Below are 550000 nucleotides of genomic sequence, written 5' to 3' on the forward strand. Positions count from 1 at the left end.
ATCATATATATATATAGTATTATAAAATAAAAATAATTATCCAAAAAAAAAAAAAATCATATTTGAAATGATTTGCAAAAAAAAAATTCCATATTGCTGTGTATTTCTGAGTGAAAACTGTTTTTTTTTACCAGAAACAATAATAATTCAGCATACATCCAAGTTTTGATTAAAAACATCATTAATCCACATTAATATTTTTTTCATAGATATTTTGATATTTTACCTTTTTTATGGTCACATTCTGTTTCAAATTAATTAAGGTATAAGCAAACTCAGAATACACAGTTCACAGTACAATAGAAATAATAGAAATAATTATAAAAGGATGTTGGGGGGAAACATTCATAGTTGAAATCATTTGCAAAATAATTTCCCAGATTGTTGTGCATCAGCAGAGAGACAGAAAAGCAAAAATCTTCCGAGTTACTTGCACAGTCTCTTAAAACTTCCCTTCCATTCTTACTAATGGCTTCCTTGTAGCTATTTGATTCTTAATTACAACCCGAAGATGCTCATGAATATATGTATGTGTCTTTCTCTCTGTCTCTCCATCTCTTTCTGTCTGTCTCCATCTTTCTCTGCTACTGTAGTGTACCTCTTTCCATCCCTCTCTCTCTACGCGTTGCAAATTTGGAGCGTTGATAACCAAGTTGATGATTTCTCTTTCATTTATTAAGCCTTTGCCTGTGACAAACAGATAAAAGGGTAATTCAATAACTAATGGATAATTAGGGTGCAATTACGTACAAGAAAATGGCCTTGCACAGTGTATTAATTCTGCAAATGTATTCGGTATGGGTTATTCCCAAAAGGTTCCTCATCTATAACTAATGTACATAATTGAAATGGGCACCCTCATCTTACGATTCATTCACTTGTATCTGTCTGACTTATTGCCATCATTTTACAATTATACTGACATGATGGTTCATGTCTAGAGTGCTTTGGGGACTGGGAATCCGTTTGCAATAGAAAAAAATCTCTGAATATGATGCTCCTTTCACTTGAAGGGTGAATCTCTCGAAGCCTGTCTAGATCATGTGCAGGTCATATTTCACCCAAAAATCAAGATAAAGAAATAAATCAATTATATTTTGCTTTGTGAAAATGCAGGCCATTACAGAATTTGTTTCATTAAGCACATTTTAAACCACAGTTCTCATTAACATACTACAAAACAATCTCATTCTCATTACTATAATAAAGAAACTGGAAAGAGCAGATTTAAAGAGCAGTGTAGTATTTATGTAAATTATTGTTATAATTATTACATTATATAATGTTTTAAATATATAATTGTAATATATTTTACAAATATAAATGTTATTATTATATAGCATTTTAAATGATAGATAGATAGATAGATAGATAGATAGATAGATAGATAGATAGATAGATAGATAGATAGATAGATAGATAGATAGATAGATAGATAGATAGATAGATAGATAGATAGATAATTATTTTCCTTTGATCTTAGTTTGAAAAATGATATACATAGCAAACTGAAGAATAATCTTCTATTCTTGTTTTCAAATAGCAGCAGGTTGGATGCAAAAGATTTACTCAGCATTGCCTTGGTTTAGTCAGCTCTTGGCCTCAGAACCAGGATCAGTGCATGTACAGTATATGAATGGAAGCACTCATGTTCTGCTTTTGGCTTGGATTCTGCCTATTTGCTTTAAACAAAGACAGTCCCGGGAGAAATATTTCCTAGAAGCAGGGGGAGAGAGGGTTGGAGGATGCGTAAGGGGAGAAAATGACAGATGAGAGCAGCTCTGGGGGCTTTACTGCCTGGAAACGGGGGACTGGAGGGATGTGCTGATCAAAGACAAGTGACTGGAGAGATACTGCAATACCCTACAACCCAGCTGTAGAGTTTGCTTTAATTGTACTCTGAAGACATTTGCTTTGAGGACAGTTGTAAATATTGTAGACAGTTTGTAGAGTGCTTGTAAACTACAGCTTGAACAACCTGAAAACATTACTGTTTTCAATATTACAATAATGAGAATTAAAAACTTCAAAGGATTTCCCATGCTCAGGGAGTAGGGAGCAATGAACACTGTGTAGGGACCATGTCAATCAGAAAACAGTTCATGCATGGAGCTCTCTTCTAATGAGCTGGTTATCTGAATCAGGTGTGTTAAATAAGAGAGACATGCAAAATAGTGGTACGCGAGGACTGGAACTGAGAACCACTGGTTTAGAAGAATCCATAAGAGTGCAAAGGATATGCACCTTTTTCTACGAGTCTGAATAGTAAGCTATTTTTACAGTGTGGACACTTTAATACCAAGATATTCTCTCAGAATGCTCAATAGCTAGGTGAATACAAGCCTGGATGAGAGGGGGTGGAGTTTTGTAACAAAAAACCTCACACTGACTGCATAGACTAAACACACTGCCCTTCAACTCCAAGGTCTTCCGATCCCACTCTGTGATTCAGTGCAGTCCTGAACAAACATATAAGGCACGATACCTCCCACTGTCTTCATGAACTGCCCTAGAGTGTCGCTACCCCTTGATCCTGCTTTAAAATTCATCACGATCAAATGTCAGCGCAAAGACACACAGAGAATTACACATTGCCCTATATCTGCACTGACCTGTTCTCCGATTTCACATCTCATCATATCAGACATATACAGTGATGGCATAATGCTTTTCTAGCACAGAGGAAATCCGACCTCATGATGGAACAAGCGTCCCTGATTCTGAATCCACTACGTGTTCACACAGGACCAGACTAAGAAGACTGTGACAATAATGTAAACAAACATATTTAAATAAACCTTGCCATTTCGTCAGAAACTCATGAAGTGGCGGTAGTTCATTCCATCTTCCAAGTGCATGCTGGTGTTTCCTTTACACAGCAACAAACACTGCACGAGCCGTGATGTCCGATTCCCCTGCTAAAAAAAAGCAGGGGAATCGGATATCACGGCTCATGCAGTGTTTGTTGTTGTGTGAAGGATTTATTTTATTTTAGTTTCAAAGACATTTTATTTAGTTTGAAATGATATTTTCATAATTTTATTGAAAAATTACATTCATTTTTATTGGCATAAAAGTAATTCCATAATACGGCAAGATGTTTTCTTTAAGTTGTCCTCTTTCATGGACAGATCATTTCATCTTGCTGTGTAAATGTGTTTAAATCCTTCATATTAATTAATCTTTTAATCTTTGGTAGTGAATCGCACTGAAGTGCATCAGAGTTTCAAGGCATGTGATTGGCTGTTCGTTACTGATATCACACTTTCATGTGCAAATGCTTCATAAACTCAGGATCAACACCTGAGTTTACACAGAAAGTTAATGGTACCAACAAAGCCAGGTTGGACTGGTTTGGTTTTGTCAACCCAAAACTAATTCTGTAACCCTGAGTTTGTTCAGCCACCATCATGGTACAAGCCTGTGGATGTGAATATAATTATTGTTATAGTTATCTTAATTCTAAATGGGTGTTTAGCGAATCAGACACTAAATGAATTGTTCAGCAGGAGTTCACAACTGACCTCACTTTTTGAGTCATTTCTGATTCACAGTGAACTGGAATCAATACGAGAGACCTTTTTGTTATCTTTGTGTTTACTTGTTGCTCAAACGACAGTGTGTATTAAAAATATTCACAGAATTCCAGAGTCAGAGTCCAAAGCCAGAGTCTGATGCAGACCCCCGAAATAAATTCCTCCTCTTCACAAGGTGTCTTTAACATTTGTCATATATTGTAGGTTTTATAGTCTTTATTATGAAGTGCTAAGCGTCTCCAAAACGTTCTTTTTCGATTGGTTTCTTTCCTAAACTGTAGTACTATCCTCAAAAGGATTTGAGGTAGGCAAATCTGTCATACAGTCCTCATCTCTTGCATCATTTCATATTTGGAAAGCTGCAAGAAAGGTGACATCAGATGAAATAGCAGCATCAATCAAACAGTAGAGTGAAGACTCTCTCATGTGAAATCCCGAAATGTTTGACCTTCACTTTCGCTGGTTGTGTTTGCTGCACGCTGACAGCATATAATCAGTGGAGCATTTGTGCCCCAGCGGTCGTATGAGTACAGTCAATGTTTAATTTATACCAACAGCCTGAATAACATTGGCAGTAGTAGCTTTGTGCCATAGCTCTCAACTCTTACTCCCTCTCTTTTTTTGTCAGATTGCTGTTTTCTAATGGGGTCTGACAGTCCGTATCAAGTCTGTTTAAACTTTAATTCATCCAGGCACCAAGACAAAGGGGTGGATTCTTCTCCAGCCTAATTGAATTAGTCCTCTAACTGAGAATCTCAGTGTGATTGGAATGAAATGGAGGCCTATTCTTCAAATGCATTGCATTTTTCAGATGTCAACTACTTGTTCGACCAAGCGTATGTTTAAAGTTTGACTATTTGGTTTCCCTTTCATTCTTTGAAGCAATAAAATTGCGATAATTCACAATTATAAACATCAAATACTGAGAAACTTCACTACCTTCTTAAAAACATCGGAATTCTCTGAGATTAAGCTGCTGCACCTTGGTAATACCAAAACAAGCTCCTTTGGATGTCGTCAGTCTGGCGCTAAGAGTGCATTTTCAAAGCGTAGAAGAATCTGGAAGCTTCAGAGCTCTTAATGTAGTGGGACCGGCCTTACAATCCCTATTGGCGGAGAAACAGCAGAATCATTGAGAGCTGTCAGGTATCTGGCAGGCAGCGGTTACGGGACATTATTGTCACATTTGGCAGTGTTTACAAGTCTGCCAAGTTAGAAATAGAGTTCAGCGTCTCTGCTTATCTTGCTCCTTACTACAGCTTTATTATAAACAAGCCTGGCGTGGTTGAGAGGGTTTACTACGGCACTCTGCTTTAGACTCAAATTCACCACCCTCAACAAATTCATCACTCATTCATTCAATTTAATCACACAAGAGCGTAATTCAGTCGTGTTGTTTTATTAATGAGCACTTCGACTACAACTAAAGCATTAAATCAGTGTTCCAAGCCAAAGTTTTTTGCAGTGTAACCATAATTTAACTATGGTATATTTGTAGGCACAGATAAAACCATTCACATTACCATTGTTAGTTAAATGTTACAATGGTTTGTATTTCACTTATTATATTTATAATGAAACAACACCATTTATTACAGTTTAGACATTTAGAAATAACTTACAAAAAGTTTCATGGTGGTACAATGATGGTATTAGATGATTCTTTGATATGCACTATGAATATTTACCACAAGACCATGTGGTATTTACATAAATACTTACTTAAGAGTATCATTGTACTGTAATGATACCAAAAAAGTAAAAAAAAAAAAAAAAAAAAACAGCTAGTTTGGTAGTTTTGCTCTTTTATTTTCTTAGATAAAATATTATTTATGGTGACTTGACGTGTAGGCCAAGAATGGTAACCCATACTCAATATGTTAAAATATTAATAAAATATGAATAAAAAAAAATATACTGTATATAAAAGAATCTCAGTGATAGTATAGTTAAAAAAAAAACAGCATTTAGCTTCAAATGAATCCACAATAAATATTCAAATAAACTGACAAACAAACAAATAAATAAATAATTTGTGGCATAAATCAAATTCAAATATTAACATATGTGCGCATATTTATTTATTTATTTTTATGAAAAAAGGAGCTGAGATAGAGGACAAAGGAGATTGTGAGCATTTAAAGACTCTCCTTTATCAAACATCCAGCCTACAACTCAAATGAGAATAAACATTCCACAAATTCCCATGACAGGTTGAAAAATCATTCAGATGTGCTCCTGAAGAGATGCTTTATCTGGTTACTCACCTCACAGTGACAACAGTCTGCAGCTGTTCATAAGTTTGATGATCACACTCACTTTGCTCTCCATCTTCACATTGACTGCTTCCTGTTTCAGGTGATTGATCTTAAAGGGCAAGCGTCACAACTGTCTGTCTTAAAGGAGCAGAGCCTATCAACACATTTAAAACTTATATATGGACATCAGTTTAAAACAAGAAATAAAGTGGCATTGTTAGATATGAAGTAACAGTTTTGAGATATTGTTTTACTTCGAGGTCAAAAACTTGAGGCTGGGGCTTCCATAGATATAAGTTTAGTTGAAAACTGATGTATTGAACATGAGAATTGAAAAATACATTCTGACAATTTTTTTCACTATATCAGCTGGTTGATTAATTTCTTTCTTTAAACTGTGAATAGTCCTTGAAGGAGACATCAGAAAGACAAGAGGGTCAGTGGTGAGCTACACAGACATCTCATTACTAATGTATTATTTAGTGTTGTCCTGCAAATCAAAAAACCCAAAATATTTCCCAATTATTGGAAATGTGTCAAGCTGACCTGTTGTAATTAACACTTAATCATCATGGCTGGATTCAGAAAAAGCTCCTCATTAGTCAACACCTGTCTCTAGAGATCCAAACCCGCTGCTTCTGCTCATGAGAGACACACTTCACACAGAGCTTTTTATTCAAATCAGCCTTCATTTAGCTAAATCAAATATGCATTACTTATCACCCAACGGGGCTTTTATCATAGTGCCACAATTTTAAATTCCCTGAACTTCTCTAAACCTGCACAGAATTTTGTTTTGGTTGATTAGCACTGGCTAATATAAAGATTTTCACTAGGACCAGTAAGCAACCACCTGGTAAACATCACCCAGAACTCTTAGCAACCACATACCAACACACAAATCAAAAAAACCTGGGAGCCATTCATAACAAAATAACAAAATCTATTTATAAATACTCAAATACTTACGTGATCCCCTCCGTTGCAGAGCCTTTAAAAACTCTTTCAACGGCTTTGCTCCATCGTTAGTTCTGACTGGTGACCAGGTGCGCAATAACAGTTGTGAAGTAATGCATCCATGTTCCCTTATTCCCTATGCCGTTCACAATGCCCTTCTAACTGAACATGTTCGCTCCCTTCGGATTGGAATCTCACTCAGGATGGCAAAATAACCTGTAAAGTCCACTTCGCAGTCACCTTACAGTTGAATGGAACACACCTAAACTAAATCCACTCAGAACTCCTAGAAACCATACAGCAACCACCCAGAACCCACAGGAACAGACTAAATCCACCCATAACCCCTAGCAACCATATAGCAACACCCTAAAAACCACCCAGAACCCTGCTACCATATAACAACACAGTAAAAACTACTCAAAACACCCTAGCAGCCATATAATAATGCCTCAGCAACCACTCAGAACCCATAGCTACAACATAGTAACAGACCAAATCCACCCAGCAATCTCTCAGAGAACCATGGCGACCATATTCAAATACCCTAGCAATATGGTGGTCATATGCTCCGTTCATACGGGACACGTCCCGGGCCAGGATTTTAATATTGCCTAAAGTATCCAGGTTTTGGCTGTTTGCACTGTGCAGGTCGATCGTTGTGTGGCATTCTTGAGAGCTATTGAGCAGAGCAGACAGTTCCTTATGCTTTCTAATCGCTCTCGCACCTACTTTGGTGTCTTTTTTGATCGGTGCACAGCAACACTTCAAGTCAAACAAACGAACAAACACGTGCGCATATTTGCGTTGCTTTGATCATTCCCTGTAGATCTCGCCTTCTCACGTGCAGCCCCATGATTGGTCGATTATATACAATACCTACATGCTATTGGTCAAACTACTTTGGATGTTTAAGGCAATAATAGGGGCGTCTAGAGCAATTTAAATGGGGGGCCAGTCTGGGGCACTGGTTCAAAAGAGAGTGGTCGATGGGTGGGGGGGTCCAACGGACCAAATCCACCCAGAACCCTAGCAACAACATAAAAACATGTTAAAGGCCTCCCTGAAAACATTAGCTACCATATAGCAACTATCCAGAACACCTATCAACCACATTACATCACACTAAAAATCACTATATAGCATATACCATATAAGAACACCCTAGCAACCACCCATCCTAAAAAAACATAACAAAAAAACACCCAAAACCTTTAGCAACCATATAGCAACATATGTAAAATCACTAAGACAACCCTAGCAACCCCATAGCAACAGACTAAAAATGCTCCAGAACAACATAGATTGTTGCAGTTAGTTTTCCATAAGCAAGATCAGTCACAATAAAATAGTTACTATAATTATTAATAATAATAGTTTGTGCAGTTGCACATAATAGCCATATTTTCCTCATGCCATAGTACAGCTTATAAAAATGCACATATACATACAGCACATAAATACTAAATATAAAAGCATTCTTTTGTCATTCTTTTGTCTGGTGTCCCACTAGAGGAAGTGCTGTTTTTTTCTATTCTCTGCTCCTCTCTTTCTCTCAGGCCATGCATAATGCAAGATAGCCTTTCCATTCCACTTCCTCCTTCCATGCCTGTAAAAATAGACCCGTAGAGGTCCATGCCGTTCCTGCTTTGTTATTTTATCATGCATACTCCTGTCCTCCACAATGCAGCCCATCGCATCAGAGCTATATGTCAACCTCACAACAGATGTGTTTTGTAAATGTGTGATGATAAGGTGTCTGGTGAGCTGCGGCTGCTAAATCGTCATGCAGAGAAATTGATGTCCGTCTGTTTCCATGGTTCACGTTTAGTGGGTATTTTGCAGAGAAACATTTATCCATGTCAAGATAAAAGTTGTGATTGAATAGATATGTAAGCATACAACATCTATTTGGGAAGGAACGACAAGGAATATTCAAGATTCAAGGCTTTTATTGTCACTGTTATGAATAGTTTCAAGATCTTTTCTGTTCTAGAGCAACATATTCTGTTCTAGAGCAACATATATAATAAACATAAACTTAACCCCAGTCACAAGCAGGAACTATGCTCTTAAAAGTGAAAGGAACTAAGAAATTAGAAATATTATTGAAGATAGACCATATTTATAAACCTAACCCTAAAATCTGATTACTTAAAAAAAGATGTTATTCTTGGACTAACATACAAGATCATGTTCTACTTGGCAAAAGTGTCCAAAAACACAGTAGGCTACTCTCTACAAAAATAGTAGGCCTACTATGGTTGTACCATGGTACAGTGATACATTTGCATTTCAAATATACTATGGTACTGAAATGATACAATGGTATATGTAAATATTTTTATAAATAGGCCTATCATATTTAATGTATAGCCTTTACCATGGTATTTACTTGGTACAAGATGCTTACAGCTGTACACGATGTAACTTTAGGCCCTCTGGTGGGTAAGAAATAAAACTGCATGCGTCTTGCGAAAGAACGTTACAGAACTACTTTTCTCTGTGTACGTTTGTGGCGTGACACGCACGAGCGAATGACGTTTGTATGCAATATTCCGCCACGACAGCTACAAATGTAAATCATTTAATGGTTTATCAAAGTATATTTGGGTAAAGAAATGGCTTTGAAGATGGATATTTTGCATTTTCTCGATAACATTTAGGCCTAGTTATTTTTATATAGGCTAAATAAGTTAAATAGTGTATATTTAAACTAAAAATATGGCATTTCCACAGTCATCATCTGTAAAACCATAGTACCATGGTACAATGTCACTTATATAAAAGTTAATATGTACTACCATAGTTTTTTTTTAACATGTAACTTATGGTAGTACCATGTTATTCTTATAAGTACTTTGGAGTACATAGTAGCCTACATAAATTTCCAGTACCATATTAAAGTGCATTAGCCTATTATGATATTGCTACAGTACTGCTTTGCAAGACATCAAAAAAGAAGAAAAAGAAGAGAGAAAAAAATGGTTTTACATTAGTGAATACATTAGTGCTCATAATGAGATTTCTATTTTTTTAAATACTATGGTGCCACTACCATGGTATATCATAGCTACTCCCATGGAACATGTCAGGCGGAAAAAACATGGTAACTACTGGCCTTTTATTGTTAACACATTGTATGGCAAGATCTAGTTTGACTTTAACCACCGCAGACATTTAAAAAGATACACCATTTTGATCTGTAGCTGGTCCCTTTGAGGTCCCACTTTATATTAGGTGTCTGTCTTTAACTGTGTGCACTTACATTCAAAAAAGTGAATCGTTTGGTACAATGTATTTATTCTGTTCATGTTGTATTGCAAATTGCTTTTTCCTGTCATCGAGGTGGGATATGGGTAAGGTTAGGGACAGGTAAGGGTGGGTTACGAGACAGGAGTAGGGTCAGCAGTGTAATTATATATGTAACTACTCAAATGAATTACAGACATAATAAATTTTTTTAAATGTAAGTACATTGTAAAAACATGTACGTACACAATAAGAGCATTTTATCAAATTAATCATTTAAATGTAAGTACATAGTAGGTAGAGACACATATCAGTCTTGATTTTGTTGGCTTCTTGTTTGCTCTCCCCAGGGGAAGATGCATAATTTCTCTTGAGCATAATGATTCGCAGGGAATCTTTCAAAAGAACTATGAGCTTTTTTACTCCCTCAAGGTCAATAACTCAATATGTCTGTGTGTGTGCATCTGCTCGTGCACATTTGTGAGATATTAGAGTGCATGGAATGACAAGTCAGAACACTATGAATTTGTGGACGCTCGTTTTATGCATCAATGCGAGTGATTGCATTTACTGTATTTTGTGGAAAAACAAGTAACATTCTTGATTTATTATTATATATCGGATGAGTTTATCACGTCTCATGGGATCCTACACACCAGCTGTTACATCTCAGGGTCACCCCCACTCACTTTACACACACACACACACACAAATAGAGCATGGTCCATGTCACACTAAAAGCACAAGGGTTTATGGGTAGTGTCAGCAAAGCAGTACTGAACAGATAAAACAGCTGAAATAGGTTTCTAAGGGACCCTGAAAATACTGCCTCATTGAACAGAGGCAGTGTGCCCGGCATTCACACAGCCAGCAATCAAGGCCCGTGTGATTGTACAGCGAGAGCATTTCTAGCACCCACATTAGCACACTCCTTCATGCAGCAAAGACGAGCTTCTCTCCCAGTGTTGGATGTGCACTCTTTACAGTGGAAGGTGCTAATCAGCATCTATTTTCATTCATCTTGTTGACTGCCATATTGTCAGACTGACTGAAATCTTAAATTATGGTGCATTTCTGTGCAGTGGCTAATAAAGTAGCTTTGAGGTCTCTCTCAGTGAGATTCAGAGGTTAATAAACATTTCAGATTAGATGGACATTTGAAAGTCTGTGATATTTTTTGGCAGTAGACCCTCTGAAGGAAACCATATGGGTGGTCTGCCATCTGCTGTTCACAAATGGCCATGCATACATCATATTGAGAGATCTAGTATGTATTTTAGTTCTTTTTAATAATTCTGGATCTGAAACAATAAGGTTCATGATGCACTTTGGATTTCTTTTTAGTACGGCTACTTTAAATAGTATGTAATTCCAGTTCCTTGTGCAAGATGATGCCAAAGAATCATAAAAAGGAAACAAGTTACAACTATTTCTCATTAATCATAATGCAGATGCAAGTACCATATCGGATGCATTTTATATTCAAATAGTGTATTGTTGATTTATTAAGAATATTGTTTAAGCTCATGCTCACAGAAAACATAAACATGTCATTGGTCACTGTGATCAGTGGAAAATTAAAAAGAGCCTAGTGATTAACAAGATTCACTGTAAAAACAGAATTATTTTTAAAAGTTTTATTTTCTTTTAAATTAAAATTTTGCATTTACCGTAAATTGGTTAAGACAGTTTGTTAATAACAATTATAAAAATAAAAAAAACTTCAAATAAAATAAAATACATGGGGGGAAAAAATAAAAGGCATGGTATTTTGATATGGTTTGATTACTACTTGGTTTGACAAAAATTTGGCTAATCTGAATATGCAGTCATTTCATCAAAACAAGACCAGAAACAGTAATAACCCATCTGAATATGGAATCAAGACTCTGAGGCATTTTCCGTGAGATAAACAGCTTTATACAATCATCTGAGCTGAAACAAAAAAGAGAAAAACCCAAATGTGGAACTCTGAAAGCTTTTATCCAATCAACAGTCACCTGTTTCAGAGCACATGAATGGTGCAAAATTGAAGTGGTACAGAAAGTCAAAAGCAGCAGCTTTCTAATGAACATCAGCAGAAAGCCAGAACTTAAGTGTGATCTCTGTCTGAAGCCTCTGGTCTTTAGAAAGGCAGCGTACATTTAAAGGAACAGTTGACTAAAAGATGGAAAATTAATCCCCCTTAAATCCGCAAGTCTATGGCAGCCCTAAACCTTTGGTACATTCAGCACAAATACGGTATCAGCATGGCACTGAAAATACCTTGATACAAAAAAAAAAAAAAAAAAACAAGATCTATCTGGTTTGTATTAACTGATCTAGCCAGCCATAATCGAATCGACAAAGAGGATATGCTTGTGTTTTATTTCTGTTGCTATTCCAAAATTTGATGGCCCTCATAAAGCCCCATGGCAGTGTCAACTACACCAGTTTTCACTGGAAGCAATATTAATTTCTTACACAAAATTTAGGTTACAAAACATTCCGAACTAGAGTACAATCCAGCATCCCGCGGTCACGTCAGTGTTTTGTTAAAGGCTGGGTTGAGTTAACGCAAATGGAAAAGTCTGGAATGTATTGACATGGTTTTGTGGGTTTGATATTCAAGTTTCACATCATACAAGAAAATACTGTCGGACTCAAGAGAAGAGAGTGAAAAATGAAAAGGTAAGGAGGGAAAAAGATTCAAAAAGGCTGCGTTCATATCACAATAAAGCTATATAAGGATATGGAAGACAACATGAAATGGCAACAAAAGCCATTTTACTTCATGTTATACCATAATGAGGCATATTAATAACGCAAATTGGATCCATTTTAATTTCATATTGACTTTAAGTGTTTCTATAGCTTTATTTAGTAGGTATGTGACCATTCTCTTTCAAAATGTCATCAGAAATAAAACTAGGTTATCCGAGGACAACAGAAAGGCAGAGGTTGGACTACAAAGTCAAAAATCATCTGTTTTTCATTTTTTATCATTTGCACATAGTGGTCACATTCATGATGTTGTAGTACATCTGCGATTGCACTTCAGTGTAACATGCCCTTTAAAAACATTGCGTGTGAGAGTATATAAACAACCAAATTCATTCAAAAGTGTCACAAATCTGACATGACGGCTACTTGGATAGCATATGGTGTCAAAACAAACATGAGATGGACTAATGTATAAATATGATGAAAAGAAGAGAGAACATATACATTTCATTTCAATATGGAGGGCAGCGCTGTCATGTGATGTGTGTGATAGTGTTTGAAGCAATCTGAGATGTTTGAAAAAGCTTTCACAACACAATATTTGTTCTTTCACGCTGCATTTTGATGCTATGTAGAAAAGTATTTTTTACAGATAAAAAGAGTGTGAGAATATCAAAGTACTTTGGGTTTGTTTTGTTCTTCAGTGGAATCAGTTAGTAACTCATCCTTGCATTTGGCTGGTCACATCCTCCTCGATTCAGTCAGAGCCGATTAATGCAGCGTCATTGATGTTTGCGCGTGAGAAACATTCAGAGAACATCCACACTGTCAATCCAGTTCAGCTCACGTGTGTGACTGATTTGATTCTTTCCAAAGAAAGTATATTTAAGTGATCCGGTGTACAAAATATACGTCTAAGTGCTTCTGGTGTCTGTTAAGATGGTTACAGGTGGTGGAAATGAAGTATATATGCTCAGCTCTAAGTGCAGAGGTCAACATTCACTCCAAACCGAAAGTGCTGGTCTCCTCCACTGCTGTCAGCATCTTCTCATACAGCATGTGGAACGAGGGGTACGGGGGGAGGTCCAGGCGATTGAAACATGTGTGAGCTCTACAACGACAAATAAACACAAGTAAAGTATGAACTTTATTTTCTGATCACATAAATTTCCCGCCATATAATTTTTGAGTGACTGTTTTATGAATTGCCAGGTTGCGCCATCTTGTGGATCATAAAAGCAATGAGATCCGTGGGGGAAAAAAAGGTTTATTTGGGACAAATGTGCATTATTGGACTTCATTCATTAAACAGGAACTGTGATTTTTCTTTTTTAAGATTGTTTGCACAATTTTAACACAAACTTTCACATTGAATTATTTATGTAAGATGGATTTAACAAGTGATTTACATCAGAAATCAGTTTCATCAATGAGACTTCATAGACAAATGTGTGCAGTTTTTATAAAACACTGGACACATCAGGCTTTTTGATTGTTTAAAAATGACAGTAGAGGCATGATGCATAATGAAATGCATTACATGATGATGAATATAAATGAATTCTGGCAGACATAGACTAGTTATGATTTCATGAGATCATAAAGGGCTCTGACATGTATTCAAAACTTTTATAAAAATGATCTTGGATTTAGAGGCAGATTACCTGGGCAAAGACGTAATTTTTCCCCATTTCTCTACACAGAAGCGTCGTGGCCCATTGCTGCCCCTTAGGGAGGCGAAGCCCTCGTATGGGATACTGGACGTCCCCGTCACAAACTGAGGCGACAGAGACATTTCAGCCACAGGTCAAGTGTACAGACTATACTCTAGCTTATAAAAAGAGCTTGTGTTTCTCTTTCATCACTCACTTGGAGCAATCTGAGTCTCTGCTCATTGTTGAATCGCTCCACTGCTGCCCAGAACCAGCGAATCACGATGTGGTTGTCATGGTAACCTGGAGGGAAAACCAATAAACTTGTTCCAATAAACTCCAAATGTGACCTGTACGGCTAGCAGACGCTTTAAAAGCCCACAGTCTATCTGCTGGACAATATTTCAGCCATAAATCATTTACTTCACATCATGATACCAAGGTTTTACCACAGTTTTGGACACCATGATGGTAATATCATAAATACGGTAATCATTTATTCCATTATTATTGCTGCAGTGAAGCTGTCAGTCTGTTGTTACCTCCTCTGTACTCTGTGTTGTTTCTCCAGTCTGCCAGATCAATCTCCGCTGTTCCAGCGATCACCAGCTCTAGCTCCCGTGCATCAAACACAGACACCAGCCGCGCATCTACAACCTGCAGTCAATTCACAGCCATAAAACATCAGCTTCCAGCTGAGTGCCAGGACTATGAAATATGATGTAAAATACTTGGTTTTATTAGATAATTGGTAACCTGTATTCCTGTTGGGTAAGACTATAGTAAATGGATCATGCATAGTTGTACCTTAAGACAATTCAGAAATGAAACTCATCAAAAATACATTAAACCTTCCGTGTTGTATTAATTAATTCATCCTCTTTCTCATTTCATTCAAGGTTACACTAAATAATTTAGGATTTTAAAAATGCATTGCATTCCTCATTGGCTGACTTGATCTTTTGTCAGTGATGCTAATTAAAGATAACATGAAAGAGTAACAGAAGCACTGCTGAAATTTAGAAGAGAGAAACATTTCCACACACACACACACACAGAAAAAAAAGGCCATGAGAGTGGATTTTATTTTTTTTATTTTTTACATTTTTGTTCCTGTTCCTTTAAGTTTATTTTCATGAAGCAGGTATTATAATTGCATAATGACCAAGGTTACTGAAGAAATTTTGATGAAAAGCTAACATAATTTGATTAACAACATTTATTATGTGGTTATGACTATAACCTAAGAAATATTTTGTAAATGCTTTCCAGATTTTATGTTGTTGTAGCACTACTTAATAATAATAATTTATATTTTAAGCATTTTAAATGAAATTTTATTTAATTATATTATTCAGTTATAATAACTAACGATATTTAATACATGTAACTCTTAACATATTGACAGTTTTGTTAAAGAAATAGTGAAATGAGTTCATATGAATGAAAAGAAAGAGTGACACGTGTCACATATGGATATACAGGAACTAAAGTTTGAGATCAGTACAATTTTTTCATGTTTTTGAAGGAAGTCTTTTACACTTACCAAAGCTGCAGTTATTTGGTAAAAATATGGTAAAAACATCAATATCCCAACAGACTAAAGGCTGTAATTAAAGCTAAATTTGGTTCAACAAAACACTGACACAAGAGGGTGATCCTCTTTCCGAGTGATTCAGTTTTTTTTAATATTCTGATTCTTTTCTATACCCACTGTGAAAAAGACAAGTTCTGCAACATTATGAATGTCTTTACGGTCACTTTTGATGAATTTAATGCATCCTTGCTGAATAAATATAATAATTTACTTTAAAAAAAATTAAAAAATCTTACTGATTCCAAGCTTTTAAATGACAAGACTTCTTGTTGTATTAAAGCAAAAAACAAAAAACAAAACAAAAAAAACATTTGAAACCAAAATTGTCCTTTGATCCAAATCTATCAAAAAGAAATTCTAAAATGACTAAAAGCTTCTGGAGTGTTGATTTGATTTCAGTACCTCATAAAAGCCTCGCACAAGACTCTCCGTCTGTTGGACGACACCCCGCTCTATACGCCACTTCACCATGCGCTCGATGTACTCTTTCTTATTCTTCTCTGAAACTGGGATATTTGCCCCACCAGGTTTCAGCTCGCGCTCTGTGATCTAACATACACACGCTTCTGTGAGACACTGGCGAGAGGCTGTGCAAGCTTACACACTGTTTGTGTACACACACTGACCTGTCCAAACACCTCCTCATTGACCGTGAAGGTCAGGTCCAGCATGTCCTCTATGTCGTTGTCCTTCATCCACTGAAGACTCTGATGAAACTCCTCATCAAGATACTCCAGATCACTCAGATCACACGGACTACACACACAAGTTACACACATACAAACATGAAATAATGGTGATAAACTAGGTTATCACACAGAAAGTGTAAAGTCTATTCTAATCACCCACACATGTCAAGTTCACGTTAGTATTGGTTAAATACAATCTAAAAATAAAAATAAAAATCTGTAAAATTTACAATAAAAAAAACTCTTTTACAGCTGTGGTTGCCGCAATTTTACCGTAAAAAATATGGTAGGTTTTAACTTAGATTTACAGTTAAATACCATTATTTCATTAACTGATATAATGTTAATATATCAACCTATTGAAGTACTGAAATTTGTGTTGTACCTTTGTGATACACTGATAACCACCAAATGCAGGTGGTGATGAGAAAGTCACATGATGAACCAAAGCCCATCACAAGCAGCTTTTAAATAATAACATATATAGAAGTTGCACAGTGTCATTCACACAAACACTAAACACCATCATGGTAACACATATGAAGCTGAAATAATGCAATAAACATTCCTTTAACAACATTAGGTATAACATACAACCCTAATGTATAAAACTGATAAGAAAAAACTAAGAAGAAACAGTTATTTAAAAAAAAAATTGAAATTTAATTCAGGGAATTCTTGAAATGTAAATTTATGGTTATTCTTTTTCACTTCCAGAAACGGTACACTACCGTAAAATTACATGTAATGTCCAATACAGTAGTAGGGGAATTTACCATTAACCATTTAACAGGTTTGTACTGTAGCATTTTTACAGTCTTTTACCATTAAATTTATGGTGATTTTTTACTTTTTTAAATATTCTTAATATTAATATAGTTAGAGATTTATTCTTTTAACATTTTCTTTATTATTTCACACAGTATTTTATCTTAAGTGCTGCAAGCCATGCACGTTTTCTTTTGTCATCATTCATGCATATAGTGCCGGACACGGAGAGATTTGCTGGCACACAAAACAAGTACTATACAGGAATTACTTAAGCTTATTGCTGTTACTGTGGCAGCCAACAACAGCACAGCTTAACCCTGTGCACATTTTTATATTTAATTATACTAAAATAGTTTCAGTTGAATTAATTCAGTCAATCTTTTTACCCTGTTTTAACATGGATTTCTATGGAACACAAGAGCACCCAAACAGAAGTTAGAATCCATCATGGCGGCGCTCATCAGTTACTCAGGAAAAAAGGTGGATAATAACATATAATATATTATTATTATTATTATTTACTATATTATTATTCATGTTTTATTTATTATTTTTAATTGTTAAAAAATATACAATATATACTTTAAAAATAGTTTTACGGCACAAAATCTTGACACCTGAACAGAACACTTGATTCTAAATAGGGTTGGGCTACCAAATGTCTACCAAATTGGCATCAGACAATGTGTACAGTGAAACATCGCAATGGACAATGACATCGGGGGAAGGAGGGATATCAGTTCGCTAGATGGATATATATATACACTTTAAACTTTATTATATAACTCTATTTAACTTTTTTTAATTTTAGCTCAAATTATAAAAATATTGTTTTGAATTTTAATAACTGTCTATTTCTAAAAAAATTACAAAAAAGGGACAGAAATGCTTAACTTACATTCGAAGTAGACCTTTGTAGAAAGGTCGTGTGAAGAAGGCATCCAGTAGGTATTGATGGATAAGAGCGAGTCCCAGAATACGGCCACTAAACCGAAACCTGACAACAGGACATGTTGAAAAAAACATGGGATACATTTCCACTAGTTTGGTCTATTCAAAGATTTTGTAGGCACAGATCGAGCCAAGCACATTTTAAACCTTACCTTCAAACTATCGGATGTGCATTGATCAAATCAAATCAAGCTTCACATGAAGCATAAAACTGTAAGCACAGACATAAAAGAAAATGTGCACTCACCACTCATGATGGTTGTCAACGAAGGCAGACATGGGGCTGATCTGGACGGTGTAAGTGTCATTTGCTGAATACTCAAACAGACCATAGTATGGGTTAAAAAGCTCCCGTGACACCAGAAAGAAAAACTCTCTTGAGGGGCCACTGTAGTCCAGTCTGAACGGGAGTAAAATTGAATATGTTTAGAATCAAAGAAAAATAAATAAATTCAGTAAAAATACATAAAAAAAAATTTTATAATCATTTTAAATGAAGATAATTACACAATATGTTTAATTTATTTTTGACAATTTATCTTTATTTATTTTTATAACTGTTATATAGTGCAAAGTCTGGTTATGTTTTAACATTGTGGAAACACTGACCCTTCTTCTCCAACAAAGCTGACATAGATTTTACTTCTCTGTAGATCTTTACGAGAGTAGCACATGATCTGATTGAATGCATCCTCCAGTAGATGATCTCTGCGGATTATCAACCTAAAACAAGCACAACAAGTCAGCATGAGTTTGACCATGTGTCATAAAAAAGACCTCAGGGTACCTGTACAGATACTAACTTCACTTTGCCTGGACCCTGTCCGTAGCCTTTAGTCTCCAGTTTGCGATAGAAATTCCGAAGTTTGGCTTCAAAGTCCCGTTTGTACGGCGCAGGTGCCCGTGCGTTGGCTCGCTGTGTACCTGAAAGGATGAGATCATAGTTACAATACAGTACAGCTAAAAAAGTGTCTCTGCCAAAAGCCAAAATCAGCATCTTGTAATCAAACATAGATAAATGTGTAGAAAATTTATAGATAATGCAGAACAATTTAGGCTTTACTTGTCAAATCTGATGACAAATGAGATCTCTTTTATATATCAATCATTTCTCTTAGACTCAGACTATTTCAATTAAACATAAAAAATAAACTGAAATTTCCATTATATCTCCAGAGATACTGTATAAAAGAGTAACCTCTAAGCAATGAAAATGTCCACCGGAAGGAAGGAACTAATAATAATAATAATTATAATAATAAATACAAATTATTATTATAATTATTATTATATGGGATATGATTCAAAATTACACTGTTCTTCTAGACTATTTAATTTTAAGAATTTTTTTTTAACATAACTGAGATTTGTTATTTCACTTGAGATATAAAAGAACAAACTCTGAGCAATATATATATATATATATATATATTTTTTTTTTTGCAGGGATAAATAAAACAAACAAAAATAAATAAAGCTTTAAAAATGTAGACTATATGGAAACAACAATAATAATAATAATAAGAAGAATTTATTATTATTATTACTGTTATTATTATTATTATTAGTAGTAGTAGTATTGTTGTTGTTTAAATGGGCTATTTAATTATATTATAAATTATGCTATTCCTCAGTATAAAGTCCAGTTAAAGTGTATCAGAATGGTTTCTATTCAAGCAAAAAAGGAGTGTAGAATCCACAGAACCCACTATAACCAGCGAACAGTGTAATCCCTGAGTGTCAGCGGTGACTAAAGTCAGATCATGGTGAGTTAGACCATGATTCCCTCTGGCAATGTGATACCCGCCACTCTCCAAACAGACTTTTGAAAATCTGAGTGTCAGTGTAACAGTTAAAAACCAGCGTGCAGAGATTAGCCAAAAACCCTGGACTCCACCGCACATCAAATCCCACTCAGCGGATTTGATGCTTTGGCAGCTAACTCAAAAAATACCCAGGAAATCTAGTCGACTGCATGTCAAGCTCTACAACAAAACTAAAGCAATGCTGTGGAAAGATAAGCAGAACCAGAGAATCAGAGACTTTCTTATATTTGCCATTATGTAATGTAAGATATGAAATAATTTTGCAATACTATTCATAAATGTTTCTTGAATTTTTTTCAATGTGACTGAGAGGAACGGACCAGGAGAGCTCTGAGGGGAGGAGACCGGAGACCCTCGTGGTGACTGACAGTAGCTGGGGTGCAGTAAGGCATGAGGTGGCACATACGACATCACTTCCTCTTCAAACAAGCTACAGCAAGAAAAAGAGGCAAAGATTATTAGTGTTTGGAGGCAAACACATGTATCCTGAAAAGAAAAAAAAAAGATACATTTACCTGAGAAGCCAAAGGATAATAATTACATCACGTGCATTATATTTGCTGAATGAAATACGATACTTGTTATTTTGTTTTTTTACTAATTTTGGAGTGCTGATTCCAAAAATAGTGCCTGTTTTGCTAGACCACGCCACACTTGCTCATGAAATATGTGTATTTTGTAGCATTTTTGCCTTCTGAAGGTGAAGACATCTAGTTTTATCCCTCAATCAGAAGAAAAACTGCCACAAAGACATGATTCCTATCTTCCTCTGAGCAAGATTTCAACTATTTGTTCAATTCTCAGCACATTTTCACATGTATGAATGATTTTGCAGACATTATTTTATGCCGAATCCTGATTTTAAGGTTAGAATTAAGGCCAGGGACAGAAGAAAAAACAAACATGGCCCAGATGTTTTCCGCTACATCTGTGGGTGTTTCACTAAATCCAAACAGTGACAGACATTTACAGGTGTTTTTTTCTTTTTTTTTGCTCATTGTTTAAAGGTTTTTGACATTAAATGGAGCATTTGAACATATTTTTCCACTCCTTTGCAGATTTTAAGTTAAACAATTTTTTAAAATACTTCTTTTTGTGTCATTAAAACTTAAACATTTAACATGTGACTGCTTTTTTATTGATACTGTAAATGCACTAAAGCTGAAACATATATACTTTGAAAAATCTTTATTCTTTTGTTATGAAGAAACTATATGCAATGGAAAGTGTTTTTGTTTTTATTGATTTTTTACACATCATATTTTGGCAATATTAGGCCCTTTTTTGCAAATCAGCAGAAATTTGTTATTAGACACTGTATTATTAATTTAAAGATTTGATTTTAGAGAATGTATGGCAGTTTTGTTTTGAGCTTAAACCTTACAAAAATTGTTATATCAAACAGACATTTTTTGAAGGGTAAAAATTCAGAAAAATCATTGGAAAAGTACCTGAGCAAAATCACCAAGTCTGCATCGCTGGAGAGGCGAGCTAAACCTGACACTCCTTCATTACGAATAAACTGCACCTTCTCCCTGTGGATTAGAAAAGTCAACATTTCATAATCAATAGCTCAGGACTGAGGCTTGTTTTGTAAGAATTCTGTGAGTCTCACCTGAGTGAGTGATTCCTAATGAGCTCAGGCTGCCTCTCCTGAAGGATCTCAAATATGTTCGGCTGCCGCAAAAATGCCACTATTTTATCATTATAGGCTATAAATAGAGGAATAAAGCAATTGGTGAAATGTCAAATGAAGACTCTTCAAACGTTATAACTCTTTTGTGGCACCGCATTTTTATAAAACAATGCATTATGAAGGATTTAAAAAGATGAACAAATCAAATTCTGTCTAAAAATTTTCTGATGAAGCTTGGCTTGAAATGACTCACCAACAGGAACTAAATCTTGACACTGGTTACGACTGGCTGTGAAAGTGTTTGAGGGCCGTGGCAGTACAGCGGGTCCAGCATGCCGAGGGTCATCGCCCACCTGCAGCACAGAAACAGAACAGCAAGTGACCACTACGTACTTCACATCCACATTAAGTCACACAAGAAAAGATGCACATATACACACACATATATATGCATATCAATAGTTAATGATATATATATATATATATATATATATATATATATATATATATATATATATATATATATATATATATATATATATATATATAAAAACATGTTAAAAATATTACAAATATTTTATAAAATATTATTAAATATATTAATATTTATTATTTTTGTAATTTAAATACATGTATACAAATACATAAATAATAGCGTTTAAAGAAAGATGGTAATCTATATATTAAGAAATGTATCAAGCTGCGAATTAGGAGGCTTCAGATGCTTTTGTATAATTCACCGGGTATTTGCTCCCTAGCGAGTGTACTTTAAAGATGAAAGCTTCATTAAGGGCCCTCTGACTAAAGATCTGACAACTCTTCTGCTAAAGCTAAGTGGATTGTAAAACTTTCCCTGGCATTTATCCCCGAGGTGTTTCTATGAGAAGGGGGACTTTTTTAATTAAGTGGGTTAATTTGCATTTTTATGTAATGAGAACAGAGGATTTCAAGATTAGTGGAATAATATTTAGACGCAGTATGTTTACATGCATCCACATATGGCCCACTGACAAACACACTCACACAGGGGACTGTGGGTGGACTGATGTGAAAATGACAGTGCATGCTGGGACACAGCGGAGGCAGATGCTACAAAATTAATCAGCATCTAAAGAGGCCTGAGAAGGCGATATGTTCTCCACACGACGTGACAGAAAATCAGATTCCCTAATGAGAAACCTGGTGAGAATATTTTATGATGTAAAGAAATATGTGAAACTGAAAACTAAAACTAAACATATTTTCATTAGCATATTTGGATACTTTCCCATGCTATTCTTCTCTTTTTTATTCTTGGTTAAATAAAGGTTTGTTATGATCTACACTACTTTTCTAAAGTTTGCGCTTATTAATATTTATTAATATTTTTGAAAGAAGTCTTTTAAACTCACTAGGTTGCACATAAATCCTCTGTTCTAGTTTCATTTTTATGGACCCTTCTGTTTTGTTTCTCCTGTTTCATTGTTTGTCTTTTCCCACCACTAGTTAATGACCATGTTAATGTCTCCTGAAAGACATAAAAACATATATTATAATTAAAGAAAAATCAATTAAAACATTTAAAAAGAGACTCATTTGTAATTTTTATTACTTAATTAATTAATTTATTGTTTATTTAATTTAATTAAAAAAAAAAAATTGATTCCCAGGGGAACAGATGTTAGGAAAAAGGAAAAAAAAAAAATTATATCCTGAATGCACTGTAAGTTGCTTTGGGTAAAAGCATCTGCTAAATGCATAAATTTAAATGTAAATATAAGTTATGATCTGTTTTATCATCACTCTTATAGACTGGGAACACAATGGCTATTTTCCAGATTTTAGTTATTTCAGCTGTAGTTATAGCTCAATTAAAAATATATGTTAATGGTTCAGATATGATTGATGCACCTACTTAAAAAAAAAGAAGGATCTCTAAGGCATCTAGATCAGCAGGTTTTTGGGTTAAGTTCACATAATTAGTAGCAAATTTGTAACTTATTAACTGGTTGTGTAAACCATGATACATTTATTTCAGGATTATTGATGAAAGCATCAGTTTCCACCGCCATTCACAACAGTACCACGATGCATGCCTGTGCATTCCTCTGCTTGAAAACAAAACGCAGCACATGCAGGTTCTACGTCAGAACGCCGTCTGTGTTGTGGTACTCTCATTAATGGTGGCGGAGACTGACACGGAAGTGAAGAATTGTTGAATAAAGTTGTTCTTTGTTTTCTTTGCACACAAAAAGTATTCTCATAGCTTCATAAAATTACATTTGAACCACTGATGTCACATGGCCTATTTCTGACGAACTTACTACCTTTCTGGGCCTTGAACATGGTAGTTACGTTGCTGTCTATGCAGGCTCAGAAAGCTCTCGGATTTCATCAAAAATATCTTAATTTGTGTTCTGAAGATGAACAAAGGTCTTACAGGTTTGGAACGACATGAGGGTGAGTAATTAATGACAGAATTTTCATTTTTGGGTGAACTATCCCTTTCATTCAAACCAGGCATCTTGTGCTCACCTCCCCTGCACTGTGGCTGCGCTGGCGGCTGAGGTGCTGGCGGTGGGCGAGGATGCTGCTGGGTCGGGCACTTTGCAGTGGCAGTCGTGGGTCTATGAAGGTGGTCGCCCTGCAGTTATGGTCCACAAAGAAAGGCTAAGGAGAAGACATAATCATGTCAAGCAAGTGGGTCGAAGGATTTAAAAGCACAAACGTAATGCTCACATTCATGTTAAAGAACTTACAAGAACGCGTCAGTAAAACACTAGCACATGGAATTTTTTAATTAAGTGTTACGGTTGTACTTTTAAAGCATATTTTAAACATTTATCTGCGGTACTGCCTGCTTTCCAGATAAGCTTCCATTGTAAGTGTATACTTGTAAAGCTCTTCCCGATAGAAATTAATTAATGTCTAAGGAGCTAGAAAATTAAATAATAGTGTATAAGAATAGTAAATTAAATTACACAATTTAATATTTTATTTATATTGTTTGTTTGTTATTTTATAGATATCTGTTGTTTATATCTCACGGAGAATTGTTTTTTTATATTTTTTTTTTATATATAAAATATAAATTTGTAAAATATAAGGGACTAAATGTAAAAGGAGTCAAACATAGAAGAGAAAGACGGACAGTGAATGACTGGCATATAAGAACTAAAAAATAAATAAATAATTATGTATAATAAATATGGATGGTAAAAATTATTATTACCGTATTATTATTATTATTAAATCTTACTGTCCCCAAACTTTTGAATGGTATATATTGTTTATTTTTGGCCATATTTTATTTAGAAGTGTACTGTAAAATTAAAAGCAGGGTGTGGAAAAATGGCTGATATGAGACAGAAAGAGCACTATATCCAGACTGTGGACACAGAACGCAGAGAAAATGTTTCCAGACCTTTCCCATGTGGTCGTGTTTCATTTCCCAGCCCCGCGGGAGATCCAGCTGTTTGTTGGCGAACATGTTGAGGAAGGCAACCAGGTCTCGATTGTGCTGGTAGCGCTCAAAGTGGTGCGCGTCCCGTCGCACTTTACTGATCATGTGTTTTAGACATGTGTTACTTGTAAACATGCGGTAGGCACTCTGAGAAAGAAAAAACAACAGACAAGAGTGTTTCTTAGTCTTTAAGTAATGCTAGTAGCCTTTTAAAAAGTAAAAATTCAACAAAAATTAACAACAAATTCAACTAAAAATTCAACAGTCAATAACAATGACTTATAAAACAATATATCACGTGACATTTAAAAGAAACGTTTCAACGAAATTCATGACAGAACCAGATAAAGGGTTTGTGAGAATCAGTTGTTTTTATGGAATGATTTACCACAAATTTCTTTCAAGGGACTGAAAATTGGCTTGTGGTAAAAAAAATAAAAATAAAAAAAAATAAATGTGTGAATAATTAATGTGTTGGGAGACTAACAGGGTTGGAATGCAGTACGGTAAAGAAATCCGGGCTGGTGAGAAACTTGGCGCTGGGGGACTGAAGCAGCAGAGACAAGCGTGAGCGAGAGCTAGTAGGTCCAACCACGCCGTCCCGACGGTACTCTGAAAGAGAAGACAACTAGTGTGATAATTATGTTGGGTTAAATCAAAAGATCTTTTTTCTCTATTCCATATTTACATGAATCTAAATAACCAGTCTTATCTAAATGCAGTGCATGTATGTGGTGTGTGTATTTCTGTTGTGAGAGAGTACCAGGTATGGAGAGAAGCAGCAGGTCAGTTTCGTCTGTAGGCATCTCTGCAGCCTGTTCGTCTGTCCTCTCATTGGTTATTGTCCTCCGAATACTCTGATACCTGAACAAAACAAAGAGGTACTTAAATTTATTTGCATATTTAGTCATATTTTTCATGTAATAATCTTTTCACAAGGATAATTGTATTTTATCATTCATAATTATACGTTGTTGCTTCGGTAATGTACTGTATTTATTATTGCTAAATTAGTTATTGCTATCTTGGCTAGCAGTTAAAAAAAAAAACATGTTAATCACAAAAACTCACACAATTTTTTTAAATAATAAATATGATATAATAATAATAATAATAATAATAATAATAATAATAATAATAATAATAATAATAATAATGAGATTATAATAATATTATTATTATTAATTTAACTACTAATAATACAGCACAACTGTTTTTAATATATACATTTTATTATAAGACATGTTTATTGAGCACCAAAACAGCGCATTACAATGATTTCTTCAAGGAAAACCTAATTAATTATAAATATTTGAATGTAATTTAATTTAATTTAATTTAAATAGTATAAAAATAATATTTGCAAATGAAATCAAATGAATGATATTAAATTAAATTAAATTAAATTAAATTAAATTAAATTAAATTAAATTAAATTAAATTAAATTAAATTAAATTAAATTAAAACCTGTGAATTAAAAAACCTGAATATGACACAAATAATTCCTGTCAGCCATGTGTCACGCCCCTGGACTGGTTTGTGTTGACAAGATTGCTTGAGGACCACACCAGACTGTTCATGGTCCTAGTCAACACTTCCAGCTATCCGGACGACGCGCTCTGTGCATTCTATGCATGGCCGTCATTCGAAGAAGGCCCTCAAGTGATTTTTGCTGTCTTTGTGGAGTGGACGCGGATCCCTCCGGACCCAGTGCCCAGCCCACCATCTCCCCGCTGCACGGAGCGCATGACCAAGCCCACCGTTGACGGAGAGCCCGAGTTTGCCACGGTCGAAGAGCCGTTACAACATGGAGCGACAGAGCGACAGATCGCCGTGGAGCCGGAGCTGCAAGTGACATCAGTCAAGGTGCGAGCGCCGGCAACAGAGCCTGCCCCGAGGGAGAATGCCGCTGACAGTTAGAGCGCGGAGAGGAGCTCTGCCCCCTGCACCATGGCTGAGGGTGAGCTGATAATGAATCTGGGACTGCTGGACTGCAAGGGAGAGGTTATAGAAGAGGACGTCATTGGCTGGGATGCTGATCTGGCCCCTTTCCTCCCTCCTGCTGTGGAGCCTGCTATCACTCCGGTTCCCACGTCCAGCCCAGAGAGGGCTCCGGTTCCCAAGTCCAACCCAGTGAGGTCTCCTGTTTCCATGTCCATCCCAGAGAGGGCTCCTGTTCCTGAGTTCAGTCCTGAAAGCCCGGATGCTCCCAAATGCCTGCCCTCCCACCCACTCCTGCCTCTTCCTCCGCTGTTGTCTGGCAGCCCCTCTGCTCGCCCTCAGCCCACTATCAGCACGGTGCGAGCTTCGCGGGACTGCCATCCTCCAGCGTTGCTGTGGCTAGAGTATCCCTTGACTCCGCCTCCGGCCTGTAAGCCCCGGACACTGCCTCGACCCGGTGACTCGTCAGCTCCACCATGGCTCCTAGCTCCCTCCACTCCGCTGTGGCCCAACAGATAACTAGCTCCGCCGGGCTCCCTCCAGCTGTTGCCTGGGTCCCACCGGGTGCCGCATGCTCCAAGTCCCTCCTGTCATCTCCCTGGCTCCTTCCTCCATCTGATCCGCCCTGGCTCCTCCTGTTTCCTCCTTGGTTCCTCCCTCCATCGTCACCTCCCTGGACCTCCCGGGTGTCCATCCTCCTCCTGAGCCTCCTCCTATGTTCCCACCCGTCCCTCCTTCTGTTGTTGTTATGGCACAAGACGTACCTCCTGAGAGGGGGGAGTAATTTCACTCCCCTGGACTGTTTTGTGTTGTGTTTTCCTTCCCCACATGCTCATTACCCAGTTTCTCCCATGTTTCTGATAATGGCAGAACAGATTAGGTTGCTGTGGTGACTGCTGGGTGACATTTTTAAAGAGCTGTTTTTCCATACGAGTGAGGATTACCAAATGGCATTTTGGACTCAGATAAATCCCAAGATAAGGTCACTGTGCGCTCAAAACACTCTTTCTATCAGAATTCACTCTAATCAATACTGATTTCATGCCATCTTGATAGATATTTGCTGAAGTAAACACACGGATGTGTGAATATTGTGTTCATGTGTGACTGACCTTCGGTTGAGCTGCTCCATCTGTTGAATGGAGCTGGATCTCTGTAGGACCTGAGGTGAAGGTGGAGCAGTGGGCCGCTGCCAGGTGGTGGTTCTATTCACATGATCCACATAGAAAATCCTGCCGTGGCTGTCAATACGAGCCTCCCAATCTACAACATACACATTTAAAGTCCATTTATAATGTTAAAATATTAAATATAAAAATACAAATGTTAATAAAATATAATTATGTAAATACCCTTATTTCAAAAGAGCAAAAAATAAATATAATTTTCCATGTTTATGTCCCGTTTAGGACAGGTTGGGTAAATCTCATACAAAGACAAAAATATTCCCTCACTTGGTGGAAGGGGCTCGTCCACTCTCTGATAGCGGCTGATGTCATGACGCACTGAAGGATGAGATCGCATTAGCTGATGGCCATTCACTTGAGCACTGGCTCCTTTAGAAAGGCAAAAATGTGTTGTTTGTGTTGTGAATGTAAAAAATATTGTAAACATTAATTTATTATATACAAACTATTCATAAAGTCTCCTATTATCCCCGTTATATAAAGCCAGACAATAGGTTATATTTTATTTGAATAGAATTAATAATATTTTAATAACAGCATATATAATTTGTTTAATTAATGGAACATTTTATATAACATCCTTTTTATATAATATTAAAATATATATATTATAAAATATATATAACTTCTATTTTGAAATTATAAATATTACTTTTAAGATTATTATTCATGTCCTTAATATGTATATAATATATTTAAATAATTACTAATTATTTTAATTTTTTCTCATTTCTCATGTAATATGTTTATTTTTCATGTATTATTATCATTATTTATTTTTTATTATTCATATTTAAAGATAGATAGATAGATAGATAGATAGATAGATAGATAGATAGATAGATAGATAGATAGACAGATGATAGATAGATAGATTTAAAATAATGTTTATTATAATAAACATAAAATATTGTTTCTGATTTGTTGTTGTATGAGGATGATAATAATAAATGAAAAATATATTACAATAAAAGTAATTCTTCTTATTAAAATACATTATATATACTGTATGTATATATATATATATATATATATATATATAAGTATATATATATATATATATACACTGTAATGTATATAATATTTTTATTATGTTTACAATTATTATTTTTATTTATTGACATTTTATTACTATCATCATCTTTTATATTAGCATCATCTTTAACAACTAACATCTTTAGTATTATTATTATTACTTATGTTCTTAACAGTTAATATTTATTTAAATGCATTACATAATAAAATGAAAATAAATGTTTAATATTATGATATTATTTATAATATTACTTTTTATTATCTTATTCAATGTGCAGACAAGTTAAAACTGTTGGTAAAAGCTGATGAAAGTTTGATGACAACTCTCCAGTCTCCTCTGCTGATTTACAAAATAAAATGACGTAGCATCACACAGGAAGTTACCTGTCTCTCCTTCTGTTACCGTGGCAACCTGTGCTGCGTCAGCCGCCCTCCTCACTTCATTGGTTATTTCCATCCCTTCAGCCTGTGATGAGATCCCTGATGCTTGCAGACTCTGCCTCCTCTGCCAGATTTCGGCATCTTCCTCCCCCTCATTGGCTGCCTCACTGGAGTTCCCCTGCTCCGGCTGCTTAACTGCTGTGGCTCCACCCCCTTCACTAGCTGCACTGCTGGCAGATGCTGAGGATTCTGTGACTGTAGCGGCCTCTGATGATCCTTCTTCCCCAGTGATCGTTTTGGGTGCAACTCCTTCCTCATCCTGTAAGAAACGTATAAGGTGTAATAATGCAAAGGAAGAACTACATAACAATATAAATTGGGGAAATGATTATGATGACGATGATGATCATCATCATCACAAGACGCTGCTTAAGTGATTTAACGCATGAGATGTGCTATAAAATGTAAAATAAATTGTGAGTTTGTCATAAAATATGATAAAAACAGCTTTATTTAGTCAATATTTTTTTATTTTTTATTTTTTTTTCACACATACACCTGTTGCCCCAGTTTCCATTCTGGTATTAATAAGTATTTTTAATCTTCAGAGAAGTTAGATGTTTAAGATAAATATAAATAAAGTTTAAAATAAACTTTAAAAATGTACATAATTTTTAAAAAAATATTTAAAACCAGCATGGAAAGTGGGCTAATAGAACATATTCCCGTAACAGTTTAAAAAAAGGTGGGAAGCCAAACCCTACAGACCTGTATTTTTGGAGCTGGTTGCTGAGTGCTGCCAGTGCTGGCAGCAGCTCCTTCCTGACCATCCTCAGCACCTCCATTTTGGCTCTTTTTTTTGCTATTTGTGGTGCCTGTTGTTGTTGCTTATGTATTTGTGGAAGTGTTTGTTGCTTTTGTCTCTGCTTCTGCTTTCACGGGACCCTCCCCTTTGTCCTGTTCAGAGGAGGTGTGTCCATCAGGCCAATGAGCGCCATTGGTCAATGTCATATCCCGGGAGGCATGTCCCTCCTCATCTTCATCAGAATCTATATGTAACATAGCATTGAGCCGTGTGTCCGTGGGGAAACTTGAGCGTAGTTTAGGTGAGGCGGCCACAAGCGGTCTGTCTCCGGGGCCCTTAGGGGCTTCAATAGCATCCAGGTAGTCGTTTAGTGAGGCCTTGAGGTGTGTGTGTGAGTGTGTTCCTTGGTTAGTTTCTGGAGCTCCATCTCTCAAGAGCCGATCCTCATCAGGGTCCATCATGCACTCGTCAGTCCTAAAGGCATCACCGTGCAGGGACCCTTCAGAGCCAGTGGGCGAGGGGCCCCTGGCAATGCGGGATGAAGGATGCAAAACATCCTCATCATCCGATGGGCTCCCAGGATCTCCGTTCATAGAGGAGGCTCCCAGCAGAGATCCCATGGCATCTACAAAAGCATAATACTTTTATTCAGCAAGGATACATTAAATTGATCAACACAGACAGTGAAGACATTTAAAATGTTACAAAAAATTTCTGTTTCAAATAAATTATGTTCTTTTGAAATTTCTATTCACCAAAGAACTCTGAAATAGGATCTTTTGAGGCATGGCATGAAGGGGACCCACTAAAAACCCCTAAAATTAATAAATATATATTTTAATCAAGTAATATACTTTATTAACTACAGTAACTGTAGGCTGGTTATAATTTACAAGAGTTACATTAAGGGTAGCATTTTACAACAAATCTGAACATGGCTCATTAAAACAGACACATGGCTGAACACGGCTCATTTACTGTAAAAATAAGAATACTGTAAGTTTTACTGTAAGCATACTGTAATCCGTACCTTCATGTCCATTGGAGGTGATCTCCACCCTGAAGAGAAGTTGTCCACTCACTTGTTCAGTTGGTAGACGACGTGAAAGTGTGTAGCTCACATGCTGATCCCTTTTTAAAAATCACGCAGATAACAATTATTTTTATTATAAAAAAATAATAAATCTGTATAAATAAATAAGCTTACACATAAATATTATTTTGTCAATGAAAAATGACCAAATACAGTATGTACCTCTAAATGTCAAATCTTGGGATGCAAAAAAATTTGTTGTTTTACAATAATATCTACCTCCTGAATTATTAAACAAGGTATTTCTAGATAAACGTCTGTAGACAGAAATGAGCAGCAGGTTTCATGGAGGCTACAGCTCTTTTGTTAATAAAAGTTCATACATAATAGGCCCTCGCAGGTATATTTCAATAGCGAATACTGACCCAGCTGCATGTCTCTCCAGCAGTCTCTGCACCGGTATTGTCAGCTGACCTAAAAAGCGTTTGATGATTGGGCGACTTTTTGCAAATTTGTCCTTGACCTCAATTTCCAAAACATCTGTCATCAGAGCAACAAAAGTGTACTTCTGAAGGGGAAAAGAAAATAAGTATGAAAATGAAGGTTTACAGTTATGTTTCTGTGCAGTGGAGGAAAAATAATAATCCTACAATATATTCAATCTCATTTATGGTAACCACACGTTATTCTTATTTACTCTGAATAAAACATTTATAACTGTACCATGGTAGTATTCTTAAAAATACCCTGAAGTACCATGTAAATTGATGTGTTTATTATTTAGTTAGTATCATTCACTACGTTTTTTTATAATAAAGAAAAAAAATTACATTTAGGAAATGTTACCAACTTAATTTAACCAACAGTAATTTCTGAAGAAATCTAAAGCCTTGCTCAAGGGCACAATGCATTTACTGAAAACTTCTCGTTTCAGAGTCACCCCTACTTGGTTACATCCCATTAACTTCTCAGCTCCTCACAGTGGACTGACAGCAGGGACGTCGCCCTGCAGCATCCAGAGGTTAAGTGCTGAAGAAGTGAACACAAACAGCACACATCATTAACTGGCCCAGTCTGGGATCACGTATGAATATAAACTACCTCTCCGTGCCACACAGGGTTAGTCGTGTTTGATATGATGGAGGTTCGTCTCTCCTGGCCGTGGTGGGTGAATGTAGGGAAGCCGTGCCTCTTGCCAGGGTGAATGCTCATCTTCAGATAGGGGTCCGGATTAAAAAACATGCCCTTCTTCAGACCCTGAGCCCTGATGTCTGCAATATAAACACACACAATGTGAACCAGCAGTCCATCTATCTATCTATCTATCTATCTATCTATCTATCTATCTATCTATCTATCTATCTATCTATCTATCTATCTATCTATCTATCTATCTATCTATCTATCTATGTGCACTAGCTGCTCATTGCCACAAGAGGGCAGATATTTAGAAGAGTTTTAATTAAAAAGACAACACATGGCTTTATATGTGAGATTTGAGGTAGGATAAGACACATTTCAAATCATTGAGCCAAATTAACTATATTACTTGGTGCATGAATTGTTTATTGTTAGTTAAAAAAGGTTATTATTTATTAACCATAAGTGTTGTTATAATGTATCCATTGTTGCAGTTTTATAAACAGCAAATATATAATTTGAATTTGTTTGAAGTGCATTGCAATGATTTTACCATGGTTAAGGAAGGTTTGGGTGGTAAAATCACAGTACTGCCTCTCAAATGCCTTACAGAATTCATATATACAGAAATCAGTTTCATAAAGAAATCTCTAAAATAAGTCCCTTTTACTATAATGAGAGTAGATGTTACGAAAACCAAGCATTTTTACCTGACAGAGTAAAGCTGACCAATTTCCTGCAGTGGTCTGTGACAGACTGTCCATCCATCTGCCCCTCTGCCCCGACCTGTAGAGGACACCATAACACAATTACACATTATCACATAGAGAAATACAGCAGTGTTGTTTTAGGATCACATTATTTTTGCTCTCATTTAAATTTTCGTTTTAGTAATTTTGTTGTTTTTGTCAGTTTTATTATTTTTATGTCTCGGATATATATATAGATATATATAATATATATATATATATATATATATATATATATATATATATATATATATATATAATTTTAAGTTAATGTTTATTTTATTTAAAAATGTTTTTTATGGTTTATTTTTTTTGTTCGTGGTTTATAATGCCCAGAGAAACCGATACCTGGATTAATATTTGAAATCATATCAAATACTTTCTGCAATAGTGATTACAATAAAACTGTGGCAATCTGGCAAAACAATAAATAAATAAACCTTCTTGAAGGAGATCTCATTTATTTAATATTTATTCCATATATTCACATATGAATCAAATATTTATTTCACATATTTATTTAATTTACAGCTGCATTTTTGGTTGAAACTATATAACATTTTAGCAAGAGAGAGGTTCAGGATCATTGTCATGAATATTTCAATAACATTATAATGGTCCTGCTCATTAATGTGGCAGTGTGTGATTTATGATTAGAGACTCTTGCTCAGCCGCAGAGCCCCAACTTGACGGCTTCTGAATGATGGTGAGACTGAGATATTATAATTTCCATATGTTAACCATTGCACATTAAACTCTCATTAAAAGTCAGTTGTTTGGGGTGTGTATTTGCTCAAAATGTGTTCTACAGAACAGTACATCGATCCAAACCATACAAAGTAGCAACAGTAATTTTACCAAAACATCAATTTTCAAAATACAAGTTCAAAAATCAGATCATAGAAAATATCTCCATTTCATAACCAGTAATCATGTTCTATTTGCTTGAGGAGTCACAGATACGCATTTCAGCACGCCTCAGATCACAGTCACATGATCTGATGTATTCAATCACTTCCATAGCACAAAAATAGGCTCAGTTCAAAACAGTAGTTCAAACAGTAATGGTAATGTTTTGCGAGTGAATCGGTCTGTTAACTCTAGAGGTTCAAGTTCAGGCTCATGTCACAGAGGGTGGAATGGGCCCTTTGCACTACTTCCGTGGCGTTGTGTCGGCAGCCAGGCACTAATCAAAGAGTGCTCTCTACTTCCTGTGCATTCCCTGCATGCCTGCGAACATGATATGTCTCTGTGGAGTTTAGTCAAACTCCAACGCTTGATAATGGAGCTTGCAGACACACAGGCAGAGAAAGACTAAGACATTTATAATATTACAAAAGATCAAATAAATGCTGTTCTTTTGTACTTTAACTATCAAAGAATTCCAAAAAAATATATAAATAAAACAGTGTCAGCATTAAGTGTCTCAACTGTTTTTAAAGATGTTAATAATAATAAATGTCTCTTCAGCAACAAATCAACAAATTAAAATGAAGACTGGTGTAATGATGCTAAAAAATTCAGCTTTGCCATCAGAGAAATAAATTATATTAAAAAATATATTCAAGTAGTAAACAGTTATTTTAAATAGTAATAATATTTAACAATATTACTGTTTTACTGCATTTTTTTAAATAAGTGCAGCCTCAGTGAGCATAACAGACTTTAAGAAGCATTAAAAATCTTACAGCCCCCAAACTTTTGAACTGCAGTGTAATTAAATTAACATAAATTCTATTAAAAATACAAAATATGTAAAGATGCTGTTTAAATATCACATTTAAAATGATTTATCAAAGTATTTTTTGTTGTTACATTTAACTACATATATTTTTAAACATGTCACTTTATTAGTCAATGTGAAAAGTTATTTATTTACATTTTTATTTTTTTAATTAATAAACTGATAATTTATTTCTAAGGGGAACTCCCCCCCTTCCCTCATTCTTTTATTGTGGTGATAGGAGAGGAATGGAATTAGGAAATATTACAAACATGATTTCATGAAAAAAATTTACATGAAAAAAAATCTACAATTATGAAAACATAACATATCATGAAAGATGCTTTCATGTTTCTCATGTGACTCAGTCACTTTTAAAATGCAGTATGAGTAAAAATTCTCCTTTCAAGCACAATTCAAATGGTGACCGGTCAACAAAAGTGTGTTTGCAGGCCCATCTGATGCCAACAAATCAGTTTAAATCCTAATACTTTTAAGTCAAATACTTAACACAGACACACTCACACTTACTGGAACTCCAGGGTTCTTGACAGTAATGCAGGGTGTTATGGCCCTCAATGCTCCACTCACTCCATGGTAATATTTGAAACAGATTTTGGTCTCCGCTGTGAAATATAAACACAAGATTGTGTTTCTAAGAGCTCAAACATTTGAAATATAAACAGTGCATACAGTATCTCCATTATTATTATTCTCACATTCTAACATATTTTAGCATTGTTTAAGTCTCAGACAGCATGATGATAGACCATCTGATCCATAATCCACACACAATTGGCAAAGCTTTCTCAAAAGGGCAAGCTGAAATCTGATTGGCTGGCTTCATGTAATTCTCAGGAATCAATATGCACAGGATTTATCAGTCTGCTGAGAAACAAACTGGTGTTTTCAAGTTCCTAGGCTGCCACACTGAAAAAAGAAAAAAAGGGAACCAAAAATGGAAACAATTTTGACTTTTGAGGTTGAATTGAACATAACATTTTAAAGTAGAATAAGTGAAATAGTATTTTCTTGTAAAACTTATTTACAACTTTGAAAAAATATTTGCACAGTGTACAGTGAGCATTTCAAACAAGAAATAATCATGATTTTGCCAAAGTTTATGAGATTCAAGGCATCTAATCTTTAAAATATATTCAAAAAAAAAAATTTTAAACACATTTAATAGTAAATGCATAATGTGTTATCTGTGATCGCAACTATTTTGGTTGTCTCTCAAATTTATCATCAGCTTTTTTTTAGCTTTACTTGTTCCTGAACAATACAAAAAATACAACACAATACAACATATAAAATATAGAAATATATACTGCAGAGTTGTACAGGACAGGTTTATCTGACAAACATATAATGCATTCTAGCATTGTTTTTTTATATACTGTAGAGGCATATTATTCTCAAATGAATACCACATTAAAAGATTTGCATGAAAAAAATGTATAAGATTTCACATAATATGTTCTTTTACTCTTGGATATTTAGTTAGTTTGCTATAACCTCGCTATTTAGGCAAAACTCTAAGTATCTACACAACTGTTCAAAAGTTTGGGGTGTTTTTTGAAAGAAGTCTCTTCTCATTAAGGCTGCATTTATTTTATCAAAAATATAATAAAAACAGGAATACTGTGAAATAGGATTACTATTTAAAACTTTAAAACTTTTTTAATTTGTATATTTTTTGTTTTAATTTTAATTTTCGTTTTAGTAATTTTGTTGTTTTTGTCAGCTTATTTTTTAAAATAGAATTTATTCCTGTGATAAAAATGCTACATTTTCAGCATCATTACTCCAGTATTCAGTGTCACATGATGCTTCAGAAATCATTTTAATATGCTGAATATTATATTTGTTACTGACTCTAAACTTTAGAATTGTAGTTTACCAAACATTTGATTCCAATAACCTGGCAAACTTTGTCAAACCCATTCTTCAACAAAAGCCCCGCTCCTTGAAAAAGAAAGTGCATACCACTTTTCAAAACTCTCACTTACGTTCCATGAAGTACGGTCCGGGCTCCAACCTCCAAATGATATGCCCACTCTGAGTGCCGTTCACCCCGCGGTTCTTCGAATCCCAAACGTTAGCGGGACACGTCTCATCTGGGTCGGGAAATATCATGTAAATATTTGTCATTCATAAATATGACTAAGAAGAAAGGCCTCCACCAGGAGTCAATAGATCTCATAATAAACGCACAGCTGTGAAAAAACATAGGGTTGGCTGATCAATTGTGCCACACCTCAGGCCTATTCTCTCAAGGGCTTAAAGTCTTTTCTAAGGGTCTTGAGAACAAATAAATGGTAAAGGGTTTGTCCTGGAGGTAATGGACCATGTTCTTAGTTAGTGTTTCCTGTTCTTTAACTCCTCATACAAACCTCCAACCAGCTCCCATCTGATTGGGTCTCTTTAAAAAATCCTACTTCATACAGAAAACAGAAATATAGCTCAATACAGTCATGCATGTATGATAAATATAGAGTAGTCAAGCTCTAATGCACCATAAAATAACTGCATACACACTGAAAATTCTAACTTTAGTATTGGTAATGTTATGCATGAAGCGGCATATAAATATAAATGTTACATGTATAATATTAATTATAAATTAATTATAATACCAAAATATAGTGTATATAAAATATATTTAATAACACTTAATAGTAACACACGTACATACAATAATAAACACAATATTAAGTATTAAATATGAAATCTACATTACAAGTAGAGAATCTTGTGGTAAAGTAAAAAGAGGGCACGAATGAAACAAAATTCCTAATTAAGCGATCAGCCCACTTCAGGGAGAATTAGGCCTTATTAGGACAGGCACCAAAAAGTGATGTCAAAGTGATGACCCACCTACAAACATACCTACCTACCTAAATAAGTAAATGAAATGAAATGAAAAAACACATTCTTATCACTTTTGTATACGGTTTGAAATTGGATTAAAATCAACATTTTTGGAAAAGTGGTTCAGATATAATATGAAGTAGTTTATTCAGGATGTGGCATGCTTTTAACATCAGATATACCAGACAGACCTCTCCATCTGAACAAACAGATCCAATTTCAGGACTTGCAAAATGACATTCCAGACAGCACATCCTAAAGACTGAATGTGAAAAGTGAATCAGAATTGGGGACAGTGTGAAAAAATCCTTAGAGACATGTTTTAGGTGAACTATCCCTTTAAATTTCTGGAGCTATGAAAGAGAAACTTTTGAATGACAAAATTTTCTTTAAAGTGAGTGTATATTAGAAAATGCCACTTCCAATATACCAATTGTAATTCCAAACTATCATACAATGATTCCATGAAGAAGAATCAGACATTCAGAAGCGAGTTTGTTCTGAAGAAATGTTTACAGCCCGTTTCTCTCTAGGTGTGACAGCAGCCTGTGATCAGTAATTGTGGGATACTCTTTATTCTGTCAGACCCTCACTGAATAGACCAGCCTTGTCTACTGTGATCTACAGCAGCTCTTCTGAAACTATATCACAGCACTGACACCGGGCCTCTGTTACTGAACGGCTACAAGAAGCCACAGTTCACCCGACCATGTCACATGGCTCACATAAAAACCAATCATCTCTGACTCCAGCGCAGCGGTGCCTCACATCATCCCTTTTCCCGGAAAAAAAACCCCGCTAAATGCCTTACTGTAAAATCAGGACATGTTCTGAGCAGATGATCAAAGATAAGACAAATAAACAAAGTTAACGCAGATTAATAAAATGTTTCACATCTTAAATGTAGCACAGTTAACACACGTGACTAATCTGACTTTAAAAGAAGAAAAATAATATAACCTGCACAGCTGTCTGTGACCCTTTTTATCAGCAGATATTAAAAAGACTTCCTTAACCGCATATTTTTTTTTTTAATGGGTGAATCTTGAAACACTCCAAAATAAAAAAAAAAACCCAGATATTTTTAAAATAAGATATAATATTTTATATTTAAATAATAATAAAAAAATAATAATAATGGTCACAAAGAAAAAAAACATTCAATCATTCAAAAGTCATTAACTTAATGGGTCTACATAATGGATTTGTGTGTGTGTGTGTGTGTGTGTGTGTGTGTGTGTGTGTGTGTGTGTGTGTGTGTGTGTGTGTAATCCCCATTATTAAAAAAAAGTGCTAAAAAAATACTGAAATAAATAGCCTCATTATTTAAATCAGTATAAAAAAGGCAGTAGATTAAATATTAACAAATTCTGATCTTTATTTATTTATTATGTAATGTGAAGATAATTTGTCATGTCAACAATGTCATAATGCAAAAAAAAAAAAAAATGTTGATAGACTTAAAACAGGCTTAATTTTCTCTATGGAAAATATATTTTAATATTTAATTCATTTGATTTTGGGCTGAAATATGACCAAGTATGCTGATGATATAGGTTTTGTGATGGGTTAAATCTTTTAACAAAAAATAATGAATACATTAAAATGTAACGCAGTACATTTGAAGAGGATATATACGTGTGTACTTTTTACTCAACCTCAGACCATTATTGGAACATATTTGGAGAAATTTAGTATTACATCACAAATGGATCCTCTGCAGTGAATGGGTACCATCAGAATAAGAGTCCAAACAGTGATAAAAAACAATCAAACATTTATTTAGAAATTTTTTGGACTGTTTTGGCTTGTAAATAGTTCTTCATTTGTACATATTTTTCTCCTGATTCAGACCAGACAACTTTTTCACTGGAGAAATCAATATTATGGATTATGGACAGAAGAAACGGTTTAAAATTAAAAATGTCTCGATGGACAAACATGCAGATTTTTGTTCCACAAGATATTAATTGATGGACTGAAGTCATGTGGATTATTGTGATATTTTATTAGTGGTTTGGACTTTCATTCTGACGGCACCCATTCATTGCAGAGGATCCATTGGTGAGCAACTGATGTAATGCTACATTTCTCCAAATCTGTTCCGATGAAGAAACTCATCTGCATCTTGGAAGGTCTAAAAGTCTAATTTTTGAGTGAACTACTGCTTTAAGGCTGTTGTTCTGTTTGTGTGTAACACATGTCATAAATCAGGTCTTGGTTACTCGCATGGAGAAAATAAATCTGAGACTCCAGATTGATGGCTGGCACAATCCCTTAGTGGAGGCCTTTCTCTTTCTCTGGGACAGGCCATAAAGGAATTCCCCTGTCCTGATCAATGGCCCCATGAAGCCGGTTGTAGTAGTGTGAGGGATCGGCTTTCAATGACCATGACTGTCACAGACCCTGAACCCTGGGATCATGCTACATAATACAGATTACAGCAGAATGAGAAAAAATCTTGTTTTCTGACACTTGTACTGTATATACTATACATTCATTTATATTTGAGAAGAAACACAAGCAACATTTTGCCAACTATGAAATCTTATACAAACAATATTTTTACTATTTCTGAATAATACATAAGTAATGACTGCATGCTTTTGTGGGTGCTTGAGTGGTTTTATGATATCAATATTCAGCTCCTTAGATACAACTCAGGGCCCTTCAAAATACTTTTTGACTGGTTTATCAATTGCAAATCGAAAGACATATCACAGTTAAGTAATAGTACACCAAGCAATTCAAGGTATCATTACCGTTGCACACACCACTAAATTCCCACTTCCAAGAAGCCACATCTATAGAGATTGTATTTCTGAAGCAACCTTGATCCATTTGATTCAGTTTAGTGCTTTACTTTAGCTAAGAAAATTCTGTGAAGTAAAAGTTTTCTTTCTTGAGCAAGAAGAAAAAAAAATTTCACTAGTTTACATTACAATTCTAACAAAAATGCATGTTTTTTGTGTGTGTGTTTTCCACATTATGCTTACAACTTTGTTTAATGTTGTAAACTATTAGCTAAAGCCATTAGACCTAAAAAGACAGATCCCAAAAATAATTTTTAAAATGTATTTTCTGAAGATAACTTGTAGGAAAAAATTACAAGACCTCCTGAAAATTGTCAATTGTATTGTTTAAAAATATGATGCCTAAAGGCTTTACCCATCACACAATTCTATTTTAATTATTAAAGATCTTTAAATAGCTGAGTATCACTACACTATGCAGATAAAACAGGACGAAATATCAAATACAACAATGTGTCCCACTTTACTTGCAATTACTCTAAATGATAGTAGAATAATATCTCTAAACGTAACAAATGTGTGTATAGCTCACGGCAAGTCAGTGAATGGTTAATTTTATTGCTCTTATAATCTGTATCTAGGGATACTGGTGGGTTGAGCTTGTTCATGGTTGGTTGGTGTCTCATGGGACATGTTTCTCTCATCCTCCCACCTTTCCTCTACAAATCAAAATCTCAAAGCCATCAGAAATAGTGCTGAGTAAATAGATTCAACCATCAGTGCAAGTGTGGAGGAGAAGACGAGATAAAATGTAGCTAATGACAGTACAATTCGCCCAGTGCAAAACAGAGTCAGCAGTTCATCTGTTTTCATTTGCTCATTCACTTGCTTCATCAACATAATAAAACCACACAGCGGGTAACAGTAAGGCTGGGTAGTATGACAGTATTTACTGTACAAGGCAGAAATGTATGGTTTCTGTTATATTACTTGTCATGTAAGGGTGTAATGGTATAGGTATTTGTCTCGAACCCACCAACCCAAAAACAAGAACAGTGAATTCTAATGACACGCAATAGCTGAAGAACCACCTAATTGTTTTACATCAGAAGTGTTGGAAAGTTTCGGGTTCTAGAGATGCACTGGTCGCCCCCGCAATAATTTCCTAAAATGTAATTTGTGTGGAATTTTTATGAAGTCTGTAAAGAGGAGAAAACACTGTATAAGGCAGATCAAGCTCACTGTTTGCAATGCTTGAAATATAGGAAGACAAACATGTGGTTTATATGAATGTATCTCTCTGAGAGGAACTGACCATCTTCAGAAATGTTTCAATGGCATATTATTTTCCTTTTACCTCCATATAATGCATATTAAAGCAGTGTTTATAAACGCAGGGCAGCTTTGTTTACAGCAGTAACCATTGAAACTCTATATCGCTGTTGTTCCATAAGTGCCACCTGCTGTCAGAGAATTCATTTGCAATTTCGTTCCACAAATCTGCTGTTTTTGTTTTGTGCAGGTGTCTTATGTAGCATAATTTGACAAATCTGAAGTCAGACTATTCTGTTTTTGCTTGAAATTATACAATCTCATTCAAATTGATCCATATGGAACCGTGACCCTGAAACCAAGGTACTTCTGTGTACCATTACTGTGACAAAGCTTTGTTGATTATAATGGGAGTGATTTAGTTTAGATGTAGCATGCTGCACCTAATACATCCAGTGTGGACACAGTGTTTAAATGTATAAACAGTCTTACATTTTGATTTTTTTTTTTTTTTTTTTTTTTTTTTTTTGGGGGGGGGGGGGGGGGGTAAGGTTACATGCAGGTATTTAAAAAATATAAGTACAATGTAAAAACATGTATGTACACAATAAGTGCATTGTACCAAGTGATTAATTAAAATGTAAGTAAATTATAGTTAAGCCCACTTAATATAAAGTGGGACTGAATTAAATTTTTTGAAAATCTAAAAATGCAGAAAATTTCCTGTGAGGGGTAAGTTGAGGTGCAGTGCTGGGGTAGGGCAATAGAAAATACAGTTTGTACAGTAGAAAAACCATCATGCCTATGGAATGTCCCCACATTATGTATGTTGTTTTGTTTATGTAGTTTTTGTAATGGTATATTATAATACAGTATATATATATATATATATATATATATATATATATATATATATATATATATATATACTGTATTATAATATACCATTACAAAAACTACTCATGTAATTAGTCATACAAAAACCTCTGGGTCACAGCATGTCCATATTCAGCTCAGTGGAGCAGCAAAAGAGAATAATTGAATTGAATTGAAAAATATTTTTCTAAAAAGAAAAAAAGACTTTTTTAAAAAGAACCTTAACATCAAAATTTGCCCAATTTACTGCTTTGGTGCTTAGTTTCATTCAGAAATACCTCCAATTATGAAAGTAAAGTGTGTTGTAAACAACATTTCTGTTGTTTTCAAATAAACTGTGTATCATACAGTCATTTTGGTCTACACTGTATGCATGACATCTAGTTCACACAAATCCAATTTGTGCAAGTTGTCAAAAACAACAACAACAATTTAACATAACTTTCTAAACTGCAATCACAACATCGATAGGCTACATTCTATGCATGAAAAATTACTATTTTGAGACAACAAACCTTTACCTCCAAATGTAATTGCAATTTCCTTGCTTGAGCGTCCTTAATTAACAACATTGATCAACCAAAGCTGTGAGTTTTGACCAGACTGGGGGAGTGTTTATTATTTTCTGTAATTCTGTTAGTGCCACATAAATCATGCATTGTAGCATTATAAAAAGACCTGCAAGTAGTGTTTCCATAACAAAAGAAAAAGAGCCGGTGATACAGTGATAAAAATGAATGTAAAAGTAAGTAACTGTAAGTAAATATAAGTCTACCTTCCATAATAAGGAATTACTTTCAATAGAGAGTTTACCCACACCCCAAAACATCTTACCAATGTGGTACAGCCCAATCCAGTCAGTGGCATCCACCTCCTCCTTGATATCCCAAGAGATGACCAGGTTTTGCCCTCGCCCAAGCGTAAACTGGTATGTAGAGGCAGTTAAGGAGGAACGGCTATCCGATGTCACCAGATTGGTGTCACTGTTGGCCCGCTGCAGGCCCATCGGTTCAGAAATTCCTCCTCTAGAGTTCCCCCCATTCCCAGAGCCATCCTGGGCTGAAAGGCTGCGAAGGTTTTCCGGGCTCAGCGTGTAACGCATGTGCGGGCTGCGCCTCCGCACCACCAGGAGATGTTCACGGGCAGTGGTGGTAGTACCGGTGGCCATGGTGACTAGGTTGGAGGGGTGGGAGGTGTGGTGTTGGGAAGGGGTAGGGTGATGAGGAGGGGGAGGGTGGGGGGGGGGGGGAACGCGGGAACGGGGAGGGAGGACTGCCGTGGCCAGTGAGGGGCGAATGGTGGAGGTTGGGATGAGATGGAGGTAAGAAATAGGTGCCAAATGGCCAAAAAAGGGGGGAAAGGGGTTGGGATTGGGGTTCAGGGCGAAGAGGCACCAACAAGTCCTAGTCGACAGAAATTTTTTCCTTCCTTAAGTTCTCTGGAAGTGGTGGTGTCATCTAAAATGATGAGTATATATACTTGATGTCAGATCTCTCAAAGGTTCACATTCAAAGTCTTTGACAAAAGGTCGAAGTCAAGCAGAGCTTGTTTCTGGGTGCCAAGTTGCCTTACTAGCATTGTAGTGGCCTTACAAAGTGGCAACATGCCCTAGTTGGCAGAAGTTTTTTTCCTTCCTTAAGTTCCATCTAAAATGATGAGTATATTTATATTTGATTTCTGAAATTCCTAACAAGATTGAATGCTGCTTTCTGGTTCTCAAAGAGCATCCAATGCCAGTCAGATCTTTCAAAGGTTCATTTTCAAAGTCTTTGAGAAATGGTGGAAGTAATGCAGAGGTTGTTTCTAGGTGCCAAGTGGCCTTAAATCAAGGTTGAGATTTGGATTGGCGTGGTTTTCTCCTTTTCCAAGTTCTGTGGAATTGGGGTTTGGCAACTAAAAAAGACAATTATATAACCCACTTCTGAAATACCCAACAGCCTTACATTTATGCCACTGAACTATCACATAAGCATCCAATCCAGAAAAGAAAAAGACAACAAAGGCTGCTGGACACCAGTCAGGACTCTCAAAGGTCCATATGCACAGTCTCTGAGGGATTAAATCATTGAAAGACAAAAATGAACTGATAATAGAAACTTTCTCAGTATCATAACTGATTTCTGTCTGAATGGCCTGCTATGGACATTACTACTTCCTTTCGTTTAATGCAGGCTGGATTGTTCCTGTCCATTTGTAGAAGCTGAAAGGGGAATAAGATTGGGGTGTTAAGAATCTGATCTCTGCTTTGCCTTCAGTTCCAAGAAATGGGTTGAGACATGGAGGGATTCCACGCTGGAGTTTGGTCAATGGGGCAGGTAGCAGCAGACGTAGTGGGAGGACGAGTGATGCCTGAAAGAAAAAGGAAAAATGAATGTGTTGAACAGGTAGAAATACAGACTGTGTTTTTGATTTTATCACGATGAAGTTGAAGACAATGATTCACTGGTTTTATGTCAATATAAAGATGATATTTTGTTGTACTATCACCAAATTATAACAAATTACTCTTCAATTAATGTTTTCATAAATCTTAAAAAAAGTATACCAGCATTGGCCAGTCCCCCCCCCCCCCCCCCCCCCCCCCCCCCCCCCCCCCCCCCCAGTTGCCCCCCCCCCCCCCCCCCCCCCCTTTTATTGATATCAGCAGTGTATTCTAACTTGGAAAGCCTATATCGGTTAACAATAAATGAATTGTGCTGAAATAACTTCCACAAACCTACATGGGACAAGCAGTTTGGAGAATGGATGGATGAAAGGATAAATTTGATCTTAGTTAATTTCAAAATCCACAGTAATAGCCAAAAAAAATCATAATGCTTAAAAAAAAACAACAAAAAAAAAAAACTTACTTCACTGATAACACTACCTTTCTCCTGCCATTTTCCCCTCCCTTTATCTCTCTCTCAATCAGCCCTGCTTTCTAAAAGCGAGCTGTCTCACTGTGTCTGTAGACCAGTCTATAGATACTGCCCCATCACAGTACTATGCTTTGAAGTAAATACTACAGTACATGAGTGTGATGATTAATCAGTACCATGCATTTTTTTGAAAGGGGACTTTATCAGTTAGATGCTGCCTATAAAAAGAACAAATTCAGTTCTGCTCATTTAAAAAAAAAGACAATGTTTAATTTCTTAATTTTATGTTTTCGTTTAATAAGTTGTTTGCTTTTGACAGAGTGAAGCAATTGTAATACATCACAGTGCTCTGGTTTAATATGGATCCAATTACTCAGATATACAGAAGTGGAGAGAAACAGAGACAGATGGAGCAACTAAGAAACAGAAGAGAATGTGATAAAACTCTGGAGAGAAAGTGTAATCGAGATCAGACGGTGCAGTGGAAGTTTCATAACTACAGAGGAGACAGAGTAAAGGATAGAGACAAAATGAAAACCATATATCAGATATGACATATGAACACAGGCAAGGCCTTATATCATAAACATCATACTTTAATGACTTCTGTAGTCAAATACTGTTTACATGGTTAGATGTACTCTGATTGGTGCAGAGATCTTTAAAAAATAGTTTACCCAAAAATGGCATTATTTACACATCATTTACTCATGTTGTTTCAAACCTGTATGTGAAAGACAAAAGGATTTTTGAACATTCTGGATATAATCAAAGCACATGATGACTGGAGCTGTTAAGCTTCAAACAGAGCAAAATTGTTTGTCATTATTCAGTAAAAATTTTGACACGCCTTTGTTCTCATTTTTGCATTCATGATGAAATTTTCATTGTTGGTGAACACTGCACACTATTCTAAATACTCTAGAGAGAAAACTCAAAGTTCAGTGATACTGCAGCGTGCCAAATATAGTCACATTTCAGATGCTGTACACAATAATATCTCCTAAGCTGCTTTGCAGTCAAGCATCTTTGTCTCGTTTAATGTATAATAAAAGAAAACAATTTTTACATTCTTACACTGCTGTTTACTACACTACCATTTAAAGGCCTGAATTCAGTAAGATTTTTTATGTATTAAATTTTTAACGAAATAAATATTTTAGCAAGGATGCATTTAATCATTCAAAAATAGCAGTAAAGACAATTACAAATATTACAAATATTTCTATTAAAAATGCAGTTCTTTTGAACTTTATATTCAAAAAAGAATCCTGTGTATTATGGTTTCCACACAAATATTGCGGCACAACTGTTTTTAGCATCGATAATAATAAGAAATGTAAAACGAGTATTTTAAATTGTAATAATATTTCACATTCCTGTCTTCACTCTATGTTTTCACCCAAACTTTTGAACGGAAATGTACTAACATTTCTGATGCCAGTTTAGTTAACCATGTGAATATGCTGTTGTCAATGTGGCTTAAGTGTGAGCGATTAAAAAAAAAAGTAAGGCTGTTGAGCAGGAGTTGTGAAGGTTCCACTGGGCGGTATGGTGCTTATGTAACTATCATGCTGTTCACTCACTCTCCCACACATCTCTGCTGCATTGTTTAAAAGTGTGACAGCGAGGAACTTTCCTGGGAAATGTCACTATCAATGAAAACTGGAAGAAGGGTGGTTGAGGGGTGACAGGTGAAGTATGTTTACCTTTCCATGAAGCATATGCTTTTGTAGTCTTACTCTCAAGAGTGCAGGATCGCTCATGCTGTCAAACAGAACATGCAAGCCGGTATAAATGTGCTGCATTACACATGGGCTGGATGTGGTGACATTCCAACGGTGGTTAGAGACCTCAAAAACATCTCTTTTATTTCAATTATGTTTTCATGATGATAATTTGCTGAATTCACCTATTCATAAGTCAACGATGATTCACAATGATTAAATTACAAATTCACTAAAAAAGCGGCCAATTTAATGTTAAACAACATTTTCCACTCACTATGCTTTAAAGGCATAGTTCACCCAAAAATGAAAATTCTGTCATTACTGTATAAGTTTCTGCTGAACACAAAATAATTTTTTGATACAGAAGTTAATGGCTACCATCAACTATTTGGTTACCAACATTCTTCAAAATATCTTCTTTTGTGTTCAACAGTTGAAAGGAATTCAAACAGGTTTGGAACAACTTAAGGGTGTGTAAATGACATTTTTCAGACAACACACTAAAGCCCCTTTCACACTGCGATTCCGGAAAATACACGGGCAATGTGTCCCGGCAATTGTTCCCGGGTCGCTAGATTTTGCCCCTTTCACACTGCCAGTGATTACCCGGAATATATGCTTGCAGTCAGAAACACAACCCGTAAAGGTCCCGTAAAGACAATGTATTTTGCAATGTATGAGTCGAAAACGCTAGACACGTTAACTTTCACTAAAGCTGGCGAACGATCTCAGCGTGAGCATGGAAAGTGAGGAACTAACTGATCTCTGCTTCATTACGGTTACATTTTTTTTTTTCGCGAACGCTGATCTGCCTTCAAAACACGTGGTAAAAGAGTCACGCGATAACGTGCGTCATCACTACGGCACACCCTTTACTTCATTAGTTCTGGCTTTTGTTCACACAGAGCTCGTTCCGGGACTGAACCCGGCAATGTTACTAGGTCCCCAACCCGGGATCAATCCCGGAATCAATCCCGGGACGTGTTTGCGTTCACACAGAAGGCGACCCGGCAATGTTCCGGTTTTTTCTGTCTTCCCCTTTTTAAAGCTAAAATTAGCCCTCGTCACAGTTATGTAAAGCATACAGTCATAGATGAACATACTCAGATTTTTACAAATTTATTTCAACCATATTCAAATCACATTTCTGGAAATCCATTTAATTCTGACTGCTTCGATCAAATTTTTCATTACTTTTTTGCCTATTTCACTTTCTCCCGCCATGTAAAACGTCCGACGTTGTTTGCAGAAAACATGCTGAATGTCTTTGCAGATGCAAGGTTGTGTTGCGAAGTAAAAGTCAAGCTGAAAATGACAATATAGAGCTGGTCTACACACCTCTTTAAATTTTTAGACCAGCGGAGAAGGCAGCATGGAATAAATCTGCACATTCCAGCTTCCTACGTTCCGATTGCAACATGTTGTCATATTATAAGACATGTGTTTTGCAAACTGTATTGCTCTTATTGTTGTTTTTAGTGTATGCATACCAACACAATGTCATTACCATAGAAACCAGTGCAAATCGGATCTGAGCAGATGCAATAATCTGATTTAGACTGACAATCTGAACAAGGCTTTTAACATCCATGGGAAGTCTCTATTTCACAAAAGGTCCTTTATAGTGGAAAAGGGTTTTTCACATAATTAAAGTGTTCTACAAGTTCTTCCATGTTTTTTTCTTTGAAAAACCTGAAATGCTTCTGCTGTGGCAGAAATGCCCAAATCTGGGCCTGTTGGCTGGTGATGACCTTTGATTTGGCCTGACATACCATATCACAAGAGGAAAAATAGGGAGAGAAAAAACATGCTACTGAAGCACATTTTAATTTTTAATTTATATTTTTATGTTAACACTTTTTGTTTTATTTTTTTCCGATGAAATGTAAGTTTAAAATATTATATATATATATATATATATATATATATATATATATATATATATATATATATATATATACACATTCTTTTTAATTAGTTAATTTAATACATCTTAATGCTAGCTATAATGCAATATTTAATTTTGGTCCTCGGCCCTCAATCAAATTTGATTTTTATGCCCTTCATATTAGACCATAGACCATTTAATTAAAAACCTTTCTTTCAAAACAGCTAAATGATACCATAAATCATTCATACAGAATGCTGTGGTTATGTCACACTCCGGTGCACTCAAAACACTCACGAAGATGATGAAGGTAAAATCATCTTTAATACTCCACACAGAAGGTAAATCCACAAAAGGAAGTCTTAGCACACATGAAAACATAGACGAGATCCAACAAACATTAACTGAACAGACAGGAACTTAAATACACAGACAAATAAAGTATTAACTAGACACAGGTGAACAGAATGAACTAATAAGACACAAGCGAAAACAAGGTCAAGGGAAAAATGAGGAAAGAAAACAAACTAAAAGTCCATGATAGTGACAGGTTTTTACACATTTAACTATTTTTACACTGACATAGGATATTAAAGACACAACTCTCAAAATAGGATGCTCAATATAACAGTGCAAGGAATCCTCTAATATTGAAATTCATAGATGTATTTTATTGTATTTAATGCCATATAAAAGACAAGACACCACATGTGAATAGGCTAAACATTACAAAATAGATATCACCGTACTTTCATCAGTTGAATAATAACAAAACTTTAAAATAACTGTTCTGTATTACAAGTCTTCCTAAATGTTATGTAAAAAAAAAATAAAAATGCAAGTTATGCATTATCTAATTTTATATGCACTAATCTATACATTTCCAAAACAGAAATCTGAAGACTGGATAAAGCCAGGTTTAAAATTTGTTTCTTTTTTTACAGAGGGAATTTTGGATCTTTCTTTTTATCACTCCATGAATCAGAAACTAAGAACAAAAAATCACCACATTATATATATGTTTTTTATATAAGTCAGGCTAGGTAGGTGTGTGATATTTTAAAAAAATATTTTTATTTTCTGTGGTTTTTTTTTTATGATATTTTTAGAATTAGACTATATTTTTTATTGTGTTATTGTGCTGGTACCTTGGCAGGTTTAGGAATGCCGCGGACAGCTGACTCCCAAAGCTTTTGATATTCTTTACATTCTGTGTGCTGGTTTGTTTGCAGCATTAATAGAAATTAACATTTCCATAAGTTTCCATAAGTTCCAATAAGTTTAAATTCATTCTTACCTTTAAAAGACATTTTTTCCTAACCTAATTAAATGTATGCATGATCTTTTGTGTCAAATTTTTAAATTTAATCAATTAATTCAAAAGATAAGACACTACAGGACTACCAATTAAATGAAATCATTATCAACAAAATTTTGTAAACACCGACTGTTTAATGCAGGACATGAATGCATTTAACCTACCGTTACAAATGCAATAGGTAATGTTTTGATGTTTGAAATGATTTGGATGAAAAAAGAGAAAATATACTTTAACCCTTATCTTTTTCCCCTTATCTTGAATCAGTAGCTCACTCAGTAATATAAGCTACATCTCATAGTGTATGCGTGAAGTGGAGAGTTCTGGCTCCATGCAGGAGAAAACATCAATTAGTCTCAGATTGCTTTGAGAGCATCAAAGTAGGTGTTGGCAGCAGGTGAAACTAAATAGGATCAAGAGGAGTTTAACACTACCAGAAGAGCTAACAGGAAGTGTTAGATAACTCATTTATTATTCTCCTCTGATGTGAGTGCTTTATGTGATGGTCAGCAGGATATCTTCACACCAGAGCACTCCATGCTGAGATGGTTGGGATACAATCAGAAGGGTGAAGTATTAAGAAAAACTAGGTCAGTATTTTTCTTGATGTCCCAAACACACCAGAACTACACAGAGCAGGACTTTGAATCTATTTAAAAACATACCACATTAATGAAGTCCCTGGATTTGCTTTAAACACGTCAGTCTTTTAAAAAAAAAAAAAACAAAAAAAAAACGTGTCGCTACAAATATTAAAACTGTTTAAACTGCATTTCTCATTTCATCATGAGGTAATAGCACCACTATTTTTTTTTTATTATGTAACAAAACACTACAAATGCTACAATGCTGACCTCTTCCTATTACCTAATCTAGTTTATATTTGTATCTGTTTTTGAAAAGCTGTGTATTTTTAACAAAAACAATGTTTAATATTATTTTTAACGTTTATTATTTATAGAAATTAAGAAGTAGATTCAGTAACTTTATATGTATCTTATAGCATTATTAGCTACTTTCTGTAAGGGATCATTTCCATCTAGTTACAGAAATCTCCTCCTTTTTCACATCCCATCCCCCAGAACACACACACACAAAATTAAATATTGAACATTGAAAATTACAATACCAGAATTTTAATACTAGCTAACAGTAAGGAAATAATTAACATCATTATTAGCCCATCGTGTCTGATTACGTTATCTGCTCCCATATGCACAGGCCTTTTAGTTACTCAACATGACCAAACCTTGCTCTGGTACACCAAAACCCAGGCCATTTCAAAACTAGGCCTGATATCCTTGACATATGCCTCAGACAAAATTTTGAATTGTTGTCCAGAAATCAAACAGTCTGGGGCAAGCCCAAAACATATGAGCCAAGTCTGCTTTAGCAGAGTGACAACGCTCATATGTGTCACATGTGTCATTGCGTATATCTTGCTGTAATAAAGCCTGTGGAGGACCTTGAACCGAATTAAACCTAAGCGAGTACAGGAAGTTGTTCCATTCACTATAAATAATGCAAATCCTTTGCCCATTCTGCACAAATCTTGTCTAAATTAATATTTTTTATTGACATTAATGTGTTATATACACTCACCTAAAGGATTATTAGGAACACCATACTAATACTGTGTTTGACCCCCTTTCGCCTTCAGAACTGCCTTAATTCTACGTGGCATTGATTCAACAAGGTGCTGAAAGCATTCTTTAGAAATGTTGGCCCATAGTGATAGGATAGCATCTTGCAGTTGATGGAGATTTGTGGGATGCACATCCAGGGCACGAAGCTCCCGTTCCACCACATCCCAAAGATGCTCTATTGGGTTGAGATCTGGTGACTGTGGGGGCCATTTTAGTACAGTGAACTCATTGTCATGTCCAAGAAACCAATTTGAAATGATTCGAGCTTTGTGACATGGTGCATTATCCTGCTGGAAGTAGCCATCAGAGGATGGGTACATGGTGGTCATAAAGGGATGGACATGGTCAGAAACAATGCTCAGGTAGGCCGTGGCATTTAAATGATGCCCAATTGGCACTAAGGGGCCTAAAGTGTGCCAAGAAAACATCCCCCACAACATTACACCACCACCACCAGCCTGCACAGTGGTAACAAGGCATGATGGATCCATGTTCAAACAAGGGTCTCATGCACAACCATCACAAAACAGAAAGACAGTCGTGGGTCATCCAGGTTACCACACACAGTATTAAGAGCCAAGGGTTTACAAACTTTTGAATAGGGTTATTTTAATAATTTCAGCAAATGTTTTTGTCTTGTGGACTAAATGTAAACATATTTTATGTAAAATATCTTACTCAGGACAGTACTAAATAAAAAATAACACGCATTTAGTATGATCTCTCTTATTTTTTGAAAATTATTCACATTTTCACAGATTCTGCAAGGGGTGCCCAAACTTTCGAGCCCCACTTTATGTGTATACAGAACGCAGTTAAGGAGTAAAAGGTGAACTGACAACCAAATTTATCTTTAGTGCGTACGTGTCCTTTATGATATTCGATGATCATATAAATATATTGATCCCTACATCAATGTAAGTTATGTTATTCGCAAAGTGAAAGTACATTGTTTTGTGGTCTGTTAGTTTAGACTTGAATGTATCATTAGAATTCACATTCTTCTGGAGATTATGTTTTGGGCATACAAACCTACAATATAAACCATAAAATGTAGAAATAAAACCTTTTGAAGGCCAAACAAGCAAAGAAACAATTGAACATGCAACCATAAACCTTACCCCTCCATCCGTCCAGTTAGAACGGTCCATACAACTTTAACTGCTGGTTACTGGACCGCGCCAACATGCCTAAAGTAATGTGGGAGGGCGATATCAGCTCTGCCCGCAGACTTCAGCCGATCTGTTTGTTGCGCTGATGCCTGTGACTGTTACTCTGCCAGGAACGGTCAGCTCACCTAAGATGCATTAGCTAATGATCTTACATCCTGTCCCCTCCTAGGCACACTTCCTCTCGAAGCCGTTCAGGCAGCGGATGACTAACTCAGCGCTCCCGGTCTGAGGCAGCACAGCTAAATCCTTTCTAATGCCTCCAATGAAAGACCTTATCCTACTCAGATCACTCACTCAGGCTCATCAAGCGAATGGCCACATAAACTCGGTAAACAGTCTATGGTAAACATTGTCCACCTAAACATCATAGTAAATTTGTCAATGTTATTATCAATTACATTTTAAAAATAAATAAAAAGTAATTTAAAAACAAGTTGCACTGACCCATATCTGAGCCGGTTTTTCTGCATGCCAGCTGGCATTCACAGTCAAAAAATAGGCTAATGTAGCATGTTAACATGCTCTCTAGTATTAATGTTCATTTACTAATGCATACTGTTATGAGTCACAATACTGCCTGTTTAGCATGACAGAATAGACTTAACTTATCTTTAAGATTTTTACAGATTTCTATATGCTGCTGCAACAAAATCTGAGAGTAACTGCGAATTAGAATAGAGGGTACACAATATAAATACACAAATTAGTTCTCGGTAATATCTCAGTTACAGGGTTATTACAGTTAATTAAAACTAAAACCATAATGCATTTCAGTTATTCAAAATAATAAACTTTAACTGAAATCAAATCAAATAACCTTAAACTTATTTAAACTAAAATTATATATATATATATATATATATATATATATATATATATATATATATATATATATATATATATATATATATATATATATATATATATATATATATATATACAGTACAGACCAAAAGTTTGGAAACATTACTATTTTTAATGTTTTTGAAAGAAGTTTCTTCTGCACATCAAGCCTGCATTTATCTGATGTATGTTATAGAAAATAAATGTAATATTGTGATATATTTTTACAGTTTTAAATAATTGTTTTTAAATTTATTATACTTTAAATTATCATTTATTTCTGTGATGCAAAGCTGAATTTTTAGGATCATTATCACATGATCCTTTAGAAATCATTCTAATATGATGATTCATTATCAAAGTTGGAAACAGTTCTGCTGCTTAATATTTTTTCAGAACATGTGATACTTTTTTAGGATACTTTGATGAATAAAAAGTAAAAAAAAAAAAAAAAAAAAAAAAAAAAAAAAAAGAAGCTATGTTTTTAAAATATAAAATATTTTTGTAATAACAATATACACCACTGGTCAGTAATTTGGGGTCAGTAATTTTTTTTTCTCTTTCTTTTTTTAAAATAAAATCAATACTTTTATTCAGCAAGGATGTGTTAAATTGATAAAAAGTGATAGTAAAGAAAATATATTATTAGAATATATATTATTAGAATTTTTTTTTATTTTGAATAAATGCAGTTCTTTTTAACCTTTTATTCATCAAATATATTAGACAGCAGAACTGTTTCCAACACTCATAATAAATCAGAATATTAGAATGATTTCTAAATGATCATGTGATAGACTGGATGTTACATGTGACACTGAAGGCTGGAGTAATGATGCTGAAAATTCAGCTTTGCATCACAGGAATAAATTATTTTTTTGAAGTATATTCAAATAGAAAACTATTATTTTAAGTTGTTTTTTCTGTATTTTTGATCAAATAAATGCAGGCTTGATGAGCAGAAGAAACTTCTTTCAAAAACATTAAAAATAGTAATGTTTCCAAACTTTTGGTCTGTACTGTATATACACATACAGGTGCATCTCAATAAATTAGAATGTCGTGGAAAAGTCCATTTCTTTCAGTAATTCAACTCAAATTGTGAAACTTTAAGTCTTTGGTTCTTTTAATTGTGATGATTTTGGCTCACATTTAACAAAAACCCAACAATTCACAATCTCAGCAAATTAGAATATGGTGACATGCCAATCAGCTAATCAACTCAAAACACCTGCAAAGGTTTCCTGAGCCTTCAAAATGGTCTCTCAGTTTGGTTCACTAGGCTACACAATCATGGGGAAGACTGCTGATCTGACAGCTGTCCAGAATACAATCATTGACACCCTTCACAAGGAGGGTAAGCCACAAACATTCATTGCCAAAGAAGCTAGCTGTTCACAGAGTGCTGTATCCAAGCATGTTAACAGAAAGTTGAGTGGAAGGAAAAAGTGTGGAAGAAAAAGATGCACAACCAAGAGAACCGCAGCCTTATGAGGATTGTCAAGCAAAATCGATTCAAGAATCTGAGTGAACTTCACAAGGAATGGACTGAGGCTGGGGTCAAGGCATCAAGAGCCACCACACACAGACGTGTCAAGGAATTTGGCTACAGTTGTCATATTCCACTTGTTAAGCCACTCCTGAACCACAGACAACGTCAGAGGCGTCTTACCTGGGCTAAGGAGAAGAAGAACTGGTCTGTTGCCCAGTGGTCCAAAGTCCTCTTTTCAGATGAGAGCAAGTTTTGTATTTCATTTGGAAACCAAGGTCCTAGAGTCTGGAGGAAGGGTGGAGAAGCTCATAGCCCAAGTTGCTTGAAGTCCAGTGTTAAGTTTCCACAGTATGTGATGATTTGGGGTGCAATGTCATCTGCTGGTGTTGGTCCATTGTGTTTTTTGAAAACCAAAGTCACTGTACCCGTTTACCAAGAAATTCTGGAGCACTTCATGCTTCCTTCTGCTGACCAGCTTTTTGAAGATGGTGATTTCATTTTCCACCAGGTTTATCAGACAAACATTTCGGCCTGTATTGACAAATAAGACTGAGAAATGCCACATCAGTGCATTGACTGCACAGTTTGGATAAACAATAGGCCATGATGCATATTTTATTTCGGGTAGAGTGATGTAATTGTGTGTGTGTGCATGCATGCATTCTCCTCAAGGAAATACCAGGAAGGACCCTTGACTTCTTCCTGTGATTGCTCTGTACACAAAAACACACATAGTCCAAAATAAAAGATGCAGGAACAATGCCAATTTCCCAGGACACAGCAAAAAAACAGATCATTTTTATTTTTTATTTACATTTTAGTTAAAATTTTAGTAAATCTGTTGCATGTTTGTCAGTTTCATTAGTTTGTTTTTCATACATTTCGTAAATTTTTATTTCAGTTTTAGAAAATCAAGTTAACCTAGGTATAATGAAATAAATGTATGTGTTTTATATATATATATATATATATATATATATATATATATATATATATTATATGTATGTATATAAAATTATATATACATATAATTTTATTTCAGTTAATGTTTATTTTATTTCAAGTAATGAAAATGTATTTTAATGGGTTTAGTTTTAGTTAACTAAAATAACCCTCTGTAAACCAGATTTAGAAGATCTGGAATATCTACACTTGAGATTCAAGTTGACCAAAGAACTCTTAAAAAAAAAACTTGTTAACAAACAGGACTACTAAAGAAATAAAATAGTTTAGAGAAAGCAACTGAGAGACCAAAAAAAAAACATCCAGCTAGTTTGTATTCTCATTATTCATGACTAAAAGGAGCAATAAGTGGTTCACAGCAGGATGTTCATTTAGGTTTGTGACAGTGCAGCGGTGCGGTTCAAAGCTTCAGGCAGTATTCCACTATGTTTACAGCACTTAAAATCCAGAAAACCTAAAGCGCTTTTCACCTCAATCACCACAATCAATAACATTGAACAAATGCTGCTTGAACACCAGCTACATTTACTGCATAAAAACTATTTTAATACTGCACTTTAAAAATGATATGCAATATGAAAAATGCTCAGTGATTTCATGCAGATTAGGAATCTTTACCTCTGTTCTGTAATTATTTTATACTCTACAGTATGTCCTATTTTTACCTTCTTAAATTAAATATACCAGATATTTGTTTCAAAGCAGAATAAATCATCTCATGAGGCAACTGGCGCATCTGACAATCTCAAACTCATCACAGGAAAAGCGCATGTACATTTTTTACTTTTTTCCTCTTATTGTCTTTATGACTGAGTTCAGGAGATACAAGATAAATCATCAGACAATATAAGCAAAATCTTGCACGTAAATCTGAGTTTTTGCACTAACCAAACAAAACAACACATTTTTTTTTACACTTTTAATAAAAGCTTTTTATGCTCACAGGTATTTGCATTTATGATTAAAAATACAATAAACAAAAAAGTTAATATTGTGAAATATTAGTACAATGCAGAAATGTCTTTAATGTAACTTTTGATCAGTTTAATGCGTCCTTTCTTTAAAAATAAATAAATAAATAAACAAATAAAGTCTTACAGACCCCAAACTTTTGAACGATACTATATATCAGTACTAAAAGCCAATAAATAAAGCACTATAAATGTGACAAAGCAGCACCTGATTAGATGTCACACATGGATTCTGCGAGCTAATAAGTACAGAGGCTCTCCTTGAGTCCCTGGTAACACCAGTGGAGGTAGTGTAGCATACTATGTGAACCTCACTGTTAAAGTGATGCTATATCTGGTTTACTGGTATATCTGTTTAATAAACAGCAATTATTGACTTTTTTTTCTGTCAAAGGAATTATTAGGCTATTATTAACAGTAGTAATAGTAGCAGTATATGTTATCAATAAATTGCTATTAATTTTTATTATTATTATTCCCTCACAGACAACAGATGAGAATGCACAATCCCTGTCACTGACCCAAACCCAGGCCAACAGCACAGCCTAGATCTCCTGACTCACCTGATGTGCCACCACCCTGCACACCTGAAATACTTTTGCATTGCACTCTGGCTCTCAGAATATATCTCATTATATCTCAGAATATCAGCGCTGTGTCCTGAAGGCAATTAATAATAAGCCAGACGATGACGAGCATTTTCTCTTAAGTTTATCTGGGGCTTTGAGACGCCTTCCTCCACGCCATCGTTCAGAGGTAAAAAAAAAATCCAACAGATTTTACATGAGGCAGAATTTATGTCTCACAATTAGTTAAACACTCACAGAAATAATTATATACAGCTGTAATTGCTTCAATTTTTATATTTATTTTTATGACACTTTTTATTTATGAATCTGTACATGGAAATTGATGATTAAAAATATATTTTAAATTAATCTACTTTCCCAGTCATTTATTTTATTTTAAATTTTTGTCAGTGTTTTCTTTATGTTGCAGTGTATAGCTTGCTGGTGAAAGCCAAAAAGGAAATATGCTAATTTTCTAAGGTTTTGGGTGGCTCTTAAAAGAGCCTTTCTTGATACTACTGGTGGTGGTCCTGATGTTGATGTTACTGATGGTAGTGGTCCTGATATTCATGCATGGTAGTGGGATGGTAGTGGGAGTCATTACAAGGCATTAGATGACAGAATGCTGCCATACAACTTCACCTGCAGGAGAAGAGAAGTAGGTGGTGTACCTCTGTCTAATTTCTAGTGCTTCCCAAGAGGCGTTGTTTCTGCCTACTCGCTGGATGGGCTACATAGCAAGCTGCTGCTCTAATGGCAGTGCGGCACAACTTCCTTCCTCTTCACCAGCATCCTCAAACGGAAGGAAATTGTGAAGGATGCAAGTGGCCTTCACTACAGCGGACTCCTGTGCTAAACAGCAAATACAATCAAACAAGTTCAACAACTCACCAACAGATGTCGTTTACCCAAAACTGAATCCAGACCAGGTAAGTATTATTATTTATTCCTCTTTAGCATCTTTAAATAAACTTTTAGCAAGTTCAACAACATTAATCACTCGATTTCTCAGCTTCTTCTCCTCTTCGACCATTACTATACAAATGATACACGCTACAGCTGCACATGGACTACGTGCGGATTTCTTAAAGGGGAAGCATCAGGACAATGCCATGTAGATGTCTGTGTTTCTATAAACTCTTTTAACTTATATCATATTTATTATCTTTGTCTTACTGCAATATTATGAATTTCAGTGTTTATATTTGTGTGTATTCATATAGGCTGCATTTTTATTGTGGGTTACACTACTGCATTTACCTGCTTATAAAATAATAGGGCAGAGTCAAAGACAACACCTCAGTTTTCAACAGATGGCTTTACATAAGCAGCTAAGCTGCCCAACACTTGATTTAAGCTGCCAGAGAAAGCTAGAGGTCCAAGCACAATAGCCTCAGTCTTACTCTAGTTTAAGTTTAAGAATTTTTGGGATATCCATGTCTTAATGTCTGACAAACAGGCAGTTAAAGCACACAGTCCAGTCCACCACTGTCATTATGCTTAATGGGCTCATATATTTGAGTGTCGTCTGCATAAAAATGAAATAATACTCATATATAAAGAAAACAAAATAGGGGCAAGAATGGATCCTTGGGGAACCAGGTCAAATGTGCTTTGTAGGACAGACATTAATTTATATAAACAGAAAATGTTCTATTGTTCAAATAGGATTAGAACCAGTTCAGTGCAAGGCCTTTAATACCCCCACAGTGTTCAAGACGAGAAATAAGAATATCATGATAGACTGTATCAAAGGCCGCCCTCAAATCCAACAGCAGAAGTATAAACCGAGTTCCCAGAATCTAAAATAAGTTATAAACATAATTTGGCACTCTTAAAAGAGCTGACTCCATACAGAAACTACCTTCTCAGGGATTTTAGAAATAAAAGGCAAATTAGAAATTGGCCTAAAATTTGAGAGAACCGTTACAACAATTTAGATTTTTTTCAACAGAGGTTTGACAGTAGCATGCTTTAAATATTCTAGAACTAATCTGGAACAGAAAGACTCTTATTTACAGTATTATTGATAGGATACATGGCCCTTAGATTCGACCTTAGGTTTAAGTTGCTTGCTCCAAAATGGGACAACAGGGTCTAAAATTTCAGTTCAGGTAGAATTAAATAAAATAAGTTGCTGTTCAGCATCTAAGTTATTTGAGGGACATTTAAGAGTGACTAGCTTATAAACATCATCAAAATGGGAAGCAAAATCCTCACTAAAAGTATAACTAAACATACTTCTGGCTTTAACAACCTGATCTGACATAGAACAGGTGAACATCACAAATTAACATTACATTAATTCCTCATTAATGCATGTCACTCTCAGAGAAGTAAAACCACACAAAATTCCAATAATCATATTTATGCTAACCTACTCATCCACTCGACCACAAAGAGTCCATTTTACTCTTGTCCACAGTGAATTGTAACTGCTCTGGCAATTCAAAAAGTAAACACACCCAAACAAATTTACTGTTGTAACTATTGTCATGCCAATAAAGTACAAGCCAAATTGATGCTGTTAGACCATTACTGAAAGCTTTCTATTGTCTGTTCATCTCTATGGCCCTCTCAAACCATATATTACAGTCCAATGATGTCAGACTCTATCAGCTTCCACCTTTAGCTTCTGCTGTTCATCCAAGACTGTCTGATCCATTGTCCAATAACATCATTACCCACAGAGATGAATCAATACTTAAATCAGGATGATTTGATCAAACAATTTCTAAGTCCAAAGGAACACTGAGGAATTTCAAGCAAAGCAGACTATACTTCAAAATGCTTGGACGGCTCTCAGAAATGAATCTACATGGATATGTATTCAATAGAGCCTTTTAGAGAGGCAAATACTGGAATGAATGAGAACCAGGCCATCCTGAAATTGAGTCTAGGAGAGGCATTAATGACTGAGCCACCAGCTTTAACTGTGTCATTTAATCCACAGATCACATAGATGGTCTAAATAGTCCTGAAGTGGGATTTTTAAGATACTCTTCAAAGCAAAGCTTCGTATGACCTCATTATTTGTGATGAAAACTTATTGGAAACTTTTTGCTAGGTGTGTCTGGATGACTTTTTTAACCACAATATAACTAAAAACGCATGTTATATGATTCAACATCTAAAAAAAATCCCAATAAACTATATTTTATATTTATATATTTCCTTTTATATATATATAATAGGAAAATCCAGACCATAGGCGTTTCAGGTGCGATTTCCCTCACAATCAGTTCTACAGTACACTTAACCAAAACAGGTTTTAAATGCCAGATGTCATGAAATAACCATATCAAGCTAAAAAGGAACTTTATTTTCTTATCCTCTTTAGAAAATCATCCCATACTGGTGTTTTAAAGAACTCAGAACTTTTATGAATAAGGAGACATCAAAAACTGTTTTCAATTCTAAAGAACCATATAGACTCAACTCAAAAACCCTACACAGCCAGTGTTGTTTTGGAGGTTTCTTTACTGAACCTCTGAATTACTAAAGTAGCTACAAATATTTATGCATATTGTATAAAATACAGATGTAGATTTAATGTATAAAAGCAAATGCTGAATCAACATCCTAAACAAACACTTGTAATTACACATTTGCATTTTACATTTTTTAACTACAATGCCCTTGCCACATTGGCAATCAATTTTGGCGATAAACACAAATGTAATCTGCATAAATACTGTCAAATTAATTTGATGATTATGTAAGGCAGTGATTTACATGCAAGAAAAATAACCAACTCTCAACCTAACAATGTATGTGACTAGTTGGTTCAAGCATATGCACACATGAAACTCTGAACCATTTGGGAGCCAAATTCTCCCAACCCTGAATTGAATTCTGCACGTTAGGTTTCTGTTGTGTTCATCCTTAAACCAACTGTAAGACACCCAGAACCTGTAGCATTTGTGAGGGCCAAATTATCCGATAATCAGTTCTTGGCACATTTAAAGTCTAAAATACAGAGTAAATTTATATCCTGGTGCACCAAATATACTGGTTATTAAGCATTTTTCATTGCATTTGAATGTTTGAATTATAACAGTTATAGATTGCTACCTTGAGACTTGGTTGTTTTTCATGGACATGTTCACCTTGGTGTGCTTTTAATTTGGATATACTGCCAAAAAAATTACATAAAAATTAATTGCCAATATGGCATGTATATTGCTTTGATAAAATAGTAAATGTATTGTAATTAACACATTAATATGGAAAGAAAAGCATAAATAGGCTATTATAACAGATTAACATTATGGTACATTTTATTATAGTGTAGCTGTAACCTGTGGCATCTAAGGGACCGATTATCCGACTTGTAATTCTAGACTTTTAAAGTGGTAATGTAAAATAAATATGCAAGTAAATGTAAATTTAATATAAAAATCATGTTGTTTGGTTAATTTTTCCATAAGTATGAACAGCAAACGGTGATGTGCGGATTATAATGCCAATAAAATGTTTTTAATGACTATAATATTAATGCATTTATGAATTTAGCAATTAATCCCAATTAAACCCGTATGGAGATAAACGTTGTAACTTACCGTCAAATAAAGGTGATGATTAATTGAGAGCTCAAATAAACACACGGGGATACTTGGAACAGCTGATGTGCGCAACCGAGGGCCTCTGTGCGGGTCCAGCGCGCTTCTTCCTCCTCTTCCTCCTAAACCATACGTCTCAACGGCTCCACAACCCTACCGAACCTCCCCGAACCCAGCCCAGCTGATATTTACTGCGCAGTGTCGATCTGCGTCCGTGCGCGCGGTCTGCCAGTCTGGATCCAGCCGCGTTCATCTCTTATTCATTTACAAAGAGCTCCGTATTCGCTCAATGCCACCTTATACCCACCGAGAACACTCACACTGGAACAAAAACATGCGCGTGGCCGGGCGTACAGCTTCATCTGAACGCGTGATAGATGCGTTGTGGTGAACGTTGCTTTGCATTTGTTTTGGATTAATTCCACGGGCTTTGCGTCTGCTTTTTGTTTTAAGCATCCGTGCAGCTTACGAAAGGGAGGCGTTCACTCACACTGTTGGGATGTTCAATTCGCCAACGAGTCATTCTGGTGAACCGGTTCTTTTGAATGATTCGTTCGAAACGATTCGAATGGGGTGTGCAATGGGCTGTTCACACAAATACAGATAGATACCGATTTTATATACAGACGGACGAGTCTGCTTTTCGTCCCTTTGCAAAATTCCTGCTGAAAACAAACAGCTAAAACCAGACTAAGCTGGCTGGTTTAGAGGGGTTTTGCCCACTTCTTTAGCTGGTTAGGCTGGGAGACCAGCTAAAACCAGCTTGGCCAGACTGAAAGACCTGCTATAACCAGCTAAGACCAGCCAACCAGCTTAGGGTGGTTTTAGTATATTTTTTTTTTTTTTAATTTTTTTTTTTTTTGCAGGGAGAATTAAGCATTTTTAAACTTGATCCACCATCTTAAAAATACATCCCTGATAAACTAAAAACAGCAATAGCCAAAGACCTAAAAGAAAACTGCGGAGACAGAATACAAGAAAACTCTAAAAGGCACCACCTGTTAAATAAGCTGTAAACAGCAGTATTCTACTATACATGTGTTTTACAACAAAAATTGAACACAAAATGTCTTAAAAGCGCAGTAACGGAGCACTGTAAAAGATGTCTGAAATATAGCTTGTGGAAACAACCTGTTGAAACACTTTCGAGTGAAGACACAAAGTACCCACTGAACCATTTGCTTGGACACAATTCATGGAAATGAATCACCCAAACGAACCGATTCAATTAGGTGAAACGATTATTTTCAGACAGAGGGGTGATACAAGGGCGGAGACAAAGAAAAAAAAAGAAGCTTAATTTGTTTATTAATGGAATAAGTCACCTAAAAATTTAAATCTGTTGAAAATGTACTTACCAAAACATGCAGCTTTATGCTTCACAAGATGTTAACTGATGGACTGGAGTCGTGTGGATCACTTGTGGATTATTATGTTTTTATCAGCTGTTTGGACTCTCATTCTGCCAGCACCCATTCACTGCAGAGAAACCGTTGGTGAGCAAGTGATGTAATGCTACATTTCTCCAAATATGTTCCAATGAACAGCTCATCTACATCTTGGATGGCCTGAGGGTGAGTACTTTCAGCCAAGGTTCATTTTTGGTAAACTATTCCTTTATTAAGCAAATGTAATCACTTTGCAAGCACTGTAATAACATCACCCTTACAAAAACATTAGCACACCTAAGGCTGAATTACTTAAACACAGTGTGAACAAAGTCTGCTTGAAGTTTAATTAATTTTAGAAGAGTGTGTAGATAAATATAAATTACTAGGGATTTCCTTATAATGCTCAACTTCCTTGTATACATATTACTTAAATGCACATAACCACTCCGGCTATAGGATTCTGCTAAAATATAACACCATGTAATGAACTGTAAATATGCTTTGGGGCTCCATACATATTTGACTAAGCTGACAATTCTACTTAGTTCGATTTTGTGAACCGGTTTAAATTAAATTCAATTTTTTTTAAGCTTCTTAAAATTTAAACCTCATTCTTCACCTGAGCTAACACATAAATCAGAATCAAACAATGCATGGATATTATAAATTAGTTTATTGAAAAAAATATTGTATATTTTGTACATTTGTAGAAGCAACTGTTGATGGAACTTGTGCGTCTGCTCATTGAGACATACAGTACAGTAAGTATAGATGACATGGCGGGCCATTTCCTTATTACCACTGGACTGGTAAATAAGGGATAGGTTGTAGGCAATTTCTCTTCTCAAGTCCACTTGATCATCATCAATCCCCTTCAAATGACAAGAGAAATCATATACATTTCACAAAGCATTTTAAAAAGCCTATTAATGCATGGATAAATATACACCAATATTATACAGAGACTCTTGACAATGACAAGATCCACATAGCACCACAGGAATGAGAACCCCAGACAAATCTAAAATATGTGATATATGCGCATACACACAAATTAATCTATATATCTAAAGAGGGATGTCTGGTTGACATCTCATTTTAAAATGACTTATTTTAATTATTTATTATTACAACTATTCTTGAATTGAAAATACTCCAAATATCAAGGGGGGTAAATATACTAAAATTTGCATAATTAAAATGAAGCATATTTTAAAACCATTATTAAGTTCCATAATTTTCATGACAATTAAGCACATTTGCAAATTCTCATTACCAAATGTCTGAGCAATAAGACAAACGAAAGTAAATGAAAGTGTTTGATAAATATTACATAAAAAAATACAATAAATAATTTAAGAATAAATATAATATATAGAAAGCTAACTTAGGAGGAAATTTCAGCAACTTTGCTTTCAGAAGTAACTAGTTTAAAAAAAACACACATCATACTGTACCTGCACAATGAGTGGATGCCTTTTCATGACAAACCTCTGACAAGCCATATGAAAGAATGTGAGAATGACAACCAAACTATGAAGAGGATGTTCGGGCTGGTTTCTGAACGCCTGCATGTACTGACCTACTCCATGAAGAGAACGTATAATAATAATAATGATTATTTTCACATGATAAAATTAATAGAAATAATAAAAAACAATACATTTATTTTAATATTGCAGTTTCCACCAATTATGCCATTTATGACAATGCTCATTCGCAAATAACCTACACAACTAGCTATAACACACTAATTTGCAATACCTAGCAATAACCACTAGAGATGTAGCATAGGAAATTTCTAAACCATACCGAGTGCATGTTTGAAAGTCCCAGAAACCAGCGAGGCATGTCCATTGAAAAGTAGAGCGCATGGTTATCAGGGTGTTTGAGCATAAGACACAGACAGAAACGATGATGTCTGTCATCCTGAGAGTGCAGGGTAACCTGATTAAACACGTTTCACAGCTGAGTCCGTTCCACATTGTCCATTAACATCAACCTGCAACAGATGGAGTATACATAAATTACTTAAAGACAAGTTCTCTATTGAGAAAGAACCCCAAATGGTCACTTAAAGCCACTTTGCAATCAAATAATGAAACATTCACACTGTTTCTCACGAGAACCATTCCTTAGACTTGAATTTATCATGAGTTTTACACATGACCTGCCCCTTGTGCGATTATGTGTGCAGTATTTTAGTTTTGTTTAAAAAGCAGAATTCCACATTTTCTACCAAAACTGTATTTATTTTGGTGGTAAATGTAGGATTCTGTGTTCTCTGTTTTTAAATGAAATTTATATAAATATAACAAAAATAAAAAACTCTAAATCTTTATATGCACATGTAATCTGTTAAAAAAAATACTAACATAATGCAAAAGAATATAAATAATAAGTAATAAAGAAATTAGTGGACGATGCAGGATTAAATTCGCCAAAATACTGTATAAACAAGCACACAAAACTGATTTGATATCTACATTTTTTATTTTATATTTTTAGAAAAAGCAAAAAAAAAAAAAAAAAAACTCAAGATATGTATAAATTAATCAGTTTTTTATAAAAAAGACAGAATCATCTTAAAAACAAAGAATCATGCATTTTAGAAATAGACTAAGTTCAAATTTGGTGGAAAATGCAGGATTCTGTGTTTTAAACATTATCAATTATATTAGCCAAACAATAAATTAAATTAGCCAAAATACTGCATAAACAAACAAGAAGCTGAACATGTGTAGAACTTTGCAAATGACTTTTTGATTCATTGACTGGTTTTATTTAGGATGGCGTTCATATAGACAGATTTAGCATCCAGTCGACTGACCTTATAGTCATAAGCTTTGCGGAAGTTGTGGTCGAGGAAGGCGGCGGACAGGCCAAGGTATTCAAACTCTTTGCGCTTCACACGGTCATCATAAAAAGAGTAGTACTCTAAAGTGGAGTCCACTAATAACTCGGTCTCAGCAAAGCGCTTCACCTCACACAGAACGGCCAAACAGCACAGTAACAGCTTCCACCAGTCGTCTCGAGACAGGACACTCGTCTTACCTTAGCGAGAAAGACACTGTGATATTCAGCAGATGTGGTTACATCAGCTGAAAAGGTAAGATGTTTCAAAGAGGAGCAAGTAATTGCATTTTGATTAAAGTTTACAAAGACCCGTTGACTTTAAAGAACCCACATCTCTGTTTTAGTCTCTCTAAAGCTGGTCAATTTCAAGCAACTGTTGCTGGGTTGTAGTATGTTAATATTATTAATCATACAATTCATCATGTGATCTTAAAGTCCTAGGACGGCAATTTGAAGGCAATGGCACAATACATGAGTGTTGTTTTACATGTCACATCCAGGAAAGCTGCCTCCTGGTCAACAATCTCTGTCTGTTTATTGCATGACACTTTTATAAGCTTCAGATGTTTGACACCAGAGGACATATCAGAGACGACACACACCTGAGCCCTCACCATGGCCACCTTCACATAACAGAAAACACAACCAAATCACAAACCTCATGCGAAGACATTTCATTTCATTAAAAAATGTCAAGTCTCCTAAACCTGGTAGTCAGAGAGTAGGATTGAACTACTAGCTCTTAAATAGTGGCTGACTACAAATATTATTAGCTGGATAGTCGATTATACATTGATTCATTTCAATGTAGGCTGATTAATCAGATATAGTTGGACATAAACTGACTATTCAGGTTTAGAAGATATATGAGAAATATGGTGTGCCTGGATCAAACTCAATCTGATAATATTGACCTGTACCCAATTAACTGGTTGGAGCTACAAATATTGGCCAATTTAATGGTTACAACCCAATATTGGTCAATTCTATTACAGTCTGATATAGGGTGATCAATAAAATATAAAATATTTTAGAAGTGGACACATATCCATTTATTTGAATACAGACAGATAAAGGTTTGGATTAATCAGATACAGACCGATATACTGTACCAGTGAGTACTGGTCACGAATGTCAGTCAGTTTGTGAGAACTTTTAAAATATATTCAAATAGAAAACAGTTATTTTAAACTGTAATAATATTTCACAATATTACTGTTTTTATTGTATTTTTGATCAAATAAATGCACCATTGGTGAACACAAGTATCTTCTTTTAAAAACAAAAAAAATCTTAGCAACCCCAAACTTCTGAACAGTAGTGTACATTATAATTTCAACCAATTTGTGTACATCTCTGCCAGTATTGAATTGCGTTATGTACTGTATATATCATATTATACTCGTCACAAGCCACACACTGCTCTCTTTATATCACCATCAGACATTAAGTCAGATTCTGACCTTAAGGAGCATAGACAGCATGGTCAATACAGTATCAATGTAATCATCAGTGCATCCTTGAGCAAGCAGAAGAGTCAAGCGATGCAGCAACAGCTTCAGTTCCTGAAAAACATCACACATATAACCATACACTTGCTCCACACCATAAACACAAGACTATGATATAAACACACCTGCTGGGCAGCTGAAGAGTCCTGTGTAAAGGTTTCGGCATTATACATGGGCTCCAGGGCCTCGAGGGCCATGTTGGGTCATCCCAGCTGCTGCTGGAGGGTGGATAGGGCCAGACGCGCGTCTAGATGCAGTGGAGCCATTTCAACAACCTTACTATAGCTCTTTACTGCAACTTCCAAATGACCAAGCGCCTTTAGACACTCTACAAACAAGAAAATCACAGTCAGATAACTATTTCCAGTCCAAGAAGGTGGTTCTTGGCCAGAATAAGATCTTTTACTATTATAATCACAGTTTTTTTTTCATTGCTTTTCCAATTTTAGTGCAATGTAGCATATTACGTGCATGCCGGAGCTAAACAACTGCCAGGATATATCTCTCAGAGCAGACGAGGGCCGAGAGCAAAGGTAGGGCAGATTTATATTCGCCCCCTTCCATAAAAGCCTCAGCCACACCCAAATACAAATCCCCCAGCTCCTCCGGGCTCTGCTCCATCAGAGACGTCAGCATGGGCTGCAGACAAAATGTCACAGGCGAGAAAATCAAACGTGGATGACTCATCTGTCGTCACATTTATTCTATCATTTGGAAGAGGTCATTTGTTCATCTTCAATGTTAAAATGTTCCCTTCTGAATGTTCAAACAGTATTCATCAGGTATTTGTGAATATACAATAAACACAATTTAAACTAAACACAAATATTATTCTTGAAATATAAAGAGATGGTTTGCAGATGATATGTTTTTACAAGTGTCTCCAACCATATTTAATAAAGGGGAAAAAAAATATGAAAAAACAAAAGTGATCAGTAACCAACAATATTATTTGGAAATCAGTTCTATAAATGAGAGCTTTTGTCTGTGTATAAATGTACTTACCAGTACATCCAAAGGTTTGATGACATGCTGGTGGATGAGACACACCATCATCTTTACTCTGATGTCGACTGGAACATCATCAAGAATCACCACCTCTAAGATTTGATCTACGCATTTAAAAACACGCCATCAATGTGATCATAATGCTTTTCTCTGATAAACAAACAATGCTATTATCAGCCTTGTCCTGCCAAACTAAACTCTAAACTGCAAAATAGTATATAAAGTACACAATGAATAGAAGGAAACAGATTATTTTTATTAAACATTTGTTTGTTTATTTTTATTATTATTATCTGTGGTACAGAATTACACATTATGACAAAACATTAATCTCTTTCGTCTCACCTTTTTCCTCTTCAGAGCTTTTTTTCTTCTCTTATCCTTCTGAATCAGGCGTCTGGTCGCCTGTCTCCGTCTGCGTCTCTGTCTCCTCCTTCTCCTGTCTTTTCAGATCGATGCCACAAAACTTCACCAGTGCCTACAGATGCATACATTTTAGCATTTATTTTAAAATGAATACAATAGAGGGAAAAAAGTAACCCAATTAGAACCATTGTGCATCTTGTGTGAACTATGACATGAAATATTACAGCAAAAAACTAGATATTTCTTTATTCAGAACCTTTTAATCTATTACTAGAGCAGCATATTGAGCAAAATATAATACATAAAGGATTATTTGTGTATATTACATCATTTTTGTAAACATTTTGCTAATTGTGCTGCAGAATAATAAATTTTAATTATTTAACCATTCAGAATTAATATTTACATTTCAAATAATAGTAATAATACAAAAAAAATGATTAATAATAATAAAAAAATAAACTGGAGAATAATTACGGAATACTAATTTTATGCCTCAAGTGTGCATCATAACAAATTGTTTATTCAGAAATTTTCATTACTTCAGTAGTTCGCAGCTTTAAGCAAAACATAATTCATTATACACTGACCCATTTTTCTATATGATACAATCAAAATGTTATATTTTCATTTTTTTGTAAACATTTTATTGTAAAGAAAATACACAGAAATTTTTTGACTTAATTCAGTACTGATTGTTATATATGTTTCAGATAATCTTTTTACTTAAATTTTGCATGCCATCATGAAGTTTGTCTTTTTCACTTACAGAACCATTTTAACATGCCATTGCTGTATCGCTAAATATTAACATAATGGCTTTAGCTACAGAATTTTGAGATTACCAGCAGATAACTGGGCCTTAATGAAAGTTACATTTCTATATAATGGCATCATATCAGTCCTGCTCTCTACGTTTCATTATTGACCAATGAAAAGCCTGCTAGTCTTCCTGAACTCACCTCTAGAGCTTTGTCATGTTGGTGGTTGGCCATGTTGACACACTCATGTGAGACCAGTTCAGGATGTGTTTCCAGAGCTTCCACCAAGACCCCTATACACTGTAGCTGCTCTCATAGTAACTCCTGAGATAAACACATGCACAGTTCTGGGTTTAAAACTATAAAAGCAGAGATATGCACAATATTGCTTTGATGGCACAACCATGAGCTCATTAACATGTCAACATTTACATATAAAAACCAATTTACATCTGAACATCTAATCAAAACAGAGGCCATTTACATACAGTGTGTCAAATCCTAAAGGCACAGTAGCAAAAACAACTTATTATTAAGGGTCAGCAAAAGGGTGGAATATCATGAAACAAAATTATGGTGCAAAAAACCTTGACATAAGATTTGGAATATCAATAACTGTGATCAGATATGGGAGCCTCATACTTTGCCATATCTCGTGAGAGCGGCATGAAATGTTCTCCATCGGATGGTGGCAGCAGGCTGAGGATGCGGTGATACCCCTCCATGGTCTGCTTGTGCTCTCCGACCTGCTCATGAAGGCTCGAGCGCTCCCACAGGTACTGAACATTACTGGGGTCATATTTAATCGCTGGGGGGAAAGGCACATTTTGTGCTAGACAAACTTCAAAAAGGCATCACAGTAAATTAACATCTGCTGAAATATAGTCATGTGACTGACTGTTAGTAAACAGCAATACACTTTATCTCATTTTTTAATAAAACAAAAAATTATTCATTAATATTATATAGAATAGATAGATTCGTATATATATATATATATATATATATATATATATATATATATATATGATATATTTTTATAGATGCTGAATGGAGAACATGGAACAAATTTACAAACTGACTAAAAGCAGTGTAATATACCTTATCCTTTGCTTTTCTTTCAAACTCCTCGAAAGTAATCTTACCTTCTAAATAATCATTCAGTTTGGACATTGCACAAAAACCATTAAGTTTACTCTTTTCATGTCACATACAGTATAAACAATACAGATGCTGACTGCATGAGCACTGTCTTCTGCGTTTCTCCCTTTCAGCCAATCAGGGGCCTCGACTTTTTCTTCGACTCTGAGCGAAACACATCCACAGGTGACGTTATTCCAAAAGATCCACATCGCCATCAAGCGTCTAAAATAAATTATATAGCGCAGATTTATCATTATAAACTCTAGGGAAGATAATTAGATAATTTTCCCACATAAATATTTTTGGAAATATTCGTAATAATAATAATAATAATAATAATAAATATATATATATATATATATATATATATATATATATTACCACGGGGAAAAAACACTGAAAAAAGGCAAGTCAAAGTCAGTCTTTTTTTTATTATTATTATATATATTTAAAAAAATCACTTCATAGTCATTCTTTCATTGGTTTAGTTTGTTTTTCAGTTGGTGTTAGAGGGAAAATACACAACTGTACAATATTGATATTATACATCAACAAATATGTATCCTGTATCAGGCTCTGAGTAAGATCAAAATGTCCTTCAAGCATGAAGGAAAACTGAATGCTACAGAACTGCACCCATAGGAACAGTTATGAAATTCACTCTGCTTTTGGACGGTTGTTTGGTATTTCCTGTGTTCCTGTGGGTTCCTGTGCAGGAAATATGAGCTTCTGTAGCAGCTCGATCTTTTCTTCCTCAGTTTTAGAGTTGAGCTCAAGGACTGGAACCTAAACGAGTGAAACATATGAGGAATGTTACTGAGAACGCAAAATTGAAAAGCAGAGCTTGAATGGTTTCTAAATCTCTGCAGTTGTTCATGACAAGCAGTCAGTGCTGTTGTGATTACCATATTTACCATACATGGTATAACATGGCACTCTGAGGTATTTCAAAAAACACATAATATTAAAAAACTGTGTCACATATTAAAAACCACAATATTCATCAACAATATAAAGCAAAAACATCAGGTTTTGGTGCGATTTAGTATATCAGAGGAATTAAAAATAAATCTACCACAACAGGTTTATAACCAAGTTTTTCAAGATGGCGTAGTTTGATAGCCAAGCTGGCTCGAGGATGTGTTGTACCAAAGCAAAATGAAGTGGGTGGGGCGCAGAACACTGCAATCCTAAAATAAAGGACAGAGAAGAGCTGTTAAATTTGTCTGCAGAATGATTTTAACATACAATCAACATCTAGGTATGTGATTCCTCATATAAACATGACAGCGGCCTCGTCTTGTGTTGTGCTTTACCTTCGGGCACATTCCTCTGCACTGAGGGCACTGGTTTCTTCGGTTTGATGAGGAAGAGTTATCACACAGTCTGAAGCAAAGACAAGACAAAGCTTCAAACAACATGTGCACAACATGAAATGCATCAACAACATATTTAAAAGCCATAATGACATGTTTCTGGGTAAAATAATTGATTTGTTGGGAAATGTAGGGAGGAATTAGATTTTATCCGTCAGGATTTGATTGTGAAGTAAGCAATATTAGCTTGTTAACTGTCATGACCATTTTAACATTGTCAATAATATATAATATACGTTAAAAAACAACTTATTTGTCTTTCTATGATTCTAGTATTTGTTAGTTATTATATAATTATATTTATCATCATCATTATAGCACATTTATTGTTTTATTCTAAATTATTTTTTCTTATTTTTGTTGCTTGTACTTTGTGTCAATAACTTGTTTACGCTGCTAAAAAGCTTATTTTTTTAATTATGCAAAATATAAGTTCTGGTTTTCAAACTTTTGATTTTGGGGTAAACTTGACTTGGACACAGTCTCTTGAGTTTTTTTTTGTTGTTGTTGTTGTTGTTTTGTTTTGTTTTTTTCACTGGTAAAACACTTTAAAATGCATTACAATTTATTTTGAAAATGCTATAGGTTTGATTGCTTGATTAATATAATATTATTAAATATTATTACATTATCAAGACTGGAGTAATGATGTTGAATACATTTAATAAAAATAAAAAAATAGAAAAACATTCTTTTAAATTGTAATAATATTTTTAAATATTACAGTTTTAACTGTTCTGATCAAACAAAATTAGTCTTGGTGAGCAGAAGACAGTTCTTTCAAAAACGTTTAAAATCTTACCAACTCCAAACTTTAGAATTTTTTTATTATACAAATGATAATTTCTTGTTTTGAACCTTTAAATTTTGGAGTAAATTTTTTCTTGATATTTATTTTGTGTCGATCACTTGTAAAGCACTATAAATTGCATTGGATTTGTTTGAAAGGTGCTATATAAATAAAGTCTGGTTGTTTGATTAATATTATATTAAATATAATAATAATAATAAATTCACCAATTAAATAAATGCTCTGCTCCAGCACATTGTCCTGAAGCGCATCAGTTCCCACAATGCTCCTGACTGCACTGAGCACTTCCTGGTTGACTTTGACCTCATGAGCAGGAACTGTGATGTGGAGCTCTGGCACTGAGGTCAGGGAGGGCGGCAGCTGAGGTTTATCCAGTCGCAAAAACAGATCCAACGTGTGCAGCCACCTCTGAATCTTATCCGACTGTTTGGCTATGAGGACACAGGAACAGATCATGGCTGAAGTGTGATGTTTTCTGGATGAAGAGATAGAGGAGGTGAAGACACTAACCTTTCTGTAGTAGCTGGTCCAGGGTGTCCTTCTGTAGCAGTTTCTCCAGTGGGGCTCGGGGGAAGTGCTCCAGCAATCCCAGATAGTGGACAGCTTTCAGTAGGTCGGTGGGAGGCAGCTTTGGAAGGTAGGACTCCAAGACCATCGTTACACTGGCCAGAAACCTAATTAAAAAGCAGCAAGTATAAATGTAAACATTCTTTCTAGTCATCAAAGAATCCTGAATATTAAACCGCACAACTGTTTTCAACATTGGTAATGATAAGAAATGTTTCTTGAGCAAATCAGTATATTAGAATGATTTCTGAAGGATCATGTGATACTTAAGACTGAAGTAATGATGCTGAAAATTCAGCTTTTTATCACAGAAATAAATTACATTTTAAAATAACTATTAGAATATAAAACAGTTACTTTTAATTGTAATAACATTTCACAATATTACTATTTTAACTGAATTTTAGATCAAATAAATGCATCCTTGGCAATCATTAGAGGGTTTCTTAACAGTGATTAAGAATCAAAACAGTTGCTTACTCAGTTTTTTTCTCTTTCAGGTCATGATTAAGGAGTGAAAAGATTTTTAAAACAGAAAGAAGGTCTTTCAGGGTCAAACTGTTGGACCTCTGGATGATTCTCTCTGCAAATGCATCCAACAAGATCACAGGTCTGAACGAGAGATTCTCAAATGTTACTAGAAGGAGAATCACCTGAAAAACATGACAAAGAATGTTATAAAGGACACAAAACAATACTGCACAGTTCACTATTTCTTCACTATTTGAATTGCATAAATAAGGTCTAACACTACATTTATACATCTTTGAAAGAAAATGTGAGTGGTGGTTAACAAAATATTGTGCATCCCTCTTTAAATGTAAAGTACATTTTCACTGGATCAGTTTAATTGTAGGCTTAGATCAGCAGATATCGTACCTGTTTGTTGGACCACATATCAAATGTGTTGGCCACATACTCCGAGATCGAGCTGAAGAGGGTGTAGTTCCTGTAGTGAAGCTCATGGCAGGATTTCAGTACCGAAAGAAGTCTACCGAAGGGAAATTCATGCACGTTTTCTACAGGATGCAATGAGAGGTAAAGTGACAGTGATAGATTCACTCATTTGAGCTGTTTACTGTAGTTCTGGGAACATCTGAGAGCATCATGGTCATTCTCACCAGCTATCTTCTTGCTGCAGACATCCAGCAGAGGTTTAAAGTTCAGGCCCATAGCAGCCAAGCTGGAGAACATGTACTGGGTGTTGGGTGGGCTAAACTCATCTGCCAATGACAGAGCTTTTGTCTGAGGGAGAATAAAGAGGAAATGAATTCATGATAATCCACTACTTCATTCTTACATCTGTATATGAGGATTAATTTTACAAAAGATAATAAAGCATTAAAGAGTGTTCTAAACTGAACAGCATCATGTCTCATTTGACATTGGACAGTGAAATGATCATCATCATGCAAAAAAAAAAAAAAAAAAAATTATATATATATATATATATATATATATATATATATATATATATATATATTATATATATATATATATATATATGAGAGTCTAATGAGAAACAATATTGGGAATAAAAAAGCATTAATAAGAATTTTAAAAAAGACTTTTAACAAGAATGTTTTAACTACATTTTTAATTTGCATAATATAATTTCTTGTTTTTATACTATAGATTTGGGAGTAAATTTGACCTGGACATGTTTTCATGAGATCTAAACACAGACAATTAACAGAGAATCCATCAAATTCCACATTAAGTACATTTTAGGCAATATACATAATGAATAAATTGTAATCTAACCGCCAACTGTTTTTTCAGAAGTATCGGAGAGTTTTTTCCCACTGCACGCATCATGCTCTGCAGGAAAACCACACTCTGGATCTCAGGAATACGATCCTTCAGCAACAATTCCAAAATCAGAACACAAACTGATGAAACACACACACACACACACACAGAGGTAATATTTGTCTTAGGTCTGCAATGATCATCACACCTCAAAGCCTCTCTCAGGGCCTGAACGTTCCTACTGTTCTCCATCTCCCGAATACAGGAAGCCAGCACCGAAAGAGACCTTATATCAAACTGATTCAGCCGCTCCTCGATGGGCAAACAGAAAACAAGTTCAGTTCAGTAAATACTTCATAAACACATTAGCATAAATACAACAGAAAAAAGATACACTGAATAAAAGTAGAAATATTTAATATATAAATCCCCTCCATTTGGGGATGTCCTCATTTGTAAAACTGGTATAAAATGTTTTTGTTGTTTTTTTTTAAATTGTAAAAATGCAGAAAGTGAGGGGTAGGGGTGGGTTTAGGTTAAAAAGTGCATAACTATCTGTATATAAAAACAATAGAAGTCTATGTAATGTCCCCATTTAGATAGCTAGGTAAATGTGCATGTGTGTGTGTGTGTGTGTGTGTGTGTGTGTGTGTGTGTGTGTGTGGGTGTGTGTGTATTCCTAAATCTATTTATACAATCAAATATGAATTCAAATATTATGCAGCTATTACAACATCCATGATTGTTAACAGCCTAGAAGACAAAAACCTCCAGTGTGATCAAATTCACTGGCCTTCACTTTACCTGCACCACACGCAGCAGCGTTTGCACAAGACGTGTGTTTTGTGAAACTCCCAGGTTGACGCTGGCCAGCAGAGTGTAAGCCAGATCTTCGCTCCTCATGCGCCAGGCTTCAGTCATGGCCCGTTCACAGACCTCCTCAAACAGCGGGTGTTCAAACATCAGCTGCAGCTCACAGCGCCGCTGCTCGTCCGTCATCCTCTTTGAGCTCTCCCACATGCGTGAGAAGATGCTGCTGACGTGCTGCTGTGACGCGGGGAACTTCTTCAACGTGTCCAGCACATCAGTGGGGCACAAACAGTTCTGCAAATGTGTGTAGAAAGGAGCCTTTTCTACCTTATCTGGCAGTTCATTGGTCTCTGTAGAGGCAGCAGTTTGTTTAATCTGAACATCTTCAGCACTCTGACAGTAATACCGGGCTTGTTTTAAAGTGTGTCCTTGTGTGCTTTTTCTCTCCAGCTGAGATGACACCGCAAAGCTTCTGCTTTTATAACATAGAGACGTCTGTGTCAAGATAAAAGAGTCACATTTCCAAAGTGATGTGGATCTCAGAGCACATCTGAGCATGTCCAAACCTGATTTATACATGCTCATGTTATCATCACATAGGCACAAGGTGATTCTTCAAAACTTCAGACATGGTTTGTATTGTTTGTTGGAATGAATGAAGTAGTAAAAGAGAAAACTATATTTTTTATAATTTGTGTTTCTACTGTAAAATCATCATTAAAAAATGGTTGAAACTGATCTTACTGTTCACCCGTTTTATATGTTCTCATTTTCTGCTATTGTATCCGACAGGGTCACGGGTTGGACGGATGATCTTGAAATGTTACTAGAATGAGAATAAATTCAAATTCAATATTCAATCATATTGAAAATAAACAGAAAAATATATTTTGTTAATATATCGTACAATATATTAAATAATACATAAGGACTTTCATAGTACACTTTTCATATACTGAAAAATATGGGGCATATTGTAATGAATGTAATTTTATATTCACAGTAACTTAATAATATGTAGATGTACATGTGATAAAATATGGTACAGTGTGTGTATATAAATATATTTGAACATACTATATATGCTCACTTTTATATGGAAACACGAATGTGCAATATATAGCCTACTACACAAAATTATGATTTTTTTTATAACCTATGGTCGCAGGTTCCGTTGTTACCAATAGATTTCAATGGAACTAACTACCATAGTTAGCTAACGATGCTTTTGGGAAACGCACACCAGCTCATTGTTGGTTGCTGTAGTCGCCGGTGGTTTCTTTCTTTTTCAGGACATTCCAGACTGATTTCTCTATGCCCATTGTTTCTGATAGAACTCTAACTGAGTTACTCTTTTCTTTTAGCATCCAAATTGCTTGCTTTTCTCTCAAAGTTATCTACCTTGTCTTCATCCTGGTTTGTGTGTCATCACATGCAAGATTCAGAATGCAGAAGCAATGGCTATAACCGATACAGCACATTCCCTCTTTTAATACCTGAACAACTAACCCAATAATAAAAAGTGACATTCTGTAGTTTTGTCTCATATTCATCTTTTAATCATATTTGCAGATGTTTTGACTCCACAGCAGACAAAGCAATTTTGTCAATACTGTTTCAATACTTATGGAGGGCACTGTACCTTCATGCCCTTGTACACAAACCTTGAAGAAATGCCGCACTATAGCTGTAAACCCGCACAGTATTTACATGTTTATGTTAATTATGGCACAGTATTTAAATGATCTTGTGATTTGGTAATGATCATAATGGAAGGATCTTACCTTTCATCTGTTGTCTTCACATGTTTACAGCTCTCTCTATGAGCGCAGCCATCACAGAAACGGCGAGCGCACGATTACCGGATCACAATAGTTCCGTGGTTTTCATAATGTTATTTATAAAATGTTATATAAATAGTTAAATAAACCCTAATATAACTAGTTTAATTCATATTATATATAAAATATTATGTTTGATAAAAAAAAAATACAGATTCAAAAACGAAAGCGAAACAAGAAATGTTTCCTCTCACGAGCATTTTAAGCGGAACATGGTCTGTTACCTAGCAACGCCGGACGCGCTTGGGAAAAACATGGCAAAGTTTGTTCTTGCGGGTATCTATCTATCTATCTATCTATCTATCTATCTATCTATCTATCTATCTATCTATCTATCTATCTATCTATGCTGCATAATAATGTTATCTTCTAGTAAAACCACTACAGTATTTAGATCTTTGTGGTCAATCATGTCACAGTCAGCATTATTTTAATGCGATATTATTCTCTCTATTTATCAGGTAAAGCTGATTGTCCTTATTACGCAAAGGCTGAGCTTCTGGCTGATGTGCTGCAAAAAAAGCTGCCTAATTTATTCGTGTGAAGCTTTAAGAGCTCTTTAATTATCTGCACACAATTCAAAAGCTTTAATTTTAATGCTGAACTAAAGATGTGCTTGGTTCATTTATGTATTTTATTCATTCTAAAGCATTGTGTGTGTGTGTGTGTGTGTGTGTGTGTGTGTGTGTGTGTGTGTGTGTGTGTGTGTGTGTGTGTGTGTGTGTGTGTGTGTGTCTGTGTGTGGAAATGGCTGGAGGACACCTGTTCATCAAATGGCTGGAAGCATTCAAGTTCTCCTATAGTATGGAGAGAGCTGATTGATCGAATTAGTGAGCTTAGATTTTATATATATATATATATGATATATATATATATATATATATATAAATTTATATATATCCACTTAAAATAATTTATTAAAATAATTTTAATCAACAATTACATTATTTATTTACTGTCTGTTGTTCTTCATGCTGAAATCTTTCCTTTTTCTATATTCACAGACATCACTAAAGTCATTATATAGGGAAACATCAGTGGCATTTACCATATTGACCTAAAGAGGGTAAGGGTTTTCAGATATGATGGTGCAATTTGGGGACCGGATGGTTTTTCTCAGCAAGTCTTGGAAATGATTTATGATTGGTAAGTATCATTGTGGTGCGTGAGTCAAGCCATATGGCTCTTTCATGCAATTACATTTATGAATCATTATAAAGGGTATCATTTTATTAGTAAGTAAACAAAAAAATCTACGTACATATGCGACAACATGGTTAAAATAAATAGGAATCTTCAACTGCATCACACATGCATGTTCCTTACATATCGTAAATAGTCTTAATACATGTTTTATTTGTCACTCATGTAATTATACATGTTTTCTTTTATAAGGAAATGGGTGGAGACAGATTTAATGAGTTTAGTACATAAACACTGTACCACAATTTTGTCAAAAACAAAAAACACCACAGCAATATCAAAAACAAATGGAATAAGGACTATTTTAAGGGCCTTGGATAATAATGCATCTCTGGAGGACGTCTTCTCATTGGGTGTAATTAGTACAGGCAAGACCATTCAAATCATCCTCAAACATCAAATAAATATGTCTGTATACTTTATAGTTGATTTATAATGTATGTAAAATGAATGATCAGCATGACCAGCTTTTTGTAAATCTGCAGGGCAGCTTGGGATTCCAGCAGGTTTGGTGTTTTCTATGCCTGTGAGCTTCAGGAATGGTCACTGGTCAGTGCACTCGGATGTTACCGTTACAGATGAGTTGAGGCTAAAACTTGATGCTTGTGTGAGTACAAGAATTAAAAAAAAAAGAGAAAAAATTGTGTTATATTGTTAAATGCCAATGTTATGTTTTGTCCATATACAAATATTTTTTAAACAATCATAAAACCTCTGATATGCTCCAACCAAGTTTAGCAAAGTTGCTTGTAGCGCCTTTAATTAACAAATAAATGCTTTATGATTCATTTTGGTAGCACACTCAGCTTTGATGAGAACAAATTGGTTAATCAATGTTATTTTATGCATTTATTTGCTTTAGGAGAGAGACATTGCTGCTAGAATATTGAAGGAGGATGCATGACGACTCTCCAAAAGCAGACTTCAATGACTCCCTCCTTCAGTAACATGTCAAATCATTATTCTAATAAGAATATATAGCTATATGGGTTAGTCAGAATCGGAATGCCTCAAATGACAAGTGGGATGACCTTGGCATATGAAAATGTTCAGCTCAATTCTTGAGAGACTATTGCTGTTAGGCTTTAATTCATGCAATTTTACTGAATGTGGGAATAATGAATAGTATACACAACACTTGACACATTTCTTTTGTTCATCTTTTTGTTAAATGTAAACATACAAAGTTAGAAATGTTGAAAACCACTGGATCAGATTTTAACTTAATTTCTTAATTTGAGTGGTGTTTACCCATGCAAACCTTGCCGCTACCCACTGGAATAAAAAAATAGGTAGAAAAACAGAAAAGGTACTGGTCATTTTCTAATTTGTTGTTTACGGTGTTATAAAATGAACACAAAAATCTATGGCTCTGGTTGACCGAAAATCTGAAAGGAATCTTCTAAATGCACCATGAAAGCACCTTGCTTAAAAAAAGCATCTGGCAAGAACACTTACATGACATTTTCTGTTAATACCGTAGACCTCTGTGATGTTTCCGTTCTCAGAGATTTATCATAGCAAATTATCAAGATTACAGTCACCTTTCTGACTATAAGCAGCGCGACCATCTGCCTTGGCTTCTGCTGCCAGCTCACCGCAGGACTTCACACACTGGCTATCTACATAGTAGCCTTAACTCACAAGGCCTTCGTCATGTCTGGCTTCATCTCGCACTGTTCCCTGAGCACAGTCAGAAAATATTTAATGCAAAAACATAAAAAAACCTGTAGTCTACATCATGCTCTTTCTTGCCCCAATGCCCACTGATTCTGAATGTGGTAAAGAATATTCTGTACTAGATCCCTAAATGACACCACAACCAGAGGGAGTAAAGGCGTACTCACACCAATGATAACTATAACTATATAGATTTAATAATCATTCTAATTCTATGAGAATAGGGAAGTTCACACCACAACCATAATGATAACAACACAGAGGAACGAATTTGTTGGAATCGCTTTCAAAGCATTTTTTTTTTTTTTTTAGTTGATGAATGATAAAAAACATTGAAAGCCAATCAGATTACAATCGATATTAGAGAGCCTGAGCAGACGACAAAACTACAGTGCACAATTATAAAAAAAACAATGTTATTGTCCATTGTCCTCAGACATCAGAAGACTACAGAGAACGGTTCGGACTGCTGAAAGGATTATTGGTACTCCCCTGCCCACCCTTCAAGAACTGTATACATCCAGAGTGAGGAAAAGGGCTCAGAAAATCACTCTGGATCCCTCACACCCAAGTTACCCCATCTTTGAACTCTTGCCATCTGGCCGGCGCGCTTCAGAGCCGCAAATACCAGGACAGTCAGGCACAAGAACAGTTTCTTCCCCCAGGCAATCTACCTCATGAACAGTTAAATGTTCCCCACTTATACAATAAAAATGTGCAATATCCTTATATTTATTTGTTACCCCTTCATCCTAGTACATCCCTGCATCTTACTCAATCCAATTCCATTATCATTTATAGCACAATTGTTTATACACTTATTTATCTGCAAAGGGTTTTTATTTTTTATTTTTTTGACTGTGTGTTGTTGTCAGTGTTTGTTGTCTTTTGTGTACTGGAAGCTTATGTCACTAAAACAAATTCCTTGTATGCGCAAGCATACTTGGCAATAAAGCTCTTTCTGATTCTGATTCTGATTCTGATTCTGATTGATGTGGACACTAATGTAGAATTGGTTCTTTGTGTAAATGGGCGTCAAATAAATAGCTGACCCAAAAGTGAACAATTGCTTAAAATTGACTCCCTCTCAGGCCATCCAAGATGTAGATGAGTTTATTCCTTCACTGGAACAGATTTGGAGAAATTGAACATATCACTTGCTCACCAATGGATCCTCTACAGTGAATGGGTGCCGTCAGAATGAGAGTCCAAGCAGCTGATAAAAACATCACAATAATCCACAAGTAATCCACACGACTTCAGTCCATCAAATAATGTGATGTGTTCCAAAGAAGAAACAAACTCATCTACATCTTTGATGGCCTGATTGGACACCAGGATTGTCCAATTTCCCTATAGTTCACAATTTACATATCAGTTCTTTTCAGTGAAAACCATCCCTTTTTTTTCAGAATAAACACAAAGCATTTGAAATTAAAAACCAGCTTATGGGTGTATATTAGAAATATGTGGTGGTCAAAGTCAGTAGAAAAATGACATTCAACAATACATTTTGTAGTTAAATGCTCTAAGTGTTTTTTTTATAGATCATAAAGCAGTAACAACATGAGCAAAACAATCACTATTACACAAGGATAATCTCTCCTTAAATATCTGAAAACACAAATCTCTGCGGTCTGTGTCAGATGTGTCAGCTTGAGGGTATCTACAGGAGAAGGAACGAAACACACTCTATCGTGCAAAGCAAAAACACTGTGTCCGATCCCAAAAACTGCGATGCGGCAAGCAGTTTGTTTTTCCACATTGAAATAAAAAATACACTCACAGCAACGCAGACCATATTTGCAACTATTTGGCGCAGGATTTTAGACTAATCAGATTTTACAGTGGGTGGGGCTTGAACATAATTCTAATTAAAAAAAAAAAAAAAAAAAAAAAAATATATATATATATATATATATATATATATATATATATATATATATATATATATATATATATATATATATAATGACTGGTTAAGACACAGTGTTAGAATAACTTTTGACTTTAAAGGAATGTCAACCCGCCTCTAATCAATGAACAGATCTGTCAAATTTTCTTTGTGTGAAAGATTGGTGCATCCCCTTTAAATATATACTGTGTTTTTATATACACATTTCCAGTTTTAAAGATATTTCCCTCTAGTATGATTAATAATTAAAAAATATATATCAGATCATAAAATCTTATTATATTCATTCGGTGCCATGTACTGTAAGGAGTCACTGAGACCTTTGACACTGACATATAAAGAGAAATGAATAATCAAATTCTTTAAAATAAGCCCAAATATGCTATTAGAGCTTTACATTGTCAATTCTAGAAATACCTTGATGACTTATTGTGTACATCTTTCAATGATGCATACAAATAAGGCTAAATTATTTGCTTAGGATTCCCCTCTTATTTGCATTTCAGTTAAAAAAAAAAAGGAAAATAATTCAGTCAAGCCCATGCACAAACTCCCCCTAAAAATTTTAGTTTATCATTTGAATTATATTTCAGGCAATATGTGACCTTTTAATGTGATTTTTACAATGCAATACAACATACACTACCGTTCATAATTTTAGAGTCAGTAAATCATTTATGCTCTCCCTGGCTGCATTTATTTGATCAAACATACAGTAAAAACAGTCAAATTGTGAAATATTATTACAATATAAAAATGTTCTATTCTAATATTTTAGTTGTAATTTATTCCTGTGATGCAAAGCTGAATTTTCAGCATCATTACTTCAGTCTTCAGTGTCACAAGATCCTTCAGAAATCATTCTAATATGCTGATTTGCTGCTTAAAAAACATTTCTTATTATTGTCAATATTGAAAACGGTTGTGTTCCTTCATATTTTTGTGGATTTTTTTTTTTTTCTGAATTCTTTGATGAATAGAAAGTTGAAAAGAACAGTATGTATTTGAAATAGAAATCCATTAATCACTTTCAACCATATGAATGCTTTTTGATCCTTGCTGCATAAGAGTATTTATACCTTTAAAAAAGAAAAGTTACTGAAAAAATTACTGACCCCAAACTTTTGAACAGTAGTGTATTTAGTATGGTTATGAAAATCCAGAAACAAAAATGCAAAAGTGCATCCAATCATAATATATTGAATGAATATGAACAGAGTTAAACACCTAATTGTCTACATGATGTGGGGGAAAAAAAATCAAGCACTAAGAATGGGGAATTTTCTGACAGCTAAAGTGTGCTACGCTGCATTCACAATCAATTTTGTGCAAAAAAAGTACTTTATAGATTATATTCTCAAAAACAATTAAATGGCACAATCCAACAGTCATTTCTCAAAACAATTTCAGAAATTAATTTGGAATGCAGCCAAATGTGCTAAACTTTTTAAGTTTTGTCTCTCAGAATAAACCTTAAACATTTATTTGAGGCATATTTAATAGTAAACTATTCTTCACTTTAACCAATTTTAATAAATAAAACCATCCATTTCATAGGAATATATTATAGAATATATTAGTTTAGCTATGATGATGATAAGAAATGTTTGACATAACCAGTGTTTCTCTGAGAATTAGCAGTCATATCCCGCTCATCCTCTCCTTCCACAGTCCTAAAATTCCTTCCACAGTCCTAAAATCCCTTCCACAGTCCTAAAATTCAGCCCAAATGGCATTAAACCTTATAACAACAGTCAGCATGGGATTGATAAACCAGAGGGCTCTTGTCATCTGTCGCAGACATGTGGTCTTTGACAAAACATATAGTAAATGATTAAAACTAAATCTATTTTAAATCGCTTTTGAAATCTGAGTGGCTGGATTTGAGGCTGAAGGCTATTTGGATAACCTTGTTACCGTCGCTTTTAGTTTTTGTGTCATACATTTTACATTTTGGACATTCACCTGCTCAGGAATCAAAAGCGCACCAACAATCACAGTGATCTCACTCCAGAAAACAACAAAATAAAGGCATAGATGACCGCAACATTCCCTTTCACAAATCTTTTGTCAGTATATGGTATCTACATAGACTATAAATAAAATAAACAGTTTAGATGGAAGCTAGGAATCCTGCTGGTCTGCGTGCTGCTGACTGCTTGGGGCTGTTTCTGTGGAAGCCACGCCCACTTCCTGTCCATCAACACCAAGGCCCAACCCCTCATCCATTTGTTCCAGTTCACTTTGGTCCAGAAGCTCAAAGTCCTCTTCCTCCGCGGGTACGAGCGTGAGATCCGGTTGCTCTTCGGTGCTTGCTTCGGTGACATCACCGTCCTCTTCCTCTTCCTCAACACTGGCTTCTTGGGTTGATGGTGACTCGAGGGACGATTCAATTGGACAAGGAGGCGTTTCGGTGGGAAGAAACGAAGCCAGGTCTCCTTCGCCTTCGCTGGCCTCCGTAGATCGCAACAGGGCTGAGAGAGTGTTCTGTACTACGGTAGAGATGGCCGTGCTCACTATCTCTTCACTAAGGGCTTCCAGGGACCGAGCGGGTCTCGAAACATCCTCGGCCAATCCCCTTCCCTCTTTCTCAGTACCCACAATGCTTTGGTCTGCCCCCGCCGCTTGTCCGTGTCCATTAAAGTGCGTGTTGACAAAGTGGAGCGGAGATGTTAAGTGCTGGAAGAGGAGGCTGGCCGGAGACAGCGGTTCCTCCTGGAGCTCGGAGCCGGATGCTCCCGCCTGCTCAGACCCCAGAACACCCAGCGGGAAATGGAACAGCCCCGGTTCAATAGAAGGCAGCTCATCCACTGATGGGAACTCCGCTAGATCTCTAGTGAACGCCTCCTCCGGTTCACTGTGCACGCTCTGCTGATCCAGGTCTGTTGATGAAAACACAGGTAGTTTTGGTGTAAAACAGTCAATAAAGCAGAATGTTAAGGCTTTTTTATGTTAAAATAATCAGTAAGCCATTCTTGGTTGATTGTGTTTAAGTGACAGTCCTAGTAGGAATAATTAAATTATTTATTCAAATTCAATTTACACCAAAAAAGTTTTACCAGGACAAATTTTTTTTTTCAGTGGATTAAATTAAGCCTAGAAATGTGCGCTAACAAAGTAAACAGTGTAAATTATGATTTCATGTTGACTTTAATATTTCTAATATATATCTGCATTTTCATTTTTCATTTATTACTGCTCAGTAAAAATCTTGCCACTTTTAGGTACAATTCGACAGTTAAAGAAAATATTTTTTAAATATGTTATTTTATATTATGTTATATACACTACATTCAAAAATGGTAAGATTTTTTTTTTGCTTTTGAAAGAAATTACATACATTAAATTGATCAAAAGTGACGGTAAATACATTTATAATGTCACAAATGATGCTGTTCTTTTGAACTTTCTATTCATCAAAGAATCCTGAAAAAAATGTATTATGGTTTCTACAAATAATAAGCAGCACAATAGTTTTCAACACTGATAAGAAGAAGAATTTATTTTAAGCAGCAAATCTGAAGACTGGAGTAATGGCTGCTGAAAATTCAGCGGAATAAATTACATTTTAATATATATATATATATATATATATATATATATATATATATATATATATATTTTTTTTTTTTTTTAACTGTATTTCTGAACAAATAAATGCAGCCTTTGATGAGCATGAGAGAGTCTTTCAAAAACATTAAAAAGAAAAATATATAGACCCCAAACATTTGTGAGTGTATGGAGTAAATAACACCTGTTAAATGTTTGTCATCTGTGGTACTGACACATTTATTTTAATCAGTCCGACTAAACTCTTCATGCACATGAAAAAGCATTGAGTACCTTCAGAGACGTCTGTGAGCTGCGGTGTGGTGGCTCTGGATACAGAGAATCCTCCACTCTCCAGTATAGACGCCTCCTCATCGGACAGCTCAGAGTCTGTGATGGCCATCGCCAGAGCCGTAGTCTTCACATCCACCTGCTCGAAGAAAGAACCAATCAGTGACCAGAATTACACTGTTCAGTAATGTTTTTTGAAAATAAATGAATACTTTTCTGAAGGATCATGTTACACTGACGCCTGTAGTAATGATGCTGAAAAACATACTTAAAGTATATTTACAAGTTCTAAAAGTTTACATATAGAATATGGCCACTTTAAGATGGGATATAGTGAGTCCCCTCATCATCAAACATGAAACTAAGCACCCAGTATCAGGAAACTCACAGTAGGGGCGAAACATGACAGCTCCTCCTCGCTCTCACTCTCTGTCTCTGCCCTCGGTTCATCACCCTCTCCCTGCTCCTTCTTCAGCTCTGCACAAACACACACATCTCCTGAGCGCAATCTAACAGGAAGTGACACACTAACAACCTGTGATATCAGCAGCAAGAGTGCACAATATACTGGCACCAATACTGAACAGTTTTTATTGTTGTTATCAGTCCAATATTGGATTCAGATAATATTAGGGATTATTTATTCAAGTTCCAGCTGTAAACTCATGCAAGGTTTCTGTAACATAATTTACTGTATTTAAAATGTCTTAATGCCTGATTTCACTTTTAAGCATGAACAGGCGAAAAATATCAGACATATCAGATTTATCAGTGATTATATAATTCATTGTCTAGAAAATAAAAATTATTAGTGTAAAATCTATGTATTGGTACAGCTTAAAGGAAAGGATATATAGGATTATTTTCACCACTATGTAAAACTTATTTCCTAACCGAACATTCTGTACATAATATAGTTTAAAGAATATTGTGTTTATTTTGGGTTTTGAAAAACAAACAATCTAGGACACTAAACAAAGGCAACGCTCTCACTTCTCTTGTCGTATTTGCGGCGCTGTGTGTCTCCTTTCATGCTGTAGTCGAGTTTCATCAGTATGGGCTCCAGTCCGGTGTACATTTTCTGGATCAGCTCATGGTAAACCACCAGCGGCCACAGCAGCACACTCAGCACTAATGCAGGATAGAGAAAAATACAATTAACCTCTACATACAGTACCATTCAAAAGTTTGGGGTCAGTAACTTTTTTGTAAGAAATTAATACTTCTGGATGCATTCAACTGATCAAAAGTGACAGTAAAGATATGTATAATACAGAAGACGTCTGTTTTTTAAATAAATGTTGTTCTTTTATTAAGACTAATAAAAAAAAAATCAACTGATTTGAACACTGATAATGATAAGAAATGTTTTTAGAGCAGCAAATCAGAATATTAGAATGATTTCTGAAGGATCATGTGACACTGAAGACTTGAGTAATCATGCTGAAAATTCAGCTCTGTGTCACAGGAATAAATTTTATTTTAAATATATAAAAACAGAAAATGTTTATTTTAAATTGTAATAACACTACATAATATCTATTTTTACAGTATTTTAGATCAAATAAATGCAACTTTGATAAGCATAAGACACTTTCAAACACATAAAATAAATCTTACTGACCCCAAACTTTTGAATACTAGTGTACCTATAAATATATGACAAAATATATATATAATATATATATATATATATATATATATATATATATATATATATATATATATATATATAAAAAAAACACCTTAAAGTAGCCTTTTTTCTTATTTAAAATGTTCTTAATTTCAAATATTTTCTTTTTTGATTTCATGGTAAAATATGACCCGGATATGTTCCCCATCTTCTTTAACAAAATTCACTGAAAAGAAAATACATTACTATCACATGATTTGACACCTGTTTGAATGGTTATAGTATGCAGATTTTGTAGTATAAAGATGATCATATCTGTAGCAAATTATCTCAAAAGAGAAATGTATATAAATAATGACAATTATTTATATCAGTTGCCAGTAGTAACTGTTGCAGAATTAATATTACCATCAACTAATCTGTTTGTCCAGCAAAGATTCAGTGTAATTTCATATCAACTCTAAGAAATGATATTTCCATGGCCATAGAAAATAACTTTATTACAGTACTAGTGTTATAAGATCGGATTGTTAAAGGGACACTATTCACAAGCAGTGACAGAATATAAAATGAAATTAATGAAAGTTTTATTAACTAAACTAACACATAACTAGTCAAAAGAAACAAACATACAATCACACATACATGGGTGAAGGGCAAATGAGACTGAATGAAACCGTTAGAGAAACAGGGAATGAAGCTATGAAAATGAGTCAGTTAACCACCTGAGTGAAACCATCAGCGCCGCTGGACAATGGGGTCTACAGCTTATACTATACTTGCATTGCATTGGCCGTTGAACGAGCGTCCAGTTGCAGTCTCGGGTGAAAGTCTTGATGGTTTGAAGGTTCAATGGTGTTGGAATTGCAACCGCGTTCTTCTGGACTTGAAGAGTTACGAACTCCAAAGATGTTATTCTGACTCTGTGGTGATTGGGAGAGTTCTCTCCCAGGTGACAAGTTGCAACATGGCTTGCTGTAACTTGATGTTCTGCCAGCATTGGGGATTCCCTGCAGGTCACAGGTGGACTGGATGTCCGAGAGGCAAGGAGGTAAGAGCGCCGAAGAAGAGAGTCCGGTTCATGGATGTAAGGCCTTTTAACTTCTGTGGCTGTCACACCTCCAGGGGGCCAGTGAGCCAATAGAAATTTAAAGAGGTCATATGACGTTGCTAAAAAGAACATTATGTTGTGTATTTTGTGTAATGCAAAATGTTTATGCAGTTTAAAGAGCAGGTCATATGGGTTTTTGAAAAATATCTCTTTTGCAGTTTATAATGTAGCTATTATTCGAAAAAGTGGATGATAAATAAATATATTGTCTCTCAAAAGAGAGAGACGGTTCTGAATCGCCTTAAGTCGTTATATTTCCGAATCTTTTGCCTGTTATGGGTATACGTTACTGGGTAACACATTTGCATAATCCCCACCTGCCCGCAAAATATGAACAGAGTCTGACCTGCCCACATACACTTCCGCTAGATAGTGTGTTTAAATGATGCTGAGAAGACGCTGTGTTCAAGGATACCACAGAAATACAATTCAAGCCTTTTGTTGTGTGCATGTCATTTTACCAAGGACTGATTCTCTAATCTTGGCCTTTATCTTCGTTGGCTTCTAGTCTTCTTAATTTGGACTAAAAAGCTCATCGAACCACAAACTGTAAGTAGTATGATTGATACGTTGTGTACATTTTCAATTGAGTGCTCAAAAAAGGTTTTTGTGCTAATATGTGATGTATACCTAGAGCAGCTTTAGGTTTCCAGGTAAAGCACAATATTATTGTCTTACTGAAGTAGTTCTGATAATTCGCTGTGAACCTACTATTTCCTAAGAATGTGTTGATTATTGTATACTGATGTTGTTCTAATTACTTTGTTTAATAATTAAAGAATGTAATGTAGCGCACAGACTTTATAATCATTATGAAATTGCTGTTTATTGTGCTGCACGGGCCGTTATATGGTTAATGTGGGAGAGACAAAAGTTACGACAGAGCGTCTTTTGTCTGTCGTTCTTCAAACATTACAGTAGACATTTTTTGTTTACAAACTGTATTGTTTCATCAGTTAGTCACGTTAGCACTCGGCCAAGTGTTCACAGTTTAACAGCTAAACTTTAGCTGTGGGCACGATTCGCTTGCATAAGTGTTTTTGTATTTTATGTCATTATTATAAGAACGGATTGGAGCACTATATTACTGTTTTATGTAAAGGTGCTTTGTCAATGGTAGCACTCGCTAACTGTCTCAGGGCCTCCTCTCTGTGCCAATCACAACAGGCTTGTCCAGCTGACCAATCAGAGCAGAGTAGGCTTATGGAATGGAGGGTTTTGCTCTGAACTTGCTTGGAACGAATCGTTTTGAAATCATTGGTAAATGACTCTAATATTAAATGTATATTTTGAGAAAATTACAATGTTTCTGACCTTAGATTCCTTTAAACCTTTTGTAGGGGACTCCAACACAATATTAGGACACTTTAAAATACCATATGACCTGCTCTTTAAGGTTAAAAAAAGTTTTTTTTTTTCTTTTCACATAATGTACATTATTGTTGCTCCTCTATGCCCTGCCTTTCTGAAACACATCGATTTTTACAAAGCTCATCATTCTGAAAAGCGAGGTGTACGCTGACTGGCCAGCTATCCAATGCATTGTGATTGGCTGAATGCCTCAAGCATGTAACGGAAATGTTACGCCCATTGCCATACTGTGATGCGTGTCCCATTCAGAACACCAGCAAGACAAGACAAAACCAATAAAACCCATTACAAACGAGGCATTTGTTGCATCCGGTGGGGACATAATTACTGATTATAATGACTTATATTGTCTTTTTACGCGTTGTGTTGCATATTGCGCTGCGTAAACATAAAACCATGTCTGCATTTGTGATCGGAGAAAAGACAAACAACAAGCGCTACACTACACTGCTCAAAACTTGCGTTTGAATTGTCATTTGTCAGTGGCAAATTCTTTAAATATGAAAACGTACTTACAGGCTGTGAGAAGTACCAGACTGTCCTTGCAAAGTTAGAATTGCCCCACTTTGTAGAAACAACTCTCTTGGGTTCAGGAAACAGTCCTCCATAAAATGCGCTGCAAACATTTGAATATTTGGGTTGAACTGTACTGGAACAGTGTTGTAAATACAACTTAACCACTGATTTCTAGTTGTGTCCTCTTTTGGAAGGCCAAACAAAGTAGTTTCGCTTTCACAACGAAACACACAGCATCACACACACGGCGGGCTTGAGTGAGCGGCAGCCGGCAGTCTTGAGAACGGCCCGGCTGGTGGATTCGATGAAGGAGCGGCCGGCAGGCTTGCGGCAACCACATGTGACGACCCCGGGCTGGACTCTGCATTGTCCACGGTGAAAGCCAATACAACGATTCACAGTGCAAAGTTGATGTATTTCCTCAGTGACCAGCAAGTGGATATTGTCCTCTTTTGGAAGGCCAAACAACAATACTACAGTGAGAACAAAAGTTACGCCTTCTTTCTTTGAGTGAACATTTGGGCAGTGTTATGCAAATCTTCCCACACAGTGACAAAGACATGTGGGGGCGTGTTTAAACGAGGCGTTTTAGGAGGGCGTGGACAAGTCTTAACTTTTATAAACAGGGTTTTTCCTACATTGAAAATTTTTTGGCGGCCGCCAAAACGATTTTTTGTCCCGCCAAAGCCTTATTTGATCTGTAATTGGGTTTTGTGAGTGAAGCAGGCTACAGACGGAGTGACAGAGAGAACGAGCACAGCGCCCCAACCCCGCGCAGGCACTCACCTGCCCCTATTCTAACGATCTAAACGCAAAGTGTAAAGCGCACGGCGCAGGTGCACTCAGGGCGTGTCCAAATCCACTTTTGCTATTTTAACGGCGGAAAAACGGTTGGCGCGCCGGGGCGCATGGTCTAAATGGGTTGTCCCTATTCTCTTAATGAGTAATGGGTGTTTTTTGGGCGTAATGTGCAATAAACTAATCAGAGTCTCATCTTCCAACGTAGAGCCAGTTGCGCTCGTGCCATGACAGATTTGCTATTTACATGGCGGGATTTGGCAAGCGCAAAGACAGAACACATCTCCGGGATGAAAACGGCTGCTCGTGTGCGAGCAAATAGATAGCGTAATTCTGATACATGCGATGACTATCCATTATGACATTGTAGGCATTTTTATATTTAATAGCCTACAAAAAATTATTATGCATCGCAATCCTTTAATTTTTAATATTTGGCATGTTTGTGTGCTGCTGTGTTTAATAAGCAGCGTGCACTAACACGCTCTTTAAATAACAGAAAAAACATCGCGCCAGACCAGGTTTGAGTTGGTCTATGGCGCAGTCTATTTTCAGCTCCTTAAAATAGCAATGCGCCTGAACACACCTCTTTTTTAGACCAGCACACCCATGGGCGCACAAATGGGCACAAATGCATTTGCTAATTAAACGACGTGGCACTGGACGGGAAAATGCGAACGGCGCCGGACTGAAACTAGCAAACACTTGTGCTTTTTTTTGCGTGGCATTGCGCCGGGTGTATGATAGGGCCCTCCGTCTTCAGTTTCTGTCTTTGCTCTCTCCCACGCATCAAAATCAACTGATCCTAAAGGTCGGAAGACCGAATCCATGTTTCACGTGGTGCATTCGGAGAATATTTTTGCTGAATTACCGCTGGGTGTGAATTGCAGTCAAAAAAAAATAAAAAATAAAAATCGCCTTATCTTCTCTTACAACTTGTGACAAGCATTCAGCACATGCAGCTGACATAACTTTAAATAAATGCAAAAAAAAAATAAAAAATTATATCCAGTAATGAAGTGGTTTTTTTTGTGTGTGTGTGTTGACGAATCTTTCGCGATGTCCTAACAGCCAGGATTCCCACACAACACGTCCGCTAAAGTCCGATTCGCGACCTAATGACTCCTTTGAGTCGATTCATTATAATGAATGGTTAAAGCAGTTGGTCTGCCCGTCAGTGTCTGAATCAGTGTATAACAAATCATTACTTCTTAGAAGAACATACACATTTGAAATGAGGAAGTAAGTGTGCTTACCCCATTTAGCGAGAGTGTTTAGTAAAATTTAGCCTTAATCCACAGTATGTATAGGCCTCTGCCAATGTGTAGTAAATTGCCTATAAAATCATTTAAAGTTAGACTGGAGTGAGATGAAACTAGATCAAAGCACAAAGCAACCTGTTGCTAGCTAGCTGCTAATTTTATTAAATTTTATATGGTAAAAAAATTACACTATTACACCTTTTAACGCTACATTTTTAATGGTACTTTTAAATTGATATGATTATACTAAAAGTCTATCAAAAAAGGATTTTATCTTTCAAAACTATGAAAGCCAGTCATGGAAAAATCACAGCTTTTTTTGCAAAGAGTGCAAGATAAGGATGACAGTGAGAGTGACAGGTAATATCTGTGTCTGATAATTGCATAATTTGTAAATAGATAAATTGTGATACCTTTGACAATTCAAATATACTTTGGTCTCGACAATGTTTACATGCAAAATAAGTTGTAATCGCTTTCTTTTACTATCTAGCCTGACAGTGATCGTTTTTTCATGAATAAATAGGATAAGAAAAAAAATCACATTGTTTCTTATTGTAATTATGTTTCTTATTGTATTTATTTTAAATTTAACATTTATTGTCAATATTGGGCTTGCGGATCATGGATACTAGGGTACTCTTTGCTGTGTGTGGATGACCATGTCGGTCAGCCACCACCGAAGACCAATTTTGACCCAGGAAAAACCCTGATAAAGAATAACTCTTTGGGTTTGAGAGTTTAGTCTTTGCAACTTTAGGGATCTTATCAATGCACAAACAGCTTGAAACACTCCGAAGAGAAAGGAAAATTTGAAATTGCATCATATGACCCCTTTAAACTTTCGGAGTTTATGACTCTTTGTCTTCTAGCATGGTGCTTTGCATATGTAACTGGATTGGTTGTTGATGCAAAAACTATTAAAGATTATTGTAATACTAATATGTTGCATAGGTATCAACCAATAATATATCCTATCATTTAGAACTTCAAAATACAAATGTGTCGATACCAAACATGGTATAGGTGAGGTTATATCAACTATCATAACGCATGCATAAAACAGTATACAATACAAAAGACAATATACAAGAACAGTAAAAATACACACCAGTGCTCAAGCCCCTGCCACTTTAATCACTGACACTAAAATGCCCTTTCGGTACAATATAGGTGCCTCCGGACTGCAATTTCTACCAATATGGACATCCCCCAATAAAAAGTTTTTGCTATGAATTAATGAAAGAAGTCTTTTCCTATGGGCTGTACATGTCTGATACTCTGTTTTGAAGTGACTCTCAGTGGGGTGAAGTGTATTCTATTGGGTCATAAAGCCAGCCTTATCTTGTAATATGTCCTGGCTGCCATGGTAAACAGTGGCCTGGGGGGTCGTTCACAGACATCCCGGCACCAAGTCCGGTTGTTGGGTGAGGGGTCTGTTGAATTATTTGTTAAATATAACAAATAATAATGTGTCTGATTTGTCAAGCCATTATATTTCTGTATTTAAATGTGACTGAATTTTTTAACCCAGCCAAACAGAAATGCTGGCAATATATGTTTCCTCTCTGGGTGATATACTTATCTTTTTGTTATGCTTCTTTACAGCAATGCAAAATACAACCAGAGTGTTACGTAAGTGCAGAGGTGGACTCGAATAGCTGTGTGTTGCGCAATTTGACTAGCTGGAGCAAAAGGGCAGCAGTGTGTGTAAAAGTAATTTATGGAAATCAACAAAAACAACTGAGGGAAGTTTGCTCACATATGATGTAGGAGATCATAATCCCGGGAACGTAATGTCCAACCACAGCCAGCATGACACATCCTGAACACATCATGATGCAGAACTGATGAGGAGAAACAAGAATGTTTGATCAGTAAAAACTTTCTGGACATAAATTTCAGCATCATTACTGCACTCTTCAGTGTCACATGAGCCTTCAGAAATCATTTAAATATGCTGATTTGCTGCTCAAGAAACATTCAGTATTATTATCAATGTTGAATGTAGTTGTGCTGCTTCATATTTTTGCATACATTTTTTCATGATTCTAGAAAAACTTCATGAAAACCTTGTCAAAGTCTTTATTGCCACTTTTGATCAGCTTAATGCAGGCTTGCAGAAGAAAACTATTAAATTCAAATATATATCTTATTGACCCCAAACTTTTAAACGGTGTAGACTTTTGAGGTTTTGAATGACATGAGGATAAGACATATTTATCACTTTTGTGTTATTTTGAAACATTCTCCCCACCTTGCCGTGGTTTTGCCGTTTATACTGAAGCATCTCTTGGATGTAAAGGATGGAGGTGAGGTAACTCTCGGCGAGATGATGGCTGAGCTCCTCGACGCTTAACAAATGTGGCTGCTCACTTAGCGTTTCTCTGTAACAGCATTTACAAATTAACTTGTGCAGTTAGGACAAATTTAAACTAATTTAATAAGGAACAACAAAGGATACAGCAAAGGGAAATTTATGAAACTGAGCAGTCTAAACACTTAGAGGACACTTAGGTGCTGTTGAGACACGCAGAGATCAAGACACATACCGCTCAACGACAGATGCCTCTGGATGCCACACTGTAGAGAACAGAGGAGCAAACAGTAAGAGCAAAATAAAAGAGGTTAATACAATAAACTGTGAATGTATGGGCTTCTTAATGGTAAAATGTTCATGCAATCTCAAACAATTCTCTTAAAAATTCAAAAACATGATTCTGTGGAAAATATAAAATTAAACTGAATCATAAATTGTGCATTTTAATTATGTCACGTCTGTTACTATTATGTTTGTGTCATTGGACTAGTTTTGCGATCCCTTCTTGTTTCGTGACAACAGAGATGTTTTACAATAACAATTTCTCTAACATTAGGTCTGCAGGGTTTTACAGGCTGTATTTGTTTATTGAAAAATTCAGTAAAAACAGTAATACTGTGAATAATTAATTCAATTTAAAAAAACTGTTTTCTATATGAATAATTTTGAAAGCTGAATTTTCAGCATCATTAATGCAATCTTCAGTGTCAGATGATCCTTCAGAAATCATTACCATTTACTACTGTCAATAATGAAAACAGTTGTGCTATTTGATATTTTTTCTGGTAGTGGTAATACATTTTTTCTCGATTACTTGATTAATAGAAAGTTCAAATGAACAGGCACACACACACACACACACACACACACACACATATACATATATATATATATATATATATATATATATATATATATAATAAAATATTTTTGTAGCATTATAAATGTCTTTAGTGACATGAATTTGATGCCCCAATAAAAGTAACTTCTTTCAAAAAAAAAAAAAAATAAATAATATATATATATATATCTATATATATATATATATATATATATATATATATATATATATATATATATATATCTATATATATATATATTATATATATATATATTGTATTTATATTTGAATAGCAGTGCATTACTATTGTTACATTGGGGCATATAAATAAAAATAATCCAAAAGTTTACATTTAGTGGTAAATGGTGAGTAAAACATGCCTTCATTTTAGCTAGATTTGAATGCTTTTTAGTTTTTGCTTTAAACATTTTAAATCTACTTAATAAACGTGACTGTTTAGTTGAAATTGTGTCCCCAAATTTAAAACAATACATTTCAGAGCATTGCAGATCAAAGCATCTTCACAATGCTGCAAAACATGTGTAATACATTATATAAGCTATATTTCCCAGTCCTGTGGTGTGCGTCTGTAGGTGTTGCTATGAATCAAATACACAATATAGTGGCATCGATAGATTACCGGTGATCTGCGGCAGCTTGCCTTTCCATCTCTCCAGTAAAGTCAGTCCAATGAGAGACACACTCAAGAGGAACAAGGGTCTCAGAGATGTGGACGACAGGAGCCTAGAACACACATACATCTGTTCAAACATCACAATCTGCATCTTATCCAATTACAAAAACAACATATGACACAAATAAGTCATGTATGTAATTCCCCATATAAGAAAAGTTACCATAGTTCTTGCCTACTAACTGTGATATTATCACCATAATACAAAGGTATAATTGGTATAAATTTTCAATATTATGGACAGATGAATATCTTTCTGTGTATACTGTGTTTGTGTGTGTGTAAGTATACAGAATTGTATTTTATGTTTATTATTATGTAATTATAAATATAATTGTATATATTTATGTTTAATTCATATGTATAAAATACATATTATATTGTTATAAATATTTAATGTTATATATTAAACAAACAGAGGAAGTTCTGTGATGCAGATGGTATTACCACTGTAAAATAGTATTTATGTGGTAAAATCTCTTGGTAATACCGCAGTAAATGTCCAAAGCAAACATGGTATTACCGAGGCATTTTTGTCCAATAACATACGATAATCATACACCATGGTGTTTAACCCTTATAAAAAAAGTACCATGGTATTACCATGTTTTTTTTGGACTAGACGCTATCATAGTTTTTGAACATGTCATTATATTCTTAAATATTAGAGTACAATGTGCTGTAAATACCATGATACTGTACTGTATATGAATATGGAAAACATTCAGTACTATGGTTTATAGTACCATGTTATTACCGTCTGATACCGTGACTGTACTATGGTACTACCAAAGTACTTGTAATGGTATGGCATATTAATCATATGGTAATATTATGGTATGTCCAAAACCCATAGTAATGGCGTATACTACGATAAAGTACAGTTACTATGGTATTTACATGGTCGCGCAAGAATACCATGGTACTGCAGTAATGACAGTATCCAAAACAAATTAGCACATGTCCGAGGAACAGTAAACGTACAGCGAAGCTGACACAAAAGCAACACGGGGGAACTTCGACCCGAAGCAACTACTAACGCGCAGATTAAGCAGATGACTAACTACTCGTCAGGATTAACGTCGTCCCTTCCAAATGAACAGCTTTATTCGCTCGTGTCTCACCAGAACAGCGTGTTGAGCGCGAGCGCGGCGATGATGCTGTGCAGCGGCCTCTCCCACACCAGCAGCCGCTGCGCGCAGATCACCGCGGGCTCACACTGCGACAGCCACCCGCGCAGCCGCTCCCGAAGCCGCCGCAGCTCCGGCTCATCCTCCGCGCTACCGGGCGCGGGGAACCAGGCCTCCAGACCCGCCGATGAGGAGGACACCGAGGCCCGTCTGCTCGCCATTGTCACTTGTCCAGTGTTGTTTGTTTGTGTGTGTTGATGACGGGGTTTGGTCAGAAGAGGCTCGTCATGGATTATTAGAAAAAACAGAAACACACCGCAGATCTTACAGGCTCTTACAGTGTCACATGCTCAGTGTTTACTGCGCCCATGGGTGACATCTGCTGGCTGCAGCACATACACACAAATGCCAAGAATTGAACTTAACATTTATTTAATTTGATTTATTTATTCAATGTTATTTAATATTTCATTATAATACTTATATTAATTATGATTTTTTTTTAATAGATTAAGCAGGGAGAATATATATTATCATTACTGGGCTTCAACAGATTGTATTTATACAAATTATTTATTTAAAATAGAAATTTTAAATTTCAGTGTAAATAATTTTTTGTTATTTTTTATGTATTTTTGTTTTATTTTATTACAATTTAAATAAAACATATGCAATTATAAAATATAAAATATTTATATTATTTATTTAAAAAATGTATTACAAAAATGTTAAATACATTATATAATTAAATTATTTAATAAAATGTAATTAAAATAATTTTAATAATTTATGTTTTGTATTATTATTATTTTTTAATTAGGCAATCAGGCAAAAAAGAGCAAAAGGAATTGTTTATTAGATAAAAAAATAAAAAATAATGATAATTCGACAATGTATTTCATCATAGCAAAGCACAAAAGACAAACTGTTTGATCATTTTGTTTAAATTATTTGATAATGTGTTTTTAAATTTTAGAAAACACAATGCAACAGTACTCATTTATCATAAACAGTTTCTCAATTAAATGAGAAATTTGTTGTTTAATATATTACACACGGTAAACTGAATATAAAATTTTACAATATGAACATAATGTAAAAAAGATCATTTCTTGATTCTACCTTGCAGTTATATCTGCTTTAAAAACCTGAAACAGGATAAGAGAATACACTTACAAAAAGTAGCATGGTATTACCATGCTTTTTGAACTAGATAATACAGAGAGGACAAGACAGTGACTGTGCTTCCAGCCACACTGGTGTTAAATGTCCATAACAATGGGCCCCAGGACACATCCCTGACCCACCAGCATATTCTCAAACATTCAAATACTCATACAACTAACAAACAGGTCATGAACAAAGCATGCAGAAAGTACTCTATTCACCAACAATTCTCTACGATTAGTACTGCATATAAGAGTTTTCAATTATTTTCATCGCTCACTGGTTGTGAATATCTAAAAGTAGAGAGAAAATACATCGGCATTGTGGAAACCAAAAGGTATTAGGCTGTGATTCATGGGTGCTGGAGCGTCACATAACAAGAGACATGATGTCATCAGATGATATCTATAATGACTAAAGGGAATACATAAATAAAGGCACGCTATATTGTGGGGTAATTATTTTACAGTACCAGTCAAACATTTAACCACACCTTTTTAGACAAATAGAAATTGTATGCACAGTATGCATACATTTCTAAGTAAAAATAATAACAATTATTACTGAACATATTTCTTACAAATAAATTAGCTGGAGTAGATAGTGAAGAAAAATGATCTACAAATGTCAAGCATACATGTGAATCAATATACAATAGTCAATAGAGTATTTTGTATTTTTATTGTTTTGTATTATATTGTATGGTGTCCTTGAGTGTCTTGAAAGGCGCCTATAAATAAAATGTATTATTATTATTATTATTAATAAAACAGTGTGTAAAACTTCCCATTACGCACTTCAAATAAAAGATAGTTGTTGTTGTTGTTTTCCCCCACACTTCCATGTTATTTAATAGTTTTGATGATTTTATGTTTGTTCTGAATCGTGTAAAATAGTCGTAATAGAGGATAAGTAGGTGTGTCCAAACGTTTGACTAGTGCTATGCGGAGTAGCAATGCAAGTGTTGTCAAAGCTGAGCTAGGAAGGCAGAGTAAAGCCTACCTGGATACCAGTGCAGGTTAGATGAGGGAACAGGAGGAAACATATCCTCTCAGGTTAGGAAAACAGAGCATCAATACCTGCTGGAGATAAAACAAAGGCCTGCAGCAGGTCTGACAGAGAGATTATTCCCCGTACCACATCATCTCTGTCCACAAGCACCAGCCTATGGACCTGCACACAGAACCAAGATTAAACAGCTCAAAAATAAAAAAGACAGTGAAAATAAGACACAACAGAACACAGATTTAAAAACAGTAATTAACAAACAGTTTAGAATACACTTCCTTACCTCGGCCTTGACTATTCTGTCAATAGCAATTTCTAAAGTCTCATCAGGGTAACATTTAATGACTCCTTCCACATAACAGCATCTCCTCCGCAAGGCCTCCTGCATGCCATACTTAGGTTATTGTAGGTTTTCTGTGCTGCAAGATTCTGCCAAAAGAAACGGTATCACACAACTAAAATATCACCATACAAGATACTGGCTTCAAGTTGTCTCAATAAGCCAGTTTTGCTTTTAATGTCTGAAATTAAAACAAAAGAAAAGATTCTCACAATCACGTCAAATCTGGAATACAGGGCAACCACCTTGCCTAGAAATAATACATAAGGAATGGAAGTAAATAGAAGCACAATTATTCTGTTGTTGTCCTGTAACTTGACTTATTTTACTTTATGTTATGAGTTAGATGTACTGTACCATCGTCATCCACCACTGGGAGAGCGGACACACGTCGCTCAACAAACACAGAAAGTGCGTCGTACACAGTGGCTGTCTGTGAGACAGTCGCCACATTTGTGAAAGTTCCTATTCCTGCATCTTTAATTTGCATCGTCAAGAAGCGTGGCTTGGGCACTGCAGCTCCCTGGAGATGAAGAGAAAATCATATTTATATACATGTATAAAAATGCTGAACTGTAAAATGAGGAGTTCAAATAGAATCAACTACTGGATTTAGTCGTATTACAAATATATGAAGGAACTTGAGGATTCTCTTATGGGTCAATATGTGAAGGACATTTCCAGACTCTGGATCAATGACCGGCAGCCTGTGGATTTTGTGTTTCAGTAAAGAGTAGACTGCATCAAAGAGGCTGTGTACGGACAGAAAACTATATATAAAAATATATTACAAATACATACACTACTGTTCAAAAGTTTAAAGTCAGTGTTACAGTGAATACAAAGCATCCTAAAAAAATATATCATGTATCATCCTGAAAAAAATGTATCATGGTCTCCAAAAAATAAATAAATAAATAAATCAAGCAGCAGAACTGCTTTTATCATTGATAATAACAGGAAATGTGTTTTGAGTAAATCAGCATATTTGAATGATTTCTGAAGGATCATGTGACACTTGCTGAAAATTCAGCTTTTCATCACAGGAATAAATTACATTTGAAAATATATTAAAATAGAAAAACATTGAAATAATATTTCACAATTGTACTAATTTTGATCAGCTTCTTCTTTCAAAAATGTAAAAAATAAAACAGACCCCAAACTTTTGAATGGCAGTATAGATAGGAAAATCTATGTAGCATCTTATATGCAAGTTATGATTATTCTATGATTATTCTTATCATACATGGTGCCAGCAACCTTAACAACCACCAAGAAAACTCAACTGTGTCAACTACATAAGCAAGCACAAAGTTTTTAATACCTCGCATCTGGTGTGATACTGATGAGACACTGATCGTGATATTGCAGATAGACATCTACAGAAACAGAGAGCACATGACGAGACAAACAGAGAAACACTGAAAAAATAATTAAATGCAAGTCGTTCATCTCAAGTAACACTATGCAGTAAATTTGCCCTATAATCACACAATGACAGTTGTGTGAGATATACTGAGCACTGTGGAGATACAGGCAGCCTGATAATGTTTCACTAATAAATGTGTTATCCTAAAATCTGAACTGATGTAAAGAATGCTTATTAAAAACATGCATAGTGTATTTTAAAATGTTTTAGTAAGTCAAACCTACAGTCCCTTAAATTAGACTTAAATATAATGAACTGGTAGTGACTGTATTTTGGGTTGGTAACAATATCTGCACTGGAAAACATCTTCAGATTATTTACTTTGAAATGAATCACCTCTCCATGTCTCAATCTTGTGCTGCTCCAATTCATATATCTGAACCTACAAGAGAAATAAAGCAACCATAATATATATAAGAATGATACACTGTAATGTGTACTGTATATATAAATATAGACTACTGTTCAAATGTTTGGGGCCTGTTAGATTTTTTTTATGTTTTTTTTTTTTTTTTTTTTTTTTTTAAGTCTCTCTCTCCAAGGCTGAATTTATTTGATTGAAAATACAGTAGAGAAAAAAAAAAGATTTTTTTTTTTTAATATTGTAATATATTTTAAAATGTAATTTATTCCTGTTGCATTTTCAGCATCATTACTCCAGTCTTTAGTATCACATGATCCTTCAGAAATCATTCTGATGCTGATTTGCTGCTCGAGAAACATTTCATATTATGCTGAAAACAGTTGAGCTGCTTAATATTTTTGTGGAAATATCTTTGTGATACATTTTTCACAATTCTTTGATGAACAGAAAGCTCAAAAGAACAGCAATTCTTAAAATATAAATATTTGTCACATTATAAATGTCTTTAATTGATCAATTTAATGCTTCATTGCTGAAAAGATTATTAAATCAATCAATCAATCTTAATAACCCTAAAATTTTAAGCTCATACATTTAAAAAACATTTTTTTTATATAAATAATTACAGATATATAAGGGAGGGATATTGAGAAAACAGCACATATCTGACAATATAGTCAAGTATTGTCTCTTTTTTGGGGCTGAACTGTTGCAGAGTTTAATAATTTATAAATAAAAGGCACAAACTATCAGCTATGCAACTAATTTTCATGAAAAAGTACTGAGGCCAAATCATATTTCAAGTTACTTTGTTATCATCTACCAAACAAAAAGTATCTGTTTCATGCAGCATTATGTGGATAGTCAATGCAAAATCAATTTGATTCAAACCACGAAGTACAATACAAGGTGATCATTAGAGAAGAGGCAGGGATCGAAACCCACCAAAGGTGACCTGTAATACCGATGAAGAATATTGATGAAATCTGCGATTGTCAGCATACCTGGGAAAATGGTAAGGGAATGAAGTAAACAAGAGAACAATTCATATAGATAAATGATAGGCACACACTCAGAAAGATCAATCTTACCCACAAATCTCTGCAGCTTGTTGTCCCAGAGAGGGGCTGCTCTCAGGCCATTCGCAACCAATGCAAAAAAGGCTTTCTTCACCTGTCAATACAACAGATGAGTTCTAAACAAATATTTTATCTTTATGAATTATTGTTGTTAATGAAAATCTCATTTTTAAATCATATTAAACAATAACATTTTCTGTTACACCAAGGAATTTCATTGCATCCCAACCTGCAGTGTGGTGTCAAAAATGACCAGTTTGCAGCTGGTGGGAATTGCATCATAACAACATTGTTTCTTCACAAAGTTCATATAAGCTTCTGCATTTGGATCGGGTTCTGGAGAGACATGAAAACACACCAAACAACACTGAATGTTTAAAGATGCTGTGTGTAAATGCCCATCATTGAACAGACTTAAGTTCAGACTTAATGGGATACTCCACCCAAAAAAAAAAAAATTGTCATTAATCACTTAACCCCATATCGTTCCAAACCCGTAAAAGCTTCGTTCATCTTCGGAACACAATTTATGCTATTTTGGATGAAAACCCGGAGGCCTGTGACTGTCCCATAGACTGCCAAGTGAATAGCAGTGTCAGGGTCCATAAAAGGTATGAAAGTCATTGTCAGAATACTCCATCTGCCATCAGACGTGCAATCATCCGCACCACAAGCATGCACGGTTTTCTTTCAAATCAAAGCTAAATACACGTAGAAACAGCAGATGATACAGAAGAGCATACGCAGCATACGGTGATATGGAGAGACACAGAGGAGACTGCTGACAAAGGAATTGTTGAATAAAGTAATTATTTTTGATTCTTCGCTTACAAAAAGTGTTTCCGTCACTTCATATAACCCAGATTGCACGTCTGATGGCAGATGGAGTATTCTGACGACGACTTTCATACCTTTTATGGACCCTGACACTGCTATTTACTTGGCAGTCTATGGGACAGTCACAGGACTCCCGGTTTTCATCCAGAATATCTTAATTTGTATTCCATGGGGGTAAGAGATTAATGACAAAATTTTCATTTTGGGGTGGAGTATCCCTTTAAAGGTAGCTACACTACAGTACCTGTACTGTTCATTAAATAGTCCTCACGGCAATCGTCCTGCTGGGAACAAAAAAAGTGCATTGCATTGTCTTTCAAGGAATAATTCTTTCAAGGGAAAAAAAAATGCTCCCAGAAAAGCATTACAGAATTTTAATTAGGTCCACTAATAATGCTTTTATAGCACCAAATGCACATCATTTAACAATTATGAGCATCTTCTTACGGTTTCCCTTACTGTATGTAACTTTGTAGTTATGTAGGCTATCAGATGTTAGTACTATGGATCTTTAATATAGGCTATACCATCGTAATAAAGTTTATATATCACTGTACTTCCAAACCGCCATGGTTTTATTACATTCAATTTTCCAAAAAGACAAGGTAATACCACAGCAGTACCATGGTAGTTTTGTAAATAACGTAAAAAAAAAAAAAACCTTATTACCATTGTACCCCTTCTAAAAATTGTTTACGTTGAACTCAGCGGTCATGCCCATTTCATTCTTTAAGCCTTTATTTTAACACATACACCAAACGCTGAAGGTTTACTCTATTACCTGCTGCCACTTACCTGCGTGCCAGTGTCCATTTGTGATTGTGCACCCGCTTCCTGCGCATGCTCGCGGATCCCGCTTCACCCGATCTATATTAGGATTAATTGAGGTCAGTCGGTTATTTAAGACCATAGACTGTATAAAAACGACTAATGCTCCCTCTAAACGCAGTAGGTCCGATGGACAAAGCGACGGCATGGAGGTGAAGCGAAGACCACCTGTTTAGGCTTTTATTGTACGAGTCCGGATTAATGTGGTGTAAAGGTGTATTGTTGACACCGACAGACGGCGCGAGAGCAGGCTAGTAGGAGCGCGCGCAGGTTGTTCCAAATATAGCGCGTGGCTTGTGTAATATGTGCGCTACCATTCATTCCTTTATGAAGGGTCCAAAATTAACTTTATGCCACACCTGTCAAAGTCCAGCAAAAAAAATTCAGAAATATTGCTTGAAATATTTAACCATTAAACGGGCTTTAATATTATTTCGTTAAAATGAAGTATGTTTCGTAAAAATTAAAGTGCAGGATTATCTAAATTAACTAAAACCATGCCAAAAATCATTTACTGAAATATAATATAATAAAACATTACACGTTTTATTTCAACTAGTCGCGAACACTAAAAAAATACTAAACATTTATCAAACGAATAGACACATAAAATAAATAAATAAACCCAGAAATGACCAAAACAAGTTTGAGATTAAGGTATTTTTATTACGTTGCATTGTTGCAGCTGTATGTATGTTTCATTTCTATACAAAATGTACAAAATTGGGACAGAAAATATTTAATAAGTGGATATGTAATAAATCACTAAATCAGGTATTAAAGGGTGCTTTTATGTCCAAGTCTTAATAATATATCATTTATTTAATTACATTAAGTTTAAAGAACATAAATCCAAATTAAACTCATTAAAGTTGAGAGATGAACCCAAATCTATTAAATTAGTCTGTTCTGCAATTTCAATACTTTACTACTTTATGATATCAAAATATTGAGGACTGTAACTTCGAACAGTTAACTAAAGCAATCTATGATGAACTCTATGTGGATGAGGTGTGGCATCAACCATCTGACCATTATAAATCTTATGAATATCTAACTAAATTGTATAACTGACATCCCTTTTTGCTTTCCTTCCACCCTTCCTCTTTGAACCCAAGTGAACAAAACCAGGCTTAAATTCAAACTATTTCCTAATTTGACAATAAAGGCTTTTGCAGGAAGGAACTTCCAAACAATACAGTCAAAGCAGGACAACGCCATGTAGCGCAAAGCCTGGCAAACTATTCAAAACAAGAACACACACTTCTGCGCACAACAGCAGACCCTTTTTTAACTTATGTACCTACTTACCATTATTTTAGCTTGGATGCCTTTGAGGTTTCACATAACAGCTAAAACCAACCAAACTAGCCCATCCGGAAAGAGAAAGAAAAGAAAGCCTGTTCATTCATACTGCATTAGCATGCACTGCATCACACACATCAAAACTCAAACTGCCAATCAGCATATCATATGCCACTTTTGTAATAAACTTCCTTACAACCTTCTCCCCAACATACTGATATCTCACCACACCCCAGTTATAACCAGTCCATATGGCTGGTTCGTATACAACTTTAAGGAAAACCAAGAGAGTGTAATGTATGTAAACTTTGCTGGTTTTATTTTACTCATCTAGCCAGGCATCAGAAGTGATGGTGATTTCCCAAATGGCAATGTTGTCTCTTGGCAACATGGGTGTCTTTGAAATGGTGGCATGGAGCTAAGATGGGGGTCCGAAAATATTAGGTCTTCGCTAAATGGAGCTAACCCAAGCCAAAGTGCTGTGAGACGAGCATACCACGGAGAGGAAAGAAGCGCAGAGCCATTGCGAGCTATTGCGCACTGGGGGAAACCACGCGTGTGACAGTGACAGATCACTTCTGATACCAAACAGTCTTGTGGCTGAATATCCAAGGAGGGGTTTGAGTAGGAAAGAGTGGAGATGATGGAGCCCCAGAGACAAAGCACCATGTTCTGATACGACGAAGAGGTAGAACACTGCTGATCTGGCACAACAACACTGGGCCGTGGCTTCAAACTATCGTTGGTCAGGCTGCAGCAATGGAGGTTTGAGGTTTGCTGCTGCGTGTCCGGCAAGAGCTCAGGGAGAAGTGCTGGTGTATGAATGGATGTGTGCTTCATCGGGTCCAGGTAAGTGTGGCTTGTATTGGGAAGACAGCCGAGCTGGTGGATGACGGCAGAAGAAGCAATGAGACCGGCTACGCTAGTCAAGTACAGGAGACCCAACATACAGGTAACCTGCAGAGAAGGCAGAAAACACAACAACTGGTTAAAGATAGCAATGCACGATTAACTTAAATAAAAACTGAAATCGCAATATGGCTTACTGCGATTTTTAAATCGGAAAGCGTCTCTTAAAATATGCATTTGGGAATGCAACATGTGTCAACCATCTTCTAAAACTAGCTGTTGTGAAAAAAGAGAGGCTTTAAGGGCTTCCTGCAGTTTTTTTCCCCCTATGATTTTAAAGTAAAGCTCAAGACATTGAGCTTTGACTACATGTGATTATATCAATTTGACTATTAAATAGTTTTACTTATTATTTTACAGTCATATTGTGATTATATCAATTTGACTAATATATATATATATATATATATATATATATATATATATATATATATATATATATATATATATACACATACTGTACATATACATATACATATATATATAAAAAAAAAAAATTTTGTAAAAATTGTGATTTTGTGTATATTTTTTAGAGTATTTTTATTTTTGTGTGTGTGTGTGTGTGAGAGAGAGAGAGAGTTGTAGGCGACTCGTGCATGTCATATGGGCTACTTTATGAAACCTGTATAAGCTCCTACCGTATTTAGGAGCTCATACATGTTTAATTGTGATTATTCACCTTGGTAAAGTGCTGGTAGATAACTGATAGTGCGTCCCTCCAATTGGTTTGCTCCAACAGGACACAGAGATCCGTGTAGGTGAACCAACCTCGCTTCATACCTTGTCGCTCCGCAATGCTACGAGGACAAAGCCCAATGAAATATTCATTATATTATATTTATATTCACACATATACATATACATATATACACACACACACACATACTGGAATATTATAACCAAACAACAGAATGAGCATGTGTGAAGGCCTTGAACTTCGTCACATAACTCAGATGAAACAGAAACGTACTGCTATTCCAATTTACTCTTATAAACAGATTAGACTGAAAAGGTCAACTGCATTAAATCTAAGCGAGTCACTTGCTAGTTGCAAAAGACATAAATACTTATGGGCTATTAAAACAGATCATGTCATTAAAAGTGGTCCTTGATCTTTTGAAAAGAAGAATGTATGACTCAGTCAGGGTTCCCACACCTTGATTAACTTCAAATTCAAGGGCCTTTCAAGGACTTTCCAGGTCCATACCCTCAAATTCAAGGACTTGATGTGAGGACACATTTCAAGTGACAGCGAGGTTACATTGTGTTATATTTTAAGATACATTGTTACAGTTTTCATGTGTCAAACACAACTATGCAATAATTTTTTGCCTTTATTTTTGGCCATATGTCAGAGATCTGATATTCTATTTGTTGTATTTCTGTTTTGAATAAAACTGAAGAATATTCGGTACATCATATACTGTATTCTAAAATGATCTGATATTAACTTTTGCATGGATTTTATTGAAAAGAGCTTAGGCTCATGTAACCAGAAGTTTTAAGATATATGAATATGTTTTTCTTACCTCATGGGTTTACATTAGCTTAACAGGCAAAGCAATTCAACATTAATTTCTGGGTGTGTCTGTGAAACATAGAGGTACCATCCTAGTAGTTTTGTAGCGCATGAACGCCATGTAGGGTGACCATATTTTAGTTTTCCAAAAAGAGGACAGTGGGTGTGGGCGGTGCGGTGGGCTGGGGTGTGGTTGGTTGGTGGTTGAAGTAGTGCAATGACCATACCCCAAATATCAAAACTGAAAATATTTCATTTCCATACCTAAAATACATATTTTACAGTCACTGTTATGCATATTGATCATAACCACAGTTAAAAAACTTCCTACCAATGGCCCTCCTTCACAAAAATTAACATCTAGCACAGTTTTATCATAGGCAGAACGCAAAATGTTTCAATACAAGCATTTTAGTCAAATGTAATTAAGCAATATTTCAAACCTTTACTGATATGCGAAAATTATGCAATATTAGAATGTTTACAGGAGCGGGTGGGATTGGACACAAAAATCACGGGAGCGGGCAATAATGGTCAGAAATTGAGTGGGAGCGGGATTAAGAAAACAGTCCTTCACAGCGCTCCGATATGTATTAAGAAATTGCAATTGTGGATGGAAAAAGCCAAATTCTCGACATTTGGGCGATTCAGAAATCCCAGCCAGACGCATTTTTTAAGGTCCAAAAAGAGGAAATATGGTCACTCTAACGTCATGGCAACATACAACAGAAAGTACCTCACACGCAAAACACTTAACATAACGCGTAAATGCGCGTAACCAATGTAAATCAAGCAAGCTTGTATGCATAAGCCACGAATTGTTGGCGAAATAACACATTAGTGGACCAGAGGGAATAATATGGAAATTTTTCCAAAAAACTTCTTTTACAAAATAAATTCAAGCACCTGTATCAATGTATGTTTATTTTCAAAAACTTACCAGGGCCTTGAATTTTTTATTTCAGATTCACAAACTTTCAAGGATTTCAAGGCCCCGTGGGAACCCTGCTCAGTATTGTTTGAGATGAACTGTGCTGATACAGTACTGAATGTTCACCAACCTGCTTTCCACCTGACTGAGGACTTTAAAGAAGTCACTGGGCTCGGTGAAGAGGTTCCAGTCCTGTAAATGTGAAAGATCTTGTTTAATATCAATTTCAATAGAAAACTCACAACCAGTAATGCAACAGTCCAGAATTAGCCTTAATAAGTGTGTATATAAGGACAAAACAAGTCGAACTACTGTAAACAGCCGTAGTTCTTTGGAAAGGTGGAGAGTCACGCTTACAATCGCATTGAGGAAGTTAATCTCCAAAGTGTTGACAGTCTGAACATCCAGCTTGGCCGCAGTACCCCATTCATCGTTGAAAACCTCCTCCTCTTCTCCTTCATCATACAAATATTTACTGGCAACCATCTAGAGATAACATGAGAAATTCAGAGAAATTAGACTCTCAATGAAACTGACTAAAATAGCAAACTGACTTTAAAAAAAAAAAAAAAAAAAAAGAATACTTGGATGTGCATACCATGGATATCAAAAAGAGGTCTGAGGATGAGATCTGTTGTAGGTATTCGGGGTTTCTGTGTCGCAGTCTTTCAATGTATATCAAGGCCAACATCATAGCGCAGGGAGATATACATGCTTCCCTGTAACACAAAAAAGGATTCAATGTTGATCCAGTGAAAATGTATCATATACAAAATTTATTAGAATGAGATTACATTTTGAAATCAAAGATATAATGCGATCCTACCTGGCCACGTGTGCAGCGTACTTCTTGTGGAGTTTCCTTATGGGACTTGGGGCAGATTTCTGGAGCAGTTCCACAGCAATATCTAGAGGAAATACAACGATGAGAGGTCTAGCAGTACTGTACAACACAAATAAACTGTCATATTAATAGAATAAGGTAAAAAAAAAAAAACACGGCCCTATCTAGGAATGCTTTGATATAAAACTTTGCCTGACATAAAAACATTTTTATGCTATGACCAAATGTTAATATGAGCAAAATGTTTCCCCGGTATTTAAATGTTAGACTTTAAACTTATTTCTAATCATTGTAAATAGAAGTTTAAATAATTAAGCCATAATAAAATGATTCCATTATTTAAAAAATTATAAATAAATAATCTGTTATTAAATAATTTTAATTAAAACAACTTAATTGTATTAGCTTGAATACAATGTTTACCCAGTACTTTAATTTAAGATTTTAAATTCTAATCATTGTAAATATGAGTATAAATAATTAAGTCAAAATAAAATAACTGCAATAGCTTGAATACTTAACATGCACATAATTATTACATTTATTTTATATTTTTTTATTAAAATATATTTTAAAATAAAATATGTAACAAAAGAAAAAAAACTGCACTAAAGGTCCAATCCAAAATTGTACGTCTTAAAAAAAAATCCTTGTAAACACGGGAGACAAAGCAAGCAGTTAGGTGACGATAACTCAATAAATGGCACTGCAACAACAACCACTGACGCTGGCGCTAGTTTAACTAACGTTAGTTGACTCACCTGTCATGGGACATGATAGAGCATCCAGCGGGCTGTCAGAATCAAGACCATAATACAGTCGTTTCCTCACTCTCTCTGACCACTGCTCGTGTCCAGGCAGAAACTGATCATGATTACAGAACACAATGTTTCATGGTTTAAATGTCAAACGTCTTAAATTTTATTTTAAAGGAGATCTAAGTTACTAACGTTAGTTACTCAACGACAGCACTATGGTGTGTTTTTCCTATCACACCCAAACACTGGGCCTCTGAGGAAGCCTCGGACTATACTCACAACAAATAGTTACTGTCTTACATACTCAGATAAAGCAGATATTTGCTGTATTTAAGAATAATTATTTTCTTGCACTCTAATATTCTGGGCTTTATATGAAAGAAGACGTTAAAACCTATTTTAGTCAGTTTCCCGTGAGTTTCTGTCAGCCGCCAAAACAGCGCCACTAGAACAAAAACACCCCAGATACTGACCGTAAACTCCTGAAAGTCAGAAAAGGTGAACGTCCGCTCGTCAAATAAATCACCAAAATCCATTTTGGCCTTCCAGCATTAATTTAAAAGGACTGAAAACACAGAAAAGCCGAAGGAAGGCGTCGTGGAGGCGCCCTCTCTCTGACGCGACAGCAGCGTTGCGACAAATTCACAACCACAGTTACGCAAGACAGTGTGCTCAGCTCAGTTGCTGCTCAATTGCGTAGTTTTAGAATAAGAGCGTAAATGTGGATCCACATGTCCAGAGAAGGAGGACAGGGGCGGGACTTATTTGACCGACCTTGGGTCAAACATTTGAATAGTGTCTAATTATTTTTTAAATAAATACAGAGTTTTATATTTTAACTAACCGCAATGCAGTTTTATTAAGAGCTGTTAAAGTTCCCCAGTATCACGGAACACCACTCCAATGTGGTACATGTTACTTTTCCCATCGCTGCTTTTGATTGACCCATCTCAGTAGTTTATGATTAATCAATGGGACTTTTTGAAAATTATTTTATTTGAAATTTCGCAAGCAGTTTTTTTTTTTATTTATATGCCAATTGCTTAACAGAAATAGAACAATAGATTTAAACTATTATATGTTTAGTGTGTAAACATACTCAGTAACACACAAAAACACACTGTGATTTGAATGAGATTCAGGAGAGGATTCGTCTTTTTGGCCATCAGGCGCCCCCTAGAGGAAGTTATTTCAAGACTCTAGGTAAACCTGCACTGTCATACTGATCTAGAATCTAAATCACTATGACAGTACCAGTTTACCTCTCCTACTACGGCGAAAGCTTCGTGAACTTTATGTTATCTGGTCTAGAGTCCAATCACGTAACCTATTTAATATTCATTAGCCATATATTCAATAACGTCGCTCATATTTTAATGTAATAGCATAGTGCCTTCTCAGTAAATAGTGTAGTCTTTTGAATTAATTTTAAACTGTTTTAATGATTAAGTGTGGCAAACCGTTGATTATCCCTTAATTAATTACCAATAAAATTGCCTAAAGGCTCTGTATTTATGAATAAATGTTTAAAAAGTCAATTGAGCACACACACTGGTAGGTGCCCTCTGTTCATTACTTATGATGAAGTAGTAGTTTTATTATTATATATATATTTTTTTTTTTTATTATATATATACACACACACACACACACACACACACACACACACACACACACAAACAATTGTACAATAATGCTTATATTTTATTTATTATTATAATAGTTTTACTACACAATTCTTTACAGATATAAGTACAGACTAATCACAAAATGCTGCCCTCGAGTCTATATGATCAGCACTGATGATTTATAATAAAATATAATAGCAATATAACAATAGTAATAAACAAAATATTGTTATTATTATTGTACATATTTTTATTTCTAAACAAAATTTATGCTAAAGGCAATATGTATAGTATTTTAATGTACACACAATATTTTATGCACAGAATAATGTGATCAACAATCAGAAAGATCATATTATTATAAACATAAGCCCTTTTTGTCTTTACAGTACAGTAAAATACATACAAAAAAATCTGACTTTATCCATTTACCACTGAGCTATTTTATCCAAGGCAAATTCTGTCAGTCACAAATTCTTTGAATAATCAATACAAATGTCCTAAAACGCTTTTTTTGTCAAGCCATTTACATATGAGTGAAAAAAACACACATCCCAATGGCTCATTTCAACCTTGTCCCCTGAGTTTAGTGTCAGTCCTATAAAATGAGGAAGCTTTGTCCCTTTAGTTGAACTGAAGTTGTACAGTACAGAAATCTATTGCATCTACACAATAACTAACACTCCACATATACAGCATAAGAAAATGATCTTAAAACACACACATGATCATAAACAAAGTAAAAAAGTCAGGCAAATGTGCACATAATATGTCAGAAATTAATATTAAAAAGAAGATTTTTTTCCCCTCTGCATATAACTTAATCCTAAATGTAAACACCAGAAATATAATTATTTACTTTCAAACTAAATTCAATTACAATCTGTTCCGGTGTAGATCATATTTACAATTACAAGCAGTTTTCAAATGTTCTCTATTACAAACAACAGCAAATCAGAAGCATCAGATTACCAATGCAACCGGAGAAATCCACTTAAGTGGCAGGTTAAAATAAAATAAACCCATTGTACATTCAGCATAATAAAGTTATACTAGTGAAAGGAGCCATCACTGTCAGAGTATATAATGCACAGTAACAGCTTATTACCCTCTCATTTATGGCCATATTAATTAGTGATATAAATGCACTTTAAGGGAAAAGAGTGGGAAGTAATTGCAAAGAAATATCAAATTGGACTTAAATAAATAAATAAATCCTTAGGCAATATGTACCACTTTTAAGAACTTGCAAAAACATAATATGATATTGAATAATTATCATCTAACATGTCAAAACAGCATTGGACGAGCTTAAAATACACACAAAGTGTCTAATGTCCCTTGTGTCCTGCAGTGGATGTTTGTGGCTGTAGTTTCTCAGATTTCCTGTCTTTCGTCTCCGTGTCAGAAGCCGAGTCTGAATCCTGCGCCTGCTGCTGTTTCAGCCACATGTCAGAGTACAGGCCTCCCTTCTCCAATAGCTCCTCATGCCTACCACAAACAATAATACTGGACTTCAAACCGCATAGTTCATGTATTAACCCATCTGAGTTTCCGTTCAGTGTACCAGTAAACAAACTCACCTTCCTCTCTCCACAATCTGTCCATCACGAAGTACAAGGATCACATCAGCTCCAATGACAGTCGACAATCTGTAATATGCAGGTCAACGATCGTGTTATACAATAAGAAATTCTGTATTCTAGTTTCATGATTTGTTTTATCACTATAATAACCAATGGAAGATGATTTGAGTGAAAATTTAATGATGTGCTTACCTGTGTGCCACCACAATGGTGGTTCTGTTGGTGCAGACTTTAGCCAGTGAGGCCTGAATATTTCGCTCAGTCTGTGTGTCTAGAGCAGATGTAGCCTATGGATAGAGGATGAGTAAATTAGTCAATGAAGAAAGAAGTACTCAATCAGGAATCACAACAAGACAATCGGTTACTTGTTTTGTATTTCTGTCCAGTATTGCTGAGAAGCTACGCTCACTGAAATTTCATTAGCCCCAAATCCTAACCGAATATTAAATTTCAAGAATGTCCTGACAGACTCTGATTTTACTGCATTGCACTACTGTTCAAAGGTTTGGAGTCTGAAAGAAGTTTTGCTAATCAAATCTGCCTTTAATTTAAGAAAAATAAAGTGAAAACAATAATTTGTGAAAATATTATTACAACTGAATATAACTTTTATAAAACATTTTTTCAAAGTTCAAAAGAACAGCATTCATGTTTTTTCAGCATTTATCTTTTGTAACATTATGAATGTGTTTACTGTAACTTAATGCATCATTGCTCAATAAAAATATTAATTTCTTAAAAATCTTTCAACAGTAGTGTAATTCCACTGCATTACCAAAACTTGGTAAAGCAATTCGACAACTTCTAAACAAGAAATCATAAAAACACCTGGCAAAACAGGGATAATTCCTTCATTGTGTACGCATTCTCCCATGATGCACTGGTGATGTTTTACCTCATCAAGGAGGATAATTTGTGGCGCTTTGAGGATGGTGCGAGCGATGGCGACTCTCTGCTTCTCTCCTCCGCTCAACTTTAGCCCCCTCTCACCCACCTGAGTGTCATAGTCTGCAAATAAATATCAATTATGAATATCAGCTATAATCTAAATATTATACAGTCTCAAAATGGATGGCATACTTGTGTTATTTTAGTACCATTTTAGTTTTTATCAATATTCATTTTAATTTTAGTTCAAGTTTTAGTAAATGTGTCTAGAGTATATAGTTTTTATTCATTTTATTTTATTACTTATTTTAGTACATTAAGTTAAACCGAATGAAAATGAGAAATGTTGCCTTAGCAAAGAGAAAACAATGTTTATTTTATTTCAAGTATGTTTTTTATTTCAATTAATGTTTTTTTTATGTTTTTAATTTTAGTTATAATTAGGGTTAGGCCGATAGATGATGTCATCGTCCAGACATCATGTTGTTGAGCCGGCTCGAGAGCAGACGCGAGGTGAATGTTGAGACAGAGCGAGTCAAGTAGGTGACACTGCACATGTGTCAAGCTCGTCCGTCCGTGCTTCTGCAATTGAGTATGCCATGATGTCATCGTCCACTGGGATGTTTCACTGTAGACATCGTCTGATGCCAATTTAGTAGACATCGCCCAATGCTATTTATAATAACTCTGTGGCATACAAAAACTAAGGCCCCGTTTACACTAGTGCGTTTTCGTTTTAAAACGCATAATTTTTGCTATGGTTATGCCTATCGTTTACACTACTCCGGCGTTTTCGACCCTCGAAAACTGAGACTTTTGAAAACGCTGCAGAACCCATTTTAGTTTGAAAACTCCAGGGTTGCGTTTCAGTGTAAACAGACCAAAACGGAGACTTTTGAAAACTATGGCTTGGTTGCCCACATTTGCTCTGCATATCCTTGAAGACCGTGTAAACAATAACATCATTGTTGTACCCATAGATGTATAGGTAGATTCCCCATTTGATCGCTCCAAGCACGTAGATGCGTCCGCGATCTAAATAATAGGGAATCTACCCATTTATATCTATGGCTGTACCTTCATGAATGATCACGTGACATGTGTTTTAGGATCGTTTCTAAAACGCAGCGGAAACGCCAGTGTAGACGAGGATCGTTTTCATTCTAAAATGCCGTTTTAAAACGAAAATGCACTAGTGTAAACGGGCCTAAATGAAATGCTCTGTCCATTGCAATGATCTAAAATAATCTTTTTATATGACATTTTATATGAATTTTCCACTGTTTAATTATGCTTTCAATGCCGAAAAGTGGTGTATTTTTGTGTGCAATGAAATGGTTCTCACTATCTGGGAAGGTTATGATTTTGTCATGGATGTCAGCGGCAATCGCAGCCTCCTCCACCTCCTGGTCAGTAGCAGTAACTCGACCGTAGCGGATGTTGTCTCGAATGTTGTCATTAAACAGGACGGTATCCTGAGGGACGACGCCAATGTGAGCACGCAGAGAGGACTGCTTCACCTGAGATGCAACCAGAAGAATGAATTAAGAGCTTACCATATTTAGTGCAAAACAACTGTGAAACAGAAAATACAGGAATTCAAATCGTTGAGACAGGATTTTAAAGGGAATGTTTGGGAGCCCTTCTGTGTTTGTTTCAATGACAGCTTCACCTTTGAGATGTCTTGGCCGTCTATCTTTATACATCCTCCCTGAACGTCATAAAAACGGAAAATCAGACGAATGATGGTGCTCTTTCCTGATCCAGACTGTCCAACCTGAAATAAACCAAAACAAGCCTAAAGTGGTTACACATACACAAGCAGACAAAAGTTTGGAATAATTAGTATTTCTTCATTATATTATGCTGGTTTGGTGCTCAATTATTAATAATGGTTCTTATTATTATCAATGTTTGCTGCTGAACATTCTTGTGGAAACTGCAATATTTTCTCATAGTTTGCACAAAAATATTAAGCTGCACAACTGTTTTCAACACTGATAATAAGAAATGTTCCTTGAGCAGCTGAGAATAGATAAGAATAGAACAGAATAGAATAGACTTACAAGTGCAACTGTTTGACCGGGAAGTACGGTAAAAGAGACATCTTTTAGAATCTCCTTGCTGCAAAAATATCCACATCATATGAAATAAAAGCTGAATGAATATTGCTCATTTGTGACCCAAATTTTTCTAATAATAATAAAATGAACAACAGAAATGAATATGACTGAAGCTGCTGACCCTTGCGTGTAGCTGAAGAAGACATTCTCAAACTCTACTTTTCCCTGTGTGTAGTTGAGGTTTCCTGCGTTGACATCATCCTTCACCTAAATCAAGTCATCATGTCATTAATTATACAAAAGTGTCTATCAAATACATTTCAATGAAAAATTCATCCACTCACCTCTTCTTCCTCAGTGAAGAGCGTGAACATGCTTTCCATATCAATGAACGAGTTCTGGATCATTCTTTTACAGGAAAAATACATGTTTACTGTTTGTTCTTTTAAAAAAATATATGTGTATACAATGACGATAAACTATTAGCCAAGACAAAAGCTTCATACCTGTAATATGTTCCAAACCAATTGAGAGGCGTGTACAGCTGGATGATGTATGTCCCAAACAGCACATAATCTCCTACCTGGAAGACCACGAGGAGTTAAATGTAGTCACATGACAATTTTAAATATTATATATATATTTTTTTAGAGGAGTTAAATATATATATATATATATATATATATATCATCCTTGACTTTGTTCAGTGGAAAAATCTCTGTTCACTGCTCATTGAAATATTTTTAAGGTTTTTATTTTATTACATTTTATTTGAAAAAGAAATATATATAATTAAATTCTGTATTGGTTTGTTTGTTTTGTTATTTAACACCTTGTCACTTTGTTACATTGTCACAATTTATCTCACTGCCAGAATAAACATTTTCTCAAGCCATTAAAACCACCACAATCAAATAAAATATGCTTTAGGTAAAGTAAACTCTGACAGTGAACTATTTTTTATATAAAGTATTATATGATTGTTATGTAGTGGAAATGTTATATTTACAATATTAAAACTTTATGGTTTAGAACCTCCGAAATGAAGTTATGTAGTGCATTAGCCAAGCTGTAGGCTGTTTATGAAGCAACATTCACATTTTTCTGCTATAAACCATAGCTTATTTGGTGGCTTCAGAATGAACTGCAAATGGTCTGATATCCGAGGGGTCCTGACTGTTCGTACCTGAAACTTTCCCTCTGTCACAAAGTATGCACAGAGCAGAGATCCGGTCAAAAGACCCAAACCGATGATGAGGTTCTGCGTTTGATTTAAGAACGCCAGAGAGGCGTTGGTCTTCCACTCCGATACCTAAGCAAAAGAAAAAGTGGCATTTATTTATATTACAATGAGCTCTTCCAACATTAAATTAATTTCAAATCAATTACCTATAAAATAAACATTAAATTAATTTCAAATCAAGGAAAAATAGTAGGCTAAATCGTGCACACGATTTACTAATAGTAATACTAATTACTAATAGTAAATTGAGGGAATGAAATAGTAATCATGTGCACGTTTTAGTACATTGAGGGAACGAATTAGTAAATCATGCGCACAATTATTAATATTTTTTTCTTGCATGTCATGTGCGGGGCTCTGTAGAATACAGATGAAATATAACAAATGTTGTGTGGATCGTTTTAAAAAAATGTTACCTGATATTTCATGATAGCATCCTCAAAGCGTCTTACTTCATAAAACTCTGCATTGTAATATTTCACCTGTTGATAATATCATAATTCAATCACAGCATATGCAATGCTTTATTATGTGCATTATACTGCATTTCACAATACTGCATAATGCATATTTTTTATTACACGCATTCAGAAGCTTTAGTTAAACAAAGAGATAACAAAACAAAGCCATACTGTCTCAAAGTTCAATAAAGAGTCCACAGCTTTCGATTTGGCATTGTTATCTTGTGTGTTCATATCTCGTCTGTATTTCGTTCTCCATTCAGTGATTACAATAGTGAGAGCTGACAGAGACACAGATAACAACAATTAATCAATAAATCAAATACTATAATCTAAGTATTTCCATTCTTCTTTCATTAGTGACCTCTGAGACGAAAGAATCAAAAACAATCCTGCAGAGTCTAGGTATGTTCAGGACTACTGTACACACTATTTGTGCAGTATAATTTTCACATTTTGTGAGTTTGTGTGAGTTGTATTTTCTGAATTTTAATTTTTATTATTTTTATTAAAAAGTTAGAAAGATTGAAGAATTGAAGAATTAGGGATGATGAGTTATGATGACTAATATTTTGGTATTATTTATATACTAAAGTATTTTTTAATAATAGCTTGAATTAGCTTTTATATTATATATTAAGTTTTATATTTTCAGTTTTAATTGTATTTTTTTTTTTTAGTAAATTATGTGCTTTTGCCATTTAATTATTTTTCATATCAATTTTTGACATCTATTTAGCTTTATTTTTATTTCAGTTTTAGTTTAAGCAATTTTAGTACTTTAGTTGTGAAGGCAACATCAATTAAAAAGAAAATGAAATTAAGTTTTTAAAGTTTTGAATATAATATTCGCATTTTTGTTTGTTTTTTCAATTACCTGAAAATTATTTTGAATACTTTTAATTTAAGTTGGCAATAACAACACTGGCGTGACATAAATATACATGCTTAAGCATAAATGTTTGCATATACTGCATTCTGTTTCATATACTACACTTACAGAAGCCAGTATATTGTATGTTCTGCACAGTAGCATTCAAGCAGTATTCAATTTAGCCATTATCCTAACCTTCAGTTACACACCTGAACCAGTTAGACAAGGTATTCAGGTTTAACTTAAAATTTAAGTCTTCAATGTTTTGAACAAAATTTAAAATACAAGACCTTTGGTTATATAAATAAATAAATAATTACTTATTTACTAAAACCAATCCCACATGAAAAGAAACCAGAAAAGAAGCAACTACAGCATCTTCAGCAATGTGTGTGTTCATGTATTCACATTTAGAAATGACCATTGTTAAATACTTACTGAGGTAGAGGGCCATGCAAACGAAGACTATGAGGCCAAACCACGCATTAAAATTGGATATGAAATACACAATGGCGATGACAATGTCAGCAATAGTGGGGAAGATGCTGAACACGATGTAGCTGTTGGAAAAAAAAAGATAATACAAACTGAGATCACTTTTACTGCGAAAGCATACTATAAACTGAGATCACTTTTACTGCGAAAGCATACTATCGGCTCTTAAATTTTATATGTACAGTATTTATGTTAATGCATCTTAGGTTAGAAGGTCTCTAGTATCAAGATGCAGTATACAGAAAAGCTAATGTTCATTTTAAAAAAAAATTTAGCTCTCACCTCAGCAGGCTGTTGATAGATGAGGTTCCTCTGTCGATGCTTCTCAGGACGTCCCCTGTGCGGCGACCCAGGTGCCAGCGCAGAGACAAAGAGTGCAGATGAGCGAAGAGACGCACCTGGACCACGAGGTTAGTGTACTGCTGCACACGAATCCACAAGAACGAGCGCATGTTACTCACAAACCCAGACGCACCTGCAGATGGAAACAAATGAAGATCAGATTGTGGTCAGATTCTAAAGGATATTCCATGTCATGCTACCGAGATATCATTAAATTAGGAGATGTTCCCCTCACCAGCTCCACCTCCCTGCAGGAACTTCAGGAGCCCGTAAACACACACTGTAGTTGCCAGAGTCTTCCAAGAGCTCCCATCTGTCAGCTGGTTCACTGTGACAGGACAAGATCAATGTGTTAGCATGTAAAAGAGATTAATAATCAATTTGAAAAAGTCTCCAAATCTGCAAAAGGGTAACCAAATGTAACAAATCATGTAAAAACTTTTATTTGGAAAATTAAACATTTGATCAAACTTTGATAATTGCCTTAATCTTAAAAAAAAAACAAGAAGATAGTGATCAAACTACTTTTCATAAGTACACATGTCAAGTTCCCGAATCTATGTATCAGCATATGAGAATGTATTGTGCGTGTTATTTTTTGACAGACACTGATGTTGTGATATAATCGATGAATAATGTGGATTTAAAAACAGATGGATTTCAAGGTAACAATTTTTTTTTAAGCTGCAAGTATTCAGTGAAGTGACTGATGTCCATGAGTGTGTTATGTCGATGCTTTTAGTACTAATATTCCAACTGCCAGCCAGCCAACGTTTTTGACAGACGCGTCATTTTGTGTGTGTGTGTGTAGTTCATTAAATCAAGTCTTTTTTTCCCTGTCCAATTTTGATGTACAAAGTTGTTTTTATTGGCTCCTTATTAAAACCCATGAAAACGCAGATCTTGTTGTAAATTATGAAAAATCACTTTTTAAAATGGTTGTTTCATTATTACACCTGTTCGAAACTCAGAAGCAAATACCAGGAGACTCTTGGGTGTCATCAGCAGGACTCTAATTGAGAATGTACTGTGTGGTGCTGCAGTTATTAAAAGTCTAGCTAAGGCAGTGAAACATTATAGTTTATATACATTTAGGAGGCAGTACTTAGAAATGGAGACAAAGCAACTGGCATATATATATGATTCTTTCCTTTTTTTTACATATACATACATTAAAGTGTAAATAAAAATCTATATTCATCTACCTGCTACAGCTGTAATGGATATTTTCATTGTATATTTAAAAAAAAATCTACATTCGTTGCAAAGTGTGCATTGGTACAGTATGGAATCTACAGCCAATGCATGGAAATAGGGCTAAGGATCTCATTTGAGATAAGACAACTGCACCGAAAGTGCAATTATTTTCCTTCCATTGCATAAATAAATTAATCTTAACTGAACAAGACTCTTATTCTGTACCTATGTTCTTGTAGTAGATGGGTACAAACACATTGATGACACGCTCCACTACCAGCATCCCGAGACAAAGCAGAACTAGCAGCTGGAGCAGAGCATTGCCTGTAGGCCACATGTACGGCACCAACAGACGCACCTTCTTCCCAAAATCTTTCCAAGTAGACTGATTCTCATCAGAATTACCCAAGAGTGGCTAAAAAGATGCAAGACATGTATTAATGAGATTATTAATTAAGAGTATAAGATGTATTCATGCAGATTTGAGAGTGAATCTAATCTCTTACTACACTGTGCTCCACATCTCGCTCGTCTTCATTGACCAGAAGCATGTACGGTCGGCGTGGCAAGCCTGGAGCTTTGAGGCCTAACAGGAACAACAATCCTGAGGTGAAGTATCGAACTAGCCAGAAAGCAAACTCCATCTGCAGACATATAGTCACAATGAACATTATGTATACAGTGATTATACTATTGTTGGTATCTTCTAGAATCATACATCTCTGTGATAATATCTAAACAGTAAAGAATGACATCACTATAATGTGTCTCACATTTTGAGACTTAAGCTTCTGTGGTTTCTTTGGCTTTAATAAAATATTACTTTGTGGCATGGATTTGATTGGAATTTATCCAGTGAATTTATCTTCTGTACTTAGTAACTTACCAAAAAAAAAAAAAAAAGTTGTGTTTAAAACAAATTTAGAACAAAACGGTTTACAAAAGAATCAAACACATTTTTAAATATAAAATGTATTAGCCTAATTTAAATAAAAATATAAAATGGTAGTTACGTTTAAGATTTATGTTAATTTTAGATTAATTTTTACATCTACTTACATTTGTAATCATATTATTTATATTACATTTAATTACAGTCACATGTAACTTTTAAATGTATTTAATGTTTAATAATTAATACTTATTGCTGATTTATTAAAGTTTTAACAATATTTATTTTTTTATTAATTTTTATTGCTGATTTATTATATATATATATATATATATATATATATATAAAACTAATGAAAACATTCCACGGACTCATTTCAGGACAATAGCAATAATAAATAACTATATATATATATATATATATATATATATATATATATATATATATATATATATATATATATATATATATATAAATAAAACATATATATATATATATATATATTACTATATATATCCTATTGTAATTATCCTGAGATAATTACATTAGTAAATACAATAATAATAATCAGAAGTTGTATACATCTAATACAAATAACACAAAATATCAGACAAACTATTATACAAATTAACTGTACAGAATTTTTTTTTAAATAAATATGTAAATAAAAAAGGGCTCAAATTTTAATTTAATTTAATTATACATGTATATTTGCCAAGCTTTTTAAATTATTTGAAAACCAGACTATTTTAGGAAAATCTGGCAAATTTGTTGCCATTTTTAAAACATGTGTTTAACTTCTGCATTCAACATTCAATGTTTATAGCAAGAGTGAGTAGAGTAAAACTGCCATGTCATGAAGTGTCGCAAAAACTGTTATCTGATTGGTCAATCTTAAACAGTCGGGGTGTGGCTAATGCGGGCAGGAAGGAATGCAGCTAGAAGTGACCATGACTCAACAATATTTACACATGTCACTGCCTGCTATTTAAATACACATAATGACTCAACAATATTGTTGATGACCATCAAGACAGAACTGAAAGAATTGCATTGTCATTTGTTGGATCTTCTATTTATCATAAATTTCTCACTGTTGCATTAATGCTGATTCATGCTGTGTGAGCAGCATTCCCACATGTCACCACTTTGTAATATTTCCACTTCAGACAGAACAATGGCATCAGTATCAAAGGTTATGGTACAGAAAGAAATACATGATAATACAATATAAAATAGGCATATGTAAAAAACCTATGTACTACAATCTGCATAACTTGACAAAACTCAACATGAAGGAAGTTTAGGAGAAATAAGCCATTACTTTCCAACTGGTGGACTATAAACAGGGGAAAAAAAGAAAAAAAATCCCATGTACTTAGATTATTGCAACCAACCATCATTATTAACATAAACAGTCTCCCTAACCAATCACACACACACGTACCTGTTGATCAGACTTTTCCAGAGTCCACCACCACTGAGGGCTCATCCAAGACACAAACGCCAGGTTTTCAGCCGCAAATGCTACGGCCCAGTACAGCAACAGTACCGTACTGTGTCCTCTGGTTCTGTCCCGCACCAGAACCCTCCTCCTCTCCAGATGCAGCAGGGCCATGGCCCAAATCCAGCCCAGCATGGAGAGACAGCCAGACAGAACCACGTATCCCGGTAGCTCTCCGCTCCGAATGATTCGAAACACCATCCAGCCCAGAGCCTGCAGGACGAGCAGCACCGACAGGCCCACTTGGAGCCGGTAAAGTCGAGAGCGAGGGATGAACTTGGGCTCCATGTCTGTGCCATAGCGTCTGTAGCATATACACAGAAAAGTGCCGAAGAGGAAGGAGAGGGTGAGGAGGACGGATGGCACCAGGGTGAAGTAGAAGCAGAGAGTCAGACCACCCTCCACCCAGACATGCTGCATGGAGACTCCCGCTTCACAGTAACTCTTTATCTCCACCATGATGATGATGATGATGATGGTGGTGGTGGTGGACCCACAAAAAGAATATCTGGAAAAAACAAAATGGTGTTAAGTGTTGTATTTTCATGTGGCATGTGCAAAGAAATAAGTATTACCATGGTACATGCCCCAAAATGGTACTACTGGTGTAAATTTACACAGTACTGTGGCTGTAACATACCATGGTCCTACCTGTGTTATTATACATAAACTAAACTAAAATGAAAACTGAAATCATTTAAAAAAAATCATTACTCCAAATAAAATGGTAAAACTAAGCAAAACATTTCTCATTTTTATTTTGTTTGATGTAGTAAAATAGCTAAAACTTAATAAAAATTGATAAAAAAAATACATATTTTTAACAATACTAATATAAATGGCAAAAATACACAATGAAATTACTAAAACTTTAACTAAAATGAGAATGAAAATGGAAAATCTAATAAAAAATATCTAAATATAACAAAACTATAGGCCTAACAGATAATAAAATAACACTGCATAGTACAGTGACACTACTACTATGGTGCAAAACGATTAACATATTCACATACCCCGGTATTTACATGCAACCCAAGGTACTTCAAATAATACCAGGGTATTACCATGGCACAAGAACAAAAACATCAACAACAATAAACCCTGAAACCTTTTAAAATTTACATATTATTTATTAAACTGAACATATATATATATATATATATATATATATATATATATATATATATATATATATATATATATATATATATATATATATTATTTTTTTTTTTTTTTATTGTTGATGATATTCTTGAGTCAGTCACTATATTAACAGCAAAAGTTACTTTCAAAGTTATTGTATGTTTTCATTTTAGTTGACGATGATACCGCCTCATATATAATATAATATTAATATAAATTATATTAATATTAATCGAAATATGACCTACAGAAGGCATGTGACCAACTTACTAAAACGCTACCATGGTAAAATATATTGTATGCATAACACGGTGGTTACTGCCACGCTATTATCCCATGTCCAAAAAAAGAGAGTTCTTCTTTGTGAGAGTAATTTATTATTACCATGTATATCATACCATAGTATTAGCACCTGATACAACGCTAATAAAAAAAACTTAGGCAAGTAAGATAATGAACTAACCTTTTTCAAATGTCACTGAGATCCTTCTTCTCTCTTTCGAGTGCGTCCTTAAATAGCTAAATTATCCCCTCAGATGAACGTTACTGCTGCTAAAACATTTAAACGTCTGTGTTGTCTATGCGTGTCTGTCATAAACTCACCTCGTTCACTTTCATCATGACATAACACCGGGACAGACAGACGTCACACTTCTCATGGTCCTAGTGCACAGTAAACATCCTACGCTAATGTAACGTCAACCGCTGGCATGGGTAGTGTTACTTTTCTCAGCGCTAATAAGAATGGTCCAATAACACGTTGTTGTGATTACTCGATGAGCGTTTAAAAACAAAGCAGGTTAATCATTGCGGTTATGGCAAGCCATTTAATATATAAACCTGTTTCTGATGCAGAAAAGCTTCATGCATTCTTGACCTCTACTGGACTGTTGTAATGCACTGCTAGGTTGTTGTCCTGCATCTTCAATAAACAAGCTACAGGTAGTCCAAAATGCAGTGGTTAGAGTCCTTACCAGGTCAAGAAAATATGATCACATTACCCCAATTTTACAGTCTCTGCACTGGCTACCTGTTAAGTTTTGTATCATTTACAAAATATTATTATACCTAGGCCCTTGGTTTAGCTGCGTAACTAGTCTTCTACCACACTACAATCCATCACACTCCCTAAGGTCGCAAAACTCTGGACTTTTGGTAGTAGCCTACCTATGATAGCAAAGTCCACTAAAGGAGGTACAGCTTTTTCACATTTGGCTCCCAAACTCTGGAATAGGCTTCCTGATAATGTTCAGGGTTCAGACACACTTCCTCTGTTTAAATCTAGATTAAAAACACACTTATTTGGCCAAGCATTCAAATAATGCATCTCATAATCTTCTACTGCAGTTATATCTGATCAAATGCGCATTATTATTCCTTAGCTTGGGTTGAACAAATCATTTTTCCTTGGTTGGAACAGCAGCTACGCTAATTATGTCTCTGTTTATTTCTCTGTTTCTGGCGCAGGATTGACATCCCGTGGTAACTAGGATTTACACAAGCTCCAGTCTGGATCCAGAACACCTGAGAAGAGATGATGCCAACCCCTCAGAGGATCTCAGATGATGCCAACCCTGAAACAACATACAGAACTACCACATTTTGCTACAAGTTTGATTGCAACATATAATCATTGCTGTTAATAATGTTCATCATCTGTTTGATTACGTCATTAACTGAATTTTACCATACATTTCTGCCATATGTACATCAACTTGACATAGTCACGACTGACAAGCTACTACTAAATATATTGTAGAAACGTAATTTGCTGTAAAGCTGCTTTGCAATGATTTTTATTGTGAAAAGCGCTATACCAATGAACTCCAATTTAACTGAATTGAAAAAAACTAGTAATTTTATATGTATCCAACAAATGGGAAGTAGTGGCCTAGTGGATAAAGAGTTTAACTCCTAACCCTAAGGTTGTGGGTTTGAGTCTCGGGCCGGCAATACTATGACTGAGGTGCTCATGAGCAAGGCACTGAACCCCCAGCTGCTCCCCAGGCGCCGCAGCATAAATAGCTGCCCACTGCTCCAGGTGTGTGTTCATGGTGTGTGTGTGTTCACTGCTGTGTGTGTGCACTTTGGATGGGTTAAATGCAGAGCATGAATTCTGAGTATGGGACATACTTGGCTGTATGTCACGTCACTTTCTTTCTTCTTTTCTAGGTTTTAGTACCTTTTAAAAAGATACTTGTACTTATTCATTAGTTGTTATTTATTAGATAGGCTACTCATAGTCATTCATTAGAAACACACTATACTTATTCATTAGATAGGCCTACTGTACTTATTATACTAATACTTATTTAATTAATGACTTATAACTATTCTGTTGTTACTATAAACACATTTCCAATTTTTGCCATCCACATCTATGGGAATAGATATCAGCTTTGACTATTATGGTTCACTTGTTCCATTTTTATTTTTATTTATTTATTTTTGAAACAACTAGCCTACATGTTATTAGATACTAGTACTTAATTCTTATATAATAGTATTTATTTATTAGATTGTACTTAATAAATAGACACTAATAAATACTATTACAATTACTATTATTACTAGTATGGATGCATTTAATAACAGGACAGGAGAGTAGGAAAACATAATAGAATTAGTTTGGAAGGATTCAGTTCAGACACAGTTTTGTCACGAGAGTGTAATAATTTGTATTTGAGATTTGATACTTATGATTTTAAACAAGAAATTGAGGGTTTGAAAAATTAATAATTTTAGATTTTCTTGCGCAGAGAACTCAGAGAGTTAAAGTTAATGACTGTTTTCCGAATGGCTAGTGTCATGGGTCACCTCAAGGATGTGTCCTCTCTCCTTTATTATTTATTCTGAACACAAATGATTGTAGGAGTAGTTTTAGAAATAGGCATATTATAAAATTTCCTGATGATTCTGTAATTGTTTGCCTATTGAGTGAGGAGGACTGCGCATTGTCCTGTGGTTGATGATTTTATTGTCTGGTGTCAAAAGGCTTTTCTAAAACTTAATGTTTTTAAGACTAAGGAGATGACTATTGATTTTAGCAGTGTAAGCAAACAAGTATGAATGGAGTCGATATTGAGAGTGTTAAACAGTACAAGTATTTGGGTACTTACAGTCTTAGATAATAAATTGGTCTTTTCTCCTAATACAGAGATTTTGTGTGAGAGGCAGGCAGTAAAGATTGTATTGTTTGCGAAAATGAGGGTCATTTATTGTGGATAAAACATTGATGTGTATGTTCTAGAGATCTTATATTGAGTTGCTGTTGTGCTGGTTTTATTCTTTAAAGGTCACATATTATACACCTTTCTGGAGTTTTATTTTAGGTTTTGATGTCCTTAAGAATATATATTTGCAGTATAAGTCCCAAAAACCATCTAAATATATTTTTACAGGTCCTTTCAGGAGCTCTGTAAGACATTTGAATGTGACTCAATGGAAGATTCTGCAGATGTGCCAAGGGCCTCCTGGAAGAAATAAACTCACTTACATTACGCAGGCGTTAATTGTGCATACATGGTTTTTTATTTTTAATAATAATTATTTATATTATAAATATTTTGTTTAATAATCATAATAATAATAATAATAGTTATTATTATTATAAACAGCAACATTTATTGTATAAAACCCAAACAGTTGCTAGTAGCCATTTTTTCCATACCATGAAAGTCAGTGGTTACTAACATCTGTTTGGTTACCAACATTCTTCAGAAAATCTTGTTTGTGTTGAACAGAAGAAAGAAATTATACAGATTTGAAACAACTTGGCGGGTGAGTAAATTATTTAAATATGCTCCCTCTTTTTGCTGCAAACTGGAGTTTCACCAGCAGAGAGCAGTATTATACAGACTATGTTTGTCATGCACGTATGTGCAGATACACTGCCTGCACTTCCCACTTCTATCTAATATTTTCAGAAGTATGTGCAACAGTATAAATAAAATGCATTTGCATTTAGCTATCTTATAAAATAATGAGTAAACAAGACAATTGCTGATATTACTTGAGGTCCATTCATCACAATGGAAATGGAAGGTCAAGTTGTTGCATTGCACAGGATTATGTGTAGTGTGCTCTGTTGTAAGCCATCCAGATATTCCAAGTATACAGAACAGTTACATATTGTGCAAAATATACTGTAGGATACTGCATCAATAGTAAGTGTAGTATATAGCAGTGTGGTTTTGCAAACACAGGGCCTTTCTTTGTTTAGCATTGTGCTGAGGGTAAGGTATTTTTTTTTACTTACTCCATGCTTCTGCACAGTTAACACATGAAGAAGAAAAAACACTGCAAGTCTATGTATTTAATTTCTTTTTGTCGTTATGTATGTGTAGTATTTGTGTTTTTCTGGTTTGTATTTGAAAGGTTGATATTTTGCATGATTATTTGAATTACACAGGTTCATATTTGAAAAAAGCTCATTTGCATCCTTATATCCACTACAGAAATTAAGACCAAGATATGTGGACTTGTGAAACTGGGGCAATTATTGTGGATTTGTCACAGAAAGAATCTTTTTTTTTTTTTTTTTTTTTTTTTCACAAGTTCCTTTTCTTGTTCAGGTTCATATTTGAAAAAAGCTCATTTGCATCCTTGTGTGCAATTACAGTGGAGTTGTTAAATTTATCATATGTTGTTTTGTTTTTTTTTTTTTTTCTGTTTCTTTTTTAGTATTGAAGTGTGTCTTTATTTTTTTTTACTTAACTTAAGTTTATTATATTTAAAATATTTTTGAGTATCTTATTTGTTATAAACATCTAACTTTTTTCCGTCATTCTGTGTACAGTTTCTATGTTGTTAAGCATTTGTTTGGCACAGTTATTTTCTAATAAAATAACATGTTGAAGCTATACATATATTCATACATGACTTAAGCGACACAATAATAATAATAATAATTATTATTATGAATTTATGCTGTTATATAAAGAGAACATTCAGAATTATAGGGTCAAATTTAAGATTCATATTCATAACCTGAATGGTTTAAAAGTCTTTTAAAAATCTGTCTTAATAGTCCTACAACTATTTTAATTTATATATACTATTTTATTCCATGACCACTCATAAGTCATCACTTCAGAATCCAGAATTAGCTGCTGAAATGATCTCTGTGTTCATTCATTTTACAAAGACAATTAGCTAATCATTTCCTGAATACACTGAAGTGAAGTCTGTGATCTGAAGACATATATGCATTATTAATAGAGGAGGTCCAGACTCAAGGCCATTACACAGACTAACAGGAACTTAATTGTTTCCTCAGTGTCTGGAACTTGGGCTGCAAAAGAAAGGTAATTAAATCTCCTCCTCCATTATGAACATTTCATTGATGACGGGGGTCTTCATAAAGGGGGTTAATTATGAGCTCTGACTCGCTTCAGGACAGGAGGCCTTTTGTCATCTTTATCTGGTTTGGTCTACCTTCCTCATTTAAATACTAGAGGAACATGGTCATTTACAGAGAGAGTACAATAAATGAAGTGCTTTATTTGAAAAGTAGTTAGGCTTCTTGTAAACATTACACAAAGGAAATTACTCCGTGCAAATCTAGAATGACATTTACAAACTGCCAAAAATACAGAAGTATTATAATGCCCTGAATTATAATGATTTCCACATGAGCATTCCCTCTTTGCCATCGCCAGCATCTTGTTCTGGGCATTTGGAGGGCAGCAAACTGCTGCACCATAAAAATGTGGTTTATTACTCATTACTGGGTCACTGCGAATAATTGGATGTGTTAGTAAAACACACAAAAACAACACAACACCAGCCGGCTACAAACACACCATTATACTTCTATGTCCTACTTCATATTAATAAAGCTTCCTATTGCTTTTATGGCCATTTTAATTACGTCTGTTTGTCTTCCCGTCAGCCAAATGCATGGATGCAGTACGTTTCAAATGCAAGACATGGACCATAAAACTCAATCAATCACCAAAAAAATAAAATTGGATTCTAATGCAAGTGGCTGTGTATTAGTCTCACTGCTCCATGATCTCTAATGTGAAATATAACAAAGCTTGGAACAGTGGCAATACCAGATCCTTTATTCAGAGGACAAACAAAGGTTTATATAACCAATTTAGGATGTACACGTCCATTCAAACATTTGGGATTTATAAATGTTTTTGAAAAAAGTCTCTTATGCTCACCAAGGCTGTATTTATTTGATTAAAAATACAGTTAAAACGGCAAATTATTTCATTATTTAAAAGAAATTATTTTCACTTTAAATGATTTTTTTCTTATTTAAAGGAGGTTTAGCACACTAACCAGTCAGAAATCGTATGGATTGAACTTTTTTTCAGCATCCAGACTTCTGCCCTTCCTCATGGCAACAGCCACACACCTGATTGTCTCCATTCACAGCAGTCCAGCTGTGAAAAAAAAAAAAAATCTAATTCAAATCACTGAATGTTGAACCGAGACTTCTAAACTTGCTTCCAACATTACATCACCCATACCTTTTTGTATCTTTAACAGGCCTTGTTAATTGTATCAGTGGGACTGGATGTGGTAGTAGCCTTCAAATGACAAGTCTGAGACCTCTTCACACCGAACGTCCACAGTGTTTGCTGGCACTGGCACCTTGGGTTCAAACTCTGGCTCCAAAACCACCTGATCCTGCACATCAGGATAGAGGTCAGGTCCAGGAAAGGGATTCTGGAAACCCTGATGGATTTGTGAAAAAGTCCCAACCATTTGTTTAGGTTTTATTAGTCCAAATGTCTTTGGCTTTGCATAGATGCGTGGCTGGTTCTCTGGGATTGTACTTGCACTGGTATCTGGACAGACTCTTGTGATGGAGGTCCCACCATTGCTGAGGCAGGTCTCCTGAATTCAGTGAGGTTTTGAAACATGTTGGATGCTACCACGCTCTGATGGGTCTGTGCACGCCCTTGCACTGGCATTGGATGTCTGAGGATGGCATTTATACTAAAGCCTTGGTCTAAAGATGGTTTCCCTTGACTCATTGGCTCAGAACAACACAGCAATCCACATGAAATTATAAATATATCACCAACTAATGATTTTCTTCCCATTGTTGGCTTCTCAATGCATTCATTTGAGTTCTCAAAGGATATAAAAACTTGATTACATTCTTTAATGTTGATTGCCTGGAAAGGTCCGGTTCAAATTTAACTCCGCCCTTTTAAATTTCCCTCCAGCCCATGCCAGTCAAAATGCTTTAGAGCTCTGTTCTGCTTTATAACTGCTACCAACTTTACAGACATGTTTCACAATGTACTTTTCACAACATTTTATCTGATCTATCAGGAAATGAATTAAAAATATATTAAAAAATTGTATGTACTGTCATCATTCATTATGCAAAAAATAAATAAATACATTAAAAATACAAGGTTTTGTCAGAAAACATTGGGAATTTATTTAAAAAAATACATTGAAATGTTATTTAAATTAAAATTAGATGCATTAATTGTCATCATTTAAAAAAAAAAAATACAAAAAGATTAATTGACTTAAATATGGACATTTATAATTATATTTTAAGAGCCTTCACCAGACCATTTATTTAAAATATTACTTTATTAAAATATTACTTATCATCATCAAAAAGGGATCCTTTATACTTAAAGAAGTTCAGTAGTTTGCTTTAAATAAATATATTTAACTGTAATACAGGGGTTTTCACCAGATAAAATATTTAAAATATGTTATTACTGTATTTATATCATAAAGAAATTAAGCTCATTTGTGTTAAATATACTGTTTATGGAAATCTTTATATGAACACCCCACACTTGAGGGGCATGCCCCCCGCCCCCCATATTATATACATATATATATATATATATATATATATATATATATATATATATATTGTTTATCATCATAGTAAAAGTGGTTAATTTATATTTACATACATGAGACTGGTGTTCATGAAGTCAAATGGGTAAACCTTATTGTAATTTAGATATATTTCTAATTTTTAATGCTTGTACATATTTGAATGTGTAGGAATGTAATGGGAAAAATCAAGAATTGCCATTCCACCAAAAATTCCATTTTCCACCCTTACTTTGATGTGAAACTAATGTTAATGTAAAAAAACAACAACACCAAAACAACATTCAATCTCATTTTTGCCAATTCCCTCAACAGCATAAAGCATGTTTATCAAGTGGTGTGTTGTGTTAGTCTTTCACAGAATTTTACAACATGCTGTGCTCCGACACCAGAGGAAGCTGTGAGAGGACAGGTCTCAGATCAGCTGGAGCTGCCTATCAATGCTATTATGCCATTCTCAGTAACTCCATTAATGGCCTCTAATTTGGCCCAGGGGATCTGAAAGGGACCGGTGGCGTCTGCGACTCCAGTGCCAGAAAGCAAGGGCCATCTGCTGGGGACCGCAGGAAGCAGGTATCCGTGACCCCTCTGCTCCCTGCAGACACAGACAGGCAGCAGCTGCTCATTATGAAACATGCTTAATGAGCTCTGAGCCTGTCATACAGAGAGTCTCACACCACTAGAGGGCAGTGCCAGCTGTAATTATGTTTCATTTGAATTCAGAATAGCAGCATTCTTATTATTTCAGCTCCATCTTAATATGGCAGAAAGATTAGCATGCTAATATGCTATTCCAAGTTCAGTCTACATTTTGGCTAATTTTGTAGCATGTATACTATCTATTTTGCATATATCTTTTTAGAGGCATGACCAACCACATTTGTAAAAATTTGCAGCATTTATTCAATAAATAAATCACAAAAATATCTATTTAATATCTCACTTGTTTTTCATAGATGGACACAGATTAAATAGACAGAAAATGGAGATTATTTTCTTGTGTTTCATTTTTTCTATCAAGAAAAACAAAGGAAGACACCAGTAATCAGATTTGCCGAAGTAAATCAATAATTCAATGTATGTATGTATGCTTTGTCTTTCATATATATATATATATATATATAGGAAGACATTTTATATATATATATATATATATATATGCGTGTGTGTGAAAGGAGACAAAGCTGATGCATTAACTGAAATCTCTATTATGTTTTTGCATGATATAACAGAACTGACATCATATATCTACATTTAGACTTGCAATGACTCCTGTTTAATTACCTTCATTTACAGCCAGTATCAACTTTCTGCCAAAATTTCTTAGTTGAAATAAAAATGTTTGCAATGACTTTTCTTTTCTATTTCTTTAAGCAAAAGTCTCCATTTGATCTTTATGTAATCTCATATCTGTTTAGGAGAAATAACTGAGACACTGAAAAATCTGATTTGTGATTCTTCCTTCCTACGGACCTGCGAGCTACATGATGTTTTCAGTTGTGTGTTTCTTTGTGCAGTAGCAACATGGTAAGAAACGATAAAGATATTTGCCAAAAGCTTGGCTCTGAGTGGATGTGGATGACAAATGTTTTACCGCAAGAAGTGCATTGGGCAGCTTTACGTGTCTGTTGACTGATCCGGAGCCTGATGCTCACACACATCTGCTAGCGCTTGTCTTTGTTTAACCCATGCTTTGTTATTTCAGAGCTTAACAATCAGAGAGTCACATGATCACAGGCTCTTCTTAGCCCATCAGATACTTTGAAGGTGCAGCTGGATTTCTCCTCCATATTAGAGGATCTGGACGCCATCCTGCATTCTGTGGGAATGAGGTGCTCGAGGCACCTGCTCAACATGAGCTTATCTGGGCTGGTTGTTTCACACCGGCTTAATTGTGTTTTCAGTTATGTTTCATTCAAGTATCAAGATTGTCACAGATGTTTCTCTAAAAGTTCCTAAGAAGAAATAGAAAAAGACACAAGTGAGCCGATTGTTGACACAGGAAGAGTATAGATATATAAAATGAAGTTTGATATGAGCTTAAGATCACAATGGCATGCCAAATAATCAAAAAGTTAGAAGACTGATCAATATTTGTATTTTATGACCTTTATGTGGCTGTTACCAAACATAATGATAACAATTACAATGAAATCTGATGAAAATCAAAAACACAGAATAACTTGTGAGGCTCAGGGTGAAAATCATGTGGCCATCCTGAAATATCTGAGCGCAGTTTGAGACATTTTTAAACTCACAAATGACTTTCTTCTTGGGTTCCTGGGAGAAGAATTTTGAGTGGGTGTTCAGTCTTCATTTGCTGTCCGTATAATCTCATTGCCGTCTAGGAGTAACAGCTGAGATGTTAAAGATCATATTTTTGTTTTTTCTTTCCTGTGGGAAGTGTTGTTAAACAGACAAAAAAAAAAAAAAACACCTTGAAATAAAGGTAGGGGTGTGAAAAGAAAACCAAGATAAAATCAAATGTGGCATTACAACCAAGAAACCCAATGCCAACCGTATCCAGAGGAAACAGATGGAGTAATAAAAGAGGGGCTTTGATTCAAAAACCATAAGCGTTCCTTTCCAGCTGATTAGAAATGTGCTGTTATTGAAGACATGCATCATATGGTGTCTCCACAGGATATTCCACGTGCAGACACATCTTTCTGTACAGACCTACTGCACTGCGCACAATCTAATATAATTAAACATTCAAATTTAAAAAGAATGAAATCAGTAATATTATCAGCATGTCACTAACTTGATTTTTAATTAAAGTTATGTGGTGTTTACCTGTGCAAAACTGTTTTAGTTTAAACAGCCAGCAGGATCTTTGTTGTTTTTTGTGCATTGAGTGTTTTTTAGCATGTTGCTAGAGCTGCTAGTTTGAAGTGGTTGCTAGTGTATTGTTAGGTGCTGCTTTGTGGTTAACAGGGCATTGATAGGTGGTTGCTATAGGATGGTTTGAGGGGCAACTAGGTGGTTTAAAAAAAATAAAAAAAATAATTGTATTGTCTGTTGTCAATGTTGTAGCGATGAAGCATTGCTCATACAGAAGTCAGTTTCAAACAAAACAACTTTCTGTTGGTCAGTACAGTGAAATTTGTATGGGAAAATCTTTCACTTGTGAAATTCCCAGTTGTGTGGATTTCTATAGAAATTTCACACAAAATTTCACGGACAATGATAAATATGACTGCACCTTAACAACCTTGATCAAGTATGGGCAACAGTGACGCTTGCTAACAAACAATTAGCCATAATAATCCTTTTTTCGAGATACTAGTCACCATTCTCATCAAAAGACCTTTCCCTTGTTTTGGGAAGGTAATTTAGTCATCTGCCCGAATCCGATAATAAACTTCAGCTGTCTGGTGCTGTGGCGCATAGATGGAAGTCTACTGACTTTATTAGGTTGTTTTATTGACTACAGGATATTAGCTCTCTTCATTATGCATCTTCATTACCATTTTTCAATCAAGGTAATGCTGTAGAGATGGAAAAATGGACTAATGTTTAGTGACAGTGAAAGAAATAATGACTGGGAGTAATTTGGTCATTTTGAGTTCGAAAACAGCTCTCACGTATATCCATATACTGTATATGCACATTGTGACACATTTATAAACAAAGGCAATTACACATTCCCACATTTCACTGCATTACTGTTTGTGAAGTTGCAGTCCAAACACATTTAGTTGCAGCCAGTTATCCATCATGTCTGATCGTGTCATTTTGCTGTAATTGAACCCCCCGGGACACACACAAGATATACTCCCTGGATTATCTGCATTTGCTTTGGTAAATCTCATTATAACTTTCTCTTTGATAAATCAACACTGGAGTTTGTTAACAAAACAGAAATGCTTGAAATGTTGGTGTTATATTTATACACTACTCCTGTGGTCTGGATAACCGTCTCTGACATCTGGAATTCACATACAGTACATCATGAATCTAGATTTATTGTTGAGAAACACTATGTTGTATTGTAGCATGTAGTAGGTAACACCGTGTAAAATTAAGAGAGTGATGCTATGTAAACATTCTGGTTAATGAGCTTGAGTGTTTGGTTCTTTATCCCCATGGAACTCCACAGCCGGGGACAGAAGAGGGCAGTTTGTCTTTGTCACATTAGGGAAAATAGTTGTTAACTGGGCACGGATCTCACAAATAATTAGGGGTGATTGCCAAGTAAAAGATCTGTATTATTGTTCATATTTAAGGGGTTAGAGAAACAAATCTTTAACCTTAAATTAACACTATGTAACATCTGGACCTTGAACGGTTAAAAAATCTACACGTATCTTGCAAAAGAGCATTGTTTTGGTTCTGCTTCAGCTCTGCTCCAATGCAAACTCACCCGGATAATTCTAACATAAATTTCCATTATTGCAGATTTATCAAAGTGCATTTGGGTTGGGTAAAAACATGGTTTGGAAGATGGATTTTTGGATTCTCTTATTAATAACACACACACACAGTGTATACAAATATCAAAGAGGTTACATAGTGTATAGCTTTAAAAAAAACTTTTGTGCAAAAACATCACAGAATTAAGCTGGCTAATATAGGCTATAGGGATGCCATGTGCGCATCGTGTCTTTTGCATGAATTATTATTGAGACTAATCTCGCTCCATAAAGAAATGACACTTTATCTGAGATGTGAATGTGATTTACAGCTTTCTTGAATGTGAATCAATGAAGGACCGTGTACCTCCCATAGACTGTATAAAAACATGGACGTAGTGTCCGTGACGTCATCCGTAGATTCCTGAAGAACGTTTTTGAAGCGCAAAGTGGGCGGAGGGGGCATTTTAACATGGGGAGTCTATGGGACTGACTCCCTTTTGCAGCCAGCCTCAAGTGGTGAGTCTATGAATTGCAGTTTTAGTCACTTCCTTGTTGGCTTCACGAGAGAGACCGGGAGGTTGCCGCTCGGTACCAACCATAGACTGTATAAAAACATGGACGTAGTGTCCGTGACGTCACCCGTAGACTCCTGAAGAGCAATTTGAAGCTCAACTTGTGCAGAGCGGACTGTCGCCATCTTGGCAGCGCATCACCGCTCGACTCTCCCGGATAATCGAAAATGGGCAAAAAGGCGGGAGCTGGTTGCTGAAGTCACGCCCACCTAGCTCGACGGCAGTGTCAGCAGCGGCAATCCACCTGTCACTCAAGTGGCCACGCCCTTAATTACGCAGAACTTTAAAGGTGCCATGTGTAAAAATTGAGGTAAAAATATCCAAAAAATGACCTACACGCATCAAAAGAATGAGAAGAAATAAGGGCGATGATGTCATTAAAAAAATGTCAAGTTATAGTGCTGCAGAGATATCAACCTTAATTAGCATTAGCATTACTAGCCACGGCCCGACAGGTGTCGTAATACCAGTTTTCGGCCATGAGAGGCGGTATGCGGGCAACATAACCACCAGCCAACCTGCAATACACGAATAACTCGCACGGCTTGTGGGCGTACTTGAAACCTTATGTCAATCGTGTGGAAGGTACAGCGCACTACTTCATTTCAGTTCAGGGAAGAGAGCGGAAGTATGGCTGAAGCCCTTGGCAAGAGACACCTACCACCACCACCCGCTACAGGGAAACAACCGCGCTCGTAATCACAAATCAATTCCGATAAGAAAAGGAGCCGAAACAGAGTAAACATCGGCACTGCTTTCCATCACTGGAGACAACTGATGGACTTGAAAGAAATGAGGTTCGACTCCGAACTTGCAACATTTATTTTGGATTGGTAAGTAAGATGCTGTTAGTATTTCGCTGGAAGTTTGTTTTATATGTTTGCGTATTTTATTCGGGAAGTTATAGAAATGTATCGAAGGCTGTTCGATAAACGTGCTAATGTTAGCGATGGCTAACCGTAGCTGCGTTTGATAATTAGCTAGCTATAACTTACCCACAGATCCGATCCGGTTTTCACCTGTTATCTACCAAAGCCCGTTTCTACCAAGCTGATGCTAAAATGTAACATTACCTAAGAAGCTTGAAATGTCTTCGATGATAATGAACCCGAGAGAGAGAGCGCGCGCACTCACTCACTATATTCAGAGCGGTGAAGTTTTTGAAAGCGTGTGAAAAGTGTCAATTGCGTGTGTCTCACGGTGAATGCTTGAGAGTTGGCAGCTCTGGTTACGTTGGTTGGCGCTAGCTTGGTCAACATCAGCTGTCTGATGTTGACCAATGATGTTGACAGAATGCTGTCTGTCAAATTAATTTAATTCAAATAATGTGTATATACAACTCAAAATGTAATATGAACAAAACGAATATGAACATATTCACTGGTAAAGGTGAAGGGGAGTAGCTTGAAGATGTCATGTTTCAAAATCACTTGACATCACCCAACGTTCCTCTGGAGGCAAAACGTCCTTTAGGCTTCGGGTATGGCTCTAGGGTTGTTGTGAAGGTAGGGGCGGAGCATAGAGACTATGCCGTTTCTCGTTTGTTACTCTAGAGTAGACCAATTCACTTTATTGAGGCATACTGCCCCCATCTGGTATGGAATGTGGAGTATGACTTGATTTTTTTGCCAGACATTACACATGGCTCCTTTAAGGCTTAATATAGTTTGAATAGGTTTTTTTGTAAGAAAAAAAATCACCCCCCCTCACAGTTGTCATGAAGGGCAAACTTAGCTATATAGACCAAAATCATTTTTTGAACCAGGCTGTAAACGTTTTTTTTTTCTGCTGTAAAGTTGGGCATTTTAACATGGGGAGTCTATGGGATTGACTCCCTTTTGCAGCCAGCCTTAAGCAGCCAGTCCATGAATTGCAGTTTTAGTCACTTCCGTGTTGGTTTAACGAGAGAGAGCGGGAGGTTGCTGCTCGGTACCTACCGATAATGATAACGTCTTTCTTCTGAGTTGTCCTCGCGGACTCACTTAATGGTAAACGAACGCGTCTCATGTTCTGATTCATGGGGGGAAAGCGAGTATTATCAGCCAATTCATTATGATTCAAAAACATGCAGCGTGACCAATATAGCCTCCATTTTCAGAAACAAATGAACGGTTCTTAAATAATATCGGTTCTTTTTAGTGAATCAGAGCATACAAAACGATTCACAAACAATAACTATTACGAGGCATTTCTATTTAGTGAATCACAAACATGTGTAGTTTAACTTACAAACGAATGACTCTTATGAGTGATTCAAAACGGCTACAGCGCGTCCAGTGCAGTCTTGTTCTTGAACGAATGACTCTTATGAGCCGGTTCTTTTACTCACTTGTTTAACCGGTTTGAATCAGTCTGAAGAATTAACTGAAGCGATCAGATTGGTTACTTGACTTTTTTTTTCTTCATAACATTCAAGCTTTAACAGATTTTTTTTTTTTTTTTAATGAATGAATATTCAAAGAGGTGGACTGACCAGTTGCACATGCTCTCTCATCCTATCCTTTTTAGAAAAACAGTTGTATTTTCCTCTGAATGCAAGTGCCAAAAGACCAAAACTAAATAAAAATGTATGTGACGTTTAGAATAAATGAATTTAACAGTGCCGTAAGTGAAGAGTTTAAGTCTGTAGGGGGCACTGTGTAGCTAAAACCAAGCAAACTGTCTTCAGCCTCAATCCCACAGTTTCCTGCTGGGCTGGAAAAAGACGGATCTCTGACAATAATGTGCTATTTGCTCTGAAGACTTGAAGTGAGAATTTAGCTTCCCGGCCATCGACTGACTGACTGCTGACCTTTTGAGTTTGTTTTCACCACACAGCGCTGTGTGAAACTGTACATTTATTGATTTCCTTTGTGGATGTTGAAACAGGGTCAAGATTAATATTAACCAGTGCGATAAGAATGAAGTGTTTGAAATAACGTTTTTATGAATCAATGAAGGACCGTGTACCTCCCATAGACTGTATAAAAACATGGACATAGTGTCCGTGACGTCATCCGTAGATTCCTGAAGAACGTTTTTGAAGCGCAAAGTGGGCGGAGGGGGCATTTTAACATGGGGAGTCTATGGGACTGACTCCCTTTTGCAGCCAGCCTCAAGTGGTGAGTCTATGAATTGCAGTTTTTAGTCACTTCCTTGTTGGCTTCACGAGAGAGACCGGGAGGTTGCCGCTCGGTACCAACCATAGACTGTATAAAAACATGGACGTAGTGTCCGTGACGTCACCCGTAGACTCCTGAAGAGCAATTTGAAGCTCAAATTGTGCAGAGCGGACTCTCGCCATCTTCGCAGCGCATCACCGCTCGACTCTCCCGGATAATCGAAAATGGGCAAAAAGGCGGGAGCTGGTTGCTGAAGTCACGCCCACCTAGCTCGACGGCAGTGTCAGCAGCGGCAATCCACCTGTCACTCAAGTGGCCACGCCCTTAATTACGCAGGTTTTTGAGTTTAATGAATTTTGTATTAACACAATCGCAGGTATCTGTGTGACCTACACGCATCAAAAGAATGAGAAGAAATAAGGGCGATGATGTCATTAAAAAAAATGTCAAGTTATAGTGCTGCAGAGATATCAACCTTAATTAGCATTAGCATTACTAGCCACGGCCCGACAGGTGTCGTAATACCAGTTTCGGCCATGAGAGGCGGTATGCGGGCAACATAACCACCAGCCAACCTGCAATACACGAATAACTCGCACGGCTTGTGGGCGTACTTGAACCTAATGTCAATCGTGTGGAAGGTACAGCCCACTACTTCATTTCAGTTCAGGGAAGAGAGCGGAAGTATGGCTGAAGCCCTTGGCAAGAGACACCTACCACCACCACCCGCTACAGGGAAACAACCGCGCTCGGAATCACAAATCAATTCCGATAAGAAAAGGAGCCGAAACAGAGTAAACATCGGCACTGCTTTCCATCGCTGGAGACAACTGATGGACTTGAAAGAAATGAGGTTCGACTCCGAACTTGCAACATTTCTTTTGGATTGGTAAGTAAGATGCTGTTAGTATTTCGCTGGAAGTTTGTTTTATATGTTTGCGTATTTTATTCGGGAAGTTATAACATAGAAATGTATCGAAGGCTGTTCGATAAACGTGCTAATGTTAGCGATGGCTAACCGTAGCTGCGTTTGATAATTAGCTAGCTATAACTTACCCACAGATCCGATCCGGTTTTCACCTGTTATCTACCAAAGCCCGTTTCTACCAAGCTGATGCTAAACTGTAACATTACCTAAGAAGCTTGAAATGTCTTCGATGATAATGAACCCGAGAGAGAGAGAGCGCACGCACTCACTCACTATATTCAGAGCGGTGAAGTTTTTGAAAGCGTGTGAAAAGAGTCAATTGCGTGTGTCTCACGGTGAATGCTTGAGAGTTGGCAGCTCTGGTTACGTTGGTTGGCGCTAGCTTGGTCAACATCAGCTGTCTGATGTTGACCAATGATGTTGACAGAATGCTGTCTGTCAAATTAATTTAATTCAAATAATGTGCATATACAACTCAAAATGTAATATGAACAAAACGAATATGAACATATTCACTGGTAAAGGTGAAGGGGAGTAGCTTGAAGATGTCATGTTTCAAAATCACTTGACATCACCCAACGTTCCTCTGGAGGCAAAACGTCCTTTTGGCTTCGGCTATGGCTCTAGGGTTGTTGTGAAGGTAGGGGCGGAGCATAGAGACTATGCCGTTTCTCGTTTGTTACTCTAGAGTAGACCAATTCACTTTATTGAGGCATACTGCCCCCATCTGGTATGGAATGTGGAGTATGACTTGATTTTTTTGCCAGACATTACACATGGCTCCTTTAAGGCTTAATATAATTTAAACGGATGAGTTATACAAAAAAAATCACCCCCCCTCACAGTTGTCATGAAGGGCAAACTTAGCTATATAGACCAAAATCATTTTTTGAACCAGGCTGTAAACGTTTTTTTTTTTCTGCTGTAAAGTTGGGCATTTTAACATGGGGAGTCTATGGGATTGACTCCCTTTTGCAGCCAGCCTTAAGCGGCCAGTCCATGAATTGCAGTTTTAGTCACTTCCGTGTTGGTGTAAGGAGAGAGAGCGGGAGGTTGCTGCTCGGTACCTACCGATAATGATAACGTCTTTCTTCTGAGTTGTCCTCGCGGACTCACTTAATGGTAAACGAACGCGTCTCATGTTCTGATTCATGGGGGGAAAGCGAGTATTATCAGCCAATTCATTATGATTCAAAAACATGCAGCGTGACCAATATAGCCTCCATTTTCAGAAACAAATGAACGGTTCTTAAATAATATCGGTTCTTTTTAGTGAATCAGAGCATACAAAACGATTCACAAACAATAACTATTACGAGGCATTTCTATTTAGTGAATCACAAACATGTGTAGTTTAACTTACAAACGAATGACTCTTATGAGTGATTCAAAACGGCTACAGCGCGTCCAGTGCAGTCTTGTTCTTGAACGAATGACTCTTATGAGCCGGTTCTTTTACTCACTTGTTTAACCGGTTTGAATCAGTCTGAAGAATTAACTGAAGCGATCAGATTGGTTACTTGACTTTTTTTTTCTTCATAACATTCAAGCTTTAACAGATTTGTTTTTTTTTTTAATGAATGAATATTCAAAGAGGTGGACTGACCAGCTGCACATGCTCTCTCATCCTATCCTTTTTAGAAAAACAGTTGTATTTTCCTCTGAATGCAAGTGCCAAAAGACCAAAACTAAATAAAAATGTATGTGACGTTTAGAATAAATTAATTTAACAGTGCCGTAAGTGAAGAGTTTAAGTCTGTAGGGGGCACTGTGTAGCTAAAACCAAGCAAACTGTCTTCAGCCTCAATCCCACAGTTTCCTGCTGGGCTGGAAAAAGACGGATCTCTGACAATAATGTGCTATTTGCTCTGAAGACTTGAAGTGAGAATTTAGCTTCCCGGCCATCGACTGACTGACTGCTGACCTTTTGAGTTTGTTTTCACACACAGCGCTGTGTGAAACTGTACATTTATTGATTTCCTTTGTGGATGTTGAAACAGGGTCAAGATTAATATTAACCAGTGTGATAAGAATGAAGTGTTTGAAATAACGTTTTTATAATGTGTTTGTCTTTCCATCTAAAACCCTTCTCTTTAAAATACTTTTGCTTTAGCCAGTTTCTTACAATAAACATGCTGAACATACAGTTTACATAATTTATTTAATATTTGCCATTAAGCAATCGTACTTTTGATTTTTGCATAATAAAATGAGACAAAAAATATCCATATTGAACAATTTCACTGCATTCTCTAATAATAATATATGCTCAAAACACATAATTGCATTTGAAAGGGAGTTATTGTCAGTTATTATCAATTTCATTGGGAGATGTACAGTAAAAAATGTCACCAGTGTCAAAATTAGAGGAGCTTTTTATTGTTCCAACAATTTATGCACTTGTGAAATAAAGTGCAATCATTATGAATAAACACAGGATTGAAGAAGAGGAAAAAATAAGTTTGAAGGATAAAGATGTTTGAAAACCTCTCAATCTCTATTTATTCTCTAAATGATACTGACAAGCAGTTGAGATAATACATTTACATTTAGTCATTTCGACTTACAAATAAAGAGGTCTCACTTGTGATTTTTATTTCCCATAACATGATCTTTATGTAAAAATGTTTCTTCAATCTATAGCCATGGTGACTCCCATTATGATGCAAATAATGCTCATATATAGACAAAATGGCCTAAGTCTGGCCTGGATCAATTGTGCCTCTGGACTCATGGCATTTATGGAAATTATGATCATAGATCAATACATCCCGCTTACTGCAACTCAATTCTAATTGATCTGTTGTTGGGGAATGGGATACAGAGGGCAAGACAGACTTTCTCATCCTGAGAAAATGAGCTACTTCGTCTTTGCTGTGGTTTGGAAAGAACTGAAAAACACTTCAAACCGAGACAATAGAAAAGGTTATTTCTGCTGTATGATAAAGAGATTATTTCATAATAGATCTGAATGAACCCATCTAGAGTGCTTTATCTTGCTTTCTACTATTCTACAAGGCTGAGCAAAAATAAAAAAGGAAGTTATTTTCCTTTTTCTTTGAGTGTAATGAAATTTGCACACATACTTTGATTCTGGTCTGTGTTACGGTTTGCAGTTCTTTGCACAATTTTGGAAACTCCCCCGTCATACAAGTCAAACCAGTACAGCTCTTGAACTGAAAAAGACCAACATTTCCACAACCGTTTATCAGGATTCCATTTCACTAATGTATTTCAAATTAATCAAATCTGACAGAAAGGTTATCATAAATTAACTTCTTTGGCTCAAAATAGGCTAAAAAATGAAAAAGACATATCTAAATGGTCAGCCTAAACAAACAGTCAAAAGTGTCTATTAAAAACATTATTTTTTTTGGACTATTAATAATTTTTGTGACATTATTTTGCTAAATGAATGAATGAATAAATAAATACTGTAATGAAAAAATACTGTATTTAAAATAAATGATAAAATAAATGCAATAACAGTCAATATACATTTATAAATATTTATATTTTCAATATGAATGTATTTATATTGACTATAATATAGTTTTAATGCTTTCAATTAATGTTGATTAAAAATATATATTTTTGTATAATATTTACAAAATCGTTAAATAATAATATTAAGTATTAGAAAAAACAATGCAATAATGGAAATCTAATGAGAATAAAAATTGATGTGAATGAGATATATAAATATACAAAAATATATATAAAAAATACAAAAATATATAAATGTTACAAAAATAATGGCACAATGCAAAAACTTGGTCATCATTTTCTTGATGCAGAACATAATTTCTGTGCTTTTGTATCAATTCCTTTCAAAGCTGACCCTTGTACATAAACAGATTTGTTTTCCTCTGAACAATGTACCTCAAAACACTTGCAATATGCATCATAATTAGAAACAGTGGAACTAATCTAAATACAAAGGTTGAAAAGGAAATGCATGTTAGAAGCAGCTCTCAGCTCCTCTGGAGTCAAGTGAACAACATCATCCAAAGCAGACCTTACGATTTCCTTTATCCTTAGCTCTTTCCTTTCATAGCGACTCTCTCATTCTTTGAACCCTTTCTTCCTCTCTTTCCTTCTCATCTCTCTTAAGACTCTTATGCTCCTTTTCAACCAAAACCTTTCATACCATTCGTTTGAACACTCAGCACTTTTGGGGTCATCTTAGCCAGCACTTCAAAGACAGAGGCTAGAGTTCATGCCGTGCTAGGGGCTCCTAAGATCAGGGTGTGTGATCCGACTGTTAAAGAACCATTCCACTGAAACCATTTCTGTCCCCAGGATATTATGTGTACAAATATGCATGAAAATTAACTATACAATACATTTTATAATTAGGCAAAGTGTCCTGCACATTAATCTAACAGCAAATTTAAAATATATAATTATAAAAATTACCTAAAATTCCTAAATTCTTTTTTTATTTTGTATTTTTGTGTACCTCCATACACCAACTGTGATTTAAATACATTTCAAAATATATCTATAATATTTTAGATAGAATACACATTTTAGTTGTGTCTCCAGGTTTTCACTCAGTCCTGTTACTCTAACAGGAGTTTCTACTAAATATTGTAGAAATGTAATTTTCTGTAAAGTTGCTTTGGAATGATTTGTATCATAAAAAGTGATATACAAATAATATTGAAATTGAACTGAAATGAATTGAAATTTGCTGATTATCCTCATAATATTAGCATATATTCCATGTAGCTATATTATACTGTATGTATTTGCTAATTTTATCCTAAAATCCCAATCCTGTTACTCATATAAAGAGTAAAAGGACTGAGTAACAGGAGTGAGTAGTGTCCTCTGGTATATTGATTTATTAATATAAATATTAGGCTACATCCATATCGATCTAGATAAATTTGAAAATGCATTTTTTTCTCTACGTTTTGGACTTCTATCCACACCAAGACAATCTTTTCGCACAGAGAAAATTTATTTATGGTTGGTCCTGCATTGTTGTCTTATATTACACTCCTGCAAGTATGACAGAAAATGTACTTGCAATAGCTGTTCTGGGGCAGTTATGTATTATATATACCAGTATATATATTATTTTAAATTTAATAATATTCACCTGGTTTTTAATATATGTCCCCATATTTTAATTTGTCCCCAAAATATGGTTAAAGGGGTCATATGATATTGCTAAAAAAAAACATTATTTTGTGTATTTGGTGTAAATAAATGTGTTTATGCAGTTTAAGGTTCAAAAAACACATTATTTTCTACATACTATATTATTGTTTCTCCTCTTTGTCCCGCTGAATGCCTCAAGCGTGTGACGGAAATGTTACGCCCCTTGTCATACTGTGATGCGTGTCTCGGTCAGAACACTGGTGAGACAAGACAAAAACAATAAAACTCATTACAAATGAGGCATTTGTTGTATCCAGTGGGGACATAATTACTGATTATAATGACTTATACTGTGTTTTTACGCGTTGCGTTGCATCGAGCTGCATAAACATAAAACCATGTCTGCATTTGTGATCGGAGAAATGACAAAAAACAAGCTTTACTCTACCCCAGCGGTTCTCAATTCCACTCCTCGTGCCCCCCAGCTCTTCATATTTTGCACGTCTCTTTGTTAACACACCTGATTCAGATAATCAGCTCGTTAGAAGTGAGCTCTGTGCATGAACTGTGTTCCCATTGACATGGTCCCTACACAGTGTTCATTGCTCCCTACTCCCTGAGCAGGGGAAATCTGATGACGTTTACTTCACCTTGGAACATTCATTCACGGATTTGTGCTGCGCAACGTCTTCACACACGGACAAGTGTGACATCGTATACCTCTGTGAATAAATACAATTTAAATGCACATCTCGCACACTTCAATGCACTTTGAATGGAACATGTACGTTGAATGGAACTGAAATCATGGCGGAATATCCTGTGATGTCCACTTCACAGAGCACTTATGTTTGAATAGAACAAACGTCTGAAGCCATAAGAGAAACATACAAAAATGTGCAGAGCAGGGGGGCGCAAGGACTGGAATTGAGAACCGCTGCTCTACACTGCTCAAAACTCGCGTTTTCGTCTCCACAACATGGCGCCAGCAGCAACAGCAAGAATGAAAGTTACGCCTTCTTTCTTTGCGTGAACATTTGGGTGGCGTTATGCAAATCTTCCCACATCGTGACGTAGACATGTGGGAGCGTGTTAGAATGAGCCATTTTAGGGGTGTGTGGTTGACTCTTAACTTTTATAAAGAATATCTCTTTGGGTTTGAGACTTTAGTCTTTGCAACTTTACAGATCTTCTTTATGCACCAAGAGCTTGTAACACTCAAAGAGAAAGGAAAACTTGAAATCGCATCATATGACCCCTTTAAGTATAACACATACTTTTATGTGTTACATATACATTTTATTCACATATAAAAGACATAAAACGCACAGGCACAAACGCATTTCATGATATAAGTGAGGACATCTCATAGACTGCCATTGTTTTTTTTTTTTTAACAGGTTAATGATATTTTCCCATTATTATTATTTTTTGTTATTGATATATCATCTCATAACCCGTCCCTTACCCCTAAATATAACCCTAACAAAAACCTCTGCAAACCACTAGATTTAACTTGAAACACGATTTGGCCTTTTTTACCAGTGAGGTCCAGCTTACTAGTCAAAGTTCAACACTCTTCAGTATATCAGTGAGGAAAATAATACCTCACAAGTGTAGACAAACCTAAATACATACATATGGACACACATTCCTGTTACCACATTTTCCCCCCAAATAAATAAATAAATAAATAAATAAATAAATAAATAAAGTAAGTTAAATCCACTATTTTTTTTTTTAAATGAAGTTTGGTCCATCATTCATCCCAATTTTTTTAGTAAATTACATAATAAAAAAATTATAAACTTAAGGTTTGAGTTGCCTTGGGTTTGTGTGTGTGGTTTTTTTTTTTAGAAAAATACACTTTGCGTAGATATATAGTGATTTTTTATGATAAATATAAATATTTTGAAACTAACCATTTCTTTAAATTAAACACCTGCTTGAGGGGGAAACTAAGGAATTAGCTGACATACTTATACACAAGCTTTTACAAAAGACTTAAGAGTTTTGGTAACAGGACTGAGAAAAATGCATTCATCTTCCACTTAAAAACTGTGTAAAAAATTTAATAAAGTTACCTGATATTGACCAGTACAGATTTTCAATAGTTCAATTTGTGTGTGTAGTTACAACAAGCAAATGGCACCCATTCGGTGGAATGGCCCTGAAACAAAAAGAAGGAACATGTCAGTCTCATAATCTCTGTCGCATCCAATAGCACAGTGATATAACCAAGTGCAGAACAAAGTTGCTCTGCGAGCCAAGACCCGGAGCACCCATAATGAGGGCTCCTAAAAAGCATGAGCTAATTATGAGACCCAAGCTACTAGGCTGGGGACTACATAACATAACCTTCTCCACTTACAGAGGGGAATAGGTTAATTAAGCAGACAAAATCCGTGTCTGGAGGGCAGGGACGTCCAAGTTGTAAAACCTGGTGAAGGTTGACGGCGATGACCAGCCGGTGGTTGCACAGATATCACCAATCAAAATCCCGCTGGACCAAGCCTAGGAGGAGGCCATTCCTCTGGGGGTATGGGCCCTCACTCCAATAGGACACTGTAAGCCTTCGGAGGTGTAAGCCAGGGCTATAGCATCAACTATCCAGCGAGATCTGCTTTGTAATCAGCAGCTATTTAGATGGAGGGGTATAGAAATCTGTATTTTACCAAAGAAATGCATCAAATCGATGGTGCTTAGAACTGCTCTGTCCTGCAAAGGACGCAAAAACCCTGTGATAAATAACCCAACCACTGGATTGAGTCTGACCTACAGTAGGATCTGGGTAAAACAAAAACTACCCAAACAATGGGTTGTTACATTTGACCCAGTAGCTGAGTAACACGAAACCACCCAAACACTGAAAAATAACCCCCCAAAAGGCTCAACCCAGCATTTGGGTTGAAAAAATAACCCAAAAATAACGAGTGTAACTTGAAAACTTAAATGCTAGTTTAGTTTTAGTACTTTTTGAATATCCTGACAGGTGTTACAACATGTAAAGAGATTTGCAGAACAAGTACAACCAAAACAGTTCAAAGGAGCCATCAAAAGAGAAATACAGCATTAGTATAATTCTGTGAGGTTTGGTAAATGAATAAAGTAAGCTACTATGACAGCGTTAAGCATCCAGCTGGCTCCAAAAAGCAGAAGAATGTATTAGCGTAGCATTGTCAGTGAACGTGGTGAGCATGTGTTGCAAAGTCCAACAAGGTTTTTCATTGTGAAAAATGAACAGTACCATTCAGTTATATTAAACCAGCGAGTTTTCACGCCAGCCAGCTGTTCCCTCGGCTCGACAATCGTGTTACCCCTCAATTTAAGTTCATCACAACCTCACCAAGCCAGTTCCTGTTATAAGCGGTATTACCTCAGCCCTGTTTGCTTTTGTTCGAAATGTATCTCATAATTGCCCAAATCACAGCAATTAGTCAGGAACTCCAGAACTGCCATAGTTTTTCATCACAGGATTTGTTCACTCTTTGCTAAGTGTTACCATGTCATAATGACCTTTAATTAAGCGGCTCCCCAAATGTAGCGGAAATTGCAGTTTGAGCGAGACAGCATTGTGGAGAAAGATTTGTTACAATCCGCTAATTTGATACATTAGGCAAAGGTGTAAGCACCTGTCTTAGCACCTGTCAAGATTTTAGGTTGAAGCTTATTTCCTTTTTCATTTTTAACAGTCATTTTAAAAAATCTTTTTTTTTTTTTCATGTAAGCTGTGGAAAATTATATATAAAAAAAGAAATAAAAAAAAGTAAAGGATTGGTTAACCTAAAAATGACAATTCTGTCATTCTTTATTTATTGTCAGGTACAGATAATATAATAGGTATATCAGGAAATAGAATTAATAGAATAATATATAATTTATTACAATGGCAGTTTATTAAAAAAGTTGTGCATTTCTAAATCACTACACTAGCTTAGTATGAACAGAACAAAATTTAAACTTGTATTTTTGTGGCTTTATAACCAGTTTGTGTAAACATTGACACTTGAGTATAAGGTCAATTAAGTTCAGTTAATCTATCAACTTTCATCAGTCAGTTTTTGTCTCTCAAAGGAATTCAGTAAGGCTTAGTTTTGTACTTTTTCAGAATTTCCAGAACTGTATCATGAAAACTTTTTTTTTTTTTAAACTTGCAATTTCAGCTGGTGTCAATGGACTTTTTTATTTTTAATGAAGAAGTGATCAAGGATGATATATTTGTCTATTAAAGTAATGAAGCTGGAGCAGTAATTGCGTTTACAATCCAGGGTCAGGAATATAACCCCAAATGCACCTCTTCGCCTAATAATCTCTTTTTGACTTTGATCAGCCATGAACAGAGAAGGGTTTGTGTTGGCCATTTGTAGACATGGTTAAAGGCTTTTTTTTCATTGCTTAAAGGATGCTTTGTTCATGGGTTTGTGATTGAAGGAACAGATCTCTATCATAGTCGCCCACACGGGTTTCCCTGAAAGCTCATAATTGACCGTTAAAAACAAAACAGTCTTTTTCACAGTTTTTCAATATATACTGTATATAGTAAAAGAAAGCTTCATATAGATAACCTCAACATTTCTTATGCACGAAATCAGCATATTAGAATGATTTCTGATGGAAATATCTGATTTAACTGATATATTTTGCAATATCAGGTAATATAAGCAAATATGCAAATATATTAAATAAAAAATATATTTACCTAATACATTCCTTACTATTTAATGTCTGTGTATGTGTTTGTGTAACTATAAAAATATAATTTAGCAAATACATTCTATTTAATTTACTCAAAATTCATTAAAATATTAGAAGTATAGAAATAGTGATCAAGTGTGATTTTTTAAAGATATAATAAAAACTTATTATACTTATTTCTAAGTTACAAAAATCAAGTCAAATAAAAAAAGGAGTTAAATAGGCAATTTATATCCAATATCTGCTGCCACCCCTAAGCTAAGCTGTTTTCTTTCCAGACATGGTTGGTTCAAAGCAAATTTGGGATCCCGGTCTGTTTTTTGGTTATGAGGTGGAAATTGATTTAGGATTTTTAAAACATCACTTGGTACCCACCAAAGCCCAGATTAGGCAATAAAAACACAATCCCGTCTGTTTGCACAAACCTGTAATTTCCTGACACATCCAACCCCAGCCTGCCATAACTGTGTGTAATGAGCATATGCCTCTCAAACAATACGTCTTCTGCTTTGGGAAAGTGCTCGGTGTCTGTAGGGGCTGGTGATGGATTAAATGGAAGATACTGGGCAGATGTGGAGGAGAGACTGATGTGAATGATTGAATAAGAGCCAAGACAACTTCTGCAAAGATCTTCAGAGAAAAGGCTTTCGGTAACCTCTGAAAATGCAATCAGGTTTGTTTGTTTGTTTGTGCACAAACGTTCTGACACACGCAAGATGCAATTAAATACACCCACACTGAGTGTAACGCAAGATATGTGCATGCATACTAATGCAAGGAATGTGGAGCTCAACCATGCATGAAGAATTTACATGATAAACAAACATACATCTTGTATTCTAGTACTTCTTAATTTGGTATCAGCTGCCTGGCTATATAAGCAGGATCAGAGCGCCATCTCATAAGAATCACTCGACTGAAGCGACAGTCATCAATTTGCATGCAGCTTATAGCACTAGTTATGCTAGTTATGCAGCGCTCCTTCCCTTATCTCAGGGAACTGAGGTTATGTTAGTTCCCTATTGAAAGGTAACTCTTGTTGTGTCGTCTTAGATGACCTATGGTGAACACATCTAGTAGCACCGTGCTATGAGCAGATGCAGAACTAAGCCTGCTCTACAAGCTCAACCCAGGAATATTCAGCGAGGGCTTCATAAGCCTGAGCCACAGAAGAGACCCAAGTATAACTGAGGTCTACCCGATATAGCGCTTTCCACCTGAGGGGGAAAATGGGTAGAGATTAAGCAGATAATATCTGCAGGGCAGGGATGTCCAAACTATAAAATCTAAAAAGGGTAGATGGCTATGATCAGCTGGTGGCCACACAAATATCTTCGATAGTGATTCCACTGGTCCAAGCCCAGGAGGAAGCCACTACTCTGGTGGAATGGGCCCTCACGCCTATGTGGCATTGCAAGCCAGCTGAGGCATAAACCAGGGCTATAGCATCTACTATCCCGTGAGATAATCTTTGCTTTGTAACTGGCAGCACTTTAGAGTGGCCTCCAAAGCACACAAAGACCTGCTTCACATAGAGTGTTCAGTATAAACCCTGAGTGCCCAAACAGGGCACAATAAGTTGGGACCCAGATCACCGTCCATCACAGGGAGGGCTAACAGGGAAATAACCTAGCATCTGAATGGAGTGGAGAGCACCTTGGGTAGCAACTTTACAGTTGTTGGGTCCAAACTCAAAACAGGAAGCGCTGACAGACAGTACTTGCAAGTCACCTAGCCGCTTGACCGATGCTAGGGCCAAAAGCAGAGTGGTTTTGAGTGACATGACCAGTAAGCCACCTGTTTGAAGGGGCTTGAAGGGGGTGGGGGGCTCCTTGAGGGCCTTTAAGACTATAGACAAGTCCCATGTTGGCATGGTCCTAGGGTGAGGAGGGTTTAATCTCCGAGCACCTCTGAGGAACTTAATGACCAAATCGTTTCTGCCGACTGTCCAGCCAGCCTCAACAGAATGATTCGCCGTGATGGCTGCCACATAGATTTGAGTGTGTATGGGGTGCGACGCTTCAACCTGTCTTCAACGCACATAACATGTAGCTTTCAAATAAGCCTGAAAGACTTGATTAGTTGGATCAGGTGTATTTTATTAGGGTTGAAATATGTAAACTATGCAGGGCTCCAGCCCTCCAGGAATTAAATTTGACAGCCCTGCCTAAGATGATGCATTGAAAGTTTTCTTTCGATAGGGAACTGAATCTATAGGACTAATAGCGAATCGTGCTTTGGTTTCTATTTTAGAATGACTTTAAATAGTCATTGTAGCCTAGTTACAGCAAAAAATGAATTTAGTTTTTATAATATTTCTGTCATGACAACTCTCGGAAGGATTGGCATGGTAATGTACATGACAATGTTAATGTATTTGGTCTTGGCAGAATAGATTTGCAATGCTGCTGCTGCTGCTGCAGCAGAGCAAGTACTGAGACTTGCTACTGCCAATACATCCACAACATGCTGCTGTGAGCATGTAAGAATATTGCTGCTGCAAATATAACATACATGAAATAACCCCATAGCATACATGAATCACTTCGTAGCAGATCTATACAGGTGGAGCTGGGGAAGGTGGAAGGTTTCTGAAGCAAGCTGCACTGCTACAGCAAGCTCTTGCTTAGCAGTGAGCTAATTGGCTACCAATACAGGAGAGAACCAATCAGGTGTGTCATGTGATAATGATGTCATTATGTCAGATTCAGTTAGACCTATCAGACTGCACCATTAGAGATTCATGCCTGAAATCTGTATATTCATAAAGAAAAAATTTATACTTCAACATTTCACATTTAGTTCAATGTGAATTGTCTGTTTCTGCCAATAATATAAAAAAACAGGTTATTGTGACTTTTAATCTTGTGATTCCAAGTTTGTTTTTTGTTTATAGTTTCTTCGCAATTATTTATAAAATGTACTAGGTTTACTCAAATGGTTCATGTAAATTATTCATTTATTAAACCGATTCAGAGAACCATCTGAGGTCCTGTGCAGATGTTTGTCTTTTTTGTAACAATAACCAAAATAATAATATTTTTTTCCTATACTTTTGAAAAAAATATATATATTTAATAAATTGTTAAAAATAAGCAGCTAAACATTAAAATGCCAAATTTTTATTTCAAAGAAGGTAACACCACCTTTTTCAATAAGTATGCTTTTCCATTCTGAACTCAGCCCATAATAATCCATTTTACTTCAAGCAAACCATGTACAGTATTAAAAGCACTAAAGATGTTTTTGATGAACAGCATGAAATGAGCATTTGTTTAAACAAGCTATTTTTTTGCATGCAGGCCTCTATCCCTACTGAGCATGTTATTTCGCAATAAGGAAAAGATAAACAGCTTTTCTTCATCCAAAACCAAGTCTCATTCTTTCTGTTGCTCTCTCCATGAACTCATTGAAATTATGCTTACTGTCTAGCAGCTGTAGAATAGCTCTTTACTACTTTCATACTTGCCATTGCAATCGAAATAAGCCATTTAATCAAGCCCAATTAATTAAAACACTACAAACTGAGATTATAGACGTGAAATGAATACTTTGCCTCCACACAAAATGGTAAAATGATATTATGCTCCCACAACACTGCCATGAAAAAATATGAGCTTCCTCATTGTTTTGATCTTTTGAGGCTTATTTCTTTTTTTTTTTTTTTTGATTTTAATAAAAAAATTTATAAGATAAAGGGAAGCTTTCTGAATAAATAATGCTTCTTTTTTACTAAATAATTCAATAATGTTTTCAAACACCTGTGTCCACTGTGTGAAATGTAATTTCTCCCTCACACAACTGGTCGCACTGCCTTTAACAGCAATGACGGCCTTCTGAAATTTGATATCCGTTTCTCATATCACTTTGTTGGAATTTTAGCTTTCAACAGAACACCCAGGAACTCCAGGAATGTTCCAGGAACTCCTCGTTTCAGCATCTTGACTAGTTTTGACTAGGCCTTCACATAATTTTTGTTTCATTTTGTATAATTTGGATGTAGGTTTCCTTTCTGTGCTGTAAATTATTGACATGCTGACTGCTCAACTTCAGTTTGAGATGTATGATGGGAGGTTTTCCTTCAGAATGTGCTGGAACAGAGTGAGCCAGCAAGAGTAAGAAAAGCATTCCCACACTATGACGCCATCACCACCATGTAGAGTTTTAGTTGATGCTGGCTATATGGAATGCAGTGTCTGCTTACAGCTATTTTGTTTCAGACATACTGTCCAAGACATATAATTTTTGGCTCATCTGAACATCATAAGGTTTGGGAACCATTCAGTTAGTGTTAGATTAAGCAAGGGTCGATTCAAAAGGATTAATCACCCCAAAATGAAAATTCACAGTTTACACACATTTATGTAATTTTAAACCTGTGCAGTTTTATCTGAGATTGTTCATTTATTGAAATGATGCAATGATCAATTTGAGTTCCAGTGCAGAATTTAGCAAATGTATTCTAATGATAAACAAAATAATATAATAACACTATTTTTATTACACCAAATTTACAGAAAAATATAATATTTAGTTATGGTTAGAAAAACTGTATGGATTTCTTATCTGTGGGAACACATAAAAAGATATTTTGAAAAGAATGACTTCAGACTGAAATTCTGGATTTTGGTTTCACCAAATTTACTCAAGATAGTACTGGCCTAAGATGTGCCGAAGACAGCTGGCTGACCATCATTATCTCTTCATAATTATTTTTTCATACATTGCCAGAAGGTAATAGATTGGTTTGTTTTTTAAAGAAAAAAAAAAAAAAAAAAAAAAAACCTTTTTACAGAGATGTCAGGTAAAACAAGGGAAAAACTTTTACTTATATTATTTCACTTCAGCTACTTAAACTTCAAATTCAACTTAATCACCTTGCAGGCATTAAAACAACATGGAACAAGAAAATAATTTATGCAAATAAATGATATGACACAAATGAGAGCACTTGACTGGCTAGCAATAGCTGTAGACAATGAAAAGTTAATTGGCAGTAAAAGGTTTGTTTATGTAAGGACTTATAGTTGATTTATGTTAGCGCTTCCTGCTGATTGTAGCCATCATGTTAAACGATTGCTTGATCCCCTTGATATTTTTTAAATGCTCTCATGCTTAAACAATTCTGAGCATTTGAAGCACGCTGTTTTATAGTTATAATGGTTTCCGGATAGCTACACAAGCTCCATTAACTCCTGTGTACTGGCTAAGCAGTATTTTCCATGTTTGACACATCTGTCATGCTCGCTTTAAATGTGTTTATGTGCTGTGAGACCATCTACATTTCCTTAATGAATCAATGTTCCAAAAACATTCTGCGCTACATTTTCCCCATTATATTTTATGGGGAGGAACAGGATTGTAAACTGTAACTTTCTCCAAATGGCTATGGTAATACTACCATTAAATGTGCTGTTGAATTGCGTATATGAAAAATTGGATAACAGAAAGAGACAAGCCTGGGTTTTGGCTGGCACAGTCACCCCTCCAGATGGCACAGTTTGGCATCTCCTATTATAATGAAGGGATGGCCTAGGACTTAAGGGGCAGTGCCAGCTTACTATCCAGTGTATTGTTGTCATATTGGTGTATATAATACAAGAACTGTTTACTATTCCAAGGGTTCAGTAACTTTGTCTAAACACACATTATACCATAAGTGTTTGGGGTCAGTAAGATTTTATTTGAAAAAACAAACAAACAAACTAGTTAACAAACTTTTATTCAGCAAGAATTAACTAAATTGTTTTTAAATGCTGTTCTTGTGAACTTTCAATTAATCAAAAAATCCTTTATCACAGTTTCCTAAAAAATATGAAGCAGCACAACTGTTGAACACTGATAATAATATGAAATGTTTCTTGAGCAAATCAGCATATTAGAATTATTTCTGAAGGATCATGTGACACTAGATTAATGGCTGCTGTACCATCACAGGAATAAATTACATTTAAATTATATCAAAACAGGAAAAATGTATTTCAAATTTCAAAAATATTTCATAATATTAATGTTTAACTGTATTTGTGATTAAATAAATGCAGCTTTGCATAATACACTTCTTTTAAAAACATAAAAAAAAAAAAAAAATCTTACTGATGCCAAACATTTGAGTAGTAGTTTAAGTCTTCTAGTCTGGGGCGCAATAAAAAATACAGCATTAATTAATCTGAACTAATTACAGAACATGCATGCTATTTAGAATTTATTCAAACTGTGAGAAGAATAAAGCTGTCACAACTTCATGTGTATGGATGATGAGAGGGCTGGAAGGGCGTAGAAGAAGGTTGAAAGTATAATTAGGTCAATGAAACACTTGCCAAATGGGACACACAGTAGTCCGATGAGAATAGCCCATTGTCTTTAAAAATATGCTGCAAAGCAGAGCCTGGGGACTGTGAACTAATATTTCAAAAAGAATGTCTAGAGTGTACAGTTTTGGAAATTTAGTTTGTTATTTATATAATAGATAGGATGTGAGTGGTAACCAGAGGTTTATTGTGGAAACAAGATTCTCTTCTTTAAAGGGGACCTATTATGCCACTTTTAACCAGATGTAATGGTGTCCCAAGAATGTGTCTATGAAGTTTCAGCTCAGAATACACAGATAATTTACTATACCATGCCCAAAATTACCCTTTTTGGGTGTGAGCAGAGACACACTGTTTTCGTGTGTGGCTAAAATGCAAATGAGCTGATCTCCCCGCCCCCTTCCAGAAGAGGGTGGAGCCTATAAAGCTTGTGCTTTGGATACTCCAGTAACAAAACTGGAGAATGTGAGTCACACAGCCATGGACTTACCATTGGGCTTGACTTGGCTGGAGCCCATGGGCCCCGCCTTGAAAGGGGCCTCGCCTCTCACGTTTGTTTGATTTGTTCACTTATGCCAGTCAGAAATTATTAGCCCGCATTTCCACTCCGCATGTAAGGGCTAAACGGGTCAGCTGGGGCTAACATCTTCCAATTACGACCTTCGAGGCCATAATCAAACAGCATAAACTGGTATTTATGATTAGTTCACATAAGGACACACGTATTGAATCGCATTAGATTCACTCATTAAAACAGTTGCTGCCACAGGCGGTTGTGGTTTCACATTTAAAAAAGTTGCTTATTTAATTTTTGCAGTAATTTAATATTTCTAGATTAAAATGTTAAAACCTAACATAATTTATACAGACTCTATATATGGATTTTGTTGATAGCAATTTCATTTGATTGTTAATAGCCAGAACATAGCCGTAAGTACTACACTTTATATTTTAAGCTACCATTGTTTCTGACTGTATTCACAGAGAACAGAGCTATGTCGTTATTTATTTTAAGAAGCAATAAATGTGCGTTTATGAATTATACAGATGGTGAGCATTTTTGGGTTTAAAATAAAAATAACAACAAAGCTCTGGTCACTGTGAATACAGTAAGATACGTGCTAACAAGCACATTCAACATATTAAGTACAATACTTGCATGTCCTGAATATGAAGATGGATTATGAATAGTTGGAATTGATCCATCTTTGAGAATCAACTTTTGTAAGTCCTTTATTGACTCTTGTTTGCAAAGCAGTCTTGTGATAATTTGCACAAACATATACAAAATTTAGCAATTTTCTTGGACACTTTTCCTTTGTGAATAAAAATAATCCACTGCATCCACAGTGGCTCTGAGGCTGGGAGTTTATGGAGAATATATGTTTGGAGAGACTGTCTATGATTTAGGGATTTTAAAAAAGAAGTGGGTAGATTTTTTACCATTATAGGCTTGTTGTTTACACACACTGTGGATACACATCTGTGTTCAAACACCTTATAAAAGTGAATTTTGCATAATAGGTCCCCTTGAATTTAGATGCACTTTACAAGTAATTTGATTACACATCTTACTCAAATGTTTTACTCCATGCATTTCATATTTCTCAAAGCTTTACATTTAATAATCAATTTCTGCATACATACCTTATTAAAGTCTCTGCTACAAAATAGCTATTTCCACTGTTGTTTCCTAGGAAAAAGATTCAGTTCATTTAAAACGTGTTGGCAATAGTGGGGCATGTAGTCACAACTGGAACCTGCAATAAAACCCAAAACAAACAGAAACTCCATCCATCTTTTAAAGGCACATCTCCTCCAAAAGCTCAAAAATGTCAAACACATTTCACATCTAGTTTTGATATTTCTGGATATTTTTGATAATGCAAACGTCATTATAAGGGATTAGCTACTTACTGACAAGCAAGAAGAAGCTCTATTTTTATTCTCTAAGATTCAGAACATTTCCCTATCTTTAGTACTACTTATTCATTCTTTGGCAAGCTGTTTAGCAGTGAGAGTACACCCTTCTTTCCGCAGTAATGATTATCTGTGGGGACTGCTCTGTATAGCTTCATAAAGCAGGCCGTCAATCACGACAGTCAGAGTTATTCACTCTTTGCCGCTTCCGGTTTCACTCTGGACCTCAGCGCGCGTGAACTTGGGAAACATATATCGAGAGTTTTCTCTGTCACCCAGGACTGTTTAATTCTGTTCAAAGTGTGGTTTGGAATGATCACTGGACGCTTATTCCGTTCATGGACTTAGCATTGGCTTACTCAAGTCTTTAGTAGCACTTTAAAGAGAAAGAAGATCACCTGTAACAGTTGACCAATGACACCTGTCGTCTCTTCTGCGCTCGCTTTAACAGAAACTGTGCTGTAAACAAACCACGGGCATATTTGAACGTTTGATGACGCAGTTAAGATGAAAGTGACTGTAAATTTCGGGGAAACGAAGATTGTCGTCCCGTGTAAAGACGACTGGATGGTACGGGATTTGATCGATCAAGCCACTCAAAGATACAAGAAGATTATTGAACAGGTAACGTGTTGTTTTAAAGTTTGAAAAACAGATAAACAGTAATGGTTAGATTCGATTATTCACTATGGATTGTTTAAATGTGATTACTTTGAGACAATTGATTAGGATTTTTGAAAAAATTACACCTGTTTACCGGGTTAGCGAATCCTACTATGACGAAGGCATGGTTCATGAATATTAATTAGACCCCACTTAAGGCTGCTTGAGAACTGTCCTAAGAGGAAATCGAAGCTCATTAATATTACATATGTCATGCTGACGTTTCCATTTCAAAAGTCGTCCTTCACCATACGATTGTTAACCGGGTGTGCCCGCGAGCGCAGAGCTCAGATCACGTGATCTCGAGCTGTCAACACTGACATTTCTCAGATTTCTGGCTAATGTTTTGAATACGCATTATCTCTAGAAATTTCTGCAGTCTGATACTGGGGTAAAAGTTTTGTCCAGCGCCTCAAATATGCAAATATGATCTTTAAGACTGCGCAGTATATGTCTGGGAAATTAGGTACCTGTTACCAGTAGTGGCTTTCACTTCACTTTAGTTTGAATGGTTATGACATTCTGAAAACACACACACACACACACACACACGTCTATTGTCTAGGCTTTATATTATATATACGGTTGTATAAGGTTATAAAGTTGAGGTACCCTCAAAAGAAATAAAAAATCAACAGATCTCACAAAGAAACAGAAAGTTGATTTAAAAACTGATTTAAATAATTAAATAATTAAATAATAGCATTTTCTTGTAAAATGTGTTGTAGTAGACCGTTTATTGGGTGATATTGTCTTTTGCATTATGTTTATTTTGGTGTTTGTTATTTGCAGTATTTGATGTTGTTTTATTTTTATAATTAACAGCCATGATTGTTCGGAATGCATATAAAAAGATTGTGCATTGCAATTATTCAAAACTTTTATGTTATAATGGGTGAACGGTTGCTTCTTAATAATAAATAGTGCAATTTTCAGATCTTCTAATTACCGTATTGACCCGAATATAAGACGACCCTTATTATAAGACGACCCCACTTTTTCCAGAAAAAAAGCCTTTTTGAAAACCAAATCTTGTGTTTTACTTAGAAAAAAAAAATTCTTAAATTTTTTCATATTGCATATTTTTCTATTGCTATTTTAATTTTTGTTTTGAAAGTATGGTAAATACTGGTAAAACCAACAATCACATTAAAATGTACACTTTTAGATATAGGCTACCATAAAAATAACAGGTAGCCCATCTGAATTATAGGCCTATAACATTTACTCTATCCATGTCATAGTAGCCTACCAAAAAAAGTAACAGTAGAAGTGAAATCTTTTTGTAGTCTTCAAATCTGGGTACTGTCTTACATTTTAAAAACACTTACAGAGGAAGTTTTTTCCCATCACGGTAACATGTGATTACCATGTGAAAACAATTGTTTTCACTTGCGATCTTTACAACACACTTTACATTACGTATTTCATGGCACACTTGTTTTACGCTTATTAGGTGCCACCTATTGTTGTGGTTGTATTACTGACATGTTAAAATTTAGACCCTGAATATAAAATGACCGCATTTTTTCAGTTGTAGCCTATTTCCAAGAAAAAAACATTGTCTTATATTCGGGTCAATATGGTAATTAATGCAATACTCAGCTCTTCTTAATTTCATCATTAATTTATAAACAAACAAACATGTCACGACTATATTCCACTATAGAGGGGATCTTTGATATCAGTACGTGTTTATGTTTTCCTTTGTGATCACCAGTCCTATTTAATACTGCAGTGGTTGGTCACCGTTAACTATTCTATTCCTTTTGTCCAGCTTCTGCACTAAATTCCAGTTGGAATAAAACGGGACTTACGTGACAAACACAGCCATGTCATTAATCGCTCCCTATCTCCAAATGCAGGTGGCAGGCTGTGTTTGATTAGTTTGGCCTTGGCTCTTGGGCTGAGATGGCTGGGTTTATGGGAGGTTTTAGTATGCCTGACTGATGGACGTTATCGGCTGAGATTGGTTCAGTCGGATGGGATGGGACGGTGCCAGGCGTACTGGGGTAGGAGCGTGGGAGCTTTATCTATTCTGTCAACCCACCTCTCTGGTCTCATGCGTCACTGAAGCATTGAGCCCATCATCTATGATAGCGGTGCATCCGTGATGCATTTCTCCTTGATTAGACCTTGTGCATATTCGCATAACAAATGGGCAATTTGTGTTGATGTTAGTTGTAAATTTTGAGATGCAAATGTGACTGCTATGAATTGATGTTTAATTTTACATTTACTTTGAGATATGAGTTGTTATTAGTTTATGGTATGGCCGATTTATAATGATGTCAACAATGAAATCACATTATGTATTATTAATGAAGGCCAGGGTCCCATTTTGTTAATGTCGCTGCATGATTATTTGAATAAGTTTAAGGTTAACTCTTTAGATCTTCTCCAGTTCCATTAAGGATGCAGTCTGTATTTGCAGTGGTTGTGCATTGTAACCAAAGATCAAAATCTCTGCATATTTTATGTTCAATTGTGTTGCCAGTTGTAGGATTTTTATTATGTTTTTGAAAGACATAAAACTTTTGAACATTAGTGTGCATTGAAGCTAAGGGGGGCAATATATCTTTATTGAAATAACTATAAATCTATATGCTATATTGAAGAAGGAACAATGCTTTTTCCCCTTATTTATTGCAATTGGCAGACCATTTTAAAGTTGAAAAACATACAGAAAAAAGTGGTCTCTATTCAGGTGTTTGGAGGGGAGAGATTGAGAATAATTTTTTTTTTTTTGGTGAAATTGAGGTGGAGAACATTTTATTAAATTTATTGTAAAACAAAAAGGAAAACTGGTATTGGTTACTGGTAAATCCACCTTTTTCAACCTGCTGAGCTACTGCAGTGCTTTTGAAAATATAGTTAGTAGTCCACAGTGAAGTAAAACTATCTGTCCCATTCAATAATGTTTACGTGTCCAGCAAGATCTCACACACTGTTTGAGATTACCTCACTGACAGCAGAGGAAAACTTCTTTATTATGCTACCATAGCTGGTCTCTGTCAGGCCCCTGTTAACCTCTGAGGATGGCTGGAGAGCTGACTTGGCAGGCAGCGCTGCTGAGAACACTGCAAGTGGCACACTTCCAAGAGCACAAAGCCTTCGGCGTCAGCAGCCATCACTACAACAAATTGCTCTGGATTTAAATGTCACAATGGATATGCAATATCAAGTCCAATAGGAAAATGTACTCACTCTCAGGCCATCCAAGATGTAGATGAGTTTGTTTCTTCATGGGAGCAGATTTAGGGAAATTTAGCATTACATCACTTGCTCACCAATGGATCCTCTGCAGTAATGGCTGCTGTAAGAATGAGAGTCCAAACAGCTGATAAAAACATCACAATAAACCACAGGTAATCCAAACAACTTTAGTCCATCAGCTAAAACAGTTCTAAACAAATGTCATTGGATTTTGATGTGAGAGGACAACAGGAAGCATCATTATGGATTATGGACTCATATTTTTGCCAGAAGCAACGATTTAAATGTAAAATTGTGTTAATGATGGATTTGTTTCTCAGAAATATGCAGCTTTTCACTTCACAAGATGCTAATTGATGGACTGTAGTTGTGTGGATTGCTTGTGGTTTATTGTGATGTTTTTATCGGTTGTTTGGACTCTGACGGCACCCATTCACTGCAGAGGATCCATTGGTGAGCAAGTGATGTAATGCTAAATTTCTCCAAATCTGTTCCTGATGAAGAAAATAAACTAATCTGCATCTTAGATTGCCTGAGCGTGAATTCATTTTCAGCAACCATTTATTTTTGTGTGAACTGTTCCTTTTAAAGTGACCGTATTTACATCATTAATGCATGTTACTGGTATTTTATTGTCCACTGTTCATCTGTGCATGTTTTCCAAGGAAGAAAAGTTTGTCTTTGCAATCTCTCGTCAGAATTGCTCAGCTTATGAAATGTCTTTTCATTTTGGTTACACCGAAACCCTCTAAAAGTATAAGCCCAAACCTTATTTTTCAACACCTCTGCTCCAATCTCTACTTCATTCACTCACTTTTCACCATCCACTCATTTTTTTTTCTTGTTGAAAACCCTGGTTCTGTTAGAAATACATCAGATTATGAATGTAAAATTGTTTGCAAATGTTGTTAAGACAGTTTAGCCTTGATTGATTAATAACTGTAAGATCAAAGCAAATGAAAAAATGCCATTGTGTATTCCATGATAGCAAAATGCAAGTTTTTTCTGTCAGTTTATCAAAAAATGCAGGTTGAGTAACCATGCAGGATGAGTTATGCTGACATTTAATACTTTGCGTTAGGGGTTTGTTCTGATTATTAACCCTTACACAAAAGTAATCATTATGTAAAAAAAACCTCCCCAATTAAACACTGTAGCTCTGAGGAATCATTTACAATTAGTGCATGTTGAAATGACCTCTCAGTTCTCATAGATGGAGAGACTGATTACTAGTTGTGTTTGACATTTGAGACCAAACAACTTCTCAGAACTTCCTGCTGTTTCATGCACAAGTAATCAGATCTTGTATGTTTGGTTTTCTCATGGTGTTATAGAGGATTTGTAGTGGAAAAACAAGACAGAACAAAATAGTTAAGGTTATATAGCTGCACACATACTCCATATTTCCATGTCACTGGCATAATGTCATATTACTGATAATGAATCTGAATGCATATTTCCAGTTTTTGTTGTGGGAAACTTGTACCTCAGCTGTCGGACCATGTGTCTTGTTTAAATGTCTAAATTTTTTTTTTCTTTCTCTAGTATTAAGGATGAAGGTGTGTGTAAAAAGCACCAGGTGTGTGCTTCCATGGCATATGTTGCTCAGATGTTTCATGAAGTTGAAAACTGTCCCAGCAGACAGACATATCTGCCTAAACAGCATGAAGACTTTTCCACCCCAGCAGGGTGGATGTAGACTGCTGTTTCCTGTTAGGACTGAGGCGGAGAAAGCGCCTTCACAAAAAAAAAAAAAAAAAAAAAATCAGTGTGTGTGTTAATATGAGTTGATTTTTCATTCTGGATTGGAGGAACTGCTTTTTTCCCCCCCTGTGCTCAGATGGTATCAGCTTCCATTTTAATGTGTTTTTTTTTTGAGGATTGAAGCTGCTTTTATGAACAAATATGGAGGTTTGGATTGGTTTTGATTTAGCACTGGTTTTCTTTTGAACTTCTACAGAGTATGTGCTTGTTTGCAAAAAGAGAAACATATTCTTCAGTTTAAGCTAGAAGAACTTCTGACCATCTCAACAAAGGAGTCACATGATCAGTGACAAATTTAGAATTTGTAAAAGTTGTAAAAAAACAAAAACAAAAAAAAGATTATTGGAGTATGTTTTTACAAGAAAATACTAATTCAGAATTTAAATTCAGTGTTGCTTGCAGTTTCTTTGTAATTATTTGTGAAATTTACTAGCAATTTTTGAGTAAAAAATGTTTCAAAGTATCCTACACCATTTTTTTTCCAGTACAAAAATAGTACAGAAAATTCTTAAATATTAGATTTGATGTACAAACCCGATTCCAACAAAGTTTGGAATTTTATATCAAATGTTTAAACTGAGAAAATGTATCATTTTAAGGGAAAAATAAGTTGATTTTAAATTTCATAGCATCAACACATCTCAAAAAAGTTGGGACAAGGCCATGTTTAACACTGTGTGGCATCCCCTCTTCTTTTTATAACAGTCTCCAAACGTCTGGGGACTGAGGTGACAAGTTGCTCAAGTTTAGGAATAAGAATGTTGTCCCATTCTTGTCTAATACAGGCTTCTAGTTGCTCAACAGTCTTCTTTGTCGCATCTTCCTCTTTATGATGCGCCAAATGTTTTCTATGGGTGAAAGATCTGGACTGCAGGCTGGCCATTTCAGTACCCAGATCCTTCTTCTACGCAGCCATGATGTTGTAATTGATGCAGTATGTGGTCTGGCATTGTCAGGTTGGAAAATGCAAGGTCTTCCCTGAAAGAGACGACGTCTGGATGGGAGCATATGTTGTTCTAGAACTTGGATATACCTTTCAGCATTGATGGTGCCTTTCCAGATGTGTAAGCTGCCCATGCCACATGCTCTCATGCAACCCCATACCATCAGAGATGCAGGCTTCTGAACTGAGTGCTGATAACAACTTGGGTTGTCCTTGTCCTCTTTAGTCCGGATGACATGGCGTCCCAGTTTTCCAAAAACAACTTTAAATTTTGATTCGTCTGAACACAGAACAGTTTCCACTTTGCCACAGTCCATTTTAAATGAGCCTTGGCCCAGAGAAAACGCCTGCGCTTCTGGATCATGTTTAGATATGGCTTCTTTTTGACCTTTAGAGCTTTAGCCGGCAACGGCGAATGGCATGTTGGATTGTGTTCACCAACAATGTTTTCTGGAAGTATTTCTGAGCCCATGTTGTGTTTTCCATTACAGTAGCATTGCTGTATGTGATGCAGTGCCGTCTAAGGCCCCGAAGATCACGGGCATCCAGTATGGTTTTCCGGCCTTGACCCTTATGCACAGAGATTGTTCCAGATTCTCTGAATCTTTGGATGATATTATGCACTGTAGATGATGATAACTTCAAACTCTTTGCAATTTTTCTCTGAGAAACTCCTTTCTGATATTGCTGCACTATTTTTGGCCACAGCATTGGGGGAATTGGTGATCCTCTGCCCATCTTGACTTCTGAGAGACACTGCCACTCTGAGAGGCTCTTTTTATACCCAATCATGTTGCCAATTGACCTAATAAGTTGCAAGTTGGTCCTCCAGCTGTTCCTTATATGTACATTTAACTTTTCCGGCCTCTTATTGCTACCTGTCCCAACTTTTTTGGAATGTGTAGCTCTCATGAAATCCAAAATGAGCCAATATTTGGCATGACATTTCAAAATGTCTCACTCTCAACATTTGATATGTTATCTACAGTATAATCTATTGTGAATAAAATATAAGTTTATGAGATTTGTAAATTATTCTATTCCTTTTTTACTCACAATTTGTACAGTGTCACAACTGTTTTGGAATCGGGTTTGTAATATATATTTTTCAAAATATATACAGGTTTTCACTTTGTTTAATTGCCTGAAAAGGTTTTTAGAATTTTTATCATATGTTTATTTAAAATATCTTGTATAATATTACTTGCTGTGTTTTGTTTGCTTGGGTTTATTGTATTTATGTGATATTTGTATTGTTAATTGAGTTTTTGCCATGAAAATAGCCCCAGATGCTGACATGGAATTAAATAAAATTATACTATACTATACACTTTGTTTAAAAAAAAAAAAAAAAAAAAAAATCAAGATTTTCAATGAAGTGTAGTTTTTCTATTGAGTCCTGTACATTTTGTTCTCACTGACCTAATTCAAAAAAGTCCAAATTAATTTTAGCAGCTTATTTTATGTATCAGAAAAAATATGTAAATTCATTAAACGTTGAAACGTTTTTCATTTGCTATAATGTAACTCCATAAAAGTTATGAAATTATACACTTTTGGTAGCATATGGTGCAAAATATTACTGGTTGGTTTGATGTCTTCAAGACGATCATAAATCATTCACACAGTTTTGACAGAACTTGATTTGGTTTTTAAATGAATAAAACATAAATGAATAAATAAAATATAATGCAGTTTTCACAAAATGACTTACATTGTTTGTATCAAAGTGCACCAGTTTTGTTGGCTGCTGTTTGACATTCAGCATGATTACATGACATGATGATTGTAGAATTTATTATCATTTGTTTACACTTTCACTGAGGTTTCTACTGAAAAGGCCTTGACCTGGATCTCTTATGTCATGCATTACCAGCCAAACACGTTTTCTAAGACCATTTTAGTAGTCCCCCCCACCCCAACCCAAGTAGGAAAGTCGTTCAGCGAGTTTGTTTGGCAATGAGCTGATGGTATTCAAACTGACAAACTCACAACTGTGACTTATCGTATCTGATTACATGTACACATGATGGTATTTGTTCCCACCATAAACTGAAGTTCTCCTTTAACCTGTTACCCATCTCATCCTGTTGTCTCGTCAGGGTCAATGGAAAAAATTCATCACAGCATTTGATCTGTTTTGTGACATATTATAATTTAAAATAACATATTTCTATTTGAATATATTTTAAAATGTTATTTATTTCTGTGATGCAAAGCTGAATTTTCAGCATCATTACTTCAGTCTTCAGTGTCACATGATCCTTCAGAAATAATTCTAATATGCTGATTTGCTGCTTAAGAAACATTTCTTATTATTAATTTTGAAAGGAGTTTTGAGCCTAATATTTTTGTGGAAAATTATGATTTTTTTTTCAATGAATAGAAAGTTCAAAAGCATTTAGGCTATTTGAAATTATTTTTTTTTTTATCATTATAAAAGTCTTTACTAACATTTTTTAAATCAATTTAATGCATCTTTGCTGAATAAAAATACTAATTTCTTAAAAGAAAAAAACACTTACTGACTCTAAACCTTTGAATAGAAGTATTGTATATGTATTTTTTTTATTATTATTTATTGTATATAAAATTTTGGCAACAGAGTTGTCATAAATTAATTTATCACAGTGTGATAAATAGTTGTGATTTATCACAACTTTTGACAGGATTTCTTGCTTTGAAGTACCTGTCTTTAAAAAAAGCAGTAAGGCACTCAAGGCCATACTGTACAGTTAATAAAGGACTTTAGTTGTCAGTATATTCATATTAGCACAGCCAGTTTTAGTTTACTTCCTAATTCTGTGATTCTATGCGCTCTGTGAATCGTAAAATGTCAGTCTGTGCTGTAGGACTGAACCTTTGAGCAACAGGAAAGTCACACCTTTTATTTTCACTGCTTCCTTTGTTTCCATACATTCATGCACATGGAAACATCAGAAGTACATTAAAGCTGCTATTGTTTTCTAATCATGGCTAAAGGGCTTTCTGGCGAAACAAATGAGAGTTGTCTCAGCTAGCTTGCCTCTAGCATGTCAAATGAAGGCAAACAAATGCTATTGTATTTTGCATGGTTATCTTTTTTGCAATAATGTGATTCTCAAAGAAATTAAGATTGTTACAGTGATTTTTACTGCGGTAAAGTGGCAACAACAAAAACATGGTATTAAATAATTTGATTAGTAAATATAATAAATCATTATTTTGTAGCTCATCCAATCAAATTTCAGAGTCAGAACAAGCCTATTCATTTAATAATGGTAAATATAATGTGATGTATGTTTATCTGATAATACTTTTTTTGGACGTCCTTCGATTGCTGAAAATCATTATTTTGTAGCTCTTAACCATCCAAACTCATCGTTAGTCTCTTGTGATGTTGTTGAATGGGGGACTTCTAATGGACCTATTTGATAAATATAATGTGATATATGCTTATCTGATAATACTTTTTTTGGACGTCCTTTGATTGCTGAAGCATGATTTCTATTAATTATAAGAAGAATGGGGGACTTCTAATGGACCTATTGTTTTTAGCAGGATGTGGAATTCCTGGTGCGGACGCTCCATGTGGAGTATATGGACGGGGGGATCCTGGACCCAGACGATATGCTAACAGACCTAGTGGAGGACAAAGACAAGGTAAGTCTACCGCGGTACTTATTCACAAACACTACAGCTGGGCAGAGAGGTTTTTTTCTGTGTTATGAATACTGTTATCTAGTATGTTTGGCTCTAAAATGTACGGTAGGTTTGAATGCAGTTACGTTTCCTGCAAGTGACAAATCTCTGAGTTCAGGTTGTTTAGTTCGTTATTAATTTAGTTTTTGTTTGAATATAATGTTAAGTCTGTAATTAACTAAATCTACTGTAATATATTTGGAGTCAAGTTTTGTTGAGCTGTCTGGAGCTTCTACATCTAGAAGCAGTGGGAACTAGCGAAACAAGTTACTTCAGTGTGTTAACCAGACGTTTAGCTGGGACTTGTTGAGCCTGCCCTCCCTGCCTTAAGCAGATTGGTTTACACACCAATGACATCATCACTATTTCAGGAGCTTTGGCTCCAGTTTGGAACCAGTTTGACAGCATTTACCCCCCACCCCCCCTTTTTTTAACTTTTTGTGTAACAAGCTGTGAAACAATATAAGCCCATAGCCCTGATTGAATAACTACATCTACCCTATTTAATATTAATGATTTTACCAAATATTAATATTCATGCCATTTGTGTCATAAATGGCCATTTTGCATAGCATAATCTAATAAATTGTTTTCGATTTAAATGGTAAGTATAATAATAAGTCTAGTCGCATATATGGAACAGATTATAAATTCTTACTCAGCAGGGGTTGAATAATTGCTAATAAAATATTCATATGATATTCAAAGCTATTAATGATTAAGTTGCTTCTTTCATTTAAATTTTCTCATTTTTGAGATCTTAAAACTGGTTCTGTTTATTAGGAATTCAATTGTTATTCTGGGGAAGAAGTTGTTGGCAGAATTCAGCTGGTTAGCTATTAGGGACATGGAAAAATGATTTGATATTTCAGTCCAAGCTGCTTTTTCTAATTGATTGTTTTTATTCATATGGTTTGTGTGCCTTTGTTGTGATATGGATATACAAATTACAAATATAGATCTACTGATGTTGACAAATGAAGATGCATGAAAGTGAGTGTATTTGTGTATTAGAGGAGAGATTCTGTTCATTTAATATTTATGAAAATACATTAATGTTGCTAATGCCAGGGATGCCTTTGCTAAGCTGTTCTGAGTGTTTTTTTTTAAACATATTGCTATGGAGTTGTAAGGGTGTTCTGAATAGTTGCTAATTGGTTGCTAATTGGTTGTGGTCTCGAGACATGGTCCATTTTACAGTTTGTTGTCCACCAGGTGAAAATAAGTTGGATCACTTCTGAAAAGTACACAAGACGACAAATTCCCGATAGTAAACTGCTGCCTTGTTCTATATATGACGTACTGACACAAAATTCAAATTGATTTGCAATGGTCACTTTGTCATGTCCTGTGTAGACAGTCTTTAGCTGTTGCGGCGCGACAACTGTCGCATCCGGTGCAGACACGTTGTTAAGGTTAATTTAATAGGGCTGGGACAATAAATCGATGCAGAATCGATTTGTGGATCGATTCTTAGATTTTCAGAATGCATCGCGATTCCTCTGGAATCGATTCTGAGCTTAGTTTTTAACAGCAGATGGCGCTCTAATCTAGTTTTTTTTTCCACACACACTCAAATTCTCATGAAGAAGAGTGTTAAAGAGCAGTTGTGTTCGGCTGAGTCATGTAATTTCACCTCAGCTTAGAATGCTTTTATGACGCGAGATTAATTTAAACAGCCCACTGTGAACACCTTTGTAATTCGCTTCAACCTTTTCGAATTTTATGAATTAATATTTTAGGTTCAAGTGTGTGTAAGGATTTGGAAACAAGCAGCAGTATGGCTGTTTCTAAAGCATGCAGTGGCATCTGCTGTTCAAAAACTAAGCTCAGAATCGATTCAAGAAAGAATCGCGATGCATTCGGAAAATCTCAGAATCGATGCTGAATCATTTCTCGATTCGCGATGCATCGATTTATTTTCCCAGCCCTTTAATTTAAACAAACCCTTAACACTGAGTTCGAGCAACAGCTAAAGTGAAGCTTGCATTAATAATTTTCTGTCATCCTGTTTACATCAGTCTTCATATCCAAAGCATTTTGATGCCTGAAATTGCTGTTTCGATAAGCAGCCCACTTAGTTTTGGAACAGAGCCGTTCTGACTCCAATAAAACAGCTTATTGGCAAACTTTCTGGCATAAAATTTGGGCTGAATAGGAAATGAGGAAAACTTTTTACTCTTTAACTCGCTGCTATTGATTCCTGCACAATATTGCATTCGAAACGCATTTTTCCTTTTCTTCCTGATAGTGTTTTCCTTCCATTTAGACTGAAAAACCATTCTTGCAAACCCATTTTTCACATTGACCGGGCCCATTATTGCCCATTATGCAGTCAAGCGGCTTTCGTCTCTGTTATAATAATCTTTATCATCTTTTGGAAACATTCCATTGAGATGAGGTCTCACTGATAGTAGCGCATGCTAATCAACTTTAATAGAAAGCCAGTGCGAGGGAGTCACAGCATCTTCATTAGACTGTTCTTCACCTCCTATGGAGGTTGATTAGGGTGAAGTTGCCATGGCGATGGAATCAGATTATGGCCCCACCTCTGCTCTGATGCCCATTAACCCCCAGCAAGAAAAGATGACCCTTGGGCCTTGCCCATAAATATTCAGTGCGGGATGATGAATGACGTGGGGTTGCTGTAATCGGGGCCCTGGTGGACTCTGGGAGTCGGAGAGGTCATGCTGGGAGGACATGCTGCACTGTTTCCTTTAGTCAATTAAACACTTAATCACTCCAGTTCTTCTCTTTGAAATTTAATATACTTTTTATTTGTGTTGGGATTATGAACTTTCACTCATTTTGGGTTGATTATGATGATCTTTGGTGTCTGCTTGTGTGGGTAGATGTCTGAAAAGGATCCAAAAATGATCATTATTTACTCGCCGTCATGTCAGACCAAATGTGATTGTGCATGACTTACTTTTTCAAGCAGAATGCAAAATGAGTTAACTAACAATACAGTGAAAGGGGAAAAACATTACATAAAGGTCCACTGTAAACAAATATGTTTAAAGACTTAGCTGTTACCCAAACTTTCCTAGATATATATATATATATATATATATATATATATATATATATATATATATATATATATATATATATAAATATTGTATAGTAACATTTTAGGTTTTATGTTTTTACATTCAAAACATTTTTTCATTGTCAACAATAACTCCTTTGGTGTTATTGGCAAATGACTCTAATATTATTGGTGTTATTGGCAAATGACTCTAATATTAAATGTATATTCTGAGAAAATTACAATGTTTTCTGACCTTAGATGCATTTAAACCTGTTACTCCAACACAATATTAAGACACTTTAAAATAGCATATGACCTGCTCTTTAATAAAAGGCTTTTGAGACGGATGAAGAAGGATTGTCCCTGCACTTTTGCTCATCAAGCGAGTGGTCGATACTGATTTCTTAAATGATTAAACTGATAAATTAGAATTTAAAGCCATTTCTGTGGACACTTCATGGATTAATTGGGTTTTGGTTATATTTACTCCTGCCCTCATTCTGCATTCTTTACACTGCTGTCAGCTTCAAAGGCAAATGTTTAGGAGCAATATACAGGTATGTCAATATACCTGATATCCGGCATTATCATACTGACCATAATGGATTCCACACCCACCTTTCCGAGCTTATCATGCGTTCAGCCACCCATCACTTTGCCTAAGATGAATGGTGATTGTGTGAGAGAGTTTCACTGATAAAGCACCTACTATACCAAATGATAACAGAGCACTTTACTTTCCCAAGATCTGCATTATCTGTACAGCCCTATCATTCACTTCCACTCACTGATGCATTAAGGCTGATTTATACTTCTGTGACGGACCCACGCCGTAGCATCTACGCCGTAGGCTGCATCAGTTTTCATTTATACTTCTGCGTCGATGTCCACATCGATGTGCAGTAGACATGCAAACCTCTAGTCTTCAGTGTCCACGGGCATGTTGCTGGTGTAACCCGCAGTACCACGGCAAAAGCTGAAGAAGAAGCAGCTCGTCGGAGAACGTGTCGGCTGCAAATAAATATCAAATCATTAAATTATTATTTAAAACTACAAAAAAGGATACAACAATGGAACAGGAGAAGATATGGCATTCTTTCAATCTCCACAAGGACTTGTACCACGGCAGATCAACATTGTTGGTCACGGATAACAAGTGATGTATAATGATGTGTAGTATAATAAATGATAAGACACTTGTTATTTGCTTTGTTTTATTTTATATAAGAAGATGTAACATTAAAATATATTAAAGTGCACATTATGAACACACACAAAACTAAAGAACATACGGAGGAAGGGGTTCTAGCAGACCAATCACAGCGCTTGCGGTCCGCGTAGATTTGACGCGCTGTTAGATTTTTGGAGAGGTGCGCGTCAGGCTACGCCGTACTACACATAGCCTACGGCATAGCTACGGAGTAGTGTTGACGCAGAAGTATAAATTGGGCTTTATGGGCCTGACCCTGTGTGCCGGTGCTGTCATTGCGGCCCATCAGAAGGGACAGGTTAACAGCCATTAGAGAGGAGAGTTTTATTCTGCACCTAGTCAGAAAAACTCCAGATGGAATCAGAACATGTTTCCCATTGGCATTTCCATTGTAATTTGGGACCAATTGTTTCTGATTGTGATGGGGAAAATGATTTTTGGTGTTTCATTTTATGTATGCATTAAATTTATTATTCTGGGTGAGACGGTTATGGCAGTATTTCAGTATAAAACAGAAATATTGTGAAATATTATTATAATTTAAAAAGTTTTTATTTTTTATGTCTTTTTAAATGTAATTTATTACTGTGATACAAAGCTGTATTTTTAGAAATCATGATCCTTCAGAAATCATTCTAATTAGTTGATTTTCTGCTCAAGAATTAAAAAAAAATATATTATCAGTGTTGAAAACATCATTTCAAGAGTGACAAAGTGATAGAAAATATTTATTTTCATGCATTTAAAATGTTTAAAAATGTGGAAACCACTCATTGCATCACAGCATCTCCTGACTGCATTATTTTTTGTAAAATAGGGTTTATGTAGTGTGTGTATACATGGTTATAAGTATAACAGTTTCATTAATTTAGGGAAATGAAAAAGTGTATTAGCCCTCAAGGGACTATTTGGCCAACCAGCTTATTCCTGCTTGAAAAGCAAAATGTTATTGATAGTGTAAAAACATCAACTTTGAAGCACATGCTGATTGATGGACTAGCATTACTCAACATTACTTACTACCTTCCAGCAACACTACATTCAATGAAGGTAAAATAGTAAAAAAACATAATAATAGTTCATTTAAATGGAATAGGAATCGGAAAATTTCTAACAATACCCAACCCTACTTATGAAGATCCGTATACTGTAATATATGTTGAATTTTGACTTTGCCAAACTTTAAATTAAGTTGACAGTAAGTAATAAACAGTATTGAGAAGTTGAGTATTGTGCATTTTTCCTTACCACTATTTTTTAATAGTTATTTAATGATTTTAATGGAACAGGAATTGGAACCAGAACCATTAGGCGGAACGGAACCGGAAAATTTCTAACGATTCCCAACCCTAGGCCTTGCTCAATAAAAGTATTAGTTTTCTCCAAACAAAGTTTTACTGACACCAAACATTTAAACAGTAGTTTATTTTTTTCCCCTTTTGTTAATGTGAAAGTCACAGTATATATTGAAGTTCTTTTATACAACAGTTGTAATTTGGGATGGTCAGTCTTATTGTTCCTTGTTTTTCCTAAAACAATCTGTTTTTCCTTTTTACAGTGACCTGGGTTATGAATTATATATTGTTGTACATAAAAAAAAAAAAATCCCTATTACTCATTATCTTAGATTAAAAGCTTGTCTGTGGGAAAACAGTGAAATTAGATATTAAAAGGATTAAGAAAGAGTGTGAGAGATGGAAGACAGTTGTGATTGTTTTAATTAACTTCAAGGTTAATTCAGATCCTTTTGTTTTTGTGCAATTGTGTAATTTACCAGCTTTTGATTCCTCTAGCATTTCTGATGAATTTGTAAATAAACATTTTTCCCTTTATTTTAGATTTATTTATTTTTATTTAAGTCACGGTCATCCTTGTGAGTTTTTTTTTAGCCTCGTAAATAGGCCTAATGAATTTGCCATGCTAATTAGCACATATTTCAAAAGCTAATTCAGATTAAATGACTTCTGAGTAATTGATGTACTGTAATTGTAGACTGCAAATTAATTTGCACTGTAGTGTGTCTCTGGGCCACAAACATTTAAAATATATAGCAGGCCAGCATGCATTTTAAGTCAATAGTTAGCATCACTGGCATCCAGCTAATTTTGAAACACATTTGTCTTTTTTTCATTTCACGTCTGTCGTCATTGAGAGTGTGATCATGCTCGTTGAATAGAGTCTGATTGCTCGAGCTGAACGTTTAACAATTGCGGTTTTCTCAATTTGCCGGCATAGTTAAGCACTATTCAGCTAATGTGAGCCGCGGGTTCATTCGATTACTTTTCAAATGCAGAAGGATGATTCTAATAAAAAAAAAATATCATAATATATGAAGAATTTGATTGATTAGGGCTATTCAGAAGCTGGGGAAAGAGCTGTGGGAACTCATTTTCACTGATGAACAAAGCGCAGTGATGATTTCATGCCTTGATTTGATGCCACAAAATCACAGTTTCAGCTACCTTAAAGCATTCAGGAGTGAGTAGAATTACAGAACAGTACAGAGATTGACTGAAAATATGATGGCCAGTGATCTGTGCTACTTTTTATTCTTTTATTAATATTTATTATATTCTCCAGCTTATTTGGCCTTATGTTTTAAAGTTAGATCTCTAATGTCTTTTGTGTGTGCGTGTGTGTTTTTAAAGTGGTAAGATGTATCTTTTTGTTCCTTAGGTAGACAGACTTGTACATTCACATCTTTTCTGAATTACCATAATTTTTTTTATTTGTTCCTATGGCAACAGCCATAACACAGAAGAGGTTCCATGTGCAGCTAATAGCCATTTCATTGCTAGGCAGTTGCTAAGGTGTTCAAAGTGGCTTGTAGAGCAGCAATTTATGGTTGCTAAGGTGTTTTGGGTCTATGTTTTTTTTAGAATTTATATACCTGAGAAATAGAATTTCTTGACCTGATCATCACTGTTTTGTGTGTTAAACACAGTCTACTAAATATGTACAACTTCATTTTAAAGAAAAATAAATAAATAAATAATCATAATGTATGACCAAAATACTACTGTAAACTAGGTTAGTGGATAATTCAGCAGCAAAATCATGAGTGCACAATAATTTTATAAAATCTAAACATTTAGTAAAATATCATTTAGTGGGCAACAAATAAAAGTGAATAAGTGTAGGACTGAATCTGGTAAAATGTTACACATTGCTCTTTGTACTGTTGTAAAATACATTAATGAAAAACAAGTAAATATCTATATATAAATATATACTTTAAAATTAAAAGACACTCCTTTTAAATGTATAGCACCGTAATGGAGGAAACAAAAGTATTATAATACCTCAAAAAGTTAGGAGCACATTTTCCGCGCTAGTTAGTTCTGTCACATGATAACGGAGTGCAGTGAAAGGGAGTGATTGACGGCTAATATTAACCAGCCAAAAATCTGCTTTAAACGTAAGAACGTAAAGATGAAGTTTAATTGATTATATGAAAGAACGGTGGACTGGTCACTGTATGAGCTCACAGCAGGCACGTATTAGGCAGTAATTAGCCAACGCTTTGTAGAGAAATGAAAATAGGTCGCCCCTTAACAATTATTTGCACTCGCACAAATGCTCCCAAATATATTTTGAGGTCGCACACATTAAATTTAGGGAGCATATGCAACTAAAATGGTCACAATTTAGAGTCTTGTTATACAAAAGGCTCCAATACGGAGCGGCACAAAGCGCTTTTGCACTTCCCGTGCGCAGAATGATGCGCTTGAAGCAATATGGAGTCACAGCGTGCAGCGCTCTGCATAGAGAAGTTCAAAGCACAAAGGAAATAGATATTGATGCTTAGTGTATTAAATGTGTGCGTTCGTTTATTGAGCCTTTTCTTTGAACAGTTTTTAAACTCTTGAAGAGAGTTTCATCGTTTTGACTGTAGTTACCAAACACAACACGCAGTTTGATTGCTGAATGGAGGATGACAGACAGCCGCAGCGGAGAGAAGAGTTTACTGAACTCGACTTAAATATTCGTCTCTACCTCACATTAAAGTATGGAATGGCTTCAGAACACTTGGAATATAGTGCGGGAAATCTTTATGGTGCTTTATAATGTTTTTGTGCCTCTCGTGGGGCTTAACAATAACACAGAATACTATATGCACAATTTGGATTTGTATTGTTTTTGGGGTTTAGGATTAACGATCCTGCAGAAAATGACCATATCGGAGCAGATACGATACAGAGTACCGGGTCGGTGCATCCCTACTCCATACCCTTAAATAGGGCACTATTTGAGGGGACAGACATTTAGTGGTATCTGAAGCCTTAGTGGACATTGAGTTCACTTTTGCAACTTATTAGGTTATATTTTTATTCACACATGGTTAAAGTATGTTTTACTGTGGAAATCTATGTATCTAAATAACATAGTTGAACTACGATCATTTTAGTAAAACCATGGTTCATAAAATGCAACCTTTTTATTCTGACAGTGTACAGTATGTTATATTAACATCGCAGAATAGAACATGATCAATAGGCTACAATTTCAATTGGTTTATTGCGAAATAACTCAAACATATATGTTTTTTTTTTTCTGTTCTCAAAATAATCCATGGTTTCTTATGATAATTTTTGAAAAAAGCCGCCCTGTTTGAATGCACTGATAGAAGTGAGTGATCACTCTCTGTGTTTGATTGGTTCTGTTTTGCAACAATTGCATAAATTTTTTGTTAAATAAACAAAATCACTGGGGAAAAAAACACTCCTTAGTATCAATATTTTTCATTCGAGTATCGATACTTCTGATATTCGCAACGGTATCAATATATCGATACTTCAGGATCAATACACCCATCCCAAGCTGTATCTTTTCTAGCCCTGGGTATCCTCAGCACACAGTGTAATACAATACAGGTATAAATTCATTGTAATTTGATTATTAAATTGTTTAATCAGGGTTTATACATAATTTCCATGGCAGAGTTCATGATAAATCCTTTCATTTTACTACTGGAGCTGCCAGTTTCAAATGATTATTAAACCGCAAGCACAAACTATGCAAATGCGGCGGTCCTTCCGGTGCACTCCGTGTCCGAATTCACTCGTTTTCATTTACTCCTTCAAGTGAACTGTATTAATGGCCTAATGTAGGGAATAGTGAACGAGTGTATAGGGGGTGATTTCGGATTCAGCCTCGGTGTGTTCGACTTCAGCCAGTGCTGCACAGACCGATCAGCGTTCGCTCGAACTGATTTGCTGAAACCAAAACGGAGACTGTAATAGATGAGGGTCAGCCAATGAGATTGCTGTTTGCACATTAGTTCTGCCCACTACAGGAGAAACCTGCATATCTTCTGCTTGTTCTTAAAAGCAGAATAATTCTAAATGAACTCCGTGATTTTGACAGGAAAATACAACAAAGAACATTGTTTACTCTGAGTCTCTCTCTTTGCATGTGTGAGAGAAACAGCACTATCAGCAAAACGACGGCGAGTTGTGCGCTTTCACCCTAGAGTTTACGGTGCGTCAAATACAGGTGCGCTGCGCATCCATTGAGATGAATTGAAAAAGTACAGATCGCTTGATGGATAGTGAAACTCTGAAGCGCTCAGTCAGAGCATTCAGCGAGTGAAAATATATCTGTGCTAAACTTATACTTAGCTTCCAACTCACACACTAGTGAATAAATTATAAGAATTTATTAGCCAATGGCTAACGATAGACATCATTTAGTCACCCAGAGTGAAGATTTAGTCACATATGCGAGTGATTTATTTGCAGTGTAGAGAGTTGCCTGCCTTTGAACATGACTTGGCTTAGCATGCGCCACTAAAAATTTGTATGTTTCTCCTCACACTAAATATTAATATTCATTGAAGTTGTGATGGTGGGCTGATGCTTTCACTTTGCATTTCTAAGAGCATGAGCTGCTTTTAGTTTTGGCTTCTCATATTAGCAGAAGAAAGGAATCCGGCAGTATGATGCAGGTCGGATCTCATTGGGCATCTATGTATTATGCATTTTCATTTCCATGTGTTTTGCTCTGTCCTCTTCCCAGCATTGATTTCCCAGACTGGGGGAATGTTTCTCGACTCTGAGAACAAAGGCTTTGATGAGAGAAGACTGTCGTTTGCCAGTAGTTTCTTTTGAACACACAATAAAGAACTTTTCTTTTTAATCAGATCATTAGCAGCAAACATGAAACATGCATCATTTGGAGTGACCACTTTCAAAGAACAGCTGCTGATGTACATTTACACACTCATTTTGTCATTTATTGTTTGGGATTGGGAACTTCATTTGAAACTTTCAGTTGGTTACTTGTATTTATCTAATTTGCTACATTATTTGTGTGTTGTGGATTAGGGCTGGGCGATATATTGAACGATTTGATCATGCGCATCTAGTCAGTAAATCTGGTTCCGTGATTAGCGCTAAATCACCATCACCTGCTTTCAAATGGAGCGGCATTTAATAGACAGAACCGTAGATCACTGACAAGCTACGCAATATTGCGTTCATTATCCCAGATGAATAGCCTTCGATAATGAACGCGATATTGCGTACCTTGTCAGTGATCTACGGCTCTGTCTATTAAATGCCGCTCCATTTGAAAGCAGGTGATGGCGATTTAGCGGTAATCTAGGAACCAGATTTACTGACTAGATGCGCATGATCATATCGTTAGATATATCGCCCAGCCCTATTGTGGATACAGCGTTTCTGTACAAATAGTACAGTGACACTACAAAAATTCATTGATAGTCTCAAACGGTAACATCATTTTACTGTTTGATAAACCACAGGGATGCACAATAAACACTCATAAAAGTTAGCAATGTTATGTACATGATATTTTCTATCATTAAATTGGTCAGCTTCCATCATTAGTGTCATGGTAGTGGATGTTTCCATTAAACATTTTCTGAGTAATATCATGGTACCGTTTTACTTTTGTACAGGTTACTCTGAATTTTTTTCCATCATCCCTTTCTAGACTAAGTCTTATCGGTTTTTACAGACCTAAGAGATGAATTGGAGCTTCACTCTCTGCTCATTTATGATTCCATAGCCTTCCACACTTTAAACCGACAAAGTGTCAGTCAGTCTTTGTCTTTTTCGTCTCTACTGACTTTCTCATTTGAAACTTTCTTAAGGTTTCTCTGATGAGAACAGTATGTTTAACATCCAGACTATGTGTTAAACCTTTCTTACTTTCAGGTGGTCACTCCTCAGCAGATGGCTTCATTATGGATGGATTATTATAGTGATTAGACCATCTGTGCTGAAATTGTACTAACATACTTCTGACCCTGACTAACTTTTATCAAGAATAAGTCCATGTTCTTATTTATTAGTTATTTCATACTCACACAAGGTACACACACAACTGATGTAGACTTTTTTTTAGTGACATTTGTAAATAGCTGGGGTGTGTATATAATATAATATAATATATATGTATATATGTACTGTATGTGTGTGTGTGTGTGTGTGTGTGTGTGTGTGTGTGTGTGTATATGTATGTATGTATGTATGTATATATATATATGTGTGTGTGTGTGTGTGTGTGTGTGTGTGTGTGTATATATATATATATATACACATACACACTTTGTATATAAATTAAATATGATAAATAAGATTATATTTTATGCATTCATATTAATAAAAATATGAATGTATTTATTATAATTGCTATTAATAATAATAATAACTGGTGCTTAAAATAAATAATTATTATAATGAATACTTTAATGATAAGGATGATAATAATAATTATTGTGATAACTGTTAATAATAATAATATTATTTTTTTACATTTATTTATTTTAATCACCAGTGCTTTAATTAATGTGCCGACATTACACTTCAGTTTCTTTTCTAAACTGTTAATTCCAGGCCTCCAGCGGAGCTCCACGGCGTCTTCATTAGGCCTCACACTCTTAGTAACACTTGACTGACAGCTTGAGAGCGTTTCTTGAATCTCAGCTCATCCTCTTCACTGTTAATTTGCTAACTCTTCACATAAGTGTCAAGTCACACATATCAGCGCTCCACGCTGAAGAGGTTAGCAAGTCAACCGCAGAGGATAAAACTAATAAAACACATTGTGCAAGAAGCTCGACTGCAATTTAAAATCGGAAACCCGCACCTGGGTCTCTGCCCCGTCAACCAATCAGCAGTCATCACGCCCTCTATTATTATTATCAATTTTCACAGGCGTCTGCTACTCTAATTAATTGTCTTAACGAATGAGCCTTTCTTGATGAGATAGTAATGAGTCTGAATAGCCCTCTTGAAACGGACGTGGTTCGTCTGGGCTTATCAGATACATGCTGTCACCTCCTATTTCTGGGAGAACATCTCAAAGCCTTGATGGATTGTAATTGTTTGTCTCTTATGGTTTAGCATAAAGTAATGGCTTTTATTAGAGATGTATATGTTGTATTGGGACAATAAGAAATGTTTCTTAAGCAGCAAATCAGCATATTAGCATGATTTCTGAAGGGTCATGTGACAGTGAAGACTGGAGTAATGATGCTAAAAATTCAGCTTTGCATCACAAGAATAAATTACATTTTAAAATCTATTAAAATAGAAAACAATATTTTTTTTAATTGTAATATTGTTTCACATTATCACAGTTTTGGTTAGCATAAGAGATTTCAAAAACAAAAAATCTTTACAATCTCGAACTTTTGAATTGTTCTACATCTATATCTATATCTATATCTATATCTATATCTATCTATATGATTCAGATTACACAAGAATGTGAATGTCTCCAGCACTGTGGCAGAGGCTGGTAAGGGATGTGTGCATGTGTGCCCTCTGCTGGGAGATAAACACTTCCTATGGCTGATACCTGCAGGCAACTACTTTAAATTGTCTCGATTTCATTTAGCCTGTTGCAATTTTAGAGACATGACTAATGATATTCACACGTTAAACCATGTACACACACACACACACACACACACACACACACACACTTGCTTGGATTCAGCTCCGCATGCCTTAAATATCTTACTGGATTTCCTAGTGGATTTCTAATTGGAGCTAATCCCAGCATATCCTAGTGGAGTAATGCAAGAATCCCTTAAGAGTCAAATACGATCCTAGTGGATAAACTGTAATTCTTACAGGGTTTTTTATTCATATTTCATTCTCAAGAGGCCTGTTGGCTGTTGTGTTGGAGTAACATCTTCCTGACAGATATTTAAAGAAAATTCCACGAGAAAAAAAATCATCAAAGAATGGCTTTAAGGGCATTTTATCAAATTGAGGATCATACCGGTCCTGTTGAGAACTGTGTTTTCTGCAAGATCTAGTTTGTTGTTGATCTAGTAGTTGTTTCGTGTACTGTCAGAAACCTAAAAGAGAATTCCAAAATAATACCCTTTTGTACTATTTTTAAGGCTACACTAAAACTTTTGGGAAACTATGCTGTAATTAGTGTGTGTGAAATGGTCTGAGAGATGGAAGGGGGCGTTGGATGGACGGATGATTAGGTCTGATTGACCCCACATTGGATGTTTCCGGCATGTTAGGCAATGCAAGATGCCTGATTAGTGCTTTTGATTCCTCCACTGAGCCTGTGTGTTTCTATTTTTCAATGCATCCTCCCTTTTCCTCACAGTTCAGGCTTTAGAAACAAAGAGGCCAAACATATAAGTGAGATGTAGGACTTGCTTTGATTTAATGTGATGTATGTTGGATTGTTTTTAGTTTGTTTGTCTCAAGCTGTGCTTGTGTGGGTGTATGTGTGTGTGTGTTTGATTACTACCATAGCAAGGCTCTTAAAGCCTGAAAATGAATATCACTGCTTTTTAGAGCATCAAAAAAACTACCTGCAGGTGTCAAGGTACTGTAGCACAAATGTGTTTTGGTCTCCAAGGTAACTCCCTAGAAACCACATTCTGCAGACACTGAACTGAAACATTTTTTATCCCCCCCCCCAGCATTCTGCAGTGAATATGGTTCTATTGTCTGATTTTGTCTATTTCTCTTGTTTGCATCTTTGTCAATGATGCGATGCTCATTTTTTTTTGGATCTATTAATTTAACTGCAGATGTATTAATTATATAAATTGTTACACTGGTTTAACTGGCTTTTATTTATTTATTTTGTTTTTAATTCATGTGTTTATTTTTTATTCGTGCATTTCTGCATTTATTTCCATATTTTTGCATTTTTTATTATTCATATGTTTTTTATTATTTTATATATATTATATTTATATGTTGTAATACATGTATGCATTTATTTATTTTTTGTACAATATTTTTTTACTTATTAATTTATTAATGATTTATTTTAATTACTTTGGGGAACTTATTTTAAAAAGTGTTTTGTCTTTGAAAATTTATATTTGGAAAAACGCTTTGTTCAGTGTAACATTCTTGATATTCAAAATATTTGTAAAACATACTATACCTTGATGTGCTGACTCAAGGAAAACATTTTACTATTTGGCTACACCATTTTACATTTTTAGAGCAATTACATCAAAATGTTTTATAAAAAAAAAAAAAAACATGACACCAAACAATGAATAATTTTTTTCATAAATCTTCGTCATTATTTGTCAGTGACCTAGCTGAGTGTTTCCTGCTGCTCAGAAGTGTGAACGAAACATCACAGCAAGTTTCAGAGCTAAAACCAAGTTCACACACATTCAGCATGTTTCCAAACGTGTGCCGCAGCCACAATTCCTCATAAACCCCCTGAAGCTCAGATCTGAATGGAGAACAGCACCCTCCATGCACACACACACACACAGATGCTTTGATTTACTGCAGGTTCCAGTAAAAGGCAGCTGTGCTTGCACAGTGCACCCTGCGACGTGACAGGTCTTATTATTATTTATAAGCATTCATAAAGAGAAAGGGTAAATTTGTCATTAATCTTACACACACACCACAGCCCAGGGGGGATTTTTGGCACATTGTTTCCCACAAAGTAGCTCACGTTAAAAAAGCCCACCATTCATCAAGATGCTCGTGAACACATCAGTCATGTTTTTTCCCCTTCCAACAGTCTAATAATTAGCTCTCTCTAGTGCTAAGCTAATGCCAGCTGCTCTCTTTCACCCTCACGTAAGACCCTCCATCCGTCCCCCTTTCACTGGCACATTTACCCCCTCAGATGCTCCGGAGGGGCTGACGCTCAAATGGAAGGAGTGATTAAGGAGAAGAGGGGGCGGCAGATACCCGTGGAGCAGAGCCGCCACTCTAGCTGCTTTCTCTTTGACCCGCTCTGGAGCTCACATTCTCACTTTTTCCAGTTTCATTCTTTGCTTTATTCTCCTTTGGAATCTGTCCTTTTCATTTCCATTTTTATTCCTTTACAGCACAGCTTCCCAAAGTGTTTTTTTTTTTTGGTCAGACAAACCCATTTATACACACAATATTTACTTGAAATACCTCTGAATTTTTAAGTTGATATTTCAGTAGTTTCACAACACATTTACAAGATCATAGTTCTCTGATGTTGGTTAATCGTAACATGACATGCATGTTTTTTTTTGTGTTATTTGAATTGTATTTATTTATTTACTTGTTTGTTTACTTTAGGGAAAGATCTTAAGATCTTTTTTTTAATAAGAATTTTATTTATAAAAAAATGATACTTGATATAATTTTGTTTGGCAATTCAAAGTCATTATGCTGTAACATTCTTGATATTATTTTTTGATTTATTTATTTATTTATTTTTAATGATCAACAGCTTATTCCATTATAGTCCAATTAATTATATTTTTTTTCCAAGTTTTTGTTTTATGTTGAAATCCAAGAAGAAAATTCCCATTAGGATGACTGAAATATTGTTATGATATATGGAGTATCTTTAATTTGAGTAAATTTGTAAAAGTGTGGTAATTCCAAGTTTTTGGATACCACCGTGCTATTCATTGAAGTATCTTACAATACAGTACATTGTTACCATGTAAATATATAATATATGCTTTCTAATTCTAATGAAAGTGTGAAATAATATATATATATATATATATATATATATATATATATATAGAATATATATATATATATATATATATATATATATATATATATATATATATATATATAAATCTATAGTTTTGCCTTTTGATCCCATCATTGTACCATTGTACCATTGTACCATTGTACCACCTCAGTAGGCCACTCAAGTCATGTTTTCTTGTTATACACTTACCATATTACTGCAGGTTTTCAGGATTAGGCCCCAGTGTATATGGTAAAATGTGATCTCTCTCTCTCTCTCTCTCTCACTCACACACACACACACACACACACACACACACACACACACACACACACACACACACACACACACACACACACAGGCAGAGCTGTACTGTAGGTGTGTTTGATTAGCAGAGGTCAGGTGTCATGTTCTCTTCAAAGGCTATGAACGAGGTGCTTCATTTCCTGAGTGTTCACAGCCTGTCTCTGTGTCTCCAACACTTTGTTAAAGAGGAATTCAGCTGAGATTAGATGTGTGTGTTTGTGAAGTAAAAAAGTCCTGAAAAAAAGTGAGAATGAAATGTATAAAGAATACATTGTTAGACAGCAATATAAATATGAGAAAGTAAACAGTAATACATTTTTACTTATTTATTGAACATTGTCATCTTTAATCACACAGCTTTGTATTAAAATGATATGCCTTATTGCTTAAATGAAATGGCAGCAACAGTAATAACATGAAAAATTAAATCCATTTATTATTTTTATTTGCATATGTATAGGCTGTATGCAGCTGGCAAGCAGCGATCACATTATATAAATGAATGATTGGCACATTAATATAGAATCTGATTGTTATGTGGTCACTTTTATGTGTATATCAGTTTTGAACAATACTTATCCAGTTACTTTTTTTTGGTTATGTTTTTAGAGGATTATTTATTTATTTATTTGAGCATTTATTTATGCATTTGTATGTGCATTTATTTATTTATGCATTTATTTGTTCTTGTATTTACTTCTTATTTCTTATGTTACATTTATTTGCTTGTTTATGCATTTGTTTATTTATGAATTTCCTTATGCTTTTACTCATCATTTATTTGTACTTTTTTATTGGTGCTTTTATTTAATGCATTTATTTCTTATTTTTTTAAAATTGTGTTAATTTGCTTATTTATCCTTATATTTGTTTTTATTTATGAATGTCCTTTGTTTTATTTTATGCATTTACTTATTTGGGCATTTTTTTACTCTATTTACTTATTTATTTGTTCTGTTATTAATTTCATGTGTATTTATTTATTATCTATATGTCTCTCTCTCTCTCTCTCTCTCTCTCTCTCTCTCTCTCTATATATATATATATATATTTAAATTTGTAGTGGTTGCCTCTAAAAAAGGTTGTTTTATGTCTTTTGTATATCACCATGTGTATTTATGTATTTATTTTTCTGTGGGATGCCCTGTTTTAGGCTGTAAGCTCTCATACATGTGTGTTTGTGTTTTAGCGGTTACCCAATACCCTCTGCGGGCGAAAGTTGCTGACCAGGCTTTTTGAGAGGTAATCTCACACATCTTGAGCCGATGTTCAGCCTACACATGGCGGCCCTCCTCAGATTAGTCTGGTCTTCTCCTTAATCCCTGTAATTCCAGCCTTGTTTGCACAGCATCACCCGCAATCACATTCCGAGGATTTTACCTGTGTTTGTGTGTGCAGACTCACTGTGTGTTTGTGAAGGCCTCAGCGCAGGTCACACAGGTGTGATTGATGTCCATGCCCCTCTGTGGACGATCATGGTGGGAGATTTAGACAGAGTTTTTGTCAGGTTTATTTGTCATCTGGAGTGAAAGAGGGGAACAAATGAGAAAATGGAGTACTGTACAGGGAACGGGAGTGAAAATTAAGAATGCGATGTAAAGTAGGACTCTATGCTCTAATCACAGAATTCAGTTATAAAAATGGTATTTACTGTATAATGAGGAATGTCACAGAATTTCCAAAATTTGGATGAATCAATCAAATATAAGGCTGTATAATGAATCACATTGCAATATGGCCTAATGTCTATGAATATTAAATTGAAAAAAGACTTTTTAAATAATGACAGAAATATGTTACAGTACATTGTACTTCTCATAATAGCAACAACAAAAAATACAGCTTTTTAAAATATATTATATAACATATTTAAGGAATATCTCACAGTGTCAAAATGTTTTTTCATTTAATTTAAACAGTAAGCCTCTGTTGTGCTGAACTTTGTCAGTTAGTCAAATTTTTTCGTTTTGTTTTAAATATTCATTAAATTGTTAGTTTTATGCATTTATTTGATTACAAAATGAATGTATTTGATAATATATTTGTATAAAATTATAAATTACAGAAAAAAAAAGACAACACAAAATTTGGGCACTATTGTTGAAAATAATAATAATAAATTGTTAAAGTTTTATGAATCCAATTGAATAGGCATTTATTTTTATTAAAACAGAATCCAGAAAATAATTAAATAGAAAACACAGAATTTTAGAAAAAAATAAAACGTAATTTGGAGAAAAAATGAAATGGATTTCATAGGGCCTTAATAGCAGAAGAGGAATTCTGGAAGAAAAGCTTGAAATGACAATGAGCTCTTCTCTGCTTGCCTGATGTCTTACATCAGCTTTTACAGAAGATCCTGTTCTTCACGATAACGCTCAAAATCATTATCATTTTGACAAATGAACAGCTTATTTACTTGTACCAGTGAAATCCTGTCATGACCTAGGTGTTGATTGGCAGGTGGGGTTGGCATGGCAACAGGCTCCATCTCTCATTAGCATGCAGGTGGAGCAGATAATGGATTACAAGAGGAAGTGACATTAGTCGGCATTTTTTTTACATCATGTTTCCTCGGGCCAATATCTGCATTTGAGCTGAGAGAAGAGAGGGCGAGATGGCTGCTAACTTGAATGCAAATCAATTCACTGGATTTTGTCACACATGAGAATAAAGTTTGTACCAACAGAGAAGTTAAGAAGTTGCAATAATTGGTTGGGCAGCTGGTTCTTCTCTGTTTATCCAGCTTTCATTTTGTATCTTACATTTAACTTAAAATGAGACTTTATATCTAATTGTGACTTTATCTCAATTTTATTTGCCACAGTTTTGACATTACATAATGACTGACTATATTTTGCACATTGTGACATTTTGAATTTATATGCTACAAAATTGGCTTTTTGTCTCAATTGTGACTTTATATCTCAGTTTTGACTTTTTATGTGACAATCTCGCAATTTTTACTAAATCTCACACTTTTTTAACTTTATATTTCACAATTTTGACTATATGCCACAAACTGTTTCATAGTCACATCATGTTTTTATGTCAGTGTAACTTTATATCTCAATTTCTCACAAATTTAAAGGGGACATTGGATGCAAAATTCACTTTTACATGGTGTTTACATATAAATGTGTCTTAGCAGTTTGTGGACACAACCACCCTACAGTGATTAAAATCCATACACTCCCCCTTTTTTTAAACCCCCCAAAACCTAAACAGTCTCAATTATCAAGCCGTTTTGATTGTCTGAGCTGTATGACATCATGCTCAGGCCCAGCCCACGACTGTTGACTCACTGTCCCATATTAGCATATTTCCACCCTCAGCCAGTTGTACGCTGTCTTCCTTTTTCTCTGCACAACAATGTCTCATAAGTAATGCAGGTGTTTTGTAGTTGGATGTAAAAATGAACAGAAGACTCTTAATTTTCTCCTGACATCAGAGCCACTGAGGACGCAGTGGATTCGTTTAGTTTTTGATGGTAACTTTCACAAAAAATGGAAGAGAGGGGTGTGGTGAGCTTATTATCATTTAAAGAGGCATGCACAGAAACGGGTCACTGTGAACAGAGTTGTTTCTGACAAGGTTAAAAGTGTGTTGTTTTACATGACCATTGAGGAGTTTTAAACAAAGCATGTTACAGACTTTTCATGAAGGACCTAAGAATTATACCAATTTTTGGAAAACGGGCATCCGATGTCCCCTTTAAACTTAAAATTTCATTTTGACTTTGTATGCTAAAAAATTCACTCCGTCACAATTTTGTCTTTATATCTAAAATTTCTTTATATGCCAAAACATTGACTCACTATTTAGGGTTGGGTGATGTCTTCAAATTTAGTATCGGATGATGTCTACAGTCAAACATCGCGATGGACGATGACATCGGCAGGGGTGACTGGGGGTGGGGTGTTGTATGGGGGGGGGCTCTCTGTGGGGGGGGATTGGGGGAGGTGCGCCCGAAGCGTGAATCATTACAAGGGAAAACAACTAACGATTCCTAACACCGTGTCTACACCGGATGCGAGCTGCACGGCGCAACAAAATATAGAACCACTGATCTAAAACAGATTCATTATATATAGATCAGAACTAATTATAATCAGAGATGCTGTCTACACTGGATGCAAAGCAGCATGACACCACAAATCCCTGACAGTAAACAGCTTCCGCGTTCTATTTATGACATGCTGACACAAATTTCAAGTGATTTTCAATGTTCGCTTTGTCACGTACAGTGTAGACAGTCTTTAGCTGATGCGGTGCGGTGGTATAGACACTGTGTAAGGAAAGATGACTGAGGATGATGGCGAATGGTTTGCAGATCCTCAGTACCACTGATAAATATATAATCTTGTAAAATGTGTGGTAAGTACTGCTGCTCTATAGTATAAACAGAGTATGTGCGATCATGAATCTCGAAAGTGATAGTAAAACTAAAAAGCGAGCGTGCCGGCGCAACATCGTGATGTCTATCTGCCATCGGCGATGGACGATGTTGTCTATTACGACTTTGTCATAATTTGCTATAGTTTTGACATTGTGCCGCAATATGACTTTATATTTTACATTTAACTATATTCCTATATAACTACTTTATATCTAAGTTTTGATTTTACATGTCACAAAAGTGACTTATTCTTACAATTATGACTGTATGCCACAATGGGAATTTATCTGGCAAAGTTGATTGTATAGCTCATAATTTTAACTTTACTTGCAACAAATTGATTTTGAATGCCACAAAATTTACATTATTTTTCACAGCTGTCACTTTATACAGTATGTCACAGTTTTACATTTATGTACAAAACAATGTGACTATTTAGAATTATTTTCCCACTCAATTACCTTTTTATGCTTTACTCTGAGGTCAAATGGGTTTCCATTCATGTGATTGAGCTGCTGACTTAACAGTGACTGAACAGACAGTGTTTTGTAATTATTTTTTTTTTTGTAAGGAACCCAGTTTCAGACTGGCCTCCAAGGCACCATAACATTGCATCTAATGATCTAGAACAAATTTAAGTGAGCTTTAGATGTTAACAAGCAATGTTTAATGATCGCACGTCTTTAAAACCCAACCCTCATGGCAGGGTGCTCAGAAAACAACACAATGAATGTGTATGGCTGTTTGTTCATTTCCCAGTAGATACTGAATCATAAATTGAAAAATCAAACATCATTTTTACAGTTTTGGCCTCTGCCAGCGACTCTTTCCTAAGATAGAGAAATTTCACCAACACGATTGAGCCCTAATATATTCCCTTAATACATACATATATACGCATATCCTCTCAGAAGTTGTGTCGTTGATGAATACCGCTAAGTAGAATAGAAAAGCTGAGAGTGTGTCCGTGTTACAGCCCTCAAGAGAGACATCTGTGACCTGCCTGGCTGCTATTATGAGGGAAGGAGTTTTCATAGTTTTTTTTTTGTTCTGTTTGCAGCTCTGTGATTGGCTGAAATCGACACACGCAAGTCACACACCTCTACGATCTTTCATGAATAATGTGCAGCATGTACTGTATACACACAACTGTGGTGATGAATATCCCAGCCTGCACGCTTCAGGCCCAGAAATAGAGTTTGATCAGGTATGAAGCACTTAGAGGAAGAACCGGAGAGAGACGGCCATCTGTCAAACCCGAGGAGAAGTGATTCCCGAAGATTACTTTTCCCCTCTCTCTCACTTTTGCCATCTGATCCGGACGATTTCTGTTTATTTTTCAGCATGAGAAATGTCAGGCCATCGAATCACACAGACCGGGCACAATATTTCCCCATGATTGATGATGCGTATTCCTGTTGCATGTCACCGGTTATTGTTTTCCTGAAAAACAGTCACAGATGCAGATGACTTCATATTGAGCTTCCGTCTCACCCTCCCTGGTGTTTTTTTTTTGTCTTTCATTAAGCCGTTGTTTCCTCTGCCAGGCCTGTGACGTGATTGGAAAGGCGAGTGTGGGCAAAGAAGGGAAGTGCTAATTCATTAGTGGCTGGCGAATGAATTCATCAGACGGCCTGGCTTTATGGCCGCTTATCAACGTGCCAATCGGAGACGGTCAGAGACCACAGCGCACACGAACGTATTCTCTCTCATTACCGTCAGCGTCCTCTCAGCTCATAATGCTACCATGACATTATGTTTGACAGCTTCTGATTCCCTTGTCACATCTAATTTGGCCGTTGATGCTTAACGCATGTGCTCACAAACAGACACTTGTCGGCTTGGGGTTTATTTTTTTATTTCATTTTATGTTTGTTTATCATACTGCCAGCCGTGTTTATATGATTGGGAAAAATTCTGTAAGCTACTCGACTGATGCATTTCACATAAGCTCTCAGCCGTTACATTAGAGTCTGTTCTATAGACAATTAGCGGTTGCTGGTGTAATGTGTCTAATTATTATCTGATGGCTGTGTATATTAACTCGTTAGTAATTACTTATTACATTTCGGGCCATTAAGGCACCTGCTGGAATAATCACATCTCTCACCAAGAGATAAGCATGTGTATTTTTTTCAGTATAGCATACTTACATACTCCTTGCAATATAAATGTGGTATGTATGCTGTGGTATGTTTGCTTAGTTTGTTTGAATGGAAAAACAGGATTGCCTATATTTGCCAACATGTGAATAGCAAACACATGCATTGCACTCAACTTGACCTTTCCAGTGTGGCGAATGAACCAGCAGTAGCATCAGCTGTGATTTTTAACATCATCCTGATTCATTATGCGATTGGACTGCCAGCATCAAGACATGCTTGATATATTTGTTTTGTTTTTGATTGATGATTTTAAGTTATTTTATTAATTATTGTTACATTGTATATAAAATGAAGTATTTTATAATACATATTTTAAGAAATGTTTTTTTTTCATGAAAAAAAAATATTTTGTTATTTTAAATGTAAACTATTGTAAACTTTTAGTGTTAGAGAAGCTTAATATTTAGATTTTTTTGTTATTATTATTTTTTAATTTACATTAGTGTGGCTGAAGTGTCCAAAAACATTTTCGGGCCAGTGTAACTCATCCAGACTTTCTCATACTGTACGTCCAAAGGAAACAGCATCTGTTCTTCCAGTATTACATTCATAGTAGTTTTTGAAAATCTATTATTAATATTGGCCTGTGTTTTTCAGAGCTTTGCTCTGAGTGAGAATGACTTACCAGTAGTACACTGATCAACCACTCTACCTTTTACTGAACAAATCTCTGTGCCTTTTTTTGTTTGTTTTGTGTAAACTTTTACATTTATGAGCATGCGGAATAATTTCATATTCAGTGTTAACCATTTTCATGCTGTAATTTTTGTTGGACAAATGATTTGGGATATGGATTTTGCACAAAACAATAAAGAAACAGTTTAATCGATGCTGTTATATTGGGACCTACAGTTCTCTTTGTTTTAAGCATTGTGTGTCCTGTAAAATAAATATGATGTGTATATACAGTATACATTTTTAGGATGTTTTTTTGTTTCTGTTTTCTAATCTGATTTGTGTTTGTTGTCCTCAGCTGAAGGCTGTGTATGAGAAGATGGAGCTCCAGCAGAGGGCGATGGTGAGTCCCGGAGGGAGTGTGGCGTCCGGTCGCTCCAGCCCTGACCCCTCTGAACCTGAGCTCAGCGTCCTGCAGCCCTACCTGGGCAGTGAGATAGTGGTCACCCCCACTGCCCTCAAATCAAGTATGTCAGTGTTGGAATTCACGTTCTCATCAATCACAAAGAAAAAGATGAATCATGCCATAATTTCTATTTCTATTCTATTCTGATTTTTCTGCCAAATAATTACTGTCTTTGATCTTATAAGTTAGATGGTCAAAATGAAATTGTTATTTTAAAGCCTTATGCAAAATACAATTATAAATTCTTATAAAAAAGATGTTAAAACTACTGTAGGTGAATGAGGTATATTAATTGTGGGTTCAGTTTGAATCCCTGAAGCCTCTAAGGGTTAAACAATACTTTGTTTCCAATATGCACAAGTGTCTTTCATTTCCAGCGACCACAGACCAACTGAATGGAGAAAACATCTGTATATGTGTATATCAGCATGAGTGTGTGGTGGTTTTAACGTGTGTCTGTTATACAGTTGTAGTAATAGAGTTGTAGTGCATGTGTGATTGCATTATTAGCAGCCCATAATTGAGCTGATTTAGTGTGTGTATGTTTGTGTGGTTTAGTGTTAACCCACGGTTTTGTATAAAGTTTATGGAAAGACACTAGGGTGAGTAAATGATAACATAATAAAAAATTTTTGGATCACTATCCCTTTAAGATTTGTTAGCAACCATCCATAATGTCCTAGCAACTACAAAGGAACAGATTTGTGGCTAATTCTTGATCAATGTTGGACTGTCACAGCTGTATAAATTCAAATGAATGCAAACGTTACACTTGCCATTTCTGAATCCATCATTGTGACTGCTCACTCAGCCTTGCCCTGGCTAAGCTTGCCATAATGCCCCTCTCTGAAGCCAGACTGGAGGCAGATGTCCCTGTGTACACCTCAAACATTGCCATGTCATTACATTACAAAAAGTCCACTGTCAGCTGCACACACAATGCTCGTCTCGCTCATATATCAATTAAATGATGCCGGGGACAAAGGAACCGTGCCCAATGTAGTTTAGTAGCTATGCCGGTGTGTGTGTGTGTCAGCACTTGGGATTTGTTGTTGAAACACAGCCGGGGCGACAGGGAAGTCAAAAAGGACTCTTATTGAATCAGTGGCACTAAAGAGGAGGAAAGGCCTTCACGGGATCAGGGTTAACTTAATTAGTGTATGTGTGTGTCTGGGGTGCAAACAGGAATAATGGCAGCATTTGAATGGGTTCATGCTTGGCCGGACCTCGGGTTGACTTCAGAACAGTGTACACTGCTAATCTGGTTAGTAGATGTGGATGTTGTCGGTTTGAGTTGCTATTCTTGGAGGGCAAAATTGTCCCTAGAAGTTTGCTATACAGTAAATGACCAAACATCTTGTTGAATTTTGCATGTATATGCATGAGCTTTACTACATATTGTTTTGTTATTTTCCTTTTTGTATTCTATATTTTGTTATTTTAGTTCTATTTAAATTTTATTTAATTTGGTTTTGGCATATATATATATATATATATATATATATATATATATATATATATATATATATATATATATATATATATATATATATATGTATAATTATTGTTTAATTAATTATTTTATATTAATTTTAATATTAAAACAAAACATTTGTTGATTTTTTTTTAAATATAATATTTAATAATAGTTCAATAATATTTGAATTTATTTTTATTCTAAAAATGAATAGGGTTAGTTTATAGTGATTAAAATTAGCTTTATATGAAGAGGCACAAAAAAAAGGTTAAGTACCGTCAATATGTGTCACTTTGTTGGAATGATTTCTTCATTTTTCTTATTGCAAGTAAATAATAAAGTGTAGTAACCAGTATTTGTAGTTCTTTTCGCTATACCTCACAATATTCAGAAAAATATTTATTCTCAAACATAAGTTTTATTCAAGGCTCTATCAGCAGTGTCTACAGGCAGTGGCTGTGTTGTTGTAATAATTTTAAAGAGAGTGAGCTGTTGTTTTGATCCATGATTATTATTTTTTTTTTTTTCAACATTGGGTCTCTGAGGGTTAACCAGAGCATCCTGCACAAAAGCACAATGAGATTCCCCCCAACTTAAAAAAAAAAAAAATTCTGGTTTTTATGCTGTCAGGGGGCGGAGCATAAGAGTGAGTGACAGGCACTGATCTATAATATAGAACTGGATTGCTCATGACGTCATTAAAGTGAAGCCGCTGCGCCGCCATATTGTTAATCCCTAGTGTGCGTAAACGTTCTATTGAATTAATAGGAAATTGTATGATTTTAATGAGAAAACATGACATAACACGTCAGCGTTTTTAAATCTGAAGTATCCCTGTACATTCTTGCAATGCAAACACCCTAGGCATGTAAACGGTTATTTTTTTAAATGTCGGCAATTTCCCCTACTTATTAAAAAGCTACATTCATTATAGTAGCGAACATCATGAACATGATAAACATCTGACGGACGCGACCTCAGCATATAAAACAAATGACAAAGTGCTCATTCTGAAATCTGAAGAAAGATTTATGCTTTGTATACCTTTATTTGCCTTGTACAGTTATTCATTGTTTATATAATTTAGTTATAGTGTTTTATTCGTACAGTAGGCGCTAACTGCAAATGTTATAGTGTTTTTATTCATTATTCAGCGCTAAGTGCAAATGTTTCAACAATGATTTCATTAACAGCATTCATTTTGAAGCAGGTAATGATTCAAACGGTTGTTAAAATAATTATTAATTCAGCATACAATATTTTACATATAAACGGTAACGTTACTGCTAGTAAACATATTTGCGCGATCTTGGAGAGTCTGAAATAGATGTTGCTCAATCATGACATTAAAAATATACACATCATAATTTATTCATAATTTATTATTTAAAGACATTTAAAGGCTTTATTTCCAAGATAGTAAGTTAAGCTTTTCAGTTCAGTATATAGCAATATTAACAGATGGTATTGTATTATTCACTGTAATATATTCAAATCCATTTCTGATACTAATACGTTCATGTTTAATAATTCCTGAATAATTATGTTCTTAAAGAAATAGGCTATATTTTGTGTTGGATCGTTACCTGTGTCATCAGTGCGCAGCAGACCTAGGTACCCACCTTAACGGTTTAAATATATCGCTTATACTGCCCCAAAAGACCGTAAACACTGCAGATAACACCTGAAGTAAACATTAATTTACATACACATAACATAAAAACTAGTCCCGTTTGACTGATTTGCTTCATATCGGGTTATTTTAGGACAGCGTTTTAGCTGTGACTCAATGGTGCTCTCTGCTGGTGGGGATTAGTAAGATGGCGGATCGAACACTTCCGGTGGCTTCACTGCCTGCTGGCAGTTTAGAACGCGATGAGCGATCCAGTCATATATAGATCAGTGGTGACAGGCGGTGACTGCTGAATGAAGATAGCTAGAGAGGGGCAGTGGGTCACCACTCAGCCTTACATTAAAGCGCTGAGTAAATGTGAGGTTAAAGATGATACAGGATGATTGACAGCCTGACAGATGTCAGTCAGAGCTCAAAGGACAGTCCTCACACCTGCTTTACAGACACGCGAGAGAAAAGACACAAGAGATGGGTTCAACTGGCATTTTAGCTTGTTGCAAACAAAAATAAACATGCAGCATGTACTGTATACTGCATGCTGCAGAGACATAAAAACATGATAAATAAATGACAGAATGACATAATATATATTTTAATATTTTATATTTTATATTATTTTTAATATATACATTTATATATATATATATATATATATATATATATATATATATATATATATATATATATATATATATATATATATATATAATGCATGAAAAAATATATATATACAGTATATATGTATATGTGATGCGATCTGAGAGAACCCATCGGATGTCGTGCTGGGACGTTTTCAGGAAATTCGAACAATAGGTCAAATGTCAGTTTTTTGTCAAAATTAGGGTTTCATTCAATTATTATTCTATAACATATTGTCTATCATCTCTGAAAATATCTGGGCAAAATTCACTTGTTTGGTGCAGAAAATAGCGATTTATTGCAGCATGCAGCAAGTCTTTCTCTCATGTTAAGAACACACTGCGGAGGTGCTTTCTCTTAACACCACCACCTGATAGTTAACCTATCAAAATAAACCACGTAACATATATAATAAAGGTGTATGAATGCACATTTCCCACCAGTCCTGTGTAAACTACTGCATGCAAAGTCTTTTTTAAATTAATTTATTTTTTAATATCGTGAGATGGCGGAGCTCAAGAAAACAGCGCAGTCTAAAGTAGCTGCTCACTTAGATGATCTTGCTCGTCTCAGTCTGCTCAATCTTGGTGATGTCAGTGCCCTAAAAGATGTTATAATGGACTATTTCACATCTAGAGATGAATGATTGGATGATGAAGTTACTAAAGAGGAGTCAGATGACAGTCTGTTATATGCACAGGTGCCCTGCGCTCGCTTTTCTAAATGTAAACTACAAGGTACACTATTTGTGCCATCTAAACATACAAGAAGTGATCAAAAGTTCAGAGACTATGCCCATCATGATAAACAATGTAAACTGTCCTCTTCAGGGTAGCGTTAGTCTCTTTGTGTAATGATGCAGTATAGTGCTCCTGACATACAGCGATCTTTAAGTAGAAGTGAAAGTGAAACCCGTCTCACTTTAAACCCGTTTTTCTCAAAATTCCATTCCAGAAAATCATAGCTATCAGCCAACTTCAGATAGCCATAACTTTTGTTGCATTCGAACTATGGACAAAATAAAAAAAACAGTTTTGGAAAGGGCTTGAACCCAGTGTCAAAACCTACTAAAAGGCAAAATTTCACCATGTGTTGGGTTTTCCTAGATCGCTGTGGTCCAGGAAAAAAAAAAAAAAAAAAAAAAAAAAAAAAAAAAAAATATAATATATATATATATATATATATATATATATATATATATATATATATATATATATATATATATATATATATATATATATATATATATATATATATATATATATATATATATATATATATATATATATATATATATATATATATATATTATTTATTTGTCATATATGATATGTTTTCCTTTTTATTTATTTTTTTATTCATGACATTAAAGGGGACATACTGTAACACACACAGTTTCACCCAATCTCATGTTGATCTTGAGTACCTATAGAATAGTTTAGCATCATCCATAGCTCTAAAGAGTCTTTAGTTCCCTTTCAAGGGAACTTCGAACTGCGTCCTCTAAGGGTCGCTAGAGGACACAGTGTCTCATTCCCTACTCAGGGAACCATGGTTACATTCGTAACCTGAGACGTTCCCTTTCAAGGGAACTTCGAACTGCGTCCTCTAGCGACCCCTAGAGGACACAGTGTCTCGTTCCCTACTCAGGGAACCATGGTTACATTCGTAACCTGAGACGTTTTGTCATATTTATAAAAGAAAAATACTGCTTTCCGATTCTCTCCAAAAACAGCCGAGCTCCTGGAAGCACGCTGTGGGCAGAGCTAAAGAGTGACAAGCACTTGCCCGATTGTCAACAAAACACAGACATTTGATGTCGTTTCATTTACTGCCTGCAGTTCTGAATCATGACCAGGATCTTTTATAGCTGGGACCGCTCCATCTTCCGGTATCAAATGATGTGCAAATCCAGTGCTGAACTGGTCCTTGTTTATAAAACGTTCGTCAACAAACACACTTGCAAAACTCCTTTGCTGCTCCAGAGAAACAAACTGCATCCAGAGTAAGCTGAACAAGGTTATCTTTTCCTTACTGCCAAAAACACACTTCTTTGGAGACATTCTTCTTGAGCTAGTCCCATTCAGTGTAGCTGAATGAAGCACGTTGATGGGCACGCTCTTGCTCTCGCTCTGTTACATTTGTGTGCGTGCAGTCGCGCTTTTCCGGGAGAAATGCCCATACAAGGAGTTCCACCCATTATTATTTAAAAACTCTCAGAAACTTGTACAAAACCGGAAGGAGTAAATTTGACACAGAAATACTCATTCTACATTCATATCATTTTTATGATAACTTTGGCCATGTTTAGCATAACAGTAACTAACTCAACATGCATGAAATGGCATTAGACCTCTCCTTTAATTTTTCCGATTATATAGGCCTAACTTTTTTGGAAGATTAAGCTTTACAACGTTTGTATGTTGTTTTTTTTATTCTAAATTGCTTTTGTTTTATGGATGAGGTTAGTTTGTAGTAGTTATAATTAGCTTAAAATGGGTCTGAAGAGAGACACTTAAGCATTTCAAAGCATATAAGCTCATTTTTCTTGTGAGATCATGATGCATTCAAAGATATGTGATCGGTTGTCATGGGTAACAAATTCCAACCATGGGTGTCACATTAGTGCGGTGCACTCTAACCAAATTAAACCTGCTGTTCATGTTTACTTAGTCAGCGCACAAGGAAAGTATTGAGGAAGGTTTTTTTCAGATGTAATTATGGAATGGCGGTTTGTTCCGTCATCCAGAGACCATGAGTTTGTTCCTGCTCGAGCTGTAGCAGTGCTCAGAAACAGGGCAAATCTGTCTTAGCTCTGACTGTCTCTACGGCACGGCACTATGATTACAGCAGCATCGATCCCTGACCTACTCGCTCTCATTACACACACACACGCTCTCTCTCACGGCTCCCAGCAGCACCTGAGGTGGGCGGCCGCTCATACCTGTCAGACATCGATTACCAATAAAACTGAATTACAGGTTAACAGACTGTCGATATCAAACTTCTTTTTGAATTTGGTTCTTGGTGCATACTGTTTTTCCTTATTTTACTCGTAGTGACTCGCCACAGATGGGAATAACTCCAGCATAGAGCTGTGACAAACAGACGATGCCTGACTAAAAGAATGTGCCCACTTGACCCCATTTCACATGACAGACCTCTCAGGAGTCAAAGGTCAAGAGGATTCGCCATGCTGTCCTTCATCCTGGAAGTTTACACCCAGATTGAGAGCAGTTTTCTTATCACTTTTTACAATGCTTAGGGATTGCAGTTGAGTGGGAAACTATCTGAGGCATGTAGTTAAATTCGGGACTTTTCACTTGACCTTTATGTTGATTTTTTCGGCAAGAACATTTTTGACAGAAGTATCTCTATACAAACACAGCACATTATTCAGGATGGGGAATTTCCATCGTAAATATATTTTGTTGATGAAATCCAGACCCTGGATTCTACCATAATTCTCCTGCTCATGATCTTGGCCCCTATGCTAGAAGCGCCAGATGTGTTTGCATAATTTTCGTGTCTCTGTAACCACAGATAATAAGATTATTTGTACTTATTGAAGTTTTTTTTGGAAGGCAAACAATGTTTACTAAAAACATAACATGTGCCTTTTTTTGGAAGTCAAGTTTCATTATTTTTTTGTTTTAAATTTCATTCATATTATTCATTTTAGGTTATTTTGGTAAGCAAAAATCTATCTATCTATCTATCTATCTATCTATCTATCTATCTATCTATCTATCTATCTATCTATCTATCTATCTATCTATCTATCTATCTATCTATCTATCTATCTATCTATCTATCTATCTATCTATTTGCTAAGACTGCAGCAGCGCTCACATGAAGCGCTCATGACTTCATAAGAGGGAAATAGGAAGTTTTGCACTTGAAGACAGCGGAGAAGTGCTATCGCTCAGCACAGTGGAGTGCATCGTTTTGTTAACTTTGTGGTTTTATTTTGAGTCACCTGGGACACGTAACACTTGGCCCTGTCACAATATATTGGTTTACAAATCTATCACTTTTGTCACTCAGAAATTTTCACGCATTTTCATGCTGCACGTATCAGAAGTACGTAGAAATGACGGTAGCGTCATTTTACCTTCGTTGCCCAGTACAGCTGTACTACACCATGTTACAGCACAGTAGCATTATAGCAAACAGGAACTAGTGTATACTACATAGCAATTTAGTGTTGCCGCGTTATTTGAGCGGACTTTGCTTTTCTGGTGAGCATGAGCGTGCATGATTGTAGAGCGCTATATAAATCCCTCATTCATTCAACAGAACGCACAATCATAGAGCGGACGACTGCTAGAGGGAAACTGAAACCTGCGCGCCCATTTTTCTCTTTCGGCTGAAAACCGAAAATGCCATTTATGTACAGTATGTATATATATATATAGAGAGAGAGAGAGAGAGAGAGAGAGAGCGAGAGAGAGAGAGAGAGAGAGAGAGAGAGAGCGAGAGAGCGAGAGCGAGAGCACTAGCATAGCCAGAAAAGACATCTAACTTTATTTTGGAATAAGTTCGCAAAAGTACAGTTTTGTGAAAATCAAACTTAATTTTTTTAGTTTACTTGGTTTACTTTTAAACAAGATAAATGGTGTATGCTTAATTTCATGATAAGTGTGCGACTAATTGTGATTAATCACAGAAAGGCTGTGATTAATTCGATTAAATTTTTTAATCTATTGACAGTCCTAATATGTATTACAGTATTACATATTACAAAGCATACTTTCCTACTGTACTGTATGTCCTGATTGAACTACTGTACATTTTGAATAATTTCTTTTTAATGAAAACAACTGGTAAAAGCATTGTCAATTTAAAAGCAGACTTAAGTATTACTGTTTGTTATAATAAAAGCATTAAAACAAATTTTAGTTATTTACCTTTACACAACTTTAATAAAACAATATGTAATTCTACTTTTTTTTTGTTATAGACTGTTAAAGGCAAACAGTTCTTATTAAAACATTTGATGTGTAGCTTTAGGTCTTTGAATGTCTAACCTTTAGTCTATTAATACTTTAATATTTTCACACTCAAATTCTCTTTATTTTTAGCCTGATTACTTATATTGTGGGATTGGCTCTCTTATTTATTCAGCTGAAAGCACATATTCATAGCACACTCCAAATATCATGCTTTTCCTGGAAGATGAAACCACCAGATGGGTTGTTCCACTCTTGTGTCAGAATAGCCAGTAATTAAAGGTCTTACCTTGAATCGCTCTGGCCTTTACAGATTTCCCACAGATTCTTACCTCTGTTTTTTTAAGGGTCGTAAAACCAAAATTAACGCCTAAAATGAGTTCACATGAAAGATCCTTTAGTGCCAAACTCTACCAGGTTTGGGAAGACTGATTGGAGTTGAGGGAAACTCTTCATCCAGACACTGCACAGATGTAACACTCCTTTATGAGAATTCGTAAACATCACAAAGGTCTGAGAGCTTTCTTATTGTGCGCGTCCTTCATCAGGTCTTTAGGGTGTAGTTAGCGGCTTATGTTGAAGGTCTCATGGTGTAGATAAATGATGGCAATGAAGGTTATGGTTTGAGAGTTGCTCCAAGGTGGCATACACACAGAGCACACACACACACACACACACACACACACACACAAAACTCCTAAAATATAATATTTATGGAAAAGGATACTAAGGTACTAAGAATGAACTCATCTCAGGCCTAAAAAGAGTCTGGGGTACTGTCTAGGTCTCTTTCTTTGGCCTTATCTGTCTGTCTCATATGCACATCAGCATATAAATGCAGAGAAATATAGTTCAATAGCTCATTGATAAATTTAAAGATGGCCCTGATAAGTTGAAATATTGCTCAAAAGGCAAAACCAATGGCTTTCCTAATGAACTAGCAGACGTGTTAAAGATTGCCCTTGGTTCCAGTACCTTATTAAAATGACTGAGTCTAAAAGACGGAACACTGAGTCTGTGTTAATGAACATACTAACTTCACCTGAATGAGAGTTTCTGTGCTAGTGGGATCATACCCAAAAGCCTTTTTGATGATTTCTAGTAGCAGACTGGAGGATATGAGCAGTCTTTGTCTGTTTGACAAAGGAAAATGGTAACTTTTTTTCAAAAACTGTGCTTGATTTATGTATTTTTTTCTCTCTCTCAGTGCTCTTTCCTTTGTCTTTTCAGGGTCAGACTTGCACTTTTTGTTATTTGCGGCTGGCAGAAGTCAGCAGTATTGTGTTCTATCACTTTTACCAGTACATGCACAATAATTAGTTCTTGTCAGTGTAGGAAGCTACTTTAAAATTGTACATTGAAAGTCTTTTATGATCCACAAGACTATTCATAAAAAATATTGTAAAATATTTTTATAATTTTAAATAACGGTTTACTATATGAATATATTTTAAAATGTAATTTATGTAATTATAATAATAATATAATTATAAAATGTAATTTCAAAGCTGAATTTTCAGCATCATTACTCCAGTATTCAGTGCTAATTATCCTTCAGAAATCACTCTAATCATTCTAACATGCTAAAAAGCTGACAAGAAACATTTTTTAATATTGTAAATGTTGAAAACAGTTGTGCTGCTTCATATCTTTGTGGAAACTGCAATACATTTTTCAGGATACAAATCTTTTGTAACATTATAAATGTGTTTACTATCACTTTTGATCAATTTAATGCATCTTAAAAAAAAAGAAATAAAAAAATCTCACTTTTCCAAAACAATGTATAAACTTATACACCCTGTTACTACCCTAAAAACATTCTTCCTTATGCAATTTAAAGGTGCTGTTTTTAAGTTTTGACCCTACTAAAGCATAAAAATACCATAATATGTTTGCAGATATTTAAGAAATATGCTAAGTTAACATATTTGTTTATCTGTAAAACAATGCCACAGTCAGTTATTCTCCTTTGAAAATGTTCGTTCCGGGCCAGAATGTCTGTCGTTGTTTTGGTTTGTTTAACCCGCCCACTGCCGGTTTATCCAATTATATTGCGGCATCTCGGGTTGCCAGTTACTGGAAAACACAGCGTAATTTTTTATTAATCGTCAAGTGCGCTCGTTCCTGTTGGTGTCGTCAATCTGGCAACCTGAGTGTGTGTCAAGTCTGAGGTCAAGTAGGAGGAGGGGCCGGGTGTATGTCCAATATTTTGAATTTGGATTGCAATACCTAGGTCAACCACTTGGTGCCAATCCTACAAACAGCATCTTTAAGGAAGCAATATCTTTTTTTTATTTTTTATTTAGGCAATCAGAGCAGTATTTATCTGAAGAAAAAAAAAACTACAAAAAAAAAACCCTAAACTAATTGCAACTAATAAAGAATAAGGGGAAGCATTTGTGTTTACAGACCTGTTGTTAAATTTAGCTTGAACTTTTTCTTTACATATAAAAAAAGAGCACTTTAATAAGTACCAAAATGAAGGTGAATGACACATAATCTGATTAAAAAAAGAAAAGAAAAGAAAACAACTATGTAGCATAAATAGCTAACCTCTGTAGTACACACTGTCATTCATTAGGATGAATGAAATTGCTCAAGACTGCATAGGCTCTAGTTGTTAACATGTAAATGTAGGACAGTCAAATGCTAATGAGCTCGTTAGTGTGGTTACTGTTTCTGAATTAGTCATTTTAGCTACTTAGTATATATTTTTCATATATCTCAGCTTCGTATATATACATGGTTCATAAAACGCCTTTTCCCTGTGGTAAAAAAACCCTGTTTCTTATGATTCAGCTCATGCAACTCTTTCACCAGCAGTGACCTTGCTACCAGAGATGTCACAGTGTCTCCGGCCTTATCTCAGGAGGATTTGGAGATCCTCTTCAGTATGGAGGCCAAGGACATTCTGTTGTACAGTGCTAATATGAAACTCCCTCATTGCATTTTTTCCGTAGTATTATTTTGTTCCTGTAAAAGACAGAGCTGCTTTTGACGGATCTAGCATCCTGTTCCCATAGCCGTTTTGAGCCTAGTGATGGCTCCAGCACTTTGGCTGTTGTCCCTATTATGGAAACCAGACAAATATGTGTGATGGGAGATGTTTGGCAGGACTGATAATGTGTACAGAAAGCTGCTCTGACTCATTCAGATGTCTTTGTGTTTGTGTTCCGTGAGACTGTATTGTTCTGCTTTCATGTGGCGAGTTTAGTGTGATTTAAATTGTGTTTAAATGATCTAATGTGTGTCTGAAAATGAAAACACTCTTGGTGCTGTTCAAAAACGGTTTATACCATTATTCAATTTGATCTTCTCAGACAGACAAGTGCTGGTCAAACACTTTTTGCTTTCATTTTCAGAGACACATTAGATCATTTAAACACAATTAAAATCACACTTGAAAGCAGACAATGAGACATAAAAATAACAGCTCAAATGTACTTATTTTATGCTACAGTTATTCAAAGATCATATGAACTAGTATTGTCTTTACTTACAAAAATGGTAATACTTCTGACATTTACTGTGCTGCTACAGTGGTATTGTTTGAAGCACTATGTAAATGCCATGGCACATAAAAATTATAATTATACATTTCCAAGGTTATTATTGTTAACTGAAACTAAAACATTACTTAAAATGATCATTAACTGAAATAAAATATAAATTATTATAAAATGAAATAAAATAAAATATATAAAAAAAACCTTACTTATTTTATTTCAGCTAGTTGCCACAGCACAAAGGTAACATTTCTCATTTTTGTTTAGTTTAGGTTGCAATAAAAAATTGACATAATAAAAAAGGCTAATAAAAATGACAAAAAAAACCCCACAAAATTAAAATGGAATATATTAATTAAATCTAATTCAAAGTATTAACAAAACCTATCTCAGTGATATTAAAATAACAATGTTTGGTCAAAAGTCATAACATTTTATACTTAACCTAGGTTTTAAAATGCAGTATGATTCTATTTTAGATTTAAAAATGTATTCTTTGACTTTTTCCCCATCAGCCACACCTCTATCCGTGCGAAGCAGCAGCGACCCCGCCCTCGCCCCACCCCTGGATATCATTTCACAGGACCCTGAGGACCCCAGCAGACCCCAGTCCACTGTGAGTGAACACACACCACATACTGATGTTTGATGGGAGTGTCTGGGAAAGTGTCAACTTTCTTTTTTTCAGTTCAGTTACAGTAAATGAAAGCCAAATTTGTATTGTGCTTTTGGAAGAAGCAAAACAAGACTACTTTTGAGTCTGTGTTCTTCTGATGTATCCTGTCGTTGTTTGCAGGATTTCCACTGAACACTCAACATTCATGGTCATATTGTGTTTGTGCTTAAGTTTGACCTTTTACTGTAGCTCTGCCATCATTATCTTACTTTCTTCCATGATTGTTTTCATCAACAAAGCTTTTACTCTCTCTGTATGTCGCTCTTTCATTCTTTGTGTTTGAGGTCATCTATTAAACAGCTCTATTTGCTCTCACATTTAGACAGACAGACATCACACATACTACTGCTCAAAAGTTTAGGGTCAGTAAGATTTTTTTTCCCTAATATTTTTATTTAACGAGAAGGTGTTAAATTGATCAAAAGTAGAGACATTTATAATTTCACAGTAGATTTTAGTTTCAAATAAATTGTGTTCTTCTGTTTTTCAAAGAATCCTAAAAAAAAAAACATTTTTCCACAAAAATGTTAGACAGCACAACCAATTTCTACATTAATAATAAGAAATGTTTCTTGAGCAGCAAATCAGCATATTAGAGTGGTTTTTGAAGAATCATGTGACACAAGACTGGAGTAATGATGCTGAAAATTCAGCTTTGCATCTCAGGAATTAGTTATTTTAAATTGTAACAATATTTCTGTTTTTATTGTACTTTTCATCACATAAATGCAACCTTGGTGAGCAGAAGAGAGGTTTTCGAAACCATTTAAAAATCTTACCAACCCCAAACTTTTGAATTATAGTGTAAGTTTCAATATGAGTGAACAGTGTTTAGGACTTTGCTGTATGTGCTCTCAGTGCCTCGGAGTCACACAGAAAGCCAATGCAGCTTATTTTAATTCTGAGTGTGACATTTACTAAATTGTAGCACTTTCAGGCTCTTGGAAACTGCTCAGTGTATTAAGATTACATACATAAAACTGTCCAATATCTCTTAAATATTAGCATCAAACGGAAAAAGAAAGTGTATGTCCCAGATTGCTCTGAGTGACAGTAATCATTGCAGTGCACTGCTCAATGACAGGGTGAGGACACACTAATGCATCAACGACAGCACTTAGTGAGGGTTCATAAATAAATGCTTATTCTCTCTGCACCCAAATAAATATCTGCTTCTGTCAGTGCCACCGCTGCAGATTCCAATTCCTCCTGCAAGACTTCTTCAGCACTCTTACGAATCAGGTGACACATGTAAAGGTTTCTTAAAGACTCTAGTTCCAGACACAATACCAGTACTGCACTGTGATTTTTTTTTTTTTGCTAGTCAGAACGTGATTTATACAACTAAGATGTGTTCCTGGATCAACATTTCTATCAATCAATCAATGCCTAGTCAGAGGCCGGCTTAACCTTAGATGATAGGAAGGGTATTTCTAGTGATGCACTGGAAAATCTGGACCAGACCTGATAAGTCTGAACCCCACTGAAAATGAAATTAAATTAGCCTTTCAATTTCATTAATGTTATAATAATTTACATTATGCCATACATATGCATTTGTCACTTTTTGATCTCGAAAATTAAAGCTACAGGTTAAAATCTTGGGTTGAGTAAGATTTTATAATGTTTTTGAAAGAAGTCTCTCACCAAGGATCAAATTTATTTGTTAAAAAAATACAAAGAAAGAAAGAAAGGACGGAAGACCAAAAAAGGCAAACCAACAAACCAAGGAAACAAGCAAACTATTGAAAGTTTAAGTTATGTTTAAGCAAAAAAAAAACAAGAAAAAAAAACAAAATACATGAACAAACCAAACAAACAAATTAACGAAAGAAAAAACAAATTAATGATGAAAAAAGACAAACTAATAAACCAAGGAATCAAGTAAACTGTCAAAACAAACAAAAATAAACCATGAATAAACCAATAAAAAATGAATAACAAACAACGTAAAGATAAGAAAGACAAAAGGAAAGAAAGCAATAAACCAAAGAAACAAGCAAACTTTCGAAACAAACAAAAAATAAGCGACAAATGAACCAATTAAAGAATAAATAAATGAACAAACAAATAAATTAACAAAAGAAAGAAACAAACAACAAAAGATCAGAAAGGCAAACCAAAGAAACAAACAAACTAGCCAAACAAACCAAGAATAAACCAACCCATGAATAAATGAATGAACAAACAAAACAAACAAGCAAACAATAATCCCCCCAAAAAGGTAAACCTAACAAAACAAGGAAACAAGCAGGGATGGGCAGTATTTAAAAGATGTATTTGAAATACAAAAGCATGCAAGAAATGCACCCTCCTCCCAACATTTATCATGTGAGCTGCAGCTGTACAGCTCCATTCAGCATTGAGTGAGTGACTTTACTGGAATACGATTTAAAACTTGTCGATTAATGTTAAAATAGTGCATCATTCAGGTTTCCCTTCAGTTAACATGAGAAAGAAGAAACGAGCACCGAATAGTGTTAGCCAGTCAGTTTTGAGAGTTATTCAGTTGTTATTTTTTATCAAATAGCTAGTCCAAATGTGTTTAAAGCATTAGTGCATGTTAGGCCTGGGTGATATGACAATACATATTGTGGCAATGATATAAAGTGTGAATCGACTGAACTTTTTTAAAATCGTTTACATAGATAGGCCTATCGGGGTAAGCAAATATATCCATGCAGCCTTTAGTGGGCAGGAATATTTGGAACATTGGAGTGGAAAAAGAAGCATGAATAAATGAGCAATAGAATGTGATGTGCTTGGTGCAGAGTGGAACACCAACACGTAGGCCTACACTTTTGACTTAAAGGCCTTTTCACACGGGACACAGCAAGTGGTGGAATCACCGCACTGCTCCTGATTTCTGTCGTAGTGGAAGCGGTTTGTGCAGTTGAAGCCTTGCTCATACTTTCGCCTGGCTCTACGCCGCAAACCTGCTGACTGCCCGCTCCTTCCTAAACGGGCGAGGCTTTTATACTTGATGCGCTCACCGTTGTATAATTCTGTGAAACAATAGGGTGCGACTCGGAATAATTGTTCTCCAAACCATCAGAAAGCAGCAGTGGGAGGAAGTAGTTTGCAGAGTAGTTTGTCAAACAGTCATTTCATTAAAGAAGTTTGTGAATAAATGGATTTTTTTTTCACATATAAACTGATTACGTTGTGTTCCATGTTAATGTAGAGACAAAATAATTAGGTTAATCAATGTCTGTCATCAACAGTTTAATTTGTGAAGACACTGATGAATGGTTTACCATCAGTTTTATTTGTGAATTCATCAGGGGAAGTTGTGGCCTGACGGTTAGAGTGTTGGACTTGCAATCCAAGGGTTGTGAGTTCGAGTCTCGGGCCGACAGGAATTGTAGGTGGGGGGAGTGAATGTACAGCGCTCTCTCCAACTTCAATACCACGACTGAGGTGTCCTTGAGCAAGGCACCGAACCCCAATCTGCTCCCCGAGCGCCACAGCATAAATGGCTGCCCACTGCTCTGGTGTGTGTTTTCACGGTGTGTGTGTGTGTTCACTGCTGTGTGTGTGCACTTTGGATGGGTTAAAAGCAGAGCACGAATTCTGAGTTTGGGTCACCATACTTGGCTGTATGTCACGTCACTTTAAACAATCTTAAGATTTTGTTTTATTGTTTGTAAAAAAACAAAAAAAAAAAAAAACCTTTGAGCAAATAGTATTAAATGCTATCTAAATGAATTCTAATTTAAAAATTAGAATTTTAGATAAACTTTCTCATTTGATTAAACTTTATATAAAACAACATAAACTTAACATGAAATAAATATGCTTTTTTTGGTTTGTTTTTTATATTCTAAGAGGTATGTAAAATGAAAACAAAAGTTTCTAAACAGTTATACACATCGAAATGTGTGTTTGTTTGTTTGTTTGTTTGTGTTTTCCTCCAGAATAGTTCCAGATAGATTTCAGCCTATAGGGATTCCTGCAATGGATGGCCAATATCACATGTATTTTGTGTATTTTCTATATATATATATATATATATATATATATATTAAACACACATTTTCATGTATTTATGCCCATCTCTGGAAACAAGTAAGCTACCGAAATAAACAAAGAATGAACCAATCAATGAACAATCAAATTAAGAAAGAAAGAGAAAGAAAGAAAAAACAACCATCCAACAAGAAACAAACAAAAACAAACAGTGAACAAAGCGAATGTCCCCAGATCATAGCATTGTACAAAAATCAATTAAAGGTCCTGGGTGTTTATTAGATCACTGACCATAATTACACATTCATGTTTATATGTGCTGATAATCATCTTGTGACCAACAAATCGGGGGAGAGAATCACCATACCACACTCATAATTACCCGGCTCTCCTGTACATACAGCTGTGATGTAAGAAAGAGCTCAGCAGCTCAGCGAAACTCCTCAAATCATTTAACGGTGTGCTGTGCTTCACTGGAGGAGAGCGCCGGCTGTGAGCTTGAGCTCCTGGGATAAATGATAAGGGACTGGGAGAGGTTCAGGGTTCCCCTTCCCTTCCCTGCCATAACATGAACATGAAGCTCAGAGTTCCTCCAGGGAGTTTTCAGAAAGGAATCGCATTAGATCAGAAACTGCAGTGTGTACTTCAGACCCGTGATTTACACAAGTAAGACAATGCGTTTTGATCTGATAGTCCTGGAACAACCTGCTGAGGATCATTAAAGAAATTATTCATGACCCTAAACCTTATCTTAAAATCTGATCTGGTCTGGTTATGGAATATTGTTCCAGGACTAAAAAGGACTTATTCTAGTAGGTTTGGTTTGATTCCATATTAAGCCTGGAACAATATTGCAATGAACTATTCAAGACTTTTGTTTCGGATCAAATCACAAACTTTGCAGAGAAAAAGCAGCCTGTACATGAAAATCATATTTACAATAAATGCTTACTGATGGATGAAGTTGTGTTAAAAGCAAAGCATTAAATGGCTAATATATCATGCTATATGCGTATAGTATGGTACCCCAAGGTACTTTAGAGAATGCCATAGTATTACTAAGGCACCATGGCACTCTTAACAGTTTGGGTTAATGTCTTTTTGTCTAGGTCTTATGTTAGAATTTGTGCTGAGTTATCATGTACAGTAGATTGATGATCAGGCTTTGCTGTTGTATTATCTGCCAGCTCCACAGCTAGATGGATGGATGGAGGATGAGATGGACTCAAAGGTCATGGAGAAACACACATTTGTGATGCAAAATCCAAAACACACACACACACACACACACTCTCTCGCTCTCTCTCTCACCACACTCTCTCTCTCTCTCTCTCTCTCTCTCTCTCTCTCATTGGGCTTTGACATTTATTCAATTGCTGTATTCCCAAGAGTTTACTCACCACTTATAAGTCTTATGTAAACAGGCCACACACCCCGAGAGCCAAGGACACATATTTAATATAGACTCCGCTCGTATGGCGGATGCGTGTGACCGTGAAAGTTTTACTGTGTTTACTTCAAGCCTATTTAGGTTTTTTTTGGGATCATAATCCCCCCCTCCACCCCCGTTCTATTTAGTTTCCACCAAAACTGCTATACTGTATTTTCCAGAATGTAGTTTTTTTTAATCTTCTTTTTTTTAATAAGCGGTGACTTATATAATGCAATTAATGTCAAGTGCACAGAACAGGTTAGTATTGGTGCCGAATGAGCTCAGTACGTGAGCCCAGGTTTGTTTGTGGAGAGCATTTCAAACACCAGTAGATTAATTTTTCTTAAACATGTGTTTTGACTTGCCGTTTATAATAAATGTTGTTTATAATGAATGCTATAATTTGTTTTTGTTTTTTTGTATTGTTTGTGTATATTTTTAAATCCTGTTCTGACTACACTTAAATATAAAGAATTTGTTGTATGTATTATTTCATTTACCAGTATTTTACATTATATTTAATTGTAATAATAAAATGTGACTTATACAACATATGTTCTTTTAACAATGCAATTTTGACTTGTTTTCTAAAAAAAATACTATACTTACTACAACCACAATAATTCATTATGGAACTCCTTCAATAGTCAGAGTCTTTGAGATTTCTTTTGCAGTGGTGGCCATTTTCATTGTTATTTTATTTATATTGTATTTTAAGACACACCAGATTTTTATCAGTAAAAACAGTGAAATATTATTGCAATTTAAAATTTCTATCATAATATATTTTAAAATGTCGTTTTTTCCTGTGATGCAAAGCTGAATTTCAGCATCATTACTCCAGTCTTCATGGTCACATGATCCTTCATTAATCATTCTAATATGCTGATTTGCTGCTCAAGAAACATTTCTTATTATTATCAATGTTGAAAACATGAAGTCAGAAACTATAGTAACTTTTTCTGCTTTCCCTTTTCCAAACTGTTATGTCATCAGACCATCTCTCCATTAAAGTCTCTCTATGTCTCAGTCGTTGCCCTCATGTCTGCACTCAATAAAGAAGGGAGATGCACATTAACAATAGCCCCACTGCTTCTGCTGCCCCAGTGGCCCTCAGGAGCATGTGGCCTAGCGGGGGATAATCACTCTCTACTCAGATAATCTAGGTCACTTTTTTGTGTTTGCTGCGTCCCGTGAAGGGGGAGGGGGGGTGTAGGGTCCCATGTGTTTGTGTGCGTGTTGGGTGGAGAACAGGGTACATTCTTGACCATCATTAGTGGCGGCTTCACTGTGAGGAAAGTGGACCTTCCCTTTTACGGTGAATCATTTAGTTTTTCTTTATCTTTGTGTTTGTTTTCTATTCATTTGCTTTTTTATCTGTTTTGATCGCTGTCCCCGGATGAGATATTAATCATTTAAAAAGAAGTGAAAGGCAGTGAGAGGTTGACGTCAAGGACACAATTACACTATTTCAGTGCAGAACTGTTCAACCACGTTGGCATGGTTCTCAGTATGGAACATTGAAGCTTGGTGTGGTTGTTTTGGGTGCTCTAGCGAAATGAAGTCATGGTGAGTGTATATTTGTCTTGACAGGGTGTTGGTCATGCAACCACTGTGAAGGGAGGAGCCATGGACCAAACCAAGGTGGATGTCCCAAACTCCAAGACTGGGCAATTCAACTTAAGGTGAGGAAGTTTGTGTATGCATATATACATGATTGTGTATGTGCACTCATAAGGTTGGGGTAAATTAATAATAATAATTCAGTAATCAGTGCAAGCAGCAATCTGTCCTGAGATTACTTTGGATATTTATATTGCGAAAAGCTCTTTGTTGGCAGATTAAGGTTATTTAAGTGTGTGTGTGTGTGTGTGTGTGTATGTGGGGCCCCGTGTGTTTTGGACATGAGGTCTTTGCATATATATATATATATATATATATATATATATATATATATATACATACATATATATATACATACATATAAATAATTTTTTAATGCTTTTTCTCTTCTACAATATACTTTTTTATAATCAGCTTGAATATTTAATTTGACTGATAACTGATATTGTTTCTGTAAATGCCACACAACCTTATTGTGATATTTTTATAAGAGCCTTGTTTAACAAGAGTTTTAACCTTGTAAAGCACTTTTATATCCATTGAACCATATAATATAATATTTCAACAATTTATCCATGTTTAAGAGTCAGGCTTAATGTCATGCGTTTATTCTGTTTTAAATGAGCCTTTTAATGCTTATAGAAGCAGCTTTTCTTGTTGAAATTCTTATCAAGTTGAAGTAATGAAAACGGCTAAACTGATCTCAGCCTGTATGGTTTGGCTCTTCTGAGCGTTGTGATTTCAGTAGATGATTTCATGTTGAGATATACAAGTAGCACAAGAGCTTATGTGTATATATCGTCATTCTCGGTCTTAATATGTACATTTGTTGCCATAGTCACAGAACGGGAGGCGTACCTACATCACGTTTTCTCCATTCGTGCCTCTTATCTCCGGTCATGTGACCTCATCTCTTCTCCTGGAGAGAGAGATGAAGTTTATCTCTCGCCTCTCTTCACCGCCTCTGTCAATCAGTATTACTGATGCACACACACACACACACACACACACACACACACACACAGCGCACACACACACCACACACACACACACACCACACACACACACATACTTTTACAGCTCATTAAAGATTGGAGTGCTCTACAGTACTGCGTCACCTCCGCTCAAGCCCCTCAGGTCCATCTGGGATTCAATCAAGTTTCAATAAGAGTTCTTATTTAGGTTCTGTGTATTCTGAGAGATAAAATCATTTCATATTCCTGCCAAATATAACCTTTTTTTTTTTTTTTTTTTTTTTTTTTTTAGGTCTAGTCTTCATATTAATGTAAATTTTTTTCAGCTCGACATGGATATTAGCTCTGGGTAAAGTCGGATAAGATGCCACTGAATTTGACACAAATGAAAATGGGGCTTTGAGGCACCAGTAGAGTGCATTGACTGTTCAGCCAACAAATATTGAAATATGTCTCTCCATAAATGTCCAGTGGACAGAAACTGTGGAAAATATTACTGAATGGTCTGTACTTTGGTCCCTCAATCACAGATTTAGTTTTTAATACATTTTTTTATGATTTACACATGGTATTACCAAAGCAACCACACAAATAATAGTGACAAAAAAGAAATAAAAATAAAAAAGAAATCTAGTCTCAGATATACTTTGGATGCTTCTAGGCTATTGGAGTTTTTTGACTGTTTTATCATCCATCAGGCAAATGTTGTAAGTTTATAATGCAAGTTTATTTAAATTTAGGCAAGAATAATATTAAACACCTTAGAAAGCACCAAAAATAAAATACAATCATGCAAATATTAAAATAATAATAAAAATAACTTAAAAATAAATATAAAATAAATTATTATTATTTTTTGCCTTTTTTATCATCAGCCAGGCATATATTGTATATCTGTAATATGAGATTGTTCAAATTCAAGCAAGCGTAATCACAAAACACCTTAGAAAATGCCACAAATACAATAAAGTCAAATAATAAAAAATACAAAACAGATTAAATGATAAAAATGCAAATGTTTATACACACAATATATATATATATATATATATATATATATATATATATATATATATATATATATATATATATATACACAGTACAGACCAAAAGTTTGGAAACACTACTATTTTTAATGTTTTTAAATAGCTCATCAAGCCTGCATTTATTTGATCAAAAATACAGAAAAAAAATTTAATATTGTGATATATTACTACAATTTAAAAATAATTGTTTTTAAATTTATTATACTTTAAATTATCATTTATTTCTGTGATGCAAAGCTGAATTTTTAGGATTTTTAGGAATTTTCACATGATCCTTTAGAAATCATTCTAATATGATGATTCATTATCAAAAGTTGGAAACAGTTCTGCTGCTCTAATATTTTTTCAGAACATGTGATACTTTTTTTAGGATACTTTGATGAATAAAAAGTAAAAAAAAAAAAAAAAGAAGCTATTGTTTTAAAATATAAATATTTTGTAATAACAATATACACTACTGGTCAGTAATTTGGGGTCAGTAAAGTTTTTCTTCTTTGTCAGTAAATAAAATCAATACTTTTTATTCAGCAAGGATGTGTTAAATTGATAAAAAGTGATAGTAAAGAAAATATATTATTAGAATATATATTATTAGATTTTTATTTTTATTTTGAATAAATGCAGTTCTTTTTAACCTTTTATTCATCAGATATATTAGACAGTAGAACTGTTTCCAACACTCAATAATAAATCAGAATATTAGAATGATTTCTTAAATGATCATGTGATAGACTGGATTGTTACATGTGACACTGAAGGCTTAAGTAATGATGCTGAAAATTCAGCTTTGCATCACAGGAATAAATTATTTTTTTTTAAGTATATTCAAATAGAAAACTATTATTTTAAGTTGTAATAATATTTCACAATATTACTGTTTTTTTCTGTATTTTTGTTCAAATAAATGCAGGCTTGATGAGCAGAAGAAACTTCTTTCACTTCTTTTGGTCTGTATATATATATATATATATGTATATATATATAAAAACATAAAATTAAACATAAACGAAATATAAAACAAAACATTCAGCAAGACATTATTGGCATACATGACTAGTGTAGGTTTAGTCAGTTTCTGACGGCGTCTGACTCATGTGAAATTTGTTCTTTCATTTCTTTTTCAGATAATTTGTTGAATTGTGGTATGGGACTAGAAGTGTATTCAGGAAGTATTTTCCTCTTTTATCTTGAAATTGATGCCAGGAATAGAGAAAGTGTTTTTCCCTCTTTGACACTCTCTCAGCGCACACAAAAACACACTCTCTGTTGTGTCGTGCTTTTGTGGGTGTGTGAGCAGTAATAAGCTCTGCATCTGTCTGATGAGCTGCTGCCAGTCTCAGTTTTATTCATGTAAATTCATGGACGCTCTGTGCTACACTGGGCACATGCAAATTGGCAGAGGGGTTTTATTTTTGGGGAGGAATGCAAATATAGGAGAGGAGGTTTTATTTTTGTGGTGATGAACTCTGCAGATCAAGCCTTGCGGAAGGAAAAAGAATGTTGCCTGATCTCACTAGCTGGTTGAGTTTGTTTGTGTGTATTGATAGTTTGCATCATTGTTTAGCAGATGTGACAGTGTTTCATAATGTCACATTGACAGTAGTCTGTAACTAGACTGTCAGCAGAAAGTCACATGGAAGTTTATTCAGGTGCCCACATAACCAGGAATGGTCTGTCTGACCGATATTGACAAACCAGTTTGTTTTTTACATGACATTTAGGGGCCAATACAGTTGAAATTTGGATGTACAGGGCTCAACGCTAAGGAAAATTTTTCTTCTGTTGTTCAAATTTTTACTTGCCCTGCCAATATTTTCCATGGCACTGCCACAAAAAAAAAAAAAAAAAAAATATTCTGTTATCATTGTTTTTTAACCCCGTTATCTTTTATTCTAATAAATAAGCATATATGACCCCAAAATTTTAGATATCAATAAAATTTTACTAATTTCGATACCACAGCAAAAACTACTAGCCTACCAAATATAAAATTCAAACATTATTAAAGACAAGTGAACAGTCAGTAAATGAGAACAAATAAACCAATGACAAGCAATAGCACAAATGAATATATAGAACAAAGATAGAAATTAAATGACCGCTTTAGGAAAAACAGCAGATGGGTTGATTGAAAACGCAAAACGCAAATTCTCTGACAGCAGGTGGTGCTTGTGGAACAGCACAGCGTTTCCTTGGTTTACAGCTGTAAACAAAGCAGTTGCACTTATTAACAGTAAAATGCATTATACTGAGGCAAGATGAAAAGAAAACTAAGTACATTCTTCTTAAGACAGTCACTTCCATACAGAGATACATTTCATATAAATCCCCAATTCAATATTTAGGATTTCTTCCAGTATTTCACGCATTGTGAACAGTGAGCTGCTCTGCCAGCTGTATATTTTCTTTACTTTGTGTCCACTTCACCAACTCTGCCTCTGTTAAATGTACAGTTTACACACTTTGTAATATCGTTTATTTATTTATATATGTAATATCTGTACTCCACTTTATAAATTAAATATAGATTAATCCATTGTTAAAGCTACAAAGTTACTTGCATGTAGTTGTCTTTCGCGTCTTGCTTGAATGCTTTAAAATCACTTGAATTTTTAAATTAGCAAGGCAATTAGCAAGTGACAAATTCGTCAACTGTTCCGAACGTCTTTCAGCCTGGGCCATCAGGCAGTCCTTATTGTCCTTATTGTCGAGCCCTGGGATGTAACTCTGAGAATAAAACAGAATTTACATTTAGGTATGTATGTAAGATTTAGGTACTGTAAATGTGTATCTATATACGTAGACAAGTTTTGAGGTCAGAGTTTGTTTTTTTTAACTTCTTTCTTTTTTAAAGGGGTCATATGATGTTGCTAAAAAGAACACATTTTGTTGTGTATTTGGTGTAATGCAATGTGTTTATGCGGGTTTAAAGTTTAAAAAAAAAACATTATTTTCCACATAATGTACATTCTTGTTTCTCCTCTGTACCCCGCCTTTCTGAAGCACGTGATTTTTTACAAAGATCATCATTCTGCAAAAAAGCGAGGTGTACGCTGATGTAAGCCAGTTATCCAGTGCATTGTGATTGGCCAAATTCCTCAAGCATGTGATGGGAATGTTACCCCCTTACTACTTACTGTGATGTTGTGTCCTGGCACGACGAGACAAAAACCAATAAAAACCCATTATAAACGAGCGGCATTTGTTGCATCCAGTGGGGAAATTATTACTGATTATAATGACTTATAAGCCCCTTTCACACTGCACGTCGGACCCGGCAAATTGCCGGAACATTGCCGGGTCGACTTCTGTGTGAAAGCAAACACGTCCCGGGGATTGATTCCGGGATTGAACCCGGGTCGGGGGACCTAGTAACATTGCCGGGATGAGCGCTGTGTGAACAAAAGCCAGATCTAATGCCGTGTGCGTAGTGATGACGCGCGTTATCGCGCGACTCTTTTAGCGTGTTTTGAAGGCAGATCAACGTTCGCGACGAAAAAAATATGTGCAAACAAACAGTAACGAAGCAGAGATCAGTTAGTTCCCTTACTTTCCGCGCTGAAGCTGAGATTGTTGCCAGCTTCATTGAAAGGTAACGTGCCTAGCGTTTTCGACTCGTACATTTACACGTCACACCCTGAATCACGTGTCTTTACGGGACCTTTACGGGTTGGTGTGTGAACGCACGCGCATATTCCGGGTTATCATGGCAGTGTGAAAATGCAAAATCTAGCGACCCGGGTACAAATGCCAGGGGGACACCATTACCCGTGTATTTGCCGGAATCGCAAGTGTGAAAGGGGCTATACTGGTCTTTTTGCGTGTTTGCATTGCGTAAAATTGCGCCGCGTAAACATAAAAACAGTGTCTGCATTTGTGATGAGAAGAAACGAAAAACAAGAAGCGCTGCTCTAACCTGCTCAAACTCGTGGGCAAATTCCTTTAAATATGAAAAACGTACTTACAGGCTGTGATCAGAACACACCAGACTGTCCTTTCAAAGTTGGAAGTGCCCCTCTTTTATAGAACAAATGCTTTTGTGCACAGATGGATTGTCGGCTAACCACTGATTTTCTATTTGCTGGTCCCTCCTTTTTGGAAGGCCAAACAAAGTAGTTTCACTTTCACACAACGAAAACACAGCCTCTTCAACAAACATGGCGCAGCGACAACATAAACTCAGCGAGGGGAGAAGAAAAGTTAGCTTCTTTTTTTGCATAATAATTAAAAAAAAAAAAAAAAAAATGTAACTCATCACTTTTCCAAAAACAATGAATAAACTATACACCCCTGTTACTTACCTAAAACATTGTTTCCTTATGCCATTTAAAAAGTATGTATTTAAGTTTTGGACCCTACTACTAAAGCATAAAAATACTGCCATAATATGTTTGCAGATATTTAAGAAATATGCTAAGGTAACATATTTGTTTATCTGGTAATAAAACAAATGTACAGTCAGTTATTCTCCTTTGAAAATGTTGGTTCCGAGGGCCAGAGCGTCTGTCGTTGTTTGGTTTGTTTAACTTTCGCCCTGCGGTTTATCCAATTGTATTAGCGGCATCTGGGTTGCCAGTTGCCCTGGAAAACACAAGCGTAATTTTTTATTAATGATCAGATCAGCTTTTCGTTCCTGTTGGTATGCGCAACCACTTTGGTGTCAATCCTACAAACAGCTCTTTAAGGAAAGCAATATCGTTTTTTTTTTTTTATTTAGGCAATCAGAGCAGTATTTATCTGAAGAAAAAAAAAACTACAAAAAAAAAACCCTAACTTCTGGGTTGCAACCCATAATAAAAAGATTCAGGAGGAAAGCATTTGTCGTTTAACAGACCGTTCCTTACTGCTGTTTCCATGACAGTAGCTTAACTTTTTCTTTTGCATATAAACAAAGAGCACGTTTAATAAGTACCTAAATGGAAGGTGAATGGACACATATCTGATTAAAAAAAGAAAGAAAAGAACACAAACTAGGTAGCATAAGTAGCTCACCTTCTGTAGTACACCCACTGTCAGTCAGGAGGATGAATGAACTATGCTCACGAACTGCATAGCGGTCGAGTTGTTTAACAGGTACAATGTCAGGACAGTCAACTGCTAATGAGCTCATTAGTGTGGTTACTGTTTGCTGCATTCCTCTTTTTAGCTACTTAGTATAGTCATTTTTTTCATATATCCTCAGCGTTCGTATATAGACAGGGTTTCAGAAAAGGCCCTTTTCCTCCTGTGGTAAACAAACCCCGTCTTCGTATGATTCAGCTCATTCTAACTCTTTCACCACAGTGACCTTCCTATCTGCCGCTACCAGCTGTCCACCAGTGTCCTTTCCCGGCCTTATCCTCAAGTAGGATTTGGAGATCCTCTTCAGTTATGGAGCCCAAGCGGAACATTCTTGTTCTGTACATTGCTAATATACACTCCCCTCATTGCATTATTTCCGTTAGTAATTATTGTTGTTCCTGTAAAGACACTGAGCTGCTTATTGACGGTATTCTAGCTCTCCTGTTTCCCCTAGCCGTTTGGACCTAGTGATGGCTCCAGCACTTTTGGCTGTTGTCCCTATTATGAGAAACCAGGAACAAATATGTGTGAGGGAAGATGTTTGCAAAGGACTGATACTTGGTACAGAAAGCTGCTCTGACTCATTCAGATGTCTTTGTGTTTGTATTCCGTGAGACTAGCTATTGGTCTGCTTTCATGTGGCGATTTATCAGTGTGATTTAACTTGTTGTTTTAAAGTAATCTAATGTGTGTCTTAAAATGAAAACACTCTTGGTTGCTGTTCAAAAACGCGTTTTTACCATTATCTCAATTTGATATCTTCCTCAGACCGACAAGTGCTGCGTTCAAAAACACTTTTTGCTTTCGATTTTCCAGAGACACCAGTAGATCATGTAACACACAATTACAACGTCCCCCCCCACACTTTGAAAGCAGACCAAGAGACATAAAAATAACAGACTCATAACTGTACTTATTTTATGCTACAGTTTATGCAAAGATCATATGAACTAGTATTGTCTTTACTTACAAAAATGGTAATCCGTCTGACATTTTACTGTGCTGCTACAGTGGTATTGTTTTGAAGCACTATGTAAATGCCATGGCACATAAAAATTATAATTATACATGTTCCAAGGTTTATTATTGTTAACTGAAACTAAAACATTACTTAAAATGATCATTAACTGAAATAAAATATAAATTATTATAAATGAAATAAAATAAACTATATAAAAAAAAACCTTACTTATTTTATTTCAGCTAGTTGCCACAGCACAAAGGTAAACCATTTCTCATTTTTGTTTAGTTTAGGTTGCAATAAAAAATTGACATAATAAAAAAGGCTAATAAAAATGACAAAAAAAAACCCCACAAAATTAAAATGGAATATATTAATTAAATCTAATTCAAAGTATTAAACAAAACCTATCTCAGTGATATTAAAATAACAATGTTTGGTCAAAAGTCCCATAACATTTTATACTTAACCTAGGTTTTAAAATGCAGTATGATTCTTTTTTAGATTAAAAAATGTATTCGTTGACTTTTTCCCCCCATCAGCCACACCCTCTATCCGTGCGAAGCAGCAGCGACCCCGCCCTCGCCCCACCCCTGGATATCCCATTTCACCAGGACCCTGAGGACCCCAGCAGACCCCAGTCCACTGTGAGTGAACACAACACCACATACTGATGTTTGATGGGAGTGTCTGGGAAAGTGTCAACTTTCTTTTTTTTTCAGTTCAGTTACAGTAAATGAAAAGCCAAATTTGTATTGTGCTTTTGGAAGAAGCAAAACAAGACTACTTTTGAGTCTGTGTTCTTCTGATGTATCCTGTCGTTGTTTGCAGGATTTCCACTGAACACTCAACATTCATGGTCATATTGTGTTTGTGCTTAAGTTTGACCTTTTACTGTAGCTCTGCCATCATTATCTTACTTTCTTCCATGATTGTTTTTCATCAACAAAGCTTTTACTCTCTCTGTATGTCGCTCTTTCATTCTTTGTGTTTGAGGTCATCTATTAAACAGCTCTATTTGCTCTCACATTTAGACAGACAGACATAATAAATAATACTGCTGCTAAAGTTTTTGGTGTGTGTGATTTTTTTTTTCTATTATTTTTTTTTAACGAGAAGGTGTTAAATTGATCAAAAGTAGAGACATTTATAATTTCACAGTGTATTTTTTTTTTTAATAAATTGTGTTCTTCTGTTTTTCAAAGAATCCTAAAAAAAAAAACATTTTTCCACAAAAATGTTAGACAGCACAACCAATTTCTACATTAATAATAAGAAATGTTTCTTGAGCAGCAAAGTCAGCATATTAGAGTGGTTTTTGAAGAATCATGTGACACAAGACTGGAGTAATGATGCTGAAAATTCAGCTTTGCATCTCAGGAATGAATTACATTTAAAAGATATTCAAATAGAAAAACAGTTATTTTAAATTGTAAACAATATTTCTGTTTTTATTTTACTTTTCATTAAATAAATGCAGCCTTGGTGAGCAGAAGAAAGGTTTTCGAAACCATTTTAAAAATCTTTTACCAAACCCAAACTTTTGAATTATAGTGTAAGTTTCAATATGAGTGAACAGTGTTTTAGGACTTTGCTGTATGTGCTCTCAGTGCCTCGGAGTCACACAGAAAGCCAATGCAGCTTATTTTAATTCTGGAGTGTGACATTTACTAAATTGTAGCACTTTCAGGCTCTTGGAAACTGCTCAGTGTATTAAGATTACATACATTAAAACTGTCCAAAATCTCTTAAATATTAGCATCAAACGGAAAAAAAAGAAAGTGTATGTCCCAGATTGCTCTGAGTGACAGTAATCATTGCAGTGCACTGCTCAATGACAGGGTGAGGACACACTAATGCATCAACGACAGCACTTAGTGAGGGTTCATAAATAAATGCTTATTCTCTCTGCACCCAAATAAATATCTGCTTCTGTCAGTGCCCACCGCTGCAGATTCCAATTCCTCCTGCAAGACTTCTTCAGCACTCTTACGAATCAGGTGACACATGTAAAGGTTTCTTAAAGACTCTAGTTCCAGATATAATGCCAGTACTGCACTGTGATTTTTTTTTTTTGCTAGTCAGAACGTGATTTATACAACTAAGATGTGTTCCTGGATCAACATTTCTATCAATCAATCAATGCCTAGTCAGAGGCCGGCTTAACCTTAGATGATAGGAAGGGTATTTCTAGTGATGCACTGGAAAATCTGGACCAGACCTGATAAGTCTGAACCCCACTGAAAATGAAATTAAATTAGCCTTTCAATTTCATTAATGTTATAATAATTTACATTATGCCATACATATGCATTTGTCACTTTTTGATCTCGAAAATTAAAGCTACAGGTTAAAATCTTGGGTTGAGTAAGATTTTATAATGTTTTTGAAAGAAGTCTCTCACCAAGGGTCAAATTTATTTGTTAAAAAAATACAAAGAAAGAAAGAAAGGACGGAAGACCAAAAAAGGCAAACCAACAAACCAAGGAAACAAGCAAACTATTGAAAGTAAAAAAAAACAAAAAAACAAAAACAAGAATGAATCAACTAATACATGAACAAACCAAACAAACAAATTAACGAAAGATAAAACAAATTAATGATGAAAAAAGACAAACTAATAAACCAAGGAATCAAGTAAACTGTCAAAACAAACAAAAATAAACCATGAATAAACCAATAAAAAAATGAATAACAAAACAAACGTAGTAGATAAGAAAGACAAAAGGAAAGAAAGCAATAAACCAAAGAAACAAGCAAACTTTCGAAACAAACAAAAAATAAGCGACAAATGAACCAATTAAAGAATAAATAAATGAACAAACAAATAAATTAACAAAAGAAAGAAACAAACAACAAAAGATCAAAAAGGCAAACCAAAGAAACAAACAAACTAGCCAAACAAACCAAGAATATAAACCAACCCATGAATAAATGAATGAACAAACAAAACAAACAAGCAAACAATAATCCCCCCAAAAAGGTAAACTAACAAAACAAGGAAACAAGCAGGGATGGGCAGTATTTAAAAGATGTATTTGAAATACAAAACATGCAAGAAATGCACCCTCCTCCCAACATTTATCATGTGAGCTGCAGCTGTACAGCTCCATTCAGCATTGAGTGAGTGACTTTACTGGAATACGATTAAAACTTGTCGATTAATGTTAAAATAGTGCATCATTCAGGTTTGTCTTCAGTTAACATGAAAGAAGAAACGAGCACCGAATAGTGTTAGCCAGTCAGTTTTGAGAGTTATTCAGTTGTTATTTTTTATCAAATAGCTTGTCAAATGTGTTTAAAGCATTAGTGCATGTTAGGCCTGGGTGAAATGACAATACATATTGTGGCAATGATATAAAGTGTGAATCGACTGAACTTTTTTAAAATCGTTTACATAGATAGGCCTATCGGGGTAAAGCAAATATATCCATGCAGCCTTTAGTGGGCAGGAATATTTGGAACATTGGAGTGGAAAAAGAAGCATGAATAAATGAGCAATAGAATGTGATGTGCTTGGTGCAGAGTGGGAACACCGACACGTAGGCCTACACTTTTGACTTAAAGGCCTTTTCACACGGGACACAGCAAGTGGTGGGAATCACCGCACTGCTCCTGATTTCTGTCGTAGTGGAAGCGGTTTGTGCAGTTGAAGCCTTGCTCATACTTTCGCCTGGCTCTACGCCGCAAACCTGCTGACTGCCCGCTCCTTCCTAAACGGGCGAGGCTTTTATACTTGATGCGCTTGCTGTTGTATAATTCTGTGAAACAATAGGGTGCAACTCGGGAGTAAATGTTCTCCAAACCATCAGAAAGCAGCAGTGGGAGGAAGTAGTTTGCAGAGTAGTTTGTCAAACAGTCATTTCATTAAAGAAGTTTGTGAATAAATGGTTTTTATAATTCTGTTTTTCACATATAAAACTGATTACGTTGTGTTCACCCATGTTAATGTAGAGACAAAAAAAAAAAAATAAATTAGGTTAATCACTGTCTGCCATCAACAGTTTTATTTGTGAAGACAACTGATGAATGGTTTCATTACCATCAGTTTTATTTGTGAATTCATCAGGGGAAGTTGTGGCCTGACGGCTTTAGAGTGTTGGACTTGCAATCCAAGGGTTGTGAGTTCGAGTTTCGGGCCGACAGGAATTGTAGGTGGGGGGAGTGAATGTACAGCACTCTCTCCACCTTCAATACCACGACTGAGGTGCCCTTGAGCAAGGCACCGAACCCCCATCTGCTCCCCGAGCGCCACAGCATAAATGGCTGCCCACTGCTCTGGGTGTGTTTTCACGGTGTGTGTGTGTGTTCACTGCTGTGTGTGTGCACTTTGGATGGGTTAAAAGCAGAGCACGAATTCTGAGTTTGGGTCACCATACTTGGCTGTATGTCACGTCACTTTAAACAATCTTAAGGTTTTGTTTTATTGTTTGTAAAAAAAATAAAATAAAAACCTTTGAGCAAATAGTATTAAATGCTATCTAAATGAATTCTAATTTAAAAATTTTAATTTTAGATAAACTTTCTCATTTGATTGAACTTTATATACAACAACATAAACTTAACATGAAATAAATATGCTTTTTTTGGTTTGTTTTTTATATTCTAAGAGGTATGTAAAATGAAAACAAAAGTTTCTAAACAGTTGTACACATCGAAATGTGTGTTTGTTTGTTTGTTTGTTTTTTCTCCAGAATAGGTCCAGATAGATTTCAGCCTATAGGGATACTTGCAATGGATGGCCAATATCACCTGTATTTTGTGTATTTTCAATATATATATATATATATATATATATATATATTAAACACACATTTTCATGTATTTATGCCCATCTCTGGAAACAAGTAAGCTACTGAAATAAACAAAGAATGAACCAATCAATGAACAATCAAATTAAGAAAGAAAGAAAGAAAGAGAAAGAAAAAAAAACAACCATCCAACAAGAAACAAACAAAAACAAACCGTGAACAAAGCGAATGTCCCCAGATCATAGCATTGTACAAAAATCAATTAAAGGTCCTGGGTGTTTATTAGATCACTGACCATAATTACACATTCATGTTTATATGTGCTGATAATCATCTTGTGGACCAACAAATCGGGGGGAGAGAATCACCATACCACACTCATAATTACCCGGCTCTCCTGTACATACAGCTGTGATGTAAGAAAGAGCTCAGCAGCTCAGCGAAACTCCTCAAAATCATTTAACGGTGTGCTGTGCTTCACTGGAGGAGAGCGCCGGCTGTGAGCTTGAGCTCCTGGGATAAATGATAAGGGACTGGGAGAGCTTCAGGGTTCCCCTTCCCTGCCATAACATGAACATGAAGCTCAGAGTTCCTCCAGGGAGTTTTCAGAAAGGAATCGCATTAGATCAGAAACTGCAGTGTGTACTTCAGACCCGTGATTTACACAAGTAAGACAATGCGTTTTGATCTGATAGTCCTGGAACAACCTGCTGAGGATCATTAAAGAAATTATTCATGACCCTAAACCTTATCTTAAAATCTGATCTGGGTCTGGTTATGGAATATTGTTCCAGGACTAAAAAGGACTTATTCTAGTAGGTTTGGTTTGATTCCATATTAAGCCTGGAACAATATTGCAATGAACTATTCAAGACTTTTGTTTCGGATCAAATCACAAACTTTGCAGAGAAAAAGCAGCCTGTACATGAAAATCATATTTACAATAAATGCTTACTGATGGATGAAGTTGTGTTAAAAGCAAAGCATTAAATGGCTAATATATCATGCTATATGCGTATAGTATGGTACCCCAAGGTACTTTAGAGAATGCCATAGTATTACTAAGGCACCATGGCACTCTTAACAGTTTGGGTTAATGTCTTTTTGTCTAGGTCTTATGTTAGAATTTGTGCTGAGTTATCATGTACAGTAGATTGATGATCAGGCTTTGCTGTTGTATTATCTGCCAGCTCCACAGCTAGATGGATGGATGGATGAGATGGACTCAAAGGTCATGGAGAAACACATTTGTGATGCAAATCCCAACACACACACACACACACACACACTCTCTCTCTCTCTCTCTCTCTCTCTCTCTCTCTCTCTCTCTCTCTCTCTCTCTCTCATTGGGCTTTGACATTTATTCAATTGCTGTATTCCCAAGAGTTTACTCACCACTTATAAGTCTTATGTAAACAGGCCACACACCCCGAGAGCCAAGGACACATATTTAATATAGACTCCGCTCGTATGGCTGATGCGTGTGACCGTGAAAGTTTTACTGTGTTTACTTCAAGCCTATTTAGGTTTTTTTGGGATCATAATCCCCCTCCACCCCCGTTCTATTTAGTTTCCACCAAAACTGCTATACTGTATTTTCCAGAATGTAGTTTTTTTTAATCTTCTTTTTTTTAATAAGCGGTGACTTATATAATGCAATTAATGTCAAGTGCACAGAACAGGTTAGTATTGGTGCCGAATGAGCTCAGTACGTGAGCCCAGGTTTGTTTGTGGAGAGCATTTCAAACACCGGTAGATTAATTTTTCTTAAACATGTGTTTTTGACTTGCCGTTTATAATAAATGTTGTTTATAATGAATGCTATAATTTGTTTTTGTTTTTTTGTATTGTTTGTGTATATTTTTAAATCCTGTTCTGACTACACTTAAATATAAAGAATTTGTTGTATGTATTATTTCATTTACCAGTATTTTACATTATATTTAATTGTAATAATAAAATGTGACTTATACAACATGTTCTTTTAACAATGCAATTTTGACTTATTTTGAAAAAAATACTGTACTTACTACAACCATAATAATTCATTATGGAACTCCTTCAATTGTCAGAGTCTTTGAGATTTTTTTTGCAGTGGTGGCCATTTTCATTGTTATTTTATTTATATTGTATTTTAAGACACACCAGATTTTATCAGTAAAAACAGTGAAATATTATTGCAATTTAAAATTTCTATCATAATATATTTTAAAATGTCGTTTTTTCCTGTGATGCAAAGCTGAATTTTCAGCATCATTACTCCAGTCTTCAGTGTCACATGATCCTCCAGAAATCATTCTAATATGCTGATTTGCTGCTCAAGAAACATTTCTTATTATTATCAATGTTGAAAACATGAAATCAGAAACTATAGTAACTTTTTCTGCTTTCCCTTTTCCAAACTGTTATGTCATCAGACCATCTCTCCATTAAAGTCTCTCTATGTCTCCCTCATGTCTGCACTCAATAAAGAAGGGAGATGCACATTAACAATAGCCCCACTGCTTCTGCTGCCCCAGTGGCCCTCAGGAGCATGTGGCCTAGCGGGGGATAATCGCTCTCTACTCAGATAATCTAGGTCACTTTTTTGTGTTTGCTGCGTCCCGTGAAGGGGGAGGGGGGGTGTAGGTTCCCATGTGTTTGTGTGTATGTTGGGTGGAGAACAGGGTACATTCTTGACCATCATTAGTGGCGGCTTCACTGTGAGGAAAGTGGACCTTCCCTTTTACGGTGAATCATTTAGTTTTTCTTTATCTTTGTGTTTGTTTTCTATTCATTTGCTTTTTATCTGTTTTGATCGCTGTCCCCGGATGAGATATTAATCATTTAAAAAGAAGTGAAAGGCAGTGAGAGGTTGACGTCAAGGACACAATTACAGTATTTCAGTGCAGAACTGTTCAACCACGTTGGCATGGTTCTCAGTATGGAACATTGAGCTTGGTGTGGTTGTTTTGGGTGCTCTAGCGAAATGAAGTCATGGTGAGTGTATATTTGTCTTGACAGGGTGTTGGTCATGCAACCACTGTGAAGGGAGGAGCCATGGACAAACCCAAGGTGGATGTCCCAAACTCCAAGACCGGGCAATTCAACTTAAGGTGAGGAAGTTTGTGTATGCATATATACATGATTGTGTGTGTGCACTCATAAGGTTGGGATAAATAAATAATAATAATTCAGTAATCAGTGCAAGCAGCAATCTGTCCAGAGATTACTTTGGATATTTATATTGCGAAAAGCTCTTTGTTGGCAGATTAAGGTTATTTAAGTGTGTGTGTGTGTATGTATGTGGGGCCCCGTGTGTTTTGGACATGAGGTCTTTGCATATATATATATATATATATATATATATATATATATATATATACATACATATATATATACATACATATAAATAATTTTTTAATGCTTTTTGCTCTTCTACAATATACTTTTTTATAATCAGCTTGAATATTTAATTTGACTGATAACTGATATTGTTTCTGTAAATGCACACAACCTTATTGTGATATTTTTATAAGAGCCTTGTTTAACAAGCGTTTTAACCTTGTAAAGCACTTTTAAAGCCATTGAACCGTATAATATAATATTTCAACAGTTTATCCATGTTTAAGAGTCAGGCTTAATGTCATGCGTTTATTCTGTTTTAAAGGAGCCTTTCATGCTTATAGAAGCAGCTATTCTTATTGAAATTCTTATCAAGTTGAAGTAATGAAAACGGCTAAACTGATCTCAGCCTGTATGGTTTGGCTCTTCTGAGCGTTGTGATTTCAGTAGATGATTTCATGTTGAGATATACAAGTAGCACAAGAGCTTATGTGTATATATCGTCATTCTCGGTCTTAATATGTACATTTGTTTGCCATAGTCACAGAACGGGAGGCGTACCTACATCACGTTTTCTCCATTCGTGCCTCTTATCTCCGGTCATGTGACCTCATCTCTTCTCCTGGAGAGAGAGATGAAGTTTATCTCTCGCCTCTCTTCACCGCCTCTGTCAATCAGTATTACTGATGCACACACACACACACACACACACACACACACACACACACGCGCACACACACACAGCACACACACACACACACACACACACACACACATACTTTTACAGCTCATTAAAGATTGAAGTGCTCTACAGTACTGCGTCACCTCCGCTCAAGCCCCTCAGGTCCATCTGGGATTCAATCAAGTTTCAATAAGAGTTCTTATTTAGGTTCTGTGTGTTCTGAGAGATAAAATCATTTCATATTCCTGCCAAATATAACCTTTTTTTATGTCTAGTCTTCATATTAATGTCATTTTTTTCAGCTGGACATGGATATTAGCTCTGGGTAAAGTTGAATAAGATGCCACTGAATTTGACACAAATGAAAATGGGGCTTTGAGGCACCAGTAGAGTGCATTGACTGTTCAGCCAACCAATATTGAAATATGTCTTTTCATAAATGTCCAGTGGACAGAAACTGTGGAAAATATTATTGAATGGTCTGTACTTTGGTCCCTCAATCACAGATTTAGTTTTTAATACATTTTTTTATGATTTACACATGGTATTACCAAAGCAACCACACAAATAATAGTGACAAAAAAATAAATAAAAATAAAAAATAAATCTAGTCTCGGATATACTTCGGATGCTTCTAGGCTATTGGAGTTTTTTGACTGTTTTATCATTCATCAGGTAAATGTTGTAAGTTTATAATGCAAGTTTATTTAAATTTAGGCAAGAATAATATTAAACACCTTAGAAAGCACCACAAATAAAATACAATTATGCAAATATTAAAATAATATAAAAATAACTTAAAATAAATATAAAATAAATTATTATTATTTTTTGCCTTTTTTATCATCAGCCAGGCATATATTGTATATCTGTAATATGAGATTGTTCAAATTCAAGCAAGCGTAATCACAAACACCTTAGAAAATGCCACAAATACAATAAAGTCAAATAATAAAAATACAAAACAGATTAAATGATAAAAATGCAAATGTTATACACACAATATATATATATATATATATATATATATATATATATATATATATATATATATATATATATATATATACACAGTACAGACCAAAAGTTTGGAAACACTACTATTTTTAATGTTTAAAATAGCTCATCAAGCCTGCATTTATTTGATCAAAAATACAGAAAAAAAATTTAATATTGTGATATATTACTACAATTTAAAATAATTGTTTTTAAATTTATTATACTTTAAATTATCATTTATTTCTGTGATGCAAAGCTGAATTTTTAGGATTTTTAGGAATTTTCACATGATCCTTTAGAAATCATTCTAATATGATGATTCATTATCAAAGTTGGAAACAGTTCTGCTGCTTAATATTTTTTCAGAACATGTGATACTTTTTTTAGGATACTTTGATGAATAAAAAGTAAAAAAAAGAAAGAAAAAGAAGCTATGTTTTTAAAATATAAATATTTTGTAATAACAATATACACTACTGGTCAGTAATTTGGGGTCAGTAAAGTTTTTCTTCTTTTTTTTTTAAATAAAATCAATACTTTTATTCAGCAAGGATGTGTTAAATTGATAAAAAGTGATAGTAAAGAAAATATATTATTAGAATATATATTATTAGATTTTTTTTATTTTTATTTTGAATAAATGCAGTTCTTTTTAACCTTTTATTCATCAAATATATTAGACAGTAGAACTGTTTCCAACACTCATAATAAATCAGAATATTAGAATGATTTCTTAATGATCATGTGATAGACTGGATGTTACATGTGACACTGAAGGCTTAAGTAATGATGCTGAAAATTCAGCTTTGCATCACAGGAATAAATTATTTTTTTTTAAGTATATTCAAATAGAAAACTATTATTTTTAAGTTGTAATAATATTTCACAATATTACTGTTTTTTTCTGTATTTTTGTTCAAATAAAATGCAGGCTTGATGAGCAGAAGAAACTTCTTTTCACTTCTTTTGGTCTGTATATATATATATATATATATATATATATATACATATACATAAAATTAAACATAAAACAAACAAAATATAAAATAAAACTTTCAGCAAGACATTATTGGCATAGATGACTAGTGTAGGTTTAGTCAGTTTCTGACGGCGTCTGACTCATGTGAAATTTGTTCTTTCATTTCTTTTTCAGATAATTTGTTGAATTGTGGTATGGGACTAGAAAGTATTTCAGGAAGTATTTTCCTCTTTTATCTTGAAATTGATGCCAGGAATAGAGAAAGTGTTTTTCCCTCTTTGACACTCTCTCAGCGCACACAAACACACTCTCTGTGTGTCGTGCTGTTGTGGTGTGTGAGCAGTAATAAGCTCTGCATCTGTCTGATGAGCTGCTGCCAGTCTCAGTTTTTATTCATGTAAATTCATGGACGCTCTGTGCTACACTGGGCACATGCAAATTGGCAGAGGGGTTTTTATTTTGGGAGGAATGCAAATATAGGAGAGGAGATTTTATTTTTGTGGTGATGAACTCTGCAGATCAAGCCTTGCGGAAGAATGTTGCCTGATCTCACTAGCTGGTTGAGTTTGTTTGTGTGTATTGGTAGTTTGCATCATTGTTTAGCAGATGTGGCAGCGTTTCATAATGTTACATTGACAATAGTCTGTAACTAGACTGTCAGCAGAAAGTCACATGGAAGTTTATTCAGGTGCCCACATAACCAGGAATGGTCTGTCTGACCGATATTGACAAACCAGTTTGTTTTTTTACATGACATTTAGGGGCCAATACAGTTGAAATTTGGATGTACAGGGCTCAACGCTAAGGATTTTTTCTTCTGTTGTTCAAATTTTTACTTGCCCTGCCAATATTTTCACTGGCACTGCCAAAAAAAAAAAAAAAAAAAAAAATGCTGTTATCATTGTTTTTTACCCCTGTTATCTTTTATTCTAATAAATAAGCATATATGACCCCAAAATTTTAGATATCAATTAAATTTTACAATTTTGATAGCACAGCAGAAACTACTAGCCTAACAAATATAAAGATCAAACATTATTAAAGACAAGTGAACAGTCAGTTAATAAGAACAAACATACAAATTACAAGCAATAACAACACTGAATATATAGAACAAAAATACAAATGAAAAGATGCATGCTTTAGGAAAAACATCAGATGGGTTGATTGAAAACGCAAAACGCAAATTCTCTGACAGCAGGTGGTGCTTGTGGAACAGCACAGCGTTTCCTTGGTTACAGCTGTAAACAAAGCAGTTGCACTTATTAACAGTAAATGCATTATACTGAGGCAAGATGAAAAGAAAACTAAGTACATTCTTCTTAAGACAGTCACTTCCATACAGAGATACATTCATATAAATCCCCAATTCAATATTTAGGATTTTCTTCCAGTATTTCACGCATTGTGAACAGTGAGCTGCTCTGCCAGCTGTATTTTCTTTACTTTGTGTCCAACTTCACCAACTCTGCCTCTGTTAATGTACAGTTTACACACTTTGTAATATCGTTTATTTATTTATATATGTAATATCTGTACTCCACTTTATAAATTAAATATAGATTAATCATTGTTAAAGCTACAAAGTTACTTGCATGTAGTTGTCTTTCGCGTCTTGCTTGAATGCTTTAAAATCACTTGAATTTTTAAATTAGCAAGGCAAATTAGCAAGTGACAAATTCGTCAACTGTTCCGAACGTCTTTCAGCCTGGGCCATCAGGCAGTCCTTATTGTCCTTATTGTCGAGCCCTGGATGTAACTCTGAGAATAAAACAGAATTTACATTTTAGGTATGTATGTAAGATTTAGGTACTGTAAATGTGTATCTATATACGTAGACAAAGTTTGAGGTCAGAGTGTTTTTTTTTTAACTTCTTTCTTTTTTAAAGGGGTCATATGATGTTGCTAAAAAGAACATTTTGTTGTGTATTTGGTGTAATGCAATGTGTTTATGCGGTTTAAAGTTTAAAAAAAACATTATTTTCCACATAATGTACATTCTTGTTTCTCCTCTGTACCCCGCCTTTCTGAAGCACGTTGATTTTTACAAAGCTCATCATTCTGAAAAGCGAGGTGTACGCTGATGTAAGCCAGTTATCCAGTGCATTGTGATTGGCCAAATTCCTCAAGCATGTGATGGGAATGTTACACCCCTTACTATACTGTGATGTTGTGTCCTGGCACGACGAGACAAAACCAATAAAACCCATTATAAACGAGGCATTTGTTGCATCCAGTGGGGAAATTATTACTGATTATAATGACTTATAAGCCCCTTTCACACTGCACGTCGGACCCGGCAAATTGCCGGAACATTGCCGGGTTGACTTCTGTGTGAAAGCAAACATGTCCCGGGATTGATTCCGGGATTGAACCCGGGTCGGGGACCTAGTAACATTGCCGGGATGAGCGCTGTGTGAACAAAAGCCAGATCTAATGCCGTGTCGTAGTGATGAGGCGCGTTATCGCGCGACTCTTTTAGCGTGTTTTGAAGGCAGATCAACGTTCGCGACGAAAAAATATGTGCAAACTGTAACGAAGCAGAGATCAGTTAGTTCCTTACTTTCCGCGCTGAAGCTGAGATTGTTCGCCAGCTTCATTGAAAGGTAACGTGCCTAGCGTTTTCGACTCGTACATTACACGTCACGCGCTGATGTCACGTGTCGTTACGGGAACGTGCCGGTTTTGTGTGTGAACGCACGCGCATATTCCGGGTAATCACTGGCAGTGTGAAAATGCAAAATCTAGCGACCCGGGTACAAATGCCGGGACACATTACCCGTGTATTTGCCGGAATCGCAGTGTGAAAGGGGCTATACTGTCTTTTTGCGTGTTGCATTGCGTATTGCGCCGCGTAAACATAAAACCATGTCTGCATTTGTGATCTGAGAAACGACAAACAAGAAGCGCTGCTCTACACTGCTCAAAACTCGTGGCAAATTCTTTAAATATGAAAAACGTACTTACAGGCTGTGAGTCAGAAGCACCAGACTGTCCTTTCAAATGCACAGATGCATTGTAGGCTAACCACTGATTTCTATTTGTGTCCTCTTTTGGAAGGCCAAACAAAGTAGTTTCACTTTCACACAACGAAACACAGCCTCTTCACAACATGACAACAATAATACTACAGCGAGAATAAAAGTTACGCCTACTTTTTTTGCATAATCATTTGGGTGGTGTTATGCAAATCTTCCCACACAGTGATGTAGACATCTGGGGGCGTGTTTAAACGAGGCGTTTTAGGAGGGAGTGGACGAATCTTAACTTTTATAAAGAATAACTCTTTGGGTTTGAGACTTAAGTCTTTGCAACTTTAGGGATCTTATCAATGCACAAACAGCTTGTAACACTCCAAAGAGAAAGGAAAAATTGAAATTGCATCATATGACCCCTTTAAAAAAAATTATTCTGCAAAGATGCATTAAATTGATCATAAGTGACAGTAAAGACTTAAAACATCTATTTCATATTAATGTAATACATAAAACCATTTCCAAAAAATTAAGCAACTATTTTCAACATTGAAAAAAAAAGAAATGTTTCTTGAGCAAATTCAGCTTTGCATCAGGGATCATTTGCATTTTAAAACCTATTCAAAATAAATTATTTAAAATTTTAATAATATTTCATAATTGTTATCTATCTATCTATCTATCTATCTATCTATCTATCTATCTATCTATCTATCTATCTATCTATCTATCTATCTATCTAATAATAAGTTAATATAGGTAAAATAAATAAAATAAAAAGTTTTATTTAGTATTAACTGTAATTTGTCTAGCTTGTCTGAATCTTCCAGAAAAGTCTTTTTTTTCTTTCTGACAAAGATGGAAGAGCTCACATCCCCTCTCTGTCTTCCTCTGTCTCTCATCTTCTCCTCTCCTTCACTCTGTCTTTATTGTGATGAGAGATGCAGGTAGGCGCTTCTGCCTTTGGCTCTCATCTCAGACACACTGAATGGCAGTGACTCCGCTGGCTTCTGACTCATTTGTTTGGTCATTAATGTCATCCCGCAGGACATAAACAGCAAATGGATTTTCAGTGTGTGTTGACAGAAGTAGCTGGTGAATACTTTTGTGAATGCTTTTGTGTGTTCGGAAATGCATTGACTGCTTTAGGCCAGAAACATACTCTATGCAAGTACATTGATGCAGATGCTGGTTCTGTGCATTGCAAACATGCTTTTCAAATACTTGCATGCATTATTATTATTAGAGTTACTGTGGCAGTAACAAACTTCAAGAATAAGGGGTCAATTGAACTGATAAAACAAGTTTAGTTTAGTTTATTTAGTTATGTATTAAATGTCTTTCTCATGCACAAAAATGTATCTTTGTGCTTTCTTATTGCCAAGTACTTTTAATAGTACTTTTGATATCCATCCATCCATCCATCTATAATGTTGAAAAAGTAAAACAAATAAGGTGGAAGGTTTCAGTTAAGAAATAAAAAAATAAAAACCTTACTATCTTCTAATTTATTTATGTGCTGTGTGCTCTTTCCATCAAAAACATTTTTGAATCAACCTAGTAACCACAAAACAAACACTTAGAGCATCATAGTATTGTTGTGGCAGGTTTTGCATGAACAAACAGCCCTCAGTTTTATTTCATTAAATATAAAAATCGAGTGTGTCCCATGTGTATTGTTTGTGTTTCAATGTAAGTGCAAGGTCAGAGGATTCTGATTGAACACTATAACGTTACACACACTTCGAGCGCTTCAGACCTGAGGAAACGATGCAGGTGACAGGAGGAGCAATCCATTGATATCCAAGGCACTTTCTACCGTAATGGTTTTTTGGCTTGTCATTTTGACATGTGACTGTTGTTCTGCTAATGTAATTGTGTTCCGATGAAAGTTTCCACTTCTAAAATATATTTTTCAGTTTGTGGGAGTCATTTTCTTTTTTTATTCTGTCAAGAAAACTGTAACTAACCACCATGACCGTTGTGTTTTTTTCTGCAGCAGTCTAACACGGACAGTAGATATTTCTGCAGACCTCGGGCCTTTGGGCATCAAAGTCACATCATACTGCTCCTCACTGAGTGGAAGGTAAAGACACACACACACACACACACACACACACACACACGCACACACACGCACACACACAGATACATGGTGTTTTTACACACTTGCCTGATAATGGACCATGAGATGCACTGTTGTACAAATTCTCCCTTTCGATTCTGGAGTATTAACTCGTATTTTATTTTATTGTATGAGTATTTTATTTTATTTTTTTCCATCATTATATATAACAATGCCAGCTGACCATTTCTTAATTACTATAATTAAGTTGACCTTTTTATGTTTTCTCACTTTACATGTTTTATTTATTATGACAAAATAAAAAAAAAAATTTTAAGCATTTTCTTCAGCATTGGCCATTATATAAAACAATATTAATTGACCATTAGTCTAACAGAAGTAAATGTGAATAAAATTAAATGTTTTACTCTATAAAGAAGTAGCATCACCTTATTTCACATTTATAAATGCTATCTGTGGCATGTGTGGATTACTTAGTAGTTTCACTTTTGTAATTTTAATGTTATAAGTCAACAGTGTCCCATTCATATTCACCCATAGACACACAGTCAAACACTTAGAGGAAGTAGCTAGGAGAATGGCTCTTTCAGACTGCATGAATAGGTCAAAAGTTAAGTTCTCAGGGCAAGGACACACACATGCTGCATGATAGGAAGTCCTCCCTGGGTAGACGATGACAAGCTTCCTGTTGTTAAGGCCTCTGCACCCTGTTGAGCTCCGGATGGAAATAGACCCTCTCTCTGTAGGTGGGCAAACCTGTGCGGTGGCCTGGTGAACTACTCTTTAGGGTGTGTAAGACCCAAAGGAAACCCTAAAGTCTTAAAGGAAGTAAGAGCAAATAAAATTGTGATAATTGAAACGGTTGCCTGAACAGACACAAAAACATGCTGATGTCTCTAATTATTTAATATAACTGATATTTTCATTAAAATCATAAAAAAAAAGTAAATAATGCTTGCTTTGTTCCTGGTGAGTCATATACCATATTCCATATTTATTTTATACTTCATATACATTTTATAATTTACTTGTTTTCTCATTTTTAGATATTTAATTTTATTTTATTACAATTATGTTTTATGTTTTTTAATTGTATTACTTCATATAATTTATTGTACTAACAAAACTATAGACGTTTTATGCAAGTTGTTTTCAGTTGGAATTCTGCTTCTTATGTACGAGTTAATATTTTTAGTTATTTTCTGAATGCCCTTCCCTGCCTGAAATCTGTTTGTTGCTTGTGTCATCAGGACTCTGGGTCTAAATATCCGAGCCATCGAGAAGAACAGCCGCTCCGAACAAGAGGGGCTCTTTGAAGAGGACGAGTGCATCGTGCAGATCAATGACACCGAGTTAATAGACAAGTCCTTTGCTCAGTGAGTGTCTGACTCTTCCATCCGTCACACTTTCATTATTGTCATGTGGATTACTAATCATCCACCCACTCTCTTTCACTCCACTTCATTCTCCTCTTTTATTATCCATCTTTTGTGTTGTTTTTGCTTTCATGCGATTGTTCCCTGTCCTACTCGCTCGTAGTTTGCAAACACAATCGTACCGAACCTTTTTATCTATCCATCCTCTCTCATTTTCCTCACCTTTCTGCAGAGTTTCAGTGCTATAACTTTAACACAACAAAAGAGAATGGTTTGCTCTTGCCACGAGTGTGGAATTGCCCTATTAAGTGGCTTTAGGGGTATCGGGCAGCCTTCAAAAAGGCAACAGATTAAACGAAGTGGCACTATTAGAGGAAGAGTTGGAGAAATGGGTACGAGAGTTAAAGATTTTGAAGCAGAAAAGAAAAAAGACTTCAATCAAGCAAGTCAATTTTACTTCTGCAACTTCCTGAACTGAACTCTAAAAAGTTTGCTCATCACATTCAATGCAACATGACTCGTGCCCTCTTTTCCTCTGATATCTAGTCTTAGCAATGTTAGGCTTTAATTAAAGTGAGTGTGAAGTGACGTGTGGCCAAGTATGGTATCCCGACTAAAGTCCGTTAAACTCCATATTAAAGCATAATTTTTTGCTTATAAAATAGTAATATGATTGTTACATTGTGTGGTATGTGTAAAAAACCAGTTAATAAGTAAATTTTTTATGCTTGGTATAAGTATTGTTTATTTGGATTATTAGTATTAATACATTTGTCATATTTCTATCGTCGACATTAAAAGCCCTAACTTGTTTGTTAACTTATGAGCCTGATTTGTGAAATACAAGCTGAACAAATCTGTGTGTATACTGTTTGTAAAACCTGGATTTAAGCATCAGAATTTACATTATTGATTTTACGAACAATTAAGAAATAGAGAGATTCAGTCCCGGTGATTCTAAGGTTGATGTCAGCATGAAATGGAAATTCACCCTGTTGAGTTCCAGTGATCTTTATTTATTTTTATTTTAAGCATGCCTAAGGGATTTTTACATCATTCTGAACAAGACACTTAACTGTGGTAAAATCTGTAATGCACCACCAAAAATTATGTTTAAAGCATTTAACACAACTCATATTGTGTCTTTTGTCACATGACTTCTGTGGTCAGATACTGTAGCCGGATTGGATTAGAAATCATTGTAAATTCGCTTTTTTATGCAAATTTTGTTGCACATTTATTGAACGTAGTTAGCATAGTGCCATATTTAATTTTATGAAATTAGGACCATGAGGGGCAACTAATCAGAAATTTCATAATTTTCAGTTGTGTTATATGAAATTTGGCATTAGTCCGTTTAAATTCCATATTAATATGCCAGTATTTCGCATATAAAACAATCTTTGATCAGTATGTTGCTTGGTACCAGTAAACACCATATAGTTGGGCAAAAAACTGAATTGTTTGTATTGTTTAATTTGCTTATCAATATTAATAAATTAGTCGTTTTGCCAGCATTAAAAGCTATAACATGTATGTTAGAGTGGGCCTGATTTGTAAAATACAAGCTGAACGAATTTATACAATGTTTGTAAAACCTTGATTTAAGCTTCAAAATTTACATTAATGATTTTAATAATTATTTTCAGCGCTATTTTACTCATGTTGAAGTCAACATAAAGTGGAAATTCACTCTATAGAATTTCCTTTTATTTTCCATCTATTTTCTAAACGCATCTTAACAATCTCATTGTGAACTACTTGTAAAATCTGTAATGCACCACCTTTCTTGGCTGGCAATTTTAACACAATAACACTAGCCTATAGGTAAATTCCACTTAGCTCTTATGTAGTAAGATGGAAGTGCTGAGAAGTGATTCCCACTGGAAGTCCTTGAGGGACAAGACTCTTGAATGGTGCTAATGAAGGAGTCTTTGAAGCACTAAACGCCTTTTTATTCACATTATCTACAAATATGCATTACAGTACAATAAGACAAGGTTTCGCACTCAATGTTTCAGGTCTCAAGAGGTGTTTCGCCAAGCCATGTCTTTTCCCACCATACGTTTGGAGGTGCTTCCTGTCGCCAACAGGCTCCGCTATGAGAAAAGCCTCATTGGGCAGCTTTTCAACAACACTGAACCAGACCCTGTGGTCCCTAAAGTCAAGAGTCCTTTCTTGGTCCATAAACTCAAAACCAATACATCTACGCCATCTCCAGAGCCACCTGCCTCACAAACCCCGCCCCCAAAGGAGGAGGAGATTCAGCCTGCAAGACACACCCCCATTGAAACAGATCATCGCAGAGCCACGCCTTCTCCTCCGGTCAGCGCGTCACCCACCCTGAAAGATCGCAGCGAGAGCCCCGCCCCCAAAAAGACCCCGGCCCTCGCCACACTAGTTAATATGATCAACAAAAAGTCTGGGAAGAAAATGAAGATCGATTTAAAGAAAGGTAAGCTGGATGTTAACCCAAAATTCAACCCAGTGAATTTAAAAAAGTTCCAACTTACAATCATTCTTTCTGTACCATTTTTTCACTCAAAAATATGCCACATTATGCAAGTAAAATGGGATGCGAATGTCAGTTCATGTTGATTTCAAGCTTGAGTAGTGGAAACTCCATCCAGTTGACCACAAGGTGCCATCGTGAGCTCTGTCAAAACTGCTGCATAGCAACGTCTTCCTTATTTTCTCACTTCTCTGTCTGTATCACTCCTCTCAGCTGATTGACAGCTGCTTTTGTTTAAAACTTTAATGTCAGGTGCTCTTCTGGGACTCGAGATTTCATCATTTGCCATCTTTACTATGCTGGATTGGCCGCTATCCTTTATAGCATCTCTCCCTCAAGTGTGTGTGAGAGAGAGACAGAGCAATTCTCGACTTCAGTAATCACACGTGTCCCTGTGGACGAGAAACTTAAGGGAATCGCTTTCTTAGCATGATTCTTTAGGCCTCTTTTTTTCTTTCTTCTCTCTCTGTGTTTCTGGATAAATGTGCTTTTAATTACTATTTTTTATTTATTTGTGCAGATTTTACAAACAATAAACAAATAATAAGCAAACAAATGAGCAAATAAATGAATGAATAAAAAAATGTGTATAAAAAGTATTTAGTAGTATTTAGTAGTAGTGTGGTCTTAACAGCAATAAAAAACTAATCATTCTAACTGGAATATTTATTTTCTTAATATAAAATCATTAAAAATAAATATTTATGCAATATATTCTAAACATAAATAAAGATTTTAATGTAATAAATATAATGCAATAAATTTAAAATGCAACTAATATTAAAATAATATGTGTACAATATATATATATATATATATATATATATATATATATATATATATATATATATATATATATATATATATAAATATATATATATATAAAAATAGCTAAATATTAACTAAATATTAATATTTATGCATTAAATATAAAATTATATATATAAATATAAATGTCTCCTCTTGATTTTTGGGTGAAATGTGACCCTGACATATTTCTGTGAGATTCACTCGTCCATCTCTTTTCAGCTTCCCCTCATCCAGCGCTTTTACTTCCTCTAATCAGTTTTTTCAGACCACACCCTTTGTCATCGTTTCTATCTCTCCTCTTTCACACCTCTTTCATCTCTCTCTATATCTCTTTCTATTTTTCTCTCTCTCTTCTCATCCTGTATCCTGCTCTCTGCATCTCTCGTCTCCTGTAGATGTGTTCACGTGTGAAATTAAAGTGCAGAGCTGTCTAATCCCCGTAAGGAAACATTTATCAACGTGCAGGGTTGGAAACAGAGGTGTTCAAACCTCTGCAGAGAAACCAACAGCTTAAACACAGGTTATCAGTCCAGAGTGCTTGAAAGCTATCATCAGCATACCACTGACCTTTTGACCTGATCTTGGATCAGATAAGCTTGATACAGTCTGTAAAGATCTATGAGGGTCATAACCAGTTACTGGTTGTTGTATGCATGTTTTTATATATATATATATATATAATATATATATATATATATATATATATATATATATATATATATATATATATATATATATATATATTCTTCACCATTTTCACCATCTTTCTCTCTAGGCATCAGTATCCGATATTGAAACCCATGTTAGTAGTCAATATTTTCTAAACCATATTTCAGTGATAATAGTGACACTAAATTTCTAATGAAATGTACTAGGAGTAGATATTGAAAATTAATGCTATAATATTGGACAAATTACTCTGAGGTTTCTTTCATGTTAGTTACACTTTAGAGAACTTTTAAACAAAGCCGTAATTCAAAAATTCATAGTTACAAACTTTGAATTCAAATATTCAAATTTTGATTTTGAGAAGCCTTTTAAATGGAACGTTCATTGGCAGTTTTCTTTGGCAAACCTGTAAATTTAACATTTTAATTTGAAAATTCAAATTTTCATTATGACTGGCCTTTTAAATTGAATTTTCATTGGCAGTTTTCTTCGACAAAAATATTCAAATAGAAAAATCTTGAAAACAAAAGTTAAAAACTTGAAAATGTTGAATATTCATTAAAAAAAAATAAAAGTTAAGTAAGCTTTTACAATAAAGTGAAAGTGAAAGTCGTGACATTTGTCAAGTATGGTCACCCATACTCGAAATTGGTGCTCTGCATTTAACCCATCCAAGTGCACACACACATCAGTGAGAAGTGAACACACACCGTGAACACACACCCGGAGCAGTGGGCAGCTATATATCCAGCGCCCGGGGAGCAACTGGGGGTTCAGTGCCTTGCTAAAGGGCACTTCAGCCATGGGTATTGAGGGTGGAAGAGAGCGCTGTTCATTCACTCCCCACCCACCTACAACTCCTGCCAGCACAGAGACTCAAACCTGCGACCTTCGGGTTGCAAGTAGAATTATATATGCGTTATTCGGGTTATGTCCCACTTTTTTTTTTTTTTTTTTTTTTTTTTTGACAGTTCTTTTAAGTTGAAAATATACAGGGGTATTTTATCTTTGCTAGTCAAAAAATACTCACAGCAGCATATAAAATAGGAGCTTTTAAATTATATTTCGAGACTTGACTTTACAACTGTTGACAGCTGTATTAACCATTCATCTTAAAACTAGTCAGTTCGTTTTGACAAGTTTATATTCTACATCAAATTATCTGAATGACCAGAACATAATACCTTTAAGTTTACAAATTTTTCTCATGGCATGATGAAAATTCACTTGGTATGAATAGTGTTGAGGTGAAATCCAAAGCAATTAACTTGCTGAAAATAGAGCCTTAAGATGTTAGCAAGTCTTCAGGACATTGTGGAAGGGATTTTAGTGGAAAAATGACGTAGATTTTCAAAATATCTTAAAAAGATCTCAATTTTATTTGGTACTACAATGAGTGTGAACTGTGGGTGTAAATGCAAACACACTTTTTCTATGACTGGAACCTTAGAAGAATGTTATTTTACATCATACAGCAGGGTAAGATGTGTTCAGTTTAGGTTTTCTGGTTCACTGGGTCATTAAATGCATGCTTAATGTTTCTGGCCTTCCTCTGTCTGCAGGAACGGAGGGCCTTGGATTCACCGTGGTAACCAGAGACTCGTCCCTTCATGGTCCAGGACCCATTATGGTCAAGAGCATCCTGCCCCGCGGAGCTGCTGTTAAAGATGGACGGCTCAAGTCTGGAGACCGTATCCTAGAGGTATTACATGCATCCTGCATCAATGCAATCATGAGAGAACAACCTGGAAATTGCGAAATCACAGTTTATTTATAGGACATTAAATTATGCTTCTCCTCTCCCACCAGTCATGCAATCAAAAGGTATTGTTTTAAATGCAATTTAAAGATATTGTTTCAGAAAGCTTAATGCATCCTTGACATAATTAGGTCAATTGTCTGTCTTGTATTCCACCTGGCCATGAGATGGAATTAACACTGACGTGTTTTCCATCTCTGAACAGTGTAAATGGAATTTTGCTCTCCGTTTTGGCAGTTACAAGAAATAGCTTTCTCTCTTTCTCTAGGTAAATGGAGTGGACATCACAGGACGCACACAAGAGGAACTGGTGGCTATGCTGCGGAGCACCAAACTGGGAGAAACTGTGTCTCTTGTAGTCGGAAGACAAGAGGAGTTTTTGCCCAGAGAACTGGTAAGACCATTTCCAAACCTCTGCAACAATGAAAATTAATGGTACCTCAAATTATATCTAAAAAACACATTATTCATGTAACGAAAAATTAAAACTTTGTTTGAAAAAAATGATAAGACTATATTTTAAGGACCAGTTCTCAATATTAACTAGTTGTTTATTAGCATGCATATTACTAGAATATATATATATATATATATATATATATATATATATATATATATATATATATATATATATATATATATATATATATATATATATATAGCACATATTAATGCCTCATTCTGCATGACCATATTTTAGATCCCTTAATTCTACCTCATTCCTAAACTTAACAACTATTTATAAGCAGCAAACTAGGAATTTGAGGCAAAAGTTGTAGTTAATAGTGAGAATTTATCAATTTTTTTTTAATAATGATATTTGATAAACAAACCAAAATCAAATAAAAAAACAAAAAACGGTGCTGTCAAATAAAATGGTGCATAATGGAATTTAATGGTTATGTGTGGATATATTTTACATGCACATTTTATGGCAAAGTCAAACAACCTTATAAACCCCAGCAATTCCCTCCTTTACATTGAAAGTGTTGAATCAGCATGTGACTGGAACTTGTGCACACGACAGCGGTTTAACAGGAAGCCTCGGGCCAGTGCTGGTCCATCTCCTCTCATAGATGTTACACGTGGTGGGTGTTGATCGCTGACCTCTTTCAAAGCATCTCTGTTTTTCTTCTAAACATCAGACCCCTTTTAGAAACCATTATTTTCTTTTTTTTTATAATTTATTGCATTTTTTTGTTTTTATTCTATAATAATATGTATTTTTTTTTTATTTGAAAAATAAATAATGGTATTATATTTAATTATTATAATATATTTATTTATTTAATATTATTATTATTATTTATTTAAAAAATATTATATAAACATTGTATATTGTATTGCAAAATTAAAAACTCATGCATGGTTACATTTGGAGTTTATTACTGGATTTAGCTGCTTTGTACTTTGTTAAATCTTTGCTGTCTGAGATCTGTTGAAGAAGAGCAGCTGGATGTCATTGACACTGACTATTATTGGACCATTAATTCTGGTTAGGCACAAAAAGCATCATAAAGAGCTGCTCTGCAGTATCTATTCAGAGAGAATAGATATTTTCCACCCTATTCAAATTCAAAGTGGGTTAGCTGTGCCACTGCTTAGCCAGGGTAAATTATGGCAGAAATGCGACTGCAGGCAAAAGGAAAAATGACACACTCGGGAGAAATATTTTTCAGGGAGTGAAAGAGTATGAAAAGATATAATGACAGTGTTGAGTAGATTTCACCATCTGCCTTTTTTAGAGGATATGCGTATATGTGTGTATATTTGTATTTCATTCCAACCAATAAACTCCATAAACTCCTACCTTGCACTGGTCAGAGCTGATTATTGATTGATAAGGTTCTTGAAAGAATACCATGGTACATTCCCAAAAAAACATAGTAATTTTAAATGTTGTTATTGTACTGGATTATCAGCCTTTGAGGAGAATGAAGCAATAGTAACGATGGAACAGTATTTCACCCATATTTTGGCATTTTATTTTCGCAAATGTTATTTGAAAAATGGAAGTCAACATTTTTCTTGCATTCAATATGCATTGTATATTTGTAATCTGATTAACTTGTGGTGGAGTCACATGTTTCTTTTAAACAGCGTATGAATCGTTGTATAGAAAATTAATTTTCAAGTATCAGACATATACAAGAGTTTGTGGGCTTGTTTTGTAAATGTATATTAAAGAGATTTCTTTGGCAAAATATAAATGTCTAAAGATGACCATTGCATTAAAGCTAAGCCGACTGGATTTGGCATCAATTTGTCATGTCCTGTAAGTGTAAATGAAAACAGTAGGTGGAATTAATGTCTTCAGCAACATATTAATTATACCTGATAGCCAGCAGCAATAAATCAGCCAAACATCAAATTAAATTGTAATGTAAGATTTTTTTTTGTGCCCACTAGACATGCATTTAGATCTTTTCCACTATGCACTGCAAAAATGTCTTTAATATGATAATAATAAAGTGGCTATATTTAGTGATTTTTGTGGCGTTCCACTAGACAAAGTACACTTACTGTATAGTCAAGATAAATGATCTAAAATCAAGTCTTTAGTCGACCAGTGTGTTTATCAGAGTATATTGTGTCTAATACCACAACTGTAATGTGATATTCTCACAGGAAATGTGCTGTAAAAGCTGAATATTTATTTTTGTAACCAATTTGCAGTTATAATAGTTTGATGTTTGAGCTGCTGTTCTCCACCCTTTGATTCAGATAGGTTTTCTGTGAGGATGCAGGGGTCAGATTGCACATTGAACACAGTTGCACTTACATAAAGAGAGGTCGGCCACAGGGCTGGTGGAGCGTTTAGATGTCCTTGAGATGGTCGTAATAATAATTCCTCTTCCTACACACAGGATGTGTTTTGCTTTGTCATGACCTATTTAATTATATTTGTTATTTGGGTCACGGCCACTTTTCCAAACCCAGTGGACTTTTTTTTTAAAAAGCTGTGAGTAATATAAAAACTGTAGATGCTTTCATGAAATAGCAAACGGCATCCTGACATCAATTCTAATTTAGGTCATTATCCGGGTTAAGGTGCATTAACTTCTAACCAGGGCATCAAAACACATTTCCCATGGATTATTTTGGTGTAAATGATACAAAGACTTCTTCTCAAAATTCTGTGTGAATCACATTGTATTTTCACGATTACTGATTAAAAAGACTGATCAAAGTTTTTTTTTTTTTGCGACACAGCTCTTTTCTTTGTGAAGTTGTTGGGGGTGTTATGAGACTGCTTCCAGAACAAGAGGAAAATAGTGTTGATGTAGATGTTGATGATGTTCATTGAAGTATCAGTTTTGTCTGAGGTGTTTCTTTTTTGCGACATAAATATATATATATATATATATATATATATATATATATATATATATATATATATATATATATATATATATATATATATATATGTAGATAGACAGATAGATAGATAGATAGAGATATTTAAATTAATAATAGTAATATTGATAACATTTATGAATATTAATATTATCAGTTAATATCAATGGATATTTAATGTAATTATTCATTTTAGTATAATATATTATCCTATATTAATATTAGTTAATAGTGTGATGGTAATAATGTTTATTCATATTAATTATTAATTTACATATTATTATTATTATTATTATTATTATTATTATTATTATTATTATTATTATTATTTGAAGAAGACAAAGAAAAAATAATGTTTGTTACTGTTAATATTTATGATGTATTATATTATAGTTATTACATATTTAGTATAATATAAAAAATCATATTATCAATAAATATTAATTACTCTTAGTACTGAAATGATTTCATATTACATTTAGTCATCTAGCAGACGCTTTTATCCAAAGCGATTTACAAATTAGGACAATGGAAGCAATCAAAATCAACAAAAGAGCAAAGATATTAGTGATAATATATTAGATAGATAATATCTTCATCAAAATTATTGCGATATTATCGCTACTATTCGATATATCACCCAGCCCTAGTTAAAGGTTTGAAATATTAAATGCTTGCACTAAAACATTTTTCATTCTACCTGTAATAAAACTGTGCTAAATGTTTTGGGCCACACTAGTAGGAAGCATTTGAGCTGTGTTTATGAAAAATGTGCATAATAGTGACTGTAAAATATGTATTTTAGTGAAGGAAATTACATTTTTATATTTGGGACATGGTAAAAAAAATTTTTTTATATATTATACTGGCATTGGCTTGGGATGCACAATTAAAAGGATGTAATAGTTGTGATCATTATTTGACCTTCCATGATCATTCACACTCGATGAGGTGCAATACTGACACTATTAAATCAAGCACTCCGTAATCACAAGTAAACTCTCTGATCGCTCAGATATTTGTCATGATGAAGAGTTCCACAAAACAGCTATGGTTTGCAGACAGTTGTAAGAGTTGATGTTACAAATACATCTTTTGAATAGACTGTGTGAACTCATTGTCCCGTTAGCTCGGAGAGCTTTATTTTCCCTCCTCAATAAGTTTTGTCAGTTGTTTTGTTTATTGGTGTAATTCTTGTTTCTTGGGTTGCATTGGTTAGTCACTCAGTTAAGTATCTTGTGTTTCGTTCCCACCCTTCCTAATTATGTTGTATTGATAAGGAGTTATCACAAAGTAGGTCTGTTGTGCTATCTTACAATCAATATAGGCCTATAGTTAATGTAAGTTAAAGTGTCGCCGTTGTAACCGTTTAAAACTTGAAGTGGCAATGAGGTCTTAAAATGTATGGATAGAGTCTTAAAAAGGTCTTTAAAAGGTATTAAATTTAACTCCATGATTCCTGTATATACCCTGTATTAATATTAATTGTTTATTATATTAATATTTTTCATGTTTTAATAATACTAGTAGTTAATATTAATGTTAATTACTAACACTAATGTTAATATTGTTATTAATTTAGAGTTGCAGGTGCCCAAATATGGTGGATTTGCATTGCCCTTAGGCCTGTGTTTATCTGTCAGTGCTGTTTAACTCATTCCGCTTATTCCCGACACGGATCCTTTTTAACTCTATAGTGCCGCTGACCTTTTTTGCCAGCTTTTACTCATGTTCTTTACTTTAAACAGTCCATCATATTGATTGTATGAGAGGACATTAGTGTGTATTTGCCCTCAGGAGGTCTTCATGTGATGTCTGGGCCTCAAGTGTCGATAGGACCACCAGAGCGGCATCTCCCTCCTCATGTAAGGAGGCATCAGACAATCTGATGTTCTCGCTGGACCCAAAGTTTGACCTGACTTACAAACAGGCCTTTTATTGTGTGCTAAAACTCTGATTTGTCGTCTGCCTCAGGCCATGTACGACACATTATCTTCAGTAAGAGGACACACTAAAAGGACTACTTGAAGCTTTGCCCCATTGGCCCTGCTATTTTTCATCGTTAGCTCTTACTTAATGCTTTTTGCCCAACTCTGTGCTCCTACAAAGTCATTTTTGTTTCTTTTTCCCCTGGCCCATTTCCACAGTAGCTTAGCAACAGTCTAATGCTGTTGCTTAATGTGGTTTCCAGGAGGATGTCAGTCACATTTAGGCATTGCACTTTATTCTAGGTCTTTTTGCCATGTTTTATTGATGTGATAGTGGATAGAAGAAGGAAATGATGTGTAGAAAAGGTCAAAGACCACAGCACTGACACCCTTAATCTCTTTGATATGATGTTTAGGAGTCAAAGAATGCATAAAGAGAAGTGAAATGTGTGGATAGTTGTGTGTGTGTGTGTGTGTGTGTGTGTGTGTGTGTGTGTAAATGTGTTCAATAATGAGTTATTAGTCTTAAATTTTGTTCCCAAACCCCTCCCTCCTAAATGAATCTCTGTCAAAAGCTTTTTATTTTTCCTTTTGAACTGACACGTTCTCATGATCTCACACTTTCATGTTCAAATCAAAAATGACCCGCAACATGTTTCCTGCCTCTCCATTAGACATGGATTCATTCCGTCCTAATCATACTTTATATATTCATCAATCATTGCTACATTTGGTACATCTGGCTTTATTTTAACTGGGATCCATCTCTGAAATAAACACTTTTTTGCATTTTTTGAAAGAAATTAGTACTTTTATTCAGTAAGGATGCATTAAATTGATCAAAAGTGACAGTAAAGACATTTAGAATGTTACAAACATGTATATTTCGAATAAATGCTGTTTTTTATCATAAAAAAAAAGAAATCCTGAAAAAATAATGTTTCTTAAGCAGCAAATCTTCTATAAAATTATTTTCGATAAAATTACATGTGCAGTAATGCAGTTGTAGTCAGTGGGTAGTATGCTGAACTGGGATAAATGCTAAGATTTACTTGGTTTTAAAAAAAGTCAGCAGAGATACTGACCTAAGTATGTGTGTGTGTGTGTGTTATTTGCAGAAAGGAGAACCATCAGGTCCGCTTCTGTCTGAGGACGGGCGAGAGCAGCTGATGTTTGAAGTTCCTTTGAATGACTCCGGCTCAGCTGGTCTAGGGGTCAGTCTGAAGGGTAATAAGTCTCGAGAGACTGGAGAAGACCTGGGCATCTTCATCAAGTCCATCATCCACGGCGGCGCTGCACACAAGGTAAAGAGCAGCCCATTCATCAAACATCCAGTCATCGAAGGGCTTCAGTCATGAAAGTCGCTCCAATCCTGTGTTTGTCACTACAGAACGGCATACAGTCCTGATTTAAATGCAATCCATAGTACACTACTAAAATATACTTCTGTTCATTATACTTTACTAAAAAACCTTTAAAAACTAAATAAATAAATGCATTTACTATTATAAATATTTAAACAATATTGCTCGTAATACCTTATTGTTTATGCAGCTTGTTAAAAATATAGTAGTATATGCAGAAATTAATTTTAGATTAATAAACTAAAATCAGTTAATGTTATTTTTATTAGTTTTAGTTTTAGTTAATGATAACAACACTTTCATTGTTTTTTTTTTTCATATTTCATTAACTAATTTAAAAGGATAATAAAAGCCTTCTGAAGTGAAGCGATGAGTTTGTGTAAGAAAAAAATATCCATATTTAAAACAATAAACTGTCATATTTAAAACACCTCCCGTGCCGTGTGGAGCACTTTTTATGGTGGACGGATGCATTTTTTTGGGCTTCAAAAACTTGACCACCGTTCACTGCCATTATAAAGCTTGGAAGAGCCAGGACATTTTTTAACATAACTCCGATTGTATTCATCTGAAAAAAAAAAGAAGTCATATACACCTAGTGAGTAAATCATGGGGTAATTTTCTATTTTGGATGAACTATCCCTTTAAGATTATTTACATTCAAATTGAACATTTGGTTTATATAACATTAATAAGAAATTCACAAAAAATATATTTTACATCGATACGAAAATGCACATTGATAAGGCATAGTTTTTGGTCAAAGTTAATCAGTCCAAATATTGTAAGATTGATCTGTCTGTAACTAGTACTATGATTAGAGAAGCAATACGAACCTTGCTTATTATGTAGAATATACTGTAGGGATGCACAATAAAAATCAGCACGATATTTAATGTGCATCTCATCAGTAAAGCCGGTTATGTAATCAGCGGTAAATCTCTACACGTGCAAGCTTTCACGTGGAGCAGCATTTACTACACAAAGCCGGTGTTCACTGACAAGCTGCGCAAAACCACAATCATATTTTGCACAGCTTGACAGTGAACAACTGACGAGATGCGCATTAAATTTTTGAACCTCACCAAATGCTGTTACTGAAATATGAATACTCCTCTCCTCTCCTCTCCTCTCCTCTCCTCTCTCTCCTTCTCTCTTCTCTCTCCTCTCCTCTCCTCTCCTCTCCTCTCCCCTCCTCTCTTCTCCTCCTCTTATTCTTTTCTTCTCTTCTCTTCTCTCTTCTCCTCTTCTCTTCTCATTTTGTTTTGCCAGGCAGCAGGTGTTGTATCTGTGTGTAGATAAGGGCACATATACTGTCTCCTATCAGCAGTGTAATCAAGAGTGGGCTCGCAGGTGGAGCTGCGTCTCTGGCCCCTATCAGCACTCCAGTGGAGAGTGGGCTCAGAGAGCAAGCTGCATCACAGGCCCCCATCAGAGAGACGCTCAAAGAAATAGACATTTTCAGAGGCTGAGTTCTTCATTTGACTTCTGACGTTCACCCTTATCACGCTCTCTCGCTTTTCAGTTGCTCCTCTAGCATTTACACTCCATGATTGAGATAAAATGGGCATGGATTTTAAAAACTGCATCCTAATTTCTGGAATAAATTATTGTAGTACAATTCTGCCAGTTAATGAATTAAAACATGTTGAAGGCAGTCTTTGGTTGTGAGCTTCCAGAGTGTCTGCTTATGTATGCATGAGTATATTTTCTCAATAGATGGGCACAAGTGTTTGTGTCCATTCTGCCGAAGACCCCCTCCCAGGGCGGTATCGGTGGTCTGCGGTCAATGACCTCACCCAGGGGTCAGGATCATCCACTGTGACACAGACTCTCAGGAGTCTTTAGCGGCTCCAGTGGCTTTTAGCCACTAATCTCTTTTGTTCCTCCTCAGCTGAGTTTTATTTAGGAAACCACAGCTGTGAACCTTAATCCAATTCATTCCAGCCTGGCCCTTTCACACTAATGATATGCATATGTAATTGTATCTGAATTTATAGTGGGATGCGTTAAACATTTAACAGTGAGGCTACACAGCATAAATGTTTTTAAATCACATTATAGCGCTTTAGTTTTGGGAGTAGCTAGCTAAAAGTAGCCATGGTCCTAACTTCACTACATGCTTCAGTGTGTCAGTAATTCAGTCAGTGTCCAAAAAAAAAAAGTTTTTTTTTTTTTTTAGTAACAGTTCCCCTCCCAAATATAGTGCTGGTTCATTAAAAATGACATATTCAAAAGAACAATTAATTCACAAATCAGACTAAAAGTATCTTTAACTTTAATGCTGTATTTGAAACCTATTTATTATTCCTAATTAAGTAAGTAAATAATATTAAATAATTAAGTCTTGGTTTATTCCATGTATAACTACTACTGTACTATGATTTGTAGTTTAGTTTTTTGTATTTAACTATATACAAAATATATAGGTAAATTATATATCTACCTACTCTCTCTCTCTCTCTCTCTCTCTCTTTCTCTGTATATATACTAGTATTATAGCAAAATGTAAGAGTTTCCATTAAGTAATCCATTAATCTGTCTATAATTTGGGATGCAATAATCCAAATAATAAAACTAATAAAAAAGTAAAACCTTTAAAATGATTTGCTACTAATTTAGGCAAGGTTTAGAGTTGCTACTAGCTGACAACTTTTTTTTTCTTTTTCACAGAGGTTAAAATTCTACAAATTCTCAGTAGCTTGTACATGTAACATTGGTGTTTGACTTCTCTTGTTTGCAGGACGGTCGCTTGCGTATCAATGACCAACTGATAGCTGTTAATAGTGAATCTCTTCTCGGACGCTCAAACCATGATGCCATGGAAACCCTGCGCCACTCTATGTCGACTGAAGGGAACCTCAGAGGAACCATCCAGTTGGTGGTTCTGCGTGCTCTGGAGCACTCATCTGTACAGGTATGCCATGTGTACCACTACAGAACGCTTTCCCGCAGGGCCTCTGAACCCGAGTCCCTGGCTGTAGGCCGCTGGTATCACCACTATCGGCATCACAGGCTCTCAGGTGACCTCTGAATGTTAGTTATTGTGCACAAGGAAATGCACACATATGCTTTGGCTAAAAAGGATAATGGTTTTAATATCCCCATGATTCTGAGATTTAAATTTAACTTTAAAGTACTGTTGTTATCCTATAAGGAACAGAGAAATAGGCTTCTGGTTAAAAAAAAAAAAACTGTCAATAGATAAAAAAATGTTTTTGGTTAAAAAAGCCAAACAGCCCATTTTCCTAAACAAAGTGAACTGAACTGAACTGAGATCATCAAACTAATTTAAATATTAGTCAAAGATAACACAAGTAAACACAACATGCAGTTTTTAAATGAAGGTTTTTATTATTAAGGGAAAACAAAATCCAAAACTACATGGCCCTGTGTGAAGATGTGTTTGCCCCCCTGTTAAAACTGTGGTTTATCACACCTGAGTTCAATTTCTCTAGCCACACCCAGGCCTGATTACTGCCACAACTGTTCACAATCAAGAAATGTCTTAAACAGGACCTGCCTGACAAAGTGAAGTAGACCAAAAGATCCTGAAAAGCTAGACATCATGCCGAGACCCAAAGAAATTCAGAAACAAATGAGAAAGAAAGTAATTGAGATTTATCAGTCTGGAAAAGGTTATAAAGCCATTTCTAAAGCTTTGGGACTCCAGCGAACCACAGTGAGAGCCATTATTCACAAATGGCAAAAACATGGAACAGTGGAGAACCTTCCCAGGAGTGGCTGGCCAACCCAAACTACCCCAAGAGCACAGCGACGACTCATCTAAGAGGTCACAAAGTACCCCACAACAACATCCAAAGAACTGCAGGGCTCACTTGCCTTAGTTAAGGTCAGTGTTCATGACTCCACCATAAGAAAGAGACTGGGCAAAAATGGTCTGCATGGCAGAGTTCCAAGATGAAAACCGCTGATCCAAAACACACTAGCAAGTCCACCTCTGAATGGCTGAAGAAAAACAAAAGGACGACTTTGGAGTGGCCTTGTCAAAGTCCTCACCTGAACCCTCCAATGTGGCTGAATTACAACAATTCTGCATAGATGAGTGGTCCAAAATTCCTCCACAGCGCTGTAACAGACTCGTTGCAAGTTATCGCAAACGCTTGATTGCAGTTGTTGCTGCTAAGGGTGGCCCAACCAGTTATTAGGTTTAGGGGGCAAACACTTTTTCACACAGGGCCATGTAGTTTTGGATTTTGTTTTCCCTTAATAAAAAAAACCCCTTCATTTAAAAACTGCATATTGTGTTTACTTGTGTTATCTTTTACTAATATTTAAATTTGTTTGAAGATCTGAAACATTAAAGTGTGACTAACATGGAAAAAAAAAAAAAAGAAATCGGGAAGGGGGCCAACACTTTTTCACACCACTGTACATTTTCTTTTGACACATTGAAGATTGTTCTTTTCCTTGTTTTTCTTTGACTTTATGAGAAAGCGCTTGTTCTTCTCTCCTGCTTTCTGCTGTTGTGCTAACATTGTTTACATGCTTGCATTTTCATTTTCTGTTTTCACTTATTGCTAGAACATCTAATTGTCCATGTCTGCTGTTCTTTTGCATTGTTTTTGTATGGCTGGAGTTTCTTTTCAAATAAAAGACTCTTACATCTTTTCATGCACTCTGTTTCCTTTTAACCCTCTGGGCTTTTCTTCTTGGATCTTTTCTGTTTATTCTGTAAAGGGCATGTGGGGTCATTCTTCTCTTTCTTTTGGTTATTGAGAAATTTATCCAGTTTTCACAGTCATGCTGTATTGAACTTGTTAATGTAATATGTACAATACGTTTAAAAGTTTGGGGTCAGTAAGATTTATTTATTTTTAAAGAATTGTATACTTTAATTCAACAAGAATGCATTGAATTGATCAAAAGTGACTGTAAAGATTTTTACTATTTATTTAAAAATGTATTCAAACAGTTATTTTAAATTGTACTAATCTTTCACAATATTACTGTTTTTACTGTATTTTTGATCAAATAAATGGTGAGCATAAGAGATTTTGTTCAGAAACATCTTATTGACCCCAAACTTTTGAATGGTAGTTCTATATCAGATCAAATTAAGTTGAAATTAACAAAAATATCAAATAATAAAGTGGATACTAAGTGACCTAACATGTGATCATTATATTTAAGAATTAGAAAGCATGAAAAACTATTTCAAACAATACAATTTATATACAATTTTTATACCAAAATCTGAGAAGCACTGTACGTCATCATATCAGTGCATGTCCTACATTCTCATAAAGCTAGTTAATGCACTAAAAATATGCCATGTAAGCCTGTACATTTTCACTAAATATGTGTTTGAAACATTTAATGTATATAATTCTACTCATGAGTTTGTTTAGTTTGTGCTTGCATTAATGGGAGACGAGCACAGAAGTTTGGCCTTCTTTTAATATTGTCAGTTTAACCTCTCTCTGTGTTTCAGGGGGTCCGCCATGTTCACTGGGGTCCCCCTTTTGTTAATGTGGTGGTAAGTTTAAGTAGTTGGCGGTTGGTGTATTAAACCTGCATGACGATATCCTTGATAATAGAGATGGTTTCACATGAAAAAGAAAGAGAGTCTGCTAAAACAATATATATATATATTTTTTTTATTGATAATGGATAAGTTTCTGAACTCCAGTAGTCTATGAAACAATGCTGATCATTTCAGAAAATAGGTGTGTTTGTTATCTAAGCATATTTTTTGCATTTCAAAAATAGAGTTATTCAGCGTAGCTTTTTTTTTTCCTATTATGGGAAGTAGTGTTAAAGGGATACTCCACCACAAAATGAAAGTTTTGTCATTAATCACTTACCCCCATGTCGTTCCAAATCCATAAAAGCTTTGTTCATCTTCGGAACACAATTTAAGATATTTTGGATGAAAACCAGGATGCTTGAGACTGTCCCATAGACTGCCAAGTAAAATACACTGTCAAGGTCCAGAAAAGTAAGAAAAGCATTGTCAGAATAGTCCATCTGACATCAGTGATTCAACCATAATGTTATGAAGTGACAAGAAAACATCCAAAATATCTTAAATTGTGTTACGAAGACGAACAAAGCTTTTACGGATTTGGAACGACATGGGGGTAAGTGATTAATGACAAAATTTTCATTTTGGGGTGGAGTATCCCTTTAAGGCTAATTTATTGGAGAGGAAAATCCATTTCCATGAGTCAGCAGCTCACTAAAATATCAGTTTTCAGCCAAGAGATAATAGCAGATTTTTTTTTTTCTGATGGAAGCTTTGCTTTCGATCCTCAGAGTTCACATGCTAAGGTTTCTGCACCTGGATTTGAGTTTGGAGTCTTTGTATCCAAGGTTAAACCGGTATAGTTCATCAATTCTGGCAGCTCCTCATCACCATCCAATGAATATGAAGACAAATAGTTATTGACTCCACCTTCAGCGGTCTGTCTTTGGGTGGGTGGAGTGTTATTGGGGAGCATTAGCTTATCCTCAACCCAGTCTGGTGGTGGAAGGATGGTGATCGTGCGGGCGGTAATGGCGCTCAATAGAAGGTGATATGTCGCTGAGATGCATTCTTCATTAATCACATGCAGACAGAGCGATCAATATGCCATTAATCATTCAGACAGAGTTAAATGATAAGAGAATGAGTGGGAGGTTAGAGAATCAAAAGTGTTTGTGGACAAAACTTAATGGGTTGGTTCCTCAATTCAAGACAAAATGCAGAACTTTTGATTCATTTTTTGATTTCAACATTTTAGTAAAAAAAAAAAAATTTATATGTATGCAGGTATAAATTAGTGCTGTCAAATGAATAATCGTGATTAATCACATACAAAATAAACATTTTTGTTTACATAATATACAGTATGTGTGTGTACTGTGTATATTTATTATTTATATATAAATACACATGCATGTATATATTTAAGAACATTTTTTCTTTATATACAAATATTAATATTTAGATATTATATTAATTCTTTTTGTAAAAAATATATATTTTAATATATACATGTATGTTTGTGTATTTATATATACATAATATACACAGTGCACACATATTTTGTAATCAAAAACTTTTATTTTAGATGCGATTAATCGTGATTTTATATATATACACACACACACACACACACACACATATGTAAATATATAAAACAAAAATCTATATATAGATGCATTATAATTGTCTTTACTGTCACTTTTGATTAATTCTGAATAAAATATTAATTACTTAAAAAATTATTTCAGTAGTGAGCAGAAATGTACTTTAGATTTCATGTGAAACCACCATCTTTGTTCCTCCGTCCTCCATGTGCTTCTCTTTCCTGTTTCTCCACCCAGTCTGCTGTCTAATCCCGTTACCTTGCTGGATCTCCTCTTACTCGGCAAGTTAATCAGATTACACTGTGGGTTCCTTGAATAAAAGGCAAATTTTAGGTTTTAATGAAAGGCAGCCCGGGGCTACCCTGAGGGTCCCTAACCTCAGCTCACCCTCACTGCTGCCTGTGTGTGGAGGGGGTGGAGACGTCCGTGGGTTTAGGGTCTTGTTCCAGAGGCTGCTTTGTTGATTCTTTGTCTTTGACTGTAGACCCAAGCTCCCTTGTGATTGTCGTCTGATTAAGACGTGCAGCGCACAGCCTTTGAAGTTGTCAGAGAGGTTCTAGGTGTGTACGTGTGTGTGTTGTGGGAGATGTACACCTAAAATCAAGGTGATATTTAAATCAATGAGAAAATGATCATGTTACAGACATATTGACTGATGCTACGAGAAATTAGACTTTGACATTGTCTTCAGATGCTTGTGTGTTGTGAATGCTTGTCAGGGTGTTGCTATGCAGTTGCTAGGGTGTTCTGGGAGGCAGCTAATGCGTTGTTATGCAGACTCATAGCAAATGCAGCGAACGGCATCTTTGCATTTGCGGTGTGTTTAATATGCATTTGTAAATTAAGCATGTGCCAGTTATTTATTTATTTATTTGCAGACAGATAATTACAGCTAGATTTGTAATGAGAAGCGTTTGTAAACTTGTTCTCACAGAAACTTTCCTGCAGTTTTTAGCCGAAAAAACATCTTTACTTGCGAGAGTTAAAGCCCTTAAACTTTAAAATCATAAATGTTGTAATTTTACTACAACAATGTGAAGTAAAATAATTGTACAGTGCAACTGTGTTACAATAGTAATATATTTCTAATAATATTGAATTATTATTATTATTATTAGTATTATTATTAATTAGATTTAGATACTGTTCACATTTTATGCTCTTAATGTTGTGTCAGTTTTCCCTTGTGGTATATGCTGAAATTCCATTATCATGACAGCACTAGTTGTTAGGTTGCCAGGTTGTTCTAGGTTTCTCAAGGTGTCTTGAGAATTGTTATTTTTGTATTTATTATTAATAGGTTGATTAAGGCTAAATTTGTTGTTCTCCTCAATAGATCCCACATTTTGAGATTGTCATTCATGTGTGTTTACAAATGGTACTACATGTGTTTTGCACCAAAAATTAGTGGTCAGCGGTTTTTTCAAATCAGTATGAGTAAAAGTAATAGTGATCCTTGCCTTAACAAGCCCCACTAATAAGGACGATGCAGCGGTTGAAGTCGGTGGGAGGTGAACACGTAAATCAATAATATCGACTGTTTAAATTGACTTCCCATTTTTAGTTTCCCGTCGTCTGGATTTTAGCAGTTGCTGTTCCATCATTCTTCAAGTATCTTTTGATATTTTCCTGCCAGCTCTCAATTTATGTGTGTTAGACACATGCATATAACACGTTAACTGTTGTCAAGGCACTGATCACAGTGAATGACAGAAACAGTGTTGCTTAGTCTCAGGTTTTAGTCATTTTTCATGAGAAACAATTTCTAAGGAGAAAAAGAGCCTGAGAATCAGTCAACTGATGATTCCTGTGCATCCTGTAAGACAGCGAGCAGGAGGCAGATGACAAGAATGACATTTCCACATGTAAAGAGCCATCATCCCCACTAATGACTGTCCTCCAACTGAGGCTTAACGCCGGAACAAAAGAATGAAGCTTTCATCTGTTTTTCGCCATGTGGAATAGTATGGTGTGAATGCATTTAAGCACACTTTGATATGGTGATATCCTAATACCTTTCATGTCCATCCAGTCAGTCTGGGCTTTTTTTCTTTTTCCTTTTTTTACCGTGAGTAGCTTGTTTGTGTGTGTAGCACGTGGTTTGTATGACAGTATGAAGTCTATGGCATTCCCCCTCTGGGTTGTAGACACCCAGACGGGTGACAGCTTTAGCTTCTTTGTCTTCTGAGAAGAATCCATAAGGACGCATCATTCGGTGGCCTCACGTCTTCATATTGACATATGTTTTCATATATGTCTTGACTAGTACTGTCTGATGGGAATGCCTTTGGCGTATGAATATTTCTATCTATGTCATATGGTTGCTTTTATCTATTTGTCATTTACAGTTTGGTTTCAACATTTTTGTCCCCAGTGTTTTTATATATTTATATATCAGGGTTGTTCTCTCACAGAAATCTTTTTATTTTTTAGTATCTACAGTTTTTCTTGCAATTGTACGCTACCATTCAGATTTTTTTCCCCCAAGATTTTATATTTCATGCTTGCAGAGGCTGCATTTAATTGATAAATAAAAACAGTAATATTATAAAAATTCTTATCATTTAAAATTACTGTTTTCTTTTTGAGTATATTTTAAGATGTCATTTATTTCTGTGATGCAAAGTTGATTTTTCAACATCATTACCTCAATCTTCAGTGTCACAAGATCCTTCAGAAATCATTCTAATATGCTGATTTGTTGGGCGAGAAACATTTCTTATTATTATCAATGTTGGAACCGGTTATGCTGCTTTATATCTTTGTGGAAATAATGATTTTTCAGGATTCTTTGATGAATAGAAAGCTTCATGTGAAACCACCACATTTATTTGAATGTTTTATAACATTAAAAATGTCTTTAATTGATCAATTAAATGCATCCATGCTGAATTAAAGTATTAAAATCTTTTGAACTTTTGAATGGTTGTGTACGTTGCTTACATTCAGATACGAAGCAGCAGGACATGATGCGCCACTTTTTATGGCAGTAAAAAAAACACAAAACAAAGTGTTAATTATGAGTTTTTACACTCCATATTTGAATATACTTGAATGTAAATTTCAATATGTTATGATTTTTTGTGTGTAATTCTATAGACCCAAATCACGTCCATTACCTTAACCTTGTTTTCTGTGCTGCACGGCAGATGTTCCACTTGTTGACTTTCTGACTGCATGAAACCAATATGGAAGTTGGTCAACATGCTTTTAAAATGTCCACATTTGTTGTCAAGAATTTTCCCAATCAGCATCTTCCAGATCAATGTTTCATTGCTTATTTTTGGACGCTAAAATAAATTCTCTACAACTTTTCACCCTCTTCTTTAGGAAAATCAAGAAAGCAGTCAAACTCTCACCAGAAACGACTCTCCTGCTCATCAACTTCCTAACAGCAAACACACCAACAGTTCCGTTCCACCATCCACAGCAAGCAGTCGTATGTACGAGCCTACTTCTGGTAAGTACACACTGCCACTGATTAAATTGCTCTAGGTCGTGACATAAAGTTGCTGTACTATTCATTCCTTTTTCGCAGTCAGCTGCAGAATCCAACTGGATCATGTGGCAGATTCCATTGGTAGTTGCCAAATCATGTCCTGTGTGAATGCATCTTAACTTGTTGACTGCTTTCTTAAATGCACACCAAATGATAAAAGTAATTGCTTTCATATAATGTTAAATGCTTTCATATAAATTCTCTCACTGTTCAAGAAACAAATGAAATTGATCAGTGCTCAACAACAACAAAAGAAAGCATGCGCTCATCATCAACGCCATGATAAAAGTGCTTTGCTTCTCTGTAAGGGGACAAAATGAGTTCATTTTCTATGTCGCCTCATTTTCCATGCCAGCGTAGCTTTCCATTAGCTTTTTCGACTTCTACAAGTTGGATATCTGCCCATCTCATCAATAGGGATGGAAAAGCCAATGACGATATTTTTGCTACATTCCCTTCTGCTTTTATGCAACGTGGCCTGACCTTGAAATCATTAAGCTGATGAAATGGATTCTAAGTGGGCCTTATTAGCATACTCGCAATTTTGCAGAGCGCTTGAGAACGGATAACAAACTGTTTTAAATTCACACTATTCTTTCCCGGCGATTCTCCAGAGAGTTGCCGTGCCAACACAAAAGGCTTTTCCCGTGTTTTTTGGGAAACCATTGTTTACTGATTAGCGTCTCTTGTCCGTCAAAGTATGTGACTGTACTTTAGTCACACAAAGAGGGATGTGATATTTACAAAACATCTCATCTCATTTCAAATTCAAATTGCTTTCCACATTCGCTGCAGTTAGAGTTGGTAGAATCTGAGAAATTTAATAAAACACCAAACTCTGCATACAAGTGTAGTTTTAATCACGTTTTTGTCAGCACCAGCATTAATATTTCATGTCACTGCATATATATATGACACAGTCACTCTGCACTCGCTTTACGATAAATGGCTAAATGGTGGAAGAGTCGGGGACAGAAGTGCAGAGAATTACAAAAACTTGAGTCTTCTGTAGCAAATCAATGGCTTTGTGTGACGAACATCAGCTTTAATAATGGTATATAACAACAAAACTCATATTTCCGAACAGCTGTGAATGGATCCCATGGCGCACAACAGGAACTTCCAGAGGAAGATTACGATGAAGAGGGTTTCCCCCCTCCACCTTCTGATCTGGACCTGCTGGAAACAAACGCTCCACACAAACACCAACAAGATCGGTTAGTTATGGTGCTTAAAGAGTAAAGTTTGAGATAATACATTTCTTTGAGAGCTCTTTTCATGAAACCAAATAATCTGGTACTTTGATCAATGCTCAGTATTGTGTCCTGAAGGCTTGTATCAAAGACTTGAAAACACAAAGATACCATGCAGAAGAGTTATTTGTGTCATTATCTAGTTGTACCATCAAATATTCGGTCAAATACCAAATTTTATTCACACACACTTATTTGTATAGACGCACAGAGAAACATTTATTTGCAGGATTAGTAGACATAAATGAAATGAAGGCTGGTTGTAAATAATTTGTACTAAAACATATCAATAATCTTATTACATATTAAATAATTGACTATTTTATCCAATATTTCTGTGTTACACTACCATTCTAGAGTTTGGTGTCCATAAGTTTTTTTTTTTATATAAATTCGAATTTAAAAATCATTTATGGTGTTACCAAAGATCTCTATTTCAAATAATTTCTAGTAAATTATATAGAGTAAATTATATAAACCGCTATAAATTGCATTTTTTTTTTTTAACTGAAGCAGCACAACATTGACAGTTTCAACATTGATAATAATAAGAAATATTTCTTGAGCAGCAAATCAGCATATTAGAATGATTTCTGAAGGATCATGTGACACTGAAGACTGGAGTCATGATGCTGAAAATTCAGCTTTGCATCACAGGAATAAATGATATTTTGAAATATATTTAAAAAAAAAACAACAACAAAAAAATACAATGACATTGGAAATTGTAATAGTATTTAAAAATATTACTAAAATACTTCATTCAAAAACATTTTACACCCAAATATTTGAGAGGTAGTGATTGTTTTTTTTTTAATGCTTATTATTGTATCTGCAGAGAATGCGTAGCTTTTAAAAAGCGTGATATGTGTCTTGTAGGGCTGAAATGGAGCCTGTTTCTAATATGATCCTCCCCACCAACCAACAAAACCCTCAACGACAGAACGTCCCAGATTACCCCACCAACAAGTCCTCCAAGAGCATGGATTTAGGTATGGAAACACATACACCACCCCTACCAAAAACTACCTACAAAAAAAAATATATATATCTAGGATACTCTACTAAGATTGTACAGACTCTGTGCTGATAATGACTTAATTTCAATACAGAGCTATTTCAGTCCATTTAGCGCTTGGTTAACTTGGATTGTGGGTGGTTAGTGAATAAGACTGAATAAGTGAATAAGTTTTTGAGGTGAAATATTGTGCTTTAAAGCCTTATAAACAAAGATTAAAGGTTATATTGAGACCTAGAAGATGCTTTTTTAAGATTTTGGTCTGTGTATCTGAACACAGTGAAAACCGATCACAAAATAAAGCCCTATAGCTACACATTTCCCAGTATTAGCCACGGTTGACCCCGACATCCTCTCTCTTTTCCACCACTGTCAGAAACACGAGGGATATTTCAGTGCTCCACAATGGGAAGTTTTCGTCCGTTTCCAATTACATTTCATTACGGTGGAGTATTGGCTTCAGCGCCACTGCCACTGCGCTAATCTCCTCACTGCTGAAAGCTGATTGGTTTTCATTACACACATCTTATAGTGTCATTCTTTGCTGCCATCTTTTATCCTCCATCCAGACCTTTTCTCCTCTGTTTCTCTGTCTCTCTCTCTCTCACACACACCTTTTTGTTTTGTTCTTGCTGTTTCTTTTTATCCTTTTTCATTTCTTTTTGATCTTTTTTAATTTCTTTTTGATAAATGTGTATACTATTTAGTTTAAGCTAAAAAAAAATTAAAAAAATCCTTAGGGGAAAAAATGCTGTTAAAGGGATACTCCACCCCAAAATAATTTTTTTTGTCATTAATCACTTACCTCCATGTCGTTCCAAACCTGTTAAAGCTCCGTTTGTCTTCAGAACACAATTTAAGATATTTTGGATGAACACGGGGAGACTTGAGACGATCCTATAGAGTGTCAAGGTCCATAAAAGGTATGAAAGTCGTCGTCAGAATACTCCATCTGCCATCAGACGTGCAATCCGGGTTATATGAAGTGACGGGAACACTTTTTGTAAGCGAAGAAAACAAAAATAACGACTTTATTTAATAATTCCAACGGTCTCCTCTGTGTCTCTCTATATCACCGTATGCTGTGTATGCTCTTCTGTATTAGCCGTGCCACAAGGATGCGCTGTTTTATTTCAAATCAAGGATAAATACATGTAAAAACAGTGCATCCTTGTGGCACGAATGACACAAAAAATGCATACATTTAGAATTACTGTGGTGCATGTTTGATTGCCTATATTTTAAGGTAAATTATTTAAAGTTTTCTGTTTCAAGGCATAACTTACAAAGCTGTATGATGTATGATGTATGCACATTGCACCAATGACTACCATCAATGATTTCCATCAAAGTGATTGTTTTTGGACGAGTTTTTGAGTAATGGATTTCCAGTCAGGGTCATGGCTAATGTCACTGAAGTCGGGAGCAATTTCAGACGTTTACTCTAGCATTAACTGCCGTTAGCGTAATACAGGTCATTTATATCCAAATGCAAAAATAGCCAAAATATTTATTAATCTTAATTTAGAAGCATTCTACAAACCTTTACAGTAATCTATCCATCACCCAAGGGTCCACTTTTCTTATCTTCAAGGCACGTAATTTCAATCTGGCTAATGGTTTCTTCTGTGATTTTGCAAAATGTTGAAAGACAAAGGTTTTCCTCAGTCAAGCGCGGTCCCTGTGAGATGTTTGGCTGGAGTTCTGGAGGCTATCTTTTGGAGTTCAGAGTTTTGGCTCCTCTTGAGTCTCTCGGAAAGAGGTTTATTCTGCCAGTCGGATCATTAGCAGTTGTATGTGTTTTTCTGGGCAGGAAATTCATGTGAAAATGCTCTTAATTTCAGGCCATTTACCTTTATTCTTATGCAAAAGGATAACACACCAGCCAAATTTGGTTTTATCAGAATATGTATAACCAGATTTTTATTTTTCCGCATGCCTTTTTAGTGAAAAAAAGAAAAGAAAAAGAAAAACCCCAACACATTCAATGCTGATGTGTTTTGGGTGGTTGCCAGGTCATTAAACCATTGCTGAGTTTACTTACTGGTTTCTAGGATGTTTGGGGTGGTTGCTAAGGTGTACTGCATGTTGCTGGATGTTCTGGGTGTTGATGTGGTGTTGTGGGTGATATCTAGGCCATTTTGCATGTTTCTAGGGTGTTTGGGGTGGTTGCTGAGGTATTGCTGTGATGTTTTGGGTGGTTGCTAGGGTGTGCTGCATGTTGCAAGGCTAGCACTGTCAGGGTTGTTTCTAGGGCATTTTTGGTGGTTGTTAGGATGTTCTGGGTGTTGCTGTGTTGTCTTTGGTGGTATTTAGGGCATTTTGTATGCTGCTTGGGTGTTCGGGTTGGTTCCTAAGGTAATGCTCTGCTATTTTGTAGATTGGTGGCTGCTAGGGCATTCTGCATGTTGCTAGGGTGTTTAGGGTTGTTGTTTGGGTGTTCTAATGGTGCTGTGGTGTTTTGGGTGGTTTCTAGGGCATTTTGCATGTGGCTGTGGTGTTTTGGGTATTGCTAGGATGTTCAGGATTGTTGCCATGGTGTTGATGAGGGATTCTGGGTGGTTGCTAAGGAGTTATGGGATTTGATGTGGTGTTGTGAGTGATTGCTGAGGGTGTTTGGGATAGCTGCTGGGGTGTTCATTGTTGCTTGTGTCTTCAGTATGGTTGCTAGGGATTCATTGTTGCTAGGGTGCTTGGGATGGTTGCTAGGGTGGTCATTGTTACTTGGGTGTTAAGGGTTGTTGCTAGGGTGTTCTGACTGGTTCCTAGGGTGTTTGGGGTTTTATTCTTCTGTACCTATTTTTCATCAGCCCTGTATGTGTTCTCTCACATATGTGTCCGTATGTACACACGCGCGTGTGAACCCACACAGCCACTCTTCCAGTATTATTTCTCTGCTGGTGAAATTGAGCTCATAAAAGATGAAAAGGCTTATTTAAGAGAAATTGCAGTGTAATGAAACCCAATTATTGTATCCCATGGTGCAATGCCTGTGGCAGCAGCTGGTCTTCACTGCTCAATCCTGTTTCTGCGGATTAGTCTCTCTCTCTCTTACATGCAGAGGCACACTATCTCGTTTTCACCACTCACACTCAGGCTCACACACACTAATAATTCCTTTTTTTCCTCCATGGGGTGCTGCTATCTTAGATGTGTCATTGTGGCTTACATATATGTAGCCGCACATATGCACTGCAGAAAATCGTATTTTTATAACTCTCCTTGTTTATGTTTTTTTACCTAAGCATTCTAAAAAAACAGATTATGAGTCAAAACTGAAGTCGAAAAGATATTTTTCAGAGAGCTGTCTCAAATTTAAGTGTATTTGGACTATATTTTGTGTTATTGCTATATACACTATAGAGAGTTCTAACATCTGTGATCAGATAGATTCTTTTGAAAGAAATTATTTTATTTAGCAAGGATGCATTAAATTGATTAAAATAAAATAAATTATGTTTTATTTAACTTTCTATTCATTGAAGAATCCTGAAAAAAAGTATTACAGTTTTCACTAAAATATTAAGCAGCTCAACTGTTTTCATCATTTCATCATTCATAATAATAATAATAATAATAATAATAAAGTTTCTTGAGCAGCAATTCAGCATATTAGAATGATTTATGAAGGATCATGTGACAGAAGACTGGAGTAATTATATATTCAAAAAGGAAACACTTATTTTTATTACCTATTTTAATATTGTTTCACAATATTACTGCTTTTATAACTGTGGCTATTTTTAAAACAATAAATGCAGCCTAGGAGAGCTTGCTCTGTGACACACCAGCTGCTGTAGAAAATAAAAAAAAATTGTTTTTTTCTTTGTTATGAATTTTGCTATGTGTGCACAATGTAACTTGAGCTGTTTGAGTGTGTGTGTGTGTGTGTGTATTATATGTGTGTAGGTTTGTGTTTATAGGCAAACCACAGATGTTCTCAGCTGTACAGAAGTGTAACTGGCCTTGCTCAGCCTTTCCTAATTAAAACCAAGTGTGGCTACTTGCAGGAGAGCGCGAGAAATGGAGATAGATCCATACATCAGAACACATGTGGAAAACGTTAGAATTAAGCAGAAGAGATTTCTACCAATCCGATGTTCTGTCAGTTTCTGTTTCTTATAAAAGTTCAGTTTAGAAGACAATTGTAAGTCATGCTAGGAGTTGTCAACATTTATTCGCCCTCATATTGTTTGAACCTGTATGAGTTTATTTCTTCTGTTAAACACAAAAAAAATATATTTTGAAGAATGTTGGCAACCAAACCTAGAGCACGTAGAGAACACCTCTACAGTCCTGAATTGGGGCTTTCACACTGGAGGAAACTTTTCATAGAACTATTGGTGGAAGTTCCCGCTTTTTGGCTTGCTGTAGGAACTCCATTTGGGGGAACTTATTTAGCTCCTACATCAGAGTAGGGTCTAAAACAGTTCTATAGGATCTACCAGAGACGTGTACACTGATTGACCAAACGCATACTAAACACCGGCTACCCAGCATTTTTTAAAAGCCATGTATACACATTTACTCCACGAACATGGAAGACAGCAAAAATGGCATTTACCTGTTGTCTGCAGTGTCGTGTTCTTTTCTCAGTCTCTATGAAAACACTGCAAGTTGTCATAGGAGATTTAGTCAGATTTTCGTTGTCATATTCATTGTCGTTGTCGCATAAATTGTGATGGAATACATTCCATCTCCGTTATCATGAAACCCACGGCACACAACAAAAACAGCTGCAGTTGTAGCATCCTCCATTCACTGGTTATTGATGTTTGTAAATGGATAAAGATGTCGCTGGCGTCCGCTTCAGAGTGCTCACTTGCTGGTGTGAATGCAACCAGGAAAATGGCCCGAGGGAGAAATTGGTTCTCTAGGAACAACCCTGCAGGGTTGCAAAGCACCTAATGTCAGCGGAGACCATGTCAACTAGATGCGCCCCAAAGACAGATCCCCAGGGAAGACCTCGTCACCTCGACAGCCATCAGGACAAGACCATGAAAACCAGATTCCTCTGCTCAATCTGACTTGTGTTGCAGCCTGGAATTAAACCACACCATGCTGGTTTTGTCTGGCCAGAGGAGAACTGGCCCCCCGACTGAGCCTGTTTTCTCCCAAAGTTGTTTCCATTTCTGTCACAGATGGAGTTTTGGTTCCTTGCCACTGTCACCTTTGGCTTGCTTAGTTGGACACACAATTTCCTGCAGTATTGTTGATTTGATTGCACAGACACTATTGGAAGAGAACTGAACTGAGCTGGATGATGACATCACTGAATCAACGATAAACCGACTTTAAGTGAACCACTGACTGTTTTCTATTGTCCTTTTGCATTATTAGCATGTTTTTTTTTTTTTTTTTTTTTTTTTCTGTTTAACACTGTAAAGCTGCTTTGAAACAAACTGTATTGTATAAAGCGCTATATAAATTAGGGTGATTTGACTTGACAAACAGTTGCCGGTAGACATTGACTTCCATATTATATTTTTACCATACTATGAAAACCAATGGCTACCTGCAACGTTCTTCAAAATATTTAGTTTTCAACTCAGGTAACTTTGAAACAACCTGATGGTGAGTAAATGATGCCACAATTTTCATTTAGCTTGAACTATGTCTTGAAGGTTTGTGGCTTATACCCTTGTGTAAAAAAGAAGCCTAAACCAGCATAAGATGGTCTTAGGTGGTCTACTGGTCAGACTAGGTTACCATCTAAACCAGCTTGTCTAAGTTGGAAGACTAGGCTAAGACCAGCTTAATTTAAGAAACCTTTTTTCTGCATGGTAGTGCATATTTGTTGGCTTTGAAGCTGTTTATATGCTAACGTCAACAAAAGCAACTTACAATAAAAGCACAAATGCATGCAAATGTTTAAAAAGTATTGCAGAAACACTTCATCATTACACTTGTTAGCGTGGCCTTGTTGTGAAGTTACATCCAGTCTGGAATGTCCATTGGGAGACACAAATGAGAGTTTGACGAGCTGATGGATATTTTGTTTGTGTGTTTCAGTGGCGGATGAGAGTAATGTGGCCTCCATTCAAGGACAGAGACCTGGTAAGAACTTGAACACGCACACACACACGCACGCACACACACACACACACACACACACACACACACACACACACACACACACACTGCACATATTAAAGCAACATGCCACATGAGAATGTGATTTTACTATGGTTAAGGAGTTTTGTAAGGCATGTTAAGGGGAGTTATCTGGAGCCCTCTTAACCCTGGTAAAATGTAATTTATTTGAATGAACAGCAGCAACAGAAATATGATAAAAGAGGCCAATGTTCAAAACGTAATTCATTTTATTAACAAAGAATAAGTAAGCAATAGCTCTGCCAAGTTCTGTAGTTTATCAGCCTCGCAACATCAGTTCCACCATACTGCTTTAATAGCCAACATCTCATTTGTGGTCAAACGCTACAAGGCTGGCCCAAGATCAAGCATGCGATCTGTAAAGCGCTGTGTCAGTTGACTCACATGCCAGTAATCTGACTCCAGATCAGTGGCTGTGTCTCAGCCAAGTCAAATGAAGATAAACAGAGGGCGACTGCTGGCCATTTGTCAGTTGAGGTGAGAGAGTGAGTTGCTGCAAGGGGTGATTGAGTTAGTGGAGGAAACAGACAGACAAAGTGAAAGCTGTGACCACAGACACATGCAGAGTCCGTTCCAAATATATATATATATATATATATATATATATATATATATATATATATATATATATATATATATATATATATATAATATGAAAAATGTTATATTTTAGAGATTTCAGCTAAAGTAACATTTTCGGTCTTGAGAAACAGTTTTACTGTTTTTTTTTTTTTTTTTTTTGAAAGGGACTTTTAAGAGTTTTTATTTTATATAATTATATATTCATATTTATCATTAGTACTAAACTAAAAAAAAAAAAAAAAAACTAATACTAAAATTAAAAACATTTCCATTACTTCAAATAAAATAAATGTTAACTAAAATTTATGAAATATATATATATAACATTTTTAATATTTATATACACAGTACAAGGCTTGCCAACAGATGTACTGTACGCACAGACTCAGACACATGGCATTGGATCATAAATTAAATAATTAAAACCACATGCACAAAGTCGAGACTGAAATTTAGCGGCGCTCTCAGCAGTGCATGCATAAAAAACACACAGTCAAATTTACATGCATAGTCTATACGTGATGCTTTTGTATATCTCTCAGGGGTCGGGGACAATGGTAAATACATGGAAGGCTGATTGGAGTGTAGTTTTACAGATGTGGGATCAGATAGATATTGACAGGCTGCAGGCTGTTGTGCTGACACACTCATTTTTCTCTCTTCCCTCTGGCACGCTGTACCTACGCCAGAGTCCTTTATATGCTCTGACATATTTCATTATTTGGATGGTCTTGAAAACGTGGCCGCTCTGAGTTTAATCTGACTAAAAACCCCCAGCTAGTGCCGGCCAAGCCAACCACTGCGGTACTCCAAGACCTCTTTCTCTCTCTCTTTTCTTGCATCTGCTTCGCAGTAAATGCAGGATTTTTTAAATGTATTTTTCCTGTAAATTCACAATCTAGTCCAGCATTATGCAGGCACTATTAAGGTCTTTTTTTAGTTATATATATATATATATATATATATATATATATATATATATATATATGGAATTATAATAATCCATTGTTTCTATAAAGAGTTCATGAAAAAAAAGTGGTTGTCATGCTTTGCATGCTTGTCTCAACCACTAAATAGCACCATAAAGGGAGTTTGAGGTGTTCTGAGAGACCAAGTGAAACACACTTTGGTAATATTAAGCTTTAGATATATTTTATTGTGAAAACCAATAGTGAAACATACAGCTGATAGCCTGAAATAGTGTGCTTTGTGAATGTGTGTTTAAAATATACACAGACACTTACACAAAGGGTCCAAAATGTTTTGCTTCACTTGATAATGGCAGGTAAACTGAGAAAATTTATTGAAAATTAGGAAATATTTTCTATTCCCATGAAACTGTATTATGCCTGATTTTCATTTTATTTTTTATTATTATTTTTTTTAAGTTTTCTTTACCTAATATCAATTCCTTGTCTCCTAACCAGATTTAATACCCATAAAAATGTGCTCCTCATATTTTCAATTTCACGAACTGCTACTTTCCAAGATCTCTTCTCTTCTCTTCTCTTCTCTTCTCTTCTCTTCTCTTCTCTTCTCTTCTCTTCTCTTCTCTTCTCTTCTCTTCTCTTCTCTTCTCTTCTCTTCTCTTCTCTTCTCTTCTCTTCTCTTCTCTTCTCTTCTCTCCTGTCCTCCTCTCCTCCTCACCTCTCTTCTACTGTCCTCCTCTCTCCTCTCCTCTCCTCTCCTCTCCTCTCCTCTCCTCTCCTCTCTTTACACTTCCTACAGTGTGCGGTTTAAATATGCACAATAACAATTAAGAAAGTAAACCGGGTTTTGATTTAATTTTGACTTTAGATACTGCTTTAATTGTTGATGCACTCAAATTAGTGAAGTATAACTCTCCTTCTTGCAGACAAAGCAGCGTGTGTATGTTTGTGTATGTGTGTGTAGTTGATACAATGAAGAGCGAGTCTCAGCCCACAGGAGAGGAGAACATGTCCATTAAGAGGATGGATGAAAGATGCTGGAGGCAACGCTCTCTCTCACTGGCTTGCCTTCAACACACCTACATTTTCCTGTGGCCCCTCTCATCCAAATGAAGATCACTCATAGAGGCTCTGTGGTGCTTTAGTTCACAGTTCAACATCCTCCAATTCATCTCTCTTCCAGGGGCTGCAAGGCAGTCGCCCAGTTACCGTTCGGCCCTGCAGCATTGCTTCTGCTGATTTGTTTGTTTTTCTCTCCGTCTCATTATTTTGTGATAATGGCAGCATACAGGTATCTGTCTGCCAGAGAGACTTCGCCAATTACTGTTTTATTTACTATAAGAAGTTGTTCAAATGACTTTCTCCATCTCGCTGTTGTTCTCTCAGTCTGTTTCTGTTTCTTGCTCGTCTGGTTTGTTGTTGATTCAGGTTGAGATTTAGATCCTAGAGAGGACCATATTTTACGTTTATGCATGTCTGCATGCATGCGTGTAGCACTGTGGAAATGAAACCTACATATCTTAAAAATTTCACTGCTTAGATCCAATTACAGCTACGTTTCATGGAAATTAAATGGATGCATCCAGTGCTTAATTTGTACATTATGAAATCCCAGAACAAGGACCAGTAATTACATTTATTAGACTGAAGACAGACCGAATTTGCTGCAACCAGTTGGGAGTTTAAATTGTATATGCACTAAATAAATAAGAAATAATATAAGAAATAAATATTATTATATTATTAGTGTCTTTTATCATTTTTCTGTTGCTGATGGTTTGTAAAAGTTTACAAAAAAGCTTATAAATGCTATTTTACTTCAATTACAGTGTCTTATTGTTTTATTATTTTCTATACACATTTTCACTACTGGTTTTCGACCAAAAATATTTAGTACTTGAGCCAAACATGAAAACTCTGTCATTGTTTACTTACCCTCATGTCGTTCCAAACCCGAATGACTTACTTTCTTCTGTGGAGCATAAAAGGGGAGATTTTAAACATTCTCCTTTTGAGTTCCTTGCAAGAAAAAAGCCATTCATGTTTGGAACGACGTGAGAGTGAATAAATGAGGAGAGAATTTTCATTTTTTCTTTCCTGCATGCCACTTTTTACCTCTCATGCTCCAATTGCATTTCTCTTTTCTTCTTTTCCCCAACTTTCTTTTGCCCTTTCAGTGTTTGGAGCCCTTGGATTTGTGCTATTGCTCCATTTAATTTTCTTGTTTGTGCTTGTTGCAATCCCTCCCCTTCTCCTCCTGCTCCTGGTGTCATTGTTCTCAGTCGTTTGCATTGTTTACGGCTTCATAGTTGGTCTTCATCTCTTAGGACTTCATTTAATGCTCCTCTCCCCTGCACTACTACTACCACTACTTTTCTGTTTAATATTCCTACATGTCTGGTACACGTTTGCAACACCTCATTTATTCTGTGATGCTCTTGCACCCTCACCTTGAAGTTTCATCATCCACCCTTCTCAAGTCTTTACATATTTAATCTCCGTCTGTTCTTTGAATGCGTCCAAATCCATTAGACTTTCAGCTCAGCTCACCGCACAACTGTTGCATTTTCAGTTCACAACTTATGACCACCCTGTTGAAAAGATCAGCTTAGACCAGTGGGTATCTTCTTGGTGGTCCAAGCTGGTTAGTCCTGCAGGGCGCACTATATGTTACGTTTCTAATCTTGGCCTCATAGGGCGCACTATATGTTACGTTTCTAATCTTGGCCTGGGGGGGGGGGGGGGGGCCCATCTTGGCCTCACTTTCATTACCATCCTCCATCACTAACATCCCCTCCGTCTCCCCATGTCAGAACCCCTTTCTTCTAACGGGACGGCGCTGGGACCCAGGTTAGGTCTACAGAAGTCCAGTTCTCTGGAGAGTCTCCAGACAGCGATGGAGGAGGTCAGTAAGGACGAGGTGCCCTTCCATCGTCCACGCACACACATGGTGAGGGGCCGAGGCTGCAACCTCAGCTTCCGCCACGCCATCGACAAGTCCTATGAAGGGCCTTCTGAACCTGAGGATGGTGAGTTCAGAGAAGAACTTAAAATCATTGACAGTGTTATATAACGGTAAATAATAATTATAAATAAGTAACAAATATGTAAATAATGAAATGCGGAATTAATTAAATGCTTACAAAAGAAATTATTATTATTATTATTTTAATAATTAAAATAGTTGAGACTAGTCAGAATCAGTGTAATTTTATTTTTTATATTCTACTGCAGCATTTATTATTAATTTGAATGAGCTTTTGTTATATTTTCAGTTTTCATCTTTAATTTTAGATAAGGTTTTCATTTGTAATTTTGTAAAAGTAATTTTATTATGTGCTTTGTTTATTTTTCTTAATATTTCTCTATTTAGCTGTATTTTAATGTCAGTTTTAGTAATTTTAGTACTTCGATTTAAAATGACTTTATTTTAATTAGTTGCCAAGACAATTTTTTTTTTTTTACGCAAACATTTTGTTTAATTTTAGTTGTATTTAACAGTAACAGATTTAAATATTTATTATGATTCTTTTATGTGATTTATTATTATTTTTAACTGGAATATATTTTAATTTTAAATAATTGATTAATATAATTTATTTTAGGGTTTTTAACTTATTAAATCAAGAACAAATGTATTCATTTCCTAAAAATGTATTACATTTTGTAAGTTACTTATTCATTTAATTAGAGCTTAATTTATCAACTCATCATTACAACCAACATGACATATGATGTGAAGTTTAGTTTTTATTAGTGGACCAGTGTATCAGTTGTTTATGTCTAATGTGACATGACAACCCTTTTTATTTTCTAAAATATATTTTTGTCAGTGTTACTCTGTAATTGTGTTGTCATTTAAACAGAAGGCCTTCAGTGGTTTTCTTCAGTTATTGCTCACAGCAGCTAAAGTACATTAATGAGAAATGTGTGTGCTGCATACCAGTAAATGCATGTTGTTGAGCACAGTAGCGAGATTGTCATGAGTTTGCCAAACATGTGCTCACAGTTAAAACTGCATACCACCCCTTCTTGCTTTGCCAAAAGTGCATCTGGCCCCTTCACATTCATTACTCTCAGCAAAACACCCCATAAGCTTATAAGTCTTAATAAGCATTTTTCATTATTGTATATGCTGTTGCATTATGGAAATTATAGTCACTCTTTCTTTCTTATTGTTGTTAACAATTTATTATTCCACAGTATTCCAAAATAAAAAAATAAAACTTGAACTTTTAGAAATGTCACATTATGGAAGTAAAATGGGTTGCAAATGTTGTTTCATGTAGACTTTAAAAGCGGTTGGGTGCCAGTAAAGCTCCCTTACTTTTAGAAGTTCATTTGAGAGATGAATTTGACTCTCCGTGACTCATTGAGCTTTGTGAGCCAGTGAGGAGTGAATCAGCAAATGCAAGTATCACTGATTTCTGTGTGAACCTCCAGCAACAATTCAGCACATTCAGGGGCACATATCACCCCTGCTCTTTCTAACTGACACTAAAGACCCCTTCTAAATGAGAAATAGAGACAGAACTTCAGCACTAGAGATGCCTTCGATTGGAGCCTATAAGGTATCATGAATCAATATGTCAATTTCTTAAAGCAGCAGGAGCCTGAGGGTGAATCACATCAAGACATATCCAGGCCACATTTCACATTTCACATCACAAGCAAAAATTGAATTAAATTTAAAAAAATTGATTAAAAAGATTTAATCGTAAATTATTTTAAATAACATTTTACGTTTAATTACTTGAGATTAAAAATAAATAAATATTGTGCAAAAAGAAAACTATGCATGCTTTGGGTGCATTAAAGATGCAAATAATATGTATTATTATTATTATTTTTTTTAAATAAACAAAAAAATTTCAGATTATTAGTAAAATTATCTTTTTTGTTTAAATTAGACATAGTTCACATTTTGTATTCTCATTATGAGGATGGGGAATTGGGGAGACAATATGCTAAATTTTATGCAAAAATAAAGAAAAACTTAATGGTGCTAAATGTAATGTATTTATTTTTTATTTTTATTTTGGGGTGACATATGATACTGTGTTCTTTTTAACACTCCTTACTTTTAATACGGATTTTAAAAATAATTAATTGACATTTAGTTTTTCTGTGTGCAATAGATTAATCTTAATTTTGAATTTTCTAATATTATTAAAAATATTTGAGTGTGATTTTGTTTTTTATTCCAATCTGTATTTGATTTAATGGAAAAACACCATAAAGGTTGTCTTTATCATTCAATGACAAACAAGAGTCTGGCGCAGGGATTGTTGTTTGATTCCTCATGATTAGATCTCATTAGGTGTTTGCTCGTGTCTTTGTTCTTCACCAACAGATGACTCTGAGGAAGACTCCGGAAGAGACACGCCTGCCAGCAGCTCCTCTCGACAGGAAGTAGATGATGACAAGAAGGTAAAGAAAAAGAAAACCAAAAAGAAGAAAGAGAAAAAGACCAAAAAGAAGGATGAGCCTGAAGACCTTGAGAAAAAGACAAAGAAAAAAGGATTTGGATTGTTGAGGTATGAGTCTAAAAAAGCTAGAAATTCACACGCATCACAGTTTCACTCAAGCGTAAATTTATAAAAGGAAATCTTCACAAGAAATGCAGTGTTTTGTGCCAAATGATTTGCCGTAAAATGTTTCGGATGCTGTTTCGCAGCTCTTAACGGAAAACACATTTAATCCTAATGGTCCAAGTTAGAAAACATTCATGTAGAACTAATTTTGTGCTGATCTATTGATAGATAGTCAGGATTTTCGAGGGGTTGACTGATGGTACTGCATAAGGGCCCCCTGATGCAGCTGCACACGGAGGCCTTCCTATAATTACAGCACCATGGTAATTGAAAACAAGAAAAGTGAACTAACTAGATGCTGTCTTTGTGTGATTTTATAAATATAGGCAGAGACAGATAAGATGACAGACATACTGTGATATCCATTCCTTTAATTGAGATCGAAAGGCTTGTGTTTGAGGGTTTTAATATTTGGGCTTCATGCATAATCTTCTTCTTTTTTGGCGGACATGAGAACTCTTTTCATACAAGATGAAAGATGATTGAATGACAGTCCATGTGTCTCTGAACTAAATATATGTCTCCTCTGTGAGGGCGGACCCCTGTTTTTCCAGCTCTGACTATCAGTTGATCAGTAGAACCTTGTATTTGCATGGAAACCTTGATTTTCATTAGTTTTTTTGTGATTCTATCTTTGTTCGCTTGGGAGCATTTAACCATTTTTGTCACTGCTAGCTTACAAAGTCAACGAGAAATTGTATCCACAAACCATTTGACTCCCATAATGACGTATTTCTGACTGAAATAGGATGTTCAACAAGAAAAAGTGTAGATTATATATGTATGTAAAATGGGTTACAAGTACAAGAATAGAGGTTTTTGATGGCTGTATGTATTATGCATTCAGTCTCAATATAAATCTTACATATAACAGTCTAAACAATCAGATGTACCATTTTCACCAAGCGGATGTAAAATGATCATATATTTCTGTAGACTTACAATGACAATATTAACATCAACATTAGACTTTTAGCAGACTTCACTGCTAGCTTGTAAAGTCTACAAGGAATTCTATCAGCAAACCATTTGTCTTCCATAATGACATATTTCTGATTGAAATAAGATGTTCAACAAGAAAAGGTGTAGATCTTATCCACCGGTAATTGACTAGATCGTGTTAAATGGGATACAAGAATGGATGGCCGTCAAGGACTCTTGTTTTTATCTTAAATATGTTACTGCTTTCCTTTGTTTCATACTATTTTCACCATTTACTGTGTACACTACACTTCTTGCTACATTACTATATTGTAAAATCATCCTTTTGTGACTGCGATGCTTTTCGTGCTGAGGTCAAAGCGGCGCGACAATTGTGGTGAGATACGTGTTGAAACCCTGATGCGAGTCATGTGAAAGGATCTTATTGTTCCTCTCTCTTTAACGCTGATGAAATTCCCAGAGATTTAATCTTGTGGCCAAATATCAGTCAGCGGAACAGCTTGGACATATTCATTGAGGGTTTTTGCCAGACAGCTCGTATCACATCTCTGCTTTCCAATCTGCTTCCTTATTGAATTTGAAAAATTACTTAATTAGCCATTGTGCTATGGTGCAATTTAATCTAATTGTAAAGTCTTCACGGGTGCTTTTCATCATCTTAAAAAAAGAAAAAGGCAAATTATAAACATGTGAGAGCGTGATTCATGGTTCGTTTTTCAACAAACTGGTGATTTTCATTTCTTCCCTTTTAGGGGTGAAAATGTTGTGTTTATCGTGTGACAGAGTGTGGTTTTGAAGACAGATGTGCTGTTTGTATGGGCTGCAGTTACAGATGAATTTGTGGGCTGCTTTCAACATGACAACAATAGAGCATTAGATTTTTGGAGCTTCGTGCTCTGGCTGCCTGACATGATATCTTTCGAATTACTTGTCTTTCAGTGTTTCACAATTAGAGGTATTTCACTGCATAAGCAAAGTGTCAGTGAAACAAAGATTACAGCTCTCTGTATTATTTGAGTTTCTGTTAGGGATAAGTATGTAATAATGGAGCTTTTCAATATAAACAATCATAAATTTTTCACCCAGCAGGTGAAAAATAGGACCAAAAATATTCATTAACTTGAAATTTTCGATAATTCAATAACATTGACAATACTAGCATTTCACAAGATTTTACAAAAGTTATTTTATATTATTTTTATTAAAAAAAAAATTAGAAAGTTTTTAGATTATTTTTATTAAAATATTTTTATGAACATTTTTGAATTGTGCTAAATAGCATTATACAATTATTTAAAATATCTATTTCTAAAATATGTAAAAATGTATAATGTATAAAATATATAAAGTTTGTGAATACACACACATGTATTATAAATATATATATATATATAGATAGATAGATAGATATATAGATATATTTATAGCTATATAGATAGATATATATAATATATATATATATATATATAGATAGATATATATATAGATATATATATATATATTTATATATGTATATATATATATATATATATATATATATACAGTATATATATATTATTTATAATATATGTGTGTGTGTATTCACAAACTTTATATATTTTATACAATATATATGAAGAGTTCGGTTCCAAAACACATTAAGTATATATATTATTTTTTTTTTTTTTTTTTTTATGTGGTTTCCGCCAAAATCTGTATTGTATTGTAAGATTAATAAATGTTGTAGAAGTATTGTTCATTTTTAGGTCATGTTAACTAAAGTAGTTAACTAATGTTAACTATTAAACCTTATTGTAAAGTTTTGCCAAAATAGACATATACTTGTGTACATAAAAAAGAAGTTACTCTCTTTTTATGATATTGGATGTGTATAGTGTGATTTTTAACTACTGTACATATTTTAGCTGAAAGTCACATAAAAACATGCACTATAGAATTCATCCTTTTAAACATGCAAATTCCTCCGCTTGCAATCATCAGATAAATAAAACCCACACGTGTGGTTATTTTGAAACTGAACACACATTTTGACACCATTCCCTGGTGTGTCATACTAACTCACACTCCACTCTGATATGAAACACCCATGTCTGCTGCTTTCCGATCCATCCACCTCAATTCCATGTAACTTTTCAAATCTGAACCTACAAATCCAATGTGGCATTGGGTTAATTTGAATTAGTGTGCCTTTATTTACTCTGAATGCATCATACAAGAGTCGTGTTGCACATCGAGATTACACACCACCCCTCATCTTGCATTCCTAAGCCAGCAGCAGTTAGACACATACTAGTATAGCTATAAACATGCTTATAGTGTTTGTTTATGAATGAGCAGATGGCTTTGACAGAAATCTGAAATGGAGATGATTCTTTAATTTACTTAAATTTAGCATTTGGCTCTGTTTAAGCCGATTAAATAAACGATTTTAAAGAAAGTCAGTTTTCTCCTGCTGTGCCCTTGACATGCTTTGAAAGTTGCTGAGTTTGTGGTTCTCTTACAGTTTTGTGTTATTGAAGTTATTAAAGTTGTAGCTTCTTTGCAAAAGTTGTACATTTATGAATTATTTCAATTGCAATCTGTTTGCTTTCGATTCTTCCAAAGATCATTTGTGTTTGTGATTGTGTATAGTAATGGCAGGCGTGTTGAATAGCGTGTGCCATGCACAGTCTTTTATGACTCCATAGAGAAACATTCAACTGTGGCTTCAATTACAGTGACTTAGAGTTACACAGCCCATTAAACAGCTAATACTTAGACTTAGAGTTAAGTTTCCTTTTGTAGGGTTTGTATTTAAAGATTTTTGATTTTAAGCTTTTTGGTGTGACAGTCGAACACAGAAATTGTTTTATTTTTATATTTAAAATTTAAAGGGGGCCAAGGGGGTGGGGGGACATCCCGACCTCTTTCTGGGGGGGCCTATAAAATTAGAAATTTAATTAAAATGCATACCTGTCATTCAAGTGGCCACGACCTATAAAAATTGAAATTTAATTGAAAATAACCTAAAATGAAAATTTTGTCATTAATCACTTACCCCCATGTCGTTCCAAAGCTCCGTTCGTGTTTGGAACACAATTTAAAATATTTTGGATGAAAACCTGTGACTGTCCCATAGACTGCCAAGTAAATAGCAATGTCAAGGTCCATAAAAGGTATGAAGTCATCGTCAGAATACTCCATCTGCCATCAGACGTGCAATCTCCGTAAATGGGGTTATATGAAGCGACGGGAACTCTTTTTTGTAAGCGAAGAGAAGAAAACAAAAATAATGACTTTATTCATCAGTTCCTTTGTCAACAGTCTCCTCTGTGTCTCTCCATATCACCGTATGATGTGTATGCTCTTCTGGCATATGGTGATATGGATCTTCATATGGTGATATGGAGAGACACAAAGGAGACAGTTGACAGTCGATGAATTGCAGTTTTAGTCACTTCCGTGGTGGTATCACAAGAGAGAGTGGAAGGTTGCCGCTCGCTTTACACTCATTGAAACAAGAGTTGTGGATATCTCATAACCCCCTCACACAAGTGATTGTCAACGCTGCGGTCTATTGATGTTGCGGTCTCCTGTAGATTGTTGTTGTTGTGTCTCTTGCTTTTCTTTTTCAGCTGTGAAACAATGGCCCGGGCCAGTGTTGCCATCTTGTGGACAAACTAATTAGTGCAAAAACAGTTTAAGGCATATGTGCGACCCGTGCGTACTCTTCCCTCGGTCCAGATGAAGATGATTGGCAGGCCGGATTGGGCCTATGGGCCTATGATTGTTTGCTTCAATTGCACTACCAAGGACTGAAATGCTCCAGGAAAGCTCTTTTCATGCGGAGCTAATCAAAATGACAACAGCTGATTACAGTTGAATGTCAAATGGCTTTCTGTGCCATTGAGAAGGTGGTTAGCTATACCTAATTGAGTTTACAAGTCATTTTTAGGAGGGGGTAATCATTAGTTTTCCGAGGACATGTCCAAACTGTTTCTTCAGTGACTTGAGAACTGTTGTAACCATTAACCGGCTCTTGACTCAAGAACCGTTATCAGTGTACTACTGTTGACATCAGATTATATTTCCAGTATTTTTTATTTGTTTTATTTTATGCATCAAAAGAACCTTTTATATAACCTACGGCAGAAAGTTCTTAGCATGTTGGACACATCTGTACAGTTCAGTGAACTGGAGCGCTGAATGAGTTGGCAAAAACCAGCATCATATGATCATATATGTTGGTGTATTGGCTCATTTTGAGTTGGAGTAACTTCTATGTGATTTTTGATTGAGTAACTTATAGACGTGTGCTGCTCGATCTGTTTCAGACAGTTCAGTCCGATTTGGTTTATCGAGTTCACTAAAAATGACCGCTTCAAAAGAACTGTTCGTTGACGAAATTAACATTATTAGCCACTAGTGGCACATAGTGGAATTACAAAAACATAGCATATTTATAAACAACCTTTGGAAACGGCTCTTACATGGTCCCTCAATGGCTGAACACTCTCTGGCTCAGCCTGCTACAGCAGCCATGCCCTAAGCTCTTGCTGTTGGTTGAGCTGGAATGACTGACAGTTCTGAGCGGACACCTCAAACCGTTTTGATGGTGCCTGGTAGGCTTAATGTTTACACTTACATAAACCCATGAATGGTGTACTTACTGTAGTCAATGAACAATAAACTGGGTTAAGAGAATGCATTTTGATCTTACTTAACATTTAAGAGCCGATTTACAACAAATGATGTGTGGGGAAAGTAGATAAGGGTAGCTAATGTTTAACTATCTTAGCACACACATAAACACAATATGCTTTCACACACACACACAGTGCACGGTTATGACATTTGGTGCACATGTAATCATACAATGATGTTTATAATGGATTCCATATCTGTTTATTGACTTCTAGAATTATAGTTTATATTTAGCATGGCACACATGCTTCAGCAGGGTGCGGGATGGACACATCACATTTTATTTCCCGTCTGAGTGGGAACATACGAAGCTGTTAACACAATCGCTCAGTGCAACCCGTGAGAGGCTAATTACTGGAATCTGTTTCTAAAATTGAACCCCATTCCCACAGTGATTTCCTCATTTATTCATGCCGATGTGTTCTGTCAGTCAAGCATTATGGGCTAAAAACACATATTCATATTAGCAGAGAAGGTGCAGGGACTTATGAATATTAATGAGCTTTTGCATACTTAGTCACTTGTGGCAGGCCTTCCTTTCCATGTTTGTTTGTGAGGGTTAATTTTTAGGTTAGTCTGTGCCTTCAAACTTCATGAGTCTCGACGTGGTGTGTGTCTCTTTTGAACGTAATGAAACGCTTAAGCTAAATTGTCTACGAGAGGTATTAAATCTTAGACGTTTAACGATATGCCTATGTTTGTTTTGACAACTCAAGATTATACTTTAAGCCGAAACCCAGTCACTTTATATAAACAAAACTTTTGTAAAATGATGGCAAACGTTCTGCTTATATTTGGGTTTATAAGATGGGGACCAGGTGCTGTCAAGCTCCAGAAAGGAAAAGAAAGCATAAGAAAAGCATCCTAAAATTAGTCCATATGACTTATGCACTGTGTTCCAAGTCTTCTGAACTTCCACCGTAGCTCTCTGTGACAGACAGACTGTATTTGAAATAGTTTGACAGTGGTCACCATCCACTTTCATTGTACAGAAATTAGCAGCTTGATCATTTAACTGTAGATATATACTTTTAAGTTCCAAGTATTATATTCTATTCTATTCTATTCTATTCTATTCTATTCTATTATATTATATTATATTATATTATATTATATTATATTATATTATATTATATTATATTATATTACATTATATAGAATAATAAATGTGCACTACTAATATAGTTTGTTTTGTTTTTTTCATGAACAAATCATGTTTTTTAGTATGAATGGCCAGGATATGTAAGTGCTACTCACAGCTTCACTCATATTACTGTATGTGCGCATTCATTTGTGTGTTAGACAGACAGTGAGAGTGTCGATTTAAGTGTGTTGTAATACAACACTGTTGTATTGTGTCTGTCAAGGTTTAGTCTGGAAACCACAAGCAGTATCTCATGACACTTGCTCCTCGTCTTCCATCTCCAGCATGCGTTCATTGTGAACAGCGTTATGAGACAGCTGTGTGATTGATGGACTTCTCTCCAGCAGGCCCGGGCTCAGGGAATGCTGCTCTGACGGTAAAGGTTAACAGCCTCTTTCCCATCAGAGACACGCCTGGCCTGGAAGTGGTCAAATCACATTAACCTTTACATTTACGCCTTTTTAATATTAGCAAGTGCTGAAAAAAAAAAAGGCTTATGGAGATTCAACATGATCAAATATAGAGGATCAGCATGGGTGGCAGATTCAACTCTTTGGTCTTTTTTTTTCCATGGGTGAAATATTATAGCAAGTTTTAAAACCATACCATGTGAAAATCTCTAAACATATTTTGAGATAGATACAGATTCAGATATTGGCTCTGCTGCAAACCCTTTATAAAAACTATAGCAGTATCGCATTGATGCTTAAATAAGACAGTACATAAGTGACCTACAGTAGTTAGAGGTTTGTTTAAATCTCTTCATTTAAGTGATTTGTGTTTGTTTGGTATTTTGGTTGTGTATAATATTTTTAATAATACATCAGAAATCACTTACAGTTTTGCTTCAGATATAATTTTTTCTCGCCATGGGTGGAAATGCGAAATTTGTTCGGATGGGTATCAAATGGTGAGAGGTCCATGAACATCATCTGTTTGAATATTAGATACAGAGATGTTGCTCCAGTCTGGCGGGGAGTGACAGATGCATGCTGTCAAACCCACAGTCAAAGTGTCATTCTTACAGAAAATCGCCGGCTGTTTTGATTGATGTACGCTTTATGGAAGACACCATCAGCAGCTTGGACACATGCCACTCAAAACAGTAACAAGACTTTACAGTCTGGTCAACTGTGTAAAACATAACGCATATGATTTTAAACATTTAAAGCCAGAAAGACAAGCTTTATGTCACAAAATGTGCTTCTCACCTACTAACACTGGTGAACACAATATTTAACAACTTCATCAGAAGTGCAGTGTCTGAACATATTGGTTTTCTGTACTAGTCTGCAATTTGGTGATGATAAGAGAGAGAGAATGTGATTCATCCAATCAGAGTCAAATTTTGGTTTATAAAGTGGAATAGACTGCTCTTTTCACTGAACATTTTAAACACTGTTACTCCATTTGATGCAAATAACACTAAACTTTTATACATGTCAGTAATTAAGGACAATAAAATTGAGTATAATATTAAACTCAGTGTCAAATGTTCAAGTAGTGATGAACTGCTAATAGGGGGAGGTTTCAGTGATGAAAGTAGTAATTTTGTGTTGCCAGATTGGCTGGATGTTGTGAAGACTTGCAATTAGATTGTGACTGCAATCGTGGTTCAGGAGTCTAGTCAATGTTTTCTGACTTACATTTTCAAGCTTTGTTCCTTTTTGAATTCTGATAATGCTAATGATGCGAGAGTATTTGAAATATAGCTTTGTTTAATCATTCAGTTTTTCACTGGTTTGGAATTAGCATAATAATCCCCTTTTACTGTGTTTTTGAGGCTAATTATATCTACCGCGTTTAATCTGTCAAACCTCTCTTTCTCATTGCTTTATTTATTGTTACTTTATCCTTCATTTCTCCTTGTTCAAATCTCTTGTACACTCAATTGCACTGTGTTTAGCCTTGTTAATCCCCTAAATGCCAAGTAATGAAGTCATGTATAAACATGCCTTTGGTATATCCACATTGAAATATTAAATTTTTGTTTATTACTAGCTTTTTTTCCAACTAAAACAGGGTCGTTTTGAGGGTTTTGTTGATAGCCAGTTGACTACGGTTTCTGGGTGTTTGTTAATTGGCAGCTGGCACCCTAAATGGTTGCTAGTTGCTAGGGTGTTCTAGGTGATTGTTAGAGAGAGTTTAAGGTTTTTCATAGGGAATAGCTTGCAGTTGCTTGGATTTTATTTTTCTGTTTTTGTCCCTTATCATCCTCTGGGTAACAATTGTAAATCTGATCACCTTTGTTGATTGCACTTAATAACTCTACCAAGTGCATCCCACTCTTTATTTTCTCATTCATGTGTGTTCCCTTATCACTCAAAAGGTGTATAATGTTTAAGCAGTACTATGTTATGCAGATATATTTGCATACTACGGAATACACAATATAGCAAAATCTCTAATGACAGACACTTTATTTTGCAGTAACGATATATACTGTCATACCGTCCAGCCCTAGTGCTGTTCATCTCGCCTGCATTCACACACTTTCAACACCCAGGTGACAAAGGTGTAAATGACTGGTATACAAGCGTGCATACAGCATTCCGTGTTGTTTGTCCATGTTTTTTGATCATTGCTGTTGTAATGTGAGAAGCCAATAGGTCTGTTTTACGCATTATTTTCAACAAACCATATACTACATGCATCTTTAGATTTGAGATGAGCCGTGGTGCAAGTGTGGTGTCTATATATATATATACAGTATATATATATCTATATATATAATATATATATATATATATATACAGTATATATACAGTATATATATATATATATATACACACACACACACTTTTCTGTATTTAAAAGTAACAGTAATTAAATGCTGTTTTAACTTTCTTTTCATCAAAGAAAAAGCATGATTCAGTACAGCTGTTTTCAACATTGATAATAAGAAATGTTACTTGAGCAGCAAATCTGAAGACTGGAGTATTTGCTGCTAAAAATTCAGCTTTGCATCACAGGAATAAATTACATTTTAAAATATATTAGTTTAGAAAACAGTTATTTTAAATTGTAATAATATTTCAGAATATTACTGTTTAATTTTAATGCATTTTTGATCAAATAATTGCAGCCTTAGTGAGCATAAGACTCTTAAGAGCATTGTAGACTCCAAACTTTTGAATGGTAGTGTACAGTATGTATGGAGAAAGATTTAATGCAAAACAAAACCGACAGTTTGGCCAACAAAAAAAAGGGAACAGGAACCAGAGATGGGCAATCTAAAAAGACAGAAGCAGATCCATTCCTGACAGTTTTACCTAATTAGAAAGATCCTTAAAACCAGGCAGGGGAGAAGCAGGCATTAAGATATGCAAACATAATGATCAGCTTAGCAGTACGTCCCCAGTTCCCATGGATCAGCCGTCTGTCTGTGTGAAAATTAAGGTTTTGTCTGCTAAAATATGAGCCTCCGGTTTAGACTGATAAATTGCAACACTCTGTAAACTTGAGTCAATCGATAAACCAAGAGCTGCCAGCACAAAGCCAGAGAAAAAGCTCTTTACGAAGGCGGCTTCAGTATTGTAAGTTACATTACAGCATAACTGGGTTTTAGACTTGTAATTACAGCGCACACGTTTCTCATCAACATTCGTGTCGCTTTGTCTGATTTCACACTATCTTCGCCCTTAATGTTAGACTGTAATTTCCTCCGCCTAAATTTTAAGTCTCCCAAGAGCTACATAGACCATCTTAATCTCAGGTTAACAACCAAAGTAATGTTAATTCACTTTGCAAACTCAATTTAGACCGTATTAAACTGTTAGTATGCTACCTTGGGCTACGTATTTCAACCTTGTGCTGACAACACTAAGAAATGTAATCAGCTTCCAAGGGCATGTTTCGCATTTACTACGACAATCGAATCCACCTGAACGCTTCAGGCCTCAGGTAGATTTAGTCATCAGCGGGGTTTTCAAGACACATGGGCTGAATTACAAACTGGTGTCAGGAAATCCAGTGCTTAGCTACTCTTTAGTCTCTCTTAACCAGCAGAAGGTTGGTCCTATTTACAGCTTATTATGGCCAAGAACCAACAGATATGACATGTAAAGTAGTCTGTTTGTAGATGCCATTGTAGATCCCATATTATTTATTATGTTTTACAATAATAACTGTCAAGTGGCCAGTAATCAAGTAGAGTTGGGTGAGCTCTGTGTTGCGTGATGAACGGTGCTGCGCTCACTTGGATTGAGCAGGACAGCACATTGATATTCAGGCCACGACTCCCTCTGGTTTTAATGAGAGTGCTTAAGGCCAAGGCAGAGCTAGCATGCCAGCTGCCGGTATTAGATCGCTCCAGCCTAATGAGATAAATACAGTCATTAGTGCGTGTGTGGGGCTGGGAAATGGAGTACTATTGAGGCATAACACACAGGAGACACGGCGAGATGATGCTGGATCCAACCGGACCCTTGAATCGCTCGTGGGCCAGTGTTTGGATCATGTAGTCACGGCTTATCTTGAGCAAACATGCATATTTGTTATGTCTGTAAACTGAAGCCTCGGGTGATATCTGTTTCAAATTAAAAAGAAATTTAGGAATCTTGTGAGCCAAGGTTTGTGATTATTCCTGATTAGAGTGTGCGTATGTGGAAATGTAATTGAATACTTATTTGTTAATAGACATTGCACAGCTGTCATTGTTTATTCAAATGTTTGTTTGTCAGAGGGAATCTCATGAAAACTGTCAAGAAATGTTCAGGTCGTTTTTCACATGAACAAAAAAAAGATTATATATTTTCATAATGAAAATAAGCCTATTTTAGGATCATTAAGATGTTGTTGTTTTTTTCTCTCTCTGTATTTTGTGACAAGAAAATTGAGCATAATTTCCTCCACCCCAAATTTCTGCAGTTATCTTTGATAATACAATAAAATGTCATTCTTAGTGCTGTAATGCAAAATAGTAATATTTACGTATTCATTATTTTTATAATATTTACAGATTTAAATTTAACAATATTAAACATTTACATAAAATAAATAATTTTATAATTATTTTATAATTGTATTATAATAATATATATTTAAATATATTAATATTAAATAATATTTAAATTATATACTATTGGTAATGTAGAATTGTAAGTTTGCATCATGGTATTATTTGTTAAAATAAATAAAAAAAAATTTGACCCCTTCAGGACTTAGGGTTGGAAACCCTGATATTACAGGAATTAAAATGTATTTTATTTTATTTTATTTTATTTTATTTTATTAGTTTTATTTTATTTTATTTTATTTTATTTTATTTTATTTTATTTTATTTTATTGATGATTTTTATTTTATTTTAATTTATTTTATTTTAACAGTTGTGCTGCTTAACAGTTGTGCTTTATTTTATTTTATTTTATTTTATTTTATTTTAGTTCTTTTATTTTTATTTTATTTTAATGTTATTTATTTATTTTATTTATTTTTATTTTATTTTTTATTTTATTTTATTTTGGATTTTTATTTTATTTTATTTTATATTTATTTTAATTTTATTTATTTTCTTTTATTATTCATATTTTGTATTTTATTTTATTTTATTTTGAGGGGAAAATGTGCTTCAATATCATGAAAAGAATATCCCAATGCAAAAGAAAAGAAAAAATAAATAAATTTAAGTAGTTTTTATTTTTATTTATTTTTTATTTAATGTAGATGAAGACTAATACTACTAAGCAACTATTCATGAGTTTCACATTGATCATCCAGTTAGTGATCCAGAAGCTGTTTCTTTTTACAACTGACACTGATGTTTCATTACGGCCTCACTGGTCTGAGATCATGTGATCATCTCACCCACTCTCTATCATTATTAGCTTTACTCTTTATATAACCTTTTCCTCTTCTGTCTTTATATGCCTGTCAGCATGGAGACCCCACCTGACCTCAGATCAGGGCAGGAGAATATGTGAGTTTCTGAAGGTTTGGCGTGGAGATGGGCTAGAAAAATCACTGCAGGGCGTTGGACACTGATACTGCTTGGTTTTGCAGGCGTGTGTGTGTGTGTGTGTGTGTGTGTGTGTGTTTTCAGGCATGGTACATGGGGAACCAATCATTAGATTTTCTAGAGCAAATTCTGCTTTGGTACTTGAAAGCACAGGGAATCTGTTGAGTCATTCATTATTGAAAACATAACACATCCTCCCCCTTTCTCTCTTTGTCTGTGCTCTTTCTTTCTTTCCATCCTTGCTTTCTTCAAACCCTCATCCAGGTTTGGGAGAAAAAACAAAACCAAGGCTAAAGAACTGGGAGCTTTGAGCGAAGAGGAGGTGTACAAGAGTGAACCTGAGATGTTTCTGTCAAAGTATGTTCACCACTTATATAACACATATTATTTCATACACAAAGTTCAATTATAAAATAGAAGAATATGCAAATTTATCAATCTAAAGCTGTAGAAGTGATTAAACCAGTTCTGAACTCATGATAATTGCCCTGTTGGTTTAATTGGTTGTTCTTTTCATAGTAATTAAAGACTCAAGACTAATGATCTAATACAGAAAAACATATTAAAACTCAGTCATGTATGTTTACGTGACTTGTTTTTGGATGTTTAACCCTTCCGCATTATGGGAAGTCATTATGAGATAAAAAATTTAAATTCTGACATACTAGAAGTACATATGATAGAAATAGTGGAAATGTTTTGACACAATTCTATACATTTTTTTTTAAAATTTTAAATTTTTTTAAATTTTATAAATGTTCCTTAGGAACAAAAACATTACTGGTGTGCATCTTGAGACAAAGACAAGTTTATTTATTTTTTTCATTTAAAACAGGTTAGTCTGGGACTAGGCTTAAGCTGGTAGGGTTAAGCTGGAAACTGGTAGTATGTCATAATTTTGACTAAGTCATGACATGGTATGTGATTGGATCATAATCATGGATATGATTTTGACTTCTAGTATTTATGACTTAATTATGACTTTCTATTTCATAATAAACTTAGTCAATACTTCTGTATATGTACACACACACACACACACACACACACAATTAATTGATTTTAATAGGAAAAGTGTGTTGCAAGGATGTAGTGAAAAACAGGAAGGGTTTGCGGAAGCGGCAGAATTTTTTCTGCATAGCTTAAGTTAAAAATGAGCTGGCTATTTCGGCCCTTAGAACGGATCTAACACATTCTCCATCAGACACTCCAAGCTTTTCTCACCAGTGTCTTTATTTATCCAAGTTATCCTGAAGAGATTGTTTTTAACTCTATAGGAGTGAAAGGAACAGCCCTGCTCCTGTCCGCGCCATCTTCCCGGACGTCGAAGACGATGACCTGGATCCCAACTATGCTCGCATCAACAATTTCAGAGAACCTCCCGCCTCCAGCCACTCTCCCTATCCACCTGGAACTCCCACCCAAAACCACACTCAGCCTACTCTCCCTGCCCCCAACAGAGAGCCGCCCAATGAGGACGCGCTAGAGGGGCTTTATGCAAAAGTGAACAAGCAAAGAACTGCCCCTCCAAAGACTGACAGGTGAGAACCAATCCATTCATTTTTTTTTTTTTAATGGCTAACTTGCATAAAAGTATTGTGCATAATGTTGTTGTTGTTTTTTTTTTTTTTTTTTGTGACCAGTACCGATTAAGTATGCAGTAACCAATAACAGAACCATTTTTTTTTTATTTGAATAATTAATAATTACATTAAATAATAGAAAGACCATTGTTATACTACAACAGTAAAATACATGTACACTGTAATAATATAATAGTAATAATAATAATAATAATAATTGAAATATATTATTAGACATGATTATTATTAAACTTATATAAATATTTTTTATAATATTTACAGATTTAAATTTCACAATATTAAACATTCACATAAAATATAATTGTATTATAATAATATATTTTTTTAAATATATTAATATTATACATATTATGTACAGTAATAATTTGTATATTTTAGTGTATTACTGTTATTGAATATTCAGAATACATATGTGTTTTACTGTTTTAGTGTAATACTACTGTACAATATATATTTAATATTTTTATTTTTTATTATTATAATTGTTGTTGTTGGTAAATGTTGTTTGTTCTGCTGTTCTTTTTGACACAATAATAATTTCACAGCTATTAGACTACAAAGGTAAAACACATAATAATAATAATAATAATAATGTTGAATATATTTACATATGAATATATTCATAAGTGTATATATATTATATATTTTTGTTAATGTACTATTATTATCAATATTTTTTTTTATATTTTATATTATTTATATTCATAATACATATGATGTGTTTTGCTGTTGTAGTATAATGCTACTGTTGTTCAATATTATTGTCATTATGATTCAAACCGATTTTCACAAACTCCTCAGTATAGTCCCTCTGTAAAAGTAAATCAATGGAAGTTATAGTACTTGTTGAACCTGTTATCAAAAGCAGAAAACATTTTGCTTTGGCGATGTACATGCAACATACCAAAAATCCAGGCACGTCAAACGTAATGAACTCTTTGGGCTTTTAGTCGAATTAAGATGAAATATTGACAGGTCTGTGAATTCATTTGTGATTTACGGTGTAGCTGTGTACATACTGTATATACAGAGGGAATGTATGTCTCACTGGTGAGTTTTTAGTCCGGGTTGAGTGGTCTCAATGACCGAGAGCATTGATTTGTTGTCTGGCGGTAATTATGCGTGAGTGTTGCAGTGTCCGTGGGGGCCGTGTTCATTCTTGCTCTTGTCCCACCATCGATTCACACAAGATTATCTTCTGTGTGCTGTGCTGTCCACCGAGCGCAGTAGAGCTTTTATTCTATCACCAATGCCATGTTCACACAGCAGCCGAATACGGTTGTCAGTCCTGAATTTGAGTCCATTATATTGTTACGTTCACACACAGTACGGTTATTTATGGGAGTGACAACCACATTCTGTAACTGAACTCACGCCCATTCAAATTTTCAGACCCGCCCTGTGTGAACGGAACAGGACTGGACAGCAAGTTTTCTGTCACGTCGCGGTGCGAGAGAGCCTCTCAGCTGCACAAATGCTTGTCTGTCTTGTGCTTTTGGGTTTTCATGTGTGGTTTCGGTAACTTACAGCGACACTGGCAGGAGCTGTGTGTCAAGAAGAAAGTGTGAGAAATGTCTCGTCTGAAGCGGAGCTATGAATCGAAACATCCCTGTGAGTGTGTGTGTGTGTGTGTGTGTGCACGAGCCTCGATTTTCATGTCAGAGAGCAAATAAGAGAGAAAGATAGCAGGAAAGAGATGGTCAATTAACCACAAAGTAGCAGCCAGACAAATATGCGAAGGCCCCCTCCTCATCTCACTGTCTCGCTTTCTCCCAGTGCTGATGTCTCATCTACTTTAGCAGGGTACTTAATTACCATTCTCTCTCGCGTGTGTCGCCTGACTGCTCCTAACAGCCCTTTGTTCTTGCTGGCATTTGGTGTATAATAGATGTGACTAATAAATGTTAGTGCTGATCAAACATGGGAAATAGAGCCTCGCTTTTCTTGTTTGGGAGAGTTTGAGCGCCGCACCGCCATTTTTCGGCAGAAATGCTGACGCAGAGTCAGTGGCAGCCAACAAAGCTGGAGCTGGATCCGGATACTTTTGTTTGGATAGAGCACTGAGGAATGGGCTTAATCGAACTAATGGCCCACCGGCCGTGTACTGTGGCCAACTCTAATTCTTTGAAGAAACTGCTGTTTCTTAGCACCTTTCCTCCACTTCTTCATTGTTCTCCATCACGTTGGAGCAGTAAACACTGTTAAGATGGATCTGTGGCCATTTTGCTTGTATTTCTACATCTTCCCATAAATTTAGTGCTTAGGAAGTAAGGCCAACCCTCACAAAAAGGGTTAGTGCACTGTCCAACTTCAGCAGTTCTTCTACAGACATTTTCCATTACACCATAGTTGAAGATCATTCCTACATAATTGTTACTGCTGGAAAATTATAATGATTACAGGAATTACAGGCATTATTTTATTGTATTATTATTATTTTTTTTTTTAATTTATTTAATTTTATTTGTCAAGTGCTAAGACTATTACTTTGGTTGCTGATGAATATGTACTTATAAATAAATAAATATGTATTGTTCCTGTTATTATTATTAAAAAAGTATTTTAATAAAAAATTCAAACGTACTTAATGAAAATGTAATACAGTTTACATTTTTATTTCAGTTGTACTATAAAAATGTTTTCAGTGTCAGTTGTACTATTTATTTTATTTTATGTTATTTTATTTTACAATGATATGACATGATGTGGCATTATATATATATGCCACATCATGTCATGAGATATATATATATATATATATATAAATATATAATTTTTTTTTTTTTTTTTTTTTTTGCGGGGGGGGGGGTCAGGCTGTGACTGTGGTATTTGAATTTGAATAGGTTCCTGATGAAAGTGTGCTTAAAAAAATATACTACTAATAATAATTATATTAATTATATTTAGTAGTAGTACTAGTAAAAGTAAAAATTATTTATATGGTTAAGAAAAAAAATCCTAGCTTAAAAAAAAAAAAGAAATGCTACAGTTAAATTTTAGTTGCAATCACTGTGAGAACTAAACTAAAATTTGGTAAACTATATCAAAAACTAAAATTAATTTAATTTAATTTAATTTAATTTAATTTAATTTAATTTAATTTAATTTAATTTAATTTAATTTAATTTAACTAAAATTTGATAAACTATATCAACTATAATCTTGACCCTTTAACTATATTTTCAGGATGTTCAAAGAAATAAATCAGAAGCTATTTGTATCTCATTTCTGTGAGCATTTCCTGTACTGATCTTTGTGGCCACACACTCTGACAGCCCTATCAAGACAGAGCAAGACTGTGTAATTGAACAGCGGACATATTCATTAAGACCTCAATGGCAGGTGTGTTTAGAAAAGGGTGTCATTCCTGATTACAGGCCTGTGTGGTGGTGTCCAGCTGGAAAAGATGGCAGCCTGTTGTCAGATCTCATTATACAGTACGTCCTGCAGAAGTAAGATAGAGTTATAGAGATGAAATGAACAGGGAAGCGGAGAGAAGTGTATTACAGTTTCTAGCATTACCTGTATGTCAGTATCTATTCATTCATGTATTATTTGGCCGCTCGGGCTCAGTGTGTTGACAGCTTCACAGTCAGATTGTGGATTAATTCCCCCGTCTACATAATCATATTCATTAGTTAGTGAAAACTGATCCAAGACCAGCATTCCTTGTCAGAGAGACTAGAAATATATATTTGTGTCTTTATAAAAAAAGTGAAAGTAACAGTGAAATTAAAGATGTAAATCGAGGTAAATGAGGTTCTATCTGCCATTTTTTGTCAAAATTGAGTTTTTTTTTTTTGTTTGTTTTTTAAGTTGTGTCCACTTTGGGACTGATGTATGAAAGAGACTTGTTCCCCATATCCCATATCACTATATGGAATGCAAAAACTTTGAAGCTCAATATCTCGAAACCAGGGCTCTGAACCGGTTCAAGGAACGAAAACCGGAAACGAACGAAATTTTGACAGGAACAGAACCAGAAACAGAAATGAAATCAAATTTTATAGTTCCGAACAGAATCTAAAATTTGAAATGGCCATTAACTGGTTAATAACGTTATTTTGTCGTTCCACTTAATATTTGAAATTTGCTGTCAACCAATCACGAATTCCAGTAGTACATCCTATGCAAATATGATGCTGAAGCCAACGAGTGAAATGCCGCTCAGCTGTGAACTCATCATAGGTAAGTCGCAGTGGCAATGCACCGCCCTTAGAGTTTATCTGAGGATAGTGTAGGATGAATTCAACAGATCACACGCACCTGCAGCGCTTCTGTGAATGGAGAAAGCAGTTAAACTATAGGCTTACATAAAAAGGAATATAGACATATACACTAAATATATTTCACTTAAATCATATTGACAGATTAACAAAACAAAAGAAAAATGTGCTAAATTACGGTTCATTGTGACACGTTCCAAAGTTTTTGGACAGGAAAACGAAACAGCAGAGAGTAGTTTTCTTTATTTTGCAAAAGCTTGAGAGCTTTGAATAATGTCTTGCTTCTGTATAACCAACCAGCATTGGTATGACCATTGCGCCGACACCTTATGTGCACACACAACATAATTTTGCTATATTGAAGCCTGTTCATTATTAATATAAAAATACAGTTAAAGAAACAAATAAAAAGTAACACTGCTCCGTTATACAAAATTTGTTGCGTTCAGCGTGACCAGTGCCTCACTGTGCAGATATATCTGATGTGAAGCATGATGTTTTATGTTGATGAAAGTACAAACACTATATAATAAATAATATTTTAGCATCCAGATACGTCGGGAATATTGAAACATTTGGATTCGTGCCGAATGAGAGAGGTAGGCATCAGCTTCACCTTAAATCAATTTGTTTTTGGTTTTGGAAGTTTTTATAGCCTAAACTTAAGAGGATTTGTTTTGGAGAGAAACTAATAACTGTTTTTATAATGTTTGTAAACATTTTGCTTTAGCCTACAGGCATTTTAGCCTTCATTATTTCGGAAAGTAATAGGGCTAATAAAATGCGACGTGAGCCGCGACTTATGTTTTTTTTTTTCACTCTCAAAACGCAATCTTATACAAGTGTTTGTTTGTTTTTTTAACAATGCAGCAAACATTTTTAAATATCTTAAATATACTTTTTTTTTATATCTTTAAAGTGTTGCTAGATTTTTTGTTTTGTTTGTCTGGCTGTGACTAAGTGCAACAGTTTATTGGCTAACACTACCAGAGCTCTCTTTTTTCCTTTTCTTTTTGAGTAAAGAAAACACAGTACTTTATTATTATTGTTATTGTTATTATTATTATTATTAGGTAAAGAAAATTGTTTTAAAAAAAAAGTTAATAATCAGTATTTCTTCCACCCGAACCGGTTTCGGAACGGTAATAATATCAGAGGAATGCAGGAACAGAAACATTAAAATATCGATTCTGCTCGGATTGAACGGATTGAATTTTTTTTTTTTTTCGTTTTCAAGCCCTGCTTGAAACTGCTCAGAATGTAGATAGAACCTTATAATTCCAAGGTGACAAAATGTTTAATAAAAAGTTGTTTACAACTGCAAAACAATTTGGCAAATTAACATGTTAATACAAATTTTAATTAATGTGCCACCACAGTTTATCTGCTGTCTTACAGTGACTTCAAGCATGTCTTATCCAATCTGAATTAGGGTCAAAAATATTTGTTAAATTTCACATTTTTATTAAATAAAGTCCCCTGTCCACCAAGTCCAATTACAAAATACAAAATAATAAAAATAAAATAAATAAATAAATGAATAAATATATATATATATATAAAATATATATAGATATATATTATATATATATATATATATATATATATATATATAATATATATTCTATTATATATACATATACATTGTATACACTGTATACATGTATACATATATACGTGTATATATGTATATATGTGTATATATATATATATATAATATATATATATATATATATATATATATATATATATATCTATATCATATATATATATATGTGTGTGTGTGTGTGTGTAAAATATACAAATAATGTGGAAACAGAATTATACAGTATTTACAAATTATTTTGATAAAATTAATTTAATTACATATTTAAGTGTAACTGAATGGCTGTCCAGCACATATAGGCTTACCCTGGTAACTCATCAGAGGACTTTCCTCGTACATTTTCAACATTATAGACATGGAATCCTCAAATCTGGACCACGAGATCCACTTTCCTGCAGAGTTTAGCTCTAACCCTAATCAAACACACCTGAGCATAATAATCAATGCTAATCAATGTCTTTGGGATCATTAGAAAATCACATGCAGGTGACTTTGATCAGGGTTGGAGCTAAACTGCAGCACATTGGACCTCCAGGGCAAGATTTGAGGAACCCTGTTACAGACTATAGTTTTAAACACTTTACTTATCCTTTCTTACTAATTCAAGCAGTGATGTGACACAGGTGTTTTTATATGTACTGTATCTCTGAAAGGTACAGAGTGTCTTCAAAAAGTTTAAATTACATTTTTATCTTATAAAGTAGCATTCATGAGCAGAGCTGCTTTGTTTACAGCCGTTACCTTGGAAACCGCTATATTTTGACATTCCAAAAGCGCCTCCTACTGGCAGAGAATCAAATTAGATTCTTAATAAGCCTGTCTGCTGTTTCCCCCATCTGCCCATATAACTCTGTTTTAAATAATGTATACTTCGGACCCATCTCATTTCTTAAAAAAATGGGTTAAAGACTGAAATGTGTGATGTTTAAATTTTAGATCACTTTTTTTTTTTTTTTTTAAGTGCACATGTAATTATAACTGAATATGCAACTAAATATGCAATAAAATAAATAAATGTAATTTATTTAATTGCATATGTAATTCTAACTGAATATGTCATTAAATACATTTAATTGTTCATTAATTTAATATTTACAAACAGTTTGCACCACCAAACCTGTCATCTAACATAACATCATCTGAACAGTATTGTTATTTTTATTGGCTTAGAATTATAAAACCAGATTATTTTATTAGCACAATATTTCAGATATGAATTGAAAGAATATTTTTAAATATTTGTTTATATATATATATATATATATATTTTTTTTTTTTTTTTTTTAAATAAATTTCACATAAAGATATTTGAAATATAAATATTCAGTGTTTTAATGTAAAATACATAATAATAAAACATTATAAAATATAGATTTTCTGACCAAAGTTAGTGTGGCGAGAGTAAGAAAACTGGTGAATTATTTGGAGAAAATGAGAAGGCAAAAATCACTCACATTCATGACTGGAGCTCACACATGCTCCTAGTTAGCACTGCATTCTGTTGCTCAACACAAGCACTAATTAGCTTTCCTCAAATGTAATGTAAACTGGTAAATCACAGCAGGAAACAGCCTCGGCCTGTGATGATGATCTCAGACTGCTCTGTTTGTCTAATTCTCTGTCTCAGAGAGGGAAAGGTAATATCTCCGGCTTTACTCAATATCATAATACACTAAATGAGCTGGTGATGACAGTCGGTCTTCAGATGGTCTCTCATTTGTAGGTGGATGTGTGTGTTTAGCCATCCATGTACTGTAAATGTGTGGTATTTTTGCAGTATTCTTTTTCCCTGTGTTTCTTCAGCCATCCCTCTAAAGCACTTCAGGTCGGCTCCAGTCCTGTAACTAATATGAATATGATGCATACATGCTCGACGGGAGCTAATTAAACATTGATAGTGTTTCTCGTTCAGAGGGTCATGTGGACTCTCAATCAAAATGGCAGCTCTAATTGCGTGTTCTGTGGGATTAGATAATGGATGCTGTTCCCTGCTCCTCTTGTCCTCCGCCAGCTGCTGAAGTGACATAGATTGCTGCCTCTAGTATTTTCAATTATTTTGAAGTTGACAACATCTGTGGGTGAAGTTTCTAGAAAGTTAAACATTTTTAGCAGACATAAGTTCAATAATTTGTTCTTTTGGTACAAGGAAGTTATTTATTTATTTTAGTTTGAACATGCATCAAAGCACTACCAGCTAATTTCAAATGTTCACTTTAAGTCAGGTTTGTTTGGTTTGTTTTTTATTTATGTATTTATTTATTTACATTAATTTAATGTAATATGTAATTAAATATACAAAAAAATAAATTATTCATATTATTTTACACATTTAATTGCCACAAAATGTCTTTACATTTATTTCAATAACTATTTAACTGCACAAGAAATATGTGTAATTATAGTTAAGTGTGTCATTAAATATATTTCATAACCGAATGTAATTATACCTTAATAATAATAATATTATTATTTATTATTATTAACAATTATAATAATTAGTTATATATGAATATGTATATGCAATATATTATATATAATATAATTTTTTTAATTATATATATATATATATGTGTGTGTGTGTGTGTGTGTGTGTGTGTGAATGTGTAATTGTTAATAATTATATTATATCATTATTAATTACATTTATAATTATATATTATAATTGTTAATTATTAACATTCAATTACATATTCATCTGATTTACAAAAAAAAAATAAAAAAAAATAAAAAATAATTCTATATAGTTCCTGTACCATTCATTTGAAGTAAAAGTTGACTCAGTTTAAATGTTGATTTTATAATGCAAGTTCTGCTCTGAATCAATACATGCCCTTAGGTTACGTGTGTTTATAGAGCTTACAGATGGATAATTTAATGCACTGAATTTTACATCAAGTGCATTCATTTTGGAAATCTCACAAACAGAATTTCACATTAACTTCAGCCTCAAGTCAAACACTTTTTTTAAACGGTAGGATGAGACAAGTTTACTGTGGTATAAATGATTACTGATTTTGCTGTGGTGACATATTTGCTACTAATTTCCCCTTACTTTTCATTCATGTGTTTGTTTACATTTTCATCTGACGGACTGTCTTATTTTATAATGATTGCAGTTGTGTATCTTTATCTAACTTGGTATTAGAATAATTTATCATGTTATTTAGTATCATTGAGATACTATTAAGGTTTTTAATATTTTTAATGTTTTAATTATTAAATTATTTAAGTTAAAGTTTTAGTCATTTTATTCTGTTTTTGTAATTTTTAATTATCTTTTTCTTTCTTTTTTTCAAATATTTCAGTAGTTTTTAATTTTTTTTTTGTTCAGTTTTAGTTCTTTCAGTACACCATAAATGAACATGACAAATGTTGCTTTGGCAACTAGCTGAATCAGTTTTTTTTTTTTCTCTCTCTTTTCATATTTTATTTTAGGTTTTAGTTTTAGCTTACTACAATAACCCTGATTCAAATTAGAAGGTCATCACTCAGATTGGTGAGGATGTTTTCCAGAGTGTTTGAATGGAGAGCGTCTCTTAACGGTCTTGTTTCTCTGTCTACATTCTGCAGTAATGAAGAACGATTGCAGCAAATCAGGAATCAGCTTCAGCAGGTGAGACCAGCTCCATCCTACGACGACCAGACAGCCCGAAGACGACCGGAGTACGACCCTTCACGAGTGAGTGCCTGTGTGCTTTCTTGCTCTCTTTTTCTTTTTCTTTCTCTTTCTGTCAGACAGGAAGTGACAGACTGAGGTCTGGCTGTTTTCTCAGGCACTGATTCAAAGCTCAGATTATCGGGGTTCATCTGTGTTTGGGGCCAGATCTAAAGTACTCAGACTAATCTGTTCATCTGCTTAGACTCAGCAGGGATCTGCTCACTGCACAGCACTGTTTTCCTGATCACTGGAATAATCATTATAATGTGATCATTATAATTATGTTTTTTTTTTTTTCCGTCTTTAAGACTACAAACCCTATGTCATATTTCCTGAGCTACCACATAATTTTCTGTTATTAAAAAATGGAACATCTCACGATTTGTCACATACAGTAAGTGACATATAAAAAATAAATAAAAATCCTATATTACTTTTTTTGTTCTTTTCTAAAGGTTATGATCCTTCTTGCATTCCTTTCACTACAGTCAGAAAATAATGTATTTTTTAAAAATGTTTCAAACCCAGATTTGTACTTTAAGTGCCACTTTCAAAAGTGCACTGTCAGACATTATTGTGTTAAAATGAACTTGTGTTCATCTGTGAATTCCTTTGCAACTTTGAGAACTTCAAACTCAACTTTGAGTTTCTCTTTCACCCTTTAATCATGTTGGTTTCTTTTCTGATCTGCCCTGCAAACTTCATCACAACCACTTATTTCCATATATCCCCACCTTTCTTTTTCAACCCCTTTGTATCTTTTTTTTGGAGGAGTTTTGCTGTAAAATTGAAGGCTTGCAATATTCCTGGTATGGTCTCCTGCATGCACACTGTATGAAGTCAGATGTATTTTTAGATACTGATGTTGTCTAGTTAGCATGTTCTCTAGGTAGTAGTTTGTGTGGGGGTGTGTGTGTGTGTGTGTCTGCATCGCCCAGAGCTTCAAATGATCTGACCCGTCCCTTGACATCCTGCATCTACACGCCGCACTGCTGGGCACACATGCAAATTCAGCTGCAGTAATCCTCCTGGCTGTTGTGTTTTTTCATCCGTATGACAACAGCACATCTTAGTATCATCTTATTCTTAATGTGCAAACCGAGAGCTGTTTATCAGCAGAAATTCTCAGCACCAGACACGCCTCGCTTAATAAATAACTAAAACAGTATTAATAAATAACTCTTTGGCTCTTTAAGGAAGCAAGATATGCGCATCTCACCGTCTGATCCATGCATTTGTCTTGTTTGGTGGCCCCCTCCCATTGCATTATGGTAGTCTGTCATTCATGCTGATGATGCTCAGGGATGAGTGTTTCATTAACGCTCTCTTTTCGGTCATAAATATAAGACAAAGGCAAGAGATTTCCACAGCGGTAGCTGTAGATATTTTAATATTCTCTAGAGTTCATTCAACTAGAGTAAAGCCAAAAAAAATTTTTTTTAAATATATTTCTGTATAGTTTAGTTATGTATAGCAGTAACAATAACAATACTGCTTTTTGTTGTTATAATTTTTTTGTATGTACAATGAAAATCATTGGGATCCAGTGTTGTTTAGATCCCAACGTCCTTCAAAATATCATCTTCTGTGTTCCACAGACAAAAGAAAGTCGCATAGTAATGTAAATGAGGATAAAATTTCCATTTGTGTAGTGAACTATACCTTTTAGTGTTAAAATAGTATCGAGAAGACTTCCCCTCTTGCTAGCTTTCAACAGTTTCTGCAATCTCTAAGCACCTTGTGTAAAAATGAAATAATAAATGACAAATGGGGCATACAACATGATGTTATGAAAATGAGACCATGTGAGACGTGAGATTTATAATGCATGAAAGACAGCAAGAAAATATTAATAAAAATCTGCTGAAACAGTAGGAAAAGAAAGGGGGGGGGGGGCAAAACAGAATTGTACAAGTTTGCACAAATCCCTCCTAGAAACCACAAGGTTTGAAAATGGCAAGGGTCAGAGTCAGCTGTTCTCTTCTGGACCACTCTAAAACAAAAACTCAATCTAAATTGGAACCAAGGCTTTTTTTCAGAAGCACTTATCGGAGCCCTGAACTCTGTCATTTCAGCACCCGGAGCCATGCTCCCGTCCACCCAGATGTCCAGCACTTCATTTTCCAGAAATTAAAGGTTGTGTCCAGGGCTCTGCAAAGTTTACAGTTATAGTTTATATGATTACACACATCTTCTGGAAAAGTCATCTTCATTGAGACTTTCCAGGAACGTTAGGAAACTTTTGTAAGGAAAATGACGTATTCAGTGTCCGATGATTCTTGCAAGTTCCCCATTATGCCATTTTGAATATTGCCTTTCATATAGTGTGTAATGTAGCTGTATATGAATGTAAACGTTCTGCAAAGTTATGAAGCTGAAAGTGCATGATAAATAAAGATATTGTCTCCCAAAAGAAAGAATCGACTCTGAACCGCCAAACACTGAACATTCTGAACATTCAAAAAAATAAAAGTACTTTTATTAAATTTATTAAAAGTGACAGTAAAAACACTATAATACAGCTATTTTAAATTGCAATAATATTTCTGAATATTGTTGTTTTACTGTATTTTTGATCAAATAAATACAGCCTTTTATATACGAAATAAAAAGTAAAATACAAAACAAAACAAAAAACATAAAAATCTTACTAACCCCAAACTTTTGAATGGAAGTGAATATTATTATTATTATTATTATTATTATTATTATTATTATTATTATTATTATCATTTTATAATCAGTGACTATAAGTTAATAGTTTTCTACTGAACCTTTTTTTGTCACTTGCAATGCTTCATTGAATTGAAATGAAATACCCAGTCTAGTACCTTCATCTGTCATTTTGCTCATACTTTTTTTTTGCTTTTGTAATGTTGTGATTTATCTTGGAGCTGGTTTTAATGGTGACTCTAGAAGATCAGCCCTAGTATAAAGGTTTTAACAATGTTCGTATAATACATGAAGACATTTCTTCATTGAGAAGTGTCAGTTTACTCGGAAATAGATGAATGAATATGTGAAATGAATAAAAGAAAGACAAATGGTTGCTGTCAGAATAACAGAAGAAATGGAGAAGGACGTTCAGGCCAACATAAGGACTAGCATGTGGTTTAGACGTGCACACACACAGATACACACGCACACAAACACAGCAGGGACTGTGGGCTATGATTCATTAACAACAGAAGAATTTAATTGGATTACAGACTGGTTTTCACAGACCTTGAGTCTGTCTGCTGTGTTTGTGGGTGTGTGTGTGTGTGTGTGTGTGTGTGTGTGTGTGTGTGTGTGTGTGTGTGTGTGTGTGTGTGTGTGTGTGTGTGTGTGCGTGCGTGCGTGCATGCGTGCGTGCATGCGTATGTGTGTGTGTGCTTCAGAACTCATCTATGATCTCATACCGCACAAGCAGGAACAAACCAGTAAAGAATTGGTGAGCAATGCTGGGAATAATTATGAATTCCTTTTTAGTGGTGTTTGCTAAGGCAAGCATCACTTCTATTATTGATCATACTTGGGGTTAGTGATTTAAACAAACCTCTCAATGTCTGTGCTGTGGACAGAAGATTGTGTTGTTACTTTTCTAAATGATCAGTGTTACAGATTTGCCTGAAAGGAGGGACCTGAACTGTATCTAGGGAACTGATTATTGTAGAGATGTTGAGTTGGGCAGTTCTGACTTGGTCCAGTAAGCAACCACACACCCTAGCAACTAGCTAAAATACAGTATCAACCACTTACCCAAAACCCTAGCAACCACCCAGAATATCATAACAACCACCCGGAATGCCCTAGAAGCCACCTAGAACACCCTAACAATCATAGAAAACACCCTGGCAATTACATAGAAGACTGTATCAACCACTTACCAACATCCTAGCAATTACCTAAAACACCCTAGCAACCACCCAGAATGCCACTTCTCCTTTTAAAAAACACTTATGTTTTCCGATAACAGTATGATTACAGATACATTGCATATCCCTCTTTACAATCATGCTCGTACTTTCAAGTTGACATGAGACCAGTGGATCCAGAACAAAATGAAAAAAGCAGTTTGCAGTGACAGAGAGGAAACAGGGCAGATGCAGAGAATGAAAGAAAAGAGACAGAAGGAGAGAGAGAGAAGATGGAAAATTAAGACGGTTGTCATTCTGATTGTTATCCCCTCTTCCTTGCAACAGAACAGCTTGAGATGAGCACCCTGGCCCTGTCAGGTCTAATTAAGCCAGCATCTGTATCTCCAAATGCACGCGCCCACTTGACGGGCAGCCGTGATGGCCAAGTGTAAAAAGATTGAGTGACAGGGACTAGGTGGCTCTCCACAGAACTGACAAATAATCCCAAATCCTTAAACCAGGTGCCTGACATGTCAAAACATATCAACATGAGCTCACGGAGAGAGATTAAGAGTGAAGTAAAATGAGAAAAGCAGAGATGGACAAGAAACAACAGGCCTTGACTCATCTTTGGTCTAGAGAGCAGGTCACACCATCTCTGGGAGGTCAGACACGAGTGTTGCAGGAAGACCAAATCATATCAAGGAGCCATAACCTTTGTTTGAGAGCAGGAAACTGTGGCCAGGAATCTGAATGAAGCCGCTAAAACAAAAACAGAAAAGTGGTGGTTGGAAGGGGGTCGTTGCGAGACTAGGGATGGGTATCGTCAAGGTTTTAAAGGTATTACCACTCTTACCGTTACTGCTTATTGATTCGGTACTTTAACCGTATTATTATCGGTACTTTTTGCTTTATGACAAAGTAAGAGCTGAATTAACAATGCTTTATATTCTGAAATCTAAAATAAACATTTAATGAAATGAATATAAAACATCAATTTGTAAAGGCACCAGTGTGTAGGCATTTTTAGTGTTTTATACATAAAATAAGATACTGTAAGAACATGAACAAAGAAACAAAGTAAAACAAACTGACAAATACAATAAAACAAATATACAAATGAAATGAAATAAACAGTGCTTTGAAGGTCTAACGTTACTGTTCAGGTAAGTAATAGCCTACAAAAGAAATCTAAAAGTAAATAAATGTAAATTAATACTGCATAGTTTTCACTGGAGTATTGATGGATTAATGCTTATTAAAGATATAACGTTATTCAGATTAAGAGCTGTGAGTGATTTTGTCTTTGCATTTTGTTGCTTGATTAACATTGATGGCCCAAGCGCCAGTCTGTCACTTTAAGACAGTATATTGACACACATTGGATTTTCTCCCAACTGTTCTCGTCCACTTAAAACATAAACTGTTTTTAAGTAAATACTATCCAAGCCAGCCATTTTTACATATTTTGTGTGTATTTGATCATTTGGATGCGCCCAAAGCTCAAAGTGTAATTAGCATTGTCCCTTTTGGAGCGTGCCGCGCACACAGTTCAGCCTGGGGAGCAGTGTCTCTTGTGCGGATTGTGCTTTCAACCTTTTATTATCAAACATGTCCCGCAATTTAGCAACAGTATAAGATGGCATTTTATAACAATTATGGATTGTGCTGATTCTGACTTTAATTTTGGGTTTTAGGGAGGAACGAATATGCACCGCTGTGCGCTAGAAGAAACGCGGCTATAATCCTTAGAAGCCAAAATCAAAATAAAAAAATTAAATTAGCTTAATAAAACAGCCTCAGTTCTAAAGTGTAAGCAGATGTTTAAATGGGTAGTTCTCTCTTCTATCATAATTAAACAGGGCTTTCATGTTGGGTGTGCTGAAGCTCCTCCGCATGAGTGCGATCTTACTTCTGAATTGCAAATAGCAAAAATGCATCTTCAAATGTTTGAATATTATTGCATACAAAAAAAGCTGGCGACTCTGGTGAGATAGAATTTGAAAGATAATGTATATATAGCAATAATAAATGTAGGTGTGTTTTCTTAATTTCACCATTACCGATAGCATAACCGTTAACGTCAGAGCTAATAGATACTTCTGACTTTCATAATTTAGCCCCGGGACCGATTAAATACTGGGTTTTGGTACCTATCCCTACGCGAGACCCCACGGGAGAAATGAGCAAGGACAGAATAATAACCATGTCCCAAATTCTTTACTGGGTCTTTGAAATGTTTTGCACTTTGGTGGAGGATTATGGCAATTTAGGAGTAAGCAGTAACTGTTTCATAAAGAAGCCTTTAATACAGTTTTCACTTCCCTAACATTTCCCTTAACAAATGTTCCCTAACGTTTTTTTTTTTTTCTTTTTATACAGTTAGACTTTTCACTGTTTGCATCACAGACTGTTAGTCTGTGTATTATTGGTGGGACCTGCAGGTTACATATTTACACCAGTAGGCACTGACAAGTGATTCATGGCTCATTCATTCAACCAATTTGTTTAAAACACTGAATCATTCAGGAATTAAACAAGTCTTTATGAGTGAGTCACTGAATCACCTGATTTGCTCAAAAACACTGAATCATTTAGAAATGAAACAAGTCTTCATGAGTGAGTCATTGAATCACTTATCTATTTTCCTCAAAAACACTGAATCATTCAGGAATTAAACAAGTCATTATGAGTGAGTCACGGAATCACTCAATGATTCATTCTTTAACGCTTATTCTTTTAGGATTTGTTTCATTGAATCACTCAACCAATTCATTCTAAAATACATATTCATTCAGGAAATGATTTCTCCGATCACAAATGCAGATATGGTTTTATGTTTACACGGTGCAATGCATAAAAACACAGTATAAGTTATAATAATCCATAATTATGTCCCCACTGGATGCAACAAATGGCTCATTTGTGATGGGTTTTATTGTTTTTGTCTCATCTCGCAGGTGTTCTGACCGGGACACACATCACAGTATGGCAAGGGGCGTAACATTTCTGTCACACACTTGGCCAATAACAAAGCACTGGATAGCTGGCCAATCAGAGCACACCTCGCTTTTCAGACCGATGAGCTTTGTAAAAAACGATGTGTTTCAAAAAGGCAGGGCATAGAGGAGAAACAATAATGTACAGTATGTGGAAAATAATGTGTTTTTTTTTACCTTAAACCGCATAAACACATTTCATTACACCAAATACACAAAATAATGTTTTTTTATCAACATTATATGACCCCTTTAATAAAATTAAAGACGGTTCTGTGATCAGTAGTAAATCTCCATCACATGCTTTCAGATGGAGCAGCATTTACTACACTGAGCCATAGTTCACTGACAAGCTACGCAAACAGCTTTCATAATCGCAGAACGATTTCTTAAATTTCATAATTGTGTGATTTAATCAGTCTGCAATTATGAACACGGTTTTGCGTAGCTTGTCAGTGAACTATGGCTGTGTGTAGTAAATGCTGCTCCATCTAAAAGCATGTGATGGAGATTTACTACTGATCACATAACCGTCTTTAATGACAAGATGCTCAGGACAATCGCATTCGATTAATTCTGCAGCCCTAATTCACACCCTAGCAACCACCTAAACAAGTAACTGTCTTTTTGACTGAGTCATTGAATCACTTAACCGATTCATTCTACAACACCAATTCATTCTGCAGCTACTGTGTGGCTTTGTTTGAAACTATTTTTGTTGGCAGAACAAAGATAAAGTAACTGGCAATGTAGTGTCTAAAATGTAAATGTAAATAATAATAATAATATTATATATATATATATATATATATATATATATATATATATACAGTACAGACCAAAAGTTTGGAAACCATTACTATTTTTAATGTTTTTGAAAGAAGTTTCTTCTGCTCATCAAGACTGCATTTATTTGATCAAAAATACAGAAAAAAATGTTATATTGTGATATATTATTACAATTTAAAATAATTGTTTTTAAATTTATTATACTTTAAATTATCATTTATTTCTGTGATGCAAAGCTGAATTTTTAGGATCATTATCACATGATCCTTTAGAAATCATTCTAATATGATGATTCATTATCAAAGTTGGAAACAGTTCTGCTGCTTAATATTTTTTCAGAACATGTGATACTTTTTTAGGATACTTTGATGAATAAAAAGTAAAAAAGAAAAAAAAGAAGCTATGTTTTTAAAATATAAATATTTTGTAATAACAATATACACTACTGGTCAGTAATTTGGGGTAAGTAATTTTTTTTCCTTTCTTTTTTTTTTTTATAAAATCAATACTTTTATTCAGCAAGGATGTGTTAAATTGATAAAAAGTGATAGTAAAGAAAATATATTATTAGAATATATATTATTAGAATTTTTTTTTTTTTTTTTTGAATAAATGCAGTTCTTTTTAAACCTTTTATTCATCAAATATATTAGACAGCAGAACTGTTTCCAACACTCATAATAAATCAGAATATTAGAATGATTTCTAAATGATCATGTGATAGACTGGATGTTACATGTGACACTGAAGGCTGGAGTAATGATGCTGAAAATTCAGCTTTGCATCACAGGAATAAATTATTTTTTTTAAAGTATATTCACATAGAAAACTATTATTTTAAGTCGTAATAATATTTCACAATATTACTGTTTTTTCTGTATTTTGATCAAATAAATGCAGGCTTGATGAGCAGAAGAAACTTCTTTCAAAAACATTAAAAATAGTAATGTTTCCAAACTTTTTGGTCACACACACACACACACACACACACACACACACACACGAACACACACAAACACACACACACACACACACACACACACACACAATATATATAATATCACAGTGGGACACACATCACAACAGTACTAGATGGCAGGCACGTGCACAGGTAGGGCTCAACCTGTGCAGAGCACATGCCCTTTTTGCCCTTACACTCTGAAGTGCCCTTTTTTTGGTGGTGTTTTTTTTTTAATCAATGCTATTGGTCACCCTTTACGTCTGTCTGTCTATTTTACAAATATTTAGCAAATGAAAGTTCTTAAAAACGAGCTTGTGTAAATCTTATTCGATCCTCAAGCTGTCAGTAAGCTGATAACTCCGCCCCCTCTATATTCATTGAATCAACTGAAGTTCCACAGCAGCCGCACAGTAGACACACAGCTGAGCTGAACAAAGTTTTGCGAAGGGTAAATAAATATCTTGTTGTTTGAATAAGTACTACTAAACACTATGTCTATAAAGTCTCATATTTTATTTATTTGATGTCTGACTGACACACTGACTGAGACGTGGGACGTCGCCTGAGAGAGAGGGCTAGCATTTGCCATCTAGTTATAGCCAATACATAGCCAACACTTAAATAGCCTGTGCATACAGTAGCATTTCATCTTTTATAAAATGCGATTTTGGCCAAATGCATTTACCACAGGAAAAACTGAGCGCTCCGTCTATATAGCTACAAAAACTAGTTTGTAACCTGTAGATGAAAATGTAATGTGAGGCGCCGTCACCGTTTTAATGACGGACAAAAAAAACAAAATTCACATTTGCACACATTCGCTGGTCAAAAACTATATATTGATAAGTAATACAACAACATATAATTTGTTTTTACCATCGGAAAATCAACAGGTGCGTCCCCGCGCTGTTTCGTACTGGAACTTACACAAGGCGACGAGTGATCCTCGTCACCTAGATAACATATATAAGAAATTTCTTCTTTGATTTATGATTGCTGATACACTTAATTTATTAACATTTAGGCTAATCATGTTATGGTATACTCTCCGCTCGTCCTCACATGTATAAAATGTAGTAAAACATGGTTTTACTACAGTAATGTAGTAGTAACTAAAAAAAAAATTAAAGAAGATCACTGTGAAATCTTTATATTTTATCATGCAGAACTGTAATTCATTATTCATTCCAAGGCTTCATTTATTTGATCCAAAATACAGCAAAAACAGTAATATTTTGTAATATTTTTACAATTTTAAATAACTGTTTTCTATTTGAATTTATTTTAAAATGTAATTTATTTTTGTGATCAAAGCTGAATTTTCATCATCATTACTCCAGTTCAGTACTCTTCAGTGTCACGTGATCCTTCAGAAATGCTTTCACTGCAACTGTACTTTTCACACTATTTTATTTATTTTTTCATTGCTGGCTTATTTTAGGGAAAGTGTAGTGAATAAGAAACCTTCAAGAGACCAACATTCCTGGTCCACCACAGTATCAAATTTTTGCCAGGTAGGCGGATACATGTTGGATATGTTATAGTAACGGTATGGCTATAGTTTCTTATAATCTGGAATTGAGTTGTGTTATTGAATTTGTCATGAAGATGTGACCATTTCTTCCTTTAATGCAGGCTTACTAAATAATCTTGATATAAAAAAAGGGAGGGGGGTGCCCTTTTTCAGTTTCAGCACATGCCCCTCAAAAGGTCTGTGCACGGCCCTGCTAGATGGCAAAAGCAGCTGTCTTTCAGTGGGTTGAGCTCGATACATGAGGAGGTCATGACCAGCCTCCTACAGCCTTGTGTCTAAATTACCCTCTTAAAATGGTTCCACCATCTGCTGCTAACAAGCCTGGGCCGTCTGGGCGGCATGGCCATGGCTTCTCAGGGCATGTTAGAGGGTTACTGGGCCATAACAGCACTACATCAAAGATCAGAATACCAAACACACCATGGCCTCAGAGACTATTGGGAGAGAATCAACAAGCGATGAGATTATGGCGTGTTTAGGGCGTGATTGTTTTAGCGTTAAGGTGGAGACTGGTGAACACTTTTGCAGAAGCTTTAACAAAAGTAACCTGTCTTGCAGTGTCTTTAAAGAGTGATGTGAACCAAAACCTTGCCAACTGAATGAGTCCAAACTAAACCAAGATATTGTGCTGATTAGATGATTTGTTCCAATAAATCAGGGTTTTTGAAAATCTGCAACCTTCAAGTGGCTTCGCAATATGTTTTGATAAATGACTCATAACAAAGGAATTTGAATCGGAATTACAGAAAGTATAATTTACTGATTTAAAGATTTGAAAAATTCAGTAAGTAATGGCATTCTGGGAAATGAAGTGATCTTCCAATTGTTTATGTACATTGAAAGTTAATTTATTAAATATAAATAAAAATCATTTAAGTAAAAATGTTTTGGTAACATTTGTCTTTAAGGACTAAAACTTAAGACATTTTAAACTTAAGAAGAAATTAATGCACATCCATATGCTATATTTTCTAATAATTTAACAGCACGTCGTCAATTATTCCGCTTATACTGTGGTTACCACACCTCACAACGTTGTTTATCCATAAAACGCTATAGTGTGTAGGATTAATTCCTTACGCATCTCATCCCACACCTCCGTTGCTAATTCCAAAATGTAATTTTAGACCTAGTAACGGAGGCTTGAGCCATTGAAAGCATATTAATGCAGTTAATAATTAAGTTATTAGAGAGAGAGAGAACTGTTGTGGGCTGTAAGGACCTTTGAAATAACTGAAATTGTTTGGCGAAATAACTGAAATTGTTTGGTAAAGTGATATGGACATGAAATGCGGTCAAGACCTGCCAGGAACTACTTTAGCCATGCGTTTCCCTAAAAATAATTGCACACCTTAGAATGTCGTCAATCAGTCAGATTCAAGTATTCAACAGCCCCATAGTATAAACTTAATTAAGAACTACACTTATTGCTATTGCTTATCTACTTACTTATTTTCAAATTGCATTTTCTGTATTTTGTTCGCAACCACAGTGTAATTCAAACTCAGGATTTAAATGAAAAGAGCTGGAGGTAGAAGCTATATATATATATATATATATATATATATATATATATATATATATATATATATATATATATTGCATTTGAGAAACTGTGCTCTAATGAAGTGCATGTGTTGTTTTTAATGAAGTGCCAGGCTGTTTTACTAGCTTTTATAGCTGTGGTGTATAAAAAGAAGCATGTCTGATGAAGTTTTAGCTACACACACACTCAGCTAACATGACGAAGTACATCTGAGTTTTCAGGGACATTGCTCACAGCTTGAGTTTCTTGTGGCAAACGCTGAGCACAGTTTGTGTTTGTTGAGAAATGTGCTAAGCTTGAGTCCTGTTGGAGTCCAACTGCAAAACTTCAATCCAGACTGCTAATTCCCTCTAGAATGGAGCTTGACTCTGAGCCCAAATCAATGGAATCTCATTACCAAAAAGAATAATGATAAAGAACAAAAGTTACTGAGGACTTCAAAATGACTTTTGTCAATTGACTGGTAAACCTGACAGATTTGCGTGCAATTTGTGTATGTCCAATAGACGTATAATACATACCATTAAAAAGTTTGTAATCGGTACAATTTTGTATTTATTTATTTTTTTAAAGAAATTACAATTTTATTCTGCAAGGATGCATTAAATTGATCAAAAGTGTCAATAAAAGCATTTATAATGTTACAAAAGATTTCTATTTCAAATAAATGTTGTTCTTTTAAACTTTAAGAATCACGGTTTCTGCAATAGTATTAAGCAACACAACTTTTTTTCAATATTGATAATTATAAGAAATGTTTCTTGAGCAGCAAATTAGAATGATTTCAGAAGAATCATGTGACACTGAAGACTGGAGAAATGATGCTAAAAATTCAGCTTTGTCATTTTTTAAATTACATTTTAAAATAGAAATCAAAATAGAAGTTATTTTAAATTGTAATATTATTTCATAATATTGTTGTATTGACTGTATTTTTGATCAAATAAATACCGCCTTGTTGAGCGTAAGAGTCTTCTTTCAAAAACATAAAAAACAAACAAAAAAAATTCTTGCCAACCTTATTTTTAAATGTAGTGTGTGTGTGTGTGTGTGTGTGTGTGTGTGTGTGTATATATATATATATATATATATATATATATATATATATATATATATATATATATATTTGTCGTTTTATAAATTATATATTATTTAATTATTATGCGTAACTTAGATGTTTATGAGGTATAAAAATTCCCAGTGAGCTCCAGGTGACCTTGCCCTTCTTGCTGTACATGTGCTTCTTTGTTTTTAATCAAACTCCTCAAATACATCTGTCCAATCTCCCTGCATCTGTACGCATGAGTGGCGTATGCCTATTTGTAAATATTTGCACATTTGTTGTGGTGAATGTTTGCCATCTCAGTCAAGTTCAGTGGCGTAACATGCACATTTTCTCAGCTTCTCAGCATTCACAGCAGAGCACGAGTCCTTCATCCATCCACACAGCCGTTTTGATCTGATAACAGGACCGCAAACACTGTTTTTTTTTTTGGCAGCCTGGTTGCCATGGTGCCTCAGTGTCCCCCTTTGGTGAGGTTTAGTAGGGTTGAGCAGGTTTTGTTGATCCTTTTTGATCCCGCAGGGTAAAACTCACCCAGACCACCAAGCCTGCCGTGGCAAACTTTCAGATTCTCTCTCTCAATTGGACTCAAGCGTCTGGCAGCAGGCCCGCGCCTTGTCCTTTCTGCCTAAAATGCTAATTACCCGGTGAAGATCAATCGCCTGTGCCCGAGATAACATCTGTGGGCAGTGAAGAGAAACACATGGGTAATGTGGAAGATCCAAAGTTACTGGAGTCTCTTGTGTTTTGTAATAACCGACCCTATGGAGTCAACTAGCTAGCATTTTAACATCCTCCAACTTTATTGCTTAAAGAATGTGCACTGTTTCAGATTTGTTTCACAAACAATTTGAAATACAACGATTACCATGACTAAAATTTAAATAAATGTGTATATATATAATGTTATGTATAATATATATATATATATATATATATATATATATATATATATATATATATATATATATATATATATATATATATATATGGTTTCAATGCACTTCAGTTTTAGTCATGGTAATTTTAGTATCGCAAATTAAACCAGATATTTCAGATAGTTGCCAAGGTAATATTTTTGTTTACGTTTTTCATCTAATATTTGCCTTATTTTATTTCAGCTTTATTTCAGCTTTTTTTTATCATTTTAGTTTAAGCTTCCGTTAACAATAATCACACTGATCATCTAGTTCTTCTTTGGAAGCAATCTTTTTTTTTTTTTTTTTTTTTAAACCTGAGCACCTAGTCTTACGGAAACTGCGTAAAGCCTGCAAATCAATGTATGTGGTATACATCAGACATGGCTTGGACTCTCAACATGACACCCTGTGCAATTTGAAGAGTTGTTTTCACCATTCAGTGCAAGATGATGTTATTGGCATTGATCGACTTGAGTTCACAACAGGAATATTGTATTTTTACTGGAAGACTTCAAAGTAGATACTGATAATCGGTTTGACCAAGGTTTTTTTTTTTTTTTACCGATATTCATTCTGAGCATATATATATATATATTATATATATATATATATATATATATATATATATGTATGTATTGGATGCTGTGGAGACAGAAAAGTTGGAGAGAGAAATGACATGAATACTTCCATCTGTGACAATGGGCGTGACTGATGACCTGTATGGCCAGAATAGACGGAATAAAGAATGAAAGGAACAGAGGAAAGCGAGGAATTGTTTATCGTTCTGATCATTTGGCGTACGCAGTGGTCTATCATTCCCACAATCATCTCTCGCTTCTCTAAATGTGACCTTCACACTGTGCGCGAGTCATCATCTCTCTCTCGTACTCTCGGTGACATTCGATCCCTGTGAGACACCTTTGTGTTTAAAGATCACACTTAGCATGCAGGGTAGGGCTTAGGGCTGCCATTACACACGGGAGGACGTGCACTTATAAACTCCTCATTGAGACAAATGCCACCATTTTCCTCACATAGTCCCCAGAAATGAGCTGCCCATCTTTACATAATGCCTCTAACCTTCATCTGTCAGGAGCTGCCACACGCAGCACTCCCACAATCCCACTGCGGTCATATGAGAATACTCTTAAACCCTGCCATGTGTCTCTAACGCAAGTTATTTCTCTTATACAAGCTTGCAAAGTCTTGGAATAGTCGCATAAAGAGAAATAAGCTTTAATTATTCATTAGAATCATAAAAAAAACCTTAGGAGATGTAATGGGAAAAGAATGCATCCAATTTTCCTCCATGTTTGCGGAGACCAAAAAATGCATAAAAAATCAAGAAACATGTTTGTCGTTGCCTGTTCGTGTTTTGTTCTTCTCTGCACTTTGACGGTCATGCTAACTTGCAGTTAACAGCTCATACTGATGGTAATTATAGCATTAAACGGTAGTTCTATAATTCATGAATCCTGCATATATTAAATAAAGGGGTTTTTTTTGGGGGGGGGGGTCATATTACATGAAGAGGGTGAGAAAAATGGTCAAGACTTTCTCTGAAGACACTGACCTCTTTTCTCCACTAAATCAGTCGAGCTGCATCATTTATCTCTCTTGTTTGCTCTTTTCCTCTCCCTCTTCCTCTCCCTGATTTATAGCCGTCATATAGAAATGATATGAATTTATCTATCTTCCTTAAGTATTCCAGCTTCAATGCACACTACAACTCTCAAGCTTATAGCCTTTTGATGTTATAAGTAACAAAAAGACACAGACTCTAGTTTGCGCTCGAATGAAACACTGCAACTAGTTATAGGTACTGTGACAGTTGGTCACACTGGTTTAATATGAAGTTAGTTGGGTGTGCATGATGATGAAACATCTTGAACTGTGTTCTTGTATTGGTTAAAATTCATAAGCATATTAAGTGAAACCCTTTTGGCACACGCTGATTTTAAAACCAATTTCACTCTTCATGAAAACAGCTTTCTTCGTGTATGCTACTGTTCAAAAATTTATTTTTATTTTTTTATCAATACTTTTATTCAGCAAGGACACATTAAATTGATCAAAAGTGACAGTAGAAACATTTACAGTGTTACAAAGGATTTCTATTTCAAATAAATGACTTTGTCCTTTATCCATAAAACTATTTTACTATTTTATTGCATTTTTGATCAAGAGATTTCTTTCAAATTTACTGACCCCAAACTTTTGAAAGGTAGTGTAAGTCACCTCTTTTTTAACCTTAATATTCAGTGTGCACATGTCCTGTATGTGGCTTTTCACATTTTGACAAAATATAAAATATAAAACTTAGATACAATATAAAATTGGTTTTCATGTGTTGTGTGGTTTTTATAATGCACATATTTTTCATTGTTATCAATTCAAAGCACACTACTTTGTAATTCAGTGTGGTGTTGCTAGTGTACAGAAATTGTACTCTTCACCTTTAAACCCACATCTAAATGTCACATTAGAAGATTGTGGCATAATCTTATTGGATTTCTCTGTGCTCAACAGATCAGAGGGCCTGATCCAAGAATGGCTCCGAGATACAATGACCCCGATCGACTATATGCCTCCGTGCCCAGGTAAGCCTGTGTTTCAGTGTGTATTTTCACTTGCGTTTAGATTTGCGTGTTCTTGTACCATATGCTGGACATATGTGGCACTGTTGGATCCGTAGAGTCAACAAAACAAGACGGAGGAAGGTGGAGGGGACTTCCCTTCTTTCTCTCTCTCTCTCTCTCTCACACACCCAGTCTAATCCTCTTTTAGCCTCCTAATTAAATCTTGAGTGTTTGCCTTTCCGAGTGCTTTTCTCATCCCGGAATATTCACCTGATCTGCTCCCAGAAGACCAGGATCCAGACAGGAACCTGGGAATGCTATCCTGGCTCACATCCCAGGTTCCTAAGTGCTTCAGTCATTCTCCTTCAGGAACATACACACATCTATGACATGACTCCATTGTGGCCCTCCGAATACTAGTAGCTCATGTTGTAAGCAAAATAGTTTTGGGTCACATTAAAGGGCAACCGAAGTCAAATTAGCATCAAACTAAAATTTTGATATTTCTAAAGTAAACTGATGTGGCACAATTCATGGAAATGTCCACTAAGACATAGAGAATTCATTTTCTTGTAGTCTACAAACAATAAAACAGCATTTTTCTTTTATTTATTTTATTTTATTTTTTTAAACAAAAAGGAAATTCTGTCGTCATCAGAAAATTTTGTAGATGCAATAAAAAAGTGGGGTATGATGTTATTTGGACTGATGACAGGATTTTCTTTTTTGGATGAACTATGCTTTTAAGGGCATAAAACATACATAAAAGAAATAGTTCACCCCAAAATGAAAATTTGCTGAAGATTTACTCGCTATCCAAGTTGTATTGAGTTTGTTTTTTCTTTGGAACAGCAATCCGCTGCAGTGGATGGGTGCTGTCAGAACGAGAATTAAAACAGCTGATAAAAACATCACAGTAATCCACAAGTAATCCACATGACTCCAGCCCATCAATTAACATTTTGTGAGGAGAAAAGCTAGGTGTTTGTAAGAAACAAATCCATCATTAAGATATTTTAGAGTCAAATTGTTGCTTAGAGGCTAAAATATGAGTCCTCTATCTATAATATTGCTTACTCCAGTGAAAAATTGGTCTTGTATGAATCAGGAGAGAAATATGAACAGATCAAGCACTGTTTACAAGCCAAAACAGTTCTAAACAAGTATGTTTTGAAATGAGAGGACAACAGGGAATGGATTTTTCTACTGAAGTAAATATTATTATGGACTATGGACTTTCAGGCAGAAGTGACAGTTTAAAGTTAAAATGCTTTAATGATGGATTATTTTCTCATTAACTGGTTTTCACTTCACAAGATATTAATTAATGGAGTCATGTGGATTATTGTGATGTTTTTATCAGCTGTTTGGACTCTTATTCTGACGGCACCCATTCACTGCAGAGGATCCGTTGGTGAGTAAGTGATGTAATGATAAATTTCTCATTTTGAGATCTTCTGCACCTAATTGCTGAGGAATACCTGTTTTATACTGTAGGTGTTTGTGCGATTAAATGAACACAGATGACATCAAAATTGGTGCAAAGATGTGAACTGGCTATAGCTTTACTGAACTAGCCAAGTGTAAAACCCTTAAAGGGGAAAACACCCCACCATAGGCACGCAACATTCTTAAAGGGGGAACATTACAAGCACTGCATGTGAATTCTGTCACATCTTTAAGTGTATGCCGCCACAATACCAACAAAAAGTACATGTTGTGATGTTTTTTTTTTTTTTTTTTTGTACATGGATCATAGTTAAATCTATTCTTTGAAGTATTTTAGGAGAGTAACTACATCATATAAATATGGTCATCATTCAGTAAATTGGTATATTTCACCATGTACCATGGGACTACCATAATCTAGTTAAACTGTATCATGTAATTTACCTAGATTTAGACCTTTCAGCCCTTTTGAAATCCACCCAGATCCACATCAAAGCATATTTTCTACAACTTAGACCTGTGAAACACCTACAAATGAGACATCAGAGCAAGTTGGACAAAGTTTTCCTTTGCTTATAAAATCATTTATTAGCACTTTTCTAAGGCTCCACATCTTGTTTTGATATTTTTCCTCAAAAATAAACTCCCACCTCAGCCCTCCTGCGGCTCTCAGCTCTCCCTGGAGCAGCGGTGCCGCCCCGAAGCCCCGATGTATTCATAACAGCGGACTATTTAAATTAAATGAAATACATTTTTCAGGGTTGAACTCTGTGCTGTGGTTCCCTTGGGGTGCTCATTCAGGCCCATTTCCTTCCAAATGACTGTGCTCCGTTACATTAGCATATATTTCTCTGTGCGCTCTCTCTCACTCTCTCTCTCTCTCTCTCTCTCTCTCTCTCTCCCTCTCCCTGTGTGTGTATGTATGACTCAGTAGAAGCAAAATTGCTTGTTTCGGTCTTTTTGAAAAGTTCCTCAAGGCTGAAACCAGTCACTTCAAGCAGTATGTCACATCACTCTTGTCACAGAGAGCAATTTTATACTGTGTTCCTCTGTAGGAGCCATAATGCAGCAGTCACACACAATCACTCAGTCTGCAGCAGCCTCAGCCAGGCCTGAGAAATGGGTGATGTGGTGTAGCAGTAAAAGCTCAGAGCTGGTGAGCAGAAAGTTGCTGGTTTGAATACCAAATGAAACAAGCCGTGAGCCGTCACGTGAAAGTTGCGTTTTGGTTTGTTGTTTTATTACTTTGTTTCTTTTTGAAATGCTTTTAGTAATTCTAGCACTTAAAATTAGTTCTAAACGTTTAAAGTTTTTATTTCATTTCAGCTTTCAACACTGATATTGTGTTTGTTTACACAAAATGTAGTTTCTTTTCAAAAGTTTCATTGTCTTTGCATTTTTTTTCTTTTTTCTTTTATTAAAACGGTCTGTTTGCATGCGCGCACCGGCACTCGTCCTGTTTAGTCTGAAGATTAATGCAGACTGTCAGGACGAGCCTTCATGCATAATAGAAACATTCACAGAATATTTAACATTTTCAGAAAAAGATATTACCGTAAAATGCAGTTTATGCGCTGAGGAAACATATCTCACACATTAAACAGTATGTGCATTTGTCAAAGCACCTGACAGGACAATCCGTGTTAAATATTATGCTAATGTATTATTAGCTTAAAGTTAAAAAATAAAGCATTCTCAAGTTTAGGGCAACTTGGATCATACATCTTTCCCGCAGCAGCTCACTCTGTTTCATCCGCTATTTTTAGATGCATTTCATCCACAGAAATGCATTATTCACTGCTGTAATGTGACTTGACTGGCGGAAGTTTTACTGTGCTAAGTGGGCAGACCAACGAATCGATAATGACATTCATTGTCGATTATTTTCATTATCAATTTTATCGATTAGTTGTTGCAGCCCTAGGTTTGTTATGTTTCTTTAGTGGCGTTCTCACTTAGGTTCATCCTCCTATGTTTTCTTTCATTATTTTTAGTTTTTTAAAAAGCTGTTCTTTTTATTACAGTTACATTAAGTTGTGTTGTACAGCATTTTATTTAGTATAAAATTTTGTTTTATACTAAAATATTTTTAGTATTAAATTATAAAACTGCATCAAGCAGTTTTACTGCCAGAGATCTCAAAATCTTAGGAGAAGTACCTTCTTTTAACCTCTCATGTAACCCTTGTCACTATGTGAAAACAGTAATAAACTTTAGAAATACTTTGCCTCGTAGGTCATTGTATTTGCATACAAAGGAATCATTTCCCTTACCGTTTCGACTCAGCAGGAGGTGGATTAGGGTGAAGAGCTCTATCCCAGCAGAATCGCCGGCTAATCGGCCTGAGTCTTAAGCTTGCTTTTGATTGGATAAAGATCAGCCAAAGGCAGGAGGTTAAACAACACTACGACTGTCTAAAAGTAGAGCTTGAGAACGGACACTACTGACAATTCAGATCTTTACATATCAGCATGTGCTTGAAATTACAGCTAATTTAAAACAATTGTTTTCGAGCCCGAATCATTGATGTTAATGAGAAGCTTCCATGTAGCTGGAACAGACAACAGAACCGTCAAGAAAGCCACCAGTTGTGCGACTGCCAATAAAAGCAGCACTCCTGAGAACATTCAGCTCTGCTATAGAGCATACAGTGGAATTGTGTTTAAAAAGTATTTATTTAAGATAGCAAGGTTCTGATTATCAGGAAGAAGTGTGTTTTTCTTTGTTCATTCATCTTGGCAACAGAAACCACTATTACTTCTTTTCATTCTCTCTTGACATCTCACTCTGCTTTATATTGGGTTTTGGCTGCGGCTGCCGCTTTGCTTCCAAGTGAATAAAGCACAGTGACTGTGTTCTGCTTTAACATTGTTTGCCTTGAAACACAAGAGCCATAATGAAATCAGTGTTTGGAAATGAAACTCTTATTTTGTTTTCTGCCTCCATCAGCTCCCATTTTCCCTGCGGCCTTAATTTCTGGAACTAGTGCCATAGATGGAATATATCCAATCACAAATAATTAGCTATAGATTAATCCAGTCTGACGTATATGTCTGTCTGTCTGTATTTATGTCTGTCTGCTTATTCAGTCAGACATATTATCTGTCTGTCTATATGTCTGTATATTCAGTCTGATTGTCAGTCCATCTGTCTGTCTGTCTTACATGTATGTATAGATTATTTATTCTTCTGTCTGTCTGTCTGTCTGTCTGTCTGTCTGTTTTAAATGTATGTATAGATTATTCTTCCGTCTGTCTCTGTTTTACATGAATGTATAGATTATCTATTCTTCTGTCTGTCTATCTGTCTGTCTGTCTTACATGTATGTATAGATTATCCATTTTTTCTGTCTGTCTGTCTGTCTGTCTGTCTGTCTGTCTATCTGTCTGTCTGTCTGTCTGTCTGTTTTACATGTATGTATAGATTATCTATTCTTCTGTCTGTCTGTCTGTCTGTCTGTCTGTCTGTCTTACATGTATGTATAGATTATCCATTTTTTCTGTCTGTCTGTCTGTCTGTCTCTGTTTTACATGTATGTATAGATTATACTTTTTTTTTCTGTCTGTCTGTCTGTCTCTGTCTTTCTGTCTGTCTGTCTGACTGGCTGTCTGTTTTACATGTATGTATAGATTATCTGTTCGTCTGTCTGTCTTTCTGTCTGTCTGTCTGTCCGTTTTACATGTATGTGTAGATTATCTAATCTTCTTGCTGTCTGTCTGTCTGTCTGTCTGTTTTACATGTATGTGTAGATTATCTATTCTTCTGTCTGTCTGTCTGACTGGCTGTCTGTTTTACATGTATGTATAGATTATCTGTTCGTCTGTCTGTCTTTCTGTCTGTCTGTCTTACATGAATGTATAGAATGTCTATCTGTCTGTCTGTCTGTGTCTGTCTTACATGTATGTATAGATTATTTTTTCTGTCTGTCTATCTGTCTGTCTTTCTGTCTGTCTGTCTGACTGGCTGTCTGTTTTACATGTATGTATAGATTATCTGTTCGTCTGTCTGTCTTTCTGTCTGTCTGTCTGTCCGTTTTACATGTATGTGTAGATTATCTAATCTTCTTGCTGTCTGTCTGTCTGTCTGTCTGTCTTACATGTATGTATAGATTATCAATTCTTCTATCTGTCTGTTTGTCTGTTTTACATGTATGTATAGATTATCTATTCTTCTGTCTGTCTGTCTGTCTGTCTGTCTGTCTGTCTTACATGAATGTATAGAATGTCTGTCTGTCTGTTTGTCTTACATTTATGTATAGATTATCTGTTCTTCTGTCTGTCTGTCTGTCTGTCTGTCTGTCTGTCTGTCTCTGTCTTACATGTATGTAAAGATTATCCATTCTTCTGTCTGACTGTCTACCTGTCTGTTTGTCTTACATTTATATATAGATTATCTATCCATTCTTCTGTCTGTCTACCTATTCATTGGTCTATCCGTCCACGTACACACTGTAATTTCCTGATCTTGTTTTTGTTGTAGTTTATTGTTTAGTACATTGGCGCAAGTCTGAGTCAGTCCATTAATCCATTCTCACTCATTGACTGATCACAAGTTCATCCTGTTACTTACAATTCAACACCAGCTGTTTGGCATTGTATGTGCACGTCTGTCTCTGGGGGAAGACACAGGAGTTGAGGTCAAATTAGGAACCAAGAGAAGAATTTCCTTCCGAACAACTTGGGCAGGTGCAGGGGACTCATGCAAACAGATTCCTTTTTTGTCATAAGGCGGAAAATATGTTAGCGGGTGGCTCGATCACACATGTGGGTTTCTCCGAGCGTTGAGTGTTGATTAGTGTTAGTGTGAGAGAGATGAATTGCAGGGCTTGTCATTACTTTGTTTTTTACCCATGTATTTTAAATTACATCACCTACCGCAGGCTGTAGTTTCTGTCTCACACTCAAACACAAGCTCAAAGACATGTGTTCACTCCCAAAAAGGCTTGTGATCTCCATCGCTTATTATAAATGTGAATTCAAAGACGCTTTGACCCGCAGTTGTTCAAATAAGCACATGTGGTTCTATAACACACACAAACATGACCTTTACCATACAGTACTTCCATCTCTAACCCGTACACACACGTGCTGGTCCACCAATCTCAAACACATGTGCTTATTGGTGCATTCACACACATAATTACGGATACTTACACACATCTGGCCATCACACACACACACACACACACACACACACACACACACACACACACACACACACACACACACACACACACACACATACTGTACGTTGCACGCTCAGCTATGACCCTAAGCCTCTGGGCTTACATTAGGTCACTGGATCATGGGGTCAGGGTACGACTGTAGTGAGTCGCTCACGCTAAGGTCCGTGTTCGTCCCGGGGGAGATGCAGGAGTGTGTGTAAGTCTTCTTTAATCCACAGCTGCCAGCACAGAGTCTGTAACCCACAGCAATTCTCATTATGGCTAATCTAGCACGCTAACCTCAGTTTAAAGCCCCCTGTATTCATCTCTCAGTATAGTGAGCATGAGGTATGTGTAATATATTCCAGTCTAATGAGGTATACGTTATATATCCTAGTGTAAATAATGTATGTGCCATATTTTATATGCATATATGAGGTATATATCACACTAAATGGGGTATGTATTTTTGTATTTATCAAATATTCTAGTGTAAACAGGCTATATATTATATACCGTTGACTAAATAGTAATTTTGAGATATATATCAACTATCACGTATTATATCTATTTATCGTGTATTCTTGCTTTAATCAGAGATTAGTGGATTCATGGTAAATTATAGTGTATAATATAGTGTAAGTAAATGTCATAAATTGAAGTGTCTATGGAGTATATATCACATGATGTTGACTAATTAGACTATATTTCATACTACAATTCTAGACAAAATTATTTATCAAATATTTTAGTGTAAATGATATATATTATCAAACGTATATATCAATTACTTTATCTGATGTTTAATTATATAAATTATGTTGTAATATATAAGGTTCTCTAGCATACACAAGGGTAGTGTGTTTTATATATCATATTCTAGTATTTTGTATTTAAGGTATATATCACGTTCAAGTGAATATCATATTCATATTCTAGTGTAAGTGGGGTATTTATATTTAATATAGCTTATCTTTTAAGTCAAAGTGATCTGTAGATGAAGTTCAGTTCCCCTTGATGAGGAAGTTGGTGGAAATTGACAAATTAGATCACTATGCACTTTGTTTTATGAGTAGCCACTTGTTTTAGTCTGAGATTCATTGGCACAAATTTATAAAACTTGCACCTACTAGAAAAGTTTCTAATCAAGGTTTTAAAAATATAAAAGTGAACACTGAATATCTAAGGATTCAAACCCTGAGGTTTCACAAATGTTTATTCCTGTAAAATCTACCTCCAATTACTTATTATTAGTTCACTGATGACATAATACTACTCTTTACAGAAGCATTTGTGTTATGAGTGCTGTCGAATACAGTCATTCCGAAAGAACAAAATGTAACATTAGTTAAATTAGTCTGGAGTCTTGAGTCTGGCTGTGTTTTGTGCTTATCTGTCTCCAGCCTTTAAACGAACCCACACACACTGTTTAGGCTCATGACTGCAGTATTTCTGTTTCGGTTGTTCTTGGGTGGTCAGAGATGACAGACACACGCTGCTGATGGATTATAACCACACACACACACACTCACCTCACAGTACAGTGCACAGTCTACACACACCCACACACTTCTGTGTTTGTAACTAACTTTGACAGGTAAAATAGTGAACGGACTACAGTCACGCTTTAGAGTGAACTATATTAAACATCAAACGCTGCACGCATGAAATATTCACACACATGTTGTTCAGTGCAGGTTTTGACATAAAGGTTGCCTGCTACCTCTTGTTAGTTTTTAGAGGCCACATGGAGGGATGGATCATAGACGGATGCAACATTTGGATAAGTAATGTAGGCCGCAACCCTGAAAATATTAAGAATGCATAATGTAGTTTTTCTTTCTTTCCACATAGCATCCATTACCCTTCAATCTGCAGATGCCCTCTATTTATTCATGTAGTTTTGTAAAGACCGCTGCTTTATGATTTTATTAATTTCTTTGGTCCTCCTGTAGCTGCAGCTTTTATCTTAATTTCCCAGACTTCATACGACAGACTCCTTAGTTTTTCATTTATTATTCGCAAGTGACACATTTCCTTTGAAAATGGCAAGTAGTGTGAACCGTTTCCTGGTAATGACAGTGAATTTGACGCTGTCTTTGAGTGAATGTAAATGTTTAATTTGCAGGAAGTTTACACATTAAGTATTCCAGATTGCAGATCAGCATCAGCGTTCCCAGCTAAGGAGCATGGGTTGTGTTTTGGATATGGACCCAACCTGTAAAAAAGGCCAAATTGTGTATTAGTTGCAAGCCCAGATCTGAAGCTATATATGAAGAACTGACCGAAACCCAATGGTTAGATCCCGTTGAGTTCACTAGCATGGACTGATGGTGCTTTGGTTTCCTTGCAAGGCTACTTAACTAGCTTTACCAGCAAGACTTCTTTAGTAAACCAACTTCAGAAGACCCATGCTGGTCGTCAGGTTTTGCTACAGAGCGGCATGGATATGTTGACCATGAAAATAATTTTCATGTCATAATTTGCTCACACTCATGTTGTTCCAAACCCATATGGTGTTTTATTTATGTCAGAGAATTTTAAAACCCTAACCACATCCGTCAAGCTCTAGAAAGGGCAAAAAATATCATTAAAACACCATAAGACTTATATATATTTCCTTACAACTATATTTCAAGTCTTCTGAAGTAATATGACAGCTTTGTGATGAACAAATGAAAATTCATTATGAAAAGTCATTATTCTCTGAAAATCTTCCTCTTTTCCATGATTCAAATCATATGTAAATACGTAAATGGGCCATGATTTTCTTTATGACTTATCTGAAGTCAAATAATGAAGTTATCATAAAGTCACGAATTCAGATGTCTTGAAATAACATTTATGAAATTTTTGAAGCTGGTTACTTTATATTGTCATTTTATCAAAATTTCTTGTTTTGTATTTTCAGTGGGAAAAATATACACAATGTACAGTTATACTGGTAAAAATAAAGGTTCTTTATTGGCATCTGTGATTCCTTGAAGAACAGATCGTTTTCATTGGACAAAAGCTTCTTTATAGTGGAAAAAGTTTTAAAATCTTCTTTACTCTAAGAAAAAAAAAAGGTTCTTTTAAGACCTGTTCACCGAAAGGTCTCTTTAGGGAACCAAACATGGTTCTTCTGTGGCATTGCTGCGAAAACCCTCTTTTCAAACCTAAATCCTTTACAACATTATGGTGGGTGAATAATGAAAGATCTCTAATTGATGACTGAACTGTTCCTAGCCTCACTAGTTCCTTCATTATCTATGGCAGTGGTCACCAACCTTTTAAAGCCCAAGATCCCTGACCTCGGCTTTTATGAAAGACAAGATCTACCTACTGAAGAATTGATACAAAAAGGCAGCCCAGACTGTACTTCCAATTCTATTTACTATTTTAATTAGTGATGCGCCTGTCATGATTTTTCATGGCCAATTCAGATTATTTTTTTATTTTTTTTAAACTAGCAAATTGGCCAAATTCTGGTAATGGATGTTGAATTTATTTATTTTTTTATTTTTTTTAAAGCTAATTTATTTATTGGTTATTTACAAATATCTGTAGGCATTTGAAATTAGAGGCAACCACTGCATTTCAGTCATTATACAAACAAAGATGCTACACAAGTTGCATGAGCAGTTGTTTTTGATTTGAATTAGATTTACAGGATTTAAAGCAAAAACAGAACGGTCTGACTTTAGTTTTGTGAAATTATGCTACATAAAAACACCTGTGTCAAACAAAAACAGCAGAAAGTCTGAATGAGAGACAATTCCACTCTCTGACAGCAGGTGGCGCTTATGGGACAGCAGCAATACTGCTTTAAACAAAGCAAGGCTGCGCTTATAAATACTCCTTTATATGGAGGTAAGAGGAGAAGAAAATGCCATTGCCATCAAAACTTTTCTCAAGACAGTCAATTCCCTTCAGTGATACATTCATATAAGCCCTCACCGCTATTTTCTTTCAAATATTACGAGCATCGTGAACAGAGATCTTGCTCTGCCTGGTACAGTATTTTCTCCATTTTGCATCCATCTTCAGTGTCTCTGGGGTCTGTTAATGTCCTATTTACAGATTTGGGCATGATGTATTTTTCTTTGTCACTTTCCAAATAGCTCCCGAAAATAAGTACAAAAAAATAAAGTACAAAAAGTGCTGAAATGTAATGTTTTTTTGTACTTATTTTTCATTTATTTTCAGGATCTACTGGGATAGTGATAAAGATCTACCAGTCGATCGCGATTGACAGATTGGCGACCACTGATCTATGGTATTGTTTTTCCAGGAGGATGCCCATGGAGGACTACCCGAATCAGAACTGGGCCAACCAGAGAGACCCTGTCCATTACCCCAACCCCATCTACGAGACCCATCAAGACAACTATCCTCCACGCTCTCCCCGGTTGCCTGTACCCAGACCCGCGGAGGCCATGGATGGTTACTACCCCTCATCTCCAGCCCAACAGAGGGGTCCCGTGAGGCATGATGTCCCTCCCTCTTTGAACCCAGGTGCCAGAGCCCCACCGCGATATGATACGCTAAAACAGGGGAACTATCGGGCCGCCAGTCCTGATCATTACGGGCCATACAGAGATGAACAATACCAAGATCCCCGGCAGAAAAAACCAATGATTGGAACTGTCTAGAGGAGGAGGAAGTAGATTTGTACTGAAAAAGTTAAGTGATTATATAATTCTGTCCATTTAAAAAGGAACAATTAAGGAACAACTAATTAGTTTTCTTAGACTTATGAGAAGAGAAGGCTTGACATAACCATTTATTACTCCATATTGAACTAGTTAAGTAAAATTTGTGATTTGTTTGGGACGTCAGCTTTTTCTTCTCTTAATTAGTATCTGTCCTGGTAATTAGTATCTGTTCTGAACAGCAAGTCAATTTTACGAGTCGATTACGTTTGAAGGAAGCACATTGGGTTTGTATATATATATGTACGTTTTGCATGAATTTAATTCATGATGCAACACAAATGTGTATATGATGGTCTACCGTGGTAAGTATGGCCATTTCTTCCCCTCATGATTATGTATCGTTTTGTTGATGACATGATTAGTAGTCGCTTATTATCCTTAAATATCTGATTTTCTCAGAGCATTGTTTGTTTATATATCCGGTGCCTTATGCTAGCTTGAGTGTGAAGTTTTTAAATGTGAAGAAATTCACCATCAGTTTACTTTTTGTGTTTATACGAAATGTTTTTTTATTTTTTTTATTGCGCTTTATTGCCTTTGGAGTAACTCCTAAAAGACTCCACTTACTCTGTAAAGTGTTTTTCATTACGATGTTTTGAGGATAATATTCTCTTTCAACCACTTCTCTCCTTGATTCATTTTAGTAAACTCATTCTAAGGCCCAAAAAAAAAAAAATGGGCAAGGTTACACAAATAGCTGATCCAATATCAAAGTCTCGAACTGTTTTGGCTTTTTTTGTTCTTAGGTCGAGGTTTTTACATTCTTGGCATTTGTTTTCCCATTTAGCCATTTTATCGTAGTGCTGCATGAAATACTGCCCCTAGGTGCAATACACAGTGCTCTATGCACAGGGCTCTTGTAGTGAATAATCGTTATTGTTGGATCATTGCTTTAAAGTGCATCTATTATGCCCCTTTTTACAAGATGTTATATTAGTCTTGAGTGTCGCCAGAATATGTCTGTGGAGTTTCAGCTCAAAAAATACCCCACAAATAATTTATTATACAATGGGGAAAATTTATTTTTGGGGGCATGTCTAAAAAAAAGAGCCATTTTGGTGTGTATCACTTTAAATACAAAAGAGCTGCATATTCCCACCCGGTCTTCAGAAGTCCTCATTAATCCTTTAATGAGGATTAAAAAATAAGGAGTGGGTGGATTTTTTTAATCATTTTAGGGTTGTGTACACACTGCCAACACGTATTTATGTCCAAACGCCATGTAAAAGTGGATTTTGCATAATAGGTGCCCTTTAAAAACAAGACTTGCTGATATCCTTGGTTTGTAAAATGATCTGTTTGTTGTAGTTAGGAGATATGTTGCCAGTCAAAACAGGATCCTGTAAGAACCAACTTAGAAAACAAACTTCATGAATTTTTGCACCCACTTTGTTTTTTTGCACATTTAACGCCTGAACGAAGAGGTTTACAGGAAAATTGTCAGATAGAAACTGAATATTCTGAGAATACATGAAGTTTTGTTGATTTTATTTGTAAGATTTTACCTTATACACATGTTACTCTATAGACTTTACAGTATGTACGGACAATCATTCGGTGTTCAAACTTGTGTCTTGTCATTGAAATGTTGATTTTAATTTCTATATTTTCGTATCACATTTTTCAATTAATGTTTATGGAAATCTGCTATCTTTGCGTTTATTTTTTATTTTACTTGGATTTTATTTAATTGAATTTTTATGTTTTTATTTAATCGTTTTATATTTGTTTTTTTTTTTTTTGTTTTTGTTTTTAATTTAACAAAAGAGACCAAATACTGTGCAGTTTTACTTATTGTTTGTTTATTTGTTTTTACTCTTACATTTTTAGGAGATTATCAGATAACATGTATAACAACATGTATACAATTTGTGGTGTTGTTTTTATTTTTAAAGTTGAGCAAATGTTGTATTAAATGGAAAGAAGTGTGTGTTGCCACTACACACTCCATAAGCAAAAATGAATCTTGATGTTATAGGTCTACATTTTTGGGTTAAATAATATGGATAATAATATGAAATTTTGGTACTTTTTTTATTTTAAATGAAATTCTATAACTTTTTTTTTTTTTTTTTTTTTTTGTAAATAAAGTGGTGTTTTGGTTAATGACATGTGGATGATGACTTCAGTGATGGCGTCCCACAGTAAAGCTGTTTGGTATTCATTGTGCTCTTGTACAGTCCTTTACACTTCATACTCATAATGATGACTGAGAGAACCTACTTATTTAACATTACTGATAATTACTCCTGCTGATTAGTACTAATTTCTCCTCTACTAATTAAGCTACAGAGGGCTGCACTGAAGCTATTAGGGCCTAATGGACCTATTTAGGAAATCTTGCTGATTAGGAAATTTGGCATTAAAGTGTTTGCATATATCTGGGCAGAATTTCAGTTTTATTAACCTGTGGATGACAAGAGAGAGAGATGTTAGGTGGGAGCACTGTCGAACAAAAGGTTGATAAAAAATGAAAAGAGAGATAATAACTGTGATGATCTTCATTATTTAGAAAGAAGACCACCACTCGTGGATATTATGGGCCACAGTGCATTTTAAAAGGGCCTTATCATAAACAGTATTTTCTTGCTCCTTTAAAATATACGTTGTATTAATATACTGTGTAGACTTATGCTAAATCTTTGTAAAATGTATAAGAAACTAGTATTTGTTTTGCAGGCCTAATTATCAACAGATTTTTTTTTTCAATGCATTTAATGTATTATATTTTAGTTTGATCATTTTTATTTAATATTTTGCATTTTTAGGGGATTTTATGGTACTGTCTCATATATTTGACCTTTAATTGATATATAGTTAGATATATGATTATATAGTTTTAATTTTTTATCCTGTTTTCAATTTAAATGCAATGTTTTAGTAAAATTTTGTCATTTTTATTAGTTTTTGTTTTTATTTAAATGTCTATTTTTATTAAGTTTAACATTTACTAAAAATAAACTTAAAATACAATATGTATGTATATATAATTGTGTCTGTGTGTGTGTGTGTGTGTGTGTGTGTGTATGTATATATATATATATACATACATATATATATATATATATATATATATCTCAGTTAAAATACTGCCTGTCCAAAAAAAAGTCACCACCTGGATATAACTAATCAAATATTTAAGATCTTGTTATGTGCCCAAAGAATGATGTCAGCTGAATACCTGAATATACTGAATGACCAGGTTATTCCATCAATTAATTTTTTCTTCCCTGATGGCTCGGGCATATTCCAAGATGACAATGCCAGGATTCATCGGGCTCAAATTGTGAAAGAGTGGTTCAGGGAGCATACAACATAATTTTCACACATGGATTGGCCACCACGGAGTCCAGAGTCAGACTTTACCCCAATGAGAATCTTTGGGATGTGCTGGAGAAGACTTTGCGCAGCGGTCCGACTCTCCCATCATCAATACAAGATCCTGGCGAATGAGTGCCATAATCAAAGCTAAAGCTTAAGCTTAACAACAATTATCCTGAAATGGGTGTTTATATGTATGTAGCTTATGGCCCCTTTATTCATATTCAGTACATGGAAGTGTTAAATATGATGCTGACTATTGTTTTTAGTGTATTGGACCTCTCACTGCAACAAAATCCCAACAGGATTCTTAATAGCCTCAAAGCTCCCAGTGACCTCACTATGAAAATGAAATTCACATTTCATCCCTCTGTCTTCTTGTCCTTCACAGTCATCACTCGTTTATTTCAATTATGTCCCCTCCTTTCATTGGTGAGTCTCGTATCTGAGCTAATCTTGCCAGTTGAGTGGATTTTGCTTATTTCATTATGCTGCCATTATAAGAGACTCCAGTGAGACGTTATCAGCGGAGCCTCAGAATGGACCAGCTAGAGCGTTTGGAGGAGGAAAGCACTGACCTGCCCTTCACCTGCTTTAAATACTGCAAGTAATTGCCTTCAGTCACTACTATGTCATGTAATTGCTAAGAGCACACCTGTTTTATAGTGAACATGAAGACATCTGGCCTGTTTTTGACTCATAAATCTAGTGATCAGTAAAATAGTAGTCTGCTGAACATCTCCAATCCTTCTGCAATTCTGACATTGTGCAAATCCTGTTCAATCATCAGTACTGTATAAACATGCAGGGGTGTCAACATTTTGCTAACTCTCAGACTAACTGTTCTTCCATGTGTTTTTGTTCAGGTTCCCAGAATTCCTCGGCCTTAGCCTGCAGATTCATACAGTAAGTTATCAAAGTAATACGAAAAAAAAAAAGTTTTTGGTTATTGAAATTAGATGCACACACACACACACACACATTTATATTTTATACTGTATTTTAGGAAGGGCCAAACATAGTTATAATACAAAATAATGTAAATCTGAATATCTAGTTATAGATCCTAATGTATATATTCAAATGTGTATATATAAGTCTGACTATATAAATGTAAGCCTAAATATATTTAATTACAGGTCTGAATATACAGTTTATTTATATATTAAGGCTTATAACTGCATATTCAGATTTTATGTGTATATATATATATATATATATATATATATATATATATAATATATATATATATATATATATATATATGTGTGTGTAATATATGTGTAATATATGCATATAATTACTTCCAGTTTGGCCCATCATAATTTTATGATATAAATATGTGTGTGTGTATATATACGCTTATGTAAACCATATTTAAGTATTTTAATACCAATGGTTGGTATTCACAGCCATTTTATGTAGGTAATGTGATATATTTTTGTGTCAAATAGCATATTTAAAAAAATAATAATAATAAAAAATGAAACTGACAGTTTACTGGATGATGGAAAGTTTAATGGAGAGTTTACCATTGTTTAAAACTGCACCAGCCCACTTTCGAGGTTTTTGGACCAGGACATGGAGACTGAAGATCAAGTTCAGCATCCAGAGCATCTCTTTTCTAATGGTAATGCTTCTTTAGTTTAGCTATTATTTCATCACCCTGTATTATATTTACATTAGATAACTGTAGTAGCTACTGTAGTAGCTACATTACCTGCAATAGAAGCCTAAAGCAATGACTAAACTGCTAACATAAACACACTTTACATAAGTGGCATAAGCCAAAAAGTCATTTCAGAGTAATTTCACACTTGTTCTTCATACTACTGACCTTTAATGATGAAGAAGCTGTAGTTTTCACTTAGAATTAAACACATTATCAATGATGAATACATACATTGTGTGATATCAGAAGCAAAGGTTAAGTCAAATAGTACTCCTTTAGAATGACATGAAGCTTAATTTAGATCTATATTACTCCACACACACACACACAGCTAATGACCTTCCTCAGCTGACCGGCTGACATGGGCAGCTCAAGGGTGATGCCAGGTGTTTTGGTTGACAGAGCAGCGCAGGCTGCTCGTGCCCCACATTTCATCCGCAGTATCGGGTTCCTGCATCATGATAAAAGGAACGCTCCTATTAGCTTAGTGCTAAGAGCCGCGGCCCGCAGCCAAGAGATGTGTATCTAAGACTCACTCTATTGGCACTGGGGTTGGGAAGGCTGTTTTTCCTTACACAAAAAGTACCATGGTATAATCAGTTGTTTCTTGACATAGCACTGCGGTAATACCATGATATTCTGAGATATTCTTTTGGTATCGTTTTAGTATCACTGTATACGAGTATGGTATTCATTCAATACCATGGTATTGTACATGTCAAAGTATCATGACTTACAAAAAAGTACCCAAAACTACTTCTGGTACTTTGCTACTAACATGGTTGTTGGACATGTAGAAAAGTAATACTGTGATATTAAAAGCAGTTTGCAGTACCAAGGAAATACCATGGTGTTATCACCTCATACCATGGTACCACCACCAAGTATTTACAGTTAAGCCCTCACCCCAAAATAAATAAATATGTCTCTACGTGTACCAAAAAAAAAAAAAAAAAAAAAAAATTATCATGTACTTTGGCAAATTTAAATAACATTAAGCCAAATTGATAATGATTCAACCACAAAAATCGTATTTGTTTGTTGATACTAACGAAAAAGTACCACATGTTTTTGGACATGGTAACATGTTAAATGAATATTTTATTTTCAGTATGTACCATGATATTCTCTTAAGTATCTTTCGGTATAATTTCAATAGCATCGTATATGAATATGGTAATCATTCAGTACCATGGTATTACCATGAATAATAATAAAGTACCCAAAACTACAATACTACTAACTGTTGCACTTTATTTTACAGTATGTGTGCTTACATGTACTTACAATGTACTTACCTAAGAAAGTACTAGTAATATAAGTTACCAAAATGGGTTAAGCTTAGGTTTAGGGGTAGGTTCATGGTTAGTACCTAGTTATTACACAGTTATTGTAATCACTATAATAAGTACATAGTATGTACATGTACAGTGATCACCATAGTGTAATATTACTAAAAGTACTTTGGAGCTACTTTTGAAAATACCATGGTATTATAATCTGATACATAGTACCACCACAGTATATTTTGTAGTGTACATTTCCATAAGCCCAACAAAACAAAAACTAAACTGATGGCTTTTGCAGAAAAAAAATGTCATGATTGATACAATTATGTTTGTGCCATGGCATTTTTGAAAGTAACGTAAACTACAGTAAGCCAAATAGGAAAAAGCTGCATTGATGTCTCTGATGAGAAAAAGTACCATGGTACCACAAGGTTATTTATTTATTTATTTAGGATATGGTACGGTAGTAATACAATGTTTATTTTCAGTAAATGCCATTATATGCCATATACCTTTCGTTCAATAGCATTGTACAGTATGTGAATATGCTAATCATTCAGTACCATATGATTTGTTTGTTAAAACGAACTACTATGGTACTACAGTTTTTTGTCGTTATTATTTGTTATTGTATTGGTTTGAACACCATGCTATTTAAATAATCATTCACTACCATGATATGTACGTATGGTACCTCCACAGTACTTTTATTCTAAGGTAAATGACCTATAAATTTCCATAAGCCCAGCAAAATGAATTGACATTAAATCATCAGCCTCTATATTGTACATTGCCAGGGTTGAACTTTGTTAAAAATGGCACAAATTCAAATTAGACACTGAAAATGTCCTGTGTAAGAGATTGATGATTACGTCACAGACTCATATAACATTGTTAGCAGTCTGAGTTATGCTAGCTTCATCAGTTGATATATTTCTGCAGACTCAGTCTGGAAATGGATAATAACCACCCAGAACACTAAAGACAACCAGTTCAGAAAATATTGATTAATACAGGCATTGAAGATGCAGATTTAAAAGCTGCTTTTTCTTCTGACTCATTTGGTCGATAATCAGGAAAGGACATTTCTAAAAATGAAACAATACAGGCTTGTGTGTGTGTGTGTGCCTTCAATTAAAGGGGCCATGAACTGCCTTCTTTTTTTTATTTTGTACTGTTCTCTGAGGTCCACTTATAATGTTTACATCAAAAAGCATCATAATTTAGAAGTAATAGGCTATTTTCTGTCCTGTTTTGACCTCCTCATCGGAACACTGTGTTTGAATAGGCAGATTGTAGACACAGAAGTAAACGCCCAAAGCTATGATTGTCTAACATGTTTGACAGCCTACATCCTTCATAGATGGACGCTGCTGTGATTTAGGTTAAAAACACATAAATGCTTAGTACATATCAAACTAGCTGTAATAACAGACAAAGCAATAGTGACCATGTAATAAAAACAGTTATTCAGACTTGTGTGGTGCGACATTACTGTCAGATCCAATACAGTCGGCATAGCATCGTCTTTTAGTTTAAATCTTTCTGAAAACCCTGCGTCAAATTGTGCTTTATTTGTAAATGAATAAAGTTCACCCACTCCTTCCTAATGTTGGGATCAGAGTTGGGGGGAGACGTGGTCTAATGGTTAGAGAGTCGGCAGTGATGTAGAAGCAGGCGTTGATGATCTTCTGTGGAGGCGGTGTTTAGCCACACTATTACGTCATAAAGTGACACATTCCACAACTTGTCATTTTGGCAGACTGGCTTCAATAGAAGCTGTTTTTAGACTAACGAGAAAGATTTGAGTTCTGAAATGTACAGGATGTTTTTATAGTACAGTGACCTCTTATATGTCAAAAGATCAAGGGAATTTAGATTTCTCAGTTCATGACCCCTTTAAATCATAGTTCGTGGACAAGACCTCAGCAGCCCCTCATGAATCACACTGATGGATCGCTCTCTCTCTTGCTTTCTTTCACTCCTTGTTTTTGCATTCCAGAATTCTCAGTCTCCATGTATACAGTTACTATAGAAACCAGCATGCCGGTCCAATGAGAGATTCCAGATGGAAAATTCCAAAACGACCTGGTACAGAGTCAAGGCATTGCCAGGAACGGAGCACATCAAATTCACACAAAAGCTGCACATCTTCGTTTAAGGCGACGCTGCAGATGACGGGAGGATTCATTAACAGCTGAGAAATTTCTCTTTCTCGTTAAGACGTGCAATTACTGTCTACTTGAGGCTGGCAAAGCATAAATAAACAAAGAGGTCACACTTGCTACTCCAATTTGCCTGCAGATTTTGACCGATTTCACAAATTCGATCTCACGTTTCGCGCTTGTTTTCTTCTTCTGCTGGCAGACAATTGGCTGGTCAGGAACAGATTTGTATGATTTCAGGGCTCATTTCCCAGACAATTCGTTTGACTTTAAAAACAGCTTGGGAAACACTTTGTATTTAATAAAACACCAACCCTTACTAACAGAAACGGGCTTTAGCAGGAGAATCATTTTATTCCACAAAGGTCAGGCTCAAAGTTTCAGACCTCTGGAGACTTTGTCTCTGATGTTTCTCATTGAGGTCCAGGTGAAATAAAAATGGATATAAATATATATTTTTCCTGCAGAGAAGAATCTGAGAGTAGGTGTAGAAACGTTTTGGGTTTAATACAACTTTACATGTATAAAATGAATTTTCTGACATAACCAGAAAATAATATAATATAATAATATAATATAATATAATATAATATAATATAATATAATATAATATAATATAATATAATATAATATACACGCACATATACATACATGCATACAATTATAATACTACAATTATATATTTACATTTTTAATTTTTAAAGCTATAATATACTATAACAAAATAATAATAATAATATAAAAGTTTTTATAATAATATATATAATATAATAAAACAATGTTTCAACTGTTGAAACAGCTTTATATATTAAAATAATGCATCACCATACGAGATAAGTTTGATCAAAACATTGTTTTACAAATAGATACCAGTGAAAGTCAGTTCTTAGATCCTTGCATGTGTCATCACGACACTGAAATAAAAAGATTAAATGTGATTTTGCAAGGTTAAGGTTTTTTCTTTTTTCTTTTTCTCTTCTTGTTACACTACCGTCTTGCTGGCATCAATATTGTTTATGTCTGGTCGCTGTACTTTCAGAAAAAAAAGCCTGCATTTTAATGAGTATTCATTGGCCCTGTTTACTTTAAGATTAAGTCTTTAACTGTGCAAGAATGTGCTCTTGATTATTAGAATCTGTCAAGCAAAATTGTTACTTTATTTTGCATTCCATAGTTGTGCAGTGAGCAGCAGTCAGTCATAACAAGCCACAGCGATATTCATCCATCCTCTCGCACCCAGCTCTCCCGCCCCCTTCTCCTTCACACACACTCACTCGACCCCAATCACCCGCGAACCCCGTGACGGCCAACTGCTTGCCCTTCTCACTCACTCCTCTCTTCCTGCACAAGCTTTCCATCCCTCTCTCATTCCTCTGGTTTGGGTTACCACCTCGCTGGGCTCTGACCGGCTTCACTGGACGCTTCAGCCGAGGCCTGGCGTGACACACTGTATTCCAAGTCCCACCCGTGTGGATCTTATTCGTGACTTTCCGTAGTCATCATCCATTCCAGGTGTGAAATGGCAGATTTTTCCTATTAACTGACTTGTGTACAAACAAAAGCTGTCATTACATTCAAGTAAGGATTTATTGTAGTCATGTTGTTTTGCACTTCAGCACAGTTGTTTACTTAAAGGGGTCATATGATGTGGTTTCAATTTTTCCTTTCTCTTTGGAGTGTTACAAGCTCTTGGTGCATAAAGAAGATCTGTAAAGTTGCAAACTAAAGTCTCAAATCCAAAGAGATATTCTTTATCAAAGTTAAGACTCTGCCACGCCCTCCTAAAACGGCTCGTTCTAACACACCCCCACATCTCTGCGTCACTATGTGGAAATATTTGCGTAATGCCACCCAAATGTTCAAGCAAAGAAAGAAGGCATGGTTTTAGTAACTGTAGTTAGTGTTGAAGCAGCCATGTCAGGGAGATTCTGTGTGTATCTAGGACGAAAGCAAAAGCACTTTATTTGGCCTTCTGAAATTAGATGCATTTAGGAATCTTTAAGATTACTTACAACAGAACAGCAACGCATTTTATGGACGAACGTTTCCTGAACCTAGGAGAGGAGGTAATTCTGACTTTGCTACGTCAATCTGGCGCTTCTGTATCAGCTACTATAAGTATTTTTTGTTATTAGTTTAAGTATTTGCTATTGACTGGGTGTGTGTCTGTATGTATGTATGTATGTATGTATGTATGTATGTATTATTATTATTATTATTATTATTATTATTATTATTGAATATCTTTTAGTAGTTGTGACATTATGGAAAGAAATTAGTTGTAAATGTCCATTCATGTTTTCAAGCTCAATGCAAAATCATTGTCTGTAGTCATCAACATTACTAGAGACAGTCAGTTTTATTTGTCCTTCAGTTTGTAAAAACAAGAAAAAAATTGTGTGTATCCTTGCTGAATAAAATTATATATATATGTGTGTGTGTGTGTGTGTGTGTGTGTGTGTGTGTGTGTGTGTGTGTGTAGGTAGTTTATCATGCATAAGTTACTAGGTTTACAGACTTTACAGTATATGGTCATGACAAGAGTTGAAATATAGAATAACACTGTTGGTTATGCTTTTTTCATTTAATTAAACATTTAAATTCCCGGTGCAACATCTTGCTCCTTGGACTTGTTGTAAGTGCATTATTGTAATCTCCATTTTAGTTTTGCATACTGAGGTGTTATCTGTTTTTTTGTGGTTGTTTTCTGACACTATTCCACAGATGCATGTGCAATTGCGATTGTTGAGCTTTCATTTAAAATGTAACATCAAATTAACTAAATGTGCTAACCGTGTTAAAAATAATTCACAGCATTTAACACAGTCAGTCTCAAAAGTTAAGAACTAGGGCTGCTAATGGTTAAACTTTTGACATTAAGTAATAATTATCAATGAATTTCAATACCTTCAAAGTGTTGTAAATATTGATTCTAAATATTACACCGTGATCTGTTCCTCTAAAATACATTTAACAAAGCTGAAGGAAGTGTGAAGGTCAAGGTAACAGCAAGGCTATTGTTTTGTTCTGAGCAACAACTGATAAGTCGCCTACGATAACGCTGTTGACATGAGCAAACAGAGGCCTGGACTCAAGGGTCCGATTGAAAACACACCCACACTCACTGAGCTAAAACATTCACACTTGATTTTGTTCCTCTCACAAACATCCCTGACAGGCACGTCCAGGCACACCTCTCGCTCCGACCGCCACCGCTGCTCTGTGGTTAACCTGCCCGCTCTACTGGGGTCATGCCAAATGAAGTGTGCTGGGATCTGTGTATTTTTCAGGTCAGGGCTCATTGGCATTGGACTGTGAGCGCTGGGAATACACTGAAGGATGATATATTTCTGCTTACAGCAACCATCCAGACTCACACACTCACACTCCTTCTCATTGGATCTCAGTTGAGGAGGGGTGTCCGTGTAGGCAGGACTGGTTGCACACTCTCACTTGCACTAAATGGGTCTGTAGTGCACTTGTGTGTGCATTGGTGGGATGTGTGTGGAGACGGTCAAAGGTGGCCCTCTGGTCACTGAAGCACATCTCAAATCTTCAGCAGGGGAACCTCAGGTCATAAATCAAAGAATATTTTGACAAAAATAGGGAAAGAAGTCCCCAACACTGATATATTTGGTACAATGGCTATATATTTTAGCTACACATTTCTTATTTTCATTTTAATTTCATGCACTAAAATAACTAAACTGAAACATACTGCCACTACTAATAATAATACAAATAACAATAATACAACAAAAATGCTAAAATGAAAATAAAGATTTTAAAAATAAATAAATAAAGCTGTAATAATATATATGAATCTCATACTATCTGTCCTAAATAGATGCCATTAGGATTAATGCATCCCAAATAAAAGTGCACAGAAAATAGTATGCTGTAAATATTGATTTGTACAGTTAGAACGCATGCATATACAGTATAACCCACAACTACTTGCACTAAGAAATAGTATCAGTTTATTCAGCATTTATTCAATTTCTATACCAAAATCAATCTGAAATAACGTAAGATTTTTCTTTGTGCATCCTAAATTATATATATATATATATATATATATATATATATATATATAGAAAAATTCAGGATGCACAAATCTTTTGATGTTGTATTGGTGTATATCCATGGATGTATTTTTGGACTAATATTATTGGGCTAATACATCCCACTTGCAAACCCTGCAAAGTACATATTTGATACTGAATGTGTGTCTCCAAGAAATATTGACAGAAGTCTGTGAATCTGTCTGCGGCACAGAAGAGCAGTTCTCATGTGTGTCTGATGACTCAAAATGTGATGCTAGCACAGCAATCTCAATTTAGCATCTCTGAACAGGGTCAAGCTAAAGTAAGCTAGCCTTATTGCTAATTTTGTTCCAAGGAAAGGTGCTAATGCTCTGAACTGAATGTTATATGAGCTTGAGTTGCTTGATTTGGCAAGATATCCAATAAGGGCCTTTATCCTCTGTAGTAGGATTCAATATGTCTGGCTTTGAGTGACAGTTATATTGATACCGTTTATTGACTTTATTATTATTATTATTATTATTGTGAACCATTATTGGTGCTTGTTATTCCAAAGAAAAAAAATTCCTATCCTTTTCAGTCTACTATTGGACAATGTTGACTAATAGTAATTTATACATTATTTTAGGCAAATCACTTTCACATCTGGCCCCAATCATGTTATGCCCACTTTTAACAATGTAATCAATTCTGATGTAATATATATTCACATTGAATATCTTTTCTTTAAATAGTTGTGCATTTTAAATAGATGCATTCCAAAAGGTGAATGCAACATGCAGCTTTATATATATATATATATATACACACACACACACACACACACACACACACACACACACACACACACACACACACACATACATATATAGAGCCGGATGTTGCATGCAACTTTTGGAATGCATCCATTTTAAATGCACAATTAGTTTATATTAATAAGTTTTATTTTTGTTTTGGTTTATTTATTTACATAATTATTCCGTCCAGTGCATGTGTGTACTATTGCAGTGTTGGGGGAATTTTGATGCCGTTGGCCTGTGTTAAGAACTTGTCTCAGAGCCCATGCTGTCGTGACATTTCAACATGAGAGTCAGGTCTCTCTCTCTGTCTAACTCTCTTTTTTTCTCTCTCACTCTGTTAGTCTTATTGCGGTTCACCTGTTCATTACATGTCAACAGAAAGTGACAGTCTTCCTTCAGCCAAAGGTATTTCTCAACATTCTCTCTCTCCTTTCTCTTTGACGCTGTGCTCTGTAGACATGCTTTTGATATAGACTGAGTCTGTTGCATTCAAACATAACACATTACTGTGTTGATTTCAAGTCTTAGAATCAACGTGAAAATACTTTCTTATTAAGCATGCATGGACATCTCACGATTCATGTACACGATTCATCAGTGCATACAATTGTAAAAAGGTTTGTCTTTATAATCTGTCATTTGTTGAAAATGTTAGCTAAACAGCTATTTAGGAAATGATTTAGCAAGCTTGCATCCAATGTGGTTGGTAACACAAACTTTTCATGATCCAAATTAATTCCCAATGGATAAAATCAAGTCCCATTCTACATATTCTGTCAGTATCCTGTTTTTATCAGAAGTACAACACATTATGAAAGAAAATTCTGATTTATAGTTTATGTAAGATTTATTTTTCATGAAAAACTGCAGGACGTAAGTCTATATATTTTTGTTTTGCATATATTAAGACAAAAGCGTATAGTCATTGTAGTTGTCACAATCCTACTGGGCAGTGTTATCTTTTGAAGGACTGCAGTTCAGCATTTAGCCAAAACACACACACTCAGAGAGAGAGAGAGAGTCTCCTAATGGCTAGTTTGGCAGTGTGTGTCTCCGCAATTATTTGCCTGGCTTTTACCCAAGTGCACACACACTCTATCATGGTTTCACTCACCCACCAACATAGATGTGAAAACATGGATTATCATGCAAATACAGACACGGGAGCGCCTTAACAAAGACTACAACAACAGTATTAAAAGACGCTTGCAGATTGCGTGAATTTGAGTAAGTAATTGTGTGCTGACCTGAAGTGCGACGCAGATAAGAAATAATTTGAGATCAAACCCCTAAAAGAGTGACTCTCATGGGCTGAACAAACACACACACACAAACACACACACACACACACACACACACACACACACACACACACACACACACACACACACACACACACACACACATACATGCATACAAAAGCAATCTCCAAATGGATCTTAAATGATGCCCAGCATCCATTCTTTTTATACCAGCCCACATCCAAACTCACACACACACATAAGTGATAAATAGAGCCCATTAATGGTCACAGGCACTGGATTTATTTGTGGATAGCAGGCTGTGTGCTCGCAGTAGCACTTTAAAATAAGCTGAGCTTCTGTATTATAAGACAAAGGACAATGTGCTTAAATTAAGATCCATTTACTGTTGAAGAATTGTGTGAGAGAGAGAGAGATTCTAGGGAAGTGAAAGCAAACAAAGAATCTTAAAAGAGACAAAAAGGCTGCATCAAACAATAGCCTTCTGTAATATCGAAATGAACTCCTTATCATTTTGTAGCCATTGTCAAAGTAATTGCTTGTTATTGTGGGATTATTGGGTCATAATGAGTCAGCGCAAATACTAAATAAAGGTTTATCAAAACCAATTTGCGGCATTTTCGAAGAAAGAGCAATGCAGTTAGCAAACATAGCACATGACAATTTCTATTATTGTGTGAATGTGATTGGCAGAAGAATAAAGTGAGGGGGAAATTGTTTTTAAATGATTTTTTAATTGGTTTAAAATAACATAATTGGTTTTTAATATCAAACATGCTTATTTTAGCAATTCATGTCTGTAACATCCATAAAACTATTATATTGGTCCAGAAGACAAAGTTATTTTTTCAGAAGTTGCTGTTACATTTGCACATTGACCTTTTTCACAGATATGCCTCCTAAAATTCCTTAAAAGAAACAAAAATAGACTCAAAATAAGACAAAGCAATTGTTAGTATAGAGCTACTGATTGCATAAATTAGTCTTGGATGGCTTTTTGATGAAAAATATGAATTTATGTTGAGATTTATTGCTTTTGATCGCAAACTTTGATGTATTGGCAATTCTAAGCACATTGCTGAGAAGAAACTAAGACAATGGAGATTTATCTGAGAAGCAGGAGATTTCTGTCCTATATTTATTAGCCTGACTTCGTCATACTCATATTCTAGGCAGAATGTCTGATACTGCTCCATTGCACTTGAATTATGGGGCGTGTCTTAACAGAACCAGTAAAAAAACACTTGGATAGACCTACAACCAATCAGAACAACGCAGTAAGTGACGTATGTTGAGCAACGCATAGTTGTCATCAGAGTTCAACTGCACGCACGCACGCTGGAACTGGAAGAAGTAGGAAAGTAATGAGTGTAAATTATCTTTGCCGCTGTTGTAAAAAGAATTTAAGAATTCGCGGAGTACTTACAAGCACGAATAACATTTTTGAGAGAAACACAAAAGGTGCATGTATATACGAACAAGTTCTCTGTTTAGGATTAGATCTCGACAATAATGAAAATAAATCTTATCGCATTTGTCGGCCCTGTCTCAACTTTATTACACGGTTGCAACGCGACTTGACTAACTTTAAAAAATGGAAAGACGACGAAAGAGACAAGGCTGAAGAAGCGTGTTCATCTGAGGCTTCAGAGAAAAGAGATCGTGAGCCTACCTTCCAAGACGCCCTATCTTACGTAACCGCAGATAGCCTGTCCATCATCGATTAAAGCCCGCCCTGGCAATTTGATTGGCTCGGCCTTCTGGGAGCCGAGCATAATTACACCTCAATGGATCGAGTCCAGACCGAACTTCCCGTCCAAAAAATGTTGTGGGCGGGGTTCGGGCTGGCACCCAGGCTAGGAGATTTCTGCAATTTAGTCTCCATTTGTTTATCTTTTATGTCTAGGTGAAGCAATTCACATATTTAAAACATTCTATTGTTGGATATTACTTTAAATATACAATGTAAAAATAGTCCATCCGTGTAGCCATTAGCAAATAGATGGGGTAAATTAAATATTCATTTGTGTTTATGTGTTTACATGCTTGTATTTACATTTGCATGAGTGGTTTTCCACACAGCAGACATGTGCACAAATAAAAATGATTTGCATGTTATGTTGTGTCACAAATGCTATTTGTGTACATTAAAAGACCCTCATTAAGTGGCAAAGACAAAACATGAGCACAGACTCAATCTCGTTTCCATAGCAACTCCAATCAGTGATACACGCACTAATGTGCCCCTCCTTAAAATCCCTCATTTAACCTCCGCAAACTTGCATGCAATCAACTGCACAGCCATGGCTTCTATTTCCAGAGTGCTTTCACAACATTTCATATTCACACCCATAAAAATGACATCAAAACCCTCACACCAACCTTATCAGCAGTATATTCTATACTGATTGTGTTGCAAACTAGACTTATGATTCATCATCCTTCCAAACCTCACCACCTCAGAAACCACAAAACAATGCAGTGGCAACCACCCATCACATTCTAGAGCAAGTTACATAAACACAGCCACCATGTTAAGACAGAGTTTTAAGAACTAGTCTAGCCAAGTGGTAATCAGTCTTACTTTTTGGATTCAAATTAGAAGACTTTAAAAAGTTATGATCAGTCTTGAAGAAAAATAGATGACAGATTTTTTTTTAAGACTAGTCTAAGCAGTTTAGGCAACTGGCCCCAGTATAGATGTTCGAGATGGTTGCTAGGGAGTGTTGAATGGTTGTTAGGATGGTTACTAAGGCATTCAAATTTTTTTCTTAAAGTGTTGCCTTGTGGTTGCTTGGTAATTGCTTTGTTGATTATAGCATGTTCTGAGTGGATGATATGATGTTTTGGGTGGTTAAGATGTTGCTGGGTGGTTAATAATGCATTCTCCTTGTTTTTTTTTAAACTTTGATATGTAATTGCTTTGTGGTTTATAAGATGTTTTGGGTGGTCACTAGGGTATTTTGTGTGGTTGTTAGGATGTATGCTTGGCGGTTATTATCATAGATATACATATATTGTTACTATATAATAATTCTATATAGTGTTGCTACAGTATGTGGTTGCTAGGTAATTGCGTTGTGATTTCTAAGATGTTCTGGGTGGTTGCTAGACTGTTTTGTGTGGTTTGTAAGATGTAGTTAGGTCGCTACTAATGTTTTTTTATTTATTTTATTATTTTTATTTATTTTGCTATGTGGTAACACAATAGCACACCTCTCGTGAACATAACACATAATTGGGGGTGTCATGCATGTCTGTAGCACAAATGGTGCAGGAAAAATTTTGCACCAAAGTTTAATAGCTTCTTAGTGCTAGACCTTTATTTGAATCTCTAACTCTAAATATGAACAATAGTAAACAAAACTAACATTTTTTTTTTTTAACAGTGGATCTTAAGAGGCTGCTTCTCATGGCATATTAGGAAGTAAAAAATAAATAGATACAGTTTTAATGGATAGACTTATTCAAAAATACTTAAATGCCTTATTCTTATTTCTAATTAATCATATATTTTTTAATTGTTTGTAATTTATCCTGTTTGAACACTATTTGTGATCTGTGTGTGTTTTCTTCAGTCTTATTTTGCTAACAATTAGCCGTGAATTGTCTCTTAACACCCATTGTTAACACCTCCTTGAGGAACTCTTCACTGATAACAGCAGCCAATGAGAGTGTGTTAATCAGTGTTTAGATGACTCGGTAAACGGCTCTGTCTGACAGGGGGAATGGCAGCTTCCTGTGACAGAGACGGATGGAGAGCTGAAGGAGACCTCGATGAGTGTTTCAAGAGGACCACATTGTTTGGTGGTCAAAGTAGCTTAGGAATGGCTGAATGTTCTGGCTAAAGAGCAGCTCCAGAACTTTTTTGTTTAAATTTGGGCTTTCAGAAGGTGGCATGGGGTAGTAAACTGGATTGTTCTTTGCTCTGTTATTCCAAATGAATCATTCAAATGTGTGTTCAGTAAGATTTAAAAAAAATAATTATTACTTTTATTTAGCAAGGATACATTATATTTAACAGACTATTTTTATTTATTTATTTTATTTTAAAATATATCACAGTATCTACAAACAATATTAGACAGAAAACACTGTTTTCAACAATGATAATAATAAGAAATGTTTCTTGGGCAGCAAATCAGCATATCAGAATGATTTCTGAAGAATCATGTGACACTGAATTTTTTATTAATTATGCTTATATTTAATATTTTAATCACAGGAATAAACTACAATTTAAAATACATTAAAATAGAAAACAATTATTTTAAATTGTAATACTATTTTAGAGTTGTAATGTTTTTACTATATTTTTATCAAATAAATGCAGCCTTGGTGAGCATAAGAGAATTCTTTCAGAAACATTTAAAAAATACTGACCCCCAAAAGTATAAATATAAAGAGTGTTAACGTTACACAGTTTTTGTTTTAGTCTTTACTTTTTTAAAATGTCCTTAAAATGTATTTATTTATTACTTTGAAATGGTTTATAGTTTTAACTTTAGTTGACCATAATATGCATAATAAAACAAATTATATAAAACTGTATTTTCAAATATTGGAAACATTTTTGAAAAAAAAAAAGGGTCAACATATTAAAAATATTTAGACAAAGCCAATTGCTGAAATAACTGATAATGAGTATTTTACACTGTTAAGAATATAGCATTACATGTATTGTGTCGGCAACAGAGTATTTACGCTGTTAGCTATGTCCCATGATGCATCTGAGAAGCGTTTTGTTTTGATTAGAATGCCCTTCATATGGGGTCACTCATGGTGTTTGTTTTCTGGCCTCAACCGTCAGTGTGAGCACAGCTTTACCTTCACATCTTATATAATCGGCTGGCGTCTGATGAGAATGCTGTCATGTCACCAGCAAAAAGCACGTCCATCATCACATCTCCAGCCAATAGCCTGAGGAAAGGTGGGTCACAGGGCGCTGTGATTGGCTGAGAGGTCTGTGGTCTGCCTTTGGGCTAGAAGTATGTCTGTCTGTGCCTGTCCAGCTGCTCATATGTGTCTCTTCTTAGCGTGTTTATATCTGTGTGGAGATCAAAGAAACATTTACAACATGACAGAAAGCAGTGTTTTGCAACCATAGTAAACATTATAAAACCATGGCACTATGTGGCTTTTTTCTTTTTTTTTTTTTTTTCCTTTTTTGACAACTAGTCCGCAGATCTTTTTTGCTCTCAAGCAAAGTAAGTATAATTGAGAAATGAAGTATAATGTCATCTTTTGGCACTTTCTCTGGCTGCTGGCAGTCAACAGCCATTACTAAATGAATCTACTAATGAATCTTTTATCGTCCTCTTAAGGTACACTGTCTACTTTAATGATTGTCTAGATACTCCTTCCCCAAATGGTCAGAGTGCTTATATATATATGTGCATAAAGGCCCGTGTGATACCTACTAGGCTGTCTTCCCAATAACCTAGTAAGCTATCTCACTGTCAGCATTAGCTGCTAAAATGCTAACGTTCTAAAAAAATATCTCGTACACTGAAAAAAAAGAAAAAAACTTGTATAGAAACAAATTTAACCTAGAAATTGCTAGTAAATTTTATAAACAAATTACAAAGAAACAGCAAGTAACATCAGAATTATGACATTTTGAAGTAGAAAAACTGAAATAGTGCTGTTTGTAAAACATATTCCAATAAGCTTTGTTTTATTTACAACTTCAAAAATCACTTTTTACAGTATAGGTGATGTCGCAGACGTGCCACAGGCCAAAGTGTGTTATTTTAGTGTTATTTATATTTATACAGTGCTTGATTTTTTAATGAGATTTTTTATATTTATATATTCCCTTTTTTTCATTTTAAGTTTGTTAATATAATTTGCTGTCTGCCTTAGTAATTTTACTGTAATTTATAAATGTCTATTTAATTTATTTATATTTAAGTTTTAGTAATTTTTGTTCTGTAATATAATAATAGACATAGCAATGTTAATGTGTTTACTGCTGTGGCTGAGCAAGTACCGAGACTTGCTATTGCCAATACATCCACTGACATGCTGCTGTGAGCATGTAAAAAATACTGCTGCTGCACATATAACATGAAATAACCCCATTATACATGGAATTGTCCCACATCAGATCTATACAGGTTGAGCTGGGGAAGATGGAGGCCTTCTTAAGACTTTTGTAACTGCTACAGCAGGCAATAGCCAAATATCTGAATGGCGAGCAGCAAGCTCATTAGCTGCTGATGTGAAAAGATACCAATCAGATGTGCCATGTGAATAATACAACTGGTTTTATGATTATAGATTTTATTGCATAATCAGTCAATTTAACAGAACTGGGCAGTTTAATTTGTGTACTGAAGTAATTTTCTTAAATCTGATTATTTTATAGAAGTAGACATTTTGTTTTATTTTGTTTTATTGGTTATTGAGGAAAATGATGTTTTTGTGACAAAATAATGTTCTTGCACATGCTTTTGCGATAGTGTTTTAGTTCTTTAAGGTCATCCAAAGTGCATCTGGATTTTGGTGGTCAAAGGTCACATTAGTGGTCATGGTTTTTATCTATAAAAAAATGTTCCCTAAAAAGGCATTACATGAATGCATTAGAGCTTATCAACCCACAACATGTTTGAATGGATGGTGTAAAGACTTTGCATAGTTACTGCACTTTGCTTTTGTAGGGCGCAGTAAGTAAATGTGCTTTAAACTGAAATATTGCAAAAATATATTCCTTGTCTCTGTGAAGTTTTAAATTGTCCAGCTGAATGCGAGTCTGAATGTCTGAACATGAAGATGTTATTGCTAATTTGATGGCATTTGTGTTTATTGTAATGTTTTCCCACTGTTGAAAAAAAAATAAGGTGTGATATAAACTCCATCGAGCGAGTGTGTGGTGCACTGTAAGGGTGGGTCTCCAGGATAGGTAGATTAAAGGATACATGCATAAATTACAGTGTGATGGAAGAGCAGTGGGTAGGCTGAGACGCTCTGAAATCAACTGCATATGTTTAGAGGAAAGACAGGCTTCAGTTGACGGTCTGCTGTTTCTCGCCACTTGTGGAAGACAAATTATTGTGTACTGGTCGTAAACTTTCTTAGAGGAGTTCTCATGAATAATAAACCATGCTTTTATTTATGGCAGTGTAGGGGCATATTTTATGCTTCTTCATACTTGTGTGTGTCATAGATGGTTAGACGTCATAGTCGTATCTCTTTGTGTACTAAAAAGGACCTTAGAAAGGAATTTATAGTGGTGAGCATGTTCACAAATGAGCGTTTATCTAAACTATTGCATTGCTTGACTTTTGACTATCAGCATGAAGATGATTAGGTAGGAAGAAACGGCAGCAATATTTTAATATTATTTATATACTTTTATAGTCTGTATTAATTACTTCAGTGGACCTTTAATTTTTAAATTTGGTTTTCATGTGCTTTCGTCAATCTTTGTTTCATTTTTACTTTTTGTAAAATAATTGTTTCTACTTAAATTTATGTTATAAAGTCTTTTAAGTTTGCTGAATTAACTGAATGGTCTTAGGCCTGGTGCCCCAGTGTGGTCAGAGCTATTTTGAATAGTGGTCAGAAAAGTCATAATTTTTGGTGTCAGGAGACACCAGGTTGCATGTGTGTTCTGTATTGTCTTTGTGACATTGTGTGTATAAATTTGATGAGAGGTTTTGCCGAGATCTAAATCCTTATAGAAATGACATTTAAAACTAGTCCATCAGAGAAAGAGTGATGATTAGTGTTTTTTGCTGCTAATTTCCAATAAAGATTACAGACTCTTTCATTTTTATTCTTAATGTGACAGCACCACCGCCAACCAGGCCTTTAGCACACATCTGTTCCTCATCACTTTTCAATTATCCCCGTGAAAGTGACCCAGTCCCATAGCTGGCACCCCATCACATTCTCAGTTTGTGCTATTTGAATGAAAAGCCAACCTATACTACTTCTTACTAATGTTTTCTTACTTTTCCATTCTTTTCCATTCTTTATTGATTAACATTTTCAGCACACTGTTGTTTGGTAACGCTCAATGAAACACTGCACTGAAATCTGTGAAGCTGAAATGCCACATTTATTACCACTCTTGGTTTTATGTAGCATTGTATGCTGAAAAACCTTGCTCTTGACTGCTGAAATGCAGAATAAAAGTATAAAATAGGATTTAATGCTGCCGTCTAATGAGCCTGATTAGCAGAAATCATGGTTGTGTTTCTCAGTGAGCTGTTTTGTTAAAATACAGATACAGTACAGAATATTATCTTAAGTATCATCCTATAGAAATCAGTTGAATCAGAGGTGAAATCTCTTGAATGTCTCAATTGTTTTCCATCAAAAGCAATGAGATTAAATGGAGAGCGAAAGCTTTTCTCGGATGCGACTCCTCTGTCGCAAACAACGGTGCAGTTCATGACGTGTGGATGGGCAATAACAAAGCAGAGGGCTGTACGAATGGGATGAGTTGAGTGTTACGGAGCAGCTATGACGCCTGTTGTTATGGTTTGTGTGTTAGTTATAAGGTGTGATTGCATTTGATTAAGTAATTAACGAAGTTTTTGTGAGTGTTTTTATTGAGTCATGAAATAAAAGGAAATTGTGTGTGTGTGTTAACACCATGAAAATGAAGAAACGGATACATGTTCATTAAATCATATGTACTTCATACGTAATTACACAGAGCATGCATCTTACATTCTGTCTAGGCTATTTTCTAGCAGTTTTTCTGTCCATATGAGTTAGATCGACATCTTTAGGCTGTTACAATTTTTTAGTTTTTATTAAGAATTCAATGAGGACTTGATGACATTAGAAAAGGTTATTTTATGAATGGCCCCTTAGAGTGGTATAGTAAGAAAAATGAAAGTATCAAACTTCATTTAAAACAAAGATGTATTTTTTGTGGATTAAACAAGAGGCGACAGAAGCCTATGGAGTGAAGCAGGATGTGACCTCATGGTCTTTGAAGCCCTGCCGTTGCTCCTGTGAAGAGAGGGGTGTTGAGTGAGACAGACCTGATGGCTGATTGTACACATGGTTCTCTGTTCCTCACACACACTTGAAAAATGAAAAATTTGTGGTGAAGAAAATATAGCAGAAATAACTTTCTCTGAATAGATTACTTCAAGCTTGGCTTGAAAATGTCAAGCAAATGTTGCATTTGTAGTAAATGAAGAAATACCCTTGTTTATGTGTCCTGATTCCAAACTATAAGAACTTTATAGTATATATTTACGGATTAAGTAAAGAAATTCAATAAAATTTAGTAAACTTGCTAAAGCACTGTTAGGTGTGCTATAAGGTTATCTTGTCGATTAAACAACATGCATCCAGTCCTCCACATCTGTTCACATCATGATCCTTAATAAAAGTCTACCTTGTATGATTGTGTTTGTATATATTTTATTTAAATGTTACTTTTAAGTTATTTTTTGTGCCATCACATTCAATCTAAAAGTTATTCTGTCAACTGAAATGATGTATTTACTGACTTAATGTTGTCACAAACTAAATTTAATATATTGTTATATCATTGACATTTTCTCAGAAGAAAAAATGTAAATCTCTTATGTAAATGTCTCTCTTTCTCTCTCTCTCTTTCTCTCTCTGTCTTTTTTTTTTTTTGTTAAGGTGACACGTGCACATATACTACACAGACAGACAAAATCCAGAAAATCGCCTTCACAAGGAATCTTTTCCATGAAGATAGGATGATGGATGTGACTTTTGCAGGCAACTTTAATTTAGACATGAAGGTAAAGTTATACATTTAAACTGAGATCACAAGACACAAGAATGACCTCATGCATTATAATCAGAAAAGTTTCTTGCATCATAAACAGCCATAATGTAGTATATATATATACGTATGCATAATAATCAACAAAGTCCAGCAAAACAAATCCAAAAATTGGCCTCTTTAAGTCATCAGTACTAAAACTGAATGTCCTTCCACTTGACTACTGTAACTTCCTGGTGTGAAGGCCATCCCAAAAGCAGTTCTTGGTGAAGTATTTTCGGCATGGCATAGCTCTGCTGTGTCATTAAAAAACCTCTGTGTCTGAAGTTAGATCTTCTGATTGTAGAGCAGCTTGGCTTGGGTGGGGTGGTCCTGTTATGTGGCAGTTGGTCCAGAAACATGACATTTCAGCCTAAATTTACAGTTCTCATTTAGCCTGTGCCAACGGGCTGAGAAACACACCTTAAATCCTGTGCAGTCTGTACAAAAGACATGAATGTTCTGCCTTTAGTGTGAAACATTATGGTACTGAATACTTCACTCAGTGTTTTTTTTTTAAATAAATAAATGTTATGCTACACTGTTGTCATGCTGCATGTGAATGCCATCTAGTTATAATCCAAATTATATTTCAATTATTAAATTATCTTTTTTATCAGTCGAAAAAAAAAATCAGTTCAAAATTAATTTCAGTTCAGTTGTCACTCTGGAAAGAAAGTCAAACTGCATTCTACACCATTCAAATTAAGTTTTGAGGTAGGGAAGATTATTAATTAAACAAGAAAGAAATTGCACTTTTATTCAGCAATTTGCAAGTTTTAACAATATTTCACAATAGTATGCTCTTAACATATTGCACACGAGTAATGTCTAAGAAAAACAAAATTTGTCAGTGTATCCTTGTCTAAACAGATGAGATTTTTTGAAATAAGAAACTGTGAAATGTTAGTTCATCAGGAAAGAATGGCAATGCAGTAGACATTAATCTAGTCCAACTGCTGTGAAGGTCGACAGTTCTGGCTATGCTCCTGCTCTGCCCTTGACGACCCATGTTGTTGAGGTCCTGTGGTCAGGTCTGTCCCCCTGCAGGTCTAATCACGCACTGATTTGAGATTTCTGAGCTAGGTCAGTAGCCTATATGAAATAAACATTGCCACACGTTGCCTCATGTAATTGTGCATTGCACACATTGCCTCATATCACGATGACCATTACATGAGCAAGGCTGAGAACTTCGCATTTGTATTGCGTTGCAAGCCCCTTCCTAGATAGGTGAACTTGAATTTGTACAATTTATCATGGTTTCATCATGTCATGTGATGTCTTGAAAGTAAATTGCATTTCAGGCTGTGCATTATTGCTAGAAAGGAAGACCAGACAAAAACTGAGAGAGAGAGAGCTAATGTTTGATTCACAAATGAGTCATTGTTTTCTAACGGTTATGCGTTCGAATAGCACGATTGGAAGAACATGACAAAGTCTCGTTTGGAAACGTTTCTCTCCTTTTAATAATGATAAAAGTTATCACATGGTTATGTAATACTTCTGATTGATCAGTTGCTCCATTCACCACTTTTGATCACTGACCGATTCTATCCTACCTTTTCACAGAAATGAACCAACTCTCACAACTTAGAACCCAAAGAAACCGAGATGATTCACCAACGGGTATTTTTTAAACCAATATTTCAGTGAATCGGTTGAAAAGTTTGTATTTATTTTGAGCGATGACCAGTTCTATGGATCCGTTCATTGAATGAACCGATTCGCTAAAATGAACCGGACTTCTCATCGCTTAGAGAGAGAGAGAGAGAGAGAGAGAGAGAGAGAGAGAGAGAGAGAGAGAGAGAGAGAGAGAGAGAGAGAGAGAGAGAGAGAGAGAGAGAGAGAGAGAGAGAGAGAGAGAGAGAGAGAGAGAGAGAGAGAGAGAGAGAGAGAGAGAGAGAGGTGAGAGAGAGAGAGAGAGAATCAGAGAGAGAGAGAGAGAGAGAGAGAGGTGTTCTAAGTGTAATGCGATAGCTGCGCCGCTCAGAAATGCTATTACACACATACTGACTCACTCACTCACTCGCGCGCATACACTCGCGCTGCCACAGATCAGCGCGAGCACAGCAGTGCGCTTCAACACGCTTCTGTGCGCAACACCAATTCCACTCCTGTCTCGCAGTTTGGACAAAACTTGGTGCATCCCGAGTATGACTGAATGACTTACTAGAGCAAGAAGATAGCAGAACATTTAAACTCGGAGGGCAGCGTGTTTTTTTAGCGGATGATTAAGGGAGAAACCCCCGCGCAAACCTCTAGGCTATCAAACCATCGGAGACCGATAAGGCAATGGAGCGCAATACACGGTTTTAACGGAATACAGTTGAAGACCTCTAATTTAGTCTTATTTGAGGAAAAACAGGCTGTTTCATGACAATTGACTTTATGAATAGGCTACATGAAATAGATCATGTCATGCACAGTTTGTATTTGCTGTGCGCAATTGGCTCAACAGAACTGCATTTGAATATGAAATTCTGAGCTCTACAAAGACAAAAAGGCTTATTTTCTTTACTTTTCTCAGTCTGTATTAACGCGGTTTGTTCTTTGAAGAAGATCACTAGTTGAACACGCTTCACTTCTTCAAGGCAGTGCATTTTTGGAAAGATGGATTTCTGGATATCTCACCATGGGATTGCATGTATTTTTTGCTTCGTTCTGAAAGTCAGCGCAAAAGAAAGTAAGTTTGTCTGTTTTTCCTCTTAACTTTCATAACGGTGCGGTATCTACGTGTGTAAATTCCCATCCAGTGAGCTTATCCGCAAATGGCAAACAGATTTCTCTCCTGGCGAAGCGACGTGTGTTTCTGCTGTCCAGATAAACCATACTGAGAAAAGAAGAGCTTCTGGTTTTGTTTAATGGAGAAAAAGAGCAGATTTATATTTAATGAGGCGCAGCCACACAAATAAATGGGAAACACTTTCTTTGAGCGTTGTTGGTGTTTGCTGAGACATCTTTTTAGGTAATTTCTGGACAACTTTTCCAGGACAACCTGGGCTGTAATGTAGGCTAGTTCATATGTAGGCTAATAATAAAATAATGTAGGCTAGTTCATATGTAGGCTAATAATAAAAAGTAAAAAAATTTAAAATAAAATTCAACCAGGCTTTACGAGTCTGATGTCACCATAACTTTTTAAAAAAGTTCCTTCACTAAATCATAATGTAGATGTAAATACCCATAATGTAAACATCAAGAACCTTTTCTATAAAGAACCATATAGACACAGCAAAGTGGTCTTTATTTAAATAACTAATATAGAGAATCATTTTAAAGAAAAAACAGCAAAAATCCGAACGTGAAATCAAGCCATATTCACTGTAACCTTCCCAGAAAATACCACGACTTCGCGTTACGAGAACATGATTTGGGGGTCTAAACTAGTAGAATCATCAAGTTTCTTGTGCTTTTGTTGATATCATGGCAGAATGATATGGTAGCTAGGCAGAAATAATATATATATATATATATATATATATATATATATATATATATATATATATATATATATATATATAGGCTATAGTAGCCTATAGTATGCAAATTAATTATTAAGATATGCATGTATGATATTTGTTGAATTCCGAGTTAGCCTACTTCAGAATATAGGCTATAGGTTTACACCGAGAAGAACATCGGAGGATGAAATCTATTGACAGCCAGGCATTTCTTTAAAAAATCGACCAAGGGGTCTTTATATATTTGGTCCCCCACCGTTTAATAGTGAACAATCGTTGACCACGTTTTGAAACGTGCTTGTTCTCAGTCATTGTGGGTCTTTCACGGGAAAACCGAGTCACGGCGCGAGCGGACTACAGAGCGCGCGACTTTCAGCCCGCCTCTTCACACGCGTACAAAACACGTACTTATATGGCGTTTTTGTTAATTGCTACGTGTTTCGTCCACTTTTTTTTCCCGGAATAGCAAAACAATGCTTCATTAGAAGCTGTCAAATAATCAGAAGTGATAAGGCTGTAACAACAATGCCATTCAAGTTTTCACGGGAGATTGTTTTCACAGATATCGTCAACAATGCATCGTTAATTTTAACGTGAACAGCTATTAAGGGAAAATAATCATGTGTGTAATTGGCCTTTTGACTCAAAACCTCACAATTAATGAGTTATTGTAATGATATACATCTTAATTGTGTTGTTTTGTGCAATTCATAGCCATATCTATGCCCTAGTCCTCTCAAAAAATATATATTTATTTACAGTGCAGCAGCACCTGCAGTTTTAGGCCAACAGGTTGAGAAAAAAATGATGAAGCAGCTACAATTAGTGGTGAAAGTTCTTTAAATAATGGAAAGTTGCAGCTGCGAATGAATTATCCATACTTGCTTATGGATGACATTGTGGCTTGACTTGTGGCTCTCTGCCATTGTTGCATTATTGCTCTTGACAAACTTTCATCCTTGGAGAAGCTGGTTTACAGGGTGTGGTGGCATTGCAAATGATATTTCTGCAAAGAAATAACCACTTTAAAGTGGCTAAACTAAAGCAGCTTTAGAAATATGGCTCAGCAGTTTGAAGTGCAGAGTTCAGCAGATGAATGGACATTTTACATGCTTGTTTATTTTCTGTGATCATTAGCCACGTCTGCAGTAACTGTTTGATAATTGTTTTCGCATTTACTCGTGGGGGTAATTTATGTAAACAGTTTTGATTTGTGAGTCCATATCTTGTTGCAGACAATTACGCCTTATTTTTAGGTTGGGTGTTTAAAAACCCATTTGGACCGCAACCTGAAACTGCACACATGCAGTACTCTCAAAGGTACTTCTGCAACGCCCCCTTTCCCAGAGCGGCATCGGCTTCAACAAGCGCAACACAATTATGGACAACAAAGACACAGCATCTCTTGTGTGAGATCCATGCCTTTAGGGGCCCTTCTCAGTTTTGTGTTTTGTCCTGGCCAAAAAGTGACATGTTGACCCACATAAAATGATATCAGACTGTCCAGACTGTCTTTTATTCTCAAAAACACTATTTTCACCTGCCTCTCTATGCCTCCTACTCAAACCTCTTATTCACATCTTGTCAAACACTGCCCTCAAAAATGGAACCCTCTCAGCGAGTCCTTCCAGGGTGTTTTCTCCTGTTTAAAAGTTAAAGATCAATGCATTGATGCATTTAAACCTGTTTGTAATTATGCTATTTCTGTGTATTTTATGTTTAAGGAACCTGTAACTTATTTAGAGGCAGATATCTATTATATAGATATCTGCCTCTGTTTTGGGGGAAAAAGTGACAAAATGCATATTAAACTGCATTTTTACTCTTTTTGAGTGGTGTTAACGCAGCCATTAATGCTAGGGTGTAATGGGTGATTGCCAAGGTGTTGCTATGAGGTTTCAGAGGTGTTCTGGGTGGTTTATAGTGTTGCTGTGCTTCTTCTAGGATGTTTTTGGTATTTACTTACTGAAAAAGAACCCACCTTCAAGTCCTTTGTGATATTCTGGTCCTTCTATGGGATGTTTTTGCCCATTTTATCGCCCGCCAGGTAAAAATCCCATGTCTGATTGCTTAGAAAGGTTCCAATAGCATTCATCTTCAAGCTGCACAGTTTAAGGCATCGTTCATGTCTATTGTACAAACAGTGCAAGTTTAGCCAAAGTTGGTTCAAATCACTAGTATGAACATTAGTAATAGTGATGTTCATTTATCCTGGCAGCTTTCCTTTACTGTACCTTTATGACAGCTTTTTTGTGTGTCCACTGTTTAGCTTGACACACCTGATTAAAGGATAAAGAGACATGTATAAATACTTTATGTGAACAAACAAAGCACTTAGTTCTCCCCAGGATTCCTTCAAATAGACAGAAAGACACACACCCATCTACTCGCACATACACACATCTTCTTTTCATCTACAACACCCTGAGTGGTTGTGTATGCCCTTTCATCCTATTTTTTCTGGGTTTCGTGAAGAAGAGAAGTACTAATCTATGCAGAAGCTAGCAGTCTCAGCTCCGAAAAGAAGGTCAAAAATTTGCATTTGGGGCCAGGAAACCACGACCGAATCAATCCCTGCAGCGGCAGTGGGTGCTGAGAACTCCCTGGACTGATGGAATTGAGGAGGAATTAAAAATATAGCATAAAGAAGCAGCCCCTTCTATACTTAGTGTCATTTTGAGCTTTTAGTGGAGCATGAGTGTGGGTGTGAAAGAAGACAGACAACGTGACACATTGATGTTTGTAAATCAGGGCACCGCAGAAGTTTCGGTGAGCTTTAACTGTAAAATTCATGATGCACGATCAGAAGTACACTGGGAAATGCATAATGAAGAGCAATATAAAATCTCTTAAATCTGATTAGTTCAACTGTTTAGAAGAGAAAGAGCTGATGCATGGACACAAGTGACTGTACAGCATTTGAATTCAATGTTAATTTAGCAATCATCAGTTCATTGTTTCTTGAAAACAGCCAAGTTGGTTGAATTAACTATTGTTTATTGTGATTATTATTAATTCATGTAAATTATTAAAATGTTCATGTTTATACCAGTTAGTTCTGGTCCTTTTGCTCATCTTAGTTTATTGTTCATAACAGTGCTGTTTGTGAAGCTTGGTAGTTCTTCTAAAGAATAAAAAAGGTTTAGAGCAATGTAGAGGATGTGGAGCATGTTAGAATATGTGAGCTGTTTCGAAAAGTTTAATAAAGGTTTGGATCAATGTAGAGGATTTGGAAAATTAATATTCTTTAAAGGGATAGCTGAGCCAAAAATGAAGGTTCTGTTATTATTTACAACCTATATAGAAAAAGTAGACCATAATAGTATAATGAAAGTGATCAATAGGACTTATTAGTTGCTTATTGTGATTTCTATTAATACATGCAATTATTTATTGAATATTTATGTTTTGTATTGCTGTTTTTACCATTTAGTTCTGGTCCAGTTGCTTGCGTCTTGTGGTTTATGATGCTCTAACAGTGTTGTTTAGGAAGCTTGTAGATCTTCTCTAAAGAAAATTAAAGGTTTAAAGTGATAAAAAACGTGGAACCTGTTCCAATAAGTAAAACCAAGATGTTTCAGCCATGAAAATTAAAAATTAAATGTTCGTTTCAGCCATGAAAATGAAAAATTAAATGTTTGATTCAGCCATGAAAATGAAAAATTCAATGTTCTTTAAAAGGATAGTTCACCCAAAAAAGAAAATTCTGTCTTTATTTACTGACCCTCATGTCTTTATATAGGCTACCTATATGGAGAAAGCAGACCATAAAATATCATGAAAGTGGTCAATATGACTTATGTGCTATATTTCATGTCTTATAAAGCCCTGTGAAAGTTTTGTGAGAGGAATAAAATGAAATTCAATATGTATTGGACTCTTTTGGTGAGTGCTTAGATGATAGTGAGACTCGTGAGAAAGAGAATGAGAAAGACTGAGCGAGAAAGCTTTGGTAAGGATGAATGGATCAGTGCTGATTTCCTCACCGCGGGTGACAGCACTTTTTAATTAAGGTGCGAATGGAAGGATGGAGAGAGAAACAGAGAAAAAGAACGGGTGAGAGAAATGGAGATATATCTTGGCCTCTCTACATGCATGCAACTTATCGCCACGGTGACAGCTCAGCACAGCTATGATTCCATTAATAGAAATTAATACCAGCAGAGAGGAACACAAAACATCTGGGTGCACACTCAAAACATACACACACAGAGCGATTTGTATTTAGAGAGCTGTACATTTTAGATCCCTTTTTGTTTTTTGGCATTTTAGTCTTTTAAAAGCATCATCTCATGTGATTTAAAGATTAGACTAAAAACTGAAAATGATTATCATTATTTCTTGTCCCTTAATGTTGTTCTAAACATGTTTGACTTTAAGACTGAAATATGAGTCATTGTTTACTTGGTAATCTCCATTGATCTCTAACCACTGCAACCGGGTCTTTGAGTCAACCTGAGAAGTGAACTGGTCAGATCTGTGAACAATTTTTTAGACTGGCTTTGTAAACTGGATTAATTGAAAATATCTGCCTCAGCAGAATGATTTTTTGCAAATCGGACATGACTACTACTCTCATGAACATACCAAGAAGAGCCAAGGATGTCAAGTTTGAACTGGTGATGTGCAGTTATGAACAAATTATTCAGTCAGGTATTAGATCTTTTAAATCAATCATTGATTCGTTCACAAAACTGGTTTAAATGATTTGTTTACACAGACTCACTGAACCAGTGATCCAGTCAGAGTGGTTAACAGCTCAATGACTTTCAGCCTGTTCCAAAAAAAGCTGGTGCACATACGGACCATGTTTATAGTGCTTTTATAGAGGTTTTTGGCCATGTTTGTCATGTTTGGCCATGTTTGTTCATTACTCCTATTTCAACATGTGCTTTTTAAAAAAGAATAGTGGATTTTAAAGTATATAAGGGTGAGTAAATATTTTATTCAGGGGAAGTCCTGGTCCTGGGATAGTTATTTAGGGGAAGTCATGGCCTAATGGTTAGAGAGTTTGACTCCTAACCCTAAGGTTGTGGGTTCGAGTCTCGGGCCGGCAATACCACGACTGAGGTGCCCTTGAGCAAGGCACTGAACCCCCAACTGCTCCCCGGGCGCCGCAGCACAAATGGCTGCCCACTGCTCCGGGTGTGTGTTCATGGTGTGTGTGTGTGTGTTCACTTTGGATGGGTTAAATGAGTATGGGTTACCATACTTGGCTGTACGTCACGTCACTTTTTTTTATTCGAAATGAACAAGACATTTAAAGTTACACAAACCTTATTTTTATTCTTTGTTCATTCCAGCAGCCAGGTCTGAAATCTCTTCTTGAGGCTGTCTGTAGCCCCTCTCCCCTTCTGTCTCTCTGTCTAAAAAGTGCAGAGCACGCAAAATCCCCCCTCATGGAATTATCCTCAAGACCCTCTCCCCTGAAAACCCACAACTGAGCTATAGACACAGCCAGAGAATACATGCAGACAGAATGAAAATACTAGAATGATTGCTATCTGTCTGTCCTTTTGTGTTCCTGTAATATATTGGATAATAATACTGAGATGAGGTGAGGAATTCATGGAAGGAGGGCTGCAAGGGGAACTGTCAAGTCATCTTCAGCACAAAATAAGAGAAGAAAATGAAGCCTATTTTAGGACCTTTTTATTTATTATTTTATTACCAGTGTGACATTATTTAGAATAAATTAGAATAATAAGAGTGTTATTTAAATGGTTATTTAACATCATATTAGCAGTTTACTTACTGACCTATATATATATATATATATATATATATATATATGTGTGTGTGTGTGTGTGTGTGTGTGTGTGTGTGTGTGTGTGTGTGTTTGTCTTGAATGTTTTTGTGTGGGCACTTACATTTTACTAGCTAGATTTTCCCCTTCAGAGGATGTAGTTGAAAAAGCTTAGCAGGATTCAGTTGTTGCCTTAAATGCCACCTCATTTTAAGTGTACCTTTTAAAAAGACATAATAGCAGTGGAAATGTCAAAAGCCCTAACCATCCTTATAGGTTTTATTCAGGCTCTTATGACTGGCAAGCCGTATGGGAGTCTTGGCTTCAGGTGACACTCAACTCCTTGTCTCAAGATTTTCAACCACACCAATGCATAGTGCTGAAGATCTTTAACATGGTTTTAGTGTGCCTTGCAGCTCGCTTTTGAAGGGCAATTTCACAAGTTTTCAGAAAATTCTTAGATATTGAGGGTTCTGGGGTTGTGCATTTGGGTCTCTTTGTGTCTCATTTTTACAGTGTCTCATTTAATTCTCTCCGGCTACATCACTATTTTTGTGTTGCTTTAATATTAGAGACTCCGTCCTTTCTCATCCGGGCTATGATCGTATAACTCATGCAATGTAAGAAATGTGGCCACTGATATAGATTCTTTATTCCAGAAGCTTTTAGCAGATATGGGATGAAGTTGTCAGAGACAGGAGGATTTTTCCAGCTGTGTTTATCTATGTATTAGCAGAAGCCAACGTCAGACCCAGAACTGTCAATCAAACCACCCTCTTCCTCTCTGAACTTGCACTATTCCCACTTTCCCTTTCCGATGTGTGCTGTGTTGTATCCTACCCAACATAAGCATGTTAGCTGGTTCCACTCACCTTTTGTGGTGGTGTACATTTTTATCATACAGAAAATATAATCTTCAGGCTTGTCTTCTCATAAGGTTGATGGCAATAATCATAACCATGTTCTGAATCATTCATTTTATGCAGTACCATTTAAAAACCGTAACCTTTAAAAATGAATATGCTTCTATGCACAGGTCAAGATCAGACACTTCAGCTTTATTCATTTTATCTTATTTACTTGCACAAAATGAACAGGACTGAAATGAATAGCTAAAATTAGTCACTTGTAAATGAAGTAGTGATGGTTAGCTTACTTGAGGAAGTCAAAGCTTATTTTCATATATCTTTTTAATACCTTTTTAAATGTTGATATTATCAAACAAGATGATTTAAGAGCTGAATTATGTTTTAAGCTGCTATTTTCTCACCACTAGTGATGTAACTTCCTAAGGGATGATGTCATTCAGCAACTGGCTTTTGTTAGTTAAGGAATTTTACAAAAGACTGATGGGTTATAAAGTGCATCAGGACATGGGAAAAGCCTATGAAATGATGACCAATTGAAACAGTATTTCCAGTAAACATGCTGAATATTATGTGATACATTGCTGGGTTTTATTTTCGAAGAGCACAGCACACATGCCAAGAATGGCATCATCAATTCAAACTAGTGAAATAATTTAAAATTAATATAATTGTTATGTTCTGATAAAAGAAAACACATTTATTTGTTTTCCATTAATACAAATAGTGAGTTAAATATTCTATGAAGGTGATATGAAAATGTGCTGCATAGTAGGTATGACCCATCTGCTAACTCCTCAGTTGTCGTTTGGCTGGTATGTGGTTAAAAACCCCTCACTGTACGGTTGTCATGGTGAAAGACCAGAAAGTATTTCTGTCTCCTAATCTTAGCTTCATTTAGAATAATAATAACCAGAGTGATATCCTCTATGTGTGAGGGTGGCATGAAAAAGGGCTGTTCCGCATGTTAGCATGAATGCTAGCATGTGGAAGGACTGTTTGGTGATGCTAACAGAGAAACTACTTTAGGTGAGGTGGTAGAAGAAAGGACCTCTTGAACCTCCAGAGAAGAGACTTGCATGCCACTTCCAGTCTCAGGGTTGGCTATGGTAGACTATTATATCTTGTACAAAGCATAAGAAATGTGTTGAATGCCTCCAGACTTTTACAATAACATTGTGAGAAAGCTTAAAAGAACATAAGGTAATTGAAATGTGGTTGTAATTTCACGAAATTGTCAAATTAAAGATTTATTTATTGTAGAAATATAGTATCCACAGAGCAATGACATTAGGGAGATGTTATTTTCATTTTAAGTGAGCATTCCCAACAACTTTTTGCCCAACCAACTTCTATAATATGATGTGTTTTCAAGAGGCCTTTGTGACGTCATCCAGTATCATCCAAAATGCACCAATTACTTGCAGGAACTTGTATTAATGAACACAAACTTATTTATTCATTTTATTCATTTATTTGTTACTTTATTTTTTTTTGAAGGGGAAAAAAAGCAACTTTGCTACCTCGAAATGCTTCCTCAGAATTGATAGCAAACTTTTGATGCCAGAAATTTACCTGGCTAAAGTTATAACTGAAGCTGAAATGTGTGTGCTTGATGCGTGAAAACAAAACTCATTGGTTCTTGCACATCAAAAGCACTTTTGAGTTTCGGTTTACCATATTTAATGTGTATGAGATAAAATAAAAATTTCTTATATACTTCTTAAGTTGAAATAAAATTTGTAAGGAGTAAAAAGTACAGTTTTTTTTCCTTCAGAAATGTAATCAAGTAAAAGTACAAGTAATCAGTTTACATTTTACATGAACAAAGTACAAATTCCCCAAAAATAATACATAAGCACAGTAATCCAATAAAATTACTCAAGTAGTTTACACCCCTGCAAATAGCAAACATCTGAAAACATTAGGCTAGTATTATAACAAAATTATGGCTTTACAAAAACACATTAAAATAAAATGATATGAAAACATATGATAAAAAAACAACAAATATGTTATTTTCTAACTGTATTTAACATTTTCACAACTGTGTGTACATACCTGCAACCTTTCAAATTTTATGTTTATAAACATATGCTTCTGGAAATGAATCTTTTCTATCCATATTCAGGGTTAATATTTTGCATTTTAGGCTCCTATTGACTACAAAGTATGTGCTTTCTGCAAATGTAATTGTGCAAGTGTAATTGATTAGTTTATTATTTTTTATATTATTCATATCAGAGACTTCAGAGTTGTGATGGCGGAAGTTTCAGGAATGTTTACTAGGCCTATTGTGTGCAAAACAATCCTGCAACCTACATGTCTTGTTATAGATTGCACACAAACAGTATTACCTTGTTTTCATATGTATATAATGCGGTCTTTTTTGATAACTGATGATAATAGTGCTCTGCTCTCGTCCAAGCTTTTCATGGCTACAGTAGTGGCTTGCGGCCAAGTAATCAGCTCGCAGCGCCCTCTGCTGGTGAAAATCTCAATCATATTACAGCCAGCTGGCTTGTATTTGCATGTTGTTTTGAATGTGCTATAAAACGGGGACATTTCCGGGGACAACTCCAGTAGGGGACAGGACACCAAAAACCGGGACTGTACCCGTAAAACAGGGACGTCTGGTCACCCTACACAATAGGGATAATGTTGATTTAATGATGGTTTTAGCTTCATAAAGCATTGTTTTTGTCCCTTGTGTGTTTGTACAAGATGATAGGTATTCTGGTAGCCATGCAGTGCTTGCTCAGGGATTTGGTAGCGCTTGTGACTTATGTATTAAATTTGCCTTAAGTTTACGCCACTCTGCTTGGCCAAATGAGCGTGAAGTATGTGGCAAATAACTAACTTATCTCACACTCTACCTCACCTCACTTTCTTTCTATTTGTCTTTCTCTCATTTGTCTTAGTTGAGACATGCGGAGGCCAGCTGGATGCCAGTAAGGCTGGTTACATCACATCTCCAGGATACCCCCTGGAATACCCGCCCCATCAGAGCTGCCAGTGGGTGATCAGCGCACCCGAACCCTCGCAGCGCATTGTGCTAAACTTCAACCCCCACTTTGAGCTGGAACGACTGGATTGCAGGTGAGAAGAAAGTCTGGGATAAAGGAAACTGGCTGGAAAAAAGGGGCAAAATTGAGCACTAGTCCTATGAAATGACGAATGATAAAGATGTGTGAGCAATTAATTTACCTCCAATGGAGCATTTGCAGACCCTGCCATGTGTGTGGAATTGTTGATGAGGCGAAAGTGTAAGATAAGGAGAAAAGAGAGTGTGAAAGAGGTAGACGTTGAATGCGCTTAATTTATTGGATGAGAGAGAAAGATGTGAGTCATGGGAAGGGGAAAGAGGATTTGTGAAAAAAAGATATAGTATGTGGTACTGAGGATTTGGAAGAAAAAAAGTGACCCGGAGAGGTGGAACTATGTGAAGAGAGGAATGACGTTTAGGGTGAAGTTAAGAGAGATATAATACAGTTTAAAGCGAGCCTAAAGGGCTCACGCAGGGATGAGGTGCAGCTGTCACTGGCAAAGGGGGTCGTCTAGAAGGCTTTTTGTAGAACTGTTTCCCCTCAGCTGTAAAATTAATTATATTCATCCATAGGCTCTCACTTTTCAGAGTCTGACTTATATTACAATGACCAGTAAAACAGTTCTATTAATGTCACTATGTTTCTTTTAACTTATACATAAGGGATATGCAACTCCAGTCCTGGAGGGAATAATATTGAAGAGTTTAGCTCCGTCCCCAATCAAGCTTCGGCCCTCCAGCACCGAAGTTGCTCATCCTTGTCCTATATAGCTAAGAGACTCATGGAGGGCTTTAGGTCAAATTCTAATTAAACACACAGCTAATCAAGATGTTTAAGTTTAGAAACTTCCAGGAAAGTGTGTTGGGTAAGGTTGGAGTTAAACTCTACAGGACATTGGCCTTTCAGGAACAGGATTATACACCCTTGTCCTACAAGGTATTTGTTTAATACATTTTCAAAAGTTTTATTGTTGGACAAAATATATACTGTTTGTTAAGAAATTTTCAAAGTGAATTAAGGTTCTCTAAAGGGCCATTCACCCTTTAAATAGGAGGAGTATCATCTTGAAAAGAACAAAGTTGAGTAGAGTATGCAATCTATTCCCCAAATGTACGGCAAAGCTGTACAACTGTACAATGTTAAAGGGATAGTTCACCCAAAAATGAAGATTCTGTGATCATTTACTCACCTTCATACCGTTCCAGACTTGTGTGACTTTCTTTCTTCTGAGAATCAAAAAGAGGATACTCACCCTCAGATTTGATATAACATGAGAATGAGAAAATCATGACTGAATTTTAATTTTTGGGTGAACTATTCCGTTAAGACTCTCTAGACTAAAGACTAGTAGCAAATGCTCTTGTACTTTGGATACATTAGTCAAAATTACTGTCTGGGAATTTACTGTCTGAAATTACTTTTTTCTTCAGGGCTGTATTGTCCCTGCTGGTTTAAAATTAATGTTGTTTTTAAGCGCTAACTTTAAAGTCATTTTTCTCAGTTTCACACTCTAGCGAGTTAAGGTCTTTTGCCTTTGTAGGGCAGTACTGTCCTGCAGATTTAAGCTACACCCCAGGTACACACCTGAACCAGCTAATCAAGGTGTTCAGGGCTGCTTGATAATTACAGACAGGTGTGTTGGAGCAGGGTTGGAATTGAAGTCTGCAGGATGGTAGCTCTCCAGGAGCAGGGTTGGAGATCCCTGTCTGCAGTAAAACAACCAGCTTATTTAGCCATTTCAGAATGGCCAGTTGGAAGTGACATGAGTGACAGAGACCATTGACGATATGACAACCAACAGTACAGCTACTTGTCAGCACTTCAGCATTTCAGCATCGCTGTCAGTATGAATGCCCCTTTAGACCTTAGTAGTTTGGTGTAATGACAATGAACAAGTTTGCTCAGGGATATCTTGGTTACTTGCAAGTGTCTGAAACAAAACTCTTGAACATATTCAATGCCAAGAACATCCCAAACCTTGCCAAGTTAAGCACATAGTTTTTTGGAAGTCTAATTGAAATGATCTGGTTTCCTGACAAACTGATATAAACCTCTGCACCCTGCCAAAGCGGATACTGAGTAAAACTAGCCCATCAGATTAGAGTTTGCCATTTTGGGAAAGCCCTAGACCATTTTTGTTTGCCAATATCTGAAACAATGTGCAAAAATTCTATCTTTAGGTGTTCAACAGCTTGTCACTGGGGCAATAATCTTAACAGGACAACTTTGTACCTTGTCTATGCCTAAAAGGTGAATATCAATACATTAGAGTAGCAGCCAATAATATGTACCCTTGAGGTACTACTATGAACCTTTTAGGGGTAAATAAGGTACAAAGATGTCTGGCCAAGTGAAAAGCTGTCGACCTCTAAAAGTAAAATCTTTGCTCATTTTTTTTCTGAGAATGTAAAGTCCATCTGATGCTGATATTCAACATTAGTGTTACTGTTTATATGCCATCAGTTCAGTAGTGGCCTGAAATTGAGCTGTAAGGGTCTCTGTAGTTGTGGTTTGCAAGGTTATGACAGTACAAAGCAATATCATGTACCATGCTCATTCTTAATCATTCTTACTCCGTCTCAGTCTGAATGAGTGGAAGAAAAGTGGTAAGAAATGTGTGAGAAAAAATTCTGAAGAGGTGCTTTATGGTACAGTGCTTCATAAACTGGCCTCTTTCTAATGGTCCACTTCAAGTGTTCATCTCCTCCATCTGTTTTTTACAATATATACAATGAGTCATCGTCAGCGCATTTAAGCGAGGTATGATTGAAAGGCCCTGGCTCCGTCTTTTAGACAGCAAACACTTACACACACTAGCAAGCACATTTAAATTCACCTTGTGCTTATGAGTGCTGGCTCTGTTACCCGGAGGAGCTGCCTCGGTTTCGCTTAGCTTGCACAATTTACCCTAGACAAGGTCAAAGCAGCTTCTTGTGCCCTAAACCATACTAACTAAAGTGCTTCTAAAAAGCATCTTGTGGCTCACATGATGTAGTTAGGATAGGTGTGGTATCAATGACAGGGAATTTTTATCAGCAGGGAATTTTTATTCCAGAAGCAAAGCCAGATGGCTTTTACCTGGAGGGCTGTGAGCAGATTGATCTGAGATAGATGCAATAAAAATGGCAAAATGAAATATCTGGCCATATCTTTAATGTGATACTATTCTCCTTTGAGATGAAAGAAAGAAAAGGGGTGGTGAGGTGAGAAGAAATCTCTCTCTTTTGCACTTTCTATCCATCTGTCTGTCTGTCCGGCGCTCTCTTCTATGAAGTGATTTTTTTTCAGTTCATTCCTTCAGGTCTCTACCCAATTTGCCTCATTACCATTCTCCAAATAGATCCCCATTATATTTTCTTGCCCTAACACATTACTCTATATGCAAACGACAAGTTCCTTCTGAATGCTAAATACTGAGTTCACATAATGCATACAGAGGAAGAAGTAAATTGTTGTAGAAGGATTTAAATGTTGTACTACAGTGGAAAGGGCTTAAGTCGAAACCAGATCTGATTGAGATTCTCCTCTCAGACACAAAGTATTGACAGAGAGACAGTTGTTTGGGCTGAGGAGGGAATCTAGAAGAATTACTGGTAAGAATGAGACAGATGTGTGCGATGAAGTCTGCATCACTCAAGGGAGTCTGCGCTCTACTCAAGTGATGAAAGTTCTCGCGTTTACTATGCAGCGCTATCTGCAGATGTTGAGGTGCTAAGCTATTGAACAGCATCAGCGTTTCTGAACTACAAGCATGATATCACCCTATTTCCACTTTTCCTCAGGGACAAAGATCAATGTATGTCCTTTGCCCTTAATGAAGAATCAATGGACCCAGCACATTCAAAAGAGAGAGGTCATGGTCAAGAAGGGGACAGACCAGCAGACCAAAGGCCACAGGGGTCATGTGTACAAAATGAGCATCACATAAATAAAAATACCACAGTTACATTAAACAGTTATAATAATGGTTATTCTTAGATCAGTAATTGCTCAACAAACCTTATGAATTGTTTCCAGCTCCTACAGTCTGACTGGGTGATATTCAGCACAATTTAAGTCATAAAATGCCTAATGTACATAAACCTGTGACTGCATATCAGTTCAATTCAAACTACAGCTTAATTAGAAATGCAACTATATATTCGTCAGCATTATTGGCAAGTACATACATTATTCCTTTGTTCACTAACTGGCGTTTAATCAATTTTCTGGATATGTGGTCGATGATTCTAAATGGTTGAGGATTTCGCATGCTTGATAATTATTCAAATAGGTCAATAATGGTTTTTTAGGACACAGCGGTTTCAGTGATTTTTTTTTAGGGCATTGGAAATATATCAGCAACCCCAGAGTGTATCAAGATATTGATAGCTCAAAAAAAAAAATAACAAAAAAAAAATTTTTTTCCAATCAGTCTGGAGTAGTATAAAGTGACACATTTGGGAATTCAAAGATTTAAAAAAGTCTCTCTTTACCCCAAGAAGCCAATTTTCCCAGAAAATGTTTTAATATCCTTGATGGAAAAAAGGACCTAATGCATTCTGATAAGGCCTAAGGCTTTCAATGGCAACATAATGGGAATTGGGAGATGGCACGTTTTGATGGAAAAAAGCTGAGTTTTGGAAGGCTAGAAAATTCTCTTTCCTAAAGGTGTGAGTAAAAAAAAAAAAAGAAAAAAAAAAGGTGGCTTTAAAGCCAGTTTTAGTGTTGTTTATGAAAGCCTCAGGCTCCTGCGGTCTAGCCCAGTCATCTGTAAATGTCAGCGCTGTATCGGACAGCAATGCTATTTGTTTCCCGACCGGATTGTATATGGCAACCCTCCCTTCCCCTCGGGAACCCTCCCCGGCATCTATTTAATATTTCACAGGCACTTACAGCTTATTAGGCTGCCCCCCCAGGGGCCGAGCGTGCGGCTTTCCATGCAGACTCTCAGCATTATTTAATTTCAATTTTAGTGTCTTGGCCGATTGACGAGCCATCCTGGAGCACGTCCTGCGGCTGCTGGCCTAAAAGCATGGCAGAATTCAAATGAGCAGCCATTGTGTTATTTGATATTGAAAAGCCAATGCGATTGTGTGTCAGACTGAATTATATTCTGAAAAAGCCATTGAGATGAGTTTGAGAAAGATAGAGCAACAGGATATCTTCATAGAATAAAAAAGATATGTCACGCACCATAATTGCTGTTTGATTTCAGCTAAGTTTTGTTTCCAGGATTCAGCAAGGAAGCTACACTTTGGTCAGGTGGAAGCTACACTTTGATATACTGTATATATATATGTATATATATATATATCAATTCTTGCTTTCTCTGGGAATTAAACCCATTACACTGGCATTGCTAGCACTATGATGCTATACTGTTTGAGTTACAGACCTAATTTTCTGCTTGCTATTGCTAGCCAGAAGCAGATGGTATGTTTTTTTTTTTTTTTTTTTTTTTTTAGAGAAAATTTTATTGTACAAAAATGTGATTGATTGATTGGTTTATTCTGTACTTAAATGGTAGGGTAAGGCAGTGCTTCTGAAACCTATCCTGTGGACTCTCATCCACTACACATTTTGTATGTATCCCTCATGGGCCACTCCCAGTTCAAGTCTGGCAGACTCAACTATTGAGCTGATGAATTGAATCAGATGTGTTAAATGAGGGAGACATACAAAATATGCTAAATATGTTTGGGGATCCCCAGGACAGGTTTGAGAAGCACTGGTGTAAGGTACTTTTAAGAATACTACAGTACCGGTATTATTATTCTGGAGGTGTCCAAGAACATGGTATTATATATATATATATATATATTTGGTAATACCATGGCACATACATATTGCATGGTATCAGTTGATTACTATGATTTTTAAGTGGCATACAGTACTTGATTTTATTCAGTTATATTCAAATAAATTCAATTCAATTATATTATATTGTATTTGACACTTGATGAAGTACTGTAGCAGTATCATGGTTCAGTGATGGCATAAAATGGTAGTACTGTGGTACTTTGATTTCCTTTTGTATACCGCACCAGGGTACCATTAGTTACTTATATGGTGCTATAAGGTGAATAGAAGAGCACGTTATTATAGCAGTGTCCACAATGCATGAAATTACTCTCATATATTTTTATGCATCCATTGTAATTTAAGTGCACATTAGCCAAATATAAGATTCAACAGTGATGTTTAGCGAACTAGAGGGTCTTATGATTAAAAAACACATGCTACAGTGTTGTTAATTGTGTAGGTAGTTGGTTTCAGGCAGTTCAGAGATTAATGGGGTCCAGGCTTATGTTACACCCAGTGTCACCACAACACATCTCTTTTCATTTGAACATGGGCAAGAAACAAACACGATTTATTACTGTATGCATAAGACAAACAAGGATAGTAGCACCCGTACCCCTGTGTATCTGTCTGTCTGTCTCTTTCTCCAGACAAACTGCTCTTTAGGGCAGCTAGTGACACCTCGGGGAACTGTGTAGGCCTGAAAAAATGCTTGAAAAACACCGTAGGTGTGAAAAGCAATTAGCAGTGAAGAGGCTGGAGGGGAGAGGAGACAGAAAGTGAGATTGGAGAGGAAGACATGTCTGAACATGAGACAGGGACATAGGGCCTTTGCCCTCCTCGTGTCAAGCACATTTACAAACATACCACTGTCTGGAGAGTTTTCATCACCGCATGTAACACCTGAATAACCATTGAATTGTGCATAATTAGCATGCATAATCGCAGCTCTGTTGCACCACAATTTGAGCTTGACACCTATAAAACATTATATTGCTGTGATAATGAGAAAAAGCTTCTTGCGTTCAGTCAAAAGTGCTGTGAAATTGATACAAACATTTTTTTGTGAGGTAAATAAGTGATCCGGCTGTTGATCAATGGGCTTCCTGGTTTGTTTCCACTCTCAAGCGCGTCTCGAAATGCACCGGAGCCATGTGGAGGCTTCTAGAGATGGTCAATATCCATATTTGACACACACACTTGTCACTGCTAATCCAGGAGCCAAGAGCCCCTGCAAAATCAATCACAACCTAATTACATTTGCACACAGTTACAAGCCTTCATCCCAGCTTTTCTAGTGTTTGAGGTAAGATGGACACAAAAAGAAAATGAGTGAGAGTTTGTGTGTGGGTGTGGTTTTACCTACAGTACAGTTCATAACGTAGCTATACTTTGGGAATAAAATTGTCCTTAAAAGTATATTGAATATTCACAATATATTTAAAACATTGTGAATACAGTGATGATTTGGTGTCATTAATTGGTGTCTAATTTTATGATTTCTTTTCCCCCTTTTCCCATAACTAATGTCTGTGATTGAAACTTCAGTAACAAATGTTCAATTATCAGTTCAGTTTCAGTGAATTCATGATTGATTTAAAACTCTGATTTGTTCCTGCCATCTATTAAAAATGTCCACAGAGGTCTACATTATTATAATTTTTTAAATATATTTAAATAATTTAGTAAAAATACAGTATATGTTGATTTTATTGCTGTTTATATTTTACTGTTTATTGGTGCATATAAATTAAAATAGTAAAATATTCTTGCTTGTGATAATTTAGTGAAAACTATGTGGAAAACATATCATCAAAATGCTAAAAAGTATTGAGTATCTTTTTTAACCTATTTTTCATAGTCTAGGAGTGTTCTCTAAATGTAAAAAAAAAAAAAAGTAAATAATGTTTTTCTTCGCTAAAAAATAATAAAAATTTTGAGATATCATGTTATTAATTATTCTAATTCTAGGGCTGTTGTCAAAGTTAAAATGATTCATAAATGAGGAAAATAATATTTTTTTTTTCCACCTAATAATGCCAAGCTTTTGTTTGAGGTGTAGGGGTAAGATTAGAGTTAGTTGTTAGTAGTTGTAATTAGATTTATATATTAAAAAAAAAAAAATAATAATTAATATGTCCTCATGTATGTGTGTGGCACTGAATAAAAGTTTTTGATACAGTTATGTTCCATTTTTATTTTGATGTATTGTTCAGACCATTGTCTTTGACATGTATAGATTATAAAACTATTGTACATTTCTTATGCATTAGAAGGATGTCATATGCTGTACATGGATATGCATGTATGTTTGTGAATGTGTATGTAGATGTCTCAGGTCTAAATATACACTGCTGTACCTGAAGTCTCCAAGTGTGCGGTCGGCCGGGGGGTCCAGAGCAATGAAGAGTCAGAGACACCTGCCTATTTATGTCATTCTGAGGGGCCCGGGGCCGTGTCAGGTTTTCACACGCACACGCACACACACACACACACACACACACACACACACACACACACACACACACACACACACACACACACACACACACACACACACACACAATCATGTCTGGTTCACTATCCTTGCGGGGACTCTCCATAGGCGTAATGGTTTTTATACTGTACAAACTGCATATTCTATCGCCCTACACCAACCCTACACCTAAACCTACCCCTCACAGTAAACTTTCTGCATTTTTAAATTACCTCACTTTAGGTCCCAACGGTGACACGAGTCCCCATGAGTCAGTGCATTCAGGTTTAAGTCCCCATCGGGCGAGAAAAACATGTACACACTCCCTGAGTGACGTGGAGCCAGCAGTTATGCGGCTCAACCAGGGATACTTCAGTGCCAACCGGGAAGGAAAAGTTAAAAAAGGCAAAACGTCATGTCTTCATTCTATTCTGGTTTTGTAGGGAAAGCTTAGACACATTCATTGACATCAATATGTTTATGAGTATCTCCGCAATTCTTTGGAGACTCCAAAAGTTCTTGGCGTTCCAGGTTTTTCATATCAATGTTTTAGTTTTTGACTACTTTAAAGCACTATTGCAATGGTGGATTTCTAAAGAACTAAAGAATTACAAGTAACATTATGAAGGCTGCTCATTTACTTAATCAGTTCATCCACACAGTTAAGTTCTGTGAATCTGATTCACTGACTCTTTTCTTGACGTTCTATCCTCAACTGACAGAAACGGCAGATTTTTAATCTTTGACTTGCTTGGCAACTTCAGCCACTTTTCCTGTCCATCTTTGCACAGATTAAACACTTAAAAAAATAATAAAATATATAATACAATACAATACAATACAATACAATACAATACAATACAATATAATTAACTAATATAATATAATATAATATAATATAATATAATATAATATAATATAATATAATATAATATAATATAATATAATGTCCTATATATAAGTCCCAGTGCAACTTTGTTTAAAGTCATTGCTTACAGTCCAGTTCTACAAATTCTTAGTGAATCAGTTAAACTGAATCATTTTATAGAATTCAAAAGAATCATTTAATGGATTCCCCTGGCATCAGGCTGTACAATATCTTCGTAGATTACATTCATTTTTTATTTTCAAGAATGCAACACTAAGTTAAAACTAAACTTGCAGCAATTTGAAGCACTAAGTTGGTTTTAAACTGCATAGATTCATTTTCATAGTAGTGGTCACCATGTTGTGCTCTGGAATAGTTAGGTTGGGAAGGATGGCGTGTGTTTTCAGGAATCTTGTTTAGGGGTTAAATGGGGCGAGCATTCCTAAGGTGTGAGAAGAAGACTGACTCATGCATCTCTATGGCCAGATTTATTATAAGGAAGCACTCATGCAGAAAGTCGGCTGGATTTTTGGGAGTCTTTTGCCTCATTTAGACATTGTGTGTGAAGTGTTTTGGCAAAAGAGGGCAACACACATTAAGGGATTATTTTGGCCGGACAGGTGGTCATTGTCTCAGCTCCTTCAGTCTGTCTCTAAAGTGACATGAAAAAATGTGTGTTTGTTGTGATAAGGCAGCAGTCCACGCAGGGTCAAAGGTCACCCCAGCTCAAATTAAAATGACTCCTAGCGGTTCCTTCACAGTTACTCATTGATGCAGAAGATATTCCATTGCACTTCCTTGTGTTCTTAATGTTTGTCTTTCCCAGAGGAACATTTTTAGTGCTCATATGTTTTGTTAAAATATATACTTTATCTGATGTCAATAATTCAAGAAAAATATTTCATATTAGGGAGAAATAAAAATAGACTATAGGTATATATTAAAAATTTATTTCAGTTTTAGTTTGAGTTATTTTAGTATATCAACTAAATTAAAATGAGAAATATTACCTTGGAAGCTATCTGAAATGAAAGGTTTTCTATATTTTATTTTATTTCAATTAATGCTTATTTAATTTTAAGTAAAGATTTTTTTTTATGTTTTTAATGTTAGTTAGATTTAGTGAACTATAATAACCCTTTTGCAGAATTTGGCATTTTGCATGTATTCCATACAAACAAATCCGAAAATAGCATTTGAAAGTGAAAAGTGAAAGTGAAAGTGACGTGACATTCAGCCAAGTATGGTGACCCATACTCAGAATTTGTGCTCTGCATTTAACCCATCCGAAGTGCACACACACAGAGCAGTGAAACACACACAACACTGTGAACACACACCCGGAGCAGTGGGCAGCCATTTATGCTGCGGCGCCCGGGGAGAGCAGTTGGGGTTCAGTGCCTTGCTCAAGGGCACCTAAGTCGTGGTATTGAGGGTGGAGAGAGCGCTGTACATTCACTCCCCCCACCCACAATTCCTGCCGGCCCGAGACTCGAACTCACAACCCTTCGATTGGGAGTCCGACTCTCTAACCATTAGGCCACGACTTCCCCATGGGTAAAGTTTTCAACCAGCAATGATCGCGCCTCGGATAAACCTCATAGGCTACAATATTGCCTCTGCGAAAGAATCTTAGAAATTTAAGCATGTACTGTTTTTTGTTTTTAGGTATGACTTCATAGAGATTCGAGATGGGAATTCTGAGTCCGCGGACCTGCTGGGGAGGCACTGCAGTAACATCGCACCTCCTGCCATAATTTCCTCGGGTCCCGTCATTCACATCAAGTTTGTCTCTGATTATGCGCACCAGGGTGCCGGTTTCTCCCTGCGCTACGAGATCTACAAGACTGGTGAGCGAGCTCAATCCCACTGCTGCCATGTGGTTAAGGAAACAGACATTTGGAGGAACAGTTTTTTTCCAAGGGAACAGCTCAATCATTCTCATCCTATAAGTCCTTTCATAAGATTGCTGCTATCATAATCAATGGAGAGTGCATCATAATTCACATTCACTTGACAGACACCACAATTTTAATTGTAGTTGTGCTGCACTGCAAAATCAGCCACTTTTCATATGTTTTTATTTTGCTTAAAATTATTTTCTGAAATTGTATATTATATAAAATATTTCCCATATATTATATTAATACAGCGTAATTTTATAATTAAAAAAAAAAAAAAAAAAAATTATATATATATATATATATATATATATATATATATATATATATATATATATATATATATATATTTACAGGCTTTACAAGCTTATATATATATATATATATTGTGGCGGGGTGAAGGAGGACACGACTCGAGGATGAAGGGTAAGTTCCCCGAAGGGTGGATTTTATTAGAGGTCCGGGTAGTGAAATGGCGTTGGCGTGAGGTGGCTTGGTGCTCGGTGCTCGGCTTCCTCGTAAAAGGGGTGCGCTGGTGCAGTGTGGGTCCGTGCTTTCCCGTGGGTGTTGGGGCTGGCGGTCACACGCTGCTCTCTGCGGGCACAATGAAAGAAAGGGTTAGCCGAGTCTTGCGGAGACATCTCTCACCTCTGTGTTCGCTTGCCGGGTTAATGAGAGCAGCGTTTGATGGGGCGCAGGTGTGGCCACTCAGCCCGTGGTGAGCAGGTGCAGGTGTGCCTGCTCAGTTTCCAGGGCGACACTGATGAGAGCTCGGGACACGCGTCACAATATATATATATAAGCATAAGTCTTTTTTAATTTTAAGTTAAGAATGTTTTTTTATACTAATTACAAATAGATTTATAAATAGATTTATGCAAATATTAGGATTCTGCATTTCGAAAAATAAATGAATCATGTTTATCCATTCAGCATGGCAGTATTTCTTAAGAAATACTTGAAACACTTCACATAATCTGTGAAAAGCTGCTTTTAAAAAATGTTTTTTTTTGGTCATTGTTTCTCCAGATGTGGACACAAGGAGCACATTTTCTTTAGCTGTTTTCTTTTGTCACTCAGTGGTCGGGGTGTTTATGTGTGAACTCTCACTCAGTCTCAAATTTTGATTGTTGGTTGATTGAGGCAGGCTGGTTTTTGAGGGTCACGAGTGGCTCAGGTTGATTTTGGAGGCGCTCTTGTTACACTGTTAATCTCGTTAGCGGAATGACCTCCTATAACCTTTAACTCGTGGTTCCAGAAGGTCGCAGCTCCTCCGTCCTGCTGCAAGGCCGTCAGACACGCTGCTGTTTTTTAAATGTTCCCTAAAAGTTTCCGAAACGCTCCCAGACCAATTAAACATCAAGGGAGAAAAGAAAAGAAAATAAACTGAGTTTAGAGGAAAGGCGGGGAGGGGGTGACGCTTAACTCTTTTCATCCTTCCGCGAGCATGCCAGGAATGACCTCTTAATTGGACTCTGATCTCTCGTCTTTGGGGAATTAAAGTTTGGAGTGCATTGGCAATTTGTGCATGAACTTTGGAGCCATTTAGAGCCATCTGTAGGGATTTTACTGTACTAGTACAGGGCATGCTTGCAAGACGTCAGAAAACCTTTTTTGTATATGTTTTGAAAATATTAGGCCTGTTTGTTCATGCAAAAGTTGTTCTGGGTGGTTGCCAGAGAGTTGATATGTGGATGTGGAGTAGTTGCTAGGTATTTTTCATTTAATTTTGTTATTTTTTTTTTTTAAAGTCAAAAGAGATCAAATCTCTATTATTATTATTATTATTATTATTATTATTATTATTATTATTATTATTATTATTATTATTATTATTATTATTATTATTATTATATACATTTGCTTATATATGCATGTATGTTTAATATTATTATATATTACTATTATATTTTAATTACATTTATGGGGTGGTTGCTAGGTATATTTTACAGGCTTAAGTCAAAAGAGGCCACCCCTATTTCTCTCTGATATTGTGGTCTGTAGATACGGCTCAGCTAATTATAAGCAATAGTAATAGTGATATTTGTCTTGGCAAACACCATTAACTAGCAGTACTGCATTCCTTCAAGAACATTGCACTGGCCATCCACTCGTGGGAGTGCAGCAATTAATGTTGTTTTGCAACATTATGATGATTAGACTGGTAACATAAGCACCCTGGCTTCATTATGGCTGATGGGGAAAACAGAGTTATTCTATCTCTAAGCCTTCACCTCACCTCAGTAATTGCTGAAATCATCACCATTGCCCTCAGGTACTGTTACCAGTTGCTAACTCTAGTAGTATGACTCACGTGATAAGCCCACAATCTCATTTTACACTAACCAGAGACAGCCCAAGAACATCTTTTAATAAAGGTATGATATGCTTTTTCTCTTTTGGGATGCTAATATAGCCATGTGTGGGTGGAGCAGAGATGGAGTGGAGAGCATATGTATCTGTCTTGTAAATGTTTTTCTGATCACTTGTCTGTAATTAGCCATTTTTATATTTTTATTATTTATATGTTTATTATGTAGACTTATATACAGATCTTATCTGTTTATAAATTAAATTTAACACATACACACAATATTTAATTATTTCATTAAAATTATATATATATATAGTATATATATATATATATATATATATATATATATATATATTATAAATGTCATATATAAATTAAAATTTAACACACACAATATTATTTATTTAATTAAATTTATATATATATATAAAATAAATTTCATATATTTATACAATATTAAAAATATACATAAATATTTTTTATAAAAAATAATTATGTGAAATATATTATTAATGTTGTTTTTTTATAAATTAAATATTAGCCAAAATAACAAATGCTATTTCATTTATTTGTGTTTCAATATATTTAATAGATTTATGTAAATATTATTACATTTATTATAATATGCAGTACTTATTATCAGAACCAATGACCAACTTGTTTTATTTATTTGTTTGAAATTTCTATGAATTTATTTTATGTTCCCATAATTCTCTGTTGCATCGCAACAATGATAAAATGCAGAGATAAAGCATTAAATACACACCTAATGCACATCCTTTGATATTTTGTTGCTCTAGTGCTATAAAGCTTCCTGTGTGTTACAGGGGAGTGAAAAGAGAAGAATTATGAAATATGTCCATTTTATTCTGACCAAAATCCCCTGAGCACACATAATGTCATAATTATGATTTTCAAACTCATTAGGAACATCCGAGGAGGAGGACATGAAGACAGCATTAGTCTATGTGCGTAAGATCCTCATGTTTTCCAAACACTTCTTTCCATGATAAAGACAAATGACTAACTGTTGCGTTTTCATGTGCCACAGAATAATGGTTGTTTATTTTTTCCAAATTCCAGGTCTTGAGAGTAGTTTAGAAAGTCTGTTTTTACAGGTTTTGAAAGTTATAAAGACTGCCAAAAATGAGAAATTACAAACAACAACAACAATAAAATAAATAAATAAAATAAAATATTTTTTGAGGGACCTGTTGTTTACACAAACTGCTCCAATCACTTGAATTGTGGGAAAGTGGTAGTGTGGGTGAGTCTAAGTGTTTATGTCTGTTTATATGGAGAGGCGTCGCAGAGATAATGATCTCTGGTGAACACTTTCCTCCGATGTATGTTCTCTTATCCAGCACTGGGAGCGAGAACATCAAACCCTCATTTATATTCATGCAGAAATCCCACACTGGTCTCTGGCTGACCCTCGGGTAACATCGAATCTGTTATGTAGATGATCTCTTAGGGCCATTATGGCTGACTAACGCTCCTTGATTTTGTTTTTTTCTGGCCTTTTCCCGTTTGTTTGGCTTAGAGCAACAACATGTTCGAAACCTTCAAAATTTAACAGTGCTGATAAGGCACCTTCAAAAAGTTTACAAAACACAGTTCCAAGTGGATTAGCTCATGCTTTGCTTGGTCATGGACAGAATCTCCACAGACATCTGCAAAATCTCAGCACCTGTCATTCATAAAATTCAGCTCATGCTCTGCGCATTGTTGTAATTTGTTAATGCTCTAGTAGCACTGTAGTTTTTTCAGCTGTAACGATTAGTGGTTACACACTTCGAAGGAGTTTTTGCGAGATAGGAATGAGTAAACCATGTTTTGAGGGTATGGAAGGAGCTGGGAATCAGGTGGGAATATAAATGGACTGGGAATAAGCCTTTGTGGTGCTCCTGACACATTGATATGATTGGATTCACAGCATTGTCTGAATTCAGCATGTGTAGAAGCCATTAAAGGGATAGTTCATCCAAAAATAAAAATTCTTGCATCACTCACTCACCCTCATTTTGCTGCATACCTGTATGGCTTTTTTTCTTCTTCTGAGGAACACAAAATATATTTCATAGAATTGGTTTAACTGGTTTTGTCTATATAGTATAATGGAAGTCAGCGGGGTCCAAAATAACACTGAAGCCATTGATAAAACAATGTTATTATTATCAACCAAACCAAACCAAAACAAAACAAAGCAAAGCAAAGCAAAACAAAGCAAAGCAAAGCAAAGCAAAGCAAAGCAAAACAAAACAAAACAAAACAAAACAAAACAAAACAAAACAAAACAAAAAAGTAAACTAAACTAAACTAAACTAAACTAAACATATTTAATAATAAAATAAAATGAAATATATATATATATATATAAAAAAAACGTTCATTGTATTGACAATAAATCATTGTTATTGCTAACTGAAGCTAAAATAATAATAATAATAATAATAATAATAATAAATATTTTTTTATTAAAATAAAGCTGAAATAAAATATAAATATTTGATGAAAAAAAACTTTAAAATGTGCTAAATAAATAAATTAACTTAACTTTACAAATACAAAATTAAAGGTTGCAGGAGGTCAACTTTAAGTACTGAGTAATTTTAAGTACTAAAATTACTTAAATTGACACAGGCATTGAACAACATGAGGGTGAGTAAATGACGACAGAATTTAAATTTTTAAGTGAACTACCCCTCTATATATACGGCTCAAGTTTGAATCTTTCTGCAAAGTTGTTTTAAACTTTGACCTTTGAATGGTCATGTATGACCTAATGGGTCTGTCAAAACCCATCAATCCCTAAAACCCCCTGTTCTTCTGCTCCCCGTCCCTTTTGCTGCCCTGTTTCTCTGCCCCAGTTTAGTCATTCCAGATTGTTACCCTCAGTGGCATGTGCAACACAACAACCCCTCCTGCCCCAGTCACATGACTGTAATGCTGTTGCCAGGGTTACTGCGGAAGACTTCCTGCCAAGCAGCCTTCAGGCCCACCAATGCTGCCGTCTTCTGAGTGCACACTCTTAAGAAAGTGCTAGAAGAACCGATTAGGTCCATAGTTCTCTGTCGCTCTGGGTAACATCAGTGCCGCCCCCCACCTGTGGTGGAGAAGTGGTCTAGAGGCTATCCTGGTTGGCCAGTGGAATTTACTGCCACTTTAATAGTTGCTTTGAATCTGGTCAGATGCCGCCTGTCTCGCAGTCTCACTTCCTCTACTCCTATAAAACATCCCATTTAAAACCTTCAGCTCTAACTACCTCTTCTTAAAGCTGCTAAACCCAAAGGAAAGAAACAGCTTTCTTCTAGCTAGGATTGAGATTAAATGGATAGCAAATGGATGGATGTTCATTTTTGAAATCTCAATAATGCAACAAATTTGCTTAGATATTGCACACACCTATATACCTTGAAGAAATTGACTATTTATCTCAAAATTTTGACTCTTTTTCTAATTATGACTTAGTATATCACTATTTAAATTTTTTTATCTGACATCTAATGTTTTTAACTTTTTTATCTCATGCTTTTTAGGTCATAAATTTGATTTTTTATGTATTTAAAACTTGATTTTATCTGGTAATTATGACTTAGTATCTTATATTTTCAACTTTTAATCTCATTATGGCCTTTTATCCCAATTTTGACTCCTTATCTAATTATGATTTAGTATCTAACAATTTCAACTTTGATCTCAAAATTATAATTTAGTATTATTCAGTCTTAATTATAACTTTTAAAATCTTATTTTGATGTTTTATGTCAGAATTATGTCACAATTTGAACTTTTTATTTACATTTTTGTTTATTTATTTTTGTTAAATAATTTGTGTATTTGTGTTGTCTTTTTCATAATTTTAGAGACTCTAATCCATGACCCTAAACTTTTAATTGGTAGTGTATTATAATAATTACATTTTTGCCCACTATATAGTGTCAGATATTGTGTCAGATACCTTTACTGAACTGGTGGCAGCTGTAAAACATCATCTTCAACTATGTTTGACATGTTCTCTACTGATGCAAGTGTTGTTCTCAATATTACTTGCATCTCAAATGTAGATCCCAAATGCAGATTTGAGTCTTAAACTAGCTTAATAAGAGTCCCTGTGCAGCGCTTTTCAATCGTTAATACAGATAATCTATTAATAAAATTGTTTAATCCTACAAAACTCTACAGCAGACCATAATAAACCATAACCAATCTTCTGGGAAGATGTTTCAATTGTTATTTGTTAAAAAATCAGTGTCATTCACTCTACATAGTAGAATTCAAATTTTCTATTTATTCGTTCAGTTTAAAAGTTAGATGCATGTTATTTTTATTGTGAATTGAAGTCCTGGGCGTGGATGAAAGACGTCATCAGAGTGTCATCTCAATTGACTGGTGAAAGCGAGTGAATAATGCAGTGAGTGAACACACACTTTGTTGTCCCATGAGAGGTCAGATAGAGGGAATAAAATGAAGTAGGCAGCAGAACGGGGAAATCCCTCGCACATTTGAGCATTAGCGCTCACGCCACCCGAGTTTCTGCCCAGCAACTAACCCTTTCATTGCCACGCCTCCTCCATTACCGTACGGTCAACTGTAGTGACAGGCAGGCCACAGACACTGTACCGCAGCGGGAGGCATGTCCCGAGGAGGAGGAAGAGTCTGTTTTTGGTGTGTTCATAAGCATGAACTAATCAGCAGTAAGGGTGGGCACTCATGCATGCATGCTCCCCGTCACTGTGTTTTACACACACACACACACACACACACACACACACACACAATACACTCATGCAGTGGCGGTATGCATGGCAGGGTTGAGTGTGCGGGGCAGCCGGCCAAGTGGAAGCGCAATAGTAGCAGACTTTGACGGGATGACCCATTGCTAGAGGAGACTAAGAACCACTATGTGAAGAACTTTATTTAGAACAAACACAAACACAGACACAAACCTCTACCAAACACAATGGCAGAGTGAGTTATGCATGTGACTCACAGTATTTATTCCTGGCCTGTATCATACCCTGCTCCTTATACTTTTCCCCCTTAAATGTTTCTGTCTCTTTTCTGTTTTTTTCTGTCATAAAGAAAAATAAATTGGTTAAATAAGATTGTTCATCATGCTATTTAAACACTGCTCCAATGTGCATGATCATATTATCAGAGTAAACTGTTCAAAAACCTTTGTAATACTATCAGATGTTCTTGTAAGTGTAGGGGAATTTGGCCTTATTAATTCTTATTTCAGTTTTAGTTATTTTAGTATATGAATTTAATCTAAATGAAAATGAGAAATTTTGCCACGGTAGCTAGATTTTGTTTTACTTTTATTTTTAGTTAGTTGTTTAGATACAGTATATATACATATATAATTAAAAACAATATGTAAATATATTTAAAGTATACATATTTATTTCAATATATATTAATAATATGAAAATAATTTCAAAATTGTATTAATTTTGTATTGTAAATATATATGACATATACATATGATAATTATATACATAATTATGATTTTTCATATAAGTCAAAGAACATTTACTATATCATAATCACAGGTAGAATTTAATTCAAAGCAAATTTAGACAGATGAGTCTAATCATATATATAAATCATGACTTACATATACACAAAATATAAAACCAAAATGTTTTGCATTAAGATTAACTACAATTTTTTTTTTTTTTTTTCAGTAAAGTGTTTAGTAATTTAAGAAAATTGATTAGTCTAATTTTTATTAGTATTTTTTATATATATATAATATATATATATATATATATATATATATATATATATATATATATATATTATACTATATATATATATATATATATATATATATATATATATATAGTACAATTATATTATATATATATTATATGATTTACCCTGATCGCTAGATATTGATATCAGTCATTCAAAAACCCATATCCTATTTTGTTTAATCTTGTGGCCTAAAGGACAAAACATGGCTTTACCTTACCTCATTCGTCCCTATGCTCTTCTTTTAGTCATTTTGCATTGTATTTTCAGCAAATTATGCAAATGTATCTTGATTAAAGTGCTTTCTTTGTGTAATATGGAGGTGTGGTGCTACCCTCCTCCACACAAGCAGAAGCAGTGCTATTTACATCACTGTGTGTGGGAGAGCGAAGGTAGCGTTTGAAAAGCAGGAAGGCTTGTGTGTATGTGTGTTTTCTGTGTGTGTGTGTGTGTGTGTGTGTGTGTGTGTGTGTGTGTGTGTGTGTGTGCGTCATTTTTGCTTTCTTTCCTACTCCTTGTGTGGCTTCCTGGGGTTTTTGTCTGTGCTCAAGTGAGCATGTGTATCCAACACATACATTTACCGCGGTACCAGCCGTCACTCACAAGTGTGTTGAGTGTCACAAACACACTGGAACCTGCTGTTCATTTGGCCTGGAGTTGCACAGGTCCGCTGCTCCTCATTAGGCACAACGAGACACTGACCTCTTGACAGCCGCCACAAGTACCTATAAGCCCTGTCTCTTCTTTTTATAGAATTCTGGGTAATTTGCTGCCCTCCACACAGGAAATGGTGTCGGTTAAATGGTGTCACTGGTGCAAGACCACAAGTAATTTTGAATGGTTTTATCTGATTGTTGTGGCTGAGTTAGACTGGAGCCAGTCTCAGAGCTCCTTAAGGGACAGTTTACTAACAAAAGACAATCGTGTCATCATTTGCTCAAAAAATGATGTCATCCTCATGTAATTCCAAACCTGTAGGACTTTCTTCCCTCTGTACATCATAAACTGACAGGCTAGAGAGGATGGTTCGTGTACTTTTGCATCCATTCATTTTTCATTTTTTAAACCAGAAATGAAATACGGAAAATGTGTTTTTTTCTTTAATGGTTCAAACACTGATGAATAGAATAAGCAGACCCAAACTAATTCTCATTATACAAAATTCATATTTCATTAAAAACAGTAAAAATTATATAAAGCTTGTTTTTTAATGTATATAAATGCTAAATTTAATTTCTAGCGTTTTTAGCTTCTCTCATACGCTGTAAGCACCCTCTCGCGCTGTTGTTTTGGGTACTAGTGACATGTTGCTTTTTGAATAATTTTTTATTTGATATTTTTATGATTTTGATCATTTTTCACACCAAAAAACTTACTCATTACATATTTCTTTGCAATTAACTGTTTTAGGGCCGGATCTATAGGAGTACTAGAGAGAAAGAAAAAAAAAAAAAGCAAGAGAACATCAGTTGAAGCTGTAGAAATAGGAAAGTGTCGAAACATATTTTCCAAACTCTCCAATGTGTATTTGTGTTTCAATTTGCAATGTGTTTTTATAGCACTAATCAATGCAGCCAATCACCAACATTTTCTATTGATTTCATGAATAAGAGATTCATTGTGCATTGTGTGGAGCTTCACCAATTATAACAGAACTTTATGAGATAGCGATAAACTGAAATAAGTGACACCTTTTATTTATTATTAAAGGAGTGCTCTTTGCAGGCTTTCTTGCGGGAATTTGAATAAGTTTGGTTTTTCATGATGCTAAGAGGACCAGTTACTGCGGCAATTTAATGTGGATGTCATGGACAGGGCAAAAATATGTCAAAATAGATGTAGGCCACCATTAAAACTAGAGCACCCTCAATGATTTCAGAAACACCCTCAGTGATTTGATTCTGGAATCTGGCCTGCCTGTATCTGGAGAAGTATAAAAAATTATAATTTTATATATTTATATATTATATTTATATATTTACCCCATAAATGAAAGCCTCATGTGTAGCGTATTCTAATCCCTAAATATGGCTCTGGTTCCTCCTTGATCTTTTATCCAGTTACGCTGTTAGCACCTTGTATAGGTTTGTCTCTACCATGTTTGAGAGCAAGGCATGATGGGTGGCACATTTACTCAAATTGAGCACCGTGCATAATCTGTATACTTTACAAACTGAGTACATCTTTTGCCATCCACTTAGTCTTGTTTGTTTTGTTTAATCTCTCTTTGTCTCTTTCGCTCCCCTCCGCCTCATATTTACACTTGTTTTCGCTGCATCTCTTCCGATTTGCATTCAGACGGTGTGCCAAGCACGTTGGCATCGCGAGCAGGGGAGTGGAGAGGTTGAACAGCAGTTTGAAATGTGAATTAGAGGGGGAGAGGGGCGTGCGAGAGCTCTCCGTGGCCAGGAATCAGTAACCACGCTTACATTTTATGACATTCTCTCGCTCGAGTGTGTCTGGTAAACACATGCACAGAATACAGCACCATATCACACCGCTGAACAAGAGTAGCAACGTTCACCAGAATATCCCGGAAGGTTTACGAGTGGATGAGGAATTGCTTACTTAGGGAAATGTGTCTCTTTGACAAAAACACACACGTTTACAACAAATATGTTCATTTAACAAACTGAATTTATTCAATAATTTTAAGCTGAAGGTCCCTTACACAAAGAAAACATATTTCCTTATGTATTAAACTGTTTAATGTATTTTGAAAATATACAGATTAGTATATTGTGTTAATACATTACAACATATAGAACAATACTTAGGAATTGTTCATTTGAATAATATGAGACACTGAGCACTCAATCCATAAAGTTATAAATGTCAAATAGAATTTTCCACCCATGATGTTCATATGTATCAATATATAGCAATACATGGGCCATACATATATTGAAAAATATAATCACTAGCTTCCCATATGAAAAAAATATTATTATATATATATATATTTTTTATAAATAATGAAATGATATAATGAAATGATTTTTATTTTCTGAAGAAAAAAAGGGGTCTGTCTTCCCATCCAAATCTTCACGCTCTAATGCTATAATATAAGCGCCACTAATTAATTACAGTCTGTCATGTTATCTTAATCCACATTTCTCTTGTGTTTCTGTTTGTTCTGCAGGAGCTGAGCACTGTTTCCGTAATTTCAGTGCTCCAACCGGAGTGATCGAGTCTCCTGGTTTCCCTGACAAGTACCCTCATAATTTGGAGTGCTCCTTCATCATCATCCCTCCTCCTCAGACGGAGGTCACACTCACCTTCCAGACCTTTGACCTGGAAAATGACCCTTTGCTTTTGGGGGAAGGAGAATGCAAGTATGACTGGCTGGATGTTTGGGACGGCCTGCCACAAGGTTAGTGTTGGTATTTTATTCATATATATACTGGACACATTATCAAAAGTGACAGTAAAGACATTTATACTTACAAAAGATTTCTGAAACATAATTACATGAGTATCCTAAAAAAATTATCAATGGTTTCCAACATATGAAGCAACACAGCTGTTTTAAACATTGATAAAAAGAAATGTTTCTTGAGCAGTAAAATAAGCATACTAGAAGGATCATGTGACATTGAAACTAGAGTGATGATGCATAAAATTCAGCTTTGCATCACAGGAATAAATCACTTTTTAAAATATATTCAATTAGAAAACAGTTATTGTAAACTGTAATAATATTTCACAATTTATTTTACTTTTTTTAGTGTATTTTTCAATATTTTAAATGTATTCTTGGTGAGAGACTTCTTTCAAAAACATTTTTAAATCTTACCGACCTAAGATTTATTTATTTTTTTTATTTATTTTTTTTCATTTTTCCTCTCATATCTTTTATCAAGTCGCACAAATAGTGTGTTGAAGATAGTGTTCATAGTGAACATCTCAACTACTCACACAATAACCCAAATTTCATCACTTCCCATCTCACACACTATCAGTCTGGGATCAAACTCAGCTCTTGTTGTGCTGACATCCCGGGATCACAGGAGCAAGGGAGAGGGACAATAAATCAGGAATAAGTAGGAGAGAAATCAGAGGAATACTATGAGGAAAGCTCATAATCCATGGATCTGAGGGAATTTGAGGCACGCGATGCCTCAGCAGATCCACTTCACACTAAGATACGCTCCTAGCCTCTCTAACTGATCTCAAATCAGTTCTTTTTCCCCCTCTCTTGTGTTCAGTGGGACCCCTGATCGGACGATACTGTGGGACGAAGATCCCCCCAGAGATCCAGTCTTCCACAGGTCTTCTGTCGCTTTCCTTCCACACTGACATGGCTGTGGCCAAAGATGGTTTCTCTGCCCGCTTTAACATGACTCACAAGGAAATTAGCGACAGTAAGTATAATTTTTATAGCTAAAGTATATCATTTTCTGATCATGTCCGTTGTCTAACCCAGCAACTAAAAGTAAACACTGTGATACAAATCACTGTTCTGTTTGTTTGAGCCCAACTTAACTACATTAGACCAACGTTGTGAGCTTGTTTGTAAGCTAAATATATAAATATAAATAATTTTATTTATTTAAAAATGTAAATTAAATCATTTGAAAAATATATAACAAATATATTTAAATAATAAATAAATATAATAATAATAAAAAAAATAAAAAGTGAATGTTTTTAGTTTGAATTAATATATTTTTTTCTCTCACTCTCTCATTTAGCATTTCACTGTAGCAATGCATTTGGAATGGAGTCTGGTAAGATATCTGATGATCAGATTTCGGCCTCCACCTCATTTTATGATGGTCGCTGGCAGCCCCGTCAGGCTCGTCTGAACAACGAGGACAATGCCTGGACGCCCAGTGAGGACAGCAACAAGGAATACATACAGGTGAGCTAATCACACACTAGAACTTATTGGTGCATTTGGCATACATGCAACATTTCATTAGAAAAAAAGGATGTGTAGTGATGGAATTGGTATAATTCACAAAATATTAGCAATAACAATTTCAGTATAAATTGTTCAGAAACCATTTTTATATAAAGTGTTATACTGACTTAATGGGTTTTCAAATGATTTACTGTACAAAGATATTTGTTCGGTTTGTGTTTTCAGAATGAGGCTCATTATGTTGTCATATGTCATATCAAAATTACTGTCACTTTTCAATTTAATGCATCCTTGCTGAATAAAAGTATAAGTTTCTTAATTTCACCTGTAAATATGTCATATTATAAATGAAAAACGGGTTGCAAACATGTTTCTGTTGACTTTAAGATGTAACCTTACTTTATAGCGATTCGTCCCTCACAATCTCATTTTCATATGCTTCACATTAAATATGCCATTTACCCTGTCCTTGATTCGTTCCCTTTAATCCACTGGGATTTTGAATCGCTCTCTCTCTCACACACACACACACACACACACATATACACATTTGGTATATTCCTACACACCACTTCATTTTTTGAAGTTTTTTCTACACTCTATATAGAGCTTTTTTTTTTTGCGTGTGAGTATGCGCCTTTTATTTTGTGTTGTTTTTTTTTTGTGTTGGTGCAGACCTTTGATGCACGGAAGGTTGTTGTGATGCTAACTGCTCTATGATGGATGAGGACAGTCTTGAAAAATCCGTAGTTAGCAACCTTCTCCAGTGCTATTGATTTCTGAGTATGTAGCATCCCTCCCCCACACCCCTCACCTGCAACCAAATGCATAGAATCCAGATAGCATGAGGGTCTGGGTGCCTTTCCTTCTTATATTTGACAGATGAGCATGTGTTGAGGTCAGGAAGTTTTAATTAGACCAGTGATACATTGCTTTGTTGAATTCTACTTTTATTGCAAATTGCTTGAATGCTGAATTCAAGTTTCATTCTGAATTATGATTGGTAAGTACGGTTTACTGTGGTAAAATCACTGTTGAGGGGGTTATTGCTTTAAAATAGCAACCTTGTTTTTTCAATCACAGATATAGCATCACTAGGAGAGTAAATTTGTTTTCTATACACGTTCAAAATAGATTTATAAACTGTAAAGGAACTGTTCTTTACTCATATCAGAAATGCTTATTGATCGGCTGAAAGAGGGAATTTGGTCAGGTCAGTAGGGCAATGTTATAGCTTCCTGATTCCTACTTTAATCGATCACAATCTTTTTCCAGGTGGATCTTCATTTCCTCAAGGTTCTGACCGGGATCGCTACCCAAGGAGCCATTTCCAAGGAGACCCTTAAGTCCTACTACGTCACCACCTTCAAACTGGAAGTCAGCACTAATGGAGAGGACTGGATGATCTATCGGCACGGCAAAAACCATAAGGCAAGAACCATGCAATGTGTTTGTGTTCACTATGTCTTTACAACTGTCAAAAAGACCAGTACAACTATACCATACAACTATAACTACAATAAAATAGTTAATTTGTAGTAACGACACCCAAAGAGCAGAGACTGGATTCACAAAAATCTTCATTCATTATTATTGAATTCATTCATTCATCCATCCATTCATTCATAAATAAATAAATACATACATAATATATAATATATTAGGATATATTATATACAGTATATAAGGATATCCTAATATATTAGGATAAATTATGCGAAGTCTGGAAGAATACTCAAGATTTTTTTCTTGAATATACTTTTTATTGATACATTTATCTATGATTTTTTATTGCTTTGAATTGCATTTCATTATTTTCTTAAGAACAGCCTAATATTAGTCTTAAGGTCCTTGCACACTGAAATTCTCGTATGTGTTTTTTCTTATTTGTCATCCTAAAAATTTGTCACGCACAGAAACCTTGCACACTGAGTCCGATAAATGTTAATTATCCTGTTGCAGTGAGGATGATTTTGTTGTCCTCTCTCTTTTTAAAAAGAGAAAAAGAAAGATGAAATATTGTTTCCATCCAATCCTGAGATTGTGTAGAGAGGAAGGAGAGTTCGCTGCAGGATTATCCCGAGCGATTCAAAGTTTACTTCAGGATGTCAGTGGCTCAGTTTGATGCTTTGCTAGCGATACTGGAGCCACATATAAAAAAAAAAAGGAGAAGCAATTTCCAACAACTGTTTTCCAAGCTGTTCCACAATCATCTGCCACAATCTGTGAATACAATCAATCATCTGCTACAATCTGTCTTTATATTCTGCACTTTGTTTGTCATACAGTGCTTTGTGCTGCGAGACAAAGTGGATCGACTTGTCAGACGCTATTCTGCATTTCTGGTTCACCATTCTGGTTCTCTTGTATGGTGGATCTGAATTGTCAAAACACCAGATTTTTTTATGACAGATGAAATTTTCACAGACAGTGTGTAAACGTGATTTGACACAACGTGAGGTCATATTTAGTTTTTAACATGCAAAAATTTCGGTAAGAATTTCGAACTCAGTGTGCAAGGACCTTTAGGGAAAAAAAGCCTACTCTTGAAGTTCCCTTGTCTAATACAACAAATTCAATGCACTGGCAAATATTTACGGTGTATGTATTCATGATGTATCCATGTATGTAGAATATTAGATAATTATGAGCTATAACTATAGTAACTGTGAGCATTGTTTAGGTTTGTGTATGTATGGACAAAGAAGAACTACATATTATCCTAATAATAGCTTAATTTTACCACCATGCCTTCCTAAATCATCAGACCTTTGTTTTCACTAAACATATGTACTTAAATGGATTATTCTAATGAAATCAGAGACTAAATAATCCATTTTAGCACAAATCTATTGAATTGATGTAAGCTGCTGTAGGAGGAGTTGAGCATTTGGAGAAAGAAGTAACTCAAGTTCCAGGAGGACTTTGCTGGTCTGAACAGAGAAAGTGACATGGGAACAGGTTGAGAGATGGTTATCTGGTGGTGGAGAACAATGAGGCCCTTTTTGCACCCTTATCTCTCTGGCCGTTACTAATGCCTGTGAGCTACTTGCTGTAAACACACCTGCGTGACCGGTCACACCTGGACCAGCGTGGGATATGCTGATACGTGTTTGTACATTATCGGAATTCAGGGTTTTGACCCCTTCGAAGACTAGAAAAGACTGCTTTTCAAATCCTTTTCATTTTCTAGATAAGTTAAGACTGATACTATCAAGACTAATATGAATTTTGTTTTGAGAATGGCACTATTTTTTTAACTTCAGTCATGAAACTTTGGACAACCTTCAGTAACTCCATCAAAAAAACATTTAAGAAGGATATAGATCTTTTGTTTTTTTGAAGATTATTTCAGCAAAGTCAAATTATGATGAGGACACAACTGAGCAAACCCATCAGAAATGCTTTTGTTTCGCTAGCATTAGCGCGGCTAGTAATTAAAGCATCAATCAACCGCCGTTGCTTCATTTACCCCGCCTGTCTAATGACATGCTAATCTCTATTTGTTTTGATGCTGTCCGTCGATTAAAAGTTCATCTTTCTCGTTTCGTGACAACTAATCCAACTATAACCACGTTGGCCACAGTTTAATCAGAGCCTCAAAAAGATGCTTATGCATTTTAACTCTATGTTACGCCAAGGGACGCCATGTATTAAAAGTGCTAGGATTAACCTTTTGCTCGTCTGTTTAGTGGATCTGCTTTTGATTAAAAGATTAGTATTCTGTTTGGGAATAAGTCGCACATGAAAGCAATATTGACCTGCAGACGTGACTGAGATTAATGCTCCGTGCATAATCCTGGTCTCAAACCACTTTTATGATAGAGTTTGGGATGTAAATTGTTGAACTAGTTTGACAAGTGTATTCTAGATTAATTAGTTTATACTGCTGAATCGTTTACTTTTGTTAATCATTTTGAACATGCTAGGAAAATATCAATTTCTGAGTAATGACGATATATATATATCAGATATCAGACATATTCGGTATTTCTATTGATCGATATTTCTAATACTTTTCCAATTATAAGAAAACTGTTGGTAATTTTACTTTTTTCAGTTCCTTTCTGCTATCTGTTCATAACATAATCACTTGACTAATTAAACAATGATTAATTACCCTTGTCAAATCTGAAGTGCTCATGTAGTTACTTCCTTGGAGTGACATATGGACACATATGGATGAGCAGAATGAGCTGTCAACTCTTTCATATATATATATATATATATATATATATATATATATATATATATATATATATATATATATATATATATATATATATATAATTTGATATTTCAACATGTCTTTACATTCTTGTGCTTGCCAGTCACAGAACACTGAACAATTATTTTGAGTATAAAAGTGCTTTAAAATATCACAATATTCAATGTGTTGCTTAATTTTACATAAACAGTAAACACAAATATATTATGAATATTTGATACCATTCAGCATTATTGCACACACATACAGTATATACCCTCACTAAATGACAAAAAGGTCCAATAAGTGTGAAAAATTGCAACGTATCCTGTTTATTATTGAAATTCCTATAAATCCCTCGTTGAAAGCAAGTAATAAATCTGTCACACACTCACTTGATGCATGATGAATATAGCATATAAAGCCATTTAGCCTTTGCGTTTGCTGCCTGTGACAGAAAAGTGATGCATGGGAGGGTTAAAAAGGATGAACGGAGAGACACAAAGATGCAGGTAGATGGAAAACGAGAAAGACGAGAAGAAACTGGGATCAAGGGGGGTTTTGTCATTTCTTTCCCCCACTAAGAGAAAGCTCACTAGAGGGGGAGCAGGTATTGTTAAGTAGTGAACACTTCAGTGTTCATTCTCTCTCTCTCTCTCAACTCTCTCTCTCTCTCTCTCTCTCTCTCTCTCTCTTTCTCACACACAAATGCACACACGCACACACACACACACACACACACACACACACACACACACACACACACACATTGTCTGCTTTCCTTCTCTTCAAGATGTTGCTTAAGGCTGGTGAGCCACCAACTGAAACAGCTTCAACTGTCAACATCTTCATCTAGAGATGAGTGAGGGAAAACAAGTGAACAAAGAGAAGAAAGAAAGATTTGATTTGAGGCAGCTGAAAAGCATGAATTTATGAATTCACATTAGCATGAATTTCCATTTTGGTTCTTCCAGGTTAGTGGTGGTGCAGCTGGATGTTCAGCATATTATTACTGGTATAGCTGGTTTATCTAGTTAAGAAGCCGGTTGAGTATAAAAAAATGTATATACTATTCATTTTTTATTATTATTAGACATTTGACATTTGATAGATATTTGAATTAATAAAGGCCTATATGAATGTTATTTAGTTTTATGTCATAAGAATTCTGATGTAAATAATAAAATCTGTTAATTACTCTGAAAACTGTTTGCCCCCTTCAGATATCTAGTTTCATAGCCTTCAATAGAAGGTCCTTAAAGAGCCCTGTTTTAATCACCAGACATCAGAAGTTGGGAATTTGATAGTGAAAGAAACATTTACTCTCTTCTCAACTTAATTTCTCTGCTCGTGTCTTTCACTGTACAAGCTCTTTCACGACTTTCATCACTACTTAAACACCTCGAGACCTTTGTCCCCTAGCAGTCTGCATAGGATGTCTGTTCTGACCGACCCAGGGGTAGAGACGGACCCACGCAGGATTTCACACAACATGGCAGGTTTAATTATTTAGTTACCCTGGCTAGCGTTCTACTTCAGATGGATGGGTGGGACCATCCCACCGTAGGTTGCCCCGCTGCTAACTCTCTTGTTGTCAGGCAGATTTTGGTCTTGTTTATGACATTGAATGGCTTAATTTTTACAAATCCATTTCAAGATACATTCATATGCGGTTTGAAATCTTAATCTGACCGCTCAGATCAGATTTTTTTTTTTGTGGCAAGGATATATATATATATATATATAATTTCAATTGTATTTTCATGTAAAATTGTGTCCATTTATGTAAAATATGAGTTTACAAGCAATTTACAGTGACATTTGTCACATAGATGCACAAATGTTACAAATAATTAACAAAAAATTTGGTGTACACTCTTATGAATAATTTACAAAAAAAATGTGATATCGTACAAATAATTTACTCTGAAATTTGTTTCACTAATGATTTGCACAAATGTGGTGAGTAAATCTATGCAAGAATGCAGTGTGATTTTTCAAAATTGTGAATATTTCAATCTTTTAGTTTTTGTACCTAAAATTTCATGTTTTTTTGTAATTATTTCTGAAATGTATTAACAAGTTCTGAGTGGGAATTGTTTCAAAGTAAATCCTACATAATTCTCTCATAATTACACAGAAATGGATGAGTCCCACTGAATGGACTCTACTTACATTCTGCTCAGCCTTGGGCTCATTGCTGTCAAATTAAATACGCTGTTTACTCTGACTATTGGGTTTGTTTCTCATATTTTTTCCAGTTCTTCTTGTATTTCTGATATCCCCCCCCCCCCTTGTTTTTTTTAGTTTTGTTGATTGGTCTGTTGGCTCCTCCTCCCCGTCTCGTTCGTTTAACCTTTGTCTTCTCTTCCATCGTTATCCGTGAACTCTGCAGAGCTGCCACAATGTTTTTCCACAGAGTTGGATGGCTGACTGCGTCTTATTGCAGCCTCTGGAAAGGGGTCATCCGTCTAGTCAACTGTCTGTCTGTCTGGCTTCACCAACCACAACAAACTCGAGATCGGCATTTTAAAAAAAGGGTTCATGAAAACCTTCCCCCACATCTCCACCCTTTCTTTACTGCATCATTGAATCATTATGAGTGTGGTCCTTTGTGAGTGTGCTGAATTCCCCTACTGGGAACACACAGACAAGCACATACACACTAACACAGAGTTGATAGAGCATTTATAGCCTTGAGGGTATAGCACAGAAAGGGGATTCTTCCATATGGATTGTTCCACCCAGAGCCTGTTACTCTTGATTGGACGTGACTTGTGGACACTGGATAGAGTGGATGAGGTGAACAATGCGGATGAATGAGGTTTAGGCATTGAGGAAAAATGGAATGAGGGAAAATTTAATGGTGGTGAAAACGAGCTCAATAGACTCTTTGTTTGTTTTCGTCTAATCCACTACTTTTTCTAGTGCCACTTGATTTAATCAGCCCGTTTCACTGCCTCACTGGTGTTGGCCAGGGCACTTGTATGTGTCTACGTGTGTGTTCGCTTTTTAAAAAGCCCTTACAGCCCATCTTGGCCTCTGTTACACTTGATCTCAGGTGAGGAATGTTTTCGGTTGGCTAAGACACATCAGGCGCTCAACCTTTCACATGGATTGAAGAACTTGTATGTGTCTACGTGTTTGTTTCTGTGTGCGAGGTGTGAGGTCATGCGATTTCAACCGTTTTAACAGTCATATTTGTATTTAAGTCATGTGGTTATGTATATAAGTGTCTTATATAAGTGTCTCTCTCTATAAATGAGTAATTAAATCATTTACAGTGAATCATTCATGAACAGAACACATTTATTACTTGCTTATTACTTGCTCATTCATTCAACTGATTGTAACTACTTACGAGTGAATCTTTAAATAATGCACTCATGCAATTAGTTCAAACCACTGTTAAGTAACAAAACATGGGGCCTTCTGTGAGTAGGTTAATCATTCATGAACAAAACACTTGACTGGTCTTAAAAATGTTGTCACCTTTTCAAGTTACTGGCCTCTTGATAGCCTTATGAAGTCACTGAATCATTCATCCAACCAATTTATTCAAACATTTAGGACTGAATTAAGTGCCTAAATATTATGAGTGAGTTTTTGAATCATACACTCATTTGATTAGTACAAATGAATCATCTTTATGTGTGAGTTATTAAAATATTGAATATGTCACTTATCCGGTTAGTTCTAAATCATTTAGGAAATAAACGCATGAACTGAGTTATTGAAGGGCTTGCATTTGAGTGAATCACGCTTATCACACTTTACATAGAAACTGTAGGATCTTGTGGTTCTGAGGTATGTGGATGAAAGTGTTTAATCGCACCAGTTTATATTGTCCCCACCTTTAATTTATAATGTGTTTTAATGGATGTCTCTAGGAAAAAAAGAATAAAAGCAAAGAAAAAATTTTATTTTTACATTTTAAGGTGTTTACAACTACTGATTGTTAAGACCTTGCTAGTGTGTTCTAGTTGTTGATTATGGCTTGGATCCCTACTTTAATGTACGCCAATGGTTTTGTCAAGAATGATCACTGAAAATCTTTCCTCAACAGGCCACAAACTTTCACATTTCATTTATGTTTAGAGCACAAACAAGTTGCACGCACAGTTTAATACTTAGGGTTAGGGTTTTGTTTGAGTAAGTATCAGCAGTAATACTGATGATGCATGGATTGGCAAGCATCACAAATACGTTTTCAAGCATGCTAGTTCATTGTTAATATACATACCAAACAAAGGTGTCCTTCTGATGAATAACTATTAAAACGAGAGGAATAACATTTCATTTCATTGATCCTTACTATTTCGCATGCAAAAAATCTGAGAATGTTTGCTTTGCTTTCTAGTGTGGAAAAAGTGTGTGTGTGTATATATATATATATATATATATATATATTGTAGATGCTTTGCAGCAAGTATAATCAGCGCTGTGTGTTTTCTCTCTCTCGCAGATTTTCCATGCCAACACTGACCCATCTGAGGTGGTTTTGAATCGTATTCCTCAGCCTGTTCTGGCCCGCTTTGTTCGTATTCGACCGCAGACATGGAATAACGGCATTGCGCTACGCTTTGAGCTTTATGGTTGCCAAATTACAGGTGAGTGTTTGTAGTTGCATGGTTTGTTTTCATCGTATCATAAAAAGCATCTTTATGAGGTCTTTACCTGACAATGTTCTCCTCTGTTGTAGAAAATCAAATTTGTGTTTGTGCACATTCTGTTATAAAGCAGCAAAACACATCACCGTTTAATGGCAATGACATCAATATTAACCATATAAAGTCAGATCTATGCACTTTTTTTTTTAAATAGAACAGTTTATTAAACCTTTAGACACAGTATTAAAACAATTCCAAAAAAGGGTGTGTGTTTTTGAGTATCATATTTGATACACCAGGATCTTATGTTTCATATAGCATAAGAATATGGAGCTTTTCTCAAGATGGAAAGACCAATTTGGACACTTTGGATACACTCTGCTACATGACCGTTTCATTATTTGAAGGCTGAATGTACATCTCTCTCGTTGTCTTTTGTCTTAGATGCTCCTTGTTCAGAGCTCCAGGGAATGCTGTCCGGCGTCCTCCCTGATTCCCAGATCTCAGCCTCCTCAGTGAGGGACCTTCACTGGGCCCCTGGAGCAGCACGTCTGGTGGCCAGTAGATCAGGATGGTTTCCCGGCCCTGCCCAGCCTATAGCAGGAGAAGAATGGCTTCAGGTGGACCTTGGGACACCCAAGACTGTGCGAGGAGTGATAACCCAAGGAGCGAGGAGTGGGGAAGGAGGAACAACCTCAGAGAACCGGGCTTACATTCGGAAGTATCGTCTAGCACACAGCCTGAATGGAAAAGACTGGAACTTTGTAATGGATAGCAAGACAAGCATGCCCAAGGTAGTTCATTTGTCCAGAACTTTTTAAAGTATGATTAAAAAAATAACAATAATTAATTAATACTTTTATACAGCAAGGAGGAATTAAATTGATCAAAGGTGATAGTAAAGACATTTATAATGTTACAAAATATTTCTATTTCAGATAAATGCTGTTCTTTTAAAATTTCTATTCATCTATCAAAGCATTAAGAATTTTTTTTTATCACCATTTCCATAAAAATATTAGGTAGAACAACATTTTTTCAACTTTTAAAATAATAATAAGAAATGCTTCTTGAGCAGCAAATCAGCATATTAGAATGATTAATGAAGAATCATGTGAAACTGAAGACTGGAGTAATGATGCTGAAAATTCAGCTTTGCATCACAGGAATAAATTACATTTTTAAATATATTACAATAGAATATGGTTATTTTAAGTTGTAACGATGTTTCACAATATTACAGTTTTTACTATATTTTGATCAAATAAATGCATTATTGGTGAGCATAAGAGACTTATTTCCAAAACAGTAAGAAATCTTACAAGCCCAAAAGTTTTGAACGGTAGTGTAAGTAGTTTGTTGCTGTTCCATGAGCTGCTCGAAACATCTTCACCAATATGGTCGACATATTCTGATTTACTTACCCTCTTGATTAAGATGATCTTGCAAGGTCAAAAACCAAGTTCACCAGATGGAAGTCTAATCAATCAGCCATCTAGACCAGCTTGGTTCTATGAAACATCATAAATGACCAGCTAAAAACCTTGCAAACATTTTCTAGGATTTTCCAACAGGGAATTAACCAACTAACCTTACAATCCTATTATCCTAATTCTTTCACACATGTGATACCTGTTCAGATGTCTAAATTCACTAAGTGTGTGCAACCTCTTTTCTTTCTTCAGCTTTTTGAGGGGAATACACACTATGACACCCCAGAGCTGAGGCGTTTTGAGGAACTGGCGGCACAGTTTATCCGCATCTATCCAGAGCGCTGGTCTCCGGCAGGGATCGGAATGAGAATGGAAATCCTGGGCTGCAATCTGCCAGGTAGGACACGGCCCTCAGATACACCACTATTGTGAAATCATAAGCTAAATTACTTGTTGATGATTGGGCAGTTCCAGTTGTAGGGTGAAATTTATTCTCAGTCTCTACAACTGTCACTGAGCAGCTGCCCAGAAACGCACCATCAGCTGAAAGCTATCACAGCTTGTACAATGTGTGTGTGTGTGTGTGTTTTATTTTCTCATTGTTGGTGGAGAGAAGTAAAAGAAAATGGATAGACTGATGTGAAGAGAAAATAGAAACACGGAAACAGGGATTGTCTCTAAGCGAAGTGAATGGGAAAAAACAACCATTAAAAATTGGTAGAGGCTGGATGAATTTTGTATGGCAGAAGCTTTAGTGTGATGACTTAGTTGTGTGTGCTGCTGTTCAAAACTTTGGGGTCTGTGAGATTTTTTTTTTTAATTCATTAATATTAATATTGTATAAACATTAATATTATGAAATATTATTACCATTTAAAATGTTTGTTTTCTACATTAATATATTTAAAATATTCATTCCTGTGATGGAAAAGCTCAGTTTTCATCTGAATTTTGAAATTTCTCCAGTCTTCAGTGTCACATGATTCTTCAAAATCATTCTAATATGTAAATGTATTTACCGTCACTTTTAACCAATATAACACATCCTTGCATACTTATTTATTTTTAAAAAAATCATACTGACCCCAACATTTTTAATTGTAGTGTATGTGTGGGACATTCTCACTTATTTAACTATTATCCTTGTCTCATATCTCCTAAAATTTCTTTGAAGAAATAAAAATAGACACAAACGAAGAGATTGCAATGATTTTGGTTTCCTATAAGAGCTACTGTATGTTTGTTATTATAATAATTTATTATGGATTGTTTGTTTCTACCTGACCAGACATACTGGACAAGTACATTCCCACGTCTACAATACTATAAACATGAAAGCCACACTAACACACTCATGCAGCACTGCTATAATCAGATGGCTACCCTCTGTGCCAATTATCCTCTCTGTTGTATAATTTATCATAGAGCTGCTGGAGATACGTACATCTGATTGAGTGTGTGTATATGCAAATGTACAGTATGCTCCACTTTTAGGTGTGAAAACCAAATGCTCAAAGTTCTAGAAACTCTCATCTTTAATCGATTGATCCACATTGCAAATGTAGAAACCCTCACAATTACAAAATGTAACGTGGTCGGTTCAGGGATGGTATCAGATGAATACTGTATTTGTATAGACCATTGGTTCAAAGTAAATCCTATGCCACATTTTTGTGTGTGTGTGTGTGTGTGTAGTTTGCAAGGTATGGATGTTCAGTGTGTTCAGGTCTAATTATTTATATGAAGGTAAATAAATGGTTACAAAAATGTCATTTTTGGCAAAACCCTTTTAAGAAGCACAACCTCTAATCCACTCTCTTGTTTTTTAACTTTCTTGTTTTTGAATCTTTTCAAGTCTCTCTTTCTCTTCACCATTTGTTTTTAAGGAGTGTTCTTGCTGTGTAAATGTTTTTCTTTTGGTCCTATTCTGTCCTTTTTTCATCAGAGACACTTTCCCATGTTCTCTCTCCCACATACACGCACACACTCATGTGTTACACATGTTCATCCTACGGAACAGCTGTTGTTGTTTATGCAAACATAGACCTGCCCACACTGTGTTACTTAGTATGTATTTGTGGATAAACACATCTCTCAAAGATTTCTAGTGCTCTCAGTGGTTGCTAGGGTTTTCTTAGTGGTTGCTTCATTCTTAAGAAAATGTATGTAAACTTGAATTTATTTCTTGTGTTTTTAAAAAATAGTATCAGACAATTATTATTTTGATTTTTGTACTGTATCAGAGCATATTCTGAAGTTCCTCAGGTTTTATGTGCTCTGCATCATGAAGTGATCAAACACATATAATATATAGTACATTGCATGAGTCTCATGTGAATTATGAGGCCGTAAAGGCAGCACTTTGTTTTCCCAGCATGCACTACTGCTCTCTGCAGCCTTGCCAAGTTGTGACTGGCAGGCTAAAATATGCAGCAAAGCTTTATGTATAATTGAGGGTCTGTTATTTATTTATTTATATATCTGTTTTTATTATTGATTTTTTATTTATTTTTTTGCTGAATCAGGGTCTTTGGAGAACGATGTGACAGCCTTTCCTGTAGGACTGGTGAGAATATGATGAAAGCAGAAATGACAGGACAAGAGTCCAGAGAGAGAGAAGAGAATGATGGGATATGAGCTGAGAAAGGGGGAGCAGAATGGAATGGATGGAAGACAGATTACAGCTATCAATAATATGCTTTCATTTCTTTGCCTTACTTCCCATTACTTCCAACACACTCAGACAAACACACACACACATATACACACTGGAGGCAATGATCTTCCCGCTAGTCTTAATCACATTAAGGCAACTGCAGCCTGCGGTGAGGTGTACTGTTACACGTATGGTTTAAATTTTGAAATAGCAATAACCTTCACTCTAGGAAATATCTATAAAAAGAATGGCAAATATACTGTTAATTGTTAATATGAAGATTTTTTTTTCTGTTTTGATTACATCATCACAGGTGTTATGCCCATATATGGAACTACATTTTACATTCTGTTGTGTTTTAGGGTTAAAAGAAAACTTTGTAACTTAGAGGATAAAGACCTGACAGAAAATTAGCACCTTTTATGTTTTTTTTTTTTTTTTTTTTTTTTTTTTCATCAATCAATCAATCAATGTTGAAGTTGAAGTACTAAAATTACTAAAGATAAAACCACAAAAAAAAAAAAAAAAAAAAAAAAAAAAAATATATATATATATATATATATATATATATATAAACAATACAAATGACAAAATTACTAAATAAATTACTAAAACTTAAACTAAAATGAAAATTGAAAACTAAGTAAGGAATAATTGACGACAGGCCAATTGATGCAGTCAAGAGAGCTGCCTGGAACTACATTCGCCGTGCGTTTCCCAGAAAATAATTGCACACCTCAGAACGTTCGTCAGCCAATCAGATACAAGCATTAAACGGCCCCGTAGTGTAAAAAAAAAAAAAAATATAAATAAAAAGCTACTATTAATTAATTCAAATAATTAATGAATACTATAATAATAATAATATTAATAGTATATATATATAATACTAATAAATGTTGTACTTTATGTGTAAAATCATAACATTTTTGTTTCTATATATCATTCTGTATGGATTTTTTTATTAATTCATCCACCATCTTGGGTTCAGAATTCAGGGATTGCTTTGAAAGCTACATACAAAGCTGTTTTTGACTTAGAAGTATGCATAATTATGCTTCCTACCTTTTAGAACAGCTCTGTAGTTTGATGGTAGAAGTACAGCGGTCTGTGACAACGATCCCTATATTTGTCTTGTCTGTTTTGCTGACACAACTGTCACATCTCCAAAAGGTCACAATCATTACACCATGACACACAGCGACGTTTAAACACTGAGCATCTTCAAGGTGTGGAGAGTGTTTGCACATGTGGGTATGCGTGCACGAGAGTAGTCCTGCACAGGTGATGATATTTATCCGTCATCTCTGTAGTAATTGAATCAGAAAACAAAGAAAAAAAAGGACAGAGATTGCAGGTGTGGAGGCATATGAAAGAATGATCGAGGGAAAGAGGATGGCGTAGAGAAGGAGGCAGTTAGTGATAGGGCAGAAGAAGTGGTATTAGCTGGCTAATTGTTTCAGAAAAGGCCATGGCATTACAGTGACAAATATCACCAGCTGTGGCTCACCTTCTGTGAATTCAAAATATTAATGTATGCAGTGATTCGTTTCCTTTGCAGGAACTGCTGTGAGTGACCGTTAAGTTTGTACACTATATATATATATATATATATATATATATATATATATATATATATATATATATATATATATATATATTACACTGTTATTACAATAAATATAATGTTATTACAAATATTATAATTACTCAGATAACTTTTTTGTTTACCCTGTTGACTGATGTTTGTTTGTCTTGTTTTAATGGTGACAACATTCAGGCATTATAAAAAGCATTTTATTGGCTGTATATTTTACAGTTCATGGTCAAATTGGCTCTTTTTTGCATAATGGATTGAAGGTCCTATATATTAGTATGCATGTATGTGTTGTTTTCTTTCAACAGCCTGTGACTTGTCAGTTTTTCTACCTAAAGCAACGCCATCCATCAGTCTGATGTCATTATTTAAGACCGATGCAAAGACCTGCAGGCGATACGGGGACAAAATTATAGTTTTGCACAGCATTGCATACTGTGCACATTGTTTATGCCTGCCTCTATGCTAGCATAAATTCAGAGAAGCTTTATGATTTAATTTATGAATATTTGATTCATGGCTGGCTGCATAATTAAAATGAAAGGGAATCTCATTTGAAATGGAAAGAAAAATACATTTGTTTGAATGGAAATTCATTCTGGTCTGGGTTAAGATAAGATTGTTAATTATGTGTTTCCTCCACAGAAACCTCCACACCAGCTGCAGAGACATCCAAACCAACTCAACCGTCCTCTGTAGAAACCACCACAACGCAGAAACCCAGTCCAGGTTGGTTCAGATCTAAGCACAGAATGTATGAATAATGTTTTATTTTCTTTCTTTTTTACAATACATGATTCAAGCATGAATACATTTCACACCCTAGACCTTGAGAAATCAGCCACATTTAGGTTGTTGTTGCATGCATATCTGAAATGGGAACTAAGCAGAATACACAATTGTGTTTTCACAAGAGAAATATTTCTTTAGTGAAGTTGTGTGATTGCTGTGTGCATGGTACAATAAATAATTTTAGAACAACATAAATATGTGCATGTGACCTGTAAGCACTTTCATTAGTTATGCCATTTTTTTTATTCAGTAAATATCCATATCTCTTTAACAGTAAGTGACACTATCAGGATTTTCAGTTGCTTGTTTGGCAGAGTTGTTGTAATTTTTATATTTTTGCACAATGATGCAGCTGAAGTCAAAAGTCAGAGCTCAGTTTAGCTTAAAGTGCCGTTAGCTGTCCAATATTTTGCCAGGTTTGATGAATATTAATGTGAATGTATTGATGTATTCTATCCGTCAGTTACCAGCGCTGCTCTGCCGTCTCAGAAAGGCCTGTGTGATTTTGAGCAAGGATTGTGTGGTTGGACCCTTGACCCGGATTCTGACCTCAGCTGGGCGCTACACAGCTCTAGCAAAAGCACTGCCTTGGGTCAGAGTCAAGATCTCTCCATGGGCTCAAACAGTGAGTATTACACACACACACACACACACACACACACATACACACACACACATACATACACACACATACATACTGAATGCTCTCACACACACACACACACATTCACATGCATAGAGAGGTTGTCATGCCTGTAGGCTCTTGTCTGTGTTCATGCTTGGAAATACAACGCATTTACAAAAAAACAAAAAACAAACAAAAAACAATATTATTTCACACAAATTATACTATATTATATTATATTATATTATATTATATTATATTATATTATATTATATTATATTATATTATATTATATTATTATATTTTATTATTATTATTTATTATTATTTTTGTTTGTGTTTTTCATTTATATATACTATAGAATTTAAATATATATATATTCTATATATACATTTTAATTTGCTTATATATATATATATTTATTCTTAATCAGGCTTCTTGACAACAATGTTCATCCAGCTTTTCCGTAAAAGTTCATGTTGGCAAAGCTTTGGCAGTGAACATCTCGACTTGCACCAAATCAGTAATAATCAGCATAAACCAACCTGTCACTCAAAAGAGAAGCACCTTTACTATTCCAAGAACAGATTTTTCCCTATCTAACTTCAGTATGTGTTCTCAGAACCTCCTGTGACCTCATTCCCTCTAAACACGGCGGTCTGCTTTCCACATCAGCCACTGCCATGAGATCTAGAAGAGGAAAACAGGATGAATGCTCGGCATGCTTTCTCTCCTACTTTCTCCCTCCCGAACACTGTCACACAGATTACTACATATTTGTCAATATAAAAGCAAGATTTACAATATTTACTTTCCCAGTACACCTTTCTGGTCTTGTTGTAAATGACTTTTTTTGCATAGACTTCCATGTACTTAGAGCCACTTTCAAGAGATCATTATTTGCTTCCCCCCATACATGTTTTCACTTACATTCAAAAAGGGGATTTGTTTCACATAAATTAAAGATATTCACTTTCCCCCCTTCACATCTCCTCATATATGCTTTCACAGTGAAGTTAAGGGGATTGTTATCCTAAACCTATTTTAAATTCGTTGCCTTGGAATATTTTTAATGCTCTCTCTGAAAGATTTAACAAGCCGTACCGACAGCTGCAAGGTGTTATAGGCGCTTTCCGACAGTTCTCAAAATGTTTAAGGCTCCAATAGGTCACATGTCTCTTCCTCGTCCAATTGGATCGTTCAGAGAGATGCCGGCTGCCACCACATCAGCTTTTTTCAAGATCCTTTTGACCTTGAAACGTCTGGAAAGATTATTCACAAATGTATAGAGAGATAAAAGAGTGTGCACCTGTCTCTCCACTCTTTCTTCACCGTGGGGGTTGTGCCTTGCTCCCACTTAACACTCTTTCACTCTCGGCTTAGCAAACAGACACCTGCCGTCACCTAAAGTGCCTACAGTAGAACCTAGTGGGCGGTCATCGTTCACGAATGACACTAATACTAATGACGAGGTGCTTGACTTTTCCCACAATGACACCCTTGACTTTTCCTTATAATCACACAGCTTGATGTTTAGATGAGTGGGACAAGAGAAACATGTTGCTTGGAAACACAGTTTGGGTTCAGGAAGTGCTCACTTGCAGTTTGATAGGTAGGTTCCGCAGTGACACAAAGACTGTTAAAATGTCATGTGCTGAATATGACTTTTTGCCCAGCAGCGAATAAACAAGATTACATGCAACTAACCAAAAGGCTGCACTGTTTTCATCTGTCACTCGGTAGAACCTAATTAAATTGGGCAGACTGTGAGATAAGCTTTGTTGTGTCTGTTCTTTCACAGGTTTGGGGAACTACCTGTACATTGAGGCCAGTCCTGAGACAGTGGGCCAGAAAGCCCGGCTGTTCAGTCCCAGTGTGGATCCCGACACCGGACCTCTCTGCCTGATGTTCTCCTATCAGCTGGAGAATCAGGGAACCCTGAGGGTCCTGCTGCAGAACAAAGACCAAGAGGAAACCCTCCTCTGGTCCCTCCGTGCAGACCAGGAGCCCATCTGGAAAGAAGGACGGACCATCATACCTCGATCTCCAAATGAATTTCAGGTAAGCAGATTAGAGATGATAAACAGCCAAATAAATTTTAAACTGTGATGTATTATTCTTTTCTATTCTATTCTGTTTTATTCTATTCTATTTAATACAACAGTTCTTTCTGGTTCTTGAATCTGATTGGCTGAGAGCCTTTTCCAAGAGTGCGATATTCTAGTGATAACAGAACTCCAACCATTTCACCATTTGTACCAATCCGCTTGAAATATTTCTCAGAGCGAGTGTGATGGTGGATGCCCAAATTTTATAAATAATACTGTTTTTGTGTCACGCAATGTAGTTTTAAGAGTTTTTAGGCAAGAATGTACTTGTTTAGACTTCAAATATGCCATTTTTTTTAATAAAGATAAGGTCTATTTGAAAATTTGCTATGTCGTTTTCGGAGATGTGAGCTCCAGGGCATCAGCAGCCGTTCAGCGCTCATGAGCCCGCTGAGAGCAGCCTTACCTCAGCCAGTTCTTGAAAGTGAAAGTCGTGACATTTGCCAAGTATTTTAACCCATACTCGGAATGGGTGCTCTGCATTTAACCCATCCAAGTGCACACACACATCAGTGAGAAGTGAACACACCGTGAACACACACCCAGAGTAGTGGGCAGCTATATCCAGTGCCCGGGGAGCAACTGGGGGTTCAGTGCTTTGCTCAAGGGCACTTCAGCTATGGGTATTGAGGGTGGAAGAGAGAACTGTTCATTCACTCCCCACCCACCTACAACTCCTGCCAGCACCGAGACTCAAACCTGCAACCTTCTGGTTACAATTTCAATTCTCTAACCATTAGGCCACAGCTGCCCCCGCCCCCACCCCCGCCCCATCTTCTTCAGGAATTTGCCACTGGCTCTGATGTCTCTTTAGTGGTTAAACATAAGATATATTTCTATTAGTTTCATTAATCTATAATTTGCTCCAGAGCAAATAGTTTTGGCTGAGGGCAAAGTCTAATAACATTATGTCTTATATAACTTTAATGCATGATATTTTTACTTTCAACAACACCTTGTAAGATTCAATCAACAAATGCACTGAGCAGTGCTGTGATTAGAAATCACCCTTAACAGATGAAAGGATAGTATAACAAAGATATTGCTTTCGTCAGTGGACATTCAAACTAATGTTTTATGCTGAATATGAGATTGAGCTGAAGAATGAATGCTGCATCAGATGCAAGAAATCACACTCTCTCAGTGAGCTTTTAATACAATAATACAATAAGCTTTTATTGAAGCCATTCACACATGCAACTGTCTTCTCTCAGAGCTAATGTGTCGTAAATGATGAAAACAATACCCTTCCAGTCAAATATTGTGCTGCTTTAACTTGTCAATGCTGGCAAATGACCATCGTATAAGTGGGATAATGCATGACTAGCTGTGCATTAAATGATTTTAATGTACTCCACGGAGGCAACCATGTCATGTATTATAATTGTTTAATGCACAGCTAGCCGTGCATTATCCCTTACATATATAATAATTGTTGCACTGCTTTTGTTATAGCTAACATTTAAAAAAAAAAAAATTCTACTGACAGGTTTTTTGTACTATAATACAGTTGAAAATGAGGATCTAATGAGAATCAAATTGGATTATATTCAAACAATTAAAAATAAAAATAAATAATGTCATAAAGCAAAAATCTTTATTGTGCCAAAATTGGCTTCATTTTCTTTAAGCACAACATTATTATTATTATTATTATAATAATAATTATCATTATTATTATTATTATTATTATTATTATTATCTTTCTTTGTTTTTAGTGAAATTGACCCCAAATACCAAAACATTAACTACTTTAATCTATTGACAGCCCAAATGATTACTGATATTTGACTCATTATTAAAAAGATTAGACATTGTTTACTTGTAAACCTTTCTTTATGTATTAATTAGTTTTGGTAGCATGACCGATATCATGGTGACATTTTTCTGTGTGCTTATATTTCATCACACAGGTGGTAATTGAAGGATTTTTTGAGGGTACCAAAGGCCACATCTGGATCGATAACATCCACATGAGTGTGAACACACCACTGGAAGAGTGTACTCGTAAGTGTACATGTTTCATCTGTTTCTTCCATCTTTAGCTTTGTCCTTTTATACTTTTGTTGTTATTCATAGCAACAATTTAATCCAAAGCCTTGCATTATCTCTACCAGATGTTTGTCCCTGCCACGCTCTTTTTGGTTTCTGTGAGGTTTCTTTATCTCTTCATTACAGACGGCATATATTCCAGATCCACCATTTCACCATAATTCGTTGAGATTCTCACTCCAGCTCCATAAACCTCTCCATTTACTGTGATCAAACCTAGCCATCACAGTCACTATCTCAAAGAGCTTCTCAAAATAGAATTTATTAACATGAAAGGAGGACACACACACACACACACACACACACACACACACACAAAAATAGTGCAGCTAGTTGTTTGCCATCAAACGCAAAATCTAGAATCAAATCTAGGCCACAAATGCCCCTGGGCCCCAATGATAATCTATGTTTCATTATTTCCTTTGCGTCTCTCCTTCCATGTTTGTAAACAGAGATTTTTAACGGAATTAGTTGATAGCCCAAGCTTTTTGAGGAAGGATCTTGCACAGAAGCTTTGTGGTTTATGGTCTTAAAGACATCAAAATGTGACCATGTGCTCGCTGCTTCTATGATTCCCAATCCATAACTGGAAACCCTGAATTAGTCATTTTTGGCTCGCAGCATTGCCGCTTGGCTCGCTTCGAGGCTACAGGACTTGGTGGTTCATTTCGAATCCAAAAATTGGAAGCCTCCTGAGCTCGTGTTCCACCATGTGCCTGCTGTGATTTTTCCCAAAGCATGCTGGGAGAGTTCTTATCGCCCCTTGCAGTTGGACTTGCAGCTCCCTCCAAAAACAGATCCCCAAGCCGCTGGCCCCCACGATAGTTTCTCATCTTTTTCTAATTGTTTGCATTTCAAGAATTCAGGCAATCTTCTCCATCCTTACCATGTTTGCTCCTCAAAACAAAACCTTCACAACACGAAAACTAGTTGAAACCTGAAAGCACGCTTCTGTGCCAACAAATTGAGAATCACAATGCCTTATCTGAACACTGTATGGGTGATGGGACAAAGAATTTAAAAATCAAGGACTCTGAACATTTCTTGCAGTGTTACATTATTTTCATGACCATTTATAACCTCATGGAATATTTATACTTTAAGAAAAAATCTTTAGCAACAACAACAGCACCGTTTAAAGTAATCTAATGAAAGTAAAAAGTGATGTGGAAAACTCAGAAATGGTGACCAGTTACAGGACCTGTGATAGACACTTTCCCATATGTATTAATCTATATACATTACAATCTAGAATGTTTGATTTGAAAAAATATAATTTCCTGGAAAAAGTCAGTCTTTTGTACCTCATGGTAGTATTTGTTCTTATTATATATGTTACAATATGTATATGTAACAAAACATGATACTAGGTTTGTTTTGTATAATAATAATAATAATAATTGATGATGACAAAAGTATTAATAATTTATATTATTATTATTATTATTATTATTATTATTATTATTATTATTATTATTATTATTATACAAACTATTTTTTTTTAATTGAGAATAGTGAATTGCAAAAAACTCAAGTATACTTTCAGTCCCATTACAGTAATGATAGTTTTGATGTAAATGTGCTTAATTATCATGAAAATAATGAACAAAATCTTCATGGTGCTTGTTTCTTTTGATTTGAGGGTGAAATATTTCAGGAACCATCTTAATTTGTTTTCTTTTGTGGTCTCCTAATTTTATGAAGTTCAGTGCATGTTTTCAGAGTCATCAGCATCTGATACAGTAAGGCTTGGATGTACACTACGGTTAACCTTACATTACAGATTAACATTTTTCTCTATTTGTCTTTTTCTCTTTCCCTGCCTCTCCTCATCCTTCTCTTCCTCATCTAGAGCCTTTTGCCGCGTTCCCTCCGGACATGACCGGTGAGTTTAAACTCTCTGCCTCGGGTGTGAATGTTTGCACTTCCTGCTCTCTGCCCTGCTCAGCAGTTATTGTTTACAGGGATGATCTAGGGTTTGTTTTACTTCTTAGCATGTAGTATTTATGCAGTGATTTAAGGAGCCTGGGGTTGGGTCGGTTATTTGAGGTGACCAATCCATTTCTCACATTTTTTTTTTTTTACAGTGTGGTTAAGATCCCAATGGGGAAAGATGCTCAAACATGGACTATCAGGCTGCTAAAATCATGAGGCGGTTCTGCCACAATGTGACATACTTTGATGTTCAAGAAATAATAGAAATTTCACCTTCATGTCACTTCAAAATTGTATGACTTGCTTTCTTGCGTGAAATATTTCAGTCATTATTCGCTGACCGTTGTCCCTTCCATCATAGCTTTCAAATCTCATTCAGGTTGTGTCAGTATTTTATCATTTGATGTCACTGACTATTTGTAGCACTCCTAACTAGATGGGCATCCTGTCAGTCTATTTTTGAGGCATCTTTCTCCTTTCAGCCATGCTAACACTTGCGCAATCCTATAGTCATAGAAAACCAGGGGAAATATTTTAGTTTAAATATTTTTAAAGTGCCCCTATTATGCCATTTTTATGGTTTCTAATGTTGTTTAGGGAGTCTTCTACAATAGGTTTACATGCAAGCAAGGTAAATAAAACACTTTTGTTTTTCTCAAAACATGCATTTAATATAACATCATTTTCCAACTATTCTCAAACGATTCATTCGAAGCAGTTTTAAAATTTAGTCTCTCTAAAACTTCTCTTTCCCTGGGCTTACTCTGCTCTGATTGGTCAGATGGCCCTGTCTACCACATTCAGTGTGTGTTGGAAAAGATACTCCCATTGCCATAGTTCCATATTTTGAATTCTCAATAGAAAATAGAAAAATGTATTATTTATAATATTTACAGGCTGTGATTCAGTGGAGCCAGCTGGTCCAAATAAACAGGGTACTGAGCCATCTTTCAAGAGCAACTGTTTTTGTAAATCCTGTGTTGAACTAGAAAAGCAGTCGTCAGTAAAATTACATGTTTGAGTGCGGGCTAGCGGAGAACACAGACGGGAATTATGCAAATGTGTTACCCCATGACATGTAGCCATCATGGAAGTGGGATTTGAATTACTGATGACTCGTTTGGGCTGTTCAGAGTCGATTCTTTCTTTTGGGAGACAATAACTTAATTTATCCTGCACTTTCGGCTTTAAAACTTTGCAGATCGTTTACATTCACATACTACATTACACACTGCATGAAAGGCAATATTGGAAATGGCATAATAGCAGTACTTTATAGAAACTGACACTATATTCAAAGTCTATATGAAATAAAGAAAGTTTCTATAATGAGCATACATCTATCAGCACATGTATGCTTATAGAATGCATTCATTTAAAAAATTGGTACCAGACATTAAAAAAAAACTGAACCTTGAGTCTAATCAATTTAATAAGGAAAAATTCTTATCTTTAATCACAAATGACTAAAGAAGCCATGGGAATTTTAGAAAGGTGTAGGATACTTGAAGAACAGAGTATTTGTCAGTGTATACAGACATGGACTGCAGTCCAGCACTGGACACTGAGGCAGTATGATGGGTTTATTTTTATATTTGGGGCTCCATTTCATTATTTTAGAAATTTTTATTTAAAAAAAAAAAAAAAAAATTGCATTGGCTAGTATACCCAAACAAGCTACTGTCATATTAGCACCTCCACTTTCTTCTGTGAAATGAGTGTCAATAAAAGACACAGGCAGAGCCAAGTTGCTCTCCCTAATGAGTGACTTAGTCATGCTCCGCAGCTGAATATAGCATAACAAGATGTCTGCCTGTGCTAGGTTCTGCTCAGATGGCAGCATTGCATCAGAGAGACTCGGGGTATGTCTCGTTGGAGTCTCTGGAGAACCTTTTTTTTTTTTTTTGGGGTGTCATTCTTTTCTCAAATGTTCGCTTCTCACATGGTGCTTACTAATCTGTGAGATAGACAAAGCAGAGCTGACAAGAACCTCTGCTTCCACTTGTTGTGTGATTTTGATATTTGTTACTATTTTGGTTGTTTTCGTGGAGATGTAGGATTGTTTTTATTTTCAGTCTGTCAGACATTGCTTAAAGTTTTTACAATTTTAAGTCAACATGCGGCGTGTCACGTGGGCTGTCTAGAGCCACTAAACTCATCCAGTAGCTTTGTGGTTGGTGTGAAAATGAGCCTATCACAACTCTTGGATTGTTAAACTAGGTAGTTTAACGGTTGTTAGTGAACTGGCAAACTGAATGTATGCAGATCTAGTCTTATATTTCTATAGTGATTTTTTTTCCTCAAGATATTACATCGGTACTGCAGTTCCATATATCAGTATTTTATTTTATTTTACTTTGTTTATTTATTTACTAACCGTTTAAATTTATTAACTTGTGTATATTTTCCATATAAATTTAACTAATCATTTATTTAATTTATTGTTATTTATTCAGTTAGTTATGTGTGCATTAATATAATTTATTTTAGTTCAGTTAATGATAATTAGTGATCATCAAATTAGGCGTTACAAAATTTCAATCCACTAAAACTAAAGAATGGTGCTAATGTTACAAGTTACAAGTTGCATTTTTCAGCCACTCTAAATGTAATTACTGATACCGAAAATGTAATAGAGATAGCAGATTTTTGAAAGTTAGATGGACAGAAACGTAAATCCATTTCAGAATGTAATAATATTTGGTGTAGTTGTCAAAATTGGAGCAAGACCATGCAAAAAAGATAGAAAATGACACATTGTCAATGTCACATTGAGTCTTTCTCAATCTCAGTTTCAATTCATTTATGATATATAGTGATGCATCACAATATAGTGATAAAGCTGGCAATGCCCAGCCCTATTACAAACTCCTGCAATCATCAATTATGTCAGCATTTTTCAAGAACCAGAAGGCCGAACTGAGGGAGAACAGAATGCATGTGCCTCTGCTTTGCAAAATAGCTTCTTGTTTTGAATGCAGCCCCAATGTACCCTTAAGACATAACGGTTTGGAGAACTACCAGCACTTGTAGTCATGTAGCCACCTGCCCTTTAAGTAGTCCTGGAGAGCCACTTGTCCCAAAGCAAAAAAATCCAGTCTGATTTATAGTATGGCATTCCATCTCCCCAGGACTAGAGCGGGCAGTGTTTATTTGCAACACGTTTGGAGTCTGACTCGGGTGCCTATTTGAAAGCACGTTTCATAACAGCATTGCATTTTTTAGCACTTCCATTGTTTCACTGTACATGCCGCCATGCAGCCAAAAGTAGATCCCACAGCAACTATTCTCTACTCAAAAGAGATTATTTCATGGTGATTTCGAACAGTTAAACATGGAGCATGAAGCTTCTGCTCTACATGATTAAATGCCAAAAACAGTCAATACAGCATCTTTTATGGCATTTGTGTGTTTGCATTTGAACCTAGCAGTAGTGTGGTGTGTTTCACAGTTTGTATATCTCTCCACCAGGGGGAGCCCTACCTGGCAAGAGTGAGCCAACAATAGATTCGCTGTCAGTACCACCTGTTTTGCCCAACTGGTATTACATAATGGCTGGTGGAGGAGCCATCTTGTTCCTGGTCATTGTCATTGTCATGGCCGTTAGCTGTCGCCATCTTACAGCCAGGAGGAACCAACCCACAATGGCCTACTACAGCCCCCACAGTGCACATTACCCGAACGGCGGCGTGCACAGGGCAGGGGTGTCTACACCCAAGTTGACTGTATGGGTTGAGAAAGGCGATGGGAATTCCTACTGGTGAGACACCTGGATTAAAAGTTTGGAGGTTTGCCTGCAAATGCTGACTTCATGAAGGAAGTCCTCGATGAAAGCAGATCTCAGACTGAAGATTTGGAGGAGAACCTCAAAGAACGCTCCCAGATGCTTGGATTCGGATGCATCCAGATGAACCCAACACTTCGATTTTTCTGTTTCCTTGTTCTGTTCGTGTTCTTTTCTTTCTTGGATACTGACGACCCTGTCTTAGTATGCTCAGCTTGTTTACCACATCTAGCCAGCTCATACTCATCTGGAGGGACCTTCTCCAAGAGCGAATTTGTATCCAACCTCATGATGGATGCCAAGAGGACGTGTTATCCACTGACCTCAATCACTGATCCTGGACTGACTTTGATCCAGTGTGCTATACTTATGTTAAATCAGTGTGATTGGATAAGGTCAGAACATTGGGGAGTTCAGAGCTGTTGTGGACATGCCACAATGTGTTTGGTGAAAGAAAGAACATGAAGCTTTCAGATAAATTAAAGCATACGGGTGGAGGCTCCATTACTGAGAATGTGCTTTATAGCACTTTTTGAATACAACACAAGCATGATTTAATTAGTAATAAGTGAGGGCGACGTATTGCATAAAAGGTTTCTGCATGTAAACATCTTGAGTTAAGTCCACCTAGGATGATATAAACACATGCTGTTGTAATTGAACATTTCCTTTAAAGTCAACATGAGATCAAACTTGAGTTTCTTCATACAACTTCTTGGTCTTATTGTGAATGAATGATCAGTGCACTGTTATCATAAAAAGAAAAATGTTTGTGTAATGAGTTTTCTTTTTCCACTGATGTTGCTTAGATCCTGCCAATTATTGGTTAATGTTATTGGTAACACTTGTTTAAGGCTGCGGTTGTAGGTAATACAGCCATCCTAAAACCTTGCCAAAATTTAACTCAATAGATTAATGTCAGTTGTCAATAACGTAATAAACAGTGCTTCAATAATTCAAAACAAAAATAGATTTGACCAGTAAACGTTGAAACTGGGATTCCCAATTAAAAAGCTCATCTTTTTTTTGGAAATACATCATTACGGAACTAAAATGCATTGCAAATGTTCCTTCATGTTGACTTTAAAGATTGTTTTAGGCATGGTTTCATATCAATGATGTGCTCAACTTAAATGAAGGGATGGCGCCACCAGTGAGATAAGAGAATTATGGGAAAGAAGGATTGTGTCAGGGAGTCTTCATGTTTTGTGTTTGCTTCTGTGCTCTCTGTGTCAGTATCTCGGTTATTCTTTTTTATCTTGCATTTCTCACATTTTTTTTCCCAAAGATCCCCCAAAACTGTGTTGGCGTGGGTTATTCTGAGCAAATGCTTGCTGGTGTGGAGGATCCAAAAACAAGTCCCATAAACAAAGACAGACATTTCATTTTTCAGTCTCCATGCGTTGAGGAAGCACTGAGCGCTGGGGTGGGAGAGAACTTGTGCAGAAATCAACACCTGGTAGCAATTTTAGTTCACTGAAGCATCATGAAGCTTCAAGAATGATTAACAGTGAATGCAGTCCAAGACTGCCATATGCTTTTTCATAACCATGTTGAATCATTTACTGAATTGAGTTGTCATTCAGTTTTATAGGTTATAATAATCAGTTCTGTATTAGGACTGAGTGAGCACCACAAACATACTGTGGAAGTACCATTTGATTATCATATGCACATGCTATAGTATTTAAATGGTACTCCAAGGTATAACAGTAATACAAAGCAGTATTAAAGGAATAGGTCACTCCAAAATGAAAACTCCCTGTCATGTTATTCCAGACTTACATGACGTTCATTCTTCTGTGGAACACAAAAGGAAATGTTTTGAAGAACGTTTCATGCTGCTCCTTTATGTAAGTGATAGTGGCAAAACAAAATCGCACCATATATCATAAAAGTAGTTTGTATGAATAGAAATCTTCTGAAGTCATTCAATTTGTGTGAGCCAGAATAAAGGTATTATTTGCTCAAATCTCATTTGCATAGAAAAACATGATGTAAACATTTTGCATTTCCTTTTGCCTTTCACGTTTGAAAGAGAGACGCACAGGTTTGGAACGACTTTAGGATTTTAGGACTTTATCATTCTCTTGTGAACTGTGTCTTTAAGGACATTCAGCAGATCTAGAATCAGAACTTAAAGCATTTCAAAAGGTCTGCATGTCGATATAAGAACTATAGAGTCGTTCAAAATGGAACTACAAGGATAAGGGGCTTTTTAATGCCATTTCCTGCTGTGAGGTGGTGAAAGATGTTTTGGCACCGTCATGCAATGTGCTTTTAAAGCAAGCACTTTATCGCTCTTTTCTTCCCTAAACCGTGTCCCCCCTTCTTTCTTCACTCTTAATATTTTTTAATTAGTTAATGGACCAGATACAATTTATTAAAGCTGCTATAGGCATTCTGTCTCCTGCCCCGTGTCTCTCGTCGACTTGGGAAACCACGTTAATGAGTGCGAGAGAGAGCGCCATCAACACGTCAGCCAGTGAGGCGTAATGCCAAACAGCCATTCTTCTTGGGCTCTTAAATGCATCACATATACTGAACCGAGTTTCTAATAAAGCAAAACTATTTTTCAAAGACCAGAGGATTGAGGTTGATGTTCACACCCCTTCTGATGTCATCTCAGGGGTTGTCGAACAGTCGACAGAGTTTTCCTCTGAGGTGGGTAGTTGGGGGGAATAGATCACTCACAATGGATCCAGTCAGGCTACCCCCTTCACATCCGTGGAGCGTGAGCTCTCACATTGATTTCTCTGCTTTTAGACACAGTGGGCTCCGACTTTGCCATATTTGGAACAAAACGACCTGATCCATAAAGCTATTTGAAAGTTTTGGGCCTTTTATTGTACCGCAAAAGCTTACTTAGGTGGTGGTGGTGGTGATGTTTCTGATACAAACTCTGAATTTAATTATAATGATGAGGATGAAGATAATAATGATGCACTTTGCTTTATGAAAGTACCTTCTAACTGTGGTCAGCCTATACCTCAACTTTGAAATTAGTAAATTGTTTAAAATGCGAATGTGAACAGAATATTTTTGCTTGATGAATTTGTCCTGAAAACCTGCTTTTAAAATGTGATAATAAAATCTTATTTTTCTAATCGTCACTTCTTTTTATATCTATTTATATCATACTATTATGTCTATTGTAGTAACAATAGACACTGGCCTATTTTTGCTGCTATATTTGTGTGTTCCCTTAATGTGTAAATGCTGGAGTGCTTCAATTAGTAATTATGTAGGTCACACAATGCTATTCTCTGTACTCTGTGATTGTGTTACATATCTTGCATCCCTTTAATAATTTATTATTTAACTTAAATCTCAAAATATACTTATTTAGATTTCACACAAGTATGTGAATGCAAACACTTTGAGTTGTACAAACTGTTTCACAATTGAGTTCTCAGAGTTGTCAAAGTTAGTGTAAATCAGCAAGTTTTTTGAAGTTAGTTAGCTGTAAATTGTTGACATGTTTATAGCTAGTTATCTGAATTCTGAATAATCTAATGTTCTTATGATTTGAAGGTGACTATCACCCCAATTTTGTACTAAAGTTTGTTAATTCAAGAATGCACGCTATATTTTCATTCATATATATTCATTAATAATAATTTTAAGCACAAAACACATCATTTTGAATTGTCTTATAGATTTTAATACAATGTCTACATTTCTATCCACAGTTAAAAAACCAGCAGTCGGAAATGGGCGCCACTTCAACGGGAAGGACCACACAAATGCAGGTTAGTTCCCACTATACATGACTGCTTCCTAGCAGGCTATTTATTCTTAAAAAGGAAAGAAAATGGGAACCAGGAATGAGAAATCTTTCATCTACTGTTTTTTTTTCCCTCAAGGTTTTCAGATTAGTCAAAAACAGAGGGTTTGGGCATATTTAAAGTGACCATGAAATCAGAAAACACCCTAATTACTTAGACAATGCATGTTTCTGGTCTGATTGTGAATGATTTGTCAGTGCAAATTATCTGTCCATTCAATTCCCAATCTTTTTTCTCTTTGAATATACTATTTATTTGAAAATACATCACATTATGTAATTAAATGTGTTGCAAATGCCGCTTCCCATTCTATTTTTTTTTTTTCTGGGCATATGTTTGTATGGATAGAGCTGACATGCTTGTGTGGGTATGTACGTGTTTGTTCACATTCACATCGCCCTCACCCCGCATTTCTGCAGAAAAAAACAAACAAACAAAAAAACATCTACAGTTATCAGACTTTCCGCTCTTCCTTTCCTGCTATCACACAGTTGGAATCCATCTAACTTATAAAGATGTCTTTGTTTTGCCTCTTAAATAAATAAAAAAGACATGGATGAGTTAATTACCCCACCGAAATCTGTTCATCCTTATAGACTGTCAACCCCCTCCGTCTGTCTTTCTTTTACTCTCCCGACTTCCTTTATCAATATCGTCCATCTTTTTCTCATTTTCCCCCTACTCTAATACAATGTAATGAAGTCTGTGTTTAGCTTACGCTCTACACAAGCTGTCAATCACCTCAGAAGCCATTTGTTGGAACTAAAAGGGCAAAGCTTTAACAAAATGCAACAGATATCAGTCAAACTGCAAAAGCCGCTCAGCTGGTGTGAGTTTTGGCATCAGCTCGCTGTCAGAAGCAGCCTAATTAAGCCTAATGCAACCGCTAACAAGGCACAGGGTGCCTCAAAAGTGTTTACGGCTTAGTTTTGGCAGTTGAAAACAGCCAAAACTGTTCTCCCTCAGACCAGGCCATTAGTTAGTTAGATGTGTCTTCCTCCATTGGATACTGTGGGAAAACAAACACAAAAACTTCTGTTTAGCCTCCAAAGGCTGTAGTGTTGAACAAAACATGCTTACAAATGCATGCTGTAGAGGTAATACCACTGATTGCTATATTAATTTACCAAGATATATATTATACCATGGTATTCTTTAAAGTACTTTGAAGTACCATGGTATTTTCGCCAAAATACTTTAAGGAATACCATTGTATAAAAACATGCTAATACCATTGTACTCATTGTATTCATTAAAAAATGTTTTTTTTTTTGGACATGGTACTACCATGGAGTTTTGAACATGTGCCGTGTTAATACTGTGGTATGGGGGTTATGTGTAACAGGCTTCAGTATTCTGTAAAACAGGTCTCGTTGCTTCAGGTTCAAGTCTTTTGTATGTGCTTCATTAAAAATAGAGCTGTTTTACTCAAGATGCCTTCAAAGGAGATACCAAAAATGAGCATAACCAATGTCTGTTACATAAGCGGATTGAGATCTAAAAGTTTTTTATAATTTTTATTTTATTCCTTATCATTTTTATCTTTTCACTAAACTTAGGATATTAAAATTGAATAAAATGGCAACAATAACAACAGCTAGCTAGGTTAGCTGATTACCATAGATACTGCTATCAGTTCATACTGCTGTTAACAATTTCTCTCGACAACCGGATGTGATGAGACCTGTATTCTGGATTTGGTTAGGTGACTTTCAACATATACCCCATCCTTGAAAGTACCATGGTTCACCATAAAAACCTTGGTACATGAATTTCAGAAGCACAATTCTTTGGTATTACCATCTAATTCTACCACATTACCATGGTATCGCCACAGTACCTTTTGTAAGTCTACCATCTGATACCATCACTGTTTTTGGAGTGAGATCACACTCCTTCAAAAAATACCATTGTATAATCGTGGTATCATGTCCAAAAACAAAAGTGTATGCTCATGAGATTGTTAATACACATCTTTATGTGCTTTCCCTTTTTCTTCTTGTTGTAGGTTTCCAGTTTCCAGAGTGGAGCACAGCCGAAACGCCATCAGAGCCTCCGGTGACACGCATAGACGATAAGGACAACACATGGCTGTACTCCCTGGACCCCATTCTCCTGACCATTATCGTCATGAGCTCTCTGGGCGTTCTTCTAGGTGCTGTGTGTGCCGGCCTCCTTCTTTATTGTACCTGCTCATATGGAGGCTTGACGTCACGCTCGTCTACCACTTTGGAGAACTACAACTTCGAGCTGTATGATGGGATTAAGCACAAAGTAAAGCTTAACCAACAGCGCTGCTGCTCCGAGGCTTGAGGAAAACAGATGGGGAGATATCAAGTATCCTAAAATGACCTCCAAGTAACCCGATTTGACTCTTTGAAGAGACAAGCCTCATCTCTTAGTATTCCTGGAATGCATGTCCATCTCAGCTGGAAAGCTCCTAGACTGAACTTTTCCTGGAGCTTATTTTCCAAGCAGTTGTGCTTATTCAGCTCTAATGCTGCTGCCAAGGACTTCCTTGTCTTTCACTGGATTACATCAAAAGTGGAGAGTTTTGTGCCACAAGGATTGAAACCCTTTCCAGGGATCAGCCTCAAAACAAATGTTGATACATATCAATGTTCCGCTATTCCAAAAAGATGAGAGTATATCAGCTTTCTAAGAGGTCTAGTTTTTAAAATGGGTGATTTTTTGCTGGACTTTCAAGCCACAAACTTCTGTCCACCATCATTCCCAAAAGTAAATTTTGTGGCCTGGGTTGTTGTGCATTGTTTTTAAAGGCTTTGGGTTTAATCTTGCTTAATTGTTTTCCCTCGAAGAGAAGTTTAGTAGCCCAGGGTGATTATATGTCATTATTTTTGAGTGTTTACAACCCATTGCTTTCAGCCAACCGTTTGTTTCTCTTGTCAGTCTGACAGTTTGGAAATGGAAAAGTAAGACAGATTAAGGGTTCTTAGATTTAGTTTTCAGCACAGTGTGTTCGATGGATTGTGTTTTGAAAAAACAAAAAAACAAAGGTACCACACTTATTTGGACCGACTGAGGATTTTGTCAGTGCAACCTATGGATTGCTGTAACTGGGAGACAAAGACTACCAAGCTAATGTGTGAGATTTGAGCTAACAAACAGGCATTAAATAATGTGAAACAAAGGTTGAAAGGCTGACAGATACTGAAGGGATAGGTTTGACATACAGTTTCTGTTATTTTTATTTATTTTTTACTCTGGCCATTATTGGCTCAGAGAACTTCAGGTCCACTGCTTGTATTTTGAAAAAGGACAGATCATTTTCAAAAATAGACTAAAACCTTTGCCAGTCGTGTGCAGTTTATCTTGGCTCTTGGGTCAAACAGATATTTTTACACATCAAAATAATTGTTTAAAGGTCCGTGAGAGGTAAAATAGTTTAGATTTGGACCAATTTGAAAAATAATAAAATAAAAATAAAAAAAGCATATACAGACATATTTAATATATTTTCTTGAAATCCATTTTAAGAGGCCGAAATGAGTGTTACAAAACAGTGGTCAGTGGTAACAAACATTTATTCACCATAAAAAAAAGATTTAAAAAATAAAAATAATAACATTTATTGATCATTTAGGTTATGTACAAACCAGTAAGTGCTTAACACAGAGCCTTGAGGATCTCCAGTGGATTGATGTACACCATACAGAAGTTCTTTCCTCTGTTTCATTCCCAGTTGATTTTTTTTTTTGTCTTTTGCTCAGTTTTATGTTTTCATGCTTAGGCTTTATGTTAACAGGAGACAGGTTTGGTTATAAATCTGCTCCCCTGTGGTTTTCAAAGACTGTAAAAAGGTGGAAGACAGATGCTGTAAATCTTTACCTATTTGCTCAGATGGGATTCCCCACTCTCATACATGCTTAAAAATGCATTGTTGGAGTTGGTGAAAATAAATGCACCCAAAGCACACTATGCCTCTGCAGAAGGCGTTACCTTATGACAGTCTGGGATCTTTGATATGGAGTTTTGAGGATCTGATACTTATCTTCTTGAAGACTCTTGCTACTGGACCCCTGGACTTTTGCAAGTGCCTTGGAGTTATTCTGTTCCAGCCTGGTTATGAACCTGAAAAAGACTGCTTTGGAGCGTTCATCTGTCTTAAACACTCTAAATACTTGAGAATCACAGCACTGGGTAGAATTCCAGTCTCTCGTTGGACACTTTGTACAGAAAATGTGCTTTTTATGATGATGATGATTGTTATTATGATTATTTAATAAAGGATTGTTAACATATTGGGCTGATGTGGTGTTAAACATTCAAAGGTGGCTCCAAAGAGGAAAATTTCAAGGTGACTGAGTTTGATGTTTTCTGATGAGTATCAAGTTTTGAGGTTACAAGAGCAGGGGCTTATAGGATTGATAAATGAGTAGAATACTTTAGCATTACTCAACAGACTCGTACACGTGCAGCTAAAATACCAGACCAGTACATAACGTACCTCCACTGACAATAAAGGACTCCATCAATAGAACCTTTGACTCCATTAAATATCAACACATTCAGTCATAAAAAGCATACAAACTCGCTCTCGCTCTCTCTTTTTAGCTATGTCTGTTACAGTTTCTCTCATCTCCACATGGGTTCCCATTAGCACAGACCTTCAGTCGCCTTCATTTAGGGGCTCACAACATCAAAGCTTTGAAGTGCCTTACTGTTCCACCCCCTAAAGTTTCCTTCAACCCTCCAACTCATACAACCACCCAATTGCATCCATTTAACTATTTCTTTACCTCACCTTCCTCTCTGCTCCATAGTGTGTCGCACTTGCCTGTGCCACTCTGGATGTTTTACTGACTAATGTTGGGAACGGTAAAAGACAGAATCGGCCTTCACTCAAGAGCTCAATAAATCTAGAGCTTGATAAATAAAAAATCACACACACACACATATATATAAAACATAACTTTTTTATAATTTTCTTAAATTTAATTACTCTGAATTAATGTATTAAATAGACAGCAGCATAAAATGTAGGACATTGAAGCTTCAAAGAAACAGGGTTGCCCATGTGGACATCACCAGACTCTGGACACGGCCTGTAAACTTCAAATACTGTACAGTCAAGTTTTGACCATGATGAGAAATATGATTTGCCCTTCTCACTCTTCTTACTGCTCTCAAGATCAGAATTCTGACTAGCACATTAGTCATTTCTAATATAGAGTCTCTAAAAGGCATTTTAAAGAAATAATTCCCGTCAAGAAAATCACTGATTTATTAAGTAATTGCCCAAATATTTTAAAATCTTTTATTGGCTGATTCTTGATTAATGAAGTTCTGTCTTTAAACTCCACAAGAGGCATCTGGAAGTGTGGCTTTGATCGGCAAGCTGGACTGAGTGGTGGAGAACCAGGAAATTGCTCTGAGGAGCCCGGCCATCGGGCTCTGCTTTTCCACCCAAATTATTCTAAACTTTTGTTTCGTAGATGTTGTTTCCCTCCCTGTCAGATTGAAATCTAATTCTCCACTGGGGCCTTGCTGAGAAAGATCAGAGAGCTTTCCCTCTTTCTCAGTAAGCCGGACTTTCCATCAAAGCTCAGCCTTGCACGCTTGAAGCTTATAGGTGATCACCTTTAGAAGGGGCTGCACTAAGAAATACAAAGAGAGCACAGCTAATTTATCTCCGGAGAGAAGAACCTGACAAATGATGGAGAAGTAGAGGCATGCAACTGTACTCCTCCATTTCCAGATGGTAACTGAGTCTAATGTCAGTTTCTGATGTAAGGGAGGGGGCTTTCATGTTGCAGAATATTCATTTGCTTTACCTATTTTAACAGATGCCATTTCTTAGCAAGGTCACTCACAAGACCTCCTTGGTCTGGTTGGTTGCATATCAGAACAGGTTCATCTCAGCAACCCTCTTTAAATATCAGTGGAAGCACTGTGTAAAAAAAGCTTGATATAAGGTTTGCAAAACAAACAATAAGATTTTATGGGTAGTTAATGATTAGGTATAAGGTAAATGGTTATATATGTAGTATGAGAGATTTTTTCATCAACTCAGAAAGTAATAGTAATAAAAATTCAAGACGCAAGAACAAGAGAAATGGTGATTATAAATACTTAAATGTAGTGTAATACTAAAATGATCCTGAAGTTTTAAATGAAATATTTTACCCCAAATATATATGAAAAATATAAGATCATAAAATATAAAATATATAGAAAAAAATAAAAAATCAAATTTTAGTTTATAATTATTTTCATAATATAATTATTTATGTTTTTTTTATGTGTTCTATGCATATTTTGACAAGCTCATTAAATAGGAGAGAATTCAATAGGAGACAGATCTGCTGGACAGTCAGTCACATCCACATTTGTCTAAGGAATGCTGTTGTAGCACATGCAGAATGAGACCTGGCATTGTCTTGATTTAATAACCATGGACTTCCCATGAAAGATGTCATTTTGATGACCGTATATGTCTCTGTACAATTCCAATATATGTCTCCATGTCAATGGTACCTTCACATATATGCAAGTCACCCATGCCGTTTGCACTGATGCACCCATACACCATGACAAATGTTTGCTTTTTCCCCTGTCACTGACTGAAGTCTGGATAGTCCCTTTCATCTTTGGGACCGACAATTTGATGTCCACTGATGTGGACTCATCTGACCACAGCACACATTTTTACTGTGTTTTGGACAATCTAAGATGAGCTTGTGGCTAGAGAACCTGCTGTCGTCTTTGCCTAAAATTTATGTAGAAATTTCTCCTTGTGTAACAGTGATTCAAGTTGCATTTCTTGATACAGCTGCAGACTGTGTTAAATGACAGCGGTTTTCCAAAGTACTCCTGAGCCCATGTGGCTATATTTAACACTGCAACATGACGGTTTCTTATGCAGTGATATCTGAAGGCTCGAAGGTCACACACTTAGGTGTCCTGCCTGGCCCTAAACTGAGATTTTTTGGGGGATTTCCTGATTCTTTTCAGAATATTATGTATGGTAGTTGGTAAAATACCTAAATTCTTTGTGATTATGCATTGAGAAATGATTTGTCACAAATTTGGCACAAAATGATGAGCCATGACCAAATTTTGCTTGCAAAGACTGAGATGCTCCTTTTATACCCAAACATGACACCCTCACCTATTACCATTTCACCTGCTTACCATGAACTGTTTCAAAACAGTTTAACTTGGATATTCTGCAATCTTTTCACTTTTATTTTTGCTTCTGTCCCAACTTTTTGGAGTGTGTTAAAGCCATCAAAATCAAAATCTGTTTATATTTACAAAATACATTTAAGTTGGTCAATGACAATACTGGAAATCTTTTCTTTGTACTTTTGTCAATTAAATAAATGTTAAAGAGAACTAACAAATCACAGATTCTTGATTTTATTGCATTTTACATAACATCTAAACTTTTCTGGAATTGGGGTTGTAGTTATTTGAAAGGATCTGTTTCAGTTAGGTTGCAGTCAATGTAGGCAGCTCTGGGTTTTGCAACAGAGCAAATATGTTGATCTAGGAACATGAACTACCTGAAACCTGAAAAAGCATGGTCATTGACGAGGAAATAAGACATGCCTGAAGGTACCTATATATCAGCATCTTTATTTATCAGATGAAAGTTTACATTGTCTGTCAAATAGTATAGATTCAATTCCCACATCCATGCTATTCCCTATCTTAAGCTCTGTTCTGGCCTTTGGCTCAAGCAGGAGATTGTGGGACGTCCTCCCAGAGCAGCAGCCCTCCTCTCCCCTCGGCCAGCAGTTGAAAGCTCTTATCTGGGTCAGTCTAGGTGGAAGCAAGGGTCTTTGTTTCCACTGGAGCTGGTGACAGCAGCAGTCACTTCTTCAGACCTCCTGCTCTCCTGAATCTTCATTATTAGCTGAACAGGAAATCAGCTCTGGAAGTAAATAAACAGAGGAACTGAATTAGAAAACTGGGTAGTCAATGGAAACTTAAATGATATGAAAAATCATTCAATCAAATTGAAAAATATGATGTAGTTACACCATCTTTCAGCAGGCACTAACTAGATGCACATTTAGCAGATACTACAATCCAGCAGGTGGCAGAAAATCCTCATCAACCACCAAGAAAAAAAAATAAAATAAAATACAAGAAGATTAGACATTAATATTCAAATATAGTACACAGATTATATGGGCTACTTTTATGGTGCTATTTTGATGTTTTTGTTAATTTTGAAACACCTTTTGGATATATCTCATTTGGTGGCCATACAGATTTGAAACATGCAGGTGAGTGAATGATGACAGATTTCCATTTTGTATAAATAATAACTTTCATGTCAGATATTTCCTTACATGCTCTGTGTCGACTCTCTTCTGACCAAAACATGCGTCACACGGCGCTACTTTCATTTCTGTGGTATCACTCCGCAAACTGGCGTTTTCTTATTTTGGGCCAATAAAATGCAACATAGGCTATATTTAAATTATAGTGGACTTTTTTTCTTATCAGAAGCTTTGAAGATTGATTGATTGATTGATTGATTGATTTACTATCTAGTAGAAATATGAATTTATAAAAAAAAAAAAAATGCATTTTTTGGTTAGTTCCAGCTCATAAAGCTGTTTTGGATATGTTGATCTATTTTTTTTTATATATATTTTATCCTTTTTTTATTCATATGTTTATTGTTTTTTTTTTATTATTGTTGTTGTTTTTAATTTTATAGGACATTTTTTCTTTAGAGAATATTATTACATTCTTTGATATTTCATTGACGATGACTAAACTATTACTCAATGATGTGAGAAATAGTGTTATTAGATAAGCTTTTGACTGGCAGTGCTTGTTTGTAAAGTCATGGAAGTTGCCTTCATGGAGATCCATCATCATGTGGACTGAATGAAAATACAGGTAGTGAAAACTGTGGGCTCTGCAGATAGTGTATTGAAGTGTGGGAAGTTGTGAGATGGAAATCTCAGGATGAGCTCAGGGAGATTAGATTTTTCAGAGTCTGCCTGCTGCCTATGAATCAAGACCAACCGATAAAGGCTTTTGTTAAGTAACAAAAAATCTATCCACAGCAAAACAAGACAGATAAAGACTCAATATATCTGTTGAATGAAGTAGATCTAGAACAGTACAAATGAGCAACAACAACAAAAAAGAGGGAAACAGTCAGAAAATCTGTAATGCTTCACAGGACAAAAACTAGTAATAAATCAAGCAGTGGAAGACAAATTCCTTGCGTGTTTGTGCATACTTGGTAAATAAAAGCTAAATCTGATTCTGATATTCAGGTAAAATTCATATTCTGGTCTCCCTAAAAACCTTATCTTTCAGAGGATAAGCAAACTGTACATATGCAGTTCCTTTCTGCACAACCCACACACCCTGAGCCAGGAATACACACAGCGGCCATCTCCAACAATAAACAGCACAATCCGCTATACAAATATTCTCAATATCCATTTTTTTTTTATTTGGGGAAAGGCGTTGTCATGTGTCATATGTTGGCTCCCACAGGGACTCAAACAAACATCCACTGGAAAAAAAATGAGACAGTAAACATCCTCTTGCTCTCCTACTCATATATCTGTGATACTATATTACACAAAGCAATATAATTAATATACTGAAATTACATTTTAAACACAAAAGAATACCCAGAGGAAGATTTTATTGCTCAGAGGTTGCGTATTTATCATGTTCTCCATTATGTTTAATTTAGGGCTATAAACTTTGTCTCTCAGCGCAACCTCCATTGCATCAGCTACTAACAAGGATTTTGCGGAATCAAACTGAATAAGTGGGTGGCTGATCATAGACCCCATCATCTGACAAAGTGGCGAGTCAAAAGTATCTTCGGGAGAACATGACAGAAAACAGTATGTTTCAGGGTGGCAGAAACACGCCTCAGATCTGGTTAAAGCAGTCTTGGTGGCAGTTGTCATGGAAACAGAGGTGGGCGGCTGGGCTGTCACTGTCCCATTAGTCGCGGTGATGAGTATATGGCACGTGGGCAGCTCCGAACTGTTGCACTGCAATAATAAGGCATCATCTACTGTATGGTTTGTCATATTAGCATCTCACAAAGGTTTCATAAAATACCTAGAAGTCCAACATCAAAATGTCTTTGCACTTCTTGTCTGATACATTGATCAGAAAAACAAAACACATGTGTCAAAGAGGGATGATATTTGGAAAGGAACATGAAATTTAATAAATATATTGTATTGTAGGAGGCTGGAAAAACTGAGAAGTGGAAGGAGCTACACAAAGACAAAAGCAGAAAGAACAATGGAGAAAAACTCTCACTTGTTTCCCCTAGACAGCAACTAGATTAAACTGAGAGCAAACAGAGACTTGGGGTATTTGCTAATTTTCAGATTTTTTTGAATAAGAAAAATAGACACTGAAGTTGGCAGTCAAATGTCATTTTAATATCATCTCAAACATTTCTTAAACAATTCTCATGAAAATGTCTGTTATGCTATCCACATTAATTTTATAACTATAATTAGTATTTTAATTAATTAATATACACTACCATCCAAATTTTTTATGTCATTAAGATTTTATTTCAAAAGAAATTAATTATTTTATTCAGCATGTTTGCACTAAATGAAGACTTTACACTGTAACACTAGATTTTAAATTCAAATAAGTGTCAAATGTCAAAACTCAATGGTTTCAACATTTATAATAAGAAATGTTTGTTTTTTGAGCAGCAAATCAATATATTAGAATGGTTTCTGAAGGGTAAAATTCAGCTTTGGATAATATGAATAAATTATATTACAATTGAAAATAGTTTGTTTAATTTTTAATAATATTTCACAATATTACTGTTTTACTGTATTTTTAATCAAATAATTGCAGCATTTGTGAGCATGAGAGGCTTCTTTGTGCTTTTTTTATTGCAGTAACAACATCTGGGACTATACTTACTGTAAATACAAAACTAAAATCTCATGAAATATAAAAGAGAAACTTATGATTAATAATATGTTCCTGAGGGGTTGATTTAAAGAAGATGGTCTTATATAAGAGTAATAAAGAGGTTTAGTTACAGAGGATCCAAAAATGTAATTCTTATGATCTGTGGATGCGTCATGACAAATGGCATGGACTGAATGTTTTGACATTGACTAATGAATACGTCTTAATGTTGCACATTAACGTACAGCACAAACCCGACCAACGGCAAATAAATACCAGTGTCATTTTCAAAAACAATCCAATGCTTTCTAAAGCCCTCGAACGATCAGTGAAGTCAAAACTCAAGCCCATCTGTGCGTCTACCGCGAGACGTCAAGTCTGACTTCTATTTTCACCACTCCAAACGTCCTCTTCACAGATTTGGCTGGAGCCCAGCAGGCGATCATATTACCTTCATGTCACACCACACAGCTATGATGGATGGCCGTTGTTGGTACTGTAACGCTCATACACATTATTCGCCAGCACTGCTCCTCCAAACAGAGATTGTCTTTCTCGTATGGGCCCACCATAGAGCAGGAATGAAGATTGAGAGGTCTCTGAGAGGGACTGTTTTGTCATGATGGACCAATGTTATGACTAGAAGAACTCTGGGAGTTCTAGTTCATGAGGGTATAGTGGTACCATGGTTCAATAGTTACGGGTAAATGTTACATACACATAGGCTACATATATAAAGTTGACCCCTACCTCTGGTTCAGTCCTTGGTTGAACAGAAGAGAGGTACTGTATGTTCTCAGTATCCACCATCTTGATCTCTCTGGGAATTGTTAATATCACAAACAGAGCATATCTCTGTTCTCTTTCTCATCCAGTCAGTCAGTGATAAACAGAGGAGGGCTTTGGTGAGTCTAGAACAGGTCTTGATGTGTTCGGTAGGAGAAGCTTGACACGCGGGAGATCTTATCCCTCATTTCTCTGATATGTGCAGCTCCTGTGCGGTTGAGGAAGGTTTTCCTGATCTTCCCCGGGAGCACTGTTCTATGTCCCTTTTTCTTTAGTTATACATTTATTGTTTTATCTTATTATCTGAGGTTGCTGATGTTGACAGCGGTTTATACAAGCCTGCAACCATCTTCAGTGATATCTGTGTGTATACTGCCACCAGCTGGCCAAATGGAACGGTGCAATCAATATTACAAAACGCAGAAAATCATTAAAACACATGATTCTTACTAATATAATATTTAATGTTTTTTATTAAAATGAATCAATTAATAATTATTAATAATTAAGCAAGTATAGTTAATTAAATTATCTGTTTATTAATTGTTTTGTTTATTATTTCAATAAACATTAATAATAATAATAATAATAATAATAATAATAATAATAATAATAATAATAATAATAATAATAATAATAACAACAACTGACACTTACAGTACAAATGTCTGAATTGTATTGCATTAGACAGTAAAATATCAAACCATTTGGTTTTCGTTACACTGTTTTTGTTTAAGCATAACGGAAAAATCCATTTAGATATAGTGATCTAAATCACATTAGTGCTTGAGATCCATAAGGCTGTCAGTGTTGTCCACAATGTGGCTGTAACTGTAATAGCTGCACTTTTGAAATTCTTATCATGGACGTAGTTTATGATGGACATTGCACCCTTGTAAGCCTCTTCACATGTGGGCTGGATTTGATCTTCGGGTAGAATGAAGCCGTGCTGCCCTTCATCTCGTAACTCAAAGGTAAAGGAGTATGGGATCCCTATGAGTCTGGCAAAATCACGTGACGAGCCAGAATTTGCATCTGTGAAGAATATTAAAGCGTTGTCATAAGTGATAAACTTGCATTATTTTTTGTTTGTTTGTTTGTTTGTTTATGTCTCACTGGGTGACATAACAGTGATTTTGGGCTTCATGGCCAATACAGATATTTTCATAAAATATTTTATATTTAAAATAACTATTTTCATAATGTTATACTGTTGTGATGCTCCAATAAATGCTGTATATTAAAATTTAAACAGTATTTTTTCTAAATAAACAACACACTTAAAACTAAAATCAAGTTTTATAACAGTGTATACATTTTTTATTATTAACTTTGAGTTTGCACTAAATGACAGTAATCTAAATCTAAAAATAAAAGAAATGATCTTGCACAATTAAATATCCAATATCGACTAATGCTTATAAATGAAAAATCTCCATTATCAGGCAATAACTAATATACTACTGATATATTTTTGCATCTCTACTTGAAACTGATGCAGACTGACATCAATACAGCATCACTCAAATTAAGTTTTGCTTAACAATTGCACTACAAAAAAAAAAAAAAATCAGCCACCATGAGTGGAGATGACTGTATAAAACTCTCCTTGTAGGCCATTGGAACGACTGTCTTCATATTACACAAGTATACATTGTTTTAAACATACTCACACAACACATCAGGGGAACTGCCCACTCTGTAGCTCTTCCCATGAACTGCTTTGATGGCTTTAGCTGCAGCAAGACCTACTTCCATCTGCAAACACATTGATAGACGTGCACATTTCATCCAAAGCTCCTAAATGATCCTAAAAGCATTTGTTCTGCTACTTACCAGTTCATCGTAATTGGGTGCTGAGATGTTCGGGTGTCCATAGGGGACAAGGATCAGCTGACCGTACGAGTGGATGGTGAGATAACAGAGCAGTTGGTTTTGATGCATTCCCAAAAAGTCAGTGACGGCTTTGGCCTCTGGTTCAGACAGAGCACTCGGACCATTATAGATTTCTGAACAGCAGTTCCTGGAAATCCCGACCACTAGTGAAAGAAGACAGATGGATTAAATGATCATGTGAGGACTGTAAAATACTATTTTATTAGCTCCTTTTGCTTGATTGCATGTCTGCTCTTGATTACTGCTATATCATGCTTGACTCTGCAAAAGCACAGCAAATGTGTATCCTTGTAACTTTTTATTTGTTTATTACTACAATGTTAGGTTTATCTCTGCAAGCTTAAGCACGCCTGCAGTTTCAGACCAATTCAAGGGTGGGACTGTGGGAAAGTCATGATTAAAATAGTACATTGAGTGCTGTTAAGTCATCTGTTAAGTCATGTTTATAACCCTTATCTCTCATACTGTATATAGCTGTTATTTTAACTAATTTATTTAAATTTCTCAGATGCTTAACATTTGGCACAAGAAATGCAATTGTAATCATTTACAAATGTAAAAATAGCATCTACAACTATTTAGATGCATATTAGAGGTGGTAGTGTCAATATAAAATGTAATATTTTTGAGTTGCAGGATTTGTATTTGTTTGTTTGTTCGTTTATGGCACTACAGCTGTCATAATTACTCAAGCCCTGTTCAACATTGCTGTTTTTAAGTTTTTGTTTATAAAAAAATAAAAAATAAAACAAGTAACCCTTTGAAAACTGTATAACAAAACTTAACTATCTTGAGCTGTTACACATACCCATGACTGTGCTTAAGTTCAGAGGCAAATATGGTAAATAAGTCAAAAGAGCAATCACAAAAGCTATAGAGAATAAATTGTTTTATTAAATTACACTGTCTATGGCTAAAAGAAGACACTAAAGGTTTCTAGAGACACAGCTGGCAGACTTATGTGTAAGTTTAAAATGTGGGCATTGAAGAAAAAGCACAATATCATCAAGAGAAATAAAATGTTTGATCAGAGTTATATATGTTAAGTCTCCAAGATATAAATCTATTTTAAAAATATTTGGTGTAATTTAAAGCAGAGACAATGTGAAAACCAAAGATTATCAGTGATCTGGAAGCTTTTTCAAGTGAGCATCATGCCGAGGTGACAGTAGAGAGATGACAGACGCTTCTTACATGCAGAGTTTATTGTAGGTTATAAATAATAAAAGATTTTGCACCAAATTTGACTTTTGGGGGTTGAATAATTGTGTGTGTGCGTGTGTGTGTGTGTGTGTATATATGTATATATATATATATATATATATATATATATATATGTATATATGTATGTATATATATATATGTATATATGTATGTATATATATATATATGTATATATATATGTATATATGTATATATATATATATATATATGTATATATATATATATATATATATATATATATGAAAAGAAAAAATATACTTACTCCCCCAGTTAGCATAAAAGTTGCGGTTAAGATCTGTGCCAACACATGTACAGTTTCCAGTGCCTGGTGTTCTGGACTTCCTCCAAAGTCGAGTCTTTAAAAGATACGACATATATTTGCTATGCTAAACGTATAACATGTGAAGATATTTTATCTTCATCAAATGTATGTCATATAGAAGTATTCAAAAGGATGAAACTCACTGTGCTATCAATCCAGGAATAGTTATATCCATCCATATTCAGCACTGGGGTGATGTAAAAGTCCAGGTTTTTAAGCAATGTGTTTACCTCCGAGTCTGTTTTGTAGGAACCCAGGATTTTTTGAGCATAAAAAGCAGTCACATTATTATTATTATTATTATTTTTTTTTTTTTAGATCAAATGTATTTAATTTAAATATACATATAAACTTTTATATTTGTTGAAACTTATATACACCTTTACAAAAGCATTATTATCAAATTGAACTGTCCTATCCATATGACTCTTAGAGTCACCAAGCTACAATAGGAGCTTTACATCCATTATAATGCCAGTATCAATATTGGTGAGCTCTGCATATATCTATTCATAAGTACAAGAAAATAACACAGCATTTTTAGGAAAATAAATGGTTCCTGATTTCCTAAAAATTGGAGTTGCATTGCATTTACAGATAGTACATTTTAAACAATGACCTGTCATGTAATATATAATGGATGTGATATTTCTGGGAATAACACTTCAGGTGTATGTCATCATAAATAAATGCTTCATAATAACTTTACTGTGGTAAAGTCTCACCTCTTTAACAAAATACTGGCAGAAAGCTGGAGCGATCCATTCCCTGGCATGAATCCCACAGTCCATCCAAATGGCTTTCTTTGGTGTGGTGCTGTTTAAGCCGATCTGCATGTCAGATGCAAACAAATGAACAAGAAAGTACTATGGTAACACCATGTCATTATTTCAAGTACCCTGGAATATTAACACTTGACACCATCACTGTCCCTTTGTACCACTTCAAAACTTTTATTAAGGTGCACAAACGTAATCTAAAATAATTTGTGTGGTTTTATTTGATCTTGTAAAATGCTCATTGTTTAAAGCTACATTTAATTGCTAATTTTTGTGTATATGAACAGTTTTTGGAAAAGGGTTATTATAGTTAACTAAAACTAAAATTAAATCCATTTTCGTTACTTGAAATAAAAAAAAGTTAACTGTAATAAATAAAAAAAATATATATATATAAAAACTTTCTCAACTTCAATCAACTTTAATTTCATTTCTCATTTTAATTTAGTTTAACCTGATGAGCTTAAATAGCGAACTAGAAATGAAATAAAAATGAATAAAAACTATATAGATTTATTTAAAAAATACTAAAAAATGACAAACTTCCATTTTTTTTATTAAAATAATGTTAAATGTAAAAATAATAACTAAATCAAAATATTAATAAAAACTATAATTGTATCTCAGTGATACAAAGATAACATTGATTTGGATATAATTTATATAATTGTATAACATAGATTTAATATTATTTATAAAAACAAATGTATATTATAAATGTAATTATTAAGTTTCGTTATATATACATGTGTGTGTGTGCGCGCGCGTGCTTTTATTAAATGCATCTATAAAGCAAGAAGATATTGAGATATTATATGCATTAACATCATAATTTTCTGTAAAGCTATGTTGTGAAAAGCATTATACAAATAAATTTAACTTGACTTTATTATCATTATTATTATTATTATTATTATTTTCCAATTTAATTTAGCATTTGCAACTTCCTGCATTTCCGTAATGGACATCTGTTTGTTTTAAATTCACTGGTGAGAAGATTGTTTATGATAACAAATGGAGAATTGCACTACACAGGAGTACCTTTAGTAATGCAATGTTCCTCTTCTCATAAGTTTGGCCATATATCATACTGGACACAACATCTGGGTTTTCCATTTCCATCTGATTCATCCATGCTGAAATCTGTGGAGAGATTTATCAGGTCAATAAATTCATGAATGAATGAATCAATCAATCAATGTGACATGCTTGTACCGGATAATCTCACCTCATCCATGGTGTGGTACTTTGTGTAGTCATATGATTTGAGTTCCAGTCCACCAGCCAGTCTGTAATGAATTAAGATAATTTACTGAATCTAATGGGAAAACTAGAAAACCAAACTTGTTTTCTACTGTCTTAATTCAAACTCTGGAGACCATTAAGATAATGTCATAACCCTGAAATCTTACCTGTCCTGGACCACCAGAGCCAAGACCAACAAAACACCCATTATTGAGCCCTTCATGGTTGTTTTCTTATCCAAGCCTGTTGAACCTGACAGTATGAACCCAGTACAGCCTGACAGTGACTTATAAAGTGAGATACCACCTCAACCAATGTTAATATTTAAACCAAAGACATTTATTTAGCATGTAACTTATCATAAATCTGTTCCAACACAATGAGCTGTTAATAAAGCGAAACTTCCTGTACTCAGGGCATTGTAATAATAAATATTAAAAGTATCCATCAATTAGCCTTATCTGTTGAGTCAACTTTAATAAAAAAGAAAAAAAGAATCGACTCAACAAATTTGCCTTAAAATTTGTTAACTTGACAATAAATTTCTTGTGGAGTCAACCTTAAAAAAGAAGTCAAAGTAATGGATTTTCTAGAGTTGATTTAAGTTTTGTTTTGTAGTCCAGTCAACTGACGTTGTGTTGTTTTAACAAGTAAAACCATGTCAGCATGAAAAATATTTATTTTAAATGAATAAGATGAGTTGATTAAACTTAAACAAATCTGTTACCCCTCTGCCTTTTAGTAATTTATAGTTAAGATGACAACATTTTATATACAGTATACTGTGCAGTCAGCTCATACTTTATCGAATGCTTAGATATTTCGGAAGTGTTGTTGTGTGCGGCAAGTTCAAACTGTGCACTATAACTGCAAGCCATCGGCCCACGTCATCAGTAGTGATATCTGAGCTATTTAACATCTTCATCACATATATCTAGTAATCACTTATCAACAATAATGAGTATTTCCCTTGGGCTGGGCAATTAACTAGCATTGAGGTTATGAGATTTTATGGTGATTTATTGCCATTTTTTATGACATCCAGACTGAAGGAGTCCAATGGTCAAAAGGTCATGAGTGTTGCATTTATGACTTTTTATATAATTATAGTATTTCCATTTTGACTTTCCATTTATTATACACTCTCATAAAATTTTTTACAAAAGCTGTCACTGGGGCAGAACCTTTTCAAAAGTTTAACCTTTTTATCTAAATTGTCAATATTGGTACCTTAAAGGTACATATTTGTAATTAAAATGTACAAAAGTGTACCTTCTGTGCCTTTATTTTTTATGTTAATGTGGTTTTTACCTGATCTCAAATCAGTTTTATACACTTTTAGACATCTATAATAGAAAGTAAAAGTTATTTTTCTTTTATTGATTCTCTCATTAACCAAGCTGTCTATAAAACAAACAAAATAAACTTTACAAATTAATAAAATAACACATATTATACATACACTTCATTTTTAATTGTATTAGATTTGTTTATTGTATTTAATATGTTACACTTTAAATGAAACATTTGCAATTGGTTTGTTAAAGGTGTTTTTATTCATGTATGAGCTGGGGTTTAGTTGCATTTACACAGGTTTGACCGAAAGGTGTCACCAGGGAGTGGTGTTTCGAGCGCTTAATTTTTTGTTTCTCCCATTACTACTGACAGAAACATCCACAATGAACTGGCACAGGACAAAACACACAGGGAGGATAAATAGGGAAGGAAATGAGAAGGGTAAGGAGGGAGAACGGGTGGGGCAAATGAACTAATAATGAGGTAATAAGGGTGTGGGGTTGTCAGGTCCCAGAAAAATGTCCAGCCCAAAGCTGACTCAAAAGGCTATTCAAAATCCACTCAAAAGGAATGAAAATTATCCCAGTTTCTACAGATAAAAGTAACCCACGACTAAAAAACACAACCCCTGGCTCTGTAATGCTGCTGCAACTGCATTTTCAAAATAGCCCAATTGTGAAAAACGGCGATCCTGGCAATATTGCAAGGGGCAGGGCCAAAAGGAGACGCTGACAAAAGAACACATGACACACAAACAAACAAAAACAAACATGACAGAAGCTGTGTGCTCACAAAAACAAGACAGAAGGGCACGTGGCAAACATTTTTAAATCCACCATACGCTCGAACAGAAAATACAAGATGAGATCTGAATACACAGTGAATACACAGTGCGAGCATGTGTTTTGGTGGATATCTTGGCATGCATTGTCATAAGCTGTTATTTTGTTAAATGCAGAGGAGAAAATGACTGACTCTTTGGGACCTCACAGGAAGTGTCTTGGTACAAACCATTCATGCCAGTTTATTATCAGCCAATAATAGTTATTATTAGAGTTTTATGTGTTTAGATGCCACATACAGTACATGACTGAATTTGTTTTTAATATTTGTAATTTCTCTATTGCAGTGTGAATTAAAGGAACAGTTCACCCAAAAATGAAAATATGCTGAAAATGTATTGTCTAGGATTTGGAGTAATTTAGAATCGCATCACTTGCTCACTAACGGATCCTCTGCGGTGAATGGGTGCCATCAGTCCAAACAACTGATAAAAACACCACAATAATCCACAAGTATCTTGTGCAGCAAAACGCTATGTTTGCAAGATAAAAATCATTAAGGCATTTTAACTTTAAACTGTTTTTTTCTTGACAGAATGTAAGTCCATTATGCATAATGATACTTCCTCCAATGAAAAAGTCCATCCCCTGTTGCCCTTTCACATCAAAATCCACTGACATATTTGACATAACTGTTTTTGCTTGTAAACTGTGCTTCATCTGTACATGTTTCTCTCCTGATTCAGGCGAGATGACTTTTTCACTGGAGAAAGCAATATTATGGATAGAGGTCTCATATTTTTATTTAACAAGATGTTAATTGATGGACTGGAGTTGTGTGGATTACTTTTGGATTATTGTGATGTTTTTTATCAGATGTTTGAACTCTCATTCTGATGGCAACCATTCACTGCAGATGTGATGAATACTCAGTGTAAGCATGTGTTTTGGTGGATGTCTTGGTATGCATTGTCATAAGTAGTTATTATTTTGTTAAAAAAAAAGAGGAGAAAATGACTGACTCTTTGGGACCTCACAGGAAATGTCTTGGTACAAGCTGTTCAGCATATTTGCAAGCAGATTATATTTTCACAAGAACATATAAGTTATGGAATATGGAGTATTAATAAGAGGTTTTGGACTGCAACTGCAGTTTCAAACTGATGTGTAAATTAATTTTGTAATGCAATACTGGACCTGTCTGATTTATTTGTTTATTTATTTTTATTTTTGCAGCAAATGCTCATACACAAGCTGTGCATGGAAGTTGGTATCTGTGTCTGGTATGTTGGGAAAAAGATCCAAACTGCAGTCAGACAAGAAACAGAGCCACCCCTGCTGTTTTACTGCATGTTAGAGCAGTTCCTGTTAACAACTCTTGTTACTGAGTATAGCTTGTTTACATATGTGATGCATCGTTTACATAGTTTCCTTATCCTCTTGTTGTGAAAATAAAGTAAAAAGTTTGGTATTACTATAAAAATGACCATGAAAGAACCATGAATATTCCTATAATGGTAATGCAATGGTATTTTTAGTTCTTGAGTACTACTTGACCATAGTAAATGTCCAATATCACTGTTGATATTGAGAGGGATACATCCTCATATTCAGATTATTGATCAATTAATGTGGGTTTTCAGTGGCAGATTCTTACATAATATTTGGCACAATATTCGCTGCTGAAACTCAGTTGAAAATCAGTTGGCTTGTCTTAATTGTAACATGCACTTTATCTATTAACCTGTTAATGCTGTGCTGTCTCTATGCATTCATTATATTTATCTGTAACATAGCCATTAGGTCATAATTTATGTTCATAAATCAGTGCAAAATGTATCAATCATCAATGCATCAATATATTTGTATTGATTGTTTCCGCTTGTAAATGGTGCTTGATCTGTGCATATTTCTCTTCTAATTAAGATGAAACAAATTTTTAACTGGAGAATGTGTTATTATGGATTATGGACTATGGATATTTTGGCCAAAAGCAACTGTTAATTGATGGATCTCCTATATCCTATCTTTGCCTCAGTGTGTTTCCTGACTAGAACAGCTCTTTTAAAAATATTGGTAACTGCATGCATTTAAATTTTATTTTATTTTTTTATTTATTTTGCTATAGGAATAGAGAAATTCTTATCAGTCAGCCAGTTTTCAGACTGTTGAGACTATGATTTTTTTTTTTTTTTTCATCTCCAAATCAAAACCAGTCTGGCGAAACCCAACTGTCTGCGTCATTCTTGGAAGCTGAAAGGGATCTTTTGGAATTATGTTTACTGTATTTCTCTTCCTAAGTAACTGAATAAAAGAAAAAATGCAAGAGATATCATCCTATTTGCTATTTCTAAATCTTTTTGTCTGAAGAAAAGCTAAGAGTTTTGAATTCGAGTTGTTTCATTTAAGTGTCAACAAGGAGAAGGTTCTTATAATATTCCTTGAAATAGATGCAAATGAAATGATTGTTGACATACAGTCAGAGTATAGAGCTTATTTCAAATCAGACCTTTTAAAGTAGAAGACCACAGTGTTCCTGTAAAAAAAAAAAAAAAAAAAAAGTTTACTTATCAGCATCTCGAGTCATAAATCTCCACAGTCATCTCAAGCCCAGAGGAACAGGCAGTTCTCTGAGCAGATGCTTTGTTTTACATGGTTGGACTGGAACTACACAGCTGCTGATTATCAGACATGATCACTGAGACACTGAGATCACTGTGCTGGACACAGAGGAAACTTGTATTGCTCAGTAGTCTGTGAATGAAGTTATCAGTTGTGGTTGATCTGTCCAGCTTGGTTTTTAGATTATTTTGTCTGAAATAAAATAAACAAAAATAGCTGATATACAGTAAGATTACAAAAGGATAATTTGGTAAGAAATGTGAATCATTTGATGGGTACCTCTTAAAAAAGGAAGGGGAATGGAAAAACGCTTTCTCATTTGTGTCCTTATAAGTACTTAAGAAGTCAAAGTCCACCTCTGAAATCCATGTACTGTGATTAGAGTGAGTCATCGGTCATCTGTCTTCTTACAAATTGAGGCCTATACTTTCAACCATGATTAAGGGCTGAAGAACTCTTGCTGCTAAGGGATTTTAGTTTCTACACTCATTACATAATTGTGGTGGTCTTGAAGACCTGGAGACAATAATTTAGTCTCATTACGTTTGTGAGGGGCTTCCTAAATGTACAGCAATGTTGAAAGACAGAGAAAGACAAAGAGAGAGTACAGAAACAGCCTTGCAGAACTGTGGAGATTACATCAGATTTTGTCATGGAAGAAATAATCTGTTATTTCCTCTGTGAAGGAAGGGAATGAATAAACATACAATTTCAAGATTTTTTCTTTCACCCTTTTTTTTTCTTTGTTCTTCAACAGGCACAAAGTACTTGAAGTCATTTTAAAAAAGTATCATATATATATATATATATATATATATATATATATATATATATATATATATATATATATATATATATATATATATATATATATATATATATATATGATTTCACCCAATAATGAATTTATATGGCCATTAAATATCACATTTAAAGAAAATGTTTTATTTGCAATGTGTGTGTGTGTGTGTGTGTGTGTGTGTGTGTGTGTTTATGTATCTGGTATTACCTATGGTCTCTGTGAGGAAACAAGCTTATAAATCTAAAAATGCAGAAGGTTTTGTGTGAGGGGTAGTTTTAGAGGTAGGTTAGGGTAAGGGGATAGAAAATAGAGTTCTGTTGTAATATTAACATAGTGCTGCTAATAGCTACAGTACATGCTCAACATGGGAGAAATATGGCTTGTTAAAAAACACTCTTACTGTTTATAGATTAGAATGGTAGCAAGCTGTTTAATCGATGCATCACATGCACATGCCTTTACATGACACTTGATATTTAGTCTACAGCCTTTCTGTTGGTATCCAATCACTAAGCTCAAAGAACCACCATGCACACCATGAATGTTCCCTTAAATATTCCCTTAAAAACAAGTGTCCGAATGAACAAGTAAAATTTAGCATTGAATTTGTCTCAGATGTTATTCCTGAAATCATTTTGTAGAAACAAAAATAGTCACAAATGAGTTGTTCAACAGTTAAATGTTCTGCTGGGTAATTTTACTGAACAGATCCGAAAAGAAGTCACACCTTCTGGAAGTCTCGTGGCACTTTCCGTGTCTCTTCTCTGGCTCCATGTTTGGCTGGGGAAATGGCAGGCTTATTTAGTCGGCCTTGTCCTGCCGGTTTACAGTCTTACCCAATGTTGTCGCAGTCTGAGGTTTGACCATTGCTCACTGTATGCACACATAATGTACACTTTAAAGAACCATGAAGAGATGGAAAGTATTTATTTTCTATTTTGTCTTTCGTTTAACAAATCCAGACTTGTTTGCCCTCAGTCTGCTTAGGTTATGTGAGACTCACTTCCTTTAGAAAGCAGGAGTGATACACACAACACAGCACCTGTGGGCTCTGTATTATAAGGAGTGATATTAAAACAATTCCCTTAATTGCAGCCATTCTAGAATGATTGTGAGTCTGATATTGGTTAACACAGTTTAATAATGAAGATTATTGATTAACTTATGTTTTAGACACAATATTGTTAGTTACTTTGTGTATGTTTGCCTTTCCAAGAAAAATAGTTCCCAATGAAGTAAAAAAAAAAAAAAAAAAAAAACAGCAGAGATGTTCCTGTATGAATAATTGTTTTTGAACAAATTGGTTGAATGAATAATTATGAATGAGTCACTCATAAAGACTTGAATTAATATGTTGTTGTTTTTTGTGCAAGTTGGTTGAATGAATGATTTGATGACTTGTTTATATATATATATATATATATGTATATATATGTATATATATACATACACAAATACATATACAAATCTGTTTTTTAAAGAACTCAGTTGAATGAATGATTCAATGAATCACTCATAAAGACAGACTTGTCGAATCACTCCTGAGGGAATCAGAGTTTTTGAATGGACCAATTTAGTGAATGATTCAATGACACACTCAAAAATTATTCCTTCCTAAACAAATGCATTTTTTTGAAAGAAATCAGTTGAATGAATTCATTACTTGCTCATGAAGACATTTGTTGCCAAATTGTACTTTAAACATTCATTTGACTTTTTTTTTTTTTTTGCTATTGTCACCCATTTCTTGCAGTGCATCAACTGATTCCATTAATTAGACAAAAAGGTGATAAACTGTAAACTTACAGAAATACACAATAAATATTTACATTTTGCACAAAATTGTACGATCAAGCCAAGAACAAATCTGTCAGAACTGGCATTTTTTAGGTTATCATACGACATAACTACAATATGTGTTCTAAATGAATGTTTACTGTAGTCAACCTTGTTTTTCTGTAACATTTATTATAAGTGAGTTTTCTAAAGCACCTCTTAAAAAAAAACACCTTTTTGAACAGTTTTATTATGTTATTTCCTGTAAAATACATTTTCTGGCAGTGTACTCACACAAAATGCCAAACAAGTCCCCGCAGTTATTCCCGCCCAAAACAGAACTTATGTGTTGCTGGGAAATACCTTAATTAGCACCGAGTCTATGCCTCCGACAGACAAACAGAGTCTGAGTCATGCAGGGGACATTAGAAATGACTCGGCTCCAAATGAGAGAAATTTTCACCCCACAGTTAAGAGTCCAACAAAAGCCAGCATGCTGACTGGTGTTTGCACTTCACCTTTTTAGTCCTTCTGGAGTTCCTGTGTTAAAAGGAGAGTCCAGGGTGTGGTTAATAACTGTCTTCATTTTGGAAGTGTGTGAATGTGCCGGATCTGAACAGTTTAGATTCCTAAAATACTGTGATGAATCTATGTTGAGATCCTGAACCCAGCTGAACCCAGAAGACAGGGCCTTGTTAAATACTGTGTCCTGTGTAAAAAGCTTTGTTTTCAACCTCTCATGAGATACAGTTATCATTCAATGCAAATATGCTCTGCAACAACAGCCTACATTGCAATTCTAAGGCATGCACTAGACTGTGTGACCTGTGAAAGTATAATGGGAAAATGGCAATGGAATGTGCATTTGACGTTCTCCAAAAACCAGTGCCAGGCAGAGTATTCAGGTCAAGGTTCAGTAAGAAAAAGTGCATTGTATTATTAATACTATTATAATATATATATATATATATATATATATATATATATATATATATATATATATATATTTTTTTTTTTTTTTTTTTTTTTTTTTGGACATATAGGATGGCAACACCATGGTTTTCCACATAAACATATACCATGGTGTACCATGTAGATGTACAGTATGTACACTGTAAAAAGTGAACAGTTGGATCAACTTAAAAAAATTACTTCAATTGGTAACACCTAAAGAAATTAAGTTTTCTCAACTTAAATTATCACGTTTTATCAACTTCATTTCACTGGGTTAATCACACTTTTATTATTTGAGTTCATTCAATCCTATTATTTACATTAGTCTAACTTAATTTCACTGCATTCCAACTTAAATATTAATTTTTACTACAGTTAGATCAACTTAAAAAAAAAAAATACTTCAATTGGTAACACCTAAAAAAATTATGTTTCCTCAACTTAAATAATTATATTTTCTCAACTTAATTTCACTCAATCACACGAGACTCAAATTGCTTTATAGATATTTATTACCATTAATTCATTTATACGCTAAGTGTTTTCCATATTACAAACTTAAAAACTGTTCATATTTGTTGTGCAAATGAAATTTCATTTACTGACACACTTTACATCCATAACAGTCTTTTTGCAAAGTTGTCTTTGCACTGCACATTTTTATAAAAAGAAATATAAAAAGTGGTTATGTCCTTAAATGAGCCACCTAAAAAACAATTAAAGGGATAGTTCACTCAAAAATGGTTCAAGTTGTTCCAAACCTGTACGAGTTTGTTTCTTCTGCTGAACACAAAATAAGATGTGTTGAAAAATGTTGGTAACCAGACAGTTGACCGTACCCATCGACTTCCAGCAGGAAAAAAAAAAAAGACTGAAAGTCAATGGGTACGGTCAACTGTCTGGTTACCAACATTTTTCAACACATCTTATTTTGTGTTCAGCAGAAGAAACAAACTCATGCAGGTTTGGAACAACTTGAACCATTTTTGGGTGAACTATCCCTTTAATATATTCTTAAAATAGAACCATATAAGTGTATTTAAAAGTGCTTTAGAACAGCTTACAAGTAATGCCCTAAACTGAGCAATGATTTTATATTTAAAAAAAATAAATAAAAAAATAAACCAACCAAACAGATCATGGAAAATGTTTTTGACAGCTTAAGAGTTATAGGTAATTACCATTACTTTCACCAATGTAAAGGGAACCAGGGAAAGACATATGACTGAACAAATCGATAGTCTTACAATAAGAACACATGAAACATCCAACTAAAACAGAGACATTCTTTCAAACACATGCACATTCAAACATTACTGCAAGTTCACTGTAGTCTCCTGAAAAGACTTTGAACTTTTGGTGACATCATGTGCTGATCGAGCTGCAAGAGAACTTTCTGGAATACCTCGAATGTAAAGCGAAGTGGTTTTGGATAAGCCAGATTGATGATGTATATCATCTTGAGAAGCAAGGCACAAGCTGATGTGAACGAAGGCAGCTCATTCAGAACTTTAACACCCTCGATGACGACACCTATGTCAGCCGGTGGTTCGTGATGTCCCCCTCCTTCCGAATAACATACACCGCCATGGTGAGCTGCTCCAGCTCTCCCTCGCAATCATCTTGCTGGTTCTCCTAAAGTAGTGTACATAATTATTATTATTATCTTTTTTTTTTTTTTTTACATTTTTCGTTCATAACTACAAAACACATTTTGTACTTTCTGAAAAATAAAATCTAAATAGAATATGCGGACTTTCAACTCACAAGGTACTCCTTGATAAGATCTTGAGGATTTTCCCCCAGGAAAACGATGAGGGCCTTCAGGACACACTCTCTTTTCACATGAATGTTTTCAGTCTGTGATAAAGCAATCGATAAAATTATTTTTCTTATTTTAAAAATTCTGAGTAATCTGTAATAGAGAATCAGATTTCGCCAAGGATAGCAAAGGACAAGAAAATATAAACATTTACAAAACTATAAAAGTTTGTATTAAATGATTGGCCAAAGTATATATATCACAAAAGTATGCAAAAGTTCATTATTCAGATTCAAACGCTGATGTCTATACGCTGATGTCTATGTTACCATTCAAAATAGAAGAAATCACCTTTTGAAAGTAACTGTGTGGTTCAAATAACAACTATATTGCATATTGCAAGTGGTTCAGCACAGAGCTTCCGGATTCCACGTCAGAATGCCGGCTTATTATTGGCAAGCTCCTGCGTCAGCATCATACACATTTAAATTTGGTCTTTTTCATATTAAATCAGCCAGTACTTGTGTACAATACTGTACATTTCACGTCATATACCATAATCATTTTGAGCTTAAAAATTGGTTTACACTGTATGGACACTAAGAAAAGAGATATTTTTCTGAAAATCAAAAAAGGCACATGCATTCAGAATGTCATAAGGGTGAGTTAATGCAAATTTTAGTTGGAAAATTCTTAATGAGGATAAAATGAAAGTCAATAACATTAGATGGAATTTACTCAAACATATCCGACATTAGTAATTAATATTATCTATTATAGAATAAATTACTTAAATTAATAGAAATTACTTACCATGTAACGTTATAGCAAAGTGTCCTCCTCAGTCGTCAAATATTAAAAAAGCTTTCAGTTCTAAGGGGAGAAAAATTTTGTAAGTTAAATTTTAAGTGGTAGAAAATGGTTTGCTACAGGTCAAGTAATTAATTAGTTGTGAAAATACTACTTATTTCTACAAAAAGAAATCATAATTTTCTACTAAAGAAAACCCTGACATTTTTTTCCTGGATGAAGCTAGCACCATGAGCTAGGCAAATGAAGCTAGCGTTAAGCACATTGGGTGCGTCTCAATCAGCTCCCTAGTTCAGTAGTCAGGGCACTGATAAGGGAATCAGTAAATGGGCTGGCTCCCGGATCAGTGCCCTGATAGCTTAACTAGGGAGCTGATTGAGACGCACCCACTGACTTTCATCATCATCATTTCTGGGCGAAAAAATGTATCGATGAATAAATCAGAGCTAACGTTTTCAAAGACAAATAAAAGAACAGACAAACATTACTTTAAAAGCATAATAAATATTTAACTGCAGGAAATCAAATTCGAGCATTTTATCCCGCTCCCCGAGCACTTCCCGCCCAAAGAATTTCCAATATCTCGCGCGGCACAGACGGTTAACGTAAACATGAGGAGGCATCAATTTAAAAAATAATTTTATACACACACTCCCAAGATCCAAACTGAACACATTTGTATAAAACAAATGAGTAAATGCAACATATTGTATACAAAGAACATGTTCAGTAACGCTATATCGCAAACGTATGTTCAAAAATTTGGTTAATTACGATTTCGTTAGTATTCATGTTCACAAACAACATTAATTAACTCATAAACAACTAAAACACACGTCCAAAAGATGCTTTTTCGAGTATATTAATTAAAATAAACTTCCAACCTACCTTTTTCATCCGAGTGCGGAGAGAAAAAATGGCGGTTGTCAGTTGAGCAACAGAAGTTGAAATCAGGCTCGTGCGTCATGACGTCAGAAAAAAACGTCTGGTGCCGAGATCCTTTTAAAGGGAAATTATACTTTGGGTGAAAGTGAGATATTTGAGTGTCTGTGAATTTCTATGCGCTCAAGTTGAATGAGTGTACAATAATAAATTACGATTAGGAAAGCAGAAATACGAACTAAATAGACTCAAATAGTTCTAGTAATCCAACTTAGACCCATGTTCACTTTTTACATATGGTATTTAAGTAAAACTATCTGATACCATCTACCACTGGCACAATATGTTATCAATATTTGCCCCACTCAATAAAGGCTAAGGTATTTCACAATAAAAACAAGAGTTCTGAAAATGCAGAGAGATTGCTTCATTTGTCAGGGAATTATATTGAGACTTAGAATGTGAGGATAACAACAACTTCAAAAATCTAAAAAATACTGTGCATATTTTGTCTTCATTTGTAATAAATTAATACCAAGAATGTCCCATGTTCTTGTTTGCAATAAATCAAGAAATAAATAAATAATTTGCCGTTAAAATGAATGTTGACATAAACATAGATATTTGATTTAAAAAAAAATATAGTCAAATATTGTTACAATTTAAAATAACCGTTTTCTATTGTAAATAAAAAATAAATAAATAAATTATATATATATATATATATATATATATATATATATATATATATATATATATATATATATATTTATATATATATATATATATATATATATTAATAATAATTTGTAATTTGTTCCTTATGATGCAAAGCTGAATTTTCAGCATGTGTCACATGATCCTTCAGAAATCATACTAATATGCTGACTCACAACTCAAGAAACATTTCTTATTATTATCATTTTTGAAAACAGTTGTGCTGCTCAATATATTTGTGGGCGCTTTTTTTTTTTTTTTAATCGTCGGTAACATTTGTAACATAGCACTTGAATGCACTTATTTAACATTAGCTATCAAATAGCTTTAATTTAGCAGAGACTCAGCTGTTTTGTTATTAGTTTAGAGACAAAGTAATATTCATATATAGGACAGTTGTAGCCATTTGAGTATTGTGAAGAAGCATACACTCAAAACAGGGCCCACATATGTAATCATGTTTGGATGCTGGTTGCCCAAGAGTTAAAAGTTCTGGGTTGTTAGCACAAAGATTATAGCTGTGAGTGACCTGTGATTTTAAAGAGTTTCAGAGAGAGCCACTGATCTCTTGAGAAAGGAGCTTTATGCCAGTAAACTGTCCTTTTAGTTGATTTGCCGTAAGTACTTTTAGATGAATCACAACCGAGCATGTGTTTGGCACAGACTGTTTCTTGTTTTTGGCTAGGAGAGATTCGGATGTCAAAACCTTACTTTCAAGCATTTTGTGTGGTCCATAAGTTAACATTTGCTTATTTCAAATTAGGCTTGTATGAAGACTGGCTGTTTATCAGAGAACATGTGCTTTTTGAAGTTTTGAAGTTTTACTACAAGGAGAAAGGGTTTCATGTCTGCTGGAGTCTTGGACTGATTCAGTGCTCATGCATTAGGTCCTAATAAATGACTATCCATTAAACTTTGTTCTGCAGATAAACATACTGAAGTTCTTATGATCAGGATCAAGCTGGTTATCTCATCGGTAGTCTGGGAGCTGAAATGCTAGGCTGTCAACAACACAAACGTACAGCTGTTGGGTTACGTCACCTTCAGATAGAAATGGCATTTGAAACTAATTGTGCTGAAGATAGATGATGAAATGCTGAGCTTACTCAGCTGTAAAACAATCTCCTGGGGCTCATTTGGTGTGGCTCTCTAGATCGAATCATTTCTAGTTAAGACTTTTGGATAATCATAATCTAACTATATCTCGCCATAAAGCTCTTAATCTTTTTTGACAACCCTAATATGTTTTAATTTGTAACATTTAAGCTTAACATGTTTTGTGATTGGACGTACAAAACACTTTGTCTAAAACAGGTTACCTGAGATGACAAGGACTATAGCTTTAACTAGACAACATAATAAAGTAAGAAAACATTAGCAGAAAGACAGAGCATTTATTAACTTCCCTTTGGATGGATGCGGTGACTCAGGACATTTTTGCTCTTGGCTAGCAGAGAAAACACAGACAGCCTTGCCCATTTTAGGCATGCGCCTTTTAACCCAACCTGTGTGTGCATTTGTCTGTACATTTGGAGAACAGAGAAGGCTATTACTACCAGCAGATGGTCAGGTCATACTATCATCACCCACTAAATCAACATCGCCTGGGCATGAAACTGTGGCCTAGTTCGGGCAAAAGGACCTGGATGTCTGGTCATTGCCAAATAGAGAGACCACAGTCATCAGGAAGGTCAACAAGGATAGACTGTGTCACTAACAAAAATTGTTTGAAAAATAGGCTTCATCACCTACGGTATTCATTTTTACCATAACAACTGTCATTGTGATAACCAGAAGATATAATGATGAAATTCATGTTGCACTGGATTAGTTTTCTATTGCAAATTAAAATGAGGGTGTATGAAATATTTGAAAAATGTGTGTGGGAGGACTTGAATGCATGAGTCAAAACGTGATGGGGACAAACATAGACATTTTTAAAAGTTATAATGGTTGCTACACCCCAGAAAATGACTATATACAGTATAGTTAATCACTTTGTCTATATATATAACAATAAAGAGGCCCTGAAAAGTATCTGGATACATGAACCACATGTAGAAACCAAAGTCATTGCAACAGAAACAAAATATTAGCTGTATTTGTAGACAAATTATGTCTTTCTCTTCACTATCTTCCCTTTTCTGAATCATTATTGCAATTGCAATGACTTTTAAACAAGTGGTCTCAAAGGCTGCATCCGAAATTGCATACTTCCCTATTATATAGAAGGTGAGTAGAAAGAGTAGTATTTCTGAATTAACAGTAGGCTGTACTGTACATACAGTATATGTACAGTATATGCATATAATATATGTATTGTTTATCTTTATTGTATTTTAAAGAATGCTGTTCTCAGCCAGTGGTTCTCAACTGGTTTAGTGGCAACCAAACACAATACAAAACTTGTTTATCATAAAAAGCAAACAAAAAATGTCTTTAAAATCAAACATTAAAATGTATAACCCTGAACTGCATAGTTTTAGGGTTTTGAATATGCAAACTTTTTGAATGTTTATTTTCTAATTGTCTTGAATTTGGATTTTTCATGTTTTCACCCAACAATCTACCTCATAAAACACATATTTGGCACAGACCTGTACCGTGCCATATTAGCATTAGCATTATTCTATGAAGTTTAAAAGACAGATGAATCAATACAGATGATAAACTTTTATTTGAAATAACATTTGACATCAGCAGGAATAGATAAGGGAAACATATCCTCCTACCTTCTAAAAGATGAGATGTTATCGTATATCAGAGTCTGCATTTAGATTATCTCTACTATCTGTGATCCCATTTTGGTTACATCCCACCTGCTACAAGTAGCATTTTTGCTAAAATGTTTGGTTAAGATATTGCATTTCTGTGCAAATATAAAGTGTATTTCATTACTCTGGGTTCAGTAGGGAACAAAACTACTGTAGAACCGCAGTGCCATTCAGACATTTTAGTGAACGCATGAGATGGAAAAAAAGACACCTTAGCAAACAGTACCTCTTGGGTCTTGTAGAGGCAGCTGTTCCACTACTGTACCTCTCTCACCCTCTACCTGTAGTGTGTGTGTGTGTGTGTGTGTGTGTGTGTGTGTGTGTGTGTGTGTGTGTGTGTGTGTGTGTGTGTGTGTGTTCAAGTAACACCCTGCCCTGCCAGTTTCCAAACACTGTTTATACTTCACTGAAGTGAGCTGGCCAAAAAGGTCTTGCAAGCACCTTACAATGGAAACTGACATTTTGCAATATTTTTTTTTTTTTTTTGCCCCCAGTTTCAGCAGTGTGCATAGTTGATAAAGTGATTCATGGCTTAAGTATAAACCTTCTCTGACAGGTTAAAATGGTTTACATAATAGGTCAAGAATTTAGTTTCCTCTTTTACCAGCAGTGGTGGTCATTTAGGTCTGGTGAGCATGTTTATTTTTTTTATTTTATTTATTATTATTATTATTATTATTATTTTATAGTGCGCATCCTAAGAAAACTAGTACAGGTGGAATTAATATCTCTGAAAAATATTTAGTTTGTTGCAGATACAGTAGGCCTAAATATCACAAACATTTCATTTTGCTTCTGAGAAGTAATCAGTACCTTTTGCTTCTGCATATGCAGAACATCCATAAAAATATAAATCTACACTAATTTCTAATGCATTTGTATAGACTGCTTTGTTTTACATGATTGTTACAGAATATAACCTATTTCACATACAGTAAACCTGAACTGACATACCATAAAAGAAAAAAGAAAAAATGATCTGTGGTTGGTCACTTTTACATATTAGTCAAATAGTCTTGGTGGTGAAGAATAAGCTACAAAAGTAAATAGACTTCATGCTGATAGTTGAGTCTGTCTCTATGTGACTAGCAGATCCCGGGCCCACAGTCTAGACAGGAACAACTGAGTTATTTGGGATATTGCATGAAATTATAAAACTTGTGGTTTTCCACATTCAATTGTAAATTTGCAGTTGTTACAAACTATTCTCTTTTGTTTGTCTTATTTTGGAACAATTTCTCAATTTTCTTTTATGGGACATGTAGCTTTGTTGTTTTAGAAGTTTTCTGTTTTTCTCATTCCAAACTGTTCATGTAAAAGACAAGAAGTGGGATGATGTCACCAAACACAATGAGTATTGGATGAGCTTTGTGTTGACTGTCCCTTTGGGAAAAAACCCAATCTGGTGGTACCATGGTGGATTGATAGATGGAAAAAACATGTTAATGGATTACATTTATATGTATTCATTTTAGCAGCTGCTTTTATTTAAAGTGCTACCCAACTAAATTTCAATTGCTCACTAGAATAATACTATATGATAGAGCTGAAGGGTAAATGCAGAACAGTGGATTACCACATTCATATACCATGGTATATGGTATGGTTCAAAGAAAACCATAATATAATGAGCAAAACCATGGTGGGTCTTTACTGCTTTTTTTGTGATGAAAAAAAAAATAGATCATTGGAATAATGTTAAATTAGTCTATTTTCAGGTCATACACTATTTCATTGGCATATGTGGACGTGTGGAGTCTTGTATGATATTTAAAGAACAATCAAACAAAGAAAAATTTTCTTTGTTTCAATGAATGCTATGGGATTTATTGGTGAATTTACAGATGACTTGAGTGACCCCTATGAAAGTCTGCAATATTTCTTCCAGACATCATAACATGGCAAACAAGACATATCAACGAACCAACAGTCCCCAGACACAAGCACGGTCTGAAGGCACGTCACAGACACTGCTGAGTGACAACCATTACCATTCACACACCCTTAACAAACACACACACACTGCGTCACTGAGTTTCCCTGAGGATAACACGGTCTCGCCGTCACGTCCATTCACCATAGAGTGTCCCGGCAAACAGGAACTGGTTCAGTGGAGAATCGTGTTTATGTGGAATCCAGCACGCTGTCAAAGCTTCGTCAGCTGAACATGAGCTGAAGTGAAGTTCTGTGAGATTAGTATGTAGAAACCGGAATATTGTGTGTGAATGTGAAACACTTTTCACATGAAGGTGAGGAGTGAGGAAGAGAGAAAGAATAAGTGGCAGACAGGAAGTACAAAAGAAGGACTACACAAGGAAATTTCATCAAGCCATTTTCAGCAGCTATTCTCTTAGGAAAATTAACCATGGTTGAAAACATTTGTGCTGCCTCTTTTATTTTTCAGGGTTTTTTATTTAATAGAAATTTAAAAAGACCAGCATTTATTGGGTATATTTTTTTTTTTTTTTTGACATCATGGATGTCTTTACTGTCACTTAATCAATTTAAGTTCTTTTTTGGAAAATCATTATGACCACAAATGTTTTAACAGTAGGTTGTTTTATGGTTTAGAACAGGGGTGTCAAACTTAGTTCCTGCTCCAGCACACATACCATGTAGTATATTAGTGCACTTGGAAGCATCCTAGAAATGCTATTTTTCTGTGATACAAGTAAAGATTCTTTACCGTCTCCTTTAATGGTTCAAGACCCAAATATCCATAACTGTTTGTCAAACGATGTGCTGAGTGTCACAATTTCTCTGTTTCTTTTTTTGAAGAAATGTGTCTGAACAAAGTCAGAACTGGATTAAGAGAAACCATTAAAATGTATATTGCAAAAAGATCATGTAAAAAAAATTATCCTGGGAGGATAGTGTATTTCAGACATATGGAAGATGTTTTTGTCCATTATATACTAACTGCAGTAACATCTGGGATTTGAACAGCAACTTAGCCCAATTTATGTGACTCAACAGTTTTCAGACAAAAGATTGTGTTTGTCTAGGGACTCCATGGAAACATATTCATTATGTTTAAAAGAAATCTTGTGCAAACATCCCCTAAAAAGGTTGACAGTGTCTCTCTGGCTTTATTCTTCTGACCGTAAATGTACTCCTACCTGATCCTGGCAGGACATGAGATAAAAACATTTCAGCCAAAAGTTACCACAAATGAGAAGCCCTGACAGAAAAGGTTGAAATCTTTTTTACATAACTGTTTCAGATTATGAAACTGAAGGTAAATTCAGTGGTGAACGAATGTGTGAATGCCCCTTGACTGCCTAGATAACTCGATCTCTTCTTCCTGCAAGAACTGGAAAAAATCACTCCACCTCGCAGACATATGTGGGCTCCTGATATGATTCCACCTCACAAATCCAGGTCTACAGTAAATCAAAGTTCAAGCTGAACACTTCTGGGAGCATCTGCCTTCATGTTTATTGAAAAGCATGTCCTAAATTACCTAGATGCATGAAATCATTCCTCTACAGGGATATTTGAAGTACAAATTGGAAATATATTTGTTTCTTCCTATAGCTCTTAACTGCTTCAACATAAATTATGATCGTGATTAATTCTTGCTTTCTTTCTTGTTTTGCATACCATGGCCATCAGCATAATGTCTGGTCCACTTTGCAGCTTCTTCTGACCAAGAATCACCAAATTAGGCAAGGAGAGATCATGTGACCAACATGTACACTGCCATTCAAAAGTTTAGGGCTTTTTTATGTAATAAAAACAGTAATATTGTGAAATATTACTACAATTTAAAATAACTGTTTTCTATTTGAATTTATATTTAATAAATATTTATATAAAATAATAAAGTAATTATTTCTTATTTCGTAAATGCAAAGCTGAATTTTCTGCATAATTACTCTTGCAACATCTACTATTATCTATATTGAAAATGGTTGTGATGCTTAATATTTTTGTGGAAACTGTGATACTTATTTTTTAGGATTCTTTGATGAATAAAAAGTTAAAAAGAAGAGCATGTATTTGAAATTGAAATGTTTTGTAATGTGATCACTGTCACTTTTGATCAATTTAATGCATCCTTGCTGAATAAAAGTATTCAAAATGTAAAAATTACTGATCATAAACTTTTGAACAGTACTGTAAAATTTTATTTATTTATTTATTTATTTTATGTTACATATTGTTTGGTGGTAGGAAAGTTTGCAAAATGATTCGCAACAAATATAAGTCAATCCATACAAATTATTATCACCGCCATGCCTCTTTGACTGTGTTAAAATATGTAGAACCCAAGGCTGCCAAAAGGGGGCGACGACGCAATCGCTGGTGCTTTAGGGGTTTGCTTTGGGAGTTTTTCATTTCATCATGGGATTCACGAGTTCTTGTGGTTTGCATTTCATTAGGTACATCATACTGAAGTACTCATACTTCTGTTGCCACTTGAAAATGAAAAATGCGGAGACCGAAGCTGTTGTGAAATTTTAAGTCATTTTTCAGATGGCTTGGCAAATTCAAGTGTGAAATATTAGTTGTTATCTGCAATATGATATCTGTACATGATTTGGCAATGCTTTAAGAGAGAAACAATTTAAAGAAACAGTTAATAATGCTCATAGCAGCAAAAAAAAAAAAAAAAAAAGTAATAATTGTCAACGGTCAGGTAAGGTGAAAGAGTATTTTGAGGGCAAGAGAAGCATATGGTCTTGGAGAATGTCAGGTCATTTATCAGCAAGGTGGTCTGGGATCTATCTGTGCTTGTGCACTTACATGACTGTAAGAAAGAGAAAAAGATGGTGTTACTGCAGCATTTAAAGAACTACTTAGGAGATAGAAAAAACTCCTTCAATAACAAATTAAAAAATAAATAAATGATGCAATATATATATATATATATATATATATATATATATATATATATATATATATATATATATATATATATATATATATATTTATATTGATATAATTAACATTAAATAACATAAATTAAGATAAGAACTGTAATGTCAGATATTTAATATCATTAAAAATATAATGATATAATATTAACATTAATAACATTCTTAATATTTATTAATTTACCATTAATTCATATTTAATATTTCTAACATAATTAAAATGCTAAAAAAATAAATAATAATAAAAAAGTTAACTGTGTGTAATTGTGATTAATCCATTTGCCACTATTATAATTACAATGATTTATAATTAATTTATGGACACTCACAGTTTCTGTTATTAATAAATCATAATTATTAATATATCTATTCTGTCAAGAAATATTGCATAAACTATTTTGGATCTTTTATTTTTGTTTTTGATCAACTACCATGGAAACTTTTAACTGTACAGGGTTGTGGTTTGTTCATTTTAGAATCTAACATTTTGATTTAAGTAGATGCAAAGGACTTTTTAAACTGATTGAACTCTAAAGATCACAAAAAATATCTATTGCAACATATTAAAGAGAAGACAAATATCTTGTTGCACTAAAAGAAGTAGAAGGCTTGCAAACCTTTGAAAAACATCAGACAGTCCTGTCAGTGAAGCCCTGTTTTGCATCAGTCTTGAGTGGAAAAGTTCAACAAAAGTGCTGTAAAGTGGATGCACACAACGATGTATCAAACTGACTTTATATTAAACTAACTCTACATAGATCCACTCTGTTATGCACCAATAAACCAGAGCAAGGCTTTCTCAATGACATTTTGTTTAAAAAGCTAATCCTCTGTTGATTCTCCAATTTATAAATAAAAAAGTGATGATACTGCAGTTTTGCACAGAATATACAGGAAAAAATAGCTGGAGGCAAAAACATGTGGAGACTGTATCTCTATCTTGATGAGATCCCCTGTCTGTCATTGAGTCAAGGCCTGTTATGTCATTTCACTTCTGAATCATGAGGTTTTTGAACTTGTCAGATAGTCAGTGTGCCTTTGCTCCATGCCTGCGGTGTTTGCGTGAGTGCTTGTTTGCTTCTGATTCAGAAGGTCCTTTGCAATTGCATGATTTATTTTATGTGGATGTGTGTTGTGTGTGGGATTAATTCATACAGGTGATTTGTGAGTATGTGCCATATACAGTGTTAGGAAAAAAAGTATTTGCCCACTTTTGGAAAACTAACAAGCACAAACAACATTGTACAACTTGTAATATTTCACAAAGATAACCTGATTAAAGGCGCTGCTTTCTTTTTTCTTTTTTATTTAAGTCAAAGTTATTCACATAGACTTATGTCACCTCTTTCAAACCTCTTAGTTGTTTTTAAATTCACTTTAATGCAGCATTGATTTCTTGTTTCAAGACTTGTGGGGCAATTACTTTTTCCACAGGTTAACTGGTGACTTTTTCTAGTAAATAAATGAAATTATGATTTTTCCATGTCTAATATAAAATTTTATTATGCTGCTCTGTGGAATTCTTGATTCTGATTGTTCAATTGTGACCTGAAGTCATAAAAAGCAGAATTACACTGTATACAGCAGAAGACCATAAGTTGAAATGCTCTTATTTTGTATTTGTTTCTAATTTAATATAACTTTTTTCTTTTTATTACAAATTATATTAGCATTTAGTGAAACACTGAATTGCTTTATGCTTTAAAATATCTATAATTAACCTGAATATATTTTCATAAATTCACACTGGAATCCATATGAGATGCTCTGATGTTTGTAAAAGAATATATAAAGTTGTATAATTATAATTAAAAAAAATATAATTACAAACCATATATAAAATATGAATTCAGTACTAATAGATAATAATAATAATAATAATAATAATAATAATAATAATAATAATGGAAGTAGATACATATATTACATTTAATATTAATATAGCCTATTAATATTAATATATTAATAAATATTTCAATAATGTATGTTAATACAAAAGTGCATTTCATATTTTCACAATAAATACAATTTTGTAGATTAAATATTTAATAAAGACATTATTAAATTTTATTGAACTGCTCGTTGGGTTTGATTCTGATCTAATATGTCACTAATATGTCATATGTTATTTTATATGGTAAGAGAATTGCAATACTCTTATTTTGCATTAATTTAATATAACATTTTTATTGCAAATTATATTAGCATACATTGTTAGTTAAAAGTTGAATTGAAAAATGTGAGCTTATGAATGTCTTCTTCTTTTGCTTTACTGACAGCATGCTTGAACTTCTCAGATTATAACTAAAAAGCCTTCTGATATGTTTCACAGATGTGAAAAGGAAATTGGAGTTGGATGACAAAACTGAACAAACTTGCAGCAGCAGACCGCTAACATTGTGGCAAATGAGGTTTATTATTGAGTCACATGCCTAGATATGGAGGTACTGGACATCAATTCCTGTAAGTGAACGTTCACGTGGGCCTCAGTACTAAATCCTTTTTTGTCGCCAGCAGCTATTACCCTTTCTACTCAGTTACTTCCAGAATCACCCAGGTTGGATAAAAATGTGCAGCAGCAACACTGCATATTTTCCACACATAAAAAAAGAACACAAGGCATGATGTGTAAGTAGCGTGCCCAGAATCGCTCTGCTCTCTTCCACTTTATTCAGCATGAAGGATAAATCTTAAGCTAAGCAAATTAAAAAAAAAAAAAAAAACCATAAAAGCTTAGAGAAAAGATAGCATATTTATGACGTGTATTTTAAGAAGTACATCCACAAAATTGTGTCATTTGATTATCACCCAAGCTGAAAAAACTTATGTTTGTAAAAATGTTAGAATGTATAACTAGTATATAATTATAATTAATTTAGTAATAACCTGAAGTAGATAATATATTATTTCTAATTAATAAATTTTTTTTAAAAAATTATACTGTAATGTATTTTAAACATTTGTATGTTAGTTATATTTGTGACATTGATGTTTAATATATAATTTGTATTAAATATTGTTAAATATTGTTGTTTTATTATTATTTTAATTTATTAAAATGTATTTAAATAGGCCTAAATATTTATTATTTTTTAATATTAATATTGCATACACTTATATAAATATACAGTTAGAGCATTTAAAATGTCTTATGTTCATAGAACTTGTTCAACTCTGAATAACTGTGAACTCTAGATCACAGTTACCTTCGGGTTCATGACTGCGCAGGTGATGCTTGCGTTGTGCCAGACTTCCCTACATTGACGGGGTGAGAGGTCCCTCCCCTCAAGCCCCCGAGGTGCGCTCTCTCTCTCTCTCTCTCTCTCTCTCTCTCTCTCTCTCTTTCTCTCCACACTTGGATAAAATCCCCCTTTAAAAGAGCACTCGTCCAACATCAGCTGGACGGCGGAGGTTCAGTACAGTCAGGGGAAGGCAGCTGAAATACAACCGTGCGCAAAGAAAGTCAGCCTCTGGGAACCTCTCCGCGCCTTCCTCTTTAGCGCGCAACAGAAAATACTGCACATTTACACACTTGTTGTCCTCAGCGGGTGAAAATGACCCGTGTCTCAGTAAAGAGGCTTCTGCTCCTGCTGTGCATCGTGGGATCTGTCTACTGTATGCCACAATCTGCAGGGAAAAGTAAAAGACAAACGCAGCAACAAATCCGTCTGGACCCGGTCTACGAAGAAGCCAGGAGTTTAGCAATTCATGAAAGTAAGTTCATCATCTTATTTATTTGAGGAAAAAAAGTGCACAGGCTGTCGTTTTATACATAATAAAAAGTTGACTGCAAACGTGAGTTGTTTTTTTAATATAGGGATATATATGCTAAGTGTACTATATATATATATATGTGTGTGTGTGTGTGTGTGTGTGTGTGTGTCAACATTTTATTTTATTTTTTTACACGAAAAAAGTTGACTGTATAGGTGTTTTATATAAGAATATGTTAACGGTGTCTTTTTAACTTTAGATGGGTGCAACGACAACGGTCGATTGTATAGGATGAACGATCAGTGGGAGCGCCAGTACATGGACAGCTCTCTGATCTGCACTTGTCAGGGGGCTTCGGGGGTCAAGTGTAAATCCAAACCAGCAGGTATGCATTTTTATGATTCACTTTGATGCAGTAAGATTATGTTTATATTTTTTTCATTTACTGCATGCCTTTCTGTGAGTTCGCAAGAGTGCGCAATTACCCACGTAGCCTATATGCGCACTGAATGAGTTGATAGGTCATTGCCTGTTTTTATTATTAAGCTTTATTCAAGTGATGAATTTATATTATGATGTAGAGAGATATATTTCGTTTATCTGCTCATTTTTTGACACATGTAGCCGAGGAGACGTGCTATGACAAATTCAATGCACGCTCTTACCGAGTCGGAGAGACCTACGAGAGACCGAAGGATGGCATGATATGGGACTGTACCTGCATTGGGTCCGGCAAGGGCAAAATTAGCTGCACCATTGCAAGTAAGTAAAAAAAAAATTGTAATGATGTGTAAATTAAAAATGTTCCCCATTACTAAACTTCTTTCTTTTTTTCTTTCTTGTTTACAGATCGGTGCCATGAAGGAGGAAATTCCTACAGAATCGGGGACACCTGGACACGACCACACGACACTGGAGACTACATGCTTGAATGCGTGTGCCTTGGCAATGGAAAGGGAGAGTGGACTTGTAAACCAGTTGGTGAGTCAGTGTTTACCTGTACATTTGTATTTGCAAACAGTTTCCAGGCTTATAGCTAGTCCTTCAAATCTGTGTAAAGTTGTTTGCAAACAGCTACAATGCTGTTTAATAACTATTAAAATCAGTTAAAAATTAGAATTTAATTTCAGTTTCTCTGAAAGTTTAGGATATGCAAAAGTTGTATATGTTGTATTTTTATTAACATGTTTGCATGTTTTTTATTTATTTATTTGCCCTGTAAATGCAGTTATTATGTGTTTGTTTGTTTATTTGTTTGGTTTGTTTATTTATTGCTTTAGTGGTTGTGTGTAAATGCCCACTAAGATGAAATTGCATGTGACTCTTTTTGGAAATTTGGCATGCTAGCATGCCACACCTGAGTGGAAGGAACAAGATGCTATATTTACTGTATCTTCACAGCGGAGCGTTGCTATGATGACACGCTAGGATCTTCATATGTGGTTGGTCAGACATGGCAAAAACCCTATCAAAGCTGGATGATAGTAGACTGCACCTGTTTGGGGGAGGGCAACGGACGCATCACCTGCACCTCTAGAAGTAAGAGCTTGCTTTCAACATTGAATGTGTTCAACAACAGTAAGAAACACCTTTTTGTTGTGTTTGTTGCTCGGTATACGCCTACTCGTTTCTAAGGTCATGTTTTTCCTCCAAAGTACAGCATTTTCAAATGTCTCCTTACATGACTTTGTAGTTATTTGTACAACACACCCTTATTACATAATTACCAATGAGTTCTGCCGAGCTGCAAGCTTCTTATTGCTGGATGGGAGCTTGCACATGGAAAATTACAACATTCATTTTTCAGAGCTTTTGAAGTTGAAGTCTTGCAGTGAAAGGAAGTGAAGTGGGTGAACAAACACTATTGAGATCTTGACTTCCTTCACCTGTTCTGCTTGGGAAGTGTCGGAAAACACTTCATCATGGTCATAAATAAAGACAACCTACTGAAGTGTGATGGTTTGGAGGTGTTTCCCAAACAAGGGTTGGATAAATGAATGTGAATGTATCTCAGTAAAGAGGCTTTTCCTTTTTTGTTATGTGCCATGACCTTGACCTGTTTCATTGTGTTTTCCAGACCGCTGTAATGACCAAGATACCAGAACCTCATACCGTATTGGTGAGACCTGGACCAAAACTGACTCCAATGGAAACACTCTGCAGTGTCTTTGCACAGGCAATGGTCGTGGAGAATGGAAGTGTGACAGACATGCTGCTTCCCATGCAACAACCGCCATTGGTAAGTATACAAAGTCTGCTGTCAAATGGATGAAAAAGACTTAGAAGCATAATTGCATTATTTAATTCCAATTATCCATGCTTTTTTGAGTTAAGGTTTACATGATTACTCACTAAAGCCAAGGTACAACATAAGTTTGCAGCAGCCCAAATATTCATTACATAAACCAAAGGAAGCCTATTGGAATATCTGCTGTAACAAGTCTGAATGGATCCAGATTGTAATTGAAACATGTGACAAAATATAGATCTTAAAAAAATACAGTGGATGCCAAGTTCCCAATAGGGCATTATGGCTACACATTAGGATAAATGCCCCTGTATAACTTTAAAAGGAAACTTTCAGAATTTGTAAACTAAACCTCCTAATGCAATTTCCATCCATAGTAAATCAAGAGTCCAGTAGCATTCTAAGAATCAAAAGGTTCTTATAGAATCATACTGAATGACAGACGATGACAGAATGATCCCAATGTGACTGATACTAAATTTCTTGGAAAAAAAGAAAAAAACTAAATCCAATAAGAAAACTCTGGAATTTTATTCCTACATTTTTATATATACAATTTTGCTATAAGCTTCAACAGCTTGTCTGTTGTGTTTGTGACCAGGTTCTGGCTCTTCCGTGGCTCATAGAGATTCACAAGTGATGAACCAAGTCAATGTCCTGTCTGAACTTCTTGAGGAGGGCGACTGTAAAACTGATTCTGGTGTGTACTATTCCAATGGTATGAGCTGGATCAGAACTCAGGGCAGCAAGGAGATGCTGTGCACTTGTGTTGGAGGAGGAATCAGCTGCGAGGAGCAAGGTGATGTTTACCTATTTCAATTAAATTTAGGAATTCAAGAATATTTTTTACACTTAACCAGTTCTTGGAAACTTGGATACTTTAGGTACACCCTTGTTGAGCCTTGAAGGTCATGTGACCAGTGTAGGTTTAAATTGTTTCTCACTCATTTCTTGTTCTTTTTCTACTAATTATGTGCATAAAATGGCACCAAAACAAACAAACAGGAAATTTAGTACATTTATGCATTTGGCAGAGGCTTTATACAAAGTGACTTACTGTACATTGCATTCAGTTTACATTTTAACAGTTTGTGCATTTCCTGGGAATCAAACTCATGAGTTTGCCGTCGCTAGCTCCATACTCTATTGTTTAAGCTATAGGTAAAAGGCCTAAAACAAACTGCTTTGGCTCAAAGTAATTATCTTCCAAAAAGGAGGATGAGTATAGAAATTTCCAAATGTTGGTGTGACATGAACCCCTTATTTCAAATGATTGAAACACCCCTGATGCCACTGATAATGTTGTCATCTTCTTGGTTTACGCAGATGGACAGTCCTTTGTTTATGGTGGCAACTCCGGAGGCCAGCCATGTGTGTTCCCATTTGTTTTTAGTGAGAACACCCACTACTCCTGCATCTCTGAGGGCCGAACTGATGGGCAGTTATGGTGCAGTACCACATCTAACTATGACAGTGATGGCATGTACTCATTCTGTACCCGTAAGAACCGTAAGTGCATTTAAGAACCTCTTTCTTTATGTACCTTGAATACACTAGCAAAATGCCACACTGCATGGTCTTTCTGGTAAAACTGGTTGACCAAGGAGGTGAAGCCTTGGTTGAAACCAATAAATTTGGTGGTTGGTCTTTTTCATGAAGTAATCAATCGAGATTCACTCTTGGTTTGTCTGATTATTCCTGTTTTTGGACTTTCAGAGCTTGTGACGACTCGTGGAGGAAACTCTAATGGTGCTGTGTGTCAGTTTCCCTTCAAGTATAATGGACGCAACTACACCGACTGCACATCTGACGGCCGTCGTGACAGCATGAAGTGGTGTGGTACCACTACTGACTATGATACAGATCGGAAATATGGGTTCTGTCCCATGGCTGGTGAGTATGCTTGCTTTAGATCAAATTTTCTCCTTTTACAAATGGCTACGTTTTACTAAGCAGTTCTCCAACAGCAGTACTGGCTTTGTTCACTGTGATACAAAGTTTTTTCCTCTATGGATAATGGAGGAAATAGCCCCTAATAGTGGAAATACATTTGTAGCTTAAAAATTCTGCACATTGAAACCAACCTTCAAGAATACTGTAAATACTAAAAGATTTCAGCACATTGCTGAATAAGGACCACGTTTATACAGTCAAAACATATTTCTACAGTTTTCATGTACTTAGTGTGTCAGTAAGAATATAACTGTAGATTTTTATCTGTTTAAATTATTGGTTCTTTTTAATGCTTTCAGCTGAAGTCAGGTTTTATAGACAGTAATAGCTATTTTGGCCCTAACTGGTAATTTATGTGCTCAGGCCATGATACTCAATGGTCTGCAAATGAGTTCTCTAGATGTATTTAAGAGCCATTATGGGAGCTGGAGTTTTTAAGTCCATGTAATGGGGTACTGATTTGTGGCTTCAATGATTGGATCTATGGGGTCTGCCCTTGTCAGGGTTTTAAGCCTGGCTCAGGTCCAGACCAGACATTGTTCCTGGCTAAGCTCCAGGGAGACGTGCATTCAGAATAGACATGCTTGTTGTAAGTATTTGTTTTCTAAGCAATCATAGTTTACTTTCTTCATTTTAATCCAGCTCATGAGGAAGTCTGCACCATTAATGATGTCATGTATCGTGTGGGTGACGAGTGGGACAAGCGCCATGACACACTCGGTCACATGATGCGCTGCACGTGCCAGGGCAATGGACGCGGAGAATGGAACTGCATTTCTTACACTCAGCTCAGAGGTCATTAGATGTTCTCAAATGCACTTACAGTATCTTACAAATATATTTCACTAATATTTCAAAAAGTAATTCTGAACATGACAATAGATGACATTATGAAATATAGTAAGTACATTAAATATATAATAATATATATATATATATATATTATATATATATATATATATATATATATATATATATATATATATATGCACGTATGTATGCTATACTATAAATATATATTCTTTATATTCACTACTGTAGAAGTTTGGGGTTTGTACAATTTTTTAAAAGTCTCTTATGCTCATCAAGGCTGTATTTATTTGATCAAAAATTCACTAAACAATGCTATTGATATATATTATTTCAGTCTAAAATAGCTGTTTTCTATTTACATATATTTTAAAATGTAATTTATTCCTGTGATGCAAAGTTGAATTTTCAGCTTCATCACTCCAGTCTTCAGTGCAACATGATCTTTCAGAAATCATTGTAATATGCTGATTTGCTGCTCAAGAAACATATTTTTATTGTTATTATCCCAGTTGAAAATGGTTATGTTTAATATTTGTAGGAAACTCTGGTGCATTTTTTTAAAGATTTATTGATAAATAGAATGTTCAAAAGAACAGCATTTGTTTGAAATAGTATTTTTGATTAGAATTCTAAACAATGTAAAAGACTTTACTGCCACTTTTTTTTAAGGCAAGTAGCCTCAGCTAATGTCTAAAACTATGTAGGTTCTACTAACAAATTAAGAGTATAGAGGATGCAGATTTCCCAAAATGCTTCTAGATCTCCTCCTTTTTTTTGTCAGTCAGTCATTATAAAGTTGCTAAAAAAATCTTCTCTATTTCAGACCAGTGTGTTGTAAATGGACAGACATATGATGTGAATGAGACCTTTGATAAGCGTCATGACCAGGGCTACATGATGAACTGCACATGCTTTGGCCAAGGTCGTGGTCGTTGGAGATGTGATGCCATTGGTAAGCCAACACTCTCTAATTCTGTTGCTATGCTGAGTCCTTTGTTCTGTTGTCTTTTTCTAACCTTTTTCTCAAAATGTCAGAACTTCCCTCTATACATTCAAAGTTTTTTACAACATGAATGGCTCATATTTCCTTCAATTCAAATCGAACAGACTTGATTTAAACAATAGTTTTTGTAAACTTGTGAGTTGTAATGAAAGTAAGACTATTTTTACTTTCTCTACACAAACCATTTATTCTTTCTCTTCAGACCAGTGCCAGGAACCCGAGTCCAAGGCATTCTACCAGATTGGTGAGACATGGAATAAAGTCATCCAAGGTGTCCCATATAGATGTTCCTGCTATGGCAATGGCATTGGAGAACTGGCCTGTGAGCCTCTGCAGTCTACTGGTAAGATATCTCAACACTTTACCAAGCATTCAAAAAAAGACCTAGCTAACAGAAAAAATGAATTCAAAGGCAAGAATCAGGACATCTGTTGATGCCAAGAGTCACTTTCCCACAATTACCGTCATTTAACAGTTGATGATGCTTGTTTGTTTTTCTTTTAAAGTCTCAAATGGTCCCACTGAAGGATTTCTCGTCTGTCATTTATAATCAACAAACTCTTTGAAATTCAGCAGATGTAGCAGATGTCAACCTCTTTCTAACCTCACTACAGGGGGAACATTAACCATTTGAAGTTAGCCAGATGGAACAGGTGTTTATGCTATATTTTGTTTTCTTCCATGGTACATGGCTTTAGCAGAATATCCAGTAACTGAGGCTGTCAAGCTTCAGAATATGCCATTAAAGTAGCCATATGATAGCTTTGTGCGACAAACGGTTCATCATTAAAAATCCTGCCTTTGAGCACCACTGCATTAGAATCCTTGAAAAATGTTATTTTTGTCTATGGTTATGGCACATCCATGCAAAATACCAAATTTGATTCTCAAATAGCATTTATAGCTTTTAATACCATGGTCTGCTATTCATTTGTGATTCTGTGCAAGCAAATGGCCTGTGGGAGTAGCGATAAGTAATGTAAGACAGGTTGCCTTGTGTTGGCCTTTTTTGAGGAAAGTGTGAGCTGTATTTTTATGACATTCAAAGAACCAAAAAAGATCAGCCGCAATATGTACTCAGACCATCTGTAAACGATTGTCTTTAGCGCTGTATATTGAAGGTCGTAGTTTTGAAGGGCCACTGTGAATTTGTATCTGGGTTACCATCTTACCGTTTTGTGTAATTTCGGTTTGACACCACAAAGGCTCATGTATTTTCTGCCAGACGTGAAGGGGACATTTGAATTGTTCAAAATGACCTCACTGTGTTGAATTGCATGCAGCTGTTAACCAAACTCTGTGAAGCCCTGGGGATAATAAAGGGTATAGTGGGTGAAGAATGTTATAGCCGGGTGTGATTTTTAACACCACACCCATGCAATCATCCTCCGGACTGTTTTTTATTACCCCTCACTTGACAAACTGGGGTATTTTGCTCCATTTTCAGACATCTGGCCAGACAAGATTTGATTGTCTTATCCAAACTTCTTTTCAAATTCTTAATACGAAACAGACTGAACAGATTTTTTTTCAAAGCTTCTCTCCTTTCTTTGTTTTACTTTCCTTTAGAGTGAGTTTATCACGTTTTATATATCATATTAAATACAGTGGCAGAGTAAATGGCCTTTACAATATAAAACTATCTAATCAGACTGTTAATCATACATTTTTATCCTCCTCCTCAAAGCTCCTGTTCGGGTCATCATCACAGAAGCTGGAAATCAACAGAATTCCCATCCCATCCAATGGAACGCTCCCCCATCTGCCCACATTACGCAATATATCCTGAAGTGGAGAGTCGTAAGTTTTTGTGTTTTTTACTCTCACGTTATGAAGATTTTCGGAGCTGGAATTTTATGGTGATATTGGTTTAGTTACAATTTATGTCAGTAAGGAAGAGCACAACAGCATCGATTTTAATCCAGATTCCTGGAATGAGAGACATTCTGTCCTTTCAGTGAATGTTTGTGTGCCTCTGTCGGCAAGGGATGATTGCCTATGCTAAAAGCATATGATGATATTTCATCACACACACAAATAAGCCACAGTCCTTGGACTTAAAAACACACATTTACTCTTCACTCTGACACGATGAAACATGGACTTCAGTGTAAAGTTGCAAAATTGTGCTTTTTTATTATTATAATTATTATTAACTAAAAGAAAGAGGGTTTTCAGAATTTTTATTTTTCCTGGCAGGGCATTTTAAAAGCTGTGTTTGGACAATATTTTATTTTTGCAGGCCAAACTACATTCAAACAACCAATCTTATATATTTTTTAGAAGTACTTAAAATTTTCTTAATTTTAAATGTCAAGAGATCTTTAACAATCTGGCCTTTATCGTAATACCCACTCGTTGTTACTTTGCAATATTTGTCAAAGTTGTTTCAAGGCATGTAAAGAAAGCAGAATCTAAATGTTTAACAATGTTTAAAGGTAGAAAAATATTCATACTCAAGTTTTACCGCAGATAAACCTGCTTGAACAAGTTTTGGTGATTTTAGCTTCTATATTTTCAGCATGTAACATTTTCCTTTCACAGAAAAACACACGTACACCCTGGAAGGAGGTGACCATTCCTGGGAACACCAACTCTTACACCATTTCAGGGCTTAAACCAGGTTTGACCTATGAGGGTCAGCTGATCAGTATTTTACGCTATGGACCAAGAGAGGTCACTCGCTTTGACTTCACCACTGTGTATGGCTCTTGTACGTAGATTTTTATCTTTTTATGTTCAATTCTTTTCTTTTCCATAGAACTTTCAAAAACCTTTCTATTGAAATAAAGCACTAAAACATCATCATTCCCGTTTCTGCAGTGGACAAAACAGAAGGTGAGACCACCCAGCCCCTGCCAGTAGTGGACACTTCAGAGTCCATTACCGAAATCACCTCCAGCAGCTTCGTCATCTCCTGGGTATCTGCATCTGACACAGTGTCTGGATTTAGAGTGGAATATGAACTCTCTGAGGAAGGAGCCCAACCACGTGTGATTGGTGAATATAGTCAGAGACATGCCCCTTTTTAAAAAATAATTAATGCTCAACATGACTGCAGTGAGAAGAAAAGCTCCAAACTGTAAATAGCCTGATTTGAACTAAAGAAGCTAAATTTATAATACCATTCTTATCCAATTAGAATCAATTATTTTTTTATTTTTTTTACCCTTTTCCCCCCACAGACCTCCCAAGAACATCTACATCAGTAAACATCCAAGATCTCCTGCCTGGCCGTAGGTACAATGTCCAAGTTTTTGAAGTCAATCCAGAAGGAAGTACAAATCTCATCCTGACAACCTCTCAGACCACTGGTAAGAATCCCATCATTGTGCACAGCTGAAAAAATGTAATAGCCATTATAGCCATGGATATATTCAAATATCATATCCATTGCAAACAGCAGGTTTTCAAACAGCATTACTGACTTGATTATTTTGTTGCTCGAATTGTATTGTTGTTTTGATGCTAAGAATGGGTTGCCTCACAAAATGGTTGGTAACAGCAACAAAATAAATTTTATTTTGTTCAAAACAAAATTTACCTCATTTACAGATTCATCCATTTCCAGAACATCCAGCCACAAGAGTCAGCAGAATGCACTGAACATTCAAATTAATTGTCTGTTTATTCATAGCACCTGATGCTCCAACTAATCACGAGGTCTCAAATGTACAGGAGAAATCCATCACGATCAGATGGTCTAAACCCCAAGCACCTATAACTGGTGAGTAACATTTGTGTACCAACATACATGCACTAAGATTGTCTTGTAAAGTTGCTTAAAGTTTTGTTTTTAGTATATCTGCTGATAATGTGTGAATGTGGAATTATAGATATCAACTATTTTTTCATGTAATGTGTGCACAGGCTATCGTGTGGTGTACACTCCATCTGTTGAGGGCAGCAGTACTGAGCTCATCCTCCCAGAGACTCAAACATTTGTGACACTGGGTGACCTACGACCTGGCCTGTCATACAATGTCAGTATTTACTCAGTGGAAGACAACTTGGAGAGTGAACCTTTGGTCCTACAGGTCAGCACTGCTGGAAAGCAAAAGCCTGGTAAGAGTTCAGAAGATCCATTTTGGGAAGCTTTTATTGGACAGATATTGTAGAAAGTGACTAAATTATTGGGGGAATTAGGTTGAGACAAGTTGTAGGTGACATTTCCCACTCTATTTTTATTTTTTATAGCTTATTGCTACTTCTCTTGCTTTCAGTTCAGAATTTGTATCCTTACCTCAGTTTGTGTCAAAAAATGTTCTGCTCACACACACTTAGCATTTTATGTCTGCATTGGAGTTCAAACAACTTTATTAAGAGGCATTTACTCAATTTTCTCTAAGCTTGTGAAAGTGGCCAAGTTTTTCATTCATGTGTAAAGATGTCTGCCAGTTCTTTGACATTTCACGGTGAGACCTGACTCTAGCAAATGCCTGAGCTGGGAGATTTTGTGCTTTCTCAGAACCAAAACAACCTTATAAGGATGGACTGGGGAGTTTTGAGTGTGTCTCTTTGTTCTCGTCTTACAAGTTGAGGTCTTTTTACCAAATACACACTTCCTTATGAGAAATGTAAAAAGTCTTTGCGTGATTTTGCTTTTCACTCTTAAGGCTAATAGAGCACTATTTTTGAACTCTACAAAAGCATGCAGTGATGATACAGACATTCCTGACTAAAATATTTAGTAGTACTTGATAAATCAAGCATCACCATTTCTCTTGCTTTTACTTATGTTTTGGTTTTTGTTCAGTGTTTTGGTACTAGCTTGCCCAAAGTCTTGTGTTTACATTATATTATAATTCCTACCTCCCCTTGTAGTAAAGCACTGAAAGATCATTTAGCAATTTTGTAAATTCTCATTAACAGAGGAGGTCCAAGCTCCCACAGACCTGCAGTTTTATGAAGTTACTGATGTCAAGATCACCATCACCTGGACTGGTCCTCCTAATGAGGTATCAGGATACCGTGTGACTTTTGCACCCGTAAGCACAGATGGCCGGGCCCAGAGACCCCTTCAGCTTCCCGTGACCCAGAATGCTTATGCCGAACTCACGCACCTGCAGCCAGGCACACTCTACCGCTTCCATATTTATGCAGTCAACAGAGGAGTGGAGAGCGAACCTTTGGTTGGGGAGAAATCTACAAGTTGGTGACATTTAAACGTTTATCTTTGAACTATTCATTTTCTAAAATTCAACTAAGAAAAGATGCTGAATTCATGTATAATATAGTTACATTTATATTATACTGTACATGCCATTTTGGTCAGCTTTTTACTACATTTTCTGCCTGAACATCTAGTCAACATTCTCGTCCCTCAGAGCCTGATGCCCCTACCGACCTGCAGTTCACTGATATCACTGATGACAGTGCTCTGGTCATCTGGTCTGTCCCCAGAGCTCAGGTCACAGGTTATCGTCTCCTCATTGGCACGGGCCACTCCAGCCCCAAACATCTGAGGATCCCCGGCCATGAATCTCAATACAAACTCAGCGACCTTCAGCCTGACACCGAGTACATAGTCACCATGCACTCAGAGCAAGGGAACATGCTTAGTGAGGGAGTCACTGAAACCTTCAGAACATGTGTGTAACCCCTCTCCTTTTTCTGTAACAATACACAATGGTGCTCTCCTGTGTTCATTTTGGAGTGCTCAGTTTTGAATATCCTCTTTATTTGTTATTTGTTCATCAGCTCAGCCAACGGGTAATGCTCCTCGATTCACCACAGATGTCACTGATATTGCTATCATTGTTACCTGGACCCCAGTACCACGATTCAGCTACAGGGTATAAACACTATATTTACAATTTGCTGGTTGCCACATAACATTTTCTTGTGCAAAACAGGTGAAAATAATGCAACTACATTGTAAATATTACATATTAGATGGCACGTTTTAGAGTTTGTATATTGTTCTCAGGAGCTGGAAATACATCACCGTAAGTGTTTCCATTCCTTGCTGGAACCACCAACCCCCAAACCCCCCCCCCCCAGCTTTTTATGGCAGCTGGTTTTATATGGGTACTAGCATCTCCACGTTGGTCATTAATGGTCATAGATGGAACACTAGGTTGTCCTAGTGAAAAGTTCAGTTTTAACCCTGCACCAGGGTTTTACCTCTACATTCCCAGAAAAGAAGCTCATGTATTTTCCCTGTGACTCAGTGACTTCAATGAATATGTGCCCTTCTCTCAGATGTCTGTGAGGCCCAGCCAAGGTGGTGAAGCTCCCAGAGACAAGACCTCTGGAGAAGGCACTATTTACATTTCTGGTCTGACTCCAGGAAAGGAGTATATCTACAGCTTGCAACCCTTGTTCAATGGCAGAAAGCATGGCAACCCAATCACAAACAAAGTTGTGACATGTAAGTTGTGACATTGTCTGAAAGCTTTAAAGATTTTAAAATGCAAATGCTTAGTTTTTTTTTTTTTTTTTTTTTTTTTTTTTTACTAGCTACAAAGACAGAGGTCTGGTATATCTCTGCTGAAAGCGATTCAATATAATTTTAATGCAGATACTTGTAGCCTGTAATACAGGTCTCAAAATCCTAAGTACATTTTCTAATGTTGAACTTCATTCCTCTTTTCTCTGTCACATTAGCCCTATCCCCACCAACTGACCTGAATGTGGTGTCTAACCCTGTCACTGGTGAACTCAATGTCAGATGGAGCAGAACCAAAAGTCCAGGTAAATATTGACTATACACCCACTTCTTATCCTTGTTCACCCTTTCTTTGAAGCATGCTGGTGGACCTTGGCTATTTATGTAGGCTGTATGTGTGTGTATGTGGCTGTTTCAAACATTCAGATTAATTTCATCCCATTTTGGGAATTATCTGTTCTTCAAGTAATCCTTTTCTCCCATTGTTCTTTGTCTGTTTGCATATCTTTCATCTGTTTGTGATGTTTATTGCATTAAGTGCATTTAATTGTAACTTTCTGTTTGCATGTACTGCAAACAGAAAGTATCCCTTATCCCTTGCTAATCATGATATTTCCAAAAAATATAAAACATAGTTTATTGGACAACACTATGGTATTCTTTGAAGAACCTATATACCTACAGTATATACAAATGGTATCTTTCAACCATAGTAAAGTAGCAATATTATTTTGTATTTCTCTTTTTTATACTTGCAATATACCCTTTATCCTCTCAGATATCACTGGCTACAGAGTGACGTGCACACCAGTCAATGGGCAGCGTGGAAATACTCTAGAGGAGACTGTTCGAGGGCATGAAACCTCATGTACCCTTGAAAACCTGAGTCCTGGCGTTGAATACAATGTCAGTGTCTATACTGTTAAAAACCACCTGGAGAGTGAACCTGTCTCAGCCACCATTACGCAAGGTAAGAATCCATCTACAGTCAACATGTACAGTAATAACAATCCTAAAGGTAAGTTCAAGCCATGCTCTGCTGGATCAAGACCACCATGACTGATCCAGAGAATCGCCTAATTATCATTATACAGATTTAGAAATTTACCCTTTCAAGACACCAATAACATTTTTTGTAAAGTAGTGTTCATTTTGGCATATATGCGTGCCAATTGCTCCTTTTAAAGCATATATGAATAATATACTGTGAATCACAAGTATGCACCCGAAACATCAAGAGTCAACCCAACAGGTCCTGTTATAGTCAGCTTTGCAATGGTAATCTTAACCTGCTCTGCTTATGGTTCAGTGCCTATAAATAGACCCAGGCATTTCACCAGTAATGGACAATTAAATGGCAACTAGCTAGTAAACCTATCATAAGTTAAATATAGTATAAGGTATTAAACCCAACCGAGAGATGGCTACCCGGAAGAGAAGACAATGCAGAATAAAGTCGTAATTTTTGTTATTTTTTGGACCAAAATGTATTTTTGATGCTTTAACAAAATCCTAACTTACCCTTTGATGTCACATGGACTACTTTGATGATGTTTTTATTACCTTTCTGGACATGGACAGTATACCGTACATACATTTTCAATGGAGGGTCAGAAAGCTCTCGGACTAAATCTAAAATATCTTAAACTGTGTTCCGAAGATGAACGGAGGTCTTACGGGTTTGGAATGACATGAGGGAGAGTCATTAATGACATCATTTTAATTTTTTGGTGAACTAACCCTTTAAGTTAAATTAAATTAAGAAAATCCAGAAATTTCTTCTTTCCAATAAATCCTTGGTGTTGTTTAATCTGTTCGTACATCATGAAATAATTGTATAATTCTCAACAAGCATGGCTGTTACACTTTTTTATATCTATGGAATTCGATAGTTAGCTAGAAAAGTTTGAGCTTGATACTTTCTCTTTTTTGTAGAATGACTAATTCAAAAGCCTGTTTATTTTCCATTATTGTGTGCATGTCTTCTGTTGATTAGCTATTAGCAGTTTTTAGCACTGATGGCATGAGAACAGTAATTTACTGCTTGTCTTAATTAGTCATTGTCACTGCTTCTGTGTGTCTTGTCTTCTCTATCTCTTTCCCATAAATGCAACGTTGTTAACTGATTAAAGATGTGCCCAAGGTGGGTGATCTCAGCTTTGTTGATTTAACGGATACCACAATCGGAATTAGATGGACCCCACTAAATTACCCAGCAGTTACTGGATACCATATTACGGTTGTTACGGCCGACCAGAGTTTTCCTATTTTTGAGGACGTGGTGAACTCCTCCGTCAGCTATTATACCATTCGAGGACTGGAGCCAGGCATCAATTATGACATCAGTGTGTCCACCATTACAGATGAGGCGGAGAGTGTGCCCTCGGTGATCACACATCAAACCCAAACTGGTGATTTATCCTACATAGGTTTCTTGTTACATTTCAGAGGGTGGGGGTAAAAGAAAAGGGAAAGGAATGGAGAATATGGTTGTAAACGAGAGGCTGAGACCATCATCCGTCAACCAACATTTGTTCAAACCACTTCACTTCATTACTTCCTAGTCCAAGATTATCAATTTGCTATTTCCAGACTCAGTGCAGCTTTTTGAATCAATTATCTGCTTGCTTTAAAATATTGATGCATTTCTAGGAGTATGTTCGTTATTTGCACTCTTGGGGAATGCATTATGATAACTTCCACTTGGTGGGGTATCATATTGTTTGTATTTATTGTATTCCTGTTTCATGTTCACAAAAAAGGTGAAAAACTATTTATTTTCATGCTGACAAACTTTTCACTTTTTAATTTATGAAATTATTGTCTCTCAATCTCCTCTTGTTCAGCTATTCCAGCCCCCACAAACCTGAACTTTGCTGAGGTGGGCTCAGACTCCATGCGTGTGTCATGGACTGCACCTTATATTCAGCCATCTGAAATCAGCCGCTTTGTCATCCGTTACCATCCCACAAAAAATGACGATGACACTCAGGAAGTCAATGTAGGAGGCGGCACCAACAGCTTCCTCCTTCAGAGTAAGGATTTACTAATGCTTTCATTCAAAGTTCTTTATTTCACCCATGTGCTTCTTACAGTCCAAACACGTTTTACTTGCTGATTTTGAATTTTCTTGATTCAGACTTACTGCCAAACACAGAGTATCTGGTGAAATTAGTGTGCGTGTATGACGACAGAGAAAGTGAACCTGTAACTGGTGTTCAGAAGACAAGTATGTATCTGGATATAAGAAATGGTGTTCAATTGTTAGTTTTCTGACCACTCTCTGTTCTGGTCTGTCAGTTTCTCCACTTGATTTTGTTCCCATCATACACACAGATTTGGACTCCCCAACAAATCTGGACTTCTCTGATGTCTCTACCAACTCATTTACCGTGCACTGGATGGCCCCACGTGCCGTCATTACTGATTACCGCCTACGCTATCAGCCAACCAGTGGTGGGCGCGCTAAAAACGAGAGACTTCCCCCTACGAGAAATTATTTAACACTGGTGGACCTAGCCCCTGAGACAGAGTATACGGTCTATATTTATGCTGTCAGCGGCAATAAAGAGTCTCTACCACTTACTGGAACACAAGCAACTGGTGAGAAGTTAGAAAAATTAAAGATTTTGTTTTGTTCATCTGTGAGGTATAAGGATGTGACTCTTGTTTCTTCCTGTAGTCTCTGATGCTCCCACTGACCTGGCTGTGACGTCCTCCACTCCCACTAGCATCACGATCTCCTGGGATGCCCCTGCAGTCACTGTACGCTACTATAAGATCACACATGGTGAAACAGGTATGACGAATGGTTTTAAAGTGTTTCTGTGGTGTGGTGTTGTGCTCTGTTGCTGTATGTTCACTTGAGCTAGTAAATGCAGTTGATTCCTTCTCACTGATCCTCAGGTGAAAGAGATGCACCCAGAGAGTTCACCGTTCCAGGAACACAGTCCACTGCCACCATCCAGGGCCTGCGTCCAGACACCGATTACACCATCACACTGTATGCTGTGACAGGCAGAGGGGACAGCCCAGCCTCCAGCACACCAGTGATCATCACACACAGGACTGCAGGGGGAAGTAAGCACTCATGCTCAAGTCATGCCCATCTGTATCTATTATGGTTTTTGACCATCAGCTTAGCACACATTTCTTGTGGCTAAATTGTTCATTCTCCATTCTCAGGTGTTGCATCCCCTTCAGATTTAGATGTTACTGATATTCAAGACAATGCCTTGACTGTCCGCTGGAGCCCAGCTAGAGGCCCCATTACAGGCTACAAAGTAACAGGAACGCCCAAGGGTGGGCAAGGTCCTACATTCTCAGAGCTGGTTGGCCCTGGTGAGACATCTCTTGCGCTTTACCCTTTTCTCAGCCTTTATTTCTAATCACAACCTTGAAGCTGATTCTGTTTCTACCTTATTCAGAGCGTACAGAAATGACCATACGTGGCTTGGTGCCCACACTGGAGTATACAATTAATGTGATCGCTCTCAGCCCAGAAGGAGAGAGCACCCCAGTGGTCCAGAAAGCTACAACAGGTTAGTATTTTTTCAATGTTTTTTAAACTACCTAACTTTTAACCTTTGAAATTGTAGTTCAGGTCTAAGTTGTCCACTGGAACAACTTGGAGTTAAGGACTTGCTTAAGAGATCAATGATTATAATTCAATGTTGTTTCTTTACGAGGCTTGAACCAGCAACCTTCTAGTTATAAAAGTGTTGTGCTTTAGCCACTATGCGACACCACCCAATACAGACTCCCTTAACTCTCTCCTTCCAACTCTCTAGCAAGTTTGCAGCATCCAAGAGATCTTACCTTCTCTGATGTGGACTCCACCTCCATGATTGTGACATGGGATGTTAAACGGGTTCCAGGAGTGACCTCCTACAGGGTTCTGTACTCTAGTCCAGAGGAGGGAGAAAGAGAGTACCAACCAGCCCTAAGTGGTCGTGATAACAGTGTGGTTCTCCAAGGTCTACGCCCAGGAACCATATACGATATTAAAGTCATTCCCATGAAAGGACGTTACCCACTCCGTACTCTTGAGGGCACTCAGCAAACTACCCATAAGGAGACTCAGCCCACTGGTATGACCTCTCTAAATTCAACTTAGCTTCTCAAGTTAGTCAATTAGATAACAGGGTTGAGTGTTAGAGGGGATCTGTCCTGATTTTTGTACTTTCACCTTTCCCAGCTGTTCCTGCTCCCACCAATATACAGTTCTTCGACATTAGTCCATCTTCTTTTGTCGTGGCATGGCAGGCACCCAATGCCAGACTTTCTGGCTATCGTGTGGTGGCATCACCGAAGAATCAGTATACCCTAGCCAAAGAAATGAATGTTGCACCAGACTCCACACAAGTCTTAGTGCCTGGGCTCATGGTAATATGTCTACTACCTTGCACTTTACAAATACATTTGACCTTCGTAGGCACAAGTAAAAGTTAAAACGTTTGTAGAATTTTATTTATTGCCAGGGACATTGGACAATACTGTTTCGTGATAATTATGCAAAGATAACTGACAACAGAATGCTGCAATTTCACCAGTGAACCATGTTGTAAATATAGAATAACTGACTTTTTGGTTTCTACATTGCAATTTTGTTTAAATCAAGTTTTAAGAAAATTAGTCTAGGTATTGGTAGCTATTTTTAATGAATTATGACTCGCCATCTCTGGCCTAAATATCTGTTGTTTACTTCTAGGTGGCCACCGCTTATGAGGTTCATGTCTACGCACTGAGAGGTTCAGACAGCAGTTCACCTCTTACTGGAGAATGCACCACTGCTGACAGTAAGTCAGTTTCCCATATTTTTATAGTAGAGTGATTTTTAGTAGTTTCTCTGTATTAAATGGAAACTATCATCTCATTAACTCCACAGATATAACCCCTCCTCGCAGAGTCCGTATCACTGATGTGAAAGACACTTCATTCACTCTCACATGGCGTGTTGTCAATAATGAGCCAATGACAGGTTTCCTTATTGAAGCCACACCCAAAAATGGAGGCCACCCCACCTTCAGGCAAACTATTCCTGCTGACCGTCATACCTATGTTGTCACTGGTAAGTTACTGTACAATCCATAGGTAACCCCCTTATTGGCCATCTGTTTAAACATTAATGGTAAGCCACTGTTTGCTCAATACATATTACCAATACGTAAACAACTCCATGGTATATTGTATTCAGTTACTTCAAAGAGTACCATGGCATTACCATCACAGAGATGTCTAAAATCTATGGGGTTACCATGGTAGATTATTGTAAATGTTGAATCCTGCTTTTTCTGGATAAACTCAAAAAATATTTTTTAATAACTTTTTTAACCATGTTGGAAGTTTTGCTGTTTGTTGAAAGAAATTTATTCCATACCTCAGGTTTGCAGCCAGGCGTCATGTATGTGGTCAACATGTACACACTGAATGGAAATAGTCGAAGCCCTCCTTTCACAATGACTGTAAACACAGGTACAACTAAGCAAATCTGCCCATGTGGAAAGAGTAAAATACTGTATAAATGCTAATGCAATAAGAAGAAAAAAAAAAAAAACTGATTTAAATTTATCAGTATGAACTTAACCTTTTTATCTTATATATCATCACAGCTCGGCCAGCTGTTCAGTCTCCAACTAACCTCCAGTTCACTTCGCTGACCCCTAATTCCATCTCCTTCACTTGGCAAGCCCCTCCAACACACATTACAGGATATTACATCACTTATGAAGAATCAGGTGGTTCACCTCGTGAGCTTATACCACGCCCTAATGCTGGCCAGAACTATGCTACAATCACTGGTAAGACCCAGAATGCATCACATTACACCCAGTTATGGTATAAATAAATGTTGGTAAATTAGGTAAAACAAAATTTATAATGCACTATGTCACCATATTTTGACGATTTAACAACAGGTCTGAAACCAGGCACCGAATACATCATAAAGATCATATCCCTACTGAATAACCAGAGAAGCACACCACTGGTTGGCACAGCCACAACTCGTAAGTATTTACTCATATAAAAATATAGATTTTTCTTATTTGTAAGTCGCTTTGGATAAAAGTGTCTGACTAATGGATAAATGTAAATATGCAATGTTAATTCACATATTAAGACATAAGGTGTACGCCCTTATGATTTTATGCTGAATGGTACAAGCTAACGAAAAAGTGGTTTGCAAGCATGATGGCTACTACTGCAGTAGCAACTAAAACAGACAGAGCATAGATACAGCACGCAGCAGTTAGCCTAACTAGCTTACACTGGATTTTCTAAAAGCTTGACATTGCGCTGGCTTGCATTTCACTAGTACACTTGGCTAAGCGACATATTTTACACTGCTCAGCTTTTTAATGATGAAATGCACTCAGAACTGAAATGCAAAATAGAGGTAAATTGCATTTAATGTTGCTTAATTGATACACCAAACTGACTGGACTGCTAGCCCATCACTACACTGTTTAATTTATTCAAACTAAGGCTACGTCCACAGGAAGCCAGAGCTTTCCCTATCCAATCTTTTTTTTTTTTCCTCGTCTAAAGAAATATCTGTGTCCACATGAAACCACAAAACCAACACAAACCAATGTAGTATACATACCAGACCAGCATGTGGCGCTGTAATTCTGCCACAGAGATACACTAATAATGGAGAATAAGACTTGGACTATGTGCCTAAACCTTGAATGCGTTATACAAACGAACATGGAACAATACATTTATTAATCTGTGTTAATGTTAGTTAATAAAAAAAAATTGTTCAGTGTTTGTTCATGTTTTGGTTGCTGCTACGTGACGTAGCGGTGTCTGACTAGGGGCGAGACGTGGGCTGATGACATCATCATTTCAGATGATATACAGATTCGCTGGCCACACGAAAACGCAAGGGCGGCATTTTCAAATGTATCCACTCTGGGACCCGGTTTCAAAAAATATTCACTCTCCCAAAACACTGGATCCATGTGGACGAATCGGTTATATGATACAAAATTTATGCGTATACAGCGTCTCTGTGTGGACGGGGCCTTCGCTGTTCTCTCATTGGACTACTATGATCAAATCCTTTGATCAGTGTTTAAAGGGCTGGTCCATACTAGTCCAGACTTTCACCAGTGTTTTCACTCTGAGGAAAAGTGTTTTTTTTTAACTGAATCTTACACGATATCCAAACCAAACATAAAGGAAAATTTCCCAATAACAATGTTACAAAACCACAGCCAATTGGAACATATTTGATGTTTAAACAGAGTTGCATCTGGAATTTTGGACAAATGAGATTTCATAATGGGCAGCAAACAAACAGAAAACAAACATAGAACAACCAGCTTTTCACAGTTGAGGACAGAAACTTTAATGTGTTTAGTTTGATATCCAGGCTCTAAATCAACTGGTATAAATATATAATGCAAATCCTCCTTATAACTATATAATGCAATTTTGAGAAAATTCTTGGATCCACTTCCCTTTAAAAAGATATCAGCAAGTACGTTCATTACTTGACCGCATCTTTAGTGCCTTACTGGCTGGTAGATGCAACTGTGGCTGCCTCTTACATGCTGCTTTGCTTTTAACACTTTTTCCGCCCAGAGCTGACCTCAGATCTGCCCAGTCTGCCTCATCATGCTGGCCCAGACAAACTGGATGTGCCTGAGCCAGACAACAGAGTTCATGTAGTGGGTCCAACTGGGCATGATTCACCTGATGCGCATGGGCAGCATGTGGAGTACACAGAATTCAATAATCAGCCCAGTCAACCCAACAGAGGCTACCAGCCTCAACATCGTCAACCAGTCCCTCGACCTAACCAACCCCAGCCTTATGTGCCTCAAGTTGGGGAGACCCTAGTTTACATCCCCAAGGTGGGACCCGATGGGGGTCGTGTGCCTCAAATTATTCAGGTTAGTGAGAGGCCTGGCGACGGCCTTCCTTTTGGTTTTCCAGACGACAAGACTGGAAGACCGCAAGAGGCCCAAACCCAAACCACCATCTCATGGCAGCCCTACCAGCAGAGTTCTGGTTACCTGGTGTCCTGTCAGCCCATTTCGCATCCAGATGAGAAGATGTTTCAGGTGAGGACCTAGGAAGGATTTACAGGAAAATTTTAGATGAATGCAAAAGAAAAAGGACCAAAAACTTCCTATATCACCTTACGCTTATTTTCAGATTCACCCTTTCTACTTTTGCAGATGCATGTCCCAGGAACATCCACAAGTGCCACCCTGATTGGTCTCACCTCTGGTGCCTCTTATAATGTCATTGTGGAGGCCTTGAAGGGAGCCCTCAAACACAAAATTTTGGAGGAAATGATCACCGCTGGAAACACAGGTCAAGGATCAATGAACTTTGATGAAAGCTCAAAAATGCACATACTAATGATGCTTGTCTTAATGTTTCTTTATTATGTACATCAACAGTTCCAGGAGATGTTTCATCTAGCAAGGACTCGTGTTATGACACCTTCACAGCAACTCACCATGATGTCGGACAGGAATGGGAGCGTATGTCTGACACTGGCTTCAAACTCTGGTGCAAATGTCTTGGCTTGGGAAGTGGACATTTCAGATGTGATTCTTCCAGTGAGTAACTTCACACCTGGAGATCAAATGATGGATTTTATCCTGTAGATATCCCTCTTCATGTAGAATTCACTGAGTTGGAAAAAGGATCACCCCCTTGTGTCCCTACTAACTTTGCACATCTAGACTTTGCCATATTTGCCTACTCTTCTTTGCAGAACTGCTCAAGTTCAGTTAAATCTCATGGTGGACCATTTGTGGACTGCAGTCTTTCACAGATTTTCAATGGGGTTTAAGTCTGGGCTTTGACTAGGTTATACAAGGACATTCACCTTTTTCTCCTTTAACCACTGTGTGGTCAGTTTTTATTAGTCATTTTTATGAGGGGGTAATCCTTTTCCAACTCAGTGATTGTTCATTTATTTATTACTTTAGTTTGTTCTGACGTTGGTGTCATATCTTTAACTTGAATTATAAGTTGCACTGAGTAAAAACAAAACTGTGTCCGTCTTCATTACAGGCTGAAAAGCAGCAAAAAGTGATTATTTTAAAGTTGGGTGATTCTTTTCAATGCCCACCCGGTGTCAGAAATCGCCCCCTATGCTGATAAATAGGGCACTATTTGAGAGGACAGACATTTTTTATGGTATCTGAAAACTTATTGGACATTATTGAGGTCACTTATTCAATCCCACAGCAATAACAAATGTTCAACTGATGTATGCTCAATGGCTAGAAAATGCCCATAATGTACTGTGAGAGTTGTGCAATGAATGAACTGCCACATCTCGCCAGATGGCGGCAACAACAGCTGAATCATCCATCCATTCATTTTACAAAGAGCTCATCCACGGCATACAGCATATTATAACACTGGTAAAAAAAAAAAAAAGAATTGTAAATTGATTATTAAATTGTTTAATTAGGTTTTATACATAGTTTCCGTGACGGAGTTCACGATAAATACTTTAATCTTACTACTGGAGCTGCCAATATGCCAGTTTCAAATGATTATTAAGCAGCAAACACACTATGCAAAAGCGGCAGTCCTTCTGGTACACTCCATGTCCGAATTCACTCACTCATTTTCATTTACTCCGTCAAGTGAACTGTATTAGTTGGAAATAGTGAATGAGGGGTGATTTCGAGATTCAGCCCCACTACCTACCTGCAGACTTAGGTTCCCTGCACCAACACAGCTGTCTGTAATTATCAAGTGCTTCTGAAGAGATTAATCAGCTTGTTTATGTGTGGATTGAACCAGGATTGGAGCTGAACTTGTCAGGATGGTAGAGCTCCAGGAACAGGATTGGGCACCATAAAGATCTCCTGTATTCTGTATGAGTGTTTCCACTCTAAATACCATTTTTTTTTACACAGAATGGTGTCACGACAATGGAAATAACTACCGCATTGGTGAAAAGTGGGACCGACAGGCAGAAAATGGTCACTTGATGAGCTGCACTTGCCTGGGCAATGGCAAAGGAGAGTTCAAGTGTGAACCACGTAAGTGCTTCCTCTCAACAGACACTATGTAGTCAAGTTTCTTCCAATCAGTGTTATTAAAATTCTTGCATTTCGTTATAGATGAGTCCATATGTTATGATGACGGAAAGATGTACCAGGTCGGAAACCAGTGGCAGAAAGAATACTTGGGGGCCATCTGCACATGCACATGCTATGGAGGACAGCAGGTAAGAACAGAATTTACAAATTATAGAACAAATTTGGAAAAAAAATCAAAACAGTTAGAAAAGGTATTTTTTAAAACACTTGAACTAAAATGAAATTTAAAGAGGGTGTTTCAAATTCATATGCTTGGGTACGGTTGGAATGCATTGTGTATGTGCTGCTCCTCAGGGTTGGCGCTGTGAGAATTGCAGAAGGCCTGGTGCTGAGATAAGCGCTGACCTGCTGAAGCCGGTCCGCTTAAACACTGGCCACAGGGTGGTGAGTATGTGCAAATGTGCATTGCATCGATACATTTCCTATATATTTGAATGTATGTAGATAAATATTTCTGGTTTCCTTTGTATTACATATTCCCCTTTGTTCTTCCAGAACATTCAATGCCCAATCGAATGTCTCCGACCTGAGCTTCTTGCAGATGCTGTGGCCAATGCCAAACCCCAAGAGTAAAACTGATTGAACTGCACCATGACCTTCTGCCCCCTTTATGCAACATTTTACTTGGGACATGTAATAATGATGTGATGTTATAGGAAAATGTACTAATCACATACTGCCATAAAAACCTCCATTTGTTACCACATCTCCACTGCCATCCAGCTGCTGTTGTGATGCCATAGCAATAGCCGGATTCATTTACAGCGTTTGATTGGCTGTTGTTTGGTTGAGGAATTTGATTAGCTTTAACTTTTTTGTTTGCAAGTGTGCTATATACACCAATTAAAAAAAAACTTACTGCAATATTAAATGAAGATAATTCCCATTGCAGTTTAAACCATTTTGTCTATTTGTTGATACCAAAACTATAACAGGAAAGTTCACTTTCTCTGTTAAAATATGTGAAGAGATTTTTCATATGCAGCTTTCTAATTGAATTAAAATTTATATATATAAAAAAAAAATACCATTATTGTCAGAGGATTTCAGTCTTTATGAATTGATATTGGGCAAATATGAGAAAGTAGTAAACATAAGCACTGTTTTATAAGAATGTTAGAGCACCACTGGGGGTACACTGAAGTACCAAAAATCTAGTTTCAGTTTGTCTTTTATATAAGAAGCCTTTTTGGGTTTTTTTTCCATGACTCATTGATTATTTAGAGTTAGCACTGTTTTTAGATTGATACCAATTTAAATTTTCTAAATTCTTTGACTATTTATCCCCTTCATTCAGAAGTGTTTGAATTGTATAGAAATGTTATGCTTCTCTCATTTGTCATTGTTCTACACCAGATTTCACTACTGTTAAATCCATTTTTTTAAATACATTACAGGACTCGTGACAAATTGTATTGATTAAATTTTACTAAAAAAATTTAAACAAACCTTTTACTTTTTTTAAACAAACCTGGCGAAAAACAAGACGTTAATAAATGCAAATAAACCCTTAATGGAATCTATGACAAACTATCATACTTGATTCGTGTTTTTATTTTGTAATGCTGAAGGCAGCACAATGGAATGCATCAGGAAGTGTATGGAGGCAATTTCACATTGAAAATGTTTTGAGCAGCAGTTACCATCAAGGATGGCATGGTACAAATTAAGCCAAGAAAAGATATAAAATGAACAAAAGTGGCTCGTCTTATTCTGAGCATATCAGTATTATAGAAGCCATGTATGAAGAATGTTCCTAACTATTTAGCAACAAAAAATGTCACTGCTGTTGGCTTTAGGATTTGAGTAAAGAGAAATTTTGCAAAATTCAAACAAATGAGTTAATGTAAAAATGGACAGGCTAGCTATTAGACCAAGTTATGAAATATGGGTGGCAACTCAGATTTACAGTAAAAGATGTAAACTTCTGTAACAGTGAATCTAGCTAGATATTTGTATTCAAATGGATGTTTTGTAGTGCTTTTCAGTGATGGAAGAGACGGATTTTGGTGTGCACCAGGGTGATACCCAGCTCATTGCAGGCATTGATGACCACCTCATCCGCCGTAGAGCCAGAGGGGGCAACAATATACTCCACACCGCTCTAAAACCATACAAAGACAGAATATCACTGCATCACAGTCACTCCTACGTCATTCATATACATACTTGATGTGTATTTTTAAGATGGCATAATATGGCAACAAGCAACTTGTTATATTGCAAGATGCATACAAGGCTGCATAAAACAGCACATATAATGACTTAGGGTGCTTTCACACTAGCACTTTTGGTGCGCACCCGGGTTCGATTGACGTAAGAGTTCAGTTCGTTTGGATGATGTGTACGCTGTCTTCCGAATCAATCTCGGGTGCGGACCAGGCAAGCGAACCAAGTGTGAAAGCACCCTTAAGCTTAGTAACACTAGGAGAGGGTGTTTACCTGTTTGGCGCGGTCAACATTGTCCCGGAAGGGGAAGAAAGCATCAGAACTGAGGGCCACAGCCTGCAGAGAACTGATCCAGCTCTTCTTCTCAACCTCTGACAGAGTCTCAGGAACTTCTTCAAAAAGACTCTTCCAAACCTCCTTATCTGGACCCTGATGTACAAACAAATATTCAATATTATCAGGAAAAACTCCACCTCCCAGCATTGCAATCTACAAAAACATTGTAATACATAAAACTACTTCTCAGATTTTATGATTGTAAGATTTGACTGACAAGGTTTATAATATATATTCTCAGTTAGGCTGGCCAATATATCCCCCATGACTAGTACAAATAACCAACTTTTGGATACAATACCTCTCCAATAGTTCCACTGACATACTGATCAATGGCATTAGCCATCTCTGCCCGTTTAATTCCACTGTGGAATTTCATGTTGAGCACTCGTGGATGGTGCCTGAGCCACCAGTTATCGGCCTTATCTCCTGCTAGTCGAGTGCAGTGGATACGAGACTGCTGGCCAGCGCCAATGCCAATCACCTAACAAGCACACACACACAAACGTTGTATAAAATTATGTATAATTAATTTTCAAAAATGTATATATTTTGACACTAAAATGTAATTTTTTTTTTTTTTTTTTTTTTTTTTAAGTTTTGCTTACCTGACCATCCTTTGCATAACACACAGAGTTGGACTGAGTGTACTTCACTGCGATACTGGCTACAATGAGGTCTCGCAGGGCACTCTCAGAAAGCTTTAATAAGACCACAAAAACAACAACAACAACAAAAAAAAAACCATCAGTATTAAAAATACATTTCTTTATATATTAACAATAATATCATTGCCCCTTTCCCACAGTCCAATCAAATAGCAATGGATATGCAGATGTGCCCTACATTACAGAATACTACAGAACTACAGAATATTGCCCCCCCACCTCCCACAAAAAAAAAAAAAAGAACTGAACAATTTGCATAATTAAAACCAGAATTTACATAAACATAAAGGTAAACACAAGGTTTCTCACCTTGCCCTTTGACACAATGTTGCTGAAGAGCTCTTTATCAATGACAGCTCCATTCCTCTTCTGTTTGAGGTGCAAACCAAACAGCACCCTCACCTCCTCTTCATCAGGTTCAAACTCAGGATCCATCTAAAAGAACAGGACATACATTATGAAGGCTCAGAAGCACATGGGCTTTTGCAGCACTCTTTGAAGTACCCTGGAAGTACCGTTCAAAAGTTTGGGCTCAGTCATTTTTATTTTTTTCTGAAAAATATTAATAAGGTGACACTAAGGTGTGTTTTTACATTATTACACATACATATATATATATATGATTATTCAAAAATGTAAGAAATACAAAACAACCATCAGTCGGGCATGGTCTGGAGCTCCGTGCAAGATCTTGCCTCATGGGGTAAAGATGATCATGAGAAGGGTGAGGGATCAGCCCTGAACTACACGGGAGGAGCTTGTTGATGATCTTAAGGCAGTTGGGAACACAGTCACCAAGCAAACCATTGGTAACACACTACACCACAATGGACTGAAATCCTGCAGCGCTCGCAAGGTCCCCCTGCTCAAGAAGGCACATGTACAGGTCTGTTTAAAGTTTGCCAAAGAACATCTATTGCGATAAATTCAACGATGGCAAAAATCGCAAAATCCTGGAGGGACTGGCCAAGACACCTTAAAGTCCGCGTGAACCGGAAGTTGCAAACGACTTTTCTCCAGTGTTGTGACGTATTTCCGAGAGAAACGGAATACTAAATGAGGAAAAATAGTGGCCGTGGCTTTATTTTGCAACTAGCACCTGATTGGATCTAGAACCAAAAATGCACCTCCTAGCCATCTCTCCTTTCACATGCTGTCAATGCTCGCAAACACACAGGCAGCCTGTCTACTGTCAGTTGGAGGGGCGTGGTTACGGATGCTAAGCAGACACCCAAACCGTCAAACCTACATCATCAGGGAAGGTCCTCCAATGCAGAGGGGAGGGGCATTTTCAGATTTTGATTAAAGATTATGAAGCCAAAAATGTTTTGTGTGTGGATTGGCATGGATAAATTGTTCACCACAAAACGATCAATTTAGGCAAACAAAGTAAATATGGTCAATTTTGATTTCAGTTGGACTTTTAGGATTTAGAGAGAATCTGTAAAGAGGAGTGGCCCAAAATCCCTCCTGAGATGTGTGCAAACCTGGTGACCAACTACAATAAACCTCTTACCTCTGTGCTTGCCAAAAAGGGTTTCTGCACCAAGTACTAAGTCATTAGTTTTGCTTGGGGATCAAATACTTATTTCACTCACTGAAATGCAAATCAATTGCTAACCTTTATATAATGTTTTTTTTTTTTTTTTTTTCTTCTTCTAGATTTTTTGGTTGATATTCCGACCCCAAACTTGTGGTAGTGTATATATTAATACATATGTATATATCACAATACCATGGTAAAGCATAACCAACAAAAATATATAAATTATTTTTAATAAGGGCTGTTTTAACCAAAAAGTAAATGGAACGGGAAACGGTGGAGCAAACTTAGTCAAATAACAATTCTTCTTTGCCTTTAAATCAACAAACAAGCATGGTTTACCCGAAGGACGCAATAGTTTCCATTCTTCTTTTTGGAGAGAATTCGCAGAGCTTCTTCATCATAACCAGGAGCAACAATACCGTCTGACACCTAAAAACATTGGGCAAAATTTTGTATAAATTGTACAAAATAAGGGGCTAATGCTTTGAGAGTATATGAACTCTTAGATATGAAGTGAAAAGTTATCTCACACCTCTCTGGAGATGATCTTGGCAGTGGGGACGTCACAAACATCAGACAAAGCAATGAAGTCTCCAAAAGAGGACATCCTGTCAGAACCTACAGGATATTTTTTTCAAATGTTTCCATACTTTAGGATTAAACATGAAAAAAAAAAAATAAAAAAATACACATCCACCATGTGAGATTAATGCCTGAAAAATTATTCTTCTTTCTACTAAGGTGCAAAAATGAAGATGCATGGAGAGAAGTTTCACCTCTGGCTCTGGCGTATGCAGTGGCGAGAGGGGTGAGATCCTGGCGCATGTCATTCACCATACACACCTTGGCCTCATCTTCGCTCAAAGGGATGCCCACTGCAGCTCCTGTGGTGAAAGGTGAACGTGTGTCTCAAAAGTTTGTCTTAAAAAGTGCAAGCTTTTCTGAAACTCTACAAGAAAGATGTGAGCTTTACTGGCATCTGGGAAGCAAGTTTGTGTTCATACCGGCAGGGCTGACGTGTTTAAATGAAGTGGCCGCTGGCAACCCAAGAGCTTTCTTTAACTCTCTCACCAGCTGCCAGGCATTCAGAGCATCACACAGGTTAATGAATCCTGGAGATCCATTCAGCACTGAGACAGAGTGAGAATGGTAGTGGAATATTAGTATTCTATCTTTTGTGATTAAATACTGATCTGGTAGTAGCAAATGTGATCATATATACCAGTAAGTGGAAGTGCTGGGTGCAAAGTGTAGAGCTGAGCAGGTGCTTGATGGGGGTTCATGCCATACCGCAAGGGCAGCTGGGAAATTCCTCGACTGTATTCACGTCTGAAGTAATCAGAAATGGCCTCGTCGTATTGAGCAGTATGTGTGAAGGCCTGAGATATTACAAGTAGTTATATTTCAAGAACTGAAACTGGGGAATCAAATTAGAAACCCCTAAGCCAACTGTAAGTTTATCAAGGATTGATGCAAATGTCTAAAAAGAAGTGTGGCTAATAAAATACAGATAAATATTTGTATATGTTGCAATAATTTAATGACAGCAGACGAGACATACAATTACATACATAACTGCTAATATTAGCAAAATAATTAAATTATAAATGATATCCAATCTAAGTATACACTACTGTTATAACCAGTGTTGAGAATGTTCCTTTGAAAAAAGTAATAGGTTACAGATTACAAATGACCCTATTTAAAGTGTAATTTAGTAGTGTAACTACTTCATTTAGTAGTCTAACTACTGAAGTGTAACTACTTCATTTAGTTTATTATTGTTAAATACAGATTTAAAATCATAACAAGAAATAGTTTAATAGCTATGATACTGTTTTTAAAATCAAATCTTTGCAGAGCTATGACAGGAAACAGTGACATCTAACAATGCCTTGGAAAAAAAAGTTAATCTTTAAAAAAAAAAATTATAATAATTGTAGTATGGAAAACTTATCAATAAAGCTCATTAAGAAAAAACTGATCAGAAACTGATCAGACACTTTTTTTTTTTTTTATTTTTTTTCCCTCACAGGCGTCCCAGAAAAACATGATAACATTTTATGCTTAAACTAAAGGTCTTCATGGGTCCACTTGAATCCAAAAACCTGAGGTCTGACCCCAGACAAAACTTCAACGAGTGCCTCGGGCACAGGTCGGGTTCGGTTTCAGTTGCCTCGGGTCTCGGGTAATTTAAAATAAATGTGCTTTTTCCAAATAAACCCAAAAAGACACAATCCCTTTAACATACTTGCGTGTTTGTGTTAAGTGCATTTTTGAGAAACGCATGTAGAAAAGGAAAATACGTTTGTAGCCTTGCACACAGAAATACATCTTATAGATTGAGATCCATCAGGAAAAGCCATTCGCTTCATTACATTGCATGTTCATGTAGGACAGGGCTTTTCTTTTTTGTGTGCAGAATCCCTTCGCCAGAGATGAGGTAAATAACATTGCAGAGACAAGCAGACAACACTAGCAAAGTCTGGTATGAAAATAAATGCAGTCTGGTCGGACTCGGGTCTAATTTCATTGGGTCTGTCTCAGGTCAGGTATTTCTTTAAAATATATATATATAAATATATATAATTAATGCACGTCGCATTCGGTCAAGAAATGTAAATTGGGTTGGGTACAGATTTTAGGACCCGAGAAGACCCCTAGCTTGAACTTCTGCAAACATCTGCACAGCATCTTCAGTAAACGTCTGCTCAAAAACATGCTGTAGCAACAGCAGAAACACTTGATCTTACAGCTGTATTGTTTATTTTAAGGGTTACCAGTGAAGGTAAGTATGAAAAGTCAACGAGTCAGAACTTAACCAGAGCAAAAAGATTCCCAAAGTGACAAAAGTGCCCTTGCTATTAAAACTGTGGGGCCAAATATGCACCTGCAGTGAATTCCTCTGTCATCTAAAATATTAGATTTGATTAAGTTGATTTTGATTAATAGGCCATGTTGACCGTTTATTTCAGGTAAAAGGGCTGAAAGCATGAAACAGATATGAGCAAGCCTATTGCTCAATGGTAACAGCAAACCTTTGTACATGTCTGAACATGATTTACCACAAAATTCTGAATATTAGCTATTCAGTAACGTAGCCTATGTGTCTGCTTTGCATCTAAACAGGGTCTAATTCATCTAGAATTGTAATGTAATGTAGTATATATACAGTATATTATAATTTAATAATAATAATAATAATAATAATAATAATAATAATAAGTATATTTCGCCATATGTAAATAAGCCTATATTATGGGTCAGTATTACATTAAAATTAATCTGTTCTGCATCATTCATTTTATTAGTGGTGAAAATCCTCCTCCGGAGTTCACTGTGTTCAGGTCTCATTAGATGAGTTTTGGATGTGCACAAAGGTCAATGGGTCGTCAAAGCTTAATCAAATCTCCTCTCAGATAGGACTGTCATAGTTACCTTAAGCGCAAGAGTTTTGCGTGTTTCCATTGTGCCATCATGGTTGTCGGAGGATTCCATTTCCTTTGCAACAACATCATAGTCAGATGGATCACAGACTACAGTGACTCTGGCGTGATTCTTAGCTGCTGCTCGAAGAAGAGTAACCCCACCTAAATAAGATTGAGGGATTAATGGTGAAATTAGTTAACAGTTAACAAATCTCACATGTTCCCACCATTCATCAAAGATATATCCTGGGATATAACTGCAACAATACAACATTAACACAAATAAAGTAGTTATATTGATTAAATGTATTTGATTAAAATTAATAAAAAATCTAAATGTCCTTTATAGAAATGTTGTATAATTTCCTGTGTTCATTAGTTTCAACAAAATTTTAAAATATACCAATACATTATATAAAAAATAAGCATTATTACAAATCCTATCTCTTGTTTGCTCCTCCAATTGAAAAATGACCCAAAAATATGTTTATTCAAAATATTAATAAATAATATAATAGTACTTATTAATTAATAGTATACTAAAATATCCCTGCCATAGACTGACATATAAATATGTATTGTTCCATGTAAAAATTTATATTAAAGATTACTTTTGAAGGAAAATGTGATTTATTGTTATGAAAAGGGCTTAATTTTCTCTGCAAAATATAACTTTGTTTACTCTTGCACTTATAATCTTGCTAATAATGTTCTCTCTAAAGGGCATATAAAAGTTTTCCTGCATATAAATTTAGTAATTTCTTAAACATACAAAAACATTGTTGAATCCAAGTTATAATAAACAAGGGGTGAATTCTGAGCACTTTCATCAAAACACTGTGAACCATTAACAGTGTACTGACCGATGTCAATCTGCTCGACTGCATCTTCCACAGTCACATTCGGGGATGCAACAGTCTTCACAAACGGGTAAAGGTTACACACGACCACTCTTGAAAAACACAAGTTCAAATAAATATAACGTACTACTGTCTTTTCTCTTGATTCAAATATATATATATATATATATATATATATATATATATATATATATATATATGGCGTGGTCACACGCCACAGCGGCACTATGTGAATTATCAGTGATTAGATTACCAAAGCGGAGTCTCAACTTCTTACAAAAAGCCCAATGGAAAGCATGTTAGCACCACTAAACCTGATTATATCTTTACTCATGTCACATGACAATCATTCATGAAATGGCGTGACCTAAATGTAAAATCTATAAAGCAGAACTTGCAAAACAAGTACCATAGTATCATCACTCTAACACAGATAGCACTGGAATCTTTTTCTTGCTGAACAGTGTTACCTGACAAGACTAAAGCCTAGTTTTTCCATATCAGCCTTATCAGAGGGAGTTTGTCTGGCCAAAATGCCACCGTGGACAGCAGGATGAAGGGTCTTAACTCTCCCTCCAAGCATTTCAGGGAATCCAGTGAGATCGGACACATCCCTGTATGAAAACAATAAAGGTCATTTTTATTATATATATATATATATCATACAAACATTGTTTGTAGTGACAAGAGGGTAAGTAGATAAATATTTCTTCATCAACTACCCTTTAAGTCAATGTTATACCTGAAATATTTTGCATTGCTTTAGTATTAAACAAACCACAGCAACTATAAAGACATTTAAATGACAGTGAAAAATGTGTGACCTGACAGTGAGTCCAGCATCTCTGAGAGTTTTGGCAGTGCCGCCTGATGCCACTAATGACAGACCCACTGATATCAGTCGCCTGGCAAACTCCACCAGTCCAGTTTTATCCGAAACACTCAGCAATGCTGAAAAAAAAGATAATCAATTAGTCATTTTAACCAGACAACAATAAACTGTGCATGCACAAGAAAATGCATCTAACATTTTAACAACTGCAGCAGGATGGCTTACTTCAACTGCACATGATGCATCACTTTTACACAAATCCAGCCTTAATTAATGATAGACCAGTACTTAATTACATACTATGGCAAAAAAAAAAAAAAAAAAAAAACTCAAACAACAACTACGCATTAGTACTTTATTACTATGGTAACGTACTGCGGGATAGACAAATATAAATATTGGCTTATAGTGTCATCATCGCGGCAGTCAAAAAGCATAGTACTACCATGCTGATTTTGGTATTGTTTACTAGTGACATATCAGACCAGTTTTCAGAATGAGAATCAAATACAAACTCTTTTCTAAACATGCTATTGTATATAAAGTTTTGTTAATGTCAATAAGTCTGAGACAGATCAACAATTCTTTGCGCACTGCATCACCCAACAAAAACAAACACAAAGATTTGAGTGCAGAAGGTAAAAAAGATACAACATTACCTAGTTCAGATGCCATGCTGCAGGTAAAGCAGAGTAAATCTAAGATTTGTGCTGTAACGTTAGTGTCTCGTGTACAGCTCGACGTTAATCAAACCACGTGGATGCAATAGTTTTATCCGCGTAGATGCATGATGGGAAATGTAGTTTTTACATCAAATGAAACTCCTACTTGAACAAGACACAAATGAGTGTTTTATTTAGTTTTATTATGTAAAATATATTTATTCAAAAACAGAAATGCAAACCAAGAAGGAGACGTAAAGTGTACGATGAAATGGTATTATAGTCTAGGTGAAACTGAATGATATATAAATAAATAAATAAATAAATAAATAACAAAGTTGACGTTTACCTTTGCAAACACACCAACAGATGTCGCCTCATGCACACTTTGCGTTTTCATAACACTACATCATTTGTAAGCATTCAGTCTCCTTGTTTTGTCCTCCTCTTTTCAAATAAATGTCCTCATGAGATCCAGCAGGGCATGAACATGAGATTTTCAGTTTCATGAGATTGACATGAGGATTTCATCTCAATATTTGTAGCCAAAAACCCAGAACATCAAGCACTTTTACAGTAACAGCCTATAATGGCACCAAATAGGCTATCTGAATGCAAAATGTCTGATAACAAAATATAAAAAAGCCATTTATGTAAAATAAAGATAACACAAGCACATTTCAAAAGAAAAGCATTTCACTAAGTGTTTAAAATAATAAACAATAAAAAAATTATTCAATTTGAACTTTTTTTTTCCTGAAATTTTTAAACAATTAAAACCTTCAAAAGTTTTTTTAAAAAAAGTGCCTTCAAAGTTGTGAAATGTATCTTTTAATAAAACTTTTAAAAAGCCATCCATCCATCCATTCTATTATCCAAACCTCTTTCTCTTTATTAGGGCTGAGGGGAGCAGAAGCCAAACCAGTGTTTTGAGCCACAGGCAGGGAGACACCCTGGATGGATGGCCAGTCCATCACAAGGCTCACACATAGATTTTAAAAAAGTATTTTTATTGAATTTCTCTTCCTTTGATATAGCAAGAGGTGAAAATGTTCAAGTTTACTTCAGTATAATCAACTGCAAAGTTTAACTCCATGTAGCTCATCTTACCCTCACCCTAGGCTCAATTTACTCCTTACTGGGGACAAGTTGAACGAAAATACCTTACACAAAAGGCCTATTTCTCTCATATATTGTTCACAAATATGTCTAAATTCGTGTTAGTGAGCACTTCTCCATTGCCGAGATAATCCATCCACCTCACAGGTGTGGCATATCAAGATGCTGATTAGACAGCATAATAGCGTGTGCCTTAGGCTGGCCACAATAAAAGGCCACTCTAAAATGTGCAGTTTTACTGTATTGGGGTGACCACCATTTGCCTCACGCGGTGCAACACATCTCCTTCAAATGGAGTTGATTGTGGCATGTGGAATGTTGGTCCACTCCTCTTCAATGGCTGTGCAAAGATGCTGGATATCGGCAGGAATTGGAACACGCTGTCGTATACGCCGATCCAGAGCATCCCAAACATGTTCAGTGGGTGACATTTCAGGTGAGTATGCTGGCCATGCAAGAACTGGGATGTTTTCAGCTTCCAGGAATTGTGTACAGATCCTTGCAACATGGGGCCGTGCATTATCATGCTGCAATCATGAATGGCACAACAATGGGCCTCAGGATCTCATCACGGTATCTCTGTTCATTCAAAATGCCATCAATAAAATGCACCTGTGTTCGTTGTCCATAATATACGCCTGCCCATACCATGACCCCACCGCCACCATGGGCCACTCGATCCACAACGTTGACATCAGCAAACCGCTCACCCAAACAAAGCCATACACACCGTCTGTCATCTGCCCTGTACAGTGAAAACCGGGATTCATCCGTGAAGAGAACACCTCTCCAAAGTGCCAGATGCCATCAAATGTGGGCATTTGCCCACTCAAGTTAGTTACGACAACGAACTGCACGAGGGGACGACAAGCATGCAGATGAGCTTCCCTGAAACAGTTTCTGACAGTTTGTGCAGAAATTCTTTGGTTATGCAAAATGATTTTTGCAGCAGCTGTCCGGGTGGCTGGTCTCAGACGATCTTGGAGGTGAAGATGCTGGATGTGGAGGTCCTGGGCTGGTGTGGTTACGTGGTCTGCGGTTGTGAGGCCAGTTGGATGTACTGCCAAATTCTCTGAAACGCCTTTGGAGACACATATGGTAGAGAAATGAACATTCAATTCCTGCAGTCAGCATACCAATTGCATGCTCCCTCAAAACTTGCGACATCTGTGGCATTGTGCTGTGTGATAAAACTGCACATTTTAGAGTGGCCTTTTATTGTGGCCAGCCTAAGGCACACCTGTGCAATAATCATGCTGTCTAATCTGTGAGGTGGATGGATTATCTCGGCAAAGGAGAAGTGCTCACTAACACAGATTTAGACAGATCTGTGAACAATGTTTGAGAGAAATAGGCCTTTTGTGTACATAGAAAAAGTCTTAGATCTTTGAGTTCAGCTCATGAAAAATGGGGGCAAAAACAAAAGTGTTGCGTTTATAATTTTGTTCAGTGTATAATAGTATCTCAGTGACACTAAAATAACACTGACCAGATCACAAGCCAGATTCAAACTCATGCTGGACACAGCCACACAAGCACCACAGCATGTACGGAAACAACTAGGGCACATCTTCAAGTAACACTTTATTTTCAGGATGGACGTTAGAATCAGAAACCTCTTGAAAAACCCACTTGTCAGAATTGCTTATTTTATTTGCTTCTGCAAAAGCCTTGAGGTTTTTCAGTAAGCCGTATGTCTTCTGCCAGCTCAGTAATTGGTGTGTTTGGGTTAAAATACATAATGAGTTCATTAGGGCACATTCCAGTAATTAAAAAGGGAGTCGTTTAATTACTAGGCTTGTGCCAAGCCAAGGGCTCTCACAACTTTTGGAAACCTGTCTTTGCAGTTTAATTAAAGTGAACGAATGGTATGCTCAAACTTGGCCCTGGAGGGCAGTTAAGACAGAATTGTGAGTGAGTGAACCAAGCTGGACGATTTGCGCCACCTATGTCAGTTAAGTTGATTGCATCGATTTCATTAATTTGCAACAGCTTTTGGCTAATTTCATCTCTCAAGGTGTGCACTATATCTCCAGAGGCAATATATATTTATTTATTTTTTCCATCCACCTCTTTAGATTTTTCCAAATGATTAGATGAAAGTGTTTCATCAGGGGCAACAAAAAGTCTCTTTTGCTAAAGGTGCCGTGAGGTTGGGGGAATCAATAACTTTTTATTTGCCTTAGGGTCAGCATAGGTTGGATGTTATTGATGCTCTTAAATGCATCACAACTCTCTTTGGTTGAGGAGCGTAAAATGCTGAGGTAGGCGAAAAAGTGGCCTAGACCAGGGTAAACAACACATGATTTGAAACCCACTTACATATGTAGCATAATGGTCAAATATTCTGGATTACTCATGCTAACTTTGTTGCATAATAATATGAGGAGGTTAAAATTACATTTGAGGTAGCATGATGTTTACAAGAATAGTTTGCCCAAAAATGAAAAACTGCTGAAATTTGTTCACCCTCAGACCTTCATCTAAACATATTTGAAGAAATTTAGCACTACATTGCTTTCTCACCAATGGATCCTCTGCCGTCAGAATGAGAGTCCAAACAGCCAATAAAAACATCACCATGATCCACAAGTTATCCACACAACCCCTGTCCATCAATAAACTTTTAATTCTTTTGTCTTAAACAAATTCATCAAGGCATTTTAACATTAAACCATCACTTCGGGCCAAAATTCAAGTCCATAATCCATAGTTTTACTTCCTCAAGTGAAAAAAGAAAAGTTCATCCCCTGTTGTCCTTTCACATTAAAATCCACATTTTTTTTTAGAACTGTTCTGAACTTCACAGAACAATTCACTGCTCTTGATATGGTTTATTAAGTGAAAATCAATGAGGTTTTTCACCTATTTTATCATCCACCAAATGAAAAAAGTTTCTCCTCAGAAAACTGTATGATTTGAGGTGTTATTTAATGTCTGTAGCAGAAACGCTGCAGGATGCAGTTTAATACTTAGGGTTAGGGTTTGTTTTAAATGTCACACTCAATTGGTTTCGAACATTTCATTAGGAGATTCATTGATTCATTGATAATCAAGTCACCTCCTACAGTACAAATCTTGCAGTCTTGACACCAAATGTAGAAATCAGCTTCCCACAAAATTTCAGAAGTCCTTGAACTGTCCTTGCTTATTGTATCTGTATCTCTTTTAGTGTTTTCTTCTACCAGCTTGACCAGTGTGTTGGTTATATTTATCTTTCGCTCGGCTGTGATTGTGTCTAATTGGCAGATCAGGACTTCATTAAAGCAGATTAAGTGTGAGGGAAGAAGAGGCAAAAGACTGTTGTATCAGTGAACGGGTGACGGTCAAGGAGAGAATTAGCTGATTAAAATGGACAAGCGTGTGGACATAAGGTGGGAGGGGCTGCAGGTGATTGATGGGTAGTTGTAGCATGTTGAAGTGTTTGGGTAAGGCCTGTCAACGAGCTGGTAGAGAATGAGTGAGCTGTCTTCATCAATTTAGAGCCATTATCATGTCAAAAAGGGAGATGACATCTGCATGAGACTGCTTTTCAGGCAATCAATCTTATACGAGAAAAGTGTGTGCGTTTATGTGTGCATCCAGTTCTTTGTATTGTAATGTCTTGGAAACATGGAGCATTACTATGTAAGCACACAAATGCATTAAGATAGAGGATGATGGGGCTAGTTGTTACACAGGGAAGGGCTATTTTTCAGTAACTATAATGCAGGATTATTTTAGTTAAGTAAAAATAAAACCATAAAAAAAAAAACATTTTATTTTCTTGGAATACAATAAACTTTAACCGAAATAACATACCAAAACTTTAACTTTTAATTGACATTCTGAAACAAAAAAATATAAAAACTATATAGATAGATATATATAAAAAAAGACAAAAACACACAAAATTACTAAAACATCATCACACTAGCATACATTCAGAAAGAAGCCAATAGAAAATAAATAAACAAATAAATAAATATAAAACAAAGGTACAGTTTATTGATTATAATAATTATAATTATTTTTAATATAATATTAAATGTTTCAGTATTGCTTTGCTGTTTTTCCCTGACATGTCAACGTTCAGATAACTTGATTGATTGATTGATTGATTTCCCTGGAAAATAACTCTTTTTTTTTTGTGGTCAAGACTTTATGGTTTATGTCTATATAGAAATTGTGAAAGTTAAAGTACAAGGAGAAAATAACTTTTTCACAGCAGTAAATGTGTGACAACTATCCCCGGTCTCATATGCTCTGCACAACTGCACACACTGTCAGACACTTAAAAGTCTTTTTAGGTACTTTTGTTAAGCAGAGGTTATAAACACACACTCATAAATTCGTGCACGCCCTTCCCTCACTGAGCATCCTTACCGTAAGCCTGTTTAATTTTCCTGAAATAGGCAGCTGACAGCAGCTTCATATTGATGGAGTGTGAGGAGACAAATGCAAAGATGGAGTGACATCCTCTCATCTCATTGCATACACAAACACACACATTCATCCAGTTACTTTTTAGTATCACTTATCATGATTACAGCAAGAGAGCGGTAACCATTTGCATTAAACATCTTGCTGGAATGTTGACCCAAGACTAGTTGATAAGAGTCATATTATTTGATTATGATATTAATGGTCAAAATGAACCTATAAGAGAGTATTTAACGTGATTTTTCACCTCGTTATTGCTATATCAAGTTTATAAATGACTGTGTGAACTATATACTGTACTGTATGTCTATGCATTTCATGCACTTTGTGATTATCATGCTGTCTGTTTGACTGCTGTAATGTCTTATAATACTGAAAAACTATTTTGTAAATGCAAATATTAATGTTACTTGTGCCTGAAAAGCCTTTATTGTTAGTTTTGGTATGTTAGCTTTTTAGAGGAACATACAGTGATGAGGGGAATGCTGTGAATGAGGTGATGGACCTCAGGATGGCAGAACCTTTAATGGGTGTAATTATACCAAGTGGATGGTTCCACTCTGGATTACAACCTTCTGCCACAAGTTGAAGTTCTTTGATAAATGAGGGGTGTAATCACACACACAAATACACAGGTTAACGCATATACATGCACTAACATGCACAACCATTCATCTTTCCAAGAAGCTTTGCACAAGAGTAGGCTATTTTATGTGTCTGGTGAGATGTTTTAAGCGTTACAGAAATGTCCATGTCATTTATGTTTTTATGTTAGGTGTTTGTGGTTAATGCAGTTTGTGTATGGGTAAAACATGGTAATATTCTGTTATTATCTACCACTGATAATAGAACAGTCTGTGTATTAATGGTGGGGATTTTTCAGTTACTCGTTTGGTTAAATTGATACACTTTATTTGCTCATTCTTTCAACCAATTTGTTCAAAAGACGCTGTTTCATTCAGAAATGAAATAAGTGATAAGTAAAAGTAGTATGTTAATATGCAGTTTTAAATCCAGAAACTGTCATTATGAATGAGGCATTGTTCATCTTTTCAACCAATTCGTAAAAAAAAAAAAAAAAAACCTGATTCATCCAGGATTCCAGTCTTGATGAGTGAGTTATGGAATCATTCATTTAACTGTGATTCATTTAGGAATGAAACAAATGGCTGACTAAGTGAGACACTGAATCATGTATTCAACTGATTTCTTCAAAAAACAGGAACAAAACAAAGTGTCTGTCTTTATGGGTAAGTCAATTAATTATTCATAAAAATAATTATATTGATTAAATTCAGGAAATAATTTTGTTTTCACAAATATTAGCATTACCTTCAGCCTTGTGTCTATACAGTCAATTCAATGCCTTGTTGATAACTGGAAATACAGCAGTTTTGATACAAATATTTAAGCAGCATCACATGTGCATCTCATATAAGGCAATAATAATAATTATAATAATAATAATAATAATAATAATAATAATAATAATAATAATAATAATAAATTAAAAACAAAAATAGTAAAACTTTTTTTTTTTTTTTTTTTTTTTAATTGGAAAATGTCTTTATCTCTTGTAGGCACACCACTGGTCTTCTTTAAATAATGCTATTTAACACTTGTATTATGTTTGATTTCTGGGTGAGTTTGATGGAGCGGGTCAAACTGACCCAAATTGCCTTCAGTGCAATTCCCTATTAAAAACAAGAAGGAATCAGGTATGAACAGAAAAATTGTAATATCAGTAATTGTCACACAGTGCAAACAATTAATATTGAAAAGTATGATTTTTTTTAAATGTGTTTAACCACATTTTTTTAACCCTTTAACTGCTACCGTCCCACTTGTAGAAGTTTACTTCTGTATTACTATATACTACTATATTACTGTTAAATCCTAATCTAATCATGACAAACTATATATCATTGGAAAGGTCTAAGACTACTAAATAGATTTTTTTATCACTGTTTTTGTTACAAATTATGTAGGAACATAATAGATTAATTTATGACAAGAGTGCACCTCAAAACATAATCATACTACATCATAATAGGAGTTCTGACCTTTGTCACAAAAATTATTTTTAGTTTCATTTTTCCCTATCAAATGTTTTAGTAATCATCATAAATTATAAATCACTAAATTCATCCTTTGCAAACCATTTTGAAATCGGGCCTTGTGTTACCATGGAAATGGTACTTTAAAATCTTTTAGCGGGCTCCTCCCCCTTAGTGGGGTGTCAAATTTACAAAATGTATTACGTATTTTAGAATCAAAACATTGTATAATCTTGACAAAATACATATTGTTGGAAAGGTCTGAGTCTCAAGATTCCATATTTGGTGGCTATTTTGTGATAGAAGTAATATTATGAGAAACATTTATATATTTGTGACAGAAAAATTGCCTCAAAAAAAAAAAAATAATAATAATCAATGGAGTTTAAATGGCACCCGGTGGCTAGTTTTGGTATAATGCCTAAACAAAATTGCACAGGAACTTAAATTTTTTTTTATCAGTTTCAAATTTAGAACACAACTTATTTAGACATGTTCATGGCCCTAAATGAGAAAAAGTCACAAAATATCAAGAATAAAATCACAGATTAACTGCTATTTCTGACAGCTCAAAAATCAAAATGGGTCAAATTGACCTGGAACATTAAGGTTAAAGTAAGGAAAGTAGACAATGTTTTCTTGTCATCTCTTCTGAATAAGCAATAATGCAGTTTAACAAATTTCATGTCATTCTGTAAGCAATAATTGTAAGTCAGATTGTTTAGAAATGTAATAACATATTTCATCAACAAGCTGCTAGATTTGAGATATCATTCATGTCAAGCACATTAGCGAGCGAGATTACTTTGTTCCTAAATCCAGTTGAGTTCGCATATTAGCAAGGATTATTACAAATTAAATAAATAAACAAATATGTAAGTAAAATCTCATAAAATTAAGTTGGATGTTAGATTTCATTTGCCAAGTGTCATGTTAAATCAACAAGTGCCAAAAGTAAACATTTTATTCTGTGTCATTTGGGAGGCATTTAGAATGAATTTTCCCTTCATTTACATTAGTGTGTGCAATAAGTAATCCTTTTTGTTTAAGTCTAGCAGTATGCCCTGCCTCCAGTCCTTCATTAAACATGTTGAAAGTGTTATATAAGGGGGCGTGGCTGCTCATTTCAGTCAATTAGCTGCCAGCACCAGGGCCACGTAAAAAGACATGAACTAATTGACCCGTCTTCCGCTGGATGAGTGTGCAAAAGAGGAGGAGAGGGGGATGGAGTGATAAGAGTGATGAACGGCAATGTGTCAGATCGGCACACAGATTAACCTCAGGTCCAATCGAGCGCCCGTTAATTAACCCTACTGAGTATTATATCCCCCGATAGCATCTATCAAAGACATCGCTGTCTGCGTCAAGAGCACTGAGCATTGTCAAATAATTATGTTATTCTCATAACATTTATTTTAATGTATTTTATCTTTCATTTATTGATCCAGACCTTCAGAATTCTATGAAAAAATCCCTTAAATATTATGCTAAAATTACTTTTAAAAGAAATTAAAAATTAATGTCTACTTATTTTCAAGTGAGAAATGGTCAATTCAAAGGGTTAAAGAGAAAAAGCAGGAAAAAGTTGCTTTTTTCAGAAAAAAAATCTAAATAGAAAAAAAAACCTGGTAAATGATAAAATGAAATCAGCTGATTTTCTGTAAACATTTAATAAACATTTAATAAAATTTTACTATTTTCATTTAAATTAAAAATTCTGTTTAATTTTGTATATTTTGTTGCATTACACATCTGTCATATCGATCAAATAATGTGACTCCATTCTGTATCCTGTTATATCATGTCCTTTTATATCAGTAAGTCAGTAGTAAAATGGACAAATTCTTTAAAAAATGCACTCAGTAGAGAGTCACAAAAAAAAAAAAAAAACTTGACTGATTAATGAAAAACGCAAAAAGGAACAGCTGTCTTGCTACTAATATATAGTAGTGAGCCATGGCAACCTGTGCTCATAAATGATATAATGATTCAGCCAGTCAATATTAGGTTCATTGCTTTTCCATACTCTTATATTCTAATGCAGTCACTCACCAATGCTGTGGCCTTTACTTAGCAACTGTTGATGAATAAATGTCATCCAATAAGAGCTTGGGTGAGATGTTGGACTCCATTTGATCACAGCTAAGGTGACACAGACACTCAATCGAAATTCTGCCACCAAAAAGCCATTTGTTGTCCAGACAATTTATGAGGAATTGAATAAAATTTGTCAGCTTGACTGAGTAATTGATTTATTTTTATTTTTCATTTCGCAATCCTATAGTGGTCAAAGATCGACAGTCAGCAGTGAAGTGCAAAACTGGCACATGTTGCAATTTCAACAGGGTACCTATTGGCAAAACTGTTAGACTACTTAACTCAATAACCTCAATCTATCAAGTCAATAATTTGGACATAAAGCTACTCAGACAGACTTCTACCCAGATATTGTAAATCAGATTTTCATAGCACAGAAATAATTTATGTCCCTCTTAGAAGGCTATATTTATGTATGACAACATTCTCAAGGTTAAAGTAAAAATTAGCCATAAGAAACAGTTATACTAATTTGAAATATTTCATGGACATTCAAATGATTGTGAGTTTTTTTTTTTTTTTTTCAAGGACCCAAACTTACACTCTTTTTGTTTCCTCAAAGAACCTTTTTTTTTTTTCTTGGTGTGAAGAATATTTTAATAATATTAAGTACCTTTTTTTTTTTCCATTGTAAAGAACCTTTAGTGCAATGGAAAGTAGAAAGTTTTAAAAGTGAACCAGTTAATTTAGATGTTAAGGGTGAGCAGGGTTTGTTGTAATTACTAATTAGCCTACTTCCATGAATTTTAATGAGAAACCATAAAAGACTAAAAGAATCAATGTGCAACTTTCAGAAAATATTTATTCAAGAAATATAAGGCATTTTGGCTCATCTATTTGTCTCTTGTTTTGTGAAGAGCCGTGTGTGGAGGGAGGAGAGTGTTGTGTTCAGCTCTGTGTTTTTCCTGAATGTCACAAATGTGAAATTAACGTGAAAAAAAAAAATCTATCTATCTATATATATATATATATATATATATATATATATACTCTGAGAAAGTCAAAAATTGTTAGGCTGTGCCCCGTTCTCCCTTACCACTGTAGAAAGTAAGTCATTCAGGTTTGAAATTACATGTGGGTAAAAGAAAAGACAGTAACTAAATGATTTAAATTTCTGAGTGAACTATCCCTTTAAGATTAAAAAAATATATATGTTTCTGCAAAATTATATTATGTTGCTTTTGCGTCACTTTCAAAGTGAAATCTGCAGGGAGTGGCATTAAAAGCATCTTTAAGTATGTTAGTTGGTTGGATGTGTATGGTGGAAGTTCGGAAATGAAATGTCTGGTGAGTGGCGCTAAAAGATTACTGATATATCCCTTTTGAAACTAATTACTACCTATACCCAAGCCCTACCTTAACCCTAACGGATAGTGTTAACAAAAGCAAACATGTGACAAAAAACACATTTGTTGAAGCAACCATGCAATTTTGTGCATCGCTGTGTAAGGTATGCTACCGAGCAAGTCCACTACATTAGAAAAAAACATACATATGGAGCTGGTTACATGATGCAAATGTCAAAATGTATTAGTTGGTCAAATTGTTTTGAGGTTTTAGCATAGTATTGAGCAAGGGACTGTGTGAAAGTCTATATTAATCGATAACTTGCCCCTCTAAAAAAGAATACAAGTGATTCAACATTTTAGTGAACCTTGGCAAAGATCACTGAGGCAATGAACAGTGTTGCTTCAACTCAACACATGCCCTCTGAAATTTCCATTTTGGTCCAACAGATGGTTATTCTTGCACTCTTTATCATAATCAGACACTCTGATGTCCACTTTTCTTTATGGTTAAATAGATGTCATGTTTGTGCAAATCAATGCAAATTTTTACCAAGGACAAATTGAAGTGCTTAATAGATGGTGTCAACATCTGCTGCCCACACACACTCACATTTTAACAGAACATGTCTATATCATTAATCAAGCCATTTAGGCGCTGTGTGAGCTGTCTCAATTGTTGTCTGGGAAGTGTTCAATTCTCGCAGGTCATTAGGGAACGTGTGAGTGAGACAATGGAAGAATAGAGAGGGCTGGTGGTGCATTGTTCTCTGAGGGTTGTCCTCTCGTAGGTTGTAGAGATAAAGCTTTCAGACTATAGGAAGGCAAAGAGAGGTCAATGTCTATGTAGGAGATATGTCTCACCCTCCTCTGAGAATGACTTGAGTTGCAATATTCAGTCAAACTATTATAATACTATAATCATAAAATCCTTGTGTCAAGGGTTAAATTAATACAGAAACAAAAATTTGTATCTCAGTGGATAGTATTAGAATTCTCCTGCATATAATGTTATGGTGAAGTATGAAACTTTATGAAGAAAATTGTTGCTTGTATGCGCAAAAACTATGCTTTGTTATTCTTTACTAAAATTAAAATTATTAAGAATAATTTTGGTAGTTATATATATATTAGGGATTTCATTTTATTTGTAACGATTAATCACATCCAAAATAAAAGTTTTGTTTACATAATATATGTGTGTATACTGTGTATATTTATTATGTATATATAAATACACACACATGCATGTATATATTTAAGAAGAATATGTTATGTTTATATATTAAATATATTTATATATAATATAAAATATAAGAATATAAATATATAAAGGCATATACATGTAAATATTTTCTAAATATATAATTTATGTGTGTGTATTTATATATACATAATAAATATACCCCGTACACATACATATATTATGTAAAAAAACTTTTATTTTGAATGTGATTAATCATGATTAATCATTTGACAGCCCTAATATATATATATATATATTATGTAAACAAAACTTTTATTTTGGATGTGATTAATCATGATTAATCATTTGACAGCCCTAATATATATGAGATGAAAAACTTCAATGAAAATTTGAAAGTTTGCATTGGCAACTAACTGAAATAAGTACACTAAAAATTATTTAAGTTGTAAATAAAGGTTATTGAAGTATGTATTACACTGAAGTATGTTTTAAGATGTTACTTGCTGTTTTTTTGTAATTATTTGTGAAATTCGCTAACAATTTTTGAGTGAAAACTTTTTCTACACTACTTTTTTCAGTGTAAGTAACTACTAAATCTAAGACTGAAATATAAATAAATGAAAGCTATTTAAAAAACTAATAAAAAAAGACAAATTCGCAACAAAACTACGCTTCAACATTAAAATTGTTAAATAATGAAAACTGATGTTATAAAAATAAAAGCTAATTCAAAATTATTTAATACTATAATAGTCTTTCTAAAAAAGTAAAAAAAAAGAGTAAAATCCACATAGAAATATACAAAACTAATATGATTGACAAAAGCACATAAAATTGCTAGAACTTAAACTTAAATTACAATGAAAATTGAAATAATGAAAATAATCTAATTAAAATAGTAATAAATACTACAATCGTATATAAATGACATTAAATAACTACTAGTGTGTTGCATGATTACTAGGGTATTTGGGGTAGTATTCATGTTTATAGCACAAATGACGGGACAAATTACACACCTTTTTTTATTATTATTATTAATATTAATGGTTAAGCGTTTGATCATATCGCCAACTATAAACAACAGTAATATTGATGTTGGCCTGATGAAAGCACCACTAAAAAATTTAGATATCACTAAGTAAGTATCATGATGACTTGCAATCGAAAGACCAAAGGCCATGTTATTCAGCGTTTATGTAGCGATTAGAGGTTTATACACTGAATGCAATGTAATAATCAACAAATAATGTTATGTTTTGAATATTTTGCAAAGACATTTGCAATGCAAGGTAACCAAAGGCAACACTTGGCAGTAAATCTGTGCTACAGTGCGGTTTAATTCTTTTTAAATTACTCTCATATTTGACATTATATGTTGGAGATTTCGGTTCCCTGTAACAAGTTGAAAGCGTTCTGACTCCATCCCAACCAAAGGTTGCCATTTTCAGACAAATAAAGGCCACACTTACTATGTGCTAATGACTTTAACTTCCTCATTGACTTTATATGTCACTTTGCCGCCTAGCTTCAAAGGCGATTCATTGTAATCCATCGCAAAACCAACATCAATTAGCACATATGCTGTAGGTAAGTGTCTAGGCAGAGAGATAATGAAAGATTATGAAGAGCGGGAAATGGATAGCAGGATACACTGGGAGAAAGCAAACTTCAAAGCCCTCAGTCTTCTCTCTTAAGGGAAGAGATAATGGTGTGTTGAGATAGCAGGGATATCAGGGTGAAAGTAATTATGTCTTCTTGTGTGTGATTGGTACAATATGGGTTGTTTATCTACAAGCACACAATGAGGCCCTTGTGTGGGGGCATAAAAAACCTGGTTGTTAAAGGTGGCCCATTAAACCACCATAAATCTCACACCATCTCTAGAAGCGTAAGGTGTGTTTGTTACCTGTGTGGAAAAAACAAACAGGTGACTCATTCCTGCTCTGCGGAAACGTTTGAATTTTTAAAATACAGAATATGCTTGTCTGCTTTAATTTAAGGTAGTTTTTTATTTTTTTTATTATTATTATTATTATTATTTTTTTTAAATCAAATGTATACCAGACTTTCAGAAATATGCTCTGGTCCAGACACCAAAGCTATAATTTTATTGCTTATGTAATTACAAGAGAATGATCAGGATGAAATATATAGCTAAACGTGTGCTCCCAAACAGTGTTCCCAAGAAGACATATTTAGATTGAAATGAAGTATGTTTTCTGACAAAGAGACAAGAGGTGTCATGATTATCTTGAAGTCGTCTTATCTGAACGAATGATTACTTCCTGACTCATCATAGAGTCATCGTAGCCATGGCAAAACTGATCAACATAATAAAGCCACATCATTTAATGCCAGCCTAGATGAATTTATGAGTCCTGATGCGCCACAACGGATAAAAGCATATTAAGTTTGGCAGCACAGACTACACTGAAGGTGCAGATCGAGGACAAAAACAGTGATAAACAATGATTTTGAGTTACTATCTGGCATTTGGGTAAAAGCTGCACATTTATCAGTGTTCAGAAGCAATGCCAGGCAAGGACCTGTCCTCAGAGATGTTTTCAGAGCATGAATAATTAGTATAATGCATTAGATGAAACCTTGTGCTAATTTTTCAAATGTTGGTACACTAAAGGGGCTTGTGAATGGCACTCGTTTAATAAAACATTTAATAATAAAACAGATTTTACTTTACCTGATACAAGTGGTTGTGCTTATCCATGCAAATGTTACTATTCCAGTATATTATTATTGTTCCAGACAAAACTTGACAATACATCTTGCATTGTAATGTATCTTATATGCATATAGTTCAAAATAAAAGTGACCAACAGGTCAGCTTGTACCAGACTGAAATTTGGGTCATGCTAATCAGACTTCAGTTTCATTTCTATTAAAAAAAAAAAAAAAAAAAAAAAAACTACTGACTCAGGCAGAGGATCAAAGAGAGATCATAACGTACTAAGGCGTTTGCCGGTCACGGCTGTGTGATCTTTGCTGAGCTGCAATAATGACTGCAAAATATGCCTGTAATCGGTGATAAGGCCTTTAATGTTCTGTAAACGCGACAGGTACTAAAGTTTACAGGCCTAAAATTAAATGATAAACTTTGACTTTGAAAGGCATATCAAGACTTCAAAGTGATAAGTGATCTTAAATTAATAGATCACCCAAAAATGAACATTTGCTGAAAATGTACTCACCCTCAGGTCATCTGAGATCATTTAGTCAACTTCAAACTGCTTCTGGCTAAAATACAAGTCCTAGGTAAAAAAAAAATAAAAATAAAAAAAAAGCTCTAAAAATCTTAATGATGGATTTGTTTCTTGCAAACCAGCAGCTTTTTGCTTCACAGTTTTAACTGCTGGACTGTAGTTGGATTACTGTGATGTGATGATTACTGTGATGATTTTATCAGCTGCTTGGACTCTCATTTTGATGACATCCATTCACTGCAGGGGATCCATTTGTGAGCAAGTGATGTAATGCTAAATCTCTCCAAATATGTTTCAGTGAAGAAACAAACTTATCTAGATCCTGTATGGTGAGTACATTTTTAGCAAATTTTCATTTTTGGGTAAACTATTTCTTTAAGGCACTGTGTCTATGCATGTTTACATGAAGCCTAAGCTTTACATGAGCATTCAAATAAGCATTGGTTTGTTATTTTAACTGATTTTATTTAATCCACATTTATCTGATTATTTTAGCTGTATTCTGAGTGAAATAAAACACTTTCTATAATCTTAAAAATGTCCCATTTTGTGCACAAACTGCACTCAAATTGAAAATTAAAAATGAATATCAATATAAACTAAAACATTTCTCATCAAGTCCTCAACTGAATAATTTGGACTACATTAATTTTTAAGCTCTACTGTACATCAGCAATTAAGGAACGTTAAAGAGAAACATCTGAGACAAACTTGACTTTTAACTGAAACATAGATACAAGTAACCTGAGCTATGAAACAGCAACGTATAAGCAAACCATTTGAACTTATAGAAAGAACACCATGAAGCGCAGTAAAATGCGTCGATTTACCTTTGCAAAATATTGTAAATCCGCTTAAATCGAAACATTTAAAAACAATTAAAATATGAATTCAAAAATAAAATATAAATATTAGTCATCTCAGCTACCACAACCATTCATATATTTCAGCCGTCAATAGTTTTAGCGCTGCCTGCATTGCATTTAATCACTGGTAGCGTGCAATAAACCTACATGTATATGTGCGCGCGCTCTGCTTAAGAGAGGACATGACACGAGGCCGGCGGTGCCACCGTTTGCATTGATTCAATTTAATTTGCGCACCTCTGTCACAGGGTGCCAATGACAGATTTATCAGTGGCAGTGCAATGGCCGAGGGGAGGGAGAGGTTGCTGGGAATATGCGGAGAGCACTTGATTTCTCTTGTGCAAATTACCTCTATAGATGTGTCTCAAACCTAGTGAACTGTCTGTCTGTCTGTCTGTCTGTCTATCTATCTATCTATCTATCTATCTATCTATCTATCTATCTATCTGTCTATCTATCTATCTATCTATCTATCTATCTATCTATCTATATGTAGTAGACTTGTCTAATGCTACCTCAAACATGCTGTCTAGTTAGGCAGCACACTAGCTTTAAAGACACAGCCTGCATCAGGACCGCAGACCGCCGTTCATTTGCGGGATAGAGGGGCGGGCTGCTCCAATCTTCTCGGGTCAAAGCGAAAATATCAGTTTGCTGGCCTCATGTCGCCTGTGCAGAGACTGTTTTCCATGTTATTAATCCACCGTCCACTGCTCTTTCTTGTAGGCAATATTTAAAATAACAATTGCGAATTTCAATTCATTTCGTCTCGATTTATTGCGTGTTTACGACAAACAGTTCATGCCTGGAATGAAGGTTTTGAATGAATTGCCTGTGTATCATTAATTTATTTTATCTACAGCTCTTTTTATTTTTTTTTATTTTCCCCATATAAATCATTCAAGCGTTTGCACTTGTAGATACAGAAGATTGTAGCCTTCTTTATTTTTACTCATAAATGTGCAATGATTATTTATTTCACGATGCGGTCGGAAATGTGATATTTCATCGAACGGACTATTGTTTATTTTATTAAATTTGTTAAAATGCATCTTAAACCCCTTCATATGTGCTTGTATCATTGCTGAAGTCGATGAAAATGATCAATGAGATCTCATAGAAAAAGACAAATTCGTGCAATTATTATTATTAGTATTATTGTTACTATTATTATCATTATTGTTATTGCAGACCACTGTAAAAAAGTGGATGCATGCAGTTAGAGCTATTTCTGTCTGACCTGACTTTTTAATTAAAAAAATAATTTTTATTTGTCTAAATTAATATAATCCGGTTAATTTATTTTTTATACATAATAGGCAATTAAATATTTGAAGGAAAGCATTTATATTTGTATCACTTTTTTAATCAAACTATTTAATGCTGCAAATATCTGACGCACTGATAAGAGTAAATCATATATAGGTTAATGCACAATTTTATGGACTATAATGTAAATAAAAATGTAAAATCGTAAAATCGTAAAATGCAATATCTTGATATTATAGCCGACATTCTTTAAATAAGTCGTTAAAAAAATATTACATCACATTATTAATATTAATATGTAGGAAAGGCCTACATCTTGGACAACTGCTCAGTGAGATTATACTTTTCATGTAATATTATGTGTATTTATTTAGCCTCTTTTAATTATTTTTGATGTTTTAGGCTTACCTTTACACTTGCACTTAGTGCAATTAACTGAGTTACTAGACAGTAAGAAAATGAGAGATGCTTGATGTCAGGCGCATGTAAATTCGCAATTGTCTTTGCTCTGATGTTGGCTGAGGAGTAAGTCTTAGTCCAAGGACAAGCTCGAAGTGTCTATACTACAGTATATGATTAGTTAATTATAAAACTGTCAAGTGATCTACTCCCGCAGGACATACACGGCAGCCTATCAGCGCTTAGCCTCACACGGGCATTATGACTGAGATGTGAACGCGCAAGCAAGTTCAGAGAGCAAAGCAGATGACAGAGATACAGTTCTAAACAAGAGAAAGTGGTATAGTAAGATTAAGCGCTCTTATCATTTCTAGGCGGATTTTCTTTTTTCTGTGCGTAAATTATTAACTGTAGGCTACTTTAGTACTTTATGCGTTACATGCTTCCAAATGGGCAAAAATCAGTTAGACTAAACTCTAAATATCTAAGTTATAAAAAAACAGAAAGTATCAGTAATCGCGATTAAAACGCATGTATCTGCAACTCCAAATACCCTAAAAGCGTTGCAATGGAAAAATCAAAGAACTTCAGGATCGACGCACTTCTGGCTGAAGAACCATATCGGGGGACCCGAGAAGCATCACCTGGACTGAGCATCGACAGCCCTACGGGTAGCCCGGTGTCCTGCAGGCGCGCCGACACTCCGTCCCCTCGCGGGACCCCGGGTGCCATACACCTCCAAACCGGAATCATACCTAAACCAGGGCTGCTCAGTCTTCCACACCCGGGACTCACTTCACTTCCAGGCATGTACACAACTCCCATGTACCCTATTTCAGCTTTGGGAGGTCAGCACCCTGCCTTGGCGTACTCGGGTTTTACGCAGCTGACGCAGCCGTATCCGGAGCAGCTAAAGGCAGCGGCGATGGCCGGATCTTTACCCCTGGAACACTGGATACGAGCTGGCATCATGGTACCACGACTGCCCGATTACACCTGTGAGTGGGGTAGCGTTCAGATGAGTGGGTAACAATTTGTTAAGTCACTAATAAACATTACATAATCCTTAACAAATCAAAAGTTACTGTAATAATAAACACTGCTAAAAAAATAAATAAAATAAAAAAAGAGATGTAGTTACAATTTTCACTCAGAAATGCTAGTAAATATCAGAATTAAGAAACTATTAAAAGAAACGGCAAGTGACACTGAATTCAACGTGAAATTCTGATTATTTTCTTGTAAAACGTACTCCAATAATGCTTCATTTTTTACATTTTATAATAACCATGAAAGTTTTATGACATTTCTAACTATTTGAATGCATTTATTAATCATCTGTTAAGCATTATTATATTTATTAAAATATATATATAAATATAAAAATTATATTATTGAATGTAAATTTTTGTTTATTTTATATTATTGAATAATAAAAATATAAAAATGAATGTAAAATTTAAATTATAGAAAATATATATATATAGAATATAATGTTTGCTGTTCATGAAATATGAGTGGATTACCATAACACTTTTTAAACGTTCATTAATAATTAATTTAACGTAATGCTAATCTGTTCTAAAAGTTCATTCGCATATGAACAAGCCCACATGAACAATTAGTCACATCAATAACCGAATGATATTTATTAATATTTCGGTGTTATTAATGTTAAAAAAGAAAAAAGAAAAAAAGGGGTTCTATTTTTTCCCTCCAAAAAAATAATTCTTTATCACAGTTTTGAACTACTCAGGATTCACATGAGCAAACTGCAACTTTATGTAATTAAAAGCAACAAAACCATCTGATATTTAAAGAAAAAAAGGCCTCTCTAGTTGTTTTATCCAAATTATATATATTGTGTACCTCTATCATTATAGCATCATTACTGTTAAACACCCAATTTTGTTGCATTACCGCCATTGTCAGTTTGAAAGCAAATATTGTAAAAGCTCATGAAATCCTTTTCAACATAATCAAAGGTGAGGAAAAGCAAACAGAGAGAGAGAGAGAGAGAGTGTGTGTGTGAGAGAGATGTGCTTACACACCTGTGGCTCTTGAAAGACAGACCTGAAGTTAATTTATCACTAAGCAATTATGATGTTTATAACTCCTGTTTGATGGATTATTAAACTGAAATCATGGTGGTCACATGGGGTGAAATTAATTTGCTGAATTATATAATATATAGTCTAGGTGCCCAAAAGGCAGTATCAGGAAATCTATTACTTATTTCTAAATTTATTTGCCATTAGAAATAACTAATAATTAAAAAACAGGGAAACCTGTTTTTTAAAATTTGAAACAGGAATTTTTAATTTTTTATTTTATTAAATTAAAAAATTTTATTTTTTTTTGACAAACCATTAGCCAATATATTTTACAATATTTAACAGACATTACACTCTTCATAGACATGACTGAAAGATAATATTATCCTTGGATAGTTAAAGAAACAACAACTCAACAATAAAGTCATTTTGACACTGTAACTTAACAGTAGTTCATCAGGATTTACACCAAACTGTAATAGTATAATTTTATTTTTGGCTTCTTTATAAAGCCATAAATGTCAGCTTGATGGAAATTGTCTTTGTGTAAGAGAGAAACTATAAACAAACACCTTAAACATACTGTAGTTCATCAATAAAATCCCAGAAGCGTTCATTGAATTTTCATTATGTTAATGGCTTGCTCTTGCGTTTTATGGCTGCCCAGCCCTGTTTCCTCTGTGTGTAACAATAAGCTGCAGTAAAGCTATTATGGTAAATGATAGCTGCAAATTCTGGTCTTTCTTTTGTGTGTGTGTGTGTGTGTGTGTGTGTGTGTGTGTGTGTGTGTGTGTGTGTGTGTGTGTGTGTGTGTGTGTGTGTGTGTGTGTGTGTGTGTGTCTGTGCGTGTGTGTGCCTGACCCTGCAAGTCCTTGACATTATATAAAAGAGACAAAAATCTCATAAAAATAATCTAGACATGGATTACAGCAGATTGCATCCCTTTTGGCTGGTACTTAATTTTTATATACAGGCACAAGAGGCCTGTTATTAATTTGGAATAGATTTACAGTTTTAGTAATGACGTAAGTGCAGGCTTTACAAATGCTGCTAAATGTTCATGTCAGTTTAAAGTTCATATTAGATCGACATGAAATAATGTTAAACTGCAGCAGAATAATTGTATTCATTAACAGTGCTCAGGCTTGAATGAACTCCTAACTCTAAAAATCTAAACTGTATCTGAGCAACAGAATATCACTTGACTGGGGGTTATTTTGACTTGGACCATTAGGAAACCACCTAACAATCACTCAAAACACATTAGACACGTACAAACCTAGCATCAAAACAACACACTAAAACACTAATTGTATTTTTATGTAATCTGTTCATAATTGATGTTATGGCCTTCATGTCCTGATTCTTGTTTTTTGTCTTATAGCGTCCCCCCAGTCCGGTTTGATGGGTAAATGTCGTAGGCCGCGGACAGCATTCAGCAGTCAACAACTACTGGAGCTGGAAAACCAGTTTAAACTTAACAAGTACCTTTCCAGACCCAAACGCTTCGAAGTGGCCACATCGCTCATGCTGACTGAGACACAGGTAAAGGAGTGTGAAAGTGAGTGAGTGGAGGATTGGAAAAATATGGTATACTGAGATTTGAGATTCTGAAAAAATCTTGGTAACACCATGTTACTTTAAAACAAATGTTTTTAAAAAGTCAGTTATGCTCACCAATGCTGTATTTATATATAAAAAAATAATAATTACAATTTCCAATAAAAGTTTTCTATTTAAATATTTCGAAATGTAATTTATTTCTGCAATGACAAAGTAGATTTTTTTTTTTACTCCAGTTTTCAGTGTCACATGATCCTTCAGAAATCATTCTAATATGTGGATTTGATGCTCATAAACATTTCTTGTTAATGTTAAAAACAGTTTAAACTGCTAAATATGTTTGTGGAAACCATTATTAATTTCCAGGATTATTTAATAAATAGAAATCTCTTGTAACTTTATAAAAGTCTTTACTGTGACTGTTGATAAATTTTAATATATATATATATATATATATATATATATGTGTGGGTATGCATATATATACTACAGCATATTGGTTACTGTATTTATGGTATCACCATCATTGTAATGTCTAAATGCCATGGTATCTTTTCCATAAATTATTGTATTTATTTTCTGTTGGTTTATTGTTTCTTTGGTAGAAAGTGATTATTTTGCTGATAACTTTTTGGGATTGTGTGTAAAATAGGTCAAGATCTGGTTCCAGAACCGTCGAATGAAGTGGAAACGTAGTCGTAAGGCTAAAGAACAGGCCACGCAGGTAGAGGTCAAATGTCAGCGCGGGGGATCCAAACCAACCAATGAGAGGCCAGGAAGGGATGGCCGCAGGGCCATAGCTCAGAGTGTGGAAGAGCACAAGGAAGAGGACGATCTTGAGGAGGAAGAGGAGGAAGATGAGGAGGAAAGGCAACACACATTCATAAACGACAACCTTAATGTACCACGTTGCACAGATTTTCTGCACCACACGTCTGCATTAGGATACCACCCTGACAGCCCGTTCTCTGAGGACGACATGGAGGAGGTTGGAGGAAGTGATAGGAAGATTGGGGTAGGGTTATGAAAAGATATCCATATGGAAACTGAGACTGCATTACCTCACAGCAACATTACAGTCCTGTGCTGTGGTCTGACTATGGCAACTGTAAAATGAAAGAAACAAGACTATAAAAGCCAACCATTTTCCCACTAAAAGACACATGAAAAGCCAACCACCAGAATGAATTTCACTGATCCGCACCTGATGGTGTTGGTAAGTACAGGTGTTAATGAAACTCATACAGAGTAAACATAAAATATAACAAATAATAAATATTTAAGCTGTGTTCCAAAACTTGTAGATGGCAAAGGACATCACAGAATCTCTCTCTGTTATTTTGTCTCTATATGTATGGACGCACACATATTACCATTCTAAAGTTAGGGGTCAACAATATTTTTATTTTTATTTAAAGGAAATGAATACTTTTATTCAGCAAGGATGCATTAAATGATTAAAAGTGACAGTAAAGACTATTATAATGTTACAAATGCAAATTCGATCCTATTCTGTTCTTTTGAACTTCTTTTATCAAAGAATCCAGAAAAAAGTAACACGGTATTATATAATAATAATAATAATAATAATAATAAAGAAGAAGCAGAAGAAGAAATGTTTCTTATGCATCAAATCAGTATATTAGAATGACACTGAAGACCGGAGTAATGACTGCTGAAAATTCAGCTTTGCCATCAAAAGAATAATTCACATTTTAAAATATATTAAAACTGTTATTTTAAAATGTAATAATATTCCACAATTTTATTGTTTTTACTGTTTTTGATCAAATGAATGCAGCCTTGGTGAGAATAAGAGACTTAAACATCCAACAAAATTCAACGCCTATATATATATATATATATATATATATATATATATATATATATATATATATATATATATATATATACATACACACACACAAAACATTTTTTTAAATAGTCTGTTCACTCACTAATTTGTATATAGAATATCACGTTGCTAACTTAGGTGTTCTTCACATTTTTAATCACTATTAAAATCAATTGTTCATGTGAGGCGTGCTATTTGTGTGGCACATGGAGATGCTGCCTATGTAGAGCATTTCAAACTAACCACTTACGAGGTTTCATTTTAATTAGTTTAAAACCTATGCAGGGTGCAAGCTCACTAGGTTTTGGAACAGAGCTTTGATTAATTTTGATTAAATGTCTGAGAGCTATTTCTTGTTTCAACAAGACTTAAATGTCAGTTTATTTTTTTTGTTCATTGTAAATAGCATGAGATGTGTGCAGTTTTTTTTTGCAGTAAAACACTTTTGTTTAATAATTAACAAAAAAAAAAAAAAAAATCTTAACACCTGGTTTTAAGAATGAATAGAACATTTAAATTACCCTATTTACTTTCTTAATACAATTTTTTATTACTATATATTATTATTATTATTATTATTATTATTTTTTACTGTGCATGATTCATTTTGCACATTATTCCAAAGAAATAATGTTGTAAGCAACTAGTGTGGTAATTTAATACAAATTAACAGCAATGTTATATAATTAACAGCAATAATAACAGATAATGACAATTTTGAAGAAGAATTAAGCATTACCTCTGGGAAATGTCAAAATGCTCTGCAGGGTAAACTTGACCTTCAGCTTCCATGTCCAGGTCAAACATTAGTGTTTGGGTTGTTTAAGGCGGCCAGCAGTCCTACACAATCCACAGCAAACTTTGTTCTGGTAGAAACAGGCACTTCTCATGATGAAATCAATTCCTAAGGCTACAAGAATATATTCATTAAACACTAAATTGTCTTTATAAATGTACATAGTTTCATGTGGTGTCAACCCAGAACATCAAAATAACATGAAATCAGCTTGAAATACATTGGATTTGATTTACTTTTTTTTTTTTTATATTTTTTGGTTTGTTGAAGGTACAACATGCATATAAATATTTATTTGCAATAAAAGTATGCGATGTACATTAATATGCATTATTTTTACCTTCTCATAACCTCTCATATGCATCATTTACCTATGTGATGGAAAGGAGTTGGAGGCATGTATATTTCTATATGTCACAGTTTCATGCATATGTGGCTCAGTGTTTGTTCACTTCAATGTTATTTAAGAAAGTTAAAGTCTAGGTAATTTATTTCCATTGAAGGATGCAAGAGAGGTAGATACACAATATAATAATGTTATATTTGTCTGTGTTGCTGTAAATTGCTGCAAATAAACTAATAGAAAAGCAAAAGTGTGGCAATGATTGTATTGAAAATCTGAATAAAGCTACCTTTCAGAGGCAGTATGCAGAGGTGGGAATTCAAGTATTTTTGTAACACCCTGTACAGCCTGAAGACAGCTTTTGAGGTTCTTTATAATTTGCTACCATTAGCAAGTGAGCAAGAAAAGTTGACAGAGACAAAGCACAATAATTTTTAGGCATTTGTGATATGAATATATACACTAGTCATCATTAGGGTCATTTAAAAATTGTCTTAGACAAAAGCTCAACCAACAAAAAATACAAATAATAATCACAACAAAAGTTAACATTACATACATCACAATGTATCATTTTAAGATCCTATTTAAAATACCAGTGGCAGTTGGGATAAAGGTCTTCTTATACTTCTTAAAACTTCTCAGTTTCCTCAATAAGCCGAGAAGTTGATAAGCATTCAGACAATGTTTTTAAAAAGGCTTATCAAATGAAAATTGGGAATCAATTTCTGTTCCTAAATATTTGAAGGATCCCACCTGCTCAACTTCCTCTCCATTAAAGGATTAGTTCACTTCCAGAATAAACAGTTCCTGATCATTTACTCACCCCCATGTCATTTGAGATGTCTTTCTGTCATCAGTCGCTAAGAAATTAAGGCTTTTGAGGAAAACGTTCCAGGATTTTTTTTCCATATAATGGACTTCAATGGGAACCAACGAGCTGAAGGTCCAAATTGCAGTTTCAGTGCAGCTTCAAAGGGCTTTACACGATCCCAGCCGAGGAATACGAGTCTTAACTAGTGAAAAGATCAGTCATTTTCAAAAAACAAAAAAAAAAAAACATTTAAATAACAAATGATTTCAAACGTGCTCTTATATTATTAGCTCCACAACACATTTATTTAGTTTTACTAATATTGAGCTGCAAAGAACTCTCCTCCATCCAAATTGTAATAAAATTATCAAAATGATTGAATATCCTTTACACATCCCACCAGCGCCATATCATTTGGCGCAGCCGGGGCCCCACCCTGGAGCCAGGCTCAGGGCGGGGGCTCGAATGCGAGTGCCTGGTGGCTGGGCCTCCCCTCATGGGGCTCGGCCGGGCTTAACCCGAAAGAGCAACGTGGGGCCGACCTCCAATGGACCCACCATCTGCGGGAGGAATTGTAAGGGGCTGGTCCATTGTGGATCGGGCAGCGGTCGAAGGCATTGGTCCCGGCGACCCGATCTCTGGACACGGAAACTGGCCTTAGGGATGTGGAATGTCACCTCGCTGGTGGGGAAGAAGCCTGAGCTTGTGCGAGAGGTTGAGAGGTACCGACTAGAGATAGTCGGGCTCACCTCCACGCACAGCTTGGGTTCTGGAACCATGCCCCTTGAGAGAGGCTGGACTCTCTACCACTCTGGAGTTGCCTGCGGTGAGAGGCGGCGGGTTGGGGTGGGGTTGGTTTTGTGTACCGAGCTCAGTCACCATGTGTTGGAGTTTACCCTGGTGAACGAAAGGGTCGCTTCCCTGCGCCTTCGGGTCGGGGATAGGTCTCTCACTGTCATTTGTGCTTACGGGCCGAATGGCAGTGTAAAGTACCCGGCCTTCTTGGATTCTCTGGGAGGGGTGCTGGAAAGTGCTCTGATCGGGGACTCCATCGTTCTACTGGGGGACTTCAATGCACACGTGGGCAGCGACAGTGACACCTGGCGGGGGGTGATTGGGAGGAATTAGCCCCCCTGATCTGAACCCGAGTGGTGTTCTGTTATTGGACTTCTGTGCAAGTCACAGTTTGTCCATAACGAACACCATGTTCAAGCATAAGGGTGTTCATCAGTGACCGTGGCACCAGGACACCCTAAGGTGGAGGTCGATGAACGACTTTGTGGTCGTTTCGTCTGACCTCCGGCCGTATGTTTTGGACACTCTGGTAAAGAGAGGGGTGGAGCTGTCAACTGATCACCACCTGGTAGTGAGTTGGATCTGATGGCGGGGGAGGAAGCTGGGCAGACTCGACGGACCCAAACCTATTGTGAGGGTCTGTTGGGAACGTTTGGCTGAGCCCCCTGTCAGAGAGATTTTCAACTCCCACCTCTGGCAGAGCTTCGACCAGATTCTGAGGAAGGCTGGAGACATTGAGTCCGAATGGACCATGTTCTCTGCCTCCATTGTCAGTGCGGCCACTCGGAGCTGTGGCCGTAAGGTCTCCGGTGCCTGTCGAGGCGGCAATCCCCGAAACCGGTGGAGAACACCGGAAGTAAGGCATGCCATCAAGCTGAAGAAGGAGTCCTACCAGGCCTGGCTGGCTTGTGGGACTCCTGAGGCAGCTGATGGGTACCGGCAGGCCAAGCGGGCTGCAGCCCGGGTGGTTGTGGAGGCAAAAACTCGGGTCTGGGAGGAGTTTGGTAAGACCATGGAGAAAGACTATCGGTTGGCCTCAAAGAGATTTTGGCAAACCGTACGGCGCCTCAGGAGGGGGAAACAGTGCCCTGCCAACACTGTTTACAGTGGAGGTGGGCAGCTGTTGACCTCAACTGGGGATATCGCTGGATGGTGGAAGGAATACTTCGAGGATCTCCTCAACCCCACCGACATGTCATCCATTGAGGAAGCAGAGGCCGAGGGTTTGGAGGTGGACTCATCCATCACCCAAACTGAAGTTACAGAGGTAGTTAAGAAGCTTCTCGGTGGCAAGGCACCAGGGGTGGATGAGATCCGTCCTAAATACCTCAAGTCCATGGATGTTGTGGGGCTGTTTTGGCTGACACGCCTCTGCAGCATCACGTGGCAGTCGGGGACAGTGCCTCTGGAATGGCTGACCGGGGTGGTGGTCCCTCTTTTCAAGAAGGGGGACCGGAGGGTGTGTTCCAACTACAGGGAGATCACACTCCTCAGTCTTCCTGGGAAAGTCTATGCCAGGGTACTGGAGAGGAGAATTCGGCTGTTAGTTGAACCTTGGATTCAGGAGGAACAATGTGGTTTTCATACCGGTCGTGGAACACTGGACTAGCTTAATACCCTCACCGGGGTGCTAGAGGGTTCATGGGAGTTTGCCCAACCAATCCACATGTGTTTTGTGGATTTGGAGAAGGCATTCGACCGTGTCCCTCATGGCCTTCTGTGGGGGGTGCTCCGGGAGTATGGGGTCCAGGGCTTAAGGGCTGTTCGGTCCCTGTAAGACCGGAGCAGGAGCTTGGTTCGCATTGCCTGCAGTAAGTCAGACTTGTTCCTGGTACATGTTGGACTCCGGCAGGGCTGCCCTTTATCACCAGTCCTGTTCATTATTTTTATGGACAGGATTTCTAGGCACAGCCAGGGGCTGGAGGGTGTCCGGTTTGGTGACCAAATGATTTTGTCTCTGCTTTTTGCAGATGATATTGTCATGTTGGCTTTATCAGGCCAGGACCTTCAGCGTGCGCTGGGACGGTTTGCAGCCGAGTGTGAATGGCTGGGATGAGAATCAGCACCTCCAAGTCAGAAGCCATGGTTCTCAGCCGGAAAAGGGTGGCTTGTCCCCTTCAGGTTGGTGGAGAGCTCCTGCCTCAAGCGGAGGAGTACAAGTATCTTGGGGTCTTGTTCACGAGTGAGGGAAGGATGGAGTGGGAGATTGACAGGCGGATAGGTGCAGCTTCTACAGTGATGCGGTCGATGTACCTATCTGTCGTGGTAAAGAAAGAGCTGAGCTGCAAGGCGAAGCTCTCAATTTACCGGTCGATCTACGTTCCTACTCTCACCTATGGTCATGAGTTGTGGGTCATGACCGAAAGTACAAGATCCCGTATACAGGCCGCTGAAATGAGCTTTGTCTGGGAGCTCCCTTAGAGAAAGGGTAAGGAGCTTGGCCACTTGGGAAGAGCTCAGTGTAGAGCCACTGCTCCCCCACATCAAGAGGAGCCAGCTGAGGTGGCTCGGGCATCTTTTCCGGATGCCTCCTGGATGCCTTCCTGGGGAGGTGTTCCGGGCATGTCCCAAGGGAGGAGGCCCCGGGGAAGACCAAAGACAGGCTGGAGGGACGATGACTCTTAGCTGGCCTGGGAACGCCTCGTTATCCCCCCGGAAGAGCTGGAGTAAGTGTCTAGGAAGAGGGAAGTCTGGGCATCTCCGGCCCCGGATAAGCTGAAGAAGATGGATGGATGGATGTTTACATTTTTGACAAAAAAAGTTTTATAAAATGATAAACCTCACATTTTAGCTTTTAAATTATTTATAAGAAATGGATCAAAATCAAAAGGATAAATTATAGCCATTTTATCGGCTCCAGAAACAATTCAAGAATGCACATTAGCTCAATTCAGAAACCATTAGAATGCACATTAGCTTGTTTTCAGTGTGAGATTTCCAAAAATTCTGTCCATTTTTCACACTGGTCTGAACACAAACAGCAGACAAACTGAATGAAAATGTAACTCCACTGTCTGACAGCAGGTGGTGTGCATAGAACCATAGATATAGGCTAGGTCTATATGCTGCTTTAATTGGCATTACACGGAGGGAAGAGGAAAAGCAAATGCCGGCGAAACTTTTCTTAAGACAGAAGGTTCCCCCTTATGAATTCAGAAATTTCATTCATATAGCTTTCATATATTATTTCTCTCAGCACACTGCCCCCCTTCATGTTTTCAAACAAATGAAACCTACGCTCAATGTTGCACCTGCGCGAAACTTTGCTTGATGCTGAATACGCTATTTACTTTAAGTTTTTCCAAATATTTATAGACTAATCCATATTAAGATGAAGAGGTTATTCAGTCAAGAACAGGTCTTAGCAGAGTGATTTATATTTTGATCTTAATTAACATTAATAAATAGCAAGAGGTAGCCTACTTTCAGACCAAATGCACAGATCTGACACACATCCGATTTTCTCCCAACAGTTTACGTTTTAAGTTTACGTTAAAACTTTTTATTTTAACTCAGTTCAGACTGCGCTTACGATCATAAAAACAGGCGTTTTGACTTAATTTTGTGTGTATTTGTCCATTCATGTGCAATAAGAAGCAGAAGTGAACCTAGGTTATAACAACATATTGCTTTATTGCTTTATTCATGTAAAATTCAGCACAGATACTCTTCTAAAGACACCAAACTCATTTTACAATCATTAACTGAGTATTGTGAAACCAAGGAAGAAGGTTTCATGATATTCCAACATATATTTTGTGACTCAAAGAGGAGCGTGCAAGCCATACTGTATGCTCAGTACTTGAGACTGAGTCTGATCACCATATTTTATTACAGAACTGCAAGAAAATAATCCAAATTATGATTTAAAACTGTTTTGGATGATCATGTTTCACATATAATTAGCCTATAGCCTACATCAAATTATAGTTGTTCAAATAAACAAATATTTCCAGCTCATAGATGATCATTCAAAAATAGACTGATCATATCCTGTGTGACTGAATAGCATAATACTGTATGCAAAAACGGGAGGTCAATCATAATAAATATAATATAAGAATAAACCAAAGAACTTTTGGTTAGTCTAATGTATGAAAACTCTGCCGGAATGAATACTTGATATGTAGCCTATGTTTTAAATAGGCTACACATTACTTAATATATATCCTTTGTGTAATAGTCTACCAGTAGTATTTAAAAATACAAAATCGCTGTCTGGTAAGCCATTGACTGGCTGAATGTGCAGCAAGACAGTTGCCTTTGGATTTGGACACAACCAGTTTGGACTGATTAACATGCTGGAGAATTCCTAATCTGCAGCCCATAATAAACCAGCTGAAAGAGGTTATTTATTATAACCCGACCTCTCAAATATGAATTACTTAGGCGGGTTTACTGATAGTCAAATAATTAAGTTAATGAAGAGGAAGTAAGTGATCAGACCCTTGGTGGTGATGTCATCCAGTTATTTCATTTTCATTTGCATTCACAAAAAAAGCAGAATAAATGAATAAATAAAAACCTGATGGGAAATACAACTAAAACAAGGCACTTTATTGGGCATTTGTAAGAGGGCAGTGATTAATGCAGAACAAGTGCAGACAGCATCATTTTGCTGTCATGGGGGCTACAGGACAGCTTGTTTATATAGTGATTAAATGCATTTTTAACTGGCCTCAGAAAGGTGCCTCTGTCTTGTTAAAACTGAACCAGACTGGGACATAGAGGACGGTGTCTGAGTGAATTTGACTCATTTACAGAGATTGGACCACACAGGTTTATTTCCTGGGTAAAAGGCGAATAGCATACACTTCCTGACAGGAGATGTTGGACTTTACAACTTGAGAGTTGTCAATGAAACCCTCAGCAGTTTTACACTGGATAGGTTTTAAAGTCAAGAAAAGGACACATCATAGAGTCTACCTGATTAGGTAAACTGCACATTAACATTTGCATTACATTCGGCAGGCTCTTTTATCTAAGGCGTCTTACAAGGAATATCCTAGATTTTATCCGTTCATGCATCCTCTGGGAATGAAACACCTGACCTTGGAGTTGCATGCATCATACTCTACAGTTTGAGGGGATGATACAGAGCCCCAAAGAAGTTATACTTCATATTACAGTGTTCAAATGTTTCAACTGTAAATTAGTGCTGTTTGTTAGGGCACAAAAAAAAAAAAAAAAAAAACCTCATTGATAGCTCAAGTAATTAAAGAAAGGTCAACTATCTAAGTGGTAAGAGAAGTCTAGCACACACAAGTGGAACTGGCGGACAATAAAATTGGCTGAAAAAAACTGGGACTCAAGTCATAATCAATATCAGAACATCATATTGACTTTAACTCTGTTGACTTAGGCCCATAAGAAACAATCCTTAACACTTTAAACAGCAAGCTGTTAAAAGCACTGAGAACACCTTAGCAAGTTTTTTTGCACAGGCAAATGCCAATTACATTTTCTTTAAAAATCTATACCATTACCAGTCTGTACAAACAATAAAATCTATACTAGCTGGAAAATTTATAGGACTATGGAGAACCACTGAATTAGAGGTTTCTTGAAACCTTTCAAATAGTAATAGTTATTCTTGCCTTACCAATCACCACCAAAAATCTTAAATATGAATTGTCACACCAACAATCTTGATTTAGTAATATTAACCTCAGTAAACTCGATGTGCCTTTTAGAAACACATATCCAAATCCTGAATATAAATGTAATGATTCAGGCGGTTTTATCATACTTGTGTATACACAAGAAGATGGACAGAAATGCTGACTACCTGTGTCTTCTAACCATGACGGCATTGACACAGAGTCATGAGCACATGGTATCAAAGATATCACGACTTTACACATGGCACCGCTTTCAGCTCCAGCCCTTTTATCTGAATAAAAATGTCAGTTTCATAGTGAAATAAGTAATTGTGACTCTACCAATTTGTCAGCCGGCAAATCAGCAACAATAACTTGAGCGGCATGACCCCGTAAAATATTTATACCCTGTAGTTTAATCAATCAGACTCATTACGGGAATATGAACAGATTGTGTGATCTTTTAAAGTAATCACCCTTATTGCTTGAGATTTCCCTCGGCCTTGTCGTGTCACTTAAGCTAATGGGAAGGTAAGAGAATGAGAGACTGGCCCCATAAATTCACATCTGTCCTGACTTTAACCGCAGCTCAAACACACACAAAAAGGCCAAGTTTTAGTAATAAACTTTATTGAAAAAGGCTCAGCCTTTCCTCTTTAAATGCAAGCTTACATTCAGGACAGGCATTTATTACGCTTGCGGGAAATCTATCAAACCGATGCAAAATGTGGTTTAATAATCGAGGTAAGCGAGTAGCTACCCGTCACTATAATTATGATTGGCTTGGAGTCAGCAAAGGGATGTGTTTGTTTTTCCCTGCCATAATAAATAATCAGCCAATCCTTGAGATGTGATTTCTGAATGTACATGTAGAAAATGGCTGATGTTTACTTTTATACGCTAGTGTCTAATTTAAATGTCCGGCCTACCTAAACTTGAAGCGAACGCTTTATTTATAGCTGGTTGTGCAATGACTGTTTTAAAGACATAAACTTCAACCCAGTGGTGTCCAATAAAGCTAGATGATGTGGAATTCAAAATCTAATTTACACCTGAAAATAAACAGAATGGATTAAAATAAATAGTCTGTCAAAAGTGTCCAATCAATGAAGCATTTGTAGGTAAACAAATACAATATCCGCCGAACTTTACTAAATGTGACGCTGTATTTCCTACCCCTCTCTGTGGCTTTTATGACACATCTGTGATTTACTGAAGGAGAGAAACAGTGGAGGATCAAAGGCACTTAACGCTGACCCATAATCCCTAGCTAATTAAATAATCCACTAATTGATTAATCACTAAATCAATAAAGCAGGAGATGGTTTATGGTGTTGGTATAGCATAGGTGACCAATTGGTTGCAACCAGGATAATGTATTTTGCATGACTATTATTATTACTAGGCCTATAGGATTAGTGATTTGAATAAACCCTGAACACTGGTATTAAACTTTGGCACATATGGTTGAACCCGCTTAGCCAGTAATCAACAAGTAATATAATATATGCTTGAAAAAAAAAAAAAAAAAAAAAAAAAAAAAAAAGGCTAAATGTCCTGCCGGAAGATCCAGATGGATCCAGCCTAAGGTGATGGTTTTACGTGGTTTCTAACTGGTTCTAACTGGTTTTACGTGGTTTCTAACTGGTCATTCATGATCATTACAGCACAGTAAGTATGTGTTAAGTTAATGGGGATTTGTGGGGAAATTATGCTTATTCATCATGAAAATAATATATAAATATATAAAAACATATATATATTTGTCTCTGTCCTTTGTCTGTTGGGGTAAAATGTGACCTGGAGATGTTCTAAATTACTGCAAACATCACCCTAACCATCACATGTAAGGTGTACTTTTTGATTAAACATACTAAAAAAAATTTGCCTCAGTAAAAAAAAAAAAAAAAAAAAAAAAACAAGAACAAAGGTAGGTTTCATTTGACCTTGATATGGACTATAACATGACATCATTTCAGCCTGTGGGATGATGAAAGCAGACACAGCCGACCAATGGAGGACAGTCCCACACACTCCCCATAAACATTTTTTTTGTATAATGAATGATTATCCAGAGAAGGCCGACTGGACTTAAAGAGGGATTGTTTGAATGGATGGAAATGCTAATTAAAGTGTAATTCATCCCACTGGAACTGTATCGCTGTCTGAAACTGGTGATGTCTAGGTAAATGTGAGTGTGCATATGCGGTTTATGGCCTCTCCATCCCGTCGGTGCAATAAGGTCATTGATGAGATTGATTATGATGAACATTGAGTCACACCGTCACTTTTGAGCTTCATGACCCATATGAACCATAAATTCAGGTGCCTAAACAGCCTGTAATAATTATTTTATACTACAGCGTAGACCAACCAAAGGGGTTTGATCAGTTGTTGAGGTTTCGGTATGTAGTCATTGACAAAACTGTTTCTGTAAAGGGCAGCAAAATAACATTAAAACATCACATTGTTAAAGAGGCAAAGCAGCCATCATTCACAGGTTTTTGGATGCCCTCCTCAGGTCAGTATAGCAGAGAAATTTGTCCATGTTTGTCGTTTTGACAACATTTTGTTTCTAGGAGACAAATAAATAAATAAAAATTCGTCTGTCAGTTTTTTTTCTGTTTCTCCACGTCATTCTAGACAAACTGGATGATGGTGAGATCAGATCCCTGTGTGGAGCACTGGCTGTTGACCATCTCATTGCAAACAAAAATGTCACTGTATTATTACAATTAATGGCAAAATGAATGTTTGGAAATGTAAACTGATATTTTCTACTGACACTGCAGCAAAAGATAGAAATTACTGGCTTAAAACCTCTTTTTGTTGGTAGAAATAGTAATAAAAATACTACAATAATTATTATAAATATATCCCTCTCTACCGAAGAAGAGTAGGCTACAAGAAAGAATAAGTTACTTATAACAAAGTATAACAGCATTCGTTTCTAAAACACCGTGGTATTACCAGTGTTTTGGGGCATAAAGACACATATGTTTACATATCACTACAAAAAGAACAAAAACGTTGCAAAAATATCAATACAATTTCTAAAAAATAAATAAATAAAAATTTCGAGTTTCCTACACTAGTTTCCGACACAACTTGAGCAACATCTCCCCCGTGTGGTGATACCTAACCAGTTCCATCCGTCGCTGTTTCAATCACACTTTATTCACACCATTTACAAAAGGAATGAAATACATGTAAAAGAATGCCAAGATATATGTCTCCAGTCTTATATCCTAGAAATTAACAGACTTGCATAATTAAGAATTCCTGAACAGAAGCAAACCTGGACATGTTCAGGTTAAAATGTCCTTTCAAAACACATTAACATCCTAGTCAAAATCAATCTGAAGTAAATCTGAATATTATGATAATTTTTCTGAAATAATCAGAAAATTACTGCTGCTAAAAATAAACAAATAAAACAATCAAAAAGTAGAAACACATTTAGGTCCTTATTCACAGATTTAATTTAGTCCTGAATTATCAAAGCACATGTAATGCATATGATAACTCATAAAAACATGTCTGGGTCATATCAACATATTGCCACAATGACAAATAATGTTATGGTCCTACAAACAGGCTTTATTCTATTTATTTTGTTGGGGTTAAAATATGGCCCTGACATTTTTTTGTGAGATTGATCCACACTAACCTAGACTTATCAGACACAATAAACAAATAACTGAACGCAGCAATTATCTCTAGACATGGATTTCTTGCTCAATTAAAATGCATACTTAAATATATTTCTAATGTTTGTTTTAAAGAAGTAGTTTCCTTTAAGAAGTGTCCTTTAAAGAACACTCAAATACTGTAAGCAATTAAAGCAACTTCTACTAAACAAAACAACTGAGAGTATTTACAGTCATTTGTACCACTTAAAAAGAGAAAAGTGAACACATTCTTTTTGCAAAGTAATGTGAACTCACAGGCATGACCTTTTGTTACACATCCTCTCAAAGTCTCTGAAACAAATATTGAGCGTAGCTTAACTAACACACTTTCACTTCGTAATAAAAGTTGAGAGCTATAGCCAAACTAGTTAAAATTACTCTCTCTTTAATCCACAAATTCTTCAGCCCTGCTTTCAGACTCCTTCATTAAACGTGAGCAGAACTATTTTTTCAATGCTACAACATACATAAGAATGATTTTGGTCAGAAATCTGTTTCGCAGATGAAGTCCACTGACAGTAACTCAGCTTTATCTTTGGACCTTCACAACACAAAGTCCCTAATTCTCTGCCCACAAATAACCTTGAATGTCTTGCTTTCTCAGGAGAGCTACGTTTAAATAACCTAACTGATGTCAGTTACATTTTAAACAGCTAAAATTCGAATCAGTATCCTCATAAATATACATTTGTTTTCATTCCTTAAAATGGACAAGCTAAGAAATGTGAAAAAAAGACAGGTAGGCCAAATTCGAATCCTAAAACAACTGGTTTGTAATGTAAACGGTGCCCTGTGATAATGCTGCTATTACAGCAAATAGAGCTATTGCCCTCTGTTGTGTGGTTTGTGTGAAATTACAGTGAATCCCACAAAATCAGAAGCATGCCCTGTTCATATTTGACCCCAAAGTCATAAGATCATTTCATTGCTCAAAATGGATTTTGGTGTGAAATATGAGACATTGATGTGAAGGCTAGTGTGATCATGCTGGAGTGTGTAACCATGGCGTACTGAGCTCACTGAGGTAAGACAGAGCAAATGTTTGCAAGGCTTGTGAGTTCAGCGGGTTATTTTTGTCTGAAAGAGAGAGTGCATAGTCCAAAATGCCCAGAGTCCACAGGAAAACTGACATGAAATCTCAGTGGAAGCATCATACTCTGTTGGTATCTACGTCTGCACTGTTTGAGTCCCGAAGGTTTTGGACCTGGTCAAGGACCCAGCTGATTCTGGGCCTTTCCTGAGGATTGGTCACCATAGTGGAGCTGAGGAGGGTTTGAAGACCTTGAGAATAACTGTGTCAAAGAAAGAGACAAAGTAACCAGTTATACAGTATACACAAGGGTGTGGCAGGTATACTTCCTCCAGTTACCAAGATGTTAAAATGTTGTGATTTAAAAACATTACAGTTATCTCACTCCATGATTAAAACTGTTCAATAACAAGCAGTTTTCTGCTATAAAGAGACTAGCATTCATTTGGTCATGTGATCTCCACGTTGGCCCTATGAGACGATCCACTCCATGAATATCTTTGATTAAACTTGTAAGATTTTATTAATCTCTTGTGAGTATTCATGATTTGAAACTTATTATCCAAGATGTCCACATTTTTGTATGTGTAAAATTTTTGTTTAAAATAGTTTAGAATATATTATGTGATATTCCACATTTAAGTAAATTATACAAATTTAAAATGGGAAAATAGTTTAAAATACAATATTTTATTTTATATATATATATATATATATATATATATATATATATATATATATATATATATATATATATATATATATATATATATATATATATCTATATATATATTTTATTTTATTTTATTTTTATGAGGGAAAATTATAAAATACAAAAATATATTCTAATTTAATATTTAAAACCAATTTTCCCACATTAAAAAATTCACATAAAACTGTGTGAAATATTATATTTTCTTTTATTACAATTTCTTATGTGTAATATGCTAAATTAGTTAAAACATAATATAAGAATACTATTTAAATATATGTAGTTTTAAATGTTACATTACTAAAAAAAGAAAAAAAATCACATAAGTTACACAGTTTTGTTTGTTGTTTGAAAATAAATAAAAATATATATGCTGAAAAAAATAATAATAATATAAGAATATTATTTAAAATTATAATTCATAATATTATATATTTCTTGTTAGATCAACAAAATGTTTTATCTGGCATCGCAAAGATCTGCTGAAACAGTTGCTGCATTTAAATCCACACTCAAAACACATCTGTTTAGCTGTACATTTACTGAATGAGCTGAATGTACTGTTTTAATTCATTACAAATCTATTTTTAATTTATTTGAACATTTCACTTCCTTGCTTTTATCATTGTGAATATTTTTATGATTAATTAAATTCCTTTTATGTTAAGCACTTTGAATTACCATTGTGTATGAAATTGCAATATAAATAAACTTGCCTTGCCTTTTCTCAGGAGGACCACAGAGGCTAAATTTTACACAATAATGGCCCTGAAAGTTGGAGCTCACCTGCACGACTGTGGAATGGAGACTGGATTCTGGACGGCGAGAGCCACGCTGTCACCCTTCTGAAATATCAAGTCATATGGTCCCTCCAGCATCATCATACAGTACAACACACAACCTAGAGACTAGGGTACAAAATACAAAGATTAGCTACAGCAGACATAACAGACTGCCACAGACATAACATTATGCTGACCTGAAGGAGCAAAGATAAGAATGGACAAAGTTTGCTAACATTAGCCCTGCACAGACATAACTAAACACACTGAACATCAATAAAACAACATGTCTGGATTGTTGCATTATTCTGTAATTCACGCTGTTTTGAGAATGAAGTGTTGAAACGTAAATAACCATTACTCTCGTTAAAACACACAAAAATGAGAATTATTAAAATATTTTCTTTTCTCTTATATGTTATAGTGTGTCTCTACATTTTAGAGATCTGTTGTTCTGTGTGAGATGGTGCATCTCTGAGCGGCCCAATCCTGATAGAGAAAGTGTACAAACATTGATTCTTTTAATGTTCTGATTGGCTGAAAATTTATTGATAAGTGCCGCTGGACAATTTTCTGCTCTAACCTGGACTGTCATGGCCTCCCGTGACCCCCGAATTTCAATCCTGGCCTTGTTCATGGAGCCCAAGTCCATTAACAAAGGGCGATCGTTCTCATCCAGTAAAACATTGGTGGGTTTCAAGTCCCTGTTTCCAGAAATAAAGCTCATGAGTGATAATAACAAAAGAAAAACATACAGCAGAACATTCAAATGTACATTGTACATGACGACGACAAATGTGCATTATCCTTCAGAAATCATTCTAATATGCTGATTATCAATTTAATGCATTCTTGCTATATAAAAATCATCAATTTCTTTAAAAAAACAAAAAAAAACAAAGTTTGAATTGTAGTGTACATATTTCAGTCTGAAAACAGGATATTCCTCAGGAGTTACCAGTTCAGTGCTAGGACAGCTTTTGTTATCTACAGAACTATGATATAATATCTTCTTTGGGTCACTTCTATTCAAAAGTCTCTCTAGGATTCATATAAAAGAACCTCTCAGCTCTTAATGCATCGTGTTTCCTTCTGGAGCTTCAGTGAATGTATGAACCTTTTGTAATAGTTGTGTACGAGTCCCTCAGTTGCTGTCAGTGAAGAAATGAAAAGATGGATCTCAAAATTAGGGCCTTTCGCACCGCTATAGTTCCAGAACTAAATGTACATTACTAAAGTACTGGGACGATTTTGCGCGAATTATTTTTCAGTACCATATAAAGGGTTGCATTCGACAGTGTGCACTAGGAAGTGACGTAAGGCGTTCGACAGCGACGTCATTTGTGCGCGGCGTTCAACAATGGAAACAAAGAACAACAACATGAACGTTAACAACTGGAGGATGGAGGACGCTGTGATCTGAGCTGTGTTTTTGTTGTGTCTCACAGGTTTCACAATAATGGACATGGAATGTCGACGTATACATAAAGGTACGTATACAGAAAGGAGGACAAAGAATCTCCAACGACAACTTGCAGTGCTACATTTGCTACAAGTGCACTTTAGCGTCCGTTCATCTATCGCTGTTCTCCATTTTTGCTAAATAAGTTGACACAGTATGTTGGCGGGTGATCATGGTGGGTGAGGGCATTTTTCGTACGCTTTTGGCCATTCACTGTCTACTTACGTCATGGGTAGTGCCAGTTGTGCTGGTTAGACCCTGCTCCGGAGTAGGAGCTAATTTGGTTCTCGAAAAAGGCAATCCGGTACTAAAATAGCACCCAGTTCCCGGCGGTGCGAAAACGCTAAATAGTCGGTAGTTCCACAATTAGTTCTGGTACTATGAAAAGGTTCCTGTGGTGCACAAGGCCCTATTAATTACTATTAAGTAACTAGTTATTTTTACTGGTTCCATCTTCAATGCAGAACCAAGGCAAAACTAATGATGGATGAATTTTACTCTCAGTACCTGTGTGCATAGCCTTTGTCATGTATTGCTTTGAGGCCTTCACTGATGCCATGCAGAATGTGTAGTATGCGGCTCTCAGGCATAGAGCTTCCCTTATCCCGCAGCTTCTCAAGAACAGACCAAAGACTTCCGTTCTGCACAGAAGAATTCAGCACATAAAACACTTAAATTGCATACTGCACATCTCAGAACTCACCGGACTTTTGGATTTATTAGAAGCCTGGAATGGAAAAGCAGAACACGATCCACTTACACTGATGTATGGGAGCAACAGCCAGGCTTCACACTTTCCGCTGCGCTCCATGAAGGTGTGTGCAGTCAGGCTGAGGATGTTGGGATGGTTGAATAGGCGGTGCATCTCCACCTCAGTCTGGGCCTCTGTGCGGCCCTCACGGTCGTGGCAAAGGATTCGCTTTAGAGCATAGAAGTGGCCATCATGTGCACCTTCTACCAGATCCACATAGCTAAATCCTCTAGAAGGTATGATGAAAATAATTATAGACAATAGAATCACAATGAAATTACTATTTGTCCTTGTGAGACCAGCTGTTTAATCCAATAAATTTCACTTAAGCACACTATAATGAAAACTGCCATGCATAATTATATTGCATAAACATATTTCTTCCATATTTTTCCTTGCCAAGGTGGCATCATTGGGCTCACACAATTCCAGTCATTTTTAAAGGAACAGTTCAACAAAAAAACTAAATATTTGCTGAAAATGTACTCACCCGCAGGCCATACAAGATGTAGATGAGTTTCTTCATTACATTAGATTTAGAGAAATTTAGCATTACATCACTTGCTCACCATCGGATCCTCTGCAGTGAATGGGTGCCGTCAGACCGAGAGTGCAAACAGCCGATAAAAACATCACACAATAATCCACACCACTCTAATCCATGAATTAACGTCTTGTGAAGTGAAATGAAACGCTGTAAGTTTACAAGAAACCAAACAAACCCATCACTAAGACATTTAAACTTTAAACTGTTGCTTCTGGAAAAAAATAAAAATAAAATAAAAATTAAAAAATGAGTCCATAATCCATAATAAAGCTTCCTCCAGTGGAAAGGTCCATCCTGTTGTCCTCTCACATCAAAATCCACCAACATATTTGTTTAGAACTGTTTAAGGTTGTTTTCACTTAGAAACTGTGCTTGTTTCTTGCTAATTCAGATGAGACACTTTTTCATTGGAGAGAACAATATTAAGGATAAAGTATTTCAGACTGTCTTAATGATGGATGTGTTTCTTACAAATACACAGATTGATACATTCATGGAGTCGTGTGGATAATTGTGATGTTTTTATCAGCTGTTTGGACTCTCATTCTGATGGCACCCATTCATTGCAGAGGATCCATGGGTGAGCAAGTGATATAATGCTAAATTGTAAAAAATCTGTTCTGATTAAGAAACAAACTTATCTATACCTTGGATGGCCTGAGGGTAAGTACATTTTCAGCAAATTTCATTTTTGGGTAAATTATTCCTTTAAGTATTTTAAGGACTAAATAGTCCAGTTGAGGAGTCTTACCCTTCTTCTAGTTTCTGGATGAAGTAGTATCTCTTGTTGTCAATGGTGATGGCACTGCGCGAGCATATACACAAAGCTTGTCCCATCTTCTCTGGAGCATTGCCTATGACCGACCATGGATGAAGGAGAGGCTCTGTAAGAGATTTAGACTTGATTAGTTATATCCCTTTTTTCAAATTTATTTTATGCCATATTCATTTATTCTGTTTTTTATTCTATTCTATATTCAGAATAGAGCAATGTGTACGACTGTCACTGAATTCTACAGGAGGTCACAAGGAAATACCAAAAATAATATTGTGCAGATCATTTTGTGCTAAGGTTCAGAGTGTTTGCAGCATTTTCCTGCAAACTCCAAAGCAATGAAATATGTGTTGATAACAAAATCAATTGTAATTTCAGCATATTTTGGAATAAATAGTGCATTATGTAACTGTATGAGCCTATGGGAATGTAACAATAGATTTTTTTTTTTTTTCAATGTGGTTGTGGTAACAAGAAATATGTATCTGTGAGGGGGATGCTCTTTTTCTTTTTTGACATGAATAAAACACTAAAGCTTATAAATAAAACGTATTATTATTTATTATTAAATGCAAGATAATTTAGACCGACTGGGCAAGTCAACGTAATACTGCTTGTCACTTTCAGTGTCCAATTTTCTACTAAAATAAATTATTCACGGTGTAGAACGGAGCTTTCTGATTGGCTTCCTACTATTTATTTTACCTTTATGACGTGCGCCGTTGTGTGACAGATGCCCTTGCTAGTGAAACGCGTTGAATTTATCATGAATCCGTCACGATAATTCATGACTTTGTCCTACACATCGATCCATTTATGAATTCGGATCCGAGGTAAACGTGGCATCTTCAAGACCAACTGGTTTGTGTTTCGATTTTATGCTTCAAGCAAGACCCGCAACATTCAAATGTAGACTAGGTTCTTATTTAATTACATGACGCTGTTATCAAGCCATCAAATATGGTTCTACATAAATGATTAAAGTGAGATTCGGTTCACCTTATGAGACGCTCTCCCTGTCCTCCGCTAATTTCTCCGGTTTCTTCCGTCTACAAAAAAAAAAAAAAACCCTAACCGTGACGTATTCTGACGTAGACTTTCGGTTTAACCCATACAATGCTGGTCCCAAAGAACATCCTTGGTTAGCTAAGCTGTTGCCTAAAAAATACCTCTATTAAAACTGACGAATGAGTCTTAAGAAAAAAAGTTTCTCAATTTTATTGTGGCCTATAGCTAAATTAATTGTAATTAAATAGATAAAAGATTGCGTGATTTACAGTTACAGTTTAATACCCCATTAAAATTCGGGTTATATATATTTTTTTGTTAATATTTGCATCAATTTGTTAAATAATTAAAAATGTGATGTTTTAATGTTATATAATTATTTATAATGTACACATTATATATGCAAGTATAAATTTGCATCGATCTATAAAAAAATGACTAACAAGTCTAGGTGTAAAATCATTTATTTGATTGTTTCTCAATTTATTTATTGTGGCCTAAAGCTAAATTAATTTTAATTAATTAATGTTTGTCATATTAGTGCCCTCACGGATACATTTTTTTTTGTTGTTGCATGATTTACAGTTCAGTATAACCTTCCCCTTTTTAATCTGATTAATATTAGACTATTAATCATGTTAAAAATTTTCTCCATTATTAATATTCTCTAATATATTAAATATCAAAATAAAACATATCACATTAGCTAAAACTAATACATTTAAAAACAATATGGTATATCAACTTTGTATTAAACATTATAGAAGATGATGATAATAATAATAAATGTTTTTATGTGATTAATGAAAGCTATTATAAAATGTTATCAAGAAAATATTTTAAAATCTTTGGGGAGCATAAAAACAATGAACTGCATACACTTGACAATGTCACCAAATTATTAAAAGAACCACAACAACAATTAAAAGCTATATTTTATTTGGCTTTTATTTGATAGACAGAAAGAAAAGAAAAAAACACTTTTCCCTTTTAGTACTCTTCCCCTTCCTCCTCTTCATCGAATGAATCAAGGCCCACTTCTTCGTAATCCTTCTCCAGAGCTGCCATGTCTTCTCTGGCCTCAGAGAACTCTCCCTCTTCCATGCCTTCACCCACATACCAGTGCACGAAGGCTCTCTTGGCATACATCAGGTCAAATTTGTGGTCCAGACGGGCCCAGGCCTCAGCAATGGCTGTGGTGTTGCTTAGCATGCACACGGCTCTTTGCACCTTGGCCAAGTCTCCTCCAGGAACCACAGTTGGGGGCTGATAGTTGATGCCCACCTTGAAGCCAGTGGGACACCAGTCCACAAACTGGATGCTTCTTTTGGTCTTGATGGCTGCGATGGCGCTGTTGACGTCTTTTGGAACCACGTCTCCTCTGTATAGCAAACAGCAGGCCATGTATTTTCCATGCCGTGGATCACACTTCACCATCTGGTTGCAGGGCTCGAAACAGGAGTTGGTGATCTCAGACACCGAGAGCTGCTCATGGAAGGCCTTCTCAGCGGAGATGACAGGAGCGTATGTGGCCAGGGGGAAGTGGATACGAGGGTAGGGCACCAAGTTGGTCTGGAACTCTGTTAGGTCGACATTCAAAGCTCCGTCAAAGCGCAGAGAAGCAGTGATGGAGGAGACGATCTGGCTGATGAGCCGGTTGAGGTTTGTGTATGATGGGCGCTCAATATCCAGGTTTCTTCTGCAGATATCGTAGATGGCCTCATTGTCCACCATGAAAGCACAGTCGGAGTGCTCCAGGGTGGTGTGGGTGGTCAGGATGGAGTTGTACGGCTCCACCACAGCCGTAGACACCTGGGGAGCTGGATAAATGGCAAATTCCAGCTTGGACTTCTTTCCGAAGTCAACAGAGAGACGCTCCATCAGAAGGGAGGTGAAACCTGAGCCTGTGCCGCCACCAAAACTGTGAAAGACCAGGAAACCTTGCAGTCCTGTGCATTGGTCAGCCTGTGCGCAAGAAGGGACAAAATTTGCATTTTAGTTTCTGTTATTTTGATCTTTTTTTTTTTTTTGTAAGTAAATGCAACACTAATTATTGACATTACCAGTTTGCGTATGCGGTCCAGCACGTTGTCAATGATCTCCTTGCCAATGGTGTAATGTCCACGGGCATAGTTATTCGCAGCATCCTCTTTGCCTGAGATGAGCTGCTCAGGATGAAACAGCTGACGATAAGTGCCTGTGCGGACTTCATCTGAAAGAATAACACAACAGAACCACATAAAACCAAATCCTGTCCAGTGCTGTTACTGTTGACCAAAACTAAAAATTGTTTTTATATATATATATATATATATATATATATATATATATATATATATATATATATATATATATATATATATATATATATATATATATATATATATATATATATATATATATATATATATAAACATACAGTTAAATTTATACATTCTAAAAAAAATATTGGAAATAAAAAAGTTAGATAATTTAAAAACTGATAAAAACAAAATAAACAGACTAACATTACAATTAAAATAAAAGCTAGTAAGCTAGCAAAATAATAAATACTATAATAATTATAAGAAAAAGAAGGACGAAGAAGAAGAAAGTAATATTAAAATGACATTGATCTGACCTTTATCCCACTGAAAAAAAGAAAACATTTTAGTATAATTTCTCAGTAATACACATTTAACACACACACACACACACACATAAAACACACACACATATATATATATAAAACACACACATATACACACACTTAATGTAGTTAAAAATAGTTTAAATATGAATATGATAAGAATATAAAAAGTTATGAAAATGTATATCAATTTATATTACAGATTTTATTATAATAATTTAAATTAGATAAAATCTACATTTATATTTATGCAAATAAACTGACATTTATGCAAATAAAATATACGAGTTTGCAAAATGACTATGACTTAAACCAAAATTAAAATGAAAATATAAAAAAGGCAACTCTAAATAATACTGATCCCTAAAAATTAGTAACATTTATCAGTAATACAAACCAGATTTTCTGTCTGACCGCGAAGCTGTGTGTGTTGTCTGTCTCCCCTCTTCCACCTCCTCCGCTCCGCACCACGCCCACTTTTTTAGCATTTTTTTAAACTGTGGCGAGAACTAACCAGTACTGAAACTCGAGGGGTTTCATGACCCTTTAAGACTGGTTTTGTGGTCCAGGGTCACAAATGACAAATACATGGCCTTAAATTAAACACCTTTATGATATTTACCAATGACTGTCGGCTCAAGGTCTACAAAGATGGCACGGGGTACATATTTGCCAGCTCCAGTATCACTGAAGAAGGTGGTGAAGGAGTCATCATGTCCACCCACTGGTTTGTTGCTGGGCATCTGGCCATCGGGCTGGATACCGTGTTCCAGACAGTACAGCTCCCAGCAGGTGTTACCCATCTGGACACCAGCCTGGCCAACGTGGACAGAGATACACTCACGCTGTGGAGAGGAAACAGATTATTACTAACTGAACGTTGCATGGCATTGCATGCATGCCATTTTAATAATTTCTGTATGTTAATCCTAAACATAACCACCCAGCTAACATAAAAAATATGTTCTAAGATTGTTCTGCCAACCTTCCCTTTAAGTTATGAAAATGTCATTTCAGAATATTCTTTGGATGTTCAAATGTTTTTTTTCTTCTTGGTTATGCAAATGTTAGGGGAATATTCCATTTTATAAATTTGCAGACATTATGGAATGTTAATTTTTAAATGTTCTCTAAACATTTTGAAATAAACAGTAACATTTAAAAAATGCAAGATGAATGCCCAACTAAAACATTTCAGAAAAAAATTCCATATTCCATTGATAAATAACGTTTTTGTGTTATTTTGAGAACATTATTAAGGACCAGAACTAACATCCTATTAAAGTTACTGAAGAACATTTGTTCATAACTTTAAGAGAACCTTAAAGTTGGTGGTTAAAATCAGTAGGAAATAAAAATCAACCGTATTTACTTTAATACACATTCAATTTCCTGTCTTTTCTGTTCCATGTCTAAAGATACAAAAATGCCAAAAATAAATAAAATACTTTATTGATTGCATTTAACAATATCACAAACGCAAACCTTAGTTTTGTCCACCGGGGGCAGAAGCAAAAAAATAAATAATAATAATAATAACAACAACAATAATAATAATAATAATAATAATAATAATAATAATAATAATCATCTTTATTTAGTCTCTTTATGTAGTCAGCAGTTGGTCTATTACACGTCAGTCACAGATGACTGACATCTACAGCAGACAGGAAAAAGGTGTTGACTGGACCACTCAAAGGCCCCAAACATGTGTGTCTTCAGGGTTTGTACTTAATATCTAATATCCAAGCCAGCCATGAATTTATATTATGGTATAATAAACACCTCTGTTTGTTTGGAAAGGGAGTTTCCGGAAAGACTCAACCTTTATGATGTGACAGTTGCCACATACGGCAGACAGACCTACTAACCCTCATAGTCATAGCCAGTATTTTCTCTCTCTCTCTCTCTCACACACACACACACACAAAAAAAACCCTTACACAAACACTATTTTACTTGTTTCTCACACACTCCCTTGCAAGTCTGAGGCAATGAAAAAGCTTGAGGTGTCGACAACAGCCCCAACAGGTTTATATCAGACGACAGAGAGCTACACCCTAATGTGGAATTTACAGCTTGTGTCCTAAAAGGGGGTTAAAAATCAGTAGAGGGCAAAAGCAAATGAATAAGACATGGTAAAACTGATTTTTTTTTGTAAATTAAACATGTAAATAAACTACCATTCAAAATGATCAGGTATGTAAGAATTTATTTAGAATATATATTTATTTTTGAAAGAAATTAACACTGATTCAGCAAGGATGCATTAAATTGATCAAAAATGACATTAAATTGCCATTTAAATGTTACAAAAAATTTTTATTGCAAAGTGCTGTTCATTTGTAAAAGACTACTGAATATAATGCATTATGGTTTGCCTAAATATACACAGCACAACTGTTTTCAACACTAAAAAGATTTTTTTATTGAGCATCAAATTAGAATAGAATGATCTCTGAAGGATCATGTGACACTAAAGACTGGAGTAATGATGCTAAAAATTCAGCTTTGCATCACAGGAATAAATGACTATTGAAAAAATATTCAAATAGAAAATAGTAATTTTATATTGTAATAACATTTAACAATATTACTTTTTTACTGTATTTTTTTTTTATCAAATAAATGCAACCTAAGAAAGTCAAAAACATAAAAATACCCCAGAATTTTGCATGAAAGAGCCCTGATCAGGACCCTGATGAATATATCTCAAATAATAAATAAATGGATAAAAATTATGAATAATATTATCAGTAATTAAAATAAGATTTTATTATGCCAGGGAAAAAAAAAGAAAAAAAAGAGTGTAGTCATATATGAAGCATTGGTTGTCATTTTATAAGATTTAATAACAGAATATAGCGATTGGTCAGACATAATCAAGTATTCCATCATCCCAAAATCAAATATCTTTATGTTTTCCTTATGCTGTATGTCAAGATGGTGATTGTGTAGTTCTACTCATGGGTTTGATTCCCAGAGACATGAGCTGATAAAATGCAAATGACTTTGGATAAGTGTCAGCCAGATGCAAAGATGTAATAGGTATTGCCGATAATCAAAGCATTGAAGACACCAATGCAAAAATAAGAGTCACATGGTTGCTATAAAAGTGCTCTGTAATGATTCAGCCAATAAATCTGTCTACGCTCCAGAGAGGTGGCCTTCATCAGCCTGAGAAGAAATATCCAGACTTTGCTTCTTCTCTGTAGACATGACTCTTCCTCTGAATTCATTCTCCTGGGGATGAGCACAATTTTTACCCGTCACTTTCTGTATATTGCGGAGTCATTGGGGAGGGGAATGGTGCATTACACAGGCACATGGGACTGCCTAGTTTGGGCATGGCAGCCAGGTTAGAAGTTATTTATGGGTTGTTACAAGTCATGTTTCACCACTGGCTCTTCTTTCCCCACCAAATCCTCCACCACCAACCCATGAACATTTTTTTTGGTCATCTTTTGACCCCACAGTGAATTGATATCTTGTCCTCCAGCATATTTTTTTGTCTCAAACTCCTTATTCTCTCAGTATATACTGAAAGTGAAATGTATTGCTACAGAAAACCACAACAGATTTACTCCTAACTTTTTTTTTTGAGAATAAAAATGCAATAAATATGTTTGGGAAACCTGTTTGGAGACAATCATTATTTTTGCAATTGCATTAGGTTGTGCTAGTGACAACGAATAAGATATGAAAGTTATTTGCAACCCATGTTACTCTTGTAATGTGATGTATTTCATACTGACATGGAAAATGAATGGTTTAATTCGTTGGTGATTAATTGGATTGGCCAGAATATACAGATCTGAATACGAGTTTGCTAAAACAACACCCGAATAGCTGCTTGGCTATTTGTTAACATAATAGCTGACTTGTCTAATATTGAATGAAAAAGAAAATCATTTCAAAGGGTGGAGTAAGCCATTTCATTCTGATGAAATATTACTTTTTTTTCTTTAGAATAAACTGCACAAAAAATTGTGCACATTAAAACCATCAAAATCTATCCTATTTAGCATTTGTATTCAATACATTTCATCAATTTATTGTTGAATTAAAAGGAAATATCCTAAAATAACTTAAAATGCAATATCCACTCATTTTTATAAGCGCATTCAATATTATTTCTACCTTCATCCTTATTCTGTGTAATGATAAAAAAAAAAAATGCAAATAAGTGACTTATTGTTACAAAGTGTAAGGTGAGATATGAAAGACTAAAGTTGGTTAACTGTTAACTTTACTGGGTGGCAACTGACATCTCATGATTTGTAAAGAAGTTAATAGAATTGCGTTTAATTGGACGTTAGTAATAAATGAGCCAATTCACACCGCAAACATATTAAGGTTGCAAAATATTAAAGGTTAATAATCTAAAACCTTAATCTTAATATGTCTCTTATGAAATGTTTCTAAAGGGTTTGATGTCATCCAAAGCACCCAAAAGACAAACACAAAGGCCTGGTTTGATTTGGAATCTTTAGAAACCGAGAACCATTTGTCCTTGCAATTCAGCACAAACAGACTCCTACACATGCGGCTCGAATATATTGTCCACGCAAAAACAGGCTTTGAGACCTACGACACTGTTTTAGTTGTATACTGGGGGCCTGTTGGCACTACATTTCACAATGAAGGTTTTTTTTTTTTTTTTTTAAATGAGCCTTGCCACACAATATTTCACACGTTTAATCAAATCTTGAGATTTTAGAAGATTCACAAACTGACTAGGCCTACTTTTAAACCCACATTACTGAGTGATGTCATCTTACATTAATTAATATAAAGTGACGTGACATCAGCCAAGTATGTGACCCATACTCAGAATTTGTGCTCTGCATTTAACCCATCCGAAGTGCACACACACAGAGCAGTGAACACACACACGCACTGTGAACACACACCCGGAGCAGTGGGCAGCCATTTATGCTGCGGCGCCCGGGGAGCAGTTGGGGTTCAGTGCCTTGCTCAAGGGCACCTAAGTCGTGGTATTGAGGGTGGGGGCAGTGGGCAGCCATTTATGCTGCGGCGACCGGGGATTAGTTCCGGCCCGAGACTCGAACTCACAACCCTTCGATTGGGAGTCCGACTCTCTAACCATTAGGCCACGACTTCCCCAATATATATATATATTATGGCAAGCCGTTCAGGAAAAAAATATATTTATAATATGAAGTCTGAATATATGGAATGAAAGTCTGAATATATATAGAATGAAAGTCTTAATATATAAAACGAATGTCTGAATATATAGAATGAAAGTCTGAATATATATGGAATGAAAGTCTGAATATATAGAATGAAAGTCTGAATATATATAGAATGAAAGTCTGAATATATATAGAATGAATGTCTGAATATATATGGAATGAAAGTCTGAATATATATGGAATGAAAGTCTGAATATATATAGAATGAAAGTCTGAATATATATAGAATGAAAGTCTGAATATATATAGAATGAAAGTCTGAATATATATAGAATGCAAATCTGAATATATGTAATGAAAAGTGTGAATATATATAGAACGAAAGTCTAAATATATATAGAATGAAAGTCTGAATATATATAGAATGAAAAAGTCTGAATATATATAGAATGAAAATCTGAATATATATAGAATGAAAGTGTGAATATATATAGAGTGAAAGTCTGAATATATATAGAATGAAAATCTGAAATATATAGAATGAAAGTGTGAATATATATAGAACGAAAGTGTGAATATATATAGAATGAAAATCTGAATATATAGAATGAAAGTGTGAATATATATAGAACGAAAGTCTAAATATATTTAGAACGAAAGTCTCAATATATATAGAATGAAAGTCTGAATATATATAGAATGAAAGTCTGAATATATATAGAATGAAAGTCTGAAAAATATATAGAATGAAAGTCTGAATATATATGGAATGAAAGTCTGAATATATACAATGAAAGTGTGAATATATATAGAATGGAAGTCTGAATATATAGAATGAAATCTGAATATATATAAAATGAAAGTCTGTAATGTTTGCTTGATAAGCAGGAACTTCCTGGGCTGTGAAGTTCACCGCATTTCGCTCTTCCGCGATGAAATAACGAATATATTTCTTCATCAGTAGAATGATGTTGTGTACGGTTGCCAATATTTTGGCCGGTACACGCATTCGCCAGGGTGTTAATTAGATGATCGTTACTTAAAATTGCTGCTACTAAATTTTGTGCGGACTCGCTCATTGCTCAAAATGTGAATAAAAAAAATAGTAGACGAATAACACAAGATGGGGCTGATAACATCAGATTTTCATTCCATATATTCAGACTTTCGTTTTATATATTCAGACTTTCGTTTTATATATTCTGACTTTTATTCTATATATATTCAGACTTTCATTCTATATATATTCAGACTTTCATTCTATATATATTCAGACTTTCGTTTTATATATTCGGACTTTCATTCTATATATATTCAGACTTTCATTCTATCTATATTCAGGCTTTCGTTTTTATATATTCGAACTTTTATTCTATATATATTCAGACTTTCATTCTATATATTCAGACTTTCATTCTATATATATTCAGACTTTCGTTTTTATATATTCGGACTTTCATTCTATATATATTCAGACTTTCATTCTATATATATTCAGACTTTCATTCTATATATATTCAGACTTTCGTTTTATATATTCAGACTTTCATTCTATATATTATTCAGACTTTCGTTTTATATATTCGGACTTTCATTCTATATATATTCAGACTTTCATTCTATATATATTCAGACTTTCATTCTATATATTCAGACTTTCATTCTATATATTCAGACTTTCGTTTTATATATTCGGACTTTTATTCTATATATATTCAGACTTTCATTCTATTTATTCAGACTTTCATTCTATATATATTCAGATTTTCGTTTTATATATTCAGACTTTCATTCTATATATATTCAGACTTTCGTTTTATATATTCGGACTTTCATTCTATATATATTCAGACTTTCATTCTATATATATTCAGACTTTCATTCTATATATATTCAGACTTTCGTTTTATATATTCAGACTTTCATTCTATATATATTCAGACTTTCGTTTTATATATTCGGACTTTTATTCTATATATATTCAGACTTTCATTCTATATATATTCAGACTTTCATTCTATATATATTCAGACTTTCGTTTTATATATTCGGACTTTTATTCTATATATATTCAGACTTTCATTCTATATATTCAGACTTTCATTCTATATATATTCAGACTTTCGTTTTATATATTCGGACTTTCATTCTATATATATTCAGACTTTCATTCTATATATATTCAGACTTTCATTCTATATATATTCAGACTTTCGTTTTATATATTCAGACTTTCATTCTATATATATTCAGACTTTCATTCTATTTATTCAGACTTTCATTCTATATATATTCAGATTTTCGTTTTATATATTCAGACTTTCATTCTATATATATTCAGACTTT

At 35.5% G+C, this 550000-nt stretch overlaps 13 protein-coding genes, 1 long non-coding RNA gene and 3 pseudogenes across 26 annotated transcripts in view; 5 read left to right on the forward strand and 12 right to left on the reverse strand.

Annotated features, from left to right (window-relative positions):
- Window positions 1–11537: 11537 nt before the first annotated feature.
- Window positions 11538–44279, reverse strand: LOC109090362 (E3 ubiquitin-protein ligase HECW2-like). The gene is given in 29 exon segments (XM_042741885.1): window positions 11538–13817; window positions 14371–14483; window positions 14576–14661; window positions 14901–15015; window positions 16358–16504; window positions 16582–16711; window positions 18314–18412; window positions 18614–18766; window positions 18976–19089; window positions 19170–19290; window positions 20513–20622; window positions 21644–21727; window positions 21808–21904; window positions 22082–22181; window positions 24343–24477; window positions 25232–25417; window positions 25758–25882; window positions 26034–26134; window positions 28325–28475; window positions 28667–28768; window positions 29819–30134; window positions 30584–31245; window positions 31651–31751; window positions 32079–32221; window positions 32755–32924; window positions 33504–33579; window positions 35797–35891; window positions 37278–37385; window positions 43875–44279. Coding segments are annotated over 29 exon segments (4386 nt in total). The 5' UTR covers window positions 44209–44279; the 3' UTR covers window positions 11538–13705.
- Window positions 44280–65101: 20822 nt separating this feature from the next.
- Window positions 65102–72397, reverse strand: LOC109045087 (annotated as a pseudogene).
- Window positions 72398–72499: 102 nt separating this feature from the next.
- Window positions 72500–78034, reverse strand: LOC109044867 (FAST kinase domain-containing protein 2, mitochondrial-like). Of its 2 annotated transcripts, none has more exons than XM_042742039.1 (11): window positions 77399–78034; window positions 76801–76903; window positions 76607–76713; window positions 75964–76087; window positions 75722–75861; window positions 75323–75495; window positions 74786–74949; window positions 74482–74706; window positions 73405–73474; window positions 73164–73278; window positions 72500–72874 (listed from the first exon to the last, which is right to left on the reverse strand). In XM_042742039.1, the coding sequence occupies exons 1-11, from the start codon at window positions 77987–77989 to the stop codon at window positions 72746–72748; spliced, it is 1941 nt and encodes a 646-aa protein (XP_042597973.1). In that variant the 5' UTR covers window positions 77990–78034; the 3' UTR covers window positions 72500–72745. The 2 variants fall into 2 exon arrangements, with proteins under 2 accessions (XP_042597973.1, XP_042597894.1); XM_042741960.1 differs by having other exon boundaries at window positions 76801–76906.
- A 1439-nt stretch (window positions 78035–79473) lies between these two features.
- LOC109057260 (putative malate dehydrogenase 1B) lies at window positions 79474–81751 on the forward strand. Its single transcript, XM_042742332.1, has 5 exons — window positions 79474–79521; window positions 80250–80391; window positions 80641–80816; window positions 80934–81055; window positions 81311–81751. The coding sequence occupies exons 2-5, from the start codon at window positions 80378–80380 to the stop codon at window positions 81350–81352; spliced, it is 354 nt and encodes a 117-aa protein (XP_042598266.1). The 5' UTR covers window positions 79474–79521; window positions 80250–80377; the 3' UTR covers window positions 81353–81751.
- A 1888-nt stretch (window positions 81752–83639) lies between these two features.
- On the reverse strand, window positions 83640–99961 carry LOC109057259 (reticulophagy regulator 2-like). Its single transcript, XM_042742230.1, has 9 exons — window positions 99554–99961; window positions 98376–98479; window positions 97127–97157; window positions 96832–96961; window positions 96337–96421; window positions 88877–89014; window positions 88272–88360; window positions 87887–88022; window positions 83640–86925 (listed from the first exon to the last, which is right to left on the reverse strand). Exons 1-9 carry the CDS (start codon window positions 99778–99780, stop codon window positions 86168–86170), a joined length of 1698 nt encoding a protein of 565 aa, XP_042598164.1. The 5' UTR covers window positions 99781–99961; the 3' UTR covers window positions 83640–86167.
- Window positions 99962–100589: 628 nt separating this feature from the next.
- Window positions 100590–113585, reverse strand: LOC109092346 (annotated as a pseudogene).
- A 981-nt stretch (window positions 113586–114566) lies between these two features.
- On the reverse strand, window positions 114567–127856 carry LOC109086150 (ATP-binding cassette sub-family B member 6-like). The gene is made up of 20 exons (XM_042742547.1): window positions 127663–127856; window positions 125997–126561; window positions 124164–124301; window positions 123883–124072; window positions 122696–122788; window positions 122401–122593; window positions 122062–122183; window positions 120921–121030; window positions 120705–120770; window positions 120232–120357; window positions 119552–119628; window positions 119390–119453; window positions 119227–119312; window positions 119049–119106; window positions 118655–118759; window positions 118328–118502; window positions 116990–117102; window positions 116287–116381; window positions 116092–116160; window positions 114567–115999 (listed from the first exon to the last, which is right to left on the reverse strand). Exons 2-20 carry the CDS (start codon window positions 126510–126512, stop codon window positions 115840–115842), a joined length of 2556 nt encoding a protein of 851 aa, XP_042598481.1. The 5' UTR covers window positions 126513–126561; window positions 127663–127856; the 3' UTR covers window positions 114567–115839.
- Window positions 127857–162192: 34336 nt separating this feature from the next.
- On the forward strand, window positions 162193–334185 carry LOC109060930 (partitioning defective 3 homolog B-like). Of its 5 annotated transcripts, none has more exons than XM_042742723.1 (23): window positions 162193–162653; window positions 172153–172257; window positions 196336–196504; window positions 209169–209269; window positions 216324–216415; window positions 240105–240191; window positions 241442–241567; window positions 243589–244022; window positions 247121–247260; window positions 247586–247711; window positions 253721–253906; window positions 256710–256883; window positions 264392–264521; window positions 265648–265777; window positions 266693–266805; window positions 272844–272888; window positions 277270–277485; window positions 279810–279993; window positions 293041–293133; window positions 294054–294317; window positions 303783–303891; window positions 320051–320121; window positions 330987–334185. In XM_042742723.1, exons 1-23 carry the CDS (start codon window positions 162537–162539, stop codon window positions 331345–331347), a joined length of 3573 nt encoding a protein of 1190 aa, XP_042598657.1. In that variant the 5' UTR covers window positions 162193–162536; the 3' UTR covers window positions 331348–334185. The 5 variants fall into 5 exon arrangements, with proteins under 5 accessions (XP_042598657.1, XP_042598582.1, XP_042598725.1 ...); XM_042742648.1 differs by lacking the exon at window positions 216324–216415 and adding an exon at window positions 232150–232241; XM_042742791.1 differs by lacking the exon at window positions 216324–216415 and adding an exon at window positions 232150–232241 and having other exon boundaries at window positions 172156–172257; window positions 330987–334184.
- Window positions 334186–357723: 23538 nt separating this feature from the next.
- On the forward strand, window positions 357724–426680 carry LOC109049467 (neuropilin-2-like). 3 transcript variants are annotated; one of them, XM_042743037.1, is made up of 17 exons: window positions 357726–358417; window positions 368729–368906; window positions 379651–379832; window positions 391103–391333; window positions 392169–392324; window positions 392655–392824; window positions 394103–394258; window positions 401500–401644; window positions 402089–402438; window positions 403330–403474; window positions 407976–408059; window positions 408586–408747; window positions 410549–410808; window positions 412769–412862; window positions 414760–414792; window positions 422319–422378; window positions 424423–426680. In XM_042743037.1, exons 1-17 carry the CDS (start codon window positions 358345–358347, stop codon window positions 424725–424727), a joined length of 2784 nt encoding a protein of 927 aa, XP_042598971.1. In that variant the 5' UTR covers window positions 357726–358344; the 3' UTR covers window positions 424728–426680. The 3 variants fall into 3 exon arrangements, with proteins under 3 accessions (XP_042599010.1, XP_042599048.1, XP_042598971.1); XM_042743076.1 differs by lacking the exons at window positions 422319–422378; window positions 424423–426680 and adding an exon at window positions 418314–421739 and having other exon boundaries at window positions 357724–358417; XM_042743114.1 differs by lacking the exons at window positions 407976–408059; window positions 408586–408747; window positions 410549–410808; ... (2 more) ...; window positions 422319–422378; window positions 424423–426680 and adding an exon at window positions 405603–406148 and having other exon boundaries at window positions 357725–358417.
- Window positions 379533–379613, reverse strand: LOC122146783 (annotated as a pseudogene).
- Window positions 426681–434764: 8084 nt separating the features above from the next.
- On the reverse strand, window positions 434765–439888 carry LOC109098823 (carboxypeptidase O). The gene is made up of 9 exons (XM_042766667.1): window positions 439745–439888; window positions 439561–439621; window positions 439374–439475; window positions 438279–438383; window positions 437697–437813; window positions 437494–437587; window positions 435948–436150; window positions 435785–435869; window positions 434765–435146 (listed from the first exon to the last, which is right to left on the reverse strand). The coding sequence occupies exons 1-9, from the start codon at window positions 439798–439800 to the stop codon at window positions 434881–434883; spliced, it is 1089 nt and encodes a 362-aa protein (XP_042622601.1). The 5' UTR covers window positions 439801–439888; the 3' UTR covers window positions 434765–434880.
- An 8830-nt stretch (window positions 439889–448718) lies between these two features.
- LOC109089105 lies at window positions 448719–451515 on the reverse strand. The gene is made up of 4 exons (XR_006156958.1): window positions 451270–451515; window positions 450385–450444; window positions 449577–449669; window positions 448719–449444 (listed from the first exon to the last, which is right to left on the reverse strand). It is a non-coding gene; the product is annotated as an uncharacterized LOC109089105 (long non-coding RNA).
- Window positions 451516–463006: 11491 nt separating this feature from the next.
- On the forward strand, window positions 463007–488376 carry LOC109098990 (fibronectin-like). 4 transcript variants are annotated; one of them, XM_042743267.1, is made up of 46 exons: window positions 463007–463348; window positions 463608–463733; window positions 463973–464110; window positions 464198–464329; window positions 464750–464887; window positions 465426–465587; window positions 466198–466395; window positions 466923–467105; window positions 467313–467489; window positions 468192–468344; window positions 469186–469314; window positions 469568–469708; window positions 471053–471165; window positions 471910–472078; window positions 472189–472365; window positions 472551–472679; window positions 473003–473092; window positions 473236–473430; window positions 474238–474516; window positions 474693–474956; window positions 475066–475160; window positions 475570–475738; window positions 475975–476061; window positions 476535–476726; window positions 477889–478167; window positions 478603–478791; window positions 478896–478985; window positions 479093–479359; window positions 479439–479555; window positions 479663–479836; window positions 479942–480097; window positions 480184–480297; window positions 480547–480846; window positions 480954–481141; window positions 481467–481554; window positions 481644–481826; window positions 482141–482230; window positions 482368–482556; window positions 482674–482763; window positions 484349–484830; window positions 484948–485086; window positions 485176–485337; window positions 486658–486783; window positions 486865–486971; window positions 487138–487227; window positions 487339–488376. In XM_042743267.1, exons 1-46 carry the CDS (start codon window positions 463189–463191, stop codon window positions 487414–487416), a joined length of 7494 nt encoding a protein of 2497 aa, XP_042599201.1. In that variant the 5' UTR covers window positions 463007–463188; the 3' UTR covers window positions 487417–488376. The 4 variants fall into 4 exon arrangements, with proteins under 4 accessions (XP_042599201.1, XP_042599309.1, XP_042599274.1 ...); XM_042743375.1 differs by having other exon boundaries at window positions 484703–484830; XM_042743340.1 differs by lacking the exon at window positions 477889–478167.
- Window positions 488377–488381: 5 nt separating this feature from the next.
- Window positions 488382–497492, reverse strand: LOC122140343 (bifunctional purine biosynthesis protein ATIC-like). Its single transcript, XM_042743557.1, has 15 exons — window positions 497342–497492; window positions 496675–496801; window positions 496321–496464; window positions 495854–495942; window positions 495001–495152; window positions 492785–492941; window positions 492567–492692; window positions 492339–492446; window positions 492095–492180; window positions 491902–491991; window positions 490326–490451; window positions 489957–490049; window positions 489650–489832; window positions 489286–489441; window positions 488382–488947 (listed from the first exon to the last, which is right to left on the reverse strand). The coding sequence occupies exons 1-15, from the start codon at window positions 497355–497357 to the stop codon at window positions 488828–488830; spliced, it is 1773 nt and encodes a 590-aa protein (XP_042599491.1). The 5' UTR covers window positions 497358–497492; the 3' UTR covers window positions 488382–488827.
- Window positions 497493–515527: 18035 nt separating this feature from the next.
- Window positions 515528–520406, forward strand: LOC109099299 (motor neuron and pancreas homeobox protein 1-like). Of its 2 annotated transcripts, none has more exons than XM_042767389.1 (3): window positions 515528–516309; window positions 518726–518886; window positions 519557–520406. In XM_042767389.1, the coding sequence occupies exons 1-3, from the start codon at window positions 515856–515858 to the stop codon at window positions 519929–519931; spliced, it is 990 nt and encodes a 329-aa protein (XP_042623323.1). In that variant the 5' UTR covers window positions 515528–515855; the 3' UTR covers window positions 519932–520406. The 2 variants fall into 2 exon arrangements, with proteins under 2 accessions (XP_042623323.1, XP_042623962.1); XM_042768028.1 differs by having other exon boundaries at window positions 515533–516285; window positions 519557–520403.
- An 11855-nt stretch (window positions 520407–532261) lies between these two features.
- On the reverse strand, window positions 532262–540645 carry LOC109074794 (serine/threonine-protein kinase 16-like). The gene is given in 8 exon segments (XM_042743791.1): window positions 532262–534091; window positions 535328–535449; window positions 535699–535812; window positions 535907–536027; window positions 537293–537426; window positions 537546–537765; window positions 538835–538967; window positions 539858–540645. Coding segments are annotated over 7 exon segments (939 nt in total). The 5' UTR covers window positions 538921–538967; window positions 539858–540645; the 3' UTR covers window positions 532262–533949.
- A 143-nt stretch (window positions 540646–540788) lies between these two features.
- LOC109066109 (tubulin alpha chain-like) overlaps window positions 540789–550000 on the reverse strand; it is an 11898-nt gene continuing 2686 nt past the window's right edge. The window contains exons 2-4 of one of the 2 annotated variants that reach the window (XM_042743640.1): window positions 543118–543340; window positions 541930–542078; window positions 540789–541831 (exon numbers count right to left, since the gene is read on the reverse strand). In XM_042743640.1, the coding sequence (XP_042599574.1) occupies window positions 540857–541831; window positions 541930–542078; window positions 543118–543340 (1347 nt within the window). In that variant the 3' untranslated portion in view covers window positions 540789–540856. Of the gene's footprint in view, window positions 541832–541929; window positions 542079–542892; window positions 543089–543117; window positions 543341–550000 lie in introns of those variants that run through there. The other variant, XM_042743691.1, reaches the window with a different exon arrangement.

The sequence above is a fragment of the Cyprinus carpio genome, chromosome A1 (assembly GCF_018340385.1).
Source record: "Cyprinus carpio isolate SPL01 chromosome A1, ASM1834038v1, whole genome shotgun sequence".
Classification (NCBI taxonomy): Eukaryota; Metazoa; Chordata; class Actinopteri; order Cypriniformes; family Cyprinidae; genus Cyprinus; species Cyprinus carpio.

Coding starts and splice junctions, on each gene's coding strand:
- LOC109044867 (XM_042741960.1), bottom strand. CDS start 77,989: ATGAGCATGTATAAATCAGGTTTGGACATGCTCAGATGTGCTCTGAGA. Junction 74,950..75,322: donor CTGAAAGAGAAAAAAACTGA/GTAAGCAACTGT, acceptor CTTTTTAATTAG/GTTTCTGGCCAGTGTAACGA. Junction 73,279..73,404: donor GCAGAGGAATGTGCCCGAAG/GTAAAGCACAAC, acceptor CCTTTATTTTAG/GATTGCAGTGTTCTGCGCCC.
- LOC109057260 (XM_042742332.1), top strand. Junction 80,817..80,933: donor ATTGGGTGTAATTAGTACAG/GCAAGACCATTC, acceptor GTAAATCTGCAG/GGCAGCTTGGGATTCCAGCA. Junction 81,056..81,310: donor GGCTAAAACTTGATGCTTGT/GTGAGTACAAGA, acceptor TATTTGCTTTAG/GAGAGAGACATTGCTGCTAG.
- LOC109057259 (XM_042742230.1), bottom strand. CDS start 99,780: ATGGCGAGCAGACGGGCCTCGGTGTCCTCCTCATCGGCGGGTCTGGAG. Junction 97,158..98,375: donor CAAGCTGCCGCAGATCACCG/GTAATCTATCGA, acceptor TGTTCTCTACAG/TGTGGCATCCAGAGGCATCT. Junction 86,926..87,886: donor GCTCACAGACGTCTCTGAAG/GTACTCAATGCT, acceptor TTTCATCAACAG/ACCTGGATCAGCAGAGCGTG.
- LOC109086150 (XM_042742547.1), bottom strand. CDS start 126,512: ATGGTGGAGATAAAGAGTTACTGTGAAGCGGGAGTCTCCATGCAGCAT. Junction 119,454..119,551: donor TGGTTTGGAACATATTACAG/GTATGAAGCTTT, acceptor TTCCTGTAAAAG/AATGATCCAGAACTCGTTCA. Junction 116,000..116,091: donor CAGATTGTGGAGAGAGGAAG/GTGAGTTTGTTT, acceptor TGTTTGTGGTAG/GCATGAGGAGCTATTGGAGA.
- LOC109060930 (XM_042742723.1), top strand. CDS start 162,537: ATGAAAGTGACTGTAAATTTCGGGGAAACGAAGATTGTCGTCCCGTGT. Junction 209,270..216,323: donor CCAGCAGACCCCAGTCCACT/GTGAGTGAACAC, acceptor TTGTCTTGACAG/GGTGTTGGTCATGCAACCAC. Junction 320,122..330,986: donor CTATATGCCTCCGTGCCCAG/GTAAGCCTGTGT, acceptor TTGTTTTTCCAG/GAGGATGCCCATGGAGGACT.
- LOC109049467 (XM_042743037.1), top strand. CDS start 358,345: ATGGATTTCTGGATATCTCACCATGGGATTGCATGTATTTTTTGCTTC. Junction 408,748..410,548: donor TCTCTCCATGGGCTCAAACA/GTGAGTATTACA, acceptor GTTCTTTCACAG/GTTTGGGGAACTACCTGTAC. Junction 414,793..422,318: donor GTTCCCTCCGGACATGACCG/GTGAGTTTAAAC, acceptor TTCTATCCACAG/TTAAAAAACCAGCAGTCGGA.
- LOC109098823 (XM_042766667.1), bottom strand. CDS start 439,800: ATGAAGGGCTCAATAATGGGTGTTTTGTTGGTCTTGGCTCTGGTGGTC. Junction 438,384..439,373: donor GGAACATTGCATTACTAAAG/GTACTCCTGTGT, acceptor TCTGACATGCAG/ATCGGCTTAAACAGCACCAC. Junction 437,588..437,696: donor ATTCCTGGATTGATAGCACA/GTGAGTTTCATC, acceptor TATCTTTTAAAG/ACTCGACTTTGGAGGAAGTC.
- LOC109098990 (XM_042743267.1), top strand. CDS start 463,189: ATGACCCGTGTCTCAGTAAAGAGGCTTCTGCTCCTGCTGTGCATCGTG. Junction 469,315..469,567: donor TTGGAGATGTGATGCCATTG/GTAAGCCAACAC, acceptor CTTTCTCTTCAG/ACCAGTGCCAGGAACCCGAG. Junction 472,680..473,002: donor GACAACCTCTCAGACCACTG/GTAAGAATCCCA, acceptor GTTTATTCATAG/CACCTGATGCTCCAACTAAT.
- LOC122140343 (XM_042743557.1), bottom strand. Junction 492,942..495,000: donor GCAAAACTCTTGCGCTTAAG/GTAACTATGACA, acceptor GTAATATCTCAG/GCCTTCACACATACTGCTCA. Junction 491,992..492,094: donor CCAAGATCATCTCCAGAGAG/GTGTGAGATAAC, acceptor CAATGTTTTTAG/GTGTCAGACGGTATTGTTGC.
- LOC109099299 (XM_042767389.1), top strand. CDS start 515,856: ATGGAAAAATCAAAGAACTTCAGGATCGACGCACTTCTGGCTGAAGAA. Junction 516,310..518,725: donor GTGGGGTAGCGTTCAGATGA/GTGGGTAACAAT, acceptor TTTGTCTTATAG/CGTCCCCCCAGTCCGGTTTG. Junction 518,887..519,556: donor TCATGCTGACTGAGACACAG/GTAAAGGAGTGT, acceptor TGTGTAAAATAG/GTCAAGATCTGGTTCCAGAA.